The sequence below is a fragment of the Camponotus vicinus genome, unplaced genomic scaffold (assembly GCF_025532165.1).
Source record: "Camponotus vicinus isolate PSW18456_S1 unplaced genomic scaffold, iyCamVici1.0 SCAF_1, whole genome shotgun sequence".
Taxonomy (NCBI): Eukaryota; Metazoa; Arthropoda; class Insecta; order Hymenoptera; family Formicidae; genus Camponotus; species Camponotus vicinus.
Window position 1 is genome coordinate 10,993,709 of NW_028141945.1, and position 515,168 is coordinate 11,508,876.

Consider the following 515,168-nt stretch of genomic DNA (forward strand, 5'->3'; position numbering starts at 1 on the left):
CGATTGAACGCCACCTATCGCTTTACGCTTTTCCAACATGTTTGCTCGGCGGTCACCATTTTTTCCAGCATAATAAAAGTACGCTGATTAAGCGCAACACGTTGGAAAGCATACAACCTTAACCTAATATTAAGAACAACAATATGTAATAAAATAATGAAATATATTATTTATATATAATACAGATCATAATATAAAAAATTTCGCATGGACAAGTTAAGTTAAACTACTAAATTACTTCTACAAAAATATTATGAAAGAAAAAGTAAATTTCGCGATCCTAAACTTAAGAAAAAGTTATTGTAGGCAGAAATAGTAAAAGACATGTATATTTTTTTTAATAATTTCACATTCGTACCAACTTGTTTTTTCACACTTGCATCAACAAAATTTTATATACATAACCTGTATTAAGTATATATACGCATACATAGTTCAAAAAAGTGCGTTCAGCAGAAGACATATGCTGCTAGCAGCGCCGCGCAAAGCGCTTCCTAAACTGCTTTCTCTGCTGAACGTAGCCAATAAAGTAGTGATGCAAAATGCTTCGTATGTTAATTAACTGTTTAATAAATAATCGATTAATTAATCTATAAATTAAAATACTTCTGTTATTTAATATTTAGGGTTAATGTATATTTTATAATGTATAAAATATTTCGACAACGAATTATCTGTAACACGGTGTTCGACTTTGGCAATATAAAATATAATTGGCAATATAAACAGTAGCGCGCTATATTACGGCTTTGTCATCATTCGCACGGTGACTCTCGAGTAATAAAGTAGTGATGAGAAACGCTTCGTATATTGTAATTTTTGTACTAAACACGATTACGATTAGTATCAAAACATAATTTGCTATAAATATTAATAATTAAAAATTAATTAACTTTTGATAAACGACATGAAACTGTATCGCAACGATAAATATTTATTGAACCATAATCATTCATTACTGCGAATAAAAATTGAAACAGGGGATACATGAAAGGGGACAAGAGAATTAAATATATTATGATCTATTGATCATCGATGCTTATTATAATATTTCTTTAACAATATTAGAATTAAATATTTTCGACCAATGCTTTAAATTTTCTCAATCCTGGTTAATTGAACAATATACAATTTAATCGAGAATCGATTTAATGTGATAGGAATCCAACATATTAAATAATCACATCGATGTTTGCAATCTTTACGGACAATAATTATTATTTTAATACTTAGTCACAAATATATTCCATCCGTGTTACTTTATCATTCTACTTGACAATCTAAATATAATTTGGGGGGGGAGATTGTGAGAGAACACGAAGTAAAACAATCGAATTATAGATGGAAATAATTAGCATAACGGACTTCATGAGTGATGAATAATTTAATAAATAATCAATTAATCTTAATCAATAAATTAAAATACTTCTATAATTTAATATTCCTCGCGCAAATATTTTATATTACAGAAAATATTTCGGCAACGAGAGAATTATCAATAACACCGTGTTCGACCTTGATAAACAGTATCGCGCTATTGTTAATACGTTACATGACTTTATTATCATTCGCACAGTGACCTTGAGTAGTGACGTGAGAGACGTTTCACATATTATCAAATTCTTTCTTTACATAGTCAACCTTGGCGATATAAACAGTACCGCGATAATGTTTCTGACTTACGATCATTCGCTCAGTGGCTCTTGAGCAGTGAAGTAGTGATGTGAGACGTTTCATATATTATCAAATTCTTTCTCTGAACACAATTGCAAGTGCAACGAGGAATTCAAATGAGTGCAAGGAGGATTGAAGTGCCACGAGGAAAAAGCGAAGAAAGCAAAAGAAAGAAGGAGGTTTTGGAAATGGATGGACCAATAAGATATGATGTAAGTCATTAATATAAATTATTTATCACATTCATTATTTATTATATTGTTGCGTCCCCACGTCCCGTCCCGCTGAATGTATTCGTCACCCGTTGAATTCTTTCGAAAAAGATCGTTTCCGCGCGCGTTGTCAAGATGTTGTTATAAACAACGACTGTGAGAGAGTCTGAGCCCAGCTGTCAAGCTGTGCGGACGCGCGTCTATTTGTGATCCGTTTGACGATTATTCTGAATTCTTGTATGTTACTCGCGGATTATTAAAATTCTTGTGCACCTTAAATCGCGTTATTAGTTACGAGTGCACGAGCGTCAGCGTATGCCGATTGTGTCGCGCGCGTTCGATATACAGGGTGATTCAGAACAAACGTTTGTCTTTAAAAAAATAAATTGTCGAGTCTATTCTAAGACGATTTTCCCTTTACCAAAATTGTCTACGAGGTTTAGTTTTTAAATTATTAAATAAAATAGTTTGCGAATTACGGAACGAGTACAAGAGGTAGACAGGGACGGCGCAACCCACCGTCCGATACAGGCGATCATGTGGGGCGCTCGACGCGATCAGCTGATTGCTGCACACGATGAGTGTAACAATCTGTGTGTGTGTGTGTGTGTGTGTGTGTGTGTGTGTGGGGTGCATTTATGCACGCGTATCCACACATGCACCGTACTCTCTCTCTTTCTCTCTCTCTCTCTCCCCCTCTTTCTCTCTCACTCGCTCACTCACTCACTCACTCACTTATTCTTACCTTAATAATGAGATTCTTCATACTGCTGATAAATAGCAGTGCCCAGTGTGTTGCACGATAATAATCGTCGTCGACGAGACGTCGTTTCTTCAACACGCAGTCTGACACATCGTCAAATAAGCGAAGTTTTTTCTTTCATCACTTTCGACACTTTTACAAATTTACTCGCGCACTTAATCACTCACGATTGATAAAAGGAAGAATTTACCAACGGTTACGGTACGAATTTAATAAACGGTTAACGCATTTAATTATTAATTACACACTCGATTAAAGAAACGCGTTAACAGAACGCGATACAAAGCGCGCGACGCGACGACCGACGACAAGCAGGTTAGGTTAGTACTAGCGCGTAATGCTACACGTTTATGTTTGGCAGCGCTAGAGGCGCTAGTACTAACCTGACCTGTTTGTCGTCGGTCGTCGCGTCGCGCGCTTTGCATCGAGTATCGCGTTCTGTTAACGCGTTTCTTTAATCGAGTGTGTAATTAATAATTAAATGCGTTAACCGTTTATTAAATTCGTACCGTAACCGTTGGTAAATTCCTCCTTTTATCAATCGTGAGTGATTAAGTTCGCGAGTAAATTTGTGTCGAAAGTGATGAAAGAAAAAACTTCGCTTATTTGATGATGTGTCAGACTACGTGTTGAAGAAACGACGTCTCGTCGACGACGATTATTATCGTGCAACACACTGGGCACTGCTATTTATCAGCAGTATGAAGAATCTCATTATTAAGGTAAGAATAAGTGAGTGAGTGAGTGAGTGAGCGAGGGAGAGAGAAAGAGGGAGAGAGAGAAAGAGAGAGAGTACGGTGCATGTGTGGATACGCGTGCATAAATACACCACACACACACACACACACACACACACACACACACACACACACACACACACACTCTGATTGTTACACTCATCGTGTGCAGCAATCAGCTGATCGCGTCGAGCGCCCCACATGATCGCCTGTATCGGACGGTGAGTTGCGCCGTCCCTGTCTACCTCTTGTACTCGTTCCGTAATTCGCAAACTATTTTATTTAATAATTTAAAAACTAAGCCTCGTAGACAATTTTGGTAAAGGGAAAATCGTCTTAGAATAAACTCGACAATTTATTTTTTTAAAGACAAACGTTTGTTCTGAATCACCCTGTGTATCGTTCCGCGAACGCAACAATATATAAATTATTTATCATTAGTATATATTCAAAATATACATATTTCACGTTTCGTTTTATTTCTTTGATAGTGATTTAATAGTGATTTTAAATTGTAACATATATAATTCATGTTCTTATAAAAAATATCCCATTTTATTTTAAAATGATTAAAACATTTATAAAATTTTTTATTAATATTTTCAGATACTTCTTATGTTTTATAAAATATTTCATACTAATATATTTATTTAAATATTTCACATATAAGAAAATAGAAATTTTTTTATTTATCGTATTACTAAAAGTTTATATCTAAAAAATATAAATTATTTTGTAATTACGCAATTTATAATATTAAAATATATCTATTTAAAAATGTAAAAATTAATTGCGCGCAATAATTAGTTTTAAAATCAATTATTTTGAACATTGCTTTATGTAATATATTTTCTCTTATCCTTTATATTTTTATTTATCGTTTATATTTGCGAATTTAAATTTATATAGTATATTACAAAATAAATTCCACAAAATATATTATATATAAAATTATATATAATATAACCCTCCCATTGGGTACACCTTGTCGGGGTGGGAGGGCTTAGTACTTGGATGGTGCCTTGAGGTTTATCTTAAATTTTTTCTATTTAGGATAAATCTTAAGGAGCCTGAAGGGGAAGCTAAGTACCCTTTCGTCGGTGCTATCAACGTGTCGCGGACGGCGGCGTTTCGTTACCGCGTTTTCGCGTTGTAGTATTCTCGCGTCGTCGCGTTTTCGCGCTCCCGCATTGGACTTTTCGTATAAAAATCCCAATTTTATTATTGTCACGAGTCTCTACTTCCGATGCCAACTAACTAGGATTTCGAGTTTGCACACGTTGTTATGCAACGTACACTCGTGCTTCGTGCTTCGTCAAGTGATTCGGCCCGAATTAGTTAGAACTCGATCGATTGCTCGGAATGGTCGTTAATGGGTCCCTTCTCTTTGCTCGTCTACAGCCACACGCACTGCGTGTGTTAACCCTGTCGAGACTCCGTCGAGTGGATTCCCCTAGGCACGATTTTCGCTCGGTAAAAGGGGTCGCCTCCCCATTTTCTAAATTGCTGAATGTTAGCATTTAAAAAATGTGGGTATCCTCTTCTTTTGCCGTCTACCAACCTGGTGTAGCATATAGCAACCGCGGGAGGCATAATATGTCCGGGCGGAGCACCTGAAATCGTGCTTAGCGGGTCCAGGTTCGATACGAGATAGGATAATTATGCGCGAAAAAGAGTTGGTGAACTTCATTTTCCTCTATTTCCGTCAATCGTTTCGTCTTCTTTCCGGTTCGGGCTTAGTCTTTGCTCGTTGTATCGTTGCATTCCCGACCTGTTGGCTCGAAGTTGATTCTCGTGAAATGAAATGGGATTTTCGCTCGTACCGAAACCGGGAGTGTCGTACAAAGTATATATATATTAAATATATACATCGCGCGACCAAATTTTTAATCGTACCGAATTAGTGCGGGAGTGCCGTTTAGTATCGCGCGTAAAATAGCGGAAATAGCGATATAAAAATATCGCTCGTGAGTGCGGGAGTGCCGTTAAAAGTATCGCGCGTCAACAACATGAGAGGAGGAGGAGGCCTGGGAGAGGCATCTTGCATCGGCGGAGCAACCTGATGGTGAATATTTATTATTTGTATATCAATTGGTATAAATTGTACGCATAATAATTCGGTCTTATTATTTAAATGAATTAAAGAGAAAATTAGAGAAAAAGATTTTTATAAAAGTCATATAAAACTTTCTATTTAAAAAACAGTTTCAAAAATTTATAAAATTTTTCCACACGTGTTTATCTCTACTTATTATTTTACACATCGGATATAAAATTCCGAACGATAAAAATTTTTTGAAATATTGATTTTGTGAACATTATTATAAATGAATTTTATATTTGTATGTTACAGACAACGTAGCTTCGATAACTCCGCTGTTGCGCATCAGTGCCGGTGAGTGAGAAAAACTTTTATTTATCTTTAAGGTAACGAATTCGTAGAGATTGTAGATGTAGATGTAGATTGTAGATTGTAGATTGTACATTGTACATTGTAGATTGTAGATTATAAATTGTAGTAAATCCGTTGCCTTAAAATGGATGAGCTAGGATAGATTAAATTAAATAACTTTTAATAAATTCTTTCGAAATGCTTTGCATCTATTGCGAAAATATATTGAAGTATTAATTAAAAAAAGAGAATCAAGAAAAGAAAATTTTTTTGTAAAGATTTTGTCTAATTTATTAAATAAAGAGCACGCATTAATAATTTTATCAATTGTATCAATTTTTGATGCTACTTTATTTTTATAACGCACACTTATTTTATTCTAATTTCTTATAGCTCATCCATCGTAGAATTTGTTTGTAGATATTGTTTTTAAACTTTACTTTAACTTAATATAAAGCCAAATGATTAATTAATTAAATAATTTGTAATATGATAAAAGTTATACACACACATGAATTTTATATTTTATTAGAAAATATAATATACAGAAATTTGTAGTAATTTGGCTTTATTTGAGTTAAAATAAAATTATATTCAAATATTTAACGAACGATCGTAAAATCGAGCGATCGTTACGATGAGCGTGAAATATTTACGCTTATTTGTCGATAATTAATCGGCAAAAGAAGGAGTGTTTATCTCCTTTTTCGATCTCTGATTAGAGATCGAGCGAGAAAGTGGCCAGGATCAACGAAAAGTAAGTTCAACTGGCCTGAAGAAATGCTTTACGTACAATAGTACGTAATGTCGGACATTTATTCACGCGGTTAGGGCACGCGATTAGAAAATGTAATTAGGGCACGTAATTAAATTATACGTGATTAGAGATAGGCTTTCCTCGAATAATTTCACTTAATCGAGAAATAGGATTGTTAGGGCTATTAGGTGATCATTAAGATTTTTTAATTTTCCTTTCTAGAAGTAGAGGATTGTTAGGGCTATTATGTGATTAATTTAGGTGATTAATATATTATGTACATATCTTTTAAAGATTCAGGAAATGTAGGTTTAAATAATATTAGGGAAAACAGATTAATAAATATTTCAATAATTATATTATTAATATTAAGAATTTTTAAGGGGTTAATATATCAATATTTTTTGAGTGTTTTTTTTTATAGGTATTTTATTTATATAAGGATGAAAATTAAATTGTTAACACTCGATAATTTTTATAGTAATACGAATTTTTTTGCGAAATTTTATGTACTTATGTAATACGAAATTTATGTATACTTTTATATAATACGAAATTTTATGTATGTGAGAGCCCAACACTACCTCGGCGGGACCGTTAAATAGGTTCTGCCGGGGTGTGCATAAGGAGCATTTTCCCCACGTCAAAAAAAAAAAGTATTGTTAGGGTTATTAGGTGATCATTAAAATTTTTTTAGTATTCCTTTAATGCTAAGGAAAATATATTACAATTCCAATAATCTTAGGGATTAATCATCGCTAATCTTGTCTGGACTATGTAAAAATTTTTAGTAAATTTTATATTATAAAATATGAATACCGACCGTAGTTACTGATAGGGTCACCCATGTCGGACAGGTTGAAGAGGAAGACTAAGAGAGATACCAAGATTATATAAATATTTGTTATATTAATTATATTAATATTTTTAAATAAAATGAAAGAAAAGGGGACAATAATCGAGAAAATAGAAAAAGGTAACTACAGTGATTTGAATATCTATACCTGAGAATAAATATCTATAGAAAGTATTCCGATGGACTCCATAGGAAGGAATAAGCATGACAATCCACACAGCACATTATACTAAAAGATAACGAAAAGATGTCTTTTTTAAGTTATCTTAATCAGACATTTTTTCGTTTTGTCGAAAAAGATGACATAAAATAGACATAATAGTATGTGGCACGTGTTTGTTCGCTTGCCGCTACGCGGCGAGCCATTCTTAACTTATCTCGTATTTAATATTTATCACGAAATGTATATAAAGAATTAGTAATTAATATAAGATCTGAAGCATATTTTTACCTTTTACGAGCAGTAATGCCAGAAAGTGGATACTGCTCGCACGCATCAATCAGAGAGAGCCACATACATGTGCTACGCAGAATGATTGTGTGCGTGTGAGCCGCATCTTTTTCCTGACATTACTGTTTATTAGTTTAATTTCTGACAAATTGAATTTAAAATAATTTATTTAATAATCTGGATTCCTTGTTGGGATTCAGAATATTAAACAGATTATTAAAAATTAGGCGGATAAATGGGAGAAATAGCCCATTTATTGCGTGTTTGAAGTATTCCTACTACCGAATGTCGATAATCTATATAGAATGAATCGTCATCTTTTAGTCATCAATCATATGGACAAGACTAAAAAGTCACTGAATTCGAATCATGAGACCCGACTTTTAGTCATCTTTCCGTCGACTTAACGATGTCAGTAAAAGATGTCTGTAACAAAAAATGTCCAGTTTTAGTAGTACTTTTAGACGACTTGGTGCTGTGTGGGAAGTGATGGTAATTTTTATGATGTTAACACAAAGGAATACAATAAACCATAATAATCCAAGAACTCGAAGAAGAGAATATATTGGTTAGAAATGCATAGTGATTGGAAATGATTAGAAACTAAAAGACAGTATGCATACAACCTATTTATTAATAGTAATACTGTTTTGTAATTATATTAAATTTAGTATATTGTATTATATAAAGTATTAAGCGCAAAAGTATTATACTGGTATGAAAATTATAATAAAAATATAAATTATTAAATAGTGTTAGCTATATTAGAATGGAACATATGAATTCTTTATATTTTATATAAAGGAAGAGACTTAAAATATTTTGCAACATCTATATTTTTCGAGTCTTAATTATAAAAACTTCAGAAGAATCAGTGATTAATTTGACAAATTCTATACATGTATTAATAATTAAATTTTTAAATAATTAAAAAAATGATTGATAAATATCAAAGATCAGTTTACTGCTAATTAAGAAGATTTATAGAAATACGATTAAAAATGTTTTTATCCCTCAGCAAACATTTTGTGTTTTGTAAATAAAAAGATATAAATATGACAATGAATATAGAAAAATATTTATTTCATCTTTAAATATTACAGTATCTTTCGCGATTGAATAATTTATTTACTATCAATTTACATACATAAGTATCTTGTTATACAGCACTGGTGCTACCGGCATTTCATGCACACAGCACGAAACAAAACCAGAAATTGTGCACATTATATATTACCCTCTGAGAACATTCATGGACATTGGCTATGTAGGTCACGTCCACGTTTTCAGTGTCCATAGAGGGAGTATCGCTTTCAGAGATCACCTAAAAGCAGTCCATGACATCTCTCAAGGGCAGTCTACAATGGCAGTAGCAGTAGGTCGTAGCAGTCGTAAGCGAAATGAACCAAATCCATTTCCTACGGCTATAATGTATATGTTCTACGGCGGACGCGCAATCAGAATTAAGAACGCAGAATTCTTCCGTGACTGCGTATGCGCGACCGCCGTAGAACGCACGAAATCCGTAGGAAATGGATTTGGTTCATTTCGCTTACGACTGCTACGACCTACTGCTACTGCCATTGTAGACTGCCCTTCAGTCTTCTCTCTGCTTGACATTTGCGGATAGTTAGTAAGCTGCTTTGCTCTGATTGGTCAATTCATAATTATAAATCAGAACCAAGTCTACAACCTGTTGTGTAAAACGGGCTTTAAGTAACGTCTTAAGATACCAATACGGCTCTGTGATTGGTTTATAACCTCTAGGATTGTATTTAAAATGTTTTAAATATAAGAACGGACTGTTAATAATGAACGCATTCAAATTCAAATATGCGTGCAATAATTTGATGGTTGACAAAGCGTGATTTTTATGATTTATAATTTAAAAAAAGATTTTTTCAAAGCACTGACGCATCGAAAGTAAGATTTTGAGAAGTTCGATTCTTAGCCTACTACTAGTTTTTTCATTATCTAAAAAAATATTGCATTTTTATTTCTGAAATAAATCTACATAGTATTAAATATGTAATTGTAGTTTAATAAAGCTAAATGTAGTTAAACAAAACTATATAGTCATTAAAAATATAAATGTATATTTTTAAAAATTGGGCTTGTGAATAAAGTTTATGTTCGGTATATACATATTTTGATATGTGAAATAAGTTATAAATACATTAATCATAAATATATTATCCATGCTTGATATAGTTTTTGTTTATATATATATATATGTGTGTGGACGAGCGCGCGCGCGTAAATTATATTTTTTTTATGCATTAAAATATATTAATAAATTAATTAATTAAAAAAATATATATATATATACCTTAATACGTGAAATAAGGAATGACTATATTAATATTAGAAACATATTAATTGATATATTAATCGAAGATTATTTCTTTTTGGAGTGCGGTCCTTAACAACACACATGTCCAAAAGACGTCCAATGAATATCTAGAGGGCAGTCAAAGGATATTTTATGTCCTTTGGATGTCCTCTCGATGACCTCTGGACATCTTTTGGACATGTGTGTTGTTAGGGGTATATTTTTCATATCAATGTTTATTGCATGAAGTTATTTATGAGCAGTAAAATTTCTTCAGTTCTATAATAATATTTAAGGAAGCTGAAAGAAATTTTCAGATAGAAGCTGAAAGAGATTTTCAGACAGCGACAATAAATGGTTCCGATGCAAGTATTGATCAAACTTTATAGATGGATGATTTTGTTTGAATCCACAACTCTGTAACAAGTGAGACTTCCAAAATCAGCTGAAGAAGGAGTGTTATTTGTTTCCTACGATGGAGAATGTGCGAAAAGAATTGACAAAAAGAATCGTAAACGAATGTAAAGAGAAAGAAACACCAGTAACCAAGGACTTGGCCTCGTTTTTGGTAATAATCAATAAATAAAAAAAATGTTACTCTGAAGTATACTTTGTTAAAACAGCACATAAACAATAATTACAATTATTGCTCTTGAAAATAATTTTAGCTTTCTCTGTATCAATTAAATCCATTATATCGAATAAAAGAAAACGATGAGGAGAGCAATGCGAGAGTAACCCAAGCGATAGTGAAGAGGCTGTGTGACCAAAGCAAACCCAGTCTGATAACTTTGAAAAATCAATTGTACTTTGCCAAGCATTATCATGATAGAGGTAAGAAGATTTATGATTCGTCATTTTCATGTTTTTATTTTATAAATTACTATGTATTATGTAGATTTATACTTTCTCCAGACGAAACTGTCAAAAAGCATCGATTGCGACTGCATCAAAAGACTAGACCTCTGGTTACCGAAATTTGCGAGACTACTAAATTGGATACCGGAAAGGACACGGAAAGATTTTATCAAAAAATACTAGCAGTAATAACGCTGCTAAGCGGTCTCGGAAGTCCTACGATCCCTTCGATTTTAAGGTATATCATATAATAATAATATACATATTCATGTTAAGATTTATAAAAATTTTAAGTTTAATAAAAATTTTAAGATTTATAAAAATTTTAAGTTTAATAATAGCAGATAAAATCGATGGTGTATTTAGTTTTTCATCTTTTGGATTATGGAAAATTTCTACAAATACAAGTATTAATTATAACATTATTATTGCCACGAATAAAAATAAAGTTAATTCTTATCTGTAAGCTGGAATTTTTATAAAAAATTGTGGCAATTGTTATATTTAAGAATAATTAATCATTACTATTATGTTCATAAAATTATTATTATTATGCTTATAAAATCCTTAATAAAAAAAGATTAATTAAAAGTATGCCTAATAATATTACAAAATATTATTATTTGACATTTTACATATTAGCATTTTACATTTTAGGGAGGTTTCGGTGGCGTTGCAGAGCGTGTTCCAGGCTTCCGAATTAGCTCATTATGTGACTTTGCCAAAACGAGAGAAAGAAGAACAGTTGATGGAGTTGATGTGCATAGTCGCTGGAATCCGTTTATTTAACAGAGATTGTCAACGTGGCGGCGAGGGGATCGATGATCGTGAGAGCACTAATTATTAAATTTTAAATTTTCAAACGATATCGAGCGAAAGAGACAAAATATACACACGCTTTAAACGTTTATTATTTTATAATGATAAATTGCTTTCAGTGCCCAGCATCCTACAAGAGGCTTTAACGAAGACGCGTAACTCTGTCCTCGAGCTATTAGAGCCACTAATGGCCAAGGTGTACAAATTTACAGCTGTTGTGGAAAACGCGATTACGCGCACATCGATCGACGTTGCGGATGCTGACAGTTCGAAAGGAGCTACATCTGACCTGGAAGAACAGATCGAGTGGGCTATCGAGATGTTAACGGCTACTCGTCAGCAAGAGATTTACATTCGGTGCCTTTCGAAAGAAATCACATAATATTTAATATGCGATTGACATAATTTGGAACATGGTTTTGGTTCTAGAAAGCTGTTGAGCGACGTGGAGCGCAGCGAGAGCGAAGTAAAAACTCTAATGGATCGTCTTCAGACACGACTCTTTAAACTGCACGATACTGTTCGATATAGAACAGCTGTTCCTACCGCTCAAGTCTATGTAAATATGACTTATTGTTACCTAAAAAAATAGATTATAATTGATGCACATAGTATAATTGCTTTGTTAACATTCCGACATTATTATGTTATTCCCAGGAATTGAAACTTATAGAATCTTTCCAATTTCAGTTTTGATTTCTTTTGACAGTTTCAATAAAATTTGTTTTCGTATAAACTATCTCATGATCGTTTCCGCAAAGAAATTTTCTCATTCGCAGAAGTTTTTTTTTTTAGCAGAATTTTTATGATGAAATATAACGTTTCTTTGAAATTCACAAAAGACTAAAATAGTAAAATCTGTCTTCATCGGAATAAAAGGCTTGCTGACTCAATCATGTAATCATATTATGATTAATAATGTATATCTAATCTGCCTATTCTATCTTAGCCACAATTTATTGATCTAGCGGATATATGGATGGGTTTGCAAGATGAGGTGATTATTTTGAGCAGCATTAATAATTTCCTCTGGGAATTACAGAATTTGAGTAATAAGGTATCAATATATATTCATCTCTGATATTAATTTAAATATATTTTTCAAATATGTATTCAGAATGATATATTTATGTCATAGATTGTTTACGATCAAACCAAGCTAGATGACATAGCTCAAAATGTGGATATTTTGACTGATGCTGAAAGATTGGAACGTTCTATGGGCAATTTAATAAGTAAAAATTATACTTATCTATGGAATGCTTTACATTTATTAAAAATTATGATAGATATTATATTTGAAAATAATTAAATTACTAATATATTATCAAAATTCTTTAAATTAGGATAAATCTTAAATTAAGACGGCTATATTTATCCTTATTTTGACAGTACATTTACTGACAGTACTTTTTTTACAGCGGAATGTGGAGAATGTTTAATATATTATCCAAATGTCATGAAGGACTTTGAGAAGATTAATTTAGAGGTAACCACGATAAAATATTTTAAATTTATTTAGAATTAATTTATCACATTTATGTTTGTATGATTTTATAAGACACTTTCAATTAGAAAAATCAATTATTTCTATATATCAAAAGATTTATGCAATTGTACTCCAAATAAATTTTTAAATAATTAATCAAAGAATATATCAGTTTTTAGGATTTTGTGCATGGACATTCGCCACAACTAAAGGTGCTTTAATACCGGGAAATCCGAACAACGGTGTGGCAAAATGGCGAGGAAAATATTACGCTTTTAAATCGCCCGAAGCAGCTGTTAAATTTGGAGAAAATCCCGACAGGTATTTTTATTTATAAATAAAAGCAATAAGTTTTTTCAGCACCGACTTTTAATAGGTATGTTTACGAGGCGCTCAATTTTGTTCGCAATCATCCGGAATATATCCATCTGTTCCAATTACACGAAGAAATTGAAGCCATGCAAAGTCAAGAAGAGTGAGTTGGTGATCGCATAATCGCAATTTGCTGTGTATTTACATTTGAGATATAAAAAAATATTTATTTTTCACAAGATTGACGGAGAAAGGATTGCAATTAAAAGTTCGTCATAATCAAAAAGTTCAAACAGACGTTCACATACTTCCACCTTACATTGATAAAGATTATACTTCTAACGTATGGGAATTAAAACGAAGAGCATTACGCTTGGTGAGTCGAATTTTTATTAGCATTAGAGAAAATATTCGATCAGTGAAATATTTTGATGTGTTCAAACATGTATTTTCGACTCTAACGATAATAATTTTATAATATCCCGTATTTTAATTAATTCATATATATAATTTTTAATATTTCTCAATAAATTATTTTTCTTAGTGTCGTAATATATTGCAATATATTATAACACTTAAAAAAAAATAACTTGTTAAGAAATATTAAAAATTATACACATTTGCTTTATTTTTTCCCTGTGTCTTTTTACTGTAGATGAAAAATATTTTATTTCACACGTGATAATTTCTCAGGCAAACATAAGTCGATGCGTTACTCGTAGTACGCAGACATTCAACTCGCACTTTCGATACGGTGTTTACGTACAAGCGTCCCCGCCTCAGGATAAGGAAGTTCAAACTAGAAGAGATAACTATACAAACACAAAGAATCTCAAAACGTTCATATTTGGTCTGCGAGGTAGACGGGATGACAATCAACATGTTGTATCGTTTTTGGAAAAGGAGCTTGAACACTTATAAAATTTAAATCAATTTTTTAGATAATTAAGCGAGTCGAATTTTTATATACATATAAATAAATGTTTCATCAATAAATAACACTCACATAATGCGTATTAATCATAGAACAAAAAATATAAATATCATTAAAAAATATATTTTAATAGAATCACATATTTACAGCATCGTAAATAATCAGTTATACATGCAATTAATACATTTATTTAGAAATATTAATATAATAATAATAATAATATACATATATATATTATTATTATGATATATATACAGGGTGAATTTTAATGGTTGTGTCAATCTTTTTATCATGCGGGAGATTACCGACCGCAATTGTAATAAATTGATCGGTACATAGATGTCAGATAATTAGATCGGCCGTATGGAAGGCCGGGATATAATGTGTACAATTAAAGCAAGTTAAAAGCTGAAATTATGTGTGTAGTATGGATTTATTTTTATTATTAAAGCTACGTATTTATTATTATTATTATTATTATTAAAGCTACATATACATATTCGATATATTAAAGCAGTAAGAATACATATTTAATTTAGTTCAAATTTAACACTTTAATGTTTCATGTAAAACTTTATTTCAAATTCCGCATTTATTTTTATGATAAATTTTTATTATTGTTTTATACGCTAAAGATATGTAGCATTTCTTCCTTCTTGAAATAAAATTACGCAACTGTTCCATGAGAAATACATTCTTATGAAACAATTGCGTAATTTTAATTTAAGAAAGAAAATTTTTTGCTGCGTATTTTTAGCATATAAACAATAATAAAAATTTACCATAAAAATAATTGCGGAATTTGAAATAAAGTTTTACATGAAACATTAGTGTTAAATTTGAACTAAATTTTTAAATATGTATTCTTACTGCTTTAATATATCAAATATGTATACGTAGCTTTAATAATAATAATAATAATAACAATAATAATAATAATAACAATAATAACAACAACAACAACAACAACAATAATAATAATAATAATAATAATAATAATAATAAATACGTAGCTTTAATAATAAAAATAAATCCATACTACACACATAATTTCAGCTTTTAACTTGCTTTAATTGTACACATTATATCCCGGCCTTCGATACGGCCGATCCAATTATCTGACATCTATGTACCGATCAATTTATTACAATTGCGGTCGATAATCTTCCGCATGATAAAAAGATTGACACAACCATTAAAATTCACCCTGTATATATACAGGGTGACCTAGACCACCCGTACACCCCTTTTCTTTCAAAAACTAAGCATTTTAGAGAAAAATGTTTCAGACAAAAGTTGTTTGGTTTCGAGGGGGACAGAAGATGGTACCATTGGTTTGACCTTGAAGAGTCATTTGAAGGTCACGTGAATGTCACTACAATTTTTTTTAATGGAATACCCTATATATTTTTGCACATTCTTGTAGCTCATCTCGAGAGCTTTCCAAAACACTATAATTAAGTTAGTTTTCATTAAGTACTTTCCGAGTTATGAGGCTTGAAATAATTTCTTAATTTTACGTAAATCATAAAATATCTTGTAAAATATTCATTTTTCAATTATCTTACCTTAATACTTTTATGTACAAAATAATAAGAGGAATCAATTGGTGTAAAGAAAACACATAGTTGTTTCGAAGAAAAAATATGTAATTTGTAACTAACAATTACATATTTTTTCTTAAAAATAACTGTGTTTTCTTTACACCAATTGATTCCTCTCATTATATTGTATAAAAGTATTGAGGTAAGATAATCGAAAAATGAATATTTTACAAGATATTTTATGATTTACGTAAAATTAAGAAATTATTTCAAGCCTCATAACTCGGAAAGTACTTAATGAAAACTAACTTAATTATAGTGTTTTGGAAAGCTCTCGACATGAGCTACAAGAATGTGCAAAAATATATAGGGTATTCCATTTAAAAAAATTGAAGTGTCCTTCAAATGACTCTTCAAGGTCAAACCAATGGTACCATCTTATGGCCCCCTCGAAACCAAACAACTTTTGTCTGAAACATTTTTCTCTAAAATGCTTAGTTTTTGAAAGAAAAGGGGTGTACGGGTGGTCTAGGACACCCTGTATATATATATATATAACATTATTATATTATATAATACTATATATTATTATTATTACATTTCCATATATCCTTCATTTGTTATTTAATTCAGAACATTAAAGGATATATATCGGACCATATTCACACAGAGGAGTGCTAGGAAATAATTGAAATAAATTATACGCAAGACGCAATTTAAAAAAAAAATGAAAGCAATACTCTTTTTAATGACACTTCCAAATACATTTCACGGAACATTACAGCTTAAACCATTTTTTTTTCTTTTTAGGAAACACAATATTAGCATTATAATTTATCATTCCGTGCGCACAAATCATTTTCCTCGCGTATGCTTTCGTTATCGCAAACTGCAGGATCTTATTCGTGTGGCATTCCTCATGACTTAGGCCAGCATCTCTTTAATTTATATTCAAAATACACGAATTTTACACATGTCGAAGCTCGAACAGACGTATGCGGTTAAGATTCCGCACCTCGCTCCGTGAGCCTATTTTACTTCCTACTCTTCAACATTGCGCTGTGACCGCTGCGCGCACTTTGACTTTAATGTGCTTATATCGTACTTTTTAATGAATATATTGTTTTACCATTAGATCTTAAATGTTAGATTTTCAATTTTTACACCAAGAAACCTATATTACGACAATAATTAGTAATTACACGATAATACAATTAAACTTTGCTTACATTTTCATGTGTATAATGTAGCTATTATACAGAAGAGGTACAGGATGATTTTCCGCATAGCTTCTCTCTTTATTTTTCCGCATTTCTTTCGAACATCCACACTTTTTCCCATTTTGGAAGTGAAATCTGTCATTCTGTTACATCCAATATTTTCAAGAAGCATTTCTTCTTAAAAGGGTAAAACAAAACGACAAAAAAAACTGTGCGATATTTTCACATTGAAGGACAATTAAGATAATCGATATAATACAAAAAAAGACGAGAAAAGATATTTCTCTAATCCATATCTCAAATATATTGAAAAATGTGCCACCAATGTGATAAATGTGTCAATTAAAATAAAAAATAAAATTTCTCAAAAAAATTACTTTCAAATTTAAATGTTTCTAGTTACTTTAAACGTTATAATGGTGCGTCGTGTTACCGCATTTGGAGTAAGATATTGTTATTAATCACGATCATACAAATGATATAACATTTATTTTGAATTAGATGACTTAAAACCAGCTTATTGACTATTGGCCACTGTAATGTCATTCACATTTCGAAATCATCTGAACGTCCATGGTAATAATTGTCCCAATGTTAGGTGGAGTCATCGGAAAACACTGGCAATTATACTTGTTATACATTATCAAAACGTTATTCCTAACATTTGTTGGAAGTCATATCTATGATACTTGGGATTAACGTATAGTATTGTAATAATCAATGGGAAAACAATTACGATGGGCGGCAGAATACGTCGGAATGGTGTAAACATGGTCTAAAGTCTTAAGTCGCAAGAAATACGTTTGTGTTTCATGTATATATATATGTATATATATATGTATCGTGAGAAAGATGGAGAGGTGCACGAACGCACCTTGGAATATGTTATATATGTATATAACTTGTCAGAGATCGGGACTGAAATATGATTTAATCTACAAAGTGATTTTTGAGGTATTTCATCATACCAAAAGTTCTGAAGCGCTTTACGCCGATTACCTTCATTAATTCTTCATCGCAAATTGCGAATTGTTTATTCTTAGGATCCTGTAAAACACCAATCATTTTATTAGCAATTTGTAAATATTGTGTATATATATATATACACACACACACACACATACATGCATATATATATGAGCTCTAATTTATAACCAAATTGGTAAAATAACAATTGTCGCAAGTGTAAAAGTTTTAAATAAGTGATCACACAAACAATGATACTTACATAAAGATTTCTTTCTTTAATGATACTCCATACTTTCTTCACGACTTCATGTCGAGCCATTTGTTCTGCGCCGACAACTGCAGCGAGTTCTGGAGATAGCGTGATGGCGCGTGTATAACCACCCCCCTTGCCTTTACCACCGCCACCCTTCTTTGCCGTACTTCCTGGAGCCTTTTTGTTTTTACCCCAGTCTTCATCACTATCACTATCGCTTCCCTTCTTTTTTCCCTTCTTTCCAGGCTTATCTAAAGAAAAATTGATTTTTTAAATAAAATCTTGATGTAAAATAATAATAAAAAATAATAATACATATATTTAATAAAAATTATATATTTTACTTTTTTTGGGTGTAACTTTAGGTTTCTTTGGGCTGTATTCTTCGTCACTAGCATCATCATCACTAGCGCTTTCTTCATCATCGGAGGAACCCTTCTTACGTTTATTAGGAGCCTTTTTAGCAGGATTTCGTTTGGCTGGTTTCTTTTCTTCTTCTTCCTCTTCTTCTTCGGATCCTTCCTCTTCCTCCTCTTCACCATCTTCAGATTCTTCGCTAGCAGCTTTTTTCTTTTTCTTTCCTCCATCTTGTTTTTCTTGAAGACATTCCATAACTAAATCGTCCACCTCTTTCTTCCTATAAAGAAGAAAACAATTTATAAATATATGTCATCAATCAATATTTAAAATAGAAACGATATTGTATATAAACTAAAATGTCAGAGGAGGAACGAGGTGGTAACTTATATCTATTTATTATTTCAGCTCCACTCAGAAATCCTCTTTTTTTTCTTGGACACTGAGAGACTCTCTTCTGCACTATTTTACAGTGCACAAGTGCCTATTGTATGTCCGTTTTCAGTTTTTATTCATTCCAATAATAATGCGTACGTTCAGTTACATGCTTACTATCTTAAAAGATAAATTATCATAATAATATAATCTCACTAAAATACGTCATGCATATTTATCTATTCTTTATATCAGTATATTTTATTAATATACAATTTACAATTAAAATTGATTTATGCTGACAATACAACAAAGTATATGATATAAGATATATTATAGGATATAATATATAATAAAAAATATTCTCTTTTTTATATATTATATAAATGTATTCACACAAATATAATTACATTAATCCTGTCCATATGAAGATAAAAACAAGGAAAAGTAATTTAGGTTGATAAAAAATAATAGCCTTTATGTGTAATTAACAAATTAATAATAAACCTACCGTGACTAAATATATTTTATATGGGATCTTTGATCTTATATTACACGATGTAATAAATCAATTGAAAATTAAAATTGCTGCCACTGCCACACATACATTTGTCATTTGCATATATACAAATGCACGTTAATTTTCTACATTACATACTGTAAATTGACTTTTAATAGTTTTAACATAAGAAAAATATTTACATTTGTAATCACATTTTCTATTTATTGCTTACCTCTCTATAAGATCAACATCAAGTTTCTCTTCAATTTGTTGCCTCACTTTTTTAGCAGACATTGTAGTGAGATCAGCATCCTTGAGGATAGCTAAACAAAATTAATAAACATATATTAATACATGCGTGTCAAAGATATTTTACTTCTCTCGAAACGTTTATCGAGAAAAACTGAAAAATCCGCCAAGTTTCCAACACCAACTCAAACATACATTGCATAATCTTTATTCAAATTATCAACATTAATTATGAAATACGATTCGCGGAGAGTGTTTATTTATGAACTTTATTCAGGATTTCCATCGAGAGACGCATACGTAAGTTTATTTTCTGCTCCAATTTCCACGTTCAAAAAAAAAAAAAACGAGGAAAAAAAACCCTACGAAGGAAGGATGAATGCATCGGGGGAGTACGTCGCCATTCATCGCACACGTACACGGCGCGTCTCGCGCGTGTGCGTGATCTGGGGTATAGTACGTTTTCCCGCGTCGGAGGATCTAGTAAATATCGAGCGCAAATGGCCGCCTGGCGCGCGCGGTGCCGGTCACCGCCGATCGGCGGCTAGGTCGGAAGGAAGGATATCTGGAAGTACGCCACGAAGCGACGAGGCGACGCGTGGAACGGGACGCGGAGGGATTTTTCTCCGCGACGTGACGCGGTCGATCGCGGATGTCGGCGCATTGATTCCGGAAAAGATCGAAAACCGCGAGAAGAAGACGGGAAGAAGGGAAGAAAGAGAAAAAGAGAGAGAGAGAGAGAGAGAGATAAGGCAGCGAAGCGCGCGGAGGGAGCGCAGGTCGCGCGCGCTCGGTCGATTCACGCGGCGCTCGCCGAAAATCTCTAACGAAAAAATACGCGCGCGCGCGCGCGCGCACTTCCACCGTTGCAATCGTTAATCGCCGCTGCGCTGTAAATTGCAACGGGCGAGTCGTAACGCTTGTAATGGCGCGGGGCGGTGGGAAAAGATAGCGAACCGACAAATATCTCGGGGCAGAGGAGCACGGCAACGACGACGACGTGTATGTACATACACGTATGTATGTATGTATGTGTGCGTAGTGGCGGTTATAACCAATGACTATCCAATCGGCGATACGCGAGAGGCGCGCAAAGGAGGGAAAAGGGCAACGCGCGCGCGCTCGGTTCCGATCGACGAAGAGTATCTCTCTCGAAGGAGATTCGCACATTCGCAGGAACGCGCGTTCTTTTTTCCCTTTTTTTTTCTTATCAACTACGACGCAAAGATTCATCGTGACGCGGACGAGTCGAGAAATGTACACCGAGGAGGAGATACGAGAAAGAGAACGAGAGCGAAAGCAAGAGCGAGAGAGAGAGAGAGAGGCAACGAGACACGAATGCGAGAGCGAGGCTGATAGGCGCGCGCCACCACACACTCGAGACGCGTCATACGGGGACGGGGCGAGAAAGCTATCTTTTTATAGCGAACGGCGAAAAATCCGGCCTTTCGCCTGGGCAGCGAAGTGGCTGGTCCGAAAATGCCGAGCGGATTGCACGGGCCGTCGAGGCGGGCGAGTCCGCCTGTGGCCCGATACGTAGGTGGCGAAATACGGCGAACCGCGGTTGTAATGGCCGGCGTGGGGCACGCCACTCGGGCACATACGTGCGCGCTAAAGACGTCACGTCGCAAGAGCAAAGAGCCCGATTTCGCCCCGATTCCCGATGCCGCGGCCCCGCGTAACGAACGCGGCCGTCCGCGCGAAGGGCGATTACGCCCACATACGGCCCCGAAATCCCCTACATCGCGCGATATCGCCACTTACCGGTGATCTCCTTGCGTAGCTCGTCCTTCGAGATATCAGCCATGGTTGATGCTACTCGCTGTGCGTGCTGCTGCCAACTGAGCCTATGCCGGCTGCGGACTCCCGTAGCGTCCGTTGGGACAGTCCCCGCCAAGAGCGCTCCGATACGCGCGCGCGGAACGCGCCCTGGATCGCGAATAACTCGAAAACGCTCGCGCGAAAACGAATACTATATACACCAAATCGTGTTAGTTTTTTACGCCCGACAAGTTTCTCATGACGCCCCACGCGTAATTCGGCGATCCGAGTGTGCCGATTCGTACGTCGTCTACGGCTCACGCCGCGTACTTTTCCGCCTGACTGTACGTCAAGCGGCCGCTCGTGGCTGCCGGTGGCGTCCACGGTACAGTCCGCGCGCGCCGCCTCGCGCTACCGCTTCCCGAAAAATCGCCTTCGCCGCGCGATAACTTTGCCCAGAGGCCGCGAATACGGATACTATATACACCGAATCGGGTCAACTTTTTTTTCTCTACAAGTTTCTCATGACGCCCCTGGCGCAATATTGCGATTTAAGGGTCCCGATACGCGCTTTCGCGAAGCGAGCCGCGCCAGCCTCTTGCCATTGACTGTACGAGCGGTAAGCGTACTCTGAGTTTCGTAGCCGTCGAGCGCCTAGTCGCGTCATATGACAATCAGTATCTCTGTATGTTCCAGGGATATCGGAGAAAGAAAAAAAAAATGAGAAAAATGTACCCGAAGGCGATGATGACGTCGACGTGAAAACGGAAGACGTTTACTTGACTGTCGAGTTGGCGTTCGTTTCCGGATGCTTCGCATGGTTTGTTCGATTTTAAATTGTTAATGTTTTTATCCAGCTATCGGTATCTCTCGCAATGTTTGATGCGTACCTTTAAAAGAGAATACATATACATAGACGTATAGGTTTGCGATGTACGAAGCAGCAGATTTCGCGATGCGTCGTTTTCGTCGTGCGACATCTACTCGCATTCCCTGTATTTCGAACTAGAAAGTAAATATTAGAAAGGCCATCCTATCCTCGAATCCTATAAATCATCGCGCATGGTCACCTTTAACAAGTCAGTAAAAACGACTCTGGACTTTGATTAATTTTATTATCGAGCTGTGATGTATATTCCAAGGTTATATTGTAGATTTCTCCAAATTATGTTTGTATAAATTGTATTATGTACGTGATATTTACGAATTTTTTTCAAGTAAATATACAAATTAAAATTTGTGTACAATTTTATAAATTAAATATCAGAATTTAAAAAGATATATAGTAATTAACGTTATAAAACATATATTAATATAATATAATATTAATATACTATAATAATATGTTTAATAATGTATATAATATTTATTTTGTTTTTTTACTTTTATTATTATAAAATCCAGTTTGTTGAATCCTTTGTTGATTTTTCGAAAATTTCTCGTAAAATATTAAAATTGTATCGTTATGTTGAAATCATGTATGTACAACATCAGCATTCTCGATAAAATATATTTCATAAATTACTCATTGTTGACATAAATGAGGTGTTATAAACATTGTTGACATACATTGTTTACGCGTAATTATATTTTATCGATAAATGTCTAACAAGTAATTATATCCTCCACATGAAATGATATCATACATATATATTGTTTGATAGAATATTTAATGACATAAATGACGCAACGAAAGATTTTATAAAATATATACATTGAATCATAATCTTTCTTAACTTTGATAGAGATAATTTCCCATGAATGATAAGGTTCTTTTCTCTTTTACAATTTTCCTCGTGTGATAAAATTGTAAACTGTATCAGGAAAAATATTATCAGCTGGTATTAGTCATTGTAACTTTATATGTAATTAATTAGCTAACGAGTTAATTGTTCATCTCCAATCTTTTCGCACTATCAATTTTTTATTCAAAGTAGCGTGCAAATGTTGTTAACATTCGTCGATATTCTAGAAATTTATAGTCTTGTCGCATTCTCTGTTTTACCGCCAGATGACGCTAGTGTGCGTTTACACAGTTCAAAATGTCCGGAGCACTAAAGACGCGGGGGACTTATAGTTCTTACATCACATTATTGTTATTTAAACGTACATCTCGATTTCTTTTCACACGGTTACCATGTAACCCTAATCGGCCGTGAAAACATCGACTCGACGATTTCTTCGCAAGTGATGCGCATTTGAGTTTAATCTTTTCGATAGGCTTTTCGAGCACGTTTGTTTTGACTCATGCTTAGCTGCAGTAACGTTACGCGACTCATTTCACTAAAAAAATAATACTATCTTTCTGATAATGTTATATAAAGAAAAAAGAAGAGAGTGAGAGAGGGAGGGAGAGAGAGAGAGGGAGAAATTCCATACAGCACATAACATTGCCCTGTCCACACATGTCCAAAAGATGTCCAGAGGTCATCGAGAGGACATCCAGAGGACATAAAATATCCTTTGGCTGTCCTCTAGATATTCTACCTAGTCGACACAATTACGTGTTCACTATATAACAGCTATACATTTCAATATCACATTTTATATAACGTGAAAGTTGCTGCAATGTTGTAGTTATATTATAATTTCGCCCCTTTTCAAAAGTAACGGTGATGATACATTTATGTTACAAATACATAATCGAAAAACATAGTTGCTATATATATATATGTTACATACTTACTTGAAAATACTGCAGTAATGAAAATCTACAATATACGTAACGTAAACTATAGATTTACAATACTGGCAGTGAATTTCGGAACGCAGCCATAATATAACATCTATGTAGTTTCAACGTTTAAATTCTATATAAAAATAATATTATCATATAACTGATTAATGATATTGATTTTACGTTGCTGCAATATCATACTGCAATATTGGTTATATATTGAAGCACCACATGCTTGTTATGTAAATAATATGTTGCATTCGTACATTTATATTACATAACAGGAAGCGATAAATAGAAGTAACTGTGATATAAATATCACAAAACATTTGTTATATAAAGTATTACTCCCAAGTTATATAGCAGTAACAAATTGTGTCGACTGGGTATGAACGTCTTTTGAACATGTGTGTTGTTAGGGTGTTTAGTGTGTTGTAACATTGCAGCAATATTGCGGCAATATTACAATGTTGCTGCAATATTACTGTTACAACAATGTTCTGTGCTCTATGGGATATTGCGTTTTTGTATTGGTATTTATTATTGTTAATTTCTTCTCTCTCTCTCTCTCTCTCTCTCTCTCTCTCTCTCTCTTTCTATCTACTTGTTGACATGACAAGATTGTAATGAAATCAGTAAAAACATTTTTCGTAAATAAAATCAGCTTTGAAAGTAATTAATTAGCAAACATTTATATCAATTTTTGATTTTTCTCTCTTTTTTTTCTCTCTCTTTTGAATCTATAGCATCGTTACCGATACTATATCGTAGACTTTTACAGATTGAATTTCCCGTTTCACCGCCAGATGTCGTCAGCATGCAAACGTGCTCGCACCACCATCTGCGTTTGAATTTCAAGTTTTAAAGTGTCGGATGTGCGCGGCGTGTGGTGCGGTGTGTGGGACTCATAGTTCTTGTATTATTATTGCTATTTGGTTGTACCATGACCTCCTTTTACGCGGCGCATGCAACCGTATACTAACCGGCTGTGAAAACATCGACCCGAAATGCAAGCGTCAACGACTTCTTCGTAAGTGATGCGCATTTGAGTTTAACCTTTTCGGTTTCTGCGCCGGCATCTTCTATCTCTTGTATTTGTCGCGGATTTAAAACAAACATGCTCCACCATCGAATACACGTAACTTAATACTCGCCTTATCGAGAAAATTATATGTTCGGCTTAAGAAACGACACTGTCTTTCTGAGAATATTATTTAAAAAGAAAAGAGACAAATAGAGCGATATGAAGACAGTGAGAAAGAGAGAAAGGCAGAGAGAGAGAGAGGGAAGAAACAGTTGCGCTTTTGCACCGATATTAATGTTGACATTAGACATTATAATGAGTATATTATATTATCATTATATATGTATGAGACTTAAAACTCGCGAGATTGTAAACTTAATATTAATTTCCAAATGTCTTTTCCAGAACGATGCGTCTATTTGTTCAACAGTTACCATCCCAAAGTGTCTGTAAACTTGATCATCTTGTAAATCGTGTCGAATGTAACGAGATTGAAAACTCACGAATCCTTTCTCCCGATATATTATCGGTGTAATGCCGCTTCCATTTACAGTTGTATACAGTTATGTACAACATATATACACATGTATATACACATGGCAAGTGGCAGCTCGAGAGCTCGCGAGATGGATCAACGTGCGTAGGTGCGTGTGTGAGTGGCTAAATTCGACGTGCATTGGTTCTCGAGCTGCCGAATGCATACATAGACTATACCGTAGGACTCGCGTATGTATTATGTATAATATATGCACACATGTATGTACGTACGTGCACATCACGCGCGTTACACATGCACGCATTTGCAGCGCGCCAGTGTCCGACGCCTCGTCACGTGTTCCGTGTCAAAATCAATATTTGGCGTCACTAGGTTATGATAACGCCGCGCTGTGTCGCGTATGCGTATATGTATATGCATGTATATATGTGCGTGAGCGTGTGTATCATCGAGCGCTGCCGGATTTCGCGGAATTTGCGCGTCGCCCTTGCAACGGACGGTGTAAACAATGCAAAACTTTTCCCATTTCGCACGCGGGCGCATTTATTAAACATTTTTGAATCGCGAAAAAAAGAAGTTGTAGGCGATGTCCCGTTGCAGGAGCAAGGAAGTGCCTTCTGACATCTGTCATCGATGCTTTCGGAACCTTTTGAATCTCTCGATCGTTTCTGTCGCAATCTCGGAACCGCCAATTCCAATTCCGATAAATTGATCGGACAATTAAATGCGTCATGTGCGTAGTAGTTGAAGGGAAGATAGAGGTTGCGAAGAATAAATAATGATTAATTTTTTGATTGAAAAATTACGAAAAAATTATAGAATTCCACACGAAGGCTCTTATTAATTTTATTAAACGTTTCGATGGTGTTAAAAACAGCATCGGACACAATAAAATTTCAACCAAAAGATACACATGTTTACGTGAAAAAAGATACATCCGAAAATACATTTAATTTCACGATTTATTTGTTAACCCACTGCTCGTAATGTAATCTTGAATGAATATTATATTTGTTACAGTTGGGTCTCTTAAAATCGCAATTTTCGTTGGAGCGCACGTAGCGGATATCTCTTCATTCAAGCGAGCCGGGCAAGTTCACGGTCGCTATTTTCGGCAGAGAGCAGAGCAGGATCGAAGCGGAGGCGAAAGTAGAGGAGCCAGTCGGGAGGAGTCAGCCGCAGTGAAGTAAAGGTAAAATATAGAACTGCCACCTGTTCGACTGTACCGCTAGCGCATTGTGCCAGCGGGCTTTTTCTACTGCGAATCGAAAGATTATCATTGCAAACCGAGTTTCACGTCTACGTCCCGACTCCCCTGAAACTTAATTGCTGCATGAAATTGTATGGCAACGTTTTAACAACATTAATTACGCGTCCATATCGAATTCAACGTCTTGCTGCCTCGATTTTGATTTTAACTATGTAGACGATAGTTGCTAGTTTTGATAAGACTATAAGAATCTCTTATTGGCGATTTTTATTTATTTATTGCCTATTCAAAGATTCAATATATTTTGATACACATGCTATATTGTTAATTATTTAAATAGTTGAAACGTTTTCATCTCTATTAAATGATACTAAACTTTTTTTCCAACTCTGTCTGCGTGATTTATATGGAATATTTTAATGCATCTTTTGCAAAATGTGTTGTTACGTATGTTCAAGATGGAATGTGCATACTACGTACCGCGGATGTAATCAAGAGAACGTCTGTTATCGCCTTTAATTAATCGCGCTCGCTTGTCGATTTGCTTCTTGAGCGAGGACACACGTCTCGGATTATGCATCGTACTACTTTCGTTTCTCTCACTTCCTCTTCCCTCTCTTTTTCCCCTCTACGTTTCTATCATTCCCAGCACTCCGACAATTCTCCACGCATGGCCTGCTACGTTTTTCGTGCTGTTCATGCCTATTTTCCGGCGAGCGATTCGGTCGACGACGCGATTTTCCTGCACGCGGCATATTTCCCTCGCCGGATATATCCGCAGACACTGCATTGATTCACATATATATCCCCATATATGTCTCTGATGACATGTAAACCAGGGTCTTATATATACAGTTTTACAACGTACAAAATAATTCGGAGAAAATTGTCCGAATAAAATTCGATTAAACGAATAACAATAGTAAATACAAAGTATATCATCATTGAATTTGTTGCAATAATTATTTTATCGTTTATCCAATTTTGTTATGTAATGATTAAAAATTTAAGACAGGTGTAAGAAAGGAATCCTTCGTTAATAGGCAATTAATTTTAAAAATATTTGTACACAATTAAACGTTATTAATAATTAATAATTAAAAAAAAACTAGTCGCAGTGTCCTGTACAGAAGGACCTTAGGAGAAATTATTTAATTTCTTATCAAAGAATTTTTTCAAGAGAAGAGTCGATTAGACAAGTTCTCTTTCATTCTTTTCATACGAGGACCATACTTTTTTCCGCGAAATTCGCGCTCGCTCGTGTTTCCACTGTACATATATGCGTCTTCCGGAATAGTACGTGCGTTCGATACGCATACTGCCTCCGTACGTGCATACACGCACGACGATCGTGTTCCCTGCGAATGTAGAGAGACGTTCCAGCAGGCGCGGTTGATTCTCTCCTCTCGGAGATGTGCGTACGCGCGCACGTGGATGTCGATGGCGTTATGCGTCGCACACGCACACAGGAAACGGCAGACGCGAGGAGACGTAGGGTATCTATCGGGTCTTCTCTATCGCAACAGATGCCTGTTGCTACGCGGCCCGGGCGACGCGCTATCACGTTTTCGGCTCCGCTTCTCGAACTTCCGCCTGTCTTTGCCTCCGCCCCCGCCGTCCCCTCGCGACGGGTCGTCCCGCCGTTACTCACGAAGAAACGTTTTTCGCCCTTTTTGCCACGTGATCGGGCATTGACCCTATCCCCGACGTAGCTCGGGGGTGGAAAGCACGAGGCGCAGCAGCAGCGACGACGAGGCGACCGCTTCCTTCCCCTCTCATTTTTTTCTCTCTCTTTCTTTTTCTCTTTCTCTCTCCTTTTTTCCCTTTTTTTTCTCTACGGAAGACAATACTTTCGAACCAACGAAGCGATAACAATCGTGATCTCGGGATAAATGGTACTAATCGGTGATTAATTGATTGTGTAGTTTACGCTCGAACGGCCTTTGCTGCTTTATGCGAGCGATTCGAGCGTCGTTAATTATGCGAAGTGGACTTTAGAAATGACGAAAAAGCCGGCGAAAATATAATCCTTTCTTTTGTATATCGAAACTATCAACGGTTTCGCTCGAAAGATCGAATTATATATCGTATTATATATATCATCAAATTTTACTAATTAGCAGATGCTAATTATGTTGGATAATACCTAAGGAATATATCGATGGAGAGGATGCGAAACGTACATTATTTCATAGCCAGTTACGTAACTAATTACTCTAATGCGTCGATATTGTCGAGCAAGCGTCTGCAAAATTTTATCCGTCGAAAATTACTTCTTCATAATCGTGTACGTCGCACTAATATATTTAGAATTTCCGGATGGTGATCTCCTCCCCTTACGTAATATCGCGGAAATACACTCGCCTTTGGAAGTAAAACAGAATCCAGCATTCGGTTGGAAGATACCTATACACACTTTTACGTAATAATGTTTCATTGTATTATTATCGATTACGTATAATTTTGACAATGCGCAATTTCTATCGTATTCTTCACAAGTTTTCCTTCCAATAATAATAATGTTCTCGCGTAAAAATAACAGTTTAAATTATTTTAAACCGATAATCGCGTGCAAGATTATAAATGTGATAGTTAAGCGAACTCCCATACAATATGCATTATAAAAGAAATCTATACATCTAACAGAGATATCAATAATATATGCGCGTGGAATACAATAATCTGCTATTTCGGTGTAAATTTCACTTCTATAAAGGGACTGTTATTACACTCGTTATATATCGCTTACATTCTTTATGATGTATTTTGTCATACGTTTGCGATATATTGATAAATAGGTTTGTCTGTACTCGTATATAATTAATTGTGCTTTTAAAAATGTGAAGATGGAATTCTTGAAGAGATATAATCCTTTTTTTTTCGTGCGTTTTATGTACAGAGTGTTTTTTAATAAGTGCGAAAAATTTTAGGAGATGATTCTTTGTCGAAAATTAAGGGGGGTTTTTCATATAAACATGTACTCCCACGTCCCTTCCCTGTGGAGTTACCCTCCTCCAAAAATGGAGATAAAAATTAGGTTTTTATTTTTTTCTCAAATTTGGAACAAATTAAAGAAATGAAATTAGGTGGATATTTTCTACTAGTAAAAAAGTTATTTATTAATATTTTTTTCAGCCTCCTCTATTGTTATAAGAGGATGAAACTAGCAACCCCTATTCAATTTTTTATTAGAACTTTTTAATGTTTATATGAAAATCGCTCCCCAATTTCCGACAAAGAATCATCTAAAATTTTTCGCACTTATTAAGAAACACCCTGTATATAGATTATTAATTCAGTTATTATAATTTAATAGAAGACAAATATTTTATATTCAACCACAACAAAAATATAAAAAAGATCGTTTTTGTATGTGTTAAATCACATAATATTCTTTATAATTATTTACACATACTTTTATTTATTACAAATTATTGATAACATTTTTATACTTTTTTCTTTTTTTGACAACATTATAATAATTGAAGGTAGTTCTACTCGAGGATTTTTGTATCTGATAAATAATCCAAGCGTAAAAGGATTAATAGGCAAGTACACTTGAACATGAGATCAGAGAAAAAGATCGCTTGCATTAGATGAAATCGAACGTGTCGTTCAGCGGCGTCTTGGCGGAATACGGCCTGCGCCGAGGGATCAAGCCGGATCATCCTTAGCCGGGCGATGCAATCTAAGGATCGGGCTCGCATTTCGAGATCGAGCGCGTCTGCAAAAGAAAGAGACAAAGAGGGAGAAAAAGAGAGAGGTCCGTTCGGTTCCGCTGCTGAAGCTGCCGTGCCGCGCCAAGAGAAAGAAAAGAGTGTAGCGTCCCGCGCGCGTAATTAAGGACCAAAGGGATGGGTATGGGGCGGAAAAGCCGGAGGAAGAGAGAAGACGAAGGGGCGGTATTTGAGGAGAGGGTGTATGGGGTGTAGACATCGATCGGACCAGGCGTGTGTAAGCGTGCACGTGCACGCGCATCGTACGTGTACACACAACCACCATACGCCGCCACCTGGCCAGTCCCGCGTAGGCAAGATAGTGCGAGTCGCCGGAACAAGGGCGGCGAGGGCGAAGCGAGGGGTTGCGGAGGAAGTGTAGCGGCCAGAACCGCGCGAGGTGGAGAGACCGAGGGTGGTTCGGTTGGCCCCGAACCTACCCTAAATCGAAGAAGCATGGGACACACCCTGGAAGAAAATGGGAAGTGGGGTAGTTCGCGTGGGTGGCCGGGCAAGGATGGGATACCTCCGTACGCTTTCTCTCTCTCTTTCTCTCGGTCTCGGTTTCGGTCTCGCTCTCGCCCTCGTTCTCTTTCTCGCCTTCGTTTCATCTCCCCCCTTGTACTCGATGCTCTCCTGCTGCCTCATCCTTCCTCTTCCACCTGCCGGCCCTGCTGCTCATCCTCCTTCACCATCCCCCTCCTTCCTCCGATATCTTATTTCGTTCTCTCACCCTTCTCTCACCACGAGCGTTGCCTCACCCCACCGAACTGACTGAAGGCGCCCTCGTCCCCCTGTCCTCCGTTCTCAATCCCGCACCCTCCGCCGTCGACACGCCAATGAGGGCTACCCCGCGACAGGGCAGGTGTGCGAGCCATAATGGAAGACGCTATAGAGATAGCCGCGTGAAGAGAGAGGATCGATGGACCCGCGAGTAGCCGCGAGCGAGAGCGCGGCCGATGCTTTTCTCGCGCGACGGAGAAAGAAAAGATCGCACGGAAGAGTTTGCGAACGGAAGCGAGAGGGCAGAAGAGAGAGAGCGAAGACGGACAAAAATGGGAAGAAACAGGAACGGAAAGAAAGCTCGAGAGGGAGCAACACCGCGAGAAAAAAGCGTAGAGCGAGAATGAGAGAGGAAGAAGGACAGATAGAGAAAAAAGCGAAAGAGTAAGAGACAGAGAGAGAGAGAGAAGAGGAGGATAGGAAGGAGGAAGGGAGCAAGACGAAAGGAACGAGATGATGTGCACGAGAGCGCCAGAGAAAGAGGCAGAACAGGACAGTGAGCGGTGGCAACGCCCATTTTTTGATAAGCTAGTTACCCGCCGCCACCTTGCCGCGAAAGGGGCAGAGGGTAGCTCTCCGGCACAAGGCGGCAAGAGGCGCGGTGGCAGGAGGTCGAGTTGGCCGAAGGGCGCTCGAGGGAGGACGGGGGAGGGCGAGTAGGAGCGAAGAGGGCGACGCGGGGAGAGGAAGGCTGGGTACGCGGCGGGTGTCGGGTTCTACGGAGATCAATAACTGCATAAAAATAAAGTGAGGCTCTGGCCCGCTACCTTTAACCCACCGCCCCCCACCGAGTTCTCCACCTTCACCTTTTCCTCCACCTCCGCGGCGACGGCGGCGGCAACGGCGGCTGCCTCGTTCTCCTTCGTTCGAACACCCCCTCCGCGCCCCGTTGTCTCTCGCTACGCAGCAACGTCTTTCCAGCACTATGCTATCCCTCCGTCGTCGCGCTCACCCTGCCCCATGCCATCACAGCCTCCCGGCCTCCTGCCTCCGATGAGGATCCGGAGGTTATTGCCTGTATTTTCTTAGGGGATGAATTCTCCGCGAGGACCGCTACCGCCACCTTCGCCAATTTCTTCGCCGCGAGGGGGGCAAGTGGCTGGAAGTTGGGGGAGATTGGGTAAGAAGGTGTTAGTGGTTGGTGTAGTCCGCTTCCGGTGTATACGTATCTCGTTAAGGTTCCGGGAGATTCGTAACGGAAGGGATTGATCAATTTTCTGATGGAGATGTGATGCCGCATGGATCGCATTGTCCGCGGACGTGACGTTTCAAGCGCATCGTGATCCACGAGGATGGAGAGTTTGAGGATGGGCGCGCAGGGATGGAAAAATAGAGAAAGTTTGTATTCGAATATTTATCGAAGGAAATACGCCCGCGTTTCACAGGGATTGATTAAACACACGCGGGTAGCGCGTAAGACGACGGACAATTGAGCGGAAATCGAAATGTTTGCGAAATTTCTGATCGGGCGATATGCGAGTCCACGATGCCTCCAAGCATGATGGCGATATTTTTTTAACGTCCGTACGTGTACGGGCATACAGTATACACAATTCTATATACATATAGAGAGTCTGCAGATACTCTCTTTATGGAAACCGTAGCCTTGTTGCGTATGTCAACTTTACACATTATTTATACGCGAAATCAAAGATAAATTTCCAGATGATTTAGGAAAAAGAGATCGAATAGAATTTCTAAATAAATCTTTAAATTTCGATTTCTTTTCTTGGCGATTATTTTGAAAAATTTCTTCAAAATTAAACAATACATTTTTCTATCCTTATAATGAACTACGTTTTACATTTATCCGTCACGTATTTTACGTAGCGAATATAACGTATACAGCCGAGAGAATCACGATTCTGTACGCTTGGAAAGCAACAAGTACTTAGATACGAGACCCTCTGTAGGAAACCTAAAGAGCTCCCCGCGAGGAAAGTTAAAAACAAAGTTGCGACGATTCTCTAGCACTGCGATTACATGCTCAATAATAAATTACTGTTGTCAAAGAGTTTGGCTCCGACAGGCTTAATCATTTCTTGCGTGTATTACAAATAAGAGCGTTGCACCGATACTGCGAGGGCTGACTCACGTATAACCCTCTTCATGCGATCGCAATTTCTAAAAAGTGGGAATATCTTGACATATAGATTATTTCGTTCAATATTAAAATAGAAATATTTCCTTAAATATTGAAATATAAAATTTTCGAGCAAGAGCTTTTGTGAATTAAATCTTGAATGTGCAACTAGATAATGGTATCTTATTCTTCAGTTAATTTCAGGTAGACTCTACTCTTGCAAACTTTTAATTTGATACTGAGATATTTAATGTTGAAATTTCAAAATTTATATAATAGAAAATACATTAAAGCATATTTTAGCATGGTAAAAGTTACTTCAATTTCTAAATAAAAACATTTAGTGTCATAAATAAATTAATATTATAAATATTAGTATCATAAATAAAGACAATTATTTTATATCAAGGATTTTATACACATGATATATTCTCTATTGTAATAATATGATTTAGATTTGCATATACATACACATACAATAGTGGTATGACAAATAAAAAAAAATATTGGCTTTTTTTCGAGAAATCCAATAGTGTTTCAAGGTAATTGTGGGCAAGATAGTTTTGAGGAAAGAGCTGATGCTATTTACGTTTTTCTCAAGTTACGGTTTTAAACTTGTTGTCCAGGAAAGTCGTTCATCTATCGAACGGCACCTTCCGCGAAAAAGAAATTGAAGGAGCGCAGTGGTTTTTTTACCAGCAAGCGGACCTCGTTCGCGGAAGCTACGGCAAGGTTTTTTTTTCTTCTCTTTTCGCAAACTGTTATCGTTTACAAAGCCGATTCCCTGCACGCACACACGCCGACGCACACATCTCTCATGCAGCACCCTCTCGCGAGTTGTATCGACCGCGAGGAGCGGCGGGCAACAGTTTTCTTTTACGTACGAAAAGCAATTTTGCAGACCGCTCGTAATTTAGTGGCGCGAATAAAAGCGCGCGAGGGATTGGTCGACAAAGGGGCAAATGTGAAGGAAGCAGGGGATGGGAGGTATCCACGTCGCGCAGGTATTTTTGACGAATCAATACGATTCTGATATCATACTAAGGCAAAGGTCCGTATCAGGACACGTGCGTGTACACATCTTTTCGGATTTCGATCGAAGCACAAAGTAGTCATTACGATAAACTGAAAAAAATTATGCGGTGCACTGTCGAAAGAGAGAAAGAAAGAAAAGAAAGGGAGAGAGAGATAGAGAAATTGCGGTGTATTCCCGGATTTTAATTCAAGCTTTGTCGTAGGCTATGCGATTAACGCGTTTGTGGTTTGAATTAATTAGAGAACAATCCCGAGTTTTCATCTTGGCTTTGAATAAAATTTTGCAAGTAGAAGCGGCTAAAATATAAAATATATTTTTATTTAGAATATATTTTTAATTCTCTCTCTTTCTTTCCAATTTGTTTTTCTATTTCCTTCACAAAAATTAGTTAATATTTATAAGTAATTATAATAATTATTTATGCATCTTAATAAGAAGATTTGTGTGTATTATCGATAAGAAACAGAGTATAATATCAAGGTATGATGATAGCATTATCATAATTAGAAAATTAATTTTATTTCATGTATATTTGCTTCTCTCTTATATTAAAAAAAAAAACAAACGTTTTCTCGTATCATTAAAATATGTGAGGAAGGCACGATCGCGGGAGAAATTTTTCAGCCCTTCCTTCGAGACAACTTTACTCGTGCACCCGACGTGTCTCGAAAAGGCTAAGGAGGAAAGAGGGGTCTCGTCGCCCTTGAGTCTACGCACGATGCTCGTACATAAATCACGTAGTAGGGGTAGGTCAGTACGGGCTATTCTCGGAGGGTTGAAACTTTTAGGAAGGGAGCAGTCTGCGAACCGCTCGAACACGCAAATTTAGGGTGGGTTGTCTCCCTTCGTGAGACACACAAGTTTGCCCTCGTCGTCGTGTACTCGAAAACTAGCGGGAATAAAAAAAAGGATTTCATCTGGGAAACATATGTCAAATTTCTCTCGTTGCATCGTATTTGCATATTATGCATGCTTTGCTATTAACAAAGAGATAACTTATCAAAGAGCCAAAACGGAATTAATATCTTTTGTTTAATATATATATTTTTATAATCGGAGATTATATTTGTGGGTACAATTATTGATTAAGAAGTCAGTTTTAATTTATTTCTGAAATAAATAATTTGTAGAGATAAATTTTTTCCTTAATTAAATTTATAATCTCTAAGAAAAGAGCATAGTATATGTTTATTTTTTAGTATAAAAAGGTGTAAAAAAGCTCTCGAAAGAGGTAATGTTTTGAGGTAAAAGAGTTAATATTTCTATAAACTGAATAATATTTATAAATGTACAGCTTCAGAAAAAGAAATCTTCTATCTTCTTTGAAAACAGCATTCATACATATCTGATTTAAATTTAAATAAAATTGTGTGTATCTTTATATAAAATTGTGTCTTTTTATGTGAAAAACGAATAAACTGTCCAGTTTATATAATAGAAAACATCAAACAGGAGTTAGTGACAAGAGCAGAGTGATAATTTTCAATTTTACGCCGTGAACCTATTCCTTTTTAATCAATCTTGTAACGTACCTTGTTTTATTTTTGTTGTTGCATTTTTACGAGAAATAACATCATTCGGCAAATAAAAATATATTGTGCGCTTCCGCGTCGCGGATTTAATAAAACATTTATTTACAGTTTATCACGAGTAGAAAAATTGCCGCGCTGGTATTTGAGAGATGGAAAGAGATTTTAGCAGCCCGGTCTGTTCGCCCGAAAATAATGTAACTCTTTCATCTGTTCTGGATTATACACTGTCGGGTCTCGTCCGAAAAAAGGCACGCACTCGTGACAGGATGTGCTATGATGTGTGGAAAAAAATAAACAATACCACAATGTTTTTATGATCCATTCAACGATTCTTTTTCTCTTTGTTTCGTAGATTAAAAATCACATTTTATCGTTTTGCAATTTATGCGATAAAAATCGCGACGCTAAATTTTTTAAAATAAACTTGATAAAACGCCATTGTGCGTATATTTAAGGATAAATCACATGATACGTTACAACGTTGATGTATAAAAAAATTACATTATCGCGTAATATTAAAATATATATCGTTGAAACAAATTTTTAACGGTTGGAAATAATTTTTTATTTTGTACAAAAATGCATATCACGCGAAACAAAATCTCAAAACAGATGATGCAATTTGAACTGTTTAGTTTTCGAAGAAGATTGTGAAAAAAACCGCATACGCAGTGCTTATCCGTTGTAAAAAATATATCATAATTGCGAGGAGCGTCGCTATTCGACATTAGCCAAACGAAGCGACGCCACCACAATGATCGTTGTTAACGAATCATTACTGGAAAAGTGCTCTCCTCGTTTGCACTTGCTTTGTGCGGCATCATACCGATGCGTTATCGTAAAACAAACTACACTTTGGCGACATTTACATTGCGCGATGGCAAAATAACAATTACGTTCCCGCTGGTCGGTGAGGCGATCCCCGAAACTACAGCGAAATGTGATTAGAGTACGTAGATGGGTCGCGCTGTAAACCTACCTACGTGTTATTTCAACGAATTTGCGCGGAAGTTGTTGAAATTTCGAACAACTGATGGCCGCCGTTATGTGCTGGATTATTGACGAAATCGTAAATTAGTAAAGTTTATTACACTTTCTACATGGCATTACCTGTCACGGCGGTACTTTGGTAGAATAGCTGATTAATTATTCGAACGTAATAACGCGGACTTTTTACGATACATGAAAAAGATATGGTACGGAAAAAATGCAACGCTTTTTTTTTTCAGGAGCTTGCTACGAGCTCTTAAAAAAAGTTCACGCATTACTCTAATTATTTTACTAGACGTGCAGAAATTAAACGTTATTAGAGATTTATATATCACGCATTATAAAATGGAATAAAAAAAATGGAGGAAAGCACACGCTAAGGGTGTTTTTTTATAAAGACTGTGCTTTTAAAGAGAGCTAAATTTAACTTATTCCTTCGTTCGCAATTAATTATAGTTGACTAGAAAAAATATGTTTATATATTTTTTTTTGATTCGTCGAATGACGTACGCATAACGGGGCGACGAGATCCCCGCTGTGGATAGGTTCTTGATTGTCGACGAAGAAAAAGAACGTCTCTCTCTCGTTGGCGCTCGATGCCGACGAGAAAAAAAGGTGTGCCGATACAGGTCGTTGAGCAACATCCTATAGGACCCTAACCCGGAAGTAAAGGCATGCATACGCATCCGCGCGGCTGGATAACAAATCGGCCATGGCGCTAAGAGAGAGACAGTAAAAGTTTTCCTCAGAATTTTCCCGACGCATTATTGCCGATCGGTTTTGTGTGATTTTTCGCAAAGATGAGCGGCTTAATGCGTGTGAAATCTGTACTTCGCGATACTCTGAGCCTCTTGCATTTTTCGCAGCGGAAAGTATATAGCATAACACTTTTTACGATACGATAGTTTTGAATAACGATAAAGTGTCCCACGTTATCTTATGCTAGATCGATATCTATATACGTCGCTCGGCATAATATTAATCGTCTACCACAAACGTTATATATAACAAGATGTCTCTAAAATGCAGTAGAATAATTATAAAAATTAATTATTGAAATAATCAATATCTCACTTATCTGTTATCTCATGTGAGATTTCTCTTTTTATTTCTATTTTGGTCAAACTTTTTAGGCTCTTGGTTATATCAGTACACAAATTGTCAGCACATGACAGTCCCTCGAGAGGGTATCGCGGAATCCCAGAAAACGCATGAGAGAAGGAAATGGGAAGGACCGTGGGGGGCAGAGGGTGCGAGGGAGGGAGAGCGCCTATTGAAAAGGGTTGCAACGAGTACAATACTTTTACGTGATGTCAATCTTTGTCTATTCGTCCGCGCATTACGTAGATCCGTGCGTCGAGATACAAAAGTACGAAAATTACTCGCGAACAAATAAATCGTCGCTTTCAATTGCTGCCAGGATGAGACGTTTCAATATATCAAATGTTGTTTGATAATTTATTTCTCGTTTGATCAAGCACACAAAAGCATATCTTATCATTAAACGGACAACTTTGGAAATGTTAAGACGATAAATATTACGTATATTTTTTTTCCAAATGAATTATATAAAAAAGTATAAGTTATTTGCAATTATATTTATTTTAAAATTTTGGAGAAATAAATTTTATTTCATATTAATACTATCTTTTTTTAACGTCACCAATTGACATTTGACCGGTCGCGGATTCTTCAAGACGAAAATCGGCGGTCAATTACTTGCACAAGAATGCTCGTTTCCCCTAACTACTGGCTTCCGAGAAATATTGCAAACAAGTCGACAAATCGCCCGCGGCAATAAAGGGCGAGTAACAAAATGAACTCCGCTCGGCGACACCTAAAATTTTTTTCCCCGCTTAGTCGTTACCGTGGAATATCTCGAAGGCCCGGGGTGTCCCGGTGGAAAGACGAAGAGAGAGAGAGGGAGAGAGAATGTACGCGCGTGGCGATGTAAGGTGGCGAGGGTAGAAAGGGCGAGAGGCGGGAGAAGGAGAGAGAGGGAAAGGGAGGAAGGCGCGGGCGGACGGGAGGATATGAGTGCGGGAAGGGACGGGGAACGAAAGGTTTCGAGGGCGAGAAAGGGATGGAAAAAGAGAGAGGGAAGTTCTGAAAGGGTGTTGCGCGATGCGAGTGCAATACTTTTCCGTGAGACGGCACCAGTGTCGTCGGCCCTGAGGGGTGGGTTCGGGCCGGACTGGGAGTGTGCGTGGGGTCAACGACCGCAGTTGGGGTGGCTTCCCCCTACCTGATGCCCTCCCCCTCTCCCCGCGCGTGCCCATCCCCGCGTCCTGCACCCCTCCGCCCGCTCCCCTTACCCTTCCCTTTCTGCTCTCCCCTTCGCTCTACACCAGGGCACGTTGCGGTAGGCGGGAGGTTGAGGCAGGTTAGGCTTAGCTTAAGGTTCAATATCGGGGAAAACACAGGCTTTTATTTGATCGCTCGCTACCCCGCTCTAAGGGAAGAAGAGGTTCGGGGATATTTAAGAGTACGAGGAAAACAGAAAGAGGGAACTTGGATATGTGTACACATTGGTTTCCGTAGTTCTATGAACCTTTGAATACGAAATAGGGGTGGCATTGATACTGATTGTGAAAGCTCGACATATAATTCGTCGGCAGAGCTTGAATCTGTTTTCGTTTCCCGATCGACACATCGAGTTTGTTCTGGAAATAAAAGTTGCATCTGGAAGAATGTTAGTCTTATTGTTAGAGTAGACGTTAATATATCTTTATTCGTCTCTTCGTTGATTTTAAAGGAAAGAAAATGTTATCTACGAATGAAAAAAAAATTTCTAACATCAAATGTGTGCAAATCAAATCAATTTATATTGATTTTAAACAGACATTATATTATCTTTTTATAATTGATAATATTTATTATTTTAACAATAATTAGCATTACTATTCTTTTTGTCTTGATACAATAACTTTGAGCTTACATGATGGTTAATTTAATGGTAAAAAGTTACATTTCTAAATTAAATGAATACAATGCTTAGTAGAAATCACTTACGACGACTGATTTTGTTGCAGCTTGCAATTAGGAATGATCGATCGATCAGTGTCAATCAAGACAAACATCGATTAAGTGACGAACATTTCATCCGAACAATTTGAAATCGTCGAACATCAGGATATCCATCGCATATTCTCTCTCTCTCTCTTTCTCTCTCTCTCTCTCTCTCTCTCTTTCTCTCTCTCTCTCTCTTCTCTTTCTCTATCCATTTTTCTCTCGCGTCGCCTACCTCGGAAACACACGTGTTACACAAACTTTAAATCTGGTTATACCGGTATAATAATTTCTCGCGCACGATATTTTTCACAGTCGGAATGCAGCGCGTGTTATCGATCTGTGTGTTGGACGTCTTCATCCATAGATATTTTTCTTAACTGCTTCGCACAAAAGTATCCCATCTTTTTTATTCTCCGCTTGTGTTAGGAATCTAGCATTTTTCAAACTTGGTGTATAAGCTTGGGAATATTTTTTTTATTTTTTTACTGAAATGTGTTGATCTTAACGCGATCCTGTTTTACAGACACAAGGCTACTTCCAACGCATGAAAGAATCAGCGCGACAACTCTCCATCTATAAAAACTAAACCAGTTTTTCGTTAGCGACGTGTAATGCTTATAGATTGACGTGATATGTCTGCAAAAACGATATATAGTGCAATAAATTCGCTTATCGGAAACATGTCTCATAATCGATTCAACTTATCTCGAGAATTATACATATATTTGCGACATAGTAATCATTTTGTAGAACGGCAAACTGTCGATCAAACTTAAATCACAATCCGCGATACAAAGATGATAATTTTACTTTAAATATATTTAAATTCCGATGACGTGATAAGTGGTAAATTTGACAGAGTATTTTTCTGATTGTCACGTCAAGTAAATCAGAACGTATATGTAGCTTATAAAAAGAGATATTACGATATCATTTCAACATGAATTTTTCTAATGCACAATGAATGATTAAATTTATTAAAAATCAACTCACTAGAATTTTTCTACATTTTTGCGAATTAAAATAAAATGGGATAAAAATGTTCATTTAAATGACAAACATTGACTATTTCATATTTAAAATATGATAGATTTTTCACGACTATCTTTTTGATTTATCCGCTTTATGATTCTTAAACGGCAAATACTTTTAGTATTCCATATAATATCAAATATTAATCGATGTTCCAAATGAAGCAAATCGCTTGAATGCATATCAGTGAGAAATGAATGCTAATAGAAAACCACAAGATTGGGAAAGCAATGTAAAGATAAAGACTTCCGCTAATTATACTTTAATTAGAAATTTGAGAAAAAAATATACATGTTTCTCTTCGAAATTTTTCGTGTGATTTATGAAATTTTGTTTGATGTACAATGCATTCGGAGTATAATACACCGTTTTTGTATGATTTTTATAATGATCAGAATATTGACCGAAAGTCCTTTTAATTATTAATTAAAAAGAATATGTTGATATTAATAATGCCGCGTCGCTTAGCCAGTCGTTATTTATTCAGCATTTCATTTCTCAGTTAACGGCCTTTCTGATGAGTTTCTTTCAGCACGTTGCATAATTTATATCGTGCTTCGTAATTTATGTATAACGTAGACTGGCTGCTGTAAATTCGTAGAATCGAAAGAGAGATGGCTTGTTGAAACGAATAAATAAATGTGAAGATTAATTATCGTTTTTCGGATACCTTTCGAATCATTTATTTCGCAAAACACGAATCTCTTTTTCTTTCAAGAGAACTCCCTTCCATGTATATAATGTAGTCGTTTAATTTAGTTTTACGAATCATTTTACTTATCATCTTTTGTTTTTGATATTTTTTTTCTCATTATAATTGAATATTGATCGAAAGAAGGAGAGGAATGGCGATATGATGAGCAAATTCAATATCACTGCTGAATGTAGCAATAGTTTTATTTCTCCTCTCTCTCTCCCTCTTTCTCTCTATCTTTCCATCTCCTTCGCACTCTATTTGACTATCGAGAGCTTCAAGATCCTCAGAAACAGCGTATAATCTGCATTCGCGGGTTGATCGACGTGACCATTGTCGTATCGCATCTCTTCTCTCGGTGTCTTCCACTGGATATAAGCGAAACGCGTTTGCTTTCACAACATTTTGCGTGCGCGCGAGCGGAACCATGCTTTGGAAAGCTCTGCGCCGGTGATAGTAGTAGTGGGACGACAGTTATAAGCCGCTTCCATTTCCGTAATTAAATTCTGACGCCTCAGACGTCCGCTTTTCGTGGCTGCAGCAGCCAACGTATCCGCAATTTTCGTCACCGCTCTAAGGAACTATCGATTTAATGTAAACGCGCTCCTATAACGCATAACGACGTCGAAATGACGTTCCCCATCGAATAAAAAAGTAAAGAGGAGGGGAAAAAATGGAGCTATCGAGAATACCAATGTTTCCTCGAAAGTCGTAATGAAATATTCATTGTTACTTGTCGTAGCGCCTAATTGCTTCGTAATTATTGCCAAGTACGATTGAAGAAGGCGGAAGAAGACCTACAACAATTTTTCTTCCAGGAAAAATTTATTACGCAATAGAAGCCGCGTTTCGACGAATTCTTGCGATCCGACAGCTTGCGGAATTACCCTAAGGGAAATAAATAAAGGAACGATAATAGACTGGTGTTTACTTTCATGTTTTCTTCGATATCATGTGGTAAAGGTTCTCGCTATTTTTTCCCTACGTTAATTATTTTATGTGTCTTTCTTTTGATGCATGTTGGGCAATATTCGAGGGCGAAGAATTCTTCAACAATGTCTTTCTCTTGCGATTACGCTGCATGAAAATGATCTGCATTGTTCTTCCAATATTGCTCGAAACAATAAATTATTTATGATTACATAGATTATACATTAGAATTAAAAAAAATTCATATGTATAATTATATACAAATATACGAAAATTATGTAAAATATGATAATGTAATTTACATTAGTCGGACAATTTTGAAAAGAGAAACATTAAATTCATATAAATAACATCATGAAAATAAGAAACTGCAAAAGTATAAATAGCTACGAGCATTAGGTATTCACTAAAGTTCGCCAAGTTGAAATCTTCTCGTAGGTAGAGCTCTTTTAAGATAATTGCTATCCAATTGTGCAATCTTTTAATTATAATCACAATTTTATTCTTCAAATGCTGGTTTTATAATTATCGAAATATGTCATCGAAAATTGGAAAATGTCTCTGGATATTTTTCTTTCAATTGAGAGAGAATTGGTAATGTTGATTGATATTCACTACTGATGAAGCCGTTTAAAGATTTAGATTTCCCAGAATAGCTCTAGCAATTAACGTTATTGGTATCGAGAGAGGGAGAGAACTGGAAAGAAACTCGCTGTGCAGAAAATTCGCAGAAAACGTAGCAAGTATTTTATTTTAAAACCAGTACGTGCATACCCTCCGCAAAATTGGACTAATTGCGCGGTTTTACTGATGAGGGTAAAAAGAAAGATTAAACGCTACAAACAGAGAGGCTAAAATAACATTTTTGCGTAACTTGTCGCAGAGAATAATCGCAATGTTTGGGAAAATTATGCGGTTGGAATTGCGTGTAATGTGTGCGGCAATAATAATTACATATTATTCCTCGCTTATACAGCAAGATCATCGGTCACAGCCAATTCTCCCGAATATAATGTGTTTTCTATTATTTTGTTGACGTCCCGATGTTGTTAATATCGTAATTTATTATTTTTGTTTGATGAATGACCTGTAATTTATGAACGCACGACGATCGATTTATCTCCTAAATTTACGTTGATTGCATTAATATATTACAAAATTCTGATAGAAATATCATCTATATATTAGTGATGTGTATATATTTATTTATTTGTAAAATCTACTATTGCCTCATAATAGTAGATTTTAAGTATTTCGATTAATTAAATGCCAGGATTTGTTTTCGATTTAATAGTAATCAAACAATCAAATTGCTGCCATCGAATTTTTGACGATCTTATATTATTGTTGCGGAGAAAAACGAAAAGAGCTACTTTGTAATCGTCCTCGTAATCGAGCAACGTATGCCTTGCGATCGTAATTTCATACTCCTCGAATTACAATGGCGACTACAAAGTTGGATAATTTGTATATCGCGTTATATCGCGGCTCAACCATGTGTGTGTCATGTTGTTTCTGTAATTTGTCACGACGGTAATCACAAAGTGGTCCCATGAGAGATGACCTAGGTTAAATTTTCCTTTTTTCGAAAAGCGTTTCCCCCGCGTTTCGAGCAACTCTTAGGTACTATAAAAGAATTATCTGTCATAATAGCGCCACTCCACTAGTATCATTTTAGATACTATTCATTTTCTCGTTGCTCGCGTACTTTTAGAAATCTCGCGGGAATCTATTATCGAGATAGAAGCTGACGATTTATACATTGTATAGAGTGTTATTACAAAGATTGCGAATTACTTACCGCGAATATAATGATTATTTATGTTCGATTTTTAGAATATCCGCGCGTTTCAAAATTTAAATTTTAAATATAACAGTCGTTTATAATTATAATAGTGATATAGTCGTTTTGCATAAAAAGGAAAGCTTTGAAGGAAATGAGAAAAATAGATTTCTTTAAAGAGAAATCCATTTTTTTTTAATTTACGGTATTTTATTTGCAGATGAAATGAACTATTGCTGCCGAATCTTCCTCCCACGCTTGCCATCTTTGGTCGATATACGCGTGCCATGCGATCAGGGATCGCGTGCCGCGTACACGTGACCACCGTCGAATCAGAGCGCGACATGCGGTCGACACAATTCGTACCCGGCAATTTAACGCAACCTGAATTTCTAAAAATGTACAAGAATCGGCAAAACAATCGTCGAGGTCGATGAGGAGAAGGAGCTGCAAATGATCTCGAGGAAGAGAACTTATCGATGCTTGAGGTAATAGAAAAAATTTGGTTCCTCCTTTTAAACTCACGCATTTTTATTAAAGAATAATTAAGAATAATTGGAGAATAATGGTATAAATCATGGATAATAATGGGAATAAAAATACAGTATGCAGTGTTTGCACATAATTATTTTGATAACATTTAGAACATTTTTTTTAAAGATTTGTTGGAGCTAGAGTAGTTTCTCTCTCTGTTTGTTTTTTTTTTTTTTTCATATTTTTTCCGTTTCGCCAAAAGTAATGAATGTTATTTAGCAAAGCTACCTGTTGCACATTTTGATATTTGTTTCCTACCGTTATGCGCGTACGTCTAATTATATCACGATGATCGTAATTTTGACTACATCTAAAGTGATAACGAAGCTCATTGTACACTGAGAAAAATAAATTGTTAACTTGACCAAATTGTTTAACTAAATTATTATTTTTTTAATTGAAATATTTAAATATTTAAGTTAAATAAATGTCATGTTAAATTTAATATATATTATTTAATTTATAAATAGTTAAATATTTCAATTAAAAAAATAATAATTTAGTTGAATGGTTTAGTCAAGTTATAGACTTAGAGATTTAAAGAGCATTGAGGCACAAATTCTTGGACATTTTTCTAGTGCAATTTATTTGATTCTTTCGTTGTCTATCAACTCTTTATCGGTTGTTTTATCAGGATTATTCTTTATCAATTGTGTCTTATAAAAGTCACTTTACTTGTTTCCTTTTAGTCGCGTTTGCCGATTCATCGCTAAAAGAAGTTATTACAGGTGACTAGAGCTTTATCAAGGCTTTTCGCGCAACGTTACTTGGCTAGAATCAAAGTTGCCACTTTGGAATCTAGAAAGTGATTACGATGATTATTGTCACGTTGGCAAGTAAAATGTGAATGTGTCGTTGCGTGAAAAATCATGTAATCATGTCAAATGGAAGCAACAAGGCAGATAGTAAAAAAAAGTTCAATAAATTCCATCGTTTTATCTCATCCTGATTCGATGAATGAAATATTAATCGTATATTACACATATATATTTTTTTAATTCGACTCATTAATAAGTTGGCTTAAAAATTGTGCCAAAAATTTGACAGAATTACCGCATCCATAGAGACGAGTTTAAAAATATTATAACATCTGCTCTAAAAATAACATAGGTGTTCGTGGAAATTCACGAGTCTTTCGCAAGAGGGGTTAAAGTTTCAAGCGCTTGGCAAATGATCGATAATGGCGAGCAAATAAGCATAACGCGCCTGGCGAATGGCGGAGATGCGAAAACAAATCGATTGCGTGATAGAAAATATACGTATGCTGTTGTCGGTTATATTATGTAGATTCATAGCAGGATTATGTGCGCGCGTGTACGTATGTTTGCGAACTAACGGGACGTCCCATAATTTGACAGGTTTTCTATAAAATTACGAGATGTATAAAAAGCGCCACGCAACCTATGACGGAGATGCAAGTCATGCGTTTCTATTCGGCCTCTCGTACTCGGCTTAGTGGACTCTCTTGTGGACTGCGTGTGTCAGATTTTTGATAATGGCTCTTTGAATGACAATGGGCGGAAGGCGGAGACGCAAAGCGGCATTTATGCGTACGTGTCGATGACGGGGGAGAGGGAGAGGAGGGGAGGGGAGGGACCGAGTCGCGATTAAAATTTGCATCGAGCAATGTACATTGTACTTGATCCCTCCGATCGCAGATCCCTCGAATTTCCGATGTTGATAGACGTCGCTTTTTCCGGCCACGTTTAGATCAATCGAGACAACAGTGTTTTCAATGTCGAAATAATCGGCCCGAGCGGTAGATATTAATTTCGCAGGGAATAATGGGCTATATATATAAACCGCGCCGCCGAATTATTGAATTTTCGAAGTACTCGCGTATCTACTGCTGCGCATTCAGTGACAAATAATTAATCAGGATTTATAAACCGGCCGCGCGGAAATTACGCATCGTTCGATTCAACGCAACGGTACCGGTCCGCCGGCGTTCATTAAATCATCGTCGATCGATCAATCGGCGAATTACGTGCGTTACAATAAAACGCCGACGACATCTCGGCGCTGTCACATATCATGATCATTTGCGGCAAATTGAATTATGATTTATAATAAACGATAAGGTCTCTCTCTCTCTTGCCGGACGTGGTACAAGCTAATAACATTTTCATTTAAAATCGGAAATTTCAAGATTCTAACGAAGGATCAATTAGTACGCGACATGCAGTCCCATATAATGATGACGTTTCGTGCGATTGACGTCGCACATCTGCCTTTGAAAACGGCGCGATTGAAGTTCTATACCTTTTTATTCCCCATTTATAGTCTCGATGAATAAAATTTCTCGCTGCTGAAAATCATTAATCACTTATAACACATAATTACGCGCTTCTTGGTTACCTATTATTACACAGTAAAAAATAAAATGTTAATTATAATATTTTTCACATGTCCCAGAAAGTCCAGTCTAAGTTTTAAGTTGAAATAACTTATTCGTCGTATGTTACTTATTGACAAAAAGTGTTAAATAATTGACACAATACTTTACATTTATTTTTGTTATTGTGACATTAAGTATAATGTAAAAATAACATACAAATTAATTAAAAATTACGTGAAAAAATAGTTACAATAACTCGTAAGAATTGTTGTAGGACATTAACATATAATAGTAATTATTTTAACTTAAATTATTTGTAATAGAAACATTTGATTTCAGTAAATTTGATTATTTTGTATGTCAAAGTTCAAGATTATTTGAAGATTCACTTTAACTTTTCTTAAAATGTTAAACTGACGTTGAGACATGTTGATTGTTTAAAATGATTATGTTGAAAATACTCAAAATAATATTCCATTTCTAAGAGACATATACAAAGTGTTAAGTTATGAAGTTGACATAAATGCAACACATGAAAACGTTATAAAAATAATAACATACGAGTTGTATGTTAATTTTACATTGAAGTACTAATCAAAACGTGGTAACACAAGAAAATTTTAATATATGGACGCACAATTTTTTACTGTGTATTAGAAGAAAGTCATTCTATTCCACGATTGACGCGCGTAGGGAGAGCTAATAAAACGCGGCCTGTCGCAAAAAGTTTCCGCGAATCTCTCTTTGCGACGCCATCATTATTCTATTCTCGGTTTGAAATCGTCCCCGCGCTCGAGGGAGGGCACTTCTTCTTTCACGGCGCGCTCTCTCTTGCGGGAGCAGCCTGCTGTGAAATTGAAAAATTTTCGCGCGTTCCGCGACGGGTTACCCGCTGTATTTACATACATACGCGTGCACGTTCGTGTGCGTAGCCTCTGCCGGGTTACCGGTTAGGCTTTGAGACCCACCAAACAGACCGGAAAATATGCAGGCTGCATAATTCAGCATAGGCGTGCACGTATGTGTGTGTGCGTGTAAGTGTGCGTGTGCACGAAACGGTTCACGGTTATCAGCTCCGCGAGTGATACCTCCTACATTCGTCTCTTCCTGTTTCGCGTAAGAGACTCGGCACGCGCGCGTTTCTCTCGTCACCGGCCGTTGCGTTTTGCGTGGCCATTGCCAAATTATAAGTTTTCCACGAACGGAGACACGAGGGACATCGAGGTCGGCCGCTTTCTCGCTGGCCGTTAATCACGAATCCGATCGGAATCGTGTGATGTACGCGAAACAGCAGGTGCAGGCCGTTCCTCTAACCGGTGCACTCGATTAATTCACATCGCGATACTTCACGCGATGCGTCTGACGCGTCGTAACGAAATTTTATCGCGATCTCTCGCCCGAAAAAAATGGCCGAGTTAGTCCAATTGAGAAGAATTGGCGGGAAATTTTTTTTGGATTTATATTTCGCGTATATTAATTGGCAGATTTCTCGATTTTCAAACAGGGAGTCTTGTGGCGACTGTGTTATTTTTGTTCTTTTTTTTTTACTTTATGCAACTTGATCAAAATTATTAATATTATTTATATATTTATGTATCTCATATTTAATAAAATGGCTATTATATATTGTGTGGAATTTTTATACAAAACATTACTGTCATCGAGCTATGTAGAAATGTTCGACCTACATTAGTTGTAGATACGTCACAATTTTCCATATGAAGACTCTCATGTGGCAAGACCGAGATAAACTGCGTATTCAGAGAAGCTTATTTACGTGATGCTTTTTACGGATCGATGCAATCATGCAAACTACAATACATTATCGAATGAAACTGAACGCCGAAGGCTATCGTTATAATTCACCGCATCGAATTAGTATCTTAAATTTAGTGGCGATTGTGTATTCCTTCTCGCGAAAATAAGTTTCATAAAGAATTCATCAAACTTAAATTCCTTGGAAAATTTTCCGCTGAATTTTTCTCAACAAAACATAAAAGATATCAGCAATTGCAATTTTTTAATGTTTTAATATTTTATTTTTTTATTTTTTGATATTTTTTAATGTTTTTTAATATATAAAAACTTGCATAGAAATATGCTATAAAATTGATACTATTAAATTATCTGAAGAATGGGACTGTGTTATGTATGTATATGAAATTTTAATTGGTCAAAATTCCTTCATTTTTAAAAACAATTTTTGAAGTTAAGCCTGCCATGCGATTTTTCTGAAACAAAATAAAAATTTGTCAGGCCATCCATCCATATGTCATTACACAGGATCATAATTTTGTGCGGTAGACATATAGTTAAGAAAGTACATGGTAAAAGTTTAACGCGAAAACTCAACGTGGACATCGAACATTGTCGTTGAGGAGGGTCAGGGTTCCTTGTATGCACTTGGGAGACGATATTTTCAGGCTGGGCAGTAGGCATATAAATGTTTGGTGCTGCTGGTCGTCGAGACCAGCGGTTGCAGGTCACTCACCGAATATAAGTGAACATCGTCGCTACTCGAGAACGGGCATCGCGATTGGCCAGCCCATTTTGCACCGATAGCATCTCGATCATCGCTATGCGATCGATTCAAAAACGAACAAAGGTAGCATCGATGGCGAGCATCTGGCGATGCTACGAGTCTCCAGAAATGCGCTTTGTTCGATCAATTTCTTTCTTATGTACGATGCATAATACACATGTGCGATTTTCTCCTCCCATTTTAAATATTTTTTTATGAAATTCAGACTTTTTTGAATAAAAATAGTTTTGAGAGCTTCGAGCTAATAAATTACTCTGTTATTGCTCTATCAAGATTTTCTCCATCTTAGCTGCATTAAATTTTAATGAGAGATTTTTCGATGAATTGTGCAATTAATTTTGAGCCTTGCATTGATTATCATGTCATGCAATTTATTCAACAGCTAAATCATCCAATAAAATATTTAAATAATAAATGCAATCTTAACTCTTATGTTTAGTGATAAATAATTAACAAAAATGCGATTAATCTTTGCAAAACTGCTTGAAATGTTTAAGAAAATGTTCTATATAATCGTAATAATAATTATATAATAATTATAATACTCATTTACATATTTTACTGCGACATTCGAAATTCAAGACATATATTAAGATCTCGAATAATCCCAAGATGCAACGTGAATGGTGTGGAGTTATTCCGGTTATAGTTCGTTTCAATTCCAACATAGGATATACGTGCAAAAAGGAGAAAAAAGAAAATACAACAACGAGAGATCCAACTGCGTGCAAACCACTCATCGCCGACCATACTTAACGATAAAAGTGTACCACGTCAATGACCTTGCGTTACATGCGTGCGGGCTAAAAATGCACGCTGCGAATGAAACTTTCCGTGTCTGAAAATGTCCGATTTCGCCGAGCAATACTGATCGATTTATCTCCAATATTTAATGACGCCCCGATTTTCTCCAAGAACAAACACTTTGCATTATTGGAGGTTAGCTTTTCGCATCAGATATTTTTACCAAAAATAAATGCTAAGATAGCTTTGATAAACTAAATTTTTAGCAGCAAGATGTACCTAGGTTGCAGATAAAACAAATTTCTTATGGATATAATTGATTTTTTTATGAAAAATCATGATATATTTTATTTTATTTATATATTATGTATTTATATATTATATATTTATATATTTATATATTTGTATATTTATATATTTGTATATTTATATGTTTGTATATTTATATATTTATATATTTATATATTTATATATTTGTATATTTATATATTTATTTTATTTATATATTTTATTTTATCTATATAAAAAATTGTATAAAATTACTTTATTTATATAAGAATTTTGTGATGTTTTGTCGCGATCTAAGAATCGAAATCTTTGAAAAGTGAATTTATCGGAAAATATGAAAAATTCGCAAATATTATGCAAACATCGTGTAAACATCGATGTATGATTTAAACAGTGTTACATAACGAAATAACGAACCAGCTTTCTTTCTTTCTCTTTCTCCTCTTCGGAGCGCATATTACGAGTGCGAGTATGTATAAAATAACGTTAATGATGATTATCAGTAGCGTAAACGTGATACCGTAACGAATTACTGTATCGCGTCGTAAAAATGTTACGATAACATCGGCATGAAATCGCCGCGTATTATCTAACGATCCCACGCACGAACGCACATACTGCGTCTCTCGATTCTCGATTACTCACGAGCTCCGCACGCGATGATTCTGCTCGAGAATGTAAACTGAAACATTCACGGTTATTCATTAACAAGCAGTGACGGATTTACCGATAAGGATTGTTCTCACCAGCGTCAGTTAACGTTAACGGTGGTTTAACTGATTCCCGGAGAATCACTTAAGTCTCAATTAACTTTAACTTATGGAAAGAGACTTACGCAAGTAGTCCCTACACAATGCTCTTAGGACTTGCTAAAGATCTAAACTTGTGCTCTGAATTTATAACCATTTGTTTCTCCCAAATTTACGCATCTTCATCCTCGATATTATATTTATATATTTTTTTTAATTTGAAATATTTTCAAAGCATATATTTTCAATAGTCCTGGATGAGAAAATCTGAAATCTCGTTTCTTTTTTAAAGATAGAAATTGGAAATTAAAATGTTAATTACAATTTATTAATTACAAATATGTTGACATTCGTCTGATTGCGAGAATTGCCGAGATCCGAAAAATTTTCAGATATATTTGCGCGCGAGCCGTTGATTTTCCACGGTTAGTCATGGTGATTTTTATTTCCATTCGCTGCGAATTAATATGTGCAAATCACCATATCGCGCGAAACGGACGGGGATTTAAATAAATATTAAACTCAAGTACGTTTAAAATATTTCCCATATCTGTTTGTGTAACGGAGAGCTTACGCGCGATTCTTCCATCGATACCATCGACATTTTTTTCACGGCGAAGTGATAAAGCCAATCTGCAGGATAGTAAATATATAATACATATGGAAGAAAAGCAAATACTAACTGTTACGCAGTCTAGGTTTTGCATTAAGCCAAATTATGTCAATATTAACTTACAAGAAGTTTTACCAATATCAAGTGAATCGGGCTCATATCCTTTTATGTCAATATATTGAAACATGGACTTATATTTACGTTACGCCACTCTATAATTAAAAGCATCGATGTATAAAATATTCTAAATTCCGCTAGTAAAAAATGACTGTTTTCCACATTATATATTTTTTTCCATATCATCAATTTTGCTGTAATATTGAAAATTGAACATATTGATAATATATTTACATTTTGCATTTTACATTTAATTAAAATAATTTAGTATCTATATTACTATAAATATGAAAGCGCGAAAAACAAATAAGAATAAAAAGGAATGGATATGTAAATTTTAGAAAAAAATTCTACGCATTTATTAATTTTTTTAACAAATTAAATTATTAGAGAAGTATAAAAGTAAAGCACGAAAAATAATATATATTTTATAGCATGCTTTGATATAATAATTTCACATTTATTTTAGTTTATTTATTTATAAAAATCTCATTTTGTACATTTCTTTATAATCGTAACTTTTTCTCTTTTTCATGCTTTTTGATGAAAAATATATATTATTAGCTTTTACTAGCTAATATTATTAGTTTTTGCAATTTAATGTCCTTGATTTATGACAATTTTTACTGGTCCAAGGCCAATTTTCACGAGGTTCCACGAGTTATTTTTTCTTGTTTAATTAGAAATATATCTGATATATTGCAAAGAATACAATTGTTAACTGTTAAACATACGTAATTTAGATTTTCATTTTTACATTTAACATTTGAGTTTCAAATTATTGTTAGTTTTATAAGACACACAAGTAGTTATTTAAGACACTTATACGAACGCAGGTAGATTTCAGTATTTCATGATAAAATTTAGTTTAATTATCTCAGAAATGTAAAATAGATCAATTTATTTTATCTCAGAAATCATGTAAATTCGACACGTTGTAAAACTCCAGTCATTTAAAGTTTAAGGCTCTCTTGAGAGTTCGATTTTCGCCGAGAGCCCCGGCATGACTGTCGGGACTGTACCGTATTACGCGTCGGACAATTATTATGCCAGGGGCGGCCCCACGCAACATCGTACCTCGTAAGGAAGGTTCGGGCCGGATGTGGTACAGCGAAAGTTTCGTCCGAAATTGCGCGCGTGGCGCGTCGTGAGGGCCTAACGGGCGATTTTGGGGTAGGTCGCATCAGGCTATCGAACATTCACACCGGCCCCTCTCGAAAGGGGATCGCGACGGGGCAAGTGAAGCGAGCGAACGAGAGAAAGAGAGAGAGAGAGAGAAAGAGAGAAATGCGAGATTTCGCGGCGAAAGTTTTGTCGAGGCATGTGCGTGCGGGATGATGATGTTATGCGAGTCGTTTCGCATGCCACACTCTCCTTGTATAACGTCGCTTTATTCTGCTCTCCGAGTTAATATCAAAAGATCGGTTTGTGTGTTATTATTGCAGCATTACACAAAAATCATTCTTTCTAATTGCGCAATTAATATGGCAAATTTCACGTTATGAGTATATCTGCGTGATGAATTTAATATGGCGATGTAGTATATTATTAGATTGATTCACAGATATGCTCAAATAAGAGACTTCGTTTAACGCAAGATATATGTATATTCGCTCGTTCATACTTAAATATCGTCTTCAAAATTTCTGACAATTTTTCTAACACGCGTTAGAAAATATTTTATTTGTTTGAATTGATTTTATTCATCAAAAAGCGAGAGTTCACTTAGCAAAGTGTGTATATATATATTCTTGCACTTATTTTTAATTTTGTACAATAATATTTACCATTATACTATTTTTCACATGATATATTACATTATATATAATTTTATTTGTTGCATAAAAAAATTAAAACAGACTGGACTTTTAATATATGGTTTGCTTGAATTTATTATAATATGTATAGCATTTATTTATGCATATATTCAATTAAGAGAGTCCTCTCGCTTCTTATAAATGTTGAATAAAATTTTTTGACAAATGTTTTTATATGAAACGCAAACAAGAATCTTCCATTAACAGGTGATACGGTTACCTTGGAGTATTCTGTATAATATTACAATAATTTAAATAATTATAAATTTTTGTGAAATATATATATTATATATATATATATATATATATATATATATATATATATATTTATTTATTTATTTAGATACAAAAATATATTAATTATGTTTATATTTAATTATATTTAGCAATCTAATTAATAGATAGCGGGATTAGTAACGATTATGCTGACTAATTAAGGTGTATCGCGAAGCAGCTCGACTGAAATTGATCATGTACTCGAGATATTCCGTCAAGGATTGAAATTTGAGAATGATATTCAAGCATTATTATAGAAATAATTATATATCACTCATAAAGATCGCAATAAAATGATAAGAATTATTTTTCTTATCGCTATTTTCAATTTCAATAAAGTGTATAAATTGCATGAAATAATTACTATGATAAATATGAGCTGCCTTGATCGATACTTACGAATCGTTAATCACGCGCACTGATAATCTCTAATTCTGTTCGTAAGGAATTTGATAACATTATTACATATACATAACAGCAATTAATGATTAATATATTTGAATATATCTCATGTTTCTTTGCTAATTTACATGTAATTTTGTCGAATTTAATCATCACATCGATCATGTTTCGACGATTTATTAATAATGATTAATTTAAGATGCGTTAAATAAAATATTCGGCACTTTTATTACATAATTTATACACATATATATTTATATATAACATATTAAAAAATATTTTGTAAAACTAATTTTGTACGTCATATTGGTTTTTATGAAGCATATTTCTATTACATTTCTTTTCTAGAGAAAACGGGATATTCGTTTATGTTTGATCACAATGTTAAATCATTTTTATATTGTATAGAATGTATCAGGGGATAATTTTATATCTCCTGTTAATGGAAGATTCTTGCTTGCGTTTCATAGAAACAGTTGTCAAAAATTTTATTTAATTTTATTTAATATTTATAAAAAGCAGAAATTTTCTTAGTTAAATACACACACACACACACACATATATACATAAACAAAAATTTAATTGAATATATTACTTTCTGTTGAAGGTGAAACGGAACAAAGGTTTGTCGCGCATTCGAGTCCGGGAGTGCCAAAGGTCGCCATTCGTTTTTATTATGTCGCGAATGATTCGCCGCATTTTGTTTAATTTTCGGGAGTGCCGTGCAAAGTGTCACGCGTCCGTATTCAGTGTTTCGCGCGCGATCGTAATTAATTGCGAGCAAGTGCAACATATGAGAACCTGACAACCTTGCGACTCTGATAAGAAGGGTGAGGCCAAGGAGGCATCAGGCAACTGCGGAGCAATCGTTGAGGTAAATAATTTATTATATATTTATTATTTATTATTTTATTTACATGAAATTAATCGTTTAGCTCTGCAATGATTGCACGATAATTCTCGTATAATTCTTTTATGTGATATATATAAATTTTTTCTTTTATTTAATATATTTTCAGACACATATGTATATATGTATATAATGTTTTTACAATATTAAGATGTTTAGATTATTTGTGTGTATATAATAAGAATTATATATTTACTTATTAAAAAAATTATATAAAAGTTTATTTAATAAGTTTTTTTCTAAAATTATTTAATTTTTCCATTAAAGATGTATTTAAATGAATGAAAAATTTTTAATTGCACGCGTTAGATATTTTTGAAAAATTAATGATTTTATAAACTGCAGTACATATTTATAATTTAGATATATTTGCATTTTGCAGAGAGAAATGCTGAAAACTGCAACTCCGCTGTTGCGGATCTATCGGTGAGTTTTATATTACTTTTTACATATAGAGAGACACAACACACACACATATCTATATTTTTTATATATAAATTAAATATTGTCATGTATTAATTTGCAATTCAGACAAAAGCATTAAGATAGATAAGCATTAAGATAATGTCAGATATTAAATTAGTCAAATAATTAAATCTTTATGAAAGTAGAATAAATTAAATAATCTTTTCAAAAATCAAAATTTATATTATCAAAATATTTAAAATTCTCGTTCGTGTATGCAATAACAATAAGTTTTACGTATAGAAAAATTTCTGTTAAAAAGTCACTGCTAAATTAATTAAGAACTAAATACTCAATTATATTAAGTGTACGTTACGGAATTTTACGCGTATAAATAAAAATGAGCCTCGACACTTATAATATAAACAATATAAGAAAATAAGAATCTAACAAAAACTGCATCGCTTTTTTACATTATTGTTTACTCTTTATATATACAATTTTCACATTTCGATATTTTTTTGCGATTTATATTTTAAATATTTGCGCATGTATATCACGGGCGCGTGAGTGGCGTTTGTCGGTTGATTAACCATTGAAACATTGCATAAAAATTGACAAGTGAAGTCCGGTCGATTGCAACGAAAAGAGAATCGAGCCGAACAACGCGTCGCGAGGCCTCGTTCGCTCGTAGCCTAAAATAGGACGCATCGCAACGGTCTTTTTTTCCGCCGCCGATCGATAATCCATCGTGCAACAGCTTAACCTTCCACGGCGCGAGTGACACAACGAGCGAGAAGAGAATTTCTTAGTATGAAACTAGGCACTAACTTATGGCGCGCATAGTTAGCCGTTACCTTACTCCGCGCGGTTTCGTACTTGTCGGAGATCGATTATCGTACACATATCGCGATACTATATCGCATTATATGAAGGAAATGCAAATTAATCGTTGTCGGATTAAATGAAGGGAGATTTGTATCGAACGAAATCCTAAACACGAAGATAATCCAGTCAGTTTGGGCCCTTTAAACGGCATTTTAACAAGACCGACTGGATTTATATTCTGTGTCTTTGTCTAAAAAATATAGATATTTTCATTGATAAAATATTTGGCACTTGGAAACTTGCAGTTTCAAATTTAAAATATTTAACATTCATATATTTTATTCTTTATATTATTTTTTAATATTATATTTATATTATTTTTTAATATTATATTTAGTATTATATTTATATATTATTTTATTTTTATTATTACATGTTTTTTATTGATATTTAAAATACATTTGATGCCGTCTTTTAACATTTCTAAATTCTGACGTTCTTAAATTCCTGGAACGTAGAAACTGCAAGAGTTAGAATTGCTGTTACGCAAGCTGCGTATAGACTCGAGCTGCATCAATTATGCAGCTAGAAAAACCTCCGTTTACTCCTTCAATATCACGTTGACAATAACAATGTAAAGAATTCAATGTCGATGCATCTAGAGATGCATCGCGCTCCGAAATATGATTTTATTCGTTGAATTATTTTTTCGACATGGACTCTCGTAATTGAATTTCGCGATATGTTAAGGCGTTATCCGGAAACGATCTCACCCTCTTTTTCTTCAAAGAAGTTTCCACTTTCCATCTTGGTGAACGCGACGGGCTATAAGATAATGAAAGAAGGATGCAAAAGTTATACGTGCGCAGGAATTATGCATCATCTTTTGGTCGCGCGACGAGGAAGGTATTTTTTAACCTTGTTCGCGTTGTTTACTGTTTTTATCGGCTACATCGCATCTGTTCTTTCATGATCGAGACTCTTTTTCTGGCACCAAAGGTCGCGATTCAGACATGCTTTGACGGACAATGTCAAACTCGTTGTGCATAAATCAGACATTGTATATAGCCTGTGCAAAAGCTATTCATCCTCCGTAAATCAAGGAGATTGCAAGAAGAATAAATTTCTATCTCGCGAATAATACGAAGTAACTATGCTCGCTGAAATTTTTAATTCAACAAGCATTATTAAAAGATATTGGATAATTAGTAGGTTATACTTTGCCTGGTTATTAGTAGCATTATAGGTGCTTAAGCGAAAAAAGGTGTAAATAAACTCGCTGTAAATATTAAGCGCGTTGCGGGGGATAAATGAATATTATTTATACAGCGACCTGATAGCGCAGGCTATAAAAGCGATTTATAAAAAAAAAATCTTCACGCCGCGTCATCCAACACTTGCACGCGCGATGGTGCAAAGACAAAGTACCTTCCCACCTCGAAACCTCGTGTTCTCCGAAGAAATACTCTGAAAGAAACCTCTTCCGCCCGCCTAAGCGCGCTCTTTATCACGAAGAAGAATGTTTATTACGTAAACAACGGCTGGCGGCGTGATGCAAAGTGCCGGCAAGAGGTAAATAGTATATCGCATTTAAAGTTCGACGGCGAAATGTTTCGTAATGCAAATTAATCTCGATGTAAATACACGACGCGATTGCATTTCCAATGCGCGGCCGACGATTGAGAAGTATACATTTTTAATGTCTAATTCAAATAGTAAGAGATAGGGGGAGGGGGGTAAAATATCTGTGAATTTATTTATTTTTTTTAGACAAAATTCATACCAGCAAAATTTTCTTTCCACTTTAGAGAGATATTTAAATTCGATTTCTGGGGGAATTAATTTCCGACAGTTCGGGGAAGTTGCCTCCTGTCAACCCACCCTGCTCTTTTAAGGGTCCTCTTCGCCGAAAGCGAAGAATCGCTTCGCGAAATTTGGTCGCGTGCTCGCGCTCCATATAAGATTTTACATCACATGTGACACGTACACACATGCACACGTACACACGTACACGCGACGGATGGACGCAATGCACAGCACGCTATCGATCCGCGTTTTTGCGCGGTATGTCAACTCGTTACCGGACGTTGATCGAAGAGCGCAAGGTACACAATTACGCAGCGAGAGAAGAAGGATCGTCCAAGAGCTTCGCCCTTTTCGACGCGCAATAAAACTGCACTCGCGGATCATAATTGGGCGACGTACACCGTTCTGCAATCAAACGACAGACGGGAAAATTCTCCTCAATCTGGGACAAGTTACTCCAGAAAATATCGGGGAGCTGTTTTACTAACGTCGAATTCCTCCGCAAAAAAATCACGGAAAAAGGAGACTCCCGAATGGAGCGATATGATAATCCTTGGTCCTAATTTCTCTCCTATTTCATGTGATATCGAGGTGGAACGAGATCCGGAGCGAGTCTCGCGAAGAGGGCAGGGTCGTCCGTGGAAAGTTCATCGCGCTGCGGCCTTTTTTCCGCATCAAACGGCTCGTCGGGGATGGTAATATTAGCCCGACGTTTTCCTGCTGATTTGACTTTAATATCGGCAACGAGACGATATTCATTTCCGTGGCCGCGGGCAAAGAGCGCAATGAAAATATTGCGTTACATCCGCCGGGACGGTATTACCGGGCGAAAAGAAAAAGCGGGAAAGGCTCCTTAGAACATTGTATGATGGCACACGTACTTTAGACGACGAAGGGAGAAAAAAATATGTCAACCGCGCGGCGCGCAGGCAAGGTAAAGCGGATTACATTACGCCGTGGAAATATCTGAACCAACTTGGGGGTGAGGAGAGCAGAGGGGTAGGGGGATGCGGGAGGAATAAGAGAAGGATTCGCAGTAGAAACGTTGCTAAGAGTATAAATGAGGGAAAAGAAAATACATCGGAACTCTGCGGGCAAACGTCCGTTGAATTTTCCAGCTGAATTATACATTTAATGTCGCACTATGTGTATGTGTGTCGCCAAAAAAAGAGCGTTACTCGATCCGCTGTATAAAGTCGCTATGCAAATTAGGCGTCTCTCGCTCTAATCGCCAACATTATCCTACATTCGGTCATTCGGTCAGGACGTAATTGACGTGACGAGGGGTAATGTTTAAACCACGATGATTGCATTAAAATTCTATTTAAGTTTGACCTTAATTAATTTAACTTGACGTGGAATTTGCATTTTACGGAAAAAATGTGGGTAGATGTACTTGACTGAGATTAATACGTAAATGCCATCGATTAAATCGAACGCATCAATCCAATCAATTTACGCATTTAAATAACAATTTTTTTATTAAATGCGTTTCTGTTTCATGTACACGTAAACATGAATTTTTAAGCGGTATTAATCTTGTAGTAATTTTTTCGAGTAGAACCTGACAAGGCGAGTCAATTGTTATCACTGTTTATTTCAATATTGGATAAAAATAATAATAATAATAATATTATTATTATTATTGACAACAGACACATTTTAACAAAATTCCTATAAATTGCACTTCTCGAGTATCTGGGAAATTTCGGCTGTTTGGTTATTATAGGGATGGAAACGAAACGGATACCACGTTACTGGGTCGCTCACGCGTAGCACGCGCGCTATCGATTTGGTTTCCTTGCGGCAGGATGACAACCTAGGGTAACCCAGCACGTTAATCGTGTATATGTATATATGTATAGAGGCAGGTTCTCGTAGGCTAGGTTACGGTGAATCGGCATGCAGGATTAGTCACGAGCAAGCTTGCCTCTGGGTAATGACAGCTGCTACCAGTATGCGCTATTCTAGTCATCAACTGCAACTATCAACGCCTTCAACCACCAACATCGGGTAATAGTTGTTGTTGTCGAGACGCAACTTCGCGGGTAATGACGGGAATCCGTTGAACAATGTCGAAAATTCGTTTCTAGTCTTGCTTTTAAGCGTACTCGAGATCGATTTTGTTCACAAGTGGCTAATGTAGGGAATTTGACGTTGAGAATTTTTCTTGATAAATTCTTAATTAATAATCTGATTTGATTTCCGCGTGCAACTTTGACATTTGATTTAAAAATCCCTCGTTTATTGCGAAACTCCTTTGTTTTATCTCGACGCATTTTATCCTGAAGAATATAACGACTCCAATTTTCAACTAGAGAGTCTCTAACCGACCACATCATCGATGATGGACGCTCGGGTTCCGGAGCACCTACCTTCGCCAACGGCGCGAAGGAGCTCTTTAAATTTTTCCTTTTTCCCTCCCCTTCGCTTCGATCGTTCGCTCGGTGGTACAGCTCTTTGGTTTCGAGGCTGTAATTTAGTGCAGCTTCGACGTCGTGTAATGGAAGCGAGATTCACGTCGGTGAGCAATTCGTCGTGGACCAATGGAACCGAATCGGGCCCGGAGAGTTGCAACCGTTAAAAGATGAAGAAAAGAAAACGGCTGTTAATATTGTGTCACCCCGAATCGTTCCATCATCGATCATGAGGCTCGAGTAATCAAGAAAGATAACCGCTAGTTGCAACTAGGATAAATGGCTCATATTTCTTGTCCGCGAAATTTACGACTAACTACTCCTCGATGCAATAACTAGATAAATCTGTCTCTGTATTGCTTTCTTTATTTATATTAATTCTACTTATTAATTCTAATTTATTGTGTAATAAATTGTAATCAATTATAATTAATAAAAATTATATTTCTCTTTAATTATATTACGTTGGGGCTATTTTCATACACATATATATATGCGCATTAAAATATAATAAATCTATATACCTTATTTGTACATTATGATTTCATTGACACAATGTTGCATTGCGGTAAAGAATGTTAGCATCAAGGTTTATTATCCCGTCATAAGAAATGTAGAATACAAAATCAATAGCAGCGCGTTCCGTTTCATGAGAGGTGCAAGATTTATGACTGTTGCAACTTACTCTAGTTTCAAGTAGCCCTATCAAACTCGAGACGGCTCGTCTGACGTGGATTTGATTATTTAAATATCACGGATCGTGAAGACGAGACGACACGTGAAGAAACGATGGAAAGAAAACTCGGATAGTGAAATTTTGTTGGTTCGTTGATTTTATTCTCGCGATTTTATTCGTTGCGTGACAAGGGGAGGAAGGATAATGGTTACTATTTTACATGTTCCGATGACTGATGCAACGCGCCGAGATTTTATTAAGCTTGAAGAGCGATATATTTTCCTCTAGGTTCTTTTTTTTTACCAGGAGAGAAAAATATTTCCCAGTTTTTAATTTCGTACTTTGGTTAACCGCAGAAATGCAAATTTCTGCATGAAGGATAGCCTCCACTGGAAACTGCTACGGTCTCCGATGCCCGCATATTTCCTCTAAACGACCTCGCAGAAAATGCACTTATGACAAAGTAGTAGCGAGGCGACATTGTATTTGGCACATAATCAATAATTTACTGTTCTCGTAAATCAGAGAGAGAGGGAAAGAGAGAAAGCGAGGGAGAGAGAGAGAAAGAAATGATAGTAAAAAAAAAAAAAAAATTTTGTGTAAAGGACGATAATACTCTTATTTGTTGTTATACGTTACATTCCAAAATCCCGTCGCATTAACGCGGATTAATATCGCCGTTTATCTCGCGTGGCGTTCATATATGTTTAATCGCGCTCGGACTTTTCTAGGAATGTAATCCTCGCAAAACGGCTTTGCTTTGCGTGGCCAGCGACGAAGCGATCGTATAACCAAATGTAAATTCTAGGCACGTATAATCCCGAGGTCTGCGAAATCCCCGAGGGAACTATATCCTTCGCTATATGGGATCCTATAAAGAAATAGAGTCGACTATTATAAAAGTATCTATCAATATTTTCACCCATTCAAGCATCATATCACCCGTATCATGGCGCAAGTGGCATAAATGTGTATCACTTGGAAATATTTCTATAAAAAATGATGTCAAAATGGAGACGTTATCGTAGATGCAAATGAAATTAGAAACGAAGGTTAAAAATAACGATTAAACGATATCTAAAAAAATCAGATCTTTCTCAACCATCTTTATGAAACTGATGGGAAATTTGTCTACTCTCTGGTGTCTAATATCTAGTGTCTATTGCAAATTGTCGCATCGGACGCGTGAAATTTCAACGAACAAGAGAGAGATCAAAAGCATGTCTGGACAATACGCAGCTTATCTCCTCGTTATTCGCGTTATCCCTCAGCTCTCTGGCGAATTACTCGAGCCCAATCGGGCGTGCGATCGGCGACACAGGGAAGGAGAGAAGGGCGCGACGCAGGACGAAGGGACCCGAGGACGTAGGGAGCAGAGGATGCCTTGTCGCTTGTCTAGCTCCTCGAGGGACGCTCGAGGGACAAGAGAGGGCGCCAGGTGGATGATCCTCCGAGGACGGTTCGACGGAGTCTGGAACAGGTCAAAAGTGGACCGGAGAAAGGGCAAGCGCGGCGAGAGGGAGAGGAGACGGATTCGACGGAGACCAGACCAGAGCGAGGCAAGAGAGAGTAGCAAGAGGTAGGCAGAAGGGGCAGGTTGGCCCAAAAAGTCATGCAAGAGTCAAGGAACTCTGCGGGACACGGACCAAGGACCGACGGCGGTTTTCTTATCCCTCCTAAACCGCTCGTTAGACGCTGTCTCTCTTTTCCTCTCCTTTCTCTTTCTTCTTCGTACTTTCCCTCTGCCTTAGCCCTTTCTTCCTACCCATCTACCGTCCTTTCCCCCGTTTCCTCCTGGGTGCACCAACGGAGCAGGATTCGAGAGAAGGAGAGGGGAAGGACGGCGTCAGCCAGGAGACGGCACTGACCTAAAGCAACACGGCCGACAGTTGGATCCCAAAGCGTGGAGGAGAGAAAGAATGCCGGGGCTGAAAAGGAAGCAACGGAGAGAACGGGGCCAGGGGCCGGGGAAAATTAATGGCGACGTGCGCTCGACATTTTTGCGGGCCAACGTCCGGGAGTTTTCATCTTCCGCGCGCCGGAAGAGATCGTCTTCGGGGGCGGGATTGTCGCGCGTAGAGCCAACCCCGGCGCGAAATTTTCGCTTGTTAAGTGGGGGCATTTGTTTTACCTGGCGGAGTCGGGTGAAACATGGCCGCGGCTGGATTCGACCGATATTCCGGCACTTTTGTCGACGATGAATCGACCCCAAGTCCGTGGACGTAATTTGTAAATGAGCAGAAAAAGTTACTAATTAACGCGGGGAAACTGAGATATTCAGATGTTTATTTGCAAACTGTACAAGTAGGGAGAGACGGGCGACTCTTAACTTTCCGTTTCACATGAAGACTAAAATACATCATATTTCAATCCTTTATATAAGTGGAGGAAGCAAGTCGCAACGAACTGATGGATTAAACTCGCGCTCAGGAAGATCGATGTCGATCATAATGTCGCGTCCCAACGAGAACCTCGGCAGTTCTCGATTCGTTATCGTGATATTTACGTCGTGGCGTTCCTTCTTTACTTTGCTCTTCTGTCCGGTGCGATCGCGTATATTACCGTGATAAGACTCGACGAGAGAGCGTACCGTACCGTTGGGATTCCAATTTCATCGACCGGATCGTGAACCTGTTTTTCTGTGAGACCTTAATATCCGCTCCTAGTTGCTTCCACTCGCAAGGTCCCGTCCAATCGGGAGAGGGGTCTTCGATTTTCCTACTTTTATGACACTTCATCCTCGGTCGTTCTGATACCCGCCATCGTTTCTTCTCATCCGGAACGAGGCAGGAAGAATGAGGGTTTCGTTCATGCTTTTACGGAATACGCATCGCAGCGCGTAATTGTTTGTAATTGCAGCGGTTTGTTGTCGAGCGGGAGAGATAATGAAAAGGAAGAGATTTCGTACCGGAAGATTTGTTTTATTTTTTCACGATGAAAAAGTTTAACTAGAACGAGGCAATTTTCCTAAAATACGATGATATAAAGATTCACTGAAATTCGTGCAATGAATCCGTAATCTTGATTAAATCTGATAAAACAAACACTTCCGCGAAGGCACGTGTTTGTTTCCAACGTGTTATCGACCTATTTGCTCATGTAGTCAGATGCATGATATGAATTGAATAATATTCCAATTTTATGAAATATGATACTGATCAGTTCTATAAAAATTTATCGTAACGGTTGCTGCTTGATTACAGAGTTTGATGAAATTATAAATATATAATTAAATATGAAAATAAGAGCAAAATTAAGCTACAACTAAAAATTCAATTCTCTCTTATTTTCTCTCTCTCTCTCTCGCTTATTTTTTTTTCGATATGTACATCTAATATACTTAACACATTCCTTTCACAAAACGCGTTACATTCTATGATGCGCAATATGACACATACACAGTAAAAAATAAAATGTTAATTTTAACATTTTTCACATGTCCTAGAAAGTCCACTCTAAATAAGTTAAAATAACTTATTCGTCGTATGTTATTTATTGACAAACTTTCTCTTACAAAAATCTTAAATAATTGACACAATATCTTACATTTATTTTTGTTATTGTGACTTTAAATGTAATGTAAAAATAACATACAAATTAATTAAAAATTACATGAAAAAATAGTTACAATAACTCATAAGAATTGTTGTAGGACATTAACATATAATAGTAATTATTTTAATTTAAATTATTTATAATAGAAACATTTGATTTTAGTAAATTTGAATATTTTGTATGTCAAAGTTCAAGATTATTTGAAGATTTACTTTAACTTTTCTTAAAATGTTGTAAACTGACGTTGAGACATGTTGATTGTTTAAAATGATTATGTTAAAAATACTCAAAATAATATTCCATTTCTAAGAGACATATACAAAGTGTTAAGTTATGAAATTGACATAAATGTAACACATGAAAATGTTATAAAAATAATAACATATCAGTTGTATGTTAATTTTACATTAAAGTACTAATCAAAACGTGGTAACACAAAAAAACTTTAACATATGGACGCACAATTTTTTACTGTGTATGCTACATATAATTTGACATTTAAACGTACCTTTCGAGTATTATTCAAAAATCTATCCCGAAATAATTACTTTTTTACATTGATAAAAAATCAGTGTGTTGGTAGATGTTTATAAAAAATAGCGAATACGCACATAACATGTTTAAAAAATTGTATCAAATATTCGGGGCAAAATACTTTTCATGAAGATATAATCAAGTTATTTTTCACTATTTGTATAAAAAAAAATATTAAATAATTTATCTGCATCTAATTTTTCATGAAGAAAAGCGAGGATGCTTTAACAAAGAAGCAACATTTTATATCTGTTAATTTGACAATTTGCATTTGCGTTTCTAGCATCAATCTATTAGAATAACAAGCCTATGCCGACGATACTGCATTTTTCGTACATCATGTATATCTGTTACATAGTTCGACGCCAAACTCTGTAGTTGACTAAAAACAAGTCAATTTGAATCAATTAGCGAACGCATGTGTAAAACACGGTGACGATGAGTTACTGATAAAAGCGCGCGTGAAACGCATGCATAGCTGCAAAAATTGTTCGGATGCGTTTTGACGAGCGCGTGTGTGACACGCACATACGCACACCGCTTTGCGCGTGGTGCCACGCGCATTATTCGTATATTTCACCGTAAATTTTTCCATCTCGCCGTGTGTCCGCACGTGGCGTGCATTTTTCACCATTTTTTTTGGTAATTCAATACGTCGCCCATATACATAATACAGTTAGCGGTGTGAAAAAGCTGACGATAATTGATCGCGTCGCAGAAACAACGTTTGACCGCGCTGTAATAATTTTTATCACCGGTACACTTTTTATCGGCCGGACAGCGGAATTATTTGGCACCTTTGAAAAAAAAAATCTGATCGGGTTTGCGACAAATATTTATTCGCCAATGCATATTTCGAGAGGGAAAAAAATGCACTCTTCATTATCCTCGCGCCTGCACAATTTCGAAACATTCCTTCGGGAATTCTTGATCCCTCAAGTTGCGTAAAACAAAGAGCTTTCAGTCTAATTAACGTTAAAGCGCGATGCGACATGGTTGCAAAGGGACTTTAAAATTTCGCTAGAATTTCGAAGAGGAATTCCATTGGTTATACGTGCGACTTGAGGGAATCTTAAAGCCCTCGAATGTAATTTAAAAAATCCATTTTTGGACTTACTTTAGATAAAACAAAAATATTTCTACAGTCCAGTTTAAAAAAAAATTGACGCATATCACTTAGAATGACAGGTGCTTCAGAAGTCATTCTGAAGGCATCCTTGCATAGAGATGACTATCCTTGAGGATCCAAGTAGCAGGCGATTCTTCGAGAACCTCATTTTCTCGTCGAAGGAGGAACCGAACCCATTGTTTTTCAGGGAGTGGGAAAAAGTTGGAAGAAGAGGGCAAGGAAGGACGAGCGAATCGCCGCTGAGGTGCATTGTTTCGATATGCCACACCTGCACGAACTTTGTACGCAAAAGTCGGCGCGAAGATGGCTTTGCCGGTGCAAATAGAATTTCAAGAGTCGCACATTAAACGCTTTATATCGCCGGCGCACAACCTTTTACGACCTTACGACCCGGTCTCCACGGTGACATTGCGAGGACCTTTTGTACGACGGTAATGCCCTCGGTCCCCGACGAAACTTGCGCGCGAGATGAACAACGAAGCTTCGCTTATTTATTCAGCGGAATTCTCCATAGATACTCGCGATAAGTACTGTCAAACTTTTTTATTCATCCCTCATTTTGAGCGATATATTTTTGAAGCAACGTTGCCAGAAAATTTTAATCCCAATAAACAATTAAATACTGAATAATGCAGACGAAAAAATTGAAAATTCGAACTATTGTGTGCTTTAAATCATTTACTTACATAATAAATGTAATTTTTTTTCGATCAATCAATTTATTCATCTTATGTCTGAATCCAACGAGGGCAACTGCGCTTATAGCAAATGTCTTATTGGGAATGAATCGACTCGGCGCGATTAAGTTTCTCATAAATATGCACATAAATGCACGCTTCTCGCGAAACGAATTCGCAGCGGGATGCCGCCAGCTGATTTCCTCTGATGAGTCGCGTCGACCCGATTTGCGGGCAAAAATAAGCGCGTGTCCGTCGAGTGTTAAATCCATAGATCACTTTGTCGCCGATTAAGGCCTCGGTCAACGAGCCGCGGCTTCCGAGCTACGCGCGAAGCGATCCTGCTTCGCGAGATGACCCACTTGTACGCGAGATCGCCGTTCATCGCGTAAAAGCCGGAGACGCCGCATCGCGATTTCCTGAATGTATCAACGAGACGCGCTGACGATGAGCGTTTAAAAATATCACCGGCGACAGAGTTGATTGTCGGAATGCCACGTGAATGCGACGTGAAGCGATGCGTAAGACGTGCGTAAGCATGGAAACGTGCGTGTCGTGGGACCGTCAGGTGGCCGCGTCGCTTTTGATAAACGAGTCGTTAAGGTACTTTCGGATGAGGGTAACATTCTCTTTTTCTTTTTCTCTCCTTCACCGAGGTCGGCATCGTACATACATGACACAAATGTTTTTAGAAAACGGCGGTCCTTGCCATTATTAAAATAATAATTATATCTGAGAGAGAGAGAGAGAGAGAGAAATATTTCTTTAAAAAAATCTTAATGTGGGCTTTGCAATATTTAATATTTATAGTTTAAGAGATTTTTGTTGTAATTTCCAAGTTTTCTTATATATGATATCATTTTCGCAAAATAATTTATACAGGGTGAGCCATTTTAAGTTACCCACCCCAATACTTTTTTATTTTTGAATGTACAACAAAATGTTTCAAATAAAAGTTGCTTGACTTCGAGGGGGACAGAAGATGGTGGTAAAAATTTGACCTTGGATAGTCATTTGAAGGTCACATAAAGGTCACCTTCAATTTCTTAAATGGAACCTACTATTTTTCATTACATATTCTTGTAGCTTATCTCGAGAGCTTTCCAAAACACTATAATTAAGTACCTTTTCGTTAAGTACTTTTTGAGTTATGAGGCTTAAAATAATTTCTTAATTTTACATAAACCGTAAAATATCTTGTAAAATATTCATTTTTCGATTATCTTACCTTAATACTTTTACGTACAAAATAATGAGAGGAATCAATTGGTCTAAAGAAAACACATAATTGTTTCGAAAAAAAAATGTAATTGTTAATTGCAAATTACATTTTTTTTTTCGAAACAATTATGTGTTTTCTTTAGACCAATTGATTCCTCTCATTATTTTGTACGTAAAAGTATTAAGGTAAGATAATCGAAAAATGAATATTTTACAAGCTATTTTACGGTTTATGTAAAATTAAGAAATTATTTCAAGCCTCATAACTCAAAAAGTATTTAACGAAAAGATACTTAATTATAGTGTTTTGGAAAGCTCTCGAGATAAGCTACAAGAATAGGCAATGAAAAATAGTAGGTTCCATTTAAGAAATTGAGGGTGACCTTTATGTGACCTTCAAATGACTATCCAAGGTCAAATTTTTGCCACCATCTTCTGTCCCCCTCGAAGTCAAGCAACTTTTATTTGAAACATTTTGTTGTACATTCAAAAATAAAAAAGTTATTGGGGTGGGTAACTTAAAATGGCTCACCCTGTATATATGTATGTGAAAATAAACATATACATGAACATAAATACATATTATGACATATACATGAAAATAAATTATATATATGTAATTTACTTCCATATAAATTATTCTACAAAAATTATATATACAGGGTGTTTCTTAATAAGTTCGAAAAATTTTAGAAGATGATTCTTTGTCGAAAATTAAGGTGGGTTTTTTGTATGAACATATACTCCTATCCCTCTTTGTAGAGTTAAACTGCTTCAAAAATAGGGATAAAAATTAAATTTTTATTTTTTTCTCAAATTTGGAACAAGTTAAAGAAATGAAATTAGGTGGATATTTTCTACTAGTAAAAAGGTTATTTATTAATATTTTTTTTCAGCCTCCCGTATTGTTGTAAGAGAATGAAACTAGTAACCCCTATTCAATTTTGTACTAGAACTTTAGAATTTTATATGAAAAACCCCCCTTAATTTTCGATAAAGAATCATCTCCTAAAATTTTTCGCACTTATTAAGAAACAGCCTGTATATGTACATATAAAAAAACTTGAGATAACGAAGCTTGAAATACAAGAAAAATCTCTCAAATATATATACATAAATTAAATCAGTTATAATATAATTGATATATTTTAATAATCAAATTAGTTTCATAATTAATGCTATTATGCACGAGAGATATTTGAGAAAAAGCGTATGAAAAATTTGAACCGTTAATCGCATAATAATCAATTATAATTAATTATAATTAATTGAAATTAATGATATTATAAATAATTCTCTCATCATCTTCCATATTTTTTAATTTAATTCTCGAAGAGTCATGTTTTACAAGTGATCCTTAGAAAAAATGCATATCTGTCAAACTTGTAAACCAGTCTTTCTCAATATTAACTACTACTCAATATTATACTCCTGGAATCTAGATGCATATCGCATATCATATATAACTAAGCGATAATATTCACTGTTAAGGGAACAGCTAATAGCTTAAAGACGGAGACGCGCATCTGTCGTGAGTAGCTAATCGTCGCCGATCAATATATCCTACGCGCACATACGCAATATAACTGCGCGTAATTAACACCCATTACTAACCACTCGATGCGCGGCCGCGCGCGTTTATGGCTTCTCAGGAGGAGTCTCTGACTCTCGGAATTAGCTCGCGATCGAAGAAATAACCAAAACGATCGAAATGGAGAGATCGAGAGAGAGAGAGAGAGAGAGAGAGAGAGAGAAAGAGAGAAAGAAGGAGAGAAATAGCGCGATATAGACAATGTATCTCCGAGCCTGATATAATTTCGTATATGGCTCCCAGGGCTAGAGTATGGCACATTCCTCTCGCGGAGGAATGTTGAAGGAGGCAACCGCAGGACGACGGTAAAAGAGGAGAGTACGGATAGAACGAGGAGATGGAGAATAAGAAGAACGAGAATATGAGGAACGAACGAACGAGCGAGGAGGGAATCGCGGTGCGTGTACGAACGTCGAACTACTTTTTGCCAGACTTCTCTCCTGCCCTGCCGGTCCATCCTTCGGTGTCCCCTGCACCTCCCCGTGCATCTCTCCCCCAGCGCTTCCTCGTCGTCTTCCCTCATCCGAACGTGCTCGCCCGGCTTTGGCCTCGGCGCTTCTTTTATTTCTCTAGATTTCAAAGCACTCAAACAGGTTTCAAAATCCCGCCCGCGGAAAAATCGGAGTGCCATCCTCTCTCTCTCTCTTTCTCTTTCATTCCCATCCAGCTTCCCGCCTCTCTCTCTCTATCGCTTTCCCCCCGTCGTCCTCTCCTTTTTTTTCTCTTCTACTCTTCCTTCTTCTTCTTCTTTCTCTTCTTCTGCCAGACTGCACTGTGTTGAGCGCTGTAAATCCTCGCTCGTCGCATCGGCCAGCTTTTCGTCGCAGTCCATCATTTGTCCTCTCTGTGTTATCCTGCCCTCTCTTCTTGCAAGTATTCGACATTGTTTCGCAAGGTATGAACGAGGAATGTCGGGTACCATTATGTATTTTCGTCTGTGCAATACTGGAATTTTGCAGCAAACTAAAAGAATTATCCTCGCGCGCGTCTAAAAAAATTGCATTATCTCCATCACGGAAATAGTTACATTATATAATTCGATTTGTCGATATTTATTGCTCCATATTAATACGTACAATCTTGCAAACACGGTTCACAATGATAAATATTTCATTTTAATATATTATCTCATTTTTTTTTCATAGTAATATACAGGATGTTTCTTAATAAGTGCGAAAAATTTTAAGAGATGATTCTTTGTCGAAAATTAAAGGGGGTTTCTCATATAAACATATACTCCTACATCTCTCCCTGTGGAGTTACACTCCTCCAAAAATGGGGGTAAAAATTAGGTTTTTATTTGTTTCTCAAATTTGGAACAAGTTAAAGAAATGAAATTAGATGGATATTTTCTACTAGTAAAAAGGTTATTTATTGATATTTTTTTCAGCCTCCCGTATTGTTATAAGGGGATGAAACTAGCAACCTCTATTCAATTTTTTATTAGAATTTTTTAATAGACCGAAATGTGATCATCTAAAAATATGCATTAAAAAATTTGATTTATTCAGAAACTTTTTTATTTCTTCTATCTTTTTCATAAAATCAGTAGTTTTCAAGAAAAAAAATAAAATACGTTATCGTGCACAGCACGATGCTAAATAGCATACGTTTCGAATTACGACAAGTTAAATTTTAAAATAAAAAGAAAATTAAAGTAAATGTTGGAAAAATTGGAACAAAAACAAAATTATAATAAAAGCCTAAAAACCTAAAAAATAAAAACCTAATTTTTATCCCCATTTTTGAAGGAGTGTAACTTCACAGGGAGGGATGTAGGAGTATATGTTTATATGAAAACCTCTCCTTAATTTTCGACAAAGAATCATCTAAAATTTTTCGCATTTATTAAGAAACACCGTATATATAAAGATTTTTCTTCTTACTCATTCTTGATAAGACTCGCTTCTTTTTTTCCGGTTTTATTCAGCTCTTTGCGAGCTCGTCTAAAGGCTTCTAGTGATCCCGACGAGCAATCTGTCCGTCCAGTCCAGTTCTTCCGCGTTGCCGAAGCGTGAGGTTGCAATATGTTCGATGAGCCGAAGAGATTTTATATTGTTCGTCCGGCGTCAGATTAGATTTCGATTAGAGGGAACCCGAGAATGATGCCGTACGTGTGGTACGCGGAGCTTTTTCTTCTCGCTTTTAAACCACTCGCGATCGCGAACACGATAAATCAACGCGCTCTCGCAAAAGTTGTTTTTTATCGAGGCTCGTTTCCAACGTATCTTACAGCTCATCTTCTCTCGTCACGTTATTTGCATCTCGTATGCAATCAAATCGCGACAAAATTGTAGATTATCGTTTATCAACCATTAAACATTCGCGATTTTTCAATCTCTTTATTTTTTATTGCGCTTTTTTCCCGCACAATTAATAAACGTTCATCTAGTTGATATTAAAGGAAGAAATTTCGTCAAAAATTAAAAATTACACTGGTATACGAAAAAAAAAAATTTGTCTCATCCTTTACAAAATTAGTCAATTTTCACGAAAAATGAGAAAAAAGGTATTATACCATAATATTTTTAATATCTCTAGCTTTCGAGAAAAAATATTTAATCCTTTTAACAAAGCGAAATATTTAATTTAGTAAGTTTTTGCGAGAGAATTTAATTGAACACAAAATCCTCGTTTATTGTATTAATATATTGCAAAAAAACACAAGTAAAATATTATAAATAGAGTAAGTTATAAAATTGCGTTTTTTGACAGCCAGATAATTTTGGACAAAGCCACATATAAATGTTTCGACCTATTTACTTGAGCGTTTCTGTTTTTTTTTCCATTCTACTTTTGGAGCATCATCTCTTGTCACACTTCAATAGTGATGTGAAATTGAATATTTCTCTAAATTTTAAAAGAATCTGTATCAAATAAATGAAAATGAAAGCTAACTAAAAAAGTTTTAAGTGACATGTATTTTTTCTTATATCAAAATTAATAACAATTTACTATTTTATAAGTGAGAAAATATTTTTCATATATTTATTACTGTTATTAAACGTTATCAGTCGTAGCTCCCAATAGTTTGCATCCCTCTGAGCAATTATTAGCATAAGATCTAACAACGATAGGCGTGAAAAAAAAAAGGATTAACTGTTTCATGTAGCCTTGAATTTTCGGTACATCATCAAAACGAAACGCGCTCACCAGCGGGATTTTTTTCGATAAAAGCCGCCCTCAAGCAACATATATTTCGCGGCAAGCGCGAATTCGGTTATTTTGCTCGCTACTCTTTCATTTAGCTTCCTTTCTCGTTTTTTTTTCAACCACCGCGTAAAGTAATTAGCCGCATATGGTTGGTCGTATACGATCCGCGGGCGCGCGTATCGAGAAATCTCGTGTTGTTCCTGAAAACCCTGTGTACGTGCGTATATATTTCATGAAGGTGCGCAGGTATACGCGAATACGAAATGCGATAATGGATGATCGATGGATGAAGAACCAAGAAGAAAAGAGAAAAAGAGTGGTTATTAGTATATTGAGATGGATATTCCGGGATATAAAAAAGTTTGCGCGCGTGTAAAAATATCAACAGAATTTAATAATATTGATGGCGCGGAGAATTAAGGATTAAAGCTCTGATACCGATATCATGGCGAAACGTCCATTTTGGCACATTAAGTTCCATTAATTATATCATATTACATTAGTGATCGGGATATATATAGGTAAGGGCAGGATTTTGCGACGGAATAAAAAAATCTTTCGTGAAAAATTCATTGCTTATTAATTTGTGTCGCTTTAGACTCTCTTTCTCTCTCGAGGCTATATTTAACAAAACCCCGACTCGTTTCTTGCTTCATGACACTTTACATTTGCAAATCCGAGCGCGTTATACATTACTCGCGAAATACGCCTGTCCGGAACAACTTAATACCGCCGACAGGCCCTCTTCTTCTCCGTCCGAAGGAAAACCCGCGGGCTGGCTAACGGAAAATGTACGAGTAACAAATGTTTCGACATTAGCGTTAAGGTGCGAGCGCTGGAAAAAATGCGCTCGAATCTTTCCATCGAGGCGTGTAACACTAATACGCCGGAGGGAGGCGGAGGGGGAGGGAAAAAGTCCGGGAGCGAGAGCTTAAGGAGACGAAGAAACAACATCAATTTGAGCCACATGCATCGCTCTGGCTTCGTATTTAGGTGGATAATCGGCTTACCGTGGCAGCCCACTTGCAGCGAGTGCATCTGCAACGGACGGCGGTTGCATGCGAGCCACCATCGCCGTTGGCAGTCAGCGCGCATGCACAGCCTCTGACTGTCATTAGCGAGGAGTGTTAATGCCGAAGGTTCTCGCGTTAATGACGAAGTGCTGTCCCCGTCGCACAGGACTCCGCGAATGAAAAACGTTTCGAAGGTATGGCCGCGGAATTTTCTTGGCTCCTCCGTGCGCCACTTTTTGCCCGTCCTGCAAATTGCACGTCCCGAGTTTTCTGAAAGTTGCGACAACGACGGCAGAATCATCGGATCATAGGGAATAGCGTAGATTGGTTGAGTTGTACATCGATATTCAATATATACACAGTAAAAAATAAAATGTCAATTGTAACATTTTTCACATGTCCCAGAAAGTCCACTAAATTTTAAGTTAAAATAACTCATTCGTTGTATGTTACTTATTGACAAACTAAAAATGTTAAATAATTGACACGATGCTTTACATTTATTTTTGTTATTGTGTAATGTAAAAATAACATATAAATTAATTAAAAATTACATGAAGAAATGGTTACAATAACTCGTAAGAAATGTTGAGGACATTAACATATAATAGTAATTGTAATTTAAATTATTTATAATAGAAACATTTGATTTTAGTAAATTTGAATATTTTATATGTCAAAGTTCAAGATTATTTGAAGATATACTTTAACTTTTCTTAGAATGTTAAACTGACTTTGAGACATGTTGATTGTTTAAATTGATTATGTTAAAAATACTCAAAATAATATTCCATTTCTAAGAGACATATATAACAAAGTGTCAAGTTATGACGTTGACATAAATGTAACACATGAAAACGTTATAAAAACATGGAGGTTATTATTAATTTTATATTGAAGTACTAATCAAAACGTGGCAACACAAGAAAATTTTAACATATGGACACAAATTTTTTACTGTGTACGCAATTTTTTCGTGGCCGATCCTTCAAGAATGTAAAAGTCAAAATAAAAATCTTTGGAAATCTCGTTACGTCACAAGAATGGAAATGATTTACATCTCTGTTATATGACTATATCGTTTGACACTTATCTTTTTCGACACACAATAAACGCGAATTGTCATAAATAACTCGAGAGCTCGAGACGATGATCGATGCGACGACAAAGAGACGCATCGTCGCATAAGGTATCGTCGCATTCGCGTTAATTAAATTCGTTATCGTCAAAATCATTATCGACGTAACTATTATTAGTACCGTTACCGTTACCGCTACTAGGACTACCACTATTACGCGGATAATTAAGCGGCTTATGATTACGCGGTAATGGCAACGATAAATAGATCACGTGTGCCGACCCGCTCGCGTCTATTAAATTATTTTATACCTGTGATTCCGAATTATTATATCCGGTGTTTCTGATTGCCGTGTATCGTGTAAATGCGTTTATACGCGCACATGTGAACGCGCCCATCGTACGGCTCTTTCAGAGCGTAGTTACAATTAAAAGGGATTATAGAAAGGGTGTTAAAATGTGACTGCGGTATGCTTTCAACGCGCATTTCTCACAATTAAAGAAATTAGCTTTGTTTGAGGAAGGGACGCGCAGTAAAATGTAAAAAATATTTTCGCGCACAACGCATTACGCGATAATGATATTGCTTCAAACATAAAGAGGACTCCCAAAAATATCAAGCTTGTTGCTTTGAAAACTCCTCGTTTCCACGATAAATAAACTGAACCTCGTTACTTTAATTATCAATGCAAAACTCATACATCAACAATAGTTCTTCTCTAATTTACCGATAATTTTGAAACACTCGGTATACGCGTGAAGCATAAAATAATGTATACATTACCATTTGCCTCTCGTAAGCATGGCATACGGAATGAGAGGAAGAAAGCGCGGAGAAGGTGAACGTGGAGAATTCTATTTTTTTTTTTACGTAACTTACAGAGAGACTAACACGCGAAACCGTGTACCGTGTTTCGCCGCTGCATTTGCATTCCTTCCCTTCTTCGTGGATTCCACATGCTGTTCTTCGGTGATATTCTCGGCTAAGGGGGCGGATGCCGGCGACGTCGATGTTCAGCCGCTGTTTCGCGTAAGTGAAACTGGTTGGCCCACCGGGTGTCGTAAGCTGTCCTAGGTATTACGCGCTCCCCGATTTACATGCGTGTTTCTCTATGGAACACGGTGAAATTTCGCGAGGCTCGAATTACGAATCACCGCGGATTATTCGTAGGAGAAACGACCCTCGGTGGATGAAACATTTCGGACCGCGTACAAGCGCAATTAACTCTTCGCGCTCCAATTTCGCCCGAGCGTATGTTTTAAATTATTTCGGAGCATTCTTTGCGGAGGCAGATAATATCCGACGATAAAGATATATCAATAATTTCGGTGAAAATATGACAAATAATTCGACGTAGATTTTCCGCAAGAATAAAAATTGCAGCTCGTGTAAATTCAATATCGATTCGCAAGATTTCTGTCAATTATTTCATAAACATTTTTTACGAAATGTAAAAGTCACGAAAGATTGCGCGAGTTACGGCACTTTCCTCTCTAGTTTCGAGTTCACGACTTATCATCAGCGGCGAAACTTAACGCTGGAAGTCGAAAAAGATCGACGTTACTTGCGATTCCTTTGAAAATTTCCGCAGGCGATCCGCGAAAGTTTAATACGCGACGGACATGGATAGAAATTTTCAGAGATCCTCTCGACTTTCGCGTTATTATGTTTGAAAGTAACTATCGGGGGCTTCTATCGAAGACGGGGAAGGTGGGGGCGAGCATATGGGAGGAGAGGGATATCGAGAACGATTCTTAAATGCAAATATCCATGTGCATTTTTATGCACCTCGCCGAGGCGTCGAGCGTCGTAAGCCTTTGAGCACAACCTTTGACTTGCAGATGGCGAGCGAAATTTAGAATGGTAAAGTGGCTGTTTTATGCGCGGAGCTTACTTATATCTACAAATATTTGATGGCACGCGAATTATGGTAATCGAAATATCGTGAATATAATTTCACGAGCGAACAAGCCGTGTGTGGGCAATCTTAACCACGTTTAGGAAGTGTCTAGACGTGTCTTGTGGCGTATGTTAACTTCGCAGATGCGTACGTCGGAATCTAACGGGATCCTCGGTCTTTTGATACGTCGTTATTTATCTCTCTTCTCTACTTTCGATGATCGAGCGTGTCATAAAATTACTGCGAGCATTAAATTATACTCTTTGGCACATTCATATTTTTTTACAAATAAAAAACTATCGATACAATATTAGATGCAATTTTAGATTAATGGGGGAAATATGCAAGGTGTTTCTTAATAAGTGCGAAAAATTTTAGGAGATGATTCTTTGTCGAAAATTAAGGGGGGTTTTTCATATAATAAACATATACTCCTACATCTTTCCCTGTGGAGTTACACACCTCCAAAAATGGGGGTAAAAATTAGGTTTTTATTTTTTTCTCAAATTTGGAACAAGTTAAAAAAATGAAATTAAGTGTGGATATTTTCTACTAGTAAAAAGGTTATTTATTAATATTTTTTTCAGCCTCCCGTATTGTTATAAGGGGATGAAACTAGCAACCCCTATTCAATTTTTTATTAGAACTTTTTAATGGACCGGAATGTGATCATCTAAAAATATGCATTAAAAAGTTTGATTTATTCAGAAACTTTTTTATTTCTTTTATCTTTTTCATAAAGTCAGTAGTTTTCAAGAAAAAAAATAAATTACGTTATCGTGCACAGCACGATGCTAAATAGCATACGTTTTGAATTACAAGTTAAATTTTAAAATAAAAATAAAATTAGAGTAAATGTTGAAAAAATTAGAACAAAAACAAAATTATAATAAAAACCTAAAAACCTAAAAAATAAAAATCTAATTTTTACCCCCATTTTTGGAAGAGTATAACTTCACAGGGAGGGATGTAGGAGTATATGTTATATGAAAACCTCTCCTTAATTTTCGACAAAGAATCGTCTCCTAAAATTTTTCGCACTTATTAAGAAATACCCTGTATATATATACGTGATATATATTTTTTAAAACATTGATAATACGTAATTTGAGATTCAAGGAGAACGAATTGCGCAGCAAATTCGCGAGCTTCTGAGAAATTCACGTCTTCCAACGCGTCAGAATAAATCTATTATACGGCTCGGCGGACCGTAGGTGCAACGGGGTTCCGGCGTGACACGCTGTGAAATTATTTTGCGTACGCGATACGTGATAATCGGCGATCGGCGACCGATCGCTCCAATTAACGCGAGAATATTTGCGCTAAAATTACTGGCTGGCCGTCGCCGGGGCGAAACCTCGCCCAACCGATGGGTAATCGATACAAAAGTCTACAAGGGTTGGTATACAAACAAGGGTGTATACAAACAGTTGCAGCCGGCCGGCGGTCGAGTGCGGGTTGCGACACCACGGGCTCTTCACTCTACGTGAAATCTACTCGCGAGATTGACGAAAAAGGGAGAAAAAGCGTGGGAGGGAGAGAGAAAACTCTCTTTCAATTTCCTCGACTAGAGAATCCTTTCCTCCTTATCGAGCGACAATTACTCTCCTTCCGCGAGTTCTCCCGCTATTTAACAAAGGAGAGGTCAGGAGTTTAAGGTCCTCCCTTGATCCACGTGAAAATTAGATCAAAGCGAAATGCGCGAGCGATAAATCATCGTAGATTACATCCGTCACGTGGCGCTCATTGTCGGGTTACGGCGACGATTAGCTACGATAGCTACGCGATCTGCTACCTTTTCGCGCTCACAAAGGAGAGGATTTGACAACCGGTTCAGAGGGGTTAATACCCTGCTCTCTCGTACCCGGCAGCGGCGCGCGTTTCCGCTCGGGAATTCTCTCGAGCCGGCAATTGGGTGCCCGAGCGATGATACAAACGTCCTCCAGTGACGTAGCGATCCACGCCGGTGCCCTCCTCCTCCTCCTCGCTCCCGCTTTCGAGAGGCACGTTGACACGAGGGGGGTATATCTCGCCCCCCCGAGCTCGTAATCCGCTCGGCGGACAATGCACGCGACACTCGGGAGCGCGCCGGCTAATAGCGATATATAATTAACGCATTGTGCGGCCGGTTACGACGTAACGACGGCATTCAGAAAACGACTGGGCGCGGCGCGGAAAAAAGCGATACGCGAGGCTCGTCGCGGGGTTAATGGAGATAAACGAGTTAACAGATTCACCGAGCTCTCTTCGGATCTTTTTAATTATTACGACGCGATAAAGATAAGCGTTAATTGTACACGTACGATACGTCGACTTGCGATACAATCTTGAAGGGAGGGATGACTTTCCCACTTTTTTGATGATTATTGAGATGTATGCAATTTCTTTCTAACGCAGTCATTAGTAGCGATAGAAGAACGCTTAGAATCGGTATCCCTCATATAGCACAGATCATTGTTGTTACATTGCAGCAATATTGCAGCAATATTGCAATGTTGCTGCAATGTAACAACAATGGTATGTGTTATATGGGTGGTATGAATGATAAGTATCTTGCTGAGATTGCGATGACATTTCCCATAGCACAGAATATTGTTGTAACATTACAGCAATATTGCAGCAACATTGTAACATTACAGCAATATTGTAGCAATGTTACAGCAATGTTCTGTGCTGTATGGGTTACATTACATTCCCATACAGCACAGACCATTGTTGTTACATTGTAGCAATATTGCAGCAACATTGCAATATTGCTGCAATGTAATAACAATGGTCTGTGCTGTAGGAGCGCTGTTAAGATGATTGAGATGGAATCTAATCTAATTTAAATGATAAGCCAGCTTGGAAACTGTAATAAAACCGAAATGCCGTATATTATTACAATTTTATAAAAAATGCTCAGTTTATACAGAATATACGGGATGTCAGCGACGTCGATAATTCCCGTATAATGAGTAATGAATTACGTTCGGGGGCGTTCGCGGGTCGCGTGGGACCGTCGAGTCTATTCCAGGGAATGGAAGAGTGGCGAAATAAAGGCGTCCTTTTTAATGGGCAATACTAATCAATGAAATACGAAGCCACGGGGGCGCGCAGTGGATATGTAGAGGCCAGGCACGAACGTGCCGTACAAACAAAGGGCTATGCGCCCGCGTGTCTCTCTCTCTCTCTCTCTCTCTCTCTCCTCTCGCTTCGTCTTCGACTTTCCCCTCTCCTCCGTCCATTCTCCAGCCCCGCGCCCTTCCTCCCCCGCTCGCACTCTCGTTCGCTCCTTCTTTTTCTCGCGTCCGCTCCTTTTTTTCCTTCTCGCGCACACACGCGTAAAAATACACATATACACACACATGCATACATGTACAATTAAACCCGACGTATAGGCGCTCACGCGGCGCCGTCGTCGTCTTTCTCCGCTCGCACAAAAGCTGAGGGCAAAGAGAGAGAGGGCACGATATTTTTCAGGATGGGATATTTAACGCATTGGCCAGGTCAGTAACCCCGGGGCCCCGCGATTGGCCGGCCTCGTCGGCGCTCTGCCACGAATTCCTGGCCCCTCATTGGCCGAGTCGGGCCCTAGACCTACACCAATGCGCCCTGCGTAAAGCCGCACACGCACCGCGCGTTCTGTGTCCTACCGGCACGCAATGCTGCCCGAGAGCGTGTGCTGTTGCTGTTGCGTGAGGGCACGTGTGTGCGTAGCTCCGTAGGGCACGCGATACGTCATTGCGCGGCGAGCGGCGAGCCCGAGTTGCAGTTGCAGCGCGATGCAACCGTGGAATCGTCGTCGGGCGAGCTCTCGATAAAGCCGGCTCTCGAAAGCCGACGCAGCCGGAGATTGTTTTAATTGAAGGGAGTCTAGCTGCGATAAGCAGATAAGTCCGAAAGTCGTTGGGAGTAAGCTTCTTTCTTATTGTGTTTATAAAAAAAAGGAGGAGATAATTCTTGTATGCGAAGACTAGAAAATTGAGAAGCGTTATACCATGTATTTTCTACCGACAGTTATTTCTCGTTATCATTTTTAATATTTTTTAAATTATTAATTATTACAGGGTGTCTATTCCCTGAAAAAAAACATGGAATTTTGTTGAGATTCAGAATTTCTTTAAAAAATAATTTCCTTGATAATTTTGCTCTTATATCGTAAAGAGTCGGCAAGTCAAGTGTGAAATATGTGTTTAAAATATATTATAAATATATATTTATATTTATTTATGTATATTCGGTACTCTTAACAAAATATTGAATATAAGGTACATATTCTTTATCGTAATTTTTAGCGATGGAAAATTAAAAATTTATGCGAGTAAAAAATGCTTATTTTAAAGTTATTTAATTTTTTTAATTTTATAAATCTAGCACTTGAAAGTTAAGAGGCTCTGTGTTTTTCCTTTGTACCAGGGAAAAACATTAGAAAACACGTCTAATAAAAAAAACTTATTTTAGAAACTTATAAAAAAATCTTTAAAATATTTTTTTGCTATTTGGAATTTTTTTTACAAGATTTGAGTAGATATCCGGTAATTAGATGTCAATATTAAGCAACATCTTCAAGATTAAATTATTTTAAATAAATAAATATATAATTTATGATTAAATAAGACGGGGCATCTCTTTATGTATAAGAAGACGCTGGACTCGCGATCGTGTAAAGTATTGAAAAAAACTTGGAAAGCGAATCAGAGAATCGTGCATAAAAGGATCGCGTCAGTTTGCGCGCACGGCATACTAATCGAAGCACGTGGGACACGTTTCTGCTCACTTCTCACGCTGTCGGGACAGATTTTTCGATCGTTTTTGACTGCAAAGGTAGCCGCGGCTGGAAGGAATTGAATTTCAGTGACATCGCAGGTTAACCGTGGAAAATGTAGGTCGTGGGAAGAGCATGTGCGTGCTACTTTATGCGCGTGTATGCACATGTTTATACATGCCGCATTGCGTAAAATCGATCACATAAATGTCAAAAAATATATTTTCACCTTTTATTCACGTGGACGGCGTTTTTGACGCGGCGCGTCGGCGAGCCGGGAAAAATACACCGAGAGAGAGATACATATATTAAATTCTCCGCTTTGTGCCACTTGTAGATTAAAAAATTTATAAACCTCACTTTTCCAGAGAAGGGCCATAGCATTATGCACATTATCGCGGGATAATACGATCGCGGGTACTTTCCAGTCCCGCGCGGCGGATTTTTGTTTACTCTACCAATAAATCTCATATTCGCGATATGAAACCAAAAACCGACATCGCGCACCGTATATCGTATACGCGCATTTTCATTTGCATGCCGTGCACGTATCATTATATAAGCCATCGCGAGCGCGTACGAATTAAAACATAATAAGATAACGGATTTAATTAAAAATGTTTGCGAGCGGCAAAAACCCATTCCGATAACTTCGATAATTCGATACCGAGGCCGATTTTTCGACGATCCATCTCGCGCGCGGCTCGCCCGATTAAAAGTTAACCCGGCGTATTTCCATCGCTGTTAATGTCGAACTCGCATCGGATAATATTCCAATAAATGCGTCGTTACTGATATAACTGTCGCTGCGCGACCGATAATTGAATGATGTTGCGCTTGCACGATTCGCGATTCTCCGGCGTTTGCGCCTCTGATTCGAAAAAAAAAAATAAAATAAAAAAGATTCGAGTTAATTTTTCTTTCTGCCAGAGTCATTAATTCCTGCAAAAATTATTAGCGTTCACGTCACGCGAGTCTATCGACAATTAAATACGCGATAAAAATAAACAAGTAACTTTAACGCATAATGAATATTATTTTCGCGATACGCAAGCTGCAGGCAATTTGCGTTCACTCGTGTTCCTTTTTTGCCCTAATCATTCAAAGTTTAACAAGATGCGAGGCGCGTTAAGAAAAAAGATACACACACTTGACATTTAATTGAAGGCGAGTAAAAAACTCGCTCCGCGTGACTCGAAGAAAATTTTGAGGCATTCCAAAGTCAAAGGATGACGGGCGAGAGCTATTTGCACTTTAAATTGCGCGTAATAATGATTATTTATCATTTATTTCTTTCCGCGAAAATGACGCAGCGGAACAAAGTGCACAACCGACAATATTAACATAAAAGAGGAAAATATCACGTCGCCAATTTTTCATCGTATCGACATGATTTCATTCCGCGCTCTTGGCGCGATTTTCAGAGGCGCGTACGTCGCTAACGTAAAGGCTAAGGGAACGTGGCGTACGTCTGAGAGCCGTTAACGTCTCGACATGACCGAGCGTAGTGTCTGCGTGTAAGGCAGAGTAAAGATAGAGGCAAGGAGAAAGAGAGAGAGAGAGAGAAAGAGAGAAAGAAGGAGATAACTGCGTTCGGATGTAGGCTACTAGAGTCACGACCCTCTTCCTCTTCCTTGCAGTCTTCTTCATCATCTGCCTCTTCTTGTTCTCCCTTTCCCGCTCAGTCGCCTCCTCGGAGAGGTCAAACGCTGGTCGAAGGTGATCCGGTCGATGTAAGGCGCTTAAAACATAACTTGTAAACGTTCATTTCCGACTTAATCAGTGCCGGACTCATGACCATACCGGGTGACCGGCTCGACGATATGTTTACGGTATCGCGTGCCTTATAACGGAGAAATGATATTCGACTTGCATGTCCTGAGGCTGCAAAAATCGTAAAGAAATAATAGTGTGCGTGGATGTGATATTCATTATTAATTGTAATATTTCACGAGCACGAGTGATTTTTATAGCTTCCACATATATATTCGCGATTACATATATTGTTAGCAAAATACTAAATATGGAATAAATTTGAAATAATTAGAAATAATTAGCTAAATTATATATTGTTTATTCAACAAGCGATTAATCAAATAGTAAATTCCATTTGTCATAGAATAATTATTTTAAAAGGTCAATAATAATTATAACGCGATAATTCTTTGGCGAATAAATATATTCATTATGATCGTGTAATCTCGTAATATAACGTATGTAACGTGCACTTAACGTATAATGTGTTTTAGGATTCTGTGAGTATCCGAAATCTCCGGTACTCGATAACCGGATCGAAATGGGTTTTATCGATTTGGGTTTGCGCTGGAAACCAGCATGTCCCTAATACTATAGATATATCTCGGAAATTCTCGATATTCCGTGGTCTGATTACAACTTGGATCTTAGGTCATCGGAAGTTTCAAATACTCGCGCACATTTTCTCATATACAGAGCATTTAGTTACACAAAACTATTTGAAAAATTTTTAAAAATCAAAATTGCACTTGTCAAAATTTTTTCATTACTGATCTCAAGTATTCAATTTTCATTCAAAAATAAAAATCTTTTTATTATTCGATGTCTAATTATCTTAATGTCAATTTTATAATAATTATTCCGAAATTCAAATTCTTGCTAAAAAAAAGAGATTATACAACGCTAATTTCGTCAAAGAAATTGTATAATCGTGAGAAAGCACGTTTGTGAGATATTCGATACATCCCACACACAAATATTGCATGCACAGTGAAATCTTAACTTTCGTTTCCCTTTTTATTGCCTCGCCATAAGCTATCTACGAGAGCTTATGCACACAGTCCTTTCCCCGTATAAGTCCTCGCAAGATTATTGCCCCCTCCCCCTCTTCCCGTTATCTTCGGGCAACGAGCAAACGAGCAAGCTTAACAACAAATTGCGGCGGATTTCAACGATGGTTGAACGTTCGTTCGCTTTCGAACGAGTGGTATCATATCTGGTTCTTTTCCCGCATTCATAGAATTCAATTTCGATATATATGTCCCTCTTTTTTTTCTCTCTAGTTTATATAAATATTATATAATATTATATTATATAATATTTATATAATATTATATAATATTTATGTAATATTTATATAATATTTATATAATATTTATATAATATTTATATAACTATTACATTAATATATATTTCATTACATTTATATATAAAAAAAATCGTCATTTTCTTTGCGATACACTTTTAAGTTTTTGCATATGTACTCTCTTTTATATTAAAAAAAATTTTTTTCAAAAGAATCTTGAGCTTCTGTAGCTTCTTTTCCCGTATGGTTGGCGATCGTCGACCCGCTCTCAGGCCGATACTCGGTTCGCGAAGCGACTCGACGGTCGCGCGTGGAACACACAACCGTGAAACTTTAAGTAGGCCATCGCACGCTTGACATTACGCCTCGTTCTCGCGAATGAATGCGAGAACGGGTTGCGGCTCGGCTGTGATAACTCGTATCGACGAGGCTCTCGAATGAAGCCGCGGCTCCGACGATCGAGAGTAAAAGACGCTCGTCGTGTACGGGGCTTGCGTGTTATAATGGCGCGGCCAGCAGGCTGCAAGGCTAAGGTACCGCCTTCAACCGGTAATAGATTAGCCGGTAGGTACGTTACGCGGAGAAAAAGAGAGCGAGAAAGAGAAAGAGAAAGAGAGAAGAATACAACGATTGCTGCACTTGGACTATGAGTTCGCGCTTGGCAGCGAGCGGGGTCGAGGGGGTTGGGGGGAGAGCGAAAGAGTGATAGAAGAGGGGGACAGGTAGTGATTGCGGTAACAGAGAGAGATGGAATAATAGCTATCAAGTCTAGTCGCGAGACAAAATGATTAAGGCCTGTGTGTAAATTGGTCGGATTTGAAAATTGCATGGAACGTAAAATTAGGAGGGAGGAAACGGGGGACTGTGAGTTTTTTTCGCATTATTCTGATTCTGAGAGAACGAACAGAGGATAACAATAGCGTCAAAATCGTATAACAATGTTGCGAAAATTTTCTTTGGAATAAATAAATTTTCTATCGCAGAATATAAGTCAAATTAAAAATTCGTCCCTAAAGATGCATAATTACTTTTTTTTAATATTTTTAAATATTTTTAAATATTTCTTTAGTAAACTAGCTTTGTTATGTTGCACACTATTATGCGTTATACAAGTGGGATCTTGAAGAGAGCGCGATTATCCGACAATGTTCCTTTTTACATCGAAAGCGATTATCTCTTATGTTAACACAAAGCGCGAACGAGAAGCGCGATAATTCCTATTATAGGTAAATGTTAACCCGCGATATCCAACTATGAATATTATGATCGTATAATAGTTGCGCGATAATAACATATATATATTGGAAAGTGTGATGACACTTAATGATAATTACTCCAATAAAGTATGCGCTTAAGTGCATAGGGAATTTTTTTTACCTTTTCAATGGCGTTTAACGCGGTCTTTCAGTGTTAAAAGTCTTGTAAAGTTCTTCGGCGGCAGAGCATCCGTTTGCGCCTTTTCTTTCTCGTTTATTTTTTCTCTGCAAATAAAATTCTATTCTGCCCGAAATTCAGTATATTAAGCATCTTTGCTTTAAGTGTAATTATACGTGATTTTGCGTACATTTTTTTGCATCTTATCTTTTTAGTGATACAATTAAAATTTTAGAATTTTTGTTAATATAATATTATTAATATTAAAATGACGATGAATATTTCAATTTTAAAATCGAACAGGATAAATAAAATAAATGTAAAAAATGTTCTAAATTCCTGCGAAGTTCCTTTTTTTATCTGCGTATTATTTAAATATAAAAATTAATCTGAAAATTTAAATTTAAAATTAATTTCTATTTAACCAGATTTTTTTTTATACAATTTTCAAATTATATCAATTGATTATATGACAGTATTTTTTCCTTGTTTTTAAAACTCTTAAAGGGAAGATGCAAAACGCTGATACACTGATGTACTTCGTACATTTTGATACGTAATACAATTTACATATTACATTTGAAACACGCGTATCGTCGCGTTGATCGTGTTAGAGAAAGGCTTTTTTTATCCGGGGTTTCCAACCTTTAACTCTTGAGACTAATTGCTACTCGAGAAACGTTTTCAGTTTCTTCGAAATTCTCTTACGGTTTCGTGAACTAGAAACTAGTTCACTGTACTTTATAAGCAATGAAGGAACATTTTCAACTAATTATCTTTGCAAATCACACAATGGAATAACGAACGTTTCAATTATTCATATTCTCGTTTATCACTGTTGAAATATTATTTGCGTCCGATGTCATTAAGCAGTAGGTATATTCCACTAATTAACTACTTTTATTTGTTTAATCGTTTTTCCGTTTTAATAGATATCTTTCAAATTGTACATCTTGTTATCTCGTAAAATTTATAAATTAACTTTAAAACTACTTTTATATATTATTTTTGCACAAAATTGCATTTACATTTTTCCGTCGCGGGTTTCTTGCGCGACTAAACTTTGTTAGCCCGGCATCTTGAAAATGACTCTGGTTCTGTCATGTTCTTATTTGCATTTTATCGATGTAAAATCACGCGGAAGACTATGATCCCGCAATCTTAAAATCCTAGCGAAGCAGACGATAACGAAACTTTTTATCTCAAACCGTGAAACTTGCCTGAAGCTGCCAAATTTTTCCACGCTTTCTGTAGAACGAAAACGTTAAGATAAGTTCTTCTTTGGTAGCTCGCAACGCTCAGTTGCGGATTGTTGTAGCAAGTTTGTGGAGCGAAGATAAGCGATGTGAAAAAGAGGGTGGCGCGAAATCGCATCTTCTTTCGAGAGATAAGAGGAGCGGCTGAAAGTGTAGAATAGAGGGGTCGAGAGGAGATCATACGATATTATATTATAGCGCTGCTTTCTTTCTACAATCAAAGTCAATAAGATGATATGTACATTCGATCTATATCTCGATCGATCGATAAGCATATGGATCGTTATATAAATATCTCTCTTTGTATCCTACATATGCATAAATATTTATTATATACATAAATTGCTGTAAATTATAATTTTTTTTAATCTAAAAATTGATACATTTTTTTGTACTAATTTTACTCCTATTTCATGAGAAAATATATATCAGATTTTGTAAGAAAAGGAATAACACTTGTGAGAAAAACTTGGTTGCAAATTGTATTAATCAGTCGTATCTCTCATTCGTACATGGTACACTGTTGTATTCGTGTTTACATAACCGCATACACCGTTTTATCAAAGCGATAGCCGTCTTGAGACGAAATGTTACGATAATCATTCCGGTATTAATTAGAAACACGGAGCAGCGCATTTTTGTAGACTTTATGGATGAAATCGTCGAGATGTGCACGGAAGGAATGCTTAAATGAGGGAGAAACCGGTTGGCGTACATCCCTAATTTTCAAAGCGCCATTAACAGATAAAACGACGACGGGGGAAAAGAATCGCTCATCGCGCTGGACGAGCAGGTTTCGTCGACGAGATCGTTACACGATTACGCTCTTAATAAGCTCAATTCCTCTAATCGTTTAAGCGTAATTCCAGCTACACTTAGTTGTACCAAGCGATGCAGATGCTTTTTACGTTAAAGTCGAGGAATCTGCCCACGCTCATTACTTTCGTACCTTAGTCGGATTGATTAAAAATCGATTCGTATAAAAGTAATTTAACTCGTTATTAATTTATCTCATTATCATACATCTATCTTCATTTGTTGTGTAAATTTTTTAGATAAACTATTTTATTTATTTAGCGCTTTGAAATTATTAAGGGCCAGCGCACAAACATTGCCGTAGCGCCTTACGCCACCTTACGTAAGAACCTTATGTTACGCTACACGTAAAGCGTCGTCTACAATGGGAGTAATATCGGTGGAGTAAAGCGTAAGATTAGGAGTAAGCGAATGGTTTTTTTCCATTTCGCCTTACTACACTGATAAAACTGTCTTACTTCCTACTCTGACATCTTATTATATACATTTCGTAAGAAGTAAGACAGTTTTATCGGTGTAGTAAGACGAAATGGAAAAAAACCATTCGCTTACTCCTAATCTTACGCCTTACTTCACCGATATTACTCCCATTGTAGACGACGCTTAACATAAAGTTCTTACGTAAGGTGGCGTAAGGCGCTACGGCAATGTTTGTGCGCTGGCCCTAATTCAGCTAATTTAAATGAAAAATGAAGATAGATGAGTAATAACGAAATCATTTTGCACGCTGACATTTGACAAGCGCTCGGCTCTTAATTAACAATACCAGCGATTACGTCAAGAAACCGATTCAACGCCTACTATTTCGTTCTTTGGCAACCGCGAATCAAAATCATCGCGGTGACAGGCGAAGCGTTAATCGCGGCGGATATACGCGACGTTTCCGCAGTGTGCGAAAAGTGGTGGCGCACACGGCAGCTTTTAATTTCCTTGAGGGTTGTAGTCGAGCACCTCGTAACTTTTGTAATTAAATCTAACGCTCGACTCGAAACGACCTGTGTGAACTTGGCACCCGACTTTTAAAAAACATAAATTTAATAAAAGCATTCGATTAAGCATCGTTTGTACCCCTTTGTACCGCTTTTCATTTCGTTTGTACCTCAAAGGGGTGAGAGTTACAAGGGGGTGAAAAAATTGCCAGCACTCCACTTTGAGATACAGCGATTTTCAAAATGCCATTCGATTAAGCATCCTTTGTACCCGTTTGTACCGCTTTTCATTTCGTTTGTACCCTCACGGGGGTGGAAATATGGAAAATCAAAAAATCGCGTATGGGGTAACTTTGTCATTTTTAAAGATATTCGAAATCTGAAAGCGGGTGCTGTTTCCTAATCGTTTGTACCCGTTTGTACCGCCTTTCGTTTCGGTTGTACCCTCACGGGAGTGGAAATATGGAAAATCAAAAAATCGCGTAAGGGGTAACTTTGTCATTTTTAAAGATATTCGAAATCTGAAAGCGGGTGCTGTTTCCTAATCATTTGTACCCATTTGTACCGCCTTTCGTTTCGTTTGTACCCTCACGGGGGTGAAAATGTGGAAAATCAAAAAATTGCGTAAGAGGTAATTTTGTCATTTTTAAAGATATTCGAAATCTGAAAGCGGGTGCTGTTTCCTAATCGGTTGTACCCGTTTATACCGTCTTTCGTTTCATTTGTACACTCACGGGGGTGGAAATATGGAAAATCAAAATATTGCGTAAGAGGTAACTTTGTCATTTTTAAAGATATTCGAAATCTGAAAGCGGGTGCTGTTTCCTGATCGTTTGTACCCGTTTGTACCGCCTTTCGTTTCGTTTGTACCTCAAAGGAACCGGAAGTACAGCATTTACAAAATATGCTCATGAGGTAATTTCATCATTTTTTGAGATATCGCAAAATGGCCGACGGGGTTCAATAGGGAATCGTTTGTACCCGTTTGTATCTCTTTTCATTTTGTTTATACCTAAAAAAATCGAATTATTCGATAATATTAAACATATTATATATTTTACTCTTTTAAACTCTCTTAACAGTTTATATATATATATATATATATATATATATATATATATATATATATATCGATATATATATATATATATATATATATATATATATATATATATATATATATATATATCTTAAAATCGATTCAAACAATTCTTTTAGTATTCCCAATCGTCAATAATTCGTTTATACTTTTTAATGTGAAGATAAAAATAAAAATCATTGTAATATAACGAGTTCAAACAAATGTGAGATCTTTGCAAATTTCGAATATTTCGGAAAAATTGCCGACATATGACTTTTAGTAATTTTGAATAAACTATTGTATTTATATTCTTTAAGATATAAACAAATATTTCAATTATGTAAAAAAATATAAATAATTCTCTATCAAATCCCGTTGGATGTTTGCGATGTCTTGAAATATAGATTTATCTTTACCTAAAAATAGATTTACTATTTTAGTATTAAATACAAACATTAAAAATACTACATTTTCGAATCCTTTGAGGTACAAACGAAATGAAAAGAGGTACAAACAGGTACAAACAATTCCCTATCGAACCCCGTCGGCCGTTTTGCGATATCTCAAAAAATGATGAAATTACCTCATGAGCATATTTTGAAAATGCTGTACTTCCGGTTTCTTTGAGGTACAAACGAAACGAAAGGCGGTACAAACGGGTACAAACGATTAGGAAACAGCACCCGCTTTCAGATTTCGAATATCTTTAAAAATGACAAAGTTACCTCTTACGCAATTTTTTGATTTTCCATATTTCCACCCCCGTGAGTGTACAAACGAAACGAAAGGCGGTACAAACGGGTACAAACGATTAGGAAACAGCACTCGCTTTCAGATTTCGAATATCTTTAAAAATGACAAAGTTACCCCTTACGCGATTTTTTGATTTTCCATATTTCCACCCCCGTGAGGATATAAACGAAACAAAAGGCGGTACAAATAGGTACAAACGATTAGGAAATAGCACCCGCTTTCAGATTTCGAATATCTTTAAAAATGACCAAAGTATCCCTTACGCGATTATTTGATTTTTGATATTTCCACCCCCGTGAGGGTACAAACGAAACGAAAGGCGGTACAAACGGGTACAAACGATTAAGAAACAGCACCCGCTTTCAGATTTCGAATATCTTTAAAAATGACAAAGTTACCCCTTACGCGATTTTTTGATTTTCCATATTTCCACTCCCGTGAGGGTACAAACGAAATGAAAAGCGGTACAAACGGGTACAAACAATGCTTAATCGAATGCTTTTATTAAATTTATGTTTTTTAAAAGTCAGGTGCCAAGTTCACACAGGTAAACGCGCGGGCAACGTGGTAGTGGTGAGTCGTCGTCGTCGTCGTTCTCGTGTATTTCTCTCCTTTGGCCCGAAGATCTTTCGCTTCCTCCTTCGCATCCCTCTCTTTCCCCTCGTGACCATTTTCCGCCTTCCGCTTTCTTCTTCCGTCGCACGGAAAGACGGCACGTTAGTTCGGTTCGATTCTCTGTTCGCGCGACCACCACCACGGAAAATTGTTGACAGACTCGAGTGCACGTGGAGTACGTCGAGCACGTGGCGTGCGCGTCGTCGAGAAGCTGGAAGAAGCTGGGAAGAAACGATGCGTGCGTCGCGTTACGTTTAATCCTGCTTGGAATCGCCGCTAAAATTCTTTCTCAGGGCTACCATGCGTATGCGCGCTTTTATTCTCTTCTATTTATATTAGAGCCCTTTTTAATCGTTGTGTTTTTCATTTACATTGACATCTATGATCGTTCTAATCTTGAAAAAATATATTCTTGTATGTATTTTTCTATTTGTAGATCCATGTAAGATGCACACCGAAGCATGTTAGACCTAAATAGAACAATTTTACAGATGTTTCATTTTATTATTATACAGGCTGTTCCTTAATAAGTGCGAAAAATGTTAGGAGAGGATTCTTTGTCGAAAATTAAGGGGAGTTTTTCATATAAAGATATATAAAGATATAAAGCTATACTCCTACATCCCTTCCGGTGAAGTTACACTTCTCCAAAAATGGGGGTAAAAATTAGGGTTTTATTTTTTTCTCAAATTTGGAACAAGTTGAAGAAATGAAATTAGGTGGATATTTTTTACTAAACTTTTCTAGTAAAAAGGTTATTTATTAATATTTTTCAGCCTCCCGTATTGTTATAAGGGGATGAAACTATCAACCTCTATTCAGTTTTTTATTAGAACTTTTTAATGAGCCAGAATATGATCATCTAAAAATATGCATTAAAAAGTTTGATTTATTTAGAAACTTTTTTATTTCAATAAAAATTAGTTAAAAGGCTACAAGGACCAACGCAATGGTGGAAATATGCAAAAAATAATAAAACGGTTATTACAATAAAATAACCATATGAAAATGTTTATTTAATTTGAACATGACAAACGCCGCGTTTCAATCCAATTCGGATCCTTTTCAATGTCGACTAACAAAGTGAATAATAAACATTAAGATAAAATTAAAATTAACGGTCATAGGAGAAATGTAAATAAGTTTCGGAGCAACGCAAAGTCAAAAAATCGGAAGTAAATATATGTACAATAACGGAAAATTTAAACCGTCAATCACAAAAAAGGAAAGAACGCCTCGCATTAACGTATCGCCACAGAAAACCCGAAAGCTCGTACCGCATACCGCCAGTATACCGTTAAAAACGAGATGATCCTCTCCAAAAAAACCGGAAGGAAAACCCACATACAGGTCCATGACCATTCCCAAAAGAAAAAACAGTCAAAGATGCATAAATCGATGACCAGTTGGAAACTTGATGGTCCAAATATGTGCGAGTAAAAGCTTAAAAATCTGACACTCTAAAAAAGAAAAACAAGACAGAGCAATAATTTAACAAACAATCCGGAAACTACTTAAGAGAATCCTTCATATAAAGCAAGAGTAAAGTTAATATAATAAAATCACATACCGGTCTCTAAATTTGAAAGTGATCTCAAATCAAAAAATCGAACACAAAGGGAGAGCAAGTTAAGCACAACTTAACGTTCCAATCAACAGAGCCGAACTGAGGCACATGGGGATCACATATAACACAGAACGCGAAACATCAAAAAGAGGGGGGGGGGAAGAGAGAGAGAAGGGAAAGGAAGGAGAGGAACAAAACGTCACAGAACGAAGGAAAAATTACAAATAATCACTGCGAACATTTTTTTATAATGGGCAAATACATCTTGTCCAAGAATTCGGTATCGCTCTGAATGTTAAGGCCATGGTTCTGACCAGAGATATGTAACATCTCAGCAATTAGCCTCTTTTTATATCTAGGTTCCTCCTCCAAAATGGAAACATTCTCCCAATCAAACTCATGTCCGTTCAATCTATGAAGAGACACAACTGAGAGAGAACCAGAAGATTTATTAATATCAGAACGATGTTCTTTAATTCTGGTCAATAACTTCCTTTTAGTTTGCCCCACATATGAAGCATCACAGTCTAAACAACTAATTTTATAAATGACATTCACGTGGTGGGATTTTGATACCGGATCCTTATACAGTTTAATAAGGGATTTTAATTTGTTATTGACTGTATATGCCAATCTTCTGTTCGCATAACTCTTGATGTTGGAAACAAAACCTCTTGGAAAACTTGAGGAAAAAGGAATGGTGAAGAAAGGAATAAGAGAGGAGGAGGATTGAGTGAGAGCAGTTTCGTTATTGTTCACGTCGGAGATTAAAAACTTTAATCTTTGAGAAATAGTGTGAAAAATAAATTTAATAGGATAACCATTGCCTAATAAAGTCGAAATAATAAAAGAAAAATTCTCATTATGAAACCGTGGATGTGACAGTCCTCTCTCCCCGATCTTAGCGAATATTATTATGTCTGATTTGGAAGACAGAGCAATTTCGTCTCTTCCTGTTTCCCTTCCCTTTTATGTTCGTTACGTTGATGATATTGTTCTTGCTGCTCCTAAACAATACATCCAACATATTTTCCAGGTTTTTAATTCGCTTCACAATAGACTACGGTTTACCATTGAATATTCAAACAACAACAGTATAAATTTCCTGGACACAACTATCATAATCAACAATAATTATATTGAATTTAATTGGTATAGGAAACCGACTTTTTCAGGAAGATTTCTATCATTTTTCTCACACCATCCTCTGTCACATAAAAAAGGAGTTATCATTGGATTGACTGATAGAATTTTTAAACTGTCACATCCACGGTTTCATAATGAGAATTTTTCTTTTATTATTTCGACTTTATTAGGCAATGGTTATCCTATTAAATTTATTTTTCACACTATTTCTCAAAGATTAAAGTTTTTAATCTCCGACGTGAACAATAACGAAACTGCTCTCACTCAATCCTCCTCCTCTCTTATTCCTTTCTTCACCATTCCTTTTTCCTCAAGTTTTCCAAGAGGTTTTGTTTCCAACATCAAGAGTTATGCGAACAGAAGATTGGCATATACAGTCAATAACAAATTAAAATCCCTTATTAAACTGTATAAGGATCCGGTATCAAAATCCCACCACGTGAATGTCATTTATAAAATTAGTTGTTTAGACTGTGATGCTTCATATGTGGGGCAAACTAAAAGGAAGTTATTGACCAGAATTAAAGAACATCGTTCTGATATTAATAAATCTTCTGGTTCTCTCTCAGTTGTGTCTCTTCATAGATTGAACGGACATGAGTTTGATTGGGAGAATGTTTCCATTTTGGAGGAGGAACCTAGATATAAAAAGAGGCTAATTGCTGAGATGTTACATATCTCTGGTCAGAACCATGGCCTTAACATTCAGAGCGATACCGAATTCTTGGACAAGATGTATTTGCCCATTATAAAAAAATGTTCGCAGTGATTATTTGTAATTTTTCCTTCGTTCTGTGACGTTTTGTTCCTCTCCTTCCTTTCCCTTCTCTCTCTCTTCCCCCCCCCCTCTTTTTGATGTTTCGCGTTCTGTGTTATATGTGATCCCCATGTGCCTCAGTTCGGCTCTGTTGATTGGAACGTTAAGTTGTGCTTAACTTGCTCTCCCTTTGTGTTCGATTTTTTGATTTGAGATCACTTTCAAATTTAGAGACCGGTATGTGATTTTATTATATTAACTTTACTCTTGCTTTATATGAAGGATTCTCTTAAGTAGTTTCCGGATTGTTTGTTAAATTATTGCTCTGTCTTGTTTTTCTTTTTTAGAGTGTCAGATTTTTAAGCTTTTACTCGCACATATTTGGACCATCAAGTTTCCAACTGGTCATCGATTTATGCATCTTTGACTGTTTTTTCTTTTGGGAATGGTCATGGACCTGTATGTGGGTTTTCCTTCCGGTTTTTTTGGAGAGGATCATCTCGTTTTTAACGGTATACTGGCGGTATGCGGTACGAGCTTTCGGGTTTTCTGTGGCGATACGTTAATGCGAGGCGTTCTTTCCTTTTTTGTGATTGACGGTTTAAATTTTCCGTTATTGTACATATATTTACTTCCGATTTTTTGACTTTGCGTTGCTCCGAAACTTATTTACATTTCTCCTATGACCGTTAATTTTAATTTTATCTTAATGTTTATTATTCACTTTGTTAGTCGACATTGAAAAGGATCCGAATTGGATTGAAACGCGGCGTTTGTCATGTTCAAATTAAATAAACATTTTCATATGGTTATTTTATTGTAATAACCGTTTTATTATTTTTTGCATATTTCCACCATTGCGTTGGTCCTTGTAGCCTTTTAACTAATTTTTATTGATTTTATCTAACGGACCTTTATTTCATTATAATACTTTTTTATTTGTTTTACTTTTTTCATAAAATCAGTAGTTTTCAAGAAAAAACGATGCTAAATAGCATAGGTTTCGAATTACGAGAAGTTAAATTTTAAAATAAAAATAAAATTAGAGTAAATGTTGGAAAAATTGGAACAAAAACAAATTTATAATAAAAACCTAAAAACTTAAAAAATAATTTTTACCCTCATTTTTGGAGGAGTGTAACTCCATAAGAAGAAATGTAGAGGTATATGTTTATATGAAAAACCCCCCTTAATTTTCGACAAAGAATCATTTCCTAAAATTTTTCGCACGTATTAAGAAACACTCTATATAATGTTTAATTATTATCAAACATTAATCTTTAATATTAATTTGACACATGTCAACCTTAAATGTAACAGAGTATTTTTCATACATACTTCATTAATTCAAATATCAAACATTAATCTTTAGTGTTGATTTGACCAAATGTTTGCAAAGTGATTTTTGCATCATTACTTTTCATTATTTTCTACAGCATTCGGCAATTTTGTGTTTCAATCCAAGTATAAAAAAAAGAACACGACGCGGCATCTCGTCTCTAGTCGCTTTATAAGCAGCGAATTTTTCGAGACATTATGAATGTGTCGCATGCATTGGTATCGATACCTCAATTATCGATAAGAATCGACGCTGGAATTCTTCTCATCTGAACCTCGCGATCCAATCTACAGTCACCATCGATCGTTCCCATGACTCGCCAATTCGAAAACAATTGGTAGGACAAGGAGCGAAGAAAAGCTCGTACAAAGATCGAATAGAAGGCAGGAGGATAAAGGCAGAGGAGGGTGAGGAAAAAGGCAGAAAAGGGAGAGGAGTAATAAGAATGAACGAAGAAATGGAGAGCGAGAGAGACGATCGCTGCGCGAGTCCGGAGTCTGCTTTTACGATGCGAAACTTGAAGCCTCCATTGCCGTCTCTCTCTCTCGGGGAATTGAAAGGCGCGGGTCGACCACGATAACTTGGCATAACTCTTGGCTTTTTTGCGATCGGGTGCAGTGCGTGTTTGCGACTCTAAACAAACCTCTCGAAACGTGTCGCGCGTTCATTCCGAGGAAGCATTTCATTAAGCGGAAAGCAACGTTGATTCGCGGATTTATTTCTTCCTTGAATTCGAGGATTCGTAGGATTCTTTACTCATTTGCCAAAGTTTTTATTTTAAAAATCACGATTCGATAAATTTTAATTTCTGCCGTTGCTCAGATTGATTTAGTGTGAATAAGAAAAACGCATTGAAAATATTTTATATAAAGATTATATAATTTATATTTATAAGTATATATATTTGTGTTCCATAAACTAAGAAAAATATCCTTTGGAGATTTGCTTCATTTTGGAGAAATTAAAACAAAAAAGTTTTCATTTTTTCAAACTTAAAAATTAATAATAATTAATAATTATTTTAATATCGTTTTATATTTTTTAATGAAAATTTTTTCGTTTGTTTTTTTTTGCGATTTTTCCCAAGACGAACAAATGTCTAAAGGACATTTTTTTTTTAATTTATCGATTCCCCACATGTTCCTGAATTTTGACATTTAAGTTTGGAACACTCCGTACATCTAATAAAACAAATATTTTATTAATTTATTCGCATTTAACGTTTTCCAAGCGTGGTGGGGAGGCGCTTGGAAATTTTGTGCCTGATTCAGAATTTCATACCGCATCCCGTATGCAATATGTAACCCGCAATGATACGTAATTATGCGTACAACGCGTATTACCATATCTGTATCGTGCGCCTAATTACATTCCTACATGCGAATCAGCCAAACAACGTGATCAGCTACGCACTCTCCGGATCTGCTTCGAGTCCGGGGTTTCGCGGTTCGTAAACGCCGGTCGCGTTCGTTCCGTTCTCTCCGTCTCGTTGCCGTCGAGACGTGGACGCATCCGCGACGCATACGGAATCGATCCTGAGAATCGGACTTCCGGCGGTGACTCCTTCCGGCATATATTTATATTTATTTTTATTACATGTATGGGGGGAAATTAGATAGATATTACGCGAGGAATATCGTGTAAAGTTAAGTGGAGCTATTCGCAAAATTAAATCCGGAAATCCTAACTTATTGCTCATTCGCTCACTTATATTGACATGTGTATAGTTCCGATTTTAATATATGCACATGCGACTATAATGCGTCTGTATTCACGATCTCTGTTCATGCTATCGCGGCATAAATAGCGCGAGTGACTCGGGAAGAGAACGGATTTAATAACGACAAACGGATGGAATATATAATCTTTGTACGTAATCGTCGAGTATAACATAGTGGTAGTCGTCGCTCCTCGCTTCGCCTTCTCTTTATCTTTGTCCCCTCTTTTTCCGAGCGTGTGCTTCCTCGAGTACCCTTTATCGCGGCTAATTTTCCTCCCCACGTTCTCTATTCCCGCTCCTTCGCCGAAATAACAGCCGAGGGTATCAATGGCTGCTAATTCATCGTCACCGTTCGCTTGATGGCGACGTCCGGTTTTGCGCCGCGTGTCGACTACCCAAAGTTGTTTCGTGCGATTAAATTATTAAAACTGTATTGTATACAGTAAAAAATAAAATGTTAATTATAACATTTTTCACATGTCCCAGAAAGTTCACTCTAAATAAGTTAAAATAACTCATTCGTCGTATGTTACTTATTGACAAACTAAAAATGTTAAATAATTGACACGATACTTTACATTTATTTTTATTATTGTGACTTTGTGTAATGTAAAAATAACATACGAATTAATTAAAAATTACATGAGAAAATAGTTACAATAACTTGTAAGAAATGTTGAAGACATTAACATATAATGGTAATTATTTTAACTTAAATTATTTATAATAGAAACATTTGATTTTAGTAAATTTGATTATTTTGTATGTCAAAGATCAAGATTATTTTTTTGAAGATTCACTTTAACTTTTCTTAGAATGTTAAACTGACTTTGAGACATGTTGATTGTTTAAAATGATTGTGTTAAAAATACTCAAAATAATATTTCATTTCTAAGAGACATGTACAAAATGTTAAGTTATGAAGTTGACATCAATGTAACACATGAAAAGTTATAAAAATAATAACATATAGGTTGTATGTTAATTTTACATTGAAGTACTAATTAAAACGTGGTAACACAAGAAAATTTTAACATATGGACGCACAATTTTTTACTGTGTATAATCCTCATCTTTTCTTTCTACTGTTCCATAAGACACGGAGAGAAATTTGCTTATAAATTATTTAGAATGTATTTTTGCGTGGACCCAGCCCAAGTTTCAATATTTATTACATCATAAATATTTGATGTGATATAATAGCTTTAATCTTTTATACTAGCTTAATTATGATGACAAATACTCTCAAAATTCATCTCATATAAAATATAGAATTTGGAGTTCTCAGAAAGAAAGGCACCGATCTTTTTAAATATTTTATCAAAATATCATCACTTTGAAAAATTTGCTCTAGTCAATTACACTGGAAATCACTCGGTTCGGATAATCTCACTCGCCAATTTCTTCTCTTTCACGGATGTAAATTCTCGTTCCCCATCGATGCTTGCCATCTTTGTACATCATCTTCCAGATGATTCGAACCTTTTTTCTGGACGTTTCAAAGTATTCAGTTATTGATGAAATTCGATCGCGAACGTACGAGAAGTAGCGAAAGAGGATGAAAGAAGACAGAGAGGCCGCATCGCGCCTAATCGAGTCCAGGAGATTGGACGAGGTGAAAGAAAGTGGAATAGAGAGAGAATAGAGAGCTGCTATGTGGAACGGAACAGGCGAGGAAGATTGAGAGAGCTCGAGGAACGAGAAGGAAAGGACGGAGGATAGAAGAATGTGGAGAACACGGGTCTGGGATGAAGAGGAGCGGCTGCTCGCGCGGTCGCGGACGAGGAGGGTGAAGGGAAGGGAATCCCCCCGCGTCTTCGGTCCGTGCCTTCCTTCATCCTTCGTGCCCGAGCTTCGGCTGTTTTCATGGCCGTCATTTAGTAGGTTCGTTCACCCCTGGGCGCAGGGCCGCGCGCGAGAAAGAGCGAAGGAGAAAGGAGGGAGGGAGCGAGAGAAAGAGGAAGAAAGAGAGAGAAAGAGTGACTACGAGGGAACCAGGCGGGAAGGAGAACGATGTACGACGGAGGAGGAAGAGGAGGGCTAGAAATGTGATAGAGAGAAGGAAGAAGAGGAGGCGAAAGAGCGGGGAAGAGGGGCCAGACGGCACGTACGGCTCGCCGTGCAACCGACGACTGAGGTGACGAGCGCGGGCGAGGGGATTCCGGAGGTCCCTGTGCGTGAGAGGGGTGCCGGACGAGGGGGGGACCCCCGCGAGAACGAAGGGTCGAGAAGGTGGACGAGGAGAGAGAAAGAGAGGAAAAAGGTGGCGGCGTGTACCGATGACGACAATGGTGTTGGTGATGGTGTCGGTTGGTGCTGGTGGTAGCGAGCGAGCGAGCGAGCGATCAGGCGGACAGGCCGGCTGGATGACGCGAGAGAGAGAGAGAGAGAGGGGTGGGGTGAGGTGGAGAGGGGGGCCAAGAGGGAGGATCGTGAAGGGACTAAGGGAAAAAGAGTTCAGGCAGGTCTGGGATCGGACAGGAGGGTGAATGCGTGACGGTGTGTATCGTAGACTCTCTTCAGCACTGGGGAAGGCTGCCTTCTATCTGCCCGGCTTTGCTTTGCCTTTACCTTCCTTGTAAACCTGCCAGCCGGCCGGACGGCCGGTCGGCCGCGTGTAGGTACACACTCCTCGTTGCTCCTCCTTCCCCTCTCCCCCTCTCTTCCTCCCTTTCCTGCACGTACGTAAAGAACGGGGAGAGGGAGGAGGAGAGGAAGAGAAAGAGGGCGAGAGTTAAGCGAGCGAGAACGTCGGGTTAGTTTGCCTGACTGCAGCCTATACGAGGCTGAGTATCTAACGCGGGGCCGCGCGAGGCCTAAATTTAGGCGTCCGCCGGAAGTACGTGTACAGGAGGAGGTTCCGTGCACCGGGCTCGATCGCGCGGTAAGATAAGCCGCGAACGGGGGACAGGCTGTAGGAGTGAGATACTGAGAGAGCAATTGGCGACGATGTTATGCGTTCAGCTACGCTTGACAATCGCTTCGCGATCGAAGCGATCTCTCGTAAAATCAAGGGATATTTTTTTTTCATCTCTGTAGATAATCATCGATCTTGAAAAAATCAATCTATGGACGTAACTTAACTATTGTATGGATTTTTAAATCAATCTACTTTAAATGAGGTCTTTAAATAAAATTCTTATTATTAAGAGCAGTAATATATTGTAATTAAATAAAAGAAGCTGTATAAGAGAGATTTGAAATAAACTTCAACGACCATGAAATACAATTTTTTGTATAATGATGTTGCTCGCATTTTTAATTATTTCACTTTTTATCAATTAAAAATTGAAGACTCTATCGATGAACTATATTCATTCTTGATTTCTCTAATAATAATTAAAAATTATAATAATAATTAAAAATAATAATAATAATAATTAAAAATAATGAATAATAATTATTAAAATATATAATAATTAAAAATTATTTATTATAATAATAATTAAAAATTATTTATTCAAATTATTTTTTAATACTATTATACGTAATAGAATGTGATTATTTTATTAAACATCGCATGATAAATCAGTAGATCAATCAAAGAATATTTTATTGCATGTAATAATAATAATCCCAGTCATGTATATCCGAAATCTTTATAAAATGTTTCCCATATTTGAAGATTGTACAACACGAATTTTTTTTTCGCTGCCACGACGTGGAGCCGTTTGCGGTCGACGGGTTTAATACGCATCATAAATTTTCAAGACTGTTTCGGAGGCCGCAGGTTGTTATTAACGCAGAAACTCCTTCCATCACAGGTGTTAAATCCATTGTTACCAGAAACTTCTGTCTGGGTTTGTTCGCGTTGCCCAGGATCGCAGCAACCAGTCGCTTTGTCAATAGAAAACGAGTCGAGAAGAACTTGAAACTTGACGTGCAAACGTGACGAACAATGCTTCTTGGAAATTTGCATTTCATTCAATATAGAGATATCAAGAGGCGACGTAACTGCTGTTGATAATTACGATATCGTTTTGATTTCTCACGCTGTTATTATCAGAAATTTTTTCCACCTTACATCCTCGACGACGAGGATCGAGTCCAACGTGATTAGAGGGATTCGGAGTCCGCAAAAATTTTCCAATTAAACATCCGCAAAGATTTTCGAGTCCCGCGCGCCAGATTAATTCACATGATTTAATTAACCGCGAAACTCGCGAGAGCCGCCGGGCAATGCTTCTCGGGTTCTTTTAAACATTCCATAAAAACTATTTTAATTCCGCGGAACCCTTTCTCGCCTTGGAGGGCCGTCGCGAAATATTACCGCGACCCGCGCGTACATAACGAGCGAACGTTCGCCTTTGCTTGCGCGCATCCCCGTCCTCCCACCCTCTCGCGGCCGGAGAGAGAGAGAGAGAGAGAGAGAGAGAGAGAGAGAAAGACGCGTAACAAAAGTTTCCCCTTTTAAGAGAGCGGCCGCGCGTAATAAGATATTTAATATCCCCCGGGTATAATTCGCCATAAAACAACGCGCGCCTTATCTCTCTCTCCCGTCGCTATTTTTATTCGCGACGCGAATGCGATTCGTGTAACTATAAAAACGCCGTGCTTTTTCGCCCGACATACGACGAGGGGGAGATACGTCCGTGGATGCACGGAAAAATCCGGCGGGAGGACGGAAGGGCACACGAGAGAGGACGCGAAAGAGGACCGTGTCTGTCTCGAGGCAGGATTTACTACTGTTACACGGCTACAAGCTCGCTCCTTGTTATGGGGAACTTTTGTAAGAGCCCCGATGGAGGCGGTGTCGCGTTTCGACAGCCGCACCGACGACGTGAGATGAGACGCCGCGCCAAAAGGCGCTGCCCGCTCGCTTTATTAGTTTCTCGTTGCAGTTGTTCTCTCATGGGAGGATTTATATATATATATATATATATATATATATATATATATATATATATATATATATATATATATACACACACATACACACAGATAGAGTGAGTGAGTTTGATAAAAAGTTTCATCACATTTTTCCCGGTTAGAGGCGGAGAAATCCATTATCAAAATTGTAGGACAAGTAGAGGGACATATCATGGCGATCTTAAGTAATCTTGAGCGTTCTTGGCTTAAAATTTCCCTTTTTTAAATAGAAATAGGTGTTTTTGAGAATTACTCCTTGAACTTAATAACTTTTGCATCAAATTATTATTTTTCCAAAAAGTCGTCATTGTCGAGATATTTACAAAATTAAAAATCGAAATAAAAATATGGAACAGATTTTTTTACTATTACAATAAATGTTCAACATGTAAATAATTAAAATACATATCAAAAGCTTTTTCATTAAAATGTAATATTTTTAAAAATCATTAAATTTAGGTCAACCCCTTTACACAGTAAAAAATTGTGCGTCCATATGTTAAAATTTTCTTGTGTTATCACGTTTCGATTAGTACTTCAATATAAAATTAATAATAACTTCTACGTTATTATTTTTATAACGTTTTCATGTGTTACATTTATGTCAACTTTATAACTTAACACTTTGTATATGTCTCTTAGAAATGGAATATTATTTTGAGTATTTTTAACATAATCATTTTAAACAATCAACATGTCTCAAAGTCAGTTTAACATTCTAAGAAAAGTTAAAGTGAATCTTCAAATAATCTTGAACATTGACATACAAAATAATCAAATTTACTAAAATCAAATGTTTCTATTATAAATAATTTAAGTTAAAATAATTACTATTATATGTTAATGTCCTACAACAATTCTTATGAGTTATTGTAACTATTTTTTCATGTAATTTTTAATTAATTTGTATATTATTTTTACATTACACTTAAAGTCACAATAACAAAAATAAATGTAAAGTATCGTGTCAATTATTTAACATTTTTAGTTTGTCAATAAGTAACATACGGCGAATGAGTTATTTTAACTTAAAATTTGGAGTGGACTTTTTGGGACGTGTGAAAATTGTTATAATTAATATTTTATTTTTTACTGTGTAGTTTTCGAAGAAAATGTAAACTTTCAGACTTACCTTATAGATACTTAAATTTATAATAAATATCTCATCAATCGCGAGTACCGCAAAGATTTTCGGGATACATTTAATTTCGATTGTCCCTTGAATGAAAATCATTGCGGGATGTTTTGTCGCACACTTTATTGGAAAAATCGACTCCATTAGAAATTGGTTTCGTGCTCCGCAGAGAGTCCCCGCGTGCCATTCCTGATCTCATTTGCTCACTCGTTCGATTCGGCCACTACACGACGACGTGTGTGCAGGAAACACAAAGTTTTCATAGTATTACACCGTCGTTTCGTTAGTTTCGAAACATCCGATAATAATGTTGCCCTAATTCGTGTTCGCTGTCAAACAGCGGCCGGTATAGGGACCGGTTGCAACAAGGTGGGTTAGCGCTCTCTAACCCTGGTTAACTACATAAATTTACCTTCTCTCCTATACATAATATAGGTACAGCTACAATCCGGAAAGGGACAACGAATTGCTAACCCGGAGTTGGTTAACCTCGCTTGTCGGTGTGTTCCCGCCGTAGACATGCCACATGCGTTTACAGAGGTTTACACGTTACCATGGTTCTGTCTATTAACATGCAGCAAATAATTTTGATCCGGGGATCAATTTTAAGCTCTTGAGACTCAAATCGTGCTAAGTTTCACCGCGCTCCGGAAATTCTACGTGTGTTCTCGAATGGCCGAATGGTTTTTTCCTTAATCTTATTCGTGTTTTTATATTCTTAATATATTATCAGGAGAAGTCGATTCTTTTTAATCAATTTTGTACGCGATTATGATACATTTTCGATCAAATATTTGCCGTTTTATATCGACTAGTTGAAAGAGAAAAGTGATAAATGTCTAAATCAAGTAAATATGATTATACCAGCGACTTTGTAATTAAATCAAGCCGTCGTGGTTAAACATAGTTAATTTTATTGGCTCGGTTAAAATTTTAGGACGCACGGATTTAATTTGGCGACACTCTAGAGCGATGAATTTGACATTAATTGCCTTATCGTGATTGTTCTGATTTAATCTGTCACCGCCAAACGAACAATTTCTTTCTTGCTTCTTGGCTTCTTTACATTGCAATGCGAATCTATTCATATCTCATCATTGCAGCGTACTTTTGTTCACGTACAACAGTAGATTAGAAAGGACTGTAACATAGCAATAAAACATAGATACGGTATTGTTATTATGACATAATTATTATGACATCTGTCGTCTGATATCTAATCTATTTCGCCTTAAATGACTTGAATTGCAATGGAAAATTATTCGAACAAATGACACTATTGAAGAGAATTCTCGCTTAATCAATGTTGAACAATCATCTCAGAAATATTATTTTAAGCTTACAATTAGTTGTACTTGGATTTAAGCATCGTCTGCAATACACATTCATTCCTTGTATGAGTGATGCACGTGACGTATACTAGTCGCATTGTTGTCGCCATTAGTGCAATTCTTCTACCGCATAAACGAAATACTTATGGTTTAACGTGCATGTAATCCGAGCACTTGGCAGTAGCTATTTTATACAACGTATATCGAAGAGAAAATAAAAAGATGCACGGTATTATATTTTAATTTTCTTTTAATATATATACATTTATTATAATACGTATATATAACTTTCACACACATTGACACATTCTAGAAATTACTATGCACTTATAGCTAGATTTTGAATTAAGCTCTGCTTAAAAAATGTCGAGAATCGTTTTATTGGCAAAATGTCCTTTTTAAAACGACCGAATTCTGAAAGTTATAATCGAGGGGTAAACCGCTGAGGGCATTGCGGTGTACAGATTTGAGGCATTACTGGGCATTGCTTGGGCATTACTTGGGCATTATTAGGTTTTATTGAAGTATCAATGCGTATTATGGACGTTATTAAAGTATTATTAAGTCTTTTCTTCCAAATAATAATTTTAAATTTATTAAAATTTAAATTATTAAATTTTAAAAATTTAGCAATAATGCCCAGGAATTGGGCATTAGTAGTAGGCATTAGTGTACATAATTTTGATCAGCGGTTTACCCCTCCCCGGTTATAATTTAATTTTTTAATTTTTTTTTGCATCAAGCTGTAGCTCAAACTATATTAATAATCGTGAAATATTTAACGACTGCGTTTATGACTTACTAACATGACGAGAAATTGATTTCAAGGCAGTAACATGCTTCTACTTTTTTGTGCTCGTAAAAAAAAAATACTTGTTGAAAATGATTTTCATGTTACTAAATATCGATTAATTCAACACAGAAGCGCCTATTGAGTTGCAAAGTGCGAGTTTCCCGAGGAGGAACCCTTCACACACACACACACACATACACACACATGCCGGATGTATTTTCTTCCGGGCGCTTTTACGTCGCTAAAAGCAGCATCATAAGGGATGTAAAACTGCTCTGTGTTGCGGGAATTCAATTTTACGTTCAACTTTAAGAAACGCGGCTCGTAAAACGTCGTCGCCAATTATGCGTATCGCGGTTAAAACGCTCGGAATCGATATTAAAAGACAATCGCACGGAAATCGTTCGCGTCCCCCCTCTCCCTTCTCCTCGGGGCATCGAGAATCAGTATCGATTATCGATTTACGAGAAACGAACGCGCACGAGATTCGGGTGCGTGTCGTAAGAAAGCGCATCGCGCACGGATGTAGAGACGTAAGAAAATGCACGTGCGCGGCTATGCATGCCGTATAAGGGGCAATGCGGAAACGTCAACGACGGGGCGTGCGTCGGGCATAAAATCCGATAGCGCGGTTTTTGCGCGGCAGCTGGTTACCAAAACGCACCGGTTCTTTGGTTTTACAGTCGCGCAAACGTGCCTCGCTTAGGTATTTATCGGAAGGGAAACGGCGTTTGAATATTTAAACGCGGGGTGCCTTGGTACCTCGAGATTATCGGCCGCGATATTTCGCAAATTGAGTTAATTAACCGGGTCCGTTCAAAGATTCGCGTTAACAAGGGAGTCTTCGTCTTTGAAATCATGTATATCGCGGATTAATAAAGGTAACTAGAGCTTTTATTTTCCATCCTTCAGTTTAATAAGTGACAATTTTCTTTCTCGTATAAATTCGAAATTTCGATGTAGACGAGAAATATCTTACGACTCTCCGATATGCCCGAATTGATTTGGACTCGAGCCTTTACAACGGCCATTTAGATACATTTACAATTCACGGGGAGATGAAGCGAGGCAGAAATCGCGCAACGTTGTTAGTGGCAGTCGTTGAACGTGAAGAGGGTCGTGAAGAGGGGAAGCGCGACGATAGGATCGGGGATTCGTAAAACGGCATAGTCGAGCACCGGAACGCCGTAAATGCACGACGAACCCATAATCTTAAAAACGTAGGGGAAGATATGAAGGAGGGAAAGAAGGAAAGAAAGAGAACCGAATGAGAGAAGGGCGGGAAAAACTGAAGGAGACATCCCGCGTTTACCTCGGTCAATTCGCGAGACAAGTGTACCGAGAGAAAACCATCCCGCTTCGCCCTCTACCTCGGGATACCAGGGGTGGGACGGGGGTGGTTCTGCCGGCCGGCCGGCTCGGACGAGGCAAGACGGATGCGCGAGCGAAGTGAAGCGATGTCGCCGTCGACGACGACATTTGGAACAGATAATGGCGCGAATATGCCGCGGGGGTGAACGAACCGCGGGTCGGACTGGGTTCAGTTGGGTCGGCTTGGGTTGGGTTGGTATCACATCAGCTATCGATCTTATAACACCGTGCGGCCCCCGTTGTCTCCTCGTTCCATCCCCTCTCTCTCTCTCTCTTTCTTTCTCTCTCGCTCGCTAGCTGGCTCTGTCTTTCTCCGTTCTCACCCTATCGCTTTCCCTCCGTGTTCGTCGTCACCCTCTCTCTGTCTATTTCTCTCGGCTCTCGCTTCTTCCTCCGCCTGCTTCCGCCAACCTGCGTCTCTTCGCGCGCTTCCTGTCTCCATTTCGCTCTTACTTTCTCGCCACCTCCCCCGGGGTCTTCTTCTCGCGCTACCCTTCTCCCTCTCTCTCCCTCGATTGCGTCGTCGCGTTGCACCCTCGAACGTTCCTTTTTCTCTTCTACCGCTCGCTCTTTTTATTATTATCAAGCGCGAGGCGTACGCGTTGCGTTACGGCCGCGTGCTCGGCGACGTTAATTTTCCGGAAAATTATTTCGCCGAGGGAGAAAACTTGAGCGACATCGCGGTTCCTATGACGATTCCTCGTGGGAGGGCGAAGATTACGACGAGGAAGAGGAGGACGAGATTGCCACGGAGGGCCCATGACCTACATGCGTGAGATATCATCACGTCCGCGGTCCTGAATTTTCCTTGCGCTCCCTTCCCGTGAGGGTGATGCACGCATATTTCAGTGTCGTTGTAGCCCTCCACGTGTTCCTTCGAATTCATGTAAAATTTATCCACTTGTTGGGATTGCGAGATAAAAACGAATCGCTCTCGCGCGACGAGATAATTGAAGTCAATTCTACAAGACAGGCGCGTAAAAGAGAAATTTAAAATTTCATTTATTTGTACTTTTGTGTGTGTTCTTATCGGATCAAACGGATTTGTATATTAATAAATTAAATATGTATACCCACATCGCATCCGCGCCATTAAGTCTTGCCGTGAAATTTTCTGGACTCATTAGCCGGGCTAGAAAATTATATTGATTATATTAATGTATGCGTATATATTTCAATTGCGCAACAATATCCGGAAGATCGATACGAAAAGGCGTAATGCTATCGGGGCAAACTTGTAACAATAAATAATAAATTACCGGTAGCAAATTGTCATTAAATATTAATTATTGGAAATATGTTATTGCAATTTAGGATGCAGAATCTATATCGAATGATTACAAACTCGTCGGGTAATTAACTGCCTACCTAATTTTGCTCGCAACAAAATATCGTTTTATCTTCAAATATTTGCTTTTCGAAATTGCCTCAATTATTCGTCTTGCTCATCTTTCGAAGTATCGTATATCGAATATTGGAATTTGCTATTTTTTTTTTTTTAAGAAGCTGCGTTATTTTGCTCGTTCGGTGGCATCATTTAAAATCGAGATCGAGGAGAGTTCCATTTCACGCTCGACGCGCTTCTTTCTCGTATCCATGCGTCGTCGCGATCGGCTGAGATATCGCCAATCGTTATCCGCGACTGTGACAAAGGTCCCTCGAACTCTAGTTATTTCTGGAGGAGACGAACGATTCTCGAGATCGAAATATCGCGATGATATATGCCGCCTATACTCGCTCGCAAACAGCTATACATTTCACTTTAGTCATAAACAAAAAAATATTCTCGAATCGCGAGTTAATTAATAAATCTCATGAAGGCGCAAGAAAAAATCTTTCTGATGCGAACGATTCGAGATAATTAATAATCGTATATATTAGCCATATATTATGCGTGTAATGAGAGATATTGTTTCGAGTAATTTGATTTGAGTAACGAGAAGAATACCGCGAGTTTATCGAGAATTGTTGAAATTGTTAATCGCATTTGCGTAGCTAACGCGCAGATTCTCCTTCCGCCGGCTTTGCACTTTGCGTTCACTCTGGTATTCTGAGCGCCACTTGAAAATTAATTTGCGTCGCACACGAAAGTCCGAGAGCGCGGCACCCTCTCGCAATTTCATGACGCTCCACCGCCGAGGCGTGGACCGGAACTTAAACGCGGACGTTAGAATTTTTAAGTACGATTAATACCATATTTAATGCGCGGACGCATATTTCACCCGGCGTCGCGTTAATTTTCACCGAGCCATACTTTTCTCATTAAAGGAGATAATGTAAAAAAATGTAGGACAAAATGTGAAATCTTCTCCCCCGCTAAGAAGATATTCTACATCGACGAGAGATAAAACGAGGAGCCTTTATTATTATTACAAATCTTCATTCGCTTCTTATCTTCGTATCTTTGGTATTTAATTTCTAAGCATTTTTAACGTCTTATAAGTTAGCGGAACAAAATGGGCGGAATCAATTATAATTGATATTTTTATTTGTTGCTCATTTGTTGCTAAAAAGTTGCCAAAGAAAAAAATTTGTTGCTCTGTAATTTAAAAAAAAAATCATGTTCCGCTAAAGGAAGATTAAGTTAGCGGAACAATATATATAACAACAAAATTATACGTAATAATAATATAAAAATTTGTTGCTAATTTGTTGCTCTTAAAATATTCAATTTGTTGCTTGCAAAATAAATTTAAACAATAGCGGAAAACTTTTCACAGCGAGCAAAGTTACAAGAGTAAACTACTAGAAAAAAATTTGTTGCTCGCTTAAATTTGGTATTGAGATATTATTTAAATTTGTTGCTCTTGAAATATCCAAGTTTCCAATTTGTTACTCGCGCCATAAGTTTAAATAATGATGAGAAACCTTTCACAGCGTGCAAAGCTACAAGAGTAAACTACTAGAAAAAAATGTGTTGCTCGCTTAAATTTGGTATTGAGATATAGTTTGAATTTGTTGCTTTCGAAATATCCAAGTTCCGAATTTGTTGCTTGCAAAATAAATTTAAATAATGATGAAAAACCTTTCACAGCGTGCAGAGCTACAAGAGTGAACTACTAGAAAAAAATTTGTTGCTCGCTTAAATTTGGTATTGAGACATAGTTTGAATTTGTTGCTTTCAAAATATCCAAGTTCCGAATTTGTTGCTTGCAAAATAAATTTAAATAATGATGAAAAACCTTTCACAGCGTGCAGAGCTACAAGAGTAAACTATCAAAAATAAATTTGTTGCTCCCTTAAATTTGGTATTGGAATATAGGTTGAATTTGTTGCTCTCGAAATATCCAAGTTTCGAATTTGTTGCAATAAGTTTAAATAATAAACAAATTAAATTACAAGAATATGTATATGACGATACAATAACAATTAATAAGATTTATATGGCCTTGAATACTTGTGCCAAATATATTAAGTAAAAATTCAGTCAATATGTTTTCGATGTAATTTAGACTTTGCACGCTGTGAAAGGTTTTTCGTTATTGTTTAAATTTATTTTGCAACCAACAAATTCGGAACTTGGATATTTCGAAAGCAACAAATTCAACCTATATTCCAATACCAAATTTAAGCGAGCAACAAATTTTTTTCTGATAGTTTACTCTTGTAACTTTGCACGCTGTGAAAGGTTTTCAGCTATTGTTTAAATTTATTTTGCAAGCAACAAATTCGAAACTTGGATATTTCGAAAGCAACAAATTCAACCTATATTCCAATATCAAATTTAAGTGAGCAACAAATTTTTTTTTGATAGTTTACTCTTGTAGCTCTGCACGCTGTGAAAGGTTTTTCATCATTATTTAAATTTATTTTGCAAGCAACAAATTCGGAACTTACATATTTCGAAAGCAACAAATTCAACCTATATTCCAATATAAAATTTAAGTGAGCAACAAATTTATTTTTGACAGTTTACTCTTGTAGCTCTGCACGCTGTGAAAGGTTTCTCATCATTATTTAAACTTATGGCGCGAGTAACAAATTGGAAACTTGGATATTTCAAGAGCAACAAATTTAAATAATATCTCAATACCAAATTTAAGCGAGCAACAAATTTTTTTCTAGTAGTTTACTCTTGTAACTTTGCTCGCTGTGAAAAGTTTTCCGCTATTGTTTAAATTTATTTTGCAAGCAACAAATTGAATATTTTAAGAGCAACAAATTAGCAACAAATTTTTATATTATTATTACGTATAATTTTGTTGTTATATATATTGTTCCGCTAACTTAATCTTCCTTTAGCGGAACATGATTTTTTTTTTTAAATTACAGAGCAACAAATTTTTTTCTTTGGCAACTTTTTAGCAACAAATGAGCAACAAATAAAAATATCAATTATAATTGATTCCGCCCATTTTGTTCCGCTAACTTATAAGACGTGCATTTTTATCTCTGTTTAATATATCAATATTTAAAAATGTGTGATGAACAAATGATTAAATAAATGGACTATATCGTGGCTGCTTATTTCTATGTTTAGTGAGCTGTCAAAAATCAGCTGTGAAATCTTCTCCCCCGCTAAGAAGATATTCTACATCGTCGAGAGATAAAGAAACGAAGAGTTTTATTATTATTACAAATCTTATCTCGCTTCGTATCTTTGGTATTTAATTTCTAAGCATTTATATCTCTGTTTAATATATCAGTATTTAAAAATGTGTGATAAACAAATGATTAAATAAATAGACTATATCGTGGCTGCTTATTTCTATGTTTAGTGAGCTGTCAAAAATCAGCTGTGAAATCTTCTCCCCCGCTAAGAAGATATTCTACATCGTCGAGAGATAAAGAAACGAAGAGTTTTATTATTATTACAAATTTTCTCTCGCTTTGTATCTTTGGTATTTAATTTCTAAGCATTTATATCTCTGTTTAATATATCAATATTTAAAAATGTGTGATGAACAAATGATTAAATAAATGGACTATATCGTGGCTGCTTATTTCTATGTTTAGTGAGCTGTCAAAAATCAGCTGTGAAATCTTCTCCCCCGCTAAGAAGATATTCTACATCGTCGAGAGATAAAGAAACGAAGAGTTTTATTATTATTACAAATTTTCTCTCGCTTTGTATCTTTGGTATTTAATTTCTAAGCATTTATATCTCTGTTTAATATATCAATATTTAAAAATGTGTGATGAACAAATGATTAAATAAATGGACTATATCGTGGCTGCTTATTTCTATGTTTAGTGAGCTGTCAAAAATCAGCTGTGAAATCTTCTCCCCCGCTAAGAAGATATTCTACATCGTCGAGAGATAAAGAAACGAAGAGTTTTATTATTATTACAAATTTTCTCTCGCTTTGTATCTTTGGTATTTAATTTCTAAGCATTTATATCTCTGTTTAATATATCAATATTTAAAAATGTGTGATGAACAAATGATTAAATAAATGGACTATATCGTGGCTGCTTATTTCTATGTTTAGTGAGCTGTCAAAAATCAGCTGTGAAATCTTCTCCCCCGCTAAGAAGATATTCTACATCGTCGAGAGATAAAGAAACGAAGAGTTTTATTATTATTACAAATTTTCTCTCGCTTTGTATCTTTGGTATTTAATTTCTAAGCATTTATATCTCTGTTTAATATATCAATATTTAAAAAATGATTAAATGAATCGACTATATCGTGGCTGCTTATTTCTACATTTGGTGAGCTGTCAAAAATCAGCTGTGAAAAAGATTGAGAGAGAAATGACGAAATTCCGTAAAGAGAGCAGCCGAATTCTCCGAAGGAAGGACTTGTCGTCTAATCAGTCGCAACCCCTGCAAACAGAAACGTCAAACCTATTATTCATCGCGAATACGATGCAGTCGATAACAGCATGTTCTTTATATCGTCATCGAAACGGAGAGGACAGTTGTAGCGGCCTCGAGCAAATTTGCAATGTTTGTCCTCAAAGGGTTAATTGGTTCGTTTCCTCCGTTAAAAGGTTTACGCTCACTCGAAATCGCTGACCTGGTTCGCGGTCGGCCGTGGAACAAAACCGGTCGACAAACGTACGAGGCGTTGAGCGACACGCTCGAAACTAAACTAAACGTTTCGCTTCTCTCTCCGTCCCGATCGCTTTCTCTTTCTCTCTCTCTCTCCCTCCCGCGCCCCGATCTCTTAATCCGGCCGCGCGGGAGAGTCGATGGCGGTCGGGGGCCGGAAGTCAGTTTCTCGGTAGACAGCGGCAGCCTCCGCTCTTCCATTATAGAGACGCGGAGAGCAGCTGCCGCGCGAAGCCGGGAGAGCCGGGAAGCTGGAGATGTGCCGATCAGACCTGTCAGGTTATTGTCTCGGGTTTTAATGGAACATCACTACGCGAGCCGCCACCGCGCGAAATACCGCGGCGCTGAACTGAACTGAATTAAATGTCGGCGCGCTTTGCATTGAGGTCCCTCTCGTCGTCGTCGTCGTAGTCGTAGTCGTCCTCGTCGTGGTCGTGGCCGTCGTTGTCGAGGCCGATGCATAATGGAGGTAGGCCGTCGTGGGTGTAGGTGGTACACTTCAATTCCGGGAGAACGAGGGAAATAAACGGGAGGAGGAGAAAAGGAGAAGGAGGATGAGGAGGATGAGGACGAGCTGGGTGATTGAGAACGAGGGGGAGGGGGGAGGGATGCTGACGGAAACCGTGTCGGTAGTGTGAAAAGTGTCGGCGAGCGAGCGCGGATCAAGAGGACGGCTGACGAGGGGGATGAAGAGGGACGATGAATAATTGAGAAACGAGCAATTTGGGCGAAACGCCCCGTTGCCGGCTCTCTTTCTCCTCTCCTCTCTTTTCAATTGGGAGGAAGGACGTCGCCGAAAATTCGCACCGAGACGGCGCGCGAATAATTAAAAGCCGTTACATCGGTAATCGCGTTAAGACGAGATTCCGCGCTTAATTAACTCATTGGCAGCGGCTTGTCGAGAGATGTTGCAGCGTGAATGTCACGTCTCGAAATAATCCGTCGAGTGGTTCTTTAGCGAGACGGTTCTTTAGAGACTTTGGTGAACGATGACGTAAAAGAAGTCCCGACAACAAAGTGTTAAAAAGAAATACTTCGAAAAGAGATGCACCTTTCCTTTTTTTTCCTTAAATATGTAGCAAGCACAGATGCTATTTACGTTTGTATTATCTTATTATTACTAACAATTGTTTTTTGTATCGGGAGGTTTTTGCAAATTTAATATTCGAATATTCGAAAATTAATGTTTACATAATTGAAAATTTCATGTAATTATTTTTCCATCGATATCCCTTTACACACGCCCACACGTATAATATCTAACGCAGTTTAAATTAAAAATGTTAGATTAACGCTGCACAATTTCAAACTATAAATTAAATATAAGCAGCGAGAATACAACAAACAACAGTGCGGAATCAACTGTACCGGGAGTAACGTTTTATTTTTATGTCACTGTACGGTATAGTATACGATTGGGTTTTTTTTTCGTTTACAAACTTCGTGGCCTGTGTTTAACGCGTCGATGCAGTTTTAATCCGGCGGAAAGCTGGCCCGTTTTTTTCTCTCTTTTTTTTTTTACGCATCCGCTTCATTGGCAGTATCGAAATCCAGCCGCCGCACGTGCGGGATTAATTGGCCATTTCCGATATGTATATACATTTCCATTTCGGCAGCGATGGGGTTTCATCGATCGTCGAGCGCGTAGCGCAAAATAAACGCTTGTCGATCAAGGGTCATGGAGAGCGAGAGAGAGAGAAGATGAGCTGCCGGGTAGCGTGGGAGGTCCTGCGATGCAACGGCGAGAGTGGAAGAGAGAGAAAGAGAACAGAGAGGTGAAACGAGAGGAAGAGCGAGACCGGAATTGCCGGGAAACAACTGCGGACACGTGCCATGTACGATTCAACTCTCGCGGATTACGCACACCGTGGCGTGGAACGTTTTGATAAAACGCGGCTCTCGCGGCAGGAACGGGGTTTCATGGTCTCATTAATATATCTCACGCATCGGGAGATTCGCAATAAGATTCGTATTTATGGCTGTCTTTCAAAAGACAAATGGGTATTAATTATTTTGCCACCGTATAAGATGGCAGGATCGTAGGCAAAATTCCATCCTGAGCAAAGGTTCAATGAAAAAGATGTAACGTTAATTAATAGTAAATGCCTGAAACAATGCGAGGAATAGGTATAATTATGAATTGAAAATTTTGCTTTCTTTTTGAAGTCTGCTCGTTCACTTAAAGAGTACTAAATCTCATGATAATTTAAATCTTTACAATTCTCAGAATTTGAGTACCTTCGTTAAAGAGAATGAAGGCACTTACATTTACATGGCAACTTACGCACTTCATCTTTCAAGCATTCCAGGCACATTAAATATTTTACTTGCAAAGTAAATCTATCTCACCCCCCTCATTATCTTTCTAGCGAGATGTACCTGGTTCTCGCATCATCGATGGAAAAAATCGAAATGATTTTTGTCTCAAAAATTTTTTCGAGTTTACAACTACACAGTAAAAAATAAAATGTTTATTATAACATTTTTCGCATGTCCTAGAAAGTCCACTCTAAATTTTAAGTTAAAATAACTCATTCGTATGTTACTTATTGACAAACTAAAAATGTTAAATAATTGATACGATACTTCACATTTATTTTTGTTATTGTGACTTTAAGTGTAATGTAAAAGTAACATACGAATTAATTAAAAATTACATGAAAAAATAGTTGCAATAACTCGTAAGAATTGTTGTAGGACATTAACATATAACAGTAATTATTTTAACTTAAATTATTTGTAATAGAAACATTTGATTTTAGTAAATTTGATTATTTTTGTATGTCAAAGTTCAAGATTATTTCAAGATTCATTTTAACTTTTCTTAGAATGTTAAAACTGACTTTGAGACTTGTTGATTGTTTAAAATGATTATGTTAAAAATACTCAAAATAATATTTCATTTCTAAGAGACATATACAAAGTGTTCAGTTATAAAGTTGACATAAATGTAACCCATGAAAACGTTATAAAAATAATAAAACATATAGGTTGTATATTAATTTTACATTAAAGTACTAATCAAAACGTGATAACACAAGAAAATTTTAACATATGGACGCGCAATTTTGTACTGTGTAGATTAGAGAATCGAATATTATCGTTGCGATCATTCATCCTCGCTCCGAGTGGTCCGCGAGCATCCCCCAAATTGACGATTGAGCAGCCAGCGGCGCGGTGATTCGAATTTACCCACGCCCTGCTTATCGCGCGGAGTTCATCTAACCACTCGCTCATTGCCTATAAAAAGACTGCAAAAAGCCGCGGAAAAAGAGCAACGTGCCCTCCCTGTGTGCGCGTGCGTGCGAGCGCATCGCAAAAAGGAGATGGTGCGCGCAGCGATCGGGAGCGAGAGAGCGAGAGAAGAGAAAAAAAGAGAGAGAGAGAGGCGGTCCGCGATTCACACTGTGTTCACACGCGTGTGTACGTGTGCGTGTGTTTACGTATCGGCGTGTCTCTGTGCATGTGTCGAGAGGGATATTTTTTCGAGAAGCCACTCGACGAGAGAGAGACGCATCTCGATCGTGGAAGCGTGCTGCCCGGCCACCGGAAGTTGTCGCGCGCTGCCCATCTCGCGAGGGAAAGAGAGAGAGAGAGATTACGTATGTACATGCACATGTGTGTGTGTGTGTGTATGTGTTGGAAGGGGGAAAGAGTTAAAGAGTGCAGAAGCGAAGGGCCGGAGCGGAGGCAGGCGGCCAGTGAGAGGACGCGGATGCGCAGGGGGAGGCGAGGGCGAGAAGGGCAGCGGCAACGGGTGCTCTCTCGGGCGCTTTTAAATATAGTCGCGTACACCGAGCTACCGGACCGGCGTGCACACACACACACACAAACACACACACACACACATATGCATGAATGTGTGCGCGCGAGCGCGCGCAAACAGCGTGTTATCAAAGGATTGGAAGGCAGGCGAAGCGCCTCTGCATGAAATTTTGCGTGCATTATAAATGCGCGCGGAGCCCTTGCTTGAGGGGAGAGGGAGGGAGAGGAGCGTGCGCGGCGTGCTTTGAAAAGAGAGAGGGAGAGAAAGGGGATGACGGGGCGCGAGAGAGAGAGGGAGAGGCAAAGGGAGACGACGAAGGGGCAGCAGAGACAGATAGATAGTCCCGACTAACCCGGGTTAGGTTGGGCATGGTACGTCGGTTGGTCGGACGCGGCTTTAACCTACCGTAACGCTATAAAAATAACGGCTCGCTCCATCCTCGTCGCGTGCACACCTCTCGCATCTTTGTCTACCGACCGGTGCATCGCTCTGCGTCCTCGTTGCACGCGCGATTGTCACATGGATGACAACGACGACGACGAGGACGACGAAGATGACGTTCCTCTTGGCGCGTTCGCGAAGTAACGGCGGGGGGGAGGGTGGGCGAGAAGGATGGGCGAAAAGGATGGGCGAGAGGGATGGGTGCGAGAAGAGGAGGGCGACGCGTATGCGTGCGGAGCATGTGTTACGTGAGAGGCCCGCGTGAAAATTGCACACCGTGCCAACCTTCCTCCTCGGCGCGGGCCGCTCTCGAGGAACCATCATCGTCGCGAAGCTAGCGCAGGTAAACCCGTGCGAAACATTCCGTGCACCGCACTCGGCGACAGTCCGTACATCGGGAATTTCTCTCCTCTCCAGAATTTTTTCTCGAATTTTTCGATATTATTCCGTAATTCGATCGTTTTATAATTATTCCGAATTTAAATGCCGAAACTTCGGGACCGATAAATTAAGGAAAAATGTCCTTTAGAATTTTTTTCGTTTCTGCTTCGTTTGGAAAAAATCACCAAAAAGAATTTTTATTTTTTCACTCATTTATTTGTTGATTTACATTTATCGTGTCATTTTCTTAATGGAGTTGCATTGTTCAAAATATATGTATAAATGTATAAATATACAAACATAAGTAAACTAAAGTAAATAGGGTATAATAATTCCGCGTTGTCTCATATTTATTTACCCCCGAATCCCTCGAATTTTATATTTTAGCAAGATTTTAATTCAATTTTTTTCTTAATTTCATGCTCTATATGTTTATTTCATTTTCCATAAATCTAATTTAGTATCGTTTTACGTATTTTGGAGAAAACTTCTTTTTTTTGTGATTTTCTCCAAAATGAGAGAAGTAAATTTCTAAAAGATTTTTTTTATTGTTAAGTTATCTTCTACACTTTCCCGAAATTTTGACATTTAAATTTGGGATATATTAAATCATTTATTAAATTGTTTAGTGTCAAAAGATAATTTTAGTTTATTGCTTTCATACACCATTACTTTGATTTATAATTTAGTTATAAGTTTGATATTTTATTACTCTATTAATTATTTGTTATATATTTTCTTTCAATAAATTTTTTATAATATAATAAACGAAAACATAACTCGCATCATATACTACGATTGATACAAATCCATGTTGCATCCTTCATAAAATTATTCCCTTTCATTTCTTTCTACTTTGGACGAGAGGTTCCTGCAGTCTCGAAAGCGTGTAATCTGACACGTCTTATAAATATTTTAACGTAGGCGTATCGACGTCGACCGCCTGCGTGATAGGGGAAAAAGATAACCCTATATATGCCCTTTTGCGAATCCATTTTCAAGTGACTGAGTTTCTTTCGCGCACAGGACATTTTAAAAGAATTTAAATCCACTGGAATCCAAAATGTATTCGAAAAAACGTCACATCACCTTACAACTTTTTCATTAATTAATTAATACATGTAAATGTGTAAATTAAAACACTTTATAAATGTACATATTAAACATTTATATTGCACATTGCATTTAATTGAAAAAATATATAGCGTAGAAATGATTAGAACTAATATGTGTGCGCTTGTAATATTTAATACACAATGCATTTCGTCACGATCGTTAATTAACGAACGCTATTTCATGTTATATTGACGTATACAACAACAATACATAATTGTTTAGAACTTTTAATATGACTTGATTGATTTCGAGCCTATTATGTTTGGAATTGTTTAAGAATACATGGTTAACATGACGATTACACGATTTCGGTACTCGATGATTTGGTCGGGTATCATTGTGACGAATAATTATTCTCTCCGACGATCGATAACGCGTTGGTCCCCAACGAGAGTATCAGATACCTACAAATGCGCGGCGCGTCGCGTTTGGCAAGTAATTAGTTTTTAATTCAATTACGAACGCAATTGGTACACACAATTTTGATTTTCGTTCGTTCCGGGATGCGCCAAGTTTTCACTGGCAATCATTTTTGGATGATACGAGTCATCGTCGAGTGCGTGTGTATCGGAGGGAACATGTAACGGGACATATAACAAATGTAAATCGAATTATGGGGAATCCCGCTTATATGGTTTTGATATTCGATCGTTATTTACAAATATGCTCAATACTTAACGAGGCTCATTACCGACGACGATAAAACGTTTCGCGAACATTATCGCGTAAGTAAGCATTTTCACGTTAATTACATAAGCTCGCGCGTAAATACATAAACAAGAGTACATCGTTCGCTTGCAGTCACTGCTCGCTAAGCGACAAACTTTATTTATTTCAATAATAATAAGAATTTATAATACTGTTCATCATTCTGTGATTACGAGTGGCAGTAACAGTTTTCTCTCTTTTATAACTAGATGCTACAACTGTATATATTTTATGCGAGATTATGATAAATGGGAAATGTGTTATATACAGGGTGTTTTAAAAAATTAAACCGATAAACTTTGAGAAATTAAACATTGAAAATAAATTTTTTTGTTCATGATATTTCTTTCTGCGACGCATTTCATTTTATATCATATTCAAACTTTTAATAAAATAGAGAATAAATCTTCAGTGTGTCTTGACAAGTTGCATATGACTTATTTATCATTATAGTGCGATATACTTAGATAGAATTGACGCCATCATCTTTGTATTGAAGTTAATGGATAAATTTTTGAGCATTTACTGTAGAATAAATCATTTTTGTATTTATTCCGGTTTTTTGTTCAAGTTTAAAATATAATTCAATTTTTACATTCATATATTTATTTAATGTTGAAGTCATGAAAGTCTCCCATTTTATCATTAAAGCTCTGATTTTATATCATTACACAGTAAAAAATAAACTGTTAATTATAAGATTTTTCACATGTCCCAGAAAGTCCACTCTAAATTTTAAGTTAAAATAACTCATTCGTATATTACTTATTGACAAACTAAAAATGTTAAATAATTAACACAATACTTTACATTTATTTCTGTTATTGTGATTTTAAGTATAATGTAAAAATAATATACAAATTAATTAAAAATTACATGAAAACATAGTTACAATAACTCATAAGAATTGTTGTAGGACATTAACATGTAATAGTAATTATTTTAACAAATTATTTGTAATAAAAACATTTGATTTTAGTAAATTTGATTATTTTGTATGTCAAAGTTTAAGATTTTTTGAAGATTTACTTTAACTTTTCTTAGAATGTTAAACTGACTTTGAGACATGTTGATTGTTTAAAATGATTATGTTAAAAATACTCAAAATAATATCATTTCTAAGAGACATATATAAAGTGTTCATAAACATTATAAAGTTGACATAAATGTAACACATGAAAAGTTATAAAAATAATAACGTAGAAGTTATTATTAATTTTACATTGAAATACTAATCAAAACATGGTAACAAGAAAATTTTAACATATGGATGCACAATTTTTTACTGTAAAGATCGTAAAGACGACTCTTCTTCATAAAAAAATATTTATTTAAAAATTATCCATTTCCCTTCAACGTTTGTCGCTCTAATTTTTTAATACTCTATACGAAATTCCTGAATATTTTCTTAAAAGGATAAAGACAGAAAACACTAGGAAGGTATCATTTATTTCGGTCAGGATAGCGAAAAATCTGAACATTCTAGTGCGGAGTCAGTGGATCGAGCGACGCGAACGAAACGTATTTTCGGTTTCCTTGAAATTGCACGGTATGTCGCGAGACTCGGTCTCGTGTACAGAAGGATCACCGATGCACCGGTCGGTCCACCTGTCTCGCGGCAAGAAGGGTGAGCGCACTTATTGGCAGGGCGAAGCTTTCTCGAACCGGTTGGCACCTGTTCCTCGCGCACCGCATCCACTCGGCCACGGCCTTCCGTTCATAATGGAAAGGAACAAGACGGGTCGTGCAACGCACGAGCGAGTGTGCGCTGCTGGAATGGCCATTTTGAAGAGAAGTGTTAATTTTATCCCTCCTAGTATTAGTTCTAACGTCAGCCCAAGTATCGTTGGAAATATATCGAGCGCTCGCGATGGGCTAGTTTAAGATAACGAAGCGAATACATGATCATTCTCATCATACTTAACACCTGGATTAATAAATTATTAAATAAACATATTCGTTCAAGACTGGCGTCAAAAGTACTTAGATGAAGCCGTAACTTGGAGTCGACTTTTCATTTAATGATGGATTACAAACTTTTCTTTAGATGAGATAAAAATCGTGACAGGCAACGGGATGAAGAAAACGGTTGCGGCTTAACTTGAACCCGAGTTAAACATGGTACTCCTGGGTAAAGGACAATCTTGAAGAGGAGACGCGAGATTAGGAGAAGTCGCGCGATCCCGCGGACGTTTATTAATGTTTACACGTAAATAGAGAGACATATCGAATATATATGTATTTTCTCGAGCGGGAATTGAGATAACAGGCACGCGAGGATCGCGATCCAGCGGCGGCTCTCTCGAGCGAGGCCGTTGCCACGATCGGGAGATAAAACGGGATCAGGTGCAAAAGACTAATCGGAGTTTACTCTCGTTTGCCGCTTATGAGAAGCGCGTGCATAATTCATCGCGGTGAGAGAAGGGCGGGGATGAATTATTAACGTCGCCCGATATCGTTGCCCGTCGTGATTAACATTTGACGACACTAAAGATTCATTTCTTCTGCGAATATAAACCAGTTCGGAACAAATGAATCATCCTCGACCGTTGCCCAGATTTTTTATTATTCGGTGTCTTGAAGGTGAATCGCGAAAATGTTGGCGGATGAAAACATCCCGCTTAACATTTCTCATTTTAGAGTCTGTCATCTTTTTAGCGATTGAGATGGTTGGCTCGTTTCTTCCCTTTATCCAATCAATTGCAATCGCGTCTAAAACTAGTCTTTGATCATTCATGCGTAATATTTTGTAAGATTATACACGTATTGACAGCAGCTCTAAAAAGTTAAACTACAAGTTCCTTCGGAAAGATTTTGTTTGTCATATTAAGATCTCGCATGTAATAACACACAAATAGAAACAACTATCTACAATATTCTTCTCTTCATTCGTATAAAGAAAGTCGATAAAATGCGGATCGCTCGTAGAAAACACCGGCACTCGAGATTCTCTCTCAATGTGCATGTATAAGAAATAAAACCTAGATATTTGATAAAATTCTGTAGTGAATCAAGATTAAATAAAGATCGAGTGTCTTTCTGATCCATTGCAATAACAGTAAACGTCAGAGAATTTACGTTTGCAGAAAAATTCTAAAAATCTTGCTGAATAAAATCGATTAGAAAAATAGCTCGCTCGATTGTGATCATTTTCTTCTCTCTTTCGTATAATTTTATCGCGAGTGAGGAATCATTGAAACCCTCAATTTCGACGATTCGTAAGATATCATACTACCCAGCAAATACCAAGTAACATTTATATAATTGTTAGTAATTTTATGTAACAGTTATATTGTTGAGTGGGAAAACTATAAGTAACAGTTATATAACTTATTTGGTGTTTGCTGGGTATATTTTATCCGATATCGGATCGATGTTTTCATTGCATGTGTTCTTCTTCCATTTGATGTGCAGTGTAACGATGCTGAGCGAAAAGATCTACCTTTCCCTGGGCAGTTCAATATTTCTCGACACGTGGCTGACTATCCCCTCGAATTTCCGGATGACTTGGAAAATTGACATCGAAAATCTCATGTACTTTCGTCAAGCTGATTTAGTAGAGTCAATTTTCTCCTTCCTGCTGATATACAAGCTTCTTGTCTCTTATTTGTCACCGATTTTCGACCTTCCGCTCTGAGTATCGAAAAAACATGTCACCCCTTTCCTCTTTGTTAACCGTCGATGTAAAACGGTGCACGTGCAACCTGCCAGGACTGGCAAACCTGGCGGTCGCAGGTAGGCAGGGGCACGTACACGCCCCCTACACGTCGCCTGGATCGGGGGTGGCTGCCGGCCTAAAGGGTAGATATACGCACTGCGAGTTACGTTGGGGTAGGCCTACCGGCTCGGCCTGCGTGGGCGTGGGTGACTTCACCCCGCTGGAGACTCATCCTTCTGGGGGGATGAAAAAAAAATAGAGAGACAGAGGGAGACCGTCGGAGAGCAGCGGGGGAGGCAGGGGAGGGTCAGGCTGCGAGGGCCAGAGAGAAGTAAGCCTAGCCAGGCGCCTGCGATGGTCTGCAGCGCCCCAGCTTATGCCAACCCTCCTCTCTCACCCTTCCCGGCCATCCGGCTTCCGGATTTTTCCTTCGGCGCGAGTCGTCAACCCTCGCCGCCGAGCTGCGGTCATCCACCTGGCTCGCACGCTCGAAACTCGAAACGCGCCGTCACTTGCTCTTAATGATCCTGACGGCGTTGCCTAGGCGTTGATGACCCTTAATATCGGGAGCTAGCGATCGCGCTATTGAAAGCATAACGATCGATAGTGACTAGACTTTCAATTTTATTCTGTTTTGGACAAAAGGTATTATTAAGGATGTCACTTAAAGGGATGAAAAGCGTTGTGACGTAAAGTGATAATAAATGCGAATGGACAATCTCATTAATTTTTTATAAACTTTGAGATAACCTTTTTAAAAAGGTTATCTCTACATATTTTGCTCGGAAAAAGGTCAAACAAAAAATAGCCTATCAAATGCTCTATGTGCTTGAAAGTTTATTAAAGTTATTTAAAACATCCTACGGATGTCTAGGAAAGAAATATTCCGCTTCTGTCATGCTGCGATAGAATAACGTCATACATAAATTTTTAAGTAACATGTCATATTAAACTACGCTAGTAATATTAATGATAAGTATCGAATATGTATAATTTTCATTATCTATATATTTTTAATCTTTATTAAAATGTTTATAAAGCTTGTTAATTTATTTATCTTTAAAATGGATTTATTTATTTTTAAATTAATTTAATTTTTAAGTGATTTGTTAATTTATTCATTTTTAAATTATTATTAATAATAGAATTATATATTATTTATTTTTAAAATGGAAATTCTTCTTCGATATTAAAAATATCTCTTAGAAACTAATAAAACTTTAGTATCTTTTTATAAAAATTTTTGATAACTGCGGTCGATATTCTCTGCAACACGTTAATATGCCAGTCATGTTCATGCAGTGAATTTCGCAGACGCCCTTGAGTTTCGGCCGGTTTGCCGTTGGCGCCTTTTTGGATGCGCACAGACCGGACACAGTTCTTATTTTACTCACGCCCCTGAATAAGACCGCCACAGAGAGAAAGAGAGGAGTCAAGCGAATTTGCGATGGCGTAGGTCGGGCCTCACTTGGCCTTGACGGTACCCTTGGATTTCGGTCGATGTCCTTGGCACTGATGGCGGCCACTTGGGCCGTGTACCATCTTGTCCCTCCACCGCCTTCATCGCGGCACGTTCTCCTTCTTTCAGCCTGTTCCCTTCTCCTCTCCTTCTGCCTTTCTTTCTCTCTCTTTCTTCCTCTCTTTTTCTCTACTTTATTTATTTATTTTTTTGAGCCGGCGGCCGCTCTTTGTCCCTTGGCGCGCCGGCCGGTTGGCTGCCCGGTTGCCGTTGGACGTTGCTCCTTCGAATACTTCTGCTCTCGAAACAGCAACGTTCGACGACGTCCAGTCCAGGCGTGCATACAGTGACTTACCAAGACTAGCAAGGGAGAAAGAGCAAGAGAGAGAGAGAGAGAGAGAGAGAGAGAGGCAGGTAGGTAGGTACACACTTCACTTCGGCGGGCCCGCAAACTTCGGGTACAGTCCCTGCCAGCAAGATGATCCTTCTCATGGCGGGATTGGTCCCTACGACATCTGCTGATTTATTCTACTCGCAATCTTTGCAAGGAAATAATAGTTTACATAAATATACGAAATGAAACATGGGATATTTAGGATTCTTCGTTGAAAATTTTGCTCCAAAGAAATCCAAATTTTCCAGATGATCTTGAATATCTCCTAGAAATGTTTTCCAGATTTTTATATCTATTTAGTATGCAATATATCGAAATATCAATATTAACGATAACGAGGCATCATGTTTTAAGTTTCCTACGATTTGGAGAGAGAGAGAGAGAGAAGTTATGTAAAGTCAGGAGGCAGGATGGGCGAATAGATGAAGCAAGAGAGCATCGGTGAAAAGAACAAGAAAACCGCGCTCAATAGCCGCAGCAAGTAGAGGCAGCGAGCGGCAGCTGCACTCGCAGAGCCAATAACCTTGTTTCGAATCATCTTACTCACGTAACGTCGTTGCTATAGTGAGTCCAACTATATCCACTCCTTCTCTTAGACCTGACGCCCGCGGTGCACCGCTCGCGGATTTCATAGACACGTTACACGTTACGCATACGTATGCACGAGGATATAAAGGGTGTCCTGCCACGATCGGTTATCGGACATATATTCCACGATCAAACTTTCCCGAAGAAAAATTTAACAGAAGATTAATAATCGAAGAATCTTCATCTAAAAATGAGAGGAAGATAGATTTTTCAGAGAGTGTATTTTTCTAAGAGAATCATCTATACAGCACAGAACATTGCAGCAATATTACAATGTTTTTTGCAATATTGCCGCAATATTGCTGCAATGTTCTGTGCTTAATTTTATATACACTTTGTAACCCATTCAATCTATCAAGTATTTTTGCGTCCAAAAATATTGATCAAATAAACCGATGTCGAAAGAATCAGAAATCACGCGCCTCGGGTGAATTCTCGGTCGAGGAAAGATCTCCAATTCCCTCATTCGAGAATCTATCATCGGGTGATGGGGTGGCGGCAGTGCGGGACACCCCGTATACATACCCGCGTCACGGAATTCACGTAACGCGATACTAATGCCATCTCCGCAAATCCGCGGTCGCGACGTTGACGCGCCGAAATATATGCGATATATATACGTATACGTTACGCGTGAGTGTATGCGTTACGTGCGTAGACGCGCGCGGTGGTAGCTGCCGAAGCCGCCGATCGGTGTGCGTTAATTTCACCGCTGGTTTGCCGGTAGCCACGGTAACGATTACTTACCACGTGTGCACATATATATACATACGGGCCCGTACGCGGCCAGCCTCTACGCACCGATACGCACCGCGAGTAGTGCGTGCATCGATCGATCGGGCCTCCTCTCGATTTGTATAACGTGCAACATATGCGATTCACGCACACACACATACATACATCGATGATACACTGCACGCAATAGTGCGCTGATAGTATGTATTAACGCGGGCTAGGCCGAATTTCGAGATTCAATCGCTTATGGTCCAACATTACATGTGATTTCTAAACATTCCATCAGACACGTTAGACCAGGAAGAGAGAATGTGAAAATCCCCGGGGAGGCGTCATTCACTTTTCCATCATCAACATTTGAACGATTAAATTATGCGATTAAGCGATGGGAGATGGCGAAGAATTGAGCATTAATTGGACGTTTGTGTGATGAAATCGAGAACAATCCATCTTTGAGGCTCATGAATGCCGCCTTGGTCGACCGAGATGATGAATACGCGCGTATTCTATTTTTTTTTCCATTCACCGATGCGATGGCTGAAGTTTACATATCGTGCAACGCAATCGGCGGATTCATCGGTTTTAATTTAACAATGTTCCAAGCCGGCGCTCTTAATTCGTACTCACGCCTCGACTATTTCGCGTAATGACGAGCGGCAGTATTTCGCGTAGGCACAAGAACGGAAATTCGCGATAAACGTGTCGGTTTTCTGAGAAGCCGGCCTACGGCCATTGTCAAGGGTTGTCTGCGTGCGGCGGTTCGCTCAAAATGTTATTAAGGCGCAGCAGACAACAGGCCAGGCGCGGATACGAGCCCGAGAGTTGGAAGTAACAACCAAAACACACGCGAAATCCCTCGCGCATGACGGGCTCGCTCTCTCGGTTGTCGAAGCGCGCTCGCTGGACGGAGAGGCGGAATGACTGAATTCAAGGTGAAGCGCATTCATTATTCCGCCGCATCACGTGCGCGAATAATCCAGATATCTGTTTCATTGAAATAGCAGTCGCTTGAATTGACAGGTGCAAGTGCCCGCGCGATACGCGGCAAATTGCAAACGAAATTGTTGGATATTATTTTCGGCTCAAGTTGACACTGACAATGAGACAAGAGAGGTGTCTTCTTATTTTCCGTCACGAGCATGTACATAATTTTTAATCAGATTCGGGTTAATATTACACTTGATTCCTACGAGACACCGGCTGATTATTTTTAGTTTCAGGAAATTTGAATATCTAATTTCGACTATTCGATAAAAAAAATAATCTTATAGCAACGATTTTCTAGATACGAAAAATTAAATTGAGAGATAAATACACAGTAAAAAAATTATGCGTCCATATTTTAAGATTTTCTTGTGTTACCACGTTTTGATTAGTACTTCAATGTAAAATTAACATACAATCTACATGTTATTGTTTTTATAACATTTTCATGTGTTACATTTATGTCAACTTCATAACTTAACACTTTGTATATGTCTCTTAGAAATGGAATATTACTTTGAGTATTTTTAACATAATCATTTTAAACAATCAACATGTCTCAAAGTCAGTTTAACATTCTAAAAAAAGTTAAAGTGAATCTTCAAATAATCTTGAACTTTGACATACAAAAATAATCAAATTTACTACAATCAAATGTTTCTACTACAAATAATTTAAGTTAAAATATAATTACTATTACATGTTAATGTCCTACAACAATTCTTATGAGTTATTGTAACTATTTTTTCATGTAATTTTTAATTAATTTGTATGTTATTTTTACATTATACTTAAAATCACAATAACAGAAATAAATGTAAAGTATTGTGTCAATTATTTAACATTTTTAGTTTGTCAATAAGTAACATACGACGAATGAGTTATTTTAACTTAAAATTTAGAGTGGACTTTCTGGGACATGTGAAAAATGTTATAATTAACATTTTATTTTTTACTGTGTAATGAGTGAATACTATGATATCACATGTGTTTTGCATTTAATCCATCTAAATGACAGAGACAGAATTTATTTATCTGAACTGTTAATGAAACTTGGAAAGAAAGACTTTCTAGTTACAGTATCGAAATTTATATTCAATGCAATGATTAATATTTTGCAATGACATAAATTTGCTAAAAAATATTACTAGAATTTGCTGCTACAAATTCTACATATTACAAACAATATTTCGACAAATGGAAAAGTAGCGATAAATTTTTGTTGCTATACTTAAAAATCTTTACATGAGCAAAATCTACATCAGCGAAACATTTTTTTGAATATTTATATCGCGCATTAATGTAAGACAATTATGCATAGTGATTATTTGCGTTACATATCTCTCATCTTTGAAAGAGGGATTCCATTTAAATTATCTAAATTGATTAATTTACCTGGAAAGCGCAAGGAATGAAATTATACAGCAGGTATTATTCGAGGTTTCCTGTATACACGTATATACAGCATACTGATCTCTATCATAAGACACTTATCTCCAACGTGCTAAAGAAAGATCATTTCCGTAGATTGTTTTCGTTTTGAAATATTAATGCTTCATGTAAACTCGACCTAAGTAATTATCACCCAATTTGTATTATCATCTCTTTAATAATTTTCCGATTGAAGGAAAATTGTTGAAAAAGGTCAAAACATTACGCAATTTTACGACGATATTAATCTTTGCGATAGCCTGAGAACCCAAACTCGTCTCATCGTCGCCATTCATTCTCGAACTCCGATTCTCCCACGATGGCGATGACGACACGAAATAGCAGCCGGAAAAAGGGGAACGTCGTGCAGAAATGCTTTTCCTCGGGCCGTTTTCTAAGAAGGTTATTTTTAAACCCACCAACGTTTCGCTATTCCCCCGACGTGCCCCGCGGGCCCTTCATCCTTCAACGTGATCCGTATGGACCCTCCGTGAATCGAGGGACACGTGATGGGTGGGAAGGAAGGAGGGGGACGCAGAGGGAAAAGAGAGAATCAGGGAGTTCGAGCCGAGCGGTCGCTCGGTTAGGGAAGGTTAAGGGAGTAGGAGAAAGAAGAGGAGGAAGGGCAAGAGGTGCGGTGGATCTCGACGTGGAACGATGGAGGAAACGAGGGAGAAGGCGACGGGGATCGGGAGGGGGAGAAGGAGGGGAAGAGGGGGGGGGGTGAGCCGGGAAGAACGGGAGGAGCAGCGCAAAACCGCGTTGCCGCAGGTTCGGGTTCGGCAAGTCGGCTTTCGTTGGCAATCGCGCTCGTTCGGCGCGTGAAGGTCGGGATCAATGGCCGTAGGACCCTCCTGAGTACGGCATGGTCGGGGGGCAGGAGGGGGGGGAAGAGGGCCCAGCGCGCCGAGGCCTGACATGGTGGGGCAACCGCCGAGTCTCAAGTTGGGTACCAAAAGAGGAGAAATTGAGTTGGCGCACCGGTGCCCCTCCGCGCGCCTCGCCCCCCCTCCCCCTCCCTCTTTCTCTCTCTTCCTTTCTCTTTCGTCCGCTGCGCTTCTTGCCGAAGGAGAAACGGGGAATTCTTTCGACGCGCAAGCGAAGAAGACGGAGGGCGGTGCGAGAGAGTTCGTTCGTCCCTCTGGAAGGTTCCTCGTCTCGTTCATTTGTCGTTTCGTTGGAGAAAACGCGGTTCTAAAGCATATTCGTGGCATAGTCTTTGAATTTTACGCTTAATTCCATACGGAAATGCGATAGAACCTTTTGTCCTTTTCTCCACGACTCAGTTTTCAATATAAAATATATTCTTGTATAGCAATCGTATCTTAAATCGAGTCATTTATTTTAATATATCTCATAAATTATTAGCATTTCAAAGAATGCTTAGATTCTGAAAAATGGCATTAGTAATATTAATTAATAATAGTAACTTTTAATTAATTATTACAATAAATAAATAACTTAATTTCAACCGTTGAAAATATTTTGAGAGATTTTATACATCATTTTTTTTTTCCATTACCTCTTCTCCAAACGTGTAATTTGATGATGTACTCTCTAAATTTCTTAGAGTGAAGCTTGCACTCGAAAAATTGAGTGACTGGTCAAATCACTCTAGTTAGAGTGATTTTTCACTCCTATGAGTCTATCTAATTAGAGTGATTTGACCAGTCACTCAATTTTTCGAGTGCAAGCTTCACTCTAAGAAATTTAGAGAGTACGTTTCCGTCTTCTTAATCCCTTTCCCTTTTGCTTATTACGATCCTTGTAAAGCAAACGGCAGTTTCCCCCATTGAACGCCGATACGAATCGGCTGTTTCTCTTCCTTTCATCTTCCCTTCTCTCTCGCTCGCGCCTTCCTGGTATCAGGACGGCAGTCGGCGGACCACCGGAAGAGGGGCCACCGTGAGAAAACTGAAGGAAAGGGAATTGGTTGGTCAGTCGCTCACTGTCGTCCGTCGTTGTCGTTGTCGATTCTACGCTTAAGAGGAAATGTCGCTGATAACGGTTTCGGTTTTGGACGCGAAACGAGATGTCACAAGAAGAGGCAGGCAGACGACGATGACCGACGGCGTCGATCCGATTAAATGACCGATCAATCGGGAAAATGTCGAGCGAAATGCGAGACATAACCGGCACTTCATAGGATTAAGAATTTACTATCCGACGCATTTTTTTCGACGTACTTTAAACTACGGTCTTAATGCGTATAACGAGGTTTCATACAGACGAACTGAAAGAAATTGAAACTTTCTATTTTCTTCGCGAGCGCAAAATAAAATTATGCAATATAATTAAAAACGCGGCAATTTTTCTCTTTATTGTTGCCCAAGATTAACAAATAAGATACAGTCTATTAACTTTGTAGTTGCAAGATAAAAAATATTCAATATTCTCTATTTTTAATAAATATATTTAAAGAGATGATGTTTTTACTATCTTTTTTTTTATTAGTGTCTTTTATTATTCTTTATTTTTAATAAATATAGATTTGAAGAGCCAATGTTTTTTATTATACTATTATATAAGGTATACTTTGTGACTCTTCTATCGTCGTCTCGATGCGCGAATAATTCTGGGAAAAGTAAGAAAAGAAGAGTTGCGATAGCCAAAGCCAAAAGGAAGAGACATAGCGAGCGGATATGTCGGCAGCCATAATAAATAGGAGTAGTGGCCATCCTAAAATGCCTCAGGCCGTTATGCCTCTTTCTCTTCCTCGACTTCGTCCTCTCCTTCCTTCATCCGCTGCTCAAAGAAAACCAGACACTCCTCTTTCTACCTGGCCTGGCCTGGCTCCCACTCTGCCCGATCTCTATCCAGTATTCCACTATGACTACTCGAGACCTTCTGCATCCTATGCCGTCCTAGTAACGTTTCTATTTCTACTTCCATTACTGTCATTCTCCTTCCCGTGTCAAGCGCGTCTATATTTTACGATTAGTCGCATTTTACAGCTCTACATATAGAATATGAATATACGCGCACTATGATGTGATTGATGTGGTGATTCCATCTACCACACTCACCAAGCGAGGATTAAGAATCCATCATCCAAGAGATTCGTGAATAACCATCATGGCTACTATAATCACTGGTATTGGCCGACGAGTTCTTACTAAACTCGTTTTAGAATTCGGAAGGAGAGGGGCTAGGCCCAATGGCGTTTAGAAGGAAGGTCCAATTATGGCGATAGAGCTATGTATATATGGCCGAATTGGATAAATACAGGCAGTAAGGAATGTACGCATCATATGTTTTATGTAAAAGAATCTTGAATGAATGAAGAATGGTGTCGAGTTGCAAATGTAAATTTCATCAATCAGGCCGTGTAATTAAATCGAAGTCGATACTTTAGATTGCCATTTTCCAGTCCACTTTTGTTCATCATGTATGACTTGCGACGTGATCCACTCACCGACTTGGTTCTCGAGACGAATATACGCGCGAAGACCAAGGTCTGCCCTCGACTCAAGGCCGAGAGGCGAATTTGGGGACGAGACGTGCGAGAGAGAGGACGACTCGTGTGGGCCGCGGTGCGGGGGAGGGAAGGGGGGGGGCAGGATGGAAACGGAGGGAGACCGTGCGAGCGTAGGTCGTGTCTCGGAGGATTTCTTCACCGACCTACCCTAAATTCCAGCCGGTCCTCCCCGGCTTCCTGTTTCGCCGCGTCTTCCCCCTCCTCGACCCCCCCTCGCTGCGTCAGCTGCGATAGGCTTGCTTCTCCTTCTGTGTGTGCGGCGAGAGAGCTCGTTTATTCCACGCGGGGAGCACGCATTGTATACGGGTCCTTGCCTTCTCCCGCTCCTCCTGCTCTTTCGTACGCGAAATCGACGTTCCTACTCTTCCCTACTCTCTCTTGCTCTCTTTCTCTCTCTCTCGTTCGCTCCACGTCTTTCCTACACGTCAGCGACTACCGCGTATAACCAGAATTCACTCCCTTGTTCGTAAAAGATGTCGAGCTTGCTAGCTTTTCGATCGTCTATTAAAAAATTTGCCATAATTTTATAATCATACATTAATTATTTACGTGAGAAATATCCTAAAAGGATCATTTTATTTTTTATTTTATTTTTATTTTTATGACACATTTTTTTTTATAGGGATGATTCATATTAGAAAGAATTTTAAAAATTATTTATTGTGACTTTTCTACATCTTGCGCTAAATAACTCAATTAATTTTGTCTTTAATTAAAAACCTTCTTTATGAAAGCTTCCATAAGCTATTCTCGACGATCACGGTGCCGCGTGAGTGCGTGCGACATGCGTGTTCCATCGTTTGAACGCGACAAGACGTACTCGTATCGGGCGAGCGATTTCACGTGCTGAGAACGCGAGTTTTTAACCCATTTCCGCGCGACACAGAGCAACCGGTAACGTTTTTGCTTGAAACGACAGACAGCGGAATAATTGCGCGAAATAATTGCTCGGATTACAATAATGGGTCACTCCGAACGGTAGCGCGTGATGATAGTTTTCGAAGCAGTGTTTGGCGAACAGATTTTTCCCCGAGTTGTTTCGTTCGAGGAATCCTCTCGTTATTTCGTACGATATTATCAAACGGGGAATAACACTTTTACGTCGCAAAAGTTTCACATTTTTACCGATATTATCAAATGGCCGATAATGAGCCACGATTTAACGAGATACGTTAAATTAAAGAAATATATATATAGACTAAAATGGTGTAATATGTGCTCACATTTATTTAAATTAATGTAAAATACTTGTAATGAACAAATTTTATCCATAGTTGAAATTTACAAAGATTTACTAATATTACGATTAATAATTGCACCAATTTTTAGTTAATTTTAAGGTATTTTAATTATGAGATCAAAATATCGAAAAAGGCGTTTGGTGAAAAACGCCTCACATAATTATAATCGACAAAAATAATTTTTTGTTGTCTTATTAAATTATAAAATTCGACGAAACATAAAAATGTTCATATTTTAATTTTATAAAAATATTAATTAAATATTTGTGAAAATTGCATCTTTTATTATTTCTTCTTCTAAAATGATATTGATATCCATTTGTGGTATCTTGATCTTCGCCATGACTATTGCTTCTATTCCGTTTTACTCCATTCTATCCGTATAATTCCTCTTTTATTTTGTTCATAATGTTCCAAAAGAAATGATAAAAAAATTACAATAGAACGAATTAAAAAAAAAACATTTGTACATTTGGTTCCGTTACCAGTTATATTTTATAGATTATATCTTCAGAAATACAATCTAAACATATATTAAATATAATGATAATTACTTTTATGGAATGAAAAATGATAGGAATGATAATTAAAAATATTTACAAACAAATTTTGATTTTTTTAAACTTATTGATTTTAAAATGAGAGATATATAAACATAATAATAATTACTTTTATCAAGTGAAAAATAATAATTAAATATAACTTATCAATAAATTCTTTCTCCAACCTTTTCCTTAAAAATTATAGATTTTGTAATTTTTTTAATGTAAAATCGCACTCACAATCAAAGCAGTTTTATGCATTTTACTCGTTGATTGTGCCAACTATCGACTCTCGTTTCAATAACACTTATTGGTAAGCTCATTATGCCTGAGCATTAAGTGGGGCATGTTCCCTTCTAAAGCGTATTATACCATTTTACCCCATATAAAAGAAGGAATTCTCTTGAAAGTAATCGTAGATGGATTAAAAAATTTTAAAAATTCGGAAAAACAGCGAAAATTTTATTTAGAGATATTTCTATTTCTTTCTAAAGATAATACTTCAAAATTTACCTTTACACGACGAATAGTCGCCAATCAATTTTGCATCAGCCTCCACGAGCGCTCGTACATCGACGCAGACGTAATAGATTCGTTAATTATACTCTACGAGTCTCGGATAAAGCGTCATACAAATTGCTCCTCGTTTATCCGCGCCAATACCCGAATTTTCCTAAACGAGCGTTTCAACACGGGTCATAAAAATTTACGTCGTGTCGTTTCAACGACCGACGCTCCATTTCAATAAATACGTTTCTTTCATCGGACTTTATGCGCGCAACAGTTTTTCAATCGTACATCCCGAACAGCTGCTCGCGTGCGCGCGCGCAACATCCGCGAGCTGTCACAATCGGGCGGACGGGCGAGAAGCGCCCGGTCGAAAAATCCATTTCTCCATATTACGCGCGGGCGTGCAGTTGGCAGTGCCGCGGTGGAAAATCACGAAAAAAAAGAGGCGAATTGATCGTCGCAACCGGCCCACGTCCATTACGCTTTATTATACGACCGAGCCCTCCTCTCTACGTTCCATCTCGTGGTTTTTCGTCGATTGGGGTTCTCTCTCTCTCTCTTTCCCTCTCTCTTTCCCTCTCTCTTTTACGGTGAATACACGAGCGGACAGAGACAGCGAGCCGCGGATAGATGAAAGAAGAGTAAGAGAGAGACAGAGAGAGATGAAAAGATTGATGGGGAAGAAAGAGAGGTACAAAGAGACGCGGAAGAGAGAGAGGCTCGAAATGGTAATCACGAAAAAAGGCAACGAATTATTTCCATCATCGATCCCGACGGTCGAACGCACGCACTCGCGCACGTAGAATGCCGCGCGTCTGTGTGCGCCGCGTTACGTTTCATCGCGGCGCCCCTAACGGGTGGCTTACGGCCGTCAAAGGGATGCTATGTGCATAATACCGTGCATCGACGTATGCACGTCGGCCCGTGGATGCGTCGAAGAGCGCGCTGGCCGCGGGAGCGTGAAACCCCGCGCGCGCAGCAGCGCGTGTGTGCGTGTGCGCGTCACCTTCGACGTGGCGTGAACGACGACGGCAGTACAACGACCCGCGTCGCGGGTCGAAATTGCGAGGTCGCACCGACGATCGGTCCTCTTGGCATTTGCACGCGTTAAAATCGATGACGTCGACGAAAACGCGAGAAGCATAAATGGATGAAGATCGAAGATTGGAGGAATAAATCGCTCTCCCCCTCTCCCCAAAGAATACAGAATTAATTTTCTTATCTTATCGCATTATTGTTTTATTTTTTTTAAATTTTATTTCTGTTTTACTTTTTTTTTAAATTGAACTAGACGTCTGTTACTATTCCTTAAAAATCCTTAAAATTCCTTAAAATAGGGGATATCTGATAAATTTTGTTAATCGCTATTATTTAATAACTATGTTAATTTGTCGGTGTAATCACGCTTGCGTTTAGAGAAAGAGAGAGAGAGAGATTTTTGAGCCGTTATTTTCTCCTTTTTATCTAGACACTCCCCAATTTATCTCTGCAATTCCGAGAGCGAGATCTCTGCGTGAATTGTCGGGTGGAAAATTATCACGATTGTGTCGGGATCCTCGCACATCTCGCCGCGTTAACAAAATGTTTAACACCGATGATAATAATTCTCGTTGCTCTTGTTGAGATACCGCTAATATTATTCGACTATTATGGAGATTTTAAGGTATGTGCATATGTACATGCATTCGCGCGCTGGCGATATCGCGTGGGGATTTATATTCGCTGTTTAGGAGTCGTTTTGATAACGATGTAATGAAAGTAACGATTTAAACCGCGACATCGATTAATGTTAAACAAATATTTCAGTAACATAAATTATAATGCGGCCTTTGAAGCGTTCACGTGTTATCGCGGATAACATATAACGGGGTCTCTGAACAAATATAATTTATATTTCAGTTATTTGCGTGATGAATATTGATTTCAATTGATATCGTTCGAAGAAGCTTGTACACTTGTACACAGAGACTGTTAATATCATGCGACTACAAAATTAATAATTATATTAAATTTGTTAAATTAAATATAAAAAATTTCTTCGATTTCGTAGACATCTGCCTTTAAATAAATTTTATCTATGCAGAATATTTCAAGAATCCTCAGTCTTAAATAATATTTGCAAGTTAAATGGACTCTGATGCAGTCAAGAAAAATGCGAATAGCATCGGACTCTTTCTTTCTGTCGTGAATCGAATTTTCCATTTCGCGGCACTTTGAGTCTCTCTATAGCATCTTAAAATGCGAACTCGTTGCCTCCAGCTAACAGCTAATTTCGAGCAGTTTCTCTCTCTCTTTCTCTCTCTCTCTCTCTCTCTCTCTCTCTTTGTTTACGCCGTCGTTTGTTCATTCATACTAGTACCACGGATTGCCACTTTCCGTGCAGCTTTTTCATTCGTGCTCCCCCGAGCTTTCCACGGCTTCTCCCCTTTTTCGAAGGTACTCACGAAGGGTCTCCGCAGACCTGGCCCGCGTATAAGAGCGCGTGCACAACAGACCACTTGACAGACTCCCACGATTGCAAATATCAATGACGAGAAAGGAGTCATTGCCAATGAGAGATCGATAAACTGAAAATTTTCGATTATTTTTTAGACCGTGTTCGAAAAAAATCTATTAATCAATTAACATCAATCATAAGAAAATAGTTTAATTGCTTTTAAAAAAAAAAAGTATCATGCTTGTGATAAAGTATCATGATAGATTATTAAATTATTGTTTAATTATTATATGTGATATTTATTTAATAATTTAACATTTTTTATTTAATATTTATTTAATTATAAAATTATGTCAAATATTCGTGTCGCAACGTAAATTAAAAGAATGCACGTCATGAGAAAGTTATGTTTCTAGCTACTATAACTATAAGCTTGTTACGGGTGCGTCGACTTGTAAGAAGTTATGTCCTCTCTGAATCATCTGCGTTTTCTTTTCATTTTCTTGCACACATCGCGAACAAAGTTACCTCAAGCTCTATCGAATCCGTCGATATTCTTAAACTTAGGGAAATGCAAATGTCCATTATTCTTAGGTGCTCACGTATTTCACTTTAAACACGACAAGCGTTGTGTGCAAGAAGGAGAATTCACAGAGAATCCAAAGAAAAAAAGAGAGACAGACTTTATCGCTTCCTGATATTACACATCCCGTGCTTCTCCCTCCTGTGTACATAAAACCAACATTACGTAAAATCTCACGCATCCCAGCCGCGGATAACGACCGTCCTTAATCGCGGACGTAATAGGACGCTCGCGGATCCGCCCCAGTTCCTGCGGGTCCCGCGACGCTCAGGTGACGTCGCCGTCCTGGCATCCTTAAGCGTCCGTAACCCCGATAATCGTGTCATAACCGTCAGCAAGGGGACAGCCCGATAGCGGGTCGCATCCCGTGCTTGCGGGCTCGTAAAGTCGCGATCGTTGCGCAACATGGTTACGAGCGTCCGAGCCGGTGAACGCTCGTTCCTACAAGTGCGGCACGCACGACAGGCGGGGGCGGACGCGGATTCAGTTATAATCTTGGAGGACTTTGCGACCAGGAGAGAGAGTCACCGAATGTGTAAAACTCGAGGCCGAGGCACCGTAACGGTGTTTGTCTCTCTCTCTTTTTCTCTCTTGTACCGCGAGATCTCCCGCCACGTGCGCGGACACGGGAGTTACATTAGCCTCGGGGGCTCCCCGAGATAGCGATACGTCGTATAATGCCGGGAAAACGGCAGGTCCAGCCTTACTTTGCGAATCTACCGCGAGCGGAGTGTTGAAGGTCTATCAGCTGATCAGCGATCGATTCGCGCTCCTCGAGATCTCGCCAACGGTTCCCAGATCCCAGATTCGAGAGACCTCGTTCCAGTGTGTATTTTCCCTTATTCCCTTCTTGAAACAAACATTAAATTATTATAAGCGATGTGTAAACGGTACAGCCGCGGCATTTCACGTATACTTTCATCGAGAATGTTGGAAATGTAATAAGATGTAACGACGTAATTGAAGTGTGCCTAGATGGGAACACGAGGCTCTCTACGGTTACCCCATAATCGAAGGTCTTAACTCTAAATGCCGGGGCTATTGACATTTTCCAGTCATTGACATTTCAAGTTTCTATTAAAAGGCCCGATAAAAACCCTTCAAGAAAGACACTTTGGTCGATTCTGCCAGGATTCTTAATGTCACGCAGCAAGAAGTGCGTGTAAAAATAAAAACACCCGCAAAGATTATTTTTAAAATTTATTTAATTGATTCCAGTTTTGAAGAATGCACATTAATGGCATTTCTCGAAAATTTCAGTGACTTTGTCAACGTCAACAAGTATCATATTCATCAATGTTAGAAGTGACTTTGCGATGGACGCGTTTGAACATTAGAAGAGATGTGACATGTCACTGATACGTTCATCTGCAACCCACAGATGATCGAAATCTTGGCGTATCATCGCGACTGGTCGGCTGCACTTCTTGCTGCTCTTTTTTTCACGTGCAAAGTCTTAAGTTTCCACCCGTTCATTAATGCTGGATCGCAAATCCATCTGATTGATGTCAATAAGTATCGATAACTTGATGTAATGCCTTAAAAAAAAATCTCTTTGATCGAGATTGACTCTCGATGACTGGATCAGGAAGGAACTAGAAATTATTATGTGCATTATTATAAAATATTATCATTTTAATAATTGACTAAAATTATAATTAATTAAAATGATAATAAATCAAATCATTTCTCGCGCAAAATATGTTTCTTCAAAATCAGTGTAGTGTAAATAATTAATTAATAATCCATAAATGAACACAATACATTATAACGTAAATCTGTTTCTTAAGAGCAACAGGATTAAATGCGATGTAATTTATTGTCGCGATTGTACGGTACGACTTATTATTGTATCCATTCATCCATAGCGTTCGCGGTTCAATAATACTTCTTTGGAATATCTATTTTATCCGATAATCGCGCATACCAAGCGTCGAAACGTCAAATTATCTATCATAGTTGCGTGCGATTATTCAATTAATCGCATTACCCGAATTACGTTTAGCTGAATTACGCGTCGATGAATCCGCAAGCATTTACAAATTCATTTGCTCGCGCGAATTACCGTAGGAACGCTTCGTCAATTCATTATTAAAGCATCGCGATAAAATTCAACGACGACTCGCGGACAAAAGACTTGCTCGCAAAGTTCCCAATCCAGCCACGCTCCTCTCAAAACTAACACACGGAATATTTTTTTAAATACATATTTACGTACATCTCGAGTAAAAATTGGCATATCTTGTGCGGTTGATATTTTTTCTTATCAAAATCCGTTCTCGATAAAAGGAGAGAGTTACCATGGCACAGATCTCGCTATCTCACTAAAGCTCTCGATATTCCACGTGTTATTTATCCGCGGAACGAAAAGCGCACACAAAATTATCTCGAGGGAATCATATTCAGCGCTAAATGCGAATAAGGGTCAAGATCCCCGTCTCCTCCCCCCCCTCCTCTCTGCTTTTGCATCTTGGGCGAACGCGATTTTCGAGCGAACGAGACGCGCGAACGTCTACGGGCGTACGTAGGGTCGACGCACGATTAATAAGAATCTCGATTCGCGACTCGTATGCGTACACGCACACGCGCGCCGCGTACGCGTGTGCGTGCTCGATCCCGCTCTCGGCTCGAATCGCGACCGTGGGCTTAATAACAAGACGCACACGCACACACGAGTATGCTACACACGAGGAACGGGGGGGGATCGGCGAGGAGGGGGGGGGGCAGACCCTGCGGAGCCCATAAAGCAAGTCCCCGACTTATCCCCCCTGCCTCTCCCCCTCGCTGTTCCGCGGCATTCCCGCGGGCCGAAAACCAGGCGCGAGGCCAATACCGAGGGATCCAGTCCGAGAGAAGAGCAGCATCTCGCCCTCTCGTCTCTTCCTTCTCCTCCTTCTCTCCCCCCCTCTGCTCCCTTCTCCTGCCTCCGCCGCCCTTTCCCTCTGTCCCTCCGTCGCCACGTTCCTTTCTTGTCCCGCCGTCATTTCGTCGACTCGTTCGCCAGGTTTGCCAGGCCAGACCAGGCCAGGCTCGCGCTCGCTGGTCGTGTACCACCGCCCGTTCGTCTATCCGTCCCCTCGGCCTGGTGCATTGCACCGGCGTCGATGCAGCGTGGTAATAGGCTCCGTGAAAAAGTCGACGGCGGGAGGGGGTTTCGGATATCTCTATCTTTCTCTCTCTCTTTTTAGTTTCTTCGATAATTTAAAATAAATACGAGATCGCAGTCCGAGGTCTCTGTAGAAAAGTATCCATCGATGACGGGGCCCGCCTCGGGGCGAAAATTAATAAACGCGATGACGATTGTATCGAAAGTCGTGCGCTGCGTAAGAATTGTCATATCGATACAATGGTCGTTTGAAGAAGTAAAGTTGTCCGCGTCAGTTGGATAAATAATAAGCGGCGATTTATGAGCCGTATCCCCGCTGATTGATAATCGGCAAAGATAGTATTTGACAAGTATATCGTAATGTGTGCGATATTATAATCGGATTAAGCGTCGGCGCAGCTTAAGAAATTGCGAGCCAAGATTGATCTTGAATCATAATTTCAGGTGTAGTAATTAATTAAGGATATTAAGAAATTGATTTCAATACGAGATTATCATTACTCGTGATTTATCAGTCGTCGCGTATGCTTGAATCAAACATATCAAAAAATGACAAGATGCGATCAAACATTTTATCTAGAATATAAAAAGTGAGGAGGAATTTGAAAATATTGAAATTAATATTAAATAATATTAATATTGATATAAATTTTTTTAGTATACATAATGAGCCGTATAAAAAAGAATTTAGTCGAAATTCCCAGGAACCATGGCCTATCCACGCCAGCCAAATGGCCGCCGAGCAGAGATTTGGGCTCGCACCTGCGTTCGCCATCGTCGGAGCGTTTTCTTCCTCCCGACTTTTGGCAGGCAGTGTACAGTGAGAGGAAAGGGGGGCCGAGGGGGGCAGGCGGCGCGGAGGGGGACGACGGTGTGTGCACCGCCGCCGGTCGTTGGGTGAGGTCAGTGTCGACCGTTCGCGAGTTGGACCGGGCCTCCGGTCCCCTCGTTGGACCGGTGCCGACACGCCTGTGCACACATACACAGATACACAGATACTTACACATACACGAGCGTGCAGCTGCATCGTCCATGCGAGTTGCATCTCTTTTGCGCTGCACCTCTGTCGAACGCGCTCCCTCGGCTCGCGCGTGCGCGCGCGCGAGTGTGCGTGCGACACGCTCCCGGTTTCGCAGTGTGTTCGCCAGGAGAGGTGCATCGCCCTCCGTCGCTGCGTCAAGGCCAGCGAAAATACTCGCTCGCTCGGTTCGTTCGCTCGCCTCTCTCTCTTTCTCTCTCTCTCTCTCTCTCTGCTTCCGCCGTGCTCTTCGGGGGCCCTCCCCCTCGCCCGTCGTGCCCCCTCGTCACGCGGCTCGCGTTCCCTTTTCTCCGTTTCAGTCACTCCGCCGAAAGGTCCCCTCTCCGCCTTCCTCCCGCGGGCGAGCCTGCACTTCGACTGCATCGTTGCTACCGCGAGAGAGAGAAGACTTCTCGATGAAATGGAGAATCTCTCTCTCTAACGAGAGTCACGAGATAATTAGATGTACGTTAGATTGTCGATGTTATATTTTGGCAAAAAATTGGAGGGAGAGGCAAGCTTCGATTTTTATTTTGCTGACGCAACAATTATCTTCATCATCTTGTTTCATATATATACAGGGTGTTTCTTAATAAATGCGAAAAATTTTAGGAGATGATTCTTTGTCGAAAATTAAGGAGGGTTTTTCATATAAACATATACTCCTACATCCCTCCCTGTGGAGTTACACTCCTCCAAAAATGGGAGTAGAAATTAGGTTTTTAATATAATTTTGTTTTTGTTCCAATTTTTCCAACATTTACTCAAATTTTATTTTTATTTTAAAATTTAACTTCTCGTAATTCGAAACCTATGCTATTTAGCATCGTGTGCACGATAACGTATTTTATTTTTTTTCTTGAAAACTACTGATTTTGTGAGAAAAATAAAAGAAATAAAAAAGTTTCTAAATAAATCAAACTTTTTAATGCATATTTTTAGATGATCATATTCCGGCCCATTAAAAAGTTCTAATAAAAAATTTAATAGGAGTTACTAGTTTCATTTCCTTATAACAATACGGGAGGCTGAAAAAAATATTAATAAATAACCCTTTTACTAGTAGAAAATATCCATCTAATTTCATTTCTTTAACTTGTTTCAAATTTGAGAAGAAAATAAAAACCTAACTTTTACCCCCATTTTTAGAGAAGTGTAACTCCACAGAGAGGAGGATGTAGGAGTATATGTTTATATGAAAAACCCCCCTTAATTTTCGACAAAGAATCATCTAAAATTTTTCGCACTCATTAAGAAACTCTGTATAATATGATACGAAAAGTAGCGATTATACTCGTATTAATTCCTCTACTTTTGCCGAGTTCTCTCTCTTTCTCTCCTCTCTTGCAGAATCGCTACAATTTTACCAGAAAACACCAGCTTTGTCGAGACACAACGGAATCGGGCAACCTACTCTTATTCACTCTAATACGCGGTTTTTTTTAAGGACGCGCGTATTCGCGTGCGAAATATGAGTGAAACGAGCATCGTCAATAGCTCGACACGCCCGACGAAGATGGAGGAATTAATTCGAAGGCCCCGAGGGGCGGATTCTCGCGAATTGCACGAAGTATACGAGGCTTTGTGACGAGATGCGCGTCGGATTGGAACTTTTGCGTAGCGGTAAATGAAAAAACGAGAGATTTTTATTCGCGTAATGGTCCCCGCAAGTATTGGACGTCGCGGGAGGGGGAGGGAAAGAGAGAGAAAAGATTAGGATTCGCGATTTTCGCGCGAAACATTTTTACGCGAAAAAATCATAATCTAACTAGAGGTAATCAATTTATTGATGACATATATTTCACACCTGAAACGCGCGTGATGATGTTCGCGACGTGCATATTAATTGTATTATTTGTTGTTGCACGTGTCTGTGATGAAACATGCTCTCGCGAGAAGGGGGTCGTTATGATTAAAAGAGTTAATAAATGTACCGATTGCGATCGCGCGATTGGTTATTCGGCGGTAGTCGCGATGTTGACACAAATGTTCGGTAGACGAGGAGAGCACGCGCCCTGAAACACTTTCCATTTGTTCCGATAAAAGCGAACGACCGGAAAGGGAGCAACGACACATGCGATTGTCGGGTTTGCCGAGCGTTATCGTTACCTGCAGACGTTTCCCTCCATTAGGTCACGGTTCGTGTCCTCCTCGCCTAATTTAGCGAGTGACATTTGTGTGTATTTCCCTACCTTAAGAATAACGTTTAGATGCGACGAAGGACGAAATGAAAATTATAAGCGAATCTCTGGAAGTAGATCCTTATTCCTCGATAACTCGAAAAAAGAAAAGCCCTCTACGAATCCGATCGCGCCTCGTCATTATATTTACTTGCGTCTACTCGTTAGAGACGAAACGCACATTTGTCGATGTAGATCGTCACGGTCCTCGAGCGTTTCCTTCGCGAAAAAGATAGATCGTGGTGTTGGCCCGCGCCCCTTCACCCTTTCCCTCTTTTCTCCCCCTCCCTCTGCCCCGGAAAAGTGTGATTTCGAAATGCGCGATATAACGAGAAGCACATAAATATTGCATGGTCGCGCTGGAAAAGCCTCCGCGTGCATCGGATTCAGGGCTTAATACATATTTCATGGACTGCGCGCAACAAGTATTCGCCGCGCGAGCGCAAACGTATCAAATGATTATACGCGGTCGTCGCGTTGTTTACGGCTCGCGAGACGCACGACGGGCCCTTCCGCGCGAAAATAGGGCCCAGCGTGCGTATAAATAAAGTACAGGATGAAGAACATCATGAGATAGCCGGTGGGTGTTTCGCAAAGATGGATATTCCTTTTTATACGCGAGACACGCTCGGGTCTGTTACATTTCAGGCTCTAAAATGCATGGGAGAGAAATTTAAAATATGCATCATAAACTATAATAGAGGATCTCCCGAAGAAAACGCTATAAAGTTCTTCAGCGACGCGTATCGCAGATATGCCAATCCAACTTTCTCGCAAACTCTGCCATTCTTCTTCTTCTTTTTCTTCCAAGTTTATTGATCTGTTGTTTTCAAAAAATTATTCCTGAAGATGAGGTTCAGCTGTTCATTCAGCTTTTAGTCTTCCAGGTATTTCGTGGATTATGATATAGGAAATTCTGGTGTTGTTCATTTTGTTCACACACAGTAAAAAATAAAATGTTAATTATAACATTATTCACATGTCCCAGAAAGTCCACTCTAAACTTTAAGTTAAAATAACTCATTCGTCGTATGTTACTTATTGACAAATTAAAAATGTTAAATAATTGACACGATACTTTACATTTATTTTTGTTATTGTGACTTTAAGTGTAATGTAAAAATAACATACAAATTAATTAAAAATTACATGAAAAAATAGTTACAATAACTCGTAAGAAATATTGAGGTCGTTAACATATAATAGTAATTATTTTAACTTGAATTATTTGTAATAGAAACATTTGATTTTAGTAAATTTGATTATTTTTGTATGTCAAAGTTCAAGATTATTTGAAGATTCACTTTAACTTTTCTTAGAATGTTAAACTGACTTTGAGACATGTTGATTGTTTAAAATGATTATGTTAAAAATACTCAAAATAATATTCCATTTCTAAGAGACATATACAAACTGTTAAGTTATGAAGTTGACATAAATGTAACACATGAAAACGTTATAAAAATAATAACATATAAGTTGTATGTTAATTTTACATTAAAGTACTAATCAAAATGTGGCAACAGAAAAGAAAATAATAACAAGAAAATTTTAACATATGGGCGCACAATTTTTTACTGTGCATGGTCTCTTCAGAATCGTCTCCTTGTTCCATAGCTTCAGTTTTGCCGATTCATCTAATCTGCATATCATAGTCTCTTAGTGTTTTGCTTGCGATTGGTCGCAATATTTTTATTTCCGATATTCCGACTTTTAATTCTTGTTGTGCCTGCTCTTGTCTCTAGATTATAATTAGCTTGACACGTGTCTCATATATTACTATGCACCTTACTATGCACATAAGTTTGTTGTTCCAGATAATATTTTTAGATATCTAGATGTATTTTTTAAATATCCAGGCAACCTTGTTTGCTCCTTTTATATACAAGTTATTATAGCTGGAAATTTCTACTTCCAAGTATTTAAATGTTATGACTTGTTCCACCGGTTTATCATTAATAACGTTAATTTACATCTCTTAGGTTGCCTTGATATTATTAAGATCTTTGTTTTGTTGAAATACTCGTGTTAACCTTTGAGATGCAAGTTATGAAACTTGTACAACATACTTTATAAATAATGTTGACAATTTTACGCCCCATCTTGTAATCCAGTCCTAGGGATCCCACTTTCTACATGATCTCGTCCGCAATTAAATAAAATCGAAAATTTAATACTGACACTCGGTCGCGGAAATTCATCAACGCGTCAGAAATGAATGAAGCGATCACGATTCGCTGTAAAACCCAGCCAGCGATTCTAGTTGCCGACGCGCTCGTTACGCCGAAGCTATCGTTCATCTAGAGCAGCTACCGTGGAACAGGTGTTCCCGGGAGTGGCACGAATTATTGTTGCGCGAACATCAGCTTACGGGGAGTAATGCTGATGCCGAGCGGTATTGTGGTCCTGCTGGGCCGGCAATAAGTGTTTATGACTTATAAGCGATAAGCGTCGTGTGTACAAACTTAAAGGCTCGCTCGAATATCGCGGGATATTAATCGGTAGCGAGCTAATTAGCCGCGCAAAGTATCGATTTGTGAGAAGCTAGTTAATTTCCAGCGCCTCGGACGGATTAACTAACGGATCCCCCGTAACGCGATCTTTGAGCGATCTTTCGCAGCAGCTATTTGGAGCGTGAGACGAGCGTTTTCTTTTTCACGATCGCCGATCGAAGGATATGAGGTAGCAAGGTAGCGATTTGGATAGAAAGATGGTAGTTTCGCCTTACATACTTATGCGAAAGTAGGGGCTCGATATGCCTCGGGAAATTACAGCGCATGAAATACGGTGCGCCTTGCGCGGTTAAATAGAGCGAGATGCGAGAGGAAATTTTTTTGGAATTTAATTATGTCACGCGAAATATCTGTATGTTTTATCACAAATATACTAATAAATAATATCACAAATTCACTAATAAAATTCTCCAAATGTATTTTCCATTTTTAGAATTTCAATTCTAGGGGTCCATCCGAAAAATATTCCAGCAAAATTTCGCTAAATCCTCTCCTCGACAAGATGTTTATTATTGAATAAAAAGTCGTACAGCCTCCTTTGACAGTCGGCAAGATTTTCGAAATTCATGAAAAGTGAATGAAATTAAAATTAAAAATTCCGAAGCATTCTGCAAATACACAGTACAATGCACGATAGTCGAAGCAGTTTCCGGGAATGCGGGTAGATATTTCGCGCGGTCGAGCGAGAGAAACGAAATGGAGCGAAGTCACGTTGGCGAAATTAATAAACAAGCATGTTTATCGCGCCTTTGCAGCCTAGCACGTGAACGAAGCAAGAAGGATCCTCGGCTGCAACGCGCCGACTGCAACGTTATGCAACGCCGGGCTTTTAGTGGGCCGTATAGTTGCGCCATTCGCATAGTCGTCCGCTTATAGTCGCCTCCGATCGAGCGTAGGCCTTCCATCGTCGTTTCATCGTGCATAGATTCCGTATGTTGCGGAACAACCTGGTGAGCGTCGACTATCGCCAACGGACACTCGGAATTTGCTCCGGATCATTATCGGAACCCCTAGATCTCGAGGCCCTTTTAGTTGCGACTCTGTTCTAGAGAGAAGGGCTCGTATCACTGATTTCGCGCTTCCTACTCGGATATTGTGCCTCCTACCTTTCGATCTATCTTTCGAGTCGATTACCTTATCTGTCTTTCGTCCGATTGCGACTCGATTCTCTTAAGGGGCGAGAAGATTCGAGTGTCATTGTTATTATTGTGTCACATGATGATAAGATTTTAATTACTTTATCAAATTCTTCCTTGAAAATGTGCAATGTATAAATATTAAATCTAGTTATAAGCTTACAAGATGCTTTGCATTTAAATGTCAAAACTTTAGAGGCGCGTAAGGAATCGATAAATTACAAAAATTTCTTTAGAGATTTGCTCGTTTTTATTTCACTGAAAAAAATTACAAAAGAAAATAAAGGAGGTTTTCATCAAAAAACATAAACCAATAATGTTAAAATTATTGGGTTTATCAAATAATATCATGAGATAAAAGTTGTAGAGCATGTAATTAAAAAAAGAGAGTTAAAATCTTCCTGAAATGAAATTAGAGGATTGTAAATAAATACGCGATGATTAACAGGATTATTGTATTCTGTTTATTTTGCTGTTTGGTTTGTTTATGTTTATACATTTATACATTTTGAGCAATATCTTCATTAAGGAAGTACAACACGAATAACTAATAAATATAAATAAATAAGAGAGTAATAAATAAGTAAAAATATGAAAATGAGCTTTTTTGTTTTTTTTTGTGATTTCCCAAAATAAAACAAAAACGAGCAAATCTCTAAAGGTTATTTTTTTAAATTTATCTATTTCCTAATTTTCACGCTCTCGAAATTTTAATATTTAAATTCGACACACTCTGTATAATGTTTGAAAAATTATATCATTAAGACTCCTGTAGACAATCTAAAATTAAAAAAATTCAAAGTAATATTTTATTTATAATTTTATCGTGTGATACAGAAAACATTTAAGCATCTAAAATACATATAACTCTCAAAATATATATCAGGAAACGGTAAAACATGTGACGCATAAAATTGTAACTAGATTACTATCGCTAATTATGGATCATTTATAGAGGGGCCTTTAAACCCATAAAATTTTCACAGAGATGTAAATTATACATATTTCCCAAACAAAAAGCTTCGACGCTCTCTTGTTCGATCGAAGCAAAAATTGATCGATCCGAAATTAACGAGAGCCTCCGCGAAAGTTCATCGCAGGCTGGCGTCAGCGAAACTCGCGTGGCTGCCGAGGCTCGCATACCGGCCGGCGAATGCCGCCAAATTTAAGGCGTCGGCCTTGAGGAATGACTTACCCGACAAAGTTCTCTCTTTGTCCAAGTGCCGCGGCGCACCGTCGCGGAACAGAGGGGACATTCTCGGTTGCGGCCTCACGGTCGCAGCTGGTGCCAATTTGCTCGACCTTGTGCCGAGTTGGCGAGCGGCAGGCACTTTTGACACACACAGGGACTTTCGCCGGGATGGGGCTCCTACGCCCGCCAAGAGAGAAAGAGAGAGAGAGGGGGGGGGAGAGAGAGCGACGATGACAGCCACGGGAAAACGGGATGTCGACGAACCCGCGTGCACCGAAATAGCGCCTTCTAAAGACGCGAAGGAAGGGGTTGTATAGGCGTAATACGCGAACCTAAAATTACGTGCGCGATGAACGTTTTTGCGGCGATTCGCGAATAACATTGTTGTCCGCGCGAAGGTCGATTCGATCTCTCGTGTGACTCACGCGAGCGCAATTATAAGCGAATCGCCTATCGCGGATCGCATCTGGGAGATGATGGTGGTCGAAATTAGAGATACGCGACGGGTCCCTTCGTGCGAGATTTCCTCGCGATACGCACGTGGGTGGCGGACCCCGAGGAATGCCGGCCGTAACTAGCGCAGTAGGTAGGCAGCGATAAATAAATAATGTCGATCGAAGTCTCGCGGTCCGGCGATACCTAGGCGTGTACCTGACCAGAAAGCCCGACTGCCCACGTGTACTCGTGTTACACGGATATCTAGTGGGCGGGTTTTGCAAGAGGCAAAAATACGATTGTCTCGAGTTTTGTCAGCTGTCGATTGAAAAACGTCGAAGCGAATACATCCGACGTTGTTCGTAAGAGATTTTATTGAGTTAAAAATAATATTTTACGGTTAATATCGGCGCATTTCTCTCTCTCTCTTCTCGCGAAAGCGGGTTTCGTTTTCGAGACGACGCGGCGAGAAACATGGTTGCGATCTCTAGAGCGTACGCGAACCGATTTATTTTCTAAACGATGCGTCTTCATTAAGGCGCGTGATTAATTACCCGGCGTCGTTCGATGAATTGATAAAGAGCTCCTCCAACGCGTAACGTTCTAGAGCAGAAAATATCGAGACGCCTTTTTCTTCCCCTTCCCCATCTTTAAAGGCAAATCTTTCCTTTTAAATCGGAGCTGTCTTCTTTTTTTCCCTCGCTTTTCAATCGGAATATTTCCTCCTCGGCCACGATGATAAAAATCCACGCGGTCTCGCGCAATTTTTCCGCGGGTCGCGCAATATTGTAGCAAAAGCATGAATTATTAAGAGGACACACGGACGATTTTATCTGGCCACGTAAACGCGTTCGAGTTCGCGTGAATCGCGCGAAAATGCACGCTTGCTTTCCATCGAGACTGACGTATATAGCTCGGCAGAGGAAAAAACGCTTCAACCATGTTTCCTCCTTTTTCTCATTCCGCCGCTGCAATTCGGTGACAAGTGCGCAATGCAGCTCGTCCCGTGCACAAGAACGGGCGACAGGCTTTGCATTTCGTTATTTACTCAGATATCATACGCGCCACGAGAGAGAGAGAGAGAGAAAGAAGACCGGTAATACACACACAGAATTTTTCCACGTCGAAACAAGCGGGACGTTGATGGTCGGCGAAATATTAATTCGAGTTTTTAAAAATGCGAAAGATATTTCTATTTTGTAAGGAGACGTCGCGATTTAAAATTAATCAGGGAATAGGAAATTGTGGATTTCTCTCGCAAGGGAACTTTGTGAATCTGGAAATTTTAATTTTGATCGAAATTTTACGCATGTGATGGAAGGAGGTAATTATACGAGTTTAGAAATTTTCAGTGCTGTCCAAAAACGATTTTAGGGATGAAATTATTCTCCAATATATATAGAGATTTTTACTTTTCTCGAAAATTACTCGAGATATTGAAAAATGGTTGAAATATCTATTTAATCACATTAATGAAATTTTGAAAAAATAATTGTTTCAAAAATTATTTTTTTAAAATTTTATTAATGTGATTAAATGGAGGTGTTTTAACTATAAAATTTTTATATGAAACACTTTTCAATATCTTCAATAATTTTCGAGATATATCGAGAAAAGCAAAAAATCGCTCTACACATGAAGGGTGACTTTATCCCTTAGAGTCATTTTTAGGCAGCAAGTGAAAATTTTTAAATTTATCTATTTATATATATGTGTAAATTTTCATCAGAATTAGAATTTCGCGAGATTCCCCTGTCAGAAAAATTTCACCTTTGATAAAGAAACAATCGCCCAACGACTCTTATTTTGTGGGTCACCTGTAGGAAAATCACTGGCGTAACAACTGCAGTTGTAAAGCAATGTTATCGCCTTATTCAGTGGTAATTTCCTCGGCGGCGCCACGATAATAACCATCAATCACGGTCTCTTAGTCGCAAAATGTATCGTTTCGTTCGTCCCGAATAGAGAGATGCATATTCAAAAGCGCAAACGCCCGGCCATTCGGTCATTGCAATTTAACGCGCGTTTCATGACCCCCGACTCACTCTCTCGCGAGAGAGCTAAGGATAAAAGTCGTAAACGCGCGCAGATATTGCCGCATAGATAATTTCACGACGCGGAGAAGGTGAAACTGCATTCGCCTAATGCCGTTGCATTGTCCGCGCCGGGGACGCCCACCCGGGTCCGCTTATAAATCCGCAACAGGCCGCGCTTAATCCGTCGCAGCGCGATGCGAGTGCGCGCCTCACCGCGACAATGCACCTCGCCGCGAATACGCGGATTTATCGTGGCGATGCTGAGACAATGAACCGAGCCGAGATGGGACAGCTCTATTAGGATCGCTCCGAATTCCCCGTGTGAAAGGCACTTAGCTTTCGGCATTGTTGCCGGGTTAACGATTCACGTTCGCGATATCAGCGGCTTATCGCGCGATACAGGACTAAGCGAGGGGGAATAGATGCTGATCGAGAGCGCCCGGCGACGAGCTGGAGACCAAGAGAGGATAGAGATGTGATGATGCAAGCTTATATCTAGAGACTCAATTAGGCCTTTTATAATGATATCAATGCATGTTAATGAAACGATCATGAAGCTCACGTGATGCTTTCAAAAATCACTAATAAAATGTATATTATTTTATAAAATCATTTAATTATAATTGTTATAATTAATATTATAATAATAATATAATTCTATTAAATATTATTATTAAAAATATATTATAAATAATATATATAAATATTATAAATCATATTAAAATAATAACAAATATTGTAAATAAAATAAAAGATATAAATAATATATAATATAAAAAATGTATATGAAAATAATATATAAGTAAATATAAAAATAACATAAAAGCAAATATTTGTACAAATAAAAAAATAATAAATTGTCTTTTTCGATTCGATTCCGAAAATAAGAGAGCATTAGTTGTCGAATCAAACTACTTTCCCAAGGATATTGCGTTATCGGCGCAATATCAGTAGTTTGAATACAAGTACCTCGAGTAACCGGACATGAGTCAGCAATACATTAAAACACAGACGAAGGCACGGAGTAATGATCTGGCTGACGTATGTACATTACATACGTCGAGCAATACTTATTGTATATATCTCGTGCGGGCGTCGCTTTCGCAAACGCGCGTATCACGCCGTCCGATAATTTCTCAGGCAGCGGACTCGGAGAATTCACCGTGGGTTTTTTTTACGCATTTCAGTACCATCGAAGAAGTACGTCGGTGTAGAAGGAGAGGAGAAAAAAAAGGAGACACGAAAGGGGAGACCGAAAGAAACGAAAACGTAGGCGAAGGACCTCGCTCGATTCATGGCGGAGTTCGAGGTCGGGCCTTGTCTACCTACCTCCCGAATGCTCTTCGCCGGCTTTTGGGCCCGCCCACGACCTTCACGACGGGCTGAGCTCTAAGGATGGCCTCGATTTCGTCTTATTAACGAGTAGCTTCAACAAACATTCGGGCAGGAGGAATCGACCTCTCCCGAGGTCGAGCCGATGGGCCCGAATACTCGGAAAAACAGAGGGATAATTGAAATGCTCCTGTAAAGCACGAGAAGGACGTTGGCTGAACGATTCCTCAGTCGACACGTATTAAATAAATGAACGAGGAATATACAGAATGTTTCTTAATAAGTGCGAAAAATTTTAGATGATTTTTTGTCGAAAATTAAGGGGGGTTTTTCACATAAACATATACTCCTACATCCCTCCCTGTGGAGTTACACTCCTCCAAAAATGGGGGTAAAAGTTAGGTTTTTATTTTCTTCTCAAATTTGAACCAAGTTAAAGAAATGAAATTAGATGGATATTTTCTACTAGTAAAAAGGTTATTTATTAATATTTTTTTCAGCCTCCCGTATTGTTATAAGATGAAACTAGCAACTCCTATTCAATTTTTTATTAAAACTTTTTAATGGGCCGGAATATGATCATCTAAAAATATGCATTAAAAAGTTTGATTTATTTAGAAACTGTTTTGTTTCTTTCATTTTTTTTCATAAAATCAGTAGTTTTCAAGAACAAAATAAAATACATTATCGTGCACAGCACGATGCTAAATAGCATAGGTTTCGAATTACGAGAAATTAAATTTTAAAATAAAAATAAAATTAGAGTAAATGTTGGAAAAATTGGAACAAAAACAAAATTATAATAAAAACCTAAAAACCTAATTTTTACCCCCATTTTTGGAGGAGTGTAACTCCACAGGAAGGGATGTAGAAGTGCATGTTTATATGAAAAACCCCCCTTAATTTTCGACAAAGAATCAACTCCTAAAATTTTTCACACTTATTAAGAAACACCCTATATATAATTCATTTAAGCGACTGAAAACATAATGAGAATATTTTGGACACTTTTGGAATTTTTAAAGGTGTGGAATCTAATTCAGTCGAAAATGATGGAAGAAGGGAAATTGCACTTTTATGATGTCCTCGAAAAATTCGCTTAATCGCAAAATTAAAGGCATTGCAAATGACGATAGGGGAAAATTACTCACGGATAAGATATAAGATATATAAGAATGCCCGAGATAACAAATAAATCTCTTACAAGAGAATTCCATTGACTGATATTGCGTGATTATCGCCCGTAGATTAATGACGCAGGTGCATTTTTGTGTCTCATCGGGTTACGTAAATAGTCTACTTCGTGACGGCTCGCTTCAATTCTCGCTAACACACGATGAGATTGCGAATTTTCATCTAAAAGTCCGCTCATCGCCGACACAATGAAGCAAATTGTTTTGTCTCCTTATAAAAAGCGATAAGTCATAATATCAAAGTTCGAGATTTCTAATCGCGCGACGTCTAATGCGATGACAATAGAAACAATTGGTAAATTTGTTATCACTTAGTTCGTAAATAATACTTTCAAATAATACTTACAAGTATAGTACTTACAAGTAATACTTACTTATAAGTATTACTTGTTTACATATTTCATCATATTATATATTCATGATGATATTTGAGAATTTATTAAATTATGACTATCTTGCAGCTCTTTTTTCGAGACGGTGCGTCGAGCCATCGATCTTCTCTCGCCGTTTGACGATGCTAACGAGAAAGCTACGTCGCTAATAATAGTAATATTCATTACTTGGCGCGGAGAAGCGGGAAACGGGGGGCTCGGAAACGGGGGCGCAGTTGTAACATCTGCTTTAAACGCATAACTCGCCGCGCGATTATCAGTAATGTTGACGCGACCGGTGCCGTAATGGCACGCGGTTTGCACTTTCGTGGAAACGGTTAGTCCTACAACTTTAATAAGGCGTCATTGGCGCGCAAACGGGAGAGATGCCGCCCAATGTTTCTCCCCTTTTAAGGGAGGCTTACAATGAGACATGAAAATAAAATAGGTAGAATACGCACCTGATCCAAACGGTATAAAGTTTAGTAAGCGCTTTTTGATTAAAATTTTTATTTAAAATTATATCATACAATCTTCATTTAAAAATATTATTTAAAATATTATTTAAAAATATTATTTAAAATATTATTGAAAAATATTATTTAAAATATTATTTAAAAATATTATTTAAAATATTATTTTATATATAAATATTATTTAAAATATTATTTATAAATAGTATTATTTTATATATTACTTTTGAAAAAAAAATAATCATATGCTAAAAGATTTAAAATTTTTATTTCAATAATATATTATATTATATATAATTTTTTTATATATTTAAAAATAGAGTATCGTTTTGTATCACTTTTGAAAAAAAATGTATACACTTTACAAGGGAAAAAATTAATAACTCGCCAAGATTGCAAAAATTACAGATTTGAGCATGCTTGTCCTACATCTCTTCTATTATTTGCATAATTTACTATACATTTCTCGCTGTAAACGTTTCACTATTGATTTACGACAAGAAGCACGTGACGAGTATCGAGTGCGAAAGCGGCTTCGCGCATCGATTGCACACATTTCATTCCCTGGCCTTATCGCGGGGCGCGAAATTAAAGTCAAGGCCCGGTGCAGCGTTTTCGTTTCCATGCGCCGAAAAATTAGGTCGCGGAAATAATGTATGCCAAGCGACTGAAATTTTCAGATTGCGCGCTTATAATATCGGAGCGGGTCACGAAGCTATTCGCAGAGTTGTTTGTGTCACCGAATAGCTATTCCCTTAAATATTCATCGCGACGGCGTTAAAATTAGCTCGGCGCGATATTAATTCAGTTTCACCTTCTTCTGCTATTTATGCGGATCGTCGACAAGGCGAAATTTGCCGGTGACTTTTACGAGAACATCCTGTCACCCTTGTTAAACGCGACAGAGGATTAAATTTTGTTGAAATATTTCAGATATATACAAGAGGGGAGGAAATAAATTGTTCAATCTTTATCTCGTACAAAGAACACGATACACGAAGGATTTGACGTTCATACGGTCTATTCGTTTGACCGGTTACGCAAGTTACTCGCGATTGAATTGAATTCTGCGTCTCGTGCAGGACGACGTTTAATCTCAAAAGAAGCCGCGATGGAATTTCATGATCGAGATCACTCCGCGGAGAAAAGTTTCGGAGCGAATTGACGGATCGGAGTAAAAAAAAAGAAAAGAAAAAACTATGTATGTTCGGAACCTCGAACGGCCCCGCAGGGCTCATTTCGAACTCATTCGTGACACTTTTCCAACTGTAGTGAAGTTCCCGGGTTCGAGCTTATCCGCGAACGAATTAATCGCGAATCGATACGTGTCCGCTCGTCGATTTACGCTCCCGCATCATCGCTCGTATTTTCCGTCATGGCGCTTGTTGTTTTTCGCGCTCGCTTCCACGCATTTATGAGTATCTCATGTACGCCGCGCATGAAAAATGGCGCTTTGACGCTTTCGGATCCGAAAGCAACGCATCTCGCAAAACACGGGATATTCCGGTGTTTCCTTCGTTTAAATGCATCCTCGCGCTATGAATGATTCAAGCCGCGATTTTTTATTGACTTTTGAATATTTTTTCAACAAATATTTTCGCCCGCGCACAATATTTTGTAAATCTTGTAATCTTTCAATTTTATGCGAACGTTGTCTATTTCATTATTCGATTCGCGAGATCAATGGTATTTGTAATGTATAATCGAGTATCCATCGCACGCACGTATTGATTTTACGATTACGTCCTTTGACAAGTGCGTCTTAAAAAAAAAATAGAATAAAAGCGCACTCGTTACAGCCGCCGTGGTTTATTGGATATAACGCTGCGTAATAACATGAAAGTATTTTATTCACGCCGAACGCGGTAGCGGTGACATGCGGGTTGTACACTTTTTTTTTCTCTTTCGTCAGCTCGGTAATAACGAAATTAATTTCTGGCAATATATTATCGAAAATCCGCGTAATGTGTTTCGAAAGCGAGCGGTTCGACGAAAATGCTTTTTCAATTATTTTCGCGTGGCATGGAGTGCGTTCCACGTCATCGGTAAAATAAAATTTTGTTGTCTAACCGGGTAGTGCGTCATCGGTTGAAGCTCGAATCACCGAGCGGTCATTGCACCATTAGTAGCTCTGTCAATGAAGCGGTCCGAGGACTCTAATTTCGATTAATTAATAAGAAACCATGAGCTGCTTCGCCCAAGAGGAAGGGCTCGTGTGTTCCTTCTTCTAAGATTAAGTGGAAAAATGCGAGGCACACGATCAAGAGATGATTGAAAAAATGAAGAATTAAAGATGGAAAAATTCTTAGTTTAAAGAAAATTTCCTCGTTGCTAAACCATTGCTTTTTCAATAACAATTCTTGACCAATTTGAAGACGATTTTTTTTTAGAAAAAAGAGAGCTTTTGTAAATTAAATTTTAGGCTGTTAAAAAGTTAACAAGACTATATTTCTTATTTAATTTCAGAATTTGCCTCAATAGAATTTTAATTTAAGATTTAATTGCAAATATATGTAATAGATAATATAATTAAAAATGATATCCTTTAATCCTTTGGGAATCTGCTGTAAAAGTATGAGATTTTGACACTTTTTGCATGTCTACATTTATTCACCCAAGAAGAAGGGCGTGTGTTCCTTATTATAAGATTAAGTGAAAAATGCGAGGCATGCGATCAAGAAATGATTGACAAAATGAAGAAAACTTAAATTGAAAGATGAAATTCATCATTAAAGATGGAAAAATTCTTAGTTTAAGAAAAATTTCCTCGTTGCTAAATCATTGAATGCTTTTTCAATAACAGATTCTTGGTCAATTTTAAGACAATTTTTTTTAAGAAAAAAGAGCTTTTGTAAATTAAATTTTAGGCTGTTAAAAAGTTAACAAGACTATATTTCTTATTTAATTTCAAAATTTGCCTCAATAGAATTTTAATTTAAGATTTAATTGCAAATATATGTAATAGATAATATAATTAAAAATGATATCCTTTAATCCTTTGGGAATCTGCTGTAAAAGTATGAGATTTTGACACTCTTTGCATGTCTACATTTATTCGCCCAAGAAGAAGGGCCTGTGTTCCTTATTCTAAGATTAAGTGAAAAATGCGAGGCACGCAATCAAGAGATGATTGAAAAAATGAAGAAAATTTAAATTGAAAGATGATCATCATTAAAGATGGAAAAATTCTTAGTTTAAGAAAAATTTCCTTGTTGCTAAATCATTGAATGCTTTTTCAATAACAGATTCTTGGTCAATTTGAAGACGATTTTTTTAAAAAGAAAGAGAGCTTTTAAATTAAATTTTGAGTAGTTAAAAAGTTAACAAGGCTAACATTCTTTATTTAATTTCAGAATTTGCCTCAATAGATTTTAATTTAAGATTTAATTGCAAATATATATAATGGCAAAATGATATAGTTAAAAATGATCTTCTTTAATCCTTTGGGAATCTGCTGTCAAAGTATGAGGTTTGGACACTTTTTGCATATGTTATCTACATTTATCACTCTCATCTATATGCAAGAAATTCTTTTTAATGTTTAATATGCAATAGTATGCGAAAGAGATTATATATTAATTAATTAATTATATTGATAATCGATGCAAAGTGATATATGCGAATATATCTTACATTTTGTTAAATTTTTAAACGCTGGTTTTTGACACGTGCTATATAACTCTCTATAACGGCTTCAACGCGATTTCACACAATTTGTCGCTTATTGAGCCGCACAATTTATTTGACCTACAAACACGTCGACGCGAATAAAAGTACGCGCGGACGACTGGAATCCGGGCAGATATTCCCAATGTGATTTATGCCAACGTCAATATACGAACGCATCGATGTGCTGCACTTAAATTCCATTATCTTAACGACGTCGTATACACAAAACTCTGTGTCTCACTTTACAAATATTTCACCAAACGGCATATCATTTTTATGCGAGTCTCAAAAATTATTAAATTTACTCAAATCATTAAAAATAACATTTTTCAATGAAAATAACAATATGTGGAAAATAAAAACGATGAGAATATCAATTTTTGTTATACATTACGGTTATTAAGTATCATATATTATTATTGTACGATAAAATTCTGACAAACAAATATAATCAGTATAATATATAATTCTCTCTCTTTGGAAGGAATGTAAATCATTTATTTAATATATCAAAAACACACGAGATCCGTCAATAAAAACTGCAAATATTTCCACCGACCAAAAGCACGGAAGTAAAGGAGAGAACCCAAAGGGAAAGAAGGACCGTCGATTCGTACGAAACATCGATAACTCTCGTTATCGATCGTCCCACCGAATGCAGTTTTATAAGTCTTTTTTAGATTACGCGACCCCTTTCCTCGCCGCGGTGCGCCTCGAATGCATCCTCCCGTTCTGCCCCCGCGATTTATCAATCTCATCCCTCTCTCTCTCTCTCTTTCTCCTCTCGTCCTTCGCGCTCCCCGCCTCCGCGGTTCTAACGCAGTTTTGCAATTTCAACCTCATTTTTGCGCATCGCTATCGCACCGAGCAAACAGCGATAATGCGAGCCGACTTTATCAGACTTCGGCGCTTATCGGCGAGCGCTTATTTTTTCAGGCCACTCTGGCATTTTCGCAAGAATCCGCGCGTTGCACCGCACCTTTGTAAGATCACGCGCAAAATCGCGAAAGAGCTGTCGCAACCTTCTTCCCATCTCTCTCCCTCTTTCTCTCTCGTAGTACGAGTTCAATGCTTCTCTTCCAACGTCATCTTGTTACATATTGCTCGGATCCACATTCAAGGCCGAATTAAATGGCACCGACCGATAGGCTTATCCGAAGGCTCCAAATGTCATTTAACTTTTAATTTTTTTCTCTTTCAAAATATATAAAATGTTTTTTTTTAAATTCAATTTGTGATGTTGCAAATTTGAACGTTCACGACAATTTAGTTAATTTTAGAATAAACACGATGGCAGTGGTGGACGTTTAATTTACATCGATCACGAGCTATTCACAAGAATATTCGTAAGATTAAACTGGGATCACACTATTACTGTAGTGCGAGCACCGCCGTTCGTCAACAGGTGGTCCCTGATAATATGCACAAATCGATTTTACTAAAACGTGACATAACGAACTTGTACGATTCTATTCCATTTGCATCGAAGCCGACAGGTCGGTGTAAATTAGAATTTTACATCAATAACCATGTGCGCCGTCTCGATCACATGATTTGCATCATTTTCGCTATTGCCTTAACATCGGATTACAATTATCTCGTTTCCGGCGAATCCACAAATAGAGGAATCTTATCCGCAGTCTTATCGGAACTAGAGAAGAACATGCTTTTATTTTACGCCTGCACAAAGAGGCCGTCGGTGGCGACTGGTAAAAGCAACAACGTGTTGCACCTGTAGCAACGGTGGTTTTCACTTTGAACGCCGTTCCGATGAAAATCGTCGAATTACGCGACCGTTTCTCCCGACTTCTGGCTTAACGACGAGCTTGGCGATTAGATTTCTACTAGAAAATGTTGCATTATGCCAATTTGTCGCGCCTCCTTTCTTAACGAGAGATTTTCTCGAAGGCGCCGAGAAATTTTCACACATGTGATCGTCTCTAGCACATTCGTCGGTGTCTCTTTCATTTTAACGAGCCTTATAAAACATAACATATGCAGAAAGAGAAAGAGAGAGAGAGAGAGGAAAACGCATTTCTCAGGCAGCCATCGTGATTATTACATCGACCCAACAACCTAGTAATGTCAGACGTTTGTACTTCGTATAAAGACGCAAACGAGCATTTACGAGTGAAAGTAGCCTTAAGAATCTCCGTGTTTTTGAGGATCTGCTACGCCGCTAATCTGAACCTACCTAGTCTAACTTGAAATTTCGTGCTCTCTCGCGAAATCGCTTACCTGCTTTACTGGGTCGTGCGTATCCTCCTCCGTAATGACGCGTATTTATGTGTCGTAAGCCGCTAAAAAAAGTTACGCACTGTTCCTGCGATGCTATTTCTGTGCGCTCTCTGCATCAGCTTTTTATTATTTCCATCACTGATGTAATTTGAGCTTCTCGGTTTGAAACGTTGGTTTTTTTTCCCTTTCTCTCTCGTATATATTGACATTACGACGCGATTATCGTCAGGTTGCATTAATAGGCGCGAGAATGGATGATGAAAAATGCATAGAGTGTTTGTGTATACAAGAGTAACAGTCACATTGATACTATCTGACATTTAGTTCAATCAATCCGTTCTTGCGCGAATTAGGGGCTGCAATATACTGAACGAATATTGAAACAATATAATACAAATAGCGAACGGGAGGATAGACGGTAGAAATACATAAAAGGGCAACGGGAGATTTGATCTCGCTCGCGTATTGAGTTTTGTTTCAAAAGTTCAGTCAGAGTTTCTAGAGTGTTTTATTAATCATCCAGCTTCGCGGATAATCTATACTAGTTCGACTTGTGATCAGGAAAGATACGAATAAATTTTGTGCCGGGACGTGAAAAATGACGCAAATTAAATTTGCAAATTAATTTGTTCGTACGATAAAATTATTTTCAATACACATAAGATGTATAGTTTAAATGAAATTTCAACAAAATTCGATTAATATTTCTACAGCTTTTACATCTCTTAATATTTTAATATTTTAGTATGTATATATATATATATATATATATATATATATATATATATATACACATACTAAAATATTAAAATATTAAGAGATGTAAAAGGTGTAGAAATATTAATCGAATTTTGTTGAAATTTCATTTAAAAACTATACATTATATATATATATATAATTATATGTGTGAATAATATGTGTATAATATTTAAAAATAATTAACAAAAATTTTAAACTCTAAATTAAATCATACACAGTAAAAAATTATGCGTCCATATGTTAACATTTTCTTGTGTTACCACGTTTTGATTAGTACTTTATAATGTAAAATTAACATACAACTTATATGTCATTATTTTTATAACGTTTTCATGTGTTACATTTATGCCAACTTTATAACTTAACACTTTGTATATGTTTCTTAGAAATGGAATATTATTTTGAATATTTTTACATGATTATTTTAAACTATCATGTCTCAAAGTTAGTTTAACATTCTAAGAAAAGTTAAAGTAAATCTTCAAATAATCTTGAACTTTGACATACAAAATAATCAAATTTACTAAAATTAAATGTTTCTATTACAAATACTTTAAATCAAAATAATCACTATTATATGTTAATGTCCTCAACAATTCTTACGAGTTATTGTAACTATTTTTTCATGTAATTTTTAATTAATTTATATGTTATTTTTACATACAGTCACAAGTATTATACTTAAAGTCACAAGTATTGTGTCAATTATTTAACATTTTTAGTTTGACAATAAGTAACATACGACGAATGAGTTATTTTAACTTAAAATTTAGAGTGAACTTTCTGGGACATGTGAAAAATGTTATAATTAACATTTTATTTTTTACTGTGTAGTTATTAAAAATTTTAAATTCTAAAGACAAACAATGCATTTAAAATTATTGACATTTATATACCGATGCAATATACCTAGCTGCATTATCAGCCTTTGCATTAAAACGGATAAGCTCTTTATCTTGTCGCAAGAATTGATATCGTTCAATTCACGTGTTATAGATGCAACGCTTAGTTGAGAAAATTCTTGCATCACGAATTAATTTGATCATCGTAACAAGGGTATGAAAAATCACACCTTGATGGAAACATTTGATTATAAGCATCTTTTCGCATTATTTACGAACAATGCATTCTAACGTTCTCGAATTAAACGGGGAAGATAACGTGGTCAAGGAAATACACGTGCGCCTTGTCAATCCCCGAGGAGGCGCACGTGTCCATAAACACAGCAATCGAATTATGTTAATTAATCGTGCCTCCCTCGCGGTCTCGCAAAGAGTCCTCTCGATCTCGAGCGACGCGCAATTTTTTTCTTTCTCGTGGTCTCCCTCGCCGTCGTTCTTCTCCTCCACCGGAGCAAATCGCTACGTCCCTGCGGACACCGCTGATCTCATGAAAACTTAGGTTTTACGTAATAAGATGGACGCGCCAGTTTCCGTGTGCCTTTCACGCGGCAAGGCCGCCGAAGCACGTCGAGTCGTCGCCGTGGGATCGTAAGGGCGCGTGTAAGTGCCCCTTAGATGTGTGTGCGTGCGTGAAATGTCGCACACGTAGATGGTCTCAGTGTTTCCCAACGATCACTAGTAATCTTGAAGAATCCAAAATTTTCCGTTTATCGGGGCGACGATAAGAACGCAACGCCAATATGTACAGAATGTACGGAGCGAGAGAGCAAGAACAATGCGCGATTTCGCGGAAAATCGATAGGTATGAGTCAGAATTGCGCAAATCGCGCGCCAGGGATAACGATCGCCGGTCGTGACGATCGTATTATACATATAGATATATCTGCTAATAATCGTTGTCGTGTTTACCCCGCGAGAATAATAACTCGTTCCGTAAGAACGACTGCAAGCTCGATACCGTTACGCGAAAGTGATTCCGCTATTGCATTAGTGAGTCGCAGAAGTGTTACAGATCGCGAATCAGTATTTCATTGTTGCGTGTCTTGACACGCCAAATGACACTGTCCGATTTTTATCTCGTATTGACATTGGACAGCGCTTAGCGCTGGATATGCAACAGGAAACGCGGATTATGTAGGGGCAATTGTTGTCACGAGACGAGTGGAAATGAAATATTAACGAAACATACTACGACAAATCAAAAGTGTACTTATTCACGGATTGAAAATTCACCTTGGACATTCGCCAAAAAGGCATTAGGAAACTCTGGCAGCAACTGTTCTCGCCGATCCTGTTGACTCCGCGAGCGGAGACCATGAACCGATCGTGGGAGCCTGGGACTGAATGTTAGACATGTACCAAAGCTGAGAAATACCAGTTTTCTCTCTCTCTCTCTTTCTCTTTCGTCTTTTTCTTCCTTTTCGTCCTCTTTTTCTCTATATTTCACTCCGTCTATAACTACTTTACTCATTTTTATTTATTCCCATCTCCAGACTCTCGCCTGTCGGCACCGATAGTCGCGTTTTAAGATCGAACTGCGAAGCCTCTTACTTTCATATCGATGCACCCTACTCGCCCGTGCCTGGCACCTGGCGAACCGATTACACAGATCGGATTGTACGATGGAAGCGGCCACGTGCTCGGAAACGCGACTGGGAATCGGAATGTCGCTCGTTGCATCTCGATTCGATCCTCCGAATTGCATCGTTCTGGACCTTGTGGTCTGGACCCTCAGGATAATACAAGAAAAAGCGCATCTACGAGAAATGTATACGATATCTCCTTCCGATTAATTCTCTTTTGAAAATTGTAATCGTTTATTGCAACACGAGGAGAGGAGAGGTGTCTTGAAAATTGAGGCCGAGAGGCCTCCCCATAAATTTTGAGATTTTCTGACAGAAAACAAATATCATTTGTAAGATACGTGTTGTGACATTTGCCGCACATGTGTGATTCGCGATATTTAATAATTTTATACGGCCATGACATCCTCTCTCCTCCCATTATATTATCGCCTGGCACAAATACATGGGAAAATCTAATATCGCGTGCATGCTTCTTTATCCCGCGATATCATTCTACCGAGACGAATGTCCTTTCTTTCCATCTGTCTCTCCTTTGACGATATATCTTTTATACATAAATTATCGATATCTTTTACAACATTTACATGTACTTCTTCAACCATAGAGTCAACAGCTGAGTTGTAATTTTAATCTGACGGATGGAGGAAACACAAAATTCAAATTCTAAAGGGATTATTCGGCCACTTTCGCCCTCGTCGAAGGATATGTGCGTATCATAGCGCGACATTAAAGTCGTAAATGTAGGGTAGAAATTTATTGCAATCGTCGTTGCTTTGCTAATGGCGCGGTGCAAGCGATACGGCGATTTCACGATCGGGACTTTGTCCCGTCGATCTTTCGTATCATTAATTTACAACACGTTGCGCTTAATGCGCGAGATGTAGAAATCGCGCGGCGTCTCTCAAACTTATACGCTATACGCGCAGACACGTGTACGTACGTGGGATATAAGGCATCGCGTATTGCGCTCGCTCGCTCGCTCGCTCGCGACAGTGCGATTTATTCATAGCGGAAAGGTTAATCGCGAGCGCGCGGGATCGTGCGTTTGCTTGACCCTTGACATCTGTGTTTCGTCGCAGTAGTACCTACATCGTTATAAACGACTCGAAAGTTTTCGATTAATGTCACAGTGCGACTGCACCGTAAATTAGCTGCTCCAGCGCTAGAGCATCAAATTTAAAAGTCCTACGAAATGGCAAATCGGATTATATACGATATTCTCTCATTTTCAAAATTAATAATAAAATTAATAATAATAATAATACATGATAATAATAATGGTAATAATAATAATAATAATAATAATAATAATGATAATAATAATGATAATAATAATAATAATAATAATAATGATGATATATGATAACAAATGATGATAATAATAATATATAATAAATAATAATAATACATAATGTCTCACGGACGACTTCCGCTTAAATCGCCGTCGGATAGACGAAGTCGGGATCAGAGTCCGGTCGTCGTAAAAAAAAAAAGCGAGAGCGTGTGTGAATGTGAAGAAAGAATAAGTGTTTATTATAAATCGTACAATGTGTGTGTGTGTGTGTGTGTTTTACAATGTGAGTGTATGTGTGTTGCACGTGGTGTTGTACGGTTTCGCTGGGCGAAGAATATGCTAGGAATATATGCGTGGTTGTGTCGCACGGTGATTCCGTGGATCGGCTGGTTATTTCGGAATAGGTATTTTCTTATAAATACAGAAATAATTCCCGGTATAGATAGGGGATTTCCGGGAGCGCCGTGCCGACGAGAGTACTCGTCCGAGGTAGCTCTCCTCTCTACCTCGAGATTTAATGCACCGGCGTTAGGCGGTCGGATGTTGGACCGATTATCGAGATCCCTCGATCGAACCGGAGTGCGCTCGGGTTCGTTCATACGGTCAGAAAAAGTGTCTGGATGGATTAAGTCGAATCAAGTATCGAGAGAGCTCGAAGGAGGAAGAGTTCGCTCTACCTCCGTGACTTGAAGCTGGGCTAACTTTCTAGGAGCGGTCTAGGTTTCCTCGGTATGCTTTACTTGCGTGAGCGGACTAGGAAAAGGTGATTAGTTATCCCGTTGCGGCCTTTTTATACCGCCTTTTAATTGCCCGCGCCGGCGCGCGGCGGTATTACCCCTTCCGAACGGGTTTCGGGAAACGGTGCGGTTGGGCCCGTTCGGAGGGGTTCGAGAGGTGCGCCGAACGCGGGTTTTCGCCGGTCGGCGGTTCAGGCCGCATCGGTTACGCACAGCGGTGTTCGGCTAATTTTTAGCCTTAACGGCTTAAAGCCGTTCGAAGATAATTTTAAAAAATTGTGGGCGCACCGCGCCCCTGCCTATGCCCGGCGGGTGTTCTGCCGGGCGGCAGCTTCCGGCGGATCGCATGCCGGGAATACGATGCATCTCAGGGGGTGCACGGGGTGCATCGTTACAATAATAATAAATAATAGTAAATAATATATATAAATAACAATAAATGAATTTTTTTCCGCGGATTTATCTCTGTCAAGGCGGGATTTCTACGATTTATACGCTAGATCAAGGTAGAGCGGGGCGTATGCAGATTCCACGAACATTCTCAGGCTACCTTGAAGGATCTTTGCACCAGAGAAAACTCGATTCCTTGACTTTTCGTCGAGCCCCTGATTCCTTCGTGAACGAACGCCTCTTACTTTCGTGCCGATCGCACGGCACCGGCGTTTCCATTCACGTTTCCATTCACCGGCCGTCGGATTTACAACGTTAACTCTTTCATCGGCGATTACGCTATCATAACACTCGTCGCTGACGTCGCTTTAGCATCGCGTCGTTCAAGAGAACCTCGGTCGTTGGTCGTTTCCTCTCGAAATATTTTCGTCGAAATTCAAAAAAGGATATTTACACAGTAAAAAATTGTGCGCCCATATATTAAAATTTTCTTGTGTTACCACGTTTTCATTAGTACTTTAATATAAAATTAACATACAACTTATATGTTATTATTTTTATAACGTTTTCATGTGTTACATTTATGTCAACTTTATAACTTGACACTTTGTATATGTCTCTTAGAAATGGAATATTATTTTGAATATTTTTAACATAATCATTTTAAACAATCAACATGTCTCAAAGTCAGTTTAACATTCTAAGAAAGGTTAAAGTGAATCTTCAAATAACCTTGAACTTTTACATACAAAATAATCAAATTTACTAAAATCAAATGTTTCTATTACAAATAATTTAAGTCAAAATAATTACTATTATATGTTAATGTCCTCAACATTTCTTACGAGTTATTGTAACTATTTTTTCATGTAATTTTTAATTAATTTATATGTTATTTTTACATTACACTTAAAGTCACAAGTATTGTGTCAATTATTTAACATTTTTAGTTTGTCAATAAGTAACATACGACGAATGAGTTATTTTAACTTAAAATTTAGAGTGGACTTTCTGGGACATGTGAAAAATGTTATAATTAACATTTTATTTTTTATTGTGTAATATGAAAAATATTGGTAAGTTAAATGGATACAATGAATCATAAGTCCTTTGAAAATAATTAATAATATAATAATTTATATAAAAATTTTTAAATATTATATAATTTACCGTTTACAGAAATCAATTTGAGAATATGGAGTAAATTTGCTTTAATCATAAACTTGCAATTTGTCATTCATTATATATTCCTTGGAAAAATGTAATTGATTTTTTTGGTCAATTCAAGTATTAACAGAAATGTCATATTACATCCTCAGTTTATCAAATAAGAGCGAACGCTTCTTTTTCCGATCGTTCGAAGGCTTAAGTTTTTACATCTCTAATTGAATTGGCTCTTCGATTTTGTTCATCCGCTATTACAATTATCCGCTCTTCGAGGATGTGATGTGTGTGTGTATTCATCAAGCAAACTCGGCCGCCATTGAGCGTCAATATCCCACGAGATAGACAAAGATAGACATAGATAGGCGTCGTCCCGCCCGCGTTTCGGATTATCTCGACAGAGACCTTTCTCTCTCTCGATCGAGCACCATGATCATGGTGATCTTTACGATCGATCGCGAGGAATGCCGGTTGTAAATCGAATGCGCAAACTTTACGAGCATTCAATGGCACATACATGATTGCTTCGAGCTTTTCCGCGAAAATCCGCGCGCCGGAAAAAAGCGGGCCATCTCTCGTATCCACAAATCGCTTAATCAACTATCGGCAAGACGATTCGTCATCGGACTCGCTAACGAAGAGGATATAGATATTTCGTGGATCTCGTTTCAGAAAAAAGTCAATCGCACGATTTCACGGTAATAATTATAAAGATATTTGCATAGATAAGTGATCGGGGAATTTAATTGAAATCTAATCGGATTTTTCTAAAGAATCATAATTTCGGTTGGAAATTCAAACATTTAAAAGTGTAATGTTAGTGTAAACCAAATAAATATTATTTGCTTTAATATATTTTTTCAAAATTTCCTTCCGATTTTCATTTGACATTACAATTAAGCCAAATATTCGAAACATTTTGATCAAGTAAAAATTTACAATGAGCTAATTAATCGATTATCGAATTTTTATCGAAGCTCTCGATTAATTAAATAAATTAAAAAATCAATTAAATATTCTGAATCTTCTATATTTAATTAATGTTATAATATGATGTATCTATTTGAGATAAATTTGGACAATTTTATTAGAATCTATGCTGTATCTGGGAAAAATTTGGGAAATTTCTAATAGAGAGGATTTTTATTTGATTCTACAAATGGGGGAAAGTTTTTTGTTATTGTTAATCATGCACAGTGAAATATAAAATGTTAATTTTAACAATTTTCACATGTCCCAAAAAGTCCACTCTAAATTTTAAAGTTAAAATAACTCATTCGTCGTATGTTACTTATTGACAAACTAAAAATGTTAAATAATTGATACGATACTTTACATTTATCTATGTTATTGTGACTTTAAGTGTAATGTAAAAGTAACATACAAATTAATTAAAAATTACATGAAAAAATAGTTACAATAATTCATAAGAATTATTGTAGGACATTAACATGTAATAGTAATAAAATTTTAACTTAAATTATTTGTAATAGAAACATTTTATTTTAGTAAATTTAATTATTTTGTATATCAAAGATCGAGATTATTTGGAGATTTACTTTAACTTTTCTTAGAATGTTAAACTGACTTTGAGACATGTTGATTGTTTAAAATGATTGTGTTAAAAATACTTAAAATAATATTCCATTTTTAAGAGACATATACAAAGTATTAAGTTATGAAATTGACATAAATGCGACACATGAAAACGTTATAAAAATAATAACATATAAGTTGTATGTTAATTTTACGTTAAAGTACTAATCAAAACGTGACAACACAAGAAAATTTTAACATATGGACGCACAATTTTTTACTGTGTGCTCATCAATTGTAAATCATAATTATATAAAATCTGATATGATTTGAACAGACCAGTGTTTGTACAACATAATAATAAGAATGAGTGATTATTTTCATGTATTGGATTTTTCACACATATATTTTTGCGAAATCTCTGCATTGTTTAAATGATACAAATGATAATACATTTTGGAGACAATTTGATGGATTCTATTTCAAGGACGAAGAATTGCAGTAAGCCCAGGTAAACGATCTCGTGTTACGCGCTCACGCGCGCAAATCGCCCGATAAACTATCGGTAGCAGGCAGGCGGATGATGATAGCGCTGGTCGGAATCACGCGTATATCCGAGTATCATTCCGTCAACGGAATTTACGCGCACAACCCTTTCGCGAACGTTACTTACCCTGCGTATCGATGGATCGATCGCAGAATAGAGGGAACTGATATTTCCTGCGATACTGCGATCGAGATATTCCTCGGTTGGACGCACGTTAATGGATTGACGACGGGCTAATTCACCCGTGTCTATCGTGTAGATTAGCTCGGTTTTGCCGAAACCGATCTGTCCTGGCCGACCGATGCCAAAACGGCGCGCATTCGCTTTATTATCTGAGATAGCGATCTTTGGAAACACGGTAATGGTGAGTGTTAAGTTACTAGTAATTACGAGAATGGATTAGGTACCGAGAGAGGCTTGACAGCGTATGATCGAGCTTTCCACAAGCATCTCGATGAATAAGCTAGATCAAACACTGATGAAATATTCTTGCAGTCTTTTAGTATTATTTTGAGAAATAATGTTATTATATATTTAGGCAAAGTTTTGTTAATCATTTTGATGCCAGGAAACTTGCTAGGGACTTGTATAGAGTACTATCTTGTTCAGTTGTTTAATTATAATTTATTTTATAATAATATTTTTTATATTTAATTTTTGTTGGCTACTGAATTTATTCGCTAAATATTGTTTTTATTATCAAAAGTTATTTTTTTGTCAATCATTTTATATAATTTATTGCATAAGCATCTACTGATGTGTCTCTTTTATTTTTATTGTATAGAAAAGAGATTTCTTTTTTAATAAATAAATAAATAAATTATTTATCTCTCAAGAATAAATATTCTCTTTGATAAAAGAAAAATACTTTCGATATAATTCAATATTTCTATTTATTGTTGTCGATGAAGAATCCTATTCAAAATATTCACACGTGGCGTGCGTGACATTTGCTCGAGCAGATTAACAGAGTTACAGCGGAAGAGCGTGAAAAGCTCGATTTATCTTTTACAGGCGACAAAATGAATTCTGTGCCGTTGCTTGAAATAATTATTAAGACGTGTTTTGTACACGTTAATCTAATCAATGGTTATTTAATTTGCGTACAAGACGCTTATCGAAGCAAACGACGGTACCTTTCTATGCTGTCCTGTCCCGGATATATAAACATGATGCATGATGACACACTGTGCGTTGCGTAGGAAAAGGAAAAAACAAAAATTCGCGAAGCAATATATCGTGGGCGAAAATTGTACGCGAAAATAGCCGCCTTCTCGTCGCCTTGCGATTTTCTCGCTCGGAGATAACGCGGTTTGCACGCGACAACACGGGTCACCGGCCTCCGCGAGGTGGTGTACTCGTTATTTACCGGCCAGAAATCTCCCTATTTCGTTCTCCCGCTCTGCGAGAGAACAACGGGAGGGGACTTGAATTATCATCGATACGACTACTACGCATTTATTCGTCGGACGATACGATCCGACACGTGTCTCTGTAAAAAACGAGATAATGAAGCATAAGAAATATAAAAATTAGATATAAGAAATAAGATGATATAAGTGAAGACCGGAGATTTATTATATTTTATTATATTTATGCGAAAAATTTGTATATTTTTACATGCAATTTTTTTCATGCGCGCGATTTATTACATTTTTTATACAGGATCTCCGAATTTAAATGTCAAAATTTTAAGAACGAGTGGAGAATCGATAAAGTAAGAAAAAAATCCTTTAGAGATTTGCTCGTCTCTGCTTCGTTTTGAAGTAAATCGCAAAAAAAGAACAAGAAAAAGCTCTCTTATCTTTTTTTTCTCTCATATTTATTTATTCACTGTTGTCACTTTTTTAATGCACAACACAAACAAATTATAAAGTAAACAAAATATAATAATCCCGCATTGTGCATTTATTTACAATCTTCCAATTTTACTTCAGGAGGATTTTATTTCACTCTCCATTCTTAATTTTATGTTTTACACTTTTATCTCATGATATTTTTCGATAAATTTAATGATTTTAATATTATTTTTTTAGTGACGAACAAAATCTCTATTTTTTTTCTTAATTTTTATCGATCCCTCACGTTCCCGAAATTTTGACATTTAAAAATTTTCCTATATAATAACAATAATTAAACATGTAATGAATATATATTTAGCTAATATATGCTATCACAGCAGTATTATCTTAATAATTATTATTACCTTCGATTTATGCAAGAATAAACTCACACGTAAAAGAGTAAAACGAAGAATCCCTCAATTATTCCAACATTTCAAACGTGTTTCAGAAGCAGAAAAGAAGTAAAACAGCCGCTCAATTTCAACGTTCAATATCTTAAAGTATATAAAATCGACTTGCAGGATAAACCGAACAAAAAATATTTATCGGGAGATCCGATTTTCATTAAGGGAACGTTTTCATTTCTCAAATGGGGGGAAGGTAGAAAATGTGGATAGAAATTTATCTGCAGCAGCGAAATGGTATCGCCATCGGGCATTTTGCCTCGTCCTGTATCGAGTACAAGGGAACCCTTGTGCCGGGCATACGATGGAGAAACGTGGACGAGGAGAGGAAACTAAGCGAAAGGAGAGAGGGAATCATAAACGGTGCGTTGTGCTGGTAACCCGCATGGCCATCGAGCAAGTTAGGTTTTGGTCAGAAATTTATAAGAGGTTCTGTTCATCATGCGATCGAAGTTATTAGATCTAATGCATACATTTTACTTCTAATGCAAGAGATATTAGAGACAGCAAATCCACATATTCCGCTTTCATGATCTGTGCTATAATCATTAAAGTATCTTTCATGCGTAAAAATTTAAAAATAATTTACTTGGATATTTTTGTTTCAAAATTAACATTATAAATACTATTTTATATGCTATATATTTATTCCTGAAAATAATGCGCAATTTAAAATATAACGCAACATTGCACTTTTAACTGAAAATTGAAGAAAATTGGAGAAGCACACTCGCATGGCCATCGAGCAAGTTAGGTTTTGGTCAGAAATTTATAAGAGGTTCTGTTCATCATGCGATCGAAGTTATTAGATCTAATGCATACATTTTATTTCTAATGCAAGAGATATTAGAGACAGCAAATCCACATATTCCGCTTTCATGATCTGTGCTATAATCATTAAAGTATCTTTTATGCGTAAAAATTTAAAAATAATTTACTTGGATATTTTTGTTTCAAAATTAACATTATAAATACTAATTTTATATGCTATATATTTATTCCTGAAAATGATGCGCAATTTAAAATATAACGCAACATTGCACTTTTAACTGAAAATTGTAGAAAATTGGAGAAGCACACTCGCATGGCCATCGAGCAAGTTAGGTTTTGGTGAGAAATTTATAAGAGGTTCTGTTCATCATGCGATCGAAGTTATTAGATCTAATGCGTACATTTTATTTCTAATGCAAGAGATATTAGAGACAGCAAATCCACATATTCCGCTTTCATCATCTGTGCTATAATCATTAAAGTATCTTTCATGCGTAAAAATTTAAAAATAATTTACTTGGATATTTTTGTTTCAAAATTAACATTATAAATACTATTTTATATGCTATATATTTATTCCTGAAAATAATGCGCAATTTAAAATATAACGCAACATTACACTTTTAACTGAGAATCGAAGAAAATTGGAGAATACGAGTTTCGCTTTAGTCGGAATTCTATCGATAGGAGAGGTCGAGAAAAATGTGACTTGCTCGCACCCGAAACACGATAATGCATTTGCACGCTAATTAACGTCCGAGATAAGAGGAAATTGCGGCGGAATTAGTTACATCGTTGGTCGATTTCGCATGTCTTTCTATGTCAGCGATAAGTATTTCTAAGCAACCTACAGACCATTTTCTTCTTTACGAACGCAATTACATACGCAACAATTTCTAGTTAATAATAAATTATTCGAAAAGATTTGGTTTACGATGCTTTTTCATTAAAAAAAATTGAATTATTTTTAAATGCCATAAAGAATCCTTATCGCTTCTATTCATTATAAATTATCAATAGCTCGATTTTTACGCGCACTTTCATCATTATAAAGGGAAAAAGATAATAAATTATCATATAATAATTGTGTATATTTATAGTAACGATAGAAAATTTGCAGGAATTCGCGCGTCTTATCTGCAAAAAATTACTGACAATGCCCGTTGCACTATCATTTCCATCATGTTAGATTAGACGAGCGGCTTAATGCGCGTTTGCAATTTTTAAGCGAGGCTCTTTTTCAACGACAATGACAGTTGGAAGTCGCAAACGTCTTGCTTTCCGCAAAAATAAGCCGCTCGAGCCTTTTCAAACGATAAAGCGGACCTCGCAAACAAACTCGTTCAAGGCCGGCACCGTTCGAGTGCGCTTCAAATATTTTTTCGCGCGACTCGCGTAACCCTGAGGATCACGCACGTCGGATGACCATCAGCTGGAGGAGCGCGCGACTGGACGGATAAAAAGGGATGGATCTCGAACGGGTTCGACGATCGTTGCACCAGCAAGCGTACGATTCTTATGGGCACGTACGGGTTTTGTCGAGCGCGAAAATGGCCTCGCGTTGTGTAAAAGAGTTAGATGCTTTAATGCCGTTTTTAATTCGATTTTACGCAAAAAATTTCGCAAAATTCGTTTCCTTGTAAAAAGAAAGAAAAAAAAAAAGAAACACAGTAGAATAGAAATAATTGAAAAACAAGGCGAGTGCCTTGCATCGCTTCGATTCGTCCGGGAATATATCGTAAATGGTCGATTATTTTTCAGAGTACATCGATATACCGGCGTACGTGATATACCGGCGATCCTGCTGGAAGGCTCGTCCGTGTCGTTTTGCCGGAATGGAAACAGGTTTTACCACGTTGTATCTGGACCGATCGGCGATCCGAAGTGCCGGCGCGAAGCAAATTACTTCAATTATTATTAACGAAATTACTCGATCGCTCTTACGGAGAGAGAGAGAGAGAGAGAGAAAGAGAGAGGGGGGAGGGGGCAGTTTGACGGCTGAAAGAGAACATTGGTCGAGCGATAATGAACGACGGTATCGGCGCGATTTGCATGAGCCTGTATATTTTTCGCGTAGAGAGTGTCTACGGCAGCGAATTTTCGCGAGTGCGCCGCGAAAAGACGTTTTCACGATAACGTAATTATTGCGATAAGACTTATCTGACACGCGCGAACGCTACCCAACAGCGCTGCCAGATAAAGTGTTGTTTTCAACAAATTAATCTTTTTCCTTTGCGCTCCGGCTGCTCCGAGAAAAATTCCTATCTCGTCCAATCCTTTCCCCGCGTCCTCTCCCTTTCTTTCTCTCTCTCTCTCTCTCGCCGATTTCCAGACTCTCGATAGTATCATCGTGTGTCGCGACTTTGCTCGGATGTGCTGCCGATTGTGAGGCGTGAACGGCGCTTTGACTGGACATTAGAATGCCGTGTAAATGTCGCGCGTGAGTCATTTAAAGCCGTAAGAAACTGGAGGCTGGACGTGAATAAGAGTCATAATAATGGAATGCAATTCGTGAGCTTTCAATACGACTTTCAACGTAAGAGAAAAATCGCTAAACAATTTGCAAGGAAGATAATAGACGCGAATAATTCGTCAAGAAATATCTTTGCATGAGATATTAATTAATATTTTTTTATATAATTATTAAACGAATACTTGTCTTTTTTTTTAATATTTCGCGATACGTTTTAGCTTTATTGTCAGAAAAATTATCGCGTTTCTTTATCCTCCGGTTTACCCAACGGACGCAATTACCCTGTTCGACTTTCTATCAACATCGTGCAGCGGATGGGAGCGAGCAGGGGAAATAAATCGAATAAATCTGCATTTAACGTGTATCTCCTGGGCGAGCTTCTCGGTTACTCTGGAGGAAGCTTATTGTCGTACTGCATTAAATTAAATGCGTGTTGAATTTATTATGGACGTTCATTAAAACATGCCACAAATTACCCACCCTCGTTAAGAGCAAACAATCAATGCGAACCGAGCGAAGTATAAGAAAAACTATGCAACTATGCGGCTAGATTTCTTTCATTATATCACAAAAGCTAGTAGAATATATCAAGAATTTATACCTCTTTTTACTGCTAATAAGCATACAAATATCTAGGCATTAATGCAAAAATGCCTTAGAAAATCGATGTAATAAATACGAGAGCATTTATGTGAGATGCTCGTTGCAAACTTGCAGGTGATTAAGGTACACCTTTCCTAGCCAGCACAGCTTATTTGGCCTTTGAGAAAGAATAAAATCGTCGATGAAACCTTCTGGAATCTTATTAGACAATAAAAAATGGGCCAATTGGCGAACGTTGCTCCTGTTCTCCTGGACGATCCGCTTCGATTAGAGACACTTTAATAAGAATTTGGACACTGATGACTTTTGCGATTAATTAAAAAAGATTTTAAGAAAATGATAAAACTAATAAGAAGTTATATTTGGCGCCATTATTTAAAATATTTCGTGCTGTATTCAAGATATTAACAGAAAAAAGATTAAACAAAATATTTAATGGCAAATATTCAGAAATATTTAAATTAAAAGTTTGTTATAAAAATGAATACTAATACTTTTTCTTTTGTTTGATTAAATAAATTAGACAAACTTCTAAAAAGTATAAATTAAAGAAATTCTGAAAGATTTTTATATAAAATAATCGTTAATTTAGAAAATAAAATTATAAGAAAATTGCAAAGAAATATTTTAGCCGATATACAAATATTGAAACAGTTTATATGAATTAACGTGAAGTGAATTTAATAAATACAAAATTAATTTCACTTGGAAAATGCTATAATAGCGATCGCCATTTTCGTTCGCGTATCCAGTTCCTCATTAAAGGGTCTCTAGTTTCTAGCTCTAGTCTCTAGCTTCCGTTGTGCGACCGCTATCCCTCCGACACGGAAGAACATTATTCGAAGAAATTATCATCGGTATCACGATGATTCTTTCTCATAAAACCGCGGTTGCCCCCGCGCCACATTTCAGATTAACATTCCGCCTTCGGGGGCGCGCGGGGCGAATCAAGGCCTCACAATCGCTCGCCGTGCGTTTCCGGCGTAATCACGCACCCGTTTCCATAAATTACTTCGATTACAATATAATCCTCCGTCGGAGGGGGAGGGAGGACATTAACGGGATCGTTCTAGCCGGTAAATGGGAAATCGCGCGCGCGGAAAATCGCGTAAAATCGCGAGTCGGGTAACATCGCGTCTAATGCGACCGGCAGTTCAAGACTTTCTCATTGCAGGGTGCTTCTATTAGCGGTTCTCCCTCGATCCCGGACCCGTTCTCCCGCTGTCGAAGTGCACGCGCATGCATTGCCGATGGTAAAGCGTTATCTGCAATCTAAGCAAACAGGAACGGATGATAACTCGATGAAATTATCAAGCTAATATAATTTTTAGGGATCTGCGGCAAAGACGTAAATAAATAAATAAATAAATAAAAACATTTTTACGACATTTAATTTTAAATATATTCCTCAATATATTATGTATATATAAAATTATTTTGCAAGAATTTACAACTTGAAACCTCTAAGGATGATTATAAGAAATGCATAGGAATCAAAGAAATGGAATAAAAAAATCTTATTTCGCGAAACGTAATTTGTAAGGGAAATAAAATTCACAGATTTACCTAAATAAAATTATTCTGATAAAATAGGATAAAATTGACAGCTGTAAAAGTTTCTCTGTGTGAATCCGCCCCTGTGAGCGAAGCGAGCTGGCGAGCGGTCAAGCAATGGTGATTTTTCGCCCGCTCGATGCCCTCTCACTCTGACGGAGCGGTTCTGCCCCCCCACCCTACCCCCGCTTCCCTTTCTCTCATTCTACGATGAACGTAATTTTTTTCCCCAGAACCTCGATTCGTACGAAGGCGCGACCTTAATTACCGCGCGCCCCGCTGAGAGGAACACGGTCGTCTGGCGATGGCCGTATCCCCTTGCGCTTAGCACGTGGAAAATTCCACGCGTGTGAGAAAAAAATAGCAGATGAGGTTGTAAATATCGCGAGAAAAAAGCGCTGCTCGCCTAACGCGTTTGGCGTTATTTTTTTTCCCCCCCGAAGGCTCTGTACGCGCTGATATTTCGTCTCGAACGGGAGGAGCGTACGCAGGATGTGAATAATTTCAAGAGAAACGACGATTGCACTTGCCTCGATCTTGATAGGGAAGCTTGGAACAATAGTTACAATGATGCCCGAGTCCTTAGGCGATACGTCATAGTTTCACCTTAAGAGAGGAACATATTTAAGATGGTGATTACGATACAATTATGTACGTTTGCGTAATCGTTATATTTTTAATTGCTGCTTTAAATGTGCTGGTTTGATAATTTAATATAATGCAAATTCACGAAACTAAGAATTGCTCGTCAGCGATACCACAATCTAGCAGATCCTGCATAACAAGCTTGCTGCACGGATTCCTCGAGCAAAGTATGTCGAGGGACGACAAGGATCCTCGATAATTTCGTTCACCGCGGCTGACAAACACGGTGGGATGCCGGTGGATTAGCAAGAGTGAAAAGGGAGCCATTATTAAATCGCGAAAGATGATCTCGGAAACAAAGAGTCCCGGAGGGATGGAAATCAGTGAGAGGAGAAAAAATCGAGAGCAGAGAGAAAGAGAGAGAGAGAGAGAGAGAGAGAGAGAGGGGAAGGCGATCTCCTGACTGTCATGACAACGGAAGCGCGTATCCGGGGAGCGGAGTATCTTTGGGAGGGCTAGTTCAATTTATCGGCGTTGTCCTTTTTTATCCCTTGCGTGGGCTTTCTCTCCGACCTGCCCGGCGCTTTTCCACCCCCTCCTTCCCGTCGCGGTGGTTTCAGAAGAGGAAGGAGGATGGGGGTTGCCCGCGAGGGTTCTGTCCATCCTTTGTATCGCCGAGCAATTACGACCTACCCCACGATTACGAGCCATATGTGAGTATATGCGCTTTCTCCCCCCGCTCCCCTCCCCCACGCCGCGCCGCTCGACCGATCCATCGTTTCTCCCGCTCCTCCTCTCGCTCTTTCTCTATCTTTCTCCTCTTTCTCTTTCCTTCTCTCCCCGTTACCGCGGCACGGACGTCATTTTGTGCTCCGTGGGGTTGCAAATGTATCCGCGATGACGGCCGCGTACTCCCAGAATGACTGATGAACTGCAACGGCGTTCCTTCTGCCTTATAGGCGTGTACAGGACGTTTCAATTACGCGGCGAGCGACGCGGGGTCTCTCATACCAGCTTTGTCTCTCTCTCTCCCTTTCTTTTTCCGTTTCGGTTGCATCTGCGATCTCTCGTCTCCTTTCCCGACTGTTCAGACATTCCCTCCCCGTTTCTTTCTCGCTTCTTTCCTCGACTGCACTCGCGACCAAATGCGGAACGGCGCGCAGTCGATGACACATGTAAAGGAAGGTAGGAATGAGAGTGGGGTGGCGGGGGGAAAGAAATAGAGAGAGAAAGAGAGAGAGGAGGAGGGAGGGGAATTTATTATTACGTCCCGGGGCGCCCTGCCCCCTCGGAACAATATGCCGTAGCTGCGAGAAATGAAAAAGTAGACGCGCGAGCGCGGTTGGGTAATTGGATAAAACTCATCGTGCATGCGAGCGCGGGGGCGAAAACGGAAAAGCCCTCGAATCCGGAAGAAACGTCGCAACGTTTCGCTGGGTTATTTCGCCGGGGCTAATTCTATACATGTCCCTCTTTTTTTTTTCCCACGGACGAGCGCATTCTGCGCGATCAAGGGACGCAATTATGCGTCCGAATGTAAAGCGAAGTTATTAAGAGTCGCGGATTTGCCGCGCGCGCTTTCCACTCCCGTTCATTTCGTTGATCGTGACTCGAGGGATGTCCACTCTGTTTATCAGACCTCGCCGTCGCGTCGTCCAATTTCCATCATCGTCAATGAGAAAGAATCGGTAATCGATGGAGGGGGCGGTATACTGAACATTGATGGATGGAGGCGACTATAAAGGCTCTACTGGAACGAGTTATAATAAAAAAGGAAAAAAAAGACACGTGGGGAGTCTTGCTCCGAGACCCGAGATATAGACGATGTCGGATGGTTCGCTGAATTATTCGAATGAAAATTTAATTTTTTTTTAAAGGGATTTCATGCCAACTGAACGCAAAGCATGCGTGCAATTAACCATCGGATGTAGGGATGTATAGTGTCTGGATAACGAATCGGAATGTTGTTTTTGGACGCGAATGCGTTCGTCGAAAACGCATTTTCGTTTCTAGTGGACGGGACTATCGCGATGAACGAAATGAACATTTCGAGCGTCATAGAAAAGGTCATTGACCGGATTAAAAATGCCCGTGAAATTGGACCGACTTGACTCGCGACGGAATTTAGAACACGCGAGTCCTGCAATGGGCGCAACAACCTGCCAAAGTGGCAATCGCATTCTCCAACGTCAAATTCTGAACGAACTAATAAAGGATTTATCTGACGAACGCACGGTCGAATGGACCAAACAAATCTATCTGCTGTCATTTATCTTCATTTCTGTTGCTGCTTATGAGTCATACATGTGGTACTTAAGGAGCGCCTTCAGAATATGATTATTTAAAAATATTAATTAGGACAAATGTTTCATATGCGATAGTGTTATCATATCATGAGAAAATTTACAATATTTCTCTTTTAAATCTATGTATATTATATTAGAATAAAAATAGCCAATAAGATATTACGACATTTTGAATAGCAGCATTTTTAATGAGGCTGAAGGCTTGAGAAATTAAATAAGATTTTAAAAAATAACTCTTGCGTAATTTATAATTAAGATACCTTACGCAACACGCGTCACATTGAATCGCCGGATCCGTATATCGAATATCTCTGTACGCTCTTTTATATCGAATATGATGGAAAATCGGTGAGGCAGAATCACATTAGTAGATAATGTTTCCAGACAAGATGTGCAATTAGCGATTAGCTTATGCAATTATTGCCAATGGTTTCAAGGTGGCGTATTAATCTATATTTACCAAGACGACGTAATAATAATGCTGAACAAGTTTTCCTTTCATTTCTTCAAAGGATCGTTCGCGTTTTCAAGCCGAATGCCAGTTGACAATGTATGATCAATAAAGACAGAACCCGATCAAGTGTCAAATCAATATGATGTATGATTCGACTTAACTATATTTATTAAATTAACAATTGAACGCACGAGATAATTGTTTTGAGTCACCAAATATGCATACAATCAGATACAATCTAATTATTATAAAATAGAATAGTTGTATGATATATACAATTAGTACATTATTAATTTTTTCTAATCGCTTAAGTTTTTTTTAGCGCAATAATTTTATGATAATCATACACTCTAATTATCATAAAATTATTACGCCAAAAAAGTTAAAAAAAAAACAATGCAAAAAACGATCGCGTAAAAATGCTAGGAGACCGATAGGAAATAATTTTTCTAATTAAAAATGATGGATTTTCTCCAGCGATCTAAATGTCTTGCCGCAAAGAAAAATGAAAGTTTCGAAGCATTCGTTAAAATTCACCGCCCCGTACTGACAACCACCGCACCTGCCGTCATTAAGCGCGCGCACGCGAGGAAAAAGAATGATTATTGCATCGGTATAGGCAGCGTGACCATTAATATACATACTGCTGGCACAGGGGACGCATGTCGGTCCGACCCAACCGAGCAATCCCCGACCAATCGTAACGCGATAAATAACGCCGCGCGACCAAGTTCAAGTCTCAACGGCACATTTCGGTTATTCCCCCTTTTCGACGAGGACGAGAGGGACGGGGCGAGCAAAGTCCGCGCTCCCCCTCGTGCACCGGTCTATTTGAAAGACTAATTGTAAGCGGTGTCCTCTCGCAGTAAATTTACAACTCTGCTTTTCTCGACGATTAAGAGCGCAAATAATGCAGCGTACACACGTGCAAACATAAATCATTAGATTATATTATTGTTATATTACTGTTATATTACTGTTATATCATTGTTATATAACTGTTATATCACTGTTATATTATTGTTATATTATTGTTATACGTCGCGGAGAGGCCCCGAATAATGAGACCGCGAAACGTGATGCATCATCCACTGACATTATGACAAATCGCGAATTTACGCTCCTACTTTCACGGACGTAGCCGTGATACCGTCGAGCTACATGTATCATGCATTTTTTTCCCGCGATTATTAGCAAACGGACAGTTGTTCGTTATCGCTGACACTTGGTGAAGCGTATCAATGTTTGCGATCCGCTCTCGTATCCTGGCCGTCACGCAGGACATGCGTGCGCGATCCAGAGGGCCAGGCACGCATGCACCTTTCTGCAATTGCGCCGGCGGGAGATCGGCGTCGATCGGGATAAGGCAGAAATCTATCAAATTCTCGGCGCGACATCGGAAAACGACATGCGAAACCAGTTTGGTCGGTTCGAATGACCGGGTTGGTTCGAGCGAACCTGAACCACCGGCGGGACTGCCCGCAGAAAAGGGGATGGCGAGGGAAGGGGAGCGAGAGGAAGGAAGGGGGATCCAGATAGGCAGAAGGTACTGACCTACCGCCAGGTTGATGCGCGTGTGCATTCGAACATTCGTCGGTGCGCAATTTATGGCTGCACGAGCTTGTAAGGTCCATTTTTTATTTCGTTTTAATTGTTCTTTGGGGTGTCGTTTTCAAATCTCAAATTTAATCTTTGATGTTGGAGAGAGAGTAATCTATAAAAAAATCTATTTAGCTATTTTTAAATTTCTTCATCAGATTCTACCAGGTCTAAGCTGTATGTTTATTGAATGAACAAATTAAAGGCAGAAGTTGCAAAGTTTTTCAAACGATTTATTAGATTCAGGAGCATCATTTGACGATTGCACGCGACCAAGAGAATCCGTTTAATTTGAACAGCTTATTTCAGGAACAAAGTTCAGTCCATGAGCAACTTTTTTCCATTGTCAGGAATTTGCTTATCAATAGCTGTCATAAAGTGCCAATATTATTATTCGGTATCGGCATCGAAATATCGAAATACCCCAAGAGAGAGATGGAGCATCGACACGTTGACGGCATCGGCGCATCCATCCGCATCAAAGTGATGATTCCTAATTCCCAGTTTCTTGCGAGCGCGCGCACTGGAATTCCGTTAAGCGGACACAGGCCGTGGACTTTGTTTCAGTGGTCAGTTCAGGACGGTTGCGCGCGTGTACGCGCATCGAAACGGGTTTGAAATCATTGAGAACCCGGCGGCCTGGGCCGGTCGTCGGCCGACAAAAAGTAGGAGCTCACGCACGGCTGTTCGTCGACCGTGATGAGAGAAGAGAGGAGAACGCTCGCTCGCTCGCGAACGGCAATAAAGGGGGGCCCGGGGTACGTGGGGGCCCACGAGAGGCAGAATAATCCCCTGGCTTGGCGTATCTCACTCACACGACACACACACTCCGCGTCGTGTACGTGGAAAGTTTCGTCGAACATCGATGCCAAACGCCGTTCTATCTTGTACATGGATCGTGAGATGTCCCCGTAATCCGATCCGACTTTTCGTCGAGTGTGACACGGATCTCTCGCGAGAGTAGAGATCGAGCGATCTACCTGGCCGCGAATCTTCTTTGCGTCTCTCTTATCGCGCTTAGTCGGCTACATCATCAGCGAGTCCTTTTTGCGAGACCTCGCTACCGATGTACAGCTTCTTCTGGGGTCTTTTGCGCAACAGTCACTTGTATGGGATGGTTCAAAAGTCACGTGTTTTCCTAGAGAATACACAGTAAAAAATAAAATGTTAATTATAACATTTTTCACATGTCCCAGAAAGTCCACTGTAAATTTTAAATTAAAATAACTCATTCGTCGTATGTTACTTATTGACAAACTAAAAATGTTAAATAATTGACACGATATTTTACATTTATTTTTGTTATTGTGACTTTAAGTGTAATATAAAAATAACATACAAATTAATTAAAAATTACATGAAAAAATAGTTACAATAACTCGTGAGAAATGTTGAGGACATTAACATACAGGGTTTGTCAAAAGTGTGGAAACCCCTAAATGTCTCACAAACGGTGCATTTTAGAAAAAAATGTTTCAGGCAAAAGTTGTATGGTTTCAAGGGGGACATAAAGTGGTACCATTGGTTTGACTTTGAAGAGTCATTTGAAGGTCACGTGAAGGTCACTTCAATTCTTTTAAATGGAACACCCTATATATTTTTGCACAATCTTGTAGCTTATCTCGAGAGCTTTCCAAAACACTATAATTAAGTACCTTTTCGTTAAGTACTTTTTGAGTTATGAGGCTTGAAATAATTTCTTAATGTTACATAAACCGTAAAATATCTTGTAAAATATTCATTTTTCGGTTATCTTACCTTAATACTTTTATGTACAAAATAATGAGAGGAATCAATTGGTGTAAAGAAAACACATAGTTGTTTTTAAGAAAAAATATGGAATTGTTAATTGCAAATTACATATTTCTTTTTCAAAACAACTTTTCTTAGAAACAACTTTTCTTAGAATGTTAAACTGACTTTGAGACATGTTGATTGTTTAAAATGATTATGTTAAAAATACTCAAAATAATATTCCATTTTTAAGAGACATATACAAAGTGTTAAGTTATGAAGTTGACATAAATGCAACACATGAAAACGTTATAAAAATAATAACATATAAGTTGTATGTTAATTTTACATTAAAGTACTAATCAAAACGTGGTAGCACAAGAAGGTTTTAACATATGGACGCACAATTTTTTACTGTGTAGGAACTAATTTGAAGGACAATAACTGGCAATTCCTCCTCCAATAATAAAATCTGATAATGAGCAATAAATAATATACTGGATAAAAATTAGAGAATTTTTTAAATGTATCTATATTAAATTTTAGAGCTATATGACATATTTCGCTTAATTTTATTTATTTTTATAAAGTTTTATTTTGCATAAGCAACATCATCAATGTGATGATTCAAGAGTCACATGTTTTCTCTGAGTCTAATTGGAAAAACAACGACAATTATAGCAATTCCTTTTCCAACAATAGACTCTAAGTATACACTAACATAAGTAAAAATTAGAGAGAATTTTAAAATATATCTATTTTAAATTTTAAAGACACACGTTGATACGTACAACTACGTGTATTTCGCTTAATTTTATTTCTTTTATAGATTCTCCCTTTGCATATGCTCTTTGGTTCGTGACTTAATTATTTAAATATTTAACGTTCGAGTCGCGCAGGAGAAAAAGACAGAATAGAATTCTAACGCTTCTGAAGAGAGGAAAGGAAAGAAGTTGACGCATGAATCGCCGACATCGGCGATATCCGTTCATGACGGCACTTATAAACCGTTGATCGCGTGCATCGGTGCACCGTGCGAGTGGTGAGTGGAGGGACGAGATGAAAGAAAGAGGGAGAGGGGACGAGGCGCCCGTGATCAGCGAAGATGCATGCGAAAAAAGAGCCGGCAAAATTACGTAAACATCTTGCGAACGGCGATTACCACATACTTGGACTAGCACAGCTCGGCGTTCACCTCTATTCGTGCCGTCTGAAAGAGAGACTGCTGCTGCTGTTGCAGCTGCATCACGCTCTCTGCGCGCATAATCGCTAAGGTGACCACACGTTCCTCTTTTAACGCGACAGTCCCACTTTTAGACAATACATTCGACATTGTGTTCGGAGATTGTCGCGACAATGATAATAAGCTCGCGATTCGTTCTCAGTTACGTCTAGAGACTAATTTGATTTTCGAAATTCGAGACAAGATTTTCAATTAGTTATCAAGATTAAGATTGTCAAGATTATTGGTTTTTAAAAGAAAGTTAAAATATGTATATTTATAAATTGGATGAAGAAAAAATTATGAACTTGAACAATTTTGCTGAATAAATAAGGATATTTCTATTAATAAATTTAGAAACAATGTTAATACAACAAATAAAATAAATGTAAAATTTTACACATTTAGCTACACAAAACTTTGCGTACAATATATATAATTTTCTGATTACATGTATTACGAGTCCCGTTTGCATTTCGACATCAATTGCCTTTTCACAAAGATAACGAAAATGTATATTTTGTGTTTTGGAAAGTAAATAAATGTTATATGTAGTAATAATTTCAAATTAAATTATATTATAAAAATTATGTTAATTATTATTTTAAACAATTAATCAATATTGAATAAAAATTATTAATAAAATATTATTATTATTATTAAAATTATTATTATTATTATTATTATTATATTATATTATTATTATTATTATTATATTATTATTATTATATATTATTATATATTATTATTATTATTATTATTATCATTATTATTATTACTATTATTATTATTATTATTATTATTATTAAAAATTATTAATAAAATCGAAACAAAACACAATATACAAGACACAATTTTTGCTACAAAGATTCAAGACCAAGACAAGACTTAAGTCCTCGAAAATGTTCAATACCAAGACAATAGTTTTATGAATATTGACAAGTCTTGCACACAACTCTATTTCCATCATAAATCGAATAAAAAAAGCTAAAAGGAGATAAAATTTTTGATCGCGAATATGAAATATGAATTCTCATTGTACGCTCGCGAAAAAACGCGGCTCTCGGCCTACTTATCTCCTCTTCTCCAAAGATATTGCGGGGCGATGGCTGAAATTGGACCGATCGTTGCAAAAGAGCCGCAACGAACGGCTGGCTGCAGCGAGGCCGTCGTCGCATCGACGTCGCGGTGCTTAGCATGCGATAAATATTAATGCGCCTCGCTCGCTCGGCGCAAATATTTGCGATCGGCGAGCGCATTAGGACAATGATAATTATTGGTCTACTCGATATCGCGGCGTGTCCCGCGTTATACCACGTATCCTTTTAGATCGTGATCGTGGTTGCATTAACCTTCGACCATCTCTTGGACGCGTCAAACGCGGCGGGAGAGGAAAAGTTAGTTTCAAGTAGATTCATCGCGAACGGCGTGATTGTTTAGTGAAAGTGTTCCATTAAGGAACATTGTAATCGCGAAGATTTGTGCCAAGGCCTTTTCATTTATTCCAGATAACTTCGAAATCGATATGTTTTTTTTCGTCGAGTTATAACAAGCGACAATTAAATATTTAATTCCAATAATGAAGGCCTATTCGAGCATAAATTAATAATTATGATAAATGATACGAAGAAGAATATTTAATAAATAATTAATCATGGAACGCTTCTACGCATTGACTTGTGTCTTTTCAATCACATAAATAAATCAAGTACAGCTCGCAAATTAATACTCCTTTTCAATGAAATATTTTTTCATAATTGGAATTAAGTGTTTTGTATAAAATGAGCTCTTTTCACCAAATTTATTATTTATAACAATCAAATATAATTGAAAATGCGCAACAATTCGTATAAAATGAAGAGATCCTTTGGATTAAAAGTGATATTTGCGAAACTAACACGAGAGGATATCGACAGAATATAATAAATAAACAATTAATTAAAATAAATAAATAAAATAATAGAGCATTTTCAGAGGGAAAGAAATACGTGAAATTTCTACAATTATATTTCGCCTACGGTGATAAAATTTAATAAAAGCGTATTAATAATTGCATCTATATATATATTAATATATATATATATATATATATATATATATATATATATATATATATAATTATGAATTTATAATGGAGTGTTGAAGGGATGAGACTCGATCAAGAGTAGTCGCATTTTGCGTCGCCCATTCTATTCACAGATACACCAATATATCCTCGCGAAGAGCGGCAGAGCCGTTTAGAAAGGGGATCCTCGTTGGTGTATCATGATTGGCCGCCTAAATCCACGGCCATGTTTAGCGGCCCGGGCCCCTCCTGTTTAGAAGGGTATGACATCACCGTTGTTACAACGCGAAGGCCAAGCGTAGTGAAGTGTCGTGAGAGAGAAAGAGAGATGCGCGACTTGCTTTTTAGAAATCTTGAAAAGGCATATGCGTAAAAATTATATGAAATTTTATACACGAGAAAAAAAAATTTATATATATGTAAAAAATTGTGCGTCCATATGTTAAAATTTTCTTGTGTTACCACGTTTTGATTAGTACTTTAATATTAAATTAACATACAACTTATATGTTATTATTTTTATAACGTTTTCATGTGTTACATTTATGTCAACTTCATAACTTGACACTTTGTATACATCTCTTAGAAATGGAATATTACTTTGAGTATTTTTAACATCATCATTTTAACAATCAACATGTCTCAAAGTCAGTTTAACATTTTAAGAAAAGTTAAAGTGAATCTTTAAATAATCTTGAACCTTGACATACAAAATAATCAAATTTACTAAAATCAAATGTTTCTATTACGAATAATTTAAGTCAAAATAATTACTATTATATGTTAATGTCCTCAACATTTCTTACGAGTTATTGTAACTATTTTTTCATGTAATTTTTAATTAATTTGTATGTTATTTTTACACTTAAAGTCCCAATAACAAAAATAAATGTAAAGTATCGTGTCAATTATTTAACATTTTTAGTTTGTTAATAAGTAACATGCGACGAATGAGTTATTTTAACTTAAAATTTAGAGTGGACTTTCTGGGACATGTGATAAATGTTATAACATTTTATTTTTTACTGTGTATTATATATATTAAGATACATTTTTTAGAATGTCCAGAGGTAATAATTTTGTAGCGTGTTAATTCCTATGAAAAAATTGCGCAACGTAAATCGCACAATACTTACGGTTAATCACTTTGCGCAATTTGAGCGGATTAACTAGAATTGTTTGTATATTACAATATTAAGTCCGTAAATAATTCGCAATTTATGTGAATTATTAAAATTTGTAACATGAGAATGTAATCTGCACGACTGAGTAATGATCGGGAAACGCGAGAGTATATTTAATTTTGTTTTCTCCCATAAATTAATATAAATTATATTATTTAACTTTAATTAAAATTACACTCTCTTTCCCCTGAATACGCATTTATTTTATGGAATTATAGTGGGAATATAAATTGTACGACCAATTTATACTCTCCCATAAAAAAGATATCTTCTCTTCGTGAAGAATAGATGGAGGGGAAAGAGGGATCTTTTTTCTTCAATTTTTCGTGTTCACCATTTTAAACTGCCGGTCCCTTCGCAGCAACCTAACGCGATTGGTCGTCTAAATCTACGGCCATGTTCGATCGTTCAAGCCCCTTCTATTTAGAAGGACCTCGCACTAGAAAATCTTGCGGAAAATGTATATCGCTTGAAATTAATATTCGATAAAAGTATCTTTAATAAAAAAAAATCCATAACAATATAAATTTTATATCGCAGGTAAAAATAACAGGTAAGACCTTTGAAATAAATTATTTCGCCGTCAAGTGTAAAAACAATGTAATTTTGCCATGCATGCTATTCTGAAAATTTTATCGAAATTGTTAGATCGATCCCAGAGAGAGGGAGAGGGAATGGAGGGGGGAGGGGGGAGAGAGGGAGCTTCTCCCTGCATTCCGTAATGTATTCTGTGACGTTCCTTTATCGTCGCGCCCGCAGCAAATTTGCCTCGTGAACAGCAATTTCGGTGGATGTAATGACGATGCAGCTACGTCGTGTACGTAGCTCGCTTGAGCGAAACTCTAGTGCAACATGGCGCAGGCAACCCTGAATTAATTTTGTTCCGCGAGCTTCTTTTTGCCGGCTGTGCCTCGGTCTCGGGAGTGGCAGCTCTACGAGAGCGCACCTTAAGGTCGTGTCATGCGTCGTTAGTCCAAGTCGAATTCCGATCTCACGTACGCGCTCTCGCGAGGCTTATCCATATTCACGCTATCTCGCCTATCGGATCTGCGCGATTAAATGCACGCGCTTTAATTACACGGTTAAACGTGCCGGTTAACCGTCTCTCATTATGCGAGTATCGGGAACAGGGCATTTCGGAGCGTCTCCTTCTGCGATATCGATTTTTGTTCAGACAAAGATGTCCTACGAATCCTTTCGAAATTTTTATAATTTTTCCGAGTAAAAGAAGTCACACGATGCGATTGCATCTTTAGTAGAAAGTGATTAACTCCTCTCCTCGAGGACTCAGAAAATTTTCGCGACATCAAATTCTGGGCTTACAAGAGAAAAATTTGTTCGCGAAAAATTTGCTTCATCATATTTGATCTACCAGCATTGGGAAAATGGTTCTTGATATAAAAATGACATTACTTTTTAAAAATCTGGCTGGAAAATAGACATCGATATATTCGGTTCGCCGGAGAATGTTCCTTTGACCAACTGTTAATCACTCATCTAATCGCATAGAGATATCATCGAAAGTATTTTTGCTTGCGATTTTTTTTGTTCACGACAGTAACCGCAAAAAGAACTCAAGTAGAACGTATATAGATACGTAAACATCGTCGAAGAAAATTCTTTTGCGTTCTAAGACTGGCTATGATGCAAGAGGCGAATAGAGATAGCGCGTTTTATTCAGGGAATCGCGTAATTTTTACGAGATGATGTCAAAAAATAATCTCTAGATGAAAATATTCATTGAGACGGAGAAAAAATTCCGAGGGAAATAAATGCGATTTGTATCTCTTTTCTCCGAATTCTTATCTATTTTTGCGCAACAATCCGCGGCGGTAAAATCCGTCGGTGCAAATTACGAGTCGGCAACAACGAGCGTTGGTGGGCAGATTTCGCACACATTGCGGCGATTATCGCACACGCGAACGATTATCCCGAGTGGTGACAAGAGTCGGTGGGTAAGAAATTGTGCAGCTTACTTTCAAACGTGGTCGAGTGGCTTCAAGGTTCTTAAAACCATTGGCAATGCATTCCAATCGACTGTTCGAAAGATAGAGAGGGGCTCTGGAGAGAGAGAGATAGATTTAGAATTAGAATCTACAAGGACAGCACGCCGGATACTCGGTCGCGCTGAATCCAGCGAAACGATGCAAGATGAAGAAATTCTTCGACAAAGTATGCCTCTATCGCATTTATGGCCGATCAACAGAGTTTCTGTCTCTCTTTCTCTCTCTCTCGCAAATATGCACGCGAACGGTTGCTTTGTAGCATTCACCTTACCATTACCAACACGCATCGCGATCGTACGATTCCGCTATTTTAATCGCATCCTTTTCATATATTACACGCGCTTGTTCCGCTTTATTCGCGCCTCGCATTCGGCTTTCATCGATCGACACGCTTAATTGTCGCGCCTTGAAATTATTCGTATCCCGAGAGACGCGAGAGACACGTTTTCATCGATATAAGCGCAACTTGTCGCGATTAACGATAATGATAATGACTCTACGCGATATTACAGCGTACGAGATCACGTGTACCTATGTAAGTAAGTTAGCTGCTAAAAGTGTCGTTAATTTTCATTTCGGTTATTAATGATATTGAAAAGGATCTCTTTTTAATTTATCAGACCCGCCCTCTCGCCAAAATATTTTATTCTCGATCGATCGTAATCGTCGAATTAATCGCATAAATAAATTATTAACTTCACTTTCACACATTTATCGAAAACTCCAAACGCGGTCGTCTGTTAAAGTTCCCCGCCGAGGAATTTCGAAAATTTTTGCGGATTCGCCGGAAAAAAAATCGATAAGAATTGACTCGCTATCCGAAAGTCGAACGCATTTCAATGCGAAGCGTTGTTCTTCCTACGATGCTGACGATCCTCCTGCGGAGAAACGCAGTTGCTAAATGGAGTGACTCGACTCGGCAGGTGCGAACACACAAAGGTACACACATACACACATACACACTCATATATATATACAAAGGGAGGAAGAGAGAGGGAGAGAGAGACTCGCTCGGCGACACGCTCGCATTTATCCGTCATTTATTCGCGACGCGATCGTATTCTAAGCTCCGCGTTAAACGAGCTCGCATAATCCGCGCGGTGGGAAAGGGACAGCAATAATTGCGGCTCATTGTCCGCGAGAAGTATTGTTTAAAACGACGTAATAAGAGACCTTTGTCGCCGTTATTTATTACGACGTTATAGCGGCGCCGCGCGATGATAGCCGCAAAGTAGAAATGCCCGCGTGTAAGATAAGGGCGAATAATCCGCGGACAAACTTCCCACCCCCTCCCCCGCCTCCCTTCCGTGTCGCGTTCTATTCCTCATCGCCGTTAAAGCGGCAGCTGCATACAAGATTTATGTAACTGTCCGTCTCTCTCATTCATTGTTTCTCATATAGAAATTTACGTTATATATTCGCTATGGAAATTGTAAATGTCCGTATCTTTCTTTATATCACCTAATGCGTATAAATGTTAATTAACTTGGTAAATTGTAATCAGTTTCTAAGAGTTACGCCGTATTTGGGTTAATTGCCAGATTAAGAAGAAAATTAATTATTAGACGATTACGAGGGAAGAAATTTTTAAAGCGGATATACGCGAATTTCATAATTAATCATCTATGTATATACACAGTAAAAAATAAAATGTTAATTATAACATTTTTCACATGGCCCAGAAAATCCACTCTAAATTTTAAGTTAAAATAACTCATTCGTCGTATGTTACTTATTGACAAACTAAAAATGTTAAATAATTGACACGATACTTTACATTTATTTATGTTATTGTGATTTTAAGTGTAATGTAAAAATAACATACAAATTAATTAAAAATTACATGAAAAAATAGTTACAATAACTCGTGAGAAATGTTGAGGACATTAACATATAATAGTAATTATTTTAACTTAAATTATTTGTAGTAGAAACATTTGATTTTAGTAAATTTGATTATTTTTGTATGTCAAGGTTCAAGATTATTTGAAGATTCACTTTAACTTTTCTTAGAATGTTAAACTGACTTTGAGACATGATTGATTGTTTAAAATGATTATGTTAAAAATACTCAAAATAATATTCCGTTTCTAAAAGATATGTACAAAGTGTCAAGTTATGAATTTGATATAAATGTAACACATGAAAACATTATAAAAATAATAACATATAGGTTGTATGTTAATTTTACATTAAAGTACTAATCAAAACGTGGTAACAGAAGAAAATTTTGACATATGGATGCACAATTTTTTATTGTATATAATACTACAATGAAACGATAGCGTTGAAGATGCTCGGAATTTGCGAGAGTTTGTATCTTCTTTTTTTTACAAAAAGAAACGTATAAATAGATTACAGAAATTCTGCGGTGAAACGAGACGTGCAACTGGAGCGAATCATCGCGAATCGATCGAGGAGCAGGCTTCGATGGCTCGACCAGATCGCGCGACGTTGATATTTTCAGCCGCCGTCGATTGGCCGTTTCCGACCGAACGATCGGCGGATCGCGATTGGGCACAGGTCTCAGGTAGCAAAACTGCCGCGAGAGGAGCCGCAACGAGAAGCAACACTCGGCTACCGAGCAAGAGCGGCTTCTAAACCGGTCGTCGTAAAAAGCCGACCTGGCCTTCGGGACGGCCGGCCATTTTAGAAAGGTTTCAACATTTGATGGTCGCGCGGACGAAGGATTGCCCAATACAAATCGTCGTTAATCTAGTATTTATTACTATGATGGAATAAACAAACTGTACTCCTCTTCCTCTCATAAAAATCGGACTTAAAGCGGACTTTGCCGGTAGCAAACTTTTTTCAGTTCCAGATTGAATGCGACTTGACGATTTCGGTAACTTTGATAGCGAGCGGTAGAGATTGGAGACTCTGCGTGAGATTAAGGTCGTGGCCTGTTACGTCTAAAGCTGACGCGACGCTAGATAAGAAGATTATTGAAGATATCGCGCGCACACGAATACAATGGTCGGAGCAATCAATACAAACGACGGTTCGGGCGCGCCCCTTCCGGGTCGCGCGATTCGTTTACCTCGAAGGACCGCATGAAGACACGGCTGACAGTCCGAGTATTTGGAGGTGGAGGTCGGCATTCAGGTGTACTTACCGCGGGCTTAATGACTTCGGCGAATAGCCTCGCCCGCAACGTCGGTTAAATGAAGAGAATAGCTCTTGGCAGCGTAGACAGCCCACGGTTTCCGCTTATATACTTGCGAGAAAACCCTCTGCTAAACTTACTATCGTTCCATCTTGTAAGACAGCTGGTATTTTTAAACCTTAACATGCAATCCATGGTACTGTGTCTACATGTTTTGTCCTTCATTTTTATTGCTGTAAAAAATATTATTTATATAAATACTTGAATAAATAATTTCAAATTAAGACATTAATAATATTACAAAATTTGCATTCTATACAAAAGAAATACAAGATATGTCATAATTGAAAAGTCGGTGAAAAATAAAATTATAATCGATATTAATAGAGTAAATTAATTATTCAAAAATTGTGTTATTATGTATTTTCATTAATTGTACTAAATAAATTACAATTAATGTATGGAATTTACGTAGGAATAGAGACGTGTAATATTTGTCACGAGTTAATACTTTATCGTTGCACCTTTATATTATTTGATTGACTGTATCACAGAGTATCTTTTATCGATCAATTTTGCGTCAAGACGTTGCAGAGATTTTTCAGGCTCGGACGATGATCGATTTTTTAAAGGTCTTTAAGCGAGCGCGCGAAGAATTGCAGCGGTTATACCGATTCGCAAGCGAGCAGCGTCATTCTCCGTAATGGGCGTCCAGAGAAGCGATCGTTTCGTCACTCGTGCGATTTGCAAAAGCCGCGACGATAATGCGCATCGGAACCGGTTTCGTTTTCGATTACGTGCATCGCGAGCCACGCTGAAAACAATAATAAATGAAGAATAGGAGAGGTTCTGACTTTCGATCTGAATCCTAAAGAGAAGATAAAGTGAAAATCTAGAAAGCATAAAAAAAATTTTTTTAAATAAACTTGGTTTTTAAAATTATCACAAATCAATTTTATTAAAATTTATTTTATTTTCATTAAATTATTCGCATAAAAAGAATGCCGATAATTATTGTCAAAAATTCTCCCAATTTTTCCAATTGGAGATTGGACTTTATTTTTGATTTAAAATAAAATTTATAGAATATAAGTTTTCAAATGAATTGAATTACCGTTTAATTTTTACCTTTATAACAATTTTAATTCTTACTCTTATAAAAAATGCTTATTTTACCGGCCATTTAATCTATGCGTGATAAATATTTTAAGCCAAAAATGAGGTCCAATCTCGAGTTGAAAAAATTTCAAGGCAGCAATTCAGGACATTTATTCGCGCTTTTTCTCTCAGGATTTTCCCAGATATAACATACACAGATTTCAATTAAAACACCCAAATATGTCCAAAGTAGAGATATATCGTACTATGATAAATCAATAAAAAATCCCATTCTTGTCCCAAATCCAATATACATAATATCAGTTTCATATTTTTTGTAAAAGTCAATTTCAGGAAGAAGTTCGCTGATTTTGCGTGACATCTTCTCGCGTCGATCAAGACCAAGGTAAAGGAGGAGATAGCGAGGGAAGGGGATCCTAGTCGGTCGTCGATCTTGATAAACCTACCGGCGGGTGGTGACCAGGCTTAGAGGCCCGGTTTTTATCGGAACGACCGACCGACCGGTCGCGCTTTTCGCAGAATTGCGATAAATGGCGCCGCCTGAAATGTCCGATTTAATTGCGTCGCGATCAGGAGGTGGACAAAGATCGGCAACGATCGCGTTCTTAATTACCCCCTCCCCCCTGCCTCCAGGCTCCTTCTATCTTCTTCTTCCGCGACGAGAGGCAGAAGCCTCCGCAGAACGTGAAAATACGCGCGCACCGTTCACGGTCGGCGCGAGAGGCGCTTGTGAACGAGGTGCGTTGCTCCCTCGGTGCCGATTGCGTAAATACTCGCGCTCCTTTTGTGCGCTCCGGGCTTCAATGGCCGGGGACCCGCGCCGTATGAATACGCGCATTTGCATATACCTTACAATGCGCGAGGAGCAGCGTGCAACGCCCGAAATAAAAATATCGTATTCCCGGCTCGCATTTTTCGCGCGTTGAAAACGGAGCGTAAGTCGCGCGTTGAAAACGGAGCGTAAGTCGCGCGTTGGAAACGGAGCGTAAGTCGCGCGTTGGAAACGGAGCGTAAGTCGCGCGTTGAAAACGGAGCCTAAGTCGCGCGATCCTTAGATAACCGCGGATGTGACGCGTCTCTTCTCGTCCTTGTCAGTCAAATTGTCAATGACACGAATATCAATTATCGACGTACAATATATACGCTTGCAATTGTATCTATTCTCGAAATCGCGCTCGAGATGTAATTCTATTAATATCGTCGGGATCGTTTGATGTCGTCTTAACAGCGGGTGGGAGAATCTCGTCGCGATGTTTTGACGGAACGACGCGTTCGCTCCCATTCGTCGGGATCGAACGAGGGACATTACTCGAGGAGCCATCAATCGGAGGGTGAAGGGGTGGAAAGCGATTTCCGTGCCGTTGCATCTTCCTCCCCGTAAAACAATCCCGACGAAAGGGAATCGTCGATCGGCCGCGAGCGTCGGTCGCGAGTCGCGTTGCAAACGCCATACAAGGATCCATAATAAACGGACGTGATCCTCCACTTCGCGGGTCCTTCGGGAGGAGGGGAATCCGCGCGGGGCATCGTTCGCCGGAAAAGGAACGAGCGAGCGAGCCCCGTTAAAATTTCACGACTACCTCGCGCCCGAGTTGGTCGTAAAAAAAAATTGAATCCATCGATCCGACCGCCGTCCCATCTCTCCTCCCCCGCCCCATCGTCGTCGTCGTCCTTCACTTCGCCTCGCGTTACGACTTTACGTTCGCTCGGTGCTTGGCGGGGAACGGTAACGCTTCCCTGAGATGCGCCCTGCGTCTACGACGGGTCCTTACGAGGTCGTGTGACGCTCAGGGAAACGGCGAATTTAATAAAAAGCGCCACGAGCTTTTACGCGAGCGCGAAAACTCGTAACGCGCTCGCGTTGACGCGACCTTTGGAATCCAATAAATTCCCATGTATGTGCGCGAACGTCAGCAAAGTCGCTGTAAAATTAGCGTCGCAGGCGGAAGCAAGTTTGAAGGGTCCTTACTCGAAAATTCGCGGCAATGGAAAGTATGTAAGCCTTATTAAAGCCCGTTCGGGTCGAATTAATTGGAAAACAAGTTACACGTGTATTATTATTAGGCAATGTCTCGAATTTTGCGCGAGTCGAGTTTTTATTTTCCGCTCGCGGCTCTGTTAACTCTCAAGTACATTCGATAGAATGCAAAAAGGCGTTTGACGTTTACAATGACGTATAAAAATGAGACGGGTCCGGAGAATAAATTGCGCGTATCAAGGCTAACTGAGAAAAGATCAAGGAAATGAGACTCGAGAGAGAAGCGAGGCGGTTCGTGCAACTCATCTAAACAAGAAGGAATCAATTAGCGATGCGAGGTTGAAATTTTAATTACGGTCCGTAGCTTTATGAAGATGTCAGAGAGACGAAATATACTTTATGTTCGATAATTATTTGTTCGAATGGCGAGCGGAAAAATTGATAGTAATACCATCTCTCTCTCTCTCTCTCTCCTGAACATTACCCGTCCATTCAGAGACCTAGAGAAAGAGTCTGGCGAATTTATGCACAAGATACCCCGAGAATTGCGAGATCGCTCTCCGGGCGCGACAGGAAGCGCGACGCTGGACCGAGACAAAGAGCCGTACAGAGGTTCACCAAGCACACATCAGAGTGTGTATACCTGGGATTACAAACACCGCCACCGCTGGTGGTCGACCGGGTACGCGAGAGTCAGTCAGTCGCAGTATTTGGGACAAGGTCAGAAGGTTCCGCGCTCGCCCCCTCTCCCCCTCTCTCCCCCGGCTCGCCCCCCGAGACACTGAGAGAGTCGGGGAGCGCGCTGCACTTTCACTTCGCCCGTTCTGCCCGCGCGCATTCGTAAATTGTAACTCCGACACTGACAGCGCGGTGCTACTCCATCCTAAGAGGGAAAGAGAGAGAGAGATGCTCCTCTGCAGAATCACGATATCCTACGCGTGTATGTATATGTGTGTTATGTAAATTTCGTGGCCAAATGCAATGAGATGACACTGTAATTTCGAGTCTTGATGAAATTTCGAAATTCGACATCCCATAGTCGTACTCTATGCTACGTTTCCTGATATGATACGCCGAAAATTCGGATGCAGTCGAAATTGATGCGGCTGCGTTAGAACACTTATTCTTATAGCGCCGATAAGCAGCCTAGATTAGCATAGACTAATTGTACGAGAGAAAAATTAGAACAAGACTTGAGTCACTTTATGTAGACTTTTTTTCTTTTTATGCTCTTTGACAGATTCCGGTTTTCAAATTACTCCATCACGTGAACGTTTGAAGAAATTTTGCAGTTAAAGCTGCAAAAAACTTTGATATAATTACGTGTTGGCTAGTTTAATATTTTGTTACGATGTATAAACATGTGTTGAATACGATTGTAACAAGTTTTGTTGCAATCAAAATGAATCATGAAGCATTTATATTGGGATTTTTAGCTTTCAAAAAAAATGTTGTTATGTCGATTATGAATAAGATATTTATGATGTAATATGGATTCTATTGCGGAAAGATTGCGAATTGAATCATTGAGAGGTTCCATCAAATAGTGTTTTCAATTAATATAGATATCGAAATGAAAAAATATTTGTAATTTTAACATTAGATTTGTTCAATGATCTATAAAAAATCTTGAAGTTTGAATAAACATAAATTGTAATTTATTGTAAATTATTCGACTAGTTCTCATTGATCTAATTCGCAACTTTTTCGCAATGAACTCCATCTTAATCATGAATATTTTATTAACCATAGTCTACATAATAAGAATTTTTTTTTGAGAGTTAAAAGTTCCAACAACTTAATTTTAATTGCAATAAAACTTTTTCAACACGTCACATATAACTATACACAGTAAAAAATAAAATGTTAATTATAACATTTTTCACATGTCCCAGAAAGTCCACTGTAAATTTTAAATTAAAATAACTCATTCGTCGTATGTTTCTTATCGACAAACTAAAAATGTTAAATAATTGACACAATTATTCACTTTACATTTATTTTTGTTATTGTGACTTTAAGTATAATGTAAAAATAACATATAAATTAATTAAAAATTATATGAAAAAATAGTTACAATAACTGGTAAGAATTGTTGTAGGACATTAACATATAATAGTAATAATTTTAACTTAAATTATTTGTAATAGAAACATTTGATTTTAGTAAATTTGATTATTGTATGTCAAAGTTTAAGATTATTTGAAGATTTACTTTAATTTTTCTTAGAATGTTAAACTGACTTTTGAGGCTTGTTGATTGTTTAAAATGATTATGTTAAAAATACTCAAAATAATATTCCATTTCTAAGAGACATATACAAACTGTTAAGTTATGAAGTTGACATAAATGTAACACATGAAAACGTTATAAAAATAATAACATATAAGTTGTATGTTAATTTTTACATTAAAGTACTAATCAAAACGTGGTAACACAAGAAAATTTTAACATATGGACGCACAATTTTTTACTGTGTAACATGACATTAAAATAATCCTTTCAATTTTTGCAAATTTCTTAAAATGTTGTGACATAATAAAGCAATTTGGACACCGGAGTCGTATTCAATGTCAGTGTTAAAAGACCGGAAATTATTATTCTTATTCTTGTTGAAAAAAGAATTATTTTTTGTTGAAACGATTAATGATTAATGAGATCTCTATTTCGTAGAAGATCTAAATAGTGGCTAAAGAAAAATATACATCATAAAAATATCGCTTCGAAAAAATTTCAATTTTTAAAGAGCTTTTTAACTTTAACTTTTTCACGTTATGTTTGATCGAATTGACGATTGTCGAAGTGCGTAGATGAAAAGAATCAGAAACGAGAGCACGTGCCCTTTTTTTGGCCCGAGATCTTTCTCGCCCGCTTTACGAATGAATCGCGAGCTTCGCACGTAATTTGTAAACCGGGTCGCTCAAAATGTAAACTTGTAAACGGCATCTTAACGCGAATCGCGGTATTCGAATGCAAATCGCATACGATACATCTCAAAAGTCGGACAGCGCACTGCTTAAGCGAAACAGCGCAAGTGGTATAACTGCCGCGCTAACATTATACATATATACACGCTTGTTTAATAACGCAGAACTCGCGCGGCTCTTATGAAAGTGCCTGGAATAAAACGCGCATTAACTTTTCTCTTACGTTCTAGAAAAAAAAAACTGAAAGCTACCGTAAATCAAGTTTCTCTCCATCATAAAATGCGAAATAATAATCTCTGCGAATAAACCGCATCGCGATGAACCCAAGAGAGGTCGGGGGTGAACCAGGGGATAGGCCTCGCGATTCTGACAGTTTCATTTTGACAGTTTGCGTTTCTTCATCATGGCAACGTCTTTAACATCGTCTGCAGCGATTCGATCGATCCAAATGACCGGTTCCGCGATGAATCCTTTACGATCGTTCGTCATCGTCTCTTGACAAAGTGTTGGATGCGAGTGAGAATGCTCGCCTCCGGCGCTTCTATCAATCGTCGTACTTTTCTCGAGACACGGCAATTAAAACTTCCGGGCATTATTCCGTTACGTGAAGAAGATATTATATCGTGAACGCGAAGCGGCAGCAAAATATGATATTGATGGCGCGCGGTTGGAAATTTTTAGCCTGCTCTCTTTACTTTTAACAATGTCACATTAATAATGTTTTATGCACGTTTATTTAATTGCATCGAATAGATTATATATAAATATATTATGTAAATATATGTTTTTGAAGAACAATTTAAATTAAATGAGTTGGGTGTGAGTAAATTTTCAACAAGTCGGGGAAAGTTTAGAAAAATGGCGTTCCATTATTACACGTTGAGATTGTTCTTGAAAGATTAAGTGAGACTTGGCATTATCTACCACGCGCTTATCGGGTTACTCACCAAGTTGCTCGATCTCTAAAACCATGCGCGGTTACTGCAAATTAACCGTGATGCGCTTTTCATGTACAAGTGAGCGAAATTGGGGTATCTATAAATATATTTAAGTTTATAAAATGCAACTGAATCTTATATAAGATTAGCACTAGTCTCTTTTATACTTTTGCGACAGTTAAGATGAAAAAAGTTCTGAAATTTTATTTTAAAAAATGATAAAGAGAAGATAAATTACTTCGTATATCGAAGAGAGAATTGCCTTTGCTCGTCAAGGAAACAGATAAACGTATATGTGTATAAATAGAAAAATATATTTTTGTTCGCGACGAAGTAATCTAACTATTTTTATTATTGTTCTTTCGCAATAAAAAGAATTGAGGATTTAATTCGAACCTAATCCAGATTTTCCAAAAGAATTATAAATTTCGGCTGGGAAATCTATAAAGATTCAAAACAGAAGTAATGTTTTAGAAATACGAAGCTACTGGAAATTCCAAACATGAAAAATCAAAATCTTATTTACTTTCTTTAATGATTTTTTTCAAAATTTCTGATTTTTTTATTTCTATTGAATTTTATAATTAAACAGAATATTTAAAATATTTTGTTTAAATAGAAATTTACACTGGCTTAAATATTAATTTTTATTGGAGCTCTGGATTAATTAAATAAAGTTAAAAAATTCATTAAATATTTTCTGAATTTTCTAAAAACAAAAATTTTTAAATAACATGAATAGATATTAATATTTTTATCTTATGATTTGTAGCCATTGCAGGCTTTATATCCAATCCGTGGCGGAAATTTAAATGCGAGAAAATCGATACGTTATATAGCGGTAAACAAAGAGAAACTAATATATTTTATTTCTTTTAAGAGAATCCAACAGCTGATATGAAAATGAGACTTTTTATTCGATTCCATAAAAGTATGATTTTACTTAATCCTATATAAAAAAAAACAAAAGATGCTAATTTTCCCATCTGTTTGGATTCCAGATCGAAGGCCTTTATTTGGGACAAAAGTGGGATTTCTAATTGTCATCTCGATACAATATTTGGGACAAATTTGGCCACTTGAATCGGAATGCTATGCTGCATCTGGAAAAATCTTGGAAAATTTCTATGCGGAACCCGCTCACCATTTGCGCCATTTTCAAGGTAACGGTACGTATTGCTGCGCATACAGTTTTCATTCCTCGCACAATCGAGAGATTTTACGCGGTTTGCGTCACATTCCGATCGCGCGGAAGAATAAAATCGCGAATCGGCGAACGCGTCGCCTGTCATTAATTGCAACATTGAGAACGAGTTTCGCGCCAACATATAATGTATGCGCGTCGTAACGAGGCGGATGATTATTCGACGAGGCGATTCACGAAGGTGAACATTATAAGAATTATTGAAGAGAACGCACGTCGCCTCCGTCCGTGCTGAAAAACCGAATGCTCGATCCTCCTTCTTTCGATCAGAGAAATCGCGAATGTGACAGCTGAAAAGCTCTCGATCAGCTGATTACTATTTTTAATTAGAGATTGAAAGATGTGATTCTAATAAAAAAATACACACATGGACACGCTTTATCATGAAATAAAATTTTAATTGATTAAAAAAATAAAATTTTGATGAATTCTATTTTCTTGTAAATATTGTTCGATACTCTTGCCACTCTTCTTCCACTTCAACGATTTTAGGCAGGTAACTCGGAATGCGAGATTGACACACTTTCTTCCCATTCGTTCCGACGATTGTTGAATATTATGTATGAATGTTAAAATGCGCTCGAAGAACGCGCTTGCGAAGACGGGCGCGAAAAAATGTGGGACGCTCGAGACGGGGGTGGACAGAAGACGCTCAGTTGCTGTCCGCGGCCGGCACAATGGCCATTGAAAACAGAAAATAAGCGCCATTGTTCGGCGCTTTTCAGAATCGATATTTGCCAGTACAACATCGACGCGCGCGCGTATGTCGCGGGGAATGCGACGGCATGATTTGAAGCGCAGATTAAAAATAAAGGGGACACACACGTCGATGCGCGCGGGCCTGTGCTCGATCTAACTGCGCGTACGTGAACATCGCGACGCACCATGACAAAGATAAACCACGTGACGGTGCAGCACCGACGACGACGGGCGGGGAACAAAGGCAAACGCAAACGCACTGTGCCGCTTTTGTCTCTTTTTTTTTCGCCGGTAATTGGTAGCATTGCGTCTTCACGTGCGGCCCGCAAAAGTGTCGCTGATAACGATTGTTAAATATGTGAATGCGAGAACAATGAACGATTGAGCGGTTAGGTTCGTGTACCGCTTCCTTTGAAGAGACATTATGTTCGGACATAATATTCTTTATTTTATCGAGTACTAAGAGAATTCTCTTTAAAATTTATCGAATTAATTTGATTTTTATGAGAGAGAGAAAAAGAGAAAGAGCGATGCCTCTCTTTTCTCTTAAAAATAAATTAATAATTTTCTGAGCAATTGACAGTTGAATATTGACAGTTTTCACTTCTTGGAGAAACAGCTGGAAATTTATTTTCATAAAATATTTTGTCATTCTTAATTTACTTTTATCATCGGATATAACATTAGCAAAATTTTATATCTATTTTACACTATGAAAGTTACAAAGTTTAAAAGTTTGATGAGTTCCCTCTTTTGTCAGAAGCACACGTGCAATCTTCAAAACTACAAATATGACAAGAAACATTAACGACATTTCGAATAATTTCTTCGACATGAAACAACTGATTAAAGTGTGGTGCATCTTTTACGGTAATATGTCACATGTTCTGTCTTCTATCTGAGAAGCATATTTATGTTTGTTTGAGCCGCGGGTCTTTGTGCGAGTCCGATCCTGGTGGTACAGTTGGAGTAGCCGGCCTGTGTGTTTTCCGATGTAGAGCCAGCCACGTGGACGAGAAACAATTGTAGTTGTCAATCGTTCAACATGCGTTCGACATCCATTACGTCATACGTGCACGTTTTCCACTTGGATTGACCCAATGATGACACAGTTTGTTGACAGATGTGATTTGATTTGATGAATATTTTTGAAAATTCGGTAGCTTCTGCCTTACTTTACAACAACAAATTAATATCCACAAACTGAGCTTTAAGATGCTATTTCCAATGATTTTCAATAATTAAAAAGAGAAAACATCTCGCAAAGACGTGCAAATTATTATTGCTAACAATTAATAGTACTTCTGGAAAAATAATGTTATGTTTTACATAACATGCGCAATACATTAGTTTATTACAGTCCAGGAGAACAGCTAATCTCCACGGACGATTTAAACAGGCAAACTTGTAAATGAGTTGGGACGGCGTAATGTATAAAGTAATTATAAAGGGAGTCATTAATTATGTCCTAGTTAGTGTCTCGAGATGTCTCGCCTTCTCCATCGTCGGAGAATTATTCGCGAATCGCAACCGATACAGCCGTAAATTCGCGCGGATAAATCATCGAATCAGCGCCTTCAGGTCGCCTTATCGAAGGAGAGCATGATTTAACGTGGAATTAGATGCAACGACGGGCGGTCGCACGCGAATGTTGCATTATTATCGTCGCGGACACTATTATGTAGGCTGATGTGGAATTGGAGAGAAACGAATCGCATGTACGCAGCGCGCGACATCAATCGTGGGTGGCAATCGCGCGGACGATCTCGCCCTAAGTATCGTTTTTAATTGCACGACGTCATTTTTAGCGCGAGACGCGATTCTCCGCGAATCGAAATGAAACCGGCCGACACGCGAAACATCGCTCTGTGTCACTGTCGGGGCAGAAAAACGCAGTGGTGCAGTTTGCCAGAACGGTTTCAGATCCGCACACGTTATGTACTGTATACTTGAATGTCTGCTCTAAGTTGGCAGTGATGAATGTTGAATTTTGGACGTCCCGAAAAATTTTCTCAAGCGAACCGTCGCTCGAGATAAAGTTTAACTAAATTTCTTTAACGTGCAACGCGGATTTACGATATACTCAAAGTGGAATGATTGAAAAATTTATAACCGTTACGTCTGCGTATTTGTGTATCATATTGCTTTTTTTAACATTTAATTTATACAGGGTGTTTCTTAATAAGTGCGAAAAATTTTAGGAGATGATTTTTTGTCGAAAATTAAGGGGGTTTTTTTATATAAACATTAAAAAGTTCTAATAAAAATTGAATAGGGGTTGCTAGTTTCATTCCCTTATAACAATACGGGAGGCTGAAAAAAATATTAATAAATAACCTCTTTACTAGTAGAAAATATCCACCTAATTTCATTTCTTTAACTTGTTCCAAATTTGAGAAAAAAATAAAAACCTAATTTTTACCCCCATTTTTGGAGGAGGGTAACTCCACAGGGAGGGATGTAGGAGTATATTTTTATATGAAAGACCCCCCTTAATTTTCGACAAAGAATCATCTAAAATTTTTCGCGCTTATTAAGAAACACCCTGTATATGTATATTAAATTATATATATAAATTATATCATGAATATATCCTCGAATTTAAATATCAAAATTTCGGGAGCGAGGGTGGGATCGACAAACTAAGAGAAAAAGTTCTTTAGAGATTTGCTTGTTTTTGCTTCCTTTTAAAGAGAGTTGCAAAAAAAAAATGTTCTCATTTCTTTCACTTCTTTGTTACTTAATTATTACATTTATTTATTCATACTGTAATTTCGTTAATGAAGTTGTAATGTTGAAAATGTATAAACATAAACAAACTAAAGTAAACAGGGTACAATAATCCCGCGTTGTCGCGTATTTATTTACATTTCTCGAATTTTAGTTCAAGAGGATTTTATTAATATAATTAATTCTCTTTTCTTAATTCCATACTCTACAACTTTTGTCTCATGGTACTTTTGCATAAACTTAATTAGTGTTTTACATTTTTTAAAACTTTCTTGTCTATTTTTATGCGATTTTCTCCAAAATGAAACAAAAACCAATAAATTTTTAAAGAATTTTTTTCTAAGCTTATCGATCCTTCTGAGGTTTTGACATTTAAATTCAGGACATCTTGTGCATACATATATTTTACATGTTTGCTATTTTTATTTTGCATATATATTCATATTTTATCTAATCACTTTGCTAATCTGTCATTCTAATCTAACGACCTTTCAAAAAATTAATTATTTTACAAATCGATGAATGTATAAAAACATGCATACGCAAATAACTCGCAATGAGATAATTGCCACTTTTCCGTTTATATAACGTAGCATTAATTGTATTTATCAAATTTCGAGATAATTATTGACCAGTTATTTTGACTCGCGCAAAATTACACTTTGCAATAAATAACATTTCTACAAAAAGCATAGAATGAAAGAGAAAATTTACGAATAACATTATCATCATTAAAAACAAATAAAATCATATCCTCTTCTACACATCTATATTTTAGATTAAAAACAACTTTTTAAGAAATCAGAAACAAAAAATATAAAAAAGCAAGAGCAAAAGACACGATTGTCTGACTAACACAAGATTGCAACAAAAGTATTAATTGTCTCTCTCTCTCTCTCTTATATCGATTATAATTTTACCATTTTTGTTTTCGCCATTGGAAGCGCAAACGACGCAATGTCTTACGTTCACTCTTAAACACGGTCATTTATATTACTATCGCGCGAACGCATTGCCCCTCGTATAATTTCCGATTCGTTACACCGAGTTGTACGTCTACACAAAAAGGCGGGCAATATCGCTCATTCGATCGATCGATCGATCGTTGTCTTTCTCTTTTCCCTCCTCTTTCTCTCTCTCTCTCTCTTTTCGCGAACAGAATCGCATTCTCGTGGACGGATCGTCATCTCACGACGATGGCGGTGGCGGCTGTTGCATCGCTTGATACCGGAAGCGACGATGATCGCATTATTAATTAACGCGCGGTCTCATCACGGGTTACACGACCGGCTACAGAAACCATGTACCGAGCTCTAGTAGTGTACTCGGCATGATACCTGTACAGTAAGTTGCATGCGGTAAACGCGCAGAAGTACGCGTGCAGAAGTACGCGTTCGTTCGCGTCAGCTGACCCGCGATATTTATAGCACCTCATCGGTATGGTAATTGCGTGCGTATATATCGCAATTTTACAAACAAACTCTGTTTCTACTTGTTTTAATTAATTCTAGGATATTATTTATTCGCCGCGAACGCGAATCCCGATCCGTCAAACAAACATTGCGCGTGTGTTGGCCGTCAATTATCGACAAATATAATCGGGAAATATAACGGAAATATAATCGTGCAACGCACGATTCGCATCAATCTCGATTTTAAATATCCCGTACAAGTAACGGGTACATTCGACAAATCTCCCAAGGCAGCATTTTTTTCTTCCAAGCATTCGCTTCCTTTTGCCCCTTTATTGGACGGGGAGAGGGAGGTCTTCTCTTTTAAATTAGAACACGATGGAAACGCGAGATCTCGCCGTCTACGAGATTAATTTATTCACAGTAGGATATTGAAGTCGCGGACGAAAAATCCGATTGGCGATTCTGTCACCATCCCCCTCTCTCCTCTCGCGACTTTGCATTTTCCATCGTGACGCGAGGAGCGGTATTTTTGAATTTCCGTAACAGATGGTTTCCTTGGAACATCGCGAATGATCCGGCCAGGTCTGATCGATCGGCGCGAGCTTCGTCCTTGAAGTGATCGTCCCATCTCTCTCTCTCTCTCTCTCTCTTTCTATTTCCTTTGCGCTCGCGAGTGTCCCGAACGAGCGAATGAACGAGTGAGAGGCAGTGGGACCCTCTGCCAGGAAGGGACGGACGAATCATGACAACGAGAGTTAGAAGTTTCTTTGTCGCGCTAAAGTCATGTCTATATATATATATGTATGTACGTGTGTGTGTGTGTGACGGCATTCGGCGGTCTAGGCAAGATGGCGCGTTCCTCTCTCCGTCCCCCGTGAAGCAGATGGAGAGAGAGAGAGAGGAGCTAGAGGCAGAAGGGGGCCCGCGGGCCGGGCTGGACCGCGGGGGACCAGGGGGGGACGATTTCAGGCCGTTGGAGGCCGCCCGGTTCCCCGAGAGTCGCATTAGAGAATGCTCGAGGATTATTACTCGCGCTCTCGCGGCTGCGTGATCCTCCGGCATCCGCATAATAAATCCGTGCGCGTCTCGCAGGACGATTTCTAATGCGTATCCTCGTCCGTACCCTCGGCATTCCGCTGGATTTATCGACGTCGCGCCCCGTCATTTTTGCGACGCCGGCTCGAGAATATTGAAGTGTGACCGCGAAATATTCCAACTCTCTTCGCGAATATGGAGCCTTTCTCGATCCTATATCGTACATCGGTTTGAAATTCGGAGTAGAATCGCCTTTAGAATTTCGACGCTTTTTTTCTCACAAATTATTTTTGACAGCTGTACCAGCTGTATAGCTGTCAAAAATAATTTTGTAAATAAACGACATTAAAGAATTAATTACATTTTTTACATTTCGAAATTCTTGACGTTCTTCCGGATATTTTTAATATTTCTTCATTTTTTTGTATAAATTGAAAAGATATTCCATATAGATATTTTTTGATTAAATTTCTCGACTAAAATTAAATTTTTGCGCGAAAAAAAATCAATTTCTCTGTCGAAAACGTCATAGGTGGAAAATAAAAGCATACGCATTAAATAAAAGTATACATTTTAATTTACCTTGTATATACGTAATATTTTATGATTAAATTTTCATGAAGCAATATACCACTTAATATTCATATATATCTACGCGAATAAATATTTTATTTTTTTGCAAATCCGCAAGCCTATAATTCTCAGATAATTAAAAGATATATCCTTTCCCATTCTTAATCGGAAAATGATTATAATTCCGAGGTCTTAACACAACGGGCGTTTAAAGTTCATAGGTTCCCGCAACTAATTATAAAATAACTCCCTCCTGTAATCTAGTCAACGTGCTAAACGCACGTTATAACACCTTGAAGGACGATCGCTTGAGAAATTTAACGAATCGAATCAGGAAAGTGTATAAATGTAGCTGCACTTCTAGATCCAATGACGACAGGCTTCCTTTATCAAGGAGACACTGCTTTTGCATAAGTTCTACACAAACCTTTTTTTATCGCGATCAATTGTTAATTCAAAACCAAAGTTCATATTGACCGTCGTCAATAATAAATAATTGCGTCGTCAATAAGCTCGAGTTCTTTCAAATACGTAACGTATTAATTCGCATAATTTTGCAGAAAAAAGTGTTTTCCAATTAGCGAAATCCAGTTGTCAAAGTTTCTCGGTATCGTGTTTACTCGTTGCTTGATTTTTTTATAGCGAAATAATAAAAAAAGGAGTTGCGTAACAAGATTTCTGATGCACACAAGCAGTGTCCAAAACAATTCCTAAAATTATAAATTATGCAATCAAGATTGTGATCGACGCGACAAGCTGAATGATGTGGTGATTAAAGATACAAATGTACGTGCGCGAAGTGAATTGATAAATGCTTTGCAGAAAATATTACAAGAAAAATAATGAAACTTAATAAAAAATTATTCATATCGTGCATTGTTAGTCTAGGTTATAGCTTAGACGTAAGAAGTGATTGATGAAGAAAACTAAATTTTTTCACATTATATTATGATTAAGAATCTAAAGTTTGTGTGTATATGTGTGTTAAAATAAGTCAAGTAAATAATCGATTGTTTTGCGCTTCAGAAGCTCAATCGATTAATTATGTACAATTTTTAACACTTTGAATGATCAAAGTCCAGCATGCGAAAATTAAATAATATTGCATAATAAAAAAATATATTAATAATAAATTAATTATAATAGATTCTCCTCTACATACACAGTAAAAAATAAAATGTTAATCATAACATTTTTCACATGCCCCAGAAAGTTCACTCTAATTTTAAGTTAAAATAATTCATTCGTCGTATGTTACTTATTGACAAACTAACAGCGTTTTCGACTTGTCAGGTTCAATCGCTCCGGGGTAGTTTACTAGATGTTATTGACCAATCACAGCCATTCTTTTGAAGAATATAACCATATATTCTTTAGAAGAATGACTATGATTGGTCAATAACATCTAGTAAACTACCCCGGAGCGATTGAACTCGACAAGTCGAAAACGCTATAAAAATGTTAAATAATTGACACGATACTTTATTTATTTTTGTTATTGTGACTTTAAGTGTAATGTAAAAGTAACATACAAATTAATTAAAAATTACATGAAAAAATAGTTACAATAACTCGTAAGAATTGTTGTAGTCCATTAACATATAATAGTGATTATTTTAACTTAAATTATTTGTAATAGAAACATTTGATTTTAGTAAATTTGATTATTTTGTATGTCAAAGTTCAAGATTATTTAACTTTTCTTAGAATGTTAAACTGACTTTGAGACATGTTGATTGTTTAAAATGATTACGTTAAAAATACTCAAAGTAATATTCCATTTCTAAGAGACATATACAAAGTGTCAAGTTATGAAGTTGACATAAATGTAACACACGAAAACGTTATAAAAATAATAACATATAGGTTGTATGTTAATGTTACATTGAAGTACTATCAAAATGTGGTAACATGAGAAAATTTTAACATATGGACGCGCAATTACTGTGTAATAACGCAGGATATCGTAATTCTTCGATCGCAAGGAGGTCTTGGGAGTTTTCGCGGCCACAGGATGCCAATCTGTTCCGATCTGCCCGATGAAACGGAGACTAGGTCGAGTGGCGAATCACAACGTTACGAAGCGCTTCGAGAAATTGGACGCGCGGCCCCTCGAAGGGCATTTCGCAATGCGATTGCCGGGAAGATTGGCGCGGGATATTAGAAGCCGATGGAAAACCAGTCACTCAAAGGTCATTTTCTGCGATTTTATCGCAATCGGCGAGCACCTACTTTCGAGCCGCGGGAGAGAAAAGCGTAGCGCTTGCCTCTTTGACCCCGAGAGCGATGCACAACGCTACCATGTTATGATTGTATCAAGTATGCATGGCCAATAAGACCCTACGGTGGTTAATTGATCGTGATGCTTTATGGCAGAGTCGAGTTAAAATCGTCATTAAGACGACCGTAAAGCGACAGTGACGAAGTTATTCGCTACACGTTGTGTTACGGCAAATCTCCCATTTATGGATTTCGTTCCCGTAAGATAAAAGTTTGACGGGACGGCGATAAAATAAATTGAAAATAAACGACGTCAGCTGATCATTTACCGTTCGAATATTATTGCCGCTGTCTCGCGTTAGGTCGAGTCGCGCAGTTAATGATCGAGCGAAAAAGAGGAAAAAAAGGAAAGAAAAAGGCAAGAGGTTCTCGCGCAACCGTTGGAAGAGACACTTGATCGGCGCACATTTCGAGCCCCTCCCCGCGAGCTGCGCTAGACGATAATGCGTTTCAATGATCGCACGCGTATGCGTGCGCACGTCAGGAGCGGTTTGTGCCACTGACTGGCCGGTCCGTTTCTAGGACAGCCAGTTTTTCCACGTGATTTTCGCGGGCCCCGGTCTAACCTTCTTTCTTGCACCAGACCGGAGCGATGCAATCCCCGATCCCGGGGATACGTGACAGATCGACGGCCGCACCGACGACGACAATGACGATTTTTTTTTCTCCTCGCGTCGAGAAAGACGCCGAGACTGTCTTTCGCCTCTTCGTGTCCGCTGATCTCCCTGGGTTCCCCTTCGAATCTCCGTCACTCGTTTACGTAATTCAAGGTTTTTGCCGGAATGACGAAATCACGGAAATATGTATGTATGCACGTCGGGATGTATATGCATCCGGCTGCAACCTCCGTCAATTTCTCGTATACTGCGCTCCGATTTAATCATCAAATCGTCTGGCTTGGAGCAAAGAAAAAGTAGTAATCGTATTCAGTTCCTCGATTCTTCTGAGCAAGGATTCATCTCAAAACAGTAACAGTTGCGAATAACTTATTTATGGCCTATTTATTTATAGTCTTTTATACATTTTTTCAATTATTACATAATTATAATTGTTATATAATTATTATATAATTGTTATATAATTGTTATAGAATTATTATCGATATTATCTTTGATTTTTATAGGCATAATCCAAACAGACGTTCGATAAAATGCAATAATTAATAACTATTATCAATTTGCTCAACTTGATTATAGAGTAATAATTTATTCCACGTGACTCTAGGCTTAGATACGATCTAAATCTTAATTGCACTTTATTTAATAAGTAAACAGACCGAAAAAGAGGCTATTCTAATCTCGTTTATCTATTTTTTCAAAAGATTATTATAATTTTAAACACATTATATTTAATGTTTAAAAAATCTGTCTTATTATGCAACGTTACATCTGTTTTGTTAACTTTTCTTCATAAAAAAGCGAGAATAAGAATCTTGCAAATATTAAGCACCTATCTCGTTGCATCAGATTTTTCAATTTCCCAGTCGGACTGATATAATTTGTTTGTTTGAAGATGGCGGTGACTCGATCAGGCAGCGCGAATAGTCCAAGGTGAATGGAGCGCGAATGCGATAAAAAAGTGATTAAAATTGCAGGCGCTTAGGGTGGCAGCGCGAGCGAGTCGATTGCTTTTACGGTCAGCGGAAATGTGTTTTTCTTTTTCTTTTTTTTTCGCGAATTACCGTCGCGGACAAGAGAACGGCATCCGCGAAACGTTCCTTGAGCGGAATTCCTCCCGTTTTCGAAATTATCATAATGATAATCCTCTTGGACACTCGGCCGTTTCAAAGAGTCCCGTTTTATTTACATGCACACTTTCGCTTCGAAATGAGCGCATTATTCATCGACCACCTCCGCAAGCAAATATGTAGTTCAAAAAAATCCATTCCTTGCAACATTTACACAGCAGGCTCGATCAATGTTGCAGATTCTGATTATAAGAATGCCATGCATGCATGATAAATTATATATTATTATTAATTTCTTAAAAAATCCTTGAGAAAAAGTGTACAACTGCTCAACATCTCTGTTTGTTTTATGTTTATACATTTATATTCAAAGAAATTTATGCCAGTTTTATTTGTGACACACGATGCTGGTGGAAAATAAATTAAATACATTTGTTATTAAAATACCTCGCTATTTATAAAGTTGTTTTCCCCTCTTTCTCTCGAATGATAAAAAAACGAGACTGATAAAGACATTGAAAGTTGGATCAAATACAGGAGTCTCTTGATATCGCTCGGGGGGCGAATAAAAATTCGTGAGCAAGAATCAGCTTGTGCAGAGATTACTCCAATTAGAGGCTCATAAATTGAAACGAGCGACTGATATACACGGTGACCGATAACTGCGCGCTGCCTCTCGCCTTATCAGCGTCGAAAGACGGACCGCGATGCGGTTTCGGTGCATCCATTGTCGTCGTAGCGCGTATACCTGTGCATATATACGTGTATGCACGCTCGCGTGTGCAGGTATTTGGCACAAGGCCGACATTAGCATCTCTACCGGTATCCCCCCTACCATCCCGCGTCGTCGTCACGGCACAACTCTATCCGCAGAAACCTGTATTCCGGTTATCTCACTCTCGCGGGAACCGAGAGAGAGACCGGCGGCGTCCATATCGTGAGAAGGACCTCCTACTACCGGCGTCCGACGAGCATAGAAACCGTTTGGAAATAGGTACGGCGATTCGACGTTTCTTTTTCCTCTTTATCTCTCCCTGACCCCCCCCCCGCCCTCACCCCTCTTTTTTCGTTCTCGCCGGCGAACGCGCGAATTTCCTTCGTTTTGCGGCAAGAAGGCCGTTTGGTCCGCTCTCCGAATCCTTAATGCTCTCCTCGCTCCTTTCCGAAGGATCCGTATCGACGAGAGCACACATTGGCGAGTTTCCCTCCCCAGAAGGCGACGTGATTTTGCGTCGCGTAAGATTTTTAAAGGTGCTGAATCCATGATGTGCATTTACTAATTGAGACAATCGAAAAAGTCATCATTTCGTAACAGTTTCTCTTTCTCAAGTAAACATCTGAAAATGATATCGCTTTAGATAAGGGGAATTAGTCTTCTTATCTCGAGTATTAATTGCGTCCGATTAATTAAAACGTTATCGAGCAATTATATCGCACTGTCGAATTATGTACGCTGTACATTTGCTCAGTATTTCTTCGAAACTACGATAAGATATTTCTTTAAAAAAAAAAAAGAGAAAAAATATTGACACTCTCATCAACTCTCGTGCGATGAAAGCCGGTCAATCCGGCAAAGTGCATTTTCAATAAAAAACATTTGCAATTTCATTCGCCTTATGATGACGTTTCTTAGTGGGACAAGTAATCACGGGAAGAATGTGCATAACGTAAACTAAATTAACTAAATTATCGCGTGGAGGTTTTCGTTTGGAATAAGTTGAAACCACAAGTCTCTCTTCTCGTTTACTTTCCCCTAATCGAGGAATATCTAAGATAGTTTCGAATTTTTTTTGACTTGAATTTTCCAAAGGAATTTATAAAAATTCAAATTTTTCAACTCGAGGTGCAAAGTTGAAAAAAAAATTTTTTGAAAAAATTTTCCCCGCGAGATCGGGCGTGGATCGATTCATATACAGTGTTTCTAAATAAGTGCGAAAAATTTTGGGAGATGATTCTTTGTCAAAAATTAAGAGGGGTTTTTCATATAATTATATATCCCTGTGGAGTTACACTCCTCCAAAAATGGGGATAAAAATTAGTTTTTATTTTTTAGGTTTTTATTATAATTTTGTTTTTGTTCCTAACATTTACTCTAATTTTATTTTTATTTTAAAATTTAACTTCTCGTAATTCGAAATCTATGCTATTTAGCATCGTGCTGTGTACGATAACGTATTTTTTTTCTTGAAAAATACTAATTTATGAAAAAAATAAAAGAAATAAAAAAGTTTCCAAATAAATCAAACTTTTTAATGCATATTTTTAGATGATCATATTCCGGCCCATTAAAAAGTTGTAATAAAAAATTGAATAAGGGTTGCTAGTTTCATCCCCTTATAATAATACGGGAGGCTGAAAAAAATATCAATAAATAGCCTTTTTACTAGTAGAAAATATCCACCTAATTTCATTTCTTTAACTTATTCCAAATTTGAGAAAAAAATAAAAACCTAATTTTTACCCCCATTTTTGGAGGAGTATAACTCCACAGAGAGGGATGTAGGAGTATATCTTTATGTGAAAAACCCCCTTAATTTTCGACAAAGAATCATCTAAAATTTTTCGCACTTATTAAGAAACACCCTATATATCGGCGCACACATACAAGTATACGGCGGCAGGAAAGAAAGGGGGGAGCGGGGAAAAGGGATTAATTATGCAATTATCCGCGTGACACCGTAAAGTAGGTCTATACCAACGGGTTTCGTCATCGGTGCGCGCTAATAACACGCGGGACGGGATTTCGAAATCGGCGGTTTCGCAGCGTGAGACCGCTCGCAGTCAACGATCTACGGCATAGATAAGATCGAAAAGCTCGCGATCGAGTATCGAGCCGTCGCGAATCATTCGTCGAGCGTTTATTAAGCCATCGCCGAATCGCGGAAACGCCGATCACGTGGCAACGACTGCAAGTTTCGCTCGAGAATTTCCAGGTCGTCGCGGTATCGGATCGAGAGATTTCTCTCTCTCTCTCTCTCTCTCTCTCTCTCCCTCTCCCTCTCTTTCTCTCCTTTCCAGCTCATCGGCCGTACCGGAGGAATCCGCGTGTCCGATAAGTAATGGGGCAGCGAATGACACCTTAACCTGGATGACCGGTATATACGTTGAAAAACCGACTCGCTCGTCTGATTAGCTGGTAGATGCGAATTGACGAGATTCTAGTTCGCGTTTCACCCTCGGTGAAACAGCGAGCCGACCGAATGTGTAATGAGCGAATAGATTGCTCGTCTCTCTCTCTCCATCAACCTTTTTCTTTCTCTCTACCTATTTATATTTCTTAATCAAATAGATTGGTTTATTCATTTAGGACATAAATTCGTTTTTTTTAGAGGCGAAAGTAGTGGAAATATCGTGTACATTAAATGTGTACGAATGTGATATAAATAGTTGGAGTAGAGAAAATTAAAAAATATAGAGGGTAAAGTATTTGATAAATCTTTATCCTACTTTATTTGCGAAATGAGTGTTGCGTTAGTTTCTTTCAAATTTAATTTAGATAGCCGTTAATTTTTGCGCGAGAAAGGTACATTAACGGGATTATTTTATGCATTTCGGGAATAATTGGCATTTTCCCGGATTTTTGGTTAATAGCAAAGGGATATTGTATTTTTCGCGATTTAAATAAAATTATCTCCCTCTCGCGCAATTTTCGCTTTATATCCAAAAATGGTGTATAATGTAATTTAGAATAATAATTGAATCTTCATATAATGCCGGGGCACAGAGGATAATCCGATAAGTGTAGAATGAGATAAAAATCTCGATAAATCGATATATCTAAAGTTATACGCGGCGAGTTTCGCGAGGTAGATAGATGAAAAAAAAACCCCGTATTGCGAGAGCCCTCCGGTTTTGAAATTGAGGCGCAATCACGAAATTTGATCACGCGTAAAAATGTTATCGGTAATAAGAAGCGAACAATGCGACTGATAATAATGTATATATGGTATTACGTGATACATTTATTTACGTCGTTAAATATGTTTTTCATTAAAATTCGAGAGAGGGAATGGATGATTTTTAGCCAATTAGAGCCGCGCAAAATGTCCCGTGTTTCGCGTGTAAAACATATTATATTCCATAAATTTTAATATCATATAATATCAATGAATATTGTCTGGCCGTAAATTTTAACGGGCAACTCATACAACGCCCGCCCGTTTCTCGTTACGCTCTCGGAGTGAATTGATTGTAATTATTACGCGAGGCAGCGAATGCAAAACATCGCTTTGTTTCGTACCCGCTACCTGCTTATACTCTTTCCTCCCCCCTCCCCCCCGTCCCCCCCCCGGTGGTGGTTCCCACTATTCATATTTTCCTCTATTATATTAGGCAACCCACCCTCCCACTATCGCGGATTTGGTTTATTGGCATTGCTATACTAAACAATGCAAAGTTTAGCAAATAAAATGCACAAGTATTTAAACATAATGCGGGGGGGGGGGGGCTTTTCTAACGGTGCGTTATTATTTTACATTATTTTGCATTATTTTACATACCCTATTCACTGAACGATAAACTTCAACATTACGAAAATACATTAATTACTATTATGCCGAATATTTCCATCTTAAATCGGCCGCAGCGTTTCGCTTAATCATCATAAATATTTCATCGCAATTGCGTGCGTTTGATGAAGTTTATCAAATTGAAAAATATCTCGCCAACAGATTTTTTTTTATTAGCACTGGTTATAGGTAATTTCGACAGAGATATATAAATTTACCGTGCGCGCGACTCTCGATACGTGCAAAACAGGAATCGCATTACCGGCGAATAAAATTGCAGCTCTATTAAAAATATGTATGTGCAAGATGATGAAAAAATAAATAGGCGTACGTGCGATTTATAACGAAAGGACGAAATACAGAGATGAGTATACCAAAAAAAAAAAAAGACTTGGAAGATGTCTTGTTAATGTACGTTAAATCTGAGCGATTAGAGAGCGCGGGAGGCGAATCTATCAAAAACGAAAGAGAAGAAAAAAAAAAGAAAAAAATTTCCAACAATCGCGCGAGCAATTGCGAGGAACGCGCGCGACATGTAACGAAACGGATACGTCGCTGCGAAACGAGCATAATATCGGTCTCCGTTATCGTCGGATGCACTTTGGGCTCGCAATTCGGTGCCCCCCTCCCCCCTGCCCCTTCGCCGATCACTCCCCACCGTGCCCCTCGCCCTCCCTCCCCTCCCTGCTCGCTACAAAGAGTTCGTTTACCCCGTTTATACGTGCGCGCGAGGCCGCTCGCTATCGGTCGATTCAGGCACGACATTCGACGAGTGTCGCGAAACGAGAGCGAACGACGCTGATAAAGCTGAATTTAAGACACGCGTCCGGGGACACACACAGTCCTCCGGACAAACAAACGAACCGCCGCCAACAATTGCGAGCGTCTAGACGCTCGTCGCAAAAATACCTACCCCATATGCTTGTGTCCGACCCGGACGATGCTTTACATGCGGCACGTTGTTGCATCTATTGTCGCAGATGCGCGAACGAGGGAAGAAGGAGGTGATGTGATGGTCAATAAGATTGCGAGAATCCCGCTTGGCGCATTCATTAATCGACGTTACGTGTGTGTTGAATGAATGTCCTGAAGGGAAGGCATGTAAAGGGATGTTTGACTCTTGCGTGAATTATGTTAGTATAATTAATATCAATCGTCTTTGAGAATTGAATAGAAATCGATAAACTTTCTTTGAAGATACTATCTGATAGAAGGTACGCAGGTATAAAATTTAGATAATTTTGTAAATACAATTATTGACAGATGCAGGTGATACATGTATCTCGCGTCGAAATTTTACTTCCATTTTTAACTTTAATTTGTAAAGGGATATTTTCTTGCGTGAATTATGTTAGTATAATTAATATCAATCGTCTTTGAGAATTGAATAGAAATCGATAAACTTTCTTTGGAGATACTATATGATAGAAGGTACGCAGGTATAAAATTTAGATAATTTTGTAAATACAATTATTGACAGATGCAGGTGACACATGTATCTCGCGTCGAAATTTTACTTCCATTTTTAACTTTAATTTGTAAAGGGATATTTTCTTGCGTGAATTATGTTAGTATAATTAATATCAATCGTCTTTGAGAATTGAATAGAAATCGATAAACTTTCTTTGGAGATACTATCTGATAGAAGGTACGCAGGTATAAAATTTAGATAATTTTGTAAATACAATTATTGACAGATGCAGGTGACACATGTATCTCGCGTCGAAATTTTACTTCCATTTTTAACTTTAATTTGTAAAGGGATATTTTCTTGCGTGAATTATGTTAATGTAATTAATATCAATCGTCTTTGAGAATTGAATCTAGGACTCAATAAACTTTCTTTAAAGACACTATCTGGTAGAAAATACGCAGGTATAAAATTTAGATAATTTTGTAAATACAATTATTGACAGATGAAGGTGACACATGTATCTCGCGTCGAAATTTTACTTTTATTTTTAACTTTAATTTGTAAAGGAATATTTTCGATTCTTGCGTGAATTATGTTAGTATAATTAATATCAATCGTCTTTGAGAATTGAATCTAGAACTCAATAAACTTTCTTTGAAGACACTATCTGGTAGAAAATACGCAGGTATAAAATTTAGATAATTTTGTAAATACAATTATTGACAGATGAAGGTGACACATGTATCTCGCGTCGAAATTTTACTTTTATTTTTAACTTTAATTTGTAAAGGAATATTTTCGATTCTTGCGTGAATTATGTTAGTATAATTAATATCAATCGTCTTTGAGAATTGAATCTAGAACTCAATAAACTTTCTTTGAAGACACTATCTGGTAGAAAATACGCAGGTATAAAATTTAGATAATTTTGTAAATACAATTATTGATAGATGCAGATGACACATGCATCTCACGTCGAAATTTTACTTCCATTTTCAATTTTAATTTGTAAAGGGATATTTTCGATTCTTGCGTGAATTATGTTAATGTAATTAATATCAATCGTCTTTGAGAATTGAATCTAGGACTCAATAAACTTTCTTTAAAGATACTATCTGATAGAAGATACGCAGGTATAAAATTTAGATAATTTTGTAAATATAATTATTAATGACAGATGCAGATGACACATGTATCTTCCGTCGAAATTTTACTTCCATTTTCAACTTTAATTTTCTTATATTTCCAGAGGATTTAGATGAACTTGATTTCTATAAAAATTAAACTTCTTTTTGCACCTCGAATAGACAGTAAACAGTTTCTTATTTCAGAGGTTTAAAAGAAGAGCTCTCGGCAAAATAGATGGATTAAGTAGTTTCAAAGAAGAATGATCAGAGTGCTTTTTAAATAACTCGATAATTGAGAAAGCGGGAGAAAAAATTCGATTAAAATTTCAGAAGCGAATGTCTCATCCATATCTTCGCATATCTGACACGTGTAAGGCAAGTGACTCCGAGGAAAGGAATATGACTCATGCCGAAAATGCTATCGCGATTTTACGACCAATGTGCATCGAACGAGGATGTCGGCGCGATAACTCGATCATTGCAACGAAATTTCGTAACGTTTTTCCGCAATGCATCGCGATATTTGTCTCGAGTCACTTCCAGCTTTTCGTAAATCTGTCGTGCACTACGATCGAAAAAACTAATTTTAATTAATTTATTTTAATTTTTTAATTACAAAGATGAGAGAAAGATAAATTTAAAATTAATAAGAGAGGCTTGAGAGGCTCATATGATATAAAGAAACACAAAGCAATAAAGGCAAAGGGCCCTAGACACAGAGGAAGTGTGTGAAATTTTTTACCAAATTATAAATTGTATTAAAAATATACAGTTTTATAATTTATAATTTTTTTATATAAAAAATTCTTTCACACATTCCCACTTGTGTCTAGGACTCTTTGCCTTTACAGATAAATTTATTCACTCAAAATTCCTTTTGATTACATAATAATAATATTATAAAATAAAAAATACAAGAAACAAAAAAAGAAAAGAGGAAAGTTAACAGTACATATAACAAAAGTAAAATTAAAAAAAAGAGACAATATAAGAAAAGCACATATATGTATTTTAATTATGTATTAATATTAATTTTTCAAGATTCTAGAAATCGATAGATCTTCAAACTATATTGTAGGAAATAGGCACATATAATTTATGTAGTTTGTAAATGTGACTACTAATGGCTGATGCACATAGATATCATCTCGAGTCGAAATTGTCAATTTTAATTTTCTCACGTTTACAGATTTTAGACGAAGATTTTAAGAATCTTTGAATAAACGAGATTAAAATGCCCGCGATCGCGAAATGCCAAAGAGGAGAGGAGGCGGTCGAACGCATCTGACGGAGAGGCATCGTTGAAAAACCAGTTCCTCGTTTCCAGCTATTTGCGCCAGAATAAAGTATCGCTGATAAGCATGTACAGGCCGCACATTCAGATTCCACAACACTGATTTGTCAACCAACAATGTTTATTTTAGAAGCGATTGAAACGAACGATCCCTCGATATACGTCAAAATTATGCAGATAATGAAAAGAAACGTGCGTGCGGAGAGAGTTACACTAAAGTGAAAACTTTTTTGTCGTTAAATCGCTACGTTATTTAACGATTACGGTTCGTTCCTGAAATCTTGAACCGCTATTCCTGAGATCTGCTCTCTTAATGCTTCTTCCGTTGATCGCCCTTTTGCGTGACGACCAGCAACGGCAACACACTCGAGCTTTCCTTTTATACGTCATATTAAATTAACGAGTCTGTGCGACATAATGGTAAACTGTATTCATTTAATGTACTTGAAAGGTATGAACAAAAACATGTTTGTGAAATACAAATTCGATTCTACCATAAGTGCTGAATGTCTAATTAATTTTGCATAGGTAGGCTATTCGATACGTTTTCATAGAACGAAAAATTATAAATTCTCATCGAAAATTATAAATCCATAGAAAATTATAAATCCTCATCGAAAAATATTGTCTTGGAATAGGATCTGAAATAATCACGCGTGAGTGAATTAATTTCCATAAAGATATGCGCAAACTAAAAGTTTAAAAATATAAATCATCAAAAGTAAAAAATTATAAATCCTCATCGAAAATTATAAATCCTCATCGAATAACGTTGTCTGGAATGGGACGTGAAATAATCACGCGAGTGAATTAATTTCCATAAATATATCCGCAAACTAAAAGTTTGACGCAAAGATTCGTTAATTGAAAACATTTTAACATCAACACGCACTCTTATTGCACTGACAATGAGGCTAATATTAAATTCAAATATCTCAACGCGTTCGAAGACCTGAAAAATATGTACTCGACGATAATGCGCGTGAGTTTCGTAATTAATTTTTCGACATGCGAGAAAATTAATACGCCAGGCTTCTCCTTCTACAACGTAACAAGATAAGATTGCACAAGCTAAGCGCGAAGGCATTATTATATTACACGTATCTTTATGTAAATCTATATATTTTTATATGAAGAGTCATATCAAGCTTCTTAATCGCTTAATTATACACGTCACGCAATCGATCGCGAGATGCAAAAAAGACGCGGCAGATCAGACGGATCGTTGTTGTTTTTTCTAAATCCGTTTTTTGGGTCATTCACAGAGTCGTACATTATAAAACAATCGGTTCTATAATCATCGGCGGATTCCGACCTTGTCTCGGCCTTGTTCCCGTCAATCTCGACGAGGCTGCAAGCGAAAGAGCATTATTTCAGCGCGCAGATTTTATCGCAGAATTCAGGATCTGCACCTGGCAGCCCTGGCGGCCGGGATCGACGATCGACGTCGTCGACGGCGCGTTTCGAGTGACGTTATTGCCGCCACCAAAATAGCGCGCTGATAAGGTCGTCACTCTCCCGGACGCGCGGCCAACGACGCCGCGTCTGCTCCCAATAGAATTCCATTAATCTGGCTTACGACGATCAGTATGCGACGTCGGTGGCGTCGCGTCGTATCGATAATTTAACCCAAGGACGGATAACGCGTTCTCCTTGTTTAATGAGCGATGCGCCGTTAAGGTAAGATGTAAGGGTAAGGGGCACCAGGAGGGAGGACAACAGGAGAGAGCACGTATTTTTCAGCGCATTAGACGTCGCATTTTCAGCGCTCCAGACGTCGCATTAGCGTTTGCTCCGAAGCAAACGCCAGTTGCGTATTATTTGCGAATAGTATTTGGAGCAAAAGAGAGAGAGAGAAAGAGCGCTTTTAATCGACGGGCACGCTTCTTTTTCAGCCAGACATGCGCCACGCACGCGTTATGAGACACTTGCATATATAATAATGCGCGATGCTACACGTTGTCTCAGAAAATGTATACACATGTGCGCAAATTTGAGCTAAATCCGTACGAAAAATCAATAATCTCGTAATTAAGCGAAATGCAAATTTCACGTCTTGAGTAAATTGTTATTGCTTTCGATTTATAGGCGAAGGCATCGATATTTTTTTATCATTATAGCAGCTTTTTATTATTAGCGTATGCAGGGTTCACGATTCGTGATTTTTTCCGATAATTTAAAAAAAATGTTACAAGATGAATTTTCATTCGTTTCATGCATTAAAAAAATTTGTAAAGAAATTTTTTTCATCACGAGATCAATGTTACCTTGAATTTTTTAAATAGCACTATACAATTTTTTTTATAATATTGTAGAGGACTTGAAAACGAATTCAACGCACTATAATAAGTGTTTTATTGATATTTAATATCAAATTGTAGCATTATTTTAAATAGTATTATAAATTATTTTTGTTATTATAATGTGTTGAATTCATCTTCAAGTCTCTTACAATATTATGAAAAAAATTGTATGGTGCTATTTAAAAAATTCAAGGTTACATTGATTTCTTCATGAAAAAATTTTTTTTTTAATTTTTTTATTGCATGTACAGTTGTATTATATTGTATTTTATTGTAACAGATGAAAATTCATCTTATGACTTTTTTTTTTAAATTGCCGAAAGTACTTCAAAAATCGTGCTGAACACCCTGTATACACTTCCATTTATATTATTATGTATATATATCTAGAATATATAAATAGAATCGGTTACACATTTACGGTTTACTCATCTAAAATCGATGAGATAGCGAAATGTGTATAAAAAACTAGACTTTTTTTATATAAAATGACTGTATTTATAAATATTGCAACATGTACACTTCCTTATCTCATCGACTTTTGATAAGTAAACCATAAATGTGTAATCGATTCCATTTCATTCTACTCTGAGAATTTCTGAGTTAAATCTGTTGCACGCAATGAAACGGGGCTATGCAATTGTGTCGAGAACGTACCTCATCGATGACGATGTCACAACAATTTTGGCTGAATGAATGATGAAGTGACTGACATGTGTCTTTATTAATTGCAGGGGAAAAGAAGCAGAAATAGAGGAGTCACATCATTGTTTGCCGTTGCAGTGTCAGTCCTTCGACGAATCGCTGCATCAGACGAAGATAATCTAGTTTATCTGGAAAGATACAGTCATTGATGAACGCAATCGTTAATGTGATGGCAATCGACAGCGTCGATAAACTTCAAAGGAAAAGAAAACATAAGTGAAGAGCGCATAGAGATTATACGCTTGCCGTTTGAATTTTTCTCGAAAAGTCGATATAAAGGACATTTCTCGAAAAATAAATTAAATAAAAATTTAGAATAAAAATTTAGAACAATTTATAGAAAGCAGAAAATAATTCATCAACATCAAATAAAAACGTTACAAAAAATTTGTCAAAAAAGCTTGCCAAACAATCTATATTTTAATTAGTTTTTAAAATATTTTAATAATATATATAATATTCAATAATTAGCATTTCAATATTTCTCAAATATTGTAGAATAATATTTTTCAATATTTCTCAATATTGGAAAAATTCATATGTTATTTTATTATATAATTTGATTTTAATATGAATATTCTCTCTATATTATAATTTAATGAATATTTTATATTTATAAAATATATTAATTTTATATGAAAAATATATTATATGTACACTTTAAACCCTTTCTTGCGTGCGTCCTTAAAACCATTATTTTAGAATATATTAGATTATATAATCTAAATAAAATTAAAATATATATAATCTAATATAAAAATATATGTATACATATATTTATATTAGGCCATATAATTTAATTTATAATTTTCTTTATAATTTTAATTAATAATAATAATTTTCTTTAGTATTCTTTCTATTATTCTATCTACATAAATATTATTAGAATTATTAAAAATACGTATGCAGTAAAAGCTTTATTGTGTGCGTCTTAAAACAATTGTATCTATGATTTTGTATATTAATTTGTGTATTCATATATTTATTTAAGAACACTTAGATACTTTCTTAGAAAAAAAATTTTTGGCGCCCATGCAAATGTTAGTGCAACGTATGGTGTAAGAAAAGGGACATAAAAGTAACATATATATATCTCGGCGATTTTTTTTATACAGCTTTTTTTTATACAGGAAGAACAAATACACGCGATGAAACAAAGAGCAAGAACACATTAGCGAGATTAATCCGCGATAATAATTATATACCAGTTTCGTGGCGGGTCTCGCGATGTTGAAATCGTGACTCGTCGACGCCGCGTCGCTTATTGTGATCGATATTGACGCAGACACGTCTTTCGCATCCTGCGAGATCGCGAGATTTCGTGTCATTTAATTGTGCCGCTTGTTGCAGTGATACTGTGCGCATCGACATCACGACGAATGAAATCGATGAGAAAATTAAGCTACCCAGTGAATGAAGTGGATTCATTATTTATTTATTTAATTATTGAAATATAATTAAGCCTGCAACATTTTTCTATCATTCTTCCAGAAGTTCCAAAGAAATATTCTGCCGTGAAAAATAGTGTTTATCATTATTTATAAATGAGTTTTATTTATCGCTCGTAAACCGATCGAGATTTCAAGAGCATCGTTTAAATCTTCTTTTTTTATATTTTTTTTGAAATCGAAATAACCTATATTTGCCACCATATATATAATAACAATTTCGACCTACATTATGTTTTATTTTATCCCGCTTTTTTTTTTAGCAAAATAATTTTCTCACGCCATATATTATTGAACAAATTCCAAAATTGAAAAGAGAAACACATTTGTCGATGCAAGAATAATAAAGCAGATAAATGCAACATTTAATCTAGGAAATTATTTATAAATTAGCTTAATCATAGACAATCATTCAAAATGCGTTACGACCTTTTTCATGATAAATTTGATATGAAATTCATACCCGATGAATAAAATCACATGGAATTATTTACTGCTGAAATCCATTAGAGCTGTCAAAATATATTAAAGTATATATTAAATATATATTAAAAGTATATTAAACGAATGTATAAAATCACTCGCGCTGTCAAATCTCGTCGAAAAATATGATAATTATTCGCGAAACGAGAGCAACGAGAGAATTAATCGAGACGAGGGAATCATTTAACTATAAAAGGTAACCAGATTTTTTTGTTATAAATTATTTCCGTAAATTAAGACATATATCTATCAACACAATTTGCGTACAATAATCATTTTTACTCACCGACAGATGGGCCGCCATTTTACATTTCGCTCCAAAATATACTTCGATGCTTTGGCGCGTAATCGAAACCTCTTTCGAGAGAGAGAGAGAGAGAGAGAGAGAGAGAGTGGAATTTTATTCTCGCCGAAAACCGAAATCGAGACCTTTCAAAGCGTCACTTTTAATATTTATGTTTACATCGCGAGAGGTGGATCGCCTCGGGACTTTTCCTGGAAACTGAGAGACGCTCGGCGAAACGCGGGACCCCATCCCACCCCACCCCACCCTACCAAACCTTCCTAAATTTTCCGTAATCGTTTCAGTCGCGTCGCGTTGATACAAGGACGAGGTCGAGTACGCGACGCGTTCGTCGCGTTTTTTTTTATCGGTCGCGAGTGCGTAGATTTCGAGTGTATCGAGAGTGAACGAGAGAATCGTTTCGATGCGCTTGAAGTTTGCGTCTTTCGACGATTCGTAAATCAATCTTCGGCGTCGAAGTGATCTACGTCATTGCATATGGCGGATTTTCCTTGTAAGGTTCGCGGATCGCGAGTGAGTAAATCGATTCCGTGAGTTTGTTTGGTTTTCAATTGTGAGTGAAACGCACGTGGATGTACAAAGGATATAAAATCTTACATCGAGGATGTTCTGTCGCTTTTCGAGGTGTAACCAGGAGCCGAAAGGAGCGAGAGGAGAGTAACAATCAGGTACGTAGGAAGAAATGACATATAATCGGTGCATTTGAGTAAACATGATTGTTGATACATATGTGTCTTCATTTACGGAAACAGTTATGGGAAAAAATTCGGTTAATGATTTTGATTAATGATTTTAATTTTAATTCATTCATTCATTCTACAGCTTTCGCTAGTATATCGTTTTTTAATTTACTTGTAATGTATTAGAGTCATTGCACATGAAATTGTGTAAGACCATATGGACCAATGAGCATCGAGTATTATGTTATGTAAGTCAATATGGCGACTTAATACTCGATGCTCATTGGTCCATACGGTCTTCTATGTAATTTCATGTGCGATGGCCCTTAGTGTCACACTTTGAATATTTCGCACGTGAATAACAAATATCTTCTTATCCTCCTTTTTTCAAGCTCTATTTTCAAGCATAGGTTAGAAAAAATCAATAATTATCATATCTCCTCCTGTCATTTTTGACGTTCATTTTACGGCAACAATAAATGATACTTAATGAACTCTGATCTTCGTGAAAAAGAGGAACTTGTCGCAAAGATATGATGATAAAATTATCTCACATTTTATTATAGTCTTTTTTACGTGAAAATTTTATTTTGCCTTAAAAAATATGGCGTGAAATTTCAAAAGGAAAATCGAAGGCATAATCGATACACGGTTTAGAAATCGTACACCCTGTAGAGACGCCGATCGTTTTACCCGTCCAAGTGTCGAGCGAAACGAGTCGAGCTCGGCGGAGCGTGGCGCGCATAATTTGGACCACCCTGTAGCGCGGTGGAGTGAGGTAGGTTAGTGAATCGACGGGTGTTATCTGGATGCACGTTCCGTGCAGACGGCCAGTACGGAACAACATGCTGTCCGAGTCAGCGAAACAGAGACACTTTGAGCGAGGCTGGCGAATCGGCTTTGCGGACTGTATTTAAGGTGCGCTCTCTCCGCGCGCGCACGCATAATACGCGCGAATACCGAGATTTCCCTCCCGCGCGCTGTGACAGTGTGTCAAGTGTCAAACGCACGTGCGCGCGCGCGCGCGCGCCCGATTTCGTTCCATCTTCGTGGAAAATATACACATGTACGAACGTGAATCTCGTCGAAAGTGCCGTGTATACGTGTGTCGTGTACATTTCGCGTCTGTGTATGTTTCCCGGCAATAGCGGTAGCGAATGGTACAGCGTGAACGCTGATAATCGCCGCGACTCGGAATCGTGGATTAGAGGGTCGAGAGAGATTCGCCCGAGATCTTTCGCTGCGTTCCTCTCTCTCTCTCTCTCTCTCTAATTGTCGCTTATCGTTGATCGATATCATCGAACGATACACCTGGCAATTCGCAATTCGCGCGCGAACAATGGTAACCGCTCTCTCGATATCGAATTTCTCGATTCGGTTCACGAGTGATTAGTGCAATTAGGCAACGCCTAACCGTTTGCATCTCGAGGCGCGACCGGATATAAAAGTCCACGTGTACGCACATAATCCTATAAGTACAGTGAATTGACGTTTCTTTTTCGGCGAATTGGAGAAAGTTTGCGAATAAAAGTAAAGGCTTCACGAACGATCTCGCGATTGATAACCCAAGATACCCTTTATATGCGGATCGTCAGCGATTTACGTTATCAACGCGAGTTTTCCCCGAAGAAGGCACGTGCGCGATAGTCTTGAAAATCGCATGTAAAAATTAAAAAAAAAAAGAACGTTTAATCTAGACTGATTCGCAAGGAGCCAACACACACAGATAAGAAGCTGCGACCACATGTGTCCATCACGCATATGCAAAGGCACTAAAGGCGACACCCGGTAAATATTTTATTATCAATTTTTCTGCGATACTCTCTTAAATCTGAATCGCTAAAAATATGTCTGATTAAAGCAGCGATGTACGAAATTTTATTTGTAAACTACTGAGTGTTTCACTGGTCTTTAGCGAAAATTATATTCATACTTTGCTCTTTAGTTTTTATATTTCATCATGAAAAATTGATTGAAAAATCAGTAATAATCGTGCATATATTTACAAGATGGAACTTTGAAAACTTTCCCTATTTATTTTAAATTGCTATTTTTTAGAGAAGCCCTATACATTTATATTTTGAATGAAATAATTATTATTAAAATTATTATTATATATATAATTTAATATTATTAAAATTATTATTATATTATTATTACAATTAATTAATATTAAAAAATTCAGAATTATACCTGTACTTATTACATTTTTATTCTTGAAATATAATTTGAAGTATAAAAAATGACTAAGATTTTTAATAAAAAAACTCGGGTATTTTAAAAAAAATATACATTGCTATAAATTTATCTCATATAATATGATATATACAAGATATACAAATATCTTGAAATCTTACTGATTGAAACAGTCATTAACAGATTCCTTCAGGTTCAGAGATTTCATTGATTTGCAGCGATAATACACTGATTCCACTTAAGAGAGTATTATAAGCGAGATATTCGGCCTAGTTGGGTAACAACATGCGTTATACGATTTTCTAGCAACGGGATACGCAATTCGGCGTAAAGTATTATTGTGCTCTAGCGATTATCCGAATATACTTCGTATTTCGCAGCTTCTCGCCTCGTCGACAAGGTGCGAGGTGAGAATTTTTCGCCCACGGGGATATTGAAATTCTTCAGGCTGCAGGTTTAAACCGATTCGACTTCATTGGATAGTTGGCCGAGTTTGCGCAAAGTGAATTGGCAATTTGGCAAATGCAAGTTCTTCTCGATTCATCGATAAATACGTTAATGCTTCGTCTACTTTGCACCTTGCACTTTGCAGGTCTCCCAGGCCTAGGTTTTCCTCCTACGACAATAATACACGACCGCTTTCTTTTTTTATTTAACGTCATTAGACGTTATTTTTTATTTGAATTTTATTTAAATTCTGACGCACCAATAAAATAAAATGCGGAAAATATGATAGATTAGATACTTAATAGACGTAATGGGATGCAAATCGAAGTCTTATCAGATAATATTGAAGGTAAAAAAAATATGGAATTAAATCTGGATCCATTTTTCCCTCATGAGTCTTGTTAACATGAATAAACATGTTTTTCTATCGATTGCTCTGAACTTATGCAAAAAAAGAAAAACCATCAATCTGTTGCAATTTTACATTGCTAAACAGAGAACATAAACATCTGTCAAACTGTAGCTCGAGATGAAAGTTTTACGATCGTCGCGAAATATCGAACGTTTATTGGAAATAATAAAAAAATAAAACAATTGATGCTAAAAAGAGTCGTGAGTAAAAATTGTACTATCTCTCAAGTAAAGAAAATTCAAAAGCCCTATAGCATCAGAAACGTAATCATTATCCTTCAGCGGGGTACGATCAGCTGATAAAAAATTGACGATACAAATTATGCACGATGTCACGTTGGATACGTCGCTTTTCGGGCAAACTCTTGAATTAAGCAGCCAAAGAGAGGCGACAAGGCGAACAGAGAGGCTTTAAAGGGGATCAATCCGTTGGCTGTTGTCGCAGATAGAACGGTCCCTCGGTCCTCTCGGTGGAGTCTGCGCCGATTTGCTGACGTCGTTGACAGTGTCGTTGTCGTTGCCGCTTGGACTCGATGACATTCGGCTCAATAGAACTCGCTCTCGCCGCTGCCACGAATAAAGCTGATAAAGCCGAACGATAACGAGATGCAGCGAGCGCGGAGCGCGTTGCGTTACCTCCTCCAAGTGCAATGCTACGAACTGTCACTTTTCTCGCGCAATAAGACACGCGCGCGTGTTCCTGCTACATGTGCCGTAACGGTTGTGAAATCTATTGTGGAGCTCGGTGTATGAAACCGAGTCATTACGACGCCCACGTACGACGGTACAAAGGGGGCCCTCGCAGGGTCGCGATTTACTGTTAGGCTACGCGATGCCGCCGAGGATTATCCGATGTCGATTGCTAATAAACGCGCCATTTTTATCCCTCTCCTCTCGGGACTTTTACGAGCTCGAAACGGGTTTCGCTCGCTTGGAAATTTATTTCGATATCCTTGACAATTTAAAATAGTCATATCTCTGCGAATAAACTTGCACGGAATACTTATACAAAGATTACTTGTAAAACAGCAAGAGAACAATGCGAGAGAGAGAGAGGGGGATTAAAAGATGCATAGATATTGGTATGATTGTGTCTTTGCTCTTCGCGAATAAGTCAGGACGAATTGGCGAAAATTTAAATTTGTCCATGTGATTTGAACGTCTTTAAAGTAAGCGACGAGAAACATCGAAAGCGAAGCTATCTTGCAATTAATTCGAGATGTTCAATTCCCGTTTAAACAGCCGAGGCGCGTAAACAATGGAGATCAACGGCCGTGGAATTGTCCGCCTGTTTCTTAATGAAGTGCCTGGCTCTTTCATCATTCCCGCTGCGGTTGCAGATAATGTACGGCGAACAAAACGCAAATACACAACTTGACTCGATCAAGACGAACGTTCTTATGTAGAGATTTATAGTGGAGGTCTCATTTAGAGAGAGAAAGACAATCAGGTCCTGATAAAATTTATTTTTTTCCCGAACACAAGACGTCATATCTATATTTGACTGCAAATTCAAGAAAAATCTTTCAACGTCATTATGTGATACAAGTAAAATACACAAGATGGAATATTTCATTCGGGGCTTGTGAAGAAATACTTCTTTGTTGTTTCAACTTTCTTAAATAAAATCAGTATATTATTATTGAAAAGCAGTGAATAGCTTGATAGTTTTAGTTAAAAGCAGTATAAATTAATAAAATCTCATTGAAAAAATTATTAGTAATTAATTGTGGCTATTTCAATGAATATTATTTGGAAATATATTTTGTTAAAGAAATATTTAAATAATTGAAAAATTAAATTTAATATTTGAATAATTAAACAAGTAAACATTGTTATTATTTGAGCCAATTTTTTATTTTAAGTTGAATGTTTGATCAAGAATCTTGTTCATTTTTCGCGAATTTTTCAGATCGTAGAATAAAAAAAAATATAAAGGCTACTTGTTGCAAATATACAAGTCCTGATAAAATTAATATTTTTCGCAAACACAAAACGTTATATCTATATCTGACTTTACAAAATTCAAAAAAAATTTTTCAACGTCATTATGTGATACAACTAAAATACAAGATGGATTATTTCATTCGGGACTTGTGAAAAAATACTTCTTTGTTGTTTCATTCTCTCAAATAAAATCAGTATACTATCATTGAAAAGCAGTGAATAGCTTGATGGTATTAGTTAAAAGCAGTATAAATTAATAAAATCTCATTGAAAAAATTATTAGTAATTAATTGCGGCTATTTCAATGAATATTATTTGGAAATATATTTTGTTAAAGAAATATTTGAATAATTGAAAAATTAAATTTAATATTTGAATAATTAAAAAAGTAAACATTGTTATTATTTGAGCCAATTTTTTTATTTTAAGTTGACATTTGAATTTCTGATCAAGAATCTTGTTCATTTTTCGCGAATGTTTCAGATCGTAGAATAAAAAAAAAATACAAAACTACATGTTGCAAATATGTACAATCATTATTGATTCTTCAATCAAATTTTATTGCCATAATCAACGAGACATAAGATGGAGCAACAAAATATGTTTTCTTTGAAAAATGAAAATGAAATATCTATTTTCGATGAAATCATACTTTAATCAGTGACATTTCATCGATTCAGTTTAAGAGAGCAGTCGCCAAAATTTGCAAAGAATCAAAGATAGAATATCGAGGATGATTACCTCAGTTTTAATATCTCGTAACTATGAAGTAGAATCAAATAAATTCACAATTGGTGGAATTTATTCAATATCGACCGTTTTTCGTAAAATTATTACGTACCCCTTGACTGACAGAGTGTCGCGAATGAGTCAGAAAGCGGTCGTGTCCGGTTTCAGATTGTTTAGAGCATGTCGCGTGTATTGGTGTCCGATCGATCGATAGAGAAAGAGAGAGAGCGAGCGAACGATGTTTAAAAAAGTAGCAGGCGCGTAATCGATTCGTTGCGTTGGCCTGGGCGCAACAGTGCGGGCGCAATATAATTTCGCTAATTGCGCTTTATCGATGTCCCCGATGCACGCGCGCGCTTTGACACTCCATTCGTGCGGCGCGATACGAAAGACGAATTCGAGCCGCGGCTCGGCCGCATGCGGTCGAATTTAAACTCCCGCGAGTTCGTTCGGAAGCGAGCGTTTAACTTGCGATAGTCGCGATGTGGAAATTCGGCCTCGATCATGCTGATTTCCATTTTATCACGCGCGGATGAATCCTGGAATAACGTGCATTATCTCGAATTTATCAAGATAGTTTTGCCTCAATTAACGATTAATCGACGAGATCCTCAGAAAATGAGAAATATTGCCGCGTAATCGATTTAATTGAATTCCATTAAAATTATTTTGCGAAACGGCGCGTAGGTTATTGAAGTAAATGTACGTACATATTAGAAAAATAAATGATGTTCCGCGAAAATGTATCATTACCTGCGATAAAATGGTTATAATATATAATAATAATAATAATATAATTAATTCAAGCTCGCAGTGTCAACTTTTATTATTAATAATAATAATAAAAGTTGACACTGCGAGCTTGAAATTTTGATTAAAAATGTGATTAAAAAATGGATGACTTGGAGATTACGCTGTTTTAAGCTGCGAATGATGGAGACCAACGGACTTTTCGCTTATACACGGTACGCATCGCGTGCGTACGCGTGTTGGCACGCATTGGGATAGGTCATGCTGGTCGGCAGGACAGCGGACGCTTTGTTTCAGGAGTGCCCCGAGCACGTAATCGTCGTGCCAAACCACTTTTTCTTCTTCCACGTCGCGCATTCCATACAGATTCGCTTACAATGTTGCGATAACCACGAGACTGGCTGTACAATCGGAATTTTTCTCGAAAGGAAACGTGTAATTAAAAGATTAAATATTGGTTCACGTAACAACAATAATTAAAAATTAAAAGAAAAATTGGCTCAGATAATAAGAATAATAAAAAAATTAAAAATTAAAAGAAAAAATTGGCTCAAATAATAAGAATAATCAAAAAATTAAAAATTGGCGAGCAAGAGCCTGGCAATTTTTAATCTTTTGATTATTCTTATTATTTGAGCCAATTTTTTCTTTTAATTTTTAATTTTAAAATGCGCAATTTTTCTTTTTTTATTACAAATTAAGACTTATTTTTTATAATTATACTTATTTTAAAATTGGAAGACGATAATATTTTTTTAACACATATTACTAAAGCAACATAATAAAGGTTTATTATAAATTGCAAGGAAAATCGACGTTTTTAAGGACTATCTCTTTGCACTGCATTCATATCGTCCGTGCATTTCGTGAGGTCAATTCAAAAATTGAATAAAATCCGGAATGTCGAATAATAAGTGGCCGTAACACGGCGTAGGTAGCGCTTAAAAGGGGAAAATATTAAGCCAATTAGAAGAGAGAGACGCGGCTTTTAGACGTAAAGTGTTTGCTCAGACATGGTAAAGAAACCGCAAGTGTGTAATGTCATTAGAAACGTATGAATAGACGTAATGTTGGGTGTCTTGAGTATTAATTGCCAAAGAAATATACGCTTATTATTTGCGCTCGCTCCTTTAGAAAGAGAGAATATCGCACTTATCAACGCACACTCTTCATTAATCTGATATTAAATACATCAACGTGGAACGCATCATGAGTGATATTTTATTTCAAAATGTAAAATTAGCGTATAAAATGTGTGTTTCCCCGCACAAATATTTTCCTCTCGAGTGCAGATATTAAAACTTTTTATCCGTAAATAAAGAAAACTGCGAGGGAGAAACTGAAGCTGTCATGCACAGAAAAAAATAAGTGTCAAATCGAAACTTATATATTAAACTAACGCGTTCATTGTTTCGTATATACGCAACAATTTATAATCTTTTTGGAAGAATTTAATAATTTTAAATTTTAACAATATTATAGTCTTATTTTAATATTGTAATTGTTACCTCAAGAATATATAATTATTTAATTCTACTTTAAGAAAATTATTTATATATTATAAATTATATATTAATTTTTGATTTAAAAATGTTATTTTCTATTTAACATTGTTTCTTTTCCATTGAAGGAAATTAAATCATAAGAATATATTTTTCTCGATTGAACGATATAAAATGGCTTCATTCAAGTAAGCAATTATTCAAGCAATTATATCTTTCTTTAATTAAACGCAATATAATCTCATTTCAAGATGTCCATGTTAAAACTAAATATATTTTCAAAACAAGAATGTCCTTTTTTTCTGTGCGTGTTATATGAAAACTGAAAATAAAAGAGCCGGCGAAATTAATCGTAAATATCTCTTATATCATTTCGGAAGCTTTTACAGACACTAAAAACGTATCGCGAAATGGTCGTGTTTCATGAATCAGCTTCTAGCGATGCACACGTAGCCATTGAAACTCGCCGGGATGGCGACGAAAAAGAAAGGGAATACGTGGGGGAGCGGGAGAGAGAGAGAAGGGGGGGGGGCAGACGGGAAATGGAGAAAGGAAGAGAAAGAGAGAGAGAGAGAGGCGGTCGTATTTTCGGGTGACCGTGGCCCTGCCCTCGGTTTCGAGGCAACGATTGTGTGCCAGTCGGTGCATTCTACCAACACATCACTCCCCGGCTTGTATGTGTATGTGTGTGTATATACGATGCATCTATATTTGGCCGAGGGAGGAGAGCAGCGGGTTCTGGCTGGTGCTCGCGCGCGCGCATCCGTCCGTACGTGTCCCTCTGCATTTGTGCACGTGCGGAGAGAGAGTCAGTGGTTCCGGCGGTTTTATTATTCGGCATCGCGCCCGCCGCGTTAGCCCAGGTCAGTGTGTGGTGAAAAAAAGCGCCGGCGAGCCTGCCCACGCTTAGAGCGGGAAGAGGGCCCCCGGAGAGAGAGAGAGAGGAGAGACGAAGAGGGACGGCGAGCGAGTAGGAGGAAGAGAGGGGCGGGGAAGGGGGGTCGAGGCGACGCAAATGTGCACGCACGCGGGGTCACGCACATACACGCGCGTCGGAAGCGCATTCGCGCGATGCGTGGACGGCCGTTGCCAAACCTGAGGCCGCGCCTTTTCGCTCACGCTCGAACGTCGACGAATAATATTGTATGTATGTACGCATCTTGAATTTTGCGAATTTTTCTAGCTTCTCTTCTCGCTTCTCGGGATGATGAAGTAAATAAGAGGTTGTAATATTGTGCGAGAAAATAATTGGTTTGCACTTATTTACGATAAACAAGGTGTCTATTTCATGGAAAACCTGGAATTCTCAGAGATTTCATTTCTTTTTTCCTGGAAAAGTCAGAGAATTTTCGTGGAATTAGGAATTATTAAGACTCGGAGAGGAAAATTCTCAGGAAAATTCTTTCTTTGATTATTTAATTTTTATATTATAGTCGACAAAGTCAAGGGAATTGTATATAAAGAATATGTATTTTTATTATAATATATATTTATTATAAATTATTATATATAATACAATTATTATTATATAAATATTATATAAATTTTTATTATATAAAATATATTTATTTTTTATTATAACATATACTTATTATAATATATATTATTTTATGTGTATTATATTACACATTTATTTTATATATTTATATACATATATACGTGATTACATATTCAATGTCTTGACAAAATTCTGAATGTGCAATACATATTCTTTACTGTAATTTTTAGTGATAAAAAATGAAAATGTTATGCAAGTAAAAAATGTTTATTTTACAAAAGCCATTCAGTTTTTTTTTTCAATATGTTTGCAAATCTCTTGAATTTGTGTGAAACTTAAGTGATTCTCAGTTTTTCCCTCGTATAAGTGAGAAACATTACAAAAAGAATACAACGAAAAATATTGTTTTAAAAAGTTACATCACACACACACAAAAATCTTTAAAATATTCTCTTAAAAATTTTGAATAAAAATATCTGGAAGGTCAGGGAATTTTTTATAAAATTTGAGTAGACATCTTGAATAAATCACTTTCATAAATATAGTGATACAGTTGAAGAGATATATTTACTATATTAATTTAATATTTATATAAAACATTTTTTATTAAAATGTATTTATAAAAATCACCTTGATTTATTTTCCTACGCACATATAGATATTTTTAACACGCGAAATAATTGTATATATATGTATGCATCATTGTCCCTGAAATAAATCGATAGACCAGGCTTTGCGTATCGTGTGGATGTAATTTCGTCAAAATTTTTACGTTAATTGTAAGAGACGCAGAAGCCCGAGTATTCATTTGCACGCGACGTTGAGGTAGAAATGAATCTTAAATGTATATCATGATATCGCCAGAATTATCGGATGATGAATAACTTGCAAGTTATAATGCCTTAATCCCAGATCGGGCGAATCCATTTGGTTAATTAGGCGTGTACAAGAGTCACACACAGAATCCTTTATCCGTCATATTTCATTTCTCATTATTATTATTATTACCACATATATGTTCTCTTTCCTATTTGCGTGCTTCCATATTTGGAGCCTCTCTCTCTCTCTCTCTCTCTCTCTCTCTCTCTCTCTCTCTCTCTCTCTCTCTCTCTCTCTCTCTCTCTCTCTCTCTCTCTCTCTCTCTCTCTCTATCTATCTATCTATCTCTCTCTCTCTCTCTCTCTCTCTCTCTCTCTCTCTCTCTCTCTCTCTCGCTCCCTCCCTCCCTCCCTCCCTCCCTCCCCCCCTCTCTCTCGTTTGCTCGTATGTATGTGCGCGGGACTCGTGCATTGTTGGCACTCAAAATTAGAGCAACTGATATCTGTCCTGGAAACGCTGAAGCGCGTGTGCAACATGTCTCCCGCTTGAAACAAAAAAGCCGCGGACATAAACTCGATAGTTGAAAATGCCGAATGAATATTCCGGTACAAGCGCGACAAGCGTTGTGTTTTAGCTCCTCGATGACAAACTTATATGGAGCGAGTAGTAAAATTAAAAGCTTCGCGCTTTATGGTAATATATAATTGATGATTGAAGATGATTTATGGTAATATATAATCTTGTTATTTATCGAAATGCTCGCGATATTGCAATGTTTTCATCCTCGCGCGATTTTACGCAAATACGAGTTGTCGCGATGCTGCACGACTCTTATCAGCCAATTTCTTAAATCGTCTCTGTTAATTCGCTTTTATTCGAATGACTTCCACGATTACATAACACGTATATACACAGTAAAAAATTGTCCATATGTTAAAATTTTCTCGTGTTACCATGTTTTGATTAGTACTTTAATGTAAAATTAACATACAACCTATATGTTATTATTTTTATAACGTTTTCATGTGTTACATTTATGTCAACATTCATAACTTGACACTTTGTATGTGTCTCTTAGAAATGGAATAGTTTGAATATTTTTAACATAATCATTTTAGACAATCAACATGTCTCAAAGTCAGTTTAACATTCTAAGAAAAGTTAAAGTGAATCTTCAAATAATCTTCAACTTTGACATACAAAAATAATCAAATTTACTAAAATCAAATGTTTCTATTACAAATAATTTAAGTCAAAATAAACTACTATAATTACTATTATATGTTAATGTCCTCAACATTTCTTACGAGTTATTGTAACTATTTTTTCATGTAATTTTTAATTAATTTATATGTTATTTTTACATTACACTTAAAGTCACAATAACAAGAATAAATGTAAAGTATTGTGTCAATTATTTACTCTCTAAATTTCTTAGAGTGAAATCTAACTCCAAACGAGTGAATATTCACTCCAAGTGATAGTGAAAATACTGCCACTCGTAATCAGTGAACATTCACTTTTCACAAAAGTGAACTGTTTAACTCTGAACGTAAAGTGAATGTGTCACTCGGTTTGAAGTGAATAATTCACTCAATCAGAGTGGAGTCATCACTTTCGTCAAGTTATTTTTCACTCAATTACAAGTGAACAGATTCACTCTTAGGAAGTGAGATTCTAAGCCGTCTTTTACTAATAATAAGATAACACGTTACGTATATGACGTGAAGCTTCGATTAGTTGAAATGAGAAGCAATCATTGCTTTTTACTTGAATTAATCGAAGCTGAACATCGCACACAGCATGTTATCTCATTGTCGGTGTAAAAGCCGATTAACCTCCTTTTTTCTTGTCACAGCTATATAAATATATTTAACGTTACACACACAAAAATATGTTTACATTTCGAAATATGTTAAAATAAAAAGATATATCCCTAAGAAGTTACTTTAATATGTCTTGTATACCAAGTACACGTGCGACGAGTTGGTAACGTCGCGAGACAACGATACGACAGTGTTGCTAATGGCGGACTCATGCGCGTTTCACATGCGCTTTATTCACTCTTCATGAGTGAAAATTTTCACTCTATATAGAGTGAAAATGCTACATAGAGTGAAAATATTCACTCTACAAAATAGAGTATACATATTTACTCTATTTTGCAGAGTGAATTTTTTACTCTACAACAAAAAGTGAGAAGAATTCACTCCTATGAGTGAAAAATCACTCTAACTAGAGTGACTTGACCAGTCACTCAATTTTTCGAGTGCATTTTCACTCTAAGAAATTTAGAGAGTAACATTTTTAGTTTGTCAATAAGTAACATACGAATGAGTTATTTTAACTTAAAATTTAGAGTGGGCTTTCTGGGACATGTGAAAAATGTTATAATTAACATTTTATTTTTTACTGTGTATGAACGAAATCGAATGTAAATATAATGCTCGGCGTTTGATCGCCTTACGAATATTGGATATCGAATAGGAAATATCAAGAGCGCAAAGTTCAAAGTTGTTCGTCTGGTTGAAGAGGGACGATAAAATGGTATGAAAACATTTTTTTCAACATCTCAAGCGACTGCGAGAATTAGATTGTCTCCTTCCTCGACATACAAGTCTGAAAATATCAACAAAGCTTTTAATTGTGGCGACACCCATCCTTCATTTCGCGGTCTAACGTTCGATAGATGGATGCGTGCGGTGAACGTAATAAGAATTAAGCCGACACGTACGTACATAATACACAGGTGTGCGGTGCCCCATCTCCGCTCCCATCGAATTGTCGTCGCTTCGCGGCGTTGCCCGTATCCTTGAGACAAAGGCGGACAAAGGGCACGCACGCGTGAATTTTAAAGACGATTCTCCCGAGCCGAGCCGTAGCCGAGCGGTGAAATCACCATTGCAAAAATCGATTCGTATCCGCGAATATTACCGCACGTGCGTCTCGTCGTTGACAAAGAGGGCTCCTTCGGACAGAAAGAGGGAGGAAAGAAGAGAGAGAAAGAGAGAGGGAGAGAGAAACTAACAAAGGGGTGCGATAGGGAGAGAGAGAGAGAGAGAGAGAGAGAGAGAGAGAGAGAAGGAGAGAGACGGGCGCGGGGGCGGAGGGATGGCTAGTCGGTGGAATAGTAGTAGCGGAGTTTCGCCAGTTTAGCCGGGTTTAAAACAGCTGCCGAATTTCCCTCTCGGCCGAGAGAGAGTGAGAGTTTGACCCATCGAGAGCGAGTGTGTTCCACATCGCGTTTCGTCCCCCCCTTCCCGCCCCTGCCTCTCTTCCCCCGTCTCCCTTCTTCCCCCCTCCCCCTCTCGGCGCAGCCGGTGGCACATGCACACGCGTATCGTGCTGCACATGCACACGGGCCATCGGGCTGCAGTTTGCGCGCATCCATGCGCGCGCTCCTACGTGTTACATCTATGTATATAATAGTTATATAATAGTTATATATATAATAGATATATAACAGATATATAATAGATATATAATAGATATATAAATATATATATGTGACAATTTTGATGCATTATTTACATTTAAGGATATTGGCACTTTTTTGCGATGCCTTTGCAGCATCGGAGTCTCGAGATTCCATTTTTTCGCCCTTACATTCCATTGATTTAAATCTCCATACAATGGGTGGGGATTAATTCCCGAGATCGCGCTCTTCCATCTCAATTCGAAGACGCATAGCTCGAGCGGACTTTGCATATAATCGACCGTTATTGAAGCTATTGAAGTCGGTTCACGGCCGTCGGTGCGCGATTGAATTGGAGTCGAAAGACGCGGTTATGATCGAGAGGCCCTTCCCTCTCCTCTCGCGAGGTCCAAGGCTAACGGGTCCGCGATCGAATTTATTTGGCGGAAAGGCCGTCGCGATACCTCAGGATGATCCGCGTATTTACGATGCCGTGCGCAGGAGACTCTCGCTTCCCACGCCGGAATATTACAAGAGAGAGACGGCGGTTACACGCGGTTACATTATCTACGACGTTGCCGGAAACGTTGTCGACATTTTTGTCTACGGTATACCTAACATGGGCGTAGCCGCCACGCCCAGGCACAAAACGCAACAATGCTCGATTTCCGAAAAAGAAAGAAAAGGAGAGAGAGAGAGAAGAAGGTGGAACAAAGTCACCAGCTGCAGTTTCGACTGTAGAATCGAGGTTAGTAGTCTGTCTGCCATTGCTAACTGCCATTTGGCGCTATTGGATTATAACAACAATGTTGGCTCTTCTCTCTCTCTCTCTCTCTCTCTCTCTATCAGCGTGTGAAACATGTGGGTGCCGGTAACGCGGTCGCATTTGATCGATATTACAGAGTTGTCAGCTTACACACGCACATTATACAAGGCTCTTCTGCGCGCCATTTCAGCATTTGTCGTTCTAATATTTTTTACTCTACGCGATTTTCAATTCCCCCCGATAAACTAGATATTTTTGTTATTCGTTTAAAATAAAATTGTATTTAAATCGCGATGGAATTTAAGTTCACACTCGCCAAACGACTTTTTTCCCCTCTCTCGAATTACTTAATTGCGACTTTGGTTATTTATATCGGCGATTTGATGCAGCGGCGCGGACAATAGGCGCGAACAATGATAATTGTGCGCGAGGATCATCCGGTGTAGGAACAAAACGCTAAACACGCGTAACGTAATCTCGTTAATATAGTCGATCGATTTAAAATATTTCCGCGAGATTGTTGGAAACAATCGCGTTACATTTGTTGTCGCATGCTCCATAATTTACGAGATGTTTGATAATTTAAAAATTGAACATGCTACTCATTCACTGATACTTTATTATTATATTTATTGTGAGTACAGCGTGACCACGATTCGCCAGGCGAGCCGCGGCTGGTCAAGAATATACACTATAATTTTATCTTGGATAATTCCGCGTCACAATGTTACGTAATTATGTAACTTAATTTCGTAGACTCGTTACTAGCGCTTGGTTTCCTGAGCTATCTGTTCGAGGATGCGATACATACTGACTAGTCGCTTCAATTGCTTAGAACCTCGGGATATTGAGCCAGCCAAATCGAACGCGTCAAACGCTCCGATCTATTCGCGGCAAATTTAACTCCAACAACATTAACACCCACATTTTCATACGAATCTACCCTCGCGTTTCTATTATTCTAGATAAATTCGCGGGTTGAACAGACATCTATTAATCATGCGGTTTCGCGAGTATCGCGAAACATGTGCATTGAATACACGCGCGATATAATTAAATAACCAAACTATACAATTATTATAATATTAAATGTGTGGGCTGCGCGTAGGCCGCACAATTTCACTCGCTTTAAACCCCTTGCGGTCCCGCTGCGAGCGCCAAAGAATATTAGGTCAAATTTGTGCCGATCGATATTCGCAGCCACAAGAGAGAAAGAGAGAGAGAGTCAGAGGGGGGGGGGGGAGACAAGCGAGGGGTTGCATCGGGTCCACCGAATCGCGAGTACTCTCAGTTTCTGGGAGTGGTGCAACAAGTAGTAACGGTGTTTATATCTACGTCTGCGCTGGCATCGGTGCATACACGTGCACACACACACACACGCGCGCGCGCCCCGCTTATGTATGTATATAAGCGCGAGTATATAGGTCGACGGCGGCAGACGGGCTTTAAAGCGGCTACCGCCGAAATTTTCCGAGCGGGATGAAAGCGCGGGGTTCCGGGTGGCTCGCTCGCGATATATACCTATATGCATGCATATATGTATACATGCACGTATGTATGAATAATACGTACATGCGTGTGTTACATCTCGCTTCCGCGTGTCGGTGTTTGTATGTATGTACGTATACAGTCGTTCAATGTCGGAGCAGTTTTGCAGCTTGGTGGGCGGGAAGGGAGAGGGGGGGGGGAGAAAAGAAATAATACAATGTTTTTTTATTTATGCGCGTCCACGGTCAGCCGGCTTGTAATTGCCTAACCGCAAAAGTTCGTTAACGTCGATGATAGAAAGAAACGCGCCGAAATATCCGTTTCAGTCGCCGCAGTCAACAGATGACGATATTATCGTGTTTATCGGGGCATCGCGTTTACGTAAGTTAGGCTCGCGTTGTGGGAAACCGATAGGGTACACAATAACAATTAATTCTTTCATGGGGCAGTTTATAACTTTCTCTCGGGTACGATAAAAATTGATTAAAATGCGACATCTGTCTATTTTAAACGTATCTTGTGAGATGACGAGAAGGATACTTGATTTAGATAAATATTTATTTACTTGTATTTATATTTATTTATTTATAAATACAAATAAATAAATATTTATCTAAATCTATATAATAAATATAATTATATTTACTTATTTCGAAATAAATAAATATAAATGATTTAGATAAATATTATTTTTCTTAATAATTAGCTTTAATTGCAAGAGATTAACGCGCATTTAGAAAAAGGATTGAATAAAACTAGATAAATTTACATCGACTGGAAATTTTTTAATGAAAAGCATACACATATCGTATATACCTTTTAAATATTAAATATTATTTTACCGTTAAATTTATTACATTTAAGCATTTATTGCAGATATAAAATGTAAATTAATTTTTAATATTAAATATTATTTTATTGATAAAAAAAAAAGAGTTTGTTAATGATACAGGGGAAATTGACTAAATTTCTGCTTATTTTCACTGAATTCTTTTTCCGTTAAGCGATATCACATTATCTCGTTTCACGCGACTTTGCATTTTATTAATCCGAAATAAACACGACATTTTTATTTATCCCGCTTTAGGGATAAAATATCGGTAAATACAAAACTACGACAAGCGTTTCCAAATAAAGCGCGCGTAAAATTTTATTTTTACGCGTTACTTTTAATTTTTGCGCATTAATAATTCGCGCTACATTGAATTTTTACTCGCAAAAACGCGAACATCAGATGCCAGCGGTTTCCGGTTGATCGCGCTATCCGGTGAACAATTAAATAACCGTTCTTTCTAGCCTGGACGATATTTGCGAAATTGATTGTCAAAATGGCGGTCGGGTTTAAAGAGGTATTACGAGAGATAACGTTAAATTTGCAAGGGCGCGTGAAATAATTTCCCAATAAGCGATCAAAGAGACGTGAAACAAAGTTTACATTGTACCGTATTTTCGCTACATTGAATGCGTTACACACGTACATATATATTATACATATATGCGGTTTCTGTCTGCGTATGATTTTCGGAAAATTGGCCGTTAATAACCATAAAATCCAGTTAGCCAAATCTTTTCGCACATGAATGCGGCGATTGAACGGTGCGTCGCGTTAAATATCTATTAACTTCCGGTTTAGTCATGAGTTGATAATTTGAACGCCCGGCTTAAGCGATTTGTTCCCGCCGAGTTCATATATTTTGTCGTGCGTATTATTAATACATCTATTAAACGTGCACCGGCTACGTCCTACGTATTTTTTAGCGATTAGTATATATTCGTCGTATTTAGTGCTTTCCATTCCCACACTCCCCTTTCGTGCGCGCATAATTTGCGTATTTCATGACCATGTCAGTGGACACTATGTAGTTTTTTTTTCTTTTATAAAGAGAAAAACGCATTTTATGTATTGAAACAATATTACGCCGCTCGCGCAATTTTTTCCACGCGTTACTTTGGCTCGCACTTTGATCCGCATGAATCCTTTTTTGAACCCATCATGCGAAAATTTAAACCTTAATTAATTGGTGTGGTATAGGTTGTCAGGTATAGGTTGTCGCAATGCACGACTTTACCCCTAATTATTTACCAGCTCCGTCATGCGATTATTATTTTGCTCGTTTGCGGTACGTTTGTGAAGTTTTCAAAAAAAAAGAGAGGGGGAGAGAGAAAATGATACTGAAGGATTATGTATATGTTGTTTCATAAAATTACTTTTTTATTAAAAAGCACTTTTATATGTGCCAAGAATGTTTTTGTAGCAGATTGCAATTGCGATTATTGGAATCTGTCTGAAATAACATGGAATATATAATTTGTGTACAATAATATTTCTAGAAATTTTTTGCTTCATCAGTTAGTTTTTCTTCATCATCATTTTGTCATCGCAATTACTTTCAGGGATCTACAAAATTGTATTACAATATCACGAATATAAGGAATATGAAGAAGTTAAACTTTGATATCAAGTCAGATCAAGCAAACGAGTGAATATCAGGGAATATCAACATTTTTAAAAAGCATCATTTAATTTTTAAATTTGTAAAAAAATATTATTATTAAATTATTATTATTATTAAATATTATTATTAAATTATTTTATTATTATTTTATTTTATTATTATTATTTTTAAATATTATTATCAAATTATTTTATTATTATTTTATTTTATTATTATTATTATTAAATATTATTATTAAATTATTTGATAATGATATTATTAAATATTATTATTATTGGTAAATGTTTACTTTAGGTTACACAGCTCGAAAAATTTTTATTTTCGCATGTTGTAGAGGATACATTCCTAAGTAAAACACCGTTTGAATTTTGCGGCGGTCTCTGTTCGTTCCTGAGATATGCGATTTTGAAATTTTATACTTACTTGTGTCATCTTTTCGTTACATTCTAAATATGTTTATATTTTTCTGTTTACATTTACCGAGGTCATCTTTCTGAATAACTTTCAAAAGGTTTTAGCCGTTTGTTATTTATTAAATAGTTATTAACAAAAAAAGTTTCATGAATAGATTATAATTTTACCACGTCATGCATGTTTAAGAAGAAATATATGTAATTATACATAAAAAGGGCCCAACAATTTAAATTTATATAGAATTTAATACAATTTAATACAATTAAAAAATATCACAAATATATGTGTACACATATATTTGTGATATTTTTTAATTGTATTAATGTGTGTGTGTTTAATTGTATAAATGTGTGTGTGTACACATACATTTGTGATATTTTTTAATTGTATTAAATTACATTAAATTCTATATAAATTTAAATTGTTTACCTTTTTTTTATTAGAATATTTATATTAGAATATTAATTAGAAATAGCAAACGTAAACAAAAAAATATAAACATACAAGTAAAATATAATATGAAACCGTGATGAACAAATGTAAACAAAAAATGTAAATACATAAATAGGATATAACGAAAAGATGACATAAAAGTATGAAACTTCAAAAGTGCATATCTCAGAAACGAAAAGAGACCGCCACAAAATTCGAACGGTGTATTACTTAGGAATGTATCCTCTACAACATATGGGAAAATAAAAATGTTTCGAGCTGTGTAACCTAAAGTAAACATTTACCTTATTATTACTTATTATTATTATTATTAAATTATTATTATATCGTATAAAAAATATTGTATTTAATACGAAATTATTATTTTACATAAAATTCCATAAAATTACTTAAAAAAATAAAAAAAGCTATCAATTAATTTTTCACGTTGATATTCGTGGGTGATCTCTTCATCCATCTTGATCCAGAAGTAAACTCGTTATCGTGGAGAATCGAGCCGATAGAATCGCATAAATGAACGAGATGCGTCCTTTCGAGGAAAGTAGCGAAATTATTTCGAGAGCCGGGGTCGTTGACTCTGTTTGCGCTCGTGCCAGGCGCTTCGATATCGACTGTACCTACGCCAGCGTAGGTATGTAGATGACGGCGTACATATGTGCACATGGGTCGTTCCTCGCGCAACAAGTAGGTATCGCCAAAATATGACCGTACGCGACCGATATATAGAGAGGAACGACAGAGAGAGAGAGAGAGAGAGGGCGAGAACGAGAGCGAGATAGACGCGGAATTCGCGGCGGCTCCTCAAGGTTAGCGGAGGTCGCGGAAAAGCCTTTAGCTTTTAGCGATCCACGCCCTCGCGAGCGCCTCCGACGAAAATAGACGGAGCGATGATTGCCGGCAGAGTGGAAAATTGCCTTAATTCCGCGACGTGTAAACGAGCGCTTAAGTGTGTCGAGAAAGTTTTATGGGTTAACGTTGGCGTCGCGCCAGATCCCGAGTCGCTGGATTATTAATTGTTTGACGATTCATCCGCGTTAAATCGTACTTCCCTGAATTATTAACGCCCACGCTTGGCGGGAAGAGACGCTGCCAAAGTTTACGGCTATGAATGGGAGAGCGATTGCTGACATAAATATATATATGTGTCTCTTACTATTTTTATCATAATGCTTTAATCTTGTTTAATTGTCTAATCATAATCATCTCTCGCATTAATTCATATATTTAAATTTTATTGACCATCTGATTTTATTTACAAGGTATTGTTTCTAAAAGTTCATCACCTCCTGTAATAATATTTTTTATCTTATAGCGTCTGCTGATGTACATATCTTTCTTAATTATTTTCATTTTAATTAAAAATAAATTAGTTAAAGAATTTCTTTTCTATTTCTTTCCTATAAATAAATAAATAAATAAAATTCCTTTCGGGCAAAATTCAACGAATAATTCAATATAATCGCGTAATCGATTTTAGAGATGACGAATGAGATTTGAATTTTTGCTCTTCAAAGGTAAAAATCATTATTATTTACAATTTTATTTATTAATTATACACAATAATTCTATTATCATTTATATACAATAAAAAAATTTATACAATAATTTTTATTATCACTAGCACTTTTTTAATTAATTAAATGAGGAGAGAAACTACATCGAGATTAATTAATTCGCCTATTAATTTTCTAGTTGCCAGTGGAAATAATGTCCTCTCTGCGCGTCAGAAACGCGTTTCATTCGTGTCTCGTTGCGTTGTTGCTCCGTGCTCCCTTTTGGATGCTACGAACCCCGGGACTGACATTCCTCGCAAATCGCTGCTCGGTTTCGATGGTTCCCGTGCGCCGCCCGCGGTCCCACGATCCCTGGGATGATTTGAATGCGGGAGGCGAGCACAGTCGATCCCGGCGCGGGAACGCGACGCAGGCGGCAGACGGACTGTTAAAATAGTTTCGAACGTGGATCGAAGAGATCCACGTTCGCTCGCGACGTCGTTCCCCTACGTGCAAGCAACTTGGCGTATCGAAGCTGCGTTGTTTTTTATGCTGTTACGTCGAGAGTTTTTTTTATTAGTTTCTATTCGGAAACTGGGGGATTAGAATGACTCGAATCTTGTAGGATGGAGAAATTTTTGACAAATATGTCTCGATATTTATAAAAGAGATTCAATCTTTGAGACATTTATTCAAATTTTATTCAAATTGTTTTTCGTCGTCGGGGTGTCTATTTCCCGGAAAAACATGTAAAATCTGGAATTCTTAGGGATTTCTTTTGTGTCTGGAAAAATCAGGGAATTTTATTGGGAATTTTTAAAAAAATTCTGTCTTTGATAATTTTGCTCTTATATCGTAAACACTCAACAAGCTAAACTGCGTTTAAAATGTATTATGAATATCTATTTTCATTTATATATTTAATGTTTTAACAAAATATTAAATATGTAATACATATTCTTTAATATAATTTTTGATAAAACAGAATAAAGTGATAGAAAACAGAATGAAAAATTAATGCAAGTGAAAAATGTTTATCTTACTTAAAAAAAAGTTATTAACTTTTTCCAGTTTATATTTACAAATCTAATATTTTGAAACTTTGGAAGGTTTGTGTAAAAACGCATGCAATAAAAAATTTACTAAAGCCGCACCAAGAAAGTCTTCAAAATATTCTCTTTTTACTTGGAATTTTGAACAAATATACCTAGAAGCTCATGGATTTTTTTTACAAAATTCAAGTAGACACCCTGACTATGTCGAGAAAGTTTTTTATTAATTTCTATTTAACACTCTGGAAATAAATTAATTCGAATGGGTCTTTTAGGTCGAAGAAATTTTTCATTCATTCTTGAAAATATTCATTTATCATTATTAAAACATTTAATTATTTTTAAAATACTATTATACGAATGACGTCTCTTTCGACAATAAACGAGTATCAGAGTGAATTTTATTACCGAATTGAATAATAAAATCATAGAAAAGTTTCGGGCTCTCGAGGACGAATTTGCTCGTGGATTATTCATCGTTTTCGAAAAACGCGGAACGAGAACGAGATAACGGTGTTGTTTTTCTTCAATTAATCGATATACTCGAATGTAAATGCAATTCAACGCCTTCTAACGATACGCCTCCGAATAGATTAATATCGCAGAGAGGAAGAGAGAGAGAGAGAGAGAGAGAGAGAGAGAGAGAGAGAGAGAGAGAAACTATTTTTGGCTCAAGGGCGCAACGAGTGTCCCGTTGATTGCGACTCCGATTCGACACCGGCGAAGAAAGGTGACGTTTCGTATGCGAGACTCATAAGGACGAGCGTGTACACCTTACGTAATGCCAATTATATGCCGGTGCCTACAAGATACTTGGAAGTAAACATCGCTTCGTTACGGTGCGTTTATGCGTGCGTTATTCTATGTCAGCATACCTTGCACTTACGGTTACTGCAACGACTACGATGGCGCGAAGAGAGAACCCTTTTGTCCCAGATAGAGTCGCGAGTGAACGTATCCGAGGCGCGCGTGCAACGAACGGCCGTTTATGCACTTGACGTCAGAATAAAATAATAATATTCATGCACGCGATACACACATGTGGCTCTCTTTATCGCGAGATCCCGCGCGCGCGTCAGATCAGTCGCGCGGATCTCGCGCGAGCTAATGACATAACATCGCGATCGATGGCAATTTCGCTCCTGGAAATATACACCCTCCCTCCCCGAGCTTTCGAGTCGCCTCTTTTACAATCGCTCGCTTTTTCGATTCGCGAGTCACGCATTTCGTGTAACGCGACGGATTCGTCTCTAGGGAGATTTTCCGCGGCGAGGGGAGAAGGGTGGAGGGAGCGACAGGGAGGGGATACCGGGTGCACGCTTAATTACCGAAATATCGCGCTACATTTCGCAATTTGTTATTATCGAACGACAAGCTAGACGATTAATAAAACAGAGTACACTAATTAATAATAATTTGATTTGCGTAATGAGCGCACCGGCGCATTTGCATTTATTGACAAAGTCAATAATGATTTATCGATCTGCAACCGGCAAATAATTGTGGGGCAAATTAAACTGGAATTAGCGTAAAAGGGCCGCCCTTCCTCATTTTAATTAATTACCCTCGCGACAACAACGCGCGAGAGGCAAGGGAGCCCCCTCCCCCCTTCTCTCTCTCTCTCTCTCTCTCTCTCTCTCTCTCTCTCTCTCTCTTTCTCTTTTATGCTCTTTATAAGAAGTTACACAGTAAAAAATTGTGCGTCCATATGTTAAAATTTTCTTGTGTTACCACCGGTTACCACGTTTTGATTAGTACTTCAATGTAAAATTAACATACAACTGATATGTTATTATTTTTATAACGTTTTCATGTGTTACATTTATGTCAACTTCATGACTTGACACTTTGTATATGTCTCTTAGAAATAGAATATTATTTTGAGTATTTTTAACATAATCATTTTAAACAATCAACTGTCTCAGTTTAACATTCTAGGAAAAGTTAAAGTGAATCTTCAAATAATCTTGAACTTTGACATACAAAAATAATCAAATGTTTCTATTACAAATAATTGAAATTAAAATAATTATTATATGTTAGTGTCCTCAACATTTCTTACGAGTTATTGCAACTATTTTTTCATGTAATTTTTAATGAAATTGTATGCTATTTTTACATTACTCTTAAAGTCACGATAACAAAAATAAATGTAAAGTATCGTGTCAATTATTTAACATTTTTAGTTTGTCAATAAGTAACATATGTCGAATGAGTTATTTTAACTTAAAATTTAGAGTGGACTTTCTGAGACGTGTGAAAAATGTTATAATTAACATTTTATTTTTTACTGTGTACATGTATATCTCCCTCTCTCTCTCTCTCTCTCGACGAAAATATAACGTCGACATGCGCATTGTCGGCATTGAAAGACACTTAATGACTCGAACGCGCGATTGAATAACGCTAAATAAACAGCGAATTCGCTCTGCCACTGTATAATATATTTCTTAAAGTCATCTAAACCGGTCTCGCGAGGAATTTAATCTTTATCCGCGCGCGTGGTGAACCGCAGACCTGCGGTTTATCAACGGCGTAACGCGTCGACTTTACTTACATAAAAATACAGAGCGAGAGAGAGAGAGAGCTTCTCCGCTTTGAGTCGAAATATTTATATCGGCGAAGACGGTCGAACAAGGTGGAGCGCGATTTCGTGTAGCAATAAATTGCACAATTTTTTTCTCAATATTATTGATACGTACAAATTGATTTATCGATAGCTCGGCAACTTCGTAGATTCGTTGACGCGAGGAATCATCCTCCCAGTCGCGGAGAAGAGCCCGGCGTCATCGTCGTCGTCTCTTGGTCGGCGGATGACTTAACTAACGTGACGCGCGCAGCGCGAGCGACGCGATAAGCCAAGATACGGTCAAGGCCTTCGCGGATGCCGGCCTATCCGTTCCCTTTCCGACACGCTGCTACTGCTGCATGTGCACGCGGCAGTGCACATGCAGAGACGGAGAGAGAAGGAGAAAGAGAGAGAGTGAGAGCGCCGCTTTTCGTCTCCAAGTTCGCGGATGTTTGCTCGAGTCTACGAGAATGGACGTAACCACGAGAACAAACAAAATGTGGGAGAAAAGGAATTATTTCATTTCTGTCGAAGATATAAAGAGATGCATATTTTCGATTGTATCGTGCATTCGGAAAAAAGAGTAAGGACGAAATTCGTGTCTCGCACTTTGACGTAGATTTGGATCAAATGAATTTTTTTTTAATTATTTATTTCAATAATAAAAGGGTAAGATTACTTTTAATATCGAAAAAATATTGAAGATTCATACAACATATATATATATATATATATATATATATATATATATCTTTTTTCACTTGGTATAACCAGGAGGAAGAATCATTTTACCTTGTTAAAGAAAAAATTATTTAACACACATATATTGTAAATATTATTAATATTATATAACTATTATAAATATTATTAATATTATATAACTATCTAAGATATTATAGTATAAATATATAATATTAATATATTATATTATAATTAAGCATATTATGTACATCATATTATAATTATCTAGAATATTATATTAATAACATAACAAATAATATATATTAATATTCTTTATTAATATATAATATTAAAAAATGTATATAAATTAATTTTTTAAATATATATTGCATTAACATATAATATCTAAAAAATGTGCATGAAGGATAAGATAAAATTTGAGAGACAAAAGTCATATGACTTACAATTAGACATCTCGAAGATGTAAGAGACGACGAGACGCGTGCGCGTCCATTTGACGTTTCGCGTCGCAAATTCGGCGGAGGCCTTCGGCCTTCGAGCTGCATCGCGATTGGCCCGACTGACCCACTGGCACTGACCTTGGGCCTACCCGACCGACTGACGGACTGCAGCGGGGATCACGTGGCCCTCGTGCAGATTCGCCGGTCGGGGCCCGGCCCGAATATCCTCGAGGAAGCGAGACGGAAGATGGCAACTGCGACGTTAACCGCTCGAGTCTCAGGGCCGAGCGTTTGCATCGTCGAGTCTTTGTAACATCGAGCGGAGCGAATTCGCTTCGCGAAAAAGTGGGTACACTTCGTTGTCGTGCGAAAATGGAAACGAGAGAGAGAGAGAGAGAGATGGAGAGATTAATGTAACATCGTACGAGGAGAGAGAGAAATTTCGTTTGGGATTATTAATTTTTTACAGCCAACGCTCGGCGGGATATAATAAATTGCGAACAAAATCGGATTAAAAAAACGCGTTGTTCGCATATAAAGATTCATTCGCTTTCGGGCTGTTAATTTTCTCCCCCGCTCCCTCTCTCCTTCTCGTTACACATTCGAAGTTGAAACTGCATTTACCATGTGTATGAGCGTGTTGAGGTCCTTTGTCCGACTGCTGAAACGCGCTTTGACTGTTTCTCTTTTTTTTCCCTCTTCCTTTTTTATTTTACTATTAAGAAAAGATGAAATGGCTTTTGTGAAACATTCGCTGGAAGAATATTAGTTTGAAGTAAAATTCATTTTCATTGCTTCCAAAAACGTGCGAGAGACACATATAACGTTATGAAAAATTATCCTTTCTTCTCTCCCTTCATTTAATCCGCGCACAAATCGAGTTTCATCGAGTTTTTTCTTTTCCGGTCACTTTGTTGCTTGTACGACAAGCGATTGAATAATGCATAGCTCGAGATTTGTTAATTTATTAAAAAAAAAAAAAAAAAAGTACGCGTAGCAGCTTCCTCTGTTAAGAATTCTGTTTTCATTTTCAACTCGAACGGCATAATCATTTCCTATTGAAACCTATGTCTGCAAGCGCCGCCATCGCGTACGATCGTTCTCCTTTCTCCCTTTTTTTTACTCGTGCCAAATAAATAATTCATGCTTCTTTTCGCGCAATAACGTTTACCTCGTGGCCTTGTCGCGCTCCTTGATCTCGCCGGTGACGAGACAACTCGCTGCCGCGATCTCGTTGCTGTTCGAGGGCGCGAAATTCGGTAGGAAGGCACAAATCGAGATAATCATTGACAAGAGAGAAAGAAAGAGAGAGAGAGAGAGAGAGAGAGAGAGAAAAAAACAACGGACAAGAAAGAAGGACGAGGTCGCGGGCGATTATTTTCGGGCGCTTATGACGTTTACATGTGCGATAAAACATGCTATTTTTTTAGCCAGTGCAATTTTTAAATCTCCATATTTCCTCTATTAATTATTACTCGATAGGTATAAATTAGAAGAAAAATTGAGACTGATGTTTTCGAAGAGATCTTTGGAAATGCGTGTTTTCAACACGATACAGTAAGGAAAGAGAGAGGTCGATCGGTGCCGAAAAGCGCCGAAAGAAGGCGGCGGCCGCTTCTCTATCGGACTAAAGCGAGGCTAAAACGCTCGCGAGAAGATTTCGTATGCGTGGCTCCGCCTCCTACTCCTATCCGACCCATTCTAAACAAATGAATCATGCTCCAAAATGGCCGACTGAATTTAGACGTCACGTGGCATCGGCGCACGCAAACCGCAGCGCGTACACGCGCGCGCGCGCGCGTCACACGCACGTCCGTCGCCTGTCACGTCGCGTGGTCCGGGCTGGAACCCCGGGCCACGCGAAGCGAGGACTCGAAGGCGCGTTTACCGTGCATGCCAAGGAATTTCGCACGAAACAAACGGGCATCGTCACGGCTCAAAACAAACGTCAACCCTCGTGCAAGAAGGGGGGAGGAGCACGTTTTTTTCGGCCTCGAGTGTATACAGCTTTGCTCATGGAGCCAACAATTTTTTTTTCTTTTGGATCTATTGATCTAAAAATCAACTTTTCTTGTTTCTTCGACAGACAAGCGTGAGCTTGGAATTTGATGTATTTAATAAACTTGAAAAATTAATCGAGATTAAGAGAATCACTGAAAAATTACATAGAAAGCTCGAGAGATAAATCGAAGCTTCTCCTCATAAACAAGACTGATAACAGATAAATGATAATCTGTCTAATTGCTGATATACGCATTGTATATTATATTTTTGCGTGAATGGAAAGCATAGCAACGCACAGGCATTATTCAAAGCAATAAAATAAAAAAAATAAATACACCCATACCGCACAGAACATTGTTGTAACATTGCAGCAACATTGTAATATTGCCGCAATATTGTTGTAACATTACAGCAATATTGCAGCATTATTGTAATATTGCCGCAATATTATTTGTAACATTACAGCAATATTGCTGCAACATTGTAATATCGCCGCAATATTGCTGCAATGTTACAACAATGTTCTGTGCTGTATGAGCATCTGTTTGAAACGCTGAAAGTAAAGAGAGGATCTTTGCACTAATATTTTTTTCTCGTCTAATCTCTCGCATTCCTGTCACATTGCATGACAAGAGAAGACGAGACAGATGCTCGTCGCGATTCCTCCTCCCGGAGAAGCCGCCGGGAGAGGAGCGCAACGTAACTAACTCGTCGGCGGCGATCAGCTGGGAATTGGCGGGACGCGACATTACGGTAGGCGGACATTTTTCGATACACAGGCGGTTACACAGGCATTGGCTCGCAAAGAGAAAGGCTTTAGAGCGGGCTGACTGGTCGCACGTAACGGCTAAGCGGGCTGCTTAGAAGGCCGGCGGAAAATTTAATGTCAAGTATACATGGAATCGGATTTACGGCATAGTGCCTCGGCGACGTCGGTGTGCGCGGCCAGATCGACGCCAAGTCCCCCCCCTCCTTGTCGCCCCCTCCCCCGACTCCCTCGGTCTCGTCTCGTGCAGTCGGGCCTGCGACTACAAACTACAATGCTAGCTCGCGCACATGTCTCGCGAAAGATAAGATAGCCGTTTTGAAAACAAGAAAGATGAGTATAACGCGAGATTTTTAATAAAAATAAAAGAAAATAGAAATAAAAGAAATATTTTTAAATGAATTAAGTTTCTCGCGACATTAAGGATGTCTCAAGTCTGCTGGATGTCCTGTAGGATATCTTGGACTTTGCATGGATTTGATTTTTCTCTAACGAAGCGAGAAATGAATCTATTGCATTTTTCTCAAATCTTATCGTTAATATTTCGATCATGATTACAGTTAAGGTTGCACAAGATAAGATAATATTTGTAAAAGTATTGCATTAGTATTGAAAGTTTTCGAAAATTTATAAATCTTGTCCTGGTCTTGAGTGAATTTTTAATAGAGTAAAAGTCTCGTCTTGTATTATTTTATCTTGATTTTAGTAAAAATTTTTATTTAAAATACTGGATGATTATTTAAAATAATATTTAATCTTTATAACAATTTAAGATAATTATTACTATTTATGTCATTCGTTTATTTCTCAAAACACAATGTGTTTTGAGAAATATATGTATTGTGTCTTTAACGAAAACGATGTCAAATGCAGATGTAACTTATATGCACATAATTCAGAATCATGTGCAAAATTTTCTATAAAATTTAATATCGTTTATTTTGTTTTTTGTTAATTATTTCTAAATTTCTTAATAATATAAATGTCTTTATTTATTAGATGAAATTTTTTAAACTTGTATGATATGATTTTTTCTCGTCCAATTTACAAATATATGTATTTCAGCTTTTCTTTTTAGAAAATCTTGATTTGATATTGTCTTGAGAACTAATTAAACATCTTGTCTCGAATTTCGAGACAAGACAAGACAATATCAAGATTAGTCTTGATATCTCGTGCAATCCTAATTATAGCTCGCAAAAAACTTTTGTTTAATTAAGATACGTAGTTAAGCTCGAGATATATATTTTCACCGCACGCTCTTTGCCACTTCGAAATTTCATACAATTTAACAAGCCAAGAAGACAATAAGAAACATCTCGCAAGCTTCAAGTTTAATTTTTATTGAAACGCTTAAATTTCCAACGCTGCATAACTTTGCAACATTATTAAGAGGTCAGGGCATCGAGTCAATAATCGTCTTCGGTATTTTAATTTCCTCAATATGAGTGAAAAAAGATGCTCGACGATGGTCTCGGGGGAAACCAAATGTTGTCCCGGCTCGAAAACTGCAGGATTAAAGCCAGAAATCTAGACAGCGATTAATGCGGCCGATTCGATTAATCCGCTTTTTATCGCGTTTTATCTACACGTGGAATCAACCGCGAGATTGCCGTCGAAAAACGCGGCGCGATTATCTGAAAATTCCCCGAAGCGTTGCACGCCGCGGAAAATGTCGAATATTATTGGAGAACAGAGCGCTCTCGATTCGTCATAGATGACCATGAGTGATAGGTGAGCTTTTGCGCGCGCGGAGCTTGCACATCGCTATGTCTCTCCGGGAACGAATCTCTCTGCAACAAGCGTTCCATTAACCCGCGAAAATATCGTACATATTTTTACCGACGTATCGGCGAATCTCCGTAATGGACAATTTTTGGAGTCGACGTGTCGATTTCCACCCTTCCCCCTTAGGGACGAGTGGTAACTTTGCGAATAATTATTGGATCGATCATTTATCCGTATCTGTGTGATTTGGAAAGAAACGCATCAATCTTCTCGCGAATAGATTGCACGATTATAATTATTTGTTCCTGAAACGTGATCGTCGTTACTACTCTTGAAAATGTGTAACTTTTAAAAAAAATTGGGATATTATTTTTTACTGATAATAATTTTCATAAGGAACAGAGATTAAAAATTCGCCTTTTTGAAAAAAATTGAATCAAACTTTTATTGTATTTTTTATGAAAATTATTATCTCCCTCGATAAAATATAATATCTGATTAAATGTTTGATTTTTTCAATTGGCTTTTTTTATTACACTTGAAGATTCTCCTCAACATGCGTTCCTCCGCAAAGTAGTAATTTTCATAAGGAACAGAGAAGATATGATGATAAAAATTCGCCTGGCTGAAAGAAAGCGAATTAAATTTTTATTATATTTTTTACGAAAATTATTTTTTCATGAAAATTATTACCTCTTCTGATAAAATATATCTGATTAGATACTTGATTTTTTCAGTTGACTTTTTTTTATCACACTTGAAAATTTCCAACATGCGTTTCCTCCGAAAAATCGATTCGCCTGCGAAATGGCGCGGGATAGTCGATTTCACGAGTTGTTGCGTAAGAGACGAGAGAGGCGTCAACGCCTAGACGCCCTATCTAATCTCCTACTTTCGGCTGCCATCTTGAAGACCCGAGAGCCCCGTGTATTCGTGTTTGTGGATTATCTAACGAATTTTCTAAACCGCCAATCTGCGTCAAGGTCCTCGCCGGCTTCGTCATCCTTCTCTCTCTCTCTCCGCTTAACGTCTCTTTCTCCATCCGACAGTTCCTCTCGCTTGCGCGAAAGAGGCGAGCGGCTGTTGCGTAAAGTTTGAAACCGTGCGCGAAAAAGATAGCCCGCGCCCCGATAAGATAGGCCGATTAATAATAGGACGTCGCTGCGGTTTATCTTGACGTGCGAGATGCGTGCTTTAGGAACGGATGGTTAACGATGCAATCGCGTATAAAAAAAACTTCGTGATCGACGTCGGAAGATGAATTAATGAGGTAAAATATTCATTATTTTTGCAAAAATTAGAAAAATTTGATTATAATTATAAGTGACAATTAGCTTACGAGATATTCCTCTCTAGTATAATATACATATATTATTTAATTCTTTAGCGATGCTTCGTACATCGTGCAGCGATATTCATATTTTTTTATTATAATATTGCAACAGAGTGTCTTTTCTCCCTAGAAAAATATGGAAGTTCTCGTGGAATTGTATCGAGATTCGGGAAATTTAAAAAATTCTCTATTTTATAGTTTTCTTCTTTAGTTAGTTCTATTTTATAATTTTGTTCTTATATTATAAATAATTAGCAAGTGAATTATGCGTTTAAAATATATTTTAAATATACATATATCATCATTGTTTATACATATTTTTAATGCCTTGATAAAATATTAAATGTGCAATAAATATTCTTTATATAATTTTTAGTAAAAAAGTGAAAATGTCGTACAAGGGAAAAATGTTTATTTTACGAAAGTATTCATTTCCTTTCAATACATTGTAAATCTAAAACTTGAAACTTTCTTCGTATGAGATTATAATAAAAACCTAAAAAATGTCGTATGATATAATTATAATAAAAAATACTAGTAATATTACAATAAAAAAATATTAGAAAATGTGAATAGAATAAAAAAAATTATTTTCAAAAGTTGCAAGGATTTTTAAAAATATTCGCCCCACTTGAAATTTTGACAAACATACCTAGAAGATGAGGGAATTTTCAAGCAATTTTTTTACACGATTCGAATAGACGCCACATGCAAGTTTTCAAACTTACTTTAAAATTATGCGATTTTTTTCCAACAAACGCGCGTGCGTTTTTTTGTTCATAAACGTATACCTGGAGTTAATCGCGCATGGAGACGAGCAAGAATATAACGGCATCGATATTGCGTGTCCGCCGGTTACGTAGCCAGGTATTTGACAGCGTCACGACGGAATCGTATATATTGGCCGACCGATCGTTCCGTTTCGCCATCTGAATTCATGACTCTCACGTGACAATAACGTCGTTGTCGTGACTGCGATTTAGCCAGAAAGTATGACCGTTGAACGTGCCACGGACGTCTTTCCAGCTCGCGCTCGATGCATGCGAGCCTGGTCGCCGCGACTCCTCGTCGTCGTCATCGTCTTATCCTCTCGGTAACGGGTCGATGGCGCCGTCCTCTATAAATTAAATTCGAAACATGGAATCTTTCAACTTGGACGACAGAGCGTCTTCGATTCGCCCCTCCTGATTTTTTCGTCTCGTCCAACTGCGACACTTGAATTTTGCGACGCAACGACAGGCCGCATATTAGATTGTCTCCTATTCAAAGTGTCACGGCCGCGATGCGCCGCATTTAAGGAGCGAGATCGGAGTCGCGTGTGTGTGGGTATCCAGCGAGTAAATTGGAGAGAGGATCTATGCATTTCGCGTTGATAATTTTCCTCGAAATAAACGCGATAATAATATATATCTTGAAATTTATTTATCAATTAAAATGTTATTAATATTTATCAATTAAAAATGACAATAAAAGATGTAGAAATATTTTAAAGATTTTTTAATGCAATTTTCTAAAAAATAAATTTTTCTATTGCATGCGTTTTTTATTCATAGGGAGAAAAGGTAGAGCCTCTTAAATTTCAAATGTTAGATTTGCAATGTATTGAAAAAAATTAATAACTTTGTTAGACAAACATTTTTCGCTTGCATAACATTTTCATTCTTTTTGTCACTAAAATTTTCTCGAAATAAATGCGATAATAATATAGATCTTGAAATTTATTTATCAATTAAAAATGACAATAAAAGATGCAGGAATATTTTAAAGAATTTTATTATGCAATTTTCTAAAAAATACATTTTTCTATTGCGTTTTTTATTCATGTGGGGAAAAGATAGAGCCTCTTAAATTTCAAATGTTAGATTTGCAATTTATTGAAAAAAAATGAATAACTTTGTTAGACATTTTTCGCTCGCCTAACATTTTCATTTTTTTGTCACTAAAAATTACAATAAAGAATATGTATTAAATATTTAATATGCGTTATCCTACACGTTCAATAAATACAAACATGATGCTAAATATTCCTTACAAAAATTTATAATTTAAATACTATATTTATTACTATAAATTATATAATTAAATTAATTGGATGACAAATTCCAAAAGCAGTAAACTTTTATTTGCGCTAATGAATGTTAAATTAATATTGAATACAGTTGCACGTTACATATAAACTCCTACATTAAACGAAGAAGCGAATACTTGTCGAATAGACGTAATAGGTCAGCGAATGAGACACGAGGCTACCAAGTTTTAAAAATTGCCCCTCAATTATAACTGTTTCAGCAGATTATCAGTCATAAAATTTCATCATTAGCGTCACATCAAACGTGACACACTTTTCTAGAATTTTGATTAATGATTCTAAATGCGCAAGAATACAAAAGCGATTTTCGCCTCGCATTATACTTATAATCGAGCTCTTCCATAATTTCGTTTCAATTCGAAGACCGTCATGTAAGATTCGTCATGTTTTCGACGTGTTATCGAGCCGCGTTTAAAAAAAAAAAAAAAAAACGAGCAATCGCCGCGGAATGCAATATACATCCCGCGTCATTGATATAATGGCACTTTGTATCCCGCTGTTTTTATCCGCAAACATTCGCGCGGATCGTGCGAATTTGCATTTTTCACGGAGCCACTTGAGCTCGCTCGAGTAGATCTCGGATTCTAAGTAAGAGTCACGGGAGCGCGACGCGGAAGAGATCGTAGGCGACATACAAATTGCGGGGCCGGTCGCGATGTTGCGTCCGTGACTGGACGGCATAATTCGTAGAGACGGTACGTGTTACCGATCAAGATAATTTTGATTGGAGCGACGCCTTGATTGCGCGCGCGCGCGCGCGGGGAGGGGAGGGGGCGGACGGGACTTTTTCGCCGTCTTTGCGGCCTCGCGATTGGCCGGTCGCGCGTCCTTTGCGCCGCAAACGCGCCGCCGCATCTCTCGAAAAGTGAATCCGCTCGCGATGACGAGGCTGCACGAGCGTGTGCGCGCGCGCGCGCATGCCATGCGCGTGAATAATAACGTGCGTTACGCAACGTGTTCCGGTCGTGACATTTCGCGAGGGTCGAATTCCCGGAGCTCCAACTTTTTAGGAAGATACTAATTAATAGTTTTGTAGATACTGATTAGGCATCTCGTTCGATTGCTTCTTGCGAATTTTTATTTAGCAAAGTAAACATATATAATTGGAAGCATATAATTTATGAATGAATATTTTTCTTGCCAAAATGCTTTTGATTAAAGTGAATTGGTAATTAAAATTGCACACGTTTTTGTGTTGAATATAAGGCGCAATTGATATGCAAACATGTTTCTCAAAATTAGCATTGAAATTTGCAAGCTCAACTGAACTTGGAAATTAATTTCCGTGAGAGAGTTTGATGCGACGTGTGATTTATAGCAATTTAAAAATTCCGAAAGATTTTATGTAGCTTGAAATTCCACGAAGGTAGAGTCTTGGAATGTCGTTATTTATTTGCAGTGAAAAAGCTAATTTATTGCAATTGATATTAATTTAAGTTCAATATTCAAAAAATTGCGTCACAAAGGAAGAAGAGATTGACTTTTAATATTATTTAACACGTTTTGATCGCGATGATTGAATTATCAGCATCTCGTTTGATTGCTTCTTAGAAATTTTTTTTAGCAAAATAAATTGTCACGCATATATGATTATAAACGTATGATTCATGCACGAATGAATATTTTTCTTACCAAAATGCTTCGATTAAATTGGATTAGTAATTAAAATTGCTCACGTTTTTGTTTTGAATATAAGGCGCAATTGATATGCAAAAACATTTTTCAAAATTAGCATTAAAATTTGCAAGCTCAGCTGAACTTGATGACGATTAATTTTTAGGAGAGAATTTGACGCATGATTTATCGCAGCTTAAAAATTTCGAAAAATCTTTATTTAGTTTGAAATTCCACGAAAATAAAGAAAAAAATAAGATCTCAGAATATTGTCGTCTATCTGCAGTGAAGAAGCTTAATTTATTGCAATTTAATTTTGATTTTTATATTAAAAAATTGCGTCGCAAAAACAAGAAGAAATCGACTTTTTAATATAGACTACAAAATACTGTGTCATTCTTTATTTCATGTGATAGGATGTGAAAATAGTCTTATTACATTTTATAGTATTATGATATTTTTGGATATTTTTTGATAAAAATAATTTATACACCGCTTACACGATACGCATAAAGCCATTTTGTATTAATTATAATCACAGGGCTGGTGTTTAATTACAATCTTTTGTAAAATATCGATCCTCGCTTGTAGAATTTGGGAAACATAAAGCACCGAAGCTTCTCTCTCGGAAGAATCTGCTTCTATTCAAAATCAATTCTCGAAGAGGAGGCGCATCGCTGAAGTTGGCAAGCGCTCGCGGCGGAGGACAATCAATAGAGACTCATGCATGTAAGAATGCATTAAAGCGATCTACGAGCGTAAGACAAAGCGACCATGTGACTGGAACAGGTTCCGGGGAGCCGAATGTGTGCGCGGTTACGTGTATCGCGTACATGTGTGTGTGTATATCTCGCGCGCGGGCTCTAAATGAGCGAGCTCTAAAGATAGAAGTTGATGTGTCTTCGGCTAATGCAACACGTAGCCTTTAAATCAGAATGCAAGCGCGAAACAAAGACGGATGACGGCGCGCTCGAGCGCGGGAAAATTTCGCGGAGCCGTTTGATAAGCGTCGCGAATTCGCTATTTTCGTCCGTATCCGCCGGAAATGCCAAGCTATCCGTGACACTGTCTTCTACTTCGGCAACATTGCAAATCGAGTTTTCGGTCGATCGAATGGATTATAATAACTACGTTCCATTTCGAACGCCATTGTTTCTGTAATGATGCTTCGAGAGTATCGAGAATCGAAACTGTCATAGAAAATTATAGAATTAGAGAAGACAGAAAGTAAAACCTCAGAGTGTCTACTGGAACAATATGGAGACCTGGAATTCTCAGGGATTTCTTTTGTACCTGGAAAAATCAGGAAATGTTAATGGAATTTATTGGAAATTTTTAAAAAATTCTCGCTTTGTGTGATAATTTTGCTTTTATATCGTAAAAGTTAGCAAGTCAAATTCGTTTAGAATTTATTATGAATCTATTTTTGTTTATATATTTAATGTCTTGATGAAATATATATCCTTTATTGTAATTTTTAGTGATAAGAAAAATTAAAATTTGCAAAAATATTTATTTTAAAATTAAAAATTATTCAGTTTTTTTTCACTATACTTATTAAAATCCCACACTTGAAACTTAAGAAGCTCCTTATACGAGCGCATAAAAAAAATCTTGAAAATATTGTAAAATTTTGAAAAAATTCTAAAGGGTCAGGGAATTTTTGCAGAGAATTTTTACAAGATTCGAGTGAACACCCCGGCAACAAACACAAGTGGCATCATTGAAGGACGAAAATTGTCGGATGCGATTGCGTATCGCATATTTACGCCGCGTGCCATTTCAACTTGTAGCCTCAAACGTCAAACCGACGCGCGAGTAAAAGCGGAGCCGTGGCATAACGGGAGAGGCGTTCCAATTTAGCTCAATAATACCAGAAGGAAACCTTTGGATTCGCGCAGCGGCGCTCAAATCTCAGCCTCGGCCGAGGATACGACGTTGATGAGGCGACGCGTCGCGATTAACCGCGATAAGCCACACGTCAGATGCGAAACTGTTCTCTCTTGCTCGGGAGCGCCCGTCGTGTCTTTAGCCGGCGGATTTTTTACGGTAGCGTACGAGCCGCAAGTTAAGGCGTCGCCCCTCGGTATCTCGAATATCAATGTTAATCCGCAACGGGCGATTTAACCTCGTCGGCGCATAATATGCGCGTTCCATTTTCCTAGTGACACGCGTTAAGCGCGCGGCGCACGGACTGCACGACGGGCGCATGAATGACAAAGGGGGGAAGGAGAGGACGGGAGGGGGTGGGGTGGGAAACGATCGCGCTTGCGCCAAGAAAGCGGCACCGTTCTGCTCGCGATCGCGCGCGTGGTTGTAAGAGCCGAGGAGATTGAAAGTACTATCGACTTGGCGGCATCCGATCCCAGATTGTCGCGTCGCCCCGATGATATCTCTCTTTGTATGTGGGATTCTTACAAAGGGATACCCGCGATCTCTTTCTTTTCCGATCAATTGTTAAGAGATAGGCAAAAATAAAATTGTAGTGATCTCTATTTTTCCCAGGAAAAAAATTTATCCAATTGGTAGAGGGACGAAAGTACAAGTTGGGACAATCGGAACCTCGCAGAAATTGTATCAGCTCATTGAGAATTGAAACACTTTGCTTTTATATGAGCGACGCTCTAGATCAGTCCAGACTGATCAATTGTTGGGAGACAAAAGTAAAATTGTAACGACAAACTCTATTTTTCCCAGGAAAAAGATTTGTCTGATTGGTAGAGGGGCGAAAGTACAAGTTGGGACAATCGGAACCTCGCAGAAATTGTATCAGAAACACTGCTTTTATACGAGCGGCGTTCTAAATCAGTCAAGACGGTGGCCGGTTTCCTGCGATCTTTCCGAAACACGGAGTTGGCGAAGGAAGTTGAAACTTTTGCGGTGCTCTGTACCAGGCGTACACACCGTTGCAGGTATAGAGGAAGAAGGAATGGGACATGGGAGGGGGAAAGACAGAAAGAAACAGAATCGGCGGTCGTGCACGTAAAATGTGCAATTGGACCAACGATGCCGACGACGACGACGATGACGACGACGTAAACGTAAACGTCGATGACGGGCCCGACGCGGCTTGACGTTTCGCGGCCGCTAAGGACGCTCACACATATAATGCACTTGCACATACGTTCACTTACGCACGCGTGCGATCCATAGAACCGCGATGCATCGGGACGTTTGTGTGCGTCGTGTCGCTTGATCGTCGTCGGCGTCGTCCATGACGTCCGGATGATGGTGATGGTAACCGGTCGCGATTGTAGAGGAGGATGACGATTGGTGGTAGTGCGCCTAGTTGCGTCGCCAATAGTAGTAGTAGTAGTAGTAGTACTAGCGCTAGTAGTGGTACCGGCGACGGTGGTGGTGGGACGTAGCGGTGGGGTGGTGGCAACCGGTGGTGGTGGTGGTGGATACCCAAGATGATGGTGGGGTAATCGGATGGCGGCGCTCGTAGCGCGCAAGCCGTGCCGTCCGACGCGGATGCAGTTACGGGAGCGCAGCGCGACCCAACGCAACTCGACTTAACGTCGCATATCCGGAGCCGGATCAAACGTCGAGGCCTGGGCAAGTGGAGTGCGTGTGCGTGTGTCGTCGTCCCGTCTCCCTCTCGCCCGAGGTATTTAACGCGCGAGTACCGGGAGCAGGGGGAGAGTGACGCGAGGGGTGGACACAGAGTGCAGGGAGTGAAAGATATAGGGACGCGGGGTGTACAGGGACGGAGAGGAAGGAAGGAAGGTAAATCTTGGGAAGAAATCGGAAGGAGGATCTCGGGTCTTGGGATCGACACTAGAGTGATAGAGAAAGACAGAGGGGTTGAGGGGCCGCCGAGTGAAGTTGGGAAAGAAAAGAAGTTTCTTCCCGATCGAGACGCGATTCGTTGCCGCCGCCGCCGTCGTTGTTGTTATTGTTGTTGTTGTTGTTGTGAACGCGCGCCGGTTAGGATCGTCGATCGTGACAAGGCACCCCTAAAGCAGCATCGGCCAGATAGGAAAGAGGAAGAGGAACACGAAAGATCGACCGGGTGGAATCGGCGTGCGAGAGGGAGAAAGAGAGGAAAACTCGCCGCTCGTCATCGTCATCGTTAATGACAGTGGTATTCGCGATCAGCCTCGTCGCCAGGAATACCAGGCAGAGGAGGATCATCGGTGTCTACGCGATCCTCGCATAGACACATTGCAGCGAAACGGTACCGGAGCAACAGGCTCCTTCCAGAGAGAGAGAGAGAGAGAGGGAGAGGGAGGAAGGTAGGGGGCGACCGGGGGTGGATCGGTGCATCCGTCGATCGTGACGGCGCCCGCGCGTGTTTATCAGTCCGCTTGACGTGGCTTACTAGTTTTGCGAGTGTACGTCGAAAAGCAAGAAATCGCCTGACGGAAGGAGAGATGTCGTCGGGAAAGCGCGCCGATCGCAGAGACCGGCAGCCCGGAATGCGTCGGCGAGTTGCCGCGAGAGACTCTGAAGCACGCGAGTGAGGAAGAAGGTCCTTTCAAGAGCGCGAGAGTGAGTAGTCGTCATTTTACCTCGAGAAATCGGAAGAGATAGGTAGAAAGAGAGAGAGAGAGAGAGGGAAAGGGGAACCATAAGAGCGCGTTCATTAGTCGACGCACCGAAATCCGATCGAGTCCTCTATGAGCGCGCCGGCGATGAAAGATACACGCATAGTGATCGAGTGCCGAGGAAGAGAGGTGCGTGTGCATGTATGTAGATCGTGTACGAGTGAGAAGGAGTGTCCTCCAACATGCGCGCGCGCGCGCGCGAATGTTGGAGGTGCGCTCGCGTTCGCGCGTGTGCGTCAAAGGAGAATGTGCACGTGTCATCGTGTGTGCCTAGGTGTGCGGGGCGAGAGGGGACGAGGTACGGGGAGAGAACAGAGAGAGAAAGAGAGAGAGAGCCGATCGGTGCGCGCGAGAGGCGCACAACTAGCGTCGGTTCTCTTAGACACCAAAATGGCCGAAAAGATTTTGCGCTCGCGCGAGCTCGTCGATGATGGTCATCGTCATCGTCGATGGGTGACGGGAGAGAGGATCCGCCAGAGTCGGCGAGACATCAGCGTCGTCATTTTTCGTTATCGCTGTTTTGTCTACGATCGTCCACCTTTCGACGGCTTCTTCTTCTTCTTTTCTTGTCTCCCTCTTTCTCTCTCTAGCGGCGAGTTGACCCCGTTTTGACGACCGGCGCAAGCGAGTTATTTCGCGCACTGTATCTGTCTCTCGGTATCGTGTTTTCTCGTTTGCGGGGGCGATGCGTTTCTGGGAAATTAGCTAGATTGAAATGATCGCCTTATCGAGCGAGCTCTTCGGTCCCGGATAATTACGAGGATCGAGTTATTTCTGAAATTCTCCAGTTTCCTAACGTTATCAGCGCGACTTACTGTTAATAAATAGTTTTCGGATTTCATGGATTTAATTATCAAGTTTGAACCGTTGATGGAATTTTTCTGTCTCTTCATTCACGCGGCACCATCTGAAAGGTGATTTATTTTTTCTCCTTCAGTTATTCGTCAAGTTGCTCTAGTGAGAAGACAAAACTTCAATTCGAGTGCTTGAAAATAAGGGTAGATGATTAAAAATTACGAGTAACTGGAAAAATTAGGCAATAGCTCGAGGATAAAAGATCGCATCAGAAATAAAGCTGAAACACAAAACAATCTGTCTAATGATTGAAAAATGTTTTATACGAATTAAATATTGTAAAAATTTTCTTAATTAATACTAGCAATATATGTTGTGCAGAAATACTCTTGCACCTCCTTTTAATATATTCACAATTTTCAAGTACCAATTGCAAGAGACGTGCCCTTTCATCGCTATAAAACGCTATAATCGCGACAAAACGTTCGTTGTGAAGCAAACCAATTCGACGTGTGATCCTCGTCGAAGTGAGCCGCGTTAATAATAATCGCGAGCGTTAATATTTCTTCTTTTACTCGAAATTTTATCCCGTCCCGTTACAATCTTTTTTTTCACACGCATTTCGCGCCATAATTCCTCGATGATGATTACGCATATATATATAAATACGCTATAGGGACGGCTAAAATTTCTGCCGATACGCGATGTCCGCGATAATATCGAATCATAATTTCGCCTCCGATAGAACAGCGCCGCGTTGTAATTATTAATCCGCGAGTTGTTTCACGCGAGTGAATTTGATCCAGATCGATTCCAATCGCGCCATTGTGTCGGATAATGTTTACCAAGGTTCTTTTGTGCTGGCGAGTGTTGAAAAACACATGTTGTTCCGGCGCCGAGGGGGGAAGGGGAGGGGGAGGGAGAAGCGCGTTTCCCCCCTTAAAATCAATGCGAATCCGTAATAATTCGCGCTTTGAGGAATGGAAACATCATACATCTCTGATTTTATTCGTCCGGTCCGCTTCAGGAACCTGGGCATACGATTACTCAAAGTGTAAGCGGAATCGAAGAAAGTCGCAAACAAATTGTCGATGAAAATTTCGGACGAAAAATGTAATATAGAATTTTCATTAGTAGATATTGTTACTTTATCATCTATTTAATTAATGGAAACTAAATATTTAAATAATATTATTTTATTAGTAATTATTCTTTTATTTTTTGTTTAATTAATAATTATTCTTTTTTTTCTAATCAGTAATTATTCTTTTATATTCGAAGTTGTCAATTTATAATTCTTCTTGCTAAATATAATGTGCTATAGAATTTTCATCAGTATATTTTACTAATACACTTTATTGTTAACTTATTTAATTAGCGTATTAAATAGTGTCATTAATTATTATATATTATTATCTTTTATAATTTATCAACTTATAATTCTTCTTGTGATCTGTCCACACATCGAGTAATTCAATTTTCTTCAAGAATTATCGTCAACAAGGTTGCCAATGATCATCAATATATCAACTTCCTTGATGTGAAAATTTGTAGCTGGCATTCAAAGTTTCAAGGGAAAATTTTCGCATTACTTGTTTGAGACGTTACATCTGCGTTTCGTACGCGATATTTCGATGCAAATGAGGGAAACGCGGGACGAAATCGCTCCGATGGATCGAATAAAAATCGCGCGGCCGAAACGGGACGTCGCGGGACGCAGAGCTGGATGCAACACGCCGTCTGTCAGTTTTATCGAGCGAAGCCGGTCGTCACGTGTTCCACGCGGAAACCTGTCGCTCCGGACGAGCTGGTCGCGTAGGGAGACCGGAACCTCGTTGTCTCCGACGTTACCGACGTTCGTACGATATGGAACATCCAGAAGCCGAGATTCGAGGGGGAAGAAGGGGGTCACAAATCGAAATTCTTTCGTCCGCTTTCCGGATTTCGGCCCCGGCTTTTCCGCATCGCGTCCTTTCATTCGAGAGGTCTGCCAATAAATTTCGACCACTCGAACCCGGTCCTTCGACGTAGTAAATTCCAGAGAACTTGTTCGGCAAGTGTAAGTCAAAATGATTATCAGCGATTCGTGGATTTTTTTCGCGGTTTAAAAATATTTTCCGCGCTCTCTCGATCAACGACGAGCAATTTTCAATCGGAACGGTACCCTCGGTGCAGGTTTCACGCGCCTTGCAACATTGTTCAAGGCGTGTAGAGCCGGAAGAGATGGGAGCTCAGCCGGCGTGAACCTGCTCCTGAGAATGCAATTTTCTTCCGATACCAGAGAGGCGCGATCTATCGGGTAAACAGATTCCTGGATGTTTACGTTGTACGAACCAATTACACTATGCCCAGTCGAGCGACGCTTAGCGCTTGGTTCGCGGGGTAATTAGAACGCGCATGTCGCAAAAAGAACGCACGGGGCTGTGTGTGCGAGGCTAATTCGATGGAAATGCGTGTAAACTGGCGTAAACCAACCTCGGCTCTGACGCTCCTTTCTGCTTTCTCGATCGAGAACCTATTTCCCATTTCACGCGAGATCTCGTTTCTCGATCGCTTCCGTCTCGTTATCCGTCAAAGTCGCGCTCATGCGAGTCAGTTCAGAAATAATTTCGACGATTGTGTTTGCTCTATGCTCTTGTATTAATAGACGATGTATAGACATCTATTTGTGTTTTCAAGAGTCCGTTCGAGTGATGTAATTACGCCACTTGGGCAACGACAGGCTGCGAGGTGTAAAAAAACAGATAGACAAGATACGAACGGACAGAGACTTTATTCATAATAACTCGTCACAGGTCACGTGGGAGAAAAAGAGAAACGTGTATAATTTATATAATTTGCACACAAAAAGATGCAAATAACGCGAGATCTCTCGGGGCTTGTGAGGAAAACGTCCGAACAGCCGGGTCCGGCGATCAGCTGATTTCTGTCATCGGCAATTCGTCGGCGCGATCTCTTTGTCACTTCCTTTGTCAGCGAAAATCGGACTCATCGAGGAGAGGAGGTGACTCACGGATTCTTTCCCCCTCTCTCTCTCTCTCTCTCTCTCTCGGTCGCGGCGATAAATTACGTATCGTTGCCTCTCGGAAGTGGACGCTTTAACGGCGCGTTAAGCACGGACGTTTATTGACGTAATAATTTAGCGAAATTAATTTATGCGCGCGGCGAAAGATCGGCCGTATCGCGGCTTAGATTGCGACAACACGCGCTCGGGATCCGTGCGATATCGGCAAACAGCCGCGACGGACATCGCCATTTTCGTTACGCGGTCGCGCGTGCTTCCAGCCGCCGGAATTATCGCGCGAATGCGGTTCCCTCCCGTCCTCTCTCTCTATCCATCTCTATCTCTATCTCTCTCTCTCTCTCTCTCTCTCGCTCTTCTTGTACAGGCCGCGCCAGAATTATCGCCGCTTCTCCGATCGGCGAATTTGTAACCAACGGGAATTCGCATTCTTCCGCGGAAAATTTAATCCATCGTCATGATTTTTCAATTACGTCTGTCGATTAATGTCCGACGATTAAAATTCTTCAATTAGTCGCGAAACTTAATTCGGACATTCTCGATGTTAAGGAATTCCGCAATTACACCTAAATTTTCGAGGTTTGTGAAGAAGAGGCCACGAATTTATACAAACCCATTTTAATCTCTCTCTCTCTCTCTCTCTCTCTCTCTCTCTCTCTCTCTCTCTCTCTTTGTTTCTTGCTTCATGTCTAGCGAGAATTCTTTAAAAGAATTGAAAGTGCAGAAAGAGCAATTATGTATAAGTGTTGGGGCCGGAAGAGCCCAGTGAGTGGAAAAAATCATGGTAGATTCCCTTTTTTTTTACAATTCCGGATTTTAACCAACGCAATAAATTGACAAAAAATTACAAAACTAATTAATATGTAACATTAAAATATATTTACATAACTTATGCAAAAAAATATTTTTGCTTCAATTATAATAAATTATTATTAAAGTTTAAAAAATGAAGTCAGTACAATAATAAGGTCTTTTTTAGTTCAAATTAATATGCGAAATTTTTTAAACGAAAACTGAAAATATTTGACTGTTATTAAACTTTATTTTTAATTTTTAATTTAATAAGAAAAATAGTAACAGAATTTAAATTTTTTATTACTATAGATTCGCGTTTATCCTCTAATATCTAACAAAAAACTAATTTATTTTCCATATTGACTTCTAATCTGTTGCGGATTTTATTTTACGGGCAAAGATTAAATTAAGCGCATTAATTAGCTCTATCAAATGATAAATATCGATAAAAAGGTTTTTTTTTAACAGAAAAGACTAGTTTTTGCCAGTTTTTTTCCAGAAAATAGCAGTTTTTGCCATCCTTGACGTGGATTTTATTAAAAAAAAAATATGGAATCTTGCCAAGCTCTCTTGCCTAGTTCTCTTCTAGCTTAATTAACTCGAGGGAACTTGTCGTGAGCGGGTTTTGTTCTCACGAAAATCATTTCGCGCGTCATTAGAAAATTTTCAAGAATATATCGCGATAGGCGTGTCGCCCAACGAGACTCCAACGATACTTTATAACGCGCCGATAGCGATCGCGGCGGTATTAAAACGTAATCAGCCCGGCCTCGCGCAATCCTTGCGCGATTATCTCGGCGCGCGATCGGGAAAAAGCGCGATTATCTTCGACGTTTTCAAATCGCTACGTTACGGCTCTCCGCTCGGTTACCACATCTATTCTCGCGGTCGCCGCGGCCTGAAATTGATCGCGTCTCTCTCTCTCTTTCTCTCTTTCGCCGCGAAATGTCAAGGCGAACACTGGAGCGAAGCTCGCTCCGGGCGATTTCTCGCGAAATCGCGCGCGATTTTCGTCACGTAAAGTCCAATTATGCGAAACGTGAAAAAATTCACGTCGCCAACTATTTCGCCAGCCCCGTCTTATCGCAATCGCTCTTTGTTCCGTTTTCTCGACTTTGGACTCGCTCGCGAATATAATAATCTTCAAAGAAAGACGGATAAATTTCCCAGGAATTTCGGAAGCGCTTGAATTTCGATGATTCACGTGTCAAGTATTCTTAATTCGCCTCTTTCTTCTCGAGAGATGCGTATCGATCCGCCTGTGCATTCGCATTTATCCGCGATGTAATGATCTTTCCCGTGCGCTCGAGGGGATTTAATCCCAGAGCATTCAATCTATAAATGATTTCCTCGGGAGATAAATCAGCTCCGTATGATAACTGTTAAGTCAAGTTTTTGTAGAGGTAGAAAAATGTAATGGCATAGTCCGCTGCCCGCGGATTGCGCGATTCGATTGGCTGGCCGTGTTCGCTTCTCGGTTTTACCATCGCCATCGTATAAACGGGAACGCGGTCTCATCTCTCTATATCTAATAGATGAAAATAGATGCAAATTTTTTAGGAAACGTCAAAAATTTCCGCTCCAATGCAGCACTCGTCTCATCAAGCCTTTGTCTAATTTCAACTTTTGCAAACAGTCTGAAATTCTAGATATAAATTTGGAGTCCGATGGATCTCTCCTCATTTTTCCTTTTCCCCCTTTTTTTTTTTTTTCGATGCGGTGACACTTTCGGACAGTCGGGACGAGAATACATTCTACAAAGTTTGGGCGCGTTTTATCGACAGGCATTTTCAATCCGGCTCGAATTCCCGGACTATCGGACTCGGACTAAATTTCGCTTTCCCGGTAGTTTTTCGGGGTGGGAGGGGGGCGGGGGGAAGGCGAATTTTTCGCGCGAGCATTTTTAAAAGTCACTTTCGACGCGACGCGCCCTCCCCTCGTCTTCTCCTCCGCCGACGTTTTTTTTTTTTTCATCGTGACGGCAAATTATGCGCGCTTTTATCCGCGTATTTTTTTACGCGCGATACCACCATGGTCGCGAAAGAGCGCAATTACTCGCTCGAAGGTGAATGTAAATAATGACGGTCGCGTGCGAAAATCGCCGACGGGGCTACAAAGGATCGAAAATGACACAACGCGCGATGATGACGCGGCGAAACGATCCCGGCGATCATTATTATCCGCCGCTCGACACGGATGGTAGATAGATAGATTTATACACATGCACGGAGGATGATTATTTCGAGAGAGGATGACGTGGATCACGGATACGCAAATCCGGCGGCTGCGACGTCTGTCTCTATCGCGCGCGAATATTTCGAGGCTTGATTTGCCCCGCGCGGGGGAGAGAGGCGATTATTCGCATAATTCGTTGTCATCTTGGACGCTGCCATATTCATATGATAATTAGCGATGCGAAATTCTCGTCGTGCGTTTAGCAACCAACCGATGCGGAATGTCGCGAAGTCGTGCGCAGCATCCTTAAATCTCTAGATGAGCGAGAGCCTGCGTCGTAAATTGAATATCTTTGCCCTGACCGCGTTGAAATTCTATAAATAGTAGGCGCCGCTGTGAAACGCGACCGAAACTTTACCTTGGAGGGCGAAAATTATCGCCGAACGTTGTACTTGATTCGGGGAGGCAAGTAAGTGCCTTGGAAGAGATAAAATAAATTTCGATTGCTAATTAAATAAATAATTTAATTCAGTAAAATAAATATATTCATATTTAAAAAAAACAAGATATGTACGATCATTCCTTCCGAGGCTTAGAAATTATAATTCCTCCTCTCTCTTGACAATTAATTTTTATTTATTTTTATTTTTTTATAAAAATTCTTCATTTTATGATTTTAATTGAATATATAAGTTTCTAATATTGTGGTTTCTAATATCGTGTCCCTCGTTTGCCCAAGAGCCGATACTTACGTTCGCACGTATTGCACTTTGGTGCACATGCCGTTTAGAAATTCCCGGAATCGTCAGGACTAATTTTGAGCCCGTAGTTTTGCGGCGAAGACGCGACCGTTCGCCGCGGCTTCCCGCTTTAGAAAGCTGAAATTTGCCGTATTCAGTAGGTTAAAGTAGAAAATTCGGTATGACCTCGATTTAGAACTCCGCGCACAGCTGGCTCGCGCGCCTGAGTCACTTAGACGTTGACCAGGAGCGAGAAAAAGCACTCTTTCTATTTTCACGCGCATATGTGTGTGTAAAATTTAGAATTTTAAATTTTCATATTTTCGATAAAATTTAGAATTGCGAATTTTCATATCAGTGAAATTTAGAATTCGAAGGAATTGCGTATTTAGAAATTCCTTCTTGCCGATTAAATATTGACATATGATGATTTTGCAAGTTATGTAAATATAAAGTGCGAAATATGACAATGAATTAATTTATATCGGCATTCAAGAATTCGAGCACGAATCCCTTGGATGATAGCACGAGAAACACGACGATGACCAAGAGAAAAAAAATACTCTTTCTATCTTCAAGTGTGTCAAATTTAGAATTTTTAATTTTCATATCGATAAAACTTAGAATCGTGAATTTTCGTATCGGTAAAATTTAGAATTCGAAGGAATATTTAAATTCCTAGTCCCTTTATTTGTTACTGATGAAATATTGACATTTGATTGATGTTTTCTTGTTAAAATTAAGTGTATCAGGAAATGATAATGAATTAATTTAAATTCAGTGTTCGCCATAAATTTGTACATGTGTGTAAAATTTAGAATTTTAAATTTCATATCGATAAAACTTTGAATCGTGAATTTTCATATCGGTAAAATTTAGAATTCGAAGGAATATAAATTCTTAGTCCCTTTATTTGTTACTGATGAAATATTGACATTTGATTGATGCTTTCTTGTTAAAATTAAGTGTATCAGGAAATGATAATGAATTAATTTATTCAGTGTTCGCCATAAATTTGTACATGTGTGTAAAATTTAGAATTTTAAATTTCATATCGATAAAACTTTGAATCGTGAATTTTCATATCGGTAAAATTTAGAATTCGAAGGAATATTTAAATTCTTAGTCCCTTTATTTGTTACTGATGAAATATTGACATTTGATTGATGCTTTCTTGTTAAAATTAAGTGTATCAGGAAATGATAATGAATTAATTTAAATTCAGTGTTCGCCATAAATTTGTACATGTGTGTAAAATTTAGAATTTTAAATTTCATATCGATAAAACTTTGAATCGTGAATTTTCATATCGGTAAAATTTAGAATTCGAAGGAATATTTAAATTCCTAGTCTCTTGTTACCGATTAAACATTGACATTTTATCGATGCTTTTTTCGTTCACGCTAAAATTAAGTGTATCGGGAAATGATAATTAATTTAAATTCGGTGTTCGTCAAAAATTCGATAAATTAATTTAAATTTGGCGTTCGAAAAAAATCGTTCGTGCTAAAATTAAGTGTATCGCGAAATGATGACGAATTAATTCGAATCGGCGAGGGATCCGAGCGAGAATCCCTTGGACGGGAAACGCACGAGAGGAAGCACGGATCGAGTTGAATTTTTCGCGAGCAACGGCGCGAAAAAGCCAACGGAATTTTTCAGGCGCGCGTCCAGTAACGAACTTTACGAGCGATATGCGTTTTGTCGATTTTGAACAGGTGGTGGAAGGAGAAGCCCCCGGTGATCGGGGCGGAAAACTGGCTCGTTTCCGACACAGGAAAAGGAGGAAAAAAAATAAAACGGCCGCGGACTAATGGAGTAATGGACTTTGATACAGTTTACGATGCGGGAATTACTACGCGACACTGTCGAAAAAAGGGGGAAAAAATAAATAGTGTGAAAAATTAAATAATACGACCGTTATACTCTTATCAATCAAGTTTCTAGATTTTTTTCCCCTCTCTGGTTTCTCTCGCGACGGGAATATTTCGCGCGAATAATTGCGATGTCAAATAGCCTCGTGTAATTATTTAATTCCATGCCCAACATTTTAAAGTACGATAAATATATACCATCGTCGCGTATATATATATCGCAATATTGTCTCGTAAGAGACAAAAAGAAAAAAAAATGCTATCGATACGAGCGAGTAGAAAGCGCGAGTCTCGTCGCGTGGCGTGGAAAGAGGAAAATACGAGAGCGAGGAACTATTGCGGGAATAATTATCGCCGTTAACAGGCGGCGCAGCAACGGCCGTTAAATACCGTAATACGAAATAATAACAGACTTTTAAAACGTCGTTAAGTCCCGGCGCCGATAGAGGTAACGGCATTAGAGGCGCGCTGCTCCCGTTGCCGCGCATTAATTCGCGCCGAGTGTCGCGAATGCCGTTCGCAATCGATATCTCGCCGCGTTTTGAAATAATAATAATCGAGTCCGTTATCGGGGCGCGGGTAATGGAGCTTTTTCGTATTAATGCGCCGCGACAACAAAACGAGACCTCCCCCCCTCCTCCCTCGGGGAGGGGTCGGGGGAGCGGCACCCTTTTCGGATTATTTGCGCGCCGCGAAATTTCATGAAATAATACGCTTCGCGGCCGCGAAAATGCACATGTGAAAAATTAACACGGTCAATTTGCCCGCGGGCGGGACGTCCGCTGCCGGCGAGTTCTGTTACGTTTCGCGTACATAAATTCGGCCGCGAGTAGCTCCGGTCAATATTTAATTCCGGCGATGGATCGCCCGGAGATGCATGATTCCGGTGAAAACGTCGGACGGGCGAAAAATTTTGCAGCTTTTGATATCGCGATTGATTAATCCGGCCGCCGCACTTGAGTCGCGCCGAATCCTAAACAAGGTGACGCGACACACGTGACGCCCGCGCGCGCGCGCGCGCTGTATTTTTCGTGCAAACAGCTCGCGACAAAACGGCACGTGGAAAAGAGAAAAATCCGTGAAAGTACGTCTGTTACCGTTTAAGCTCAAACCTTTAGTTTCTAAGCCCGACGAGCAACAGGTTGCGCCATTGTGGTGACTTGAAAACTCCGCTTACGTGGATACTTTCAAAATCCTTCTCTCTTTTCGCGCGCGCTTTTCTCTCTCTCTCTTTCTTTCTCTGTGTACAATTATTCTTTATTGTTCCGCCGCTGCTGCACTTGAGACGCCAGTCGAAGAATTTCTGTCGAGCAAAAGCTAGCTTGTAAATCGGGGCGCTCGTCATCGTGCGCTTTTGCATCCATTTTGCTTCTCTTGGAAACGGTCTTTAATGATTCTCACGCGCACGATTTTCTCTCGTTATGATATTTTGCAAAAAAGTATTACGAGCTTCAAATTGATATGTTCTTGAGCAGTTGCATGCAAATTTATTGAGTTTTAATTTCATCATAAAATAGCGATAATAATTGATTGATCTGCAGAACTCGTATCTTAAATTTCTGGATCAATTTTCCTCTTGCATCACGTGCAAAAATGTTGTCGCCTCGTGTCAATCTTATATATTGCAAATTATATCGTTATTTGTCCGTTGAACGACTCTTACTGCTTCTTAAAAACTTCTCGTTGCCATTGTTGTAAAAAAAAGATTTGATACTGATCGCAAAGTATATTAAAAGTAACAATAGAAAATGAAGAATCAAAATGATTTGTGACAAATTACGAGGGTCTTATTCGAAAGATAATCGGTCGAGACAAGCATGAGATGAAAAAATGGATAAAAGAAAATTAATAAAAACAGTTTACACATATGAAGAGAGGCAGAGAGATGTGGAATCCCAACTAGAACAGCATCGCATGCAGCGCATCCTGTTTGCGCGTGCGCTGGAGTTGCGCACGTGGACGCAGTTTGACGTTTATATATTTATACATATATATATAAATAAATATATACATATATACTTATAATCGCGATGACATTCGAATCAACGCGAGGACGATCGGCGAGGAAGGGGGAAGCGCGCTGCGGGTTATAGCAAAATGGCCGTCGAATTTAGACTTATGTAACGCGATCCTCGCGTGCGTGCGTTCTCCGACACAAGTCGGTTCTTTCTTTTTCTTATTCCACCTGTCGAATATCGTGGAGGGGCTTCCGCGTGGGACGTGCACATCTCGAGCCTCGTTGATTGTCGGCTTGTGGACGGCCATGAGTTTTCAGAAATTTCGCTAGAGATCTCTGAAATTTGCGAGGAAACGTTGTTACGTCTTAAAATCAATGTAGCTTCTGAAAAAATTTCATTTTTTGCGTCAGCTGTTTACAAATGAACAATATTGCGAGCGATAAGATTATTGTATCTCTCTCTCATGACATTATTATATTTATATTATAAATATTTAAATATATAAGTATATAAATATTTAAATATATAAATATATAAGTATATAAATATTTAAATATATAAATATATAAAAATATAATTTATATATTTATACAATATTATAAAATATATTGTATTATTATATATATTGTATAAAATTATTGTATTGTTCCCTTATAAATTTGACAGATTAAATTCTCACACACAAGTGTAACATGTATATAATCTAAATTATAAAAAAAAATACTTACAAGATTAAACCTTGCAACTCTATCACTTGCGAATTACATCGTATATTTTCATTAAAAAGAGATCATTGCTAATTTTGCGCCAGCCATATCCAAATTTCGTTTTGTCATGGCTAACTGATAAAGCAATCATTTTCATTGTTAATATAATCGCATCGTCAAACGCGAACTTATACCGCGTGTCATCGCGTTACTTATTATTCTCGCAATATTTACATTTTGGCGATATCATAATTATTGACGTGAAATATTTTTAATTAAACTGTTAACAGAAAGCAACAAAACCGCGCATATATGTTTCACACGAGCTTTATAGTTTACAAGTTATGTTGTACACACATTACATTGTTTAATCTTCATTTTTCTATTTTAATTTAATTCCGATCGCATTTTTATAAATTATTTACAGTGTCGCTAGCGAGGTTTAAACATTCATGATAAAAAGATGATGTAATTTTTTTGCATATTAAAATATTCAGTTTATATCACTTAAAATAAGCACCTCATGTAAGTTGCATAAAGGATGTTGCTTTACATTGACAGTTTCCTATCGAAAGCTCGAAACGCGAATTGTAACGCTTCAAAGAATTTGTAGAAAATCTCGAATCAACGTCCATCAAAAGCTAATAATATATTAATGCCTCTTAAATAATTTGACAGATCTCGATCAAAACTGTTCGATCAAGTCAGTTTTCTTATCTAAGTTAATCATGGGATAAGATATATACTAACAAGGGAATCTCACAAACTGGAAAAACCTGATTTTGAAACTTTATACACATATAAAATGTAAACAAAAATTTAATCGTAAACATTTCTATTTAATATTCATTTTAATAAAGTTTTGAAAATATAATTTAAAATTTTCAAAAATCTTTGAACAAAATTATTTTACTAACGTGATTAAATCGAGGTATTTTTATCATGAAATTTTTGTGTGAAACATTTTCACCTCTTGAAATTATTTTTGATCCTCAACTGGACATTTCTAAATTCATCTATCATGTATTATCAGAATTTTCAAATTCGCAGGGGCTTTTGCAAAATTAAGGAGTGACAATCTCCCATCTTCTTTTGTCTCTTGACGTTCGTCGCACTTCCTGTTTCTACGAAAAGTAGCCGATATATCCGGTGTATTTCGGGCGCTTTTATCGCATCGCGATATCGACCCGTCACTTGCATCAAGGCGATCGATAAATACCGGGCCGATGAAATATCAGACGTCCATGAATGCACGATAAGTATACCGACGATTATACTTGACATCTTCTATTAGTCATCGTGTAATTTTATTCGCGAAATGTGAGCGTCAATTGTGCATATATACCGACGACGAACGTCGTACAATTAGGTGATACCAAGTAGCGGTTAGGTCGGAATATCAGCAAATTGACCGATAGATTTAGACTTACATAATCAGACGCGCGCTTATACGTCGTGTCCTCGACTGAAAGCCTTCCATTAGAATATTTTCGATCGCTCGAGCTCTCGACAAGATAGAAGAATCGTTTCGCGTTACCATCTTAATTCTTTGATTCCCTTAAATAAAAACAAAAACTACCTTTGAATATTAAAAAATGCGAATAACAATTGTTCTCCTAATCTAATCTCGCTTCTTCGAGGAAGAAAATGCGATCCTGGTTGGGATACAAACGCGAATAACGAGTTAATCGAATATTCCTTTAAACACTCAACCGCACAATGTTCGGCGTGGCACAATAATCGGGTATAGAAAGCTACAGAATATTGCAACAGGCATGGAAAATGTATCCGCGCGATGGAAAAAGCGTGTGTCGATCCTGATTCGCAGAGGATGAAGGAGGGAAGCAGGCGGTCATTATATCGGAGTGAATAAAAGATTGTGTTCAGTCGAGCCGACAGAAATCCAAAGAAAGCCGTGTAATAATTCGCTGTAAAAAGCGAACGTTTTCAAGGAAGGATCTCGTGTCTAATGACGGGAAGAAATAATAAAAAAAGAAAGAGGACGACGCGATCGATGGGAATAGAAGATGGGCGCGTCATTAGATGCGGCAGGACGCGCGATCTCGCGTCTTTCTCTCATTTTCGTCTCCTTAAACCGCATTCGTTCCCAGCGCATGATCGCATCTCGTTTAGAGGGGAAAGTAGGGGGAGGAGGAGATGCAAAAATCGCGCATTCCGCGTTCAGGTGCGGCGGCAGATCGAATTAGCAATGGCTCTTCGCGAGGGGGAGAAAGATAGAGAGATGGGGATCCGTCGATAAAAAGCGCAATCACGTGACAGAATCTCCATGCGACTCGTTCGAAAGCTTTGGTGCCGAAACGATTGCGCCGAATGATTCATTATTTGCGCGCGCGCATATGTCGCCCTTTCACCGCGAAACCTACGAGAGTTTGACCGAGCCGCGCGCTATCCACGCGGTAATCCAAACCATCGATGGAATTTACATTCGGCCTATCGAGTGAATTACGAAGCGAGCGGCACACACAATTGCATTACAGTTATTGCGCGATATTGACATTAAATTCGCGTTAGCGAATCCGACCGCTATTTTTGCGATAAAAGTTAGACGCAATGTTTCTACAAACTATACAGGGTGACCCATTTTAACTTAGGCAGCCAAATAACTCGAAAAATAAGCAAGATAGAGAAAAATGTTTTAGACAAAAGTTGTATGGTTTCGAGGGGGCCATAAGATGGTATCATTGGTTTGACCTTGAAGAGTCATTTGAAGGTCACGTGAAGGTCACTTCAATTTTTTTAAATGGAACATCCTATATATTTTTGTACATTCTTGTAGCTCATCTCGAGAGCTTTCCAAAACACTATAATTAAGTACATTTTCGTTAAGTACTTTTTGAGTTATGAGGCTTGAAATAATTTCTTAATTTTACATAAACCGTAAAATATCTTGTAAAATATTCATTTTTCGATTACCTTACCTTAATAGTTTTATGTACAAAATAATGAGAGGAATCAATTGGTGTAAAGAAAACACATAGTTGTTTCGAAGAAAAAATATGTAATTTGCAATTAACAATTCCATATTTTTTCTTAAAAACAACTATGTGTTTTCTTTACACCAATTGATTCCTCTCATTATTTTGTACATAAAAGTATTAAGGTAAGATAATCGAAAAATGAATATTTTACAAGATATTTTACGGTTTATGTAAAATTAAGAAATTATTTCAAGCATCATAACTCAAAAAGTACTTAACGGAAAGGTACTTAATTATAGTGTTTTGGAAAGCTCTCGAAATAAGCTACAAGAATGTACAAAAATATATAGGGTATTCCATTTAAAAAAATTGAAGTGACCTTCACGTGACCTTCAAATGACTCTTCAAGGTCAAACCAATGATACCATCTTATGGCCCCCTCGAAACCATACAATTTTTGTCTAAAACATTTTTCTCTATCTTGCTTATTTTTCGAGTTATTTGGCTGCCGAAGTTAAAATGGGTCACCCTGTATATATATATTTATATAGTATATATATATATATATATATATATATATATTTATTTATTTATTTATTTATTTATTTATTTATCATGAATCATTTTTATACATTTATGTAATTATATATTAAATTGCTAAAATATTTTCATGCTCTTATATTTTTACGCGCAGATATTCAATCTGATATTTGTGTAATAAATGTCAATTATAAAATATATAATATAGTATATACAGGGTGTTTCTTAATAAGTGCTAAAAATTTTAGGAGATGATTCTTTGTCGAAAATTAAGCGGGGTTTTTCATATAAACATATACTCCTATATCTCTCCCTGTGGAGTTTCACTCCTCCAAAAATGGGAATAAAAATTAGGTTTTTATTTTTTAGGTTTTCAGGTTTTTATTATAATTTTGTTTTTATTCCAATTTTCCCAACATTAACTCCAATTTTATTTTTATTTTAAAATTTAACCTTCTAATTTCGAAATCTTTGCTATTTAGCATCGCGTTGTGCACGATAACGTATTTTATTTTTTTCTTGAAAAAACTACTGATTTTATGAAAGAAATGAAAGAAATAAAAAAGTTTCTAAATAAATCAAACTTTTTAATGCATATATTTAGATGATCATATTCCGGCCCATTAAAAAGTTGTAATAAAAAATTGAATAAGGGTTGCTAGTTTCATCCCCTTATAACAATACGGGAGGCTGAAAAAAATATCAATAAATAGCCTTTTTACTAGTAGAAAATATCCACCTAATTTCATTTCTTTAACTTGTTCCAAATTTGAGAAAAAAATGAAAACCGAATTTTTACTCCCATTTTTGGAGGAATGTAACGCCACAGAAAGAGATGTAGGAGTATATGTTTATATGAAAAACCCTCCTTAATTTTCGACAAAGAATCATCTCCTAAAATTTTTCGCACTTATTAAGAAACACCATGTATATTATATAATATATAAAAATATGTACTATATATTATATATATAATACAATTATTTTTTTTTTATAAATTTCCTAGCATAAATAATATGTATAACGCACAATATTGCTCGCTAAAATTCATTTTTTCACGAAATGTCATAGTCAGATATTATTTGTCATGATTTTTGAAAATTAAATTTTAAAATATAAAATTTGCTGCCCTACTTTAAGTGATTCGTTGGCAAACAAGCGAGATTAGCTGCCGGCGATTGAGGGAAAATGGTCGAAGCGGGATCGATCCGTAGTGATCGATACTGTAGATCGTTCTCAGAGCCGTTCTCTAGAACAGCTAATGGACCAAGACTCTATTAATATTGATAATGGCGAAAATCAGGTCGATAAGCGCGCTCCTGTACTCGAGTAACTGTAGCGTCCGCGCGTTTAGATTGTTCGATATCACGATGTAGATTTAGTTTGCGCGATCGACCGATGACTTTCCGGATGTATTTTCGCGATTTTTTAAGTTATAATACTTTTGAGACTTTGACACAATGTGTGAAAGTCTCATGTATTATTTCTGATTTATAATGTTCAAAAAATGCACATTAATTCAACCTAAAAATGTAATCTTGATTTAAATTCAAATTGCATTAAAAGTTTTATTGTTTGATAGTTGCCATGTTGAAGTGGAGTAATAATCTTAGACAGGATCCGCTTTTGAAAAATATATATTTCTCAAAATGAAAAGTGTCTGTGGTGTAATTTTGAGAAATATTATATATTCGATGTACGCACATGTTTTAGATTTTGCCCGCACGTTGCCGATGCTTGCATAAATACAATTCGCATTCTATATGTACACATATTGCACTTGGAATTTGCGTAACCAGATTAAATATGGAGCTTTCACAAAATTGAAGCAACTAGTTGGCGCGTTTATCGTTAAACAAAATATATGTATTAATAACGATCTAAAATCGTATAACAAATATGTACTAAAAATTTTTCCGGAAAAGTGAAACATGCATACAGAAAAATGACTTTAAGTAAAATTTTCTCTCTCTCTCTCTTGCATAAAATTTCTTCTTATTAAACTTTTCTTACAGAAATATTTAAAAAATTCTTTATTATCATCCGAAAATCTGCATTAACTCGAATGGACTGCGAGACGAGAAAAATACACCGACAATGATCGGTCGATTAAGCTTTTAACGATCGCGCAAACACAGAAAGATGTAGATCGAAAGTCGGGGCGCGTGTAAAAATCAATCGTAAAATTAAAAATTCAATAACGAAGTGATCGGGACGCCGATAAAAAGTACATGATGCGAATTTCAACGTGTTTGCTTTTCGCGAATGCGAACGCGAAACGACTGCGCGGAACAATTTTCTGCATATATTCCTCGCCCCTCGTTTCTTGCCACCACCACACACACGATATTCACCGGTTCTTGTTATTAAGATCTTATCATCGATGACGTAAACGTCCGTCTGAAAAGCGGCACTGTGAGAGTCGAGAGCTCTCCGCACACCAATTTTACTACTTCTCCGCTCATTTGATTCGCCTTTATATTGCCATGCGATCGTGAACCACGCAAGAATCCGACATTGTTGCGAAACGCGCGACCTCCGACACATTTTGCGTAGAGTTAGTTTCGTAACGACTCTGCCTTAGGATCGAAGTGCATAGGAAAGTCAATTTTTCGTGCGAAAATTTCGCGTGTTATTCCTTTCACAAAGCCTTCAACATATCGCGGAATACTTAAAAATTTATTTATTTTTTTTTATCAAATACGTACGAAGCTGTCTTGCTGTTCCTCGGAAGTAATAAAGACTCTTTAATAAGAGTCTGAACATGGACTTTTTGCTGATCAAAAAATTTTCAGAATGAAAAAGAAACCAATAAAAAATTGCTACATTTGACATTATTTAAAATACTTAATAGCAACATTGATAAGTAGTAAAAATTTTTTCTGCATATTTAAGATATTTTTATATATTTCTTAATAATTCTTTTTTTGTAGTAAAAATATTAACAGAAATAAGAAACTAAAGTTTAATAGTAAATTTTCAGAAATATTTTAAATTAAAATTATAATTGTGAAAAGCTAAACATGCTCCCTTTTCTCTGTTTTTATTTGATTAAAACTAAACAAATTTCTAAAAAATACATATTTGAAGAATTTAAAATATTTTTTTTAATTATATAAAATAATTTTACAAGTATGTAAATGTATGAAAACCATAAGGAAAGGTTTTTATGCATGAACTCTGACAATTTATATGAATTAACGAATGAATTTAATAAATTATTAGAGGGCCCCTAATTTTCATTTTATATAAAGAAACCCTGAAGAAAATTAAAAATAAATTCAGTCATCGATTTCCATTCAAGTGTTTAGACTCTTATTAGAGGAAGTTGCTGTAAAATCTTGCTTGTTGCAGCATCCATTACTTTTACTGCGTATCGCTCTAAATCTCGGACACATTCTTGTCGGTCGGTCTAAATTGACAATAAGCGCGTTTATGTAAAGCAGGCTGTCTTCCGCGAGATGGAAACGAAGAAAAGGCCGAAGTGGTAAATCGGTCCGGCCGGAAACTATGGTAATTTACTCAATGCTGCGCACGTATGGCGGAACAGATTAAAAATTACTATAACTGAGCAATTGTCACCCCGTCGGGAGCGGGAAAAAAAGCTACTTCAGACGATTTATAACTCGCCAAAATAACATCATATTGCAATATTACATACACAGTAAAAATTGTGCGTCCGTATGTTAAAATTTTCTTGTGTTACCACATTTTGATTAGTACTTTAATGTAAAATTAACATACAATCTATATGTTATTATTTTTATAACGTTGTGTTACATTTATGTCAATTTAATACTTTGTATATGTTTCTTAGAAATGGAATATTATTTTGAGTATTTTTAACATAATCATTTTAGAGAGATAATCAACATGTTTCAAAGTCATTAACATTCTAAGAAAAGTTAAAGTGAATCTTCAAAAATAATCTTAAACTTTGACATACAAAATAATCAAATTTACTAAAATCAAATGTTTCTATTACAAATAATTTAAGTTAAAATAATTACTATTATATTATATTATATGTTAATGTCTTCAACATTTCTTACGAGTTATTGTAACTAATTTTTCATGTAATTTTTAATTAATTTGTATGTTATTTTTACATTACACTTAAAGTCACAATAACAAACATAAATGTAAAGTATCGTATCAATTATTTAACATTTTTAGTTTGTCAATAAGTAACATACGACGAATGAGTTATTTTAACTTAAAATTTAAAGTGGACTTGCATGTGAAAAATGTTATGATTAACATTTTATTTTTTACTATGTATCAGAATGTTGAAATTATCACAGGATGTGTGTGTGTGTGTGTGTGTGTGTTCTCCCAGTTTATAAACTAGATACGATATAAAGAATCTCTCTTAGTTAAATTTGCCTAAATAGAGAGAGAAAAGACATAGAGTCAGGCACGAAGCTTGTAAATGTAACTATCCAAATACTTTTCGAGCGTATCGAGAGAATTCGCGGTTGATATACATATGTAGATGTTATTTAATAGCGGCCAACCGTTGCGGGCACAGTTAGCCGCAACGCAAATTCGGCTGTTGCACAAATTAGAGTGTTAGCGAATAACATGAATACTCGAATTATATATTGGTACGCGTTTAACTCTTATAATTAAATCGCGCTGTCAGTCTACGCGATAATACATCGAGGTACTGTTTCTAAAAATTTTTATATATTTGAAGTAATTCGAAGTGGACGCGATATTGTATCTGTATATTAGAAGATCAGCTGTTCTCTCGCGAAAGGAAAAAGGTACAAAGCGAATTTAAAGAGAGAGAGAGAAAGAGTATCGCGGGTAAAAATTTAACAACGTAACAAATTTATATTAATTGGCGCGATGTTTAATTTTAAATCAAATATAGTTGATGCGATTAATTCGAACTTATTCGAATTATCGCGCGCTCGAGAATTCCTTCCTTTTACAGCGTATCCACGTGTTATGAAAATATCTCGAAATAACGCTTCGAAGAGAAACATTTCATTAATTTCAGATTTATTTCATTATTTTACGTTTTCAGATCCCGTGATTCTCAAATATATCCATGTCATTATTCCAACTCACGCGCTTTACTCTTTTTCTTTTCCTCGCGATCGTGTAACGACCACGATCGCTCGATCATTAACTCTACTAGAGGTCATAAGCTCTATTCCCTCGCATCAGGAAAGTAGCAAAAAATGTCGACGTTTCGTATTCTTCTATATATCTTTTATTAAGAAAAATAGAGCATAATTAAATTAATTTAAATTAAATTAATTAAATTAAATTAAATGGAGGCGAAAGCTGAATGATTTATAGAAATGTCATCTCGATCTTTTTAACAGAACGTTCGGAATTTTAGAAACGACCCAGCAAACACTAAAAAAACAGTTATATAACTGTTAGTTATAATTTCCTACTCAACAATATAACTGTTACATGTTATGTAACAGTTACATAACATGTAACCGTTATATTGCTGAGTGGGAAATTACAACTAACAGTTATATAAATGTTACTTGGTGTTTGCTGGGGAGTATATCTGGAAACGCAACAGGGGCTTGCGAGAGAGTCGAACGATTTCATTAGCCTCGGTCTAAAGGACTCTTTGTCTATCGACCACCAAGTCGACCATAAGCTACTTGACAAACTTGGTCGCGACTAATTCCAAACGTATCCCGTCGCAAATCCAATCTGGCTCGATGCAACGCGAAACCGCGTTTTCCAGACACTACGCGCGGACTCTCGCCGCCACCTCGTCGTCGTCATCGTCATCGTCATGAGCGTACGCACGCATACAGTGCAAATGCGTGCACGCACTCGAAGGGGGAAAACGGCCGGGGAGGAGGAGACGGGAAGAGAAGCTCCCCATGTTTTCGCGTCGGGCAGTAGCTACTCGCACGCAAAAGTGCATTTCGACGGACGAACAGACGGACGGACAGTCGCGCCGACAGCAGGAGCGTCCCCATTCTAGTTGGGCTATCTACATCGACTAAGTTTACGTAACCGCACGAAACCCGTTGGCCGACATTTCGGCGCTAACCGGTGACATAACGTATGGCGGCCGTTCTCTCTTTTTTTTTTCCGTCACTCGGCGACTCGTCTCTCCCCCTCCTCCCTCTCCCCCGCGTCGTGGATTAGCCGGACGGCGATCGGAAACCGCAAGGGCAAACTCGCCGCCTCCCCTGCCTCCCCCGCCTTCCCCTCCTCCTCTTCCTTCGCCGGAGGCTTTCGCCGCCACCTCGCGAAAATCAACGTCCCCCCTCGTCGCCGATCGATCGTCGCCGGCGCGCCACTGAACCAGATTGCTAAGCGCGATCGATCGCGATTCGGGGAATTATATCGCGCGGGGAAATGTCAGCGATGCACTCGTCTCGAGACTAAACCGCGCCATTTTACACGCGCATTAATAATGGTCGATATCGTCAGCTTTGGATATTAGATTTCCTTCATCAGCGATTTGCCCCTCCCCCCATCCATTCTCTCGATATTAAGTATGTCAGTGGTTCGGAATATCTTCGTAAAAAATAAGAAAAAATATCTAAAAAAATACATACACTTTCTTAATCAAAATTTTTTTATTTTTTGGGGGGGGAGGAAAGGGCATAATTTTACGCATAATTTTCAGAATATTAGATTGCATGTGAAAAATATGAGACTCGATTTTTTTTACTGCATAAAAGCACACTCTGTCTCTCTTTTATAGATACTTGTATAGGAAGCTATTGATTATCTTATAGTCTTTAATGTGCGGAATATCAGGCAGCCAACCACCGACGGAATTTAATGATCGAATTCAGTCGGAATATAAACTTGACTCGCGTGCGCGACTTACGCAACTATACAAAGCACTTGAACACACCGCGAGTGTAAGTTAATTAACTGTGGATTTTTGTGATATATTCGCTATCTTTTTTCCTTCTTCTTTCAAATTACACGCCTGTCTATCAAGTAGCGGAAGCGAGGTTAATTTAAAGGTTAATTAAAATTTTTCCCAGTCGTACAAGTGCGATGGATCTTCGTGTACGAGGAATATCGTATCTCCATAACACAAAAATAAAATTCACATTAGTGTCGTGTAACAAGTACGAGATATTAGATTCAAATCGAGATGAGAAATTCAGATTCTCAAGATTATATCGGGAGGGATAAACAGAGAGCTCGATCGTGTTTGTCAACATGTGAGATGTATTTTTAGAGACTCATCATTCTGCGATGTGTCATTTATCGGCGATAAAACAATAGAGCCTCCTCCGCCTGAATTTGCCCTCAATTTTCTTCTTCTTTGTGTATCCGCATTTTATTTCTTTTTTCAATCAGTCTTATTCATCTAGTCTTGGCTATGAAGTGTGCGATTTTGCCAACTTGATTACTCGAAATAATAAATGACAGTATTCCAAATAAGTGCGAATTAAAAATTAAGCATTCGATCTAATGAAATGAGGGTACGATTTTATATTTTTAAAATTTTTCGAAAGATATTTTCTTATAATAATTATGAGAGCAAGGGGTTGTTTGTCGAAACTAGCTCTAATACACACAATTATTTATATCCGCGAAGGCACGTTTTTATTGTTAAATAAAAGCGAAAGGATTTGCCTCTCTCTCTCTTTTTTATCTATCAATTATGTCGCGAATTTGGCGTTGTTCCCGGGCCACCGGGTGCAAATTTGACGTTTCATCGACGACGAAAGCAGCCGCGGATGTCGATATATATTATATAGCGACCGTGACTACGTCGGGAGTCAACAAGTTATTCACCAGCACGGACCAACCCCTTCCCTCGACTAAATTCCACTTCCTATAATTATTAGACGTCATGTATCGCGTCGGTGCCGACCAATTTATATAGCGGGACTGACGCGATGCATCGTAACCTCCGGCCGGTCGGAGTGTTGATTTTCGTGGCGCGTTTCAATTTTGCACATTCCCTGCCTTCGCATTGCCACGTGATTCCGGTCTATCCGGTGAACCGTTTCGTTCGATCTAGCGCGCCCCCGCGCTCTCCCCCTCCCCCTCGTTTCGCGCTCGAATTTTCGCGCACGCAGTGCGTTACGAGCACTGACCCGAAGTAATTTATCCCGCCAATGTTCAACGATACTCCTTCAATACATGACGCGAGGACGAGTGATCGAGGAATCTTATTTCGTAATTCGCGAAATCAAAGGGGGATGATGTTTGATGCGAATAAAGTTTTAATTCATACATCCTTGAATTTTTTAATCGCAGACGAGGGAGGAAATTTCGCCTGGGGCGCGCTTTTCGTAAAGATAAAATTGCTAAGCTGTAAGAATGAAGTTAATTTAATAAGGCTTAATTAAATTAATTTTACGAGGATTAGAGAAGCAAGTGTATATATATATATATATATATATATTTCCCGTGCAGTTTCGCCGCGAGAGCGGATTCGTAGATGGGTCGTTAAGGCGCACACGTATACGTCCGTGTGTAAGGAAGTCACAGCGAGCGCACGGGGAAACGTACCGTCGATACGTTTCTTTATACACCTATACGCGCGGCCAGGTCAACGCCCTTTCACCTCCCGACGAGGCGGCGGAGGAAATATTAATTTCAAGATTTTTTGTCGACCTTTTCCTCGCTCCACCCTCCTCGGCTCCCTTCTTCCTTGCCTCTCGCGCGCCCCCCTTCCCCCCCGATGCCCTCCACCCCCTCTCGGGCAATCCCAATACCGACAAAAGCGGAAGCGAGGAAGAGCTCGCGGCCGGTCGGCCGGGGCATTAATTTGCAAAGTCGTAAACAAGACGGCGCGCTGTCGATACTTTTAATAAAATGCCAGCAATTAAATTGTGCGGGGACCAGTAATGGTCGGATGGCCTCTGACGAGGGGGAGGAGGATACGGCGAGGGAGAGAACGGAAGAGGACGTTCGCGGGGGTGGTCGAGCGAGAGCAGTCGGGTGAAAGGTAATATCGAACTCGTATTTTAGGTGGACGGTGATAGGAAGTGAGGTGGAGAGAGGAGGCGGTGGAAGGAGGAAGCGAACGGAGGATGAGAGGGCGGATGAAGCGGGGGGGAGGGGGGATGGCAAAGGCGAGCGGAGGAATCGAAGCTCTCTGACGGCGGGATGGGATGGGGTTGGGGTGGGTGGATGGGTGGGTGGGGTCGGGCAACGGGGAAAGAAACAAAAAGGAACTCGCGGGGAACAAAAAGAAAGCCGCGTCTTTGGGGGGTAGTGGTAGTTAACCCCCACCCTCGCGCGCGTACGGTCCGCGACAACCCTCCCACCTTGTGCCCTCTCTTTTCGCCCCCCTCCCCCCCCTGCCGCCGCCTCCGCCGCCTTTCCAGCCTCCTCGTCCTCCATTTCCCTCTTCCTCCGATTCTCTCGTCTTCTCTCCGCGGCGTCTCCCCCTCTTCTTCCGTCTATATCTCCTCGTTTCTGAAATTTTTGAATATCCGATCAATAGGTAGCCGCTCGCGCTGGGAAAAAACCGGGTGGGGAGACACGAGATGAGTACCGTCGGAACCGCCGTCTCTCCCCCCCCCCCCTCCCACAGCCCCTTCCTCCCGCACAACCGCTCCTCTACCTCTGCGTTGTTTCAGACAAGGTTTATCCGTATTTCATCGCGAGCGGGCGGGGGGGGGGGAGGAGAGGCCGATGGCACAGCGTGTCTTCGAATTAATTATTCGATATCCGTTCGTCGCTTCGCGCGTTTCGTTTTTGCATTCGGAAATGCTCGAACGCGATATCGCCAAGATACAACCCCTTTCCGTATCGGGGGTTGCGCGTACGTTACGTAATTACTCGTTACTTAACCCGCGCGGGAATACGCGCGATTTCGCTTCATCATCCACGGGAGAACGATATTTGAAAAAAAGAAGAAATGTATGCAGAGAATATATATTAATCTTCTTTTTAATGCGAAACAATTGTGCGGAATAGACGCAAGGTAACGTCGGTTATTCGATAAATTTATTATAACCACTCGAGTTCCAATCTTGTCATCGACTCTCTCTCTCTCTCTCTCTCTTGCTTTTCGTGTCAAATACAAGAGCCGAAATATATTACTCGATTATATTCGTCGCGGAAAATTAAATGAGCGAAATTCGGTGTCCGTCGTACACTTTCGCGACACCTGTGGAACTTGCGAGTATCGATCAGCCTTTACTCTCCGCACACATTGTATACCCGTTCGGTACTTTTGTGCCGCGCGACTTCTTCGGGGCGAGTTGCACGCGAGAACATTATTCATGAGCGAGTCTTTCGGTAAGTTGGCATATGTGCATGTGGTATATGTTGCATATCACGAGGACGAACATGTGCATACACTATATGAGAGAGAGAGAGAGAGTGTGAGAGAGAGAGAGAGAGAGGGGATCGCGAATCCGATCGCGCGGTTAATGCGCTTGCACGTTTTCGCTCACCCCCTTTCCTCCCCTTCGGGAGCGGAATTTCCTCCTCATCCGCCGGCGAATATTATTCATAAGAATGCGAAGTTCTCGGCCTGTGTCTCCGAGAAACGACGCGCGAATATCAAAGTAACCACCTGTCACGCTTCCGAGATCGGGCTCTAGAGCTACCCCGGGGTCCTCTACGCGTTTCACGACGTAGACAATATAATTCCATCGCGCTCGGTCGTTGGATCAATTCGCGGCTATAATCAAAATGAGCCGCGGGTCTTAAAAGTATTGCTGGCTGGCTGGCTGGCTTTTCGTGGGATGGATACCACGGGAAATCCAGAGTGTATAACCCGTATGACTGAACCCGCGGGCCGTTTCCGCGAATATATATATAAATAATCGATGCGTAATGCTTTTCACCTTTGCATACTTTAGTATAGGGCCTAATGATACTCGCAATTCGTATCGAATTTTTATTATTTATTTATTTTTTTTCTCTTAAACTAGAGAATCGCGGTCTTTCTTAACGGTCTCGATTGCTTTCATTGTTCTTTCAAGATCTTATCCTAGCCTGCAACAAAAATGATTGTATTTCAAATTACAAACATATTTTTGATAACGTTTAATTAAATTGATTACACAACATGATCTCTTTCTCTCTCTCACAAATATACAAGATATATAAATATGTTTGAAAAATGAAAATGGGACTATCAAGAATGTATCACAGATTGGGGGGGTTAAATTATCGCGAGGACCCCAATAATGTGCGAGGCTTTCGACAAGAGCACACCCTGCTGAACACCCCGTCTGCGGCGGGCTTATCTCGCCTCTCGAAGTGTCTCTCTTCCCTTGCCAATGTCTCGAGAGAAGAAAGAGACGTAAGATGCCGCGCACAAAGGAAAACGCGCGCCTCAGACCCGTCGACGTTCGCACATTTTCATTTGCCAAAAACGCCAAGGGGGAGAGCGTTTTTCGCGTCGGAGCGAGTGGCTGCAACGACAGAGTGCATCGAAGGGGTGCAGCGACGCGTCGCGGACCGAGGGCGGGGGGGGGGCGAGAGGGGGAGATGAGGGGGATGAGAGAACTCGACGCGACGCTTTTCATCGGTGGTCCGCCATCCATCCAGTCGTCTTCACGATGGGATTCACGTCGTTGCGGAAAAGAGCGAGAGGGTCCGAGGGGTGGGCTGGGGGTCGGAGGGGGGGGGCAGAGGGGAATACACTCCTATTTCGGAGCGTTTCATAATTGAGACCGCGCGTAGAGGCAGCGAGAGCGAAGGATCAATAGCATTTTTTTTTTCGTCTTTTTTTTCCCCTTTTCGGGGTAGGAACCCAGACGCGTACGTGTTCGTGGCGTAGGGGCCGCGGGGGGCCGCGGGGACGGGATGCGACAGGAGCAGACGAACGAGGCTGGCAGGGTTGGTCGGGGCGAAGGGAACGGGGAGGGGGGAGGGCAGGATGGAAACGAAGGGGTTCGCCGCTCGTGCGACACGTCAACGTGCGTGGCGCGACTCGTATAGCGGCAACGACGTGCGAAGAGGGTGCGCACGTAGACGACGACAGGGTAGGGACGACGACGTGGGGATTCGGGAGGAGGGGGGGCACGGGGGGTCGCCCAGGGAGGGCTTGCTTTTCGACAAAGAGGCGACGACGTTTTTTTATAATTGCGTTTTTAATTTGATGGATTCTTTGATGCGTTTCGTCGTCCTTTTCCCCCGCGGCGGGGGAGTTAGCGGGCAAAGGAGCGAGCGAGAGGACGCAGAGAAAGGGGAGAGAGAGAGAGAGAGAGAGAGAGAGAAAGAGAGAGAGAGAGAGAGAGATCTCGCGCGCACGGTTGTGTGCACGCGCGTGCGAACGAGTGTAAAAGAGGGTGGTGGGCGAGAGAAGAGGGTGGCGGCCGAGACACACGACGAGAGAAGCTACGAGAGAGCTTTTCCCGTGCCCGGCGCACCCCGCCACCCTCTCCGCGCCCCCCTTCCTGCCGCCCTTCTCCCTCGCTCTTTCGCAATCTGTGCGACGCGCACATCTTTATCTCTCCGTAGCACTGTCGTCGGCCGAGAAACAGTTTCCCTCTGCGCACGAGGATACGAGACCGACGTCCGTCGTTCATTGTCCGTCTCTCGAATTTTCTCTACCGCGTTTCCCTTAAGAGAGAAAAACGAAATAAATAAATAAAACACTTTTTAGAAACACCTCTTAGAAAGTCCGGCTTTCTTAAATTTACGATAAGCTTAGGCTTCTGTAATTCTCTTGGCTTTTCCGTCACTTTTGACACGTTACGTCTCTTGGAGACTTAAAAATTGCTTGACAGGTTTCCAGATTTTTTTCAGTTACGCAATCTTTATAAATCTTTCAAATTTTAATTCGTTTAAAATCTTAATTTTTTTTGTTTGTGGATTAATTTGAATCTGAAATGTGAAAGATTTTTGCACTTGACGTCACATAATTTATTTATCTATAATTTATTCGATTAGAATACACATGTATATTATATACATATGCTTTGTATTTTAGTTTCCAAGAAATATGATTATGTTACAAAAAGATATTGAATGTTCAAAGCGTACGATTTGCATTCTCTTTTCTCAATTAACATGTACACATATATACATGTCTGAACTCTCTTAATTTCAAAATAACTTTGTTGCGTTACATCGTCATTAATATAATGTATCCGCGCATTTATGGAATGTTATGAAGCGAATGATATATATCGCGAGAGATTTATAAAATTTCATAAAAAGTTATACAATATAACAATATCATATTATATCATTTAACGATACGAAAATGTGATTCATGTTATAAAAAATGATACACACATATATATATATATTTATATTTGGTGGAAATAATTATTCCGAAAAATTAATGGCACAGAAAAGCTACTAAAACGCGCAAATAGCGCGATACGATAGCTTAATAAAAATCTCATTGACGCGAGTCCGAGTTGCCGGTGTGCTTTTTTTTCTCTCTCCCTCTCTCTCGTCAAATCATAATTAATTTCATCCGATGTGCATTATCCCGCGGCGCGCGCGCGCGCGCATTTTTTGCACCAGCGCGACGCGTGTGCGGTTCTCTGGACTCGTTTTCAAATTCTCTCGGATCGCGGCGGCGAGCGAGCAAGCGAGCGTGCGGGTGAAACGAAGCGATTTTTATTGCATTTCGCAACTCGGTACCGCGGCTGGAAATTGCGCCCAAACATTTTGTTTCACAGCGTTTTCATCGTCCCTCTTCCATCCCTCTTCCATCTCTCACCCTCGTTCTCTCTCTCTCTCTCTCTCTCTCTCTCTCTCTCTCTCTCTGTTACGAGAGCAACCAACGCCTAACCAATGTCCACATTGGCCGCGCGACTTGTACGATGCATTTCGCGATGCTTTTATATTCGCGCTCCAACAAATAATTCGCTTCCCTTGTCCCACCCCTTCCCCCCATCGCAACCCTTGTTATCGCGTCATCGCGGTCATCGCGCGCTTTGCGATTGACTCGGAAATTGAAACAATTATATCGCCGTGGCGAGAACTTTTAATCCATTAGCGGTTCGAGGGCGTGTCGTACATTTTTTTACGGCGGGATTTAAATAAAATCCTGGCTGCTGGTGGCTGCTTGTCATTAGCGGCGACTTACTTGGCTCTCGAGGATTCCATCTATGATCGAATGCGGCGATTTATCAGGAAAGTATCGACGCTTTAATCGTGGATAAGTGGAATCCAGTATCGGGCCGATCGTTTCGGCGAGTCCTCCGCTTCCTTCCTGAAGTGCGATTTCGATCGTACCTCGTATAACTGATATGCGGGATAATTATCAATAATTACAAGAGCCGATATCTGCTCGCGAGCCTTTCCTACACGAAAACAATGGACGATTAACGTTACGTAACGCGTATCGTTGAATAAAAAAAATGTACCTACGAGCGCACCTCGATATTTAATTTGTACTATTAGACTCGTCAATCAAAAATTTGCCAATATCCACGAGTTTGTATGTATTGGTAAATTTATCCGCAATTTTCCATATCCGTAACGCTGGACCGTCCGGCGTTATACGGGGGATATCGCGTTAAAATCGTTGCGCATTAATTTATCGCTGATTTCGCTTTTTACTCTGAAAACAAGCCCGAGCGTAGATCGCCATTAAATTGTCATAAAAGTATCGATTGAATTTTAACGACCCGTGCCCCGCGCCCGCGCCGCGCATATTCCACATCATCTCGTGAACGTTATCTTCCGCTTCCTCTCCAAGCTTGTTTACAACATATCAATAATAATACCAATACCGCTGCAACAATTTTCTTTTAAATCTATTTAGGAAGCAAGCCTTCCGTAGAAAAACTAATAAACTTGGAATAAATATCTACAACGCTGACGGCGGTGTATTCTTCTATAATAGTTTTAAAGCGTTTCACTTCTGCAAATCCCCTCCCGAGTTTATTTATTCTTTTTTCCTTGCGAGAAAAAAATACTGCAACTTTATCACGAATTGAATTTGCATATATACACTGAAAAAAGGGGCCAACTATAATTGCGTAGTAAAAAAAAAATTATAGTTGACATTTCTATTTTTATAGTTATTACTACTATAATGTTGGTAATAATAACCTTATGCGTAGTAATAATAATTTTAAATATAGTCGCCGCTATATATATTTAATAATAATATATATTTAATAATAATATATATTTAATAATAATATATATTTAATAATATAATAACTATATATTTTTGATAACTATTTTTTTATCAGTGTAGGGGACATTGGTCAAAAATAAAAAAATTTTTTTTAAATAAGAAATGATTTATAAAATTTAATCGTACAAGAACAAAGGTGATTTCTCATATTTATGTCTATAATTTTTTTTAAATGTCTGATTTATTATAAATATTTTAAAATTTACAGTTGTTGTTAAGAAGGATATAAATCTTTGTTATCAACTTGTATCACTGAAAAGAATTTTCGTTACGATGTTGATGTTACAGGTCTTACACATCCCCCGAAAAAAAGTATAACAGATGTGCCAGACATGGCTAGAGTAGAATTCACATGATCGCATGCTTTCACATGAGACTGAATCTCGCATTGTGCGCGTCACATGCGGGGTAGAAAGTGGCGTCTGAAGTGTTAGGGTATCTCTTTTAATGTCGCGACGCGACGGTATTCCTGTAAGAGTCGACCTAGAGTTAGTAGTTTGCAAGAAAGACGATAGAGGAGAAGAGGGAGCTCGTCGGATGGGCTGAAAGGGACAGAAAGTAGGAGCCTAAATTTACTCGACACCCAAAGTATAGTCGTGCAAGGGTATATAAGAGGGAGTGAGTAACAGAGGGTGAAAGAGAGAGAGAGAAAGGGAGGATATCAGAGCCTGGGAGTAGGTCGGAGGAAACTCTGTGCATTGGCGGCGGTTTAGGGTGGCAAAAGGAGGACAGAGGGTGGTGATGGTAGCCGAGGATGAAAGGAGGAGGGAGGGGCGAGGAACGAACTGTTGCTTCCCGAGCCGAGAGTCGTGCCACGTTGAGTTGCTTCCAGAGAGTGCGGGATTCTCGAGAGTTTCGAAACAGGATTTAAGCCTCTTTACCATCCGCGAAGGCTATCGTTTCCTAATATTCCACGGCAATTTTCCACAAGACGTTCCTCGGCTAAAGCAATCACCCATCCCCGGTTTTTGGTCGGCTTGGTTTTAATTCTTTCTTTAATTCGCTTTAAGGGAATTGCCTGATGTAAAACTCTGTTGGATCGATAATTTTCAACCGAGGTTCCCAGTTCGACTTGGCCGGACTACTTCGTGATTTATACAACTGATCGCAACGCAATGATTACTGCTAACGTGAAATTACATGAGATTGAAGTTATATATTGATCGTATCTCTTTTCATATAGTATACACGTATAAATATATATAATTACACGAAATTATTGTACGAAGAAAGTTCAACACAGCGCGCGTTCTAGCCTTCTAAACATTCTATGTGCTCCGCAAAAAAAAGAAGTATAGATAATTCATTCCTAATTTAATGATTGAAACGCAAACTCACCGTAAACGGATACAAACAGATATGAATCGAATGCGCTTGGCAGGGAAAGCTGTGAGAAATGAAACAGACATTGAAGTAGAGGGACAACACTGACAGTCGGTCAATTGCTGTGAACTATCTGGACGATCCTCAGTTACTTAAGAGAGCAACAGAGTAAGAAAGGAGAGACAAGTGCGAGCGAGGGAAGGACACAGGAGGAGGAGGGGAGTATATAACCTTCTCTTCTGCTGCCTGCCACTGACCCGGGATCTCTTTCTCTGTGAACGATACGCTACGTGCGCTACGCATCGTGTTGAGAAACTCCATAGACATCGCGTACGACGTTACATTTTCTTAAAGAAGATAGTCACGCATCGCTGTAAAGCTTATAAACGTGAAAAAATATTATACGCGTATTTTATATAGATGTAGAGAGATTAAAATTTAAATTTCGAGATACCTATATTTTCCTTACGAGATAATTTATTCGGATTCACTTATTTATCTTTAATCTAATAAATTGTGTTTTTTTTTAAGAGAAAAAGGTTTGCGAATTTTGCAACATTTTTTACTACTAATCGGATTTAAAAAAAAACTGTGAGCAAAACAGTTTGCGAAATGAGAGTTGCCATCGTAAAGACCTCATCTAGCGCTTGCCCCTGCAATAAAATGGTGGAAGATCAAAACCTCGGGATATCTTATATGCGAGATAGTTTATCCCGATTCACTTATTCATCTTTAATCTAATAGATTATGTTTCTTGAAAGGATTACGAATTTTATAACGCTTTCTACTACTAATTCAACTTGGAGCGAGAAAAAAAACGTCTGAGCAAGACAGTTTGCGAAATGGCAATCGCCATCGTGAAGACCTTATCTAGCGCCTGTCGCGATCGCTGCTCGGAGCAGAATGTATCTCTCGTCGTGGAAAATCGATTCCGAACCTCGGGATCTTGGTTCAATTGGTCCTCTTTCGATATCGTTCCGGATGCGATTCTTATCGGCGATGCTACGACGGTTCTGCCTTTGGCAACAAGTTGCACCAGTGACCCCGGGTCCCGGCTATAGAATGCCTTTGTAAATACTCGCTGCTCTCGTGCCTCTTAGAAATCCTTTGAGATTTTCTCGCGAAGCTGCGCATCACAGCAATATTGCAAGTGTACCGTGCGCGCAACTTTAGTGCCACGATATTTATTCCGGTGATGCAACAGCGTCCTTGTTGTATTTGCAATATTAACGACCAGCGTGGTTGCAACAACGTGGTTAACTCTAGCTAAATAAGTTTTTCTTCTACGTCCATGTTACAGAAGATAACTCTATAATCCACACACACACATATATATATATATATATATATATATATATATATATATATATATAGAGAGAGAGAGAGAGAGAGAGAGAGAGAGAGACGTGTTATCAATTTAGATGTCCGGTAATTGCAGCCTGAAATTACGTATAATTTACGAGTTTATATAATTGAAAAAAGAAATTGAACGACAAGCATGAAATTACATTTTGTAATTTTTACTTATCAAAGTCTAGGTCGAAGTTAGAACGAGGGAAATCGATCCGAAAAGCTTTAAGTGCGGCAACGATGTAGATTTGCAACTGAAAATATTGATAAGAAAAACCAACGCAAGAGCAGTCGAGAATTGCCGTTCGTAAGAAAAGCTTTCCATTTTGTTCGCGAAAGAAAATAAATAATGATCGAAGTAAAAATCGAATTTATATATTTTTTCACAATTTACGCACACGAAAAATTTACAAAAAAAAGTTACAATCTTCGTAATATAGTTAATTAAAAACAATAATCATCATGCATCATAAAATAATTATGAATGTAACTACTTTATAAACACAAGCTCAGAATAAGTTTAAATGAAGTGGCACATAGATTGTCTGTTATCGATCGACCAGTATATATGTACAATCCTTTGTACGTAACTTACATAGAGCCTCACTTAGATGGTATGCAGTAAGTGCAAATAAATAGCAACAGGAGGGTAAAACACCTCGTGTCGGCCATTGAGAGGTTCAACTAATCCGCATAATATCGCTCGTTTCGCGAAGCTCTCCGCGTTTCCCTTGCGTAACAAAGGCTAAAAGGGGTAAGTGAGCTCTGCTAATGGTGCTAGGGTTCACCAAAGCCGACCGGCCTCACCCTCTCGCTCAGCATTTCGCTTGATAATCGTAATCTTTTTCTTCTCGAAGTATTGCATCAAATAGAGATGGACTTATAAATGTTAATGCGGGGGAAAAATCAGAGGAATCTATTCGAGAGTAGACACTAGACTGAATCTTAGTTTACTGACATGTTCTAGTCATATCGCATTTCATGTATCGATACTGAAATATATTTAGTGCAGAGTCTAGAAAAAAAGGTTGAAGTTGATATATTGCCATTGTAAATAAAAAAACTCAAAAATTCAAAATCTTTGTTATTAATAAAATGTATCTCTCACATTTCAAAGTGGATATACGATTAATTTAAAGCGACTAGATACATTTTAGAGTGACATTTTCGAATGTAATCCAGGGTAGAGGATATGAAAAAAGGTTACGGGAGATAGAAAGGGACACGCAGGTACGTGTGCTGAGCTCGGACCAGAGGTTAGCGTCGGGAATATGAGGAGGCGCGGATGAAAGAAGGGAAAAAGCGCGAGACGACGAAAGGATGAGAGAGAAACATACAGGAGTACCATATCAAAGGGGTGGCGCCGCTAAGGGAGACGAAGGTGGAGGAGCACGGTGGGAGACGCGGACGGAGAAGGAGAGGAAGGACGTAAAACAAAGTAACGACGAAATGCACTTCCCCCCGGTTCCATCCCCCTCGGCCACCCTCGCGCCCACTCGGCGTTCACCCGGAGGGAAACGTCGAACGAAACGTTAAAAACTGGGGGGAAAGAGGAATGAGAGGACGAGCGAGGATGAGAGGAAAGAGGAGGAGGTGAGCGGGCGTGCTAGGTGGTGGCTCGTCGGTTCGTGGGCCCCGTGGAGGCGCGAGGCGGAGGTTGGATGAGAGGGTGGGTTTGCTGTGGCAGGCGGGCCACCCTGGGAGGTTGGCGGGAGGTTATGACAGCCGAGGTATTGAGCGGATCCTTCGTTAAAAAAACGAGAAGCACCGCGCTGAGGCGTGCGGCAGGGAGAAAGAGACGGCAGAAAGGGAGAGTGAGCGAGAGAGGGAGCGAGCAAAGGGAGAGCGACGGCGAGGCGGCGGCGGGAGAAAGACGGAGGGAAGAGAAAGAGGTTGCTGCCAGGAGCGGAGATGGGGGATGGAGTGTTACGGCTGCTGCCGCCGCCACCGCCGCCGCCGCCGTTGCTAGAGGCGGCGGTAGTGGTGGTCCAAGGGGTGAGACCAAGTAACCGAATCCAACGCACCCTTGCTTCGCGCCCATCGCCACCCCCAGCGGGGAAAAAAACGGAGCGCAAACGGATCTCCCCTACTTCTCTTCGCTCTCTCGCTCCTCGATCGCCCCCCGACTGCTCTTCCTGGAACAGTTATGCCATCGTCTTCCTCTCTCTTTCTTTCTCTCTCTCTCTCTCTTTCTTTCTCTTCTTTCCTGGCCGCTCTATCTTGTTTGCTCATCGACGGGTTCCTTCCGTCTCTGAAAAATATTTTCATGTGACTGGCATAACGCTAGGGCGATGATGGCGATGGTGCAACGTGGCTGCGAATCGAACGGCACAAAAGGTGGAGACCTCCCGGCGCGACTCTTGATTACTATTTTAATTCCATCGACGTGCCGCGGAGAAATGCGCTCGACGCTAATTAATTCTCTCCCGCGGGTCCGCGAAATTTGCAACCACCTCGAGAGAAAGAGAGAGAGAGAGAGCGAAGGGGGAGGGGGAGGAGAGAGTCCGCGATTACCCCGCGTGGAAACTTGCTGACCGTGGATATTAAACTTCAACGTCGGGCCGTCGTCTTCGATGCCCGCGAGCCGTATCGCGCCTCGATCAAAGGGCTCTTAATTGAAAGAAACGCAGGAAGCAATTTCGCGAGTCAATAAGAACATGGAAGAGCACGAGGATACCGCGCCACCGGCGTTTTTCTCGTTCTTTTTCAAACTCCAATCTTTTGCGAAATTCAATACCAATTTAAATACGAAATAGAGATGCTAATCACGGTACCTCGATGTATTTTAGCATCAATTTTTTGAGTTACATTGGTATGGAGGGTATCTCATCTGACACTGTAAGAGAGTTTAGTTCGAGGGAAAAAAATTTTTAATTGAAACCTACCATCGCTGATTGTGCTTCTGTTATTTATTTTTGAAATAAATTTTTATTTATGCATGTTGCTCTAGACAATTTTGACGAAAACAATCATAATTAGCTTAATTTAATCCACGCTAAATATTTTTACTAAATAATTATTAAATCTATAATTTATAATCGTAAATGACACTAAAACATGATTACATCTTTTAATTTTTTTAAGTCATATTTTCTCCAAAATTAATCGCATACTTGTAGAAAATAAATATATCATGAAACGTTGCTTCTACTAAATTACTAAGATTGTTTAGAGCGAAAATATATCGCGATTAAATAATCTTTAAATCTGACGAATATATGCGAGTAAAAGAATCAAAGACGAGACCGACAAGAACGACTGGATGACACATGGGCAAGAGCGGGAGATGGGGGAGGCGAGGTGAGGGGGTGGGAATCGAGAGTTCGTTTGTTCGTCGCGCAATGGAAATGCAGTCTGGAAGGGAGAACGTGTACACGGGGGGTGCTTTCCGGATTCGCGTAATGGGAAAATCGATTAGGGGCCGAGCAAGCAAGTAAGGCGACCGGCCAAGGTGTCGCAAGGATTGTCCAGGGTCCTTCGGCTCGATTTACGCTCGTCGGAAGCTGCTCCGAGAGCTTCGGAGACGAGAGGGTAATCGAGCGAATGACACATCGGTGTTCAATTATTTTGGGTACCGTTAGATGGATTGTAAAATTTTTCTCCGCCTTTTTTTTCCACACGTGACTCTCGTAAAGATTGAAGGAACACGAACGATCCTCTCGGTGTTTACGCGCGCAAATAAGGCCGTTGTGTCTCGACACGTTCGCGTTACGCAAGAATACGCGTACATTCGAGACGCCGTTGCATTCCTCGCTGGCATTCGCGAGAATCGTAGAAATAATATTTACATATTCATAGCAGCAGCCCGTGCAACGCACAGGCGTTTGTGGATTCTACTCTGGCGGATTGTGCGCGTTGCGTTTTCTTATCGGTGACTTCCGATGACTCGGTATAGTTTCATAAGAGAAGAACAGTGCTTTGCGATAACAGCTGAATTGCGGCTCTATTTATGTACGTACAATGTGCAGGAATCGATATGCAGGGAACATTTTATTAAGATTTATAATTTTACTGCGATAGAAAAACAGATGCAACCTCAGATATATTTTATTTTTATATTTTATATATATTATTCGTGCGATATTTCCTTTACGTTTTAATATTACTTCTCTAAAATTAGATGTTTAAAAAAAATTTGTTATATATTTGTTATATATTTGTTATATATTTATTATCTATTTATTATCTTTTCAAAATTTTATATATATATTTACGTATAAATATCGCATCTTTATATATTCTCGAAGAGGCAAAGTCGTACATCTTTTATTCTAGCTCGCATTTCTAGTTTCTCCTTCAACGAGACATGTAGAGCAAGAAACGATGCTACGTAAAATCATAGACATGTAGATCTGTACAAAGTTGATGTGTAGCTCAATTATTTTGCGGAAATTCGATCTTTCGCCAGATCTCAAAGGATCTCTCGTCTAGTTAGTTCGCCAAGTGTACGAGTATTATCGAGTAGTTTGGTGGAAGTTGTCCGGTGTTCTTTGCAACCGGCATTCCATAATGACTCACGTCACTTTGTTAGTGACATTCTATGCTAAATCGATTCGCGAAACGGACGTTGTAGCGCGGACTCTCGTACACTAAGGTCCCTCGATAATTAAATAACGACTGCGTTTAATTTTCACCTACTCAAACTTTAAGTAAACTATACGTTTTAACAGAGTTCCTCGAATGAAATAGAATCGGATCATATGTAATTAGACATTAGATTTAGCGTGATTGCAAATTATTTTAATTCACGCTGCATATTCTCGTAGTTATATTCCCATTTTAATTTATTTTATTTCATTTTAATTAGTGTGAATTACTAATATTGTGAGAACTCGAATTTGGAGAAATTTTCGAAACTTGCCTTACATGGAAACTTTTATTTCGAGTATGTATTACAATTTCGACGAAAGTGCATACATCTGAGAGAGTCGGGAGTCGAAAAGGTTGACACGCAGACTTGATCGATTAATATTAGATTTCGTCCTGTGTGATCGAGCGATTCTAAGTCGCGCATACCACGACGGATGAGCATGCAAAATTGCGCGCCCCCGACATCGGGGTCCCTTTCTCAAAGGCATTAGGTATCGACGACAAACAGCTTGCATCGCGATGACGTCGATCGTGTATCGAACACGCGTGTGCATAAAGATATCGGCGTTTTTCGTTACCTTTCCGGAACGGATCGATGGCTTCTCGAATTCGAATATTCATCGCGCGACACTCCAATCGATATTACATAAAGTGCTTTTTGAGACTGAGCGGGTATCAGGGATGAACATTTTCCACCGGATGGGAAGTTTGCGATAGTTCAATAACGATCATATATTGTAGAGAGATGTATTTGTAGGATAAAAAGAATTTGACGTCGCGAATTTTGAATTTCAAAATTATACAAGGCAATTTTCTTGTTATTTCTTGATCTATGTGAATTAATATTATCCATATATCGCCTTAATTTTCAGGACAAAAATTAGTTGAATTACATGAATCTTGTATACAGGGATACAGTAATTAAAATTTTGTTGTCAATATTGATTGTTGTTGAACGTTCAATTGTGAAAGAACGTACGCGAGTTTGTTCGATTAAATCATATGGGATGTTTTCAAGTGTATTTGTTTTCTACTTCTTCGTCCAGCTTGGTGCAGGCTTGATCGTGAGTTGAAGCGTCTATAAATATACAGCGACCGAAGTGTAATACATTCAAGGATATTGAAGGCTGCGTGCCATGGAACGAAAGATGCTTTCGATAATTATTTTTGAAAGACTTTTTGGATGTTGTATAAAAAAAAATTCTATTTTATGCATTATTTATAAATTAAATCAATAGCTCGAAATATTATATATATAATATTCGTCTTTTTATTTATGCCAAATGATATCAACTGTTATCAAGTGACAACAATAAAATTGTCTATATCAAATTTTATAAAAAATAATATAAAGTGTATTAATATTAATATAATATAAAGATACTTTTATTTTTCTTATAAGAGAATTTTCAACTCAGGTTACATGAGACTCAAGACAAGACAATATTCTCGTAAAAATATTATGTTGATATTGAGAATTTTCGAAACTTTAAATCTTGTCTTGGTTTTGAGTGAATCTTTGTAGCAAAAGTTTCGTCTTGTATTGTCTCGTTTATGATTTTATTAATTTTTATTTAATATACTGAACTATTATTTTTAAAATAATCTTTATAATATATAATAATTTATATATAAGATAATTATTACTATTTATGTCATTTGTTTACTTTTCAAAACATTATATATGTATTTTGTTAGCTTTATAAAAAGACAATTGCATACAATAATGTCAGAACAGAACGCGGTTCACGCATACATAATCAGAGAATCGCATAAATGTGTTACACGCAAAGTTTTGCATAGCTAAATTATTTTGTAAAATTTTATATTGTTTATTAATTGATTCTAAACTTGTTAATATAAATGTTTTTATTTATATTAAGTAAAACTTTTTAATTTCATATAATATAGTGTGATTTTTTTCTGATTTGCAAATATACATATTTTAATTTTTTTTAAAATAATAATCTTGACAATTTTAATCTTGATAATTAAAAATCTTGTCTCGAATTTCGAGGTGAAACAAGACAATATCAAGAATCTTGATATCTCATGCAACTTTAATTCAACTCTAACATATGATATCTAAGTCATGAAAACCTCCCCTCAAATTACCCAACCGATCGTGGGAGGAGGTAATGATACCTAATTCCGAGATGAAAATAATTCCGGTCGTTTCGGAAGGGTTCAATGACGTCGTCGGGAGTATTCATTCCTATATACCTCGTGACGAAAGCGTAATGCGGACGGATAGCGAGATATATAGGTTAGATCTATGATGGATCCAATTGACAAAAAGGTTGTCGCTGTCGCGTGTTCGCGCTTATGGTCGTATGTGGCGGGTACCGACTAATTGCCAAGGTAGCGAGAGCTCTTAGAGTCGCAGCCTCATCAGCCGAGACCGAATGACGTCGTCGAGCGGAGAGCGGGGGAGAGCTCGAGAGCACCCGGTATACATTCGCACATGCATGCGGCGAATGCGGGGCTGTGTGTGTACAAGCCTCGAAAGCCCGGCGCGTTTCATCGATATCGCTCGCATAGGCTTACCTAGGTACGAGCATCGAATCGATCTTATACCGTCAGCGGTATCGCTGCGAGTTAACCCGGACTGCGAACCACGAGGAGACGCGGGCACACGCGAGCGGAATATCAATCGCGGGGATCGAATGCTTTTAAGGAGCAGCGCTGGCCGCGACTTGGATCACTATGATCATCGCCGGATCTCGTTGCGTCTCGCGGAACATCTATGAAAATTGAAGGCATGCATAAGTGTGTCTTCTGCTTTCCTAAACGCGCGCGATACGAGTGTCCCATTGGTCAGGTTCGATTGTCCATAGACCAACAATATCGAACGAGATAATCGCGATCTGACCTTAAATATGCATGCAAAACTGTTTTGAATTTTATCTCGAGAAATGTCAATATTGAACGTCAAATTTTTATTTTTGGTATTTTCCAAAAAAGTCAAAAAGCTACACAAATTTCTCATGAATCGTATCAATCGTATTCTGGAAGAGAATATGTGCGATATAATTGTTTCATGGAACACACAGTTTTCATCTCGAGATAAAATCGCGACGATCGAGTTGTACAAGTCCTTTTCCCGAAAACGCGATCGAATCAAAGTCAGATACGCACAGTTGGTGAATTTACGGCGACGGGGGCGAGGAAAAGGGTTCGGGGACGCACGGCCGAACATAAAATATGCAACATTCTTCTTCCGGACAGCCGCGGAGCGTGTGCATGTGTGTGTGTGTGTATATATATATATACCAACCGACACACGCTCTTTCCGCGATCTTCGGTATAAGTAAATTGCACCTATGCGAAAGAAAGAGGAGGCGTACACATTCGTATCTCGTCACGTGACCGTCGTCGTGGGTGAACGTGTCCTCGTACTTGTTTCTCATTATTGTGCGCGACGTAGAGTATAATTTCGCTTTGGGTCAACTGACCGCTAGAAACGCGGACAAACCGACCGGAGGGAATAAGTGCCCCTTCACGATGGCATCTTTGTCGTTTTATCTCGTTAATCTTTCAGAGCGTGGTGCGTATTTTCTTATTAATTAACAAAGTCATAGGACATCGGGCGACTTTAAACCATCCTTGAAATCTTAATTCGCCCTTTGTCTCTCTTACTCGGTTTTGGCGATTAATTTTCAGAAAAGGTGATTTACAAACCGCGTTTATTTACACACACGTGCGTCTGTGGATCGTAAACATTAGCTGAAATAACTTGAGATTAATTTTTATCTGCGTGTCGGGGACGATCGATAATCTATTATATTCCCTTGTATTTCCACAAGCGATATTTCGAGAGACGCGGACATTTCTTGATCTCCTCGAGCATTCGAAAAGTAACGCCAGTTTAATAAAATCAACGAGGGTGTCGGGACAGAAGGAAAGAAATAACCAGCTAATTAGGTGATGTTTGGTCTTTGAGAACCGAGACAAACTTAGGCGCGCGCTAGGGCGGATGTCTCGGCAACGAAGGCGATGGAGTGGCGGAGTTTCGCGATGAACTCAAGAGAGAATCGAGAATGGGGGAAGAAAGGGGGGGTTGAAGGTGGCCGGCAACGGTGGGTTAAGAGGGGCGATGGCGCAAGGATGGAGACCGCCGAGACGAAAGGAGGCGAGAGAGCGAGAGAGGAGGAGGTGGGCCGCGAGAGAGGAGGACAGGGCGAAGGACGAGGTGTCCGCGGGGGCGGATGAAAGGACGCTTACCAGCTACTACCTATTGATCGCCAATTCTTTTTCTCTTGTTGCATATTAGGCGCACTCTTCCTTCTTTCTCCTTGCCCGTCTCTCTCCTTCTTTCGGCTCCCGCCCGATTTCTCTCTCTCTCTTTCTCCCTTCGTGGTGCGCTCTCTCACCCCTCCTTCCCTCCCCCCCTGGTCGCGTCTCGCAGCCAACCTGCCCCCTCGCGGACGTAGAACGCGCGAATCCGCCCCTATAACCACCCTTCCGCGTACTCCCCTTCCTCATTCTCTTCCTCCTCTACTTCTCTGCTCGTGTCGCCTCACCGCGAGAGAGTGCAGGCCGTCCCTACCACTCATCTACTACTACCTACACCGCCGGTCCTGACGCTCTTCTTACCGGCAATGTTTCATTTCGAGCAGCAGCAGCAGTAGCCTTCCCGTTGGGGCCGGTGGCCGCCCACACTTTACTTTTTTCATGCAGGTGCAAAGGCAAAGTCGCGATGAAGTTGTAGACAAAATAGGCCGAACTTATGCACGCGAAGCTAAATAAAGCGCGAGAAGTTAACTCGAGTCTTTTAAGAATGCAAACATGTAACACGATATCTTCCTCGAGTACAGCATTTAAGAAAAAAAGGGATAGGGACAATTATCTCCAAAATGCGAGAATTGGCTATATATCCAGACAGACGTTCTGACCAAGCGCGTTCTCGTTTCTGTTTCAGATAGCAAGCGGCGATTTGCCGCGAGTGTCTTCGCGTGAGGCGACGGAAGGCGAGAGAAAGGTGCGAGGAGCCCCCGATCGGAGAAAGAAGGATTCGGCGGAAGAAAAGGTAGAGGAGGGAGGGAGGGCGGCGGAGAAGGATAAAGGGAGATAGACTCGCCGGCGGCGACAGACTGCACTCTCGTGACGCTCAGGGCGCAAGCGTGCACGTGTGTTGTGCGTTTCCGTGCCCTAACCCTGTCCCGCTACCTGGGAGGAGTAGCGTGGTCGTCATCCCTCCGCGGCTACATCCCCACCTCGCCGCCGTTGCCGTCGTTGCCGCCACCGATACCGCCACCGCCAGCGACACCGACGCCGACGCCGCCGTCGGCTCGCCATCCCTCCGACGCTCGCGGAAGAGCGCTGCACCGCGTCACGGCCGACGAAACGACGGCGACGACGACGACGACGACGACGACGACAACGACGACGACGACGACGAGGACAACGACGACGACGGCGACGACGACGACGACGACGACAGAGCCGCCACTATTGTTGCCACTAGCATTGCACGTGCGGCTTGCAACGATAACAGCAACAACAACAACAACGACGACCACGGTGTTTCCGGTTGTTCCTGTCGCCGCGATACGTCACGCGTGACGTTGCACACCCGTTAGCGCGGCGACGTGGACACGCGCGCTACCCTTCTCCCTCACGCACGTCTCACGCTTACGGCGCGCGTTGAAAGACAAGAGAAACGTCGACGGCGGAGGAGCAGAGGGACGGAAGGTGGTCGACGTGGAGGGAGCGAGGGTTGACGGGAGGAAGGAGGAAATCGGAAAGAGACGCGGAAGGGAAACTAGGGCCGTAGGGGTAGAAGGGGGGTGAGGCAAGAAAGAGGAGAAGGAGGAGGAGGAGGAGGTGCGGGAGAACGACGACGAGGACGACAACGGCGACGACGACGACGACGACGAGGACGGAGGAGCGCCGGCGGTGGAGGGGGTGGACATCCACGCGGGAACACGAGGCAGGCGCACCCGGCCGGCACGCGCACACACATCCTAAGATGTGATTTCAAAAATGGCGGATTGCCCCTATGCCCGCTGCATACAGGAACGCAGACACATCCGACGGGAGCTGCTGCGATGGACAAAGAATATGGTCTTCGTAGTCGGTGAGTAAAGAGTCGTGTCGTTCCTCGTGGCGACAGGACTTTGCCTACTTTTGCATGTGGTAGTACACGGATATGCACACGCATTGCGTGTGCGTGCGTGAGGAAAACATCCTCGCGAGGACACACGCGTGCACCAGCATGCGCGACCAACCGCTCGCGCGCGCAAGAGGCGTGTCATCAGCTTGTTGCGTGGGTGTACACATGTGTCGTGGTAAATTTGTATATATATATATATATATATATATATATATATATATATAAATTGGAGAGCCTGTATACCTACATAGGTTTGTCTATATTCCGCATGGCGATTTCCTCTGTGTGGGTGTGTGAATGTAGTGTAGGAGCGGGTTCTCTATCAGTGTGCGAACGTGAAGAGCGAGCAAGAGAGATCGAGTGAGAAAGAGAGACGGAACGAGAAAGAGAGAATGGGGAGGAAAAGAGAGAGAGAGAGAAAGAGAAAACACGCTGGTGGTTGAGACCTGTTGCGAACCGAAACGCCGAATCCTGGCTGACTATGTGCCAGGCGTGACTCCTACTCGCGCCTGCACGTTCAACAGGGTGGTACCACGTTGCCGGAAAATCCGATAATATTCTGTGAGTAGTTTCCCGTGCGGTTTCAAGTTTTCGTGCGTGTAGTTTGGTTGAGGAACCGTTGTCGAGCGATACATTTACAGGCGAGAGAGAAACGGCTGGGATTTCTACATCTTACGGGCATCGTATTACAAGTGTAGTCGCATTATGCGTTAATTAAATGACGCGTGATACGATCGCAGTTGGAATTATTGCGAATATATATTTTTCACATATATTTTTGTGAACGAAATCTTGCACGCGAATATATAATTGCTCCTTTTTCCGAGAACGGTAATCGATATCCGGTCTATATATAATTAAAATTCATTCTCAACGGCGCTCGATACATTATCCGTTCGATTCACCCCACGTCCAGAACGAACTTAGCAACAGAGAAATAAAATTGCGGTGGTTAGAGTCGAGAGGTTACGCGGTCAAAGACCGTTGGTTGGAATAACGCCCAAGATTCAAGCGAGGAGGACCGAAAATCGAAATTGGAGGAGAGAGAAGATTATCGCTGGGAAAAGAATTGGGCGTCGCGCGCGCAATTTCCTGTACAGATGAAGAGGGTGGCGAGATCGGGCTCCACGACCCTTCCGCGTCGACGGCGCTCACCCCTCGGTTCGGCCTCGCCGAGGGGTAGCAGGCGCGGGCATCGTCAGACGCGCAGAAAATACTGCACAAGCTGCGTGCCTTGACCACAGACAACCCCCGAGGAGCGATCCCGGCCGCCGCCCGAAACCTTCTTTTCTTCTTCTTACGGCCTTCCGTCCTCGTCCCCCTCTTCGGCCACCCTCTATCCTATCCACCCCCTCGACGTCGTCGTAGTCGTAGTCGTCGCCGTCGCCGTCGTCGTCGCCGCCGCCGCCGTCGCCGCCGCCGCCGCGTTTCTCCCCACCAGCCCTCCTCGACTTCCCCTTCTTCGCCTTTCGGTTAGTTCGTCAAGGGGGCGAGCTCCGGTAACTCGCGGAAGGCACGTTTCCGCACGCGTCGCTGTTGCGTGCACTCGCCGTTACGCTTCTTCCTCCACTTTTGTGACCCCTCCCGTCTCTCGCTCCCTCAATCGTCCCACCTCCCCCTCCCCTCTATCTCTCCCCTCCTCTCGCTCGCTCCTCATTTCGGAACGCAGCTGCCGCTGGTGGTCGAGAAATTTTCGCGAATCCTTCCTTCGCGAGACACCCTCCCACCTCTTCCTTTCGCGATCCTCTCTCCGTCGCCCTTTCCTCCTTTCTCATCCGTACATCGCCTCTTCGTGGGCGAAGAGGTCCTAAAAACGGAGGCCGACGGAGCGCGGAAGTTCGACGGGGTGAGTGGAAGGGAGGAGGGGGGAGGCGGAGGGAAGGTGGACAGCGTCGGAAAGGGGGCAACACGAGTTGCGTGTGTGCGCCGCGCGTTCCTCCGGCCTTTCCTCCCGAGACTTCCACGATCTTGGAGGATCGACCGACCAGTGCGCGTTCGGGAAAGGGTGACGGAGGGTGGAATCGGCTATCGAAATCTCGGTGTGTAGTGCTTGGAGTGATACACGCGCGAGTGCACGCAGATGCGACGCTTCGGGACGCGCGTCAACGAGAGTGTCCGTCTGATGTGGACCTAACCATTGTCGAAAGATGTTGGTTCGATGAATGAGTTCTAAGGGTGGTGTTGGATCATCAGTTTTGTGCCGGACGGACAATCCCCGCGAGTTGGGAGACTGTTGCTCCTGTTGCTCGGCGCGGCAGGAGCCTCTTCCTCTTTGCCCTTCGACAGAGTTACACCTGTTACACCTCGCCGGCCGGTGGATCGTCGCGAAAACGCTTCGAAGGAGAGAACGGGAGGGACGTGCTCCGGTAATGGTCACGCACCGCGTAATCCCCGTCGTCGGCTCCCACGCACGCACGTAATCGCCGCTCGACTGGACACGAGAGAGGACACGATGATGGAACTGGACGTAACCAAACCGCTTCTTCCGGTATCGAGGAGCCGAGAGCCGACCGGGCGATCTCGCGATCTCGCGAGGGCATCGCGAGTGGTCACGAGTGATCGGCTGTAACGATGTCTGCGCTCTGTGGATCGCGTTGCATCGTCAGGACGAGGACGAGGACGTCAGAGGCGGATTCGACGGGCGTAAAAGCGCGGAAGTGGATCGACGTAGTATAGGTAAAGGGACACCCCCGCACGCAGTTGCGAGGCAACGGCGTGCCGCGCGTGCACGTGCGCGATTACGAAAGCGGCGGAGTTTGCTCGTCCCTTTGCTTGTCAGTTGGACGAATCTCGCTCGCGAATTGGTGGCAACGATGACGTAAGGGTTGAAAATCGCTCTAGAGAAGATGACGCGTTTTGTTCGATTGCACTTTGTGCGAACTTTGTACAAGTACTCACCCTTCTCGCAGAAAGAAACGCGAATGGTAAGAGCTGTAGAAGGCGCCAAATAGAGAGATTTGATAATTACTATCGTCGCTGAAAAAATCACAGAGTACAAGTGGAAAGTAAAAGAGAAAAAGTGCCAAGAATTTGATCAAGCAACACCGACATCGCACGTCCAAGCATGATCAAAACGCTCGCATTAATCTCTATGATATTAAGAAAAGTGAAGGCCCATCTATCTAGCGCACTTGTTTTTCATTCATGCGAAGCATGGATTATGCGAGCATGCGCTTTGCTGTATCCGGTAATATTTCATTGTCTAGTGGAAGATTTATAGAGGATAGAGGTAGCTTTATGAAAGATGCAATATTAATAGTTTTTAAGTGCCGGTGTGTGTGTGTGTGTAATAAGAACGTGTTGCAACCGCTTCCCTCCCCAGCTCTCCACCCTCTTTCTCACAATGTGCGAAACTTGAATCAGAGTCAAACGGATAAGGTCGTACTTTGCCGTTTCCGATTAGCTCGATTACATCCCCGTGTCGTGCCGCGGAAGCATTACAGACGAAAGCCGGACATAAGCTCGGGGAGCAATATATTTCGACGCACGTATCATCCCTTTTCCCATTGTGCATTGCACACTGTTTCCCGAAAAAGGCTCGGCAACGGCGAGGCAAGGCAAGGCAAGGCAAGGCAAGGCAAGGCGAGTAAAAGGGGGCGGCGGATGGGCGCAGTTACTGCTGATCGTTAAAAGGCGCATAAAAAAGGTAGAGGAGAAGGCGCTGGGTGGACGGGTGGGTGGATGGGTGGAGGGAGGTCAGAGGAAACGGCGCGAGAAGTAACAATAAAAATTCGTCGGCGTTCGTGTTTCGTCGCCGTGGTAGGAGCGGAGGGACGTGAGGGAGCGAAGTGAGGAGTATGACGGGGGTTGAAGCGAGGGGAGAGAGAAAGATAGATGGATAGAGAAAGAAAGAGAGGGAGGGAGGGAGAGAAGGGCGGTTGGGTAGTCGGTGGAGCAGGGTGCGTAATGAAACGATATTGAGTAGCCGTGGTAGGGAGGGTCGCTGCGAGAGGGTGGGGGTCGTCTTCAGCCCTCTCCGTCGATTGACCTCGCTTCGACGAGGCGAGGGTGGGAGCGAGCCAGGGGCGGACGTTGGTAGAACACGGTGGGGACCGTGGCTTGAGAGAGAAAGAGAGAGAGAGAGTCGGATGCTCGAAGGGTGGGGTGGTTGTGGGAGGAAGAGGGGGCCTGTTAAATTGACGAAAATGACACGGCACCTTCTCTCCGTCCGTTTCCCTCTCGCTTCTCGTTTACCCCTTTAGTTCGCTTTTTTTACTCCCCTATTTTGACGACGCCCGGAAACCTCGAGGAACTTCAAAGTGACATTAGTACTCGAAGGACGAATGGATCGAAATAAATCGCGATACGCGAAAAGTTGGATCGGTGTGCGCGTAACATGTGGAATCTGAGAAATCCTACGGTACTGTCGATGAGAAAAAGGAGTAGGAATCGCTGTAAGATCTAATTGAACTTTTAGTGTCGTACTACTTTGACCGCGCACCCGTTAAAATTAAACTGACGACGATAAACTTTGAAACTGAATCATATTCCAATCATGTTCCAAAAATTAAAATTTAATTATAATAGCACAATAATGTTATAATTCGGTAAAAATAAAGAATTGACATTCAATTTTGTAATCATAAACAATGATAATTTTATAGATCTTTTTGTCCTTATATTTAATTTTAAAAGAATATATAATAAAACATGTATGATTTAGTATTAATTCTCTCTCTTATGCGTTTTTTACTTATTTAATAAAAAATATTTGTATACATATTTAATAAAAAATTAATATTTATTTAATAATTCTCTTTTGGGAGAAAATAATCAAATTATATTAATATCGCATCCAACATTATGACTCTTTTAGTTTAAAGTTGGGATGAAACTAAATTTCCTTGCGAAATTTAAAGTAATGCATCGCGCTCGCACAAAAATTATTGTGTTTTAAAGTTTAAAAATTTCGCACAACTTTCCAAATAAAAAACTCATATATTAATCTAGGTGGACTCATCGTGGCAATTAAATCGTTCCGCTTTGAAACGTCGCGCTTGCATAACCGATTGCCTCAGCAATCAGGACGAAAGAAAAGTTTCTCGATAGTCGACGACTACATGCATCGACGTGCGAAGTGCCGTTTTTTTCTTTTTTCTTTTTTTTTTTTCTTCAAATAGTAATAATCGTCCCAGGCCGCGCGCGGCTCGTGCGTTTTGAAAGTGGAAAATGGGTCAACGTCCTATACACAATCCGATAACAGGGTATTAAGTGATTACATAGACTCCCGGGATAATTAGTGCGGCCGACTGCGGCTCGTTAACGAACAACGTTAACGTTTAGCAGTCGCGAAATGGCAAAGCGCGAGTAGTAAAGTATAGATAAACCGGCCGTGTGTTCCCCGTAACGAGAGAACGACGGATGCTCGATTATCTCTCTCCTCTTCCTCTGGCTGATTAAAAAAAACAAAACAAAAAGACAAAAAAAAAACCCGGCGGCGTATCGCGTATCGCGATAAACCACCGGCGGCGTCGATGAATCCGCCGCGCATTTATTTGACATTCATGGGCGCGCGCAGCCGGTCGTCTCGTGTAGATGACGTCTCTCTCTCCGGTGTAACTCCAGTTCATAAATCAGTTACTTCGTTTCCTCGTGCCTCGTTCGCGTCCGAATACGTCGTCGGGAAACCCGCAATACGATAAAGCAATTTACAACTACTCCTGTGTTCTTCGCGTCTCTCCCCCTCCTCCGCCTCCCCCCGCCCCCCTCGCGTCAAGTTTCTCCTGTCGCGCTCGAAGTTAGACGCTAATTTCGCATAATTAACGTCGCTGGCTTTTAAATTATTTGCGGGATACATGTATATAAATAATATCGAACGACTGGCAAACTTGGGCTATCATCGAATCGTGGACTGTAACTGCTAATCAGATCGAGATGTTTGCTTGGATGTTTCTTTTTTTCAATGTGAAGATTACGATAAACGTTGGAAGGCGATCTGATTTTAAAAAATTCAATAAAATCAGATAGATTGAGATGTATATTTTTTTTCGACGAGAAATTGCAGTTTTCAATTTCTTCAGTGAAGGATTCAAAAGTTTTTTTACGCGACGTGTATTTTTTAATAAATTTTTAGACTACGATATATTAACAAAGAAATAATACATTTCTTTCTATTTGAACTTTAATTTTAATTAATTTATTTGATAAATTCTATTTTAATTTTAATTTGTTAAATAAGTAATCAAGGTGAAGATAAAAAATTTCATTTCTTATCAAAATCTAAAATGTATCCTTGCAATTCTCCCCCTCCCACTCGCTCCTATCGCTTCGCTTCACATCTGTGATCTGGATAATAATAACAATAATAATAGAACGAAATGATTGCGGCGCGTAACGTAATTCATTTCGAATGACGAGACGTCCTATTCCATACACGTTGCTCGTGACGATCCGCGAGCGGGCCGTTGGAATATCATTCGCGAGCGGGCGAGGAGGCGAAGCGGAGTTGAAAACACACGGGGAGTTAATCCGGTGACGGATGGCGGCGGTGATCTGTTGCGTTTTAATCGTCCCTCTCGTGCGTACGCCGCAAAATTTCATCCGCGCGCGCGAGATTTCGCTTTATCACGCCGACCCCGAAACGCCGATATCCCAACCGTTGCGAGGCACTCTCATCGTCCTCCTCTTTGCCCGAGCAGAACGTTGAAAAAGCGACGCACTGCGAGACCGACTCTCTCTCTCTCTCTCTCTCTCTCTCTTTCTCTCTCTCCTGTTTGCATTTCACTTCGACTCACACACGTGCACACGGCGATGGCGTGTCTCTTCGCACCATGCGCTAACTGTTGCATCCTGCATGCCTGCGAAGCTATCTCTTTCTCTCTCACCCTCTTTCCTCATCTCGCTTTTATCTTCTCTCGCCCGCTTCCTTCGCTTATCGTCTCACTTTCCTTACATTTCGTCTCCTCTGCCTGTCGCAACATTTTCGTTTGCTGTCACCCTAATGATGCACTCTTGGAGACAATCGATGCAATTTTTTTATTAATTAATTATGTATTTAATATATTAATTAATTATTTATATATAATAATTACAAATTATTTAGATATAATAATATTAATTGATTATTTATTAATTATATAATTCATTTAATTTGCTATTTTTGTAAATTGATGATGTTCAGAAAGTGTTGCTCCGATAGTTTCGTTGGTTTACATTTTGGAGTAATAAGTATTATGGAGTCATTTTATTGCGTTCGATAAAAAAAACTGTCATTTGAAACTTGGCACATCTTATCACGATAAGTTTAAGAACGACAATAATTTTCAATATTTTCTCACTTCGACCTCAGAATGCGCTGTTCATTTCGAGACCCTCTCGACAGGGCGATAGACTTGGGGGTTTTTGAATCTCTCTGGCAATCTTAGCGGACGCCAGTTATCGCTGGGAAAGAAGATCGAGGAATCTCGATAGGGCTGACCTCTTCTTCCGCCGATCCGGTCTATCACTGTCGCGCCTTTGTCACTGATGAATCTATCGCGGTCCAGTACGGTAATATTTCGCGACGCGACTCGGCTGTAACACTAGACAGCGTAGAGCGATAAATGGGTCACCAGACAACAACTCCGCCGCTGCCACATTCGGTGTCCGATTACCGCTTAGGCAGACGCGACTGCGACGAAAGTCTTGTTAGGTGCGACGTGAACGAAAAAAAAATTGTAATGCCGCATCCTCGATGCAAAAAAGTCGCTGATCGATCAGATTTACTGCTGCTCGAACGTTTCGTTTTTGCCTCATCATTGTATTTTCGCGCATCGTGACCTTCATTACTTACTCAGAGTGTCTACTTCTTATAAAAACATGGAAAGTCTGGAATTCTTTGTTCCTGGAGAAATCAGGGAATTCTCATGGAATTTTTTTCCCTCTTTTTAATAATTTTGCTCTTATACTAAATTTTAAATTATATGTTTAAAATATATTATAATTATATATATATCTGTTTATACAGGGTGTTTCTTAATAAGTGCGAAAAATTATAGGAGATGATTCTTTGTCGAAAATTAAGGGGGGGTTTTTCATATAAACATATACTCCTACATCCCTCCCTGTAGAGTTACACTCCTCCAAAAATGGAGGTAAAAATTAGGTTTTTATTTTTTTTCTCAAATTTGGAACAAGTTAAAGAAATTAGGTGGATATTTTCTACTAGTAAAAAGGTTATTTATTAATATTTTTTTCAGCCTTCCGTATTGTTATAAGGGGATGAAACTAGCAACTGCTATTCAATTTTTTATTAGAATTTTCTAATGGGCCGGAATATGATTATCTAAAAATATGCATTAAAAAGTTTGATTTATTTAGAAACTTTTTTATTTCTTTTATTTTTTTCGTAAAATCAGTAGTTTTCAAGAAAGAAAAATAAAATACATTATCGTGCACAGCACGAGCTAAACAGCATAGGTTTCGAATTACGAGAAGTTAAATTTTAAAATAAAAATAAAATTAGAGTAAATGTTGGAAAAATTGGAACAAAAACAAAATTATAATAAAAACTTAAAAACCTAAAAAATAAAAAGAAATATATGTATATGAAAAACCTTCCTTAATTTTCGACAAAGAATCATCTCCTAAAATTTTTCGCATTTATTAAGAAACATCCTATATATATTCAATACCTTGACAAAATATTTTGAATATTTTGAATCAATACATATTCTTTATTTTAATTTTTAATGATAAAAGATGAAAATGTCATGAAAGTTAAAAATTTTTATATCAACGAAAGCTATTCAGTTTCTTTTCAGTATATTTTGTAAATCTAGCGCTTGAAACTTAAATGGGGGCTTTATGTTTTTTCTTTGTATGAGTGAAAAGAATTAGGAAAAGCGTACAATGAAAAAACTTATTTTAATATATTGCACCAAGAAATATTTTTCTTTACTTGAAATTTTGGATAAAAGTACTTAGAAGATCAAGAATTTCTTAAGGAATTGTTTCACAAGATTTGTTTGAATAGAGCTATCTAAACATCGTTTGAAAAATGTGTCACGATTATCGGACCGCGATTCTAATACTATATGTCAGATATATCGCCTACATGTGTGAGTTTCCTCTCTATTAGCTTCAAAGAAGTTGCAATCGTCTATGAGTGTCTTTTTCTCTCTAAAGTCTTCATATACGCTTGTTATTGCAAAGAAATATGGGAGTGGCCGTTGCAAAATGATTGCTGGTTGCGAGCTGTAGAATAATGAACGGTCTGAGCACTAATGATACTAAAACTCAGATATCCTGTGAATGTGTTTGCGCGGAATATATCAACTTGGCCTAATTAGATGACCATATTATCCGTTTTAACCAAAATTTATTTCTCTTTAGAAAGAGGAGTGATAAAAAAAACGTATATTAGCGATAAAAATTTGAAGGATATCTCCTAGATATCTAAAAATATTTGAGAAACATTGAAACGTCAATTGGATTTGAAAGTTTTGGAAGTTTCACGTCTCGATCGATTAATATGTATTCTTCAAATTTACACCGTTATTACGTTAAATTTGATTAAAAGAAGAATCGTCTACCAAGTCAGCTTTCTTTCATATACTGAATATAAATAGGAATTAATGAAATTTATTTTCAAATCTCGACAACAAGACTCGGGGAATTAATCTTTCGTTGGCAAACATTTGTCAATATCTTAAAGTCATACATCACGTGGGGGATCGAATACTTTCTTTCGACGTCTCTCCAGGCTTTATTATACCGTTGCGAAAGCGCTCCTCAAACTCTTCTCTAAAAATGATTAGCTTCAGACCTCGAGAAGTCACTATCCGAGCCTGTCTGCATCTCTGCAATGTACGCGTATGAACGTGTGCATGCGCCTTTGCAATTGCCGTTGAAGAAAAGGAAGCGACCCCTCGGATAGAGAGAGAGTGCATTGGCTGCTTCACGGCCGTTAGTAAGCCAGGGGACTCTGAATGAGAGGGGAGGAGAGGAGGGGAGGACAAAGAGAATGGCTGTAAAAGATTCGGCAGCTGGTACCCTCGCCCTCCTGGACGTCTGAAAAGCCTCCGGGTGTATTTTCGGTGCCTCGCAACAAGAGTTATCGCCGAAAAACCTCAGCACGTCATGCGATGTCGTGCGAAAACGGAGGATTTTTTTCTTCAATTCTGCGGGGGAGAGGAAATTCCGAGGAGTTTGGGAATTATTCTCCTATTCTCTCTCGAGTCTAGAGCTAATTACAGCTCGTCGATTGCGATCTTGGATGTCATAGTAGGTGGCATGCGCCACTCGTGACCGTGTTCTCTGTCACAGCAATGGGATACTTTCGTGCTCAGGGGGACACGATCTCGGACAACGACCGACAACAATAAGTCCTCCATGGGAACTCGCACAACTTACTATTTATCTCACCGCGACTTATTTTTATTCTGGATAGGCCCGTAAAGATCGGGAGCCTCGACGATCGTCATTTCGCGAACATTAATGAGGGCAGACAGGGCGCATCGAGAAACGGGCAAATGCTCTCTCGAGCCTTTCGACATCCATCGTCCTTCGCTTCGGAAACGAAGCTAAGCGATCCCGCCAGGTGAATGGGATTCTCGCGATCGTGCAACAAAGCGAGGCAGATAACTCGGCGCGATTGCCCGGTTTCTTTTCTTTCTTTCTTTGCATCAAATCGCAAGCATTGCGCTCACCCGAGATTGTCACAAGGTGAAACAAGCTTTGAAAGTAATAGCGGTTTAATTTTTTCACCACGACATTATGTAAACAGGAGTACCGTTAACTAGTTCTATTCGACATTTATTCCTCTTATGTCGACATTTATTCCTTACATTTCATCTATAATTATTGATAGTTTCAATTATAAATATAACATTGTAAATTAGTAAAATCTCACCGAAAGAATTAGTGTCAATGATTGTTTTAATCAGTAATATTTTAAATATGTTTTAATATATTTTAATATTATATATGGAAAGAATTTATAGTATATTTATAGTATATTTATAGTATATTTTATTAGTATAATTTATAGTATATTTTATTAGAGATATGTGAATTTGATCAAGACTCTTGTTTATTTTTCATGAATTTATAGCATCTAATTATAAAAAAATATAATATATATGTAATTCTGAATTTTTGAACACAAGTTATATACGTGTCTTATTTCAGACAATGAATATATACAGGCTTTTCTTAAAAATAACATTTTAAAATAAAGGAAAAAATCTTGTAAATATATATGATTATTACTGATTCTTCTAAAATCTTATTAGCATAATTATAATAGGGCATATACACATGCATAAAAAAAGACGGAAGAACAAATTTCTACTGAAACTAAGTGAGATATTTTGTCTCCAGTGAAATTTTGACACTTCTGCCATGAATGACATTTTTATTTAATCAGTTTGCGACTAGACATCCATTTAATTATACAATTAAACGCGCTCGAGTATAAAGTTAACAAGTCAACGTATTCTCATGTGTTATTATAAGTGAATGTAACATATCGATAATCAATTTCATTCGAAGGATTATTTATTATACACATGGATCTCGTATCATACGCGATATATCAAACTTATGTCTTAATAATAACAAAATGCAATATGTATTAATGATAACCAATTCACAGATATAACTTTCGTGATAAATTTCGACATTTCTCGTGAGAGAAATCGTACAAATATAATCGGGCAACGATTTATACAATTCAAAAATAGGAGTTTATTTTCGATGCAATCTATCGTTACGTAGGACCGATGAATCGGTGCCGATTAGGCATTGAAGCGACACGAATCACGGAGGAAAATACTGTCAGATATATACCTGGAGTGGACCCGGCCGCTCGTTAACGCAATTATAACGCGATTATAGCGACAGGAGACGTTTTCAACGCGGTTGAGTGGGTTTCGGACAAAGGCCAGCCTTGCGTACGCGTGTCTCGTGAGAGTCATCGCGACCGAGGGGGGAAAGAGAGAGAGAGAGAAAGACAGGAGTCATCCGTTTCCGAACATTCTACTCTCGTCCGAACACTGTATTGCCATTGGTCGAAATGGGTCGGCGATTAGAGAAGGCACCGACGTGGTGTAGTTAGTAGCTTAGGGACCATGGCGAGAAAATCGTGGCTCCTCTATTGGTCGAGCCGGGCCCCTCGAGGCCATTCGATTTAGAATCGAGGAATGGTGCCGCTACATCCGCGGACAGGATGATCGTGGAAAGTTGCTTCGTTCTTGAATCTTGACGATCATAATTTTCAATCGCCATCGACTCCTCTTGGTCAATTTTTCAATCCTTTAATTCGTCGACAATCTTGCCTCTGTCAGCGCTAATTTTAGAAGGATATATCAGAACGAATTATATGACATTTGATTTATCGACTCCAATCGATTTCTCGGATTACATTAGTAGCGATTGATATTATTATAGGAGCATCATGAATAATTATCATTATTAAAATAATGATCGTGAATACATGAATGTATAAGCAGTTGGGACACGATAAACACGTAAGTCTGATATAATACGAAGTGCGAAATCATAGTCTACGAGGGGCCCATCTAGACGTAGACGTAGATAATGATTTTATTCGTCGAACTGATATAACGTCATTGGTTTAATCCCGGGCGTGGTCATTCGCTCTACTTCTTCGTCTTCTTAAATGGCACGAGAGATAAGATTGGTTCGACACCTCCTGGAAATTCATCCGGGGAGGATCGTGTCTGAAGTCTAATTACTTCTGGATGAAATTGATCAAGCATTTGAACTGCACTTGCCGAGAATATGTAAGGAGAATTGACGCAGATTTTTCAATAATTTTTCAACAAACTGCGTTTCTTGCTGACTGATGTTCTCTCGTTTGTTTAGAAAAAGCATCATAAATGCCAATGATAATAACAATAAAATGATTATTTCAATAAATAATGCTAATTTTATACATTATCTATTTCTTGGAAAATCTGGAATACTCAAGGATTTCTTTTACATCTGGAAAAATCAGAGAATTCTCATGGAATTTTAGTAAAATTCTTTTAAAAAAAAATTCCTTTTTTGATTTTGCAATTAAATTATAAGCAATTCGTCGATAAGCCAGATAGTGAATTATATATTTCAAATATATTATTACTATTACTATCATCTCTCACATTCAATGTCTTAACAAAATATTAAATCTGCAATATATATTCTTTATTTTAATTTTCAATAATAAAAAATGAAAATGTTATGAAACTTAAAAATTTTTATTTTAACGAAAGCTATGCAGTTTTTTTTCAATACATATACAAATCTAGCACTTGAAATTTAAGTATCTTTCCTTTGTAGAAGTGAAAGGGATTAGAAAACGCATGGAATAAAAAATTTTATCTTGACAAGTTGCATAAAAAAAATCTTTAAAATATTCTTTTTATCTGGAATTTGGAATAAAAATTAGAAAATTTTCAGGGAATTTTTTTATGAGTTTTAAGTAGACACCTCTTCATTATTGACAAGTAAAAGTTTATTGCTATCCAATTAAATGCATGAAGAGTGAAACGATAATCGTAAGAAAACAATTATTAATAAATTTTACAATTTAATAACTTTAATATATTTATTACTAGAATATAATTTTTTTGTATAAAAAATATGAAATTCGTCGAAGAATAATTCTTTCACGTTTCAAAACATTGTGATCAAGTATCTTAATCTTTATATTTACGATTACACATCTTCTCTTTCTCTCATTATTCTTTGTACTTTGCTTATTTATGCGCGAGAAAGGATGCTTCTCATTATCAATACACATCCGGTAGAGAAGCGCTCAATCAATTGATACAAGCTCGCACTTCACCTTTGTTGATCGCACTCTTAATGAAGCTAATCCGATCTACGGGGGAAAGGAGCGTCGTCGTTCTAGGTCGATGATTAATCTCACGATAATCCTCGTGCAGTCATCGCGCGAATCATTGCGAGATAAGCGAGTCGCATATATGTGACACGCATGATTCCGTGGAAAACGAACTGAAACTTCCGCGTAGCGTAATGGACTTTCGCGATTCTTCTCGATGCATTTAGATAAGTCCGCTGGGAATCATCCAAGTCGAGGAAATATAAGGATTCGACCTTTCGTCTCGTTCTTCTTTTTTCACAAATTTTCTCGCAAATATGCCCGCACCGTCGCAAATCTCTCCTGCTCGTCGGCGAGAATCCGAGAATCGGAGAAATCGAGACGCGAATTTCTGCGAGGCGAGAAAAAATATTCGCCGGACGATCAGCGGCGAGCCACGATCAGATTTTCATGCGTCATTACGCAACCTTGAAGTTTGCACGCTCTGGCGTGACGATGACTTGGCCGATTTCCGTGGATTGCGATCGGGCCGACACGTGGCGCGCGGTTCCAAAGAAATTAGCGATTTTCTCCATTAGCGTTTCCTCGCTAATGCGCAACGATGATTTTTCGTGATTCACGCGATCGGGAACTCGTAGACGATTATTCTGAGTCATCATTGTATTATGCGAATCGAGTCTCCGAGTAGAGAACAAGGAGATCGAAAATCAGATATGGACATTGAAGAATTTGACAGAGAGATAGAGAGAGAGCGAGAATTTATAGGAATTATAATGCTTCATCCTATACAGCACGAACTATTATTGTTACATTGCAGCAACATCGCAATATTGCTGCAATATTGCTGCAATGTAACAACAATGGTCTGTGCTGTATGGGATGATGCTATGTAATATTGCATGAGAGTAATAAAATCTGAGGAATCATGTTTTCTACAAATTTTGAAATTGTATAAATAATGTTTCAGACAAAATTAGACAACAGATAGAATTTTAAGGAGGGGGAAGTTTATGATCTTGAATTTTAAATAGGATCATTTTTTTTTCAAGATTATGTAGAGGCCAATAATATTCGCAGTATTCAATGTGAAAGTTATAAGAATAGGTTGGCCAAAAATTGAATACGAGATATTTTAATTCGACATAATTTGACATAAAATACGAAATCTTGTAAAATATTCATTTTTTGATTATCTTCTATACTTTTATGCACAAATCAATTGGTTTGAAAAAAGAAAACAGTTATTTTTAAGAGAAAATATGCAACAGGCAACTACATATTTGCGAAAAATCGATTTACATAAAAAAATTAGATTGGTTTTATTTAGAAAAACTAGGTTGACCTTTACCCGATTTTTCGAAATTAAAATTGTAGTTAAAATTCAAGATTATTAATTTTTCTCTCCCTCAAAATTTTATCAATTTTATCTGAAAAACCTTGTAATACTTCATGCATCCTGTATATATATATATATATATATATATATATATATATATATATATATATATTTGTAATCTATTTTAAATACATATATTTGATCTTATTTGCGATGAAACTTGAAACGATATTATGCAATCTCTCATTACACTTGCGCATAGTTTGAATTTCACTTAAACGGCTGATTATATCACGCCGTCGATGAAAAATTAATGCTCATTGTGAAGATACGCTGCGTATCGCTTCCTCTCCGCCTCTCCGCTTCGCACATGTGTATATCCTGCCTCTTAATTAATGCATCTTTCGAGCGCATTCATCGCCGATGCATTATCGTAAATTTGCAGCGCGATAAGAATTCGTCAATAAGCAATTAACACTTGGCTGCGAAAGCTCGCGTCGCGAGTCACTTATTTACGTTGTGGGAAAAATTTGGTTAATTTATACGAGATCTCGTAATAGAAAGAACGAATGGTATTTCACTTTCACGATCGATCGAAATTCGGATTGAAAATCGCATTGGAGCAGCTTGGGTCAAAAGGTCGGCGGAGAATTACCTCGAGAAAACCCGCGCAAACGCTATTAAGAATATCGCTGACCGCAATGTTTTGTCAGCGATTGATTCTCTATACTTTCGTTCTTTTTTTTCAAGGAGATTCTATCTTATTCTACATTTTCACCTTTAAATGCGACAAACGGATATTGTCGGATATTTCGCGACTGAAGTCAGCGAGTCATTGTTGATTGTCGCGAAAATTCTCAGTTTGCGAATTCTCGGGTGTTTATTGAGACGTAAGAGTCAATCTCTAAAACTTTACTGCCAGAGATACAGATCTTTGTCGATTAATTTGTATCCATTCGAATAGACAGAAAGGCAAGCGGTATTATTGATACGCGTAAAATTTGAATTTAGTAAATATTTTTCTGTGCGCTTTCATGAATTTTTCGGACCGAGTTATGTAATTTTTCTTTTCTCGAATTCTAAATATATATTTAAATTTATTATATATTATATTTTTTTAATTAAATATGTTATGTAAATATGTTATATAAATATATGTTATATATATATATATATATATATATATATATATATGTTATATATATTTTATATAAAATATATATATATTTTTTTTTAATTCTATAGAAAAAGTATGTTCTGAAAATTTGTTTAGATATCTGGATTATGCAAAACACTGTTTTTCTCTTCTTTCTTTCATTAACAGATCGCTATTATATAATAGATAGATTGAGATTAAAAATTATATATTCTATCCTCTATATACGCGATTAATAAGAATGCTGAGTAAATTTTAACGATGTATCTAATATGTACATAATATGTAAAAATGTAAATTTGTATAGATGATTACTTTGACGCTAATTTATAAATATTTAATTCATGATTTAACAGCAGAATATTGCAATTAAAAGATTAAATCAATTTGCACTCGATTTCATTGTAAATTCAACTAGCAATGAATCCTGTCAAACTATATGATTCGCGAAGATGATTAAGAACCGCGAGCCAGTGCGTCATTAATTTTTTCAAAAATAACGATAAGGGTGTAAGCTCCATTTAAGCGCGTCCCTGACCATAATATCAGTCGTGCATTTTTCTGACAAGCATGCGCAAATGTAAAAGCATGCACACAACATGCACACATCTTGCGGCGTGACCGACGTGGATCCAGTTCGCGTTTCCGCAAAGCGCATTATACCTATATTTGATAAGCTGCGTGGAAGTAGAGCGTTTAAATAATGGCCGCACACGTTGGCGATGGACTAACGCGATGGGCGTCGCCATTTGCAAACGTTCGACAAACAATAATAATTTATTCAGATGTTTTTCATGCGCGCTTTCAAGTGACCGCGTTAATTCGAATGGGTTTTCCGGCTTATTTTTTTCCTATATATGTCTAAAATAATCGGGTCTAAAAAGGAGAAATGTAACGAGCAATTTCATTTTTCGTATTTCCGGGCGTCTTCCAATTTTCGTGTTATTTCTAAAAAAATTTCTCAAATTATGAATTTTTATAAAATTATATTTGAATTTTATTAAAATTATTTATATATAATTTTTTAATTTTATACAATATTTTTGCATGCAATATATCTTGTTTCTATATTTTTTGAAATTTGTGCCTAGTCATTATATCTGTCTGATAAGAGGAATAAATATGAAATGTTTATATTGTCCTTTTATTTCAAATTTTTCTAAAAAATGTTTACCTGATTTACCTAAATATAATGACAAGCTAAAATAGGATATAAGTGCGGAAAATGGATATCGTCGGTCGAGAATTAAGGATTAACGTTTCGTCGAGCGTATAATTGCAGGCTATCCAAAATGATCAATTGCGTTCTCGTTCTTCACGAGCTAATTCGCGCTTATTCATGAGTCGAAGCGAGAACCCACGATATATCTTCCGCGATTACTTTACAACAATTCCCGAAATTTGTATGCGCTTCACACGGTAGATCGTCCGTCCCTTCGCACTGAAAACCAACTTCCCTACTTGTTACAGGCTTTCTATCAACTTTGTTGGAGAACCGGTTAACATGCTAATGCCGTTACATATTAATCACCATTAATGCCGACGAGTGCTCCGGCTATCCTGAAAACAAACTGGTGCTGAAATTGATAATAAATTTAAGTGACAAGCCTGTCAGCACTCACGATCTACAATCAAAATCATAACCGCGCGAATTCAACCGAGTTAATTTATTAAGAAGTCAAGTTATTAAGAAATTTAATTATTAAGAATTATTAAAGAATATTGAATTATTAAAGAAATAATTATTAAAGAATATTATTAAGAAATTATGAAGAATATTATTTAAAGAATTTAAAGAATTATTAAAGAATATTGAATTATTAAAGAAATAATTATTAAAGAATATTATTAAGAAATTATGAAGAATATTATTTAAAAAATCTGTTCAAAAAAATTAAGTAATTATTAAGAATATAAAAAAAAATATATATATATATATATATATATAATTTTTTAAGTGGATTTGCGTTTCTCTAACTAACTCAAACACCAAGTAACAGTTATATAACTGTTATGTAACAATATGACTGTTACATGTTATATAACTGTTATGTATTAAATAACAATTATATTGTCGAGTGAGAAATTATAACTAACAATTATATAACAGTTACTTGGTGTTTGCTGGAAATTCATTTTATGAGATAAGAGTTAAAAAGCGAGAGCCAAAAAATGTGAAAAAAAGTCCGATATTTGTTACATTAAATTTGACCTTACAAAACAAATTACAACAATATTTGTAACACGCAATTGTACAGCTATCAATTTCTTCCACCTGCATCAGCGCATCGGTCGCCGATATAGGTATGAATCGATAGCGCGGTAATTATCGAGCGGAACGCATAATTAGCGATTGAACTAATTAACGGTTAAAACGTATAAGACTCATTACGCTCGCGAAATTCCGAAGCTGCGAGATATGGCCCCCGTTCGCGGTTCTGATCGTGCGCGACTTTGATTCTCGCCTCACGGAGTTTGCTCCGATACTTAGTCGAGACGATAGATTAATTTGTACTACGCGAGCGTGTTGTATCTTCCGAAGAATATAACGCGATTAAACCAACTCTCGATACGCGCCGTTGAATCAGGCGATAATAATTGCGGCTCGCGAATTACGCCGCGAAATAATGAGCTGTGTGTAAGCGAGCGTCCATTCGCGTGAGATAAACCGACCTTAGCGGGCTTTAATTTAGAGTAAGAGTCTCTAATGTACTTTCGAAATTGTTTTCGCGATTCTACGACTGACCTCCCCTATTGTCGTATAAATTCCACCTATCTGTCGTTCTAAATTGAAGATATTTGCTTCTCGATCTTCATTTTAATGCAGTAACTTTAATTAATAAAATCACCAATATATTTATAAAAATAAAAGTTTAATTATTCGAACGTAATTGTACAAATAATACGAGCAGACGATTCATAATCGCGTTACTTATGCGCGTTTATAAATGATATATTATTTTCCTTCATAAATTTATGCCGGCAAAATGTGATAAAAAAACGCGGCTTACGTTATTTTAAACGCGCGTAAGCTTTCCCTCTGAATTTTTCAACGGTTTCGCCACAAAGCTGTCGGGAGGTTCGCTACAAATTGATCCTAAATTAAGCGGCGCGATGTGTAACACGTTACATTGCATTCTGGCGGTGTATCTCTCGTTAACGAGAAGCTCGAGCAATATTTTTAAAAGTGTTATAAATGGAAATATTAAATGCGATCCAAGATGTCTCTCGCAATTTTAAACATTTTCGCCTCTTCTTTTATTACGCGGACAAATGACAATTGTCAATCTATTCGAATCGGATTCAGATTTAATTAGCGCGTTCGATAAAAGCCTCGAAATTCCAAGACACGGCGAATCGTGCGTGCACGGCCCCGCGTATCGATCCCGCGTGCAATTTAATTTGCGAATTCCCCGTCGTTTCGCAGAAAGCGAGGCGTCGTTTCGCGGAAAACGCGACCTGACTGGCTCTAATGACTATCCTGCGACGCGACAAAATCAGTCCAGCTGATTGTGAAAAATCGCCGCCTCGGACTCGATTCTCACGCGATATATTTTCATAATCACCTACAATGTATATATTATGTGTAGCGGTGTGCGTTTTCACGATCGTCCCTTTGCCTCGCGAATGAAGCGGGAGAAGCGCTCGCATAGAATACAGGGACGTATATTTGTGTGATAGACACACAGATACACACACAAAGAAGGGAGCACCGATTGGCGTGACGGTACGTTGCATTTGCGCCACGCGCGCCCTGATACCGGGTGTCCGAGAAGCACGGCTGATTGGCATCCGAGCTGTAATTGGCCGGCCGTTGTCGGTTTGATCGACGATAGGATGCGCGGTAAGAGCTCTTTGAGAGATAGAGGCCGGCGATTCGACGATGGAAATTGCGTTTTGTACTTTGTACTCGCCGGGAAAAATCGTAAAACGTGCATAAATTAAGGGATTCGATGGGACGGATTGTATTTTTCACGGGGATATATCGTGATAAACCAAAAGATCCGACCTCTCGATCGGGTAATGTAAATTATCTAGAGGAAGGTTCTCTTCGTCGCTCTGTAATTTATTATCATTTTTTATGTTATAATTTTATTATAATATATTATTATTCTCAGCGCGAGAAAAATTTCGAAGAAATGTCATCAGGCAAGACCGGCGTTCACGGTTGTTCGATGACGAATTATAGATCAGAACCTCCGAGCTTTTACTCGAATGAATATTGAATATTGTTTGCTAAATTGATGAACGAGCGAAAAACATAAGCTCACGCTGGCGGGCATATTTCTGCGATGTTAAATATTTATTCAGGAAATTAACATCCGTCACACGCTGCATCGTACTATGGCGCGTATCTGATAATTGTTTCGACTAGCATAAATATCTCGTAATTTGTAAAATCTCGCTGATGATTCCACGTCGGAGCATCCGGTTGGCATCCGCGAGACTGAAAATCGCGAATCTTTTCGACGGAGGCAGCTACGCCGACGTCACGCGTCGTGATAACAGTCAACTATTCGGCCTTTTGATAACGAAGCGAAAAATTCTCTTATCCTTATCGCCAACACCATTCCGGGGAATGGAACGGGATTCTGACTGACATAATGTTGGCCAGAAATCAATGCCTCTGAGAGATGTTAAATGCGGGGAAAAATGCCTTCTTTTCTCCAAAGGATTATCTGAGACAAATAATGAGTGTGCGTCCCTCTCTTCTCGATATATGCATCTGCTTTCGTTATTGGGGGGATACGTCAAAGATTTCTCTTATCTTTGAGGAGCGTTTCAACCGAGTAATCGCGCGTAAAGAGTAACCGAGTATTTGGAAGGAATTGTATTTCAATCTGCGCAGCGTTCATTTATTTGTCCAGGGCGAAAAGGTTAATTAATTAGATCAACACGTTCCATATTCCCACGCACGTGTAATTAAATACTCGGGAATTCTCAAATGCTGCGATAAATCTCCAGTAATTAGTGAAACATGGCGCGTTTCGAGTCGTTAAAAAGAGAGAAAAAAAAGCTGTTCCTCTCTGGTAGATGTTATCCTCCTTGTCATTCTGGCGTAGGAATAGTGCAACCGTGACCTTCGAAAACCACCATGTCCGGTTGCGATCTGCATAATTTCGCCCGCGAAGAGCACGAGTCGTATCCGCGTTCGCTTTTCCCTGGAAACTTTAATCATCGTCCATCATTTCCTATGACAAACGAGTCGGTCAAGGCGCATTCGCGACGAGGTGAATTTGTGCAACGGGTTATAGATCACATCCGCGACGAATACGTTTCTCGGGTAACTCGGTAATTATGCAACCGCGATTGCAAAACCGCGGGTCACTTATTTTAGCGCGTGTCGCGATAGTTGACGTTTAGCAATTCGTAGGAAAGTACGTATCGCTCGACTTTCAGCACTTTCGACACGTTGGTACCACGCAGTTGTACTGTTTGATAGACTGCTTCGGGACCGAAGACCAAATCTGTTATGTTTCGTGTTCTCTTGAACAGTGAAATCAGTGAAAATGTCCAAGCAATGACAAGTGAGTATTTGACGGATTTTCAGTGAAAATACTTGTACTTTGCTTCTCCGTTTCGTGTGTTTCACTGATGGTGACAGCAAGATTTCACTGAAAAATTAGTAATAATCTTCTATTTAGTAAAAAACTTCTATTCAAATTTGACATTAACGTATTCAAAAATTCAGACAATTTATTTTTTATTCTATTAAAGTGAATCATTGAAAATGTCAAAGCAGTGACACATGGGTATTTTACTGATTTTCAATAAAAACGCTTCTCATGCTTTGCTTCTTCGTGTTTTATTAATTATGACAGTAAGATTTTACTGAAAAATTAATATTAATTGTACATATTTGCAAGATAATATAGATTTAAAAACTTTCTATTTTCGATTGCTATTTTTCGAGAACTCTTATTCATATTTTAAATAAAACACGTATAACTAGTATAAAAATTTAGAGTTATATTACATTTTTTTAATTCTTAAAATGTAGCAAATATAAGAAATAAACAAGATTCTTGTCAAGTCAAACTCTCTCAGATTTCTTTAACCAAATATATTGCTATAAATTTATCTCATATATGTGTAATACATATTGTAATACACATATATGAGATATGTAATATACATGTGTAATACATATTGTAATACATATGTAATATACATGTGTAATACATATTAATTTAAAATGTATTTCGAAATATTATTATATTATTATATTATTAATATTATATTATTTTTAATATTAATTGAAACAGCTTTATTACTAATTATCACTAATTTCTTCAATGAAATTTTAATCATGTATAGTGTGCTATATTTATTATTATACCATATCAGTGTCTATTCATTATTTTTTAATAATAATTCTCACTCATTTTATTGAAGAAAGTAATAAAATAATTAAATAAACAGTGAACTTATATGTATAACTTATTTGAAAACAATTTTCTGAAACTAAAGCCTAAAATATTTACAAAAATTTCATCAAACAGGTAATAATATATTTGGAAAATTTATCGTAATATTCACCAGTGTTTTATCATTTATTTTATATCTTTATAATAATAAAATTTTTTTATTATCCTAAGCTTATTCATTTGATCCTCGAGATTAATGAGCTAGCATAAAACGTCTAGTCGAAAGTATCACCTCCTTCACGGGGGACCCCGTGTACGTCATTGTTTGATGTAATCGCGGTGATGTCGCAGGTCTGGAACGGGTAGCGGAGGAGTTGATGGGCCGTAGGAGATGGAAGCAATACCAGGACACCCTGTACAGCGGCACCCGCAGCAGCGAATCAACGACGGCACAGCCCCACCATCGGCTTTACCCGGCGTTGTCGTCGTCCTGCAACCCGATACCCGGGGGCCTGGACCAGATCGGGCCGCAGCTGCATCACCCGGTATCCTCGTCGTTGCCATCGGCGATAGCGTCGACGGCGCTGACGACGGCCACGACGACGACAGCGACGACCCTCGCGAGCAGCGGGGTGAAGCAGGAGAGTCTGCAGAGGCATCACCTGCAGAACCACCACCACCATCTGCAAGCGGCCCAGGATCACCATCTGCAGCAGCAGGAGGACCTGCGCCGTCTGAGGCCGGGCGAGATCAAGGTCGAGACCGGCGACGAGGAGCCCGCGGACGGCGTCACCGCGCGCGAGGACATCGCCACGACGAGGACGACGGACCCGGCGACGTCCGCGACGGCAATAGCGACGGGTGCAGCGACGACGACGACGACGGCGATGACGACGACGACCGCGTCGGCGACGACGACGGCGTCCGGCACGACGACCATCACGACGAGACGGCGACGCGGACGCCGGCAGATCGACGGGGAGGACGTCGACGGCGAGGAGGACAGCGACGAGAACGACGAGGAGACGGGACGGGGCCAAAACGAGGCGGAGAAGCGGCTCAAGCTCGACGTGGACGCCGACAGGTCGGCGGCCAGCCCTCTCAGGACGGAAAACGATCGTGCGAATCATCCGATTGCCAACGCTACCGACACGGAAGGGACCAAGGTTGCTATCATTTTTTTTTCAATATTCATAAAATAAGAGGATTTTTTTAAATAATCGTCTTTCGAATAGGATAAAAAAAGAATAATGAAAGTAATATAGGGTACAACGATGTAATACGCCCTGGCAGGGAAAATGCCCCATTTATTTTGCTCAGGTATAGTGAGCTTACTAATAAGTATTATTGAAACAGGAGTCGACATATAAGAGTGCATAATTAACCGGAAAACCGCACAGAACTGCTTTGAATGCGATTTTACATTAAAAAGAATTGCAAAACCAATAAGTTTTAAGGAAAAAAAGTAGTAAGACGTTTCTTGGTAAGTATTTTTTTTATTCCATAAACATAATTGTCATTATATTTATATAGGCTCTTACTGTTTCCCGAAGGTATAACTTATGAAATAAAATCGATGACAGTTATATACAAATGTTTTTTTTTTCTATTTAATCTGCATATGTATGGGGATGTACTTTTCTTTAAAAATACAAAAATATTCCACAAGGGTAAGATCCTAGTTTTATTATAACATTTCTTTCATCATTTTTTCCTGGCAGACTCTGAGCAAAACATATAAAAGAGGAATTACAAGAGCTGAATGGAGCAAAGAGGTATTGCCAGAGGCAATGGCGAAGGTCAAGGCACTACAAATGAATGTCAATGTTTTTCTTGGGAAAAATAGAGAAAGATGCAATTTTTATTATTAAAATAGTCAATCAATATTTTTGTAGAATTAAAATACGAATTTTTATGTTTCGTCGAATTTTATAATGTAAAAAAAAATTGTGCCTTTGTCGATTATTTGAGGCGTTTTTTCAAAGTCTGAGGGAAAAAGTTCTTTTCAAAAAGTTGATCTTCAAATCACGATCAAAAATTGATGCAATTATTAATTGTAATATTAATAAATTCTTGTAAATTTCAACTACCGATAAAATCTATTCATCATAAATGTATTTTATATTGATTGAACAAATATGGGGCATATTACACCGTTTTACCCTACAATAAGGAAGGAAATAAGAAAGATAAAAATTAAAAAATGCTGAACAAACAAATTAAATCCATCTTAAATTATTAAAACTTGCATAGCATTATTAGGATGAGTTACATCTTCCTCTCGACCTTCCATCTTCCACTACTCTCCATTTTTCGACTTTCACGTCTCAGGAACGAACGGAGGAGATCGCGTTGGAGCGGGCACCGGTAACGCAGGGCTTACTGAGGGTAAAGAAGGAGGAGGAGCTACAAGAAGTGTCGGGTTCCGGCGGCGGCACGACGATACTGACGACGCCGGCAACGGATTCGGAAGGGACCAGGTCGGGGCTGCTATGCCGCGAAGGGAACGCGACGACGAGCGTCGCGACGCCGTTTCTCCTTGGAAGACGCACGAGCCCGCCGCCGGAGGACTGGAAGCCGCTCGACAAGTGTTACTTTTGCCTCGACGGCAAGCTACCCCACGACGACCAGCCGCCCCTTGTAAGTAACTTACGACGAATTTGTGCCCGGTGTGAGGTTGCGCATGGCTGAGCATCGACCTCGTCCTTCATCGCTAACTTTGTGTAGAGATTACATACTCGAAGGCGACGAGAGACGCGGAAGAACAAGAGCCACAGACTCCTATGTATTGCACCTAGATTGTTAAAATCCAAGGGTAGCCATTTACAATTACCTAGGATATATAAGTTGGATTACTGTACGTTTTCTGTGTCGTAATTCAAGTTGCTGGCAGTTGAAGCCATGATCCAGTCTAGACAGGAGTATTGATTGATAGTTTTGGACTAGATTGATTGATTAATATTCTGCAGTTATATTTTATCCAATTGTAAGTGGCTGCTCTGACTTTACCCTAAGATGTTAGCGCAGTCTAGGTCTAGTGTAGAAGTCTGTGATAAGAGCGAACGAGTCATCTTTCCTTGTGCGTGAAATTCGCAAGATCCGAGGTTACGACACCTCCTGCGATTTGGATCTTGCCGATAACCGGGTAACGATAACGCTAACTGCTCGTTGCTCGTTTTATCTGCCACTTACGCAATCGCGTCATCGGAATCTCCGGTTTCATACCACTCTCCATGAGCCTGTTGTGCCGTCGCGAGCGCGATTCGAGTCTGACCCGATCTTTGCTGCTTTTGATTAAGTCGTGCGCCGACCGCCACACCAGCCTCTCTTTCTCTCTCTCTCTCTCTCTCTCTCTCTCTCTTTCTCTCTCTCTTTCTCTCAGCTTTGATCACTTTGACGCGCCCATACAAGATTCACGAGGACTCGCGAAAGCGACACGTCTTTTGAAAAATGAATTCGATCAGAATTCGATTCTCGCATCGTGTCTTTCTCGCGAATCTCTCTCTCTCTCTCCTCCTCTCTCCCCCTTTTTCTCTCTCTTCTTCTCGCCATATCCGACCAATCCTGCCAATCCGCCAGTCCATTCCGCCCGATCGGCGAATCGCGCGAGCACGGGATGACACGTTTCTCCGTGTTGTGCCCCGCAGAGTCCGCAGAGCGACAGTGGCAGCAGCTCGCGATCGGCGGAATCACCGATGTCGGTCCAGGTGGATCCGATGGCGGCGTCCGTGGTCGCCGCCGCTCTCAGCGGCACTTACCCCACCCTGCTGCCCCAATGGTGCTTACCGCCGAGGGAGGCGCCCCTCGTTGGGGTGCAGACCCACCAGGACAGCGCCGCGGTGGCCGATCAACCGCTCGATCTCTCGGCCAAACCCAGAAATTCTCAGGTAAGCGCGAGACCGTTCGTGCTCGTGTGTGTGTGAAGGTACATTTTCTTGATCTCTATCTCTCTCTTTCTCTCTCGGCTTCGTTTCATTTCTCTGTCTCATATAACGCTCATTCGAATCACTCTTCGGATATCCGTTTACGCGGTTCGTAAAGTGTTCGATGAAAGATCGTGTAACGAGAGCGAGAACGTTTGTAAATTATCCGTTGCATATTTTTTTTTTTTACTGGACTTGCCATCATCTACTCGCGATGATCGCTATTATGATACATACTGATATATACTGCTGAAAAATGGAATTTCTTTTATAGTGTTTTCTTAGTGCTTATATTAGTCGTGTTATTAAGTAACTAACGCTAACGTCTCTAAATAACTAAGCTGTATGCTTGCGTAAAGTATCAATTATTTTTTAATTATCGAGGTCTCTCTCGATCGATTTTTTTATATTAATATTATTATTCATTTGTTTGTCTTCAGGACAACAACATATCCCTACTAGAGCAACAGAAAATACCTCTGAGAATGCCGACAGGCATCGATCCCAAGACTATTCTCAAGTAAGTACGATGATTTTTTAAATATTTTTTCAATAATTAATATTTCAACGGAGAAAAAATGGAGTAGAAAAATATCATGAAATATCTTATTAATTGTCAGTGATTTATACATTAATCGTTTATATAAATCAACTCGATATGTCGCGATGCATTTAATTTAAAATTATATATCTCTGCGCGTTATTCGTTATTCGATTCGTCAAAGTGATAAAATATATAAAACCCAAACGAAGGACATTAATCATAAAACAGTCGTAATTAAATCGCCGTGGAGATACGAAAATAAAAATTGAAATAAATTGGAGTAATTCCCCGCTCATGTTCACGAAAATTGTAGTTTTATACACGTTTTTTATTTTAAATCTGCGGACCTCTATCAATTTTATTAACAAAATTTAAGAAGTCTTATATTCAAACAAATGATAGAATTAGCATTTCTTACAAAACATCCTCATAAAATAATCGTAATTAAATTACTGAAGATATAAATAAAAATTGAAATAAATTGGAGTAATTCCCCGTTCATGTACACGAAAATTATAATTTTACACAAATTTTTTATTTTAAACCTGCAGACATTCCTCTATAAATTTTCTTAATAAAAATTGAAAAGTCTTACGTTCGAAAAAATGATAGAATTAGCATTTCTTACAAAACATCCTCATAAAATAGTCGTAATTAAATTACTGAAAATATAAAAATAAAAAATTGAAGTAAATTGGAGTAATTCCCCGTTCATGTTCACGAAGATGATAATTTTACACAAATTTTTTATTTTAAACCTGCAGACGTTCCTCTATAAATTTTCTTAATAAAAATTGAAAAGTTTTACGTTCGAAAAAATGATAGAATTAGCATTTCTTACAAAACATCCTCATAAAATAGTCGTAATTAAATTACTGAAGATATAAAAATAAAAAATTGAGATAAATTGGAGTAATTTCCCGTTCATGTTCACGAAAATTATAGTTTCACACAAATTTTTTATTTTAAACCTGCAGACATTCCTCTATAAATTTTCTTAATAAAAATTAAAAAGTCTTACGTTCGAAAAAATGATAGAATTAGCATTCCTTACAAAACAGACCTCATAAAACAGTCGTAATTAAATTACTAAAGATATAAAAAAAATTGTTATAAATTGGAGTAATTCCCCGTTCACGAAAATTATAGTTTCACACAAATTTTTTATTTTAAATCTGTAGACGTCCTTCTATAAATTTTATTAACAAAAATTAAAAAGTCTTACGTTCGAAAAAATGATAGAATTAGCATTCCTTACAAAACAGACCTCATAAAACAGTCGTAATTAAATTACTAAAGATATAAAAAAAAATTGTTATAAATTGGAGTAATTCCCCGTTCAGGAAAATTATAGTTTCACACAAATTTTTTATTTTAAATCTGCAGATCCTCCTCTATAAATTTTATTAATAAAAATTAAAAAGTCTTACGTTCGAAAAAAAATAATAGAATAGCGTTTCTTGGAACGCGCACAAGAACGTGAAAAGAGAGACAATATTCCTGTCCTTTCCCGAGTGGAGAAGAAACGGCAAATAGTAGAACATTCGAATATTCAGGTTCGGAAGGGCGTTTTTTTCGATGGAAAAATCGTCGTCCCGATCGTCAACGACGACGAGATGCCATTTCCGGCAGTTATCGCACGGCTCGCTTTACACCTCGAGGCGAGAACAGCTGATACGAATATGCATTCCTACTGAACGAAAGGAGGAAAGGAGGAAAAAAAGAAAGGAAAGAAATAAAATAAAATGAAAAGATCGCATTCCTCCTAGCGAAGAGAACCTAACGTTCCTCCCGTGATCGAGTGGCCGCTTAAGCCGGCCGGCTATTTCGATAAGGCGTCGATTAAAATGCCGCCGGTAAACGACTTTCGAAAAATCGCGAAACTGACAGCCAGTCGATCCGGAATGCCGTCGCAATTAGGTGCCAATCACTGCGGCCGGGCATAACCGTGATTTATCTCTCTCGTAAAGACGTCAATGCGCGACAAGCGCGAGAGGAATCGTATCATTCTCGAATGACGCTCGTTCGATCGGCTCGTGTTTTTGGGTTTGTTTACACGAAATGTACGAGGTAAATTTAATAATCTAAATAATAGAATCGAAAACTTATAGACCCTTTGTTACGCGGATTCAATCAGTTTACATATATGAACAGAATTTAAAAAAAAATATTAAATTCTTATGATCATAATTTAAAAAAAAAATGTTAAAATATGTAAAAAAAATATTAAACTCTTAATTATGGAATTATTCTTTAACTCTTCTTGAATTTTTCATAATTAACAGAGTCATATTTTCAATCATCTTTATAACGTAAAATCACGTATTTGTAGAATTTTATTATTAAGGGTCTTTAAGCGTGTTTTCATTGCGTGTATATGTGATTCTTTGTGTGACTATAATTGTAATAAAAGGCGAGCAGGGTTACAGATAAAGAGCCACGGTTATCAGGATCTAAAATCGCGGTGAAGCTCAAGTTTGCTGGATGAACTTGATCGTGCGTTCTATCAAGTTGACCTTAATAGTAGTATAGTGAACATTCGACGGTTATCTTAGACATGTTAGAGAGATATGCATGTCTGGAGTACGTCATGTTTGATTCCTACGATCATTTTTCACCTTTTATATCGTGAAAATTCAATTAAATTATAAAGATCACAATTACTTTGCAAATTTTAAATTTTCCTCTCTTTAATTTTAATTTTAATTTTAATTGAACAAATAATTATAAAAAAAATAAGCAGTCCTTCAAAATTTATATTAAATAATATTACATGTGTATATTATTAGAAAGAGCATTAATAAATAATTGATTTATTGCAAATACTTTGTCAAGTATAAAGTTCAGATATTTCTAAAGAAATTTTATCATATGATGGATATAGTAATATATCCTTTTTCTTGATAAGGGAATATTCTTTGACACAACTAAATAGATCGCTTATTACACAGTCCTCACGTGCAAATAATTAAAAATAAAAAGATATATGGTACTCCAGTGTTTTAAACTGCACGAAAAAATTTTACTGTAATATGTTTGTACGATCTCGCGATAAGCAACTGGTACCCTTTAAACCGTAATAATACCGACGAGTTGCTTGAACTTTTCAACCCTTTGAGCTTTAAACTGCTATACGTCTGTGGTACGTACCTCGATAAATATTTAAGCAGTACGTTTCCCAGAATCGATGCACAACTCTGTTGTGGTCTCGAATACGAAACATGATGCAGCAGATTTTTCGTAAACCTATCCACACGTGGAACAAAATGACAGCGAAGGAAGAGGTGTTTTATGCATTTTTATATTATTTTTATCGTGGAAAAATTAAAAACCAGACCAATTATCACGATATTATATTTATGCCGTATTAATTTTCTTCTGTTCTTCTGTTCCTGATAAAATTTAAAAAGACTCGATAACGAATGCATATTGGAGGCTCTCGATTTTATTTGAAAAAATTGAAATTGCTTCAATTTTTACTATCAAATTCATGAAAAATTACTGGATGAATCGTAACAATTTATAAGAGTATCAGAATTTTTTAAAAAATGTTTATTTCAGAGTATCAAGATCTTTCTATCGTTGACGTTAATTTTTACTTTTCTTGCGCGCTGAAAATTGAAATGATGGTCGATAGCTCGGATGAGTCGAGTGCGATGTCAGATCGTTGTGCTAAAGTATCGAAGGCGTACGTTGCCCCCGTGTTTTCGCTGTTTTCCCCCGCGGAATATTTTGCGCATCAAATTTTTATCGTCGTCTATTATTAGTCCATCGTAATCTGCACCTACCGACACATCGAAGGCGTCGAGAGTACCTCGTGTGTATCGCGGCCTCGATTACGAGGAGCGTAAAGGGAGAGTGCAACTCGAAACGCGAGAAGGGGAGAAAGAACGATGAGGGGGCGGCGAAGGGGAGGGAAAGTAAGGAGCAAGCAGAAGAGGGACGCAAGAGACGAGAAAGATCAAAGGGGGAGAGAAAAGAAAGAGGCGAGGGAAGTTCGCGCCGACGCATGCTCGACGTAATTAACGATAAGATAGGACCGTCGACGAAACCGCGCGGTGGCCGGATCGAAATTAAAACCCAATTCAAATTAGATCACGGATGTTTAATTCTGAATTCGATGGACCCGAAGATGTGAATTTATATCTATATTTAAAACTATATGGGAATCATAATTAGCTCTTATAAATATTAGAGATAATTAATAAATACAGGTCAAAAATCGTCGTTTTTTAAAGATAAATGGATTTTACAGATTTTATTAGGAATGACTCAAAATCGAACGTCATAAAATATATAGGCATCATAAGTCTTATATAAATATAACAAGACAAAAAAATTCATCATTTTTTTAATGATATTTAATGACATTTTCGTCATTAAATATCGTCCTTTTGTTGAATCCGCGAATTATAACACATTTCGAATCTTATTGAGAGAGCCTACAATGTTAGCGCAAGGTACATGGTGTTCCCTCCCATTTAAGATACTTTTGTATGAATGAACTCGAAGAAAATCTAGGACTCGACTTGATCTGAATTGGCATTAAACATTCTTGAAACGAAACCGATTGCGATCGAGCTTTCGAGCTGCCTTTGAAGATATCAAAACCACGTGAACTTTTCGAAACATTCTCGAGGAATACAGTCCTCTTGCTTTAATTTGATTGTTACACATGTAACTTTGAAAATATTAATTATGGAGGTTTTCGCCTCTTTCTCTCCACTCGTCTGGCTGCATGTGCTGCACACAATGCACTGTTATGTAGAAGTTTCGGATAAAGTGAAAATTACATTGCTCGTCAGAAAAGTTTGATACTGCTCTGTAATATAGTGTATATATATTCGTATTAAATCTACTTGAATACGTCAAGTTTTTGTACTTCACTCTGCTGTTACAAACTAGGCGAATCTCGAGATATTTATTATCCTCTATAAACTGGCATTACGCAATCGAATACTTGACTCTAGTCGATGTAACTTTAGAATTTTCTTTAAACGCTCACTTGCCATGATGACGACATCTTTATTTCAATTTTTTATATATTTTTATATATTATATATTCTATTTATTATTATTATTATATATTTTACATATTATATATTTTATTTATATTATTATTATTATATATTTTATTTATTATATATTTTTATATATTATATATTTTATTTATCACATAAATATTTTCTATATATTTATTTATTATATATATTTTATATTTGTTTCACTTTTCTATCATTTTAGCTTTTGGAGCTGAAATAAAATATTGCATTACAAAAATCAAGGAATTAGACTTCAAATTTCTCTTTAATATTTTCAGATTATTCTGCGTATAAGCATCAGTTAATTTCTATTAATAAATATTATTTTTCAGCTCGAAGATTTTCGAGATTCTTTTGACAATTAAGGAGGCTACGCGGATGTTTAACGTACAATAATATTTTAAGTAGACCACACACACATGAATTTCTTTTTTTAAAAACTTGGGATAAGGAATGCGACTAGATCTTGAACGTGCCTTCGCCGTAGCAAGTCATAAACGAAATTAGACGTAGAGTTCGCGTCCGCGATAGTGAAAAATAGGCGAGCCGCAATAAAACCAGACAGGAGTACTGAAGCAAAACCGGTTCGTAGAAGGCTTTGGAGAAGGTTCGCTGGCCAAAGAGGTATTGACGTCGCCGCGAAGGACAAGATTATGACTATCTGGTTCGCGATTGCGTGAGCCTCGCGATTTATCTGCGAGAATTTACAGAACCGAACCAGTTTAGCCCGATCGTCGAAGCTTTGACTTCGGATGCGTAAATACATACTTGTCTACTTGCGCACAAAATCTCGTTATCGGCCAAGAATTCCTCTTTCACGATATATTTCATCAAAGTTACGTCATTATTTTTCCCCTCGATATTTTTTTTCGATTTTATTTATTTTTTTAATTCAATTTTGACGCATTTATAATAATATAATTCTAATGTCTTGTTTTTACGGAAACGCGTCTGCGATAAGACCTAAATTTCTCGCGGCTTTAAATGCGGGCGCCGCGTCGTTTCATTTAGCGAATACCGTTTTCTTCGAAATTACGCGACAGCATTACTCAAGGAACGTTGAACCTGAGACGTACGCGGGTCGACCGAGTTTCCGAGGGACGACGACGACAACGACAACGACGTGGTGCATATCGCCGCGTAAAACCGCAGACGAGTCGACAAACAAAAATCGCAGATAAATCAGCGCCGGTCGATGACTGACGTAGCGGGACCTATCCGGGAGGACGAAATATACGCACTTTTATCAGCGACTCAGGTCGACGAACTTGAGAGACAGAGGGGGCATGTGCAAGCGGGGGTGGGACGAAAGGGAGCAATGATTCCTTACGCCCCCCCTCTCTCTCTCTCTTTCTCTAATCTTATCGTTGCGCACTGTGTGCGACAAATTGCACCGTGGCCCGATATCCATCGCCTTCGTGCCACGTCGCAATTCTTTTATGCAAGCGCGAAATATCACCGGCCGAAAGCTGTTACACTCTTGTCGCATGTTTAGCATGAGGTGGTTCGGAAAGGTCTATCAAGATTCGCAGGAAAAAGATTTGTCTTTTTTTCCTTTCGTCACATCATTAGATTAGATTCTTATAAAAATTTTATTTATATATTTTCATTTTATTTTTTTTAATTAGAATTTTTAGATTATGTTTGAGCTTCCTTGTCTTTCGTTTAAGTCAGCAAACAAGTTTAATGAGAAAAGAAACAGAATAATGCTGGAGATACGTGTAATGTACAAACGCTGTCTTTTTATGGAAGAATAAAGATCAGCTGATCCAACACTTGGTATCATAGACTGCTCAGGAATAATTCGTTGCAACGGAAACGCTGTTTGGGAGATGTAATGCGTTTCGGGAAGTGTAATCGCGTACTGACGTGACAATTTATAATAACGATAAAAAGAAATTTCTAACGAAGACGGGTATTAAAATTATTAATATACGCGTTTGCCCTCCGGCGATGTTGGAGCGATTGTATACATCGTTTTAATTCTCGTCTCTCGGCGTAGATAAATCTCATCCATATGACGTACGAGTATAAATCACGATGAGCGAAATGATATTTATGTAAATGAATTACGCGGTTAAAGAGATGTAAATGCTCGAACATCTCTCCCCCCTCCAGACGGTTTTTCTAGCCAAATATTATCGATTGCACGTGGCAGTTTGCGAAATTGTCTAGTTAACACGTCTCTTTGCGTTTGAAAAACTTAATTTACATGACTGAATATCTCGAAGGCGAGCTTAAAGTTGCACGGATTCGCTATTCATCATCGACGTCAAACACGTGCGGATGTCGAAACGGCCACGTGGCCGTTTAATGCGGATCGTCTATCGGGTTAGTTCCAGAGAACGCACGTGAGCTCGCGAAAAGCGATGGATAGTCGGACTTTGCTGTTGAGAACTCACTTACGTTAATGTTTGCTGCGAGATGTTTGAAGATTTACCGGCAGTTACGTTTCAATTAATCTCCTGGATTGCTTTCGTGGCAATTTTAAATTGCATGCAAAATTGTTGTTCTTGTTATCAAAATATTCCGTGCACTTTTCTCGAAAATAAGGAAAGGAGCAGTTTTCCAAGATGCTTTAGAATTATTTTTCTTTCATAAAATATATTGATTTTCTCGAATGATATACCTGTTTTTAATACGCTGTTTATTTGAATTGATACTCGGACATTAATGTACGAAGATAAACGAGATCCATTATGATGATTGATGGATACTTATAGAAGCTGTATTTTAAAAGTGGAAATTACAAAAATAAATTCTCCTGTAGTAAAAAGCAGTTGACATCCAACCATTTGTTTTCGTGACGTTTCTTAATACTTAATATCTAGAGTCTGATAAAAAGTTTACCACCATTTTTCTTGAAATCGGTTAAAGATAGGAGAAGATTCATTATCAAAATTGTAGAAGGATATAGAATGCCCTTAATTTTCACATTTTCAACTAAAATTTCCTCTTTTTAAATATGAAGAGGAATTTTTGAATCACTCCATCGATACTCAATGAACTTAATAATTTTTGGGAATATTCACACAAAAAGCAAGAGCTTTCAGTTTTTCCAAACAAAGGGTCAGTCTGGCTTTTAATTTTGTAAAATCTTGCCAACGGTAGACTCTTCGAAAAGATACAAAAGCTCATTGAACCACGGAACCATTCGTTGGAATGACTTAAAAGTATCTCTTCCTATTTACAAAAAGGAAACTTTAGTTGGTTCGTATGGAAACTAGGGACAATCATGGTTACTCAAGACGATAGGTATGTAAGATGTTCCTCCACTTGTTCTACAATTTGAACAATAAATTTGAATAATAAATGTCTATCTTTAACCATTCTGAGAAAAATGTAGTAAACTTTTTATCAGACTCACCCTATATATTGGAAACTCGATTCACCAAAATATACACCCGATCTTATTCTTACACTTCCCAAATTACGTTTGAAGTCCGCTTTGCAGGCAAAAAATCCTAGCATCGACTAGTCCAGCTGATGTAACTTTGATTGACGCTGTTTCAGCTCGTGTTACCGCGCGAAACCGCGAATGACCGGACCGGTTGCGGCCGCGGCGGCAGCGGCAGCGGCAGCTGCGGCAGGCGTCGGTGGTGTTCCAGTGGTGGGTGCCGGGGGCGGCAGGAGGACTTACACCGAGGAGGAGCTGCAGGCCGCCCTTAGGGACATCCAGAGCGGCAAGCTCGGCACGCGGAGGGCGGCGGTGATCTACGGGATACCACGTAGCACGCTGCGCAACAAGGTCTACAAGCTCGCGATGGAACGCGAAAGGGACGCGTCCCTGACTAGCACCCATTCACACCCTCACGAGCCCGGCGCCCCAGCCACCACCACCACCACCATCACCATCACCACCACCACCACTACTACTACTACTACTACTACTACTACTACAACACCACCAAATACGACCCAAAACGCCTCCGCGACCACTCCGCCCCCGCAAGTGGACGAGGTAGGTTTTGGGGACAGAAAACGGAAGATATAGCTAGAGATTTAGAACGAGAGGAAGAGAGAGAAAGAGGGGAAAGATAAAGAGGGAGAGAGAAGAGCGAGAGTGGGCGAGATGCAGAGATGCGAGGGGTGAAAACGTTCCACCGACACGTGCCGAACTCTCCTCGTCGGTCTTTCACGCGTGTCGGGTAGAAAACCGAGGATGCAAATTGGCGTGGACAGCGAGACGGGAAGGTTCTCGTGAAAGAATCATGCGACGAGACATTTTCGTCTACCGAGACGACTCTCCATCGAATACAGTCTTTTTATCTCCGCTGGTTTCCATTGTCGATGTCCTTATCCGGAAACCAGTCGCTGACGCGAGACAAGTGATTTCGGGATTGATTCGTTTCGATATCGATAAAGCCGTGTTTTTAATATTTATATTCGCGATATGCAAGTGCCTGATGATATAATTGCTTTCTACATTTTCTTTTCATTTGTACAGATATTAAAAAATATTTTGATCTATAAATTGAATAGGTCTACAAGAATATGTCTCTCTCAAAAGAGTATAAATTTCAGACTTTTTATCTGATATGTTATAAAACAGACATGCGTTGTAATATCTGCATGTTGATTGTTACATAATTATATATAACATAAAAAATGAAAGAAAAGAAATGTAAAAAAACAGCGTTTAATTAGATTTTTATCAGAAAATTTATGACGACTGTTCATTTAAATTACAGCAATAATTATAAATAAATTTTATTTAGTTGTGTTTGTATACAAGAAATTTTAATCGTAAAAGAATATCAAAAACTGAAGAAAAGGATACGTAAAAATGTATTAGTAAATGAGAAGAATATGTAAAAAAATCTTTGAAATGTAATTAATATTATTAGAATGTATCATCAGGCACTCTCGAGAGATCGCATACAGTTTCTTTCGACTAAAACTGTCCGCAAGCGAGTAGTAACTCACCATGATTTAAATACACAGTGAAACAGGCCGATTACCATGCAGAGAAATGTGGAGGGGTGGGTGGGGGAAACCGAACGATGCACGAGGGAGATCTCGTTGAGGGAAAATTCGCGGATACATACCGTCCATTTGTAGCTAAGTGTGGTTTTGGTTAGGAAGAACGAATGAAGCTTCCCCAAAACATACCTCTGGCACGGCGATCGTGGATCTCGCGTGGACCGAGTGTATATCTCGTTATCGCGAGACGGCGCCCAAAATTCGGACTCGGTCGGAGCGAATCCAATTCAATTTCTTCATTATCGAACATCATTGGGATAGTCCAACGCTTTCGCTAAATTTCATTCGCTCCCTAAAATATTGCAGAAAATTTAACTTTGACAATCTTGCTTCACTCTTGTATAAATGATGTGAATTTCATCAAATATTAACTCTGTCTCTTTTCCCTTTTAAATAAATATTTTATATACTTTCCAAGACGTTTGCAGAAAAAATTAAACCTTTACAAGTCAATAGATTTCAATTTTCTTTTCCAAAGATTTTTCAATTTCTCTTATATTGCGGAGAGTATCGACCTAGTCCGAAAGAAACGTCAAGCTAGCGTTTTGCTCGGTGACACTACGAGACGCTGGAGGAAGGGGACGATGGTCTACGCGACTCCGTATCGGTCGCCGTGGTGCTAATTAGTGTCCAGTGTTTTTTTGCATGGGCTGTTTAACTTTTTTTATCTCACTATTTGTAGTTTAACACACGGCAACTTGGTGTCCGCGAGGTTGCAAGACTCGAGGTAAGTCTTTGGGAAGGTCGTGTCGAGACGAAATAGAGAGAAAAAAAGAGAAAAAGATAGTATCTGTCCGGGCTCGATCTTTCTTTTTATCTTTGACGAGGGCGCTTGAATGACCCCGAGAATTCAATAAATGGTCGTGAATGTACAGTGCTTCTGGACCTCGACACTCTGCATCCTCGATGTGCCGCGCATATAAACCCTACGCCGTAGAGAGACGTCCAATCAAATAATTGTTCCGAAATAGACGGATCGCAATCCCAGTGCGAACGCGCTGCCATGCATGAAACAGTCGCGCGATCGAAGATTACGGCAGATTAAACACGGTGGCACGATTTAATCCTCATCACCTGATAATGTCTTTTGCCTTGATTTGATTGCGATTAATTTTGCTCAACGTGTATAGGACGGGAATTGATCGCAATTAGATAATCGAAAATATCCAATGCACCAAAGGATCCCCGATTTATTTCAGCAGTGTTTATCCTTAACGATCCTGTTATTAGAACAATTCTATTAAAATTTAGAAGAATAGCTTTCTTTATTGGAGGAAAAATTGAATTGTTCTCTGTTGCATAAATGTAAGATTAAATTCGTAAAACACCCAATGCATTTTTTTGAAGTAAGAATATATTAATTATATTTATTGGGAATTTAGAAAAATAAGTTTGTTTGTTTTTTTTTGGAAAAAAATTATGAGTACCGTCCTATAAATATTTTGTGAGATTAAATATCCTTGCATCTACCATATCATATTTTTTTAAATATTCCAATTGCACGATTTGTTGATAGTTGCCACTTAAAAATCCAAACTACGCCTTAGCACGAGGCTCTGTTTTACAATACAATTTGTCGAGCTCGCAAGCACGGTCTATGCACGAGGACGGTTAAAGTCTCATTTTTCCTGCCTGCATTTCATGCGATCGTTTATACACATACGTGGTAACCATCGTGGAAGACTGTTGCTTCACTTTCAGTGCAATGCATGCGCCTTAAACGAGTCCCCCGAGCACTTGAATTCCGGCGTATCTCGTCGAAACGCACGCCGAGGATGAGTTTTCTCTCTTCCCTCTATCCTACGCGAATTTTTCCGCTCTCTTTTCCTTCAATCGGGGACCAGCGAGGAAAAGATAGTCGCGATTATATTATATATATTGTCATCCGCGAATTGATTGCCGAGAATATCGAGAATGTTTTCCCGTAAAACGTCGATCGCTTCTTTGACAAGTACTGTTTACTGATTAGCAGCTGATCCTGCATGGCGCTTGGCTCGCTATTCTACATTCGATGGAGATGTATGTATATATATATGGAGTGATTCGCAAAGTGACTCGATTGCAATTTTAAAATTAGATAGGGAAAAATTATAGCATCATTTTTTATTTAATTATTTTCTGAGAGAAGCTTTTTCTGTAAATCAAGATAACGTTAAATGACTCTCGATGATTAAATTTCTCGAGGAGAAGTTTTAAAGCGTCGTTTATTCAAGATTCCAGAAATGTTTTCATTTCAAAACAGTGAAAACTGGCTCGCGATTCTTTTTACGCGAGACCGAGTTTGTGTGTAACGTCCTCAAAGCCAAAAGTACCCTTTCCCGCGCGCATTACGCTTTTTTTCTCCATTTTGGTACTTTTTTTAAAATATGCAATGCGGTCGCTTTACGAGAAACGCTTTGTATATATTTACATGGACAATTGACACTTACACACGATACAGATACACGTACATTCTAGACACACACCTCTCGACGAAGCATTCTCGAACAAAAAGTTGTCATTTACGAGCAACAACATTTGCCTAATGACTATCGATGATAAGAAGAGCACCGCTTCTATTCACGTCTCCGGAGACGGAGAGTGGAAGCTTCTACTTTTACTTTCCTCGAGAGGGCAACTTGACCGTAATCTGCAATTTAGATGCTCTTTCACGAGCAAGAAGTATACGCAGAAAACGCTAGAAGAGATATTTTTAACAGGTGGACGACAAAGAATTATCGGGCGCGGAAGAGGAGAAGGAAGTCGAGAAGGCCCTGCTGAAGCCTCTGCTCTCGTTGGAGGATCTCGTCAGGTTCTCCGCGTTCGAAGGAACCGGTGGTGATTCCCTCAGGAACCTGTTACAACGGGGACACGAGACAGGAACTGAATGGCCGGGATTGGAACACGCCAACATCGGTCCTTACATTCAGAAGATGTTGGCTGCCGCTGTGCCATTAGGTAAAATGAAATTCGTGGTGTTTTCTTTCTAAATTGGAAGCTTACTCTCGCCTTTACCTGAGGATTGCAATGCAGTTTCGATAGCTTATTAAGACACAATTATTGGCGATAAATTTGCATGAGTTATTATATTTGGGTCATACATTTCCGGCAGGTATTCGTTTCTTTTTATCCACTAAATGTGACGCCAAGAGAGGAAAGCCGAAAAGTGTATTACGTCGCGATAAGACTTCCAAAATCGATAGAAGCCGGGTCCTGGTCAGTTAGCTCGACGATAATTCCTCTGTTTTTGAAGACTGCGAATTAAATTGAGTTGCTTAAATCTGTATTTAGAATTGATAGAAGGACAAATAGAAATGTTATGAAAGCAATAATAATTTTTTCATTAACATTGAACTTTGTTATGATTAAAATATTCATTGACATCGAACTTTGTTTGCATTCTTCGTTGTTTATCTACTTTATCTAAAAATATCTCGAATAATACACGTCTCTCACCATTTAATATTTAAAAACGCGTTGTTAAATGAGATTCGAAACTTGAATTAAAATTTATGAAAAAATATCACTATGAAACTTATTTCTTATTTTAGCAACTTATCTTATAATCTTATAGTCTTATTAATCAAGTATAATAATGTATTAGCAATATTGTTTAGATATTTATTAGCCTCTGGTATGTAAACAATAAACACTAAATAATAAAAAAATATTTTAAACTCTCACAGGACTGGACACGCGAGATTATCGCATACCGGAAGTGGTGAGAAAGCTGATGAGCGAAGATAAGAGGCTGAACAAGAACGTGAACGGCGATCAGTCGCAGTCGCATCATCAGCACCTTCACCATCCCTTAGCTGCGCATCAGCAGTCGCAACAGCAACGCGTACCCATGACGAACGACGACTTTAATCCCAACATCGAGGAGGAGGCCAGCGACAGCGCTCAGGGCAGAGCGATACTGAAGATTCCGTCCTACAAGCCCGCCAGCACGCCGGGCTGTTCCAGCAAGAACGGCGAGCCGACTTCCGCCGCGTTCGCCCAGGGCTTCGCGGCTGCCGCCTCGAGTCCGAGCCTTCTGGAGCGAGCTAGCCCAGCGTTCTCCGGCACCAGCAGCCCCACGAATTCGCTGGTGGGCAAAGCGGTGGCCGTCAACTTCCGCGACGTCATCGCCAAGAGCATCAGCGTCAAGTTTCAGGAGGGCCAAACGCCCGGCGCGGCCGGTTTGCCAGGTTGCCAATCGGCCGGTGCCGTTCCGTCGCAGCAGGCCATGATGACGGATCCGAGTCCGTTCAAGAGGGGTCGTTACACACCCCCGCAACCGCCGCAGCCGCCATCATCGCAGCAGCAACAAGCCAAGCAGCAGACGCAAGACGCGAACAAGTCGAAGCAGAGTACCGGTGGCAAGGGTACCAGACCGAAACGCGGCAAGTACAGAAACTACGACAGGGATAGCCTCGTCGAGGCAGTACGCGCGGTACAGCGCGGTGAGATGAGCGTGCATCGTGCTGGCAGCTTTTACGGAGTTCCGCACTCCACCCTTGAGTACAAAGTCAAGGAGCGGCATCTCATGAGGCCGCGAAAGAGGTAAGTCGGTTAAGCCTTCTTTCCTCTCTTTTATTAACGATACAATATTTATATGTGATGAATGTAAGGAAGTACCTCGCGTTTAATAAAATATACATGTAGTCGAAGAATAGCATTTGTTACTAAAAATTGAGAACTATATCGCTAGCCTTTATCGTTTTCGCAGGGACCAGAAGCAACCGGACGACAAATCGAAGGAGACCACGACGACGGCAGCGGCGGCGGCGGCCGCGGCGATGCGGCCAGGCGCTGCCGGCGTCGACAAGAAACCGCAACTGAAACCGCAGCAGAAACCATTTACGCCGCCGGGCGGCATACCCGGTCCGAACGGATTGAAAATGCCTCCGTTTATGGAAGGCATGCCTCACTTGCCGTTCGCGCCCTTCAACTTTTGGAATCCGGGACCCTTCATGCCCTCGCCCTTCATGGGTGGCGCACCAAATGTGCCGATTCTGCCGGAACAATACTTTGCGGCATCGCAGAGGATGCGCGGACTGCAGGAGCAACAACGAAACGCGGCGATAGTACAACAGCAGCATCAGCAACGGGACCGTGACGGCGGCGTTGGCGTATCCGGAACGTCAGACGCAGCCGGGACCTCGAACTCACGAAGCGCATCGATAGCGAAGGCGCCGCGCGACATGGTGGAGAGCATCTACGACGGGTCCGGGGCGAACGGCAGTTTCTTGGACAATCTGATCAGGTCGAGCCTCGAGACAGGCATACCAAGGGACCAGCGGACGATGGCGGAGGTGAGGAACCAGCAGCAGCAATCGTCGTCGCAGGCGCAACATCCAGAGACGATGAGTAGTAAAACGCTGATCGACCAGCTTTGCAGAAATTCCAGAAGAACTCCGCTGCCGCGTATGGCGCAAGATAGCAGCGAGGACGAGAGTTATCGAGGACCAGCGGGCAGGATAGTGCCGGAAAGGCCGGAGCGCGTGCCTACGGTTGATCTCAGCCCATCGCCATCGGAGAGGGGTCGCACGGAGGACGGCAGCGATCGGCTCACGTCACCACCGACGCCTCTGTCGACCTCCCGAGCGGGTAGCAGGGACGAGGATAGCACCCGTGACTCGAGAATCGATCGCAGCAGCAGAGAGCGCGAAGTTCACAACGGCGGCCAAGAGGATCGCGATAGGAAGCAGCCTTTGAGCCTGCAACAGCAGCAGCAGCAGCAACCACAGCTGAACCATTACCCGGACTTACACAACCTCTACGCCGTATCAACTGACAAAAAAAGTGCCTGTGATAGTAAGCTTATAGTAGATCATTCGAGCCAGAAGACTCAGCCGCAGCAACAACAAAAGGAATACGCTGCCGTGAGCGGGCTGGTCGTGCAACTGCAGAGGGGCTACAACACCGCGAGCAGCAGATCCGGCGAGCCGACTAACAGCCAACAGCCGGCGGCGGAGCAACGTGGCCCCACGCTCAGCATGGAGGACTCCGTAGAGCAGTAGACGAAAGTCAGTATCAGTTATCAGTAAAGTATACAATTATGAGTACAGAGTAAAAAGACAAAAGGAAACAAAGATCCAGTATATACAGTAAGCCCACATTCCCACCCAGATCTCTCCGCCATCTCTCACAAGCACCGAATCCGTGCGCCTTCTCTCGTTGTTGCGCGAACGAGGCTTCCCTTCGCGCTTGATTCCGGTGAAATGAATTTGGGCAAGCTTTTCGAACGCATCCATGATGCGGGGTGCGTTTACAAAGAGCACGAAACGATGGGAATCCTCGAATACGTCGGCAACGCGATGATGCTCCGACTATTCCACACACACTCCTGCTCTCTCCCATGACCTCTTCGTTCCAATCGAAAGACAAGAAAACCCTCGAACGTTGCGAGGCAAGTCTAGCGCAGGAAGGGGAGAAGAAAAATAGCAATGCAAGTGCGACGCTAGCACAACCAATCCCCGTAGACCCATTGCGATTCCGCCAGTTAACCCGCGTCCAGCTGGCCGATCTGGCATCAGGCGCGCGTGCAGGGAAAGACCCTTTCGACTATATTATAGGCGAAAGCGCGGATTTCGGACCGGAGTATCGCAGGACGAAACGAATAAAAGGACACGCGCGCGATATCGTCGTGCCGAGTACGGGACGCATACGCTTCAGCAGATGCACGGACCCATTCTACAAATGCGTTTCTACAAGCCGGACATTCCACCAAACGTATCGACACACACAACACACAACAGTGGACATACACAAAACGAGTACCTACACATATACGCGAGTATACAAAAATGGGGAACATAACGAGATACTTGGACGTTGCGCGCGTACACGCGTCGCAGCCGAGACCTTGTCACCAGGAATCAGTGGCTTCGCGAATTCCAATTGAAAGTTGACCTGACAAGCCTGTTTTTACCTTAGACTTTAGGCGGAAATTCCAAGAGACTCGGCGCGCATCCGAGCCTCTTTGGCCCCCCCCCCCCTCCTCGCGAATTTATCACAGAAGGGAGGCTCGTACGCGATGTACGCGCGAAACGCGAGAGCGTTAGCCGTTCGATGATTATTATTACGATTATTAATTGCCGCTACCACTACCAATCACGGTGGACGACGACGAAAGGTCAAACGATGGAACAAAAAAAAAAAGAAACGCCGACGCGACAACATATTTTTTCCTCTCTATGAGTGTAAAACTATCTAATGCAAAAGGGAAAAAAAAGGAACTTATTACTTAACTATTAACACTACTTAACTCGTAAGGAGCGACATAATTATATAAGGAATAATATATTATATATACATATATTTTTGGTCATTACACGGGAACGTGTGCGAAGCGAGAAAACAAGCCAAGGCTTTTGTTGGCGCGCGTAGGTGACGTTTTTTCCACAGAGAGGCGACAATATTTCTATAATCTCGGTTGTTTCGAGGCCGGCGTTCGACGCGAGCGCGTCCCACATTTTCGGGCACGTTGAATGCACAGAAAATACCGGAGAGGAGCGATCTTCGTTGTCGAAACATTGCCCATAGTTTGCTTGTTTCTCCAATTCTTTTATTTACAAATAGATTCTTTTTAATATTGTTTAAATAAACGGGACAAATTTTAGATTTTTTCACATTTATAGACACGATGAATCTTATTTATAAGGGTCTTGAAATCTTTTTTTTTTCCATTAAATTAATTTCTATTCAGTTTTAATTTCTTTCTAGCGTTTTTCTTTATCTTGCAGAGTTCGACGATGCGACAAGCTCTCTTCTCTTTTTCCGAGCAATTGCGACGACGAGGATCGCGATCCTTTGAATTGAAAGAACGGTCCACAAATCCAGGCAAAAGATGCAAACGCAAAATTGGAACGTAGGATAAAGAAAGAGGAGATTAAGAAGGAAGGAAGGGGATATCGTTGCAGCGCGCGCCCGCTCTCGATTCGATTTCTCCGATACCGAAAAGATGTTTTTTCTTAAGCGCGAGACGCCCACTTTTTGATACGAATACAAATTTTCTACCGCGTAGAGGAAAAAAGAGAGAGAAAGGAAGAGAGGCTGCAGTTGCAGCCGCGCGAGCGGAATTGTATCGTTTCTTTGCGAGGGAAAAGACTCAATTATGAAACCTAGGAATGCGTTTTAATATCCGATCTTTTCGTTTCTTTCCTCATCGACTCCCGCGAGCACACGACATATTCATCGGGCAATCCAGCAGACTTTTATCGTGACGCGTCGGGAACCTCTTAGGAAATAGCGCGTCTCGATCGTCCGTCGCCGGTTAATGAAATAACGACGATACGATTAATTATCGAACGAATGACGAATTGACGAGTTGATTCGAGCGGCCGCGCATGTCTCTCCCATTCGGTTTTTCTGCGGATTCGCACGCGATCGTGCACGTCCAATTATGTTCGCGATTGTGATAAGAGGGAAAGCACACTCGGGAATACGATAAATTTTTTCCGGATCGATGAAAATTTGGAGTCTCTGGATGGAGTCTGAATTTTTATCGCGCGTATAATTGATAGTTACGACGAGAGAAAATGACTTGTACAAATGTCGATACGATGACCTCAGTCAAAATTCATCGAATTTTGTCTGACGTGAAATTAAGATAATAATTTGATTAGGATAGACACACCGTGTATCTAATTCAGACTTGAAAATTTTTCCTATTCCAGCTATGTATATATATGTTGAAGATAATTATTATGTGAAAATTTATAGAGATAACGATATTTTGAATTTGCATATATATATTTCTTGGGATATAATCTTCAAATTAAATGGTAAAGGTTGAAATTTTTGTATTTCTCTGATAAGTCGGCGAGATGTGCACGATCTCACACAGGGGTATCTCGTTGTACCTCTTCGGTTATAAAATTGCGTTTCGCGAATAGACGATCCGCGGATGGAATCACTATGAAAGGACGATTTCGTCACTTCGTTAATATGGCAGGCAGGCCGTTGGACCAAAACGAAATCGACGGAGACGAAAAAGCCGGAACAGGACGGATCGGAGGTCGAACGCGAGAAAACGGCGACAGAAAAAAAAAGAGAAAAAGATATAAATAAAACGGTGCTGTAGTGCGGGCCAGGATTTCCTATTTTTCTCGCATAGTCGAGGCGAAAACGACGCGAACAAGTGCATGTAAGAGAAGGGAAAAAAAGAAAGATATAAAATATAGAGCAGCAGAGCGCAAGAAACGAAAAAGGATGATCCACACGCACTCATCTCATGACTCTCTTTAAAAGTAAACGACTGAAAGACTCTAGGCTGTACATAAAGCATAAGGCATGTATGTTCGGTGTTTTAAAAATGCAAAAATTCCTTATTAACGCAAAAAAAATTATACCTACGAAAAAAGTAAACCATATTAAGCAAGGCTACTCTCTCGGTGTTTTTTGGAACTAAACTTAAAATTTACCCTATTTAAAGCAAAAAAACCGTGAATAATGTAACTTTAAAGAAAGCGCGCGTAAACGCGAAAACAAGTTATATGAGTGTAAACGTTAAGGTCTCCTTAGGGTTAAAGAAAAAAAAAACACAAGAACAGCAACAAAGCGAAATGCAAGCTAATTATGATTGTGTGTAAACGTAAATTTAAACCTTCCCCCTCTTTACCCTGTGTCCGTTAGATCACTTTTTAACTGTCCACCTGTCTCCCCCTCCCCTCCCCTCACCGCCCTTTTTTCTCCCCTTCACTTCACACCCCCATTACACAGAGACACACTTTCGACAAAGATATACATATATATATATATATATATATATATATATATATATATCACTCTCGATGTGTGATCCGAGCTACTCGATGCCTCGAAGTCTTTTTCTAAACATTCACCAGGCGTTATTATATTATATGCGAAAAGGAGGGAAATATGTTTATACACTTGTTCCGCGACCACTAATTCACTCATCCCCCTCGACACCCTCTTCCACAAACCGCCCTCCTATACCCGCGAACTCGCATCATCGACAACACCACACCCAGAAACTTAAGCCTCGATATCCCCTATCGAAAGATTTATCGTTAGATGTGAAAAAAAAAATGATATTTATCGTGCGGATGATAGTAAAATACGTGCGTACACTATGATTGTCGTTAATTCAACTTACGGTTACGAGATGTTTCGTCACGACGTTTGGTGCGGTCTATAATCGGCGAGTCTCAAATCTCCGCGATCCACTTTTTTTCTTTATTTTCACGAGAGGACAAGTGATGCGCCGGGGAGGAAGAGGGCGTGAAAGTGAAAAGTGTGCGGGACCAACTGTCCGCATCCGGTGTCGTCGAAAATAATTCGCGGTTACCACGGATATATGTGTCTTCTTCGTCCATCGTATTGCTCGTAATTGAATGAAATTCTCTTGCAGGCAGAGCTCAGTCGACGATCAAATTGTCGTTGGTTTCTGCAATTTTGCAAACATTCGAGGAAATTCGATCGGAAAAGAAATTTGAATGATTAAAGTAACTTTTTTTCTTTTTTTATAGAGGTAATTAATTATCACGATTTATATAGATAAGAGAGATTTTTCACGGAGATGTTTATATAAGTTTGAAATAAAAAGACTGAAAATTCAAAATTGATGAACCGAACGACCAAGGGAACTTCGATGTTTTCGACGCAGACGATGCGGATCAAATTGACTCGCACAACTTGGGATGGGTTCGCGACAGTTAGTATTGACACGTAATTAACGAGAGACGTCCGTGTAATAATCCCCTAGCGATACATGTCTGTCGTGGCTGTTTATAAACTATCTACATACATCACTTGTTTCTCTCGTGACAGGAACCGAAAATTCAGCATTTCGTGCGACTTGAAAGTTGTAGATTGCTATGGCAGATGCCCATAGCAGATTCTTTCTGGCGATTTTTTTCTAAAGTCTATGCAGGAATCTTCGTTTTAGAAATTTGCAACTATACGCGATCGTCAGGAGAGTGAGAGAGAAAGAGAGATGAGAGAACTCGAGGCTAGGCAAGTATACCGTTGTAGACGCGATTGTTGAAGCACTGTCGATTTTTTCAGTTCTTTTTTTTACGGGAGAGACGGCGGGACGAGGCGACACGACGAAAGCTTCCCCTCCCCCAAGTCAAAATCGTATTATTATATTGTTCTCCGTTATCGAGAGATTAAGATTGGGGTCTCTTTTGTGCTCGCGCATCGCACGACGGCAATCTTCGTCCAGAGACAATTGGCGGGGAAGATCTCTGATGTTCTTTTCTTTTCTTTTTTTATATCGTTATCTTTAAAATAGTTACTCCGAGGACAACGCAAGGATCCGAGAGAAACGCGAAAGACGTCCAAAGACATCCGGAAAATTAGGGTGTCTTTAGACTCGGTCTTTTGGGTGTTTGCGTTGCCACCGGAAGCGTCTTGTCCGTCTTCGAGAAGCACGATGATTGTCGTATCTGCGATAAGAAAAAAAAAAGACATGCATTCGCAAAAGAGACGTGTAACTTTGTTCTTCGCGGTCGAAGAATTCGGAAGAATCCTTTGATCCATCGCGTCTGTGCGCATCCTGTCGTCCCCCCCTTTCGTCGCGGGCGATACGCTAAACAATCCGGCGAGTGACGGATTGGTCGAATATATACGGGGAGAAACAGAAAAATCTTTAAGAATTAAAAAAGATGATATATTATATTAAAATATCTGTGATGTAAAAAGTAACAAAATTTTGATGTATATTTTTCACAAATTATCGTAACCAGCTAGTGTATATGTAATAAGATTACGGATATATTATATATATAATATATATACATATATATTATATATATTATATAGATATCTATATATATAAATATATATATTGAAAAAGAAGAAAGACTATTGTAATTACGGTGTGCGAAGACAAAGTAAGGGCAAGACGAGTGAGGGAAGACGGCTGACGGGACAAAACGAGCAAACAAGGGACAGAAAGCGATAGAGATAGAGAAAGAGAGTGTGTGAGAGAGAGAGAGAGAGAGAGAGAGAGAGAGAGAGAAAGAGAGAGCGAAAGAGATATATAGATAGGTAGAAAGAAAGGGATACGGAAGAAGCGTGATTGCGAAATTACGTTGATCCACACCGGTGGTCAGACGGGACCAAGATGGCGGGCATCGCTCGGAAAGTCGGCTCCAAAGATTCCCGTTTTTCGCATTTTCCCATTTTCTCTTACATCGGGACTCGATTCGGGAGGAAAACAAAGGGATCCTCCCGCTCGTCCTCTCGTCCTTCACGCTTAAAGGAGAAGGGTGGGGGGAGGAGGAAGGATGAGATCCCCTTTTCGGATCGCGCGGAAACAAAATCCTCCGACGATTCTCTTGATTTCGAAACAAACTCGTCTCGAATTTGGATTTCGGACGCGACTCGAACGATGGGAAAACTGGAAGATTTGGTCCGATTGGCCCTGAAACGGCTCAATGTCAGCTACCTCACAATATTGTCACGTTTGGTATGGTACGAAACGAGAAACGTTTGTGTGTCATGAACGTGGATGTGGAGAAAAAACGACTTTCTCTCTTATAACTTGATATTTTCCTTGAAAAATTCAATCATTTCATTGAAAGAATTGAATTGCAATAGTGAAAATTTTGCATTCCTCTGCATAATTGCGTACATTAATTTATCTAAAATTACAGTAAAAAATTGTTATGTAAAGATAGATTATTGAAAACTTCTTTTCAGTTGCAATTTTTGAAAATTCATTTTAAGTTGCTTTTAAATTGTAAAATTTCTATGATAACAATATAGGTTATTGGACAGTTAAAATTGAAATTAGAAAAACTTATCAAGAGGATCAATACTCTCGATTTTTTTAAATATAAGTTTTCTTTCATTTATTCTCGAGTTTTATCCTTCTTTTTGGTTGGTGTCGCGAGTAGAGGCTTCCACGGACACACGGACGTCAGCGGGACGAGGTCGTGTGAAAATGGTCTAAACAGTTCCAAATTGTGCCTAAGTTATGAGAGATTACGTTTTTTACGACTCGCAGTAGCACGAACGAAAAATAGATGAGAGTATCGTAGCAGCAAACAGATTCTCAGTTCGAGCGCGCTTGATCTGGACGACAAGGGCGAATACGCGATAGAGACAAAAGCGATATATAGAGTTTCTTATTAAAGTAAATTAAACAAGGGTGTAATATTACCTACAACATACGTTCCAGGGCCGTCCGGCCGCCATCTTGCGTTCAACCTTATGTTCCGTTTTTTCGAATAAGTGCAATTAGGTACACGAACACACACACGCGTACACTGACAGACACCTATTCATGCTCCGACGTACACACGAAACACGCGCGGGATCGCACACACACATACACACACATTAAAAATACACGAGAGACACGTCGAGGAAAAATGGAGTAAAACGAACTGTTACACGCTAAGTTACCGTTTTTTAAATTCTATTTTCAATTCACGCATTCTCGAATGTTGGGATTTTCGTGATCAACGAAGAGCTGGCCTGTCGTTCATATAGGGGTACACACATATACACACATATACACACGAGACACGTGTACACAATCAAGCGACCGACGTCGATTCGACGAAGAGAAGGGGGTTGCCATCGCGTTACGTCGCGGATCTTCCCCCGAAATTTTTCGACGACACTTTGCGCTGGCATTTGTCGCAAAACGACAACGGGGACGAAATCTCTGCATGCTCGATCTAAATTCCTAGGCTGCGATGCACTCGGCTTGCCATTTCCGGTTGCGCTCGTGTTTGACGAGGATTCGTTATCGATTCGGCGATGACATTTCACATGGTTTTTTTACATTCGACGACATTTATCATATATTTATACAAGCGTCATCCACTACTGTGGAGTTGATTTTAAAACTGATAAAAATGTATTACACTTTGAGAAATTGTTGATCATTACACGCATTAGTGCTTTTCGTTATATTGTTTCAAGCCATTTCCTTTGTTTCGGGAAACGTTAATTGTAGAATGAATCAAACAGGATTCTTTACAAAATAGAGTTTAGTTTTATAGAATTATTATAAAGTATAAAATTAAAAATAATATGAAACAATATAATTTAAATTATATTAGATTTATATTTAATTATATTTAGATTTTTATTAAAATGATAGTACACAATTATTGCTTATTTCTAAAAAAAAAATCTATCACCTGGATAATTTTGAAAATTTAAAAATTTAAAATACTACATCTTCTTAAAAGAAAAAATAAGGCATAAAAATTCCAAAAACTTCTTAATTTTCCAAGTTTATAAATCTAATGATGATTAATGATTAATGATTACACGATTTATTCTATTGCAATAAAAGAGTTTATATATATCTTACATCTTGTGAAATATTAAATATTATTTATTATGAAATATTAAATAAATATTATTTATTATAAAGTATTAAATAAATATTTGGTGTAAAACGCATGCAGGATTATTGTGATATCTCGTCGCTAAAATTAGAAAATGATTGAAGAGGAGGAGGGAAGATCCGCGCGTTCGCGAATCCGGCAAATCCACGCGAATGCGCCTGAACCAATGTAGTAAATCAGGAGAAGGTCTCTGTCGTCGGTCGAGAGAACTCGGTACCTTCCCGATCGAAAAGCTTTAATAGGCCGTAGTCATGCAATGACTCTAAAAGACAAAAAAAGCTCGCTGATTGAGCTTTTGCATCGTATACGTCGATCGACCGCGCGCGCGGAGACCGTAAAATAATTGCAAAAAAAAGAAAAAAAAACGAGTACCGACCGAATTGTGTTCAACTGGGCGATTCGCCGTCGTCGTCGTCTCGACGTCGGGAACATGTAGATAAGGTAGATAGATATACGACGAACAAGTCGGAAGATTTGAGCGCGAGAATGGCAACATGGGGAAAACTGGTGCCGAGATCTCGTCTCCGAGGTGCCGCGAAGACGGCGAAAAAGAGAGAGAGGGGGTGCTTCTTGCGACTGTCGAGGGTGCGATTCGCGACAGCTGAAAATGAACGAGCTCTCCGCGAGATCGTACATTTTCGCCTTTTTCTACTCCGCTCTTGACAATCAGAATTCGGTCCGCTCCGCATTTTTAATCGGGTAAAATGAATATAAATCACTGCGTATATTTCTCGAATCGCAAAAAGCAAAATATCATGAAATAACGGATTGATAAATTTTCGCGCGGTAATTGAATTGTGTATTGATTAATCGAAACGGCTTATCCTTTAATTTGTGTGCTGAATATAATCAATCATAGAAATGAAGCAGATTACGCGTTATATCGACGCGATGCCACCCGGTGAATTTAATGTGTCTCTAACGCAATCGGCGCGTATTATTTTATTAAGATTACACGCGAAGAAATTATCATGATTAAATTGTCGTGATTCTTTAATCCTCGCTGTCAAAATTGTTATCCCGCCAATCAAATTAATCGATTCCTTAATATTTTTCGATCTACAAAGAAGTTTTCATTTGACTTTTTTTTTTAAATAAATTAAACTGTTTTAATTATTTTATTACTTAAAATTGCCACAAGAGAGAAGGTCCTGAAGACTGCATCCTCGACAGTCGCGGATCTCATTCTCGCCTGGGGGCGCCGATCGGAGACGATCGTTTCCGGCACCGACTCAGCCTAGACTCTTCGACTAGTAGCGATTAGATAAATGGCGCTGGTACTACGCAGCCAGCTAACCGATGGTACTCGTAGTTTGGCGCTTTAGTTGTTTATATATATCATGTTCTTTTCTATATATACTATCACTACCGTTAGATCCGACTTGGCTGCGCGAGTCGCCGAAGATCGACGACGAGGCGAGATCCGCGCTATCGAGACGACGAGTGCCGATACTATCGAAGGAGCAGGTTTTCGTTCAATTATCTCGAAGATTCGCAAGCGATTCATTCGAGATTATTCGCCGAAATACTTCTATTTTTTACACGATTTCACGTCGAATCGATTGGAATATAAATCATCAGAGTGTCCTAATTTTTAAATGTTCTTTGAAAGACAACACTTTGGAAGGGAAGAAGGAAACTGAACAAAATCGCGTTACATATCGAGGAGAATATCGAAATCGAGCGTCGGTACTCTAATCATCTAATCAAACGTCAGTAGCAAAACGTCACGCACCTGAACACGCCGGAACTTCAAAGTACGACCAACTAGTTTACGGACCAAGTACGCTGAATCGCCGGTTCAAACAAATCAATCAAAAGACACACGCTGAGAGAAAAATGTCCCCTCGTCTCGAACGCGCGGCATCCGCCGACGACGACCTCGACGAGCGGCCAGGTCGGATCGCCCTCTATGGGCAACAGTGGTTTTAACGATTAATTGAGGAAAAACAAAGTTAGAAGACTCTACGATCTCGTGGGAAAGAGATAAATTAGGGAAACTAAGCATCCGATCCCCTCGGAAGATCCCCGAGCCCCTTCCTCCGCACCACCCCTTCTGACAACAGGATTGACCACCTTTTCCCCCCGCTGATGAAAACCACCACCCTACGCTCTTATTGCAGCTTTCACGCACAGCTAACTTGTCCCCCCTTCCCCCCATTCTCCGCATTCGCATACTTGGCGAAACAGCATACCGGAAATAAAAGGTACACGCAGTCTGCTCTCTAACATTACAGCTACAACAACATTGCAGCCTCCCGATACCAGTCGTCTCCTTACAGTAAATTCGACGGGCCGCCGAAACGGGATCGAGAGAGATTGTCGCGTTCGTGACAAACAGACGCCAAGATCGCTCTAGATACGCGCGATCTAGATTAGCACTCGACCAATCGACAACGGAGCATATCACACGAGGACGGCCGATCCGGTTGACGGGACGTTGGAATGCTTGTTTCGGGGAGAGAAGGGGATCGAGCAACGGGAGATTCAACTCGGGGTGTCGAATCTCGATTAATCGCGACGATCGCGATTTCTCACTCGCTTCTTCATCTCTTCCCGAGAGCGTCCCTCGGTGTCGGATCCCGGGGTCCTTGAAACGGGTCCAATCGGTAGATTAGAGGGCGTAATCATGGCCGCAATCTCATCGATCCTGGATCGGACCTCGGGCTGCATACTCGCCCGGTGCCCGGCGATCGAAGCAAAAAGAAAGAAAAACAATAAGCAAATAAACAGAGAAAGAACCGGCAATAACACATACACACTATACAGGCAACAATAGACATTTCACTCAGCATGAAGGGCACGAGGCGATCGCGCGGTCCTCACCGCGCAACGATCGCCCTGCGACAGAGCAAAGAAAAAAATAATGCAGAAATATAAGCAGGTATATATACAGATTAACTCTCTCTACGTCACATATACATATTATCCAGCAGTGATTTACGCTAATGCAGATGCCACGAGGAGCAATGCAAAAAACAAAAAAGAAAAAAAAAATAGATAAACCAGGATCGCCCCTCGACCTCGAGTCGCGATCGAATCGACAGCTTTTCGGGAAAAGGGACGATCGATAGGGGGAAAGGACAATGAATGTAGATGACGGGGGATGTCGATCGCGACGTCGCGAGGTCGCGGGCGAGGTATCCCGCAAATCAAAACCCGCAGTCAGTGCAGAATATAATAAACGATAAGTGCAGAGGAAACAAACTACTATAGTATAAAACACAGAAAGGTATATTATATATATAAAATATATTAATTATTATATTATTATTATATGATTCTTATATGATTATTATTATTATTAAAGGATACATAAAACAATATTATTAATAACACCGAAAAAAAAAAATACTATATTACTACTCTATTATTAATTATTATGATTCTTATTATAAATTTAATGAAGACAAAGTAACATTCCAACCGTCAATGTGCCACACGACTTTTTATATGCTCTTAAGGAAAACTAAAAAAAGATGCTAACGCGCGATGAGTTAGGGGGTACGCGAGATTAAACGGTACCGAGATGATCGTCGTAAAGCAGCGAGGAGAAGCTCGAAGCGAACGCGTTCGCCTAACTATCGATAGGGCTCCAGGATTAAGAAAGGCTCGAGGGAGAAAGGAAGGCTGACTTTAACGGGCGCCCAAAAAATTTTTTTTAATTTTCATCGTTGCTTATCTCGGGTTAGGTGGAATCTTTTACATATATCGTACAGGGAATTTTCGATTCGATCTATTTCTTGCGACAGAGAGTAATCGAGAACTATCGTAAGACGATTAAAAAAATGATATTTGAGATCCTCGATATCCTTCGATGTAAGATTCGGAAATTTTAGATCTTGGGGCTGTGAAATTATATCTAATTCATTCGCGATTGATTGAAACGTCCGTCGCTTCTTATCGAGTGTCAGACAGGAGAATCAACAGAATAAATGACGCAAAAAGGTTTGTCGTTAAATTATAACGAGAGAAGCTTTGGGGACGTGCCAGAAATGTCGTTGAATTAATAACAAAGGAGAAGATAGTCTTCGAGTATTTTTACCTGTCAAAATACGTTTATAATTTACGGGATTCGAGAACGATTGTGCGGATCACATACTTGGACGAGAGAGCTTAATGTTGCGTGCTTTATTCGGAATTTTGCCTCGCTTCTATTCCATGTTTTCTATGTCTTTGTACAATCGTGAGGGTGGTAAAAATCGTGCAATTTAACACGGCTACCGTCTACGATAAGTGGATACGAGACGAGGGAACCTTCTGTAAAACTGAACATGTCGCATAAAAGAGCCAGGGTAAATATCTCGAGGGGACACAACCTTCGAAGACGACGAGCGTTCTCGATTTCTCTCGCGAACGATAGGAGAAGAGAGGGCATCCTCGCGTTTTCCTGCGATTGATCTTATCGAGAGAAAATGTGTTCGCCGACATCGGCGACAAATCCGGACGAACGTACGATTACGATTGTGTAATTAAGTAGATGTAGGCGTGTATAATTGTATCAACTGGCTAATTGATTACGTGCGTTAATTGCCGTAAAAGTGACTATTATTGTCATTATTATTATTATTATTATTATTATTATTATTATATTATTATATTATTATTATAATTATAATTATTATTATTATTATTATTATTATTATTATTATTATTATTATTATTATTATTATTATTATGTGATTATTGTTTTAAAGGTGAGTGTAAGAGATTGATGCATGAATGTGTTCGAAAGTGCACGAGTATGGACGATGAGAGAGACGTGCTCATGGGTAGACATGGATACGCATGTGTATGTGACACATATACACGTGAAACGTTATACAACATATACATTGTTACTGCCCAGATGTAAAGTAATCCACACAAGCAACCTCTAAGGGATTTACACATGCATATAAATATACAAACTATGTATGAAGACACACACACTCTCAAATATCCTCTCAAACATGTGTTTCTGGATAAAAAATTAAATTTATACATATATACATGTGCATAGAATCACGCGATTGTGCAAAATCGCGACAGAGATACCTTGGAAAGCACCTAAAAAAAGAAAAAAAACACACACACACACACATGCACACATGTACAAACACATGCATAGCATGTAGATTCGCGCAGAGATTCGTGGACGGTTATTTGCCGGATCGCGTGCATCAAATGCAAAACCAACAGAGAGATAACGTACGTACGACTTACTTTATTACAATATACATACATATGTATGTATGCATACGTACATGTCGATCGAATGTTGGTCGACGACGCTTGACCGACATTGCCATCATTATCATCCTATCAACATTATCATTCCCATCATCATCATCATCATCATCATCATTATCATCATCATCATTATTATCATCATCGCCATCGTCGTTGCATATTATATTGTCGTCGTTAAGTATCCTTACAAAATCGTTATGATAATTATCCGTTTTGCAAACGGACGCTTCTTTATACAAGCGTCCCTTCTTTGCCTTAATTAATCGTCGTCTACGAATTACATTTCGTCAAAAACGACGAACTTATATATCTGCGACAAACGTATCTTTTTACAGAAAATTGTGATACCGCCAAATAAAGTATTAATAATGCTAGAGTGCAATTCTAAAAAAAAAAAAAAGATTCTACAGTTCTATTCTGATCTTCCTTTTTAGCGAATGGCACATTAATCTTTCGAGTTTCCTGATTCGATGGTTTGATCGCCCAATTTCCTCTTTTTTCTCATCGCTTATTTTTATCGTCAAACTCCCGAAGGCATTTCGAAAATATCATCGTTCTGGCTCTCATCAAAATTGCTCCCTACGCGATGACCTCTTGCACTTTCGGAAATCTATTCTCGAGCTTTGTTGTACTTATTGACCTATTTGGACACAAAATATATATCGCACTAGATACGAACTAGACTAAATTGAAACAGTAGGAAAAATTCAAGTATAATTAAATAAATCAATGAAAGAAAGCATCAGCGCAGATATATCATTCCAATATAACGTACGCACACATACATATGTATTATAAATATTAAGGATTAAACACGTTCGTTTCCAACGCTACAAGACCTAATCTTTATCGAAAATTTCAGAGGTCGAGATTTTTTTTATCGTTTCTTCGATTTTCAAGCGACATCATATCGAACGTCAGCAGCAACAATCAAAAGCACATGTGTTCATAGACGCATAGGCCGAAGAATTCGAGAGATCAAAAGAAAAATGCTAAAACGAATAGAAAAGGAAGGCAAAAGAAGGTGGGAGAAGTAAAAGTCGTCATTGAATGCTTCTCGATTTCCGTAGAATGAATGTCCGACTCTTGATCTTCTTCGCGAATCCCTCTCGTGAGAGGATCAATTTTTGTTTATCGATCTCCCATTTCGTTCCCGGGATTCTCGTCATTCCACAATCATTCCACCGCTTCTTCTACTATCGTACTGAATAATCGTTTTCTTTTTACCGCATCCACGTGATCGTCAGAAAGTCTGGAGTGTGGAAGGCTACGCTAAAGTCATTCCAATGAAGATGCGTACTGCAAATTCCTACATTGCATGATGCTTTACTCTCGTGGCACACCTTTCCCTAATTTTGACAGGTTATATAACAACGACAGACGTCACATTTTTCCGTTTTGCAACGTCCGCAATTTAAGGACAAGTTAGATCGCGTGTCCCTCGAGCGCATCGAGGAACGATAATCTGCGAGAAGCCCGAAAATATTTTCACTACACGTTCGCTCTTCGACAACGGCAAATTTCCTGGCAGGTGCGCGGAAGGCGCCCATCTTGCGCGACAATGCAAGCAAATAAGGCACGCGTGACCGTAAAGATGCGTGTCCCACCGAAATATCCGAACGTCGTAAAGGAAATGGAAAGGAGAGAAAAAAGAAAGCCAAGTCCCAGAACTCTCTCGAGTGACGGTTAAGGCGAATGGGGCGCCCGTTGGGACCTTGCTTAAGAAAAGCGTCGTGAGATTAGCGTGATTAGTTAAATTACAATAATCCTAAAAGCCATACATTCCCGGGACAAATATGTGGCTTGTGGCAGTAGAATGATGACGTTAGCCAAACCGCATATAATGTCAGCGATTTTTTCTTTTTAAAGAATATGCAAAAGACCAAGACAGTACTTAAACGTCCCCTTTAGACGTACCATTTAAATCGATGGATAAAATCCCACGAGCCCTATCGATCTAGCTAAAGATCCATCGAGCTACAGATCCACGCTGCTTTACCACGATGTGGTCCAACGTGAGATAAATCGTAATTCTAATTTGGTTGTATATATAGATTGTGCGAATCATATTTGTACATACCGCGTAGACGTATATACGTTTTTCTGTAAAGTGAGGACACGTTTTAATAGCTCCGGTCGATCGAACCGATTCTTCTTCATAGGCAGAAACACGCTTAGAAATCCGTTTTAACCAGCCACGATCCTACGTTAAATACTCATCATCGATGACGATCGTATGATTATCTATCAAAAGTGTTAACAGACTTCTCGCGTGTGGCTATCCTACGATCGGCGTTTCGGGAATCGACCCTCGGTGTTTTCCGAGGGAAAAATCGCGAAACCGATTTAATAAGAGGCGAAGAAAGAACGCGTGGCTAGATCTATATTTAATAATAATGTATGAATTTCTCTAGTTTTTCCGCCGCGATCGTCAAGTGTCAATATCATCGAAACGCCGATCGGTGGCCCCATTGTATATTATCCATTGTTTTTCGCTCCTCAAATGATCCGTGTAACACGATAGATGTTTCTCAAGGCACGACAAATCGCCCGGATCATCGAAACGTCGTCGATCGCGATCGAAGAAGCAGGGGAGGAGCGTGTTTATTCTCTCTCTATTATCGCCGATCGAGTCTTATTAATTATTCGCTCTCCCCCTCGCTTCGAGAGAACGCAAGTCTCGTTCAACAAGAGAGAGAGAGAGAGAGAGAGACTCCTCGACTCGCCGAGGACGGGGAGAAGAATTACAATCTCAGGATTGATCAGTCGCGATCGTCGACCTCCCGACGATTCGGCCATAAGAGCACCCCCGCACACACCCATTAAACAGGGCGTTTAATTAATCCCCCGAGTTAATCAAGCAAACAGAGCCAGTTCTCTATCGCGGGCGCTTTTATTGAGCGCGCGCCTTTCGGGCGTCGTTGTTTTTATCGTTGTATCCAGCACGGCGGGAGCTTATTTCTTAAGCGAAGCACCCACCCTCCCCCACCTCCCCCTTGCCCTCATCGATCCCATGCGATCCCTCTCGATTCGATCCCTCGTAGGAGGACCCGGGGGGTTCTCTCTACCATAACAATGGCAGTAGCGGCGAGCGGGTCAGTTCCAGGCCCGCCGACAACGTTTAACAGCGCGTCTTTTTTTGTACCTTACTTCTTTGTTCTCTTGTGTCCCTTCGTGATCGTTCGTCAAGTACAACAATAACAACAACAACAACACGACGACGCGTAAAAGCGGGATATAAAGCGCGTATCCTTCGTACCTTCTCGATTGGGCTCTCGTCCGATGCTCGATCGAGCCTTTAACGCTCTACCCTCAATTTCTCCCTCCCATTTTCCTCCCTCACCTCGTCCCGGACGGTCTCTCCCCCTTTTTTTGATTTATACGATGTATCTTGTAGTTGTTAAGGTACCCGAGCTAAGTCCGAGGCGTATCGAGGATCGGACACTTCTCTCGACTCGGAATAAATTGTTACGATGCAAGGGTTGTTACGCGAGTAGTAGCGTGTGCATGTGTGTGTGTGTGTGTGTGTGTGTGTGTTAAGGCTTCCCTTAAAAAGGGAGGTCTTAATCAGGCGCGAGAATAGAATCGAGCGTCTCGACGGTAGGAAAATATGACGGGAGTCGATTTATCGTTGGCTTTTTGGAACACATTCGCGTTAAAAATTATCGCGTATAAATATTCTAGAGTTATTGACGCGGGACGTGTCCCGCGTTCGCTCTCCGAGGGCGACAATCTTATTGATACAATTGGCGTCGCTGTGATAATTGTTGTCTTGACTGTGAATCAGTATATCAAGAAAAAAAAAAGGAAATTAAAAAATAAAAAAAAAGACAAATCCGTCGAATGCCAAATGATCGTTGAAGGGAATTCCCTCTGTAAATTTAGACAATACGGTCGCGATTGAAAAGATGCATCGCTGAATCAAAATTAAGGAGGAACGAAACGTGTATTTATAGAAATGTGAAAAAAAAGTAAAACACTGTGCTAAGGAAACTACGCGACCATGAGAGAGAGAATGGCAGATGAGAATTGAGATCTCGATCCAACGATATGCCTCGATAACCGACCCACCTACCCCCCCGCCCCGCCCCCCCTCTCCCCTGTCTTAGATGTAAACACTTTCCCGTAAGCTTGAAGAGGGAAATCGTACGTAAAGCATGCGACCATACATACATTTACCTACACTTCTCTCATTGCGAGACACACACACACACACACACACATCACTCACAAGCGCGACACGCGGGTATTACACACACGCATATACGTTCGTAACGAAGTATACAGTCTTAGTGCAGTGTTTCATATAGTTAGATAGAGGCGGCGAGAGAATATTTTTTATATTCTACATGGATTTTACAGTTATATATTATCGTTTCGTACCGGAATGGAGAAAATTTAAGGCGCGTCTAACGCGGCATATAGATATGCATATGTACTATATATACGAAATCACACATAACACACACACACACACACATATATACACACGCGCATACGCGATCTCTGAAATACGTGTCGCCAATTATTGTTTAGATCGCGATTGTGTATCGATTATCGATCAATCTTATTGCGGTAGGCGCTGTCGTTTATCGTATATACGTGTATACATATACGTACATATACACACACACACACACACACACACGCGCGTACGTATACACAATAGCGTAACGCATACGTGTCGTTCGTGCGATCTCGTCGACGATTATACATATATTATCTCATCGCTCAGCGACAATGCGACAGGTTTATCTAAGGGCTTCTCGGAAGGGTCGATCGATTAAATGCGGATATCGGCAATGGATGCAACGTGACCGATGCATCCCTTGCGCTTTCTCCTTCCGGCCCGAAAGCTTTTTTTTTTTTACTCCTGTTCCGTGAAAGACGGTGCCGAAGGAAGCACGGCAGGATCGATCGCGAAGTATCGCGCATATCGGGCATTTTGACACGCATCTACACACGTACACATATGAGAATACAATGTATTTGCAAATTAATTTACTGATCGTTTTTCGGCGGAACGAGATAGTCGGAGATCGAAATCGGCTTCCTTCTCGATTTTCTGATAATTTCGTCGCACGAGTATCTTGACGTGTCGTATGTAAAGCGTGAGAATTTATGCTTGCGCCGATTTCGATCTTCGATCGAAAGCGAAGAACGAGAAAGGGAGGCACACACATAAAACACACGCGTACATGCGCCGGGCGAGAGCAATTTCGGAAGCGAGTTGACGTATACAAACGTATAATATGTATGTAATTAGAATATTATTGTTTAAAGCGTATAATTAGTAGTGTTACTTTCGTTGCGGCTTTGTTTGAATGACATGTTCGAGGCGAGGTAACGATTCCACCCTCGTCGATCGAGGCTGCATCTGCCGAAACAATGGCGGGTCTATCGCTCCAAAGCGATTCCTTTGCGTGGATAGGTTTATAAAATAATCTATAAAATAATCTTTATCGATTAGGAAAACATTTTCCACGAAATTATCGCAAATGACAGCATTTTATTACTTTATTATAGTAAATATAATATTGTACAATCAAATTTTTTTAGAGTGATATGATTGGAACATGATAGTTGAAGACACCTTCGGGTGGATTCGAAGCGATCGTTTAGATTGTTTTAGCGATAAATCCGTCATTTTGAAGGCAGACGTCGAGAAAAAGGATTTGTGGGATTTGTAAATTCGACGCTGGCAGAATCGGCGCCGAAAGAAAATGTCGCGCGACAAGATGCGAAGGATCGAGGAAGGACGTTCGCGGGGAGAATTAGGCGAGTAATAATTGACGAGGCGTGGCGAAGTGGAAATTCATCGGCGGTAGTCTGCTACTAATTGGACCGCGATCAATTTTCGAGAAACGAGCCAATTTCGCGCCCTAAACCAATTGAAAACTCAAGAACTGTTGATATTGTTAATTGTTAATGCAAAGTCGGGATATACGTATATAATATATATGTATATCCCGACATATAGATGAGAGGTGTGATCTGAGATCGGAAACTGATGCTTTTTTATTAACACGCAGCCTCCTTTTGACAATTAAGCACGCACCATCGCGTGAATCCATGATTATCCTTCGTGATTGATAATATCGGCTCGATGCGATCCTCAGGCTTATTAAACATCGAACGTCGCGTTTTCCGATATGCGCCAAAAAAAAGAAATCCAGGTTTCAGTTATCGGAAGCTGGAGCACTCTATCTGCATATTACTATCGGAGGATATTAAAATGCTATTGAAGATACTTCCGACCGATTATTATCATTGAAGGTGGAGGCTTTAATTAAATTCTGTTTTAATAATAAAAAAATCTGGCTTAAAAAAAATTGTACGTGTAAAATCTCCTCTGATCTGTGACACATGTACAGATTCGAAGATTCTGAAAGTAAACACCGTCGATAATTTTCCACTTCGTTACGAACGCTGCAGACTTTTTGCTACTTCTCATACAGCAAAAAATATTGCAGCAATATTATTAATATTGCAGCAACATTGCAATATTGCCGCAATATTGCTGCAATGTTCTGTGCTGTATGGGTTGTTAATTCTTTTTTACGATCGACGAGAATTAGAAAGCGTGCAAAAATTAATGTATAACGATATATATATATATATATATATATATATATATATATATATATATATATATATATAAAATTGCGACAAAACAAATTTCATGTAAGCCTTTCGAGCGTCTTTCGAGCTGCAGCGGCGTGCGATGAATGAAATGCAGTCGAAAGTTGAATTCTTGAACGAGAGAATGAGAACGAGACCAAGCGGAGAGAGAAAACGAATATGAGAAGGCAAGTAAGAACGCGCGAAAATTCGAGAGAGAAAGAGACAGAAAGCGAGATCGACGTAAAGTAATCAAAGGGCATTTTGTTGTGCGATCTCTGTGAATGAATGCGAGAGAAAGAGAAAGAGAGAATGGTGAAACGATCGCGGTTGCGTACGTGGTTCGTAGTTTTCAAACATGTGATACGTCAGCCGGCAAGCTCGACTTCCGGGCATCGGAGAAGAAGCCGGCCGGGTCTCCTTCCGGTCGGCGAATCAAAAAAGAGGGCCGCGAAAAAGTGTTGGAAGTATCGCCGGAGGTCGACGCTGGCTGGGTGGCGCACCTTTCGAAGGTTCTTTCAAGTGTAGAACGCTCTTTTGTTGACGGTTGATTGTTGTCAAAATGTGGTTGTGAGGTATATTACTATTTGAAGTATATTAACGCGAGAGAAAGAGAGAGAAAGAGATCGAGAGAGAGAGAAAGAGAGAGAGAGAGAGAGAAAGAAAGGAAGAAAAAGAGAGAGTTATACGAGGGGCGGATGTGACGCGGGCTCGGCGAGGGATGTCGCGCGATTTCGACCAACGAAATTACAATTATAATTACAATTCGATCCCATACAGCACAGAACATTGCAGCAACATTGTAATATTGCTGCAATGTTATTGAAAATTGCAACAACATTGTAATATTGCTGCAATATCGCTGCAATGTTATTGCAAATTGCAGCGACATTGTAATATTGCTGCAATGTTGTTGCAAATTGCAGCAACATTGTAATATTGCTGCAATGTTCCGTGCTGTATGGGATAGATCAGTCTCGCGGAAAGGATTTTTCCCAACAAGAGGGAATCACGCGAAAATTTTCGCCGCTCGAAGTTGCGTCGCCGTCCCTTGTCTTACGAGGAGAGACGAGGGGGAAAACGTGCGCAATTCGCGGGATTTCCCGCCGAAAGGGGCAAATTCATCGCGCGACGCGCGTAAATTTGCCTCGACGCTGTTGATCGTCGAGAGTTCGTTGAACGGAAGCGATTGCTTTATAATTCCGCGACCCGTAACTGATACGGTCGCATCCAAAAGTGAAACCGATCGAATCGATTTCATCGCAACCGAGTGTGTCGAGTTCTCAAATTATTTATTCGCACTGCAAATGTCATTGGACGATACGAAAATAATCGCTCGTATTTTCTCAGCGGCTGTCTAAATAATCTAAATAATTTGTTTTGTTACATTTTATTGCATGTACTATTAAAAAAATTACCCTCGACTCTAGATCACTCAAAAAAATCTAATCTATAGATTTCTTAGATTTTTTAGATTATTAAAATAAAAATTTAAGAAATCTATAGATTGGGTGATTGAATGTAATTTTTTTCTACTATGTATGTTGATATTGATTTAGATTTGGTCTACAAAAATTTTTATTAATCGATACATATGATAATTAAATTGTATAACGAAAAATTGGCGATTGTGAGATTAGAGATTAAAAGAACGACGAGGGTCAATTTAAAAAAACGCAATTTATCGAAAATTATTAATAAAAAATTATATACATATATTGTGATTAAACACACAGGGTGATTAGATGAAATAGAAGGTCACAAAAAAACTGAATGCCTCCTTTCGCGAATGACTTTGCAAGCGCACGTTTTTCCCTCGCGGAAAGACGAACGTACACACATACATACACATATACACACACACACACATATACACAGTCGTCTCCGAAAGAGAAGCGCGCGTACAACTGGCATTATATATACACTATACGCGGAGTCTGATCCGAACATACGTTAGCGCCGACGACGAATCGATGGCGCCTTCCCGCGTTTCCTCGGAGACGCTCCGACGAGGACGCGGACTCGGCGGAAGAAAAATATGAGACTGATACAAAGCAGTATTCGAGTGCGAGAAATTGTAAAAAAAAAAATTCGCGACAAATTACTCGGCGTAGCCTTAATAAGAAAGATTTAATTAGGTTTATTCGGCGATCGGTCCCCGCGACCAATCCCGGCGACGAAAAAAATTATCTCGATTGGCTGTAAACGAAAAGGAAAAGAGGGATAGGTAGGGGAGAAAAAAATAAAAGACACGTACCTCTCGGCGAGGGTCGACGCCCTCGAGATGTCCGCCCTCGCGCGACGACGTATCTCTCTTATAAATATAGTGAGAATATAATGTTATTAGGTAAATTTAAGCGTACTTTTTAAAAAGCGAACGAAGAGAGTGGGGAGGGGGAGAACGGAACGCAATGCCAGTTGTAGAAATTGATAACACGCGAGGGGGATGCTGAGTGTCTCGATCAAGATACTCGTCCTCGATGATAACGATGGGAAATAGGAAAAGCGAAGCGGAAGGAAAGAGCGCCGTGATCGAGAAGGGGTGGGAAGGGGAGCGGAGGGGAGGAAAAAAGCGAAATAACGGCACGAGGGGTGGGAAGAACGACATGTATGTGTATATATAATCGCGGTAAATATATATTTATCGGTCGTCGGGGATCGACTTTTTTCGTTCTTTTCTTCTTTCATCATTTTTTTTTCGTTACTTTTGCGGTACCGGTCTTTCTTTTTTTTTTTTTTCGGGGACACCCTGTCGCCGCGCGAGATACGATTCGCGAGTGCACGCGAAATGCTGTTCAAATGTATACGCGATAGATTATTTCGGAATACACGGATGTAGAGAGGGAGGGAAAGGGAGGGAAGGGGAGAGTGGAAAGGGGAACAAAAGGAGAAATAGAGAAACGACAGCTTTACCGATAGTGAAACAGTAGTTATTTGCAACACGTGCACACAAACACACATATAAACACGTAACACACACGCGTTACACATGTAAAGCGATCCAAGCGATACACACATACACACAAAAAAATTGTATGAATATAACGTTTGCAGTTAGGTGGGACCAAAAACGACTTTATATCTCTATGTGCATATCCAAGCAACGTGTAATTTAATTAATGAATTAATTAATTATCCATTATTAATGACTAGGTAAAGTAAAAGATCCATCGATAGCAATCGAGAACGATGACGAATGATTAACGAATAATTAGCCTATTAAGTTTGTTTATTGATACATTATTCTATGATATAATTATTATTATTATTATTATTATTAACTTTATTGCCTTTATTATTATTATTATTATTATTATTATTATTATTATTATTATTTTATTATTGCATTGATTAAAATGGCGATGATAATATTATTATTTAAACAATGTTTTAAGGCGATCATCTCTAGATATTGAGTAGAAAACAAGTACGTATCTATAATTATTAATTATTTTTAATTATTATTATATATATTCTTATTATTATTATATTATTATTATGAGACATTTTGTTGTATTATTTTCAATAAAATCAATTGAAAAATATTCAGTTTATCGATTGGTTGGTTTCCGCTTCTCCGAACGTATCGTGCAACTGCATGTTTCCAATTTCTTTTCTGTTTTAACGCCCGTAATCTAAATATTACGACGCGAGAGATTACACGTTTTTTTTTAATTTATTATACGTAAAGTCAATGCCAAAATAATTCAACTACAAAAGAAATTGAAACATCTCATTGTTCATACACGGGGAAACGCGCCTTGTCCTAAAGCCCGTTGTGATCTCATAAGAGGATTGTTTGCAATCGCACGAGCAAGTTTTCTGAAATTAATAGAGTTTTCCGAATGCATTGAGATAAATTAACCCCTAAGATATCTAGCATAAGTTGTAACTTTTATTACTATTACGTAATTTTTTAAAATATTATCAAGTTTTATTTATGAAATCTTGAATTGATTAATTTAGACTTACTTAGAAAATACATATTCAAAATAATTGAATTTTTAAAATGTATTTATTGCTTATTGTAAATGTTTTTAAAAATATTGTTAAAAAGTTACATGAAATACATGTAAATTAAAAATGACTGCGAATTAAATGCCGTGGTAAATAATAGAAGAACCAAAGAGATGATAACTGATGCAGTTTTTATCAATAAGTGGATGAATAAATAAAGTTTTATTTAATAAATAAAAGAATTTATGTACACCATGAATATAAAGAAGAGCAAATTGTACTAATTGCACATAATATTTTTTATTATTAATAATTGACAGATTATTTGAATTAAAAACATATTACACTCAATGTGAATGATCAGGATTCTTTTAGACATTTTTAAACTTTGCGAATTTTTTACAGTTATTATTCGAAAATTGTATATTTTTTGTAAGATCTCCGATCTTTTTATTCAGAAGACTTGACACACGCGCAGCGAACGACATCGACATAATTTGCGATCGCAACTGCCACCATCCCACCTGTATAATCTTTTCTTCTTTACCTTATTTTACTTTGATTCGGAGCATTTGATTGTGATTCAGTTTATAGTCGCGTCTGTATACGATTATCTCTCCGCTACCCTCCAATCATCCAATCCTTCGAATCCTTCCTCTTTGTACCTCTCTATCCCTCTTTACTCTCATATGTCTCCGGATAATTTTCGTGACTCGAAAGGACGGGGAGGAAAGAGGGGAGACGGAACAGGGCTATCGTAAGCGTGAAAGAAACGCAGGGAATGCGAGGTAAATCGAGAGGGAAGGGGGAAGGGGATGGGATAGAACGGTATAACGAAGCGAAAGCCAGAGAGAGCGTGTTATATATTATGGGGTAAAAAAAGTAATGGGAAGAAAAAATAGACTCTAAATAACGGAAGGAGAAGAGAAGGAGGAGGAGGAAGAAGAAGAAGAAGAGGAAGAAGGCACACGGAACAATAGGAACAAATGAGGAAAATTAGTTGTAAAAGAGCCACACACACATATAAAACGCGTACACACGACACACAGAGAAAAAAAAAAGACACAAATGTACTAAGTAAGTTCATACTGCGTATTGCCTTTCTGACTTCGGTGTGAAAATATATAAATAAAAAAAAGTCAGTCGCGCCGGGGCACGCGTATGTTTTCGCGCGTATATATTATATATTATATATTATAGTATATTAGAACATTTTTTTGACAAGAGGAAGAGAGAGGGAGGGAGAGAAAGTGAGAGAGAGAGACGAGGATCAGCTGCCGCCGCTTCTTCCCGACCAGCCTTCCCCTCTTTTGTATCCGCTTTTGAAATTCTCGAGAATCCCTCGACACGTACAAATGAAGGAAGCATATTAATGCGATTTTTCCAAGTTTTACCGAAGTCGCTTTCGCTCTGTCTAAGTCTAATTCCTTGAATTTAAGGCGCCGTTACTTGCGATTTCGATTCGAGGGCGGCCGCGGAAGATGGCGGACAATGGCAGCGCGGTCCATCGCGAAACAACTTTTTTCACGATTCCGTAAAAGAGAAAAAAAGTCACACACGCCGCGCGCGCGCGAAGTCCGCGCGTCCCCGCCGACTGTGTCTGTTTCATGTTTTTCAATATTTGTAATTTATCGATAAAATTATAAAAGGTATCGATATACATAACAGTCTAAAGTGTGCGCTACTCTACATAATATTATTATATATAAAGTATAAAAGTATACATTATATATATATTATATATATATACATATATATTATATATGAAAAAGTATAATATATATATATTATACATACATTGGGATTGGTGAGAATATACGGTTTTTTCGCTTTGGAGTGTTATTTTCTGAAAATATTGAACAAAATATGGAAAAAAAATTAATAAAACCAATGAGTAAAAACAAAACAAAGGCCGTCTACGTGTTGACTTTTTTTTTTATTCTCACCCGATGTACGACACGCCGTCAACGACGCGACCAGCGATTCTCTCCGTTTGGATTTTGCAATTGCATTGACATCCATGCGAGAGAGAGAGAAAGAGAGAGAAAGAGAGAGAGATAGTTCGCAGGTGTGAGTATCGAATAACTTTATATGAACGCGTAACCTGGTTTTTTTTCCAATTTATGATATACGAAATTATCTAACATGTCGGGCTCTGAAAGTGATTCAACAGTCGAAGGAGAACGCGATAAAAATGAAAACGAGGTTATTTAACATAGTAATAATATATATTTAACAATTTTATTTTTAACATTTTCTATGGATTCCCAAAACATTCAATTTTAAAGATAGACTTGAATAATGTATATTGTTAGCTTTATACATTTTTAAATCGCTAAATTTTGAGATATCATCGCACTCAAATGTGTGTGTTTATTTTATGGCAGACGTACAGTTTATTGATTTTGTCATTAATGCAAACGTTATTACATCGTGATGATAATAGTTCTGTAAAAGTTTTATATTTCCATTCGACGTTTATTAAAGGCGCAGATGTCTGAAGGAATTATGTATATGCCGACTCTTCCAAGTACTTTTAACAGTCTCGTCGGGAAGACGGTGAAGATCGAGACGGAGGAACCGCAATATCTCATCGAGTCGGTGAAATCTTTAAATACGTGAAAAATATTTTATACGCATATTTCTGGGAAATTTAGATTACAGATAAATATTTGATTGCTACCCACACATGCAGATTGCTAGGTGATCTTCTGGGAGTTACAGACTACAAAACTAATAAGGCCGCTTTCTGGTTCCTGGACGCTATAGCGCTTCAACTTTTAAATTATAAAAAACGTCTAGACGATCATCAAAGAAGTGTCCTAATTAGCTGGTTGGCCGGCGAAATGAAATTAATTCGAGGTAGCAGAGGATTTAAATGAATATCGAATTGATATTTTTTGAGAAATGATGTTAATTAGATTTTCTATAAAAGAAATAACTCTATATAAAAGAAATATTTAAAGAACGCATGGTATATATATTTTCATGTAAAAAATAGATTTGCTAATAAAAGTTTGATACATTTTGACTCTCCTAAAATTGGATAGCAATATAATTAAAATAAGAGGCTTTTTTTATGTATAACACATCAATTTTTTGTGCAAGAATGTATTCTCGGAGACAGAATCTACTTTTATAGATGAAAAGCTATCACGTGAAGATTTTTTCAAGGAAATGAGAATATTGTTTCTACATGTTGCTGAGAATATATCTAGTGGCAGCCAATTATTGCATTGGGAATTGATCGTGGATAAATGTCCCAAAATTACATCAACAAATTCCACTATTGATGAATCTTTTACGAGTGAAATGAAATATTTAATCACGAATAAATTGTCTGACAAGAAATTAATGTCAGAATACGATGCCCAAGAAGCTTCCTCGATTGCGGAAAAATCGAGAGATTCTAAAAACAGGTAGACACACAATTCTTTACAGTGCATACTATATTTTATGTTAATTAAATTGCGTCGCTTTTTTCAACAAGTTTGCAAGGGAACTTTCAAACTCCAATAAACATAGAGAATTCGAAAATAGATATATTCACAGATGCGAATGTGATCATTGAATCTTCCAACTTAAGACATTCAAATGTCGCATTAAATACAATTATTGAAGCGACGTACAGCATGTAAATATAAAAAAAATTATTACTTTTTATATATTTCTCAATTTCTCATTTATTATCTCTCAATTAGTTTCAATGATATTTCAATGAATTATGATGGGAGAAGGATTTTATCTTACCTTTATATTTTTGAACAGGTATGCTAATGAATTGCGGTATGCTCTTATATATGCAGTTTTCGTAACGCCAATACAATTGCAAATTCATCATATGTCGCACACTATCCGGACACCGCGCCAAATTAAAGTCGCAGATCCTGAAGGATCGTTTGACATGCAGCTTCGCAAGCGATTGGAAAAGGTTGCCTATGAATCGACAATTGGCAACGGCAAGAAACGTCAAGGTAAATGATGTAATAAAGTAATTATGTATATGTATTTAATTGCTTTCGCGCGACATAATACAAAAAGAGATCTAAAAGATCTATATAACTTCTATGTAATATTCAGCGTACTACTCGTAATTGTTGTTCAATTGATGCAAGTTTATTATAAAATATGTAATATTATATATAATATATAATTTATAATATTATAATATATTTTTGTCAATTTTTATTGTATATAATATTGTATATAATATTATTTTATATTTTTATATAATTTTATTGTATATAATATTATTTATTACATATATAATGTTATAATATATAATATTAATATTGAGTTTTGTATTTTCTCAATAATGTTTTTTATTTCTTATTAATGCATAATCGTAAGCTGTCGACTTTTTTATTTTTAGGAAAGAAAACAATTAATACAAAAGGAGAACGAGCAATTGAAGAGAATCTAAATATGAAAGTTGGTCCTCCGACACCACCATCTTCTTTAACTGACGAAGAAATATTAGCAAACAATTGTCGATTTATTTTACCGTTGATAGAAGCGAAGGAAGCGGCACAAATCTACGAGATGCATGCAGAGACTATGAAATAAAAATAAATGTGGTTGGAAAAATCGAAGGGATTTTATTTCATATATATCGATGAATATATAATTACATATAAAATGCTACTCATTCTGTAATTATCGCTGTGCCCCATTCGTGACATTTAAACTTTTTCACTCTTTTAAAATCTAATGGTTGGATATTTAATTTAATAAAATTATATGTACTCTCAAAGTCCTGCTGAAGTTTTCCCAATTGGCCGTATTTGTTAGTGCCACAGCCCCAAAAAGAACCGTCGTCTAAAAGAAGAAATAAAAGATCACATATCTTTATCGAGATAATACATGTTTTTAAGAAATATTTTATACCTGTTAAGCATATAGTAAAAGAATTCCCACATTCAACTTTTTTAACATTGATTTCTATAGTTTCCCCTCTGTCATTTTTAAAATCCACTAAAGTTGGAACAGCGTAAACCTTTTTGTCTTTGCTTTCAATTCCTAGCTCTCCATTTGAATTCCACCCCCAAGTATACAAATCACCCTGTCGCATTAAATTGGTTTTACTTACGAGTAATATAATGATATATATAAGTAATCAATTTTTATACCGACTTGATCGGTGACTGCAGCGGAATGCCAACCACCCGCTGATATTTGTACTATTTTCAAACCTGCTAAAGCTTCGATGAGTTTCGGGTCATCACAATTTTCCAATTCATTGTGTCCTAACTGACCACGTCTGTCATAGATCATATAATAAAATAAGTAATTTATTTATTTTTATTATAAAGAAATAAAAAGATTGAATAATATGTGTAAAAATAAATAAAATTAAAAATTATTTTAAACATTATTCCAATAAAATCTAATTTGCAACATAAAGACTTTGACATATCCTTTAGTTTGAAGATGACACTTTCACAAATTTTGTGAAAATTTACGTAGAAGTCTTTTTTCATAAATAAAATTTCTAATAAAAGTAATATTTAAAATATGTAATTTTCAATTTTAGATATTTTTTGTGCAAAAATGTCATCTGAAATTTTATGAAAATTGAAAAGTGAATTTTTTGGGAATCTATTAAATATTTTTTAATAATTCCCGTGTGTAATGTGTAACTGCAATTACATACATTCCCATTCCCATTGAATAAACGTCACCATTCTCTGCCAATAAAATAGTATGGTCGTAACCGCAGGCAAGATCAATGAACTTGACTCTTTTTGGCATTTTAACCAAAAGTGGAGCGTTAAATACACGTCCTCGACAAATAAGAAAGTTATAAAATTTATGTAAAAATACATATTTAATGGAATAATGGAGTAATATTTGATTTACTATGTACCTAAATTAGTCAGAACTACTGTACATCCTGCTTGTGATAATTTGATGGGATATTCAGCTAGTGTATTATCATGACTAGAAAGAAAAGGTGTTACTTTTTGCCAGGTATCATCATATACCTTATATTTCCAGATTTCATTATGTGTTGATAATATAACTACACTTTCCCGACCAGGAATAGCCATTTTACAACTAAACAAACAGAATAAAACATATAAGGGAAAAAATCTCTCGTTAATAAAAAGATAATGATAAGATATTTTGTGCCTCTTACCTTCCTGACGATTCCTCTGGAATTTGAATTAAACGAGGTTTGTTTTTATCATCCTTATCACTGATTTTTCCAGTAATGTATAATTTCGTATCCTGCCAGAGAAGAAAATAATTCCAACTAATCTCAATATCTGTGATCCTAGCAAATGGAATCTGAGTCAAATGTGTTATCGATGTGATAATTCCATCCTGATTGGAAAAGAGTGGACTGGCATTTAAACCGGTATAGTACACTGGCATATTTCTGTGAATAAATACATAGTGAAGTTCGCGAAATATCCATATTTAGATATTCGTTCGCCTATTTTTTACTAGTTGCACAAAGCTGTGATAGTTATACATATATATTTTCAATGAATTATTAAATTATTAATAAAAGAAATCCTGTATTATTATTTTTTAATTTATTATTGTAAAAATTAAATTTTATTGATAATCAAAAATTTAAAAATTAATGAAATTATAACTCATCCAATTATTAAAAAAAAATTATTGAGTTCTAAAATATCCGGTGAAGGTAACAAATTATATTTCATTCGTTGTTATCTTATAAGAGCAATAATAACATTATTCGCACATGGTAACAGAAATAGCAGTTTTACCTACCTATCTCGGATCAGCACGTAACACTAGAGCAATGTCAGAGTACATAGATGGCACTAATGTCCTTGGATACCAGAAAAACAACATAACATGTTAGAGTCGAAGCAGTCGACATAGCATTACAGCAAATCGTTAACACGTCCTCGTTCGAGTACCTGAAATAACAACAATAAGATGGTAAAAATGTCATGCGAATTAAATGCAAATGCACAATATTATGCACTCCTTTCTTCACTGCCACTGCTTCTTATACTCTTGAACGCACGAAGTAATCAAAATAATCTATAATCTATGAAGATTCCACACCACAATATATCCTGAAATGCACTTATATCAAGCGTTGTATAAAAACTCTTTCTTACAAAGTGTAAAATTTTTCATTAAAAAAATGATTCTTTTCGTCTTATGGTGTAAGACTTCACTTACATTTTTCATATATCGAACACATATATGTCTATGCACTTGAAATGATACGGATTATGTCTTCGTCGCCATACTTCTTTTACGCATCCCTTTAGAAGGGAATTATTTTTGGGGAATTTCTTATGATTGTAACACTGATTGCGCGCTTAATACAAAATATTGATACTCACGAACATATAAATTCTCTTTCGCAATTGTAAAATTATTGACAGAGTTATTAAGATTCGAATTAATTAGATAGTTTGACAAAAAATGTAATTTTATATTTCTTCTTTTTTGTGTGAAAAATAATACACAGATATATGTAATACAAATGAAATATAAATTTATTTTACTTATTTAATTAGGAGATGTAATATGCACAAGAAACTTGTGTATTTTCATGATACAAAATTTTATAATAATATATTTAATATAATATTATATATATATTATATATATATATATATATATATATATATATATTATATATATTATATATATATATATATATATATATATATATATATATATAATTGTTATAGAGAAAAAATAGTTTAATAAAGTTAATTTATTATAAAAAATAAGCAACATTTATCAATAATTATATTGTAACATAAATGCGTACAACGCGCTGCAATTTGAAAAAACGTATTTTACGTAAATATATTACAACTAGTTGCACAAATAATTCATATTCGATGTCAGGGTCTGCTTGCTATTTTACGGAAATTGCGATCAAATCCTGATAAAGAATTACGATTGTTACTGTTGGGCCTCGACAATGCCGGAAAGACAACTATTTTGAAATCTTTGGCCAGTGAGGATATCACGCAGGTAAATTTCTCCCCTTAACATTTTAAAATATGCGATAAATTGATAATTAAAATAACGTTCAAAATATGACAATATATGAATATAAAAATTATGCAATAAATAAATAAATAAATAATTTTTTCAAGGTTACTCCAACACAAGGTTTTAATATAAAAAGTGTCCAAAGTGAAGGTTTTAAATTGAATGTTTGGGACATTGGTGGGGCTCGAAAAATTCGACCTTATTGGCGAAACTACTTCGAGAACACGGATGTACTTGTAAGTTTCTTCGTATTATTTTCCCAAACTTTCAAGTTTTAATTATAAATCAACAAGTTTTAATTATAAGTCTTACTTTATTATTCTCTAATGATGAAATTTTTATGTAACATTTTACTGAGAATAACAAAATATAAAATATAAATTTTTTATTTTATGTTGTAAAATTTATATTAATATAATTAATATAAAAAACATAATAAAAAAGAGTAATTAATTTTCTCTAAGTGCTGCAGAATCTTTCGTTCCTTTAATAAAGGAATTATGTATGTGTTAATATGTATATAAAATACTTTGCAATATATGCACATAAATTATGTTTTATATTCAAGATAATTTATCATTATTAATATAGAAATAGCACAATAGTAATAATGCACAACTAAAAAATAAATTTACGAATAATAGAAAAATGATTTTGGATGGCATTGCTCGATCACCGAAAATATGCATTTGCATAAATTATGTTGTCGCAAATATGAGATACTTCAATCATATTCTCTTATTAATCAGCGTGGATTATTATTCTTCAAACAGTAGAATAATCTAAAATTGTATAAATGTTTTGCGATGTGCATTTAATTATTTCTATTTTATGTGAATTCTATGAATTACGTTTGATTACATAATATATAAAGATCCATACTGCTACTGTTTTCTTCATGGACTCTGTCTTTTTCTTTAAACACACACTAGGTTTCTTAAAATTCGAATTTTTGTAATGTTTGTTGGGAATAGATTTACGTAGTTGATAGTGCGGATATTAAGAGGCTGGAAGAAACAGGACAGGAATTATCGGAGCTTCTGCTGGAGGAGAAGCTGCGTGGAGTACCATTGCTAGTATATGCAAATAAACAAGATCTAGGACACGCTGTGACAGCGGCCGAAATAGCGGAGGGACTCGGTTTACACAATATCAAAGATCGAGATTGGCAGATACAATCGTGCATCGCCATCGAGGGCAAGGGTGTGAAAGTACGTCGATATAATATCCATTCTTTCGCCTCTAAATTTTATCAGGATATTTTTTGTTTACTTATACCACTTTTTTTTAATTTAAAATTACATATCCAGTAAACACTATTATATTAATGTTATGAAAACAATAAAACGGATGTTATATGTTATTATTATTAATTTTAAATAATTTATCTAATATTCTGAATCCTCTGTTGGAATTATTTATTTATTTTGTATTATTTATATCTATTTTATGATGAAAAATGAAATACGAGTTAATTAAGTCTGATTTCGCCGACAAATAATATTATATTGTAATAATATTTTGTTACATTACTGTAATATTGTAATGTTACAAAATAACACGTATGATAAATTACACTTTTATATCACAGTAATTTTTTTGAATTATGTTATTTATTAGTTCCACGTTATATTTTACTGCAACAAAAACAGTGTTTAGTGGATAGATATAATTTTTATTATCCTCTAAAAATCCGTAAAAATAAATTTCTCTTTATTCTTCAGGAGGGTTTAGAATGGGCGTGCAAGAACATCAAGAGGAAGTAATAAGCACGCCGGAAGGAAGACGACACGTACACATTAGGGCGCACAGAAGAAAGCAGACTTACACCGTCCATTGTACATTTCACACACATGATCTTTATTTATCTTTTATCTACTATTTACAAAAAAATATTACTGAGAACACTGTTGTTTGTGGATTCCGTATGAGCGTTTGAATACCGCAGCTTGAGCTCTTACGAACCCGTTGTCGCGTAATCGAACGTACCCAGTCGTCGGACTTCCGTTCCACGTTGGAACGAGCCGCTCGTCATCAGTTCCGGACTCGAGAGATTCTATTTTTTTCGCATGAAAGGAAGAGTCGCCGTCCAGCCGTAACAGCGAGCGTTATTTTTGCAAAGGGGAATGTGCCTTCTTGCTGTTTTAATTATATATTAGAATTTTTATAGATTTATCTAGTATAAAATAATAAAGAGATGAGAGACAGAAGGAAAGACATGATATGTGTATTCGTACGTACAATTATTAATATGACATTTATATACCCAATAAGAGTAGGGTAGAGACTTTTGAGCACCACATGTTATTGCACTCGCGAAGGAGACGCGCTAAAGTGCAACATATATTAGGAGATTCACGATTGCACTTTCCTTTATCTAAGTAACAAATACTACATAAGCAATTAAGAGAAGAACAAATAATGCTGTGAATGGCTTTTAATTAGAGACGATTAAAATCTGTTTGCCTTATGTAAATATGATATCTCATTCCAGCGTATTTATTTTTTCGTGGGATCACAAGATTTACTTGCAATTTTATGTCAGAATGTGATATATTAATAATTAATTTTAAGTTCCATTTATGTAAATATATTAAACTTATAATGAATATTCTTAATTACATATGTAGTATTTATCTTTCAAGTTACCTGATTAATTATCAATGTTCTGCATATATTATACATGCTTTCGCAATCTTACTTTGAGCGCAGAGCATAAACCTATTGAAATAATATGAAAATACTTAAAAAATATTCATCATATTAGATATTCATAAAAATAACGTCTTCTATACAACTTTATAACGTTTTTCGATATTTGTGTCGCTTAAAGTTACATTTTATTAAAATTTAATATTTAAAACTGACTTTTATGTAGCATTTTCGCTCACATATGTACATATAAGGAAGAAATAGTCTTTGATAATTCAATTGCTTCTATCGAATCAATTGTCGCAACCTAACTTCATCGAGCGCAATTAATTCACTTTTTTTGTGCAATAAATACGATAGAGAATGTGGAAGAAAGAACACACGCGGTTTTGCGACACGTCTTTCTAGCCTAGGGGTGACTTAATAGCCAATGTTTTTCACAGGCTATTAGTTAATTAAGCTCAAAGCTCGTTATGAATATTTTCCGTAGTCGCTCTGATCTCTTCTTCATGGAAAAGAGTGCAATTTGCTGGATATTTATTCTGAAAATAGAATAAAATGAAGTTCCAGATTAAATTTCCTTTTTCTTTTGAAGATATATAAAGAGAAAATTACTTATATATACGTGTCTTTTAATTAAGAAATATTTTGAAAAAAATTATTATATAATTTATAAAATAATTCTCTTTTATTAAAATCACATCCTTTGCATTTTCCCTTAATTAATCATTTATTAGTTTACTCACAATGCAATCGCCTTCATCCATGATGGCCCCGTAAAGTGACCAGAAATTGATTCCTAACTTGTTACTGACCGCCCAAGCAGCAGGGAAACTCGCTACCTTCAGCAAGCTGCTACGCAGGCGTGATTCCTTTGTGTCTTCTTGTTGACTCTTCTCGTTTAGAGTACACAAGATTTGACTAGCACAATGCGGCATTTTCGTCGCCCACTTATATGCTCGGTACGTCTGGAAATAAATTATGTACGTTCATAGAAAATCATCAAAATTTAACTTGAGATACGTTTAAATCCGAGTACAATACGATCACGATTAAACATGAGATTTATGATTCTTACATATTTATTACATTGATATTTGAGATATTCCATTTATATACATGTATTACTTTTTTCTTAAAAATTATGTTTTTAAGAATCTTTTAATTTTAATTAAATTAAAAAAAGAGCTTTATATAAGTATGCATTATTATTTGAGTAATAATAAAAAATAGTAAAAATAAATAGTAAAATAGTAAAAAAGGGTAAAATAAAGAAACAAATTTATGCATCTGTGCAGTATTAAATTTGTCATGAGAAAAAAGTTATACCTTGAGACTGGGGTAAATGATATCGTTGTTGATGATATCACTTAACCTGTTACTTAGTTCTCGTGCATTTACTCTGGACATGATAAACCCTTTTTCGGAGGCTAAATTTATTAATTCCTGGAAGTACGCTACTGCTGGTTTTACATATTGATAGCTATCAATATTCATGTTTAAATATTTCTTCGCAACTGCATTTGCCAATCTGAAATTTAATTTCAAAACATTGATTGTTATATGTATATGTGTTAGCGAAAAAATCGAAATATGGATAAATATATATTATAAATATTATTATATGCATAATTTATATTTTATAAATATATTAAATATATTTTTTATATTATATTTAAAAAAAATATGATTATATATAAATATTATAATTTTTTAAATAAATATTATATATTGAAACATAGACTAAGTTGTTCCATAAAAGTCTTAGTCTATGTTTAATTTGAATATTTAACACTACAAATTATTACTAAATAATTTACATTTATAATAATTTATATAAACATAATTAAATCATCGCTAACTTGGTAAGGCTCTCCGTTGGTCTCGCTGTGTCGAACATCATCGTCTTCGGGAATCCCTGAGACTTGAGAAAACTATTGCCGATATATTGCACAGCCGTAAGATAACGCAACTGATTCTTCGGATCGGAAACATGAGAGATCCAGTCGGCCACAAAACTTGTGAGCGAATTGATCCATCTTCGACGTATCATAGGATTCTCAAAACTGTTTAGGATCTTTTCCCACAGAATATTACCGTTCTCGTCAGACATTTGAACAATTATTTTCGATAGACCGCTGTTTTTCCATATTATTTGCCCGAGATCCGAATTACTAAAATATTAAAAAAAATATATTAAAAAAAATTGCTAATATAATAAAATAGCGCCTGATTTGGCAAGAGAAATTTACATGTATTAAAAATAAGTATTTTAAATTTATAACAATTTATAAGAATTTATAAGTATTTTAAATTTATAAGAAATTTATAAATATTGAAAAAAGTCACTTTGTAAAAATTATTTTCTAGTTCTTTCTCAATATAATTAACTTTTATTGTACCTTCAAATTCAGCAAAATTGTTTTCTCTCAAGTAAAAAGATAGTCAACAAATTTTTTACAGAATCAAGAAATAAATATACAAGTATTTCACATAGAGATTTCATGGGATATTTTAATTTGTCATAATTTTATATAAACTGTAAAATATTTCGTAAGATATTCATTTTTTAGCCATTATATTTTTAGAATTTTTAACGAATATTATGAGAAATCGATTTGTCCAAAAAAAAAAGTTCCATTTATAAAAATTAGATTCATCTTTATATAACCTTGAAATATAATATATATATATATACTTAAGTTAAAATTCAAGATTATCTACCTTTTTCTTTAAAAACTCTATAAATTTTGTTTGAAACATTTTTTGTACTACATCAAGTTTTGGAGAAAACATCTTGCAACATTTTATATATTCACATCACACGATTCATCGCAATACCTGAAATGTTCCCACATGACGTGAATGTTCTCCAATATGGGAGGCAGAAACCAGGAATGTCCCGAGTGATCGTTATTTTTGGCATGACCGTCGCTATTTCCATGACCTAGACTCTCTAAAACTACTGGTACGAGACCCATTAATATGTCGTTGCTGCCTTTTTGTTGGAATAACATGCTACCCATGTTGATTATGTTGCCCCAGTCTATGCCGTTCTCCTCGTCGTGTTCTGTGTTCTCTCTCGCCGACCTCTTGCCAACATTGTTATTCGCGGTCATGGCACTCAAGATCGTGCCAATCATGTCAAAACCTTGATTATTCTGGCCACCCGACATTAAGCTGCTGATCCCAGAGATGATTTGGCTTACACCATCCGCTGTGGATCTTTTCTCCATCATCATGTCGCCGACCTATCAATTTCCGTATTTTGAGTTTGCATTTTATATTCAACGATTATGTTTTTATAATGATTATTAAAATTAACGAGATACAAGGGTGGATGTAACAGATCAAATGGATTAAAACTTTCTGAATTAAATAAATTAAAAAAAAATATATGAGTATCTTTATCGTACTTGCTTGCCGGAGTCCGCAAAAGCGTGGGCCATGTTTTCGATCGTCTTCTGACTGAAGAGGTTCTTGGCCTCCTCGATGAAGACGTTGGACACATCGTTCTCAGTGTCTCGTTCTCTCTCGGAGATCGCCAACCCGATTAGTATCAGTAAAAGTGATGTTCTCGATAACCACATCCTTTCGCTTCTACAACACAGATTAGAAAATTCGATTAGCGTAAATTAGAGTACGATTAGCGTAAATTGCTCGATGATCTATCTATAGTATAATCGTCTAATCGTCAAAAACCAATATTTCCCAATTTAACGACATCCGATTAACGAAGAAATCTACTTGCTTCCTGATGGAAGACATCGAGTTATTTTTAAGAAGGGAAGAGATTTAAAAAAAATCTGTCCTGCAAGATTGTTATCGCAAGTATTTTAAGTGCAGGAGATATACCGGAAATGTTTCGGCTCGTGGCCACTCGGATACCGTTGTTTCTTTGACGTCGCAGTCGTTTCGCCAGGTAGTAATATAACACCTATGCGCATATTTTCAGGACGTACGAAAGCATGGGTGACGAAAGCGTTGAGTCAGCGCACAAAGAAAAAGGCATATAATTGCGATTATATATTTACGTATGTATTATGTAAAACAGTTATGAATAACGAAATTTCTTGACCAATTTGGAGTCGATTTGTTCTTAATGGAAATTTCATTTTTTATTCACTTTTCCGACACATAATTTGTGACAAATATATATTTATATTATTAATTTGTAAAAATATAAATATAAATATATTATATATATTATATATATATATTATATATATTATATATATTATATAAATATATTATATATAAAATCATATAAATATATATAAGTTATATAAATTATATAAATTTAAAAATATAAATATTTTTTCCTTAAGGCAAGAAAGATAAAAAAAAAAAAGAAAGAAAAGATAAAGATAAGAACAATTTTGTGTTTTTTCCACACCAATTGATTCCCTTCATTATTCTGTGCATAAAAATATTGAGATAGTTGAAAAATAAAAATTTTACAAGATATTTTATAGTTTTTATGTATAATTATGTCAACTTGAAGTATAAAATATCTCGTAAACTATTCAATTTCTGGCTATTCTATCCTTAACTTTTACGTGGAATATTATGATCGATTTATGTAGATAAAGGGTAGTCCCATTTAAAAAAAACTAGTTTAGTCTTAGCATCTACATCTGAAAAGTCAAATTAATATCCTTTTTCTTTCTTCTCCAAATTTCCTACAACTTTTATTTGAAACATTTTTTTTTAAATGCATTATTTTCGAGGTTTTATGGTACCTAAGTTTACATCTAAGTTTATTTATTATATATGGTATCTAAGTTTATATCTAAGTTTATTTATTTATTTATTTATTTATTTACAGTAAATAAAATGTAAGAAAATATATCGTACGAATATATTTATATATTTTCTTACATTTATTTGCTTTACAAATTATTCATATGAGGCTAAGAATTCATAGGAATGGACAATTTAGATCAAAATGATATCTAAATCCTTTCATTTAGTTCACTAACGCGATTTTAATTTATTTCTAGACCAAGTAACATTGTCGTTTATCACTATTAATTATCCTGAAGGATCAGTCGCAACTGTTGCGAAGACAATGACGCTAAATGATCGACGCAATGCCGATGTGTACTAACACGCAATTTGAGTACCGTAAACCGCATGAAATTGACATTCTCCAGCTGGAATAATGATTCGGCCTAACGGTACGAACTGTTAGTCATCGTTACTCCTAACGCGCTCAAAGTCATCAATGATAGTTTGCAGGAAGAAGGAGCCGATTCGCTTGTATCAAATTTAATAGACATGTGATATATACAATAATTTGTATTTCAATATAACCCCCTTTTCATATTCAACGTTAGATAGTTTGAAATAAATGTAAGGAGTTTCTTATGACCGACATAAATGGCCTACATTATATTTCATATATATTTTTTATGAAATAAAAAATAATCCAAACTTGTTTGATTTTTCGATATTTTCTACAATGTGCACACATGTTAGTTTATTTCTTTAATTCCAAGGATAAATAACTCTTAATATTTATTAATATTTATTAACCAGAAAATGACATTGTCATTTTGTGTATTTATTATGTTGATTCTTTTTAACTATCTTGATTCTTTAAAAATGTGTAAAACATATCGCAAAAATAAAAATAAAAGTTGCTTCATTTTTATTTACTTTCACATTTTTTGCCATAGGTTTTACAAATATTCTGCATGAAAATAAATACATGCATACACGTAGAATACCATCTCGTTTCCAGCGGTTGTTGAGAGGGAAAGCTCGTGCGAAATTTTTGCAATGTCGTCGAGGTTCGAGGTCAAGGAAGAAGCAATCAATTTCTTCGTCACAAAAGTTGCATGATTGTTGTTCTTTTCCGAACAATCATAAGCAAATTAAATAAGCCAACGTCAGTGATTTAATTGCTGGCCGACATTATTACATTCGAAATTATGTTGACATATTTATGTCGAATCTCATCGAAAGGTGTTCCGTGTAAATTAATAACGCAATAACGGTGACCTTGATATAACGGTATGCCTTGCATAATGAGTATTCTGAAATGCATATAATGCATAATCGCGCAATTTTGTAAGTCATTACAAAGATATTAGTCATTTTTTATAATAGCTGGCGACAGTTTTTTAAAACGACTTCAAAAGCTAAAGCAATTATAAAGTAATTGAGAGAGATAATAAAACTGACTCATTTATCATGTTACATTAGTTCAATTCTGTTGTTTGTCAACTGATGAAAAGCTATAATAGTAAGATTAATTATCAATTATTAACGCTTTTTTAGCATTCTTATTGTTTCAAAAGATAAGCCGCCATATTGATTTTACATGACAAAACTATTGATACAATTAACAGAATTATCTGGATAAAATAAATGAATAAACATAAAAATTTATGAATATTTATTTATTTAACGAGACAAATTGTTTTATTTTTTCATAAAGAACGTTGTAACGTCATTTAGTACACAAAGTTGCATTTGCATATATAACTCGGTTGATTTTCAACGAATGTGTGAAAATATACAATTATTTATGGAAGTGGTGACTTCACCATGCTGATAAAAAAAGACCTTGGTTGACTAACATTTAAAAGAGTCATCGGAAAGTTAGTTGCACGTTATCATAAATTATTGCGACAGACAACAAACGGTTCTAAATAGGCGCCTTTATCGTAACATTGTCGGTCACTCGGGCGATTTTCTTGGATGCTTCAACAGAAATACTCTATTTGAAATATCGATTATGTTTTTGAAAGCAGTATAAGACATTTTTTATTTTAATGTAAAAAAGATTAATGATAAAAAGATTAATGCAATCTTTCATTCATTTAAATTGTATTAGCCATTAATATTTAATATAATATTAATATTAATATAATATTAATAATTATTATATATAGGATATACCAAATGGTACAAACAAAATGGAGGTGATTTTTCAAATGCAAATCGAAAATGTAGAATAAAAATATTTCCATATAAAGCTTCATTTTCGAGAAAGAAAGAAATTTGAAAAATCCCTTAAATACATTTACACTTGACAAGTCAACGAATCTTGTTATACATAATTAATTCTATTTGTACTTATAAATAATTAAACAATTATAAATAAAAATTCATTTATTTATGCTCTTTTAAATAATAAGAGTTTTATATGCGATAAGAAGAGGGATATTTTTAGCAAAATTTGCAATTTAATGAAATAAATGCATTATTGAAACTTGTTGCATTATTTTAATAAATTATAACAACGTTCATAAATATAAACAGAAATAGTTATATAGGTATATAGCAAGATTTGATTCTCATTAATCAAGTACATACGTATTGAATGGATCTTCAAAATCGATTTTTTTGAAAACTAAACTTTATATGTAAAAAATTTAATTTTATATTTTGAATTTACATTTGCATGAGGAGTTACTTCCATTTTACTTGCATTATAATTTCCGACACACTTGTATGTATTAATTTGTTAAAATTAATTTTTTCAAAGATTAATCTTTTAAATCTTAAAATTAATTTATATATATTAGAATCAAGAAAAATTCGTGCCATGTGCATATTAATCAATTTCAAAGGAAAATTAATTTTCGATAGAAATGAGACGCACTACCATCTTGTTAACCGCGAAATTCAAATTTGTATTGTCACATATAGAGTTATTTAACCCCTTCACTGTCAGTGACCCCTATAGAAGCCAAAAAAATTCGTGCCACTTTTGCTTCATGGCCCCTATAGAAGCATCTTGAAAAAAACATGTTATTACTGTTACGATTTGATTGTCCTTGAGTTTTAAGGTTTCTGAGGTTCGCTGAATTCGAATGTGAAATCAGAATTTCGAATTTCAAAATGGCGGATCAAAATTCAAAATAATTTTGGGTTTGAATAAAAATGGGTTTCTTATCGTTTTTGGGGTCGCCGAATTCGAATCTAATATCAGATTTTCCAAATTAAAAATTGCAAATTTAATATGGCGGACCAGAACAAATAGTTGCCATACATAAAAGATGTACACTTTTTTCTTCAATTACTTATAAATCCCGCTATCTGCCGAATCCAGAGTCACGAATTATCAAATCAAGCTGTTTGCACAGAAGTGGAAACGTATACCAGTTTTCAAGAAATAAAAAAAATAAAAAAACGGAGTCAATAATCGCTACGTCCTCGATTTGTGACTCTGGGTTCGGCAGAGAGCGGGATTTAAAAATAATTGAAGAGAGAAATATACAACCTTTATGTATGTCAACTATTTGTTCGAACTCTGGTCCGCCATATTGGATTTGCCATTTTCAATTTGGAAAATCTGATATTAGGTTTGGATTTTGCAACCCCAAAAATGATACACATTTTTATTGAAATCCAAAATTATTTTGAATTTTGATCCGCCATATTGGATTCACCATTTTGAATTTTGTAATTCTGGCTTCAGATTCGGATTCGGCGACCTCAATAATATTTATACTGACGTATTCATGCAATTTTAAAAACTTTTTTCTTCAACACACTTTTGGCACGGAAAGTTTCTTTTCGCTTGACTGTGAAGGGGTTAATCTCTTGATATATATATTAATAGATTAATTTTTTTAATAAATAAATATATGAATATATAAATAAAAGAATGCATATACAAATCTATAAATCTAGGTGCTAGTTACAGTTTACGTTGTACTATTATGCTACTTCAAGTTCAAGCACGTGAGACGTTCTTACTCTTATAAATTGTAAGTTGTGCTATGCTCATGAAGCAACGCGGAACAGTTACTTAATATCTCGGACACAGTCAGCCAGCTTAGTACACCTCGCCAATGTGATCAGCAAGGCAAACACAAGAATTCGCCGTAAGTTACGATTACATGCGTGGTGGCCGAGAGAATTGACGGTTGAAAAATTCGCGTGGCCGCGCCAGCAGCAACGGTAGTCGCAGTCAAGTAGAGCGTGTTCGATGGTGTTTCTGAATGTGGAAAGGCGATCATCGGATTGGAGCTCGAATTGCCGTTACGTTTATTTATGATGGGAAAATTCTGAGCGCCGAAGTCTTGGCAGGGGATTAATTTTTTCGCAGAGTGGCTGTGCGAGATAAACTTCGATGGACGCGATTGAGCTTTACATTGCAATTATGATAGCATCAGGAGCGCATAATATTTCGATTATTACAAAGATATAGTGCGTCGTGTCGTTCAAATGATGATCATGACACCTGTCAATTCAATCAGCTGAGATATCCTCAATACATCGATATATGCTAAATGCAAAACGCGCGAACCACTTGGCTCAACATGTTCATAGAAGATAAGAAGATGATAGGAAGCGAATGCAATATTGTTTTATTTCGCTTGATTCACTGCCACATTTATACTTCACTTTATCGAACGAGCTTGTACCCCTCATCCAATCAACACGTGAATGTTTCAAATATATTATAATGATCAAATTTCTCATTCTACGAAAGTTTAGAAATCTCGAAGATGATACGAAAACACGAAAATCTTACGTCTAACAATTTGTTCTCTTCCACGTACCTTTAAAATCAAACGGGCTCTATCTGTGTGTTCGATTACGGAAGCACTATACACATGTACGGTTCCTGAGGAGCCCGTGCACTTGACACGACGAAGGTTCTGGCCTGACTGGCGTCAGACGTAGCTCGTCGAACGGTACTTACCTACCTGAGCAAGTCCCCCTGGCTCTGGAGCGTAGAAGCCGACGATGTACAATGCATCTCCTGTACGTCTCTCGATGCAGATTCCCGCAGAATTCCGCATGGCCCGGATATTATCCGTACTTGGCTCGTGGAATTTTCGTACTCCTGCTCTGAAAACTTTCGAGACATTATCATACTCGCATTTGATTTTTCTTTTTTTTTTTTATTTAAAGATCTGTCACATGTAGAGCGTTTCTTGAATGGCTTTACGTAGGCTTGTGATTTTCTATCAATATAATTAATTTTTGCATATATCATTACATTTACATATTTTGTTAGCAATGTTAAAATGTTAGGAAAATGCAATTGAAGATTAACGCCGAAAATTAATAGGTTCAAACAAATAAATTTTACGGATTTGGATAACAACTGTATCGAAGCGAATAAATTTACTTCACAAACATTTTATTTTAGCATTAATTTTATATCAGAATTAATAAAAATCTATTTTTATTAAAATGCTTATTATATTTTAATCACATTTTTTAAGTTAATTATTTTTGTAATTAGTTGAAAGAACGGTAAATACTAATATTAAACATATTTAATTATTAAGTGCTTATAAAATAACAACAATCAATTTATTAGTGTTAAATAATTTTGGATAAATTTGCACGATTTAGTCCTTAGATTTTGCCAATAACACGAACGTTTGCAATCATAAATGAAAATTACCGTTATCAAATAGCTTCATCAGCTTTTTATCCAGATTCGATGACGATATGCAAATGTAACGTGTTTTTATCTAATCTATTTGGGAAGAATTCCGGATACCGGAGGAGCAAGAAGTTTCACCGGATAAAATATCTCGTGGTCCTTTCCACAAGGTCGCTGTAACAGACTCGAATAGCTGTTTCGTGGCAAAACCGGCTCCCATACACCAATACACACAAAAGCCACTTTCGACGGACAGTCGTTGACCCTACAAAGAATTAGGGAATGTCCCGTTCAACGTACTGGTCTCTGTAATTTCAATATCAAGATGATGCTTGATCTGTATTCGATAACGCGATTTTAACTGATCGATAATTATATAATCTTTTAATTTAATTTTTTTATCTTTTTTAATTATTTTTTACTTTATTTATTTCTTTTTATTTAACTTTTTAATTACACAAAATTTTTCTATTATTATTCCATTTACTTTCTTATTTTATTTTTTTATTCATATATAATTTTTATATTTAATTTCTTTGTCTTGTTTTAAATGATAGAAAAAACAATAGCAATTTTTGACTCACTGATATTTCATCTGATTTGTTTTATGCTAAATTCTTAAATGTATTAAAAAGCTGTTGAGTTTTTTCGCGAGCGCCACATGAGAATTTTTAAATCCAGAACCGTTCTCCCTAAAATAATACAACTCGAAAAGATACTTTACGTCTAACGTTTCTCTTTTATGAAGTAAAAATTTATGCTTTAGAAATTGATATGTAATGCAATTTTGTATAATCTACATATAGTTAGAATTTAATATTTTAAATCGCCAACAAAGTTATATAATTTACTCTCGACTTATAAAGAATCGAATAAATTTTTCATAGATGTATAATCGTAATAAATACATCAGAACATTTTTCAACATCTCTGTTTTTCCGGAAAAAACAAAGCATTAAATTTACTGTCCATAAATAAGGAATTAAGAAGAAAGTCTAACTTCACATATAGACGAATGATACTTATATTTCTTACGAGAGAGACGCATTATATTTTAAGATTTAAATATTTTTACAAGAGACAAAAGAGAGGAAGACTACAATCAGTATAATATCCGTACGTCTTAAGTTAGCGGTTTTGTATAGATTGCAACATTTGTATATAGCGTGCAAATTTCTTTTTTTCTTCAAGAAAAGATCTCGGCTACGTATTCTTTAGTCCTGAGAAAAATCAGCGCGGCTGGAAACGGTCGCACGCGAATAAAAGATGCACAATGCATAGTGATATCTTCGAAAAAAAAGCAGTCTTTGCAGCGCATATCTATGACGGAAGTCATCGGATTTAGAATGATCATCCACGGAGGCACCACCATCACGACGCTGTCGGTGCTTAAATTGGCTCTGAGCTGCGTTGGCATTTGGCCCGTGAAGAAAAAGGACCTCTTCATGGATCTCAGATGGATCATTGCCGTATTTTTGGAAGCAAGTACCGTTAAATCAGCCATTTATTCATTAATCGCACATCATTTTTATACAAGAGTTATTAATCAAGTACAGTTACATTGATTAAATATGGAGATTAATATAAGTATTAATATAACATGACATCGTTAGACTATATATCCTTTTTTTCATTCACCTCGAAAATTTCTAGTGAGTGTGATTTTTTCTCACGAAATATAACGATTGTGTCGAGAACCTATGTAATTCTCTCATTTTTTTTGCCAAATACAGTTATGTAGAATAGCAAATTGTTTTCGTTTGCCATAGGAATCGTAAATGATATGTTCGAAGAGCATTAATTTGAAACTGTATTTATGCTTTCATAAAGTTTTTTAGTTCAGTGTGGAAATAATTAAGCTTAATTTATAGTTCTGAAACTGTAACATTCTAATTAACGTAGCTCTAAGTCAAATAATTTTTATTATTTATTATATAAATAATTTAGAATATATACTTATTTATTATATAAATGTATAATTTAGTATATATATGTATTATATAAATTTATTATATAAATTTATTATATATTTATTTATATATTTATTATATAAATAATTTAGCATATATATTTGTTTATTATATAAATAAATTTTATTATTTTTTTATGAACTGTCATCTAAAAATAGTATCTTTTAATAAACGCCGATAATATTTGCACTTAAAAATACATTTTTAACAGAAATGCAAATAATTAATATTAAAATATAATCTATCGTCACACAATACATGTATAATAATTTTAATTATTTAATTATTTAATATAATAATTTTAATTTTCTATTGTAATTCTCCAGGTGATGCCGATGTGCATCTATTTTACCGAAATTTATCTCCATTGTAATGGTAGGAAAAAATCCTTCGATTCGTTAACAACCGGCGCCGCCGCCATATTAGCCCTCACGAGACTGATCACCCCTCGTATCCATCGCGAGGAATTGCTCGAGATAGTCACCTCGATGACGGACGATTGGGCGACGCAGAAGGATAAGAGGGTACGCTGGATCATGAAGAAGTACGCGACGATGTCGACGCGCGTCACAACGCTCACCTTCATCCTGGTGGGCATCATAGTGAGTGTTTACACCTCTATGGCGATATCGGCGATTACAGGAAGGAAGCACGATAATGAGATCGAGAACGCAAACACGAGTCGCGAGGATCGGATTCGCGAGTCCTGCGTGTTTCGAAGCGAGTCGTCGCGTCAGGCGTTCATGGTCGTCCAGGCGATGCAGATGCTCATCACCGGTATATCGACCTTCGGTACCACCAGCTTCTTCTTCGGACTGGCCATGCATCTGTGCGCCCAGTTTGACGTTTTGTGCGTCAAGCTGTCCGAATTCCGGGTCGACCAGGCGCATCGCGCGATAGCCGAGGCGGTCCAGAGGCACTGTCAGCTGATCCGTTTGGCTAACTGTATGGAAGAGTCGTTCAATGCCAACATTTTGATGTATCTGTTCGTCACTACCACTCTCATGTGTATAGACGGTAATGCACCTTTAAACATACATCTAAGTGGATTCGTTAAAATTGAAGGGCATTTTGAAAATTGGACTTTTATTATATAAAGTTATTTTTTTATTGAATCTTTAGTTGAATTATTAGTTTTGAATTTAATTTAAAAAAATCAATTATAGAGGAATTATGGAGAATCCTAAACCGATAGTTACGAGTACATCTATAGCACACAAAATAGCTTATGTATAAACGTTTTGCCTTTTCAATTTGTAAAAATAACTTATATGGCTGTGTAATTTATCTGGCAATTTATAATGTTTGCAATAAAATATAGAATCTCGCACATTTTGGCAAACTTTGAAGGTAGTATATCCAACCAGCACTGAGAAGAGTATATCTAATCGTACCATCGTTGTAATATCTTCCAGGTTTCATGTTAATCGTGTCGTTACATCTCGGCAATCTATCTATGATTATACATAACTCTAGCGTCTTACTTCTCATGCTGATCCAACTGTCATTTTACACGTTCGCCGGTGATTGCTTGGAAATGAGAAGTACCGCGTTGTCATACGCCACTTATGATTGCGATTGGTACGAGCTGCCGACCAATGTAGCCAGGGACTTTCAGATTATTCTGATGCGAGCCAGTATTCCGCATCAACTGACGGCCGGGAAGTTTTTACCCATGAACATGATTATGTTCAAAGATATTTTGAAATCCACAGCGTCATATCTCTCGGTCTTGCGTGTCATGTTGAATGAATAAGTTATTTTGTCCTTGTGGAGAATTTACATGCAGTATCATCGATTATATTTACTTTGTAAAATAGTTTAAAATTTAATTTTGGAAATAAATTATATCAATCATATTTCAATTTTAAAAATATTCATATATCAATTATTATATATATAAATTATTATCATATATAAATTATATATTATATATAAAATTATACTATTTAATATAATATACTACATTATATTATATTATTTCACAATTTTAGAAATATTCATATATTATATTTACATATCGATATTAAATATTCTTTAAGGTTGATTTGGATGAGATATCCGAGTATCCAAGTATTCGTTTGCCACTCGAAGTAACGCGGATAATAGACGAATTACCTGATTATTTTTAATTATAATTTAATTATAATTTAATATTTTGATAGGAAAAAAATTTGATATATTTTCCTTTAAACAATATAAAACAATATTTATCCTTTCTTGTTTATTTATATAAACTCACGGTAACAGTACAAAACATAAGACTGATGTTTCACGGGACTGATGTAAACGAGATTGAACGTACTTTGATTTCGACTCTACAACTGCTATAGAAACTGCAATAAATTATTAATTTTCGTACGCCTTTCATTATTCTTGCTCCAAATAAAAGAGACGCATGCATTGCATATCGCGAATACATTTTTACATACATATACCTAACATCTGGGCAGAGTCTTTAATCGATAAAAAGATTCAAAACTTTGTAAGACAGTCATTGATCACAGAAACATGTGATTTTGCTGCGTCGATTCTGTTCCTCGCGTGAATAAAAGATCAAAGAAGGATGCCTCGAGGTGGCTTTGCTTGCCGTGTGCCTTAGTAAGTCTCTAGTTCCATCAAGTCTCGCGCAGTGAGGAGAAATCGGATAAACTTTATCGAAACTCGTATCGATAATTTTGTTCAATTTGCGCGTAATAATTCCTTGCAATTGGAGACTAAACTGGATTCCTGATTAGGTAGATATCAAATAGAATATATTTGAATTTTTTGTTAAAATATTCGTATCTGCAGTGTATTTATGTAACGATAAAATGCATATTTTTTTGTATTTGCATTTTACGTTTCATTTTCGAATTTGTGCATTTTTGTTATTTATTTAGATCTTTTAAATTTATCATTAGGAAAAATATAGAGATAATATCGACAATTCTTAATAATGAAAAAAGCAAGAAACTGGAACAACGAGACTCATCGCGCTATAAATGTTTACGAAAAAGTTCTTGGCATCATTGGAATTTGGCCCTTAAATGCGGGAGAGCTGAAATCTATCGCACGATGCTCCTTAGCTATTTTAATTCAGGTAAATGTCAAAAGCTAATTATTTATACAATCAACGTAAAATGATTTTAAATCAGCTGTATTATCCTTCATCACATCTTTGTTTCTTTTTCTTTTTTGAATACAAAAATATTTAAATGATTAAAACGAATAATTAGAAATTAAAAATAAAGAGTGAGAGAGAGAGATCATCGCGCGAATTAATACAATCCCCCGATTAGATTAGTACTATCGGCAGCCTGTCTCTGGAAGCTTATCGACAGTGTCTCGGTACCGAGGACATGATGGAGGCCTTTCTAATGGATCTCTCATCTGTCGTCAGCCTGTCCAAGCTACTTGTCATCCGGCTGACTTGGCAGCACACCTACATCCTGGTAACCTCCCTCATTGACGACTGGTCAATATCCTGGGATGCTCGACGACGGGAGGTCATGACGAGGTACACCAACGTGGGTAGGGTGGTGTCTCTGACAATATTGTATCTGGGCTACGCGTCGGGCATGTCATTTCTCTTCATGGCTATACCGTTCGACGGTCTGATACCCTGGTTGAATGCGTCCAAAGCGAACAATAATGCCACCGTGATGCCGACGTATTTCCTGGCGACTTACTGCGTGTTCGGATCGCTGCCCGGGATCGTCCACAGCTGCGTCCTGCTGCTACAAGCGGCGCAGATCTTCGTCAACGCCACTTCACATTGCGGGAACGACGGCTTCTTCTTCGGTCTCACGATGCACCTGTGCGGACAGTTCGAGGTACTCGAGATGGACTTCGCCGATATTGAAGTGGACGAGCGAGTCTGCAAGAGGAGAATGCGAATGTTGATCGGCAGGCATTGCCGCCTGATAAAGCTGGCTGATAGTCTCGAATACGCTTTCAACATGGCCATCTTCGCGCAGACGTTGATGAGTGTATTGCTGCTTTGCGTGGAAGGTATCTTTTCTTTCTTTTCACGCACTTTTTTGAAATCATGATTAGCTTTTTGCATGTGAAAAATTTATAATCATTCACATGCCAAATGTACCATTCATATTCAACGCAAGAATATCTTCTGTGTAATTTAAATATATCTAAGAAATCCTGTTTTGTGATGCTATAACTGCATATTATTATTGTCTACAATTTTAAATTATTTGATCGAGATTTCAAATAAAATTGAGATTTTAAATAAAGATTTTAATGGGCATTGGATAAATAAAATCTCTCAAAACAGAAGTATTTAAATATTTCCAAGATAAACGAGTAAGCGTGTCCATTAATTAAAAATTGCCAAATTTATTATTGATAAATATCTCAAAGCACCATCGAGTTCTTAGAAGGCAAAAATTTTAAATAAATTTCGGGGACAGAAAGAATAACGCATTAATGCTATTAATATCTTATTCTGTCAAATATATGTTACTAAAAGAAATTATTGACATGAATATAAAAATAATAATTTAAGACTTACTTTCAGGTATGCAATTGCTAATTTCGTTGAGATTAAACGACAATATTGCAGCGATCAAGCACGTCGTTTTGATCTTGACGATGCTAGTGCAACTGTACCTCTACTGCTACGCTGGCAATCAGCTGGAATCTATAAGTGAAAGACTCGCGTATAGTGTTTACGACAGTCCATGGTACGATTTCGACGTGAAGGTAATGAAAAATCTGTCGATGGTGATGCTTCGAGGAGTGATTCCTCATCAGATAACGGCCGGAAAATTCCTACCTATGAATTTATTTTCCTTCAAAGAGATCCTGAAAGCCACAGGTTCCTACCTTTCCGTTCTCAGAATGGTGATAGATACGTAAAAGAAAGTAATATAAGATTGACACACACAATTATAAATTACGACTGAGAGAAGGAATCGTATCTTCGATTCGAGGTACCTGCGATGTTTTCTTCAATCCTGTTTACGCATCAATAGTCTTGTACGTGTCTCTGCGATACCGATAACGTATTTTGCCAAACGTTAAATAAGACTCTACCGTAATCAAAGGTTGAATATTCATACCACACACATATTGTAATGAAATAAATGTCAAAACGCACAATTCCACACATCAATCGACACGATGATGACAAATGCATACCTTACGAAAATTTGCCGCTGTTTCGCGAAAGCTTTGCGGAATAGTGTAAAGACACCGATCTTTCTCTCCTTTCGCACTTATCTTACCGGCCCAAGAAAAGTTCCGAGTGGGGACTAATAAAACATGAGTTCGGAGTAATAAGCTAATGTGGTGCGATTTGTGATAATTCGATAATGCTCGATGAAAATGATAGTAAATCGATGTTAAATTGGCAAATATTTAGCAACTTTTTGTAACAATTGAGCAAAGTGTTCTTGAATGAGGCTGTCATTCGAGCTGCCTCGATGGTAGAATGTCGGCTGAACGTTGGAGCGATGACTTCGCCTACGCTTTCTCTATTCATAGAATATTCTTGAAAATATACGGTCTGTGGCCATTGCAAGCGCAGACGCTATTCACGAGGATACGACACGTCTTTTGTGTTACTGCGCAGGTACGTTAACGTGAGTTGGATGGATATAACATATACGTGACGAAGAAGGGGATGCGAAAAAGAGTTAACATATGCAAAATAATTCCGTCCCAGCAAACATCAAGTAACATTTATATAATTGTTAGTTGTAAATTCCCACTCATAACATGTAACAGTTATATTGTTGAGTGGGAAATTATAACTAACAGTTATATAACTGGTGTTTGCTGGGGTATTATTTTTTTTTGCGATAATGAAAGAAATAGACTTTCTTTCCTGATAATTTTAATTTTTTATCTGCGATAATTTTAATAGATCATGAATTTTATCTTGATAGTTTTAGATTATAAATTTCAGATTATAAATTTTTTATTTTGATAATTATTAATATTTCATATTATTAATATTTTAAGAAATTAAAAAATTATATCCTATAAAAACTTAAATCTACTAATATAAGATACAAAAGTTGTTATTGTTATTGTATGTTTTTTTTATCAGTATTTATATATATTAATTTCTGAGGCTAAAGAATTGTTATTTAGTTCATGATACTACCCTTTGTGACGTTGGATCTCATGTGGAACAATGAGAATGCGGGCACAGGAGGTATAGAGAGTATACTATATTTCGTGTCCGCGGTGCTTGGGATCATGAAACATGTGTGCATCGCTGTCGGTCATAAAAATCTAAGCATAAATCTCGATGCTGCTATCGACGATTGGTTGTCTATTAAAGAGAACGAGGAAACTCGAAAGATTATGAAGAAATATGCGTCCAGAGCCAGAATTCTCACTCTCATGTTGCTATACTCGGGCGGCGGATGTTTTTGTATTTACATGTCAGCGATTGTGTTTATAAATCTGAAGCAGATATTTTTCACGGATCCACTGAGTGGTAAAATTTGCTCGTACATTTATCTATACACTATTATTTTTTGCTTTGCGTTATTAATTTCTCAAATGCATTCGTACATTGATATATCGTTATTCTTGTACTTTGCATTCTTATGGTGTACAGCTGATGCTAATACAACGTATTGGATGCTCCTGGTCCCATCTGGCCCATTGGCTACCTCAATCACTGGTTCGCAATACGTCATACTCCTCATCATTCAGATTGTTCAAACATCCATAGTATGTTCGACGCAATGCGTCATAGACAGTTTTTTCTTCAACGTCACCTTGCATCTCGCTGGCCAAGTCGAGGTGCTTAAAAACAAATTTAAAATTTTCGCGAACGACTCAGACACGGAGGCAAATTATCGAAAGAAGTTCGTCAGTTTAGTTGACAGGCACGGCGAGTTAATGGAGTTCTATCAAAATTTAGAAGACACTTTTCACTTGTTTATACTAGTTCAACTCGTGATGGTGACGATTCTGCTTGCACTGATAGGTAGTATATGTGAAGATTTTATTAAATAAAATAGATATATAAATTTTATATATATATTTTTTTATAATTTAACTTATTTAATTATCTGTAAATGTCAAATTGAGAAACTGTCACTTTCGTCTTTTAAAACAAATTCTTTATATTTAGGATTACGTATAAATTTGTGCCTAAACGAGAAAGATTACGTCGAAATGGCGAAGAGCATTGTAGTCTTGAATTACATGTTAATGGAATCTTTGGTGCTTACCTACGGTGGTGACTTCCTACAGAGGGAAAGCGAAGGTATATTTTATGCGTTATACGCAACTTCCTGGTTCACGCTTCCTGTAAAGCTGATGAAGGACCTGCACTTCGCGATGATGAGATCGAGCATTCCGTTTCGTCTTACCGGTGGAAAATTTTTCTACGTTAATCGCGAGACAATGATGTACATCCTCAAGACAGCAGCCTCGTATGTTTCCGTTTTACGAATAGCACTAAGAGAATCATAATGATCTTCAATTCGTGTGGGCTTCAATGTGTGTACGTGTTTGTGTGCGTGTTGCGTGCATGTGTATGGCTGGATTTAAAATATGCAGAAAATAATATTGTACAAAGATTGATACTGTGTAAAAAAGATGCAAATATATTTGATTAAAGTATTTTGGAACATGTACGTTTTTGTATAATAATTAAGTATACTCAAATTATTTGATTAGTATAAATTATTCGAGTTTTGCGTCCTTTGTCAATCTAAAAATATTTAATTTTTGATTGCTTATAGTATTTATATTTAAATTCCACAAATGAAAACAACATTATTAAAATGACTACCAACGATTATCATAAAAGCTCAGACATTTATATATTTTATTATTTAGACAATATTATTTATTTTTTTTAATTATTTGTATTATTTTATATTTATTTGTTTCTTTTTAATTTAATAATATATTTTCATAATATATATTTCCAAAAAATATATTAATAATTTTTACATTAAAATATTTTATCTATTTAATTACGAGCAACAATTTAAAATTCACCATGAAATTAAAATGTATGTTAATTGCACTGTGTAATATATATACTTGACTGTCCTGCTTGAGAGAAAGCTAAATCTTTTATATTTATATTATAATTTTATATTATGTTTTTTTATATTTATAAGATATGGAGATATATGAATTGTAATGCAGTTTCAAATTTATATTATGCATACCTCTCGTGTTATTAATTATTCTTTACTTCAAATTTTTATTTTCATATACATACATATTTATAGATATCTAATATTTCTTTATCGCATTCTTTGCATATTATATTTTATCGTTATATTGTCTTTTTAGAAAAATACTATTCACTACTCAACAAAGATAACTTTTTTTACTAGAGAAATTTAAATACACGATAAATTAGCATATTGTGAAAGAAAACTCTCCATATTATTATTTAATACATAGTAGTTGTAATATGTGTAATAATAGTATTTTCTTTTCTCAGTTTCTTATTACATTTTTTATTAAACATGATGTTCTCTTGTTTCCGTTTTTTTGCTTATTTATTGGGAAAAGACATATGAATCGTTTCCTGAATGGATGACAAAACGATAATTTCAGAAAATTATTCTAAAGCTCTTTCTCCCTCTCTCTCTCTCTTTCTCTCTCTCTCTCTTGCAACTGCAGATTTTTTATTTATCAATAAATAGAACACTTAAACGGTTCTAAGGCTATTATTCTAAAAATTTGTATTGTCGAGGATGATATCGCAACCGTATAATTTGTACAAATACAAACGCAAATGCAAATTATACTTGCATTCTCCAAGAAATCGCAAGAGTTGAAGGAATCATATGAATAATGAATTCAGAAAGAAATCCAGACGTAGTCGTGAGGGGTTGTCGCGGCATAACAAATGCGGCTTGCATTTATAACAAATCGGATATCGAACGATGCATCGTAGAGAGACAAAGGGTTACTACTTCCGTTTTCGGAGAGAAGCAAACCGAAGAGAAACTCCACAGACTTACTGTAAAATATTCATCTCGGAGGAAATAATAATTGAAGAGAAATTGCGTAATAATCTGAAAAAGTTTTAAAGGAAAATTTGAAAATGGCATCGCCTGCGCAATGGAATGCCGAAACTGCGTACGTCTTGACGATTTATAAATATCTCCTCGGTATACTTGGACTCTGGGTGTTGGATGAAGAAAATGTATTCTCGAGGATTCGATGGTTTATATCGACAATGGTGGAAGTAAGTTATTATATTTATATCTAAATTATATTTTTTTGAATATTAAAATAATTATATTAAAATAATTATATTCTTATTTTAATATAATTAATTAATTACTTTAATATAATTAATAATATAATTATATTATATATAATCATATTAATAATTATATTAAAATAAGAATATAATTATTTTAATATAATATTTTAATATAATTATTTATTAATCCTTAGTTTTCTTTTTTTCCGTCTCATTTATAAGTTTCATTTATCTTGAGAATCTCTTACTGCACGAATAAAACTAAAACAAAAATTATAAATAATAAATCATATACACGCTACAATATATGATTCGATGAGAATAAAGAATTTATATAAAGACGGATCTAATCCGGATGCATCTATCTAATTTTTGTGAATCAGATGACTGCAACGATCAGCCTATCACTGGAAGTGATTCGACATTGTCACGGTTACGAGGACGCTTTTGATGCATTTTTATCGGCCTCCTCGTCGGTGATTAGCATATTGAAGCTGCTCTTGCATCGCGTGAATTGGAGAGACAAATTGATTCTGGTACAAGCCATCGTCCATGATTGGACTTACGTCGAGAATCCTCACTCGCGCGATATAATGTTGAAGTACGCGCGCACAGGTAGATTGGGTTCCTCGATAATGTTTTATCTAGGTTGCGCCTCCTGCGTGTTCCTTTTCTCGTTCTTTATATTCGCCAATCTCGATCTACCTTGGGTTTCCCTGGAACAGCAGAATTACAATAAAACGAGCGAAAGAAGATTGCTATTATCGACCTATTGCATCTTCGAAACATACACATCCCTCGCTTACGGCTTCGTTGAAGCCCTGCAAACGCTACAGATCCTCGTCAACTGTATCTCGCAGTGCGGAAACGACGGATTTTTCTTCGATCTTACGATGCATGTGTGCGGACAATTCGAGGTTTTTAGGGTGGACTTTGTTGAAATAAGTAGCAAGCAATCACTTTCCCGAAATAAACTTGGCCTCCTGTTGAAGAGACATCATCGTCTCATAGATCTGGCGCATCACCTGCAGAAAGCATACAGCTTAGTCATCTTATCGCAGCTTTTGATGAGCGTCATGCTCTTATGCGTCGAAGGTAACTTTTATTTTTAAAAGAAATTTATATATGTTTTTTAAAAGAAATAAAGGAAGATGCCATTCTTCTAAATATTCGGATTCAATATGAATTTTTATGCTTCGCCAAATTTTATAATTTAAAAAAGTATATATATTTTTCTTGCTTATAGAATTATCTGAAGCATTTTTCATTGAAATCTGCTCTTTTCAGTATTTTAAAAAAATTAATCTTATAATTATAATATTTTAATTAATCGAAAATTGATGAAATTATTAATTGTAATATTAGTAAATCTCGTGACATGATAAACAGTTTAAAGTTGAAATCGACATAAAAATAACTACACGAAATAACTATTTTTGTTCTTATGTTAAAAAGAAATTATTTTTTTATTAAACTGAAATTTTTATAAAAATTTTGGAGCATTAAAATATATACTTATAAATAAATAAACAAATAAATAAATAAATAAATATATATATATATATATATATATATATATATATATTTGTGTGTGTGTATCAAATATTGAAAAAATCACATGAAAAATTTTTTAAATTCACCATTAATTCATCATCATACTTATTTCAGGTTTCCAATTAATTCTCACGCTTACTATACACAATCGGTTCGCTGCTATGAAACACCTCCTTTTCATCGTAGTGCTACTGGTACAACTTTTCCTCTACTGTTTCGCCGGACAAACATTGGAGTGTCAATCGCAAGGACTCGCCTACGCTATTTACGAGACACCATGGTATAATTTTAATGTAAGCGTGATAAAAGATTTTCCACTGATGATACTTCGGGCAACTCATCCTCATCGATTGACTGCAGGAAAATTTTTAGCGATAAATTTCGATAGTTTTAAAAAGATTCTAAAGGCTTCCGCCTCGTATTTATCCGTGTTAAGGGTAATAATAGATACGTAAGATATTTATTAAGAATAATGAAGGAGGCACTTTAATTTATCATCATATAACATATTTTTAAAAAAATTAAAAAATTAAAAAATTTTAATATTTTTTAAAAATTAAAAAATTAAAAAATTTTAATATTTTTTAAAATGCAAAACTTGATAAAAAACAAAACTCGTTATTATATTACTTTTTGTGCTATGTCGAGATTACTAAAATCATCCATAATACAATGGTCAGATGGTGATAATGTCCCTGATGTTCATATGGAGACTTGAATGAATGGAGTGAGAATGAACAAATGTAAGCGTTTTAGAGTAAAAACTTGACTTTGAAGTTTATTAAACATATTATCATTATTGTGACAGTTTTCGAGCATCGACAACTTAATAAATTATTGAAAATATTTAGCTATTTACAGAAGAAAAAGGAAATTATTTATATTAGAGATAAATAATATTTGCGATATATATAACATATAGGATGTTTGATAAAGTTTGGACTAATGGTCGTGGATAGAGCACAACTGAAACAGAAAACTTCTTTATCATTTTACAATTTTCGCAATAATTATTGGCAAGTATCGCATGGCAATGAAAAGACAAAAATGGAGGGATATCCTAGCCAAGCAAACCTTTCATTGTCATGTGACATTTGCCGCTAACATACCTAGAGGACACGTCCTGCGGTCTAGGTGCCCTCATTTGCAAGTCCTTTTTAATTAATATTTCAATGATTATTGCAAAAATTGCAAAATGGTAAAGAACTTTTCAGCTTTCTGCACTGTTCTTCTCGAACGTTGGTCTGATCTTTATCAATCATTTTGTATATACAAACTTGTAAACATAATTAATGTTAGTTGTAAGTATTGGTTTAATGCAAACCTCAAGCAATAAGGATATGTTAATATTTTCTGAAGAGAAAAGAAAGAAAGAGACATCACAAACACACACACACATGCAAAATGTATATTAATATGAAAAATATACAGTTAAATAAATTTGACAATTTTTTTGCTACTTGTAATTGTCGATTACAAAGTTATCTAAGACACTGAAAATATTAGAAGTGCATATTAGAAAGACGAATAAATATTACGAAAACGTATCGTTACACAAATTTATACTGCCACTTATCTTATCGACATAAAGACCGATCAATGAACAACAAAAAATGAATTTTGCGCATTGACAATAGTAATTTGTCTCGAAATCGCACATAGACGTAGAGCAATATTCTGTCATGTATGACCACTATCGTTTTTTTTGAGATTTTTGAGAAACTAACCGTTGTGAAACATGAAGACACACTGGAATAATGGTATGGACTATGGCTTCCGAACGATAAGGGCAATGATGTGCATGCTTGGAATATGGCCTTTGCAGCAGAACGATTTGGTTTGCACATTTCGCTGGATTTTGATATTCATTGTAGAGGTAAGAGAAGATAATGTAAAGTGCAAAAAATTAGCTTTTTTCCTCGAATATATTAGGACAGGTGGTAAATATGTAAAGAGTTTAATGTACCAAATTTTTTCTATTAGAAATTTATATAATAATAATTCGTTTACTTTTACTGTTGATTTAAAATGTCATCAAAAATTCCATCGAAAAAAAAAATTTATACACATGATATATATTTATACACATGATATTGATTTTGAAGAATTTTATGTAACTGTATATAATTTCTCCCTTTCTTCTCTTATAATAAATTTGTGCAGACTATATACGATTTATATTAAAAAAAAAAAAAAATTCCAAAATTTTAAATTTTTATTATATCAAAAACCTTGCACAATATATAATTCAATATATTCATTTAAAAAGCAGTTGAAGTAGTTACTATCGTATAGTCTCTCACAGTGACGAGTGTGCTGATAGATTCTTTTAAAAACTGTGGTAATATCAAGGATAGTCTGGTGTTTTTTCTTATAATAGAGGCTTCCTCTCATGCGTTGATAAATATCATTTTGGCGCGTATTTATAAGAAAAGAATTGCCATCAACGTGAATTCCGCAATTGATGATTGGTCTTTGTCCATGAAGAAACATCTTATATATAATAATGATGAGATACGCACGATTAGGTCGAATAATTACTTTGTCCCAATTGATGATTGGCATTATATGTGCTTTCTTGTATTCTACTGCTGTCTTCATCGGAAATAAACAGCAGGTAGTGGCAACATTTTTGTATGTGATTTTTCATAAATTGTTACTTTTCCCCTCATTCTCTAATTATACATTATACTCATAATAAAAAAAATTATACATTATAATTAAAATGCAATTCAGCAATTGTAATAAGAATTTCAATAATTGATAAATAATTGTTACAAATATGTTAATAATTATTCATAAATTTGGTTTTACTTATTGGAATTTATTATATATAAGACTCATAAATAATCTCTAATTAAAAAATATTTTAATTCTTATGTCAATATTATTGATGTATTATTTATATATTATTTATTATTATGTATTATTTATATATGTGTAATATATCTGGAATATTTTATATAACAGGTTGTAACTATCGGAAATGACACTGCAACTTTATGGATTTTTATCATTCTATTATCGTGTTTATTTAAAGAAATTTCGTACTCCACATACACAAGGCAATTTTTGTCATGCATATATTACAGGGACTTATGACGTTTGTATCAGAGTGCGCAGGCGATAGTTTTTTTTTCGCCATTACCATGCATCTTTGCGACCAACTAGAGCTGCTGAGAATTAACTTCGTTGAAGTCGGAAGAAAAATCGCTGGGAGAAACCATTATCAAAACTTTTTGGGGCCATGGATCAGGAGGCATCACGAATTGATAATATTGGCTAGAAATATCGAGGATATCTTTAATCTGAATTTATTGATACACCTGTCAATAATTACCGTATTCATTGCCATATCAGGTATACATTTGAAATCATAAATAATCTTGATCAATTCTATTGCTGTTTTAATTATTTGGATTCACTTTACAACTAAGGAATTAAATTTTCGATACAGCAGATTTACAGAATTTTGATTAATAATATATTGAAATTTATGAGAAAATTATGAGATTTCCATAATTGATGTAAAGTAGTTTAACCCATTAACCGGGAAGTTCGTTTATTGAAAGCGCATTCTGCACGTGCTATGATAAATTTACGATAGCAAATTAACTCGTCATGTCCGCAAATAGTGCAAAATATTATAATTTGCTCTTTACACAGCTATTAAACAATAGAGAACTCAAAGATATCGAATCACTATGGCAATAAAAAACAAATGATTCATCAAGTTTAAGTTTATGCACGCTGTCTTCAAATATCCGTGACGAGTTAATTCGTAATGCACGTTGGAGAAGCACTTTCCAATGACGAGTTAATTTGTCATCCCCGGTTAATAAATAAGATACTCGAAAAAAAACGTGTTAGAGATCATGTAGAGAAAGTAATGCAGTAAAAGAAAGAGTTCTTTTCAGGAATGCGTATCATCGTATCTGTTAAGCATCAGGATTATACTAACGCAATGAAAAGTCTTTTGTTTGTCCAATATTTTATCATACAATCCTTCTTGTTCACGCACACCGGTGATGTTTTGCGGAACAAAAGCGAATCAATCGTTTCGGCGATATACGATTCAACGTGGCATGAATTTTCGTCCACCGCAATGAAAGATTTGATACTCATTGAGAACGAATATCCCTCTGCAGCTCAGCGCTGGACAATTTTTTTATATCACGCGAAGCACAACAATGGACATTTTAAAAACTGCTTTGACGTACATATCATTTTTGCAAGCGACGATGGAGGAATAATTGTTTACTTATCACATTATGGCATAAACTGTAGATAAAATAGAACAGAAAGTATATTTATATTTCAATATACTGCAATTCACATTTTTTAATATATCCCAATTCACATTTTTCAATCATTTAGTATATTTATGTTTTGCTCCTATATTTTATTTTATTAAATATAAGTTAAGAGTTCAACAATATATGCGTTTGAGAACACGAAACTTTTCCCATCTCAAATAAGACATAACAAAACTTTAACTTTATACATATATATTTATTAAAATAATTTTTAAGTATTTTAATATTTACAGATTAATTAATATTTATTATAAAATATGCAATATTCTTATCTAAAATATTAACTGAATATTTATGAATTATTAAGTTGAGTATTTTCATATAGACAGGGAGGGAGGGGATTATTATATATTTTATTAAATATCAACACCCACTCATAGCGCATCATTGATGTATTTTATTTCAATTAATGTTATTAATTTTATTGTTATTAATTATTACAATAAAACACTGGAATATATGAAATAACATACAAAAAATAATAAAGAGAAAAAGACCATTGAAATACTATCGGAGTGTCACATGGCAATGAAAAGTTTGGCCATTTGCATTCTCTAACTTTTGTCTTTTCGAGCGACACCCCCTATTGACACATCTCGCAGAGAACATATCGCATCTATCTGCGAGAAACGCGCGCTCATTTGCCAATTCTTTTTAATAATTCAATAACTGGTGCAAAAATTGCACATTGGTACAGGACTTTTTTATTCAGTTAACTGCGTTCTATCTGCTCACAAGCGTTGGTCCAATCTTTATGCTTACTATGCACAATATGTTCGCCGCTGAAACACCTTTTTATCGTCGTGCTGCCGATACAACTTCTCATTGTTGAAATGATCACAACAAAATGATCAGATACTTGAATGATTGGTGATGATAAATGTAAGCATTTTGTTTAATAAAGACACACTTGACTGAATTTAAATTACTTAAATACATTATCGTTATGATTTTTGAACATCGACAAATTAATAAATTAGCTATTTACATATCAAAGAAGAAAAAGAAAATTATTTATATTACAAATAAATAAGTAATATTTGTGATATATAAACTTTTAAACATAATTAATATTAATTATAAGTATTTATTTAATGCAAACTTCAAGCAAGAAGGATACGTTAATATTTTATGAAGAGAAAAGAAAAAAAGAGTCCAGAAACACACTTATGAAAAATGTATATTAATATAAAAAATATATAGTTAAACAAATTTGACAATTTTCTTTTATTACTTGTAATTGTCGATTACTATTTCAAACAGATGCGATAACTCTAATATAGTATTTGGTTCGTAATCATTAACTTATTGAATATTGATGGACTAAGAAAGCTATCCAAGACACTGAAAATACTAGATGCGCATATTAGAAAGATCAATGAATATTACAAAAATATATGGTTACATAAATTTGTTCTGTCACTTATCTTATCGACATAAAAACCGATCAATAAACAAACGATGAGTCTTGCGCATCGACAATAGTACTTTCTTTCGAAATACATAGACGTAGAGCAACATTCTGTCACGTATGACCACTATCCCATTTTTGTAACTAACCGTTGTGAAATATGAAGACACATTGGAATAATGGTATGGACTATGGCTTCCGAGAGATAAGAGCACTGATGTGCATGCTCGGAATATGGCCTTTACAGCAGAACAATTTGGTTTGCACATTTTACTGGATTTTGATATTCATTGTAGAGGTAAGAGAAGATAACATAAAAAGCAAAAAATTAGTTTTTTCCCTCGAATGTAGAACATGGTAGTAAATATGTAAAGAGCTTGATGTACCAAATTTTTTCTATTAGAAATTTACATAATAATAATTCGTTTATTTTTACTGTTGATTTAAAATGTCATTAAAAATTTCATGGAAAAAAAAAATTTATACACATATGATATATATTGATTTTTAAGAATTTCATGTAACTGTATATAATCTCTCCCTTTCTTCTCTTATATTAAAGTTGTACATACTATATACGATTTATATAAACAAAATTTTATATTTTTATTATATGGAAAAACTACACAATATATAATTCAATATATTCACAATATACATATAATTCAATATATTCATTTATAAAGCAGTTGAAGTAGTTGCTATCGTATAGTCTTTCACAGTGACGAGTGTGCTGATAGATTCTTTTAAGAACTGCGGTGATATCAACGACAATTTGGAGCTTTTTCTTATAATAGAAGCTTGCTTTCATGCGTGGCTAAATGTCTTTTTGGCGCGTCTTTATAAGAAAAGAATTGCTATCAACGTGAGTTCTGCAATTGACGATTGGTCTTTGTCCATGAAGAAACAATCTTATGTAGTAATGTTGGAATACGCACGATTAGGCCGAATAATTATTTTGTTTCAATTGATGATTGGCATTATATGCGCTTTCTTATATTACCCTATTGCTTTCCTCAGAACTAAACAGCAGGTAGAGTCAGCATTTTTTGTATATATGTGATTTTTTGCGGATTATTATTTTTCCTCCTTCTAATTAATTGTTTACAAATTTGTTAATTATTCATAAATTTGTTTTTAAATATATCATAGTTAAAAACAAATTTATAAATAATTAACAAATTTATATATGTATATATATATATATATAAATTTGTTAATTATTTATAAATTTGTTTTTAACTATGATATATTTAAAAACAAATTATATATATATATATACAGGGTGTCATGAAAGTGATTATAATTTTAAAAAATTAAGATAGATTGGCTCAAAGTTAGAAGAAAAGTATTGTACAGTTATGCAATATTCGCACTTCTAGCCACGCGCATTGGCCGATTTTCTTTAATTTATTTCTCGTTAATTATTGCGAATATTGCATAACTGTACAAGACTTTTCTTCTAACTTTGAGCCAATCTACCTTATTTTCTTAAAATTATGATCACTTTCATGACACCCTGTATATATATATAATTTTTTTTCATAATATCATATATTTTATGACTTCGCATTTATATATTATATAATTCTAACATTATGTAATATATTTGGAAATATTTTATGCACAACAGGTTGCAACTATCGGAAATAAAACTGCAACTTTATGGATTTTTGCTCTTCCGACATCATGTTTATTTAAAGATATTTCGTACTCCATATATAAGACAATTTTTGTCATGCAAATATTACAAGGATTCATAATATATGTGTCAGAGTGCATAGGCGATAGTTTTTTTTTCGCTATTACCATGCATCTCTGCGGTCAACTAGAGCTCTTAAGGATTAGTTTCGTTGAAGTCGGAAAAAAAGTTACTGGGAAAATTCAGTATCGAAATTTTTTGGGGCAATGGATCAGGAGACATTACGAATTGATAATATTGGCTAGAAATATCGAAGATACGTTTAATCTGAATTTATTGATTCGCTTGTCAATAATTACCGTATTCATTGCCATATCAGGTACACATATATAGTATTATAAACAATTGGTCTTGATCAATTTCATTGCTGCTTTAATTATTTATTTACGTTTACTTTACAACTAAGAAATTAAATTTTCGATATGGTAGACTTATATTTGATTAATAATTTATTGAAATTTGTAAATATTATAAGATTTTTATAACGATGTAAAGTAATTTAATAAATAAGACGATGCTCGAAAAAATATGCGTTAGAAAATGTAGAGAAAGTAACGCAGTAAAGGAAAAAACTCTTTTCAGGAATGCGTATCATTGTATCTGTTAAGCATCAAGAGTACATTGACGTAATGAAAAGTCTTTTGTTTATTCAATATTTTATCATACAATCCTTCTTGTTTACGCACACCGGTGATGTTTTACGGAACAAAAGCGAATCGATTGCTTCGGCGATATACGACTCAACGTGGCATGAATTTTCATCCACCGCAATGAAAGATTTAATACTCATTATGATGAGAACAAACATCCCTCTGCAGCTCAGCGCTGGAAAATTCTTTTATATCACGCGGAGCACGACAACGGACATTTTGAAAACTGCTTTGACGTACATATCATTTTTACAAGCGACGATGGAGAAATAATTGTTTACTTGTCACATTATGGCATGTAGATAAAGTAAAAAAAGTATATTTATATTTCAATATATCACAATACACATTTTTCAATATATTGCAATTCACATTTTTCAATCATTTAGTGTGTCTATGTTTTGCTCCTATATTTTATTTTATTAAATATAAGTTAAGAGTTCACCAATAAGTACATTTGGAAAACTTTTTCCATCTTAAATATGATATAACAAAACTTTAATTTTATACATATATGTTTATTAAAATAATTTCTAAGTATTTTAATATTTATAGATTAATTAATATTTTTTATAAAATATGCAATATTCTAAAAATATTTAACTGAATATTTATGAATTATTATGTTGAGTATTTTCATATAGACAGGAGGGGAGATTATTATATATTTTATTATATACCAACACATATACATAGTGCATCATTGATGTATTTTATTTTAATTATTATCATTTTATGGTTATTAATTATCACAATAAAACATTGGAATTTATGAAATAATATAGAAAAAATAATAAAGAGAAAAACCATTGAACATAAAATACTAATCAAATTTTTTTGCTATCTACTTTTTGACAAAACAATACGTCACATGGAAGTTAAATATCTGTCAAATCCGATGTAGGTTAATATTAAATTATTAGAATATTAGAAAATTATTATATATTTATTTTATTTTAAAATTACACACGTGTGTGTGTGTTTGTGTGTGTGTATGTATATAATATAAATATATATAATATATAATATATAATATATAATATATAATATATAATATATAATATATAATATATAATATATAATATATAATATATAATATAAATATATATAATATATAATATAAATATATAATATAAATATATGTGTCTATATTATCTTTGTAATATGTATTTGTAATATATGTATACACAGAGGGTGTTTCTTAATAAGTGCGAAAAATTTTAGGAGATAATTCTTTGTCAAAAATTAGGGGGAGGTTTTTCATATAAACATATACTCCTACATCCCTTCCTGAGTTACACTCTTTCAAAAATGGGGGTAAAAATTAGGTTCTTTTCATTTTTTTCTCAAATTTGGAATAAGTTAAAGAAATGAAATTTGAATATTTTCTACTAGTAAAAAGGTTATTTATTAATATTTTTTTCATCCTCCCGTATTGTTATAAGGGGATAAAACTAGCAGCCCCTATTCAATTTTTTATTAGGACCTTTTAATGTTTATATGAGAAAACTCTCTAAATTTTCAACAAGGAATCATCTCTTAAAATTTTTCGCACTTATTAAGAAACACCCTATATATACAATATATGTGTATATATATATATATATATATATACACATATATATACAAAGATGTTTGATAAATGTTGGACTAATGCTTGTGAAGGTGCGCAATAAATTGAATAGGAAAGTTCTTTACTATTTTACAATTTTTGGCAATAATTAATGAAATATTAATTGAAAAGTACAGGCGAATGAGCATGCGTTTCGCACAACTAGACTATGGGATATGTGCTTTATGTTTGTGAGCGACGAGTGGCAACGAAAAGTTTGGTCATTTGCATTCATGTCTTTTCAAGCGACACCCGCTTTGATACATATCTAGAATATATCTCATCTATCTGCGTGAAACGCGCGCTCATTTGCCAATTATTTTTAATAATTCAATAATTAGTGCAAAAATTGCAAATTGGTGCAGGACTTTTTTATTCACTTTATTCACAACTGCGTTTTATCTACTCACGAGCGTTAGTCCAATCTTTAAACACCTATGTAATATTTATAATTAAGAAAGATATGCAGCAACTCGTTGCAAATTCATATTCTTTTTTAAAAAAAATTACGTTTTTCTTCTACACTAATTGATTCGTCTCATTATTCTGCATAAAAGTATTAAAGTAAAATAATCAAAAAATGAATATTTTACAAGATATTTTATAATTTATATGAAATTATGTCAACTTAAAGTAAAAAATATCTTATAAACTATTCAATTTTTGAATATTCTATTGTTATAATGTTTTACTTATAATGTTATTGTTAATGAAATATTATAACGAATCGATTTATTTGGATAAATGAGAGTAGTCCATTTAAAAAACTAGATTGATCTTCACATGGCCTTAATACCTATATTCGAGGTCAATATTCCTATCCTTTTTCTCCTTCCAAACCTTACAACTATTATTTAAAACATTTAAAAGAAAATACATTACTTTTGAGATGGTGTCTAAGTTAAAATGGGATCTGTAAAATGGGATAATAATATAAAAATATATATGTATATATATATATATATATATATATATATATATAAAATATTGAAAAATACATATAAAAATTTTTTAAACTTACCATTAGTTCATCATATATATATATTTCAGGTTTTCAATTAATCCTTATGCTTATATACTAGACACAATATGTTCGTTGCTGAAACACCTTTTTTTCATTGTCGTGCTGCTGGTACAACTTTTCATCTACTGCTTCGCCGAACAAACGTTTGAGTTTCATTTGCAAAGGCTCATCTACGTCATTTACGAGACACCGTGATAAAATTTTAATGTAAGCGTGATGAAAGACTTTCCATTCATGATACTTTTGGCAACTAATGCTCTTTGGTTAACTATAGCAAAACTTCTAATAATAGATTTCGGTAGTTTTAAAGAGATTATGGAGATTTCTGCTCTATATTTATCAGTGCTAAGGGTAATGTTAGACACGTGACATATTTAATTAAAGAGTAAAGAAGGAAGTATTATTTTATTTAGAATCATATAACATATTGATTTAAAAGCTATAATATTTTTTTAAACGCAATATTTGATGAAACCAAATCTGTTATTATACCTAATATTATCTTCTGTATTCTATTGTTGAGATTGTTGAAATGATCACAAAATGAACAAATAGATACTTGAATGACTGGAAATAAATGTAAGCATTTTGTTTAATAAAAAACACACTTGACTGAATCTATTAAATACATTATTATAATGGTTTTCGAACATCGACGAATTAATAAATTAGTTATTTATATATTACAGAAGCAAAAGAAATTATTTATATTACAAATACATAAATAATGTTTATGATATAAACTTTTAAACATAATTAGTGTTAATTATAAGTATGTATTTAATGTAAACTTCAAGCAAGAAGGGTACGTTAATATTTTCTGAAGAGACAAGAAAGAAAGAGCCCACAAACACACACATGAAAAATGTATATTAGTATAAAGAATGTATAGTTAAACACAATTCTTTTTATTACTTGTAATTGTCGATTACTATTTCAAACAGATGCGATAACTTTAATATAGTATTTGGTTCGTAATCATTAATTCATTGAATATTGATGGACTGGGAAAACTATCTAAGACACTGAAAATATAATACTAAAAGTGCATATTAGAAAGATGAATGAATATTACGAAAATGTATGTATGGTTACATAAATTTGTCCACTTATCTTATCGACATAAAAACCGATCAATGAACAAGTGATGAGTCTTGCGCATTGACAACAGTAATTTGTCTCGAAATTGCACATGGTAGAGCAACATTCTGACCACTATCCTTTTTTTTTAACCGTTGTGAAACATGAAGACACATTGGAATAATGGTATGGACTATGGCTTCCGACAGATAAGAACAATGATGTGCATGCTCGGAACATGGCCTTTGCAGCAGAATGATTTAGTTTGTACATTTCGCTGGATTTTGATATTCATTATAGAGGTAAGAGAAGATAACATAAAGTGCAAAAAATTAGCTCCTTCTTTCGAATGCAGAACATGGTAGTAAATATGTAAAAAGCTTAATGTACCAAATTTTTTCTATTACAAATTTATATAATAATAATTCGTTTATATTTACTGTTGATTTAAAATGTCATCAAAAATTTCATCGAAAAAAAACTTTTATATACATATAATATATATTGATTTTTAAGAATTTTATGTAACTGTATATAATCTCTCTCTTTCTTCTTTCACATTAAATTTGTGCAGACTATATACAATTTATATTAATTAAAGTTTATATTTTTATTAAAAATCTTGTGCAGTCTAATTCAATATATTAATTTATAAAGCAGTTGAAGTAGTTGCTATCATACAGTCTTTCACAGTGACGAGTATGCTGATAGATTATTTTAAGAATTGCGGTGATATCAAGGACAGTCTGGAGCTTTTTCTTTTAATAGAGACTTCCTCTCATGCATTGATAAATATTATTTTGGCGCGTATTTATAAGAAAAGAATTGCCATCAACGTGAGTTCTGCAATTGACGATTGGTCTTTGTCCATGAAGAAGCAATCTTATGTAATAATGATGGGATACGCACGATTAGGCCGAATAATTATTTTGTCTCAATTGATGATTGGCATTACATGCGCTTCCTTATATTTCTCTATTGCCTTTATTAGAACTGAACAGCAGGTGGAGTCAACATTTTTGTATATGTGATTTTTTGCGGATTATTATTTTTCCTTTTTCTAATTAATTGTTTATAAATTTGTTAATTATTTATAATTTTATTTTTATCTATGATAGATTTTAGAATTAATTGTTTATAAGACAAATAATCTATAATAGAAAAATATTTTATAATTCATGTGTCAATATTACTCATAAATTATGTATATATATATATATATATATATATATATATATATATATATATATATATATATATATATATACAGGGTCCCATTTTAACTTGGACAGTAAAATATCTCAAAAACTAAGCCCAGCAAACAAAAATGTTTCAGACAAAAGTTGTATGATTTCGAGAGGGCCATAAGATAGTACCATTGGTTTGACCTTGAAGAGTTATTTGAAGGTCACGTGAAGATCACTTCAATTTTTTTAAATGGAACACCCTATATATTTTTGCACATTCTTGTAGCTTATCTCGAGAGCTTACCAAAACACTATAATTAAGTACCTTTTCGTTAAGTACTTTTTGAGTTATGAGGCTTGAAATAATTTCTTAATTTTACATAAACCGTAAAATATCTTGTAAAATATTCATTTTTCGATTATCTTACTTTAATACTTTTATGTACAAAATAATGAGAGGAATCAATTGGTGTAAAGAAAACACATAGTTGTTTTTAAGAAAAAATATGGAATTGTTAATTGCAAATTATATATTTTTTCTTCAAAACAACTATGTGTTTTCTTTACACCAGTTGATTCCTCTCATTATTTTGTACGTAAAAGTATTAAGGTAAGATAATCGAAAAATGAATATTTTACAAGATATTTTACGGTTTATGTAAAATTAAGAAATTATTTCAAGCCTCATAACTCAAAAAGTACTTAACGAAAAGGTACTTAATTATAGTGTTTTGGAAAGCTCTCGAGATAAGCTACAAGAATATGCAATGACAAATAGTAAGTTCCATTTAAGAAATTGAAGGTGATCTTCATGTGACCTTCAAATAACTCTTCAAGGTCAAACCAATGATACCATCTTATGACCCCCTCGAAACCATACAACTTTTGTCAAACATTTTTCTCTAAAATGCTTTGTTTCCGAAATAATTGCGTGCGTTAATTAAAATGGCTCACCCTGTATATTTTTTTTCTTTATATCATATATTTTGTAACTTCGCATTTATATATTATATAATTGTAACAGTAATATATCTGGAAATATTTTATACACAACAGGTTCCTATCGGAAATAAAACTGCACCTTTATGGATTTTTGTTTTTCCGACATCATGTTTATTTAAAGATGTTTCGTACTCCACATATAAGGCAATTTTTGTCATGCAAATATTACAGGCATTCATAATATATGTATCAGAGTGCGCAGGCGATAGCTTTTTTTTTAATATTACGATGCATCTCTGCGGTCAACTAGAGCTCCTAAGGATTAGCTTCGTTGAAGTCGGAAGAAAAATCACTGGAAGAATTCATTATCGAAATTTTTTGGGGCAATGGATCAGGAGACATTATGAACTGATAATATTGGCTAGAAATATCGAAGATACCTTTAATCTGAATTTATTGATTCGCTTGTCAATAATTACCGTATTCATTGCCATATCAGGTACACATATATAATATCATAAACAATTGGTCTTGGTCAATTTCATTCCTGCTTTAATTATTTATTTACGTTTACTTTGCAACTAAGGAATTAAATTTTCGATAGATATATTTGACTTATATTTGATTAATAATTTATTGAAATTTGTAAATATTATAAGATTTCTATAATGACGTAAAGTAGTTTAATAAATAAGACGATGCTCGAAAAAATACGCGTTAGAGAGCATGTAGAGAAGTAACGCAGTAAAAGAAAAGTTCTTTTCAGGAATGCGTATCATTATATCTGTTAAGCATCAGGATTACACTGATGTAATGAAAAGTCTTTTGTTTGTTCAATATTATATCATACAATCCTTCTTGTTCACGCATACTGGCGATGTTTTGCAAAATAAAAGCCAATCGATCGTTTCGGCGATATACGACTCAACGTGGCATGAATTTCCGTCCACTGCAATGAAAGATTTGGTACTCATTATGATGAGAACGAATATCCCTCTGCAGCTCAGCGCTGGAAAGTTCTTTTATGTCATGCGGAGCACGACAACGGATATTTTGAAAACTGCTTTAACGTACATATCGTTTTTACAAGCGACGATGGAGGAATAATTGTTTGCTTATCACATTGTGTAATATAGATAAATTGTAGTTAATATAGATAAATTGTAGTTATAAAGTAGAACAGAAAGTATATTTATATTTCAATATATCGCAATACACATTTTTCAATATATTGCAATTCATATTTTTCAATCACTTAATGTATCTATATTTTGCTCCTTTTTTATCTTATTTTTAAAATATAAGATAAGAGTTCACCAATATATGCGTTCGGGAACGCGAAACTTTTTCCTTCTCAAATAAGATATAACAAAACTTTAATTTTATACATATATATTTATTATAATAATTTTTAAGTATTTTAATATTTATAGATTAATTAATATTTATTATAAAATATGCAATATTCTTATCTGAAAGTATTTAACTGAATATTTATGAATTATTAAGTTAAATGGATATTATGATATATTTTATTAAATACTAACACATACACATAGTACGTCATTGATGTTTTTATTTCAATTATTATCATTTTATTGTTATTAATTATTATAGTAAAACATTGGTATGTATGAAATAATATACAAGAAATAATAAAGAGAAAAAACCATTGAAAATAAAATATTAATTTATTTTTTTTTCGCTATCTACTTTTTGACAAAACAACATATCACATGGAAGTTAAATATCTGTCAAGTCCGATGTGGGTTAATATTAAATTATTAGAATATTTGAAAATTATTATATATTTATTTTATTTTAAAATTATATATATTATATAAATATACTTATATTTATATTATATCCTTTTAACATATTATATATGTGTATATATATGATGTGTGTGTGTGTGTGTGTGTGTGTGTGTGTGTGTGTGTGTATAAAATATGTTAAAAGGATAATATAAATATAAGTATATTTATATAATATATATAATTTTAAAATAAAATATATATATATATATATATATATATATATATATATATATATATATATATATATATATATCAGGATATTTGATAAAGATTGGACCAATGCCAGTGAGGGAGCGCAAGAAACCGAACAGGAAAGTCATTTACTGTTTTACAATTTTCGCAATAATTAATGAAATATTAATTAAAAAGTATTGCCGAGCACGCGTTTCGCACAACTAGACTATGGAATATGTGCTTTATGTTTGTGAGCGGCAGGTGTCACATGGCAAAGGTTTGGCCTTCATTTCTCCAACTCTTGTCTTTTCGAGCGACATCCGTTATTGACACACCTAAAGCATATCTCATCTATCTGCGTGAAACGCGCGCTCATTTTGCCAATACTTTTTAATTAAAAATTCAATAATTATTGCGAAAATTGCAAATTTGTACAGGACTTTTTTATTCAGTTAACTGCTTTCTATCTGCTCACGAGCGTTGGTCCAATTTTTTTTTAAACACTTATATAACATATATGACTTATATAACATATATAATTAAGAGAAAATATGCAGCTACTCGTTGCAAATTCATGTTTTTCTTAAAGAAGATTACGTTTTTCCTCTACACTAATTGATTCCTCCCATTATTTTGTACACAAAAATATTAAAGTAAAATCAATCAAAAAATGCATATAAAAAAATGAATATTTTACAAGATATTTTATAATTTATGTAAAATTAGGTCAACTTAAAGTATAAAATATCTTATAAACTATTCAATTTCTGAATATTCTATTAATATTCTTATAATCTTCTGAATATTCTTATAATCTTTTACGTGAAATATTATGAGGAATCGATGAAAATATAGGTTTATTTGGATAAGTGAGAGTAGAGTCCCATTTAAAAAACTAGGTCGATCTTCATATGGTCTTAGTGCCTATATCCGAGGTCAATATCCCTATCTTTTTTCTCCTTCCAAACCTACAATTTTTATTTGAAACATTAAAAAAAAAATACATTACTTTCGAGATATTACGGTGTCTAAGTTAAAATGGGATAATAATAAATGAAAATATATATGTATAAATAAATAAATAAATATATATATATATATATATATATATATATATATATATATAAAATATTGAAAAATACATAAAAGTATTTTAAACTTACCATTAGTTCATTATATATGTATATTTCAGGTTTTCAATTAATTCTTATGCTTACAATATGATCGTCGCTGAACCTTTTTTTCATTGTCGTGCTGTTGGTACAACTTTTCATCTATTGCTTCGTCGAACAAACGTTGGAGTTTCATTTACAAAGACTCATCTATGCCATTTACGAGACACTGTGGTAAAATTTTAATGTAAATGTGATGAAAGATGTTCCATTCATGATATTTCCGGCAACAAATGCTCTTTGGTTAACTATAGCAAAACTTCTAATGATAAATTTCGGTAGTTTTAAAGAGATTATGGAAATTTCTGCCCTATATTTATCAGTGATAAGAGTAATGTTAGACTCGTGACATATTTAATTAAAGAGTAAAGAAGGAAGTATTTTTTAGATTTAGCACCGTATAACATATTGATTTAAAAACTATAATATTTTTTAAATGAAACATTTGTGGTAAAACCCGTTATTATAATGTTATTTTTTGTATTGTATTGTCGAGATTGTTGAAATGATCACAACAAAATGATCAGATAGATACTTGAATGACTATATAAATGTAAGCATTTTGTTTAATAAAAAACACACTTGACTGAATCTATATTAAATACATTATTATGATGGTTTTCGAACATTGACGAATTAATAAATTAGTTATTTATATATTAGAGAAGAGAAAAAAAATTATTTATATTACAAATACATAAATAATATTTATGATATACAAACTTTTAAACATAATTAATGTTAATTATAAGTATTGACTTAATGCAAACTTCAAGCAACAAGAATATGCTGATATTTTTTGAAGAGAAAAGAAAGAAGGAAAGAGACTACAAACACACATGAAAAATGTGTATTAATATAAAGAATATATAGTTAAACAAATTTGACAATTTTCTTTTATTACTTGCAACTGTCTATTACTATTTCAAACAGATGCGATAACTCTAATATAGTATTTGGTTCGTAATCTTCAACTTATTGAATATTGATGGACTTGGAAAGCTATCCAAGACACTGAAAATACTAGATGCGCATACTAGAAAGATGAATGAATATTACGAAAATATATGGTTACATAAATTTGTTCTGCCACTTATCTTATCGACATAAAAACCGATCAATGAACAAACGATGAGTCTTGCGCATCTACAATAGTACTTTCTCTCGAAATAATACATAAACGTGGAGCAACATTCTGTCACGTATGACCACTATCCTTTTCTTGTAACTAACTGTTGTGTGAAACATGAAGACACATTGGAATAATGGTATGGACTATGGCTTCCGAGAGATAAGAGCAATGATGTGCATGTTCGGAATGTGGCCTTTGCAACAAAACAATTTGGTCTGCACATTTCGCTGGATTTTGACATTTATTATAGAGGTAAGAAAAGCTAACGTAAAGTGCAAAAAATTAGCTTTTTCTCTCGAATGTAGAACATGGTAATAAATATGTAAAGAGTTTAATGTACCAAATTTTTCTATTAGAAATTTATATAATAATAATTCGTTTACTTTTACTGTTGATTTAAAATGTCATCAAAAATTTAATCCAAAAAAAAAATTTATACACATATAATATATATTGATTTTTAAGAATTTTATGTAACTATAATTTCTCCCTTTCTTCTCTTACAATAAATTTGTGCAGACTATATACGATTTATATAACCAAAATTTTATATTTTTATTATATCAAAAACCTTGCACAATATATAATTCAATATATTCATTTATAAAGCAGTTGAAGTAGTTACTATCGTAGTCTTTCACAGTGACGAGTGTGCTGATAGATTCTTTTAAAAACTGTGGTAATATCAAGGATAGTCTGGAGCTTTTTCTTATGATAGAGGCTTCCTCTCATGCGTTGATAAATATCATTTTGGCGCGTATTTATAAGAAAAAAATTGCCATCAACGTGAGTTCGGCAATTGACGATTGGTCTTTGTCCATGAAGAAACAATCTTATGTAACAATGATGGGATACGCACGATTAGGCCGAATAATTATTTTGTCTCAATTGATGATTGGCATTATATGCTCCTTCTTATATTTCTCTATTGCCTTCATCAGAAGTAAACAACAGGTGGAGTCAACATTTTTGTATATATGTGATTTTTTGCGGATTATTATTTTTCTTTCTTCCAATGAATTGTTTATAAATTTGTTAATTATTCATAAATTTGTTTTTATCTATGATGGATATTAGAATTTATTGTTTATAAGACTCACAAATAATCTATAATTAAAAAATATTTTAATTCTTGTGTCAATATTTTACTAATGATATAAATATATATATATATATATTTTTCTTAATATCATATGTTTTATAACTTTGCATTTATATATTATATAATTCTAACATTATGTAATATATTTGGAAATATTTTATACACAACAGGTTGCAACTATCGGAAATAAAACTGCAACTTTATGGATTTTTGTCTATCCGACATCATGTTTATTTAAAGATATTTCGTACTTCACATATAAGGTAATTTTTGTCATGCAAATATTACAGGGATTCATAATGTATGTATCAGAGTGCGCAGGCGATAGTTTTTTTTTCGCTATTACTATGCATCTCTGCGGTCAACTAGAGCTTCTAAGGATTAGCTTCGTTGAAGTCGGAAGAAAAATCACTGGGAGAATTCATTATCGAAATTTTTTGGGACAATGGATCAGGAGACATTATAAACTGATAATACTGGCTAGAAATATCGAAGATACCTTTAATCTGAATTTATTGATTCGCTTGTCAATAATTACCCTATTCATTGCCATATCAGGTACACATATATAATATCATAAACAATTGGTCTTGATTAATTTCATTGCTGCTTTAATTATTTATTTACGTTTACTTTACAACTAAAGAATTAAATTTTCGATGTAGTAGAGTTATATTTGATTAATAATTTATTGATATTTGTAAATATTATGAGATTTCTATAATGACGTAAAGTAGTTTAATAAATAAGTAGATGCTCGAAAAAATACGCGTTAGAGAGCATATGGAGAAAGTAACGCAGTAAAAGAAAAAGTTCTTTTCAGGAATGCGTATCATTGTATCTGTTAAGCATCAAGAGTACACTGACGTAATGAAAAGTCTTTTGTTTATTCAATATTATATCCTACAATCCTTCTTGTTTACGCATACTAGCGATGTTTTGCGAAATAAAAGCGAATCGATCGTTTCGGCGATATACGACTCAACGTGGCATAAATTTTCATCCACCGCAATGAAAGATTTGATACTCATTATGATGAGAACGAATATCCCTCTGCAGCTCAGTGCTGGAAAATTCTTTTACATCACGCGGAGCACGATAACGGATATTTTGAAAACTGCTTTGACGTATATATCATTTTTACAAGCGACGATGGAGGAATAATTATTTACTTATCACATTATGGCATGTAGATAAATTGTAGATGAAGTAAAATAGAAAGTATATTTATATTTCAATATATTACTATTCACATTTTTCAATTGTTTCGTGTGTTTATATTTTTGCTCCTATATCTTAAATATAAAATTAATGATACACTCATATCGGCTTCGTTCAGAAATACGTATTTCCTCGTGAAATAAGATATAATAAAACTTTAATTTTATACATATATCTTTATTAAATATTGTTCATACCAGTTAAATATTTTCATAGATTAATTTATTAGTATTTATTAGTATTAATTTATTATTATTTATTGTAAAATATGCAATATTCTTATCTATGAAAATATTTAACAGAATGTTTGCCAATTATTCAGTTGAATATTTTTATAGACAGAATTATTTTATATTTTATTAAATACCACACATGGCGCGTTATTATTATTGATGTATTTTATTTTAATTATTATTATTCTATTATGATTAGTTGTTACAATAAAATATCAAAATTTATAAAATAAAAAAAAGAGAAAAGACAAAATAATAAAAAAAAAGAGAAAAACAATTAAAAATGAAATATTAATCTTTTTTTCTTACTATCTGCTTGTCGACAAAAATGACACGTCACGAATTTAAATATTTGTCTAGTTCGATATAGATTGGATAAATATTAGAATATCTTAGAAAATTATTATATATTTATTTTATTTTAAAATTATTATACACATGTATATATTTATTATCCTTAATATATAACTAGAAAATACAAAATTTTATCTTAAAGACTTACTTACGTTTCCTATCTTTAATTAGTTTTTATCTTATGGAGATATGTCAACGTATTGCCATTGCAAAGTACTGCACGCAGATGCACATAGTTTTCTTGTCTATAAAAAGAAAAATAAGCTATGTTCAAGCTGTATTGATACCCATATAATTCGAAATATTGAAAATTTCTACTGAAAGCTAAACTACACTTATGAGGTTTTCACTACATAATTTCAACTTTCAAAAAGTGATCCCCCTTTATACGTAAAGTATGCATTATTTGTAGAAATTGTGAACGTATATAATATATACATCGCATTCACGATGCACTAGGTTTCTCGGAAAATTGATAAATTGCGCAAATTTTGTCTGTCAGTATTTTCTATGCACATTGTACAATTCAAGCGACATCATGCAATGATATAGATAATCGGGTAATTTGCCGACCCACTCACCCGGCTGCTTAAAACATGCATATACTTTGACGCACGAGTGGTTCAACGCTGCTATGTTCTCGCGAGAATCGATAGTTTTAGGATAAGAGACAGCTAGAGAGGATGGGGATGAAGAAGAGACGCTATGCGCGCGTCATAGTCAGTTGTCAAGTGACAAATCGATTAATGAAGACTATTATTAATGCTTAATTACATTGCTATGCGCTATTAAAGATGCACGTTCACGAGATCAGTCCGGAATCGTCTCGTTTCGAGGATGGTATATTGGAACGAAGATGCTGTTTACGCATTATCGAGTTATAAGACTTTGGCATGGTTTGTAGGCACATGGCCGATTGAGGATGACACTTTATATTCAAAGCTGCGTTGGTTGTTTGCGATCGTAAGCGAGGTAACGGGAGGAGAACATTTGTCTATATTTTATGTATTGCTTTAAAATTATTGAGATAATCAAATATATTAAAATACCCCACGATATTAATTAATATTCAGAGTGATGCGATTTTTTTAAATATTAAAAATATGTAAAATTTATAAAAAATATTGCATGCAATAATTTTTTTTTAATGTGTATCATAAGATATATAATTAATTTAAGGGAAAAAAATGATAAATATTAGAAATATTTTTTAAAATAATATTTCCTTTTTTAAACAATATTTCGAACATGAGAATAAAAAATGAGAGACTTACATGACGCTTTTATTGTCGCGACAATCCGTTATTCCAGATCTTGCTAGTAATAACACTGCTGATGGAGGTTTACCTCGCCTGCGAGAATTCTTCCGGGGATCCGATTGATACATACGTGGTGACCGCAAGTGCGATGCTGGTAATTGTGAAACTCACTCTGCTGCGGTTGCAACGATCCACACTGTCGACCAATCTGTTCTCCGCTATTCAGGACTGGTGTAGCGTCGAGGATGCGAAATCGCGCGACATCATGATCCAGCACGCACGCATGGCGAGAATAATATCACTATCCCTGTTTTATTCCGGATTCTTCGCTTTTATGTTGTATATGTTGCGGTTGTTACCCGTTGTGACTGCCAATGAGAGGACATTTTACCTCCCGACGTCCTGTCTCTTTGAGTCTGTTACCAGCCTCCAGTATGTCCTCATTACGTTCTATCAGGTGGTACAGTTATTCATTACATATGCCGGAAACTGTTGCACGGAGGGGATTTTCGTCGGTATCACGCTGCATCTCTGCGGACAGCTCGAACTTCTTATGATCGACTTCCGGCAGATCAGTCGGCGCAGGCACAAGCAGAAGGAGGGCAGTCTCGTTGAAGAATTCGTCGTCAGACATCGGCGATTGCTAAGGCTCACCGAGATTATCGAAAATACTTATAATATTATAATTTTGACTCAGATCTTCACTAGTGCCATTTTGATATGCATAACAGGTATGTAAGTCCGTGAAACATTTCCATGATTATATTTTCATGCAGAGGAAGATTTAGAGATTTAGAATTATTAATATGTCGGTGATCATGATATATTAATATCTGATAAAATGTATATATTCGTAATATATTTTTATAAGTATATAATAATTCTGATTGAATCTTTTCTAATTATTATTTAGTTTATAAAAAATGAAAATAAAATATCTAACATCTTTTAATTATTATTTAATCCATAAAAAATGAAAACAAAATATATATAGCATGTTTCCAAAATTTTTCATCTAACTTTCTCTAATTAAATTTTCTATAAATAATTACTTTATTATAAAAAGACAAATTCGCATAAAAAATTGAAATATAAATAATATTTGGAGTTTATGTGTATTATATATCTAGACAATTATGTTTTGGAAAAAAGATTAATTATAATTATTTATAAATTAATTATAACTAATTATAATAAATTTACTTAGCAAATTAATTATATTTTTATATATACAATTTTTTATTGTAAAAATTTTTATAGTGTGTAAGAATATTTCATATCATTAAAATACTACAGTGAGTTATCTTTTTGTAATATAAATCAAATCTTCAAATTTCAAATTTAAATTTTGATTTGCTAGCAAAAAAACACGTCCGCCTTTCTGATTTGTATCGCTTTATTAAACGATACAGAAAAAAAATAAAATGCAACAAACTTCAACCATAAATTATATCAATTTTATTACGAGGAATAAGAAGTAAATTTAAACTAGTCCGATCTAAATATTATACTGGAAACTTTGGAAATAAATTAATATTTTTCTCTATTTTTTAATTTTATATTCGTATTTATACTATAAGATATAATATATATTAACCGGAATAGCATTTTGCCATAATTATAGAAGAGATGATCAAGAATCAAGGAATAAAATGTACTGATTTAAGGTTTCGGACTCATCGAATCTTTGCATGTTCACGACACGATCATGACAACGAAGAGCATTGTAATAATGATTGTCATGTTGCTGCAATCCTTTATATATTCGTTTGCGGGTGATAATTTGAGAGATCAAAGCGAGGCTCTGTCCTTCGCGGTTTACGACAGCAATTGGTGCGATTTTTCGACTAACGATATAAGAGATTTATCATTTATTATGGTAAAAACGAATATACCTATCCGTCTGACAGCCGGAAAGTTTTTCTACGTCACGCGTGCCACATTTACGGATATCCTGAAGACTGCCGTATCCTACTTATCCGCCTTACGTGTTATGATTGAAAAAGAAGGAGCGAACAATTGAGATATTACATAGTTAAACTTATCGCAAAAAAATTTATCATTGTTAGAAAAATTTTGTAAATAAACATCTGAAAAATCTCTTATTAAATTTCTTTTGTACATAAGATAATATTTTACAATATAATTTTCTGTAAGTTAAAAGTATTAGTTATCTAATAAATACATTTATTTGGCTAACAAAATTATCGTATAGGTAATTTCATGTCAAAATTTCGCATAACTTCAAAAAAACATAGCTCAGCCAAAAAGACACAAGTCTTTATTTTAAAAAGCATTTTGAATTTATCTTTTCCCCTCTTGCTATTTTTTCAAAAGTAAAAACGTATTTTGTCTTTAAAAATTTGTATAGTTTAAATAAAATAAATTTTTGCCGCAAATTTCATAATCGTTGTAAAATATATATTTTTCCTTGTAAATTAAAAAAAAATGATTTATATGATTGGTGGAAACATGAAATATATAATATTTCAACGAATATCGCGAAGCTTTCCCTAATACATAAGATAATGTTTCTCAAGGGAGGATCAAAAGAGAAATAATTTAATTATATGTGTAAAAGTGTCATCTAATAAATCTATTACTTTAAACTGAATCTTATATATTTAAAATTGAGAGAAGAAGAAGAAAATACTTATCCACCTACAGTCTTCCATAATGTATGTATAAACTAGTTCTCGAACTTCCTGCGAATGTATTTCTTTCGGTTCGTCAATGTCTTCCGATCGTGACATGATGAAACTTTGTTTCCGTGTGATAAAGTTCACCTCAATAGGGTGAGAACCCTATATCGGAAAATGACATCTGCGCTCTAACATTAAGCCGTTACACCAATAACACGTATTAGCGCTAGGTTTTCGCGAATTGCGATGAGTAATCAATTCTGACCAGAGGGTTGGAAATAATATACGAATAGTTGGTAAAGGTTGTACGTGGAAAAACGTTCGGGGGTGCATAGGTAAATGCACTTTGATTAATAATGAATGAACGCTGCGTTAGTTCTCCTGACTACACTCGATGATTCCGTGACCCTTAACATGCGAGGATGGCGTCGTGCAAAATATGGAACAAGGAAATGGCTTATGAATTTTCTCTTTATAGACGGATAATGTGGCCAGTTGGCTCGTGGCCGTTTGATCGCAATAGTAATTTTGCAAAATTCCGTGCCCTGTTTATCGTAATCACACAGGTAAATTTGTTAGCTTGACAATTTACATATAAACTTGTTTTTAAAAAACTATTTCTGTCTATATGCACTATAAAGTCTTTAAATTATAAAGAGAATTGTCTGAGTCAGTAATACATTTATTTCTTTGAATGAGATTAAACTGATCAGAAAGGAAGTTTCTTGGAATTTAGTATCGTTAGAGACAAATACACAAATATATAATATTTTTAGCAAAAACCGATAATGTAACGTAATACATTAATATTATTTATTTCTTTGATGAATATCAATTTTTTTATAATTTTTAAATAAGTTGTCAATCACAAAAGAAATAAAAAAAGTACAAACCAGTCGACAATAATATACATGAAGATAATATAACCAATTTTTATGAATGTTATTTAATTTTCCTTCTATATAAATTTAATATAATTTAATATAATTATAAAATTTTAATTATGTAAATTATTAAATAGTTTACATGCAAATTATAAAAAATCTATAAGATAATTAATTAATATGCTTTAGTAAAAATTAATAATAAGAATATTTTTAATTATTATTTTTTAATTAATTATAAGAATATTTTTCATCTCAAATTTAAAATTTAATTAATTGATTTAATTAAGTTTTTATATGATTTATTAAATTTATTTAATAAATTTTAAATTTGAGATGAAAAATATTCTTATAATTAATTAAAAAATGTTATTTAAAAATATTCTTATCATTAATTTTTGCTAAAGCATATTAATTAATTATCTTATAGATTTTTTATAATTTGCATGTAAACTATTTAATAATTTACATAATTACAATTTTATAATTATATTAAATTATATTAAATTTATATAGAAAGAAAATTAAATAACATTCATAAAAATTGATTATATTATCTTCATGTATATTATTGTCGACTGGTTTGTACTTTTTTTATTTTTTTTATGATTGACAATATATATTTTGTAAGTGTGGCATGTAATATTTCCCACAATAAAAATATAATAAATAAATCTCACATATTTGTGTCGACAGACTATTATGGTGATCTATATAAGTATTGGTTACAACAAGAATGCCATGCTGAGTATCATCGTAGACCAATTCGTACTGGCGTCATGTGGTATTTTGACTATCATAAAGATAACCCTGATACGACTGCATCGCGATGATCTGATGAAGAATCTGTGCAACGCAGCGGACAATTGGACGTGCATCGCGAGGCAGGAGCATCGACAGGTCATGCTTCGCTACACTAACCTGGGCAGATTCGTCTTCTTCTTTCAGATGGGTTCCGCGTACGTTGTCGTCGCCCCGTTGATAGTCGGGTCGCTTTTATCGCTTGCGACGTCGTCCTCTTTACAAAACGTCACAACATCCGAGGAACAGATGCAATTGCCGCAAGAAATGGCCTGTCCCTCCAACGTGCCGGTCGTTTGCTATGGCATGTACCTTCTCCAGTCTGTTCAGCTAATCAGCACATCCACAGGAAATGTTGGCAGCGATGTTTTTCTCTTCGCCGTTTGCATGCATCTCTGTGGTCAATTGGAGATACTCGGTCTGGAATTATTGCGATTTCACAAAGGGAAGGAAAATCGTTATTGGAAGAGAATGAAAATGATCACTTTGATCGACAGACACTGTTTGCTTTTGAGTCTAGCCAAAGACATCGTGTATCTACTCGATGTCATCTTAATAGCTCAATTGATTCTCCACGCTTTGCTCATATGTTTAATAGGTATTTTAAATATATTACATAACTCCCTTTTTTCGCAAATATTGTACTTATTTTATTTACAATAAAATCAATTCAATTCAATTATTAATAAATTCAATTGAATTCAATTATTAATTATTAATAGATTCAATTCAATTATTAATAAAATCAATTCAATTCAATTATTACAGAAAATAAATGTATCGAGTATTTTTCAGGATTGCAACTTATCGTGTCGTTGGCGATACATGATTTTTTTCTTGTCTGGAGGAGTATAATGTCTTTCAATATTTTAATGATGCAACTATTCTTGTACAGTTACATGGGGGAAACTTTGTCGTCGAAAACGCAAGCGATCTCTCAAGCAGCTTACTTGAGCGAATGGTACGATTTACCTACAAACATTATGCGAGATTTATATTTTATAATAGCCCGAGCCAATGTGCCTGTTCGCATAAGAGCGGGTAAATTCTATAATATTGATCTCAATAGTTTCAAGAATGTTCTGAAGGCATCAGTTTCTTATTTTTCGGTGCTGCAAATCATGCTTATTCAATAATTGTTAACAAAGTAAATATATACTTGATTTAAATAAGATACATTTAATTTCTGTCTTTCGCTTCTCTGGATGATTTATAAAGTAAAAGAAAAAAATATATCTCGCTTACTTGTTATGTATTTCTTTCGGTTCACCAATGTTCTTCGATCATGAACTCCGCTAAAACTTTGTGATAAAATTCTGCAATAGACTGAGGACTTTATTGAAGAATAACATATATGCTCTATTATTACGCTATTGTATCAATGACACGTATTAGGGCTAGGTTTTCACGAATTGCGATGAGTAATCAATTCCAACTCGAGGGTTGAAGAAATGATACACTAATAGTTGATAAAGACTGCACGAAGAAGTTTGGGGTGCATAACAAAGTGTATCCCGATCAATAGTGAATGAATGCTGCGTCAGTTCTCCTGACTACGCTCAATGATTCCGCGACTTTTAACATGCGAGGATGGCATCATGCAACATATGGAATAAAGAAATGGCTCATGAATTTTCTCTGTATAGACGGACAATGTGGCCACTCGGCTCGTGGCCATTGGATCATGACAGAAATTTTGCAAAATATCGTGCCCTACTTATCATAATCATACAAGTAAGTTTAAGAATTTGATGACATATGAGAATTGTTGTCCGAAACTATCTTTTCGTGATTGTGTAAATTAAAAAGTTTTCTGATCGTAAAGAAAAGTAATAATAAGTATGAGGCGAAATGTGTGTGTTACATTCTTTTAAATGTAACAAGAACAATAAAGAAATTTTTTTTCCTCACAATTTAATATAATCACAGATAACACACAAACACAATTTTTCGCACAAATCGATAATTCCATGATATATTACACAATATATTGGTATTATTAATTTTTTTGATAAATTTTTTGATTAATTTTTTTTATAATTTTTAAATAATTTATTTATATAAATTATATATATGATTTACATAAAATTTATATAATTTATATAATTATATGTATAATCATTTACACAAATTTTACATTAAATTTTTATATAACTTATTAAATCTTTTAAACAAATTTTGAATTTGAAAATAATATTCTAATAATTTTTGTTAAAATTAATTAACTCGTAACCTTTTATTTAATTTTATATGTTTAATTTAATAATTTATATAATTAAATTAAATTTATATAAAATAAAAACTAGAGAATACATACACATAAAAATTGATTAAAATATTTTCGAGTATTAGCATTGACCAATTTATGCTTGTTAAATGTTTCTGCTTGTTTATACTTCATTTTTAAAAAATTGACAATCAATATTTTATAAACGTTGCGTCTAAATTATTTTCTCTTATAAAAATATAATACAAATAAATCTCACATACTTCTGTCGGCAGAGTATCATGGTGATCTACATAAGTATTGGTTATAATAAGGATGGCATACTGAGTATTATCGTCGACCAGTTAGTACTGGCGTCATGCAGCATGTTGAGCATCATAAAAATAACGCTGATACGACTGCATCGCGATGATCTGATGAAAAATCTGTGCAACGCAGCGAACAATTGGACGTGCATCGCGAGACAGGAGCATCGACAGGTTATGCTTCGCTACACTAACCTGGGCAGATTCGTCTTCTTCTTTCAGATGGGTTCCGCGTACGTTGTCGTCGTTTCATTGGCATTCGGACCGCTTTTATCGTTTGCGATGTCGCCTTCTTTACAAAATGTCACAAGATTCGAGGAACAGATGGAATTGCCGCACGAAATGACCTGTCCCTCCAACGTGCCGATCGTTTGCTACGGCATGTATCTTCTCCAGACTATTCAGCTGATGTTCACAGCCATGGGGAATGTTGGCAGCGACGTTTTTCTCTTCGGCATTTGTATGCATCTTTGCGGTCAATTGGAGATACTCAGTCTGGAATTATTGCAATTTCACAAAGGAAAGAAGAACCGTTATTCGACTAGAATGAAAATGATGGCATTGATCGAGAGACACTGTTTGCTTTTGGATTTAGCCGATGGCATCGTGAGTACACTCGATACCATCTTGATAGCTCAACTGATTCTTCACGCGTCGCTCATATGTTTATTAGGTACGAAAAAAGTATTTTAAATAAATTGTATATTTCTTTTATCGCAAATATTGTGCATATTTTAGCTTTACAATCAATCTAATATTATAAAGTCTATTCAAATATTACGAAGAATAAACGTCAAACATTTTTCAGGATTGCAGCTTATCGTGTCCTTGGCAATACATGATTTTGCTGTTGTCGGCACGAGTATAATGTCATTCAATGTATTAATGATACAGCTATTCTTGTACAGTTACATGGGGGAGACTTTATCGTCGAAAACGGAAGCGATTTCTCAAGCGGCTTATTTGAGCGATTGGTACGATTTACCTAGAAACATTGTGCGAGACTTATGTTTTATAATAGCTCGTGCCAATGTGCCTGTTCACATAAGAGCGGGTAAATTCTATAATATAGACTTCAATAGTTTCAAAAATGTTTTGAAAGCATCCGTTTCTTACTTCTCGGTGCTGCAAATCATGTTCACTCAATAATTGTCAGAAATATAAATATATTTGAGATTCAAACAGGACACGTTTAATTTATACTGTTCGTTTTTCTCTGAGTAATTTATAAAGTAAAAGAAAAATGTATCTCAATTAATAATTAGGAATTTGGCTCAATTTTCATTTAAAAATGTATCTCACTTACTTGTTACTTATTATCTTTTTGAACGGATAAATTGGTAACATACGATCGTGGTATAGTTTCTTCTAAAAAGCTGCCAAGTCAAATGAAACGTCACACATTCGAAGTCTAACACATAGTGAATGATATATGTAGGTAAACGTCCTCTCTGACAGTTCGCCTACAATAAAAAGGTAGTTATTCTATATCGACAACAATTTCGAGAAAAATAGCCCTATGAATACTCGAGAAAAATAACTATATGAATATTTAGCCAATGATAATGCATAAAGCTTCATGGCAATATTTTCTGCACTTTGTGATAAGCGGGTATAGTTTCAATCAAGTTAAATAAAAAATGAGTCGGAATAGCTGCTTATTGTGTCGATATAGCAAACGGATCATCGACATCAGTTACAGTCATTATCTAGATGGCGGATGAACGATGGAAGAACGATATCGCGTACGCGATGACCCCATTCAAATTGATCGCGTGGCCCATCGGTGTTTGGCCGCTGCAAAATTACAACTTCTATTCTTTATTACGAAGTGCTCTGGGCATCGGCGGTGCGGTACGCATCCTTTGAGTTTGGACTCGATAATCATTGATGCGCGATTGTTCCAGAACGATGCACAGTATGACAAGTGAGCGATTTGAGAAGGAAAATAATTTTTATTTTGTTAATTAATATGTGATAGTTTTATAGCTAGTAATTATTACTAAATAATTATCTAAAACTTCTATATTATAATAAATGTTTTAATATGTATATTATATTAATTTCTTTAAAATATTATTAATCATTAATTACTATACGGACACAATTATTTATTTTATTAATAATACTGTAAAAGGCAATGTTTGATATTTTAATACAATTAAATTATTATAAATAATTTTTTGATTCACATGTAAGTTCACACATCAGTTCACACACAATTATAAATACATATTGAACTTGTAAAATGGAAAAGTCATTTAAAAATAATAAATAATGAATTTTTAAAATAATAGTTAATAAATTTTTTTTCACATATGCATATTTTTATTTTATAAATTTTTCTTGTATGATTCATTAACTTTAACAGGGAATAAAAAGGAATTTTCACATTTTTTGCTGCTATAGTTATCAATTATCTTTTACAATTATTATCTTTTATGATTCTTATTTTCAAAATTCAATTGTCTTTACTTGTTAATATTAAAATTAGATTATATTTTCAGATGTAATATCAATTTCGCGAAAAAATATTTCTAAAATATGGTAAAAAATCATTTTGATTCATGCAATAAAAATTTAATTGATTTCATAATATTTTAAAAATATTTCGATAAAATAATTACTAATATGTGCTGAAAAGAATTATTAATGATTTATTATAGTGTATTTAAATAATTATTTAATCAAAATAATTACTCGTGCAATTATTAAATAATAATTAAAAATTTATCTAACAAAATAAGAATTATTTCTCTTCGGATCGTTCACTTGTTACACATTGGGCGATTTAGACAAATTTCTATTACGTTGTAAAGCAAAACTACTTCAAACAAAATCTCGATGTCGCGATAACAATTTTGACAACTTCATTTTTGATGACTTATTCCGGTGAATTTTTCTCAGTGTAATAAATCGAGTGAGCACGATTGTAAGTCGGAAAATGTTTAAGAAAGATTCTTTTCTTATGTTTTGTGACACATGTATGATTTTTCCTCAATCGTTTAGATAGAATAGCGTAAATATTGTGGATAGTATGAATACTACACTATTTCAAAAATTCATCATTTATGGTTAACAATTGTAAGAAAATAATAAAAGATAAATAATATATTAATACACATAAGAAAGAAATAAGATAAATAACATATTGTACAACGTCATATATATGTGGATAATTTTGTTGAATTTTTATTTTGTATTGTATTTTATTTTATATAGTAGCGCTATTTAAACTTGTGCTTTAAATGTTGTTAATTTAAATTTGTTATTTAAAAATTTTTACTAGTCTCAACACGTGTTATTTTAATAACATTTATCTTCCCGTTACTTATTTAAATACAACATAAAAGTAAATATGTTTAAACATACAATCATCTATATAATTTTTATCTCATTTCATTTTGCATCTATAATATTTAAAATTAAAATTAAATTCAGCATTTTTTCTATATTATGTGTAGAAAACTAAGATACTTTCTTTACATTATGTGTAGAAATCTAATACTTTCTTTACATTACGGGAAAAAAAAGAGAAATTGTCATCAGCACTTAAATATGAATATTAATAAAATTTGTTTAATTAAGGTCAAAATGCATTTTTTTCTAAATACAAAATGTTATATACGAAGAAACATATCAACAGGGTTTAATGGTGATCTTGCCTTCCATTGAACTATGCATGGGTTGTACTGACGCGGAGCAAAATGTCGACTGCATCATGTTCATCTGTTGCGGAACGCTTGGCGTGCTAAAAATGATATGGTTCCGCATTTATGCAAACAGCTTAATTGACAATTACAGCTCCGCCATGAATGATTATTTGACGATTGAAAACGTAGATGAGCGCGCGATTATGCGAAAACACGCCTTTATAGGAAGGATCGTCTCCTGTCCCATGCTATGCTTGTCTTACTTTAGTTGTATGATATACGGGCTGATTCCTTTTCTCGGTTATGATGAAGGAAACCAGATCAATATAACTAGATCAATGAACGAGGATGCGATATTGAAGTATGCGATACCTTCAGGATGCACTATGGAATACTTCTATGCTCCAACAAGCATGTATAAAGCTTTTTGTCTCATCCAAGTTGTTGCGATGATACTGTCGACTAATGCTCATATCGGTAATAATGTCTATTCTATTGATTGACAATTTTATGCAATTTTTGCTTTAACTAGTATCAATCAAACACTATGGAAATATACTTGTAATTATATTATTTCATTTGTAAAAAAATTTTTTTATCTCTTTTATTAACGCGACGTATATCTTTCTGCCATAAAAGAAAATTATTTAGATACATATCTTTTAATTAGCATAAAGAGTATATTAATTATTAAATTAATGAATTTTTTTTCATATATAAAGGTAACGACGCGTTATTTCTAAATATCACATTACATATTTGCGGTCAAGTAAAAATTCTGAGAGCCCATTTCGTCGATTTTAATGTTACAAGTCCGCGAGTCCACGATCGTTTCAACGCGCTAATTCAAAGACACTGTTACCTGATAATGCTGACAAGGAAATTGGCCGATATGATCAGTTTCATTTTGTTGATAGAGCTATTTATTATCAGCATATTATTATGTGTAATGGGTGAATATTGTGTAAATTGTGAGACCGATTCGCGAAATTACGTTATAAAAAATAATTTATATATTTAACAGATAAATATTCTGTTCACAGGACTTCAATTCATGATAGCGTTAAAAAGTAATGACACTGTTATGATGACAAAGAGTTTAATGGTACAGTGCACCTTTCTGTCACAATTAACAGTGTATAGCTTAATTGGGAATTATCTAAAGTCTCAAATGGAAGACATAAAGTTCTCCATCTATCAAAGCGCATGGTGTGATTTTCCTGCAAAACTAATGAAGAATTTGGTCTTCATTTTTATGCAGACAGAATCTCCAGTTGCTTTGCAAGCTGGAAATTTCATAACGATAAATCTGTCAACGTACGTGAGCATCTTAAAATCCTCTTTTTCCTATCTATCTGTACTTCGTGTAATGCTGGAAACATGAAATACAATCTGTGCAAGTGGAGGAATTCTACAAATATGTAAGTACATAATGCGTGTTCGAAAAAGTGCATAAAATAAATAGTTTATTAAAATAATTACTTATAAATTAGTTACTTATATAATTGATATTAGTAGTATATGTGCCAAATCGATCTTTTTCATGCAATGACAAAAAATATACATATTCTTAAAATTGTTAAAATTATTAAAATATTATATGAAAATGGAAAAAAAGAAGTTTCTTAATATAAAATTAATATTATTTATAATATTTATTAATTTCTTCTATAATTTCTATAATTAATTTCTTTTATAATAATTCTTAATTTATTTATAAATTAATATTATTTAGTTATTTATCTATTTATTATTCTTAATTTAATTAATATTATTATTTATCTATATAAAACTTTTGTTAGTTTGCAATCTGCAACATAAAAGAAGAGTGAGTTATTACATATTTTTGGATGGAGTTTCATATTATTTAGTTGAACAGATATTAAAATGGAATAAATTATAGTATAATGTGCACGTATGTATGTGATAAGGAAAATGTATAGAATTTTTTCTGACATTTTGTGTAACAGAAAGAAATGATTGCTTGATGGCCGATAATTTAAAAAGCATAATTATGTAGATACTCTTATCCAGCAACAATTTTGCGTAGGTTCTCTATATATTTTGTGAACAATGTATCAATGCAAAGAATGTAAAGGGCAGATGAGTATATCTAACCCTTCATACTTAATAAAAAATGTCCTGCGAAGTACTTGCGTCGATATAGCGAGCACATCATCATCTGTTATTGATCTCAATTAGAGTCATTATCTCGATGGCATGCACTGAGAAAAAGGGCCAATTATAATTACATAGTAAAAAAATTGTAATTGAAATTTCTATTTTTATAGTTATTACTATAATGTGATAATAACTTTGTACATAGTAACAATAATTTTAAATAGTTGCCGCTAAAAATAACTATATATTTATAATAATTACAACTATTTTTTTATCAGTGTGAATAAAGGAAAAAAATACGTACGCGATGACTCCGTACAAATTGATTGGCCTATCAGCGTTTGACCGCTGCAATTTATAATTGATAAAATATACATTATACAAAAAAATTATAAAAATATATATTTATAAAAAATAATAATAAATATAAAAAAAGAACTATTATATAGATAAAATAAAAATAAGAATTAAAGTAAAATTATATTAAAATAATAGCAAATATATAACATAATTATTTTTAAAAGTTCTCTCAAAATGAAGCGTTATTTATTTAACAAAGTATCTATGAATTTTCTACCAAAATAACGAAAAATCTAGTCTTCATATTTATGTAAACAAGTTCACCAGTTATCTTTTAAGTTGCGAATTTTATTATGATAAATTTGTCAACTTTACTAAATATTTTAAAAATCTCTTTTTCATATCTGTCTTTATCTTCGTATAATGCTTGAAACGTGGAATTAAACAGATGTATAAATAAACTTTACAAATTGTAAATTATTATACAGGAGGCCAAAGAAATACATAACATAAATAGTTTATTAGAAAATCATACCAATAAAATTATTAAATTATAATCATTATTTACAATTATTTATCTATAACTGAATTAATCAACTTTATGCAATGGCAAAAATATATACATATATATTTGAATATCATAACCCACACGGAACATGACATCCATTGGAGGTCCATATAACTTCCATACCTCCATGTGACCTCTATCTCCACGGTGGATGTTCAATGGATCTCTAATAGAAATCCATATTATCTCCATGGTAGATGTCGTTTGTAAATTCATCATGGATGTCCATTAGACGTCGGTTATGGATGTATGATAGATGTGTACACATTTCTCTTAACATAAATAATTTTTATTAATTATTTTTCCTAGTATTGGTAAATATTATTTTTTGTTACTTTATCTTATATCTCACTAATAATTATAGTCAGTGGAAGTAAAATTTCACTGTAAAATCAGTAATCGCGCTAGTTCGTTCGTTTACCGCTATGGTACGCTATTTTTCTCGTACTTGAGTTTTAGTCATGAGAATTATATAAAGCTTGCAAAAGGCGACAGATAAAATTAAAAGTATTACTTCGATCTAATTTCTGATACAGTTTCAATAGAGGAACTTCAGATATTAAATCGATTTTATAAGTTGGACAAGTAAAAATCCGGCCAATAAACGAAAATGATCCGTTCATTATCTATTTGTTACTCCATATAACGTACATATGACATCTATGAAAGCTCGACAAAATATCTATAATTACTCCATATAACGTATATCTGACATCCATAAGAGCTCCACAAAATATCTATAATTACTCCATATAACGTACATATGACATCCATGAACGCTTCATTCAATATCTATAATTACTCCATATAACGTACATATGACATCTATAAATACGTCTAACGGATGTCGAATGGAGGTATGAAATGCGGAACTGTGGATGTCTAGTAGATGTTTACGGGACGTTTCATGGACATCTAATGGAGGTTTCGAATCTCCATGGTAGACGTCTAGTGGACATCCATTAGAGGTTTTTGTTCCGTGTGGGAATATTATAACAAAGAGAAAAAATTTTTTAATATACAATATTATTTACTTATAATGCATTATTCTTTTTTAGTATATCAGCTTTGATGACTATTAACATAAAAAAAACGAGTTAGCTTACACATCTTCATTTTTGAATAAATTGAATCTATATTATTTAATGTTAGTCAAACGAATGTCAAGATGAAATGTAATACAATGCGCGTACATACATAGATATAAGCAAAACTCACATGATGCCTTCTACATTATTCGATAAAAAAATAGTTGCTCGATGGGCGGGTAACAACTTAGAAATTGCATCATATAAATTTTTACTCAACGACAATTTTCCGTAAGAGCGTAGTTATATTTGCATTTTGTCGTAATGTATCAAGAATATAAAAAAGACAGACTGAGATAAGCATGTATATCCAGCATGTTGAATAAAAAATGAGTAAATACCTGCGTTGCATCGATATAGCAAATGGTTCATCGGTTATTGGCAGCAGTTACGGTCATTATTTCGACAATGACAAGTGAACGATGGAAGGACGATATTGCATACGTGACGACCCCTTACAAATTGGTTTCTTGGCCCATTGGCGTTTGGCCATTGCAAGTTTATAACTTTTATTCGTTGTTACGCAGTATCTTGAGCGCCTGTTTCGCGGTACGCACTTTTTCATGTGAACACGATGATCATTGATGCGCGATCGTTCGAAGACAACGCAGAACGTCTTCTGCGTTGATCTTGCAACGTGATCTTGCCAGACAAAATTTTGATATTGCAATTAGTAATATTAAATGTACAAATTTTTTTTTTATTCATCCCAACCTATATAGAGTGAAACGCTTTGCTGGCAGTAATAACACAATGGATAAGTCATACATTATAATCGAACACGATCGTAAGTCATTGAAAAATACTTAATTGTAAGAAGAATTTTTTTATTAAGTTTTTGAGTTAATTGATTATGTTTGTTTTTTAATTAGAAAGATTAAAGATAACACAATTCTTTTTGAGAAATATTATATGGTAATTATTAATTGTAATATAATATCCTTATAAATGGTCTTGTTTTTGATGAAGGTCTTATATAACTTTAAATAATTTTTAAAAATGTTTCAATATCTGAGTAAGATCTGTACTTGCTAAGTGTGTATACATGTGGTACATGCAATATATAAATAATAATGCTAATATGAACTATGTAAAATAATTTAAATTTATCAATCTTTCGATATATGCTTTGATCTTAATTTGTGAATTTTGATAAAAGCATTTGTTAATAATTTTTTAATAAATAATAACAATTAAAATTTTTTTAGATTACTTAAGATCATGATGTCTCTTGACAAAATATATTAAGACCAAATTATATTTATAAATATTACACTAAACATGCTATTATACACACATACACACACACACACACACACACACACACACACACACACATACGCACAATTTATTTTATAATTTCACTCATTTATAATTAATAATGTCATGTAAAAAAACATATTAAATAAATAATATTACAGAATTTTAAATATTAAATCGAAATTGGCAGTAAGAGCCAATACAACACAAATATACCCTAAAAAGCAAAAAAAAAGACAGAGAGAACACATGCATACATATTTATATTTAAATACAAATATTTATAAAAATTAATTGAACTAAAATCGAAATATATTGTTTCTAAATAATGTTTCTTACCAAATGTTATATACGAGATAATATCAACAGGCCATAGTGGTAATCATACCTCCCATTGAGATGTACATGGGCTGCACTAGCGCGGGACAAAATGTGGACTGCATCATGTTAAGCTTTTGCGGATCGCTTGCTGTGCTGAAGATAATATTGTTCCGCATTTATGCAAACAATTTAATTAACAACTATAAATCTGCATTAAACGATTATTTAACGATTGAGAACATAAAAGAACATATAATAATGCGAAAACATGCTTTTATAGCAAGGATTGTCTCATTCCCTCTGCTGTGCTTTTCTTATTTTTGTTGTATAGCATATACGTTAACTCCTTTTATGAATCATGATGAAAAAACCCAGAACATGACTGACGAGTATATCGTATTGGAATATCCAATCCCATCAAAATGCACTATAAAATACCTTCAGGCTCCAATAATTATGTACAAAATATTTGTCATCATTCAAGCTATTTCACTGATAGTAGTGACTAATGCTAATCTTGGTAATATTTATTTTTTGTATGGTATTTTTATGTATCTCTTATATTAAATTATATAAATGAGTCGAAACTTTGAACAAAAGTTAAGAGAATTTTCAATTATATATTTAGACACATATATAATATTATATAATATTTTTAAACATATATATATATATATATATGTTTAAAAATATTATATATATATATATATACAGGGTGGCAGGGAAATTTTGACAGTCCCGAAGTGTGAAGGTAGATTGGCTCAAATTAAGAAGGAAGCTACTATACTATTTTGCGATATTCGCAATAATTAACGAAAAATTAATTAAAGAAGATCGACCAATGCGCGTGGCTCGAAGCACACGACGGCGAAGGCGGTCTGACTGTAACATAATGGCGGCGCGCGGCGAAGCGGTGATTGAGGAGGGGAGGAGCCTTCGCCACGCGTTTACACACTTATCGCTCCTCCCCTCCCCAATTACCGCTTCGCCGCGCGCCGCCATTATGTTACAGTCAGACCGCCTTCGCCGTCGTGTGCTTCTAGCCACGCGCATTGGCCGATCTTCTTTAATTAATTTTTCATTAATTATTGCGAATATCGCAAAATAGTATAGTACCTTCCTTCTTAATTTGAGCCAATCTACCTTCTTACTTCGTGAAGGTCAAAAATTGCCTGACACCCTGTATATATATGTTTGTGTATGTATAATATACATATGTATAATATTTGTACATTATAAATCAAAAAATTAAATTACAAATTATAAATATACATATATAATGATACATATATAATACATCACATAATTATATATAATAAATAATGAATATTAGTATAATATTAATTATATATATATTTTTTTTAATTAATTTATTGGTGATGATTTACATTAACGGACATTTTTACGTGGATGTTCCACTTCCGGAAGATATAATCCAAACATATTTCTGATTTACAACTATAATTTGGTTTGAATTATATTATATAATCCAAATTGCATTGTGCTTTTGTATTACACAAAATGGAAACTTTTTTTCGGGGTGAGGATGAAGGGGAAACGGCGAAGCCTCTTTTAATACACTAACAGCTCATGTATGTATGTGTATTAAATGTATATGATGTTAGAAAATTATGTTATAATCACACTAAACATTAAATATCTCAAAATTAGAGACCGTCATTAAGAGACCTCCAAATAAAACAAAGAGAAAAATTAATTAGCATCCTCACCTCTATAACATATGTAAAGATCAAGGTCATCGGCGAGATGTCCGTTAATGTAAATAATTACCAATTTCTTTTTGGAATAAACTTATGAAAATAAAAAGATTCAAATTTTTTATGCATAAAATATCTAATATAATTAATTATTTAATATTGTGAAGCAGTTTGTAAAATATTACTGTCTACATAAAAATATTAATTAATACGAGAACATTTTATTATAGATATTTTAAGTATATTAAAATAAAATCCAGAATATTTTATACAGGGTGTCCCGAAACTAACGCTTGATATTTTAAAGGCAGATTCTTTGGCCAATTTAAAAACGATTTTTCCTCAGCGAAAATGTCGAGGGAGATCATTATTTTTTGCATATTCCCAATTTTTGTCATCATGTATCTTTCTAACTAAGCCTTAAATTAAAATTCTATTAAAGTAAACTCTACCTAAAATTAACTAAAGAATGTGACTTTATTAATATTTTATTCCCATAAGCCTTAGTTTGCGAAAAACCCTTTATTTTCAATCGTTTATAACTCGAAAACTATTAGTGCCGCGACATTTTCGCTGAGGAAAAATCGTTTTTAAATTGGCCAGAGAATCTGCCTTTAAAATATCAAGCGTTAGTTTCGGGACACCCTGTATATATGTTATACTAATGTAATTTATGTGTATATTAATATAATTTAAAAATTTAAATAATTTAGATAACTTAGAATGAGAGAAAGGAAGAGAGAGAGAGAGAGAGAGAGAGAGAGAGAGAGAGAGTGAGAGAGAGAGAGGGAGGGAGGGAGGAGGGGAGAGAGGGGAGGAAGGGAGGAGAGAGGGGGGAGAGAGAGAGAGAATGAAAAAGGACAAGCAATATTTAATATGATCTAAATATAAATGATATGAATATATATATATATAAATAATATAAATCTAATATATAAATCTAATATATAAATGATATATAGTCTAAATATAAATGATAAATAAATTATAAATTATTTACCGCATATTATTGCTCCGTACGTTGCTCAGTGGTTTATCAGACTTGCTTTTCCTCTCCTTTGCTATTTCTTCGTTGCACTCACATTCACTCCCGAAAACAAGATTAATTAAGATTAGTTATATACAACATTCGTGAGGCACTTTGCACGGCACTCCCAATCGCGTAATAATTACAATTAAAAGTTTAGCAAGTATTAATTATAATTATCATAGCGAATTATGATTCAACACTAGTCGCGATTGCGTTTTATTGTTAGAGAGAAAATTTGACAATATACGAAGTATTTCGCACCTTACTCCTCGAATGTTGCCGTGCGAATGACAGCAAGGCCGAAAGATGTAAACACAGCGCGTCATACGCAGCAAGGCCGAACGTGTTATTGTCCACTCATTGCCGAAATATTTTACGTACTTTAACATATACACGGAATATTAAAATGTATAGGAGTGTTTTAGATTATATAGATTAATTAAATAATATTTGTTAAAAAGGATTGATGTATCACGAAGCTTTTCATTATATTAATTACTTCCATTTATGATTCGATTATTTTGCTGTGCGTTTTGAATCTAAATTATATTTAAATAATTGAAAAATAGAACGAGATAAAGCTTCGAATTATATTTGATTCTATAAATATCATTAAAGTAATAATTTCTGCTTGTAAAAATCGATATCACATCGAAACTATAATTATTTTAGATTTCTGTTTCTACAATTCTTACTTGAATAAATGAATAAATTATGCCAAATATGCGCTTCAAGAAGCACTTTCATCGAGGTTTATTACATTATACAGTATATTTCAGTAATTTATATACATCATTTATATATTAGACTTACAATATATATCATTTATACTCACAAGTCAGATCATAATATATATTGCTTGCCCTCTTTTCATTTTCTCGATAATGATTCTCTCTCTCTCTCTCTCTCTCTGTCTGTCTCTCTCTCCCCCTCCCTCCCTCCCACCCTCCCTCTCTCCCTCTCTCTCATTCTAAGTTATCTAAATTATTTAAATTTTTAAATTATATTAGTCTAACATAAATTACATTAGTATAACATGTATATAAAATATTCTGGATTTTATTTTAATATACTTAAAATATATATAATAAAATGTTTTCGTAATAATTAATACTTTTATATAGATAATGAAAGTTATGTTTTTTTACGCGTAAGAGAAAATAACGTATATAGATTCATTACTATTTGCTAAAGAAGCTCACTGTAGAATTTAAGGAATTCTAGGAATTTCTGCCATATGCGTTATATATTTATTTTATTACATACATTATTTGCATAAGCATTTTATAAAATATAGCATATGAAAAAAGATTAAAAAATTATAATTATGTAAAAATTTAAATATAAGTGATATAACTTTTATTTAAATATATATATATATATATATATATATATATATATATATATAAATGAAAGTTATAAATATTTTTAAAAAACTGAAAATTAAGAGTTTTATCAAAATTGTACCAAGAAACGCAATGTGCAATAATTATCTGTTATATTATAAACGGTAATTATGCAGATATACGGAGCCACTTCCGATTTCAATAATTTTCACATATGTTGTCAAGGTCACCACTCTGAATAATGTTATAAAGATTTTAGCCCGCGCTCGTTGTTTATTTAAAAATTATTAACAAAAGAATTTCACAATTTTAATGCTTTTTATCTCCGAAAATATTGATTTGAGAGAAAAAATTTTAAGCAAAAAATAAAGCCGTTGGAAAACTCTACAAAAAAGGTTATATGCATTTTTCCCATAAACCTACTATTTTAGCTGTTATATAAAAAAATTATAATTTTAAATACAATAAATTTATATAGAATTTAATACAATTTAATACAATTAAAAATTATCACAAATGTATGGGTACACACACACACACACACACACACGCGGGAGGTGCAAGGGGGGCCTTCGGCCCCCCTCCCGCAACCACCCCGCCGGTAGGCAAGGTGGACCTCGCTTTATAACTTACAGCATATATCCATTGTGATTCAACTCTTCGCAATGCGTCTCCTACCGGCGGGGTGGTTGCGGGAGGGGGGGCCGAAGGCCCCCCCTTGCACCCCTCGCGCGCGCGCGTGTGTGTGTGTGTGTGTGTATACATCCATTTGTGAAATTAATAAAACTTTTTTTGTCTATAACTTTTTAATAAACAACGAGCGCGGGCTAAAACCTTTATAATATTACTCAGAGTGTTGACCTTGACAACATATGTGAAAATTATTAAAATCGGAAGTGGCTCCGTATATCTGCATAATTACCTTATAAACTATCTATTAATTACAATATCGAATATTATTGCCCTTTTGTATGTCAGTGTATTTTTATTTTATAAAGGTAGCGACGCGCTATTTTTCAACGTTACATTACATGTCTGTGGTCAAATGAAAATTCTAAGATCCCATTTCGCCAATTTAGATGTTACAAGTCCGCAAATTTACGATCATTTCAATAAACTTATACAAAGACATATTTACTTGATAGGAATGACCAGAAAACTTGCTGAAGTTATTAGTCTTATTTTATTAGCAGAGCTCTTTATTATTAGCATATGTGTATGCATAATGGGTGAATATTAAATTATTTTGTATTGTGCCATCAAAATTATTTTTATATTAAATTATTTTATATTTCCACAAAATATATATTGTAAATTAAGTTACATAAAAAATCTATGTTCAGCAGGCAAATATTTTTTTTTCAGGATTTCAGTTCATCATAGCATTGAAAGACAAAGATTCTGTTATGATAGGACAAAGTTTAATGGCACAAAGTGTCTTTTTGGTAAAGTTATCAGTGTACAGCTTCATCGGAAATTACCTAAAGTCTCTAATGGAAGATATAGGTTATTCTATTTATCAATGTACTTGGTATGAATTTCCAATCAAACTGATGAGGAATCTAGTGTTTATCTTTATGCAAACAGAAGCTCCATACATGTTTCAAGCTGGGAATTTTATTGCGGTAAATTTGACAACTTTAGTAAGCATTTTGAAGACTTCTTTTTCATATCTGTCTGTACTTCGTATAATGCTCGAGACATGAAATATAACATATGTAAATAAAATATTTTTACAAACTAGAAATTAATACATGTTTGACAGAATAAAATATAATCAAAATATATAGTTTATTTAAATGTCTTATCAATAAAATTATTAATTATAATTATTGAATTATTATCTGTCTTATTGAAGTCATTTAATTATTATATTATAGCAGAGAAATATACAAATTAATATCTAATTAATTATTGTGAAAATTATAAAATGATAAAGGACTTTCTTACTCGATTTAATCTGCTCTATCAGTACACGATGAGTGATGATTATTATCATCCTGTATATACATAAAATTACGACACACACACACACACACAATTATTTATATCTATCGCATTATATTTTCTCAATATGCTTGCTCAAATTGAATGCCTGAATTGATTTGCAATAAAAAACAGAGTGAGTTATTTATTATATATTTTCACTTTTGACAGATTGAATCAACACTATTTAATCGAACGAATATCGAGATGAATAAAATAGTTTAGATGCGCATGAGCAAAACGCACACGAATTTTTCGGTGACTTTTCACTCAATAAAAAGGAACAGATGATCGACGACAATTTAGAAATTTTATCGTATAATTTATTATTCAATGACAATTTTACATAAATGCGTAGTTCGCATCCATATCTCATAATACCTTAAGAGTATAAAAGCAGACTGATAAGCATGTATACCTTCTACCTTGAATAAAAAATGAATCAAAATACTTGTGTATCGATACAACATCGATTATTTGGCTTTAGGATCATAGAGACAGTTTGATAACCAAATATTTTTTACACAATATTCTTCATGAATAGAAAATAAATAGGAATACCTGTGTCACGTTCATATAATCAGCAGATCGTCGGTTACTCGCATCGGTTACAATCATTATCTCGACAATGGCAAGCGAGCGGTGGAGGGACGATATCGCATACGCGATGACCCCTTTCAAATTGATTACCTATTGTCCTAGTGGCCTATTGGCGTATGGCCACTTCAAGTTTATGCCTTATTAAATTGAGTTTGTAGACAGATATTTTCGGACATAGGTAAAATTATTTACCTGTCGCGTAATTTTCCATCAATTAATTTTGTTGGTATATAGAATAATAAGAACAATATTTATTTGTCCGCATCTTCATCTTTGAACAAATTGAAATTGTGCTACTTATTGACCAAATAATATCGAGATAAAGTATTACAATGTGCGCATATATACAGGTAAGTCAAACGCACATGATCCCGCTCAAGAAAAATAACATTTTCTCGACGGTAACAATTTAGAAATTGTATTATATAAATTTTTAATAGACAACAATTTTATGTAAAACCGTTGTTCAGTCATAGTGCTTCAAAAGAGAGACTGATAAGTATATATACTTCACGTTGAATAATAAATGTCACGTTGAATAATAAATGAGTTGGAATGCCTGCGTTGTGACAATATAGCAAGCCGATCATTGGTTATTGGCATCAGTTAAAGCCATTATCTCGACAATGACAAGTGAACAATATAAGAATGATATCGCATATGCGATGACTCCTTTTAAATTGATTACATGGCTTATCGGTGTATGGCCACTTCAAGTTTATGATATTTATTCGCTATTTCGTTGTGCCTTAGGTACTTGTTGTGCGGTAAGTATCATTTGAAATTTATCTTTGACACGATCGCGACGATCGAAGACAACCAAGAATATTTTCAAAGTTGCAAAATTCTGAAAAAAGTTCGATGTCGCTATGAGAATGTATCAAGATTTTAGATGTTTGATAATGTGTATGGTGAAACGATTTTGGTAACAGTAATAACAATGAATGAGAATTATAAATAAGGACGATTGTAACTCATCAAATAATTCTAACAATATTAAAGATTTCTTTTTTAAATTTCAAGAGTATGTTTTTTTTTCGTGTGAAAATAATACAATCATTTTCGAGAAAAATAATGAGAAATGTGCGTTACAATATGTATTTCGTGATTTTATTTTATAACGATTGTATATAAAATAAATTACGTAACGTGTTACAAAATATCACATAAATTTTAAATAATGTTATCATTAGTTAAACTTTATTATGTGCTCATATTTTAACGCAAAAAATTTTTTCTTTAAATAAATTATGTTAAATAATATCTTTTTGCGTTTTTTAATTTATTCAAAGATGACATACATATATGAATATACAAATATGTATAATATAATTGTATAATACTTTGCTTTTATAAATTATATAATACTTTGCTTTTATAAATCAATCTGAAAAAAAGAACATTTTTTTATATCATATTCTGTAGAATAAGAGAAGGGGGGAGAGAAAAGAGAGAGTGAGAGAGAAAGGGAGAGATAGAAGAGAGAGAGAGAGAGACACAACATTTAAATAGAAATATTCATTAAAAAAATATTTATTGAGTTAAGAGTGAGATAATTTCTTTCTAAACATGAAACATCATATATGAAGAAATGTATCAACAGAGCCTAGTTGTGATCTTGCCTTCCATGGAGCTATACATGGGTTGTACTGACATAGAGCAGAACATAGACTGTCTGATGTTAATCTGTTGCGGACTTCTCGGTGTGCTGAAGACAACTTGGTTCCGCATTTATGCAAATAGTTTAATTAACAATTATGACTCTGCTCTGAAGGATTATCTGACCATTGACAACATAAAAGATCGTGAAATTATGCGAAAACATGCTTTTGCAGCAAGGATTGTTTGCTGTTCTATGCTGGGCTTTTCTTACTTTAGTTGTCTAATATATGGAGTAATTCCTTTTTTGAATTATGACCAAGGTAATCGAATTAATATAACGAACAAGGATATGATATTGGAATATACGATACCATCAAGATGCGTTCTGGAATATTTGAAATTTCCAACAAGCACATATGAAATTTCCTGTATCGTCGAAACTATTGTAATGATACTGGCGACTACAACTAATCTTGGTAATATTGACCTAATTTTTTATTTTATGTCTATATTCAATATTACTTAAAAACAAAGACTTTTTTATTAAATAGTATATTATTCGACGTAAAGATTTTTATTAATTTTATTAATATTATTGCACTTTTTATGCATTATAGACAACAATACAAGGCGCGGAAGTTTGCGTAATTTGACGATAAACTGTTCCATTGAGATGGTTCGAAATGCATTAAATTCACCTAGTTCAGATTTCTGATAAGGCATATTAGATTAGATGCAAATTTTTTTTAAACATTACGAATAATTACACATGACAGTCTTAATGTATTTTATAGGTTGTTAAAATAAACTTAAAATTTTTAAAAACTTTTGCGCCTTATGCAGTGCATATTATGTTACACACACACACACACACACACACACACACACACACACACAATATATATAAAAGCAATACTATCTACTATATTTTGTGATATAATTTTTTGTGATATATTTTTTTTACAAAAATAATAATATAGGCCTGCGAGAGTCAGTTACAAAAAGCAGAGTAGGTGAATCTAATTTTTTTGATTTTGATTTTGTTGAAAACAAACTAGTAGTTCTATAAGATGTCATTGGCAGAAATATTTCGAAAAATTAGGTTCCCCATAACAAATTTATAAAAATGATCCAAATAACCATTTTTGAATTATTTAATCAAAAATTACTTAAAAACCTTATGAGCTGGAGAATTCTGCCAGATTCGTTTTCAGTATCAAAAAACCTAAATTCATCAACTCTGCTTTTTGTAACTAACAAAACTTAAAATTTCACGGGCCTGTGTAATTTAAGTACATTAGAATAATAAGTGTTGTTTTGAATTTCAATGCAATAAGATATTCGGTGCATCAATGCATTTCCCAAAGGTAATGACGCGTTGTTTCTCAATATTACACTGCATGTTTGTGGTCAAGTGAACATTTTAAGGATCCATTTCGTCAATTTTGATGTCACAAGACCGCGAATCTATGATCGTTTCAACGCGCTAATTCAGAGACATCGTTACTTGATAATGTTGGCCAGGGAACTTGCTGATTTGATAAGTTTCGTATTGCTTATGGAATTATTCATTATCAGCATATTATTGTGTATAATGGGTGAATATTATGTCAAAAACCTAAATTGTTCAACGAAATATGAATTATAAATTTATAAAAAAAGAAATTTATATTTAGCGAACAAACATTTCTTTCAGGATTTCAGCTTATTTTAGCGTTGAAAGTCAATAATACAGTAATGATAGGAAAGAGCTTAATGGTATTGAGTGCCTTCTTGACACAACTAACGCTGTATAGTTTTGTCGGGAATTATCTGAAATCTGAAATGGAAGAGATAGGGCTTTCTATTTATCAAAGTGCTTGGTACAATTTTCCTAGGAAATTAACAAGAAACATAATCTTTATTCTTATGCAGGCAAAATCTTCAGTCTCGATTCAAGCTGGAAATTTCATTCTAGTCAACCTGTCAACTTATGTGAGCATTTTGAAAACCTCCTTTTCCTATATATCTGTACTTCGTATAATGCTCGAAGTGTGAAATCTAAGCTGCGAATGAAACAAATCTGCAAATTCTAAATACAATATTTGATATGTTTGAAATTGCACGATACAATGTTTTCAAAAACAAAAATGTATGAAAAAGTGTTTTTAAGAATGTTACGTCAATAAACTTTTCACTTACAATAATCTGCTTGCCAAATAAATATTTCCTAATATCAATAATATTAACATAGTTGAAATTACTGTAATATTAATACATTATCATATTAAATTTGAGAATCGACATAATTATCGTAATTTCGATATTGCGATAGTAGTATTAAATATTTAAACTTTTTTTTGGACAATGTACAGTGAAACATGCCAGCAGTGATAACACAGTGGATAAGTTATACTAGTTGAAAGTCATTATAATTAAACGATCGTAAGTCGTTGAAAAATATTTAAGAACTTTCTTGCTTTCATGAGTTTTTAAATTCATTTATATATTTTTAAGTAACATAAAATTAAATATTTGGACATATTATTACATTCAATATTTTGCATTTTTATAAAAAAGTCTAAAGATAAAATTATAGCATTATTTATTTATTTTGTTTTATTTAAAAGAATTTTATTTTATTTTATTTTAAAAAATTAAAATATTTTCTTTGCACTAGATTCTACAAATAAATACATACATAGATAGATAGGCAGAACATAGATAAATATATAGATAAATATATAGATAAATATATAGATAGATAAATAAGTAGATAAATATATAGAGAACCAATATAGGGAGATATAAATATATAGATAACTATAAGATATATAAACATAAGAAAGGAGAAAGTAAGAGGGAAAACTATCAAGCACATTTAAATACTTATAAAAATCAGTTGAATTAAAATCGAGATATATTGTTTCTAAATACGAAGTGTTATACACGAGATAACGTATCAACAGGGCATAGTGATGATCTTACCTCCCATTGAGGTATACATGGGCTGCACTAACGCGGAAAAGAGTGTAGATTCTATTATGTTCACCTTTGCCGGATTACTTGGTGTGCTGAAGACAATATGGTTCCGTATCTATGCAAACAACTTAATTAACAATTACAAATCTGCCGTTAAGGATTATATGGCAATTGAGAATGTAGAAGAACGTATAATTATGCGAAAACATGTTTTCATGTCAAGGGTCGCTTCATTTCCTCTATTGTTTTGTTCTTATTATGCTGCAGTAGTTTTTACATTAACAGCTCTTATGATAAATCACAATGAAAAAAACGTAACGGACGAAAACATGATGTTGGAATATCCATTGCCATCAAAATGTACTCTGAAATACTTTCATGCTCCAACAAGCATGTATGTACAAAATATTTGTCATCATACAATCTATGTCACTAATAATAATGTCTAATTGTAATAAAGGTAGTATTTATTTGTTGTGCGACGTATCTTTATGTATCTTTTGTTTGATCTTATTTATTTTGTGTTTTAAATGAGTGTGGAAATTTTGAATAAAAATTAAAAATTTTCCAATATATATTTATATATCACATATCAATCAATAAATGAGAAATCAAAATTACATATAATAAATATAAAATATATATAACATATTACATGATTATATAAAAAATAAATAATATAAATTATAAATATAATTAATATAATAGTAGTAAAAAATATAATTATGTAAATATATACATACATATATGAAGATTATAATTATATAGAAAATAAAATAAACAAATAAAAATTAAATATTTTAAAGCTGAAATTCAAAATAGAATTATATTAAAAATTATATTACATAACAATATTTAATAATTGTCTGTGTGTTACATTATGAAACATATTTGTGAGTTACAATAATAAGTATTATTACCCTTTATCAAAGTATTTTTATTTTATAAAGGTAGCGACGCACTATTTATCAACATTATATTACATATCTGTGGCCAAATGAAAATTCTAAGGTCCCATTTCGCCAATTTAGATGCTACAAGTCCGCAAATCTATGATCGTTTCAAGAAACTCATACAGAGACATATTTACTTAATAGAAATGACAAGGAAACTTGTTGATGTTATAAGTTTTATTTTGTTAATAGAGCTCTTTATCACTAGTATATGTTTATGCATAATGGGTAAATATTTAATTATTTAATACCATTTCGCAAAACAGGTATTATAATTAAATTAAATAGGATTTGTGTTCAGTAAGCAAATATTTTCTTTTCAAGATTTCAGTTTATTGTAGCATTGAAAGAAAAGGATGTAGTTAAAATGGCACAAAGTTTAATGGTGCAAATTGTTTTTTTGGTCACGCTATCAGTGTACAGCTTCATCGGAAGATATCTAAAGTCCCAAATGGAAGACATAGGATACACCATTTATCAAATTGCTTGGTATGAATTTCCTATGAAACTGACAAGGAATCTAGTCTTCATCTTTATGCAAACAGAAGGTCCAGCCATGCTTCAAGTTGGGAATTTTATTGTGGTAAATTTGTCAACTTTAGTAAACATTTTGAAGACCTCTTTTTCGTATCTGTCTGTACTTCGTATAATGCTCGATACATGAAATATAATATGTGTAAATAAAATATTTTTACAAACTAGATATTTATAACACATTTAATAAAAGAAAATATAAATAAAACTAGAATAAATAAATATAGTTTATTTAAATGTCTTATCATTAAAAATATTAATTATAATTGCAATAAATTATTATCAATCATTGCATTACATTATAGCGGAAAGATATAAAATCTTTTGACATACAATTACTTACTTATATCACATTATATTTTCTCAGTATGTCAACTGCGATGATCTACAATATAAAGAAAAGAGTGAACGCGCTATGTATTTTCACTTTGGACAGACCAAAACTATAATATATGACCGAACAAATGTTGAGATGAAATAAAATGTAGTAAATGCGTATACAGAGCAAGATGCACACAATTTCTTGTAATATTTTACGCCAAAAGGGATGGTTGAGCGATGGACGACAATTTCGAAACTTTGTCATATAAATTTTTATTCAAGGATAATTTTACGTAAACGCGTAGTTTGTAACTACATTTCATAATGCCCTAGGAATATAAAAGCAGACTGATAAACATGTATATCTTTTATGTTAAATAAAAAATAAATCGAAGTATAGTACTTGCACATTGTGTCTATATAACATCGGTTATTTGTCTTTCGGAGCATCGAGACAGTTTGACAAGCACAAGTATTTCTTATGTAATATCCCTCATAAATAAAAAATGATTTGATATATATTTGTATCAAATTGATTTTGCGAGTGGATCATCGATTATTGGCATCAATTACAGATTGTCATTATTAGAGACATTCAGGTACACCATTGCCATTGTCATTGACAGTATCATGACAATGGCAAGCAAACTATGGATGGACGATATCGCATACGCGATATCTCCATTTAAATTGATTTTATGGCCCATTGACGTTTGGTCCCTATTTAAAAAGTTTATAATTTTTGTTCACTATTACACAGTATCTTAAGTATCATCTGTTTTTCAATATTCATATGCATCTTTTAAAAGCGAACGCGATGATCATTGCCGCGCATTCGTTTGAAGACAATATAGAATCTTTTTTACATTGATATTGCAACGCTCTAGATAAAATTTCGATATTACGATAGTAGTATTAAATGTACCTTCATTGATAATAGTCATTGAATTAATAGATATAGCATCTCGCGCTAAATATGTAGCATAATAATACAATTCTATAGCAGCTACGCTACTGCGTGTCTTTTCTGGGATGACAACTCTATCGGTTTTTCTCTTTCTCTCGTAATTGCAAGTTAATTAGTTATTTTCTTTTAATTAAAGCAATTAAAAAAACAACTAGAGAAGTTTTTGATTACATTGATTACATCCAAAATGACAGCTATTTATACAACCATTGCAAAGATATATATTTTATGCATAGAAATTTTAATCTATGTTTTCTTAGTTTTTCTAGGAATCCCAATTTATAGCACAGGTCTCAGTATGTTTACGGTGTACCATTTTTGAAATGTTATCGTTTATCTCCAATGGGTGGATTCTGATCAATTTCATCTCAGAGTTTCTTAATCTTTCAAAGAGCGTCAACAAACAGTACAGGTATCGTATTTTTATGGATGATTTTTGAAAAATTTTATCTTATGGTTTCTTAATTACTCTATAATCTTCTAATATTTGCATATTTTAAGAAGCATCATTTTTAAAATATTAACGTTCACTCTTGAAGAGGTTTTTAAAAAAGGTTTTTTAAAAAATCTTACATAGTAACTGGATCGTTTCGAAAATCTGTGAATTCAGATTTCCTATTGATGTTCATTATAATAAATGTACATTTTTGTGAAGTATGATTCTTATTTTTATTAAATAAATTTTTAGACATATTTAATAATTATGTATTAAATTTACGTATACAACAATCGAAAGGGGCGATCTGTGATCGATATATGTGAGGCGATCGCCTAAGCATTTGCGCAAGCGTGTCGATAGGTGGGGAGAGATATTACGTGGAAATTCGAAGGATATGGACTGACGACACGAAACCGAAAAATCAGATCGAGTAAGAGCATAAGTACGAGTATGATCAAGATTGCAAAAAATTAAGGACGATTTCAATTACAATTACGAGTGCGAATGTGCTAGTGCGTGTATTGTGTGTGTACGACAGTATTAATATTGATACAATGCAAAATATTAATTTAATCTGGTTGATTTAGTTCAGTGATCGAGTGTTAATATTTTTACGAGCACAATTATATAATTAATCCACTACAATTAATAAACGAAGTAATAGCAATAAAATAATTTCATTTCGCATAAAAAACTTCAACAAATTACATGATTCATTATGTTAATTAAAAAATTGTTTAAATTGATTTAATTTAATAATTTTAAATATTTTTAAAATGTATATTCACCTCCAGTTTTTTAATTATTAAGTTTAAGAAATAAAATAATTACATATAAAAATAATTACATATAACATAATAACATCTTCGTACATTCTTTAGATGTCTATTGATTATAATTCTCATAACCAAAGATTAATGGAATTTTTTCTTTACTAAAATATGTGAAATGTATTAAAAATGTAAAAAGAGCACTGTGTGTATATATATATATATATATCCTTCTTTCTTCGATCAAAATTACAGTTCTCTAAAAAATATAGAATCCTTACAAAAAATAACATATCTCTAGCTAAAAACAAAAGATTTTTCACAAAAATAACATTAAAAAGAAAATATAAATTAATAGCATGGAAAATTACTGAAAAATCATAAGAAAACTCATCATATTTAAAATTTCCTTTAGAAAAAAATAGAATCTTTACAAAAATAAAATATAATATTTTTACAAAAATAAAATTTATTTAGTGAAAAAACCAATTCTTTAAAAAAAATATTATTAAAGAAATATTAAAGAATTAATGATATGAAAAAGTATTGAAACTTGGAGAAATCAAGAGAAACAAAATTTCCTAACATATGATATTATTTACTTATATCGTCTTCATAAATATATATAGATGGACTCAATATATATATACATATTTGGCTATATATAATAGTCTTCATAAAGAGAGAGAATTGCAAGATAATTTTTTACAGATCAGATATGCAATTGCCTTTTGTCAGCCGTCATTATATGTATGACATGAAATGAATTATAATTGTAGTTAGAATTTCATCTAGAGAAAGCAAAATTAAAGAAAAATTTTACACACACAAATTATGTTTTCACTAAATATTGTTTAACTTTTATATATAAAAATATTCATGTGATACAATGATATTGAAGCGATTATTAATACAACATTAGTTGTTAAAAGACAGAAAAAATATCTCTTATTGTTAGTCTTAGCTCTTTCCCTCCTTCCCGTGAAATCGATTACCCCATATGCTATGGAAAATGCGTAACATGCTAGTCCGTCATATTTTATACGTCTACAACGCATTAGATTTTCTGAGCACGTTAACTGTGATAATCTGCAATATAAAAGAAGTGCAATGTATGTATTCTTAATTTTAACAGATTAAAACTATGCTATGTAATCGGATGGATATCGAAATGAAATTAAATGCGATATATCCGTATGACTAAAATACACACAGTATTTTTCTAACCTTTCTCGTAAAAGAAATAGCTCGGCGGACGATAATTTAGAAACTTTGTTGTATAAATTTTTGTTCAATGACAATTTTGCGTAAAAGCATGGTTTATGCATTTACATTTCATATCTTAAGTGAATAAAAGCAGACCGATAAGCACCTATACCTCCTATGTTGAATAAAAAATGAGATACCTGCGTTATATCGATATGCGACATATAACATTGGCTATTTGGCTTCAGAAACATAGAGACAGTTTGATAACTAAATATCTTTTACACAATACCTCTCATGAATAAAAAAAAGTTGGAATACCTGTGTCAAGTTGATATAGCCAGCAGCTCGTCGGTTATTGGCGTCAGTTACAGTCATCATCTCAACAATGGCAAGCAAACGATGGGAGGATGATATCGCATACGCGATGACCCCTTTCAAATTGATTACTTGGCCCATTGGCGTTTGGCCGCTGCAAGTCTATAACTTTTATTCGCTATTACGCAGTATCGTGAGCTTCTTTCTTTCGGTATGCATCTTTTGAATGCGAGCACGATGATCATTGATACGCGATCGTTCGAAGACAACGTAAAACATTTTCACTGATCTTGGAACGCTTTAGACAAAATTTCCATATTGCGATAGTAGTATTAAATGTGCAAACTTCTCATTCTTTTGACATAAAGTGAAACGTTTTCTCAGCAATAATAATAAAATGAATAAATCATATAATATACTCGAATACGATCGTAAGTCATTGAATAATATCTAAAAGAATTTTTTTTGCTTGAATTTTACAATCCAATTATATATGTGCATATTTTTATTATTAAATAATATGAAATCAAACATTTGGGTTAATAATTATATTTAATGTTTTGCATTTTTATTGAAGAAATCTGAAAGTAATTACAATATTATTTATATATTCTGTATAAGAAATTAAAACATTTTCTATGCAGTTGTTTTTACAGACAAAGAGAAATAAATTGATAAATTGATAAATATATGAATACATAGATAAATAGATAGATAAATAGATATAGATAAATAGATACAGAAATAGATAGAGACATAAACATAAAAAGAAGCGAAGAAGAGGGAAAGAAATTATCATGTACATTTAAATGCAAATACTTATAATAATCTGTATAATATTCTCCGAATTAAAATCGAGATACATTGTTTCAAAAAGATGAAAATAATATACGGTATACATATAGGTCTTACTGGTGATCTTACCTTTCATTGAGATGTGTATGGGCTGCACTGACGTGGGGCAGAATGTGGATTGCATCATGTTAATCTGTAGCGCAACGCTTGCAGTGTTGAAGATACTATGGTTCCGCATTTATGCAAACAATTTAATTAACAACTATAAATCTGCTTTAAACGATTATCTGACGATTGAGGATATAGAAGAACGTATCATTATGCGAAAACATGCTTTTGCAGCAAGAATTGTTTCATTCCCTCAGCTGTGCTTCTGTTATTTTTGTAGTGTAGCGTTTATATTAACACCTTTTATCAATCATGATAAAACGAATCAGAACGTAACGGCCGAGGATATCGTATTGGAATATCCAATACCATCAAAATGTACTATGAAATACTTCCATGCTCCAATAAACATGTATAAAATATTTGTTATCATCCAATCTATGTCGTTGCTAACAGTGACTAATGCTAATATCGGTAATAATAATATTTATTTGTTGTGCAATATATTTACATATCTTTTGTTTCAAATCATATGAGTATATGGAAATTTTATACAAAAGTTAAGAATTTTCAATTTATATTTATATATTTCATATAATAAATATAAAATACATGTATAATTACATAATAACTTATATAATAAATAATAAATAAATAATAAATAGGTATAATAAATAATTAAAGCATAATGTTATTAAAATATATATATATTACTGTTTATTTATTCATTAATGCAATATATTCCGCTTTTTCATTTTATTTTTATTTTTTATATATAACATTTCTTCAGAACATGAATTTGCGTATTTTTATATGATGAAAGCTAATGACAATATGAGTTCGAGATATATTAATCTTCATTAGTGCTTTCGCAAATAATATTAATAGGAGATCATGCCTTTTAATTAATAGAAATTTTTATTAATTAATAGAAATGGGAGATTAAGTCTTTTTTGATTTTTAAGTAACATAAGGGGGAATAATTACATATATAGACTCATTACTCTCTCTCTCTCTCTCTCTGTTTATTGAATAAAGCTCACCATATCGTATACATTATTTATTGTATTACACATATTATTTATTTGTGCATTATAAAATATATGATATATATGGCAAAAATACGGCGTGTGTAAAAAAGATTATAAAATTATAATTATATTGAAAATGAATAGATAAATAAAAATAAAATATTTTAAGACAAAACTAAAAATTAAAGTGCAATTATATGAAAGAACACTGTATAACAATTATCTGTTATAGAAGCATTATAAAATATATCTTTTAATTACAATAATGAATACATTATTATTCTTTTGTATATTAATATATTTTTATTTTATAAAGGTAACGATGCATTATTTATCAACATTACATTACATGTCTGTGGTCAAGTGAAGATTCTAAAAACCCATTTCGCCAACTTAGATGTTGCATGCCCGCAAATCTGCGATCGTTTTAATAAACTTATACAGAGACATATTTACTTGATAGGAATGATTAGAAAACTTGCCGATGTTATTAGTTTTATTTTATTAGCAGAGCTCTTCATTACTAGCATAGGTTTATGCATAGTGGGTGAATATTAAATTATTTAATACCATTTCATAAAATATGTATAAATTAAGTTATATGTTAAAAATTATGTTATAAATTATATGTTATATAAATTATGTTATTTAAGAGAATGTATGTTCAGCAGGCAAATATTTTCTTTTCAGGATTTCGGTTCATCATAGCATTGAAATACAAAGATACTGTTATGTTGGGACAAAGCTTAATGGCACAAAGTATCTTTTTGATAAAGATAATAGTGTACAGCTTCATCGGAAATTACCTAAAGTCCCTAATGGAAGATATAGGTTATTCTATTTATCAATGTACTTGGCATAAATTTCCAATCAAATTGATGAAGAATCTAGTGTTCATTTTTATGCAAACAGAAGGTCCAGCCATGTTTCAAGCTGGGAATTTTATCGCGATTAATTTGTCAACTTTAGTAAACATTTTGAAGACTTCTTTTTCGTATCTGTCTGTACTTCGTATAATGATCGAGACATGAAATATAACATGTGTAAATAAAATATTTTTGCAAACTAGAAAAATATAACACATTTAAAAGAAAATATAAACAAAATATATAGTTTATTTAAATGTCTTATCATTAAAATTATTCATTATAATTGCATTAAATCATTATCAATTATTGCCTTTTATTATAGCAGAGAGATATAAAATCTTTTGGCATACAATTATCTGTTTGTATCGCATTATATTTTCTCAGTACGTTAACTGCGATGATCTACAATATAAAGAAAAGAGTGAACACTCTATGTATTTTCACTTTGGACAATTTGAAATTATAATATATAATCGAATAAATGTTGAGATGAAATAAAATGTAGTAAATGCGTATAAAGAGCAAAATGCACACAATTTCTTCTAACATTTTATACCAAAAAGGAACGATTGAGCGATGGACGACAATTTCGAAACTTTGTCATATAAATTTTTATTCAACGACAATTTTACGTAAAAGCGTAATCTGTATCTACATTTCATAATGCCTCAGGGGTATAAAAGCAGACTGATAAACATGTATATCTTTTATGTTAAGGAAAAAATAAATCGAAATATAGTATTTGCACATTGTGTCTATATAATATCGGTTATTTAGAAGCATTGAGTCAGTTTGATAAGCAAGTATCTCTTATGCAACATTCCTCATAAATAGAAAATAAGTCGATATATTTGTGTTAAATTGATATTACAAGTGGATCATCGATTATTAGCATCTGTTACAGATTGTCATTATCATGAGACATACAGATACATCATTGTCATTGTCATTGACAGTATCATGGCAATGATAAGCAAACTATAGATGGATGATAGTATTGCATACACGATATCTCCATTTAAATTGATTTTATGGCTCATTGACGTTTGGTCGCTGTTTAAAAATTTATAATTTCCTTTCACTATTACGCAGTATCTATTTTTCAATATGCTTCTTTTAAAAGCAAGGACGATAATCATTGACGCACATACGTTCGAAGACAATATAGAATCCTTTTTACGTTGATTTTGCAATTTAGATAAAATTTCGATATTACGATAGTAGTATTAAATGTACTCTCATTGATAATAGTCATTGAATTAATAGATATAGCATCTGGCGTTATATAGCATATTAATAGAATTCTGTAGCAGTGATGCTATTGCGTGTCATTTTCCGGGGTAGACAGCTCTGTCGGTCTCTCTCTTTCTTTCGTAATTGCAGGCTAACTAATTATTTTCTTTTAATTAAAGCAATTAAAGAAAACAACTGGAGAATTTTTTTTTATTGATTACATCCAAAATGAGAGCAATTTATACATGTATTGCAAAGATATATATTTTATGCACGAAAATTTTAATCTATGTTTTCTTAGTTTTTCTAGAATCTCAATTTATGGCACAGGTCTCAGTATGTTTACGGTGTACCATTTTTGAAATATTATCGTTTATCTCCAAACGTGGATTCTGATCAATTTCATCCTATATTTTCTTAGTCCTTCAAAGAGCGTGAACAAACTGTACAGGTATCGTATTTTTATGGATGATTTTTGAAAAATTTTATCTTATGGTTTCTTAATTACTCTATAATCTTTTAATATTTGCATATTTTAAGAAGCATCATTTTAAAAATATTAACGTTTACTCTTGAAATGGTTTTTAAAAAATCTTACATAGTAACTGGATCGTTTCGAAAATCTGTGAATTCAGATTCCCGATTGATGTTCATTATAATAAATGTACATTTTTGTGAAGTATGATTCTTATTTCTATTAAATAAATTTTTAGACATATTTAATAATTATGTATTGAATTTACGTATACAACAATCGAAAGATGAGATTTGTGATCGATGTACGTGAGGTGATCGCTTAAGCATTTGCGCATGCGTCGATAGGTGGGGAGAGATATTGCGTGGAAATCCGAAGGATATGGACTGACAACACGAAACCGAAAAATCAGATCGAGTAAGAGCATAAGTACGAGTATGATCAAGATTGCAAAAAATTAAGGGCGATTCCGATTACAATTACGAGTGCGAATGTGCTAGCGCGTGTATTGTGTATCAGTGTATGACAGTATTAATACTGGTACAATGTAAAATATTAATTTAATCTAGTTGATTTGGTTGAGCGATCGAGTGTTAATATCTTTACGAGTACAATTATATAATTAATTCACTACAATTAATAAATGCAGTAATAGCAATGAAATAATTTCATTTCGCATAAAGAACTTCAACAAATTACATGATTGATTATGTTAATCAAAAAAATTGTTTAAATTGATTTAATTTAAAAATTTTAATTATTTTTCAAATTTTTATTTCCCAGTTTTTTAATGATTAATTTTAAAAGATAAAAATAATTACATATAACATAATAACATATTTGTACATTGTGGTCTTTAGGTGTCTATTGATTATAATTCTCATGACTAAAGATTAATGGCATTGATATTTTTCTTTACTAAAATATGTGAAATGTGCCTAAAAATATATTAAAAATATAAAAAAAGTGCATTAAACGTGTATATATATCCTTCTTTCTTCAATCAAAATTATAGTCCTCTTCAAAATATAGAATCCTTACAAAAAGTAACATATCTCTAGCCAAAAAGATTTTTCACAAAACTAACATTAAAGAGAAAATATAAATTAATAGCGTGGAATATTACTGAAAAATTATAACAAAACTTATCATATTTAAAATTTCCTTTAAAAAAGAATAGAATTTTTACAAATATAAAATATAATATTTTTACAAAAATAAAATTTATTTAGTCAAAAAATCAATTCTTTAAAAAAATATTATTAAAGAAATATTAAAGAATTAATGATATGAAAAAGCATTGAAATCAAGAGAAACAAAATTTCCTAACATTGATATTATTTACTTATATTGCCTTCATAAATATATGAAGTGCAAAAAAAATTATGCGTTAATTTTATCCAGGAATATATATAGATGGACTCAGTATATATACACATATTTGGCTATAAGTACATATAGAAAAATTTTACACACACACAAATTATGTTTTCACATAATATTGTTTAACTTTTATATATAAAAATATTCATATGGTACGATGATATTGAAGCGATTATTAACACATTAGTTGCTAAAAAACGGAAAAAATATCCCTTAGTCTTACCTTTTTCCTATTTTCCCGTGAAATTGATTACCCCATATGTTATGGAAAATACGTAACATGCTTAGTCTGTCATATCTTATACGTCTACAACGCATTATATATTCTCAACACGTCAACTGTGATGACCCGCAATGTAAAAAAAAAGTGCAATGTATGTATTTTTAATTTTAACAGATTAAAACTATGCTATTTAATCGGACGGATATCGAAATGAAATTAAATGTATATATTCGTATGAATAAAATACACACAGTTTTTTTTCTAGCATTTCTCGTAATAAAAAGAAATAACTCGACGAACGATAATTTAGAAACTTTGTTGCATAAATTTTTGTTCAACGACAATTTTGTAAAAGCATAGTTTACGCATTTACATTTTATATCTTAAGTGAATAAAAGCAGACCGATAAGCACCTATACCTTCTATGTTGAATAAAAAATGAATCGAGATACCTGCGTTATGTCGACATACGATATAACATTGGTTATTTGGCTTCAGAAGCATAGAGACAGTTTGATAACCAAATATCTTTTACACAATACCTCTCATGAATAAAAAATTAGTCGGAATACCTGTGCTAAGTTGATATAGCCAGCAGATCGTCGGTTATTGGCGTCAGTTACAGTCATTATCTCAACAATGGCAAGCAAGCGATGGAAGGACGATATCGCATACGCGATGACCCCTATCAAATTGGTTACTTGGCCCATTGGCGTTTGGCCGCTGCAAGTCTATAACTTTTATTCGCTATTACGCAGTATCGTGAGCGTCTTTCTTTCGGTATGCACCTTTTGAATGCGAGCACGATGATCATTGACGCGCGATCGTTCGAAGACAGCATAGATCATTTTCTACGTTGATTTTGCAACGCCCGAGACAAAATTTCGATATTGCGATAGTAATTATAATTAAATAAACAAATTTTTCATTGACAATGTATATAGAGTGAAACGTGCCAGCAATAATAACACAATGGATAAATCATACATTATAATTAAATACGATCGTAAGTCATTGAAAAATATTTAAGAAGAACTTTCTTGCTTGAGTTTTGTAATTAATTTATGTATATTTTTAAGTAATATGGAATTAAATATTCAAACATATAATTACATTCAATATTTTGTATTCTTATAAAGAAGTCTAAAGATAAAATTGCAGCATTATTTTTTTATTTCAAAAAATTTTGTTTTATTTTATTTTAAAAAGTTAAAATATTTTCTCTGCACTAGATTTTATAGATAAATAGATAAATAAATAAACAGAATATTAATACAGAGGTATATAAATAGGTAGATAAATATATAAATAGATAAACATGAAAAAAGAAAAAGTAAGAGATTAGATAATTATCACATACACATTTATTTGCATTTAAATAGAAATATTTATAAAAATCAATCAAACTAAAATCGAGATATATTGTTTCTAAATATGAAACGTTACACATGAGGTAATATATTAACAGGCCATACAGATGTTTTTACCTCCTATTGAGATATATATGGGCTGCGCTAATGCGGAAAGGATTGTAGACTGCCTCATGTTAAGCTTTAGCGGATTACTTGCTGTGCTGAAGATAACATTTTATCGCATATATGCGAACAACTTAATTAACAATTACAAATCTGCTGTAAACGATTATATGACGATTAACAATGCAAAAGAACGCGATATCATGCGAAAACATGTTTTCCTATCAAGGATTGCTTCATTTCCCCTACTGTTCTGTTCTTATTATGCTTGTATAGCGTATACATTAGCACCTTTTATGAATCATGACGAAATAAATCAAAATGTAACGGATGAAAACATAATGTTGGAATATCCAGTGCCATCAAAATGTGCTATGAAATACTTTCATGTTCCAATAAGCATGCATAAAATATTTGTCATCATACAAGGAATTGCATTGCTAGCAGTGACTAATGCTAATAAAGGTAATATTTATGTGCGGCATCTTAATGGGTATGGTATTGCTAGTATAATAGTTATAGTAATTTAAGACAAAATTAAATATTTAGTTATTTAATTACTTATAAATATTTGAAATCAAAACTAAAAATCAAGATATAAATGTATTAAAATTATATTACGTAACAATATACAACAATTATCTGTGGTAAATTACATAAATAACAATGTACAATAATTATAAAACATTTTTAATTATATAACATTTTTAATAATTTTTAATTAGTAATAATTATTAATAATAATTATTATTATTTTTGTATATCATTGTATTTTTATTTCATAAAGGTAATGATGCACTATTTATCAACATTACATTACATGTTTGTGGCCAAATGAAAATTCTAAGGTCCCATTTCGCCAATTTAGATGTTACAAGTCCGCAAATATATGATAATTTCAAGAAACTTATACAGAGACATATTTACTTGATAGGATTGATCAGGAAAATTGTCGATGTTATAAGTTATACTTTGTTACTAGAGCTCTTAATTACTAGCATATGTTTATGCATAATGGGTGAATATTAAACTATTTAATATCATTTCGCAAAACATGTATTATAAGTTGTATAAGACAATTTATATTCAATAGGCAAATAATATATTATATCTTCTTTTTAGGATTTCAATTCCTTATAGCAATGAAAGAAAAAGATACTGCTAAGATGGGACAAAGCTTAATGATACAAATTGTTTATTTGGTATCGCTAGCAGGGTACAGCTTTATCGGAAGATATATAAAATCCCAAATGGAAGACATAGGATACTCCATTTATCAAATTGCCTGGTATGAATTTCCTATGAAACTGAAGAGGAATCTAGTCTTCATCATTATGCAAGCAGAAGGTCCAGCCATGCTTCAAGCTGGGAATTTTGTTGTGGTAAATTTATCAACTTTAGTAAACATTTTGAAGACCTCTTTTTCGTATCTGTCTGTACTTCGTATAATGCTCGAGATATGAAATATAACATGTGTAAATAGAATATTTTTACAAACTAGAAATTTATAACACATTTTTAACAAAATAAGATATAAATAAAATATATAGTTTATTTAAATGTCTTATCAATAAAATTATTAATTATAATCGCATTGAATTATTATCAATCGTTGCATTATATTATAGCTGAGAACTATAAAATTTTTTCATATACAATATTATTTACCTATATCGCATTATATTTTCTCAGTATATCAACTGTAATGACGTACAATATAAAGAAAAGAATGAGTTATGCATTATGCATTTTCACTTTGGACAATTTGAAACTATAATATTTAATTGAACGAATATCGAGGTGAACCAAAATGTAGTAAATGCGTATGAACAAAACGCAAACGGTCTTTTGTAACATTTTATGCCATAAAAATGAATGTTAAACAACGGATGATAGTTTTAGAAACTTTGTCGTATAAATTTGTATTTAACGACAATTTTAAAAAGTAAAAAATGCAGCTTGCATCTACATTTTATAGTGTCTTAGGAATATAAAAGGCAGACTGATAAACATGTATATCTTTTGAATAATAAAAATGTTGAATAAAAAAAGGAATCGAATAATTGTACATTGTGTCCATATAACATCGTCGGTTATTTGGCTTTAGGAACATCTAGACAATTTGATAAACAAATATCTCTTATGTAGTATGCCTCACGAATAAAAAAGGAATCGATGTACCTGTCAAGTTGATATACCGGGCAGATCATCGGTTATTAGTATCAGTTACAGCCCTTATCACAATGGCAAACAAATGATGGACAGACGATATCGCACACGCGATGACTCCTTTCAAATTGATTACCTCTATTGCCACATGGTTATTGCAAGTTTATGACACTTATTCGCTATTGCATTGTGCTTTAGGTACTTGTTGTGCAATAAGTATCTTTTGGAATTTGATCATCATTGATATCATCGCGATTGATCGAAGGTAATGAAGAACATTTTCAATTGATATAACAACGTTTTGAAAAAAATTTCACGAGAATTTTTAAAATTTTATATCTTCAATTTTTGATAATGTATATAGCAAAATGCTTTATAACATTGTGGTGAGTTATAAATAAGTACGATAAGCAATTGAAAAATTTTACAAATAAGAAAAAGATTTCTTTGTTAAGTTTTATGATTTATGTGTTTTTTTCTTGTGTAAAGATAATATGGCCATTTTCGGGAAAAATTATATAAAGCATGCATATATTATGTATTTCATGATTTCATCATAGCAATTTGAATCTCAATATGTGAAATAAATTACATAAATAATATGTTACAAAATATTACGTAAATTCTAAATAATATTAACTTTCGTTGAATTTTTTTGTATTCTATATATCGTCGCGAAAAAATTTTCTATTTACGTTTTATTATACAGATATTATTTTAATAATATACATTTTTTATACAGTCGCGTAGCTGGCTGGATTCATCGTAATTAATTTGTCAACTGTAAGCATTTTAAAAATCTCTTTTCGATATTTGTCTATACTTCGTATAATGTTCGAAATGTGAAATCTAAAAAATCTTTGCGAATGAAATAAATCTGCAAATAATAAATATTGTATATGTTTGAAATACGATGGCACGTTAATAAACTTATCATCCATAGTAATCTGCTTGTGCTCTAGAAAATCAATATTTCCTATGCAATATCAATAATCTATATACTTGAAATTATTATTTTATGATTAATAAATAAATATTATAAATTAATATTTTAAATTAAATTAATATTTTATTATACTAAATTAATTTATACTAAATTAATATTTTCTTATATTGCGCATTTGAAAATTTTCTGACATGAATTACTTAGCCGTGTCGTATAATTCTCTATTAGTTAATTTTAATTGTCTATTAAATAAAAAAAATAAATTATTTGCTTATATTTTCACTCTTCAATAAATTGAATCTATATTATTTTTCATTGGCCGAACGAATATTGAGGCTTTCTAATATTTTGCTCAAAAGAATACAAGTAGTTGTTCGAGATAACAATTTAGAAATTGTATTCTATAAATTTTTACTCTGTGGCAATTTTACATAAGAGCGTAGTTATTTGCATTTTGCCATAATGCTTCTTCAAGAATATAGAGATAGACTGATAAGCATGTATACAAGCCTGCTTGGTGTTGAATAAAAAATGAGCTGCAATACCTGCATCTGTCGATATAGTAAGTATCAGTTATTGGCAGTTAGAGTCATTATCTCGATACAATGGCAAGCGAACGATGGAAGGATGATATCGCGTACGCTATGACCCCTTTCAAATTGATTTCTTGGCCCATTGGTGTTTGGCCATTGCAAGTCTATAACTTTCATTCGCTATTACGCAGTATCTTGAGCACCTGTTTCGCGGTATGCACTTTTTGAATGCGAATACGATGATCATTGACGCGCGATCGTTCGAAGACAACGTAAAACATTTTCGCTGATCTTGGAACGCTGTAGACAAAATTTCGATATTGCGATAGTAGTATTAGATGTACAAATTCCTCATTCTCTTGACACAACGTGAATCATTTTGCCAGCATTAATAACAAAATGGATAAGTCATACAATATACTCGAATACGATCGTAAGTCATTGAAAAATATCTAAGAGAAACTTTTATCTTGAATTTTACAATTCAATTATATATATATAAATATTTTTATATATATTTAAGTATTTATGAAATTAAACGTTTAAGTTAATAATTATATTTAACGTTTTGCATTTTCATTAAAGAAATTTGAAAGTAATTACAATATTATTTATATATTCTATGTTGGAAATTAAAACATTTTCTATGCAGTTGGTTCTACAGATAAAAAGAATTAAATTGATAAATATATGGATACATAGACAGATAGATAGATAAATAGGTAGAGATATAGGCATAAAAAGAAGAGAAGAAGAGGGAGAAAAATTATCATGCACATTTGTATTTAAATACAAATACTTACAATAATCTGTCGAATTAAAATCGAAACACATTGTTTCAAAAAGTATGAAAATAATATATGAAATAACATATCAATAGGTCTTTGTAGTGATCTTACCTTTCATTGAGATGTACATGGGCTGTACTAACGCAGGACAGAATGTGGATTGCATTATGTTAAGCTGTAGCGGAACGCTTGCAGTGTTAAAGATATTATGGTTCCGTATTTATGCAAACAATTTAATTAATAATTATAAATCTGCTTTAAATGATTATCTGACGATTGAGGACATAGAAGAACGTACCATTATGCGAAAACACGCTTTTGCAGCAAGAATTGTTTCATTCCCTCTGCTGTGCTTCTCTTATTTTTGTTGTATAGTGTATACGTTAACACCTTTTATAAATCATGATGAAAAGAATCAGAACGTAACGGCTGAGGATATCGTATTAGAATATCCAATACCATCAAAATGTACTATGAAATACTTTCATGCTCCAATAAACATGTATAAAATATTTGTCATCATCCAAGCTATTTCGCTGCTAACAGTGACTAATGCTAATATCGGTAATATCTATTTATTGTGCAATGTATTTATGTATTTTTCTTTTAAATCGTATAAGTGTGTGGAAATTTAAAAAAAAGATTAAGAAATTTCAATTTACATTTATATATTTTACATAATAAATATAAAATACATATATAATTACATAATATCTTATATAATAAATAATAAATAAATAATAAATACATAATAAGTAATTAAAGCATAATATTATTAATATAAATATATATATATATATATATATATATAATTATTATATAAATATATAAATATAAATAAATAAATAAAAATATATATATATATATATATATATATATTAATTTGCATTATAGCTTTCGCAAATAATATAAATAGGAAATTATGTTTTTTGATTTTTAAGTAACATATATAAGGGGAAATATTTACTTATATAGATTCATTAGTCTCTGTTTGTTAAATAAAGCTCACTATAATAATTCACAAAAACCATACCGTACACATTATTTATTGTATTACACATATTACTTAATTGTGCACTATAAAATATATGATATATAAGACATTGCAAAAATACGGCGTAAGAATGATTATAAAATTATAATTATATTGAAAATGAAATAGATAAATAAAAATCAAATAAACGAAACTAAAAATTAAAACGCAGTTACATCAAAGGACAATATACAATAATTATCTGTTTGGGAAGCATTATAAAATATATCTTTTAATTACAATAATGCATATATTATTATTCTTTTGTATATTAATAAATTTTTATTTCATAAAGGTAACGATGCATTATTTATCAACATTACATTACATGTCTGTGGTCAAGTGAAGATTCTAAAAACCCATTTCGCCAACTTAGATGTTGCATGCCCGCAAATCTGCGATCATTTTAATAAACTTATACAGAGACATATTTACTTGATAGGAATGATTAGAAAACTTGCCGATGTTATTAGTTTTATTTTATTAGTAGAGCTCTTCATTATTAGCGTGTGTTTATGCATAATGGGTGAATATTAAATTATTTAATACCATTTCGCAAAATATGTATTATAAATTAAGTTATTTAAGAGAATGTATATTCAGCAGGCAAATACATATTTTCTTTTCAGGATTTCAGTTCATCATAGCACTGAAAAACAGAGATACTGTTATGATGGGACAAAGTTTAATGGCACAAACTGTTTTTTTGATAACGCTGTCAGTGTATAGTTACATCGGAAGATATCTGAAGTCACAAATGGAAGATATAGGCCATTCTATTTATCAAAATGCTTGGTATGCATTTCCTGTTAAATTGACGAGGAATCTAGTGTTCATTTTTATGCAAACAGAAGGTCCAGCCATGTTTCAAGCTGGGAATTTTATCGCGATTAATTTGTCAACTTTAGTAAACATTTTGAAGACTTCTTTTTCGTATCTCTCTGTACTTCGTATAATGGTCGATACTTGAAATATTACAAGCGTAAATAAAATATTTTTTCAAGATATAAAATATTTACATGTTTACTAAAATAAAATTTTCAATAAAATATATAGTTTATTCAAGTGTTTTATTACACATATTATTTACTTGTGCATTATAAAATATATGATATATATGGCAAAAATACGGCGTGTGTAAAAAAGATTATAAAATTATAATTATATTGAAAATGAATAGATAAATAAAAATAAAATATTTTAAGATAAAACTAAAAATTAAAGTGCAATTATATGAAAGAACACTGTATAACAATTATCTGTTATAGAAGCATTATAAAATATATCTTTTAATTACAATAATGAATACATTATTATTCTTTTGTATATTAATATATTTTTATTTTATAAAGGTAATGATGCATTATTTATCAACATTACATTACATGTCTGTGGTCAAGTGAAGATTCTAAAAACCCATTTCGCCAACTTAGATGTCGCATGCCCGCAAATATGCGATCATTTTAATAAACTTATACAGAGACATATTTACTTGATAGGAATGATTAGAAAACTTGCCGATGTTATTAGTTTTATTTTATTAGCAGAGCTCTTCATTACTAGCATAGGTTTATGCATAGTGGGTGAATATTAAATTATTTAATACCATTTCATAAAATATGTATAAATTAAGTTGTTACATCCGGTGGACTCCACGATTCTTTTCTTTCCTCGAAACGATTTCGTGGAAGAAAGAAATCAAGGATCGACTTGTATTTGGAATGTAAAGCGATTCTTCTTAGGAATAAAGATAACGCGTAGAAGAACGCAACCTAACCCGCGTGTATCGCCATTAAACTTTAATAAATTTAATTCAGATTAAGACAAGATTTCTTGTCTTTTGCAACGTGATATCTACGTTAAATTTGAGAACGTACGATCTATCGAAAAATTCATTTCTCCTTCAAGCAATTACAGCAATACATCAAAAGTCATCGAACAAGGTAATGATAACTATTTTTTGACGTTATGTGAAAACAGATCTCGGGAAGTCAGAGGGACAGTGTGTCAAAGGAAATTCGTGAAAAGAGAGGGGTTTTTAGTGGGTAGGGAGTACCGAGTTGGTAATTCGACTTGGTACTCGAGTCCCACATAACTCACTGGATCGACCGGTGGGTATGCATAAAATGCATTTTCCCCTCTCTCGTAAAAAAAAAAAAAAAAAAAAAAATTACAGGTGAGTGAGCGAATGAGAGAGAGACAGACAGACAGACAGACAGAGAGAGAATGTATGTGTTCGCATGTGTGTCTGTATGTGTATAGCGACCAGCTGATCGCAGCAGGCGGCCCGCGTAAGCACCCGCGTCTGACGGTGAATCGCGCCACCCTTGGCTGCCTCTTGTATTCGACCCGTCATACGTTAACTACTTCCTTTAATAATTCAAAAACTAAGCTTCGGACGAAATTTTGCCAAAGGAAAAATCGTCTTAGAATTGATTTAAGAATGTGTCATTTCAGGGACAAGGGGGTTATTTTGAATCACCCTGTATATATATAATTACTTCTTCAAATTGTGATCGGATATATTTCAAATGAAAGGATTGAACGATAAATAAATCTTGAAGATCGTTTCTTGATAGAAACCTAATATACCTGATCGATCATCTGTCTTCATTAATAATTACCGTATCTAAATCGCGTATCTTCAATTTTATTAGTGTCGCCTCGCAATTCGCGGTCAAACATAAAGCGTTGGCGGAATCGCCGTGAATCTCCGTAAGACGATTCGTGAACAATTCCTTATTTCTCTTTATTAGCTCTTTCTGATTTATTTACCGAGAATTTATATTGTTTTCTATCTTTATATCTCGTTTCAGCCCTTCTTTATATATATCTTTTCATTTCTACTTTTTCTTTACTCCCTTTCGTTTTCTTTTAATTTCCCATCCTTATATTATAATTTTTATTATTATCTTTTATTTTCTCTTTATATTATTTTCCTTTGAATTATCATTACTTTTGGGAGAAACCGTTGAAATAGATGAATAATTTTCGAACTTAGACTTGGCGAATCTCTTAACTTAATTTTATTATTGTATTTTAATTTAGACCTGTGTTTCAGCGAATTTAGAAAATTTCAATTCTAACTATAACACATATGCGCAAGCGACGAATTCTATACTTCCCTTAATGAGTAAGCGTTATTCATATTTTTATTACACATTCACTTTTTATTTTGTTTTATTTCTTATATTAATTATATGTATATTGTATTAACCAGTCAGAATTTAATTCTTAACGTACATTCTTCCCTGTATATTCTGACTGATAACCTCCGAATGATTATAACACCCGCGAGAATATATACATACACACACAGATACCCACTCACGCATACCTACAACTGCTAAGATGTATTTTTCTTTCATTATTTTTTTTTATAATATATGTATTTTTAATTTAATGTATAATTTAATTATTTAAACCGTTCTCTTCCCTAAATCCTGAGATCGCACTAGGTCCCATCCCGCGTAACAAGGATTAAATTCCTTTACTGAAAAGGGGCCACCGAACGAATAGGCTTAAAAACACAGCGTTAAAGAGACGGTCGCTGACCTGTGTCAGGCCCTTCACATTCGTTCGACCCGATCCATACACACGCTCGAATAAAGTGTGTCACGGGGTAAGTAAGTTGCGTCCTTCCATACGGCCCATCCATTCCAGGGTCTGGACGTAACAAAGTTATATGTTAAAAATTAAGTTATAAATTATGTTATAAATTATATGTTATATAAATTATGTTATTTAAGAGAATGTATGTTCAGCAGGCAAATATTTTCTTTTCAGGATTTCGGTTCATCATAGCATTGAAATACAGAGATACTGTTATGTTGGGACAAAGCTTAATGGCACAAAGTATCTTTTTGATAAAGATAATAGTGTACAGCTTCATCGGAAATTACTTAAAGTCCCTAATGGAAGATATAGGTTATTCTATTTATCAATGTACTTGGCATAAATTTCCAATCAAATTGATGAAGAATCTAGTGTTCATTTTTATGCAAACAGAAGGTCCAGCCATGTTTCAAGCTGGGAATTTTATCGCGATTAATTTGTCAACTTTAGTAAACATTTTGAAGACCTCTTTTTCGTATCTGTCTGTACTTCGTATAATGATCGAGACATGAAATATAACATGTGTAAATAAAATATTTTTGCAAACTAGAAATATATAACACATTTAAAAGAAAATATAAACAAAATATATAGTTTATTTAAATGCCTTATCATTAAAATTATTAATTATAATTGCATTAAATCATTATCAATTATTGTCTTTTATTATAGCAGAGAGATATAAAATCTTTTGGCATACAATTATCTGTTTGTATCGCATTATATTTTCTCAATACGTTAACTGCGATGATCTACAATATAAAGAAAAGAGTGAACACGCTATGTATTTTCACTTTGGACAATTTGAAATTATAATATATAATCGAATAAATGTTGAGATGAAATAAAATGTAGTAAATGCGTATACAGAGCAAGATGCACACAATTTCTTCTAACATTTTATACCAAAAAGGAATGGTTGAGCGATGGACGACAATTTCGTCGAAACTTTGTCATATAAATTTTTATTCAACGACAATTTTACGTAAAAGCGTAATCTGTATCTACATTTCATGTATGTATAATGCCTCAGGGGTATAAAAGCAGACTGATAAACATGTATATCTTTTATGTTAAGAAAAAAATAAATCGAAATATAGTATTTGCACATTGTGTCTATATAATATCGGTTATTTAGAAGCATTGAGTCAGTTTGATAAGCAAATATCTCTTATGTAACATTCCTCATAAATAGAAAATATGTCGATATATTTGTGTTAAATTGATATTACAAGTGGATCATCGATTATTAGCATCTGTTACAGATTGTCATTATCATGAGACATACAGATACATCATTGTCATTGTCATTGACAGTATCATGGCAATGATAAGCAAACTATAGATGGATGATAGTATTGCATACACGATATCTCTATTTAAATTGATTTTATGGCTCATTGATGTTTGGTCGCTGTTTAAAAATTTATAATTTCCTTTCACTATTACGCAGTATCTATTTTTCAATATGCTTCTTTTAAAAGCAAGGACGATAATCATTGACGCGCATTCGTTCGAAGACAATATAGAATCCTTTTTACGTTGATTTTGCAATCTAGATAAAATTTCGATATTACGATAGTAGTATTAAATGTACTCTCATTGATAATAGTCATTGAATTAATAGATAGATATAGCATCTGGCGTTATATAGCATATTAATAGAATTATGTAGCAGTGATGCTATTGCATGTCATTTTCCGGGGTGGACAGCTCTGTCAGTCTCTCTCTTTCTTTCGTAATTGCAGGCTAACTAATTATTTTCTTTTAATTAAAGCAATTAAAGAAAACAACTGGAGAATTTTTTTTTATTGATTACATCCAAAATGAGAGCAATTTATACATGTATTGCAAAGATATATATTTTATGCACGAAAATTTTAATCTATGTTTTCTTAGTTTTTCTAGAATCTCAATTTATGGCACAGGTCTCAGTATGTTTACGGTGTACCATTTTTGAAATGTTATCGTTTATCTACAAACGTGGATTCTGATCAATTTCATCCTATATTTTCTTAGTCCTTCAAAGAGCGTCAACAAACTGTACAAGTATCGTATTTTTATGGATGATTTTTGAGAAATTTTATCTTATGGTTTCTTAATTACTCTATAATCTTTTAATATTTGCATATTTTAAGAAGCATCATTTTAAAAATATTAACGTTCACTCTTGAAGTGGTTTTTAAAAAATCTTACATAGTAACTGGATCGTTTCGAAAATCTGTGAATTCAGATTCCCTATTGATGTTCATTATAATAAATGTACATTTTTGTGAAGTATGATTCTTATTTCTATTAAATAAATTTTTAGACATATTTAATAATTATGTATTGAATTTATGTATACAACAACCGAAAGATGAGATTTGTGATCGATATACGTGAGGTGATCGCCTAAGCATTTGCGCAAGCGTCAATAGGTGGGGAGAGATATTGCGTGGAAATCCGAAGGATATGGACTGGCAACACGAAACCGAAAAATCAGATCGAGTAAGAGCATAAGTACGAGTATGATCAAGATTGCAAAAAATTAAGGGCGATTCCGATTACAATTACGAGTGCGAATGTGCTAGCGCGTGTATTGTGTATCAGTGTATGACAGTATTAATACTGGTACAATGTAAAATATTAATTTAATCTAGTTGATTTGGTTGAGTGATCGAGTGTTAATATCTTTACGAGTACAATTATATAATTAATTCACTACAATTAATAAATGCAGTAATAGCAATGAAATAATTTCATTTCGCATAAAGAACTTCAACAAATTACATGATTGATTATGTTAATCAAAAAAATTGTTTAAATTGATTTAATTTAAAAATTTTAATTATTTTTTAAATTTATATTCACCAGTTTTTTAATGATTAATTTTAAAAGATAAAAATAATTACATATAACATAATAACATGTTTGTACATTGTGGTCTTTAGGTGTCTATTGATTATAATTCTCATGACTAAAGATTAATGGCATTGATATTTTTCTTTACTAAAATATGTGAAATGTGCCTAAAAATATATTAAAAATATAAAAAAAGTGCATTAAACGTGTATATATATCCTTCTTTCTTCAATCAAAATTATAGTCCTCTTCAAAATATAGAATCCTTACAAAAAGTAACATATCTCTAGCCAAAAAGATTTTTCACAAAAATAACATTAAAAAGAAATTATAAATTAATAGCGTGGAAAATTACTGAAAAATTATAACAAAACTTATCATATTTAAAATTTCCTTTAAAAAAGAATAGAATTTTTACAAATATAAAATATAATATTTTTACAAAAATAAAATTTATTTAGTCAAAAAATCAATTCTTTAACAAAATATTATTAAAGAAATATTAAAGAATTAATGATATGAAAAAGCATTGAAATCAAGAGAAACAAAATTTCCTAACATTGATATTATTTACTTATATTGCCTTCATAAATATATGAAGTGCAAAAAAAATTATGCGTTAATTTTATCCAGGAATATATATAGATGAACTCAGTATATATACACATATTTGGCTATTAGTACATATAGAAAAATTTTACACACACACAAATTATGTTTTCACATAATATTGTTTAACTTTTATATATAAAAATATTCATATGGTACGATGATATTGAAGCGATTATTAACACATTAGTTGTTAAAAGACGGAAAAAATATCCATTAGTCTTACCTCTTTCCTTTTTTCCCGTGAAATCGATTACCCCATATGTTATGGAAAATACGTAACATGCTTAGTCTGTCATATCTTATACGTCTACAACGCATTATATATTCTCAACACGTCAACTGTGATGACCCGCAATGTAAAAAAAGTGCAATGTATGTATTTTTAATTTTAACAGATTAAAACTATGCTATTTAATCGGACGGATATCGAAATGAAATTAAATGTATATATTCGTATGAATAAAATACACACAGTTTTTTTTCTAGCATTTCTCGTAATAAAAAGAAATAACTCGACGAACGATAATTTAGAAACTTTGTTGCATAAATTTTTGTTCAACGACAATTTTGTAAAAGCATAGTTTACGCATTTACATTTTATATCTTAAGTGAATAAAAGCAGACCGATAAGCACCTATACCTTCTATGTTGAATAAAAAATGAATCGAGATACCTGCGTTATGTCGATATACGATATAACATTGGTTATTTGGCTTCAGAAGCATAGAGACAGTTTGATAACCAAATATCTTTTACACAATACCTCTCATGAATAAAAAATTAGTCGGAATACCTGTGCTAAGTTGATATAGCCAGCAGATCGTCGGTTATTGGCGTCAGTTACAGTCATTATCTCAACAATGGCAAGCAAGCGATGGAAGGACGATATCGCATACGCGATGACCCCTATCAAATTGGTTACTTGGCCCATTGGCGTTTGGCCGCTGCAAGTCTATAACTTTTATTCGCTATTACGCAGTATCGTGAGCGTCTTTCTTTCGGTATGCACCTTTTGAATGCGAGCACGATGATCATTGACGCGCGATCGTTCGAAGACAGCATAGATCATTTTCTACGTTGATTTTGCAACGCCCGAGACAAAATTTCGATATTGCGATAGTAATTATAATTAAATAAACAAATTTTTCATTGACAATGTATATAGAGTGAAACGTGCCAGCAATAATAACACAATGGATAAATCATACATTATAATTAAATACGATCGTAAGTCATTGAAAAATATTTAAGAAGAACTTTCTTGCTTGAGTTTTGTAATTAATTTATGTATATTTTTAAGTAATATGGAATTAAATATTCAAACATATAATTACATTCAATATTTTGTATTCTTATAAAGAAGTCTAAAGATAAAATTGCAGCATTATTTTTTTATTTCAAAAAATTTTGTTTTATTTTATTTTAAAAAGTTAAAATATTTTCTCTGCACTAGATTCTATAGATAAATAGATAAATAAATAAACAGAATATTAATACAGAGGTATATAAATAGGTAGATAAATATATAAATAGATATACATGAAAAAAGAAAAAGTAAGAGATTAGATAATTATCACATACACATTTATTTGCATTTAAATAGAAATATTTATAAAAATCAATCGAACTAAAATCGAGATATATTGTTTCTAAATATGAAACGTTACACATGAGGTAATATATTAACAGGCCACAGTGATGTTTTTACCTCCTATTGAGATATATATGGGCTGCGCTAATGCGGAAAGGATTGTAGACTGCCTCATGTTAAGCTTTAGCGGATTACTTGCTGTGCTGAAGATAACATTTTATCGCATATATGCGAACAACTTAATTAACAATTACAAATCTGCTGTAAACGATTATATGACGATTAACAATGCAAAAGAACGCGATATCATGCGAAAACATGTTTTCCTATCAAGGATTGCTTCATTTCCCCTACTGTTCTGTTCTTATTATTCTTGCATAGCGTATACATTAGTACCTTTTATGAATCATGGCGAAATAAATCAAAATGTAACGGATGAAAACATAATGTTGGAATATCCAGTGCCATCAAAATGTGCTATGAAATACTTTCATGTTCCAATAAGCATGCATAAAATATTTGTCATCATACAAGGAATTGCATTGGTAGCAGTGACTAATGCTAATAAAGGTAATATTTATGTGTTGTGCGGCATCTTAATGGGTATGGTATTGCTAGTATAATAGTTATGATAATTTAAGACAAAATTAAATATTTAGTTATTTAATTATTTATAAATATATTTGAAATTTGAAATATTTAAAATTTGAAATATTTAAAAATATTTGAAATCAAAACTAAAAATCAAGATATAATTGTATTAAAATTATATTACGTAACAATATACAACAATTATCTGTGGCAAATTACATAAATAATAATGTACAATAATTATAAAACATTTTTAATAATTTTTAATGATTAATAATTATTATTAATAATAATTATTATTTTTGTATATCATTGTATTTTTATTTCATAAAGGTAATGACGCACTATTTATCAACATTACATTACATGTTTGTGGCCAAATGAAAATTCTAAGGTCCCATTTCGCCAATTTAGATGTTACAAGTCCGCAAATCTATGATAATTTCAAGAAACTTATACAGAGACATATTTACTTGATAGGATTGATCAGGAAAATTGTTGATGTTATAAATTATACTTTGTTACTAGAGCTCTTAATTACTAGCATATGTTTATGCATAATGGGTGAATATTAAACTATTTAATATTATGTCGCAAAACATGTATTATAAGTTGTATAAGACAATTTATATTCAATAGACAAATAATATATTATATCTTCTTTTTAGGATTTCAATTCCTTATAGCAATGAAAGAAAAAGATACTGCTAAGATGGGACAAAGCTTAATGATACAAATTGTTTATTTGGTATCGCTAGCAGGGTATAGCTTTATCGGAAGATATATAAAATCCCAAATGGAAGACATAGGATACTCCATTTATCAAATTGCCTGGTATGAATTTCCTATGAAACTGATGAGGAATCTAGTCTTCATCTTTATGCAAGCAGAAGGTCCAGCCATGCTTCAAGCTGGGAATTTTGTTGTGGTAAATTTGTCAACTTTAATAAACATTTTGAAGACCTCTTTTTCATATCTGTCTGTACTTCGTATAATGCTCGAGATATGAAATATAATATGTGTAAATAGAATATTTTTACAAACTAGAAATTTATAACACATTTTTAACAAAATAAGATATAAATAAAATATATAGTTTATTTAAATGTCTTATCAATAAAATTATTAATTATAATCGCATTGAATTATTATCAATCGTTGCATTATATTATAGCTGAGAACTATAAAATTTTTTCATATACAATATTATTTACCTATATCGCATTATATTTTCTCAGTATATCTACTGTAATGACGTACAATATAAAGAAAAGAATGAGTTACGCATTATGCATTTTCACTTTGGACAATTTGAAACTATAATATTTAATTGAACGAATATCGAGGTGAACCAAAATGTAGTAAATGCGTATGAACAAAACGCAAACGGTCTTTTGTAACATTTTATGCCATAAAAATGAATGTTAAACAACGGATGATAGTTTTAGAAACTTTGTCGTATAAATTTGTATTTAACGACAATTTTAAAAAGTAAAAAATGCAGCTTGCATCTACATTTTATAGTGTCTTAGGAATATAAAAAGCAGACTGATAAACATGTATATCTTTTGAATAATAAAAATGTTGAATAAAAAAAGGAATCGAATAATTGTACATTGTGTCCATATAACATCGTCGGTTATTTGGCTTTAGGAACATCTAGACAATTTGATAAACAAATATCTCTTATGTAGTATGCTTCACGAATAAAAAAGGAATCGATGTACCTGTCAAGTTGATATACTGGGCAGATCATCGGTTATTAGTATCAGTTACAGCCATTATCACAATGGCAAACAAATGATGGACAGACGATATCGCACACGCGATGACTCCTTTCAAATTGATTACCTCTATTGCCACATGGTTATTGCAAGTTTATGACACTTATTCGCTATTGCATTGTGCTTTAGGTACCTGTTGTGCAATAAGTATCTTTTGGAATTCGATCATCATTGATATCATCGCGATTGATCGAAGGTAATGAAGAACATTTTCAATTGATATAACAACGTTTTGAAAAAAATTTCACGAGAATTTTTAAAATTTTATATCTTCAATTTTTGATAATGTATATAGCAAAATGCTTTATAACATTGTGGTGACTTATAAATAAGTACGATAAGCAATTGAAAAATTTTACAAATAAGAAAAAGATTTCTTTGTTAAGTTTTATGATTTATGTGTTTTTTTCTTGTGTAAACATAATATGGCCATTTTCGGGAAAAATTATATAAAGCATGCATATATTATGTATTTCATGATTTCATCATAGCAATTTGAATCTCAATATGTGAAATAAATTACATAAATAATATGTTACAAAATATTACGTAAATTCTAAATAATATTAATTTTCGTTGAATTTTTTTGTATTCTATATATCGTCGCGAAAAAATTTTCTATTTACGTTTTATTATACAGATATTATTTTAATAATATACATTTTTTATACAGTCGCGTAGCTGGCTGGATTCATCGTAATTAATTTGTCAACTGTAAGCATTTTAAAAATCTCTTTTCGATATTTGTCTATACTTCGTATAATGTTCGAAATGTGAAATCTAAAAAATCTTTGCGAATGAAATAAATCTGCAAATAATAAATATTGTATATGTTTGAAATACGATGGCACGTTAATAAACTTATCATCCATAGTAATCTGCTTGTGCTCTAGAAAATCAATATTTCCTATGCAATATCAATAATCTATATACTTGAAATTATTATTTTATGATTAATAAATAAATATTATAAATAAATATTTTAAATTAAATTAATATTTTATTATACTAAATTAATTTATACTAAATTAATATTTTCTTATATTGCGCATTTGAAAATTTTCTGACATGAATTACTGAGCCGTGTCGTATAATTCTCTATTAGTTAATTTTAATTGTCTATTAAATAAAAAAAATAAATTATTTGCTTATATTTTCACTCTTCAATAAAATGAATCTATATTATTTTTCATTGGCCGAACGAATATTGAGGCTTTCTAATATTTTGCTCAAAAGAATACAAGTAGTTGTTCGAGATAACAATTTAGAAATTGTATTCTATAAATTTTTACTCTGTGGCAATTTTACATAAGAGCGTAGTTATTTGCATTTTGCCATAATGCTTCTTCAAGAATATAGAGATAGACTGATAAGCATGTATACAAGCCTGCTTGGTGTTGAATAAAAAATGAGCTGCAATACCTGCATCTGTCGATATAGTAAGTATCAGTTATTGGCAGTTAGAGTCATTATCTCGATACAATGGCAAGCGAACGATGGAAGGATGATATCGCGTACGCTATGACCCCTTTCAAATTGATTTCTTGGCCCATTGGTGTTTGGCCATTGCAAGTCTATAACTTTCATTCGCTATTACGCAGTATCTTGAGCACCTGTTTCGCGGTATGCACTTTTTGAATGCGAATACGATGATCATTGACGCGCGATCGTTCGAAGACAACGTAAAACATTTTCGCTGATCTTGGAACGCTGTAGACAAAATTTCGATATTGCGATAGTAGTATTAGATGTACAAATTCCTCATTCTCTTGACACAACGTGAATCATTTTGCCAGCAATAATAACAAAATGGATAAGTCATACAATATACTCGAATACGATCGTAAGTCATTGAAAAATATCTAAGAGAAACTTTTATCTTGAATTTTACAATTCAATTATATATATATAAATATTTTTATATATATTTAAGTATTTATGAAATTAAACGTTTAAGTTAATAATTATATTTAACGTTTTGCATTTTCATTAAAGAAATTTGAAAGTAATTACAATATTATTTATATATTCTATGTTGGAAATTAAAACATTTTCTATGCAGTTGGTTCTACAGATAAAAAGAATTAAATTGATAAATATATGGATACATAGACAGATAGATAGATAAATAGGTAGAGATATAGGCATAAAAAGAAGAGAAGAAGAGGGAGAAAAATTATCATGCACATTTATATTTAAATACAAATACTTACAATAATCTGTCGAATTAAAATCGAAACACATTGTTTTAAAAAGTATGAAAATAATATATGAAATAACATATCAATAGGTCTTTGTAGTGATCTTACCTTTCATTGAGATGTACATGGGCTGTACTAACGCAGGACAGAATGTGGATTGCATTATGTTAAGCTGTAGCGGAATGCTTGCAGTGTTAAAGATATTATGGTTCCGTATTTATGCAAACAATTTAATTAATAATTATAAATCTGCTTTAAATGATTATCTGACGATTGAGGACATAGAAGAACGTACCATTATGCGAAAACACGCTTTTGCAGCAAGAATTGTTTCATTCCCTCTGCTGTGCTTCTCTTATTTTTGTTGTATAGTGTATACGTTAACACCTTTTATAAATCATGATGAAAAGAATCAGAACGTAACGGCTGAGGATATCGTATTAGAATATCCAATACCATCAAAATGTACTATGAAATACTTTCATGCTCCAATAAATATGTATAAAATATTTGTCATCATCCAAGCTATTTCGCTGCTAACAGTGACTAATGCTAATATCGGTAATATCTATTTATTGTGCAATGTATTTATGTATCTTTCTTTTAAATCGTATATGTGTGTGGAAATTAAAAAAAAAAATTAAGAATTTTCAATTTACATTTATATATTTTACATAATAAATATGAAATACATATATAATTACATAATATCTTATATAATCAATAATAAATAAATAATAAATACATTATAAGTAATTAAAGCATAAAATTATTAATATAAATATATATATATATATATATATATATGTATATAATTATTATATAAATATATAAATATAAATAAATAAATAAATAAATATATATATATATATATATATATATATATATATATATATACAGGGTGACCCATTTTAACTTAGGCAGCCAAATAACTCGAAAAATAAGCAAGATAGAGAAAAATGTTTTAGACAAAAGTTGTATGGTTTCGAGGGGGCCATAAGATGGTATCATTGGTTTGACCTTGAAGAGTCATTTGAAGGTCACGTGAAGGTCACTTCAATTTTTTTAAATGGAATACCCTATATATTTTTGTACATTCTTGTAGCTTATTTCGAGAGCTTTCCAAAACACTATAATTAAGTACATTTTCGTTAAGTACTTTTTGAGTTATGAGGCTTGAAATAATTTCTTAATTTTACATAAACCGTAAAATATCTTGTAAAATATTCATTTTTCGATTACCTTACCTTAATAGTTTTATGTACAAAATAATGAGAGGAATCAATTGGTGTAAAGAAAACACATAGTTGTTTCGAAGAAAAAATATGTAATTTGCAATTAACAATTCCATATTTTTTCTTAAAAACAACTATGTGTTTTCTTTACACCAATTGATTCCTCTCATTATTTTGTACATAAAAGTATTAAGGTAAGATAATCGAAAAATGAATATTTTACAAGATATTTTACGGTTTATGTAAAATTAAGAAATTATTTCAAGCATCATAACTCAAAAAGTACTTAACGGAAAGGTACTTAATTATAGTGTTTTGGAAAGCTCTCGAAATAAGCTACAAGAATGTACAAAAATATATAGGATATTCCATTTAAAAAAATTGAAGTGACCTTCACGTGACCTTCAAATGACTCTTCAAGGTCAAACCAATGATACCATCTTATGGCCCCCTCGAAACCATACAACTTTTGTCTAAAACATTTTTCTCTATCTTGCTTATTTTTCGAGTTATTTGGCTGCCTAAGTTAAAATGGGTCACCCTGTATATATATATATATTAATTTTCATTAGAGCTTTCGCAAATAATATAAATAGGAAATTATGTCTTTTGATTTTTAAGTAACATATATAAGGGGAAATATTTACTTATATAGATTCATTAGTCTCTGTTTGTTAAATAAAGCTCACTATAATAATTCACAAAAACCGTACCGTACACATTATTTATTGTATTACATATATTACTTAATTGTGCACTATAAAATATATGATATATAAGACATTGCAAAAATACGGCGTAAGAATGATTATAAAATTAAAATTATATTGAAAATGAATTAGATAAATAAAAATCAAATAAACGAAACTAAAAATTAAAACGCAGTTACATCAAAGGACAATATACAATAATTATCTGTTTGGGAAGCATTATAAAATATATCTTTTAATTACAATAATGCATATATTATTATTCTTTTGTATATTAATAAATTTTTATTTCATAAAGGTAACGATGCATTATTTATCAACATTACATTACATGTCTGTGGTCAAGTGAAGATTCTAAAAACCCATTTCGCCAACTTAGATGTTGCATGCCCGCAAATCTGCGATCATTTTAATAAACTTATACAGAGACATATTTACTTGATAGGAATGATTAGAAAACTTGCCGATGTTATTAGTTTTATTTTATTAGTAGAGCTCTTCATTATTAGCGTATGCTTATGCATAATGGGTGAATATTAAATTATTTAATACCATTTCGCAAAATATGTATTATAAATTAAGTTATTTAAGAGAATGTATATTCAGCAGGCAAATACATATTTTATTTTCAGGATTTCAGTTCATCATAGCACTGAAAAACAGAGATACTGTTATGATGGGACAAAGTTTAATGGCACAAACTGTTTTTTTGATAACGCTGTCAGTGTATAGTTACATCGGAAGATATCTGAAGTCACAAATGGAAGATATAGGCCATTCTATTTATCAAAATGCTTGGTATGAATTTCCTGTTAAATTGACGAGGAATCTAGTGTTCATTTTTATGCAAACAGAAGGTCCAGCCATGTTTCAAGCTGGGAATTTTATCGCGATTAATTTGTCAACTTTAGTAAACATTTTGAAGACTTCTTTTTCGTATCTCTCTGTACTTCGTATAATGGTCGATACTTGAAATATTACAAGCGTAAATAAAATATTTTTTCAAGATATAAAATATTTACATGTTTACTAAAATAAAATTTTCAATAAAATATATAGTTTATTCAAGTGTTTTATTATTAAAATTGTTAATTATAATCGCATTGTATTATTATCAATTACTTTAGTTATTGAATTATTATATTACAGCAGAAAGAAAGATAAAATTATCTATTAATTAATATTATTTACCTTTATCGCATTATATTTTTTCGGTACACTAACTCAGTACGCCATGATCTGCAACATAAAGAAAAGAGTGAGTTATACACTGTGTATTTTCACCGTGGACAGATTGAAATTATAATATTTAATCGATCGGAGATTCGAGACGTAAACTAAAATGTAACATAGATACGTATGACAAAACGCACACGATTCTTTTCTAGTATTTCATACAGTAAAAAGAAATAGTTGCTTGATGGACAACAATTTAGAAAATTGTCGTATAAATTATTATTCAACGATAATTTTGCATAAGAGCATAATTTACAAATACATTTCATAATAAAAGGTAGACTGATAATATATCTGCATCGAAATGTCTGCATTATGTCGATACACCGTCATTATATCGGTCATTTGGCTATAGGAGTAGAAGGACAATTTGATAAATATACATCTTTTACACAATATGCCTTGATCTATGAATAATAAATGAGTTGGAATACTTTCGTTGCGACGATATAGCGAGCAGATCGGTCATTGGCATTAGTTACAGTCATTATGTCGACAAGTGAACGATGGAAGGACGATATCGCGTACGCAATGACCCCCTTCAAATTAATTTCATGGCCTATTGGCGTATGGCCACTTCAAGTTTATGACATTTATTCGCTATTGCGTTGTGCATTAGGCACTTTTTGTGCGGTAAGTCTCTTTTGTAACTCGATGAATCATTGACGCGATTAGTTGGAGACAATGAAGAATATTTTCAACATTGATATTGCAATGCTGTGGAGAAAACTTCGGTGTTGCGATGGAAAAATTTTCAATTCTTGATAACGTTTATGGTGAATGCTTTTGCGAGGAGTAATAACACTAGATGAGTTAATAAATCAGCATAACTGTAAGTCGTTGAAAAATTCTAACAATAAGAAAAGTTTCTTTCTTAATTGTATGATTTATATACGTTTTCTCTTGATATAAAAAAAAAAATAATACGATTTCCAAGATAAATTATTGAAAGCATATGCCACATTACGTATTTCGTAGTTTCATTATAACGATAGCATGTAAAATGTAAATTAGATGAAATGATTTGCTATAAAATATCACATACATTATAAATAATGTGGATTTTTGTTGAACTATTTTGTTTTATATATCATTGTCAAAAAATTTTCTGTTTATATATATATTTGTATTTATTATTTTAATAATATCTATTTTTGCGTTATTGATGGATCACTTATAGTTATATGTACAAATATATACATATATATATATATATATATATATATATATATATATATATATATATATATATATATAATTATATGAATAATATACTTTGCATTTATAAATCAGTCTGAAAAAGACACATATTTTTAAAAATGTTATTGTATAGACTGAAAGGGAGGGGGGGGGGAGAGAGAGAGAGAGTGTGTGTGTGTATGTAATAGAGTGCTAGAGAGAAAGTGAGTGAGAGTAAGAGAGGAAAAATACTAGAGCAAGAAAGTAATAGTAGTACTCGCATTTTTAGATAAAAATATTTATTATTAAAAATTTATTTAGTTAGGAGTGAAATATATTTTTTCTAAATATGAAACAACATATATGAGGAAATGTATCAACAGAGTCTAGTTGCAATTTTGCCCTTCATGGAGCTGTACATGGGCTGTACTGACATAGAGCAAAACTTAGACTGTCTGACATTAATCTGTTGCGGATTTCTCGGTGTGCTGAAAACGACATGGTTCCGCATTTATGCAAATAGTTTAATTAACAATTATGACTCTGCTCTGAACGATTATCTGACGATTGACAATATAAAAGAGCGCGCCATTATGCGAAAACATGCTTTTATAGGGAGGATTCTTTGCTATTTCTTGCTGGGCTTTTCTTATTTTAGTTGTCTAATGTATGCAATAATTCCTTTTTTGGATTACGAACAAGATAGTCGCATTAATATAACGAACAGAGATACGACATTGAAGTATACAGTTCCATCGAGATGCGCTTTGGAATATTTGAATTTTTCACCTAGCATGCATAAAATCTCCTGTCTCGTCGAAGCTTTTATAATGATAATGGGGACTTCAGCTAATCCTGGTAATATTTATCTAATTGTTTATAAATATTTTATAATATTTTTTAATTATTTATAAATATAAATAATTAATATGTTTTACTTGGGGTCAAGAATATTTTTGTTGAAAAGTATATTATTATATAAAATTATTATATATAAAAATTTTTATTAATTTTATTATTAATATGCACTTTTTTATTGATTAAACAATAATGCAGTAGCGCAGAAATTTGCACAGTGAATTGTTCCATTGACATAGTTCGAGATGCATTAAAATAGTAATCAATTTTTCTGGTCAGGCATAGATTTAGATTAGATGGCAGAATTTTTTTTTATTATGAAATAATGATAATTATACATGATAGTTTCAACATATCTCACTACACTTTGTTTAAAAAAAAAATTAATTTTCGAAAACTTTCGCTTCTTGCAATGCATATTATGTTATATACATATATATTTTGTGATATATACACTATCTTCTGATTACAAAAATTTAAATACACTGGAACCTCTCAAGAGTTGATCATATCAAGCTCTAATATATCGTAATAAGGCTGTTATTATACATAGTAGATGGAATGCAATATGCTTTTTTGCAGTTTTCACTATTAAGAGGTTTCACTGTATAATAGAATAAGTGTATAATAATAAGTATTGTATGTTTTGTATATCAATGCAATAAGACAATTCCGTGCATCAATACATTATTCAAAGGTAACGACGCATTGTTTTTCAACATTGCATTACATGTTTGTGGACAAATAAATATACTGAAGATTCATTTCGCTAACTTTGATGTCAAAAGTCCGCAAATTTACGATCGTTTCAATGTGTTAATTCAAAGACATCGTTACCTGATAATGCTGGCCAGGGAACTTGCCGATCTAATCAGTTTAGTATTGTTGATGGAACTATTCATTATCAGCCTATTATTATGTATAATAGGTAAATATTATGTCACTTGATGATTGTTAAGCGAAATGTACCGTAAATTACACATATTCATAAGAAAATATTGTATTTACATTCAACACACAAATATTTTTTTCAGGGTTTCAGCTTATCCTTGCGTTAAAAATCAATAACACCGTTATTGTAGGAAAAAGTTTAATGATATTGAGTACCTTCTTGACACAACTAATGCTGTATAGTTTTATCGGGAATTATCTGAAATCTGAAATGGAGGAGATAGGACTCTCAATTTATCAAAGTGCATGGTACAACTTTCCTGGGAAATTGGCAAGAAACATGATCTTTATCCTTATGCAGACAAAATATCCAGTCGCTTTGCAAGCTGGAAATTTCATCATAGTGAATCTATCAACTTATGTAAGCATTTTAAAGACCTCTTTCTCATATTTGTCTGTACTTCGTATAATACTCGGAGTGTAAAATACAAGGTGTGAATGAGAGAAATTTGTGGAAACTGTAAATATTTACTATGTTTGAAATAGCATTATAGAACGCTTTCAAAATAAAAATACATGAAGAAATGTTTATAAATATAACACGTTAATAAATATATTCCTTACCCACACATCAGTCTGTTTGTGCCAAATCAATTCGTATGCAATATCAATAATATAAATACTTGAAATTAATATACATATTTATTATATTACAAATTGGAAATTGATGCGTTTGAAAACAGATTTTCTGATTTATAAAATTATTTTGTGTCGCGTAATTTTCTTTCAATTAATTTTATTGGTTTGTGGAATAAAGAAAAATAAATTATTTGCTCATATTTTAAACAGATATAATCTGTACTATTTATTTTAGCCGAAAGAATATCGAGATAAAATGTTGCACAATGTGCGCATAGATAGCTAAACAAAACGCACAGGATTCTGTTTAATAAAAGGAATATTTGCTCGATGGACGATAACAATTTAGAACAATTTCTTGTATAAATTTTTACTCAACTACAATTTTACAAAAGAGCGCAGTTATTTGCATTTATTCTTAATGTTTGCAAAGAGATAGACTGATAAGCATGTGTGCCTTTCATATTAAATAAAAAATGAATTGAAATGCCTACATTGTATGTCTGCATCGGTATAATATACCAGTTATTTGGCTTTAGAAACATAGAGACAGTTTGATAAGCATGCATGTATTTTTTATATAATAGTCATCGCGTAAATAAAAAATAAGTCGGAATGCCTGTGTCATATTGATATAGCTAGCAGATAATCGGTTATTGGCATCAGTTACAGTCATCATCTTGACAATGGCAAGCGAACGATGGAAGGACGATATCGCTTATGCGATGACTCCTTTCAAGTTGATTACGTGGCCTATCGGTGTATGGCCACTTCAAGTTTATGATATTTGTTCGTTATTGCGTTGTGCGTTAGGCACTTGTTGTGCGGTAAGTATCTTTTGGAATTAGAAATAAATAATCATTGATATGATTGCGATCGGGCGAAGAAAACGAAGAAAATTTCCAATGAAGAATATTGATATTACAACGCTTTGGAAAATAACTTCGGTGTCGCGATGAGAATCAAGATTTTACACCTTTAATTCTTGATAACTCATGTGGTGAAGCAATTTTGCAAGCAATAATAATACTTTAAAGGAATTGTAAATCAGCATAATATATTGTAAGTCGTTGAAAAATTCTAAGAATAAGAAAGGTTTCTTTTTAATTGCACGATTTATGTGCATTTCTTCGTGAAAAAAATAATACTATAATTTTGGGAAAAATTATGAGAAGCATGTGCTAAACTACATATTTTATGATTCCATCTTAACATATGTGGAGAACTATATATTTAAATATATAAGTAATATATTACAAAATATCATATAGATTTTAAATAACATTAATTTTTGTTTTTGTATAGTTCATATTTTGACGCGGAGAAATTTTCTATTTACATAAATTTTGTTATACATATGTTTTATTATACATTTTAATATCTTTTTTCATTTTTTATTTGTTTTAATGTTCAAGAATTATTTATAATTAAATACACAAATATATATAAATAAATATAAATATTTAAATATATAAATATATATATATATATATATATATATATATATATATATACATGGATGTCTGTGTACGATTATATATATAATACATTTATATCAATTAATCTTAAAAAGAATATACTTTTTTATATCGTATCTATTCTGTAGAGTGAGAAAGAAAGAGAAAGAGAGAAAGAGAGAGGATTTGAAAAAAATTAAACGAGTGTAAGGTAGAAAAGTATGAAAGTGAGAAAGTAATGGTAGCATTGATACTATAATTATTAGTAAAAATTCAGTGAGTTAGGAGTGATGTATATTTTTTCTGAACATGAAACATATGTGGGGAAATGTATCAACAGAGCCTAGTTGTGATCTTGTCCTTCATGGAGGTATACTTGGGCTGTACTGACGTAGAGCAGAATATAGACTGTCTGACAATAATCTGCTGCGGATTGCTCGGTGTGCTGAAGACGTCCTGGTTCCGCATTTATGCAAATAGTTTAATTAACAATTATGACTCTGCTCTGAACGATTATTTGACGATTGACAATACAAAAGATCGCGATATTATGCGAAAACATGCTTTTATAGGAAGGATTCTTTGCTGTTCCATGCTGGGCTTTTCTTACTTTAGTTGCCTAATGTATGCGATAATTCCTTTCTTGAATCATGACCAAGCTGATCGGATTAATATAACGAACGAGGATAAGATACTGGAGTATGGATTGCCATCAAGATGTGCTCTGGAATATTTGAATTTTCCAACAAGCATGTATAAAACCGTGTGTCTTGTCGAAATTTTTGTAATGATACTGGCGACCACAACTAATCTTGGTAATATTGATTTAATTTTTTATTTTATGTTTATCTAATATTATTTTAAAACAAGAATTTTTTTATTGGATAGTATATATGTTATTCAACATGCAGAGATTTTTATTAATTTTATTAATATTATGCACTTTTTATATGAATTATAGATGCAAGACGCAGAAATTTGCGTTATTTCATTGAGATAGTTCGAAATATATTAAAATCAATGAGATTTCTTGAGATATATTAAATTGCATGATGGCAGAATTTTATTTTATTATACGAAAATAATTACACATCATGACAGTCTCATTACTTTGGATAAAAAAAAAGGACTTAAAATTTTCGAAAACTTTCGCGCCTTATGCAATACATGTTATGTTATATATACGGAATGTCCGAAAAGACAAAAGTCGAAGTATTTTCAACCTAACTTTTCATTGCCATGTGACACTCACCGCTTACCTAGAGAGTACATCTTATGATCTAACCACGCGGATCGCGCACTCATTAATCGATCTTTTTTAATTAATATGTGGAAATTTTATGTGATTGCAAAACGGTATAGAACTAAAAAATTCACTTTAACGAGATCTGTAGGACACTTTACGTCAGACATACTGTATATATACACATAACATATTAAATAGAGCAAAATAATATTTTTCTTGTGATACATATCTTCCGTTTAAAACAATAATAATTTAATAAAAATAAAAAGAAATAAAAATTAAAATTCTAAGTACTGTTTTATCAATACAATAAAATAGTTCGATATTAATGTATTTCTCAAAGGTAATGACGCGTTGTTTCTCAACATTACATTGCATGTTTGTGGTCAAGTAAACATTCTGAGGATCCGCTTCGTCAATTTTGATGTTAAAAGTCCGCGAATCTACGATCGTTTCAATGTGTTAATTCAAAGACATCGTTACTTGATAACGCTGGCCAGGGATCTTGCTGATTTGATAAGTTTCATATTGCTTATGGAATTATTCATTATCAGCATATTATTATGTATAATGGGTGAATATTATGTCACTAAATTGTTCAACGAAATATGAATTGCAAATTTGTAAAAAAAGAAATTTATATTTATCGAACAAACATTTTTTTCAGGATTTCAGCTTATTTTAGCGTTGAAAAGCAATAATACAGCAGTGGTAGGAAAGAGTTTAATGGTATTGAGTGCCTTCTTGACACAATTAACCCTGTACAGTTTTATTGGGAATTATTTGAAATCTGAAATGGAAGAGATAGGACTCTCCATTTATCAAAGTGCTTGGTACAATTTTCCTAGGAAATTGACAAAAAATATAATCTTTATTCTTATGCAAACAAAATATCCAGTCGCGTTGCAGGCTGGAAATTTCATCGTAGTGAATCTATCAACTTATGTGAGCATTTTAAAAACCTCTTTTTCGTATTTGTCTGTTCTTCGTATAATGCTCGGAGTGTGAAATATAAAGTGCGAATGCAAATAATTTATGTAAATTGTAAATATTTGATATGTCCCAAATAGTACGATATAATACTTTCAAAATAGAAATACAATATATGAAGAATATTGATATGTTTATTAAAGTGTCACGTTAATAAAATTTTTTTCTATATTAATCAAAGGCAACTCAATTTTTTTCAATGTAATATCAATAATATACAGGGTGACCCATTTTAACTTAGGCAGCCAAATAACTCGAAAAATAAGCAAGATAGAGAAAAATGTTTTAGACAAAAGTTGTATGGTTTCGAGGGGGCCATAAGATGGTATCATTGGTTTGACCTTGAAGAGTCATTTGAAGGTCACGTGAAGGTCACTTCAATTTTTTTAAATGGAACATCCTATATATTTTTGTACATTCTTGTAGCTCATCTCGAGAGCTTTCCAAAACACTATAATTAAGTACATTTTCGTTAAGTACTTTTTGAGTTATGAGGCTTGAAATAATTTCTTAATTTTACATAAACCGTAAAATATCTTGTAAAATATTCATTTTTCGATTACCTTACCTTAATAGTTTTATGTACAAAATAATGAGAGGAATCAATTGGTGTAAAGAAAACACATAGTTGTTTCGAAGAAAAAATATGTAATTTGCAATTAACAATTCCATATTTTTTCTTAAAAACAACTATGTGTTTTCTTTACACCAATTGATTCCTCTCATTATTTTGTACATAAAAGTATTAAGGTAAGATAATCGAAAAATGAATATTTTACAAGATATTTTACGGTTTATGTAAAATTAAGAAATTATTTCAAGCATCATAACTCAAAAAGTACTTAACGGAAAGGTACTTAATTATAGTGTTTTGGAAAGCTCTCGAAATAAGCTACAAGAATGTACAAAAATATATAGGGTATTCCATTTAAAAAAATTGAAGTGACCTTCACGTGACCTTCAAATGACTCTTCAAGGTCAAACCAATGATACCATCTTATGGCCCCCTCGAAACCATACAACTTTTGTCTAAAACATTTTTCTCTATCTTGCTTATTTTTCGAGTTATTTGGCTGCCTAAGTTAAAATGGGTCACCCTGTATATACTCACAATTACTATATATTTTTATTATATTACATATTTGAAATTAATGCATTGTTATATTGAATTTTAAACCAGGTATGTTTTCCGACATGTAAAACTACTTACCGTGTCCTGTTATCCTCTATTAGTTAATTTTGTTGAAAAATAAATTACATTTGCTCATCTTTTCACTTTTAAATAGATTAAACCTATACTACTTATTTTAGCCAGACGAATATCGAATTGAAATATTGCACAATGTGCAAGTATATAGATAAGTAAAGCGCATGATTACATTCAACAAAAGAAATAGTTGCTCGATGGACGGTAGCCATTTAGAAAATGTATCATAAATTTTTACTCAACGACATTTTTACGTAAAAACGGGGTTACATTTACATTTAGGCATGATGCTTTAAGAGCTTAAGTATAGAGGTAGACTGATATAAGCATAAACTGTATACTTTTCATGCTGAATAAAAAATGAGTTGGAATACCTGCATTGTGTCGATATAGAGAGCGGATCATCGGTTATTGGCATCAGTTAGGCTCATTATATCGATAATGGCAAGTGAACGATGGAAGGACGATATCGCATACGCGATGATTCCTTTCAAATTGATTACGTGGCCTATCGGCTCATGGCCTCTTCAAGTTTATGACATGTATTCGCTATTGCGTTGTGGCTTAGGCACTTGTTGTGCGGTGAGTATCTTTTGACATTTAAAGGTCATTGACACGTACAATTCATATCGATTAGAAAATTACGAGGAATATTTTTTTTTACGTTGATATTGCAACACTCTGGAGAAAACTTCGTGTAATGGGAGAAAAATTTTACATTTTCTTGATGACGCATAATAATGATTTGCTTTTGTAAGAATACTTTAGATGAGTTGTTAAATTAATACGATAATAAGAGTCGTTAAAAATTCTAACAATAAAAAGGATTTCCTTTCAAGTTTTATGATTTATTTAAGTATATCTTTTTCATGTGTAAAAATAAAATACAATCTATCACGCTCTCTATTTATATACTATCACAACGATGAAACAAAATCAAGATTACAAAGAGATATAATAATGTCTCGTATCTCAAGTTTATGTGCAACAGCAGGCGAGACTCCCTGTGTATCTATATGCGAATCGATTATTTGATAATATTTTAGATTAAGTAGAATTTAAAGATTTAAGGATTTTAGAATAATATTTTAGATTAAATAGGATTTCACAATAAACGGCTGAACTGATGGAATTTTTAATATACTTAATCGATAGCTTAATTATATGAAAAGAAGTTTCTTTATTTTTGCTCGTGTATAAGCAGAGTATTATGATGCAAAGACTCAATGTGAAAATTTATAAAACATATTATTTTTCTTTTAGAACCTAAAAAAATAGAAGAAAAAATTAATGATAATAGATTATTAATTTCTATAAATATGTCTTTGACTAAAAAGAAATGTATTTCACTTTTCAAATATGTGAAAATATTAAGTTTTACAATTTTATTTAAATGTGATAATTAATCAATTATTTAAATTTTTATTTGAAAAAAAGTTAAATATTTTCTGTACATTATTTATAATTAAGCAATATTAATTAATTGCTATAATGTATGATGTAATGCACATACACAGAAAGATATAAGAAACGACAAAATAAAGTCAACTGTGCAGTAAAAATCAATATCACCTGACTTGAAAAAATCAATACCGAATGACAGATTGGGACGTATAAATGTGCTTACGGGTCTGAGCGAGTTCTACGCGATAAATTTTGATCGTTTATAACTTATGAACTATTGCAGCCTCAGCTTTAATATTAAAATTGTTTAATTATTTTCTATATTGATTAAAGATGATGTAAGAAAATGATATAAAAATTTGCTTGTTTAAAAAAAGGAAAATGGTGCCAAGTACATGCTCCAGTAATGAGAAGCTTATTATTACTCTAAAAAGTTGTTAAAAAGTAGTGTACAAAATATTTTTACAAAATAGTGTTATCTTAATTTGTACAATACAGTATTATTTTAATCTTAAAAATATTGTTACGTTAAATATAAGTTATTGTGTAAAATTCTTTCAATTTCCTACAAAAATAATAATATAAAGAAATTGTGTCAACTAACAAGAATAAAAACTTATGATAATTTATTTTTAAATAGAAACATTATAAAAAAATTATAATACAAAATAAAAATAATTTTTATTAAAGAAACATGATATTGGAATGCTCAATAATAAAATTGACAGCGCCAATTTGTAGGATATTAAAACATCTATTTTGCACAACAATTGGATAACTTGCACAATAATTTTAATATAACAATTTTTTTATAAGTTTAAATAACATTGTTTTGTACCCATCAAATCAATGCATTTCTTACAACTGATGTGTTTCTTTTATACTTTTTCTAAAAAAATGAAATTTTAATTATTATAAACAATAACAAAATACATAATATAAACTTTAGATGATATTGATAATGCAATTTATTGTTGTATAATACAATTTGTTGTATTTTTTGTGTATTATATTTTGAGGCAAAAAAATTTTTAATTTACAAAAATATTTTACACAATTATTTTAATAATAAAAAACGTTATTTTTATATCGTATTTTATAGAAGTGAAAAAGAAAGAAAGAAATTGACTGAAATTGTGCGAAAGTGGGAGAGAGAAAAAGCATGCGAGTGAGAAAGTAGCATTTGCATTTAAATAAAATATATATTAGTAAAAATTCATTGAATTAATAGTGAGATATAATTTTTCTGAGAAATATCATGTATGGGGGAAACATTATGTATGAGAACATGTCTCGATCAATCAACAGAGTCTAATTGTGATCTTGCCTTCCATGGAGTTATACATGGGCTGTACTGATGTAGAGCAAAATATAGTCTGTCTGACAACAATCTGTTGCGGATTACTCGGTGTACTGAAGATAACATGGTTTCGCATTTATGCAAATAGTTTAATTAACAATTACAACTCTGCCGTGAATGATTATCTGACGATTGACAACACAAAAGAGCGCGATATTATGCGAAAACATGCATTTATAGGAAGAATTCTTTGCTATTCCATGTTGGGTTTTTCTTACAGTAGTTGTCTAATATATGCGATAAATCCTTTTTTGCATTACGATCAAGATAATCGGATTAACATAACGAACGAAGATATTATGTTAGAATACGCAATACCATCGAGATGCGCTTTGGAATATTTTAATTTTCCAACAAGCATGTATAAAATCTCCATTCTAGTTGAAACTGTTCTAGTGATACTGGCGACTACAGCTAACATTGGTAACGTAAATATACATAAACTTATATTTTAACGGATATTAACACATATATAGAATAATTCAAAATAATTGAGTGTCCTTAAAATAACATATTCCTGAGTCAGTTTTAAAATGACTTTTTCTTGCAAAATTTTGTCTGAAACTTAATTTTTGAATTATAAAAAAAATAATTAACTTATTACGGATTAAATACAAGAGGTAGACAAAAATGGCGCGATTCAACAGACGCAGGTGCTTATGTAGGGCGCCTACTACGATCAGCTGATCGCTACTCTATGAGAATCCACAGATACATGCAAATATATACACATTCTCTCTCTCTCACTCTCTATTTCACTCACTTACTCGCTCACTCGTAGTTATTATTATTATTATTAACTGATTGCAGTAGATTCCCCACGTAAGTACCTGTCTCTGACGGTGAATCCCGTTGCTTTTGCCTATCTTTTATATTTATTCGATCTGTAATAAGTTAATTATTTTATAATTCAAGAACTAAAACTTCGGACAAAATTTTATAAGAGGAAAGCTATTTTAAAATTGAGACAAGAATATGTCATTTTAAGGACGATAGATTATTTTGATTCACCCTGTGTATATATATATTCTTTGATTACAAAAATAATAATTTAAATAATATAAATAGAACAATAAATAATATTTCGTATATCAATACAATAAGATAGTTCCGTGCATCGATACATTTCCCAAAGGTAACGACGTGTTGTTCCTCAACATTACATTGCATGTTTGCGGTCAAGTAAATATTTTGAGGATTCACTTTTTCAACTTTGATGTAAAAAGTCCACAAATATACAATCGTTTCAATGCGCTAATTCAAAGACATCAAGACTTGATAATGCTGGCTAGAGAACTTGTCGATCTGATCAGTTTTGTATTGTTGATAGAACTATTCATTATCACTATATTATTATGTATGATAGGTAAATTGTATTATGTTATTTATGATTATTTATGGAAATATGTAAATTGTAAGTGAAAAAAATTAAGTAAATATTCTCTTTTCAGGATTTCAATTCATCTTCGCTTTGAAAATCAATAACACCATTATGATAGGAAAGAGTTTAATGGTACTGAGTGTCTTCCTGACACAACTATCGCTGTACAGTTTTATCGGGAATTATTTGAAATCTGAAATGGAAGAGATAGGACTCTCCATTTATCAAAGTGCGTGGTATAACTTTCCTAGAAAGTTGACAAAAAATGTAATCTTTGTTCTTATGCAAACAAAATATCCAGTCGCGTTGCAGGCTGGAAATTTCATCGCGGTCAATCTCTCAACTTATTTGAGTATTTTAAAAACATCTTTTTCATATTTGTCTGTACTTCGTATAATTCTCGAAGTATAAAATATAAGTTGCAAGTAAAAGAAATCTGTGCAAACTGTAAATATCTGATAGGTTTAAAATAGTACGATATGATACTTCAAAATAGAAATACATAAAGAAATGTTTATTTAAGTGTAATAAACTAATTATGGAAATTAATCTGTTTGTGCCAAATTTCTTATGCAATAATATACAATATATTTTAATATTTCCTAGGCAATATTACTAAGATACACATATGTAATATTACTATTAATGTATTATTATGTTAAGCTTATAGACAGATATTTTTTGACATATAGAATTATTGTGTTGTGAAATTCTCTATCAGTTACAGTTTTGTTATCTATAGAATAAAAAAAGCAAGTTATTTGCTTCTTTTCACTTTTGAACAAAATAATCTAAATCAGATACTATTTATTGTTTTATTGAAATATATATCGAGATAAAGTGTAGAAAAATATGTTCATATATAGGTAAGTAAGACACATATAATTTTATTAAATAAAAAAATAGTTGCTCGATAGACGATAACAATTTAGAAATTGTATCATACAAAGTTTCCATAAGAGCGACATTTTCCATAAGAACGTAGTTATTTGCATTTTGCTATAATGCTTTAAGGGAGGCAGATTGGTAAGTATACCCTTCATCTTGAATAAAAAGTGAGATATAATACTGCGTTATGTTGATATAGCTTGGGGATCATCGGTTCTTGGCATCAGTTAGAGTCATTATATCGACAATGGCAAGCGAACGATGGAAGGAGGATATTGCATACGCGATGGTTCCTTTCAAATTGATTACATGGCCTATCGGCGTATGGCCACTTCAAGTTTATAACATTTATTCGCTGTTACGATGTATCGTAAGCACTTGTTGTGCGGTAAGTATCTTTTAGATCTTGAAGCTCATTCGCTGTCGCTTGAAAATAATAAATAAAATATTTTCTACATTGATATTGCAATGCTCTGGAAAAAATTTCGACATGATGATAATATCAACGTGATGGTAATATCACGGTAATATCACGTAATTCTATATTTTCTTGATAACGCATGTTTTGATGAAATGTTCTTACTAGTAATAACATTGAATAAGTTGTAAATCAGCACGATTGTAAGTCGTTAAAAAATTTTGACAATAAGCATGATGTTTTTTATATATTTTATGTGTGTTTTTTAATCATGTGTAAAAATGATACAATCCTTTATGAGAAACATTATGGGAAATTAGCATCATAATTTATTATGTCTTATACTACTTGTTTCATGATTTCGTCATAACAATTATATGTATAATAAAATCGATTAACACAATAGTATTTCGAATCAAGTTTTCGCGCACCAGCAGAGAGGATTCTATGTATCTGCGAATCGGCTATTTGAGAGTACCTTGAATTATTGTATTTTAATAATGGTTGGACCAATTAGATTCTTGATAAACTTTTGATATAGTTTGAGTTTCAATTATATAAAGAAAATGTCTTTATATAATTGTCTTTATATAATTCTTATAAATGTCTTTATATAATTCTTTATTTTCGGTCTTTATTTTCTCTAAGAAAAGATGTTATGATGCAAATTTTCAATTTTCAAATGTTTCTTTATGAAACATTATCATCGATTGTCATACGTATTATACACAGACATAGAATATGTTATAGAAATATAATATTAATCATCTTGTATAGTTTCTACTTTTGATAGGTGATTGCTTTAGTGGCTTTCAGATTTGACAAAATTTGATAGCTCTGAGATTTCACAAGATAGATATTAAACTTTGAAAGTGAAGGAGAATTTATGTACAATTTTCGAGTATATCGCAATGATATTTATGTCATTAATTTTAACGATCTGTTTAATGAATAGCGATGTTTGAAATTAAATGTTTAAATTGAAAAGAATTTGATGTCTCTTGGCATTTTGATTCTCTTTTTCTTTCCTTTATTTAATAGTTATAAATATTTGGATATTTTAATATAAAGATATTTTCTCTTAATTCAAGCATCGATAATTATATGATAAAAAAAATAAGAATTTCATTATTTAATATAAATTATTGTACTTTTAATGAGAAAAATATATACATATGTACATTATACGTGTATAAAGAGAAAAGGGAGAGAGATAAAGAAAGAGAGAGAGAGAGAGAGAGAGAGAGAGAGAGAGGGAGAGAAATTTATAATTGAAAGCAATTAAAAGCAAATTATTTTTTATTTTGTTTAAAGATATACTATATAAAAAAAAATATGATTAAAGCTTTTTCGAAAAAAGGTAAAAAAGGCATCAAGTGCATGTTAATTATGAAAAATGTATTATTGTAACAAAGTGTTATAAAATAATATATTAATATAATTTCATAAGATATTGTTATTTCAATCTATATATATATATATATATATATAAAACAGTCTTATTTTAAATTTTAAAAAATTGTTATATTAAACTTATACACATTAAGTTATATACAATAAGTTAAATTATTGTCAAAGTTGTTTTAATTTCCCAGGAGAGTAAAAATATAATAAAGATTGCGCTAAATATTTAATATTTTGTATACAAAAAGTTTTGTAATACAAAATATTTAATTTATAACATTTTACTTAATTTTAACATGCAAAGGTTAGATAAAATTAATTATAAAAATAAACAAATAATTAATATAAAAAAGTATGAATATGCGTATATTTTGCATTTATAAATCAGTCTGATAAAAATGTTATTTTTATATCATATTTTATAGAGTGAAAGAGAGAGAAATTGAGAGAAATTGAACCTTGAGTGTGGGAAGGATAACAAACATGAGACTGAAAAAGTAGCATTCATATTTAAATAGCATATTTATAACTAAAAATTTATTGAATTAGGATTGAAATATATTTTTTTGCCACAAACCATCACATCCATATCTATCACATGTATGGGAAAATATCAATCAACAGAGTCTAATTGCGATCTTGCCTTCCATGGAGCTATATATGGGCTGTACTGATGCGGAGCAAAATGTAGTTTGTTTGACATCAATATGTTCCGGATTGCTCGGAGTGTTGAAGACAGTATGGTTCCGCATTTATGCAAATAGTTTAATTAACAATTACAACTCTGCCGTGAATGATTATCTGACGAATGACAACACAAAAGAGCGCGAAATTATGCGAAGACATGCTTTTATAGAAAGGATTCTTTGCTATTCCATGATGGGCTTTTCTTACATTAGTTGTGTAATGTATGCGACAAATCCTTTTTTGCATTTCGATCAAGTTAATCAAATTAACAGCAAGATATAATATTAGAGTACGCAGTGCCATCAAGATGCGCTCTGCAGTATTTCAATTTTCCAACGAACATGTATAAAATCTCCATTCTCATCGAAACTGTTATAGTGATACTGGCAACTACAGCTAATATTGGTAATGTATACATAAATTTATATGGATATTTTATTTTTATACTTTTGTGTTTTTTATCCAATATTACTAAAACACAGAAATTATTATTGAATACATTATTCCACATATACAAAGTTTTTATTAATTCTATTATTATGCACACTTTTCTATTGATTATAATATTTTATAATATTGCAAAGGTGTGGAAGTTTGCGTGATTTTTTGGTAAATTATTCCACGATAGTTCAAGATACACAGAGACTACCTAATTTTCTTGATTAGCTATATTAAATTTTTTGCAGAATTTTTACTTTCTTAAACGATGAAAATAAAAATTACATATGACAGTCTCAACATATTCCGTTACTGTTTCTTAAATTCTTAAATTTTCGGAAACTCTTATGCCTTATGCAATGTATATTACGTTGCGTGTGTGTATGTAATATAGTAGCAATATTTTACTTACTATATTTTGTGACACATATATACATACTCTTTGATTACAAAAATATTAAGTATATAAATAAAATAATAAATACAACAATAAATAATATTTTGCATATCAATATAATAAGACAGTTCCGTGCATCGATGCATTTCCCAAAGGTAACGACGTGTTGTTTCTCAACATTACGTTGCATGTTTGTGGTCAAGTAAACATTTTGAGGATTCACTTTTTCAACTTTGATGTAAAAAGTCCACGAATCTACAATCGTTTCAATGCGTTAATTCAAAGACATCAAGATCTGATAAGGCTGGCCAGAGAACTTGTCAAACTGATCAGTTTTGTGTTGCTGATAGAACTATCCGTTATCACCATGTCATTATGTGATAGGTAAATATTACATTATTTATGATTATTCAATCAAATATGTAAATTATATATGAAAAAAGATTTATATTAAACAGATATTCTCTTTTCAGGATTTCAATTCATCTTCGCGTTGAATATCAATAACACTGTTATGATAGGAAAGAGTTTAGCGGTATTGAGCGTCTTCCTGATACAACTATCGCTTTATAGTTTTATCGGGAATTATTTGAAATCTGAAATGGAAGAGATAGGACTCTCCATTTATCAAAGTGCATGGTATAATTTTCCTAGGAAATTGACAAAAAATGTAATCTTTGTCCTTATGCAAACAAAATATCCAGTCGCGCTGCAGGCTGGAAATTTCATCGCGGTCAATCTCTTAACTTATTTGAGTATTTTAATAACTTCCTTTTCATATTTGTCTGTACTTCGTATAATTCTCGAAGTGTAAAATATAAAAATAAGTTGCGAATGAAAGTAATCTGTGCAAACTGTAAGTATTTGATAGATTTGAAATAGTGCGATATAATACTTTCAAAATAGAAATACATGAAGAAGTTTATTTATAAATGTAATAAACTTATTATTCAAATTAATCTGTTTGTGCCAAATTTCTATGCAATATCAATAATATACACATATCTGATATTGAAATTAATATATTAATATATTAATATATTAATATATTATTATATTAAATTTATAGATAGATATTTTTTGACATGTAGAGTTACCCATGTCGCGAAATTTTCTATCAGTTAATTTTATTGTCTGCAGAGTAAAAAAAGCAAATTAT

The 515,168-nt window shown here is 35.9% G+C and overlaps 21 protein-coding genes, 3 long non-coding RNA genes and 4 pseudogenes across 57 annotated transcripts; 23 read left to right on the top strand and 5 right to left on the bottom strand.

Moving 5' to 3' along the window:
* The first annotated feature begins 8,944 nt into the window (after nt 1-8,944).
* Nucleotides 8,945-14,668, top strand: LOC145973975 (cilia- and flagella-associated protein 206). Its single transcript, XM_083103681.1, has 13 exons — nt 8,945-10,742; nt 10,843-11,008; nt 11,090-11,270; nt 11,690-11,859; nt 11,971-12,208; nt 12,281-12,410; nt 12,801-12,908; nt 12,990-13,086; nt 13,273-13,340; nt 13,513-13,661; nt 13,717-13,815; nt 13,893-14,028; nt 14,346-14,668. The coding sequence occupies exons 1-13, from the start codon at nt 10,650-10,652 to the stop codon at nt 14,571-14,573; spliced, it is 1,863 nt and encodes a 620-aa protein (XP_082959807.1). The 5' UTR covers nt 8,945-10,649; the 3' UTR covers nt 14,574-14,668.
* A 2,177-nt stretch (nt 14,669-16,845) lies between these two features.
* Non2 (upstream activation factor subunit spp27 homolog Non2) lies at nt 16,846-21,958 on the bottom strand. The gene is made up of 5 exons (XM_083104178.1): nt 21,820-21,958; nt 20,039-20,129; nt 18,917-19,209; nt 18,579-18,823; nt 16,846-18,397 (listed from the first exon to the last, which is right to left on the bottom strand). The coding sequence occupies exons 1-5, from the start codon at nt 21,860-21,862 to the stop codon at nt 18,281-18,283; spliced, it is 789 nt and encodes a 262-aa protein (XP_082960304.1). The 5' UTR covers nt 21,863-21,958; the 3' UTR covers nt 16,846-18,280.
* LOC145974398 (uncharacterized) lies at nt 21,558-225,436 on the top strand. 13 transcript variants are annotated; one of them, XR_014439670.1, is made up of 11 exons: nt 25,327-25,523; nt 25,923-26,079; nt 27,034-27,205; nt 45,035-45,302; nt 55,842-56,108; nt 56,527-56,570; nt 113,268-113,390; nt 113,506-113,628; nt 113,744-113,866; nt 113,982-114,104; nt 114,220-114,377. It is a non-coding gene; the product is annotated as an uncharacterized LOC145974398 (long non-coding RNA). The 13 variants fall into 13 exon arrangements; XR_014439671.1 differs by lacking the exon at nt 114,220-114,377 and having other exon boundaries at nt 25,330-25,523; nt 113,982-114,198; XR_014439664.1 differs by lacking the exons at nt 113,268-113,390; nt 113,506-113,628; nt 113,744-113,866; nt 113,982-114,104; nt 114,220-114,377 and adding exons at nt 50,899-51,167; nt 202,917-203,084; nt 224,919-225,436 and having other exon boundaries at nt 25,332-25,523.
* LOC145974447 (uncharacterized) lies at nt 139,616-252,506 on the bottom strand. 5 transcript variants are annotated; one of them, XR_014439682.1, is made up of 5 exons: nt 252,343-252,506; nt 224,842-225,017; nt 195,478-195,767; nt 194,963-195,186; nt 183,044-184,774 (listed from the first exon to the last, which is right to left on the bottom strand). It is a non-coding gene; the product is annotated as an uncharacterized LOC145974447 (long non-coding RNA). The 5 variants fall into 5 exon arrangements; XR_014439691.1 differs by lacking the exons at nt 183,044-184,774; nt 195,478-195,767 and adding an exon at nt 139,616-140,085; XR_014439689.1 differs by lacking the exons at nt 183,044-184,774; nt 195,478-195,767 and adding an exon at nt 177,876-178,410.
* Nucleotides 164,533-165,831, top strand: LOC145970057 (uncharacterized). 2 transcript variants are annotated; one of them, XR_014438312.1, is made up of 2 exons: nt 164,533-165,144; nt 165,283-165,831. It is a non-coding gene; the product is annotated as an uncharacterized LOC145970057 (long non-coding RNA). The 2 variants fall into 2 exon arrangements; XR_014438310.1 differs by having other exon boundaries at nt 164,533-165,135.
* Nucleotides 227,597-378,222, top strand: Eip93f (Ecdysone-induced protein 93F). 5 transcript variants are annotated; one of them, XM_083103966.1, is made up of 11 exons: nt 227,597-227,792; nt 310,208-311,365; nt 334,381-335,195; nt 336,361-336,669; nt 337,677-337,916; nt 338,393-338,472; nt 347,052-347,499; nt 351,221-351,458; nt 352,187-353,045; nt 353,212-354,511; nt 356,231-378,222. In XM_083103966.1, exons 2-10 carry the CDS (start codon nt 311,272-311,274, stop codon nt 354,503-354,505), a joined length of 4,377 nt encoding a protein of 1,458 aa, XP_082960092.1. In that variant the 5' UTR covers nt 227,597-227,792; nt 310,208-311,271; the 3' UTR covers nt 354,506-354,511; nt 356,231-378,222. The 5 variants fall into 5 exon arrangements, with proteins under 5 accessions (XP_082960092.1, XP_082960083.1, XP_082960064.1 ...); XM_083103957.1 differs by lacking the exon at nt 227,597-227,792 and adding an exon at nt 229,000-229,592; XM_083103938.1 differs by lacking the exon at nt 227,597-227,792 and adding an exon at nt 266,296-267,379.
* LOC145977227 (uncharacterized) lies at nt 259,625-267,053 on the bottom strand. The gene is made up of 3 exons (XM_083109034.1): nt 266,969-267,053; nt 266,020-266,399; nt 259,625-260,299 (listed from the first exon to the last, which is right to left on the bottom strand). Exons 1-3 carry the CDS (start codon nt 267,051-267,053, stop codon nt 260,162-260,164), a joined length of 603 nt encoding a protein of 200 aa, XP_082965160.1. The 3' UTR covers nt 259,625-260,161.
* A 151-nt stretch (nt 378,223-378,373) lies between the features above and the next one.
* Nucleotides 378,374-383,387, top strand: LOC145974247 (uncharacterized). 7 transcript variants are annotated; one of them, XM_083104052.1, is made up of 8 exons: nt 378,374-380,704; nt 380,797-380,839; nt 381,122-381,231; nt 381,330-381,496; nt 381,777-382,053; nt 382,125-382,268; nt 382,403-382,608; nt 383,007-383,387. In XM_083104052.1, exons 1-8 carry the CDS (start codon nt 380,655-380,657, stop codon nt 383,198-383,200), a joined length of 1,191 nt encoding a protein of 396 aa, XP_082960178.1. In that variant the 5' UTR covers nt 378,374-380,654; the 3' UTR covers nt 383,201-383,387. The 7 variants fall into 7 exon arrangements, with proteins under 7 accessions (XP_082960178.1, XP_082960184.1, XP_082960199.1 ...); XM_083104058.1 differs by having other exon boundaries at nt 381,128-381,231; XM_083104073.1 differs by lacking the exon at nt 380,797-380,839.
* LOC145974356 (RCC1 domain-containing protein 1) lies at nt 382,953-385,879 on the bottom strand. 3 transcript variants are annotated; one of them, XM_083104145.1, is made up of 9 exons: nt 385,802-385,879; nt 385,379-385,530; nt 384,774-385,016; nt 384,501-384,691; nt 384,288-384,417; nt 383,768-383,894; nt 383,522-383,696; nt 383,266-383,452; nt 382,953-383,189 (listed from the first exon to the last, which is right to left on the bottom strand). In XM_083104145.1, the coding sequence occupies exons 3-8, from the start codon at nt 385,010-385,012 to the stop codon at nt 383,280-383,282; spliced, it is 1,035 nt and encodes a 344-aa protein (XP_082960271.1). In that variant the 5' UTR covers nt 385,013-385,016; nt 385,379-385,530; nt 385,802-385,879; the 3' UTR covers nt 382,953-383,189; nt 383,266-383,279. The 3 variants fall into 3 exon arrangements, with proteins under 3 accessions (XP_082960271.1, XP_082960276.1, XP_082960274.1); XM_083104150.1 differs by lacking the exon at nt 385,802-385,879 and adding an exon at nt 385,738-385,755; XM_083104148.1 differs by lacking the exon at nt 382,953-383,189 and having other exon boundaries at nt 383,208-383,452.
* Nucleotides 385,442-388,857, top strand: LOC145974390 (ADP-ribosylation factor-like protein 3). The gene is made up of 5 exons (XM_083104198.1): nt 385,442-385,552; nt 386,486-386,614; nt 386,740-386,871; nt 387,610-387,846; nt 388,360-388,857. Exons 1-5 carry the CDS (start codon nt 385,550-385,552, stop codon nt 388,399-388,401), a joined length of 543 nt encoding a protein of 180 aa, XP_082960324.1. The 5' UTR covers nt 385,442-385,549; the 3' UTR covers nt 388,402-388,857.
* LOC145974235 (uncharacterized) lies at nt 388,472-398,965 on the bottom strand. Of its 2 annotated transcripts, none has more exons than XM_083104047.1 (7): nt 398,812-398,965; nt 392,704-392,887; nt 392,129-392,538; nt 391,150-391,461; nt 390,617-390,818; nt 390,034-390,255; nt 388,472-389,829 (listed from the first exon to the last, which is right to left on the bottom strand). In XM_083104047.1, exons 2-7 carry the CDS (start codon nt 392,875-392,877, stop codon nt 389,749-389,751), a joined length of 1,401 nt encoding a protein of 466 aa, XP_082960173.1. In that variant the 5' UTR covers nt 392,878-392,887; nt 398,812-398,965; the 3' UTR covers nt 388,472-389,748. The 2 variants fall into 2 exon arrangements, with proteins under 2 accessions (XP_082960173.1, XP_082960170.1); XM_083104044.1 differs by lacking the exon at nt 398,812-398,965 and adding an exon at nt 393,143-393,234.
* A 2,007-nt stretch (nt 398,966-400,972) lies between these two features.
* Nucleotides 400,973-403,386, top strand: LOC145974430 (odorant receptor 43a-like). Its single transcript, XM_083104276.1, has 3 exons — nt 400,973-401,131; nt 401,947-402,637; nt 403,036-403,386. Exons 1-3 carry the CDS (start codon nt 400,973-400,975, stop codon nt 403,374-403,376), a joined length of 1,191 nt encoding a protein of 396 aa, XP_082960402.1. The 3' UTR covers nt 403,377-403,386.
* Nucleotides 403,387-404,558: 1,172 nt separating this feature from the next.
* Nucleotides 404,559-409,078, top strand: LOC145977310 (uncharacterized). Its single transcript, XM_083109194.1, has 7 exons — nt 404,559-404,702; nt 404,902-405,613; nt 406,137-406,473; nt 407,193-407,202; nt 407,717-408,068; nt 408,192-408,566; nt 408,714-409,078. Exons 1-7 carry the CDS (start codon nt 404,559-404,561, stop codon nt 409,055-409,057), a joined length of 2,274 nt encoding a protein of 757 aa, XP_082965320.1. The 3' UTR covers nt 409,058-409,078.
* A 1,519-nt stretch (nt 409,079-410,597) lies between these two features.
* LOC145974288 (odorant receptor Or2-like) lies at nt 410,598-412,831 on the top strand. The gene is made up of 3 exons (XM_083104086.1): nt 410,598-410,801; nt 411,206-411,917; nt 412,491-412,831. Exons 1-3 carry the CDS (start codon nt 410,658-410,660, stop codon nt 412,829-412,831), a joined length of 1,197 nt encoding a protein of 398 aa, XP_082960212.1. The 5' UTR covers nt 410,598-410,657.
* Nucleotides 412,832-414,114: 1,283 nt separating this feature from the next.
* On the top strand, nt 414,115-416,629 carry LOC145974338 (odorant receptor 4-like; annotated as a pseudogene).
* Nucleotides 416,630-418,263: 1,634 nt separating this feature from the next.
* On the top strand, nt 418,264-420,728 carry LOC145974331 (4-vinylanisole receptor-like). The gene is made up of 4 exons (XM_083104123.1): nt 418,264-418,401; nt 418,816-419,136; nt 419,737-420,124; nt 420,388-420,728. The coding sequence occupies exons 1-4, from the start codon at nt 418,264-418,266 to the stop codon at nt 420,726-420,728; spliced, it is 1,188 nt and encodes a 395-aa protein (XP_082960249.1).
* A 3,607-nt stretch (nt 420,729-424,335) lies between these two features.
* Nucleotides 424,336-432,861, top strand: LOC145977361 (uncharacterized). The gene is made up of 8 exons (XM_083109291.1): nt 424,336-424,473; nt 424,855-425,175; nt 426,415-426,799; nt 427,067-427,406; nt 430,709-430,847; nt 431,229-431,549; nt 431,868-432,255; nt 432,521-432,861. The coding sequence occupies exons 1-8, from the start codon at nt 424,336-424,338 to the stop codon at nt 432,859-432,861; spliced, it is 2,373 nt and encodes a 790-aa protein (XP_082965417.1).
* A 1,475-nt stretch (nt 432,862-434,336) lies between these two features.
* On the top strand, nt 434,337-446,660 carry LOC145977372 (uncharacterized; annotated as a pseudogene). The gene is made up of 9 exons (XR_014440493.1): nt 434,337-434,477; nt 434,817-435,495; nt 436,432-436,775; nt 441,594-442,296; nt 442,432-442,704; nt 443,278-443,477; nt 445,270-445,753; nt 445,999-446,229; nt 446,320-446,660. The product of XR_014440493.1 is annotated as an uncharacterized LOC145977372 (transcript).
* Nucleotides 437,754-440,232, top strand: LOC145974317 (4-vinylanisole receptor-like). Its single transcript, XM_083104112.1, has 3 exons — nt 437,754-437,972; nt 438,987-439,689; nt 439,887-440,232. The coding sequence occupies exons 1-3, from the start codon at nt 437,829-437,831 to the stop codon at nt 440,225-440,227; spliced, it is 1,188 nt and encodes a 395-aa protein (XP_082960238.1). The 5' UTR covers nt 437,754-437,828; the 3' UTR covers nt 440,228-440,232.
* A 3,101-nt stretch (nt 446,661-449,761) lies between the features above and the next one.
* On the top strand, nt 449,762-456,734 carry LOC145974346 (odorant receptor 82a-like). The gene is made up of 4 exons (XM_083104136.1): nt 449,762-449,902; nt 450,983-451,454; nt 456,027-456,257; nt 456,394-456,734. The coding sequence occupies exons 1-4, from the start codon at nt 449,762-449,764 to the stop codon at nt 456,732-456,734; spliced, it is 1,185 nt and encodes a 394-aa protein (XP_082960262.1).
* Nucleotides 456,735-457,511: 777 nt separating this feature from the next.
* On the top strand, nt 457,512-461,339 carry LOC145974281 (odorant receptor 13a-like). The gene is made up of 5 exons (XM_083104082.1): nt 457,512-457,964; nt 458,085-458,381; nt 459,218-459,692; nt 460,584-460,814; nt 460,913-461,339. Exons 2-5 carry the CDS (start codon nt 458,241-458,243, stop codon nt 461,251-461,253), a joined length of 1,188 nt encoding a protein of 395 aa, XP_082960208.1. The 5' UTR covers nt 457,512-457,964; nt 458,085-458,240; the 3' UTR covers nt 461,254-461,339.
* Nucleotides 461,340-462,176: 837 nt separating this feature from the next.
* LOC145977396 (uncharacterized) lies at nt 462,177-470,650 on the top strand (annotated as a pseudogene). Its single transcript, XR_014440497.1, has 8 exons — nt 462,177-462,637; nt 463,128-463,358; nt 463,454-463,713; nt 464,032-464,130; nt 467,708-467,896; nt 468,591-469,062; nt 469,936-470,166; nt 470,310-470,650. The product of XR_014440497.1 is annotated as an uncharacterized LOC145977396 (transcript).
* A 3,317-nt stretch (nt 470,651-473,967) lies between these two features.
* On the top strand, nt 473,968-476,846 carry LOC145974441 (odorant receptor 30a-like). Its single transcript, XM_083104285.1, has 4 exons — nt 473,968-474,582; nt 475,271-475,742; nt 476,065-476,295; nt 476,400-476,846. The coding sequence occupies exons 1-4, from the start codon at nt 474,442-474,444 to the stop codon at nt 476,738-476,740; spliced, it is 1,185 nt and encodes a 394-aa protein (XP_082960411.1). The 5' UTR covers nt 473,968-474,441; the 3' UTR covers nt 476,741-476,846.
* Nucleotides 476,847-478,997: 2,151 nt separating this feature from the next.
* Nucleotides 478,998-481,716, top strand: LOC145974302 (odorant receptor 30a-like). The gene is made up of 4 exons (XM_083104099.1): nt 478,998-479,138; nt 479,806-480,277; nt 481,042-481,272; nt 481,376-481,716. Exons 1-4 carry the CDS (start codon nt 478,998-479,000, stop codon nt 481,714-481,716), a joined length of 1,185 nt encoding a protein of 394 aa, XP_082960225.1.
* A 6,049-nt stretch (nt 481,717-487,765) lies between these two features.
* LOC145974366 (odorant receptor 30a-like) lies at nt 487,766-491,502 on the top strand. 2 transcript variants are annotated; one of them, XM_083104166.1, is made up of 4 exons: nt 487,766-488,818; nt 489,507-489,978; nt 490,333-490,563; nt 490,668-491,183. In XM_083104166.1, the coding sequence occupies exons 1-4, from the start codon at nt 488,678-488,680 to the stop codon at nt 491,006-491,008; spliced, it is 1,185 nt and encodes a 394-aa protein (XP_082960292.1). In that variant the 5' UTR covers nt 487,766-488,677; the 3' UTR covers nt 491,009-491,183. The 2 variants fall into 2 exon arrangements, with proteins under 2 accessions (XP_082960292.1, XP_082960285.1); XM_083104159.1 differs by lacking the exon at nt 487,766-488,818 and adding an exon at nt 491,238-491,502 and having other exon boundaries at nt 489,263-489,978; nt 490,414-490,563; nt 490,668-490,927.
* Nucleotides 491,503-493,265: 1,763 nt separating this feature from the next.
* Nucleotides 493,266-496,902, top strand: LOC145974293 (odorant receptor 30a-like). Its single transcript, XM_083104092.1, has 4 exons — nt 493,266-493,406; nt 494,074-494,545; nt 496,228-496,458; nt 496,562-496,902. Exons 1-4 carry the CDS (start codon nt 493,266-493,268, stop codon nt 496,900-496,902), a joined length of 1,185 nt encoding a protein of 394 aa, XP_082960218.1.
* A 794-nt stretch (nt 496,903-497,696) lies between these two features.
* Nucleotides 497,697-504,491, top strand: LOC145974201 (uncharacterized). Its single transcript, XM_083104017.1, has 8 exons — nt 497,697-497,798; nt 498,728-499,202; nt 499,900-500,130; nt 500,237-500,514; nt 501,371-501,559; nt 502,530-503,004; nt 503,779-504,009; nt 504,103-504,491. The coding sequence occupies exons 1-8, from the start codon at nt 497,697-497,699 to the stop codon at nt 504,441-504,443; spliced, it is 2,322 nt and encodes a 773-aa protein (XP_082960143.1). The 3' UTR covers nt 504,444-504,491.
* Nucleotides 504,492-506,112: 1,621 nt separating this feature from the next.
* Nucleotides 506,113-514,823, top strand: LOC145974225 (uncharacterized; annotated as a pseudogene).
* Nucleotides 514,824-515,168: the final 345 nt, after the last annotated feature.

Coding starts and splice junctions, on each gene's coding strand:
- LOC145974441 (XM_083104285.1), top strand. CDS start 474,442: ATGGCAAGCAAGCGATGGAAGGACGATATCGCATACGCGATGACCCCT. Junction 474,583..475,270: donor TCGTGAGCGTCTTTCTTTCG/GTATGCACCTTT, acceptor ATATATTAACAG/GCCATACAGATGTTTTTACC. Junction 476,296..476,399: donor CATATGTTTATGCATAATGG/GTGAATATTAAA, acceptor TCTTCTTTTTAG/GATTTCAATTCCTTATAGCA.
- LOC145974201 (XM_083104017.1), top strand. CDS start 497,697: ATGACCCCCTTCAAATTAATTTCATGGCCTATTGGCGTATGGCCACTT. Junction 501,560..502,529: donor CGTTAGGCACTTGTTGTGCG/GTAAGTATCTTT, acceptor ATGTATCAACAG/AGCCTAGTTGTGATCTTGTC. Junction 504,010..504,102: donor CATATTATTATGTATAATGG/GTGAATATTATG, acceptor CATTTTTTTCAG/GATTTCAGCTTATTTTAGCG.
- LOC145974390 (XM_083104198.1), top strand. Junction 386,872..387,609: donor TCGAGAACACGGATGTACTT/GTAAGTTTCTTC, acceptor TGTTGGGAATAG/ATTTACGTAGTTGATAGTGC. Junction 387,847..388,359: donor TCGAGGGCAAGGGTGTGAAA/GTACGTCGATAT, acceptor TTTATTCTTCAG/GAGGGTTTAGAATGGGCGTG.
- LOC145974346 (XM_083104136.1), top strand. CDS start 449,762: ATGACAAGTGAACGATGGAAGGACGATATTGCATACGTGACGACCCCT. Junction 449,903..450,982: donor TCTTGAGCGCCTGTTTCGCG/GTACGCACTTTT, acceptor TAATATCAACAG/GCCATAGTGGTAATCATACC. Junction 456,258..456,393: donor CATATGTGTATGCATAATGG/GTGAATATTAAA, acceptor TTTTTTTTTCAG/GATTTCAGTTCATCATAGCA.
- LOC145974356 (XM_083104145.1), bottom strand. CDS start 385,012: ATGCCAGTGTACTATACCGGTTTAAATGCCAGTCCACTCTTTTCCAAT. Junction 384,692..384,773: donor CCAGAGGAATCGTCAGGAAG/GTAAGAGGCACA, acceptor CTGTTTGTTTAG/TTGTAAAATGGCTATTCCTG. Junction 384,418..384,500: donor AGTAGTTCTGACTAATTTAG/GTACATAGTAAA, acceptor TTATTTGTCGAG/GACGTGTATTTAACGCTCCA.
- LOC145974366 (XM_083104166.1), top strand. CDS start 488,678: ATGGCAAGCAAGCGATGGAAGGACGATATCGCATACGCGATGACCCCT. Junction 488,819..489,506: donor TCGTGAGCGTCTTTCTTTCG/GTATGCACCTTT, acceptor ATATATTAACAG/GCCACAGTGATGTTTTTACC. Junction 489,979..490,332: donor AGTGACTAATGCTAATAAAG/GTAATATTTATG, acceptor TATTTCATAAAG/GTAATGACGCACTATTTATC.
- LOC145974288 (XM_083104086.1), top strand. CDS start 410,658: ATGGCATCGCCTGCGCAATGGAATGCCGAAACTGCGTACGTCTTGACG. Junction 410,802..411,205: donor TTATATCGACAATGGTGGAA/GTAAGTTATTAT, acceptor TTTGTGAATCAG/ATGACTGCAACGATCAGCCT. Junction 411,918..412,490: donor CATGCTCTTATGCGTCGAAG/GTAACTTTTATT, acceptor TACTTATTTCAG/GTTTCCAATTAATTCTCACG.
- LOC145974302 (XM_083104099.1), top strand. CDS start 478,998: ATGGCAAGCGAACGATGGAAGGATGATATCGCGTACGCTATGACCCCT. Junction 479,139..479,805: donor TCTTGAGCACCTGTTTCGCG/GTATGCACTTTT, acceptor ACATATCAATAG/GTCTTTGTAGTGATCTTACC. Junction 480,278..481,041: donor AGTGACTAATGCTAATATCG/GTAATATCTATT, acceptor TATTTCATAAAG/GTAACGATGCATTATTTATC.
- LOC145974281 (XM_083104082.1), top strand. CDS start 458,241: ATGACAAGTGAACAATATAAGAATGATATCGCATATGCGATGACTCCT. Junction 458,382..459,217: donor CCTTAGGTACTTGTTGTGCG/GTAAGTATCATT, acceptor ATGTATCAACAG/AGCCTAGTTGTGATCTTGCC. Junction 459,693..460,583: donor GGCGACTACAACTAATCTTG/GTAATATTGACC, acceptor CATTTCCCAAAG/GTAATGACGCGTTGTTTCTC.
- LOC145977310 (XM_083109194.1), top strand. CDS start 404,559: ATGAAAAAAGCAAGAAACTGGAACAACGAGACTCATCGCGCTATAAAT. Junction 408,069..408,191: donor TTTCACGGATCCACTGAGTG/GTAAAATTTGCT, acceptor TATGGTGTACAG/CTGATGCTAATACAACGTAT. Junction 408,567..408,713: donor GATTCTGCTTGCACTGATAG/GTAGTATATGTG, acceptor CTTTATATTTAG/GATTACGTATAAATTTGTGC.
- LOC145974331 (XM_083104123.1), top strand. CDS start 418,264: ATGAAGACACATTGGAATAATGGTATGGACTATGGCTTCCGAGAGATA. Junction 419,137..419,736: donor TCCTCAGAACTAAACAGCAG/GTAGAGTCAGCA, acceptor TATGCACAACAG/GTTGCAACTATCGGAAATAA. Junction 420,125..420,387: donor CGTATTCATTGCCATATCAG/GTACACATATAT, acceptor AACTCTTTTCAG/GAATGCGTATCATTGTATCT.
- LOC145974235 (XM_083104044.1), bottom strand. CDS start 393,234: ATGCGCATAGGTGTTATATTACTACCTGGCGAAACGACTGCGACGTCA. Junction 392,888..393,142: donor CACGAGCCGAAACATTTCCG/GTATATCTCCTG, acceptor TCTGTGTTGTAG/AAGCGAAAGGATGTGGTTAT. Junction 392,539..392,703: donor TTGCGGACTCCGGCAAGCAA/GTACGATAAAGA, acceptor GGAAATTGATAG/GTCGGCGACATGATGATGGA.
- LOC145974430 (XM_083104276.1), top strand. CDS start 400,973: ATGACGGAAGTCATCGGATTTAGAATGATCATCCACGGAGGCACCACC. Junction 401,132..401,946: donor TCATTGCCGTATTTTTGGAA/GCAAGTACCGTT, acceptor GTAATTCTCCAG/GTGATGCCGATGTGCATCTA. Junction 402,638..403,035: donor CACTCTCATGTGTATAGACG/GTAATGCACCTT, acceptor AATATCTTCCAG/GTTTCATGTTAATCGTGTCG.
- Eip93f (XM_083103966.1), top strand. CDS start 311,272: ATGGCGGATTGCCCCTATGCCCGCTGCATACAGGAACGCAGACACATC. Junction 311,366..334,380: donor GAATATGGTCTTCGTAGTCG/GTGAGTAAAGAG, acceptor GTGATGTCGCAG/GTCTGGAACGGGTAGCGGAG. Junction 347,500..351,220: donor CGCCCCCGCAAGTGGACGAG/GTAGGTTTTGGG, acceptor TATTTTTAACAG/GTGGACGACAAAGAATTATC.
- LOC145973975 (XM_083103681.1), top strand. CDS start 10,650: ATGGAGAATGTGCGAAAAGAATTGACAAAAAGAATCGTAAACGAATGT. Junction 11,009..11,089: donor CAAGCATTATCATGATAGAG/GTAAGAAGATTT, acceptor TACTTTCTCCAG/ACGAAACTGTCAAAAAGCAT. Junction 13,341..13,512: donor TTGAGAAGATTAATTTAGAG/GTAACCACGATA, acceptor AGAATATATCAG/TTTTTAGGATTTTGTGCATG.
- LOC145974317 (XM_083104112.1), top strand. CDS start 437,829: ATGGCGTCGTGCAAAATATGGAACAAGGAAATGGCTTATGAATTTTCT. Junction 437,973..438,986: donor TGTTTATCGTAATCACACAG/GTAAATTTGTTA, acceptor TTGTGTCGACAG/ACTATTATGGTGATCTATAT. Junction 439,690..439,886: donor TTTGCTCATATGTTTAATAG/GTATTTTAAATA, acceptor AGTATTTTTCAG/GATTGCAACTTATCGTGTCG.
- LOC145977227 (XM_083109034.1), bottom strand. CDS start 267,053: ATGTGTCTATGCGAGGATCGCGTAGACACCGATGATCCTCCTCTGCCT. Junction 266,400..266,968: donor GGCTGATCGCGAATACCACT/GTCATTAACGAT, acceptor TGCGACGTTAAG/TCGAGTTGCGTTGGGTCGCG. Junction 260,300..266,019: donor TCTATGGATCGCACGCGTGC/GTAAGTGAACGT, acceptor TTTAATTTATAG/AGGACGGCGCCATCGACCCG.
- Non2 (XM_083104178.1), bottom strand. CDS start 21,862: ATGGCTGATATCTCGAAGGACGAGCTACGCAAGGAGATCACCG. Junction 18,824..18,916: donor TAAAGTTACACCCAAAAAAA/GTAAAATATATA, acceptor ATTTTTCTTTAG/ATAAGCCTGGAAAGAAGGGA. Junction 18,398..18,578: donor TTAAAGAAAGAAATCTTTAT/GTAAGTATCATT, acceptor GGTGTTTTACAG/GATCCTAAGAATAAACAATT.
- LOC145974293 (XM_083104092.1), top strand. CDS start 493,266: ATGGCAAGCGAACGATGGAAGGATGATATCGCGTACGCTATGACCCCT. Junction 493,407..494,073: donor TCTTGAGCACCTGTTTCGCG/GTATGCACTTTT, acceptor ACATATCAATAG/GTCTTTGTAGTGATCTTACC. Junction 496,459..496,561: donor CGTATGCTTATGCATAATGG/GTGAATATTAAA, acceptor TTTTATTTTCAG/GATTTCAGTTCATCATAGCA.
- LOC145977361 (XM_083109291.1), top strand. CDS start 424,336: ATGAAGACACATTGGAATAATGGTATGGACTATGGCTTCCGACAGATA. Junction 424,474..424,854: donor TTTTGATATTCATTATAGAG/GTAAGAGAAGAT, acceptor GCTATCATACAG/TCTTTCACAGTGACGAGTAT. Junction 430,848..431,228: donor TTTTGACATTTATTATAGAG/GTAAGAAAAGCT, acceptor TTACTATCGTAG/TCTTTCACAGTGACGAGTGT.
- LOC145974247 (XM_083104052.1), top strand. CDS start 380,655: ATGCGAGAGAGAGAGAAAGAGAGAGAAAGAGAGAGAGATAGTTCGCAG. Junction 380,705..380,796: donor GAGAGAGATAGTTCGCAGGT/GTGAGTATCGAA, acceptor GGGCTCTGAAAG/TGATTCAACAGTCGAAGGAG. Junction 382,609..383,006: donor CAACGGCAAGAAACGTCAAG/GTAAATGATGTA, acceptor TTTTATTTTTAG/GAAAGAAAACAATTAATACA.